General features: G+C 40.7%; 10 protein-coding genes and 2 long non-coding RNA genes across 34 annotated transcripts; 5 read left to right on the forward strand and 7 right to left on the reverse strand.

The window, feature by feature from the left end:
- Positions 1–4,966: 4,966 nt before the first annotated feature.
- On the reverse strand, positions 4,967–15,630 carry RABL3 (RAB, member of RAS oncogene family like 3). Its single transcript, XM_064410287.1, has 8 exons — positions 15,511–15,630; positions 15,235–15,326; positions 13,523–13,652; positions 10,585–10,699; positions 9,268–9,418; positions 8,549–8,620; positions 7,697–7,735; positions 4,967–5,150 (listed from the first exon to the last, which is right to left on the reverse strand). Exons 1-8 carry the CDS (start codon positions 15,554–15,556, stop codon positions 5,085–5,087), a joined length of 711 nt encoding a protein of 236 aa, XP_064266357.1. The 5' UTR covers positions 15,557–15,630; the 3' UTR covers positions 4,967–5,084.
- Positions 15,631–15,767: 137 nt separating this feature from the next.
- Positions 15,768–64,540, forward strand: GTF2E1 (general transcription factor IIE subunit 1). Of its 2 annotated transcripts, none has more exons than XM_064410283.1 (5): positions 15,768–15,878; positions 23,080–23,557; positions 54,718–54,919; positions 59,581–59,828; positions 62,799–64,540. In XM_064410283.1, exons 2-5 carry the CDS (start codon positions 23,110–23,112, stop codon positions 63,227–63,229), a joined length of 1,329 nt encoding a protein of 442 aa, XP_064266353.1. In that variant the 5' UTR covers positions 15,768–15,878; positions 23,080–23,109; the 3' UTR covers positions 63,230–64,540. The 2 variants fall into 2 exon arrangements, with proteins under 2 accessions (XP_064266353.1, XP_064266354.1); XM_064410284.1 differs by lacking the exon at positions 15,768–15,878 and adding an exon at positions 16,503–16,643.
- An 8,173-nt stretch (positions 64,541–72,713) lies between these two features.
- Positions 72,714–106,273, forward strand: LOC135294694 (uncharacterized). The gene is made up of 5 exons (XR_010356774.1): positions 72,714–72,949; positions 73,113–73,568; positions 94,067–94,159; positions 97,619–97,737; positions 99,519–106,273. It is a non-coding gene; the product is annotated as an uncharacterized LOC135294694 (long non-coding RNA).
- Positions 106,274–109,671: 3,398 nt separating this feature from the next.
- STXBP5L (syntaxin binding protein 5L) lies at positions 109,672–294,745 on the forward strand. 7 transcript variants are annotated; one of them, XM_064410300.1, is made up of 28 exons: positions 109,672–109,864; positions 126,366–126,463; positions 176,726–176,807; positions 178,813–178,913; positions 199,156–199,290; positions 209,972–210,035; positions 216,957–217,040; positions 221,767–221,890; positions 223,415–223,493; positions 223,665–223,819; positions 225,386–225,458; positions 226,697–226,844; positions 228,386–228,453; positions 229,615–229,655; positions 232,882–233,099; positions 236,291–236,463; positions 240,788–240,913; positions 244,565–244,716; positions 246,396–246,467; positions 253,053–253,118; positions 260,633–260,683; positions 271,979–272,149; positions 284,049–284,288; positions 285,185–285,545; positions 286,494–286,659; positions 288,430–288,541; positions 288,920–289,140; positions 290,154–294,745. In XM_064410300.1, the coding sequence occupies exons 1-28, from the start codon at positions 109,676–109,678 to the stop codon at positions 290,193–290,195; spliced, it is 3,612 nt and encodes a 1,203-aa protein (XP_064266370.1). In that variant the 5' UTR covers positions 109,672–109,675; the 3' UTR covers positions 290,196–294,745. The 7 variants fall into 7 exon arrangements, with proteins under 7 accessions (XP_064266370.1, XP_064266371.1, XP_064266372.1 ...); XM_064410301.1 differs by lacking the exon at positions 260,633–260,683; XM_064410302.1 differs by lacking the exon at positions 253,053–253,118.
- On the forward strand, positions 260,694–270,846 carry LOC135294705 (uncharacterized). The gene is made up of 2 exons (XR_010356783.1): positions 260,694–265,983; positions 270,269–270,846. It is a non-coding gene; the product is annotated as an uncharacterized LOC135294705 (long non-coding RNA).
- Positions 290,646–351,101, reverse strand: POLQ (DNA polymerase theta). 9 transcript variants are annotated; one of them, XM_064410290.1, is made up of 30 exons: positions 350,795–351,081; positions 347,109–347,291; positions 346,244–346,374; positions 344,725–344,881; positions 340,713–340,821; positions 337,863–338,082; positions 335,849–335,993; positions 335,605–335,751; positions 333,715–333,927; positions 329,748–329,890; positions 328,297–328,501; positions 327,616–327,758; positions 325,075–325,268; positions 324,638–324,762; positions 322,873–323,116; positions 319,012–322,070; positions 317,925–318,068; positions 317,121–317,317; positions 315,447–315,687; positions 314,195–314,388; positions 312,356–312,493; positions 310,858–311,032; positions 310,278–310,407; positions 307,723–307,841; positions 306,960–307,144; positions 306,502–306,613; positions 304,810–304,934; positions 303,191–303,344; positions 301,324–301,439; positions 290,646–295,811 (listed from the first exon to the last, which is right to left on the reverse strand). In XM_064410290.1, exons 1-30 carry the CDS (start codon positions 350,997–350,999, stop codon positions 295,563–295,565), a joined length of 7,902 nt encoding a protein of 2,633 aa, XP_064266360.1. In that variant the 5' UTR covers positions 351,000–351,081; the 3' UTR covers positions 290,646–295,562. The 9 variants fall into 9 exon arrangements, 8 of the variants coding, with proteins under 8 accessions (XP_064266360.1, XP_064266361.1, XP_064266362.1 ...); XM_064410291.1 differs by lacking the exon at positions 350,795–351,081 and adding an exon at positions 348,980–349,142; XM_064410292.1 differs by lacking the exon at positions 350,795–351,081 and adding an exon at positions 348,732–348,843.
- A 1,095-nt stretch (positions 351,102–352,196) lies between these two features.
- METTL16 (methyltransferase 16, RNA N6-adenosine) lies at positions 352,197–362,194 on the reverse strand. 3 transcript variants are annotated; one of them, XM_064410308.1, is made up of 9 exons: positions 361,963–362,194; positions 361,638–361,837; positions 359,240–359,380; positions 358,112–358,227; positions 357,196–357,338; positions 355,926–355,995; positions 354,988–355,077; positions 353,906–354,079; positions 352,197–353,815 (listed from the first exon to the last, which is right to left on the reverse strand). In XM_064410308.1, exons 1-9 carry the CDS (start codon positions 362,088–362,090, stop codon positions 353,198–353,200), a joined length of 1,680 nt encoding a protein of 559 aa, XP_064266378.1. In that variant the 5' UTR covers positions 362,091–362,194; the 3' UTR covers positions 352,197–353,197. The 3 variants fall into 3 exon arrangements, with proteins under 3 accessions (XP_064266378.1, XP_064266380.1, XP_064266379.1); XM_064410310.1 differs by having other exon boundaries at positions 362,018–362,123; XM_064410309.1 differs by having other exon boundaries at positions 361,968–362,084.
- Positions 362,195–364,189: 1,995 nt separating this feature from the next.
- Positions 364,190–382,730, reverse strand: TNFRSF1A (TNF receptor superfamily member 1A). The gene is made up of 10 exons (XM_064410311.1): positions 380,160–382,730; positions 371,124–371,325; positions 370,686–370,814; positions 370,236–370,382; positions 368,303–368,384; positions 367,919–367,986; positions 367,586–367,705; positions 367,215–367,252; positions 366,300–366,459; positions 364,190–365,777 (listed from the first exon to the last, which is right to left on the reverse strand). Exons 1-10 carry the CDS (start codon positions 380,196–380,198, stop codon positions 365,476–365,478), a joined length of 1,287 nt encoding a protein of 428 aa, XP_064266381.1. The 5' UTR covers positions 380,199–382,730; the 3' UTR covers positions 364,190–365,475.
- Positions 382,731–382,860: 130 nt separating this feature from the next.
- On the forward strand, positions 382,861–400,810 carry CTC1 (CST telomere replication complex component 1). 2 transcript variants are annotated; one of them, XM_064410298.1, is made up of 24 exons: positions 382,861–382,963; positions 383,044–383,177; positions 384,461–384,707; positions 385,592–385,788; positions 387,337–387,481; positions 387,855–388,157; positions 388,331–388,459; positions 388,794–389,020; positions 390,549–390,720; positions 390,806–391,006; positions 391,239–391,365; positions 391,566–391,680; positions 392,022–392,481; positions 392,826–392,915; positions 393,199–393,342; positions 393,627–393,697; positions 394,462–394,562; positions 394,887–395,052; positions 395,279–395,365; positions 395,449–395,605; positions 396,082–396,146; positions 396,386–396,548; positions 396,690–396,816; positions 397,708–400,810. In XM_064410298.1, exons 1-24 carry the CDS (start codon positions 382,943–382,945, stop codon positions 397,866–397,868), a joined length of 3,810 nt encoding a protein of 1,269 aa, XP_064266368.1. In that variant the 5' UTR covers positions 382,861–382,942; the 3' UTR covers positions 397,869–400,810. The 2 variants fall into 2 exon arrangements, with proteins under 2 accessions (XP_064266368.1, XP_064266369.1); XM_064410299.1 differs by lacking the exon at positions 382,861–382,963 and having other exon boundaries at positions 383,044–384,707; positions 392,823–392,915.
- VTCN1 (V-set domain containing T cell activation inhibitor 1) lies at positions 400,404–404,511 on the reverse strand. The gene is made up of 4 exons (XM_064410312.1): positions 404,445–404,511; positions 403,145–403,492; positions 401,223–401,501; positions 400,404–400,538 (listed from the first exon to the last, which is right to left on the reverse strand). Exons 1-4 carry the CDS (start codon positions 404,506–404,508, stop codon positions 400,417–400,419), a joined length of 813 nt encoding a protein of 270 aa, XP_064266382.1. The 5' UTR covers positions 404,509–404,511; the 3' UTR covers positions 400,404–400,416.
- A 9,178-nt stretch (positions 404,512–413,689) lies between these two features.
- Positions 413,690–425,828, reverse strand: TRIM45 (tripartite motif containing 45). 2 transcript variants are annotated; one of them, XM_064410326.1, is made up of 6 exons: positions 421,654–425,828; positions 418,208–418,938; positions 417,092–417,221; positions 415,159–415,273; positions 414,812–414,938; positions 413,690–414,016 (listed from the first exon to the last, which is right to left on the reverse strand). In XM_064410326.1, the coding sequence occupies exons 1-6, from the start codon at positions 421,665–421,667 to the stop codon at positions 413,865–413,867; spliced, it is 1,269 nt and encodes a 422-aa protein (XP_064266396.1). In that variant the 5' UTR covers positions 421,668–425,828; the 3' UTR covers positions 413,690–413,864. The 2 variants fall into 2 exon arrangements, with proteins under 2 accessions (XP_064266396.1, XP_064266395.1); XM_064410325.1 differs by lacking the exon at positions 421,654–425,828 and adding an exon at positions 421,034–421,636.
- A 211-nt stretch (positions 425,829–426,039) lies between these two features.
- Positions 426,040–450,527, reverse strand: SPICE1 (spindle and centriole associated protein 1). Of its 4 annotated transcripts, none has more exons than XM_064410318.1 (17): positions 450,362–450,527; positions 449,880–449,927; positions 448,604–448,750; positions 444,673–444,775; positions 443,798–443,919; positions 442,185–442,270; positions 441,758–441,900; positions 441,366–441,506; positions 440,352–440,617; positions 437,065–437,196; positions 436,279–436,426; positions 434,586–434,810; positions 432,214–432,599; positions 430,707–430,878; positions 429,253–429,355; positions 428,843–428,921; positions 426,040–426,254 (listed from the first exon to the last, which is right to left on the reverse strand). In XM_064410318.1, the coding sequence occupies exons 1-17, from the start codon at positions 450,443–450,445 to the stop codon at positions 426,192–426,194; spliced, it is 2,448 nt and encodes an 815-aa protein (XP_064266388.1). In that variant the 5' UTR covers positions 450,446–450,527; the 3' UTR covers positions 426,040–426,191. The 4 variants fall into 4 exon arrangements, with proteins under 4 accessions (XP_064266388.1, XP_064266390.1, XP_064266391.1 ...); XM_064410319.1 differs by lacking the exon at positions 426,040–426,254 and adding an exon at positions 426,539–428,035 and having other exon boundaries at positions 450,362–450,526; XM_064410320.1 differs by lacking the exons at positions 443,798–443,919; positions 444,673–444,775 and having other exon boundaries at positions 450,362–450,526.
- Positions 450,528–452,157: the final 1,630 nt, after the last annotated feature.

Consider the following 452,157-nt stretch of genomic DNA (forward strand, 5'->3'; position numbering starts at 1 on the left):
ATATGTATTGACAAATATCCTTATTCACTCCTGTCTCTGTGATCCCAGCTTCCCCAACTCGCATCTGTTCTTTGCTTGTTAACCCTTTACACACTGCTAAATTGGACAGGAGCTCCTTAGAGCACCTGTCTTTGTTTATCTGACAGTGTACCACTTAGTACCAGGAGAATTAATCTCTTTTTTGAACCTTTCATCACAATATACCGAAATAAAGCAATAATGCTTATACTTTTATTTTTTTTATCATTGCCAACAGCATCGTGTTAAAAAAGGCTCTTTTTAATAACATATACTTTCCTGTAGAGTGGCTCTTATGAAATATGTCCTTGTCATTTTTCTGGGACTGTTCAGCAGGAGATGCCAGACAGGTTAATTATTACCATTTATTTGTGCAGGAAAGATCATAAAAGTTGTCTGCAGCAGAAAGCACATACTCCTTGTTGCCAAAAAGCAGATGCTGCATGAATAGAAGCTGGAGAAGCCACCTGCTCATGTTGCTGTGATGTTCTGCCTGCAAGCTAGAACCACCACTCTTAGAAGTCAGCAGAAAATTTAGTCACATTGCTTTGTTCTGTCCTTCCCCACTCTGGTGCTGATTTTGGACAGCCACTGAATTTGCAATCTGACCTTTTATTCAGCAAGGGTAGGACAGTCCATCAAACCCATGTAAGCCACAGCAGAACAAGCCTCAGGAAAAGCAGATGGTATCAGACAGAAAGATAGAAGCTCTGACTACAGTCGTGGCCTTCACAGCTACTGGGCATCTTTGTCCTTTAAATAATCTTTAACCTAAAGCCAGCAGTGCATTCCCACTGTGTAAACATCAACTTTCAGGTCAAAGGGAACGTAGATGTGCATGGGTTAATTACCCACTATTTCCCTTCATGCTCCTCCTATTCAAAAATATGATGGAATTTTAAGTTGGTTTGCTCACACAGTCCAGACTTCATTTTGATCTAGTCAAGGAAGAGCACATGATTTCACTTATGAGCTTGTCTTGTGCTCAACATCTTTTTGAGAGAAGTCCATGGTGGGATGATGAGAATAAACCTCCCTGTGCAATTCCAGTAGGTATGGAACCAGCATTTCTGTGCACCAGTAAGGCCAAGGGGCACAACAAGCTGTACCTCAGCAATACAATGCCAAAGTAGGAAAAAGAAAACACATTTATGTATTTAATGGTGTTTGCAGCAGGCGCTGGCTGAACAGCTGAACTGACAAAGTTAGATTTCACAGTCTCTTTGCTGCCACAGAGAGCTCTGAACATCTAAACCACCTTCCTTACAAGCATGCTGGGGACTTGTCCTCAAAGCTGTGCTAAAGCATGTCTTTCACAAAGCAACTAATGCTACTCTAAAAAACTATAAACATGAACAAATCCCCCTTTTTTTTTTCCCAGTAACTGTTTTAGGCATCATCACTCACTGTTAGGGAGCTGCATCTCATATCAAGATCCATTCAGAGCCAGGTCCTGAGTATTGCTGTTCATTGCAGCTTTGCCTGCACAACTGGAAATCCCTTATGCTGCTCACATGGCCACTGTTAGTGACAGAGATGCTTCCTAATTTCTCCTTTGTGTCCAAAGAAATATATTTTCCACACTTACTGATCAGATGTCAGAATAAAAACAGTAGCACAAGAATAATACTTTTGGCTACATGTCACAGGCCCTCACTAGATGGGAGAGCTTTGCCATTGCTACTTGAAATTAAAAATTGGAACTACTTTTATTTTTGTTCCCCTCTTCCACCTGAAAACTATGTGATTTTTTTTTTCCTAAAATTTCTGTGTGTCTGAGGACCTAACACAGAATGCTGCAGCAAAGCACACCCTAAGGAAAGCTTTACCTCTGCACACTTCCTGGTAACTTGCCAGCCAGTGACAGGTTCATCAATAATGATAATGGCTTTTTGTCGAGGCAAACTAGTGCACTAAGCCACACACTTGCTCAACCCTACAAAGGAATCAAAGTAACCAGCATCCTCCTAAGGATAGTGAGACAGAAACATGACTTCTAACAAGAGGAACTGACTAACAAAAGAAATAGAAGGATTAAGCTTCCTTTGCTGAAAAGCAGAAGCAGGTATTCAATCAGCAAAAACTGTCACCTTGTTATCCACTGAGAAATGAGAACCCAAACCCTGACTTCACTGTAGCTGACTGACTGCAGGCTACGACACAGCAGTTCATCTCTCATTTGTGACAAATGCAGCATATTGCAGCTGCCTCTGCAAATACAATCAATAACAAACATTTGTATTAAGGTATTTTGCACCCAAAATCCCATTACTGGATAGGTTTCACATGCCAGTGGCATCCTTGCTAAATTTTCCATGTTAAGAACATACTCATATTCATTCTGACTATCCCCCCAGTCATCAAAGTGGTCATAGATCAACCAGAAAGCTCTGCCAAGCCCCTTGGGAACAGGGAAGGCTCATGGTTTATTTGCTCTACATTTCACCTGCGTGTGCATGGGAGATCCAACGCATCTCACATGTACCTGCACGAGCCACCTCCACTGCCACCTCTGGAACACAGCACCTGGGCACATATTTCTGCCTGGGAAATAACACAGAGACATTGAGCAGCTTGAATTTAAAGGGACTGGGTAACAATGTTCTGATGTGAAATGTGTGTGCATGTAATACAAACCAGAAACAGACAGGACCAGAGATGAAGGAAAACAGAGAAACAGAATTTCAGTGGTACAGCAAAAGAGACAATGCATGGCACAGAGAAACAGAAAGGAAAATGGGAAAAAAGGGGAAACCAGAGAGCTGAGCAGGAAGCACAAAGAGGAGTCTTTGTGACTTCTTGTGAAACAGAGGGGTCAGACAAATGGTGCAAATGGGGAGAGAAAGAGGGATAGTATTTGTGGGAACAGGGAATGAGGTATAGGCAGAGAGAGGCAAGACAGGCAGAAGGGTCACAGGGCATGGAAGAGGTGTGTGTGTGTGTGCAGAGAAAAGGAATGTAAAACACATAAAACAAGTGTGATATAGAACAGTTGTCTGGTGTCACATCCCTAAGCTTGCAAGTGAACCATTTTTGGATAGTTGAAACAGGTAAGGTGGAAAAGCAACGTAACTAACTCCAGCTGCTCACATACTCCTGGCTCTGACAAGCTGGAACTTTCTGCAAAAAAAAATGTAACATCATCCACATGCACAGCTCCATTACACATCACCTTGTCCTAAGAAGGAAAAAAATATACCTATTTGTGGTTACCTGCTGAGATCTAAACAAACAAGATACTTATTCTGGATTAGAGGCCTACTTTAAAACACACAGACAGGTGAGCTGGAGCCAGGGGTTTGACCCTGTAAAGATGCCACAGGGTGAAGGAGAAAACAGCACTACAGCTTGCTTGTTCTGCTCTGCAGTTCCTTAAGAACCTGAGGGAGCCCACATCTAGTTACCCTAAGGCTGCACCTGACCTTGAGAAAACAATTCCAGCTTTCATTATCAAAGGACCAGAGACACACACTGCTGCTGTCACAAGCTGCACAGCTCAGATATGTGTTCTTTATTATTAATATTTTGGTACCTTGTTTCTTCTGATTGTAAACTAACTGTAAACTAATAACCTATTTCACACAAGCACCTAAAAACTTACTGCACTCATGTTTACAACTGCTCCCAGACCTTTCTGGAAATGGCCTAAGGAAAAGCAAAGCATCAGTCTTTTTAATAAGTTTGACTGGTGCCCCCAGCTGTCACTTTTGTGCCTGATTAGTGGCAGTAGGCAGGTTTCCATTTATTTCCAAGCAGCTGCCAGGAGTGCTGCAGGCAGAGGTAATCCAGAGACTGCAGAACTCTGCTCCCTGTCAATTTCACACCGGCATTTGACTTTCTTCTATCCCCATTTATTATTAATCTCTATTTATATCTAACTCCAGCTCTTAGTTAGCCTTTGCCAGAGGCTTAACCATTATGGGTGACTGTGAGGAAGGTGTGGAAAGAAGGAACTGCCATAAATCAGGCTTTTACCACTCCATGTGGAATTTCTAGCAAGGTGAGAAATCGTGCAAAGCTCGGGCTACTTAGGGACACAAGACCTGTACAGAAGATCAAACCAGATCAAGTCTCCTTTATCGTTAGTGCTAACTATGTAAAGGAAACATCTCTATCACAGAACTCTCCCCCCAGTCATGCTCAGTTCCTACTTTTTACACAGCTTTATATCCCTTCTAAATTTCTATCCATTCTAATTCAGAGGGTGTTCTTACATTCCATGTTTTCTAAGTCCACTAAGTCCTCAGGTTCAGTAGGACCATGTCACATTTGTCCCAAATAAGCACTTCATAGAAACATACTTTTTCCATCAGTTTTCAATGAATTGCCTTTTAATTTAATATAAAAAACAAGACCACAATCAATTATGAAAAGATAAACAGGAGAACCTGATTTACTTTGCCCTCTCCAAAGTAAACAATTTTAATTTAAGCAGCAGAACTAACACCAATTGTTTTCTACTAATGATTTTCTTTTTAAGGCTTCAAATCTTTTTTTTCATATCTTGCCTATTGCTTTTATCCCTTTTGAATAGGGATGAACAGTGTGCTCTAGGTGAAACAACACTCCATTCATTTAATGAAGGCATTCCCTTATTTTCCAGACCAGTTTTCCTTACCCATCGTTATGTTTTGCTCACTTCTTTTGGTCACTTTACTGTACATGAAAGGCCCACTCAATGTCATCTTTCCTTTAGAGGTAAAATTAATGCAAATCATTGCAAAGAGTGTCCATAAGTTTTCCAAATGGATACAAGGATGTCACATATACTTGCTGTGTATGATGAAGTTTCCCACAGCAGTGAGAGGCATTCAACTTATTGCACACTTTCCCCAGATGTTCCCATAGATCCAGATGGTCTGCAATCCTAAGCAATACTCTAGGCTCCCGATTAGGTTTTTGGAAAACCTTTCCCAAGTCTTTTCCAACAACAGAAGTTTCAGCAGGCTAGCCAGCTGTAATATCATTTTACTCTGCTTGACAGAAGCATTACTGTCTTTGAGCATCCTGTGGGAATAGGAATGTCTTTAGGAGCTCAGAAAAGTTGTCTTCCACTTCTTCAGTGCTCAGTCATAATGAAGGCTCTTCAGTGTTCCTCCTCCAAACCTCTTCCTTTCAGAGAAGCCAGGAATCTAGAGGCAGGGAAGACAAGTTGTCATGTCAGAATCAGCAGGAGCTCCCTCTAGCCCACACTGTTACCAAGCCAACTGCAGCATCTTCCACGACATCTCCAGAGTCAGGGCCACAGTGCTTCAGCTGACTGCTAGAGGAGCACCTCTAATTAAACACTGCACAACTCCACTATGGCTCATCTGTTCTGTGGGGCTCCTTAAGGCTTTTTGGCAAGGGAAATTGAAAGCCTCAATCCTAACACAGTTAATGACAGATTTCAAAGCAGATTCAAGTGCATACAAGAATTTCTCCTCCATCCATTTTTAAAACTATAAAACAATATAAACCAAGTCCTATCAAAGAGCTGTTGAGGCTTTATGCCTTCAAACCTGGGCAGCAGCACTTCAGTGGCAGTTGAAAGTACAGTTTTATCAGTGACTGAAAGCTTAAAGAAAATCACTGGGATAGAAATGGTTGCAACAATACAAAGGATTAGCACTCCTGCTTTTGCAGCTCATCTGCAGACACTGCTTACACAGTGACAATAGATGTTTACAAAGAAATCGACTTGAAACCATCAGAAGCTTCTCTGGCCTTAACAGCATTTCAGACAGATTTTCAATCCAATGCACCTGTGAATCTCCAAAAGAAGGTGATGTGCTGCTTTCTAATACTGAGTATCTGCCCTATTGGCATCATAAAACTATTTGATTACAGGCCAGAGTAACTTTTACCTTACTCACTACAAGCAAGAAGAAACACACCCTCCCAAAAGAGTTCCACAAATTCATAGGAAATACAGTCTGTTAAAATGGAGGAAGTCAACCAAGCCCTACAAATCATGCCAGAAGAACATGGGCATGTATGGGACAAAAACATCATCTACAATTCACAGCAGATTGCTGAGGTTACACACTTCACTGATAAGCAGAGAGCTGAAGAGCTTTCCCAAAATAAAAGTCCTGTAAAAACTCCACAGATTAAATTTACTTGGGGTTTTCAGGCCCAAAACTCAAATATGCAAGGTATTCACTAAGGTACTAGTTTATTCATCTCTGAAAAGCAATCATCTCTAAGGATAAAATCAGGCAGATTCTGTACAAAGGTTCACCTCATGAAAACTGCTTCAGGAATTTAAACAGGAAAAATGCAATCATTTTAACTAAAAAGTACCTGAACACCATAGGTAAAAAGTTATCTGCATTAGCACTTTTTACATCAAAGTCACTAATTAAGAGTAATAATTATTTATTTATCACATATCTGATTGAAGTCATAGCTACGAACAATTTGAAACTTATCATTCTTTTCATCCTGAAGAAGTTTTTAACAGAAATACCTCAAAACACGAATGATCGTAGCGACCTATTGTAGAAAACCCACAAACACATTGGTAAGAATTACATTAAATAGACAACTTCAAATGATAACATTAAGAGGTTGTACTGAAGTCTCCATTTCCAATTTGGATTTTGCCTCTTTAAGCATGACTGTTTGCTGTTTAAGATTTGTTTTGAGCTTTTGTGCTCCTGTCAGGGAAGTAGGCAGTCATCAGCAGGCTGCAATCTTTGGCACACAGCCAAAAGGAATGTACAGTTAATCCCTGGCTAGCCACTAAATAGGATCAAATGATAAAAATAAAAATCTTACATTATGCATCAAAGACAACCAGCACACAAGCAGGTTTCTGCATTAAGATATTATTCTCATGAAAGAGAAACTTCCTTTCACTAGAATGTGTGGAGGAAAGGAGAATAAAAAAAGGCATCATGTAGAACTGAAAGAGGCAAAAGCAAATTTATTTTCAAAAGGCACTGCAAAAGCACTCAAAGAAAGGAAGCATTTTGTAATCTGTGACTATTTCCCCCCCACACCCCAGGGGCTTTCAGCACAATGTACAGGTGTGACTGTACCTCAGCAATGCTTTTCATGGTAACTTGCAGCACCTTGACATAAGGTAAATGCAACTTCACTACTCCCTGCATGGCAGACTGCACGTGGGAAGGTGGGGGCCACAAAAGATGAAGTGGCCTGCTCAAATCAGAAGTCATTTTGCTAGTACTTCCCCAACTGGCTGAAACAGTTAATTCAGTCCTTTAGGAATTAATAACAAGCTGATATCATACTGCCATTTTCCTTGTGGCTCCACTGAGTCCCTGGAAACTACCTGTATTAAACATAAAATCTCGTTCCAGCTGTACAAAAAAACCCCTTTAATTGACCTTCAGGATATCATCTATGGCCTTAATCTGCAATGGAGCAGCCTGAAGCTGACAGAGCTGAAAGAAATCATATTTGCCTATTTTACCTCATTCTTCCAACATCCACTATGTTAGCATACTTAAGTATTTCACTGCCAATCACTTTATAGACAAATACTTCAGCTGACAAAAGTCAGCCATTCTTCTGTCTCGCCTTAACAGCTGTGCTCCCATAGATACAAGAATTAAATTACCAGCACAGATTGTCATTAGGCTGCACAAAGCTTGTGTGTTAAAGAGGACTATGTCAGCAGTTCACATTACACGGGAAGAAATGAAACAAAAGAGGAAGAAAAGTAACAAACCTGATTGCCATCTCTTAAGAAGTATCTCTTCTCTATGACCTGGAACAACAGAGAATGATCTTAGCTTGCACAGCACACGCATAACCTCGGATTGCACCCAACACTCACACACGAGCACTGAAACTCATGGCTAACTGGGACAAGGTCTGACCCCACTTCTCTGCTCCAGGCCTACTGCTTTAGTGCAATGCTCTAGCACACACAGCAGTTGCCACCTACAGCCATTCTTAGACAAGCTGTCCAAGCTGTCTAGTCATCCTCAACTTCAACACAGCCCTCCTGGGTAATGGAGGTGATGGTTTGTGTGTCTCCTGCTTCAGATTCAGTTACTCCCATTCCCTCTGCAGGGATATTGGCTCCTACTACTGCACAGTAGCCCCACTATACTATCTTTGCCCAGAGGATGCTTAAAACAGAGCATTCCTTCTCTCATTTGCTCAGTGAACCTTTATGATCTCTTTTTAAGGAAGGGAGAATAATATTCTTAATTAATTTTCTTAATTCCTAAAGGCCGCTTTAACTAGGATCAACAGAGACAACCAGTCTTTTATCTCCCCACATCAGAATGCTGCAACCCCTCTGGCTTGCCAGACAACTTCAAAAGCGTAAGCAGAGTGTCTTTGCACATTTGTGAGTTCTTTGTCACTGCTCTATGCAGATCAGGAACTAAATCTTCATGCAGATCAGCTATCTCCTGTAGGATTCCAAAAGCAGATCAATCTTTGGCCTCCCCACACCTGACCTGAACTACCTCAGAGAGTGAAATGTGAAAGGAGCAGCTTAAACTATTGCTCATGCTCAAATCCCAGTATTTGATGCACAGGATAATAAAACATTGTTTCATTGACTTACCTTATCAAAAAACCTGCTTAGTTTGACAGCGTTGGATGAACCTGCAGCCAGGTAACGAGGATTGGTGCAGTCCTAGAACACCCAAAAGACAACAACAAACCAAGCACAAGGAAATCAGTGCAAGGAAGCCAAACACAAGGAAAAGGAGCATACCCTTTCCCCCTGACACACACACACCATCAGCAAGGGAAAACAATGGATCTGCTAATTTCTGCTCCACAGCCACTTCAGAGAAAAGACCAACTGCTCTGTGAATCAACTGCAGAATTCCAAGCAACCCCCAAATGCTTCACATCTTCCTTCCACCATCAGATATACAGTCAGGCAAGGATTTGTACAGGCTACACCTGAGACTGGGAGTGTGTATACAAGCATTCACACAGCACATGTATATTGTTGTACCCATAGATCTATATAAAGTCATCTTCATGTTTAATTTGCAGACAGTCTATGTCAGAGCTATGAACAAGAAAAAGAAAATTTAACTCACAGCCAACAATTAAAAGCTTAAGGGACCTTATGTAACACCCCTTACATCCACCTACAGTGAAACAAAGAAATCTGTTTCATCAAGCAAGGGGCAAAGCCAACAGAAATGTGAATGACTGGCATTACTGGAAAAATCTCCAAAAGCCAAATTTTTGTTACATGTTTACTTACTAAAAATTGGACTCACTCCTATACAAAAGAAAAACAACAAAGACGACAAGGATACTAACCAAATTTATCTCTTCAGCATTGAAATCCTCTGCCAAGAATGCTGTTCTGGTCAAAACTTCATTTCTCTTAGTTTCTGGGATCTGATCCAGTTTAGTTCCTATTACCAGCAGTGGGATCTGGTTATCACCAAACTGTTCATGGTCATAGTCACTGATGAGGGAAAGAAAGACAATCCTGAATGAGACAATGGCCATGTAAGTGGGCACAAGTACGACATCATCTCCCCTGTGCCTCTCAAAAACCAGTAATTTATTTATTAACAGTCCATTTATCTAAGTTAAAATGTGCAGAATCTTTAAATCAAGGAAGGGCTTCTGCACCTGAGTCACTACATAGGAATCCAAGTTTCAATCACTCTCCTTAGCTAGGATAATCACTTGTCTGTCATTTTTATCTAAATCAAGCTTTCTAGCAAGTAATTTTACAACCAACAGCAACAACTTGAGCAAGGAACTGCTAGTGGCTGAACATCTGTCCTTGACAGAAGTTAAATTTCTGAAAATTAAAACAATTGTGAAGAACCTATCTGTAGAGACACTGGAGAATTTTGCAGTTTATACAATGTAAATCCTCTTTCCAATCTCCTACATTTCTAGAGAACTGTGCTGTGTACCAGAACAGAGAGATAAACAATTGATATTTTTCCCTCAAGAAGCTACTCCTCATTATTGCCCTCCTGCTCACGTGTGAGGTTTAGCAATGATTTTAAAACCTCCTTGACTAGATGGATGACAGGAGCAAAGAGGTGCAGGAGGAAATCCTTGACAAGGTGTTGGAGAGCTAATTATGAACATGCTGTTTAAGCAGAGTTTTCTAAGCTCTTTTAGCCATGCTTCTAAAATAATTCCCCCATCACCCAAACCAAAAATATATGAAGTGAACTTCCTCACTGTTGGTGCATGGAGGGAATGCCTCTTTGCCCAGACACATTATCCCATGACATTTCTTGTACAGTGGCATCTCTCAGTACAGACAAAGAAATCTTGTAACTGGACTGAACCCACTCTCACAAAGACCTTAGACAAATAAAGGATCATAAATATATTTTCCCTTAGTGCAAGGTCTCTGCCACCCAGTTTGGGAATCAGCTGTCAGAACTGCCTGATATTGTCTGGCAGTATAAAAGAAAAAGAACAATCAACTTTCTTTGATGTTCTCAATTTCTTTCTTTCTTTCCTTCTTTCTTGCTTTCTTTCTTCTGAGTCTAACCACATCTACTTTCCTGTGGAGACCAAGTAGCCTCAGAAATGAACAAAAACTTCTACAACTGCTTGGAATTACCAAGTCTGAGCTCTGCATGTTTGTTTTTCACTCACCCATTTGTCACAAGAACTCCAGTTGGAGCAACATCTCTGTTGAGTGCTTCCAAAGACCAGCGATACAAATTCTGAGATGATTTCTTGTTGGTCAAGTCATGCACTAAAATTATCCCTAGAGTGAAAGACAAGACAGCAAGATGCCATTTAAAGATACATATTTTCTTCCTTATCTTACCAAAATGACACCCACAGGTTCCCAGATATCTGAGAATGAAGGGATGTATAACCAGTTCAGTTACAGTGAATAAGTAAGGCTGAAAATATCAGGATGCAACAGGTTTTTTAAAGCTGCTTATCAAGAACTGGCTAAGAGCTAAGAGAAAAATCCCATGAAAGCAGGAAACAAACAGCCATCTCAGGCTTTAATCTGCAAAAGGCTTGCAGGCATTCACTGATTCTGTCTACTTCTCATGATACTGAAATTCTGTATTACTGCAGCAGCAAATTTAGCCTTTCTCTGGTAAACATAATTATTTTTTATCACACCATCTATAAAGTCTGAAGGCTTTTTCTTTGTTTCAAAAGAGTTCAGAGACAACTACTGCCTTTACTGCATCTTCAAGAATTAATGCTATATATTTGTGGATGTATCCAAAGGGGAAACAGACACTGACAAAATTTCATAGTCCACTAAATGGCTGGTAAAAGCATGAATTAATACGATTTATTGTACTTAAGATTCAGTTTCTAGCATTTTTCATTTCCATGAGCCTTCAAAATGTAAATTCTGAGACAGAGTCAAGCTTCCTAGCTGTGCTATTAACAGACACCCACTTCTGATAACCACAGTTCCTAACTCAATTACCAACTCCTGCTAGCAAATTTCTTCTATTTATTCACACCTTCTGCAATATGTGGAATGTTCCCACTTCCTCCAGACTTCAACTATCATCAATTCAAGGACAAAATGGAATTATACCCCTTATCTGCATTAGGATTCATTCTCAAAACACTTCACAGCCTACAGGTGGAAAAAACTCACTAATTTAGTCTTTCACCATAACTTCCAGAGGTGCCACCCACTGCACACACCATGAACAAACTACATTTCCACAAACATTTCCCACTACCCCACATGACTGTGCACAGACTCTCCCACAAGAGTTCCCAGCATATCACAGCCATAGTCCTATTTCAGAGCATTTATCTCAGTAACAGCAGAAAAAGGCAACTCTGCTGCGTGTCCACCACCAGTGTAGAGAGAAAATGCCTGATACAACATAACCTGGCCTACAGCAAGATCCAGAGGCACTGCTGCACAACCTGTGAGAAACACTCTCCACCTCCACACATCCTCCCCTCTGTTATGTCTTTGGTCAGTTTCCTTATCTGCTTCACCTAAAACCTGCACAGTTTGCTGCAGCAGCAGAAAAAGACTGCCAACATCCAAAAAGAGCAGGCAGGACCTGCTCAAAGAAATGCTCCCCCCACAACAAGGTCTGCAAGCCAAAGCTTCACTGTCCTCAGCTATCCCAGTCCCCACACCAGGTGGAGAGCCAGCAAAGAAGAAGATCTGTGGATAATCCAAAACCAAACTGTACCAGCCTGGTCAACAACCCAGCAGCCTGCTCAGCTACTGCCACAACCAAACACTGACTGGCTTTCAGACCACTGCAAGCCCAGAAAGCACAAGCAGTCAGGCAGAAGGAATGCATTCATCTTCTCTTCTTAAATCAGGTCAAGCAGAGGCAATTTGTGAGACAAGCTCTAATGGAGAAATTAATCTAATGAAAGAAACAAGACCCAAGGTTAACTACCAAAGTCAACACTCTTCATATGCAAGCGGTCTAATTAGTATCTTTTGGGCAGTGGAGATAAATAACTCTATTTTAATATCATCAATTATAATTCAGATGCACAAGTCCAAGACTTCATTTCCTAATGGCCTGTTCTAGGCGTTTCCAAGTCTGACCCACACTTCCTGGCACATTGTAGATTTGGTATCAAAAAGAAATCAATTTTTTTTCGTATACCAAAGAGGCTTGCTTTGAGGGCACAACTCAACTCAATTCTCATACAGAAATCTGGTTAACAGTATAAGCAAGAGGTACCTAACACAGTTTTCTCCCTGAGAAAGGAGGAAGAAATAATTAGTTGGTCACAGGCCAAAAATGTTTATTGTGTGGCTTAACATGATATTGAAAAGTCTTCAGATGAGTGGGAATAAGCAAAGAGAATCAAACAGAACACTTGAGCCAGATTTTCAGATGCAGTTGTTAGTCTGATACACATCTATTTTTAGTGAACTATCCTGGGATGACAAAAAAAACCAATTGAAATACTGCACTGTTATGTTTATAATCTCATATTTGCTCTTGCCAGAGACAAAGATGAACTACTAGGCCTTTAAGACAATATCTCAACAGAAGGCACAAAATACTACTTCCTACATATGCAGCAAGTTGCAAGATTCAACTCTTAAAAATAAGCTGGTAAGCTAAATGAGCAGAGGCAAGATGGTTATCAGCATATGGCAATTTTATGGGACACAGTTCAAATTTGCCAGGGTAGGATGTAACTATCAAAGTTCATAAAAATTGAAATAATCATTTTTCTGCTGTAGGTTTTACAACCAAACAGACAAGAAAATATAAATAATAAAAAAGTCTTAAAAAAATATAAATCATATTTCTGCAGTATATGAGACCCAGAAAGGTGAAGGCAACCACTGCACCTTCAAAGCCTCCCTGCTGTGCCAGCTGCACAAGACTGAAGGGAAAGGCTGATAGAGCTCATCTGCACAGGTTTGCCTGAAATATCTGCTGTTCACAGCTGCAGCCATGAAATTCTGCCTACAAATGGTATCAGGTTTGTTCCTGTATAAATCAGAAAGGAGAACAATGTAGCCCTCAGGCAGGCTGCCTGAAACTCTGGCCCGAGGGACAGCTCCTAACAGAAACAACAGTAACACCATAATTACACCAAGCAAACTTACCATTCAGCAAATTATAGAACACAGCTCGTGTGCTTTTCACACTGGTGGCACTGCCCACAGAACCTCCAACATCCCACAGCTCAATGTAATAGGTCTTCTCTTCTGGGGTTCCTTCTTTGTAGTCATGGATCTGATGAAAAATTCACATCACACATAAGCACGGCTCCGTGTCACGGGAGTTAATCCACTTACACTTCCAGCTGGAAGGATTATTGCACTTGGACAGAAAATTGGAAATTCTCCTGCTGACACCATTTCAGACCTCTCAAGTGGAAGAGAGATGGAATGAGTCAAGCAGCAGCCACTGGACACCACAGAGATGGAGATCACCATCTCATGTGAGAGGGAGCCTGGTGAGTAAACAGGGAGCATCTCAGTGCTAACAAACCCAGCACCTCATGGTGTGCTCAGACACAGTGTTTTGCTAAAGCAAATAGAAAAATTAAGGTCTTGACTCCTTATAGTTGTTAAAACCTACATGGTAGCACTGCAAGAATATTAACACAGGTGACAGACCTGGATTCCACCTGAGCTCATCTTTTTCCTACCCAAACTCTGACATCTCAACTGAATTAATCAACAACTTCTGCCCCCAGATCCGCTGAGTAGTTTTGCTCCACAATCAAACAGGACTGCCATGTTCCTCTCCTCAGATTCTGGAGATGCATTCCTAACCTAGGTTATGCATTTCAAGGAGAATGCAGCAAAGAGGGATGAGGGGAAAAAGCATTTATCAATGTGCCATGAGGGCTGGAGGCTGGGCCAAAGAACTGCTGGATGAGCATCCTCATTCTTCCTACAGCAGGTCCTGCAGCAAGTAGTCAGGAGGAGAAGCAACCCCATGGTCACAACTGTCACCAAAAACCAGGAAATAAACTCTCCAACCCAGTTAGGTTAGAAAATCAACACTACTTTGTTCAGCAGTGATGTGCATGAGTAGCTCTTCACCAGACGTGTACATCAGTCACCAAAACTTGCAGTTGTTTATACATTTTGGCAAACGAAGGAATTAGTGCTCACTGGCTTACAAGTGATGCAGTTCTTTTCACTAATTAGTATTCAATCTTTTAAGGGTTATTGATTTATCACTTCTCATGCTAAGTAGCCCACTTTTCCAGCCTTTTATTTATTATCTTATTCCCAGGTAGGGAGAGTCTTGTTAATTCTCTTTGTTAGTTTCTTCTTCAGCTCTGCTCTCTGTAACATGTCTTTGTGATTTACAAATTCTGCATTCCTGGGTGTCCCAGTCTCAACAATAAATTTCTCCTGTCAATTTCCTCACCCAGGTCTAAGAGCACTGAAGCACGCCAGGCCCTAAATTTTAATTTGTTTTCCTAACACAGGAGCATCACCCAGAGCTCTCCTGTGTCTCCACAAGCTAAATGAGTGAACTGCTTTTTCCTGCTGTGTTTGGCTGACAGTTTGGCTGTTCCTTGCCTGTTTCTCAAGGAACCAGCCACCCTGTGACTTGTAACACACCGGAGCTATGAGTGACAAACGTCTTGTCTGACTGTGACAGCCTTGGAAGCTCAAAACTTGCTTACACAAGTGCTTGGCTCACATGCTGCTTGCATCAGAAGATGAAGCCCTCAGCAAAACACACGGTCAAAGTACACCTCTTTCTGGGGCGGTAAGTAATTAAAATAAAAAGTCAAGGCCCTTTCCTCACACGTCAGGCTCAGGGCCACCAAGGGGCCGTGCACGTCACCTACTCGCACATCCACGGAGCAGCCCACCGTCCAGGACGGGTTTCCCAGCACCTGGTTGTGGCACAAGAGGTGAACGAGCGACGATTTCCCGACACCTGCAAGGGCACAGAGAGAGAACAACTCCTGCGAGGCGGTGCCAGGCTTGCAGGTGGCGAGGCCGGGAGCGGCACTGAGGGAACGCGGGCGGTCCCGGCCCCTCAGCGGGTACCGGGGAGGGAGGCGAGGAGCAGAGGGCCGAGGAGCGGCCGCAGGACTCGCGGCCTGGGGACACGGACTCACCGGAGTCGCCCAGCACCAGCACCTTGACCCTGTCCAGAGCCGCCATCTTTACCCTGCTTAGCAACAACGCCCGCCCACCGGGGCGCCCGCCAATCGCGGCGCGCGTTCTTGCCGCTCCTCCCAACCTATTGGCCGCCTGCCCGAGGGGCCGCCGCGCTTCTCACTTCTGATTGGCTTTACCCCCGGTGAGGGCGGGAATTCGCCGTCCCTTGCGAGCAGACGATTGGCTGGCTTCCCTGTCGCTCGGCCCGCCGGGCGGCGCGGCGCACGCGCCGGCGGTGCGGGCGGAGGCGCGCGCGGCGGTGACGCGGGTGGCGGAGCCGCTGGAAGCGCCGCCCGGAGCCGGGAAGAGCTGGAAGCGGCGCCAGGTCAGTGCCGGCCCCGGGGAGCGGGGTGGTGCCTGCGGCCCGCGGAGGCCCCCGGCCCGGCGCTTGGGTGCCGCAGAGCGGCCCGCGGGGCCCGTGCTCCCCGCACGTTGTGCCCGTCTGGGCCCCTTCGCACCCTTTGCCGTTCCTCCTACGGTGTTTGCTGAGGCTTCTTTGTTTTGTGGTTTTTCTTATTTTTTTTTTAAGAGGTTTTCCTCACCTCCTCTTGCCCTACAGAATCCCACACAGTTCGATGTTGAAAGCTCAGCACACGAAATGGGAATGGGACGGGAAGCTGTGCAGCCGGGCAGGGATTCTGCTCTCTGCCTGGCCTTAAAGCTCCCGGTGCTGTTGTAGGGAGCTCTGTGTCCCTTGGGACCTGGAGGGACACGCAGGGCTAGGGCCAGCTGAGGAGGAGCTGCTGCCACAGCGAGCTCATTCCTGTTTGCCAGGTTTGGGCCAGCCAGCTGTGCAACCATTCAGTTGCCCAGGTCACCAGCGTTTGTTCGGGTTTTTCCTTCTTATTTTTGGTTGTTTTATGGGAGGGTTTTTTTTATTTTTTTAAATTTTTTTTTTTTTTGTGTATTACATTTCTCCTGGTTCCCCGAGAAGCAGGCTCACATCTCACAGTGGCACCGAGCTGCTGTTACATTGGTCCAGCTGTTAGGCTTGTGCCACTCCAGGCGGCTCACAATGAGCAAGGAAGATCAGCATTCTGGAAGGGGTGTTCAGCTGTGCACAGCTAAGATGCATCTTCTGGAAGTCTAGGTAGCTTTATATTATCCATTCACAAAAGGTGGCGTTTTTTCTTTCATCTTTTCCAGTGCAGTGGCCTCCTCTCTTACATGCTGGTTCTGTTGCTCGTCAGAGTTCACCACCAGCTCACTGAACTGTTGAAAAACATAGCAAAAGGGGAAAAAAAAGAAAATTTTTCTACCTTGAAGCAATCAGTTTGGTGCACGGGATGGTGTTGTGAGGGCAGAGCCATGTGCCTGGGGGAGCAGCACATGCTTTCAAGCAGGAGTGAGGCTTGATGGGAATTGCATTCCTGCCTTCCACTTCCTGTGACATACAGCTCACTTTCTCACGGGATGCTTTAGGGGATTCTTCTGAACAAGAAACTGTGTTAATTAAAGTTAACCTGGTGTCTTGTTACTTAGTTTCTTTGTTCCTTTATTGCTTGTATCCACGGTATATACTCACTTACTTGCACTCTAATGTGCTAGAACAGTACTGAGCCCAATACTTCCACAATTTTTCATCGTCTTTTCTGGAATTTCCAAAAGGCAATATTGCTCACATCATCTATCATGATGAAAAGTGTGGTGTTCCAGGTCTTATTGAATCCATGATGTGAAAAGCAATTGCTGCTTTTTCTCTGCTGCTATGTCAGAAACATAGAAAGGAATGCTGGGGTTAAACTTGCTGTGCTTTGGTGCAATCATGACTTCCTAGGCTTGATATGTGAGAGAAATTATCTACTTTCTTCCCTTTGAGAAGAAAGGGAAGGCTTTTTTTGGGGGCTTTCTTCTTTAAAGAAGCCCCCAAAACCTTACAACTGCATTATGTGAGGGCTGATGCTTACACGTCTCCAAAATAACACATATTCTCCTGGTAGGTTCAGATCAGGGTGTAAATGGTAAGAGGTTCTGGTTTCCATAACTAAAATTTTCTAATATCATCACATTACAGTCAGATTAACTTGCCACCATATGGGGAAAGCTCCCCACTCATCTACATCCTTAGCCATGCATTTTTTTCTCTGTTTTGTGTTGGCTCTGGTCTGGTAACTTAAATGATTCAGTTCTTGAACTTTTCCCCTTTGACCTCTCCGAAATGTCCCACTTTTTATTTTGGCATGTTAGTTTTTCACTTTTATCAATTGATTCTTGTTGCTACATGAATAGTGAACTGCCAGAATGAGGACAGAAGGGTGTGGCTCGTGGCTAAAGGCAAGGAAGGAAAAGAGAGACTTCCTTAGGGGAGGGAAGGTGTAACTTGACGTAAACTGCTACAGGAAATCTGTGTACATGCACACAGGTGGTCCTTTAATTTCCTGACACCTTGCTATTGTTTATGCTGGGTTAAGATTATAAAAGTGATTGAGAATTACATCCTGAGTCTGCATTGTTCAGTTTCTGCCTGGTGTGGTCAAACCTTGTGACCTTATTACAGCTTGCTCAGTGTGTTTTTACTTGTGAAATTAGGGGAAAACGTCCTCATTTCAGCCAGGTCCCTCAGCCCTTCTGTGTGCAGCTGCAGCACAACTTCTCATCCTGAGTGAAGAAAACCCTTTGATACCTGTGGCCTTCTGGTTTCAGTTTATGGAAAGCCAACAAGAAGATGGGATTTCAGTGAAAGCAGATTGTTCTTTTCTGCCCTCATACTTCAAGGCAGGTCTTGCAATGAAAACACACTTATTTCTAATCAAGATGTAGTGCAGGAGGAAGGCTGAGCAGCAGTGTTCATGAACTCTCCAGGGAATGAAACTCAGTAAGCTCTTGATAAAATGTCAGAAGATTTTATTTTGCAACTGATGTGGGATAAAGGCAGTTCTGGGCTCACTACAGAGAAATGCAAGTGTAAACAGGACTTGAAAGAGGAAGATTCTGTGCCTCTTTCTGGAAAGGATGAATAGTGTCTGAGGTTATGTTGTACAGACATGGAAAATCCTGACAGCAAGTTTTCCCACTGTAGTTCTGAAATTTATGCCTTCCCTTTCTGTTCTCAGGAAGATGAGGTTAAGCTAAGAGAAGCAATCCTGAATCATCTTCTGAAAAGGAGAATTTTAAATCTGCTTAGAGTGAGAGGCTACAAAACTACTGGGATCTGTTGTTTGCAAGTGACAGCTGGAGCAGGATATGGCATGCACTGGCTCCAGGAAGCCTGTTGTACCTGCTGCATTCACAGGAGAGGGGATTCTCCTGTTATAACCTGATTTTGATTTTACCTGAAGAAACTATGTCAGTGGTATAAGCAAATAATGTTTTTGTCCCCTTTTTAAAATATCTTGTGTGAGAAGCTTGCGGAAGCATTTTCTAAGCAAATCAGCAAAAGCTGGTTTCAAAGATGAAGTGGGAAAGAGCAGTAATTAAGTAAATGTGGGGGAAAATAGGAACCACCTGTGCAAGTGTTAATGGTGTGTCTGATAGGTTCACAGCCAAACCTGCAACTCCAGGTTTTCCCCCAAAAAAGATCTGTGGTGTTAAAAAAGCTTTGTATATCCATATGAATCTGAAGGGCAGTCTGCTTCCTTTTTTAACATCTTGCTTTTAAAGATCCTCTGTCAAATATATTAATAGTGAAACCATTGAATTTTCTAAGTAAAACTAATGTAAGTCTCAAAAGTTATGTCTTGAAACAGGATGGTCTACATTTGCAGTATTGGATAAAAATTCATACTGGTTCACTGGGTGATGTACATTTTCATATTTTCTAGTACTATTTTCATTACATTGTGGCTTCTAGGTTATCACCCTTCTAGCACTTTTTGCCTCACTTTTAGTCAGGAAAAGCATGAAGAAAAACAGATCTAAGTTCATTAGCACAATTTCTGTTAGAGTTCATTGGAATTGAAAACTCTTGAAATTGTTGTATGTGGAGAAGAAGAGTTCAGTTGTTTTGATGTTGCATCAGGAAGGACCTGAAAGTGGAGGTGTTTGCTCAGTTCAGTTTCTGGCTTCTGTGTAGTCTCTGCTCCCATCATACCAAAGGGGTTTTTTCAGTCACTTGTTCTCCCCCTGACATCCTTGCTGGTGTCTCTGGTTATGCTGGAGGCCTCATACATTTTTCTAAGCCTTAGGTACAATCTTGCAGAAGGTACCCTTATTTTCTCCACCCAGCATCTCTGATTGTGTTGTGTAACTGTAAGTCTCTTTTTCCAGTGCTGCCTTTTATAGACACATCAATATTAATTCTTTCAATTACAGCAAGTTAAAAAAACCAACAGTTGTGTATTTAGGTTTGCTGTCCTACTGTGTTAACAGACAGGGCTGCTTTCCTCCTATACCCATAATACTGAATTGTATTAATGTGATTACCCAGAACAATTCCTCACCAACTCTCTCTTTTAATAAAGTCCATGTTTAAATTTGGAAATTCTTCTTTTGGCTATTTCTGAACATGATGCTGTCCAGTGTGCCTTATTACTGATGCTGTAGGTGCTTACTGGCATAGCTGAGTATCTTGGCCGTTGTATTTTTTTTCCCTGAAAATGTTCCTTGATGTTCATAAATTATTAAGGTCAGTTCAGACATTATTATGAAACAGATGCACTTCCATTAAAACCTTGTTAAAGGTGTTACCATATTTCTTTGCATATGTAATTAATTCAGGTTTGACTTACTGCTTCAGGGGAAGGTGGAATCATTGCTGAAGGATGCATTGGTTAAGTCCCCTGGGTTTGAATTTTGTGAGCTGAATCAGTGTCTTTTTTGCCTGGTGAAAGAATTTGCAGTTTAGGGATTAAAAGCCTTGGGTTCTTCATGGACCAGACACCAGCTTGGCCTGATGAGATCTGGCAGTGCTTTTTTTTTTTTTTTTTTTTTTTGCCTTTCAAAGATGGCACTAGTCAGTTGTTTGTTTCACCCAAAGACTGTCTCCTGCAGGATTTACAACTATTTAGAACTTAGTGTTAATCCGCTTTTTGGAGTGGAGGACAGCAGAAAAGAATGGTTTCTGGTGTTTCCAGAATGCTTTCCGTACTGTATTTCCATGTATCTCCAGCTGGAAGAAAACAGTAACACAGTCAAGATGGCCTCTCTTACCTGAGGACACAGAACATTTGGACATCACTCAAAATCTCCAGCACAGTTAGAAGAAACTGTTAAAACTCCTACTCCCACTAGATGAAAAAGAATATTTTCTAGTGATTGACACTAAGAAATATTATTAAATCTCTGAATGTTGCTGAAAACTCCTAGAGTTGGTTTTATTTATTGGTCCCTTTTAGGTCTCTTTTTAAGCTGTTTGAGTGCATTATTCAGGAAATTGTACTTTAAACCTGTTTTGCAAGTATCTGTAGAAATCTGCAGCTGTCTTATCAATGCAGAGAAAGTGCTTTCCATCAGCTCTCAGATGAGGTGTCCAGTGAGATGTGCTTATTTAAAAGCACTTTTCTCCTTTTTTATTTCAACTGATATATGAAGGTCACTGTGCCTCTGCAAGTTGCATCACCAAGTTTTTCTGCAAAGAAGTTTTAGGGAAAGTGGATTGTTAAGGAAAGAAAGTTGTCTGCTCTTCAGATGAGCACTTAACAAGCTTTTGATTTTAAAGATTTGATTTTTTAACTCTCCAGGGATGCCAGGTTTTATTTAAAATTGATCTTTACTTTTATTCTTTACTGTGCTTTAACTCTGAATAAGATTTAATCAATTTGAATAAATCAAGGCTTCCCTTCAGCTTCTACATTGGCATTATTTTATAGTGTCAGGATGTTGCTGACAGATACAGTCAAGACCAAGATTTGTCTGTAAGTGGCTGAAAAACTGAAAAAATACCAACAGAATTTTGTTGATAATCTGTGACAATATCCTGTGACAGTATTTAGTTTTGGTCTGACTTAGAGATTCCAAAATACTGCATGGCTAACTCTTGGTGGGGCATCATTTATTGCTAACACTTTTACCTTCAATGCAAAGCTCTATAAAGCTCTCCTTTGTGTGAGATGAATCACTGTGTCTCTGGCATGCACAAGAAACCTGGCTGACTCTAGAAGTACTTGTTTCATGGTAAATTCGTGGTGTGATAGATGTGTTTTAATTGAATTTCCTTAAAGGGAAGCTGTAGCTGGACATCCAGGCATTGTTTGCTGGGAGCTATTCTCAGCCTGCACACCAGCAGTCAACAAATGTCATTCAGTTAATTTCAATTTCAGCACTGCAAATACCATTTGACTCTAAGTTAGAGGAAAAGAAAAGCTCAAGCAGGGAAGTGTTCTGAAAGAAAACCACAAAGGTGGTGTTTTTCTTATCCAACAGGCAGAAAAGACAGGATGATCTTAATTCAGTTACTGTGAAGCTTCACATTCCACAGCCCAATTGCTTTGCAGTAGTACTGGCCATAACCCTTGAGAGGAGCATCCCTCTTCAGTGGCAGCAGAGAGCAGGGGTGGAAGAGGAGTAAAGCTTCAGTGGGTAATGCTACACGTTTTTGAAAGGACACTGTTTATCATAAGAAAAAAAAATCCAAGAAGACTTCTGTGATAAATGATCACAGATCTTTGAAAAGTCTTAGCTGATGGAAGTGAGTCAGCAGCTGCTTGGTTACATGCAGAGTTGGTGGTCTTGGAGGGATGTCTTAGAGTGGGGAGTGGACAAAAGTTGTGTGATGGTGTGTGTGAGGAGGCCTATCGGTGGTTTTATGACAGTGATGAAAAAAATAGGATACTCATCCAGATCCTTTCTTCTGCTGTTGCTTTTTGCTTTATTTGATAGGCTTGAATACTGGGGAGATACATATACAGTGTGTGAAACGTCTAATGGAAGTGAAAATTAGGATTGGCAGAGTTTTACAATTTAGTATATTGGATCACAGATACAAATTGCATAGTAATGATGAAAAAAAACGGAGATTAGGGTGAGGAGGATTTTCTTTAGTGTTAGAAACCTTTTGCTGAAGAAATGGTTACTGATGTCCTAAACTAGCCTAGAAAACTCATACTGAAAAAGTTAGTTCAGAGTCTTATTTGATGTTAGCTGGAAGTGCAACCTTCTCAATGGCTATTTCAAAACCACCTCTAATACTTTCTTCTTCCCTTGAATCCCTTCCCAACTGGTGTTGTCTGTGAGCTAAATATGGCAGGGGTGACAGTGTGAGGAATTCCTTGCATGTGGTTTTATGTATGTTGCCATGTATGTCATAGTCATGACCATTTGTGCCATTTGATGTTATGGTGAAGAAAAGTGAAGTGAAAATAGAGTACTTAGAAATTACTGTCTTGTCACAGGCAGCCTGGTAAGTGGTGGTAAGTAATTCAAAGGATACTTCATGGAATACTTTCTTCTTTTTTAAACACATAATGACTTCATATTTGGTATGTCTTTTCCTACTTCTGTAGCATTATTGTCACCTAAGGAGACAGTACAAGGCTTAGAAAAGGGAAGTGGAAAACACCTCATCCTTTTCTTACCTCTAAGTAACATAAATAAGAACTTTGGAAGTTAGAAGACTAGCTAAGATTCCATTTGCCTTTTTTTCTTTGCAGTATACATGAAGCTCACAATCTGGACCTGCTATGACTGACCCAGACGTCCTCACTGAGGTCCCAGCAGCTCTCAAGCGCCTTGCGAAATATGTGGTGCGTGGCTTTTATGGCATCGAGCATGCTTTGGCTCTGGACATCCTCATCAGGAACCCCTGTGTGAAGGAGGAGGACATGCTGGAGCTCCTGAAGTTTGACAGGAAGCAGCTGAGGGCTGTCCTCAACACCCTCAAGGGTGACAAGTTCATCAAATGCAGGATGAGGGTCGAGACGGCTCCCGACGGCAAGACCACGCGCCATAATTATTACTTCATCAACTACCGCCTGCTCGTCAACGTGGTCAAGTACAAGCTGGACCACATGCGCCGCAGGATCGAGACCGACGAGAGGGACTCCACCAACCGCGCCTCTTTTAAATGCCCCATCTGCTTCAGCACTTTCACAGATCTGGAGGCCAACCAGCTGTTTGACCCCAGGACAGGTAAGGGTACAGCTGTCGGAGTGCTCTTGCAGTCTCCTGTGCCTGTAAGTGCTGGACTTCAAGGAGACAGAGCCTTAGGAAAATTCTCTTTGAGTCTGGCCAGAGCTAGAGGGCACTCTGTTTCTGCAGGTGGTAAATGTTTGAGCAAAATACTAAAGTAGTGTATTAGATTTATACGGGCAAAGAGGAATCTTGGTGAAATGCTGTTGAGTGACAAGCAGTAGAGAAATGGAAGTCTTATTGAAGTCACACTCAAGGGTGAATAAGGCAATCTGTCCTTGTTGGAAGTTGATGGCTTTTCAGTATAACCTCTTGCCAGTAAACTGTAAGACTTCCAGATAGTTTGCAGAGAAGGCATGTGTGGAGTTGATTTTAGTTGGTCATGCAAGAAATGAGTTACTGTTTAATATTCTCTAGCCTAGTGCATTATACTGCACAACCTTGCTTCCCAGTACAAGGCAGTCTCACGAAAGTTAAAAGAAATTAATTACGGTCTTGTCTGTGGCTGGGAGTAAACAAGATTCTTATTCATGTATAAGTCTCAGTGGAAGTGTGTATCTGTCTCATGCATATGAAATGAGAGTCTTTCTTGGGTGTCATTGTCTACTTTCTGCTTCTGTGCTTGGGAATAAAAGGAAGAACACCTGCACCCGATGAGACTCTTGTTTTGCTAGTCTAATCTGGGATTATTCTGGGGGGAAGGCAGGGAGGTTAGGTGTTAATTTACTTCTTAATTTTTTTATTTGGAATTCTGTGTCCTGATTTTACTTTTTCAGAAAAGTAAAAGGACAAAAGTTAGGAAAGCTCTCGGATACATTGAAGTATGATGTTTTGTGTTAGTTCACATAATGAGGAACAGAAAATTTGACTGTTTAGCAACACTGAAGTTTTTAGTCTAGGGTTACTGATGTTTAATCTGCCAAATGCAAACACCCAAGAAATGTTCAGCCTATTATTTTCCCTTTTTCCTGCCTCCAAAGTTAAAAAGCTGTGAAACTCCTTTTACTTGAGCAACCATGAAGATGTTAATTAGTACTAGAGAAGGAGAATCCACTAAGTCAAGTAACAGTTGCTGATAAAATCCAGTGCCACTCTGAGTAGAAATTGCTTTTTTATAGAGCACCAAACCAGCAGTGCCAGAACAGAATTTCTGTGCTCACCACTGAGTGTAGGAACTCTACATGCCCTCCACATGTAATGATCATCTGTGGTGTCTATGGTTGTTTGTGTTGAAGGAAAATGGTGCTTTTGCAGTTTGCATTGGTAAGGAGAGAGTAGAGAACCTGTGCAGAGAACACACGCAGTGGGGAGTGTAAGACACTGATCCCAAGGGGACCTGTAGCACTTGGCAAAGGCCTGTGGCCATTGCTTGTGGCCATTGCCTCCCAGCCTGTGTGGGCAGTGAGTTCTGAGAGCAGAGAACTGCCTGTCAAGGAGGTGCTGAAAATAATGCTGGGATTTGGCTTTGACACCAAGGCCTGTGCTCCAGGAACTGATAAGGTCAACCAAGGGTCTGCCTGCAGTACAGGCACTGTCCAGGCTGTACAGTACAGGCTGTGTCCACAATGTGAAATCATACATGGCATGTTTTATGTTCTGATGGAGGAAAAGGCTGTGTGCCATTTTCTCAGCAATTCCCAGGAGTTCTGTCAGTATTTGTGCAAGTAACAAGATTGTCATTTTACCTCTACTTACTTTCAGTAAGAACATATCTGCCTAGAATTTACGTATGTTCTGTTTCTCCTTATATTATTTTTGCATCAATGATAGCTTCACCTAGCTAGTGCACAATGATACTGTTTTATGTCTGCTTTACATTGCAGTGGAATGTGTTGTCTCCATGTTTCCTACTGCTCTGAATTCTGTATTAGAAAAGACCTGGGAGATCCCTAGGTCTTTCACAAAGGAAGCTCATGAAGTCAAGGCATGCAGAGAAACAAGGTTTATTAGACAGTGAAGAGCCATGCTTTTCCAAGAATGTCTTTAGCTCCTGTCAGTGCTAAAGATAAACCTCTCCCAGTCATGGAAAGTTGTGGCAGTACAACTGCTGAAGGGTAGCTAAAAGCCACATAGCTTCAGTCACAGCTGACCTGAGTTGCTCTTAGACTGCAGCTATGTTGATAAAACTTCGTGAATTAAAAGGCCTGCAGGGCCAAAATCTGTTAATCCATGGAGCAGGTAGGACATGGAAGGCAATCTCTGCCCCAGTCTGGACCAAGCTGAGGTTAAGCTGAGAGTTTTTTGTTAAAAAAAACCCTTTTTCACTGCCTGCCTTTTGTCCTTGTCATTCAGAGAGGGTGTGATTTAGATGGCCTGTGTTTTCTTCTGTTTTGTTTTTCTCTTGCCTATCTACACAACTCAAATGCAAACTCTGAGCAATTGTTGTAGAATTGGAAGAGTTGCTCTTACACTTCCTTATTAGCATGGGTGAAGAGATTTCCAGAGTCTCTCCATTACTGTGGTCATTATACTGGAATTTGTGAATCAAGAGTGCTTATGAAGAGCTTGTTCATAATTTGGATCTGTAGAGCTCTTTAATTTTTACCACAGCATCTGTGTCTACTGCTTGGATTTAGCAGACCTTTGTTTCTTACAGGTCAAGTAGCTCTCTTTTGGCTCTGTTCTTTATTCCATCTCTGAATAATGTTGAAATAAACTGAAGTGTTTATTTTTCATCAGAAAATGTGATTATTGATGGTTTTGGAGGGTAGACATGAGTCTGCTGAGAGAAAATAATTGATAATGAGAAGAGTGTATTTTCAGGACATGTAAGTACAGATGTGCTTTGACTGCTCTTCAGTTAACTTGGAAAAAATATTTTGAACAGATTAACATGTTTGCTACAACAGTAATTTTTAAATGTAGATTTTAAGTAGTAGAAATGTTATTTTGAGAGTGTGCTCCCTCTTTTTAAAAACACTGTAAGATTTTTCTCCATCCCTTTTTCTGCCCTTAAATGTCTCAACCCAGAAAACTCCAATGACTTTCTCTGCTGTCAAATGTTGAACAACTCTTTTCTGGTACTTGAAGGGAGTTCAAGGGTAGGATGTGAGACAGAGAAAGTCAGGATGATGCCGAAAACTGGAGTTTTTCTGTTGCTTCAACTTAGAAGATCTTCCAAAAAGTGAAAAGAAATGTATGTTGTGTTGAAGTTGCTTGGTTGGATGACCAGTGAGTGAGTGCCTGTTAACTGTGAGCATGGCATGCCCAGGTCAGGAGTTTTAGCCCCATCTCTTCTACATGAGGAGCTTGAACAGATCTTTAGCTGTCACACTTTCTCCTCAGTGGTACTTTTTACTGTTGCCTCCAAAGAAGCTATATCAGTAACCCCTGCTTTTAGAGGCAAACAGTGTGAACGCAGCATGATTTTATTGTGTAAAAGTTTGCAATGGAAACTTGTAGCAAAACTTAGAAGTGCTTTCTGATTGAGGAGTTTGCCTGTCTATGGAAATTGGTGCAGACTGGGTTGTTACAGGCTAAGCAGCCAATTCTCTGAGTGTTTTGTAATTTACAGGTAAGAAAACAATAATGCTGATGAATGAAAGTGTTACTTCTAGCTTTGTTTTTCAGATAGGGTGACTGAGAAACAAAAAAGGTGGTTGTTTTCCTGGAACTTCCTAGTATGAGCACTTGGCCCTTGCCTTTCCCTTGTGTCATCATCTGCTGTCTGACTACTCTGCTATTTCATCACTCCTCATTCTGCACATGAGCAATACTTTGCAGCTGCTGCTGTGATGAAATCTTATGAGGTGGAAAGTTTCAGCCATTTCCCTGAACAAGATAAGGGCTGTCTCTTGAGGCAGGGGGTGTACAGGGAAAGAGTTTAGTTGAGGAGCAGTAAGAAAAGCCATCTGTGAGATGTGTGATGTGAATAACACTGCTGAGCTCGGTCTACTGCCAGACCTGGGCTGACGGTGGACACTGGCATAAGGGAACGCTGGGTTTTCCTGTTTCACCTAGAGATAAGATGTTACATTAAACCTATAGGAAGAATGTTCTTCTCTGTGCTTTTAATGTAGAAACTGCAGAAATTTGGGTTCTGCAGGCCAATCCCTTGAATCGCAGATCAACCTAAACAACTCGATATTATTTTGTGGACTGGATGTTTGGAGAATTGGATCCGCCCACGTGCGTTCAGTGGAGTGCAGGAGGAGCTGCTTTTCTCACCCAGTAGAGGGCTCTGTCTTTGCTCTCTACAGATGGGCTTGGCTTGCTTAATCTATGCAGTGTCACAATACTGGAAATTATGTTCATGGATGTGTGTTTCTGTAGCGTGATTAATTGAATCTGGCTGGAGAAGGTCTCTAATGTATCCTATTCTCGTACCTTAATCATATTTGTAAATCTAGTGTAGTGTTGGAGTTGTGTCAAATTCAAGGTCAGTTTGAAAGAATGTATGTGACTAGAAACTGCAAAAGGGAGAGTGAGGTGGAACTGAAGGAGTGGCAGAAATGAGATTCTGCAGTGCATCACACTGGTATTCAGTCCTGGATTTTCTTAGGTATTCTAAATACCAAACTGTGTTAGGATACTCACCAGTGCAGCAAGTGAATTTGATGTTGAAAAGTGTAAGGCTAAATGAAGTAGTTTTTCTACTGCTCTCTTCCACCTTTACAATATAATTTTTACCCAGTCTTGTGTTTCTTTCACTTCTGTTACTGTGAAGAAAAATCTTGATGCTACCAGTATGTTGTAATGACAGCTGATCTCTCACATCCATCTATACATTGTGTCCTCACCATAGTATTCAGTTAGATATAGTGTGAATAGTAGTGGAAAGAAAAGGATGCAAGACAAGTGGGTAATATGAATCAGAAAGGTGATGCTGGTTAGGATGTTCTTAATCACAATTGTAATCACCGAAGTATTTTGTTGCTTTTTGAATTCACAGCAGTTAATTGCTTGTCTTCTCTTTATCCTCCCACAGTTTGCTCTTGGTTTGGTGAATGATTTTGTGAGAATGTCTAGCTGTTCCTATAAATGCACTGTAATGGTAACATACTGTGTATCTGTATGCCTTTCTTATTCTCTGTACTGATAAGAAATTTAATTTGGGAAGAACAAATTGAAGGTGACAATATCAGCTTTATAGAAGGAAAGACAACACCTTGAATAGCATTTTAACCCACTTGTTTTACTGACAGCCTCTCACAGGTCCTTTGTGTACTTCCTAACAGAATTGCACATAACACATTCAGAGACTGGTTTTGTGTACCTGTCACAAGGCACTTAATATCACATTCAGACAGCCTGTGTGCAGCTGAACACTTGTATGGTTTGGGCCCCATTTCTGAGATTAGAAGTTTGACTAGCCTTTCATTTTTTTTGCTTTGGTCTTGTGTGCTGACTTGTGGAGCTACTGCCTTTTCTCCTGAGTGCTCGGCTCTTCACTTCATCCCCAGTGAGCTGCTCAGAGCACATCTGTCTTCTCATCTTCTTTTGCATTCCCACTTCCTCAGGCAAGTTCTGCGTTAGCTTCAAAACTTCCTCATCTGATTCAAATTACTTTCGAGCCTGTCCTATCTATTTTGTTAATTTTTTATTATGCTTCCCCTTTTCCCTGCTTTTTTTGCCTTACCCTTTCTTGGGAAGCTCTTGTGTCCATTTGTAGTACATCTCTTTTTGTATTCTGTCCCTTCCAGCCACTAGAAAAAAACCCAAATCACATGGAACTATTTATTCTAAATATTCACACGATGTAGCCAGTCCTGTTTGAGCTTTATGCTGTTGTTTCTTGTCCTTTGAGTTCAATGATTTTCAGACTTTCTGGATAGCTTTGTCTGCCATGTAGTGAGTGCCATGTATGTGCTAGGTGATGCTACTACTACGGAATTTACAGCTTTTAACCAGCCAGAGTGAAGACTTGGCAAGTCTTAATGTAAACAGGCATACTAAAACTTCCCTTGAAAAAGAAAGGATTCAGAACAGTTCTGCTTTGAGCAGCTTCAAGTTCTGTGAAGTTGTGTGGTTTTGTTATCATTGTTAGCTTTCCAAGTGCATAAAAACCCATCAGTGTGATTTTCCTTGACTCTACAAGCACATTTTGTTTGTCTGTGCTGCCACTGAGAGCTTTTGGCAAACACCAGCAGAAGGAAAGTGTCCATGCTCTGTTTAGTTTTTCTATTTCTATTCCAATTCCTGGCAAAATCTCCCAGAGTATTCCTGTCAGCTTCACTCTGCTTCAGTTTGATAAGGCTTGGAGCCACAGGGAAAGGAAAACTGAGAAAAACATATCAGAATTAATGCATTCTTTCCTCAAACTAAGAATACTCTGTAGAATGAATGAAAGGTTGCATCTGTAACTTGAATCCATTCCCTATAGGTTGGGCACCCTGTCTGGAAAATAACCAGCTGGTCTAACCATGGATCTCTCAGCTTGATGGGGAAATAGGTGAGGGTAGGGTTGGAACCTGTGCTATGCAGAACAGCAGCCAAGAGGATGAGTTGCTGCCTCTAGAATGCTAGCTGATCACTTCCCTGTATTCCACACTGACCTCTGGCTGGAATGCTTGTGGCTCTTAGATTAAAAATCCTATCTGATAAATGAATGCCCTGACTTACAATATTGATGCCTTTTTTTTTTGTTTTATCTGTGAAGGGCATTTTATTATTTGAAGTACAAGAAGTAATTGCCCTTCAAGTAAAGGTTATCACTTTAACTTCTCTTAGCTTTGCAAATTGAAATAGATTGCAGCAAGATCTCTGTGAAATCTGTGAGTATTGCTAAGCCATTTATAGTGATGAAAGCTGAACTGCAGCATTCCTTCCTTTTATTCTAGTGACTTGTTCTTTTGAAACTGCATCCTTGGTAATATTATCTGCAAAGGGTGTTACTGTTTTAGGCATGGGCATCTGTAAGTGAGCTCAAGAGCTCATGGAGAATCCTGTAACTTGTATTGCAGTCTCTCTGCTATTGGATGCAGTGCAAGGGTATAGTATGTTGGCTCAGGTGGTTGTCTTGGTTTGAAAAGACAGGAGCCTGTGAAGGAAGGCAAAAGCCTCCTGTGAAATGGAGAAGGTAAACCCCCTCCCTCTGAATTATCACAACTTCAGAATTAAAAAGGGCTCTCAGGCAAAGATATGGGAACGGGAATAACAGTTCTTTACTAGGAAGAAAAAAACTAAATAACAATGTAATTTAGTACAAGCAAAACAACCACTGGCAAAGTGAGAAAAAACCTGACACCCTGAGAAGTCAGGGTGCTGATAGCAGTCCAGCCAAAAGGTGGCTGCTCCTCCTGGAGCGGCGATCTGCAGAAGGGTGTAGATCCCTTCCGAAAATGCGGCGAAGGAGCAGCTGGGCCTTGGTTCCTGATTCCTCTCGGAAATCCAGCGAAGAAGGCTGTCTGTGGTCTCAGAAATGCTTGTTTTATGGTGTCAGGGATGCTTGGCTCCTCCCTCTGGGTGGAGCATCTCTCAATGGGATGATGTAACTAATTTTACCAGCCACAGTGAGTAATTCAATAGCCCATCAGCAGGAGATTATCTTCCTGGCAGTGTCATTGTTCTTGAAAGAGATAAGAAAAACTGCCTAACCCCCAACAGATGGCAAAATAGAATACATGCCTACTTTACAAGCCAGGACAGTGGTATTTTGGTGTAGTCTTCTTGACTGAAAGAAGAAACACCTGTCTGTGGTTCTCACTGGGCTTCATTTGGATAATCACTCTGTCCAGTTGTGTTTTCTTGGCTTAGTGTCTGGCTTAATTTATCCACAGTTGGACCAAAGGAAGAACTCTGTCATCTCAGAGCTGTTGAGGTTGTGCATATGAGCTGCAGCAGAAGCAGCTTCCAGAGAGGAGGAAAGGATTCCTCTCTTCCAGTTTATAGTGAATATATATTAAATCATCTGACGCCTCTGAATTAACAGTAATTTGATGTGTCTCATGCAGACCAATTTTTGAATGTTTAATTTACCTTTTCAAGAGAAATATCTTTGCTTAAAAAATATGTTACAGTAATTTTAATTTAGTTGAGCTAAAAATGATCTGCATACTGAGATGAATGAGCAACATGGTGTTCCTCTAGGTAATGTAAAGTTGTTCTTAAGGTGCTGCTTTTTTTTCTATTACCATTAAAGGTTAAATTGTTCCCCTTTTCTAATTGCAAATCCAGCTCATCAGGAAGGCGAAACTGTAGTGTGAAGTATAGGTTAATGTTGTTGTGAAATGCTGAAGGAAATTTAGTTGATATCTTAAATTTTCTTGAGTTTACTGCCTAAATTATGGTCAAGAAATAAATACATATAGGGGCAGTTCCATTTACACATTGCAGTCTGTGATCAAGTTGCTATTTCACAGCTGAGTTACAGCACTGCTTTGCCCTTAGAGCACCTTCCATGCCTCATTCTGCACTGATAACCTGCTGTGGCCTCCTGGCAGAGCTTATTAACTTGTATCCTTTACAGTGCTCTAGAGAAATGTATTTTAAACTGCTGACTGGGCCCCTGGACTGTCTTTGTATAGCTGCACTTGGTTCTTAGCCAGGAAAAAAGCTGATGTCTTTTTGGCTTTCAGTTTAAGATCAGAGTGATACAGCTGGGTGTGTTTTCTCCCAAAGTGGTGTCAGGGTACAAGCTGGAGGCTCAAGTGTGCCCATCCTGTACATCAGGATGTGTCTTCCAGAGCACACTGCAGGTCAGGCATGGAGCTTGAAGAAAGAAAATCTGTCAACCCATGTTCAGGTAAGCGATTCTGCCACTTGAGGAATGAGCTTTTTTACAATTAGAGTTACCAAGGTTTTTTGGCTTGAACAGTGTGAGATTTGGGAATGCAGAAAGAGGAGAGTGGAAGTGCAGACAGAGATCATGGGATCTCAAGTGCAAGGCGAGATGCACTTTAGAAGATAAGTAAACAGTCCATTGTTCAGTGTTCCACCTCAACTGTGCTCTCCTGAGAGAGGCAACAATAACAAGAGGCATGAAATCCTTGGTGAGGATTTGCACTTCAAAGGGATTGGCAAGGCTTTTAATTCTCTCTACCAGGGATGGCCAGGAAGGGCATTTCATCAGAACACAGCATCCTGTCTTCATTGATTAAAAGAAATCTTGGTGTCAGAAGGGAACAGGCAGCTGCTTTGATGGAAAAGGAGAAAGCTCAATAATACAAATTTGTTCTGAAAATGCCAGTCTAAAATTGCATCATGGAACCATTTTCTCTCTTCACAGTCAAAAATTTTCTTCCTCTTGGGCTGTTTAATAGTTTTATTCTTACTTTCTTGTTTCTTCTTGGGGACTTAACATGAATTAACACAACTGGCTAATAATTAGGTTCTTTGGTTGTGCTTACAGGTGGAGGTAAGGCAGGCTGTCTTTTCTGGATTCCTTTTGCTGTTAGTCTGAAACAGTATGATCCAGTTTGCTGACTTCAGGCTGGGGAAAAGAGTTAAACTACTCTCCTTCTGAAAACAATCCTGTTGACAAGTAGATAAATGCCTTTAGTAGTTTTACTGCATGACTGGAATATATAAACTCCTAGTGTCCATTATTATGGGAATACTTGAATTACTGTAGTTTTAAGTTGCAAAGAGATTAGCAACTTCTCAATGTAATTCAGTGGAGCTGAAAGAAGAGATACCTTTTTAATTTCCATAATAATTGCACTGAGCTGCTGAAACGGATTAAAAAGGAGTTTGTTTATCTACCCTGAAGCCTAAAAAGCATTGAGGACAAGGATGTAACTTGACCATAAAAGACAAAAGATTAGGTGATTTGTGAATCTTCACTCAAGCTGAAATGGAGAGATGGCAGTCTCAGTGGTTCTTCCTGCTCTGTGAGCAAGATCACATGAATATATGATTGCTGTTGGGAAAAGAGCACATCAATTTTAAAAACAAACAAAACTCATCTGAACATTCTTTTAATATGAGAAGACAATAAGACCTGTAATTAAATTGGCTGATCTGTGTGTCTGTGTAAAAGTATTGGTGTAAAAATCTTAAAAATGTCAGAGAAGCTTATGAAGGAAGAGGCAATCATTCTCGCCTGCTGTATGTGATGCTTTATCAGCTAAAACTTTGCTCTGCTTCTGTGCTTGACTTGGTCCTTTTTTGTATTTTAAAGAATTTAACTCAAGGAAATCTGTGTGTTCTCAAGACACAGCTGAGCTGATTACTATCGTCCAAATATTTTTATGTGATAACTGAACATCGCGTGTGTAGACTGGAATGTTTTTGTTGAGGATTGAGTTCCTCAGTCCTGCCTGTGGTCCTCCCTCTCGGCCAAGGGTCTTGCCACTGGTAAATGCTTTAGTGATTCATCTTAATCTGCCTGGAGCTGGAAGTTAATGACCCACAAAAGCAGTAACTCAAAAGCTGACAGGACCTTGCTGCTTTCAGGCAACGAAGGCTGCTGTGCTTCTCAGCAGTTTAGTATTTGCTTCCAAAACATGATCCTGGTCACCATCTGAATCTGTAGTACTCCTTCAGGAATTGGAATGCCTTGTGTGTTCTCAAGACTGCAGTGGTTACAGTCTAGTGAAGAAAAAACAGCTACAGTTGTGAGAAGATGTGACTGAGCCTGAATTTGACCTGTGCCCATCAGCATGCAGCTTTTAGCTCCTCCTAAATGCTCCTTGGGTGACTGTGTTGTTTAGATATCACAGCTTAAACTGGGCATGAGCTCCAGAGATCCCCCTCTATCACATAGTTATGTGGCTTTATCACTTATTACTTAGGTTCCCTGTCTTCTAAATGGGAAATGTATAACACTTTTTCCTCACGCTTGCTTGATTTGCCTGGTTAAACTGACAGTTGTTGAAGCAGAACTTTTTCTACCAAATATTTTTTGCAGGACTCCAATTCTGTGCAACTCTGAACTTCTGTATCCCATGTGAGTAGGACCAATGCCTCATGAATACCAATGAGTCTCTGCTGGTCTTCAGCACTGCTATGAAATTTTATGTTTATATTTAACTAGATGACAAAATTATAAACAAATGTTTACAGATTTCTGAGGTTCTTCTGTCTTTCACTGCTCTCTTGGATTGAAAGAGACTTTGTTACCTTGTTAAATGAATCATTTATACCCTTCTCTCTCTTCAGAGTACAGGAAATAAGTCGTATCTCAGATTCAAGATCATTGGAGCACTGCTGCTCTTGCACCTCTAAAAGAAAGAAATAAGAGCTTGCTTTTCTTAACCCCTTTTTATTTGAATTTTAATTTATTAGCTCACTTCTGTCATTTCTGGTGCATTTCTATTAGCAAGATGACAGTTTGCCTTGGAGTTGAGCCAGTTCTGCTTGCTCTGATGGAGGCATTTGTGGCACCAAGGATGAGCGCGTGCTTAAGGAGAGGGAAAGCAAATGCAAGTAAACAGCACAGCAGGCCTGCTCTTGAAACTCCCCGTGAGGGCTCAAAGATTTGCAATTAATGTCCATATGTTTGTTTATAATCAGTTTTGAAAGAGCATTAAGACCCTGTAAGCTACTGAATGCTGAAAGACAGGAAATCGGGTTTGGAAATCTGAGAATTAATTTATGGAGTTGTTGTTTGTTTTCTTCTCAGATCACTGCCAACTGCCTGTATCAGAATTTGTGCAGTAAAACATTTTTAATATGTATTCATTGATTTTTTTATTAAGGCTATATAAAGTCACTTTAATGCAATGGCAGTGTTTGCTTACAGGTATGCTGTAGAATTTAATGGTGTCAAAACACTGATTCCTCAACTTCTGACTCTTAAGATCTGCTGTCAGCTATGATGCAAAATCCTTTAATATAGTTTTGATACACCTTTTAGGTTACAACAGTTAAAACTTGGAATTGATCTCTTAGTCAGAAGTTACTTTGTTTGAGAGCATCCTGTGTGATATAGTTGCAGGCATAGACACTCATTTGGATTGTTTGCATCAGTCTTGGTAGGTGCCCCAGTGTTGCAGAGTCTGAATGGTGATGGAAGATACTGTTTTGATACCTATTCTGCCAATCCAAAGCTGCCTTTTTAAGGCTCACAGCCATCATCTGTAAGCAGTATGAAAAGTAAAGTGCAGGTGTGGAAAAAATAGCGGAAAAATAAATGGATGCTTTGGACTTCACTAAACAGCATCTTGTTGACTAATGACAATTTGTGTAATTAATAAAGACAGTTTTTCATTCCAGTTGTGTATTCCACCGAGGATTTGCCGCGTTTTCCACTTCTGTCTTGTTAGTACGTAGCATATGTACCTAAGAGTCTACATTAAAAATCTTTAGGAGAAAATATGAAATTGAAGTGAACCAGGATAGACTCTTGAAATGCCCTCTAAGGCTAACAGTTAGCAATGATTTTTTTTCTAAAAGTGGTGTTCTCCACCAGGTGTGCAATCATTTTGTGATTAGTTAATCTGGACGATGTTTCTTTAGTTTGCTGATAAGCATCTAGAACAGCTGAAGATGGCTCTTCTCCCAACCAAAACAGATTGCTTCCTGTTTTTCTCATTATCCTTTATCTTTTCTCATTATTCTTCTCTAAAACTTAATTTTTCTCACTTTTTTTTTCTTCTTATAATTCATACTCCTGATCAGTTCCCTCCTTATGGGTAAATTCTGTTCCATGCTTTAGGCTCTGCCAATATCCAGTTTTCCCGAATGTGTTATGGAGCATAACCCCTAACAAAATGGGTTATGCTGCCTTCCCCAGTCCTGAATTCCAGTCACTGGATCTGACATCATTATTTTTCTCTGCATTAACTGAAGGTAAACTCTATTCCTCACTGAGCTGCAAGAGATCAGATAATGTCTTTGGAAGTAGGAAGGAGGAGAAAAGGCCATCTGCAGCAGTCTCCAAAGTGGGATGCATGCAAAACAATCCATCAAGGTGGGAGGAATACTAAGAAAATATTTTTTGTAACATCAATAAAAATCTTCAGAAACTGTTTATCATCTTTATCTTTTTCCTAATTCTATTTTTGTTTATGCTTTAAAATATAGAGCATATTATTACAGTACCACATGTATAATTTATAAGTAAATATTCTTATAGTTTGCTCAAAAGTTTGTTTTTCTGATGGACTGTGTAATCAAAAAAGTGATCTGGAGCTTCAGATTTCCACTTTTCCTGTCCCTTGCCCATGTCAGGATCTTATTATGTAAGTTTTTTTAATCCTTATTTTTTTAATCCAGAGCAGTAGGATTTTGTTATTTGAGGGTTAAAACAGACTCTTGGTTTGTTTATAAATGTGAAAGGCAGTGTTTTGTGCTCTTGAGAAGACTTGCATGGATTTTAATAAAGCACCTTGATCTCCTGCTGACTGCTTTTGTCAAAAATCTGGATGTTTCTTCTTCCTTTCACTGGAATGTTTGTCTGGCTTTCCTTGACCCTGAAATAAACTCCTTTTACACACTGAATACGCTGTTGTGAAATTGAGATTTCTCTGGCATCTTTAACCTGTCTCATGTGTTTCTGTGCATCCCTTTGGATGTCATCAGATAAAAAGAATTGCTGTGACTCTTACCTGATGAACTAGCTGAAAGGTAGTCCTTGGAGCACACAGAAGAGGATGCCACTAACTTTGTAGTGCTCTTCTACATCTTCTGCCCAAGGAGAATTGACACTATTCCAGTTTGGGATTGCAGTGATAACAAGTGTTTGCTTTTGTCCCTGCTTCCCATTGAAAGCTCTTCTCTTCTTAATGCTGCAGGTTACAGCTGAGCAAGGTTATGTGGTTTGAGGTTTTGGTTTTGTTTTTATCCTCTGTTACCTTCCTTTGTCATAGCTCTAAGGCAAAACATCCCTGTGTGTTCAAATAGAACAGAACAAATTGCTTCATTCCTCAGGTTGTTTTGAGTGAGTGAGGCAAAATTATTTTGGAAATATTTAGGAAAGTTAGAACTTTTTGTTAAAAGAAAAGCCAGCAAAAGTGATTGGATCTTGGATTGTGTAAGTAAGGAAAGATGCTTATCTGTGTGGGAAGATAATTTTTTGATGGAAACTAGCTCTGCAAAAATGTGTGTTTAACATAGGAATAGAGAAGTACTCAGAATGCTGTTTCTTAGATTTTTTCAAAAATGTATGCATGTAAAAATTTATTCAGGATGCAAGGCAGAGTAGAAAGTCTATTGTCATTGGACTCTGGAAGTTACTGCAGTGATGAGCATGAAATATCTAAAGAGTTTTCTGGTTTGGGTTTAAGAAGAGTGAAAAACTGATATTAAAAAATCAGAAAATTACCATTGTTAAGATAGATTTTCAACTTTATTCTGTACATAAGCATTTGACACAATCTGCATATGCTCTTCTCAGAAGAAATTCAAGATACTGTTTTTCTGAAAATGAGTTTTCTGCCTTGTATGCTGTATCAGATAGTGTGTGCTTGCACTAAGCTGCTTTTTCATGTATAATGTTAAAATATGCTGGCACTCTTAGCAGCTAAATTCATTAATTAGAAAGAACTCATAATTGTGTAAATAATGTTCTTCTCTGATGGCAATAATTGACAGTGTTACAGTGAGGTCTTGTGAAAGTATATATAAATGTAAATAAATTGCATGGGTAGGTATATGATGTGTTCCTAATTGGAAATAACTTGGTGACAAACCTAGAAAGAGATTCTGAGTTCAGACCTCTAAATTGTCATCCTCAGAGAAAACCTGAAAGGCTGAGATATTGTTATTTTCCTTCTGATGCCGCTGTCTGAAACTGTAGAACCTTTCATCTGCCTGTGCTTCAAAATATGATATTTAGAGTGGCACTATTCATTAGTTAATTCTGCTAAAGTAAAAGGAAAATATAGCTCAGAAAACTGATGCAGATAACTCTTGTATTCTTTTGAAGACTTTGGAGGGAAGGAAGCCAAAATTAGCGTCAAAAATGCTTTTGTTTAAAAAAAATAAATTACTTACAGAACATTAAAAAATGTTCCAGTAATACAATTCAGTAAATGGGAGAGAGGGAAAGAGAGAGTCTTCCCAAGCATGGGTACTGAAACTAGACAAGGTATTAGTCTTCCTGATTGTAGGCATTTACAGAGCAGACGTGGACACTTGAGGCAGAAGAAAACTGTAAACAGAGCATCTTTCTGTCTGCTGCCAGTGAAGGGAGCCCTGCAGACCAGTAGCCCCTATGTTCTTGTCTGGTTTTGTTTTTCTAAGTTCAGTGGAAGTTCTTTCTGCCTGTCATGTGCACCGCAGGAATGCCAGTTTCATTCTGTGACTCTGGAACACTTTATTAAACTGGCACAAGCTAAAGCTAAGCTCACATATGGTCTGGTGTGTAACTTCTGTGTAGAGCAATCCAATTCAGAAGAGATAGTGAGCTGTGCTACAAAAATAACACGTTTTTGTTTTTTTCAAGAAAGCTATTAATTAATAAAACCTCTTGTTTGTGACACCAACCTCTATCCCTTAGGAGAGTTTTTGTGCTAGTCATTGTTATTATTCAGCTGTGCTTTATATTTTGATTCCCTAAAACCACTAACAGCAAACAGATTACAAATATCACGGCTCAGATTCTGTACAGTGTTTCAAGTATGAAGCAAAATTCCTCAGGTGTACTTTGTTGTCTTGATCCCTGAAAATGTTTTAAAGTGTGAAGGATCAAGCTTGTCAGTGGTTTGGGTTTTTTAGTGGTCATTGCTTAAAGGAATTCAAGTTCATTTAAGGAATTCAAGAATCCCTTCCAGCTTTGAAATTGGCAGGTTCACTCTATCCAGTCTCCTAGAGGGAGAGTGTGTGCCTCACGGCATACCTTGTAAGGGAGTGTGCTAGGGGCAAGAGAAAAGAAATGTGAGGATCGAGAATTTGTCATAGGAATCAACCTGCAAGTTTTTACTCTTCTTTCAACCTGAATGTGCTGGAGACTGGGAAAACAGGACAAGAGCATCAAGAGATGTTCAGTGCCTAGTCAGACATAAAATAACCTGTTAAAGTAAAACACACAGCTGGGACTTCCACTTGAACAGGTTAGCAGATGGTCTGTCAGTCCATGTGTAAGGCGCTGGTGCAAGTGTTTGCTACAGTCCCAGCAAGAAAGGCATTCAGGCTCTGTGGGGTATTGATTAAAATATCAGTTATTGGAACTAACAAGAAGGCAAGGGAGAATGGGTAATCACACAGGCCTTCAGAGAGGTGTGCTTTCTGGTGCCTTTCAATTACTGTGACCCTGGCTCACTGGCTTCCAGCATCAACATCGTGGAAAAACATAGTCTAAAACTGGCAATCTCTTGATTAAAATGTAGCGGAGAAAGCCCGAAACAAGATAGACAGCATTTGTGAACCAGAATGCTGATGCAGAATCAAATTTTCCAAGGAAAGATGTTGTTAACAATTCTATTTATTAAACAGCCCTCAGTGGTGGGAGGGAAGTTCTGTTTCGATTTTTCATACTTGGTTGTTAATTTTATGGTTTTGGCTTAAAAAACATGTGTGTTTGTGCTTTGAAAAGTAGATACAAAATCAGGAATGAGTATACAGTAAAAGTATCTGCATTTCAGAATATGCTGAAGATTATTTTCAGATACAGTGCAGGGCTAGAAGAGATAGCCGTGTCATCATCCTTCTTTGAAGCAGGGTAAATTTAACCTTCATGGCTGGCATATTCCAGGCTTCTTATCCTCAGTTTTTCATAGTACCCTCACCTAAAGGGGTTTTTTACCCCAAATTAAAGCTGTGAGTAATCTTTTTATGTATGTGTGAAATGCAAGAACAGTTTGTCACTGTTTTCATTACTGTAATACCCAAAATTCTCTACCACCAGTTCTCTACCACCACCTTCTTAAAACTAAACAAGTCTGTCTTCCCAATTTTTCCCTAATGAAACATGTATTAAGCTGTGTCATTTTGTTCATTTGGAATTTTTACAGTTGGCCCCTAACTGCAAGTATGGAATCTGAAGCTGCACCTGGTTTATCAGGAGGAGATATTCATAGGGGAGAATAAAGCAGGGTAACATACTGTAGAGAGTAACAGTCATAGTCATGCACGACATGGTTATTAATACACACAGCAGCCAGATTTTCTCTTACTTTCCTTGCAGCACAAGTTTGGTTCCTGGCTTTGTCCTCTGTTACAAACCTGAGGTTCTTTGCAGTGTGCTGCCAAAACAATTACCCCCTTCTGGTCACACCCCTTCCTTTTTTTCTTTTTTCTCCTTTTTCTTTTTTTTTTTTTTTCCCTAACCCAAGTGCTGTATTTTCTACCGATCTCTACTGAATTGCTTTATACTTATTCCAAGCATTTCTACATTTGGAATGGCAGTCCTGTCTCCTAAAGCATTGATAAGCCCTATTCTTTAAATTCCAAGCTAAATTCACAAAATTTAGTTACGTGACACTCACTAGGAAATACTGTGATGAAGGTCTTGCTTCATTCCCACCTGACACCAAATTACTGATGCCTACTCACTGAGAATATTGGGAATATTTTTCAGTTGTGCATCCTCCATATTGTCATTTCACCTGTAACCTTTCTCCCTGGTGAGGATGTTTTTCAGGACAGCCCAGCATCAGTTTGCATCACACCTAATACCTGTTCTTCAGCATTTGTAATTATGACATCTCCAGGAAGACAAAGCCAGGATATTCAGAGTGATGCCAGGTTGGAGGACAAGAGGGTCTAAACTAATATATGACCTTTTCACTTTGAGCAAGACATCCCAGAGATGTTGTGCAGTCTCCACCCTTGGGAGTTTTCAAGACATCAGTAGATAAAGTCGTGAGCAGTCAGGTCTGATTGCCCTAATTTGTGCAAGAGGCTGGACTGGAGACATGCTAAGGTCCATCTGTGTTTCCGTTCTTCTCAGATCTGATCTTTTTACTCTTTATGTTTGTCCTTCTGATATTTTGATGGTTCTTCATACTCCAGAGCCTATTGTCAGCAGTTCCCTGTTTTCTCTGGGGGAATCATCGTCAGATCTTGCTGATGGTGTATCACAGATGTGTAACTTGTTTTACCAGCTGTACAAAGCTTTAGGTTCCAGCTGATTTCCTTCTTTTCTCTATTACATCATATCAGTTCCCACATATGATGTTGTCTACAGGCAGTTTGCTGGTGACAGCAACACTTGTGAGCAGTGACACAGCCACAGTGACCCTGTAATTGCCACCTTCTGGACTGTGCCTGAAGGCAAGGAGCAGGGCCATGCAGTTACAAAATGAACCTCCTCACTCCTCTTTCTCCCACCCCTCAGCTTCCTTCTCCATGAGATATAACGTCTTGGTGCTTCTTCTCAAAGGAAATTATTGGATCTAGTCTGTGCTGTACCAGCAATGTCATACACTAACTGGCACAGCAGCACAGCTCACTTAGGCCAGTGTCTGTCTGTGAATGCTGCATAGTTTTAACTTTCAGAGGTGAACTGAAGTGATCAAAAAAAGCTCTTATGTTGAAATTTTGGGTAGACATCAGAAAAAGTAGGCATGTGTATTCCCATCAGTAACTGGTCCGCATCCATCACTTTCCCCTAGTTCTCCTGCCACCTTGGCCTGTTCATTTAACCTTATCTAACTTCCCATGGAACTGAAAAACCAGTAGGTGTTCCCTGTCTGCTGGAGGAGAACAAGCATTTGCCAGCCCCTCTGGTGCAGAAGCCCTTTTTTCTTCCTGGGATGCTGCATTTATCCATCTGTTTCCCATCCACCGTGGCTCAGGGGTGTGTGAGTGGACTTGGCCCCTGACAGCACCTCCCAGCACAGCACTTCCAGGGGAAGGCTGCCCTTCCTGCCGTGCTCTCTGCACTGGAGGGAGCAGGGGCTGGTTAAAAATAAATTTGGGAGCAGATGGTGAGGCAGATTATTGTTCATCCTAGGGTGATGATGATGATGTGCCAGCTAACTGCTGGTTGTCTATCAGAATTAATCAGAAGCTGTTGTGACACATGATCAGTGAAGCCACTGCTTCCCTTGAAAAAGGGAAGAAAGAACAGAGAAACAGCTCTGTAAAATAAATAGTTGGAAAAGCACTTATTTTGAAGATACAGAAAGTTTCTGATGGAGAAAAGACTAATAGGCAAAACAGCAATGTTTTTAGGATTTGGTTTGGGTTTTTTTATGTACTAACACTTTTATATATCTGCAGTTATGCTTTGCTTCGAAAAGCAACTGAGAAAACTTGGTCACTTTCTTCTTGCATGTGTTTTACTAGAATTGTAGATCATCTGAAATGAAAAAGATTTAAGAGGTTTATAGGACCCTTACAAGTACTATATCTGTTGCTGATATGAACTGTTATCCATGAATGCACCTGTTTTGGATTTGTGATCAGTGTCAGAGGAAAGGACTTGACACTTGCTGTGCTCAAAACATTTCACAAATGTTAAAGCTCTACACTCACAAAATAGACAAGGCAAAAGCTGACTCAACCCACTGAGCTGAAAGGCAGTATCAGTTCTGATGCTTTAGCAATCTAAAGGGTAGTTTATCCCTGTTACCTTCCTTTTCACTAGAGAGGTTAATGAAATGGTTTAAGAATTAGCAGTGATGGATGACATTAAGAAATAAAACAGGAAGTACATTTTTGATTATTGTTTTGTAATAAAAAATAATGGTAATTTTTAATCACTTAATCCACTTAGATAACCTGTCAGTCTATTTTGTTAAGCTACTAACACGTGTTAAACCAAATTTCTTACTTTGTATATTTAGCTTCTGTTGTCCAGGCTATGTCATGGCATCTCCTTTCAGAGTCCACCCAATGTGATGTTCAAAGATATGTTTTGCTGGGATGTAATTTTTGGAAAACTTGTGCTTTGTTTTGGAAGGTGATATACTAAGTATTTTTTATCTAAGTCAAGTGTGTACAGTCTATCTTAAATAGCATATTCTCCACAAATAAACAGTAAAAAATAGAAAAATTTGGGTTCAATTTGCTATTTCATCACATTTTTAATCTGTTCTCATTTTATACTTTCTATTAAGAAGGTAGTGCTGTTTTAGGTTATACCATAATCTGAGGGCTCTGTCTGTGTGTAACAGGGAGTGTTAAGTCAAGGCAAGGCTGAATTCAACTGCTTCAGGTTTTATTTTTCAGGTGGTCTAATTTGATATGTTAAAAATAAGATAGAATGGCTAAAGAGAGGTGGTGCCTCTGTACTTAAAATTTGCAGGTGTCAGACTTTCTGGCATTACTGTAAGCTTCATCAGCCTCTGTCTTTAACAGTTCCACCAGTGAGATGGCAGGTCACTGGTGGGTTATCTGCAGCAGCAGCAGCAATCTGTAGATCAGGAACCCTGTTAAAATATTCCTGATACTAACAAGTAATTTTCTCTTGCTCGGTGTAGAAAGTGATGAGAATTAAAATAATTTTTTTTTACTGGAGTATTTCTTGTTGTGCATAAGTCAGACTGAACTGGAAAACTAGTCTCACTGGCTTTGTTTCTGATCAATTCTCCTGTGTGCTGCTGCAGAAAGGTCAGGCTCTTATTATTTGGCATCTGTAGCACCTGAAATGCCCTTTTGTTTTTTTTTACTAAGTGAAATAATCTCCGGAACCTATTTATTTAATTTCTCTTGCCCTTCGAAACTGCTGCTTTTGGTATGCATGTTGCTGGAGTGAGAGGATGGCTTAGAGGAAGTTGTGTGCATGTGGGGTGGCTTGCTCTTTAAATCTTTTTAAGAGCTTGGATGCTGGTAAGGTGAGGTTTTGTACAAGCCCTGCAGTGCGGAGGCGCCTGGCTCCATGGGTGAGCATTACTCAGTTTTACCATGAAACCCGTGATGAGAGACTGCAGTACAGAAGGCAAAAATTGCCCTTAGCTCTAGAGATATTTCTCCTCTAAGAAGAACAGTAATTGAAAAAAAGCACCTTCTTTCCAAGTGGGTAGTATAAGTGAGAGTGCTGGGAATTTGGTCTTTGAAGTGTTTTCAGCAGAAATTCTGTTTATTAACACAAGCCTGTGGCACTTGTGACTGTTTCACCAGGCCACGCTGTTGTTTTAGTCCCTCTCACCTGTGTGGGCCCATGTGGTTCCCACTGCATGAGTCAAAAGAAAAGGATAGAGAAGGTAAAAAATACACCTCCTCTATTCTTTCTTTCCCTGAGGCAGTGTGGGAGAGAGGTACCCAGACCTCAGTCCAGGCTTCACAAGAGATCCTTCCCAGCACTTGAGCAGCCTCAGCAATTTCTTCTGCATGTTTCACCTGATGCCCTGTTATTCCCTCCTATTTTCTTTTTTCAACATTTTTGTAGTCCTAGTCTATGTTTCCCTTTATGCTCCAGGTCCCCTTCTGGCATCTGTGCAGTTCTTTCACTTAGAAACTGCCAGCTTATTTCTGTCCATGGCAATTCTGGCACCGTCCTGCGATTTGGAGCTCAGCTCAGTCCCGAGGAGCCTCTCTTTGCATTTATTCTCCCTTACATTTAATGAGAAAATGGGGTCCTCCCTGGCAACCTCTGGGAAGCTCTGCCCAAGCTTTCAGGCTGCTCCCATTAATCTAATGGCTCTGCATGGACAGAGGGAGGAAGGGTGGTTAAGCACTAAGTGCTGTCTTTGGAGGAAGCTTTTCCATCACCCTCCTTTGGACTTCTCTTCACTCTGTTCTGCCAGCTCTGGCCTGAGGCCCAGGTTACGTGCAGGTGGGAGCTGGCTTGGCTGTAATCCTTCCCCAGCCAGGAGAGGTGGCCCTTCATGGAGCACTACTGGGTCAGGTTTCATGTGGCATGTAGTTTTCACAGGGAGCAGGGGAAAGATATTTCCTTTGGGAGTAAAGAACAACGAACTTCTGCACAAAGGAGTTTCTAAAAGGCATAACATTAAGGAGAAAAGAGAACAGTGGGTGGCTTGATTATCCAGAAGAAAGTCTGAAGGAACCAAAAAGAATTCATGGATATTTCTGTTTCCTTAATGGCAGGTAAGAAGTGAGGCTTCATGTGCTAAAATGTGAGAAATACAGAGTGGATGAATAGATTGACAAAAATACCATGTAAGGCAGCAGTTAAAAGGTGACACTTCAGGCAAAGGGTGTGTGCAGAAGTTTCTTAAGGAAACCTGTTACCTTATGTATGGCTGAGAATCCAAGTTAGTTGAGTAGAAAATGCTGCCTTGCATCATCCTTCACATTACCAGCAGAAGGTTGGTTGCAAAGCAGCATTCATTCTTATCACATACTGATGTATAGTTTTGCAGTGCTGGGGCACCTTCAAAAGCTGCAAGCTAGGAGCATGATCTCTTCCACCAGAAAATAGTTGGTCAATATTGCCCATAAATTTTTTCACACCCAGAAGAAGGAGGGTAGTGTAATGTCTGTTCTGGTAATAGTCTGTCTTTATTCTTAAGTAACCAACATCGGAAAAACCTGCTTTGTTTGTTGTGAAGGGTCTCCAAAACCTCTTGGAAAACAAAAAGTGAAAAGTGGACTTAAGAGCAGCTTGTTCTCTTGGTGTTGGCCCATTCCATTATGTGATGCTCTTGAAACTAAGGCTGGAAACAACATGCTGGCTTGGAGTCCTGCTTTAATTCCTCTCTCTTCCTATTTCCAGCTGCTGCCATCCCAAGCACTGGTATAGAAACGCACACTTCTGATATTGGCCCTCTTAGCCTTTCAAATACTGCCATGGGACCATGGTTTAAGGATTTTGTTCTTGTTCTTTGTTCTTAAACATATTTCTGGTGTATACATGAGCAGATTTGTATGAAATGCAAAGTCTCAGCATCCACTGTGTATTCCCTTGGGTGCCCTTCTTTTTAACTAGAGTTTATTATGATAAGGCAAAAAATGACATATTACATTTTTTCTGTTAATCTGTATTGTTCTTTGTTGGTGGCTCTGGGTGCTGATGTGGGAGATTTTTCTTGCTACACATGAACTCTGATTCTGAATTCTCTGAGGAGAATTTGAATGTAAAGGATTTAAGTTATTGCCATTTCTGAGCAATGGAATTTGAAGTCCTTTTGGACTATAAGTAGCATAGTAGGTATGCCAGAGTTCTGGATCTCTCTGCTCATGGAATGTGTTGTATGATAATAAAGGGATTTGGTAGTGGCAGTGAACATGGAAGAAAAGATCTCTCTCAGAAAATAGAAGTGCTGGTGTAGTTTAACAAGTGGATCTCAGGCATGGCGAAAGTATTTAACACTTGCCATTGCCTAAAACAGGGCAATCTAGAAGAAGCCTCTGAAACCTTCTGTTTCCCTGTCCCCAAATACTTGTGATTTTCAAGGAAGAAAAACACTGGCCTTATGTATTTGAAGGTGTTGCCAAGGGTGTCTTATCTTGGCAATTCCTCCTTCTATTGTTAAGAGCAGGGTTCATTTTGTGCTGAGAGGGTCCGGAATGAGTGCTGGACACTATTCTTAGCCATCTGTAATAACATTCTAGCACCACCATTCTTCCAAATTATGCCTAGGATCATGAAACTGCTGGAGTAAAATCCGCTCTGCTGCTTAACAGAGGGACCTTCTGTTTCCAGGACTGCCAGTCCCTCAATTTTTATACATTTACACACTGCTCTCTGGAAGAATAAATAATACATGAACATATGCATTGGCTAAGTGAAATTTCCTTCTGATTATAGTGAGACACTGTTTAATGGCAATTATAAAATATGTTTCTTTCATCTTTTGCTATTCCTGCTGTGTGTTGAAGGGTATGCCTTTATCCCTTTTGTTGTTGTTGTTTTAAGTTACCATCTTGGTTTTATTTTTTAAACAAATTGATCATTTTTCATATGTTAGTGAGTTGCAGTTTTTAAATCTTCTGAACACGTTTCTGGCAGAATTACCTCATCTAAATCAGAAATAGTGCTACTGCATGAGTGCCCTTAAATGAGGTGGCTGCTACATCTATATTACAAGAATAGAAGTTTTGAAAGGAAACTGATTGACATTTATCCCAAATGAAATGTTTACTCTCTGTTTAATACCTGGTGGGCAATTCAATACTCTGAATCTATATTAAACATGTTTAATATTAAAATGTTTAAGAAGCATTATTAAGGCTCAAAATAGGTACTCAAAAGTCAGAGCTGTATCTTGGTATGCATTTATTATGAAATGGTGTTGAATTGTATGGTGAAACACTGGGTTTTCCACTTATTAAATTCATAGAATAAGCCCTTTTCAATCACCCATTTTCAAAGGCTGATTTGGAGGGTAGGAGTTCCTGGCTCCTTCCCAAGCCTCTAGGCTGGGGAGTTGAATGCTGTTTCAGGAACCTGGATTTTACTCTCCTGTCCCCACTACACAGTCTCATTTCATATTGAGCAGCAGGTCAGTGAAGACAAGCTGTTGGAAGGTGAACAGTCATCGCTCATTCCCTAATTCACAGAAACCTATCTTAAAACCTTATGGTCTGATACTGAGAAGGATCAATCTCATAGCTGTTGACTCAGTAGGATTTATACTAGAATATGTACAGACTTGAGAAAAACTGGATCAAGATTTGGGGCACATAAAGTTAAAAGGAGGGGTTTTTGCTTCATTTTGGAGTCTTGATCCCATTTGTAAACAGTAGATTGCACAACTTTCTTAATAATTCGGATATTGTGGAAAAATTAATAAAAAAACCTTTATTCGGATAATAGTATTAGTTACATTATTTGTTCCTAGCCCATTTTTAGCTAAAGTACCACGCTTGACATTTTCTAATGTGCACTCCACATGCTTCCTCGCTCATCTGAAGCAGAACTGTGATAGAAAAGATGTTTTAGCAAATTTCTGTCTGGGATCTGACAATAGAATGTGTCCAACAGTGTGTAGCATTGGTTGTTGCTGTGCCTCCTGTCCATAATGGTAATTGTATGTACCTGGTATTAGGTCTTCAGGAAAAGAATAGGGGCATGGAGAAGATGCTGTAATTCGTGAGGCTGTTACTAGGAGAGCTGTCAGTTTTGGGGGCAGGATCTGTATTTAGCAATCTGCATCTGCTCAGGCCTCACACAGCAAGCGTGGTGATTTGGGTGCAGTGCTGTTTGAGGGGTGATGTGCTTGGCTCCAAGCTGCAGCCACTGCACTGAGCTTCTCTGGGCAGCACTGCCCATGGACCTTTCCGTTCTGTGCTTTCAGGTATCACCCACATGTTCTGGATTTGCCCTGTCACCATCTCTGACCAAGGCTACTCATCTCAATTGTGATATCCCACTTCTTCCTTATAGAAATTGCAAAGCAAATTGGGTGAAACCTGATGCATTTTGGATTTCAATAGCAAAACTGGATGTTTTATTACAGAAGTGAGTCAGCAAATCGTCCCAAAATCCTGACATTTTCTACACATGGCCCAGTGTTTGTTTTCATGCCATGAATTCTGACAACAGGGTCTGTTCTGGGCTATCCCAAACAGGACTAATATAAGAAGTTAAACTTTGTGTGTCACATTTCAAGAGAGAGTACTTCAATCAGCCCTGGGCTGTGGAGTGGCCCCAGGAGCTTAAGATTCAGTGGACCATGAAACCTGTCTCAGAAAGACGAGATGTGGCATTACATTTTATGTAACACACTGTGCTCGTAACTGGCTTTTTTATTGCATGTGTAGAAGCACTGAATTTCTTGCAAGTATTGCTGTGCTGTTCAGGAGACAGCTTTTATTGGTGGATGTCTCTTGTTTTTTTCCTAAATCCGCTGCATTTTTGGAACTCACATGTGAATAGAAATGTTCTGGGGAGTATTGGTTTCCAGTAAGTGAGAAAAGAGGGATGGGGCCAAAGAAGGCTGCCTGATGAAATTAACAGCAGACTCATCTTTCTGTGTGGCAGGAGTGCATTTCCCACTCAGACACACTGCATTGCTTTCTTGTTGAGAAGGTGAGAACAGTTTGATGAGGGCTGAGGAGTCTGTGTAAGTTTGGGAGTCACTAAAGGACAACAGCTGCCACAGTCTGATCTGCATTATGATTAAGCCAGTTAACAATCAACTGTTTTAACAATTAGCTCTGTTACCAGATTAAGGTAATTAAACCTCTTTGCTTTCATTTAACCCCTCAGATTGCCACTTCTTGTAGGTTGAGTATCCTTATAGCAAATTAAGAGTATGTTATGGTAACTGATGATCCAGGTCTGTTGTAGCCACTTGGCCTACTGTTTGTGTCTTTAACGATTCAGCAGAGATATACCTTTAGGTGCTGCTGTAAACAGTCCTCTAAACCTTAAAAATCAATGATAAATTAAAGGAACTTAATAATAATTTGTACTGACAGCGCTGCCTGTATTTTCATTACATGAGATTGGCTTATTGGTGGAGGGAAGGCATAGGAATTGTTCTGTGATTTCTGTTCTGTTCAAAACTTTGTCAAACACCGTATGCTGAGTTTTCCCCATTCTATGCATCTGACTATGTTTAAATTGCTTAGGAAAATTTAATTAAAAACAGTTTGGCTGTATTGAAGAATGGCCTGATGAGAAAATAGAAGGAGAAACCAGAAAAATCTATATTCTTTTGCCTGTGTATTATTGTTCTGAATGACTGGTGGTGCTGTGGAAAGATCTTCCATCTCTCTGGCTTGAAACAGGAAATTGGTTTGATGACCAGGGTTCAAATCAAGAGGCAGAATTAGTTGATGTAAGAGTGTGGGGCAGAGAGGCACAGGAATGAGGAGAGGCTGAAGTTGGTAAAAGAAGTCCAGGAAAAGAAGAGAAGTCTGAGAAGTGAGTGAAGCCCAGGCTGAAAAAGTAGAACAGCAAGGAGAACAGGACCATCAGTGAAGGAAAAGCCCAGAACTGGGATAGGAAGCAGATAGGAAGAGCTGGATAGGAAGCTTTAGGTGTGGGGCTAGCAGGTGGAATAGCAGATTCCCACAAAGCACCTCTCTTTCAAGAAGCTAGAGCAGCACCCAGGGTGTTTCCTTCTCATCCTCCCTTTGTTTCAGGGAGCAGGCTGGCACAGCATCCTGCTCCCCTGCAGCACTAGCACGTTGTCATCTTGCCTTTGGTGACTCCAGTGGCAGAGGCCTGTGTGGAACTGAGGGCTCCAGGTCTGCAGATGAACCATACGGCTGCTGGCACAGCATCCCATGGTGGGAGGCATTTGCCTTCCTGGTGGTAGGGACCTAGAAAACTCCTGTCCTTTGCTCAGGGTCTTTACACTCTCATTTTAACATCAGGTGAAGCACTCGGGGTTAGGGAGTGCTGAACTGAAGCTGCCTGTGCATCCTGTAACTTTTTTTTCTGTGACGTAATTCCCCCCTCTGCCAAGACATGCTGTGCTCAATGAGAGAGAGGAGTTATGCTTATAGAATGCACTTTTTGTCTGGCTTGCTGCAGAAGGAAAAATGCAATGTAAGAGTCAGGAAATTACTTGAAGAAAGTGGCTGTAGAAGCCACAGGAACATGATCTGGTCCTCCAGGCCATCTGAGTTTGTGTGATGTTGAACTAGTCATTTTAAGCTTTTCAGAGGCTGTCATTAGCCACTGTATCTTACTCATTGGAGATGCCCAATCCTAGAGCCTGAAAGAAGAATACTGCACGTTCTGTTCTGAAAAAGAAGTTTCATAAAAGCATCTCAAATCAAGTACTGCTCAAATCAGCAGATACTTCTGAAATTATGCCATCTGTGCCTCAGCTCACTCACCATGTAATGGTAATAATGCTACTTCTAAAAGAAGGTTGTGGGAGATTTTGAAAATAAATTAGCTTAATGTTTTGTGATGCCGTCAAGAAAAAAGAATTGGATGAGGGTGAAAGCTGGAGGAATATAAAGGAGCTGAAAGATTATACTATCAAGTAGTGTCATGCACCTGCCATCTAAGGCAAATGTCTGCTATAAACATGGAGTTCATCAACTGGAAACTACAAAGGAGAAGGAAAGATACAAAGGAAAAGGAAGATCTGGGAACATTGCTGGGTCTTGCAATAATTGAGGCATCACTTTCATGGTCTCTCACAATGTGATCTTAAAAGGTCTCAGTGGCTATCAGAGAAGCCCTAATGCCTTTGAGCTTTTGGGAGAGCTCATCTGGACACTTGTCTGTACTTCCGTCTTCACAGCAGAAAGATGAGAGCAAACTAGAGAAAGGGCTAGCAAGGCTGTTAGGAAGGTCAAAAGAATGGGTGGCTATTTTAAAAGGTAAAGAAGAATACATGGCCTTGCAAAATTGAAGACTGAGGGATGAATAAGAGAACAGTTTGTAAATACACCTGAAAGATTAACAGCAAGATGGAAACCCCATGAGATGAGGTACAGTTCTTGGCAAAACAATCATTAGGTTTGAGATGAATGGGAATAAATTGAGGTTGAAAATCAAATATTTTTCTAGGAGAGTAGTGAGAGTCTTGGGCAGCATCCCAAAGGATAGAGTGGAAGACCCCTTGTTGGGCTGGAGGTGAGGCTTGAACCCTTTGACAAGGGTGTGAGCAGGGCCTGGGCTCAGACTCAGGAGTCTATAGCCAGTTAAAAGTGTTAGCTGTAGCAGATGCTGCTTGGACATCCTGCCTTCAATACATGTGGGTGGTTGACCTTTTTCTTCTCTCAAGTGAAATCAAGTCATTAGGAATCATCTCTAAATATTCTGGCCCCATACTTCAGAGCTCCAGCTGCTTTAATCTTAGTAAGCCTTGGGGAGCCAGATTACCAGCATATCTGTCCCCCAGAGTCCATGAGCATATGAAGAGATCTCTTTCAGATGGCTGGTTTTTAACATGCAGCCAGAGAGGTCTGTTGAGTGCCTGAGCATGTGTTCAAAAAAGGGGATGTATGTGCTCTCTGTTAGCATTTCCAAGATGCAGAAAAGCCTCATGTCTGTTTGCTCCAGGATAGCTGTTAGTCCTGGTTTATGCAGCATTTTGGAATTGAAAAACTATGTTGTGTAAGGGCTGAAGGAAAAAATACATCGTTGGAGTGGAAACATTGCCGTTTTCAGCCTTTGGATGGCCTCCACTTCATGTTTGTCACATGCAATTCATATCTGAAAGGAACATGTGTCACTGCTGATGTGATGTGCCATGTCATAAAAGCTTTGGTGACATTTTCTGACCTCTTAAAAACTAACGAAAGAGGTTTGCAACTTGTAAATGCCATCTGCCATGGCAAAGCAGCTTCCCAGTTCTCTAATCACATATGCCTCTTGTGAAATGCTGCATCACCTTGAAAAAAACCCCAGCATATTAATGGAGGAAGCTTGTCATTTCACTCATTCCCAAATTCTTTACATAATTCATCTATTAAATTTTTTTCCTATTATGAACCCTGAGGGGTGGAAGTTGCAGTAAATCCTTGATAGCTTTAGGAGTTCTGTTTCATTAGAGCTGTATTTACTTTCTGATTTTTTGGTATTCTGAATTGGAACCATTCTCCCTATGAACTTAATCTTTTGCAGATACTCATGGGGTTCACATATGGAAGTGTGAAAAGTCTGAGCTGTCTCAGGAACATGTAACAGGACTTGGGGGGCATATAAAAAGAGGGGAGCGTTCTTCATTAACCTGTGTTTGTTCCCATGGTCCATTATGGGAACTGAGATGTGATAATTATTTTTAATTGATTCAACTTATGTCACACTGATAGCCTCAGATGTGGGATAAGGAGACCAAATGTTGGGTTCAGTTTTTGCTGGTCTGACAGCTTATATAATGAACAGTTTTGAATCAATGAGGACAGTTTTTACAGCCTGGAAAAAATAAGCTAAGTGTTTCATGCTTGGATAGGAGAGAAGAAGACTTTATCCACTTGTCTTTTACTTTGCATAGTGCTGTTGTTGGCTGCTCTGGCTTTTGCATGCCAATAAGACAAATTTTCTAAAGAGAAAAATTATCGCAGGAAATGTGTCCATATTACGGGCCACATACACAGCATGCATTAATTTCTGAGTAACAATGAGCAAAAGCTGCTTCAGATGGTGCCAGGGTACAAACCTGCATCTCTGCAAACTGGTGAGAGGCAACAGATCTCCCTTCTGTCATAAACAGTGCTTTTTGTGTTTGCTGAGACGAGTGTGAGCATTGTCTAGCCCTCACAACCAGCGCTGAAGAAGTTAGGTCTGTTTTTATCGCTGTATTACAGGCAGGGAAGGAGTTCTGCTGAAAAATGAAATGACAACACTAGCAAATCTGTGTAAGCAGCAAGCCAAGATACCAGAAGCCCTGGCTTGCCAGCCTGTGTCATTACATCATGCCCAAGTGCCCTGGGCAAACCCTGTTCTTTTGACTGTGTTTGTCCATAGCATTGGTGGCTTAGCAGACTTCAATACTGATTCTAATTCTGATTTTTATACATAAGATTATAATTTCCTTGGCAGGACCTATCCTCAGGCTTCTTGTTGGTAAAAAGATCTTGTCATTGCTTCATTGGGGTATTGAGAGGTGAGGCTAGATGTGCGTGGGTGTCACGGAATAGATAAATAAAAAATACCACCCATGGGGCAAGAGAAGTCAAGAAGCCTGTGAGCATCACTCTGGATGTCATGTTCTGAGGGGTATGTTCTCAGTCCAGCACTTGCAAGACGAAGCCATTGCAGTGCTCTGCTCCCTGCTAGCAGACCAGATGGAAAGGTCCCAGTGTGCATGTACCGCCCCAAGGGTCCTGCTCACAGATGGAGTGATGAAACCCAAAAGCTGCTGTGCAGGAGTTCAGTGGGTTTTTTGTAGCTGCTTTGCCATGTAGCCATTTCAGTCTGACCTGTTTTTATAGATCCTGACGAGGTCTGCAAAACAAACTTATTTTTAACTGCTGTTCACATGATTCTTATCTTACCATTCGTAATTTTAAGAAGCTAGTATGGGAGTTGGGTGGGATAGGTTTTTGCATTGACTGCTCTGCAGTAATGACTTTTTTGCCTGGTTTGGCCTTGAAACAGAAGGGGAAGCCATCTCTTTTTTTTTGCAGTAGCTGCAAAGTGACAACGGTTAGATTAGCAGTTACTGCAGGCTGGTTGGTGCAGTGTAAAACTGCACTGTTTTATTGTGAAATCAGCCTGTTGGTGTGGCCTGGGAGATAGCGTCATAGGCACCTGAAACAGAAGATATTTGAAGTCCTTAGAGGATACTGTGTAGCTTTTTATCACAGCCCAGTCATAGCTGACATTTAAAATGTGCAGCAAGGAGGGAGGGAGATTAGGAGATGTCTCAGTAGAGGTATTGCAGCCCATCTGGGCTTTTCAGAGCGAGAAACTGTACCCAGCTGGGTATCCCTGGATGGTATCAAAATACTTCTTTTGTTGTCTGCTTGAATAATAACCAGGTACACCATGTGTGGGAAGGGATTTTCGGGGCAGAAAATCTCCTTAGCATCCAGCTAAGGGAACAGCAAGGCGCTGCTGTTGGGAAGGCTGCATGAGGAGCCAGGCGTGCTGCTTTCCTTCCAACGCTGAGCAACTTCTCTCGTTTTAGGAACTTTCCGCTGTACGTTCTGCGAGACCGAGGTGGAGGAAGATGAGTCGGCGATGCCCAAGAAGGATGCAAGGACACTCGTTGCGAGGTTTAACGAGCAGATCGAGCCCATCTACGCGCTGCTTCGTGAGACAGAAGATGTTAACTTAGCCTATGAAATCCTGGAGCCAGAACCCACAGAGATTCCTGCCCTGAAGCAGAGGTGGGAGCACACCTGGTCTTTCCTCACTGTACTGCTTCCTTGTAGAGTGTTCCTCTGCTCTGTGGGGCTTTCCCAAACCTTGTGCAGCACTTACTTGTACAGCACCAACAATGCAAACAACTGACAGACAGAGGGCTGTAACCATTTTTTACTAAACAAGGCAAATAACTGTTCTTCTGGTCAGCCCACTTCATGTATTTTTCTGTGAGGTGGGATGCTTGAATTGCCTGCTGCTTGCCGTGCTGCAGCTGGTATGCACACCAAGCCCTTGGCCCAATAGTTGAAATTGCAGCTGCTTGACAAAGGTCTGAAGGTGCCACCTATGCTGTCTTCTATCTCTCAAATACTTACCTGTCATCTTCCTTTTGCTTCTACCCAGCTTTTGAAATGAAGCTATCTGCAATCCACACCTTGTATTTCAAATCCTCATATTACAGCATTCTAGTTTGAATACATTACTTGTAATAAGCAGTTTTTTCTTCTGATTTTGTCCAACTTGTTACACACCTCTTCTTTTCAGGAGAAGACCACGTTAGTATCAAAAACTCCTTAAAATGTTCTTACCCATGGGAAATGACACTTTCTTTCGGAACATTCCTAGCTTTACAAAAACAGATGATGCTTAAATAATGCAAAAAGATGTGGGGAGCTGTCAGTTTTGTCAGCTGTGGTGAAATGTGATGCACTTCTCTGTATTTAAAAAAAAATTAATTATACACACGGGGGAAAAGAGCTGTACCGTGAGGGGAAGCATTCCCACAGTGCCTTGGGGTGCTTGGCTTTAGTTAATAGGAGAGCAAGCAAGATACTCTTTTTTTTTCTCTCAGGCTAACCTTGAGAAAGAATGTTCCTCATATATTCATGCTAGACAGCTTTAATTAATATAATAAAAATTCTTTGTCGATTCATAGTCTTTTTCTAGCCAAGAAGGTAGCTATTTTTCCTCATCATTCTGATAGAAAAACAGAAGCAGTATAAAGAGCAGAAAAGATTTTTCCAAGGTCACTCAACATGTCTTTGGTGATATGGGGAATTCTTTGAAGCCTTTATACCCAATCTGAATCGCTAGACTTTGCTTTAAAATCCCTTTTCAGTAGTTTAAGTAGTAGAACTGGGATAACCCTACCAAAAAGAGAGTAATTTTTTAGTCTTCCCTTTTTGTGTACAGGAAATTATCACAGCAGAGGCCTGGTGCAGTCCCATGATTAAATAGCAGTGCCCACTTACTTGACTCTTAAATACTTAAAAAACATTGTAAATGATTAATTACTCTGTGCAAGGAATGACAAAATAAATAGGCAGCTTTCTAAATGCTTACTTGAACACAACTTGCTTCAGCACATACAGTGATTTAATTATTTATTAACGCTTATTAATTCAAAGCAGTTAATTCCATTAAAGCACTGCTGTGAGATTTTTTTTTTAAAGTGCCAAACCCTGGGTTATTTATCCTCTCTGTTTTTATGGAGTCTTGAGTGTCTGAAATCATTAAGAAAATTGACATTTGGTGATTCTGAAACAAGCTGAAAAGGTCACACAATGCCTGCATCTTCTCTGTGCAGTAACTTGGGCAACTCCACGTGTTTTCAGGAGAGTTACAGCTCTAAGTGGCCTCACTGGCACTGCATAGCTGTCATTCACCTGCCCTAGGAAACTGGGTAGATCTTCATTTATGCTTTCCTAAGAGGCTGTTAATATTCTTAATTGTGGGAGAGCATGAATTAGCCCCACAGGTTTCAAAATAAACCTGTTTTACTTAAGCCCTTCTCTGTAGTTTTTGAAAAAATTATGGATTTTAATAACCCTTCTATTTCCTTGTGTCAAAATAGCATGATTTTAATTAACAAAAAGTCTTCACAGAATTAATTTTCTGTGGTCGTGCTGTCAAGAACCATGGGTTGTCTTTTTTGAAGTTGAAACTCTTAAGAGCAGCACAATGAAAATGTGTTTTGTTTTATCTCAAATGTGGCAAAAAAAAGAGAGTTATCCCCATTATCCAAGACCTTTCTTAATAGTCTGGGCAGGATTGAGATGAAAATTTCAAGTTGTTTGCCCTCTGCACAGTGTGGTTTCTGTGGGCCATGCCTCAGCTGTGTCAAGGGCTATTTGTGTTGCCTTTAAAGGCAGCTAAACCACTCATTAAGGGATTTCCATCGAGGTGAATAAAACAGACTAAATGTAGCCACATCTGGGCCAGTGAGCTGACACAGTTCCTGCCTGCAGGGTGGCCATGTGAAGTCTAGAGCAAGGTGGGGAAAAAGCAGTTCGTGGATCTAAGAGAGAAAGAGAGATTTAAGAGATCCCTTCATCTGCTCTGTGCTGCCTGTAAGGCAGCTCCCACACCTGGCCCTCTGTTGGTGCCTGGTCCATGGTGTCTAATGCTGTACTTTGGAACAGGTTGCTCAACAGTAAGTTCTCTTCTTGCAGAGTGAAGTACTCCCCTGCTCAGGTAGTCTTGGGGTGGTGCTCACACCTACCAGCAGTGTCACTGAAGATAAAGAGACATCAGTTGAGGTGCAGTTGCAAAGCTCACTGGGGTCCAAAATTAGACAGAAAGTGTCTAGATGGCTCCAGCTCAGTGTAGGACATTGCAGTAGGTCACATGAAGTAATTAGTACTGTAGGTGTCTCTTAGAAGTGTTACTTTCATTTTTGAAACATTCCTGACGTCATGGAATAAGTGTTTTGCTGCTAAATGGTTCTGTGTAGGAAAAAAAGTCAATTTCAGGCACACTCCCAGAGGCTTCTATGCAAAAGTATTATTATGTAGTTCCTGGCACTACTGAGGGTTTAGTGTCACGCTGTAGTCATGGGGAGGGAGAGCTTGGGGGAGAGCTGCATTGTGCATCCTGTGAGGAAAGTGGATTACATAAAATCGTCAGGGAAACGCTAGTTAGAGATTTCTATTGTGTGGGAAGCAGAGTGGTGCTTTTCACAGAACACACGCCTGTCTTGGAGAGCTGAAAGGTACCAACACTTGAAATAACATGCTGGGGAGAAGGTCTCTGTGTGGTTCCTTAGGTTACATAAGCAATACATGCGCATGAGCCTTCTGCCCCAAAATTCAAGGCTGCTGTGAAACTCTCCTAATAGAGCTGGCTGCAGGATTGCTAAGGACACGAGACATGCTAACACAAGATGCTGTGAAGTATTTTGTTAACAGATCCCAGCTATTCCACTACTGAGAGCCTGTGAGTAGCTCTGATCAATACTGTGGCTGAACAGGCCAATATTTTTTATTTGGGGAAGAGCAATGTTCACCTACCTGTGTAATTTCTCCTCACTGTTTACCCCTAAAAATCCAGCAGAATTAGTTCATCAAACAGTGGTAATGTCCTTGCTGCACTACAAAAACCCTGATATTAGTCAGGTCTTCTCTAAGTGCAACTTTAAGTTTCTTGGTTGGAGAAAAGGTCACTGGGTAGACAGCAGCAACTGAACCATGCTCACTGTTGACAACTGTCAGCTCAGCTGGCATCCTGGAGTATCCTTGATGGATTTAATCTGGACAAGAGAAGGAGTCAAAGCAGGGCTGTTCCTCATGAAAAGCTGTAGTTACCCCTGGCAATTGGATGACTGAAATTATATGGGTGAGGGAGGGTACAAGCTGCAGTGGATTTGTTTCTCTGGAAAGATGAAATCTCATTCTGAAGTAGAGGAACAGTCAGATTTGGCTTTCCTCACTCTGCATACGTAGCAGCACAGGCCAGGGTGTATTTAGGCTCATTGCCATCATCAGTGTGCAGAAAATATTTCACCTGATACCCTGTTTTGATCAGATCCAAGCAGGAATGTTTTTCTCCATCAGTCTCCTGAGCTAGAAGCGGCCCTGCAGGGAAATGTGCAGAGAGCAAAGGAGGGCTGGTCTTTGACTGCCATACACTTCACGTGGGTCAGCCCCTTCATTTCTCCACTTTTTCCACAGTGAATTCAGTTCTTCTGTCTCCTCCTGCACTCCATCAGCATACAAAGCCTTTTGTCCGGCCCTAGTCCTCTGGTTTGAAGGTGCTCTCTCTTTTTTCTTCTCTGCCTGGGCTCCCCAGTCTTCCCAAGGCTGCATGTGTGGATAGTACAGATCTCCTGTGTAACACAGGAGAGGTGACTTCTCAAGTGCATTGTCACTCACAATTCAAGCAAAGGTTTGAACTGTGTTTTTTCTGGTGAGTTAACTCCTTCAGAAGTCCTGTGATTAATAACAGTTCACAGCTCTGAGCATGCTGAGTCCCTGGGCCTACTGTCTACCCTGGTTAAACTTCAGTGCTTTTTAAATGTAGTATTTGGCTGCTGTGTGAAGGCCAAAAAGAGGCTTTTCCAAACACCAGACTACTGTTTGACTGTGTTTTGCTGCTGTGGCTTTTGTTTCAGGAAGTTCTGAGATGTTGTGCTTGTTTTAACCTAAGTGCATTTGCATCTCTAGTGCTGCCTCTTCTTTTCAGTGTCTGTGGTGGATGTTGCCATGGCCCTGTGTAGGGTTTCCCGCTAGAGATCCACAAGTTTCTCAAACCAGCAAGCTGGCACAAAAATTCCTGGCAGCACATGTTAGAACTGAGAATGAAAGTTCTCAGTGCAGATCATGAGAAATAACTGATCATCATTTAAGTTTTTTTGTCTAAGGAGGGGCTTGTTCTGAGCTCTGTTTTTCTCTCTTTAACTTTCATGTAGCAAGGAGCGTGCAGCTGGTGCTGGTTCAGGGGCAGCAGCTGGCCTTGCAGCTGGACACCATCGGGAAGCATGGACCACAAAGGGACCATCATATGAGGACTTGTATACCCAGAATGTTGTCATCAGCATGGAGGACCAGGAGGATCTGAACCGGTCTGCAAGTGAAGGAAAGCCAGCCAGAGAGAGACCCATTTGGCTGCGAGAGAGCACGGTGCAGGGGGCTTATGACCCTGATGAAATCAAAGATGGTAAGAAATTCACAGAGCAGAAGTACTGCTGGGCTTACACAAGGCCTTTACAGTGCTGTCAAAACCATGTTCTGCTGTGTGTGTGTACAGCTGCTGCTCCCAACACTGGAGTGTCTGCTCCTCTCTGCTGTGCAAAGCACCTGTGTGTAGGCAGATGTAAAAATTCCTTAGACCCAGGATTGAAATCTAGGTCAGTAAAGCTGAGCTGTCCATGAAATTTTGTGGGGGCTTCTAAAATGTTAATGAACTGTTATGTCTTCCACCTTGAGAGCTTATTGATTCTAGATGAAGGTCTTCCAGTTTCATCTAGAAAGCTGTCTCCCTAATAGGTCACTGCTGAAAAATAACATTTATTAATGTTCAGTGACCCTGAAGCCTACTAAATCTACCAGCGCTGTTTATATGCTCCCAGCCTTCTTGATAATTGTTTCTCAAAACTTGTTATGTATGAAGAATACTCAGAAATACAGCTTCTGGGAGTACAGTAGGAAGGTCTGTCATCATGACAGGTGAGTCTTTATTCCCTTCTGTATGTTTCTCAGTATCTCTGTTTTTATTTTCATTCATCTTGGGGTCAGGTTACCCACAGACCAATGGTCAAAATCTTATAACCATTAGTAGAAACATTCTGCTTTGGTATGTGTGGTGTTTAAGATTCCATGCCAAAATTGGAAATGGAGACCTTTTATGATTTTTACAAGAGTGAGTCAATAGATAGAGTAATTTTAGGATTATGGACTGAAACGGTTGATGCCCTAGGAAGAAAATATGGCAAAAAGGAGTCATATGTGTGAGTATGTGACCCTGGAACTTGTGCCATGTTCAGGAGAGGAACGGACTTAGGTGTAGCAGAAGTGAAGGAAGTAGATATAATGGTCACAAGATACCTAAAGAACTTTTCACATGTAATGCCTTTCAATTGTATTATGGATCCCAAAACATTTTTCAAATAGATTAAGCAAAATGAGATGATTGAACAACCCGCTCCTGCAGTCTGTAGCAGATGTTGTTGTTACTCACCAGCCATGGTGAGTTCTCACCCCATTTTTCTGCTAGACATTCAGTTCACCTGTAGTTTTAAATCAACTCTTTGAGACAACTTTTGATATACACAGCATAAGTGTTTCTCAAGAAGTCACTGAGGGACATCACTGGCATCAGTGCTTAACCTCCTCAGCTATGGAGATCAAAGAGGAATCTTGTGGAAATAGCATGAAATTGCTTCTGCAACACATAAACAGGAAGGACAGAAACCTGGGACCATTGACAGAAAAGATTCACTGCTTGGATCTGGCAGAAACAGTTCTTGCAAGCAAGAGACAGCCCCTCTGAGCCGCAAAGTCAGCCTTTGTGGAGCTAGCTCTGGCTGTTGTCATTTCACAGCTCTCAGTGTGATGAGCTATGATATTATTTCACAGAGATGCTCTCCTACAGCCTCTTCTGCTCCACAGTCACAAGCAGTGAGCTGGGCACATGACTGCCAACACGATGCCTTTATTCTTCCTTTCTTTCAGAAATTTGGCAGTGCTCTAGTATTACTAGTTGTAGCCATCACCCATTACTACATCTTTATTTACAAGGAAAACAGAATTCTGGTGAAATTAGGTAGGGTTCTTTTGGCCTTTATTTTACCACAGGAAAGGAGTGACCACAAACTGCCCTGGCTTTTAGTACTAAGTGCCTTCACATAATTTTTTAATCTCAAGTTGAAAAATATGCAGTAACCAGCACTGGAGAGGGAAAGACTTGGGAGCTGCCTGCCTGGATGTGGTGCTGAAATCATGAGGGTCCATGTCTTGGAGGAGTGGGCAAGTGGCTGTCTGTATGAAGGCAGAATGCCAACACCTCAGCTCCAGCAATTGTTCATAGGCAGCATCTTTGGTGTAAGACAGAAAGTTTGCCACAGGGAGCCTGTCTTACTTTTTAGGCCTTATTTTTTTCTCCATATTTAATTTTTTGTTCTGTTTTTTTTTTTTTTTTTTCTGTTTTTTTTGGTGGTGGTTTTTGGGTTTGGTTTTTTTTCCCAATAGTGCCTGGAGTTCTTTTGGTGCTAGGTGTACTCACAGCCCTCTCACCAAAGGTAGGATTAGGAGAGGTTTTCTGTGGGATGCTACTTTTGAGCAGAATTTTACCTTTAGAATCCATGAACTGCAGACATCCTGCCTACCAGAGCCATATTGAACCCTCCCAGCTGTTGTTCACCCAAATTTTCTGAAAGAGGAGCACAGGCCAGGTGTGTCAGCTGGGACACTGCAGTTGCCTTCAAATAAGAGGCACATGTAGGGAGCCACAGGAATTGTCTGTGCTGTGTTTAAGCTTGGAGAGCAGGCACTGGTTAGGGCTGTGCTGCACAGCTGGGCTGCAGGTTGTCAGCTGCATCTGCTCCATGCCATCACCATCTTCCTGTAAGGAGCATTTCCCCTTTCTCCCTGGTATAGGTGCACATCTGAGCTCACCAGGCATGGCTGCTCTAAATGTTGTTTTATAACACATGATTTCCACATATTCTTTGTCTGCCTGGATCAATTTCTTCTCTGTGTTAATTCTTACAGGCAGGGAGCTCAGCAGGGTAGGGCCTGGGCTTGGGGTCTGTATTTTAAGGATTGCTTTGCTTTCTGCTCCACTGTAGTGCCAGAGTTGGACACCTCCCTGGGGAAGTCTTTTCCAGGTGCCTGCCCATCATGCATTTGTTGTCTTCACCTGCAATGTGCTCCTGGTGAAGGCTTCCAGCTGGGAGCCACAGTGACTCTAGGCCTCCCAGCTCCTAGGAGATGCCAGTACTTGCTCTGCCATTATGAGACATAACTGTCTCTGAATATCAAGAGAGAGGAGGAGTTGGCATAGAGAAAGGGTGTGACTTTGCCAACTGAGCTCAGTGGCAGTAATTAATGAAGGTTAAGAAAGCTTTCAGGGCCATCACACAGCTAGCTCTCTGCGAGGAAATGCTCATTCCCTCGTGTCCCTTTGCAGGGGGCCGGGATCTGGATGCATTCCAGGAGCGTGAGGAGAGCCGGGCAGCCCTGGATGACAATGAGGAGGTGATGCGTGCCCTGCTCATCCACGAGAAGAAGACACCTTCCGCTTCCACCGTCACCGTCAGCGGTGCCGCTCCTCTCTCCGGCGGCAACGCCAGTGACTCCGAGAGCGAGACCAGCGAGTCGGAGGAGGAGTCCCCTCCCCGCCCTGCTGCCACGGCCACCACAACATACGGGCTGGAGGAGGAGGAGGAGGACGAAGAGTTTGAGGTGGTGGCAGAAGACCCCACTGTCACAGTGGCTGGGCGCCCACATTCTTACAGCCAAGTGAGCCAGCGTCCCGAGCTGGTGGCCCAGATGACACCAGAGGAAAAAGAGGTTTACATAGCCATGGGGCAACGCATGTTCGAGGACATGTTTGATTAACTGGTCCCTGCCATGGCATTTTTTAAAAGGTGACTTTTTAAGGCAGAGACTCTTTAGCAGAACAGAAGACTGGAGCGCATCTTCCCTCCCCTGTGCATAGGCAGGGTCACTGCAGCTCAGCACTGCTAATCTCAGGCATCCTGCTCGCCAGAGCAGGAGAGCAGCAGAGCTGCATGTGCCAAAACACATAGGGGAGGACAAGTCTCAGAAGTGAGGATGCTTGCACGGTAAAAATCTGCTTCAGGGTGCCCTGCACAGGCACTGCTTTAACCTTCTCCAAGGCCCTAGCAGCTCTTCCCCCAATGGCTTTAATTTGATTTTTGTTGCAGATCCCAGTGAAGTCCTCATCCCTGTGCTCAGGGGACATAAGGGCTCCGTAGTCTGAGCAGAGCACTCTGCAGAGGAGGGCATATGTAACATGCCTGTGCTCAGCGAGGCGAGAGGAGATGGAATATTTGTCTGCTGATGGCAAGCTCAGACAGGGCTTGTAGCTGAGTCTCTGCCAGCAGCCACTGGCCACCAGAGTGGCTCTTTCTAAGCAGACCTGTAGGCAGCAACCTTTTCTTGCTCCCCTTTGCTCCCTGCTGGGACTCAGCACCTCAAGGTCAGGTGTAACTTGAAACAGGCAGAGTGAAAGCCTTGGCAAGCACATGCAGTCAGTCACTTCTTGTCAGTGTAACAAATGCCCTCCATGGATCTGGGCTGCCAGTGCTCTGACTTGCCAGGAGAAACCTTCATTTTCCAATATTGCTGCCCGTTGCTTCTGCATAGCCCTGTCCGTGAAGACCTGCAGGCAGTTCACAGTGGGCAGAGCTGCTGTCAGGCAGTGCCAGAGAAGTAGCATAACTAAGTTTTATTTGCAATCTCACCAGGGCTATATGATTTTAAGAGGAATTCTGCTTGGCACACTCTTTTACCACAGAAAGACATTTATCAGTGCCTATAGAGCAATATAATGTTTTTAATGTTTTTCTCTTTCAATTGAAAATGTTGCTTTTTTAAAAATTGTTGTGTTTTCCTACACAGTACTACAATAAAACAAAATTATAAAAGAGTTCTGTGTTCCAGAGAGCAGGGGCAGCATTATGTGCTGTTCTACTTATATGGGCAGTACAAATTTGCTGCTCACTGAGACTGTAAATCTGTTTTATACTAACTATGCTTTCTATGTTCTGCTAACCCTGTAATGCCTCCTTTGTGGTTTGATTTTCAGCTTCTCAGTACTCTGAATCCCCTCTTTTTTAAATAGTGTTTTGAATTTTCTTTTAAGTCATTTTAAAGAGGAATAAATAAACAGAAACTTCACCCCTTTGTCATGTTTCAGTTTATCTTGTGCCTAGTTGGGAATAGTGTTTGCTTATCATTTTGATGTATTGGATTCAAGGAAAAAAAAACAATTTGAGGTCTCCTTTGAGAGGACCATTTGAAATCCCACAGCACATTGTTTCTCCTTAACAGAGGTTCCTTGAATGCCTCCTGGAATCTCCTGCACTTCCAGGATGGATGTTTCATTACATCAGTGTTATGTAAAAAACAGAGGCTGCTTTTGATCAGCACTTCCATTTCTTTCTTCCTTCCTCAAGGGAAGCGAAGGCTGATGGTAGAGGACTTGCAGACATCGTACTGCTGGTTAAAATGGTGTTCTTGTGTAGACAGGCTTCCAAGATTTTGTATCAAGCTTCTAGATATCAAGTCATAGAGTTGATAAGTCAGATTCAGTGATCAGCTAGCAGAAAAAAACATGCTATACCCATTCTGTCTAGATTTAATCTGGCTGAATTCAATATTATCACTGGAGAAAAGCAGGTAGATTTACAAGGAGCCAAAAGCAGAAACTGAGAACTAATCCTGAATACAGAAAACTGCTCGTGCTCTGAACTCACCAGGGCCGTATAGTGAGTTTTCAGTTTGTAAAATCAAGCTGTAGGTTTTGTAAAGATGAGGTGAGGAAATACCCAGCACAAAAATCTATAAAGTAGTGGTTTTCACAATAAAACACATTTAATTGTGGTTTGTGCAGCAGTTGAAGTTTTTGTCATTCAGCAAGGCATGTCCTGCATGTGGGGAAATCAGAGTGGTGGTTGTGGGGTTTGCTTGCCTTCTATCTTTCATCCACCACATGCAGCCCTCGGGAGGACTGGAAAGGTCAAAGGTGCATGAGGAGATGCCCTCATTGTTTCCTGCCCTCTCCAGCAGTTCCTGGCATTAGAAAGGATGGCTGCTCTGCCCTGTTCCAGCCAGTTTGGGCTCTTGAAAGACAACCGTACACTGCTGCTTCCCTGTCATGACAAGCCTGCCTTGAATGAACAGAACACACAGTGGATAGTGCCCTCTTTCTCTTCCTGCAGCTGAACAGAGGTCTGCATGCATGGCAGGGGAAAAACAGCCTCTGCAAACAAAGCCAGGCACTGCCAGCAGGTTGGTGCTAATGCAAGGGATAAAGCCATCAATTCTGAGGAAGGCCCAGCCATTTCCCCTGCCTGCTGGACCATATGTGCTGCATTAACGCTAACCCAATAACGCTGACAAGCCTTAGTGGATGTTCTAACTCCATTCAAACCAGTTTCTGCACCTGCTTCCGGCCTAAAGTGCATTTTATCCGATAAGTGATACCCGAGAATTCAAGAAGCATTTGGACAACACTCTCAGGAATATGGTGTGATTCTTGGGGGTGTCCTGTGCAGGGCCGGGAGCTGGACTTGGATGATTCTCGTGGGTTCCTTCCAACTCAGAGTATTCTATGGTTCTGTAGAGGGCAGGGCACTGGAGCTCTCTCTGGAAAGAGAACTGTGTTTCTCAGGCTGCTCGTGCTCCTCTTCCCAGTGGTCAGAGGTGCCTCTCCCAGCTGGATGAGAGCTGCCTCTGTTCCTGCTACCACTGCAGGTCAAGAAAACTGCAGTGCAGTTTTCTGGCCCAGTGCAGAAAAGACCAGAGCAAATGAGCTAAGCTGTTGATGGAGAGAATGTGCACTGTCAACCCTGAAGAACAGAATCATTACAATATTTTCTACTAAGCTTCCAAAAATTGGCTTCCTCCATCCAACTCTTCCTGTGCTGCTGCCTCCTTCAGACTTGGATTAAACAGTCTTACTCCATGAGAGTCAAGGGATTTGAAGATCCCCTGGAGGAATCCTAGAGGGCAGAAAAATAGCATCGCCTCCTTCCTGAGACATCTGAGGAGCTGTCCCTCAGTGATGCCTGCAGCGCCAGCACATGCTGTGAAGTTCAAGAGGGCCTGGCAGGGGAAGCAGCCTGCTGTGCTTAGGTCTCTGTCTCCCACTGAGACTCCCTAGGAGGAGAGAGAAAATTGTCTCAGGAATCAAATGCACGACAAAGCCTTCATGGAAGTGGAAAGGTTATGATGAGGTGGAAGGACATGTCAGCAGCAGGGCAAGCCAGCGGGCTGTCCAGGGGCGGACTGTGGGGGCAGAGCAGCAGCAGCCCTGTTCCTCTGGTGTGTGTCAGCATAAATGAGGGAAGCTTTGGGCCCTGTCCTTTGGAGCAGGGACGTGTCACACAGTGCTCCAGGTTATTGCTCTGGGCTGTCCAGGACTGGTACTGCTCTATCCCACTAGAAGCCTTGGGCTAGGTAACCATGCCCCAGGCTTGTTCACAGGAGGCTTGGGAATATTGATCTAAGTGTGGACAGCCAAGGATCCCTAAGCATCACAATATACCCTAGTTTAAGGTGTATTGACTGTGAGACAAGTCTCCAGCAGCAGAGGAGCTGGGGCTGAAGAATACCTTCTTTCTGCTGAGCTGCTTCCAGAATAATGATCAATATTTACAAAGTCCAAGGAGATCATCACTCGTACAGCCTTGATAGGAGGTGTAGCCAGATGCTTGAATCTGTTTAAGATGTGAATCCACAGAGAGTCATGGAGAGGCCACTGCTAAAAGAAGTGGCAGCCCAAAGTGTGGGGAGCAATGTCTGAGTGCTGGTGCTCTTGGAAAGCTGCCTTCCTGCCTGCCTGCCTGCTAGCAAGCAGAGAGCAGAGCACTGGTAGCACCAGACTGTTCAGACCTATAGTCCTGTCCCTGTGGCAGAGCTGTTTTATCTCTCTTTCAAAGACATCCAGGGAAATCTAGGCTTTTGCCTTGTTGGGATACCTAAATGAGCTGCCAGAAAGCAGTTTCTTATTTACCAGCATTTAGATTGAGAGAGAGAATGAGACTAATTTATATTCAAACAAAAACCAGACTTTGGAAGCACCTGGTATCTCATTAAAAAACATTAAGGACAGTGAGTACTAGTGCAACCATCCTGAAGCAGCAGACAGTCTCTGAAGAAGATGCTTTCAATATAATAGGTATTTTTGCTTAAAATATGTTTGTGACCTAAATATAATTTAATTTCCATGCCTTTGAACGGTGTGATGCTAATGAAGCAGGCAGGGGTGGCAGAGAGGAGGCTGAGGCAGCCGCAAGGGAAGCGGCTGCACTGCAGTGCGTTAGAGCCCCTGCGTGCGCTCGCCCCGGCTGTCACAGCCACCACTGCGCCAGCCCTGCCCAGGGCTGGCCAGGCAGCAGGAGGAAACCTTGGGCTGCTCAGCCAGAGAAATGGGCAGGGATCCAGCCAGGAAATGAAGGCTGACCAAGTGCTGTTTCACGAGCATTAATGTCTGTGTACAAAAAAAAGGTACATCTGGCAAGGAGGAAAAATCACATCTCATATAGATGTGATTAAAGCCCTGACAGACTGCTTGTGCTTATTTTTCACCTGGAATCTGTATCGCCAGCCTCTGCCATCCCCTTACTTGCTGGAAGAAGGAGGGTGAGCAGTGGTAATTTTGCAGTGAGCTAAAATTGTGCATAGAGCTGAGAAGCCTGGCTCTGTTCCTCCTGGTAAAGAGATCCTCCTAGTCTTAAGCATTTATTTTCTGCACTTCTGACAATGGAAGTCTGCCTGAGCCGATGCCAAATTTGCTGTGCTCTGTAGCACAGTCCATGCTTTTGCTATTTTCTCATGACATGCATTGTGGGGGACAAGTATGTCAGACACCACTAATGTCTGTGACTGTCTGACCTGGGTGTGCTTTAGGTTGCAGTTTCTGAACCAGCCCTGGCCCACGTGAGGCAATGATTGCTTGGGTCATTTCGGTTGGATTATCAGTACCTGCTCTTTGCAAAGGTGCTGGTTGTTGTTCTCCCATCAGTCAGTCCTAAATTCAATCCATCTGCAATCACATGTAGGTGTCAATTTAAAGTGAGCTTCAAGCCCTTTACAATCACCACCACCAAGCAGCTCCAGCTTGTGCCATGTCCACTCCTGGGACATGTGGCTCTCTCATTCCAGGTGCACCATGCAGGTCTCGGCCATGACTGTACCACATCCTAGCAGAGAGGTTTAATGGATGGTAGGTTTGTGTTTTCTCCAGAAGTGAGCTCTGGCTGGGCTCAGGCCCCTGAAATTCCTGCAGTGTGTAGGAAACAGGCATCAGTCCCAGGCTGGTCATGCATTCTTTGCTGCTTGAACTAGATGTGATTTGGTAGGAGTATGTTTGATTTTTTTTAACCCTTTTTCTTTTTGTTCCTTGGGAATATTTTGAGTTTCTGATTTTCTCATGTTTCCCTGCTTCTTCTAACAAGAAAAAACTTTTTAAAAAAAAATGTAAATGAGGCTGTAAAATCTTGGTAGAGAGACATATCTGCTCTCCCTGCCCTGTCACCACAATTATTCTTCCATTGCCACACAGTGCTTCCTTCCCATAAGATGTATGCTTTCAGCATCTCTCAGCCCTTCTGGTGATGTCAGGAGATGAAAACTATTCCCAGTACAACACCGAAGAGTAGAGGGAAATGGAGTTAGAGGGAAATTGGTCCTTAAGAAAATGGTGCATCATGAGAGAAATTTCACTCTGGCATACTCTCCCAGGCCACATGGGTGCTGTATCCAAGCAAAGAAAAATACAATGTGATGAAGAAGGACTTGGCTTATGGAGCGTTTACCCTGGTGTATTCCCTTGCCTCTGAGCCCATTAGAAAGGGTAATATTCTCCAAGTGTGCCAGCCTCTTGTAAGTTATATAAAGGCATCAGGAAGGTCCCAAGTTAGCAACCAACTTCAGCAGGAGCTTGCAGGTCTATTTGAATGATCCGACTCCTGCTTTCCCCATGCTGAGAGGTTTGGTGCAAAAATACCTCACAGCAATTAGTTGTGAAACTGAGCTCAGTTGTGACATTAAAAAATATCTTTTTCCTCAAATATTTCACCAAAATTTGTGCTCTTATGTCTGTGTATGAGAAACAAACATAAAGGCCTGTAGGGGGCTGCCCAGACCTCCTCAGACATGTCCCCCTTTGGGAATGTTAAGAGATAAGGACTTCTGTATGGTTTAGGTAGAAGTTACTGCCAGGAGCAGCAAATGACAATTGGAGTTTTTGTTAACTAGACAGTCACATCATTGCAGCTGCCTGAAGTGTGGACTAAAAGTGCTGATGTCCACAGACAGCAGACATGGGTTCTTACAGCTGAACATGCGTCAAAATGCCAGATTTTCAGCTCTTCCAGTGTTGGGTTTATTTTTCTTTAATTCTTTGCATTTTTTGCTTCTCATGCAGCAAGCTCGAGTACCTTTTTGGTGCATGCAGGTGCTACCACAAACTAAAGACCTCCTTGAGGCATTGCTAATTCACATGCCAATGGTATCTGTCCCAGGAAAGGTGTGAGTCAAGCCATTAGAAACATGGAAGACAAGCCAGATGAATGTTGTGGGCAGCAGTGCATTTGTTCAGGTGGTCAGAGCCAGTGAACAGGAGATGAACAGCTCCCTGTTTGCAGAAAGTGTGTAGGGCACTCCAAGTCTGCAGTGAACATAAAAACTTCTTTATGCCTAGGTCAGTAATAAAAAACATCAAGACTGGAAGTCCATATTGGGGGGGAAATGAACTGTGCATTACTGAGGGATTATTTATGTTTGTTGAGTAGAAAGGGACAGTAAACCAGAACCTTTCTCTGTCCCATATGCAAGACACTTTGGCTCCTGGGGATGTAACAGTGAAGCAGAAATGGGAACCATTCTGACCTCACAGCTGCCAATGGATTGATCTGCACAGAAAATCCAGCACTTTTTAGCACTAGAAGAAGCCAAGTGTTCATTGAGACCAATGCAGCCTGTGCTGTAGCAGTGACAGCTGCAGAAGCAGAGAGAGCTCTTGTGATTCAATACTCATGCTTGTCCTCTCTAGTTTTTACAGGAGTCATGGCCATGCTGCAGGATTCATGGAGCATATTGCCAGAAAGAACTCAGCATAGAATGTGGTCTGCTGGAGATGGTTACTTTCCTTCCTTCCTGACCTGGCCACTTCCTGCTGCTTTCCGCTTGTATTTTGAAAAGGAAAAATATGAAAAATAATGAATTTTCCCTTTAAACTGAGATAACAAAACAAATGATACTCATTAAGCCTGCAGCTTAATGGCAAGGAATCAAGGAGAAAAAGTGGTTGCAGATGACTGTCAGTCAATTTTGCTGATAACTTTTCCTCACACCAAGGGCTGTAACTCCATAAAATCAGAATCTCAGAGGGCCTCAGAGGAAAGCAGGAGCTGTATTGCTGGAGTGTGGGTGGACTCTGCAACCCATCCCAAGGGGACAGAGCAGGGAGCTCCCATGCACATTTCCAAGGCACTGCATGACTGTAGGATGAAAACTGTGAAAGTGTAGAGGAAAGTGAAGTACCAGGAGAGCAATAAACAGGGCACTTATCTCCTCCTTAATCACAGCCCAGCCTTTGGGAGGTCTGCAGGGAGAACTAATGGATTAAATACAGGTATTAAATGAAATCTTGGAAACATTTCCCTCACCTGGCAGGACTGAGAAGCTGATGGTTATAAGGGAGTGCTCCCAGTGCATTTGAGCTGTGAGAGGCAACCAAAGGAGCTGGGGCCATGGCTGACACTGTACAGCCACAGGATTGAATAACCTGGGCTTTTGCTGTTGCCAGGGTCAATCTTGAAATTTCCTGAATACATCCTTCAGCAATTCCCAGGCGGACTAAATGAGGTGCTCCTTCTCAAATTGCTTTCCACCTGAGGAGGAGGTCAGTCTGTGTTTTATTGCACTTTATGGTGCTTGACCATCTCCAGATTATGGGGCACGCGAGTAGAGCCGCAGCTCTTCAGCAGCCAAAGACTACAGCAGCATCCCAAGAGATGCCTTGATCACTTACTGATACAACCTGCACAAAACCTTGCATGGGTGTCCTCAAAATGCTTGTTTGGGTCTCCAGGTGCCCTTCTGTCAGAAAGAGGCTCCAGAATGTGTGGCTGAAGATGAGGGGTGATTTCTGTCCCGGTGTCATGGAAGGCTGAGTGCAGACAGGAGCTCACCAGGAAGGTTTCAGTGAGTACAAGCACTGTTCACAACTGGGAAGTGGAGGTGGAACAATGTGTGGTTAATTTTATACCTTGGTGCAGTGGGGTTTAGTGCTGGCTGCATTCCCAGGCCATAAGATCTCACCTTGCTTTCAGCAAGGATTCAGTAATCTTTCCTCCTCCTTCCTCTCCTAGGAACTCCTTTGCCTTAATAATATTAGGAAAAGCAGTGCTTCTCATAACTCCAGGGTTTTATCTGGAATGTGTGAAATAGAGCAGTGTGAACTGTCCCTGAGGGTATGAGGGGTTATCTGCTGTCTCCTTACTAAGTGGATGGGATGATTGGAGTCCCTGCAAGACCAGGTGGTTTGTGAGCAAATGCTCACAGGGAAGACAGCTCTGCCCACAGCTGGAACCAGCACTGTGAACTCCACTCCAAAAATTTTAGTGCTGGGCAAAGCTAACACATCTCTTGGGAGAAAACAAATCAACTTTAATAAATGGTATCATAATTCAAAGTAATTTTTTAATATAAGGCTGAATTCAAGTAATACATTTCTTAGGGACAAATCAACACCAATCAGACTAATCAAACTGTCATATACAATAATCCAACACAAGTAGAAAATCCTGTTTAGCTCAGTGATGATGCTAGTCATTTTATTCAGTCACTTTCAGAGTATAAAGAGAATCATTCATCTTCGAAATCAGTGACGTTGGTTTCTCCAGCTCCTCCTCCCTTTCCTGGCACACTTCCCCTTGCATTTGTAGGGTCACTGGTTGGGATGCCACATGTCCCAATGTCTCCCACAGTCCTCATGCCACTACTGCCTGAGTAAAACCTCAGCAGAAGTGATGTTTCACCAACACACACCATTCAGGCACCAAATCGTCATTAGGGGTTGCTTGATCGTTACTGGCAGTAGAGATTGCCCTTTACATTTTAGACAAAACTGGCTGCTGGCACCGTATTGGCAGTGGGAAAAGGGCAGGTCGATGGGGTATAGCCAAGATCAGGGTCAAGGAGCTGGGCTGAGTGGCTGTTGGGGGACCATGGGTGACAATGACAACACAGCAGTGGCCCTGCCACTCAGAACTAATGTCATAATTCAAGCAACAGTAATTAAAACAAAGCAGCAGGGTATTATTTGCATAATAAGGTCCCCCTTTAAATGAGCATCTGACCTCAGACCCCTGGTCCCACTGACAAAGCTGTATCAGAACTGGGCCTCCCTGAGAGGCAGACCCAGGTGAAAACAGGATGGGAGGAGATGGGCATTAGGAATTAACAGCTTGTTAATTCATCAGGTACACACAGACTCTGCCATCTCCTCACCAGCATGTAACACACACACAGTCCCACCACTGAACTCACTATGCAATTTTAGATCCTTGGCTTCTTTTGAATGTAAGTAACTTTTAGCTCTCTACTTATTTCCCTCCTTTCACCATTTTATTTCTGAAATTAAGAACTGACATTTCCTCTATTTGTGCTCCTGAGAGGCAGTTACACCTTTGTACAGCTTTGATCTATCTGCTATGACTCCTGGAACCATTTTCTTTCTGCCCAGGAATCTCCAGACTCCAGAAGTGGTTTTGATCCATTTCTGCTTCTCCAACACCTCCATTCCCCTGACGTGAAGGAGAAGTCCATACACAGGAAGCTTCTTCAGAAACTCTCCAATGACCTGAGTTGCTTTTCTCCAGCTCTGGAGAAAAATGACAATGATGTCCCTCATCTGCTACTTGATCTGTCATCTGGAGAGACTGTCCCTTATGCAGAGGGGAGTTAACATGAGCTGAGGAATTCCAACACATCTCAAAAGTTTAATCATAAGTCAACCTTCAAAAAGGATTAGATGCAGAAAATATCACCGTGCCTTTCCAGTGCCAGAGGCACTGGAGATGTAAATTTAAGGATGCAGTCAATATAACTACCTGAGATATGGTTTCCCAGGGGCACCATGTCTCCTCTCCCTTTCCACAGTCTGGACACTGGAAGTTCATCCAAGGGCTCAGCTACTCAGGTAAGCAGAAAAATCTCAATAACCTGGAACATAGCAGAGCACAGCGAGCAAAGGTGCTGCAGGGGCTCTGCAGAGTGGGAGCATGGACCTGGAAACATTCTTCCTTGTTTCTCTTGTTCCCACCAGCTCCTGTACACCCCAGTTCCCAGTTAGCACAGGCCTGTCCTAGTGCCATCCCACAGCACTGCTCTCAGGTGTGAGGCAGCGTGGCACAGAGGTACATGGCTTGCTCTGGAGCAGCAGGAGTGCCACCAAACCAAACGCCTTTGGAGTTCTTCTGGCTTTACACAAGGAATTGTTTCAAAAGCAGCCTCATGTGCACCCTGCACAGAGCTCACTGGCCCTGTGGTTTAATTGCTGTGGCTCTCTGCTATCCCAAAGTTGCCAAAGTGCTTTGGAGCACAGCTGGCAACAGCAGCGATGGCTGATGGCAGCATAGTGCATCCAAGCCATAACCAGCCTGGATGTGAAGTGGCTCTTCAAGAGCCAGCTCCCTGTCTCCATCTGCAGAGCAGCACACTCACAGCCTGGCCAAACAACTTGTGAGAAGCTGAGATTTGATTATGTATTCAAGTGAGTGTGTCTCTGTGACACCTGCTGTCCCACTTGGGTGACAGGCTTGGTCACCGTCAGGGTGGCACTGTCAGGTAAGACAGGGTTGTTGCAGGCTGCTCCATGGGGATGTCGATCCTGTGAGCTCAGGGGAGGAGCAGTTCCTCAGGGAAATATGGGAAATCACCACTCAGACGTGTGACCTCTGGGGCCACACGATCAAGCCACACGACAAAACCCCTTCTTGTATGGCCGACTTTCTTCTTCATGCAGCTGCTAAGAAGTCTCAGCTGTGATTTTTTTCCAGCTGTGCTGGTGGCAGATGTCTATGGGTGGATTTTGAACTGGAGGGTTTAGCTGCACCAGTGCAAAATCCCTGCTGTAAACAAGGCTGACGTCTGTATCTGCCTTTCATTCCTGCAGCAGCCCTTTCCTCTCTCCCCCTTCTCCTCCCTAATAAAGACATCCTGGCAAGCTTCCTGTTTTTCAAGAAGGCTCAGAGACGCCAGTTGCCCTGGCTTTGGCTTCATGCAGGCCTCTTCCTCTGCCCCTATTAATTCCCCTGTAAATCGGATCATGATGAAAGGGAAACGGCAGTGTAATTTAATTGTCCTCCGAGCACAGCGCGCTGGAGAGGGATGCTGCCGAGGTTAAGTCCTACTCATGAGATGCCTTTTTTATCCCATATTTTACTTTGCAGGGGAAGGGGGACACTCAGCATTCGCTTCCTCTCTATGTGCCTTCTCGTAATGCCCAGGAATGAATTGTGGAAGTTTGCTGTGCTGCAGCTTCCCCTCATTGGGAGAATAAGAAAACTGAGATGTCTCCACTCCGTACTGGATGTAGGGGTGCGGGATGGGAATTAATTAGGCAGAGCTCTAAAATATAATGTGCTCCCTCATTGTGGCTGTCAGGTAGCCCCATAACGTGGCAGAGCACCCATCCTGTCTCCAGCAAGTCAGAGTTGGGGGTGGAAAAGGGATGGGGAGCAGAGAGATCGATGTCAGAAGTGTTTCTACAGAGAGACAGGTCCCTTAATACAGAGAGCAGGGGCAGCAGCAGGAGTCCCACAGCTGCTGTGGGTTGTGAAATGGCTCTGGAACTTAATTTAAAAGCAGCAAAGGCTCGGGCACCCGAACAAACCATGCTGGGTGGGAAAGCACAGCACATGAACCGAGCCCAAATGATCTGTGTCACTGAGCTCTTTCCTCCAGGCAACATGGTAGCACATGATTTGGTAACACAGATTATGGTACAGTTTTTCCATCAGGGTTTGCTGGGCTGCCTGCTTTCCTAGGCAGGGTGGTAGCAGGGAGATGGACAGCTCCTCTGCTCTGGCTGAGGCACGGTGACATGTTGGCCATCTCATCTTTTCTTGAGCTTTTCCTTGGGGACAGTGTTGGCTCTTTTCTTCCTCTTAACTTCTTCGCATTCTACTAAAATCTTCACCAGTTTCTAATCCTTTAGGGAACAGTATCTACCAATTAGGAGCTGCATCAAAGTGATGTTTTACTGGGGATCTGAGAGCTGATGTAGTGGGAAAGCTCAAGAAAGGTGTTGAGCTGGAGTCAAGGGGCACTGGGGCTTTGCTCTGAGATTAATTTATTTCCAGAGACCAGTACTCTGATATGTGAGCTCATGTATGATGGAAATATCAGTAGCAGGTGCCTGCTGCATGGAGGTGGAGGACCCTGCACATCTTTCCTTGCCCAAATGGCGGGAACATGATGGGGAAGGAGAGTGGGGCAACCTTGAACCTCTTTACAGGAGCTGAGACTCTTAATTGCTGCCATCAGCAGATGTGTCACCAAAAGGGGTCTGCTGTTAATAGGGCTGCTGTGTCACCTGCACAATGTGCAGCACCAGTGGAAGCTCTCAGCCCTTCAATTGCTGCTGGACACCAGAGACCATCAGCTGCATCAGGTGGTAGCTGCAATTACACGCACTTACATTTTCATGGTTTGGGTTCTTCTGCCTTTCTGCCCTGAAATTCCCAAGCTGGTCTTCAGTTCCTCTCCCCCATCAAGACCATAAGGACTTGCTGGTAAAATATTCCTTTTTCCACAGTTTAAAATGTCTGGTGTAGAAAATGTACATGCTTCTGACTTGCCCTCCAGGTGTCTTGAGATTTAATTAATCCCAAGTCACATTTGAATATCTTCTGAGACGGAGGCATAACACGAATCCACTTGCATAGGAAAAGGCATGCAGATAATTGCTTCTGTGTCTCTTAGTATGGGGAGGATGTCTGTCAGATGGAGACTCACTTCCTCACATATTTCTGATGAATTACTGTTTTCATTTAAATCCTATAAAAATTATGTAAGTTGGTGTGCTCTTGAGAATGTTGGCCACAGAGTTATTGCTGGATCACATACTTATTGCTGAACAGTGTTCAGCCTTCTGCAGGCTGCCTGTCTCTGCAGCTGAAAGAGGCCAGGTTTTGAGTAGATACTAGGAAGAGATTCTTCACTGTTATGGTGGTGAGGCACTGGCACAGGTTGCCCAGAGAAGCTGTGGATGCCCCATCTCTGGAAGTGTTCAAGACCAGGCTGGATGGGGCTTGGAGCAGCCTGGTCTAATGGAAGGTGTCCCTGCCCATGGCAGGGGGTTGGAAGAAGATGACCCAAACCATTTTATTAACATCAGGGTGAGATGGAGTGGTAAAGATCTCCCATGTGAAGACTAGTCCTCACCTGCCTGGATTTGGCTGTTCTTCTGACCAAAGGTGACAGGAAATGCTTTGTGGGACATAGCCATTCTGAAATCCAGAATCAGATAAGGAGCAAGGTTCATCAAGTGACTTCACCTACTCTGAGACTGAGCCTTGGTTCCCTGTGACTTCTCAGTAGCTGTGTGCTCATGGCCACCACTTCTCTGGCTCCTTGCCAGACCTTCTGAAGTAACTTTTTCTCATTTGGAGTTGAATGTCCACCTGCCAGGCAGCTCTAACTGGTTAAACCCAAACCTGTGTCTAAATCGGGTTCCAGGTTCAAACACAGTCATCACCAAGGAGACAGCTGCTGAACGGGCAGAGTAAGAAAGAGATGCAAACCAGAATGGTAGGCAAATGCACTCAGACATTGACACCTGAGATGTTTATAACCCAGACTATTTTCAGTGAAATGTCAAACATAATTTGAAGATTAACAAGTAGTCTTGCAACTAAACAAGCAGGAGAAAAAAACAGCAGCAAACCCAGGTGTGAGATGCCTCTGAGCCCGTTCACCTGAAGGATGGTTTAGAAAGGATGACACAAGTCTGACAAACCCCTTCAGTTTCCAAGTCATATGGAACTGCAACATCAGACAAACTAAAAATACAGTCTGGTTTCTGATGCCTGTAACATTAAATCCATTGGTCTGCCCTATTGGGCCTGCAGGATGTCCCGGTCTGCCATGGCTTCTGGTTTTTTTGTAAGTAAACCATGTAGAGAACTTGCCACACAGAATGCCCTGCTGGGAAATCCAAGATATTGACAGCAAGCACCACAACCTTGAAAGCTTAACAAGTAACTCTTTCTGTACATCCTACACAAAGAGGATATCTTTGAGTAGGCCAAATTGAAAATACCATATCTAATTTTGTTTGAGCTCACAGCATTATTCTGTAGTGCTGTGTGAATGACAAATCCCTGGAAAAACACTCTCAAGGTGAGGATGTAATACATGTGCCTGTGTTTGCATGAATACACGTTTATTTAGAGAGATTATTGAAGTACTTGTACCAGAAAGAAATATATGACTTGTCTCTAAGATGTTCTCCTCTGCATGAGAGGTGAGGTGTGGAATACAGTGCCCTTATCTCAAATTGTGTTGTCTTATCTCAAATATTTGTGTACAATTAAGTTAACCCAAGGCTTACCTGATTTTAGACCTTGCACAAAGCTGTTGGGCCCAGTGTTCCAGCTTTGTGCCTGTGACTTGATGGCGCTGGAATCTGTGTGACATCTGGAATCTAAGTGTTTTACTGGGATTTGGTGATAAAGTGTATGGGGTTTCTAGTACTTGCTGGCCAAATGGATTCACCTGTTCTGCATAGAAATACACACATTTTAGTTTCTTGTCCTCATTGCTTGATGAATAGGCATCCTCAGAAGGCCATCAGAGCATCTCTGTTTGTGCCACTCTTGGCCTGCAAGTCTGGAGTTGGAGTAGGGAGCAGAAGTGAGCCAGTGATGATGCTCTTGGCAGTATAGCACAGCCTCACTGCCCAGGTACCAGAGCAGCAGCAGGAAACAAGTGTGTCCAATTTCTGTACAGGATGTGATTTCCATGCTCATCAGATAGTGGAAACTGGAATAAACAGAATTAATGATCTCTCGGGACCATTGCAGACAGTGTGAGTGGAAGTTCTTCGTCAGAGAGCTGCACTTTCCCACACTAAGTGCCCTGAAATGCCCTCACCAGATATACAAAGAAGGAAAATTCAGCTGTTATCCCATACTTTCTCCAACCATCTTCCACATCAAATGCTCACAAATGAATGAAGGATGAGATTGGAAGCAAAGGTGGGAAGAAAAGTTCAGCACTCCCACTGGAGACAGAATGCTCCAGAGGAATCACTGCTGAGCCTGGCACTGTTCCTGAAGACTGATCAATATTCAGAGTAGTAAAGGGGTCCAGAAATCTGGCAATTACTTAGAGAGGAGCAAGGTGCACAGCAGGACCCTGTGGGCTTGATATGCCCAAATCTTGGAATATGTGCTGCTGTGCTCTAAGTTACAGCATCCTCAAAGGGATATATTAGCACTATAGGGTGACAGACTCCAGAAGAGTCCTGTCACTTCAGCATGCTGCTTCCCTGATGGTCCATTTTTAGTCTCCAAACTCAGGGCAGTCTAGGGGAGTAGTATGTGCTGAGGTCACCCCTCTTCCTTGCTGAGAAGCAGTGATGGAGTTGGGAGGACTGGGACCTGGGAGCCCAGCAGCACTGCCAGGTCCTGGAAATAGACAGGGGGCAGATAGGGAACAGTCTCTCTAGGAGGACAGACTAAATACATTAAGGCTCTGTCCTTTCCAGTCTTACCTTCCTGGGAGCTGGGCAGATCCTTCGAGAAGTAGCTTTGAGTGCTGGAGTGCTCCTGGGATTATGGATCATGACTTACAATAAGGTCTGGCTTTCTCTGCTGATTGCAGAGCCTTTGTAATTCTGACACCATCACGCCCCTCTCCTCAAGATCCCACATGTGTATCTCCTTGACAAATTCCAGCCCTGATTCTGAAAGGACCCACTGCTGAGGTGGCAGCTACTTATTAAAGGTCCAGTCTTCACAGTAGAAAAGGAACTGGAAAAGAAATGAAAATTTTAATTAATGCTACTGATGGTTTATAGAAGAAAAGCAGAAAGAAACACCTTTGGTGTGAGACTGATATTAAACTATTTTTTAAATTACTTTTCCTCCTTTGAAAGCAAAAAATAATTAACTGTGAAGTGCTGGCAATGTAATACCAGCTCTGAATGGTGGTGCATATATTTAGTACTTTAGTTGTCCAGTTCTGAGAGATCCCAGGGGACAGGGTTTATAACAAGCATATTATCTTCTCATCAAAGAGGTATTTTTTCATTTTAGAGGAAAAGCATAGCTCAATAAATGATGTTCACCAAATCCCAAACTAATTGAAGTCAGGAAGGTGCTCCAGAGGCCATCCAGCCGAAGGCCCCACTACAGCAGGCCCAATTAAAGCAGGTTATTTATGGCTTTGTCCAGCAGAGTCATGAATAGCTCCAAGAAGAGAGATTTCCTAATTTTTCTGGACTCTATTTCAATCTTTGATAACCCTTATAAGGATAAAGGAGCTCTTCCCATACCACAATTTTCCAAATTGCTCGCATCCCACCTCACACTTGTCTCTGCTACAGTGCATCTCCAAGAAAAATCTGGCTCCATCTTCTCTGCCTTCCCACTGCAGACAACATTAAGATCTCCCTGTACCTTCTCTTCCATCTGAACAAACCCAGTTCACCCAGCTTCTCCCCATATGTCACACTGCCCTTCCCTAACCATCTTGGAGACCTGCTGCTGAGCTCTGTGTTAACATGTTTCCTCACTGGGGAACCTCAAAATGGAGAAGATACTCCAGGTACATTGTTAGGTTGGGTGAAACAAACTGATTCTGCATTGGAAGTCCCAAATTTAATGTTAGCAATAAGCCCCTGGCCTCAGGATAAGAAGTTTCCATCTCTTCTGTTGCAATGCATGCCCATAACCAGACTGGGGATTTTGCAGTGTGGCAGAAATGCTTCAAGAAAAAAAAAAACAGAGTTTCAGCATATAATTAAAATTAAAAATAGGTGTAGGTGTCAGATCAGCCATGAGTCCAAACTGTCACAGATCCAAGCTCTAAATATCCTTTGAAATGCACACCCCAGCAAAGGAGGCAGCTGGACACGCAGTTTGGATCCATCCTGATGCGAGCAGTGCTGCCAGAGTGGGAGCACAGCCCACTCCCACTCTGCAGGGTGACCAAGGCAGCAGCAGCAGTGCATGGGACCCTGCACTGCACTCAGTGCAGGAGGGGGTGTCGAGGTAAAGCTGCTGCAGAAATCAATCACATAAGAGCTGCAGGACTGCAGGTGCACAACCCCTGGTGTTCCACACCTCTTGCAGGTAGAAGAGAAAGACATGGGGACAGATGAACCCAGGCCACTGGGAGCCATTGGGGATCCTTCTTCTCCAGGCTGGTTTTTTTCTCAGCAATGATGAGAGTTCAGCAGATCCCTTCTCTGGCACCGAGTGTGGGTGACAGGGAGGGAGTAATGGAGCCAACACAGGGGGTTTTAAGGAGCATTTGAGCACATTGACTTGGAGGCAGAAAGGAGTGCCAAAGGAAAATGAGGGACAGTGTAGTGCTCCCTCCCTGCCACCATGCTGCCACGCTGCTGTTGCTGACTGGCAGCGGGGTTAAGTCTTTGTGTGGCTTGAAACGGCTTGTAAAATATTGTTAAATGGCCTGAAATTCTCAATATGATTTGGATCAAAGTGCAGACTTCCAGACTTTTATTATTTATATTTGTGAAGTGATGGGGTTTTTTTCCCTCTCTTTTAATCAGGCTGTGACTTCCCATGTATTTCTGTGATAAATCACTCAGTTGTGTCATTTAGAAATAATCAAAGGATGGCAGCAAGAGAAGATTTTGCTACATCATGCATGTATATGTACATATTCCATTTTACTCTAATGGATTGTTCCAGGTATGTGAAAGGCCCAGGACACTGAGAGGCAGATACCCACATAGAGAATGTGTTTTTACAACAAAACCTGTTGTTAAAGCCAAGTTGCCATGTTCAGAATACTAAATTATCAGGAGCAATTTCCATCCCATTGCTCACGACATGTGCATGGAGGATACTTCCCTTCATAGCCATCTCTCATCCTCCAGTATTCACTCACTCAGAGTTATAGCTCTGCCATTTTACAACATCAGAAATCCTCCTGAGAAGCTATTTGCAATGCATATGAGTGGTTTTTAATTTAACATTTGTTTTCAGGAGCAAATAGGCAATTGCCTTGAGAGAGGAGAACTAACAAACCCCACAAAACTCGCATTGGCCTCACATAACTCATCAATGTGAGAAGACGCCCCGCATGGTGCTGACAATATTGTTAAAATGTCACCTGTTATTTATGCCACTGCAGCCAAACGTGACATTTATGGCTGTAAATGAGCAGCAGGTTTAAGGAACAAGTGGAGAGGCTGAGTCCCCCGTGCCTGTGGCTGCCCTTGGGCTGCACTGCCGGCTGCAGCCCAGCCCGGGGACCCCGGCACCTTCCGCGCTGCTGCCGCAGTCTCACGTCTCATAAAGTTGGTGGCTAATTGAAAAGTGCTTACTCCTCTTTCACTCCAGCACTTAGTGCTGCCTCTGTGGTTTTTTGGAGGGAGGAGCAGCCAATAACCCTGCTGCTAATGAAGTGTTGAAGCTTGAACATAAAGCGGCAATTCACCGTAGGTCATGTATGGAAAATGCCTCTGCCTGCCCGGAGCTGTTGTTTCTTCAGTGCACAGGGTTTCTTTTCTGGCACTCCTGAAGCTAAGCTGCCAGCAAGGTATAAACTGAAAGAGACTCAATTACAGCCTGTCTACTTTTCATCAGGGGTTGCTCAGGTTTTTTTGCCCTGCAAGCCACATATTAACCACCAAACAGTGCTGTGCTGCTCTGCACAGAACTGCTGACATCCCTGGGTGCTGTACCCTGGTGAGAAATGACCCGTCTGCGTGCCCTGTGTCACCTCCCAGCCCTCCACGGGCACTTCCAGACATGGAAGTGCCTGTTGGGTTCCCAGCTCCTCAGGACTGCCAGACCTGGCAGCCCACCCTGGTAGCTGGGGCTTGGCTGAACACCAAAGTCCCAGCAAGGGAGTTGGATCTTACAGATTTGGAGCCAGCACTATGGAAACAATCTTATACTTGCAGGGAATAATGGATATCTTTGCTTTCAGGATGAGTAAAAACAAGTCCCTCAGAGAGCTGGTTCCCTCTCTGGAAGCACCTGACAAACTCCTCTGGGTGCAGACAGACCACTTCTGAGCCTGCAGGAGTCTATTTGGTTCTTTCCATAGACAATTTCTAGAGGTCAGCTACACTCAAATAATTGTTGCAAGGAAAAAAATTTAGCATAGAAATAAGTGTTTGAAAAAAACTATTAGATTCCTCCCAAACCCACAACCTGTCATTCTGTGAGAGGCTTTCTGGTCTCAAATCCATCCTAGTAAAGACAAAAGTGAAAGTGACAAGCAACAGTGATTATTGCAAACCTTATTATATGAACAAATGAGAATAACAGAAAGTCTGGTGGCTGTGCAAACAAGTCACCAGTTAGGAAAGAGACAGCTGATGGAAGAAGATAAAACATTAATGAAAAAATCCTAGGTTTAAAGATTAAGGGCAAGAAGGCATTATTTAAGTATACTAAGATCTAACAAAATCCTTGCAATCATACAGGAGGATAAGATTCATAGGGACCTCTTGGACCATCAAATCCTCATGCTATCTGTATTGCCATATCAAACAATCTTCTGCATGGAAATAGTAGTATTAAAGTAGTTCTTTCTTTTTGTCCCTAGATCCTAAGGAATGGAAGGGAGTGTGGAAAGCATTTTAGAACCTGGTATTTTGATTGGTTATAACCTCCTTGTGATTTCATACTTTAACTTTTTTGTTGGCATTTCACACCCATTCTCCTTCTGACAGAAGTGCCACTCATCAGGTTCAGTAACATCTCTTCCCTTTGTCAGCCCCTGTAGCTACAATGTTAAAGGTGGCAGAATTGCCAATTTTGATAACACAAACAGAAGAAATATTCATTGAATATTTGTGTTGTGTATTTGGAAAGAAATGGAATGTGCTTATTTCACAGGAAGGAAGAAATACTTTCTGTCTCATCAGCAGCAATGGGTAGATTGTTGCAGACATCACAGCAGCACACAGAAGTACTACCAGAAAACTGTGACCAAGAATATTGAAAGAAGTGTCTGAGGAGCTTCCTGAAACACTGGAACATATTGTAGAACATATTGAAAGGCAGGGGAAGCTACAAAGGGCCAGAGAAATGACTGCTGGTTAAACAGCATGACCCAGGGTTGTCCCCAGAAATGGGTGGGACATACTGGGCACTGCTCCCCTGCATGTGCAGAAGATTTGGTTTCAAACCTGTCTGGTCCCCCCGCAGGCAGGCTGGACACCTGTGCAGTGGTAATGCATGCCTGGTGTCATGCTGATCATGTGCCAGCCAGCAGCATGCCAGCCCCTTCAAACTCTGAGTCCATACCTGGATTTCCCAAGTCCAATCAGTCTGTCACTAGTCCCAGGCAAAATTATTGCTAAGCACATATGGGAGGTGAATAAAGCATTAATGAATGGGAGCATACTCAATGCCAGCAAATGCTGAAACCTATTTTCTTAAAAGCAATCAATGAAACCTCTTATAAAAATGAAATTTTTTTAATTTATCTGATTAAAATTATCTTTATAGATCGCTGGAAGTAAGAGACATCTATTTGACAGTTGCATGTGTCCTTCTCATTAAAAAAAAAAAGACAAGTAAAAAATCAGTGTAGCCAGTATTGCATTGGTGAAATTAAAGACTGGCTCATAGATGTCCAAGTAATTGTCAAAAAAGAGAGCTCAGTCAGTATTTTCCATGACAACTTCAAGTTCGGTCCAGAGAAGATCAAGAGCTGACTTTGGCTGTGATCTATAAATACTCACAAGGGCAGCACTTTCTGGCAGTAAGTAGATAGATCTGTCATCATCTAGCTAAGCTAGATTTGAAAAACAGTGCAGCTAAGAACAATCGTACACAAGTTCCAGGTAGGAAGAAGAAAGGATTTGAACAGGGAATGGCTGATTATTAGCCCAGCTCATTAGGCAAGTAGTGGATTTATACCTGTTTGAAACTTTGTATTTGCCCAGACAAACTGTGCAGGCAGCCCTGGTGAGTGCTGGTGGCCAATTCTCATTCAGGGCAACTCCCTGTCCCTTGCCATGTCGGATGGCAGCGTTTGAGAGTGCCTGTCACTGCATCAAGCTTTGTCTCTCTCTCTTCTTGGGGGTGTGCAGGGCAGCCACCAAACCCAGAGCTGAGATAGCAACACCCATCAGTGACACCTCTTGCCAGAGCAGCCACCTGATTGCTGCCTGTGTGTGCTGTTTCCAAACAGCAGCCTGGGCTGTGTCAGGCAGCTGATTGCAAACACTGCAGACAGACACTTGAATTTCATTATCCCCTGTTGCACAGGAATCACTCAGCTAGATATCTGAGGTCATATCACATTATTTCTGGCACTGCAATGGCTGTGAAGTTACCTTGGGAAGGGAGGATGCTGCATAATCACCTCCCTAAGCATCAGGTCTCAGTAAAAAAACACTACTGGGGCTACCTGCAAAGCACAAAATGATGGGTCAGGGATTAATTAACCAAGACAGACTTGGCTGACCAGTAATGCCCATAGGACTCCCAAATGAGAACAAATGCTTTCCTGGTAGGAAGATCATCTTTGCCCTGGCAGAGACGTCAATGCCATGTGGGACCTTGCTGCGCTTCATGGTTGCTGCTCAGTGGATAAACAGATCTCTGCTGTTAAAACAGAAAGATGAACAAAGGGCTAACTTGGAGTAGTTTTGGTAATGGTATCTCAGGTGTGTTTTCATAAGCAAGAGGTGAAGGTGCATCAGAGCAGACCTGTGCAGTGAAAGCATTTGGGGTGGGGGGGCTGGTTCAGACCAGCTCTGGTTTGGACCTGTGGACTGAATCACTGTTAGCAGCTTTAAGGCTGCTCCACTCTGCAAGCCAAAGCAGGAGATGAGGCATAACCAGGAAAGTCACATCAAAAGCACTCAGGTAATCCAAACTAAAATGCTGAGTCTGAGATACCTCCAGGTGCTCACAGTGCAATATGCAGAGGAATAATGGAGATGGATATTGGCACATCTTTTACTTACGAAGAAGTTGTTTAACAGGAAAAGCTTTTTTTCCCTTTAAGCCATCACAGACGGTCATCCAGCTCTGTGAGGGTGCCAGACTCTCATGTCTGCTGTTCAAGTAATGACACTTCTGTTCCTAATCACACCAGGGCTGATAATGACATGGGAAGGACAATTTTGCTTATTCTCTTATTTCCCCTCCTTTAAACAGGCACCTTGAACAAAATGAATATATGTACTACACTGCATCTTCATGTCATTGGAAGAAAATGTAATGCCAGGAGTATCTTTCTTGTATAGCTGTCCCTCTCTGAAAATGATGAATCTCAGCATATATAAGTGATAGCTTAATGCAAAATCAGTGTTGAGCATATTTTGCAGAATCTGATCCAAAGCCTGAGGAAATCTATAGAACCTTTTTTTTTAAATCTATGACAGGGCTCTGAACAGACTCACAGAGCAGTTTTCCACAATGTCAAGCAGACTGGCTTAGATGTACCATGATTGTAGGTTCCTCTACAATGTCCACGAAACAAAGGCATTCAGAGAGAGAGACACATAGCATGTAGGAAAGATCTGCCTCTTGTCCTAAAGATCTCAGCAAAACAAATTGAAACATATGTCAAAACACACAAGATTGAGTCTACAGGGCTCTAAGCACTCTTTGAGGTGATACTCTTGCCTCTCAGCCTTTGGAGAACCCAGAAAGTGTCAAATCCCAAGGTTTAGTGAAGCAGGAAGTCCTTTTCTCTACTTTTTTCCTCTGGACATCACTGACTTTCTTGCACTTCCCCCTATTCTTGTTTTCTGAGCAGGCAGGGAGGGCAAATGACCAAAGAATGAATGCTCAGACATTTTCAGTTTGCTTATGACATGGCATGAATTTGCTGTAATGGCAGGAGTTTGTATTCATCATCAGAGTTTCATTTCAATTCTTGTTCTTTATCTGCCCATCTTTCCTAATACTCACAAGATACAAGGAAATGACATTGTCATAGCCAATTATATATTAGGTAGGGGATAGCTACTGATGATCAAAGGCTGACACACTTCTCTTCACCTGTATGGAAAAAACATTTTCGTTATTCAGAAGCAGCACTGAAAAATCTGCATCCCAATTAAGGTATAAACAGTTTTTGCAAGGTACTGAGAAATGGTTACAAGGTCCCTCCGTGGAGATTGCTTGAGAAATTGCATAAATTGCCCAAATGCAGAATGGGCATTGTAAGACCAAAAGGGGGAAGAAAACATCACAAACAGGAATGGAATGGGACTAAGTGATACTTCTCCACCCATCTGTGTGCATTTGTCTGTGGCTGTAGGGGTGACAGTGGTAAAACCCCCCCTAGTTTTCTGCTGCTTTGAGCAGGGATTGCTGCTAACCATCCAGTGTGTGTTAGTGGTGTAGGCACCCAGGAAGCATGACTATGGCCCTTGCTGCAGCCAGCTCCCCACATGCTGTGGGGCACAAAGGAATGCTCCCTTCTTATCCAATAGTTAGTCCCCAAGTGCCCATCTGCCCCTCCATCTTTTTCTAATATCAGCTGCAAACATCACTGGTGTTCTTTTCCTGCAGTCTCTCAGCATCCTTCGTTTGTACACTGCTATTTATTATTTAAAGCAGTCCCTGTATTATTTAACTCACTGAGCATTTCTGGGATATGGTTTCCATGAAAGAGGCTGTGCAGCACCCCTCTGTTGAACTGTGAAATAGCAACATCCTTTTCTGTTGGAACAAACACCACTCATAGTTATTCTCAGGTGCTTTTGAAGTCCATAAACATACACACACACACACAGCATGCATACATTTGTGTGTGCACATACTTTCATGTGTCTATGGTATGTGTCAGAAGAATGTCATAACCTGCTAGATATTCTGGAAAGCCTTTGCTCAGCTGCAGCTTTCTGCACTCTGTGCTGTTTATCCTGTATCTTTGGCTACTCCATCACCACACCAGACTGTTTTCCAAAGAGCTTTTGCTTGTGGTGCTGTGTCTCAGATCCCAGCCATGGATTTTCTCCCCTTCACATCCAAACTGGCCACTTTCTCCTAAGCTGCAGGTTTTTGATAGCAAACATGCCCAAAGGATGAAACAAATTGGCCAACCAATTCACAAACACTGTCTCTCTTCTTCAGCCCCAAAGACATTTGGTTTTCATTGCATTATTTTTATATCTAAAAATACCAATACCTCTAGTTTGGGCTAAGACTGAGTCTGTTTTTTGCCTACTATTCTTTCTGCCGATCCACCACAAGACACATTCCCGCTGAATCTTCAGTCTCAGGGATCATGGGCTGTTGTGTGGTTTATTTATTTTTTGGCTGTGATTTGTCAGTCTCTCTCTGACTTCTCCCCACGCCACTCCTCTTCCTCTCATTCAGCCATAGGCTTGCAGAGCCCTGGGCTATACATGCTGTGCAGATCTGTTTTAGTTCCCTGTCAATTATTCCTCCCTGTTTACGGTAACAGCTCATATCACATTTTATTACTGTGGCTCATGTGCCTTTCACATCATTGCTTTTGAAACACAGAATTTATTCTGAAATGCGTCTGGTTTTCAGTCTAGCTCCTCACTGTTTCCTAATCCCAGGAGGATTTTATTGTTGGTTTTGCATCTTTTTTGCCAGCTGCAGCTGTGTCCATGTTCCAGGATTATTGCTCAGGTTGCTGTGAGAAACATGGAAATGTTTTTCTTCTCTTCTCTGACCTTCCAAGCCCTTTAGCTACTTCTGCCCTATCTGCTCTCCCTTCTGAGCCTTAAGTGCTGTGCTCCCTTCCCGGCCATTGTGTCGGACACAAAGATGAAATGACCGGGGCGTGTGAAAGCGCTTGACAACGCTTCAATATTATCTTCTCCTGCAGGATATCACAGTTAACCCTGGGTCTCCACTTCTCTTTACAACTGCCTTATTTTCATTTTGAGGGAACTCGGCGCTCGCAGCAGCATGGAATTAATATCTCAGCTGCTGCCATGCTCAGGCAGAGAGCCAGCTTCCTCTCCCAGCGCGTCGCCCAAGTGTCTCGCACTTGAGCACCTGCATCCCTGCATGAGTAAGGGCAGCCCAGAGCTGTTTATCCCTCTTGCTGTTCCTCCACGTCAGTGTGACCTTCTGTCAGGGCCCGATTCCACCTGTGAAGCTGAATTTTCTAGAGGGCAAACACAATCATTTTAGAGAAGATCTTGCTACCCCCAAAGGAGGGGAGCTGATGTTTCTGATAGGCACTTTTAAAAACCCAGTATAGCTGATCTGGAGTGGGGAATGGGAGCAATGTACTCTGTTTATAATGTAAACAGGTTTTAAAACTTCCCCAGACACTTGTACTTTTGCCAGCTCCAAATGATAAAAAAGCACACGTCAGGTCTCAAAACACAAGATTGTCTTTAAAATTCATTACATTTAAGAATATAAATTTTGAATGTTTATTCACTTTTCCCACTCCAGGACTGGAATTGTATTTGATAGAACCTTCCTTCTTTGAAAAAGGAAGCTTTTACCTCAGATACTGGAGCATGGAAAATGGGAAATGTACAGAGAGGTTATAGCTCAGGAACAGCTCAATGCTTCAGTGACTTTGACAAAACTTAATTTTATTACTCCTGGGTTTAGGGTTTTGGGAAAAGAAGGGAGAAAAAAAGATAGGCTTGGATGGAAGAAGTAGGAGAAACTCCTGGAGAGACTGATACTGAGAAAAGAGGTTAGCTGCTTGTTCCTCCAAGACTTGTTGTCCCCCTCCAATTCCAAAAACTCAGGCTTCCTCTTTCATTAGCACAATGTAACTTGTCACAGCTTGGCCAAAGTAGGCTGAAAAAGTATGACTTCTATTCCTAAGAGCCTATTGTCCTGGTTGACAAAATTCTCCCTACCTCTAGAACCCCCTCCTCCTTATATCCTGGCAGAAATCTCTCTAGGAAAGGATTTTAGGCTGATCAGGATACAAGCTGTGTCCAGAAGGTGGGGGATCAGACCCATATGTTTTTTTCCTGTGGATGGCAAAAACAACCAGGAGAAATCTGGGGAGAATTTCACCCAAAGCGTGTATCTGGAAACTGGTTCTGAGCAGCTTTTGTACTACACATGCTCCAGTGTAGCTATTCAAGGCAGGCATTAGAGATTTCAATCACAGCTTGTGCCTTTCAATGAACTTGGAGCAATCCACACCCTTTCTGAACCCCAGTTTGCCTTTTCTAAGAGATAACAAGAGTGAAATCCTTCTACTACAGAGTTCATGTTAATAAAGCAGGTGGATACCCTTCAGTTTCTACAGGAAAGACACACAGAGCATTTTGGTTTATTGTGGTTGTATGAAGACTGAAATTCTTCCCTATTTTCTATCAAAAAGCATAATACCTTAATCAGCCTTTCCTAATAGCAGGAAGGAAGCAAAAAGCCAAATCACAAAACAAGTCTATGAAGTTCAATGTGAAGACACAGAAAACTTAAATACAGACTATTACTCAGTGTAGCACCACTAAATGTAAACTGAGTAACCAGCTGAATAATCACAACTGGTGCTGATTACTTGTGAGCACTCCTGAAAGCAAAGTGTGACCCTAAATGTTATCTGTGGGAAAGAATAGAAGCCAACTTTCCCTTCCAAGAAATGAGACAGCGTCCAATCTCTATAAGCAATGGATGACAGGGAACTAAAACACAAAGAACAATTGGTAAAAAATAGGCAAGGAATTAATAACATAGTTGTTGTGTGAGCAGCTACAGCAAAATGAGGTGATAAATAGCAGACAACTGGGGCTTATAGTGCATCTGAAAAGCCAATTTAATTATATTCTTTGACAGGATAACAAGCCTAGCGGACAAAAAATTCTCCACAGTAGCTATGTCTATCTTTCCCTGAGATGAGCTTGTATGTGGATTACTGAAATCTGAATGGTACTTCTCAAACCCCAGCTCTTCCAGCATGTACCAAATGCAGGGAAGTGTGTCCTGCCACACAGTGTTTTGCAGTCAACACACCCATTTAAACTCCACAGCTGTTCTAAGCATGTTTTCTCACCCTTCACATATATAAAAGCCACTGAATGAAAAGTAGATTACGTCACATCCTTTTTTATACAAAGCATCTGAATCCTCAACTCCAAACTACCAGAGGGGCTCAGGAGCACAGCTATGCAGATGTTAGAGCAAGCAGTAGAGGCAATGTACACAATTTTGGTTTATTTTGCCATCAGATGGTAGTCAGCAGTTTGCTGGAGGTGGAAAAATCGTTGGAGCTGTGAACAAACACCCTCATCCAAATAACATCATGAAAGCTGTTGCTCAAAGGTGCATTTTTCCCTCCTCCTTGTCACCCACTCGCCTGCCTGATCTCCCATGCTGGGAGGTGGCATTGTTCAAGCATCCTGACTTCTTTCAGCCAGCATGGGAGGAGCTCATTCCTTGGCTCTCTGTCAGTCAACTAGAAAGGGCTCCAGGAGAGGGAGAGAAGGGTGTAAATTTAAGACAGACGCTCTCTGAAGAGGAGCTCCATTTGGAACGCCAGCCATGGTCAGTATATTGGCATTTCTGCATTGAAAGGTTTTTTTCCCCTGTGTCCTGGGTTTGGACCTACAAAGACCATGGGCTCCAGTGGTTAAAAACAGCACAGTTCCCACAAGGACTCTGTTAGTATCATTTCTAGGAGCCTGAAACATGATCCAAGTGTAGAATGGGTGACATGGATCAAATCTGCTAAAACACAGGTATTAGAAAATTCACAAACCTCACTTTTGTCTTGCTACTGGAGGAGGACAGAAGTCCATCTTCTTGGGAGAGGTCACACAAGAACACAGTTTGGTCCATTTCTCCTGAGATCTGGAGCAAGTATTTGAGTTCCCTATCCCCTCCTGGTTTTTGCTGTCAGTTGCATTCTACGTGACTTTGTGCTCTGTCAGCCAGGTGGGTGGCATCTGAGCTCTGGTGGGGGAGCTGGAACTAGATGACCTTCAAGATCCCTTCCAACCAAAACCATTCTGTGGTTCTATGATTTTATGAGTCCTCTCTTATCTTTATGTTGAATGACAAGGGAACAAGAGAACCTATTTCTTTGCGAAATTGCAAACAAGTCTCTGCTGCAGAGTGCCAACTGATGATACCTCTGCCTTGTACAAAGCCTGATGAAAAACAGCCAAACACCCAGGATCAGTGTTAGTGGTGGAGAGTTAATCAAGGAGGTCTCCCATCATGCCCAAGCAACCCCTCTCAGCTTGAGAGCCTGCTCATACCTGCAGAATAGAAAGAGGGAAGCATGTACATAGCTCTGGGAGGTGAGAATAGACAAAGTGCAAGCTAGAAGAATGAGCTGAAATCAATTAATTGAAGTTCAACCCTAACAAATAAAGGAAAGGATGAATAAACATGAGTACAGAGAAATGAAGAGATCACAGAAAAGTGTCCTAGGGTTAATGAGAACATAGTCAAGGGGGAATTGCTAGATGAGGCTGGCACAAATGCACAAAATATATTATCAGATGGATATTGGGATTAATAGGTGTCATGACTTTAAACAAGTAATGTAGCTGAAGAGTATTGAAGCATGTTTTGATCAGCACAATTCAAAACATACAAAAGCCAAATGGATAAAAATGAGATGAAAGAATGAAAGAATCAGCAGTTCTGGGCCTATTTGGTTTGTTTAAAAAAACCCAAAACTCAGTGTAAAACTTTCTTAATGCTGATATGAGTAAGTCTCCTGACTATAGATCTTAAAAGAAGAGGACCTTGTTTCCCCACTTCATGAGGGAAAATAGCATTGGCCATTTCTAATTAGCCACATTTTCAGGAATTACAGTTTTGTTTACTTGTGCTGTGGTTCCACGTGCTGTTTTTTTCTGCTCTGTTCCCAAGCAGAACAACTCCTAACTAATAATATGTTACTGCTGTGGCTGTGCCCATTGGAGGGCACAGGGAACATACACAGAGGTTTTAGAGAGGGACAGGGATGTGAAAGCATTAAAACGGGGAAGAGAGCTCTGCTTACCAGCCTCTAAATCATTGTCAGGAAGCTCCCATTCTCCAGACTCAGACCAGGCCCAGGATGATCCTTGTACCTCCCAAGGCTGGCCTGGTGACTGTAAGGTGACTTCACAGCAAAGAGCAAGTCAGACCATTTGCAAAGGAGCACAGGTGATGTGGGATACCTGACTGAAGCAGCAGCAGTGATGCCAGATTTTAGACAGGTGTTGCCAAACACAGCCAAAAGTGGTGAGCCACACCAGAAGGCACAGATTTAATGGAATTGGAGAAAAAGAGAAAAGTCAGTGTCCCCCTATACCTGTGAGTAAGTGGCAACAACTGTCTGTTCTTCCACTTACATAGTGGCAGCTGTTATACAATGTCAAGATGTCCACTATAGTTTCAGTTTAGGATGGAGGTGAGCATGGACTACCACCCTGCAAATGAACAGAGTGGAATGGAAGAGGAAAGAAAAAATCCTAAGGGACAAATAACTTAAATACATTTAAAGATAAAACACAACCAGGATATCTTACAGGTCAGGATAGGCACTGTAAATATGACTGAAAATTTTTCATCCTTATTTTAAAATTAGCTTGTTACATTGGTCACTGCAGAAAAACTGAACACAAGCTGAACACAAACCACTGGCTTCTTGTTCTGAATCAAATGGAACAGCAACAACCCAAATCAAAGTTGACTGTGAAAACAAATTACTGCTGGGCTTTTGTATCTCAGCTCTTGGGAAGTTGTTAACTCTTTCATTGATGGTGCTTAGTGGAGAAATATCCAGTTACCACACCTGCACCTACACTGCTGAAGGCCATCCACCTTAAGAGACGTTTGCTCTCTTTTCCAAGCCAAGTCTTGTAATGGAGCAGTCCCGTGGCTGGTGCTAGGTCCCCCTAGAGAATGTCTACATGCTCACCCTGGACATCCTCTCAAGTCCCCATGGAGCTCCCAGGGCCTAGGGACAAAATCCTTTCATTTTTTCTCAGTTCCATGTGTGTTAAAACAAAGGCCCTGCGCTGCAGGCCCAGCTGTTTTTAAGTGGCCATATGCCATAAAGGTTGGTGGATGCATTAAATTCTTTAGTCCCAACTCTGTTTGCCTAGATAGTGACTCACCTCATGTTTCAGATCAGCTCTTTTTGAGGAGAGGAGGTGTGATACAGGTCCCACAGCCGTGAAGAAGATGAGACTCTGTTATGCTTGTAAGACAGGTCTTAATTACAAAATTGTTATTTCATGTTGAAGTGGTGGGAGAAGATATATGAAAGCAGAGGAAATATTCAGTAACTGCTGAAAAGGACACACAACACCCAGACACAAGGAGATGTCTCATTAATTAGTTGCTTTAGTCCCCTTTGGGCTCAGAACACAGAAGCAATACAATTACTTTTGTTAGCAGCTGTGGGCTCTGTTTTGACTAAGATATGTGTTTTCTATTTATATATTAATGGTTTTTGACATGTTTCCTTTTGGTGTGGGAATTAATTACCTACAATTTATCTAGAGACTGCACTTAATCCACATGTCAATCATTCATGTTTCGTGGTGTTTCACAGACAGCAGAAATAAGGACTACTGAGAATGGAGCAATCCTGCCAGCATATGTGGAGTCATTCAGGACTACAGCTGTTAGTTACCAGCCCAAGTAGGTATGTGATATTCAACAACTGAATTTCACACCAAAAAGAAAGCACAATGAAGCAGTAGCTGTCACTGACTGAATTCCAGAGAAAACCTCTCCTCCTAGAGACCCACTTTGTCATTCTATTTCACTTGCCCAGTATTTTCTATTGCAAGTCTTGAAGAAATCAGAGAAAAATAACAGTGAGAGACTAAGTTACTAAGATGTAAATGGGTGTCTTTCCTACAGATAAAGAATAGCTCACAGCATAAGTTCAGATTGGCAAGAGGGCCTGCGTTGTGATATCACCTCCTAACCCCAGTCAAAATGTATGACCAGAGCTGTCAAGTGCTGTGTTATGAACACAAAAGCACTGAAGTTTGAACTGAGGTCTGAGTTTCCTGGAATTTGAATGCTACTGTGGTCCAAGGGACTTGTTTCAGAACTGCTCCTTGTTAAATGGAGTTTGTTACTTCCTGAAAACAGCCTAGCCCTGAGAATCATCTACATCCATAGCCAGGGAGGGAGGGTCAGGAGGGAGCATCAGTAATTGCAGCTGCTCTGGAGCTAGAGCCTAGAATGCAGGTCTGCCTGTGTTATCCACTTGCTCCTTCCCACCTCATTCCCAAAAATAATGGAACACGAGACAGAGTAATTTGGTCACCTCTCCATCGTGCTTTGTCAGCGCTACCCATGATCTTGGCAGTTTATATTTATCCAGGGAGAGAGGAGGCGAAACAAAAAAAAACAAAGAAAAAATGGAGGAGTGGATGAGAAACTAACAATTCCTAAGACTGTAAAACCCGGCAGGCTTTGGTTTTATGGCATCATGGTGGATGGCTGCACAATGAAGAGCTGGCTTCTGTTGATAGCAACACTATCAGCAATTTCCCATCCAGCTGGGAAAGGTTTTTTTGTTAATACACATCATGATTTTAATAGCATGTGTGTAGGTGGTGAAGAATTGGATTTTTTTTTTAAACTTTATAATCAAGGTGAGAGGAGGCAAGCACAGTACATGAGAGAGAAACATGCAGTGTCAAAATACTCTTATGTATTATCCCCAAGGTCACACTGGGCAGATCTGTCCCACCTCCCACCTACTAAGTGGTCTTAAATTCGAGAAATGTACTCTGCTCAGAGCACTTGGATTTTTTTATTTATTTATTGTAAAAATTCAGCTCAAGGTGGTGACAAAATACCACTGAGTATATCTGTTCATCTCAGAGGTTAAAAATGATTGCTCACACATTGTATCCAAAAGAGTGTCTACAGAGTGTAAAGTCTGCCTATGGAAAGGAATCAGAACAGTGTTTGTTTAGTACAAGATGAAGAGGAATGTGAAAAAAAAAAAACCACCAAGACAAGGCAATTAGTGGTTTTACTGTTAATACATATAAATGCAATAGAAAGCTTGAGCTTTGCCTTCTGGTGAGTCAGGTTTAGAGCACAGCCCGCTTCATTTTCACAAGGACATTTTCTCTCTACCCTCATGACAGGGACACCAGCTGTGTGTGATGTTTTTTGTTGTGCCTTGCCCAGTGCCTGCAGAAAGGGGGTGCCTTCCTGGCCCCAGCCATGCGCTCCTGCAGCTCCACTGCATTAGTTTTAAGCTGTAGAGGTTCTGCAACAGCAGGGTGGGATGAGTGAACAAGCTGATCTGGCAGAAAACTGACATTGCCAGAAAGCAAATAGTTTCAGCACGTTGATCTGACTAACACATGTGATCTCACAAGTGTTGGTACAAGGGATGGAGCACAAGGCAAGGGAGAGATGGCTGGTGTAAAGGGCAGAGGAAGCCAGGCCAAGACTGACCTGTCATCACCAACACAGAGCCCAACTGAGTGGTCACCCAGGACAGCCCTGAGACACTCAGAGCAGTAGTCTGGTTGTTTGGGGCTCTTTTCCTCTTTATAAAGAAAAGGGAAGATTGATTGAAAGCCTGTGTAGCTGTCCTGGTGCCACTCCCATTAATAATGTCAAACCAGCCCTGTACTAAGCTTGCTGCCCCACAGAGATGGACACAGATGTTCTAAGGACTCCTCTGCACTCACCATTGAGAAGGACAGAGAGCCCCATCCAGCTGACAATCCACTGTACATCCACAAATACAGCTCAGCATGTGCTGTCTCGAAGGTTGCCACAGTATCCTGGTTTCTGTGCCACATTTGGTAGGATCAGCCACGTTTGGTTAGGATGCTGTAAACTTTCCAACCCTTCAAAGTGGCTTTCATGCCTGAAATGTTTGGTGGTGATTCCATATCCTTGGCCCTAAAACTCTTTTTCCCTCTGCACATTCCCTGAGGGTAATTTCATCCACACAGATTCAACAAGCATCACGATCCTGACAAACACAGTAGTGACTGGTGTCACTCTCCTGTCCAAACCAACATCTCAGCTTTCATCTGACATAATTTGAGGGCTAAATAGCTGTCAACTTCAATTCAGTATGACCAAAACAGAAAGCTGATTTTGATTTTTCCCATTCTCCCCCACCTTATGTTTTTTCCCCTCCTTCTCTGTTAGTCCCTCCTCTTCCCAAAAATGTTGAAAACTTATGCCTTTATCCTAACACCAGTATCTAGTCCGAATCAGCTTTTTCCCAAATCTCTCAGCCTGCCTTTTCTAAAGCCTTGCTGCCTCGCATTGCTTATTCTAAAATCCACCCTGTCCTCAACTACATCTGTCAAATGCAATCAGTTTGTCAGCTCCTGTCTCTACTATGCCAGTGAGAACAGAGATTTTACTGCATTATTACCTTTCTACTTACAAGCCAGAGGAGGTTGTATGGCAGAAGAAGAAAACATGGCCCAAACAAGATATTTCCAAAAACATTTGTGATGTAGCCAGGAAAAAAAAGCACAAGAGCTTCTTGTTTCATTAATTCTGTATCTGTGAGGTTACACCAGGCAAAAACTGAGATACAGTATGTTTTTATAATTGAAATTGTCAAAGCTTTCTTAAAATTAATGCAAATCTTCATCTCAGCATGATATCAAGGGGTTGAAAATATGGTGTTTTGTATTCAGAGGTGATTTTAATGTAGTACCAGAAAGATTGTTTTAGACGGCCTTCCCTACCTGCAGGTGTAATTGTGTAATTCCTAGAAGTTGGAAAAACTTCAAAGTCAAGTTGAGGTCAGCTCAGTTTGGCTACCTTTCTCAAGGTAAAAGAGCATCTAAATAAAATATAATGACCCCTTTCTTACAGAATGATTTTGTGAGGTAGGATTCTCCCAGAGCTCAATGAAGAGCCTTTGGGGATTTCCTTGCTGGATGAGTCTAGTGTGGAGGCTGTGTGAGCAAATGCCTTAGAGGAAGTGAGAACGGAATAGCTGCTTAAGAAGATTAATGAGTGGATTCCTTAAGCTACTTATGGGAAAGGTGATCTCTTATGTGTGAGCCAAAGACAATTAATTAAAATGGGTCAATTAGCCTGTCAAATACAACATGTATCCAGAGTTCAAACTTTTATGTATTCATAGCAGAACCAAAATCAAGGGAGAGGGAAGACCTTCTGAAACTCTACAGAGCAGAAGATGAATATGAGTTGGTGAAGAGAGAGAATACTTCCCGCAGCTTCCAGAAGCTCCAGACTTGTGAGCAGGTAAATGCTGATGTGCTAAATCCTGTCACTGGTGTAGAGGACAGTATTTGCCTGCATCTGCAGCCCAGAACAAACTGCAGAGACGGAAAAATGTGCAATTTAACACTTATGGTCTTTTGACCCTGGCTGGATGCCAGTGCCCATGAAAGTGGCTCCACTCCCAGATGGAGAGAGCAGGGGAGAGTAAATATAATGAAAACTCATGAGTTGAGATAAGGATGGGGAGAGATCACTCTCTGATTACTGTCATGGGCAAAACAGGCTCAATTTGGACAAATTAATTGAATGTATTACAAATCAAGCCAGAGCAGGATAATGAGAAGTAAAACAAATCTTAAAAACACTTTTCCCCCACCCCTTCCTCCTTCCCAGGCTTAACTTTATTCCTAAATCTCTATCTCCTTCCCCCATAGCAGTGCAGGGAGAAGGGAACGAGTTATTTGTGCTGCTGCTTTCTCCTCAGGGAGAGGAGTCCTTCCCCTTCTCCCGCGCTGAGCCACTCCCACAGGAGACAGTTCTCCATAAATTTCTCCAGCAGGACTCCTTCCCACGGGTTGCTGTTCTTCACAAACTGCTCCAGTGTGAGTCCGCTGCAGGGTCACAAGTCCTACCAGCAAACGAGTTCCAGTGTGGGCTCCTCTTCCCACAGGGCCACGGGTCCCACCAGGACTCTGCTCCAGTGTGGGCTTTCCGTGGGGTCACAGCCTCCATCAGGCATCCACCTGCTTCAGCGTGAGGTGCTCCATGGGCTGCAGGTGGATCTCTGCTCCCCCGTGGATCTCCATGGGCTGCAGGAGGGTATCCTGCCCCACCATGGTCTGCACCACGGGGCTGCAGGGGAATCTGTGCTCAGGCACCTGGAGCACCTCCTGCCCTTCCTTCTGCACCGACCTTGGTGTCTGCAGGGCTGATTCTCTCACATATTCTCATTCTCACTTGTCTCTTCTCTGGCCACAATTACTTCCACCCAATAATTTTTTTTCCTTTCTTAAATAAGTTATCATAGAGGCCTGGTGGGCTCAGCCTTGGTCAATGGCAGGCCCATCTTGAGGCCAGCTGGCTTTGGCCCTGTCCAGCATGGGAGAAGTTTCTTGCAGCTTCTCAAAGAAGCTGCTCCTGTAGTCCTACTCTGTTACCAAAATCTTGTCACACAAACCCCAATGCAACACTGAAACAAAACCATTTCTTACACGGAGGAGTCAAATCCCAGCTATGTGAGCAAAAAGGATGTAAGGAATTGTACCCCTTTCTAGTTCCTTTGTAAAAAACAAAAGCCTTTTATTTTCTTCTAAATAAACACAGTGGCATCAGTAATATCAGAATAGAAAAACTTTAAAACATTGAGGATGCAGAACAGATTAGATTTTAGCACAAATCTTTGGAAAGACAAATCCACCTTGACAGAATGAGTTTTGGTGAGCCTAAACTAAATGCAGTGATCAAAATACTAACTCAGTGATATATTTTAAAGAATAGTCTGATGAGAAGAAGAAACATTCTTTGTTCAGTCACTTGAAATATATTTTCTTCCAAATGTGTCTAGAATCTGTCCAAGCATCAGTGTATGTAAATTCAGAGATGAAAGCAATAATTCATAGTGGTAGGAAAGCATGAGGCATTTCTAGTATGAATGCCAATCATCCTCCATAGGCTATGTTGCTGAGTGAGGAATAGGATGTGAACGTGCACCTGATCAAAACTGAGCATTTCAGAAGGTGCACAATCCTTAAAATGTCTAGGGATCTTAATATTCAAAATGAAAGAGAACTTTGGTTTTACAGCTTGTCTGTGAGCACATGGTAGATGCAAAGCAAGGCCTGGGATGTTGTGTTCATGTAAACCAAGAATGGAAAGCTTAGACACGCCTCCTCCTGGTTTTTCAAAAAATGCTGCGCTCGTAAGGAAACAGAGTCTGTGCTGTCTGGAGGACAAGAGCCTTTGATGAATCACCCAAACTCCTACAGCCCAGGCACTACTAAGCAAACTTAAATACCAAATAAATTACTGTTTGTATCTGTTATACCTACTCACCTTCAAACCTGCCAACAGGTGAAACAAATGACTAAAATATGTGACAAATGAGTTAGAGGTACAATACTTCGTTTTGGCTGCGTGTTATTTAATAACTGCCAGATTCCTGGTGTTATCCTTTAGACCAGGATTTATAGTCTTATTTATTTTACAGAGATGAGAAAATAATTCTCAAAAATACAGAAAACTGAATTCTATTAGGAAGAAACTGTCAAAATGTTCCATATGATTTATCACTCTGAACACTTCCCTAACGCTGGAGTCAAAGATTAAAAGTGATTTTCCTTGTGGATAGAGATGAGCATGATGTGACGTACATGAGTGGGCTATGCAATTATTTGCTAATCACTTAGTAGAACAATAGAGAGAATGTGGGTTTTTTTAATTCTTTGCCTGATTTGGGTAATAAAGCATGGCTTGATGACACAGATGGGATAGGCAAGCCCATCAGTCTGGTGTATTCCACCAAGGAGATGGTGGGTCTGCCTGAGAGAGACTTGAATTTGCAATGGGGACCATGGTCTCTACCAAATATTTCAGGAAACTCCTCCTGCAGTTTCTTGGGAAACTGCTTTGGTCAATGGTCATCACACAGAACTTGAGATGTAGGACAGCTGTGCCTAATTCTCCACTTACAAATGCATCAAACATCTATAAAGGACAGAAGTGGAAGTCAGTGACAGCTATTTTGGACTAGGTTGAGTCAATAGGAAAACTGAACGAGTATGTCAGGTTTAGAAGATGATTCTAGTAGATATAAAATGCAAGCAACATTTGGTAAAAATAATTCTAATATTTTCAAAGCAGATATCTCCTTTTTTAATTTACATTTGGATATTTACTTCAATATATTTTAGATATATAAACATGATTTTGAACTTCTGAATTGGAAAACAAATATTCCTGCCATTTTAAATACTGATTATACACTGAAGAATTAAACTCAGATCTGTCCTGAGGTGGATTCTCATTTCCTCCAGGTTTGAAGAAATGGCCATTAATAGGATTGCACACACAGATTGCAGAGGGACAGACTGTGTTCAGTATTGTGTTGCAGATCAGCACTGCACTGACTTCTTAGCCGGAAAAGCACTCTGCAAATATCCACTACCTGAAGGATGCAGATGGGACAGCAAGGATGCCAAGCCCCGGAGACAACTCAATCCAATCCAATACAGGCACTACACACCAAATTCCTGTTTGATATATCACACTGGCACAAAGAAAATCCCTGACTGTGAGAGAGAACAAGGGCTGAGGAATAATACAGCTGTCATTTCTGGCATGAAGAAACATTTTTTAAACTTTTAGGACTGATTGGATTTTCACTGCTAACATTTCTGCCAGACTTCCTTTCAACAAAGTATCAAGACTGGGATGGAGTATTTCATAGAATACTTGCAGAGGAGACAGAATGGTCAGATCTGCCTTCACTTTGCTCTTAAATTAAGATTAAAGGGGAGGGAAAGGAAGCCATAAGGGCCATTTCAGTGATTAGATTCACCCATGGAATAGCTCAACATGACATTAATTCTTAGACAGCTGATTAGGTGGTTTGCAGTCCTGTGCTGAAGGTCCTGGCTGTGGTCAGGATGTGGTCCAGGTTTGGGGGATGGTTTGGGAGACAGGGGTGATTCTACAGAGTAGCAGCAAGGATTTTTGTCATAAACTTTAAAAGAAAGTTGGAAGTCAGACTGCATATAGCATTTGTTCCCTGGAGTCTTCTGGTTAGGCTGTTTATTATGAAGAATTGTTTAGTCAAAAAGAGAGACAAGGGTATTGGTCTGGCAGGTCAACAGCAATTTGCAGAATATATAAATTGTTAAAAATGCAAGGTGCAGACATAAAACGGAGTGTTCTTAATAACAAAAGGATTGAAATACTGGAATGTGGGCTCCATTCTACCTCTGTTTTTCTTTTCTCTCTCTACTTTGATCTTTCCAACTATTTTTTAATGCAAATATCTACACTGTTAAGGACCATCCATACGAAATACAGTCACTGGCTCTTGGAAGACGTTTTTTCTATGAAGGTTTATCACAAATAGACCAGAAATGTGATATCTGATGTTTTGTGAACTGACACATTATATTTTTGGTTCCTATGATTCATCGAACTAGTTTGAGTGAATGGACATTTTTACCCTATAATTTAAACTGAAGGATATTGAAAGGCAGCTAAAATTTTTCCCAACTAATAAGAAATCTCTTTTCTGTGAACATTGGAAGAAACCTGCCCAAAAATGCAAACTGTGCTGATGGCTTTTCTATAGAGCAAGTGCAGACTCATTAAACATATTTTTTTTCCTTTCAAACTCCTTATGCTTTTAAATGAATTCAAAGATTATGTTTCAAACGAAGACTGTGTGGGTTTGAAAGCAACCAAGACAAGTAGCCCAGTCCTAACTGAGACCTTTGTTAGGGCAGAATCTAGTAAAGTGAGCTAACAATTTGCAATACATTGCCTGTCACTTCAAATGTCAGTGATAATTTGCAAAACACTCAGAGCAATAATGGAAAAAGGCATAAAATGTCAAATTTGTAGCAAAGCTGACAACAAAAAGAATATTCACTGTGAATTACAGTCTTCCTGACTTGCTAAAGCTCTTACTGATTTTGCTTTAATAAAGGATATTCTCCTCTCAAGGGATTTAAATACAGTAGATTATCTAACATGCTTAACTGATGCTTGAAGTTCTCTATCTGAAAGATTATCCTTGATGACTGAGAAGTCTGTGATCTCTTGCAAAGACGTTTGGGAGGGTGACTGGTCAGTTTGGTGGATCTGTTACCTGGATAGGTACACATTTGGTCAAGGACCCCAACATTCCCTTGCACTGAAAAGCTAGTGGCTATTCCATTTTTGTAGATTCTTTTTTTGGAAAGCTGTTTGGTGAACTATTAACAACTGACTTTGAAAAGGCATCAGCTCCTGCTGTTCTGCAGCTCCTAGAGAAGATGAAAATGTTCAAAATGGAAAAATACCAAAAAACTGAGAAATGTATATATTGATCAAAAGTCAGACATATGCTTGATGGAAAGGAAAACTTCAGAGTACGAAAATAACAACTCTGCTTTCCGAAAACCTGTGCCAGTTACCAAAAATATTTTAATGAACCATTACACTTTCAGATACATCGGATGTGCACAGGCTGGATTGCAAGCCTGGGTCATTAGGAGTTCAAATAGCCTGGCTCACAGCAGGACCTGGGAAAGCCAGACCGTTTTATCTAATCCTTATTGAAGGGGTAAGAGGGGAAACAGGGAGCTAAACTACGTGACAGACAGGGATCTGTGAAATGAAGTGTTAGGCAAAAGGATTAAGGGGAAGCACTAGAAAACTGTGCATGGAATACAATGCAAGTTGGATGCGGAGAGAATACCAAAAAGTCAGTCTGAGAGCTACAATAAAGGTGGGTAAGAAATCTCTGGCAACGTGGTACATGGCATATATTAACTACCCTAGAATTTATGAAGCCTCTCAGACTGGCTGTGCCTCCCAGGCAAGGCCCACATTGTCTTGACTAGAACCCAAGTTATGTTCAATTTGCCATCCCAGATATTTGCAGACTTGCTATAGTAAAAAAGCAAGTTACTGCTGTGCAATCACCGAGGCTTCATCTCCTCTGTGGCTTCTGTAACACCTTGGGCCCCACAACCTGTTAGAAAAGGGCCCCTGCTTCAGAGCAACCAAATCTAGGTTGAGTCCCAGAGCCTTGGGAGAGCCCTCTGCAAAACCTCCATTGCTCTGTCACAGCAGGGCAGTGTCTTTGCCCCCAGCTGCTGTTCAGGTGGCTTGGGACAGCTCTTCACTGCAGCCCTTCCTGAGCAGGACATGCATTTGGAATGCAGCTCAATAGGCCACCATCACAATGAATTTTTAGTGTACACCAGAGCCAAACCACATTTAACAAAAGTGGGGCTACCCTCATCTTTCTGTCCAGGTCCGTGGCTCTGCTTTTCTTTGCACAAGCTCTAGGGCTTGTCTGACTCTGTGCAGAGCTAATCCAGCTCATTAACCCAAAATAAAACTATTGACTTTCCTAGCAAATTAATGCATTGCTGAAGGGACAAAACCCTCCCAAGAGTTCAAATGGATGCAGGACCTTCCTTTTCAACAGCAATGAGAACAGATCACTTCAAGCTGAGGTGATTTATCCATGGGGAACTCTACTCATGGGCTAATTTACACCTGTACTTTGCCTACTGCACAAAATGGAGTCCTTATTACAAAATACATTCTCAGTTTTGTACAGACACATTCCACAGCTTCTTCATTAAGAAATCTGGTTTCAGAGCATGCATAAAAGATCTCATTTTTATGGTAAATATTTCCATCCTGTTCTTGTGAAAAGAAAGAAAAATTATAATGTATTAATATTACATGAGGATGATGAATTATCTTTCTATCCATTGACACCTCTGTAGGATGAGAATGGCACTGCTGTTTTTCAATCAGCAGTCTCTATGGCACCTGAGTATCCAAAGATCCTTAAAGAGTAGGAGACTTCCAGCCTTCTTATGTTAATTTTTAACAGCTCTCTTTACAGCTAATATTCAAAGAGTGAAAGGAAAGCTCATGTCATTCCAGGAATCAAGCAGAATGACCAAGGTAATAACAGACCTGGCATCCTTGGTAATCCTAGACAAAACAGTGATGTTATGTGAATTAAAGCAGTCATGATATGTGTGATTCAATCAATAAGGAGTTAAAGGTAGGAATGTAATGAAAGCAAGTCCACATGGCTTTATGGAAACAAGACTTGACAAGCAGGCCTGACTTCAATTTTTGATGTGATTACAGGTTTGTTTGATCAAGGTAACCACATGGATGTGATAGACTTGGACCTTCCTAATGAATCTGATTTAGTACTGCTTGACATTTTGATTAAAACATTAGCATTATATAGCCTTAATAAAACACATTAAATAGATTAAGATCTGGCTAATTGATAGAGTTCAGCAAGCTGTTCTAACCAGATATTCAGCACCGACTGGGGATATTTTTAGTGGAGCTCTGCAGGCAGGAACACTATGCTTGCTGCCATTCGATGTTCTGGAATTACACAGAAACATGGGCAACACTGGCAAATGTCCCATAGTGTAATGAGGAATAGGTAGCTGTGCAAAGTCACAGTTTTGCCTGCATTGGCATAACTGTGTTTCTGGTATTTGATTACACCTTTTTCCTTCATTTCTCTAGAGGCACAGAAGTTCTTTGTCAGGGTGTAGTTGCAAGGCTGTGGTCTATGCTGCTGGTGGGCATACAGTGATTTTTCTCAAGGGTCATTGCTTTTAACTGCTAACACATGGATTATCAAAGGGACTCACATGAATCACTTAAAAAGTGTCAACTGTGAAACCATCACTTATTCCACACTTCTGCATGTATTTTTTTAAACTACCAAAAATACAACCTGAGATTAAAATAAGTTTTCAGCTTTGAAATCAGGAAACTCTAGTCCACAGGCTGAAGCAGGATTTGCTATAAACAAAAAATTAAACAAGAAAGCCAGAGAACTGACTAGAACATTAATTATCAATTATACACAAAACATATCCAATCTCTAATATTATCACTTTTTGGTCAGCTGATCTAAGCACATCTTTCCCAATTCTTCATTTTCTTCATCAGTTCTTGAATCAGATTGAGAGAACACTGAATTAATATTACTCTCCTTTGCCAGGTTTTATTCTGACCAATCTTTTTTATATTACTGCACATAATCACAAGCTTCCTTAAGCAAAAATCAGAATGAAAGTTCATATGAATTTTGATGGTGTGGACTGTTAAAGATCCTCTTTCTCAGCAAAATCTTTGTAGTAAACTGTTATCCTTTTAACATTTGGTTTCTGTTTGACCTTGGAGAACAAGATGACTACTAAATGTAAAAGATACTATTCAGAAAAAAGACACTGAAGAGAATACCCTCTTATTACTATCTGAAATACAGATTCAGATACATATTTCCCACAATGCACTGGCATGTATTATTTAACTTCATTTATGTATCAATTTAATATCTAAAAACATTACATATTTTTCTAATTTTATCAAGTTTTATTAAAACTCGTGGTGGCAATCTCACAAGTATCCTATGAAACACCAATACAATCTAAACCAGTACAAGTCAGCAGCAGAATGCCTCGTGTCTACTGCTTTTTTCTCCACTGGGAAAAAAAAAAAAAAAAAAAAGAAGCAATAGGTTTTTTACTGTGTCAAAACCAAACTGTTCCTTTTTGTTGTTGTTGGTATACAACAAAACTTCTCAGCAATGTGGTCATTCAACGGGGCTTCTTTCTGTGCCTGTCAAAACTGTTACTGAGTTTGCCTATGTCCTGCACTGTCCACTCTCCCTCTGCACCATCCCACAACTCTCATTTCCATCACTCCCTTTCTGCTTCTGGATTTGTGTCCAGCTTAGAGAAAAACTTCCAAAAGAGACATACATGCCTTACATGCACCAGTAGTGAGATCAAGTTTTTGGGTTTTTTTTGTTTTTTTTTGTTTTTTTTTTTTTTCTCAGTAGGTGTTTATAAACAGGAGTTTACAAACAGGACTGAATATATTTTATTGGTCAGTTTGCTTTGTTTCCTTTTTTGCCCTACAGGTCAGTTTTCCTAACAGCACACTGGCAGTGTGTGAGAATCCTTGCTTGCCCTTTTGGATACTCTGAGGTAGTATCTAATCATCAGTACCCAGCTCTCCATAGCGATTCTCTGGAAGAGAAATGTTGTTGGTATTCAAAAAATGTCTGCACCTTATTCCAACTCCAAAGTTATCATTCATTCTTCTAATTTCCATCCTTTTCTTGACTTAAAGCAAACTGTCTTATCTCTGTCCTCCCTAAAACTGTAAAACTATTGTGTTATCAGATTTTCTTCCTCTAGTACCCTCTTACTCCCAGACAGAGTTTTTGTAAGTCTCTGTGACATTTTCTTCATCCTAATTATTTCATTTTTAACCTTATCTTTCCCTTTCCTATTTACAATTCATGTCGTTATCTTTCTTTTGGGTTTTGTTAGCCTTTTTTTCTTTAAACTTGCATTGCCTCTGGTGAACATAGTATTAGTAGGACATGACATTCTTCAAATAGCTTCAACTGGGTTTTGACTTTTCCTCATTCTTCAAAACTCTGTACTTTTATCTTTACAGATTTGCTTACTCAGTTCCATTCCCTGTTTAATTTCTGTCTCCTTGCCATAGTCCTCATATATTTTGTTTCCCACACAAAGTCTTGTTCCCTTTTTTCCTGGCTACGGAAACCTATCAACCTTTCCAGTTTCATCAGCAATGTGCCCTTTATTTTTCATGAGGGCATTAAGTGAAGCTACACTTATTCTTTGAACTTTACTGCAATCTTTTTATCGTGCAGATGGGGAGTACCTGTGAACACAAAGGGATGAGCTAAAGTGAAAAAAAAAAAAGCATGGATCTCAGTGTAAGATGCTGAAATAAAAACTATAAAAACTATTATCTTGCTTCACAGAACTGTAAGATTCATAAAAACCAAATTAGGGGTTAGAGTGGGTACTAGAACTACACTAAGCACCCCTAAAACATGTGAAAAATGAGGTGACCAGTATGCACTCATTGGTCACCTCAAGTGTGAGGAAGGTGAACACTTTGGTGAGGTGTTACAGATTAATTCCTATACAGGAGAGGTGTTATGTGCTTATTCCTTACACCATTTTATTCAGTTCTCGGCTTCCAACCACGTTGACAGCGCTGTGCCATGAGTCACTTTTAATCGCTGCCTCATTTGTTCCTGACCTGAATAACCTTTTTATAGAGGCTTGTGTGCAGTGTAACACCTCCTGTGCCGGATCGCGCTTCAGAGGCCACCGAGCTCTCCCAAGCGATTTGCACGGCTTCGGAGCGAGCCTCGGGAAGGGCAGCCCTGGGTCCTTTGTATTCCTCCTGGGAAGGAAAAAGGGATTCGGCCCCGAGGAGGCAATGTCAGTGTGCGGGCTGAGCACCGACCCGCGCAGAGCCCGCGGTGCCACGGCGAGAGATGGGGGCTCCTCACCCAGGACCCCTCCCTGCCACGGCCGAGCCCGTCACCTCCCGTCACGGGACATTTGCACAGGATCACACAATATCCTGGCTTGGAAGCAACCCACCAGGATCACTGCGTCCATCTCCTGCCCTGCACAGGACCATCCCCAAGAGTCACACCATGTGCCTGAGGGCATCGTCCAAATGCTTCTTGAACTCTGTCAGGCCGGGTGCTGTGACCACTTCCCTGGGGAGCCTGTTCCAGTGCCCAAACACCCTCTGGGGGAAGAACCTTTTCACAATATCCAACCCAAGTCTTCCCTGACACAACTTTATGCCGAATTTTGCGTCTGTTCGACCTCCCGCACGCAGCTGAGGCTGCGACACCAACTTTCAGCCCCCCCCATCGCCACTAACGCTGCTCCCCGCCAGCCCCGCTGCCCCGGGGCTGCTCCCCCTCAGCAGCCGCAGTGGGGCGGGGGCTGCCCTGGCCCCGCCCATCCCGCCGGGCTGGGGGCGGGGCGCCCAGGAGCTCTGCTGCTATTGGTGGGAGCGGGTGCCCATCCTCGCAGCGCTCCAATCAGAGGCTGCAGATCGCGGGGCCGTCAGACATCGCTCGTTCCCTATCTGGAGCCGCCCCTTCTGCCGTGCCCGCCAGTCCCGTCGCCGCGGCGGCCGCAGTGAGGAATAGCAGCCCGCGCGTGCCTGCCAATCCCTGGCCTTCCCCGCCTTCCCCTGCCCGCAGCCCAGCCCGAGCCCGAGCCCGAGCCCGAGCCGGGGGCAGGCGGAGCCTGGCGGCCGGGGGCGGGAGGCAGGGAAAGAGAGGAGGAGGAGGAAGGGCGAGGAGGAGGAGCTGTGGCTGACGCCGGCGGAGCTTTCAGTACCTCGGAGAACGGCTGCGAGCGCGCCGGGCGGGCAGGAGCCGCCGCCGCCACCGCCACCCTCCGCTGCCCGCTCACCTGCCCCGCTCCGCTCCTCAGCCGCCCCTCCCCGCCCCGCTCCGCTCCCCCCGGCGCCGGAGGGAGCCGGTCCCGCCGGAGCGGTTCCGGGGGCAGAGCACGGCAGCGGCTCAGGCTCGGTGATCGGGCGGGGGTCCGTCCGCGCAGGGACGGGACGGGACGGGACGGGTGGCCAGCCCGGGACGGCAGCACTGGCTTAGGGGGTCGCTCGCTGCCGTCGCTCCTCACGGAGCGGCGGCCGGGGCGGCGAGGAGAGCGAGGGGCTCGCGCCCCGCATCCCGCACCGCGCCGCGGAGCCCGGGGGACAGAGAGGAGCTCCGAGTGCGGCAGCGGCTGCCGGCGTTGTCTGGGGTGGGCAGGGAACCAGAAACAGGAGTCGCACCAGCGGCTGGGAACGGGGAATCCGCTCCGCGGAAACCTCGGGAGCAGAGGTACCCCTGGCTCAGAGGGGTTTTGAGGGGAACGGGAAATTGAATGTAGACGCATTTTGGTAGTTTTGCTGAAATAATCAAGTGCCGGAGGCAGATCTTAGTCAGATAAGGTAAAGGGATGGATCCCACTGTTTTGGATGCCGGCTTGAATTTTTTATTTACTTTTCTGTTTTGACCACTGCTAAATGTGGATTTTGCGAGCGAACCCGATGGCGGTTGTTCCATTGTTCCTTGTCTGAACGTAAATCTTAGTCCTGCTGCTTGTGGATTTTTTGTTTCTTTATTTATTTATTTATTTTTGGAAAGGACCATTCCAGGTAGCTTTTGCGTCTGACAAAATGAAGCCTTTGTATTTTTCGATCAATTATACCTAATATTGACATTCTGTTTGGCACAAGAGACTTAAAGTGCTGCCTCACTCAGAGGACCATTAAAGACTTTCTCGGTCGCTACATGTAGCTGAATGTGTTACGACACATCCTTTCTCCCCCCACAAATCTTCCTAAAGATTTTTCCAAAATGAAGAAATTTAATTTTCGCAAAGTTTTGGATGGTTTAACTGCCGCATCCCCTGTTGGAAGCAGTGGCGGTGGCAGTGGAAGTGGGGCTGGTGGCTCCGTGCACCCAGGAGGGACTGCGGGAGCTGCAGGGACACCCAGAGAGGAGATCCAAGAGACGCTCACTTCAGATCATTTTCAGATCTGTAAGGTAAAGGCTGTATTTTTATTTTCTATGGGAATAATTAAAGCTACCCTGGGTTGGGGAGTGTATGTGGGGGGGTAGTAATATGATACCAATAAGCGTTTTACTTGAGAACTGCAGTGGTTGTATAAGGACTTTGGAATGAAAAGATAGAGATCCACTGGATGTTTTTTTTCTTCCTGCTGCAGAGATGGTCAGTAAATTCATAGAAATCTTGATTTCAGCACTCAGGGCTGAATTCCAAGTTCACACTTGGACCCCAAACGACTGACAGGATTGTGGAGGGGAAAGCAAATCAATTGGTGTTAGTACCGATAACATTTACAAGTCATTAGAAATTGAAGGTTGTATGCATCTACTTCCCCTCCTCACTCTTTTCATCCTCCCTAGTTTTCCTTCTCTATTTTAAGAAAAAGGCACAAGCTAGAAATTAAAATTAAAAACAGTGCAGTGACTACTGAACGCAGGACTTCAATTATTTGTGAGGAGCTGGATGTAGATTCAGGGTGGCTGTTTACCCTTAGTACTGAAGTTTCTGATTGCATGATAGCAAACTTGGTGGGGCAGCATAAATTCCAGAATTGCCAAATCTGCTCCGCACTTCCTCAAGTGGGAATTTTCTATGAGTAGAAAGCATAAGATATGCCTGTATGTATTTTGGTTTGTGTCTGTTTTCTGCAACAAAGCTTTTAGTGGTGGTCTTAAAACAGTACAAACTATTTACAGTGGTAATACAGTACAAACTATTTGGTATTTCTGACCAGCTCTGGAATATGAAAATCATACTTTTATAATGAAGACAAAATATGAAAGGCATTTATGGTCTTCTACTATTACCTGTCAGTTTTATGTGAATTCTGGTGACTTTCCTAGAAGTTCTGTTTGCTTATTTGTTTTGATTAGAATCTTCAAAACCAGAATTTTTAATTAGTGTAATTTACATTACTAGGAGTAAATGGACTCCACCTATTAAGTATACTCTGCTTTTATTAATCAGATACAAATTGATCTGAAATTTAGATGACAGTCAACTCTCACACATTGTTATTTCTTTTTGTGTTTTGGAAAGAAGAAAGAAATATAAACAACCAAGACAAACCTATGAGACATTTTGTGTGCAGATCTGGTCCTTGTGAGACACACAGCTTCCCTGATCTCGGATACCATGTTTCTAGTTCTGCTTGGCTTGCAGCTACAGCTGGTGTCAAAACTCTTGCAGAGTGCAAGGGGACAAGAATGAGCCCCTATGGCTTAAAGACTCTGAGACCTTTAGATAGGTTCTACAAAATTTTAATTATTTTTTTTCTTATAGTTCTTTGTTATCCTGAACCACAACAGGTTCCAGCCTTTTGATTCAAATGATTCTGTAGTTTAATAGAGTGTCAGTGGTGAGTGCATTAGAATCATACCTGCTTTCCAGGCTTGCATTTGACTACTTTTGCTTAGGTACACAGTAATTTAGGATTGTGTGAAACTCCAGGTATTCAGTACAGTGATTTCCTTTTTTTGTCATGTCAGTAAAAAGATAACACAAACAATCAAGGTACATTATTCAGAGATTTCTAGGTAAGCCTAAAACTCAACATGGTTTTATCATGTTTAAGTCGTGTGATAAGGACAAAGATTTGTATTTAGTGAGATGTATTCTTATTTTGTATGGCATATTTGTGAAAATAAGCAATATAAGATGATTTTTTTTTTCCTAATCTCTAGTATTTCCCTTGTTTGCTTTGATATTACTTGAAGACAGTTAGTGTTATATCCTGATAGATCTACTTGGAATATGTGTAAAGGAATATGTCATTTGAAGAAGATTTCAGTAGCTAATATTTGCTTGTCTTAGCTCTCAGGTTAAAATGTTCTCAACAAAGTAAATACTTGTGTAGGAAACCCTTTGGTTGCTTGCAGCAGCACTTGCTTATGAATGCATGTCACTGCAGAAGTCTGTGGTACACAAAATACCGGATTCCTTTTTCCAAGATACAAAGGTATGCCGAAAGCAAACTTGCACAACACTCGGTGATCATGTGCTCCTGCCACTCTGCAGTGTTTATTCCACAGGCTCCACTTGAGCAGCTCTGCCTCACTTCAGGAGCACCAGGAGCGGGTTTGGAGGAAGCCCCAGAAGCAGCGAGGGCCCCGCGCTGTGGCAGGGGAAGCGAGGCAGTGGGGCCTGACCCAGGCACAGCTTCCCCCTGCCTGCTCCAGGGGCCAGAGACTGCCAGAACTTGTACCTCGGTCAGTCTCCATCCCATTAAAAGTACACCACACACACATAACCCAAATTCCATCCTCCCCGAGCTTTTGTTGTCCGGCACTTCTGGTATTTCAGCTGGGTGTTTGCATGCTCAGTTACATAAGTTATACGGGCTGCTTATTTAAGGATCTGTGATCCTGCTGCACGCAGAACTGGGTAAAGCTAATGGCAGTTTTGGTGTGTGATCTGCAGGGATCTGTGATCCTGCTCTCGCAGAACTGGGTAAAGCTAATGGCAGTTTTGGTGTGTGATCTGCAGGGATCTGTGATCCTGCTGCTGGCAGAACTGGGTAAAGCTGATGGCAGTTTTGGTGTGTGATCTGCAGGGATCTGTGATCCTGCTGCACGCAGAACTGGGTAAAGCTAATGGCAGTTTTGGTGTGTGATCTGCAGGGATCTGTGATCCTGGTGCTGGCAGAACTGGGTAAAGCTGATGGCAGTTTTGGTGTGTGATCTGCAGGGATCTGTGATCCTGCTGCACGCAGAACTGGGTAAAGCTAATGGCAGTTTTGGTTTGTGATCTGCAGGGATCTGTGATCCTGCTGCTGGCAGAACTGGGTAAAGCTAATGGCAGTTTTGGTGTGTGATCTGCAGGGATCTGTGATCCTGCTCTCGCAGAACTGGGTAAAGCTGATGGCAGTTTTGGTGTGTGATCTGCAGGGATCTGTGATCCTGCTCTCGCAGAACTGGGTAAAGCTAATGGCAGTTTTGGTGTGTGATCTGCAGCGTCGAGGCATCTGGGCTAATGGCCTAAGTAGCACCTAAGCCTGGTTTTCCTTTCTTTGCTGATTATAAAAATCCTCATTTAGAAGTGAAACATAAAAGCTGACTCATACTTAAGAATTAAAGGGCCTTTCCCTGCAGTTTTTATGTAAATAAGTTGCCTTTCTGAAGTTTGTGGGAGGTCTGCTTGACTGAGAAGACAGATCCAATCCTCTAGCAGAACGCTGTTTTGAACGGTAACACTCCTGATGTCATTTGTAACACACCTGAAAGCCAGCTCTCCATTTTGTGGCATTTTTAGATTGGTTATGACCACAGTGTCTTTTTGAGATACAGATTGGAGTTTAACAGAAGTAAACTGAATATTTTACACTGAGATGCTCTCAATTAGTTACTTTTGGCATTTAGATTTAAATCATTAATGTGATCTTCCATATTGAAAGAATGAAATATTCTTGAAACTATTACGTATGAAATAGCTATGTCCTGTTTTAAGCATGATAAATTTAGATCTTGGTAGCTGTAATAATGAATCAGTGGCACCATTTTCAAAGTACTCAAGCAGTGTGAAATATTGTCTTACCCATTTTGTGACAGCAGGAAGCTGAGGTACAGTTTAGGCTGCATCTAGGGGCTGCTCTTGGGATTTGGTATCCAAGTGCAAATCATGAAAATATTGATTATAGTTCACATTGGTTGAATTGAATGTGTGAGATAGCAGCATCATCCTAAAACTAGGCATGATCCAGCAGAAAAAGCTACTAAAGTCTTTGTTAATTTTAATTGGGATAGACCTAGTTTCCTTGGGTTTGCTTCTTTGTATTTTCCTTGTGTATGTGTTGGGGTTTTTTCCTCTGGTAAGCATTTCTAGGCTCACCTGTGTTTGTTCAGACCATCCAGAAACTAAAATATGGCACTGGGGAAAGATCTGCTATTAATAAAGGAAGTGAGAAGCTCACAGTTAGGATGTTATAAATCATTTAAGTAGAACTTTGAGCATAAAGGAGAAAACAGTGATTTTATTACTTTTTCCAGGAGGTTGCTTGTTAGGGAATGACACAGTTGGGAAAAACTGAATAAGAATGAAGATGTACATTGCTTTGGTATGTGATGTACTTGTTCCTCATGAAAATAGGTCTCCCATGTAGAACTACTCAGGGTTTTCTTGGAGAACAATCATAGAGTTGAATTGACTTTGTAGAGCATGAGGTTAATAACTTTAAAATCAAGACCTCAGTTAAGAGCACAGTAACAGTTGTACTTTACCAGGTATAAAATTAATCTACTCTAACACATTTTCTTTTGCTGTGGGCAGCAACTGAATACTCTTGAAAAGGTCCAAGAAGTGGCAATTTAATCTTCTCAAAGAATTGCTTCCCAAATGGTTATGGACTGCCTTTAAACCCCAAAGCATGAGATTTCTGTTCTTTTCCAAACTCGTCTTCAGTATTATTACTGGGTAGTCTTGCAAGACAATAAACATCCTTTAACTCTTGCTGTATTGTGTGTATTGATAGTATAGTCATAGTTTTAGGATGTTCATTACCCAGTCTTTATGCAAAACCCATGGAGGCCAGAACAGTTTCAGGCTTTTGTTAAAACTGATATGGAATCCCATGGCCAATTGCAATTGTGCCTTCCTAATCCTGCTTATGTTTGGCAAAAACAGGCCTTCAAGATACAGTCAATGAGTTAAATACCTTGATTATCTGGATTTCCTATCAGGTGGTCTTAAATTTTAATTCCCAGACTTTATAGATCATAATGCTTTATTTTGTCAGCCTATGAAGATAAACATTTAATCCTTCTGACAACAGCCAAGTAGGTATTTTAGCTGCAAATGCAACATGACAGTATAGTTCAGTGATAACAGAGAGAAGATGAATTTTGGAATGGCAATTTAAGCCCAATGCTGCAGGAACACATTTTTGGTTATGAAGTATTAAAGACAAAAAAATCCTTGTTATAACCTAGCCACAGTGTTTTAGTCAGTTTGAGCTGTTTGGTTAATCTGCCTTGTTTCCTTGCTAAGGTCGTACAGAGAGCAAAAATTAAAATGTTTGCAAATTGCTACATTTTAAAATTAGTATGAGCTTTTACTTGTAAGTTCTCAGAGTTTGTTTAGTACTTAAATGGTAAATAAAATAATGTGGGGAAGGTTTTTTTTCTGTATACCAGAGTTTGGATCTAAAGTTAGGTGCAGAAACCTATTTTGTTTAAAACTACAGAGTCATAAATGGCACTTCTAAATTAGAATATAATAATTTCATGAAATTTGTGATGAACATAATCTATTCTTCTTTTTTAAGTGTTTGTATTAATTAGAAATAGGACTTACCCATGGGAAAGAGCATAGCACATAAAAAGCTTCTTTTGAACGAATTTTGAAGATTTTAAGGTACCTATAGTAGCATAACTGGATTCACTTGTTTGGGTTTTTTTTCTGCAAATATCTGTATTTTTGCATTATTAATCCTAAATTAAGTATTGCACACCCTTCATGGCTAACACATGCAATTACATCTTCAAAATTATTTCAAGACCTTTAAGGGTGCTGAATAAAGCACTCAAAAAGTTCTACATTTCTTAAATAACTTTGTTTGCACAGACGACTTTTAATTACATGATCCCATATTTCTTCTATAGGTTTAATTTAGCAGAACAAATAGTGTTTGCTCATAGGAAAGTACTTCAATATTTCTTTGCATACTTAAAACTCAGAGCATGCCTGAATATTAAGTTCCCCATGGACTTTTCCAACAGAAGTGCTCACCACTGTAGTTCTGAAAGCTTTATAAACATTAATGAATTGACCTTCATAATATTTCTGTGAGATGGAAATGATATTATCCCTGCAGTATAGATGCCACAGAAAATCCAAAATGTTCAGGGTCCACTGTTTTGAGTTTACAGCTTGACCTGCTTTGCATCTGTTTTTCTTTTTGTCATATTTAACTTATCCCATGTCTTCCCATTGGGCCTCCCATTGTTTTCACATTCTGTTGCACATATTCTGCACAGTTGCAGAGTGATCTTCAGGTTAGTTGTTCTGTTTATATGCCCACCTTACACAGCCAGAATGACTCTGAATTTCCTTTCTGTCCCAAATGACTACAGATGGATTTCTGGCTCCACTCTACTATGGCAGAAGAGGATAATTTAATTAATCCCTACAAGAGAAGAACAAATTCATACTGCATAGATTATTTAATGTATTTTTAAAATTGTTTTGTTTTTTATGGTTGACCTTGCATTTTTAACAACAAAAAAAAATTACCTGAGTTGCAAGGGATTCTTGAGGATCACTGAGTTCAACTCTTGATTTCACAAAGGGAAACCTAAAGGCTAAGATATTTGCTCTAATTTTGTGTCCTGTTTCAAGTGGGGTTTTTTTGGTTGTTGGTTTGGGAGTTTTTGGGTGTTTTTTTCTTAATCCATGGGATCATAGATGTTGGAAGATCATCTAGTCCCAGCCCCACTGCCATGGCACAGACACTTTCCACTAGACCAGGCTGCTCAAGGCACCATCCGGCCTGTCCTTGAGCACTTCTAAGAATGGGACATCGACAGCTTCTCTGGGCAGCCTGGGCCAGTGCCTCACCACCCTCATAGTAAAGAATTTTTTCCCAATATCTAATCTGAATCTACTCTGTTTTAGGACAAGAGGATGAGGGTAAACCAATTGAAGTTGTTTCCCCTTGTTCTATCACTACATACCCTAGTAAAAAGTCCCTCTCCAGCTTTATTTTAACCCCCTTTAGGTAGTGGAAGGTGCTCCAAGGTGTCCCTGGAGCCTACTCTTCTCCAGGCTGAACAACTCCAACTCTAGTGGGAACACTGGCTATATTATTCCTCAGCTGAGGGTCACCAGGTAGTTAATGAGAATTTTTCTCACTATTGCAGTGGGAAAAGCAATTTTTAATCTCTTGCGGGAGGGATGGAGGAAATTCAGACTGGTTGGCTCACAGTGATTGAGGAGCTGTCATGTCAAAAGGTAGTTGCATCAGCAACTTTGCCCCCTTCTTACTTCTGGAAGAAAAATACTTACACTTAATTTTTTAAAGAAATGACCAAAAAATTGCTTAGAGGTTTTTTTCCCAGATAGAAATGCATATTCTGTGTAAAGCATGCAGCTGCCCTCAGTGGAACTGGACTAAATCCAAGACAGACCCCAATCTCACTTCGTTTAGATTGAATATTCACTTGTATCTGCTTCCTGTTCTGAGACATCTGATACTCCCTGGTGAATGATTTATGCCCAAAACACTTTTTGAAGTCTCTGTGAAAATACTGTGAAAAATTAGTATATTCACTTTATAAACTGATAATAGGAAGCAGTAGAGAGTGAACTAATACACCTTCCTAAACTACATGAATATAGTGGTCTGTTGGCTATTCTAAGAAAAAGTGCTTATGAAAGTCGATTGTGGGGTATATTAATTTGTCACAATGTGTATTAGAGTCATTATAGGGGAAAATTAGAGGACTGTAGGATTAGAAATACAAGTAATGTGCATCTGTGGAGAGGAGAGAAAGCAATATTATTAGGTACAGATGGCTGTCAAGTGTGCTCAAATGTAATAAGATGTTATCTTTGTGCAGTGCTGTGTCCATTCCTAACAGATCACCAGCAAAGACTATGAATAATAAAAAGTACTAGACACAATCTGTCACCTGTAGCTAGGGTCAAAGTCTGAGGAGGTGCACTCTTTATGGTTCCTTTGTAGTTAAGTTGTATATAGTACTGAAAAAAACCAACCTCAATATTCAAAACTTTGGGTTAATGAATGCATGGACTCAGAAGGAGACGTACTGAATTCTGTGGTGTGTACAAGTAGATGCATGTGTATATGGTAGCATGTGTTTTTTTCAGAATTTGAATCCAACAAATTAAAAATAATTGCTTCTGTTTCATTTAGAAGTCTGTTATGTAAGAATGCTGTGAGGTCAGGCACTCAGAAGTCAGGTCCCTTATTCAGCTAGTATCCAGTTATGTCTATATGTGAGGCAATCTAGTCTTTACTGCATATTTTTATTTTCTTGAAGTGTCTGCTTACATTTTGTTTCTGTCCTCCCTCACATTTGTTTTGAACAGTATACAACATGTGAGGAGGATGAATGCTGTTCTGTTTGTGTTCCTTGCAACAGTTCCTGTGAGAAGATCTCCGTGTTATCCACTGGACATCACAAAAATAGTAAACAATAATAAATTAATGAAGGCTCATCTCTGCTTCGTTCATCCTGTTCCATCTATTGTATCCCTTCAGGGTGGAGATGTGCTCTCAGTTACAGCTGTCCATCATCACACGTGTTACAGATACATTCCACGTAGCTGTGGATGCAACTTAATTTTACTGAGTCCACAGATGCCTGCTTTATTCCTTGTTTGTCCCTACATATGTTTTGAAATGCTCCCTGAACGAGGCAAGGGCAGGGAAAGTGGCCTGTGGTTATGTAAACAGAGATCTGGTTCTTATGATCCTGGCTGGGCTGTTTTTGTTGGTGTCTGAGCTGTGTCCTTCATGGGCAATGCAGAGGGGGACAGTGATGTGCAGGATCTGCTGGATTTCACTGCTGTGAGCTGGTAAAAACCTGCCACAAAATATCTGCATTTCATTTGGAATATACCTTCACCATGTGTGAGGTGAGATGCTGGCTGTTATTTTCAGATTAAGTTCTCAATTCAACATCAGAAAAAAAATCTTTAAATTGCATACAGCATGTATACAGAAGGAAGGTGGGAGAAGATTAATTATGAATTATTATTAAATAGTAAACAACATTGTACATGCTACTAATGAAAACTGGTAATACCATTTCTATACAAGAATGCCAAATTACATTGCAAAACAGATTTTCACTGGAATAAACCAATAATACAGATTATCTTTGTATCAAAGTGGTTTTAACACTCTGTTTCTCTAGCTTCCTCCCCTGCCATTCCCCAGACCTTTCTTCCTTCCTCCAAACTTCCCATCCTTCAAGAACTTTATTACAGCAGTAACATTTTCTCAATACCCCAGTATGGCTGGGTTTTTTTAAAAACAAAATATTTTGAAAGCAGCAACCGAAGCATTTGTTTCAGAGCAGAAACCACAATCAGCCATAACAGAACATAATTAGTCTAAAGTAGTGAAGTTGCAGAAAATCCAAAAAATGGGAAGTCATGCAAAATTAATTAGTGTAATTGTTATGTTGGTCTGATGTAAACTTAATAAAAACAGTTTTCTTTTTGTTTAATTTCTCATTAAAGTTACAAAATTATCTTATTCTCTGTATCCACAGTCATAGTGAAGACAAAAATATTTTCCTTTCAGGTCTATCAGATAAGTTGAATGATTTTGCAGTTCTTGTACATGCCCCTGAAGCAGATCTCCACCAGGCAGATGATATTCTGAACCAGCCTGTCTCAGGTTCTAGAGTAATACAGTTAAATGATGCTACAACAAAATCAATGGAGCTGCTATTTGAATTGCTTTGATTATAAAGGTTTTCCATTTGGTGGGCTGAAGTCTTGCTTCAGTAGGTAGGCCAAAATGAACTTCGCAATCAGTAGTTTAGGGTTGGGAGTTTTTTATAATTCTACATTAAAGACAAGGGTAGATATAGTTTTATGACCAATCAGGAGATTTTTCCACATGCTGATGCCCTGTTTACATGGCAATAGTAGGAAGTACATGATGCCATATTTACTGTACAGTGGGTGCAATTCCTTCATTGTAGCCTCATTTTTTCTTCCCTTTTTGTATATTTGCCTGGGGTTTATTGTGTTGGTTTTTTTTGTTTGTTGGTTTGGTTCGGGGGGTTTTTTGTTTGTTTTGTTGTTGTTTTTTGGTTTGGTTTTTTGGTTTGTTTTGTTTTTATTGTTTTTGGACTTGGGAGAGTCTTTTAGGAAGAGTAGGAAGGGAAGAGGTGAAGGAATTTTGCATGCATCATTCTCCCTTGGACTTGGGATTTCTCCAAAGGGCATAATGCCTCTCTTGGGATGGTAATATTCATGTATTACTCTGTAACTTATTATGCTGTAACTCAGTGCTGTGGTGGATGTAGCTGGATGGTGTAGGTGCCAAGCAGTTGCTTGGCCATAGCTGCACTGATTTAAATAGATCCAGAATGTGATATTAAAATCCAACCCCTTTAGCTTTGGCAGGAGGGGTTGGACTCTGCAGTCTGCAGAGTTCCCTTCCAACCTCACCTGAGCTGCAGATGATGAAGCTTATGGATCAATGTCATTTTATTTATTTGTGGATTTTCCTGTGTAAATTATATTAATTTTTTTTTGATACGCTACAGTGTGTTTCAAAGGACAACCATGAGGAGAATGTTTTTTGAAATTCAGAAGGCCTTATTTTTCCCCTGTGGTTTGCTTAGCTTTGCTGTTTGTATCTATATGAATCACATCTAAATAGGACCGTCCTTATTTAATAGTCTGGCATCTAGCTTACAGAACTGAAAATGACAGTGGAAAAACACACCTTTGAAGTATCTGCAGAGATCTTGTTACACAAAAAAAAAAAAAATTTGTACGTTCATTATACAAAAAAATATATTTTCCTTTCAGGGCTATCAGCTATTTAAGTTAATTTCAAATACTCTAAAATCTCTCTTATTTTTCATATAATTATCGGTGTGTAATATTTGTGAAAGTAAACTTTTAAAATTCAGGCGGTATTTGAAGTCTGCTTTATGTCCAGGACAGCTACTTTCTTAAAATTCTACCATAGCTAATTAAGTGACATTTTATAAAAAAGCAAGTTGCATACTTTAAAAATTAAACAACAAACCAAATTTGCCTACTAAATATATTATTCTTCTATGCCAGAAGTTTTTGTAGGGAAAGATTATGAAATTCTGCTTCTTTCTTATATGTATATTTTCTTCCTGCCCCAATATTCCTATTTCAGTAACACTTCTCTTTTGTGCCTGCATTTTCCGTGTTTTTTCCCTTACTGTATTTTTCTCCACCAATACTGATCTCCTTTTTCTTCCTCTCTGTTTCACTGCTACTGGCGAGGATAATAAGCTCATAAGAAATGGCCTGCTGAGACAAACCCATGGTCCATATCTCCCAGCAGCCAGTCTCTGGCAGTGGCAGCGGAATTGTCACTTAGGGAGGGTAATAAATTACATCACTTTCTGCAGTCCATTCCCTTTCCAATCTCCCATCATTCACCATCACTGGATTTCATATGTCAGAGGGAGTATCTTTTGCTGGTCCTTTTAAAATCTATTTATCAATCATGTCAATGAATTTGTCCCATTTCCCCCCCTCTATTTTAAACTAATCTTTAATTTCTTTTGAATACTTCCATGGCTTTGCCATATATGTTTAGCTTACCCACTCACTTAGTGGGTAAAGTCTTAGTCATATCCCCTCACATACAGCTCTCAAGCAATGGGCTCACACAGGTTTTCTGTAGCAGCAGAATGATGCCCTCTGTGTTATTCCTTATGCTCTTCCTCATGATGTCCAATATTACTTGGCTTTTTGGGGTTGCTGTTGAACATTAAACCAAATATTTCAGAGGAATGACAACCATGCCCAAAAATTACTTTGCTGAGTTGTAAATGCTAGTTCCAATCTAGATCTAGTTAAGATTTTTTTTTTTCTTCTAGATATCTTACATCTATCCACTCTGAAGCTCATTTATCAACTTCTTGCCCACTTAAGTCACTCTAATGAAGTCTTTCAGGAGCTGGTCACTGGTAGTACTGAATTTCACTATCCAAAGAAGCTTACTATTAGCTATGATCTCAGAGACTTCAGGGTTCATTATCTTTTATAGGTCATTAAAGACAATGAATAAAACTGGCCCAAGCATGGAGAACTCTACTTGTGAATTTTCTTCATGGTAAAAAATCCATAAAACTCTGTCCTTTGTTTTCTGTGATCTAACGGGCTGTCAGTCCACCAAGAAATTTCTTCTGTCCGATGACACTTCTGTTTCTCTAATAACATTGTAGTGGAATATTATTGGAAGGCTTTTGGAAAACTTAGGTTTTCCCTTTACTTGCATGCTGACATCTTCATAGAATTAGAGAGAACTAGTCAGACATGATTTCCCATTGAAGAAGCTCTGCTGACTTCTGCAACAATCTTTATCTGTGTGCTCTGTTAGTCTTTATTTTATCACCTTGTCATGGACAGCAATCAGCTTTCCCAGTCTACAGGTCCAGAGTCCCTTTTGCAAATGGCTTTTTCCAGATGATTGTTTCTAGCTTTACACCAAGGAAAAAACTATCTGTGGGTATCTTTATGTAAGAAAAAAAAAAGTAGTTTTTTTAGAATATTCTTTGAATATGCTCAGAAGCCCTGGTTCCTGTTAGAGGCTGAGAGCTAGATGTAATCAATAACTTGGGTTTGAAAATTGTAGCTAAGCTGTGATTTTTACAAAAAGCATTACTTCAAAAAATGAAAATTTAACTAATAAAAAATTTATTTCTCCTGTGTTGTTTACCTTGGTTGGAAGCCTGCTGATACCTTGTCCTCTTTCCATTTTTCATGAGAAGAGATCAGTCTTACCAATCAGAGATTGCAGACACAGAGATCCATAAATGAGGGATGTCATGGTCTTGTAGTGATGTAATACATGGCAGCTCATTTGTATAAGCACTCATTTTTATCACTACAATCTTGGAGCACCACAATACTAAAAATAGTATTGAAATGGTGGAAATGCTGTAATCACTGACATTTTTTAATTTCCAACATAGCTGAGCAAGAGGCTGGAGAGGTTTCAGTCGACACTTCATCCTCTATTCTGTAATCCTGTCAATTATTCTTCAATGACATTTTTGCACGTGGTGTGTTGGTGACAATTTGGAAGTAGGCTGAGCCATAGCTTTAGACTACATAGTTAAATTTTAGCAAATGTACATATTCTCAAAAATTATTTACCTAAGTAAATCACTTTTGTTGTCAGATGTTAAATGAAACAGGGTATCTATAAAATATTAATAGAAAAGTTACAAATTTTAAGTTTATGCAAATTTTCAGAAACGCTTTTGCCTGTAAACTCTATTAGTTGATAGAGTTTAAAATTTTATCTAGTTCTGTTTTCTGGAGCGATTTAGAGAATGTTATAATTACTTTTATTAAAAAGGTGTCTTTGAAATCTGATATAAACTACTACAGAATAAACGTTAAGAAAACTTATACTGAAGAATTGCATTATGCACCCTGTGAACATTTATACTGGATATTGCATATTAGTACTAGTGCATTTTTTTTTCAGCTAATGAAATATATCATGGTATCTTAGACTGAAAAATACCATTATGTTCTGTACAGGATATTAAAGTGTTCATTGGTAGATTACTAGCAAGCCCAAACAATCAATTTCCTATATTAATTTAGGTAAATCGTTTGTGTAAAGATTACTTTAATGATATATACATGCAATTCACTGCTTAAAATGATTTAAAAGAGAAATTAAGAGAAAATAACTATGCTGAACACAGATTTATGATGAAATTGTATCTGCATTTGTAATTGTTCTGTTTCAAGTAAATTGTTTTGCATATTGCACGGAAACTCCCTGTCCTAGGGAGCACAGACTGCCTCTAGAGACAGCGTGCCCAAAAAGGAGACATAAAAAGAAGGTGGATAAAGTGGAGAAAAGCAGTCCTGGCTCCATCTGCTGTCTGGTTTTTCTCTCTCAGATAATATTTTCTTGGCAGTTTCTTTCTTGGGATATTTGGGGTAGTTAGGCCCCCCTATATTTCTTTGCACCCAGATTGATTTTTAACCATACTTCTGCTTTTGCCTGCTGTTGACCCCAACTACTTCATTTTGCATATCTGAGCACCATTGATGGTTTTGTTCTCTGTTGTTCCTACTGGACATAACTCAGATAAAACAAGAATGTACTTTTTTTTTTTTTTTTGGTCACCCTAGGATCAAGTTAATTTTGTGGCCTTCTCTTCTTTTTCATATATGTTAGTAAATGCTGTAAGGAAGCCCAGGCACAGTTGTAGAACTGTTACTCATCCTTACACTCAGGCTCACTGGGGCTGTATCAAAGCACAGCTGACAGGTCTACTCCAAGTGCTGGCTTTTCATGTCAATCTTTCTCACAGTCTTTCGAAAAAGAAAGGACCAAAAAGCTTTTGTTGGACCAAAGCTGAGGACAAGAACCTGAGAGTTTGGAGTGTTAAAGATTTTCCATATTCTTTTGTAGCAGGTTTAATCTTCAGAATAATTTCTGAGGCTGCACTAATTTGGGCCAAACCCTCAGTTATAGAGACATCTTTTTCTGCCCTAACTCTGTACTGTATAACTTGGCTTTCCTTCCAAAATGGTTTTGTTCTTTCGGGATCCCAATAAATATAAATATTTTACTTGAAAGGTGTAATTTACTTGGATATTCAGTGGATTTCAACAAAATTTTAAAAAATATTTTACAAATGGCAGAATTTTGCAGTCACAAAAACCTCCTAATTGGAATTAGTCTAAATACTCACATTTGGAAAATGGCTGCAAAATAGAGCACTTTTGAGTCAATCCTAGAGTTCAAAAATTGTACTGAGCTATGATCCTGAAAAGATGTACATCATTGTTCTTTTAAAACAGAGTTCTATCTCAAATACAGGACCCAATCAAAACTTTCAAATGGGAAGTCTGACTCTACATTGCAGAAATACTGCAAATACAATGCAGATCCTAAATATGTAGGCAAGGATGCAAATAACTCTTTAAAAATATTTATCGTTGCATTCTTTGATCTTAAAAATAGTACTGAAAACTCTAGTCATAGCTAAATATCAGAGAAGCTTACTGTGACTGGAACTGATAGGAATTAAAAATTTATTATAGAGAGTCTTTCTGAAATCAATAATTAAAAAAGGATAATTGGTAAAAATAACGTTTTTTCAGATAAGGAAGAACATTTGTTCACCAGAATACAGAAATTTCAAATATAATAGGAGATTAGTAATGCTGCATGTTCAACTATAAAATACTACAATCCATGATTACTTCTATTTTTGTGGCATGAGAGGTAAAACCACCTCCAGGGTGTATAAGTCTGTTCCCAGCTTAGATAGCAGAATAAAAAAAACTTTCTATTTGAGTAATCCTGATACTTAAGAAAGTTAAAGAACTCCAAAACACAAAGCAAACCAAACCAGATACAGAATTGGGGTCTTTGATAAATGCCTACATTAACATCAAAACTGAGTTACTTTTGTACAGCTTACTGAAGTAGCATATACTTCTGGGTTTTTTCAGCCTAGAAACTAATAATTAGACATTCTTTAAACAACTTCCCTTATCAGCAGTAATTAATATACGAGACAAGTAAGATCTCTTTTAAGGAAGTGGTTATTTGCTGAAAAACATACATTTGGTTGTTCCCAAACTGCTTGTGAATATCAGTTCAAGTGTTTCCAGCTGTAATGGAGGAGTTGGAGTGATACAGCTGTGGAATCATCAGCTGCCTTTTATTCAACAGGTCTGTAATTAAGGAGTCCCTTTGGTTGACGTTCTTCCATAGGGACTTCTGAATGCTTCAGCAGTCATAGTTCTTGAGCTAGATAATTTCAAGGAAGAGGAAAACAGCTTAAAAAGTTGAAATTCATTCAGTGCAAAGTGCTTCCTCTCCAATCCCAACCACTTACTAAAAAAAGAGTCAATCCTAGAGTTCAAGGTTTTATTTTGTTAAATAATATAAACCATTATTATTATTATACTAAAAAAAGCATTTTGTGTCCATTTTTAGGAAAGCAGCCCCACACAAAAAAAAATATTACAGTTCATTTTTATGTGTATTTTTATGTGTCTTGGGGGTTTTTATGTGTCTTGTTATTTTCACTTTTGTTCTTATGTTAGTGTTCTCCCTCATCTGATTCTTCCTCATAAGAATTGGCCAAGTCATGTTGGTCATAACCTCCAGGTTAAGGTAACTTAAAATACTGAGGCAGTCGTCAAGGATGTGTTGTATCATGCTCAGTTTATTTATTCCCCAAAGTATTTCTGCAAAAATTAGAATTAAAAGCATAGTATTGTAAATAAAGATTAAGAAAGAGTGAGTGGTTCAGCTGCTCATTTTGAGAACATCTTCTCTGGCGTCTTTGTTTTTTAAATTGATATTAAGGGTTTTTACCTCATAGACTCGATTCAGTTTATTGGTTTATTGGATCTTTTCCCCTGGACATATTCCATTTCTTTCTGCTGGAGCTGTTCTGTTGAGGCTGAGTGTTTTGAAAGCGTATTATGTGTCTTTTTTTTTTCAGTTTACAGTTCAGCTGCCCTGCATATTAAGGTTATCTTTCAGTATACCACTTCAGCAATACATATACTTTGCAGTCTACTTTCTTGCAATAAAACCATTTAAAATATTACTGAGTGAAAAGCATAACTACAAATTCATATGAACAAAATTCACCTCTGTATTCGAAATACTGTATCTTTTTAAATACTTCTCTTGAAATGTATTGAAAATGCTACAACATACAGAAAAACATAAGCAGGAAACATTGATGCTGTTCTCCTGCAGTTCAGTCACTTTGCTCCTTTGCTCTGTTTCAGACGGTTCGCCATGGCTTTCCTTACCTACCCACTGCCTTAGCTTTTGACCCAGTTCAGAAAATTCTGGCAATTGGAACAAGAACAGGAGCCATACGAATGTATCCTTTCTCATTCAGAATTTGCACCGTTTCTGTGTATTTGTAATGCAGGGATGGGAATTACCTTCCTCAAGCACTCAGGTAAGGCTGCAGTTGTTATGTTCTACTTATTTTGCTTTATGAGACAGACTGGAAAAAAATGTGCTGTTGAGGAATCAACCGGGTCCCTAAAGGGTTCAAAGAACATTTTCTGATTGCATTTTTAGCATATGGCTTTGGCATATATTGGTTAAGATAAAACAAAATTGATCTTTTTCAGCATGAAAAGTAAAAGTGGACAGCAAAGTGGTAATGAGCAAGTTGTGAATGTTGTGCTAGCAATAAATAAATTCATTGCTGCAATGCAGTTAGCCAATGTTAGATTGCAGTTAGATGGCTGTGTATGAAATAATTTAGACACTTCCAAGTGAATGGTGGGAAATAAGCGATTTCAGGACAGAATTCATCTTTTCCCAGAGGAGAAGGTGAAGCACTATAAAAGTGCCTATTTCTTTTTGTTAATTATAAAGGTACTTCAGTGCCAGTAATTTATATGTTGTTTTTAATACAGTAGGATTTTGAAGTTAGAAGTCTATACAGAATAAATTTAATTACAAGGTAATTAAGATTTGAAGACTTAAATTGAAGAAAAAATTAAGAATATTTAAATGTGCTGTATTTCAAAATGTTTCTCTACATAATTTTCTTAGTTTGGCGTAGTTCCAATGTTTTCCAGTTCAATGAAAATGCATATAAAGCAAGGAAAAAAAGAGAAAGACAAGAAGGTCTAAAAGTTACAGAATACGGAACTAATAAACCAATGTTTTTTACAAACATTTTGTAGCCAAATAAATTATGGGTGTAAAGTAGGGGACAATGAAACAGCAATATAATATTTTCTGGTTCTTTTGCTATCCCTGTTCCCAAGGTAACTGTAAATGTAATGAACCCAAGGCAGGTTACAAAGTAAAGAAAAATCTCCTTGTGGAAAGCAAGCCTGTGCCTCATGTAACGTTACTAAAACTTTGGTTCTTCCATTTTTGGGTACTCTTGATCTGAACAGTTGCATTTTCGTAAGCCTCAATTTCTATCTGATCCAGAATTTCTTGCAAGACTCAACTAAACTTCAAGTTATGTGACAAGCTCTGCTTTGGTAGTTCTACTCTTTATTTCTTTCCTATGTGAAGTAGATTGAATATATTATGTTCAAATGCAAAGAAGAAAGTGTCATGAGTTTGTGTACTTCTGGGAAGTGCAAGTCTAGTAGTCATGGTTTCTTCTTCTTTTTAGAGGTGTGCAAGGTTAAAAATCTGGGGCGTTGTCCCTGGAAGCTTCACTGATATCTTCAGAGTGAGGGTATTGGGAATTTCATGGTAGAAGTAGGAAGAGGACCTTGCAGAATATTGAATCCTGAGCCCACCTCTTCTTTCCATCTCAGCAATTTTCTAGGAGCAGTGCTGCCACTGGGTAGGCATCCTCTATCTCAACAAATCCCTCCTTTGAGGAAAATTCAGGTGCAGAGCCTGAATTAATGCAGGTTTATGTAGAATTAATTTAAACCTGCATGCCTCCTGCCACAGGAATGGAACATGAAGTGGAAAAATAGCTATATCCTTAAGCTTATATAAAATTCTCTATAGGTTTTCTGTAAAAATAGATTATAAAGAGTTAGCAGAAGGGAAAAGAATGTTTTTCAAAGTGTCCTTCCTTTTAACATTTCTTCTCCTCTTTGCTAGCGAACTCCTGCCTCACTCATGGAAAAAATTTCTACCAGTTCTAGTTTCTTAATCAAGCAAGAGCAGCAGGATTACCAGGGAATTTGATTTTTTTTTTTTTGGAAGATATGTCATAACATAAATGCTTCTCAGCTTAGTCACAGAGAGCCTGGTTTGCTTAATTGAGCCCTGAGTTAATGGAAACTGTGCTTTGAAGACAGAGGATGCCATAAAAAGAATTACTTTTTTATTAATTTTAACCGAGGTTTCTCCACTTGGCTGTAAGTTTTGCAGAACATATTACATAAAATACCTACTTGTGGACTAACAAATTTGCAGTGAAACAGGCCCTAAGACTACCCTCAGAACACCATTCATTTAAGCCAGTTTTGTTGCAGATGTTTGTAGTTGTTGAAATCAGGCAATAAAATTCAAGCTAAGATGTAACAGATTAAGTATTACATCTGAAAGTACAATTCATAATTTGTTATTTTAGCAAACTAAGGAAAATACAGGGTTTAGTTGCTCTAAGCTTTCCACAGTATCCTGTGAAAATACTTTTTAACAGAACTGCACAATTTCATTCTGCCATGAGTATGTCATGTAAGAAAAAGGGAGTTCTTTATATACATACATTGTGTTTGGCTGGTGTTTCTAAACAGTATTGTTGATGGAGTGAAAGGATTTGGCTGCCATCAGAGAAATTCACCCAATTATTTATTTGTTTGTTTACTGGTGGTGCCAAAAGTACCTGGTTTGTATCGGACTCTTCTTTAGGGAACGCAGAAGGATGGGAAGACTGAATTTATGTTTAGTATTCATGTAATGATGTTGAACAAGTTTTACTGTGATGAGTCCAAGTCATATGATGGTATTGTTGCTTCCTTGACTTTCTAAAAGGTTCACAAGGTATTGGTATTTCTACTAGTCACAAGTTAACAGGTCTCAAAAGACAAGCTGTTTCTAAAGAAAAGGAAGCATGTCCTTCTGTGTTGTGAATTAATGTCTAACATCAGGCCTTCAGGTGATCATTTCAAGTGATCCAGCAGCAGTACTGAAGTTGACTATGTTAAATTGTCCTGAAATAGAGCATATTATTCATAAGCTGCCATTAGAATGCAGAGATAAATGGAAGTTCATTTTGGTATGGCAGTCAATTTGTTTTCTCCTAGATTCCTTTTCAAGGTGCTTAGATGAAACTGCTCTCTCTAGCTTCTGTAGCACTGGGAATTGTTGTTGCTACACTCTACTGATCCTAGCAGTCTCTGTGGGTTTCCCAAGGAAGTTCAAACAACTGCAGGCATCACCTACAGTGATGGCTGCTGGGTACTGGATCCTCATAGATGCAGCTCACAGAACCAGACTGCACTGCAAACCATTGATGGAAGAGTATCCCTACTACCAACACAAGCTAACAAAGTCTGCAAATACAGGGCCAAAACCCCACTCCTGAAACAGTTGCTCTGGCATGTGGTCATTCTTTATCTTAGTCTTGAAGATAGCAAATTTCATTTCTCCTTTGAGGTGTTTTCTTCCTGTTGGAAGTCTGTTTCCAGCTCCCATACTTGTGATCATTGTTCAGATCATTGCTTGATGCCACTCTAAGTGGAATATCCTTGCTTCAGGAGAACACATTCAATTGAAGCTGGGCTATGAAATGGAATTCCTTTTCTGATTGTGTCCATATCCATCTTCTCTAGTCCCAGTGAAGAACCTTCTGACACAATAAAACCAACTGTGCAGTCAGAGAAGGTTCTGTATTGCCATACAACAAGGTGAGAAATTAAGATACTTGGTCTCTTAAGTCTCTTCTTGATTTCAGAGAAAAAGGAGAAGTCTGGGGGTTTTTCACATTCTCAGTCTGAATAAATAGATTAAAATCAGTATTGTTAACAGTGATTATTCCAGTAACAGATCTGAAGGAGTGGCATGCTGTGCTCGGATTTCACAATGCATATTTCTATATTGTCATTTATTCTGCTGAATTTATTGTTAAAATTCATTCTAAGTACTTGCTGGAGTCACTGAGTCCTTTTCACCATCAAAAAGGCTTAAATTAGTAATATGTTTTGTATGTGTTACAGTGTGGTCTGCTGCTGTTATTGATACATATTCTTTAGACTTACAGGCTCCATATTGCCATGGATGCAGGTTGTGGGCCATGGAGATCTTCACTTTCACTGTTAGTTGCTTAAGGAAAGCTGTAAGGCATCTGCCACCCATGCAAGGCTTTTCCGGTAGGAATAGCTCTTTGTTAGCCATGTTATCAGAAAATACAGTGGCCATTTTTTACTTAGGCAAAAACCCCATTATTCTGACTCACTAACACATGCCAGTGGAAGCGTTGCTCTATCCCCACCTTAGCTTAGCTGCACAGTTCTGATCCTTCCTTTGCTCCAGTTCTGCTGCTTGTCAGATCTATTACTGTGAGCCATCCAATGCACTAACCTGGCAAAATACCAGTTCTTCTGCTGTGCTACTGCCAGATTAGCAAACTGATTTATCTGGTGCTTACTTCCAGTGCTAGTCAGAATGGTGCATAAAGTGGAAGGAGTGCAGTTGGGACTGGATAGAGAAGGAAATGGGGGAGTAACAAAATTTTGGCACTAAGTAGCAAGTTATTAAATTGACTTGTCTTAGTGTATGAAATTGCATGTGATAAATTCAGGTATGGCAGATTGTGGCTGTCTATGAAATTTGCTGCAAAATATAGAAATAGTCTTTCAGTTTTGAATGGTGTGGAAGATATCATCTCTCTTACTTATGTTTAAAAACATCTTCTTGTAAAGCCATTTGGAAATCACAAAAATTCTACAGGTTCTGCTTAAGGGAGATTCTGCTTTAGGATCATATTTGAAACAACTTTTTCTGGCCTGTTTTATGTACTTCTTCCAATGCTTTAATAGGAAGAGTGATTTTTGAATATCAAATAAGGTACAGCAACACTTATTTTGACAAGTGTGTTTTGTGGAGAAACAAACATGGCTTCAAAAGGGCCAATGGCATCCTGGCCTGTGTCAGCAATAGTGTGGCCAGCAGGACCAGGACACTGAGTGTCCCTTGGTACTCAGCACTGGTGAGGCCAGACCTCAAATCCTGTGTCCAATCTTCGTAAAAGAAAGATATTGAGGTGCTGGAGTGTGTTCAGAGGAGGGAAACAGAGCTGGGGAAGGGTCTGGAGCACAAGGCCTATGAGGAACTGCTCAGGGAGCTGGGGGTGTTTAGCCTTGTGAAAAGGAGGTTGTGGGGGGGACCTTATCACTCTCTCAAGTACTTGAAAGGACAAAAGAAAATGGCCTTAGATTGTGCAGAGGAAGTTTAGATTGGATCTTAGGAAAAAATTGCTTCACTGAAAGGGTTGTCAAACCCTGGAACAGGCTGCTCTGGGAAGTGGTGGAGTCACCATCCCTGGAAGTGTTCAAAAGTCATGCAGAGGTGGTGCTGAGGGACACAGTTTAGTGGTGGACTATTTAGTGCTGGGTTAGTGGTTAGTCTCGGTGGTCTTGGAAGTCTTTTCCAAGCTAAATGATTTTATAAGATCATCTTGTTTCTTTCTGTGAAACAGCCAGTAAACATATCTTCAATTCCAGAGTTACTGTGCCAAGTAAAGGGGAAGGTGAAATCTAAACCCAAGATAGCTCTGTTGAACGTCATGGATCCTCAGCAGCTGATGCACGCAGAGAGACTGTATTCCTGGGAGGTAAAACCGAGGCTGTTTGTGCGCTCTAGAAAAAAAAAAATGTGGCAAAGAAAATAAATAGTGCTAATTAAATCATTGCTGGCAGAGTTCTGAGTAGGCAAGGAATTTTACAGTAGCTAAAGGAAATGTGGTAAAGAATGTTTGACATCAGGTTGGATGTACTTTAAAAGAAAAGAGGAGAATATAACTTGGGGTTTTGGTCTGTGAGAAGGGTGGCATAAAAGCTAAATATAAGTTGTGACAGATTTACTCTCCCTGGAACTGCTGTCTTTTAATCTAAACAAGGTTTCAGTAGTTCTTTATCCTCAAAATAAGCCGACTGTGTTCTCTGCTGTTTACTCTGTGTGATTTATTGGGCAGATGGATTGGGGGTAGCGCATACAAGATCATAAACTCAAAGTTCTGTTGTTTGACTTGGAGGAATCATTGATACATTTCATCTTTTATCTCATTGTACAATGCATTTGAGATTTTTCTAGAGAAGTTGAGCTATTCAAAATACAGACTTCACTGAGAGTCAGTACTCCTAACGTAAGTTCTTTTAAAAATTCCCTGGAAATCAATATACAAATGTCTATATTTGTGTGTACAGATAGCTAAATAGGTTATTACAGAAATAAATTTATTGCCAATCTACAGGAATAAAAATTATTGTAAAAAATACCAAAATAAACAAATTTACCTGTATTACTAAATCCACCAGAACCAGAGTCTGGAGATTTTTTTCTATGCTAAGGCTACTGTGCATCTGGTTATGTGTGCATTCACATATATATATATATAAGTGTGTGTGTGTATATATATATATATATATATATATATATATATATATATAAGATTTCTGCATACATTCATAAATTTGGGTCCATTTTTTTCCCAAGCCTCTTTCATGCTTTTTAAGTAAGCAGACTGAATATGTTACAGTTAAATGTACTGGACTTCCCTCACTTTCAGTTGATGTTTATCCAGAAGATAAAAATGGAATCTGACATCTGCAAACAAATCTACTGAGAAAATGTAGATTTTCATATATTTGGAGATGCATGCAAAACTGGCATACAGGTGGATGACTCTGGCAGCATTCTAAGTGGAGCTGATGACTGTATTTATGAACACTATCTGCAAAAAAAATGCTTTCTGGATGTCTGTTACAAGGGGTTTTTTGAGTATAATAAAAAAAAAAAAACCCTCAGCTTACTCTGATAGTGAAATTATGACTATTGGTGATAGTCAAGTATTTCAAATAAGTGATGTGTCTTAATTAGACCTTCTGTCAGCTTTCGAGCTTTCCCTACCTTCTTTGTTCCAAACTTTGTCATCAACAGAAGTGTTGATGTGCATAGGAAATAAAGCACATCAATTTGCCCTCCTTTCCAGTCTGCTAACTATCTTTTTTAGACAAACATCCATGACCTAAATTTGGCAGACACCCTTGCAACACAGAAATGTGTAGTCATACTACACACTCAGTTATTTTGACTCTTTTCTTCTTTTGCTTTTATCTGGCAGGTACTCTTGATGGTAGAGGGAATTGATACTTCTCCAAATAACTTAGGAAAGTTGTTAATATCTAGTAAAAGACCATGGACACATACAGTGGGAGCATTTTAGTATTGTGGAAGGAGACCTATTTTTGTCTAGCTACAGGCACTCATTAAATTTAAATCCTTGATAACTTCTTGATGTTAGGTGCCTTTCTTGCACGTATGTTGTTAATGGAGGGAAAGCAGGGATGAAGGGGAACTGTGGAGGGTTGAATGGCCATTAGGTGGTAGAAAGCCTGCAATGACTGAATAATTGTCTCTGCATTGGGAATACCTAAGGAGAAGTTTCTGAAACCAAAGAGTTCTCCCATGAGGATCTTGCACAGCAAGGAAGATGAATCATGTGATGAGTGGTTCAGTAGGAAGTGGGACAGACACAGTCACACACTATTTCAGCCTAAACCTCAAGGAAAGGTGTGGGATAAAAGCACAGTTTTTCCTGAGGTTCAAGAAATGGGGAGATGAACAAAACAGAGACTATGATCTCATTTAGGAGAGGGGGAGGGAAAGGTTTTCTTGAAGTTCTCTTTCCTCATCCATGGTCAGCCCTCTTTCCCTAACTGACCTCGTTTCACTCCAGTTCTTACAGTTCTTAGATTTCTATTCCTCATCCCTGACCTGTCTTAATGGCATTAAGCAAGCAATATTTTTTCAGTCTCCATCTTGCACCTGACCTGTGCAAAGCAGTCTCTGAATTACATCTTTTTCTAAGGAAACTGTTCAAGTCAAGAACCAAGATGTTTCCCAGGTGCTTCAGATGCCACATTCAAAGCCACACTTGGGTACAAAGGAAGAATTAAAAAAGAGCATCATGGGAGAGGCCAAGTTTGTCCAAAAGAGATTGTGGATCAAGAGCTATCAGAAAATGAATAGCTGAAGTAGCCAAGTCTTAGAGTGCATTAAAGAATGTAAACGTGGCATCAATCTCTTTGTCCAGATAGAGCACAGGGAGGGGAAGTGACCCAGAAATTTTTAATCTGCTCCTCTTTAGTGCTGTTATGGAAATATACTGGTGTTTTATCCACACTGTTTTAGTCTTGTACTCAAAACACATCACCCTGCAGGCCTCGATGAAGAAAATCGTCTTCATTTCAGCCAGACACAGCACACTTCTCAAAGATTCTGCAGTACTGTTTGAACAGTTGTGGTTTTCAGACAATGATGTGTGGAAATCCAGCGATCTTAATATGCTTTAATTGTAAAACTGATAATTTGAGCAGAAAAAAGATTATTACTGACAATAACTATGCTTTCTAGTAATCAGGTTTTGGGGCTTTTTCATTTTATTGAATAAATAGTAGCATATATTTATATGGTATAAAATAGACATACCATATATAGTATATTTATATGTTGATATTGAACATGAACCCTAAAAAATGTACACAGATAGCATAAGAAAGAAATATTGGAATATGGTTTTTTAGTACTGTAGTTGATTTCTGGTTGGGTTTTTTCTGTGATTGCTCCAACAAAGCCCCAGTCACTGAATACACTACATTTCAAGCAGCTACAAGAAGTGCATTTTAAATGCTGTGACTTTTAGAAGAGTTTGACTCTGTTTTGTTATTTAGCTGTATTTTCTGCAATGCAGAATTGATAGCTCTGTGACATATATTTACGTATTTCAGTTGTTTCAATAAATTAATAAGGATTGACTGAATGATGTGGTCTGATCTGACACACTGATTTCAAAAGCACCATTCTTTTATTATGAGATGAATCAATATGAGATGTGTGGCAGAAGAATACATTTGAGTACATTCATGCAGTAGGCAAGCACATGAATGACTTTAGTCAACATTCTTTTGGAAACCTAGGATCAGAACATATCAACTTAGGCTTTTAAAATATTTATCTTGGTATTTTTTCTGAAATACTTGCAATACATAAGTTCACATTTGCAAATGATTTCTCCATTTCAGGTGTGGATAGATGTGTGCCCCAGTTCCATTTAGATTATAACAACAAGGCTTTCTTTTTCCCAGCAATTTTATTAAACTTAATTTGTAGATTTTGAGAAATTCCACTTTAAGTTAAATGCTTAGAACTAAGGGGAGGCTAATATAATGCATCAATACTTTATCTGTTGAAGAACTGGATTTAAAATTTGTGATTTGGTTAGGGGAATTGTCTTATATTCCTTCTGCAAACATCCTACAGTCTATTTAGTAGATGACTTGCATAGTTTTAATACTAATATATTTTATCTAACTGGCAAAATTAATGAGAGGGGCATAATTTTGAAACCCAAGAATACAGTCTCTTATATATAAAAATGAAGTCAAAAGTTAATTTTGTCTCATGATAGAACACTGAAATGATTGATCATTCTTCTCCAGCAACCTCTGTTAGAGGATTAGGATCTGGCAGACCATCTCAGAGCAAGTGTAGCAGGTCAGACTGAATGTAAAATGCAGTAGTGGGTGCTACTTCTGAGGGTTTGTGCTCATCCACTGACTTGTACTGTGGATGTACAGAACTGAGATATGGGACTGTCAGTTCAGTTTCCATAGCAGAATGTTTAAACCTACACATCCTGTTACACACAACATTTTTCCTACCAGACCATGTATACCTGTGAGGTATTTTTTACCTTAAAGTGTTGCACTTTATAGGAAAAGCAAATGCAATCTGCTGTTTATAGGATAATGATTTAGTCACATAATTTAAAGGGGAAATCTTGCATTCCAGTCTGTGCTCAAGGACAGATTATAAATTTTACTTGGAACAGTGTCTAGATGCAATAGTTATAGCATGTGAAGTTCTCATTTTTGTAGATCGTGTTATCTTAGCAAGACAGATAGATGGGGAACATCTATTTCATAATAGCTTCATATGTTTGTATCACAGAAGTTGTTCATAAAATATTTGTTTATACTGGAAGATCAAATGGTTCCCAGTAGATTTGGTGATTTCAAAGTAGCACTTAAATTCAGAGCTGCCTGTCTGCACCCATTGCTCTTGTCTTTGGTAAATTCATTTATTTTATATAAACTGATCATTAGATAGCATACACAGGTTATAATACGGGCTGGAACCTAAGACCTTCCCATCCTAGGTGAAAACCTGCTAACCATGATTTCTTGTTCCATCTCTCTTAATTGAGTATTCCCTTCTGTCTCAAACTCTCACATCCTGCCCTCCTGAGCTGAAGAAGTCAAGAGTTGCTGTTGGGTGTGGTCAGGACACGGTGTTTATAGCACTTTTATTTTAAGCAGAATAACTGTTCGTTTTTTGTTCCTCATTATTTTGAGACCCAAAAAAATGTTGCACTGTTAATGGGGAAACTTTTTCATCTTTGTCAGTACACCTTTTCATTCATACAAAAAGGTGTCTGGTGGATAGAGAGACCTGCAAATTTAGAACTGATCACATGGATTTTTTGAGAGAAAAGTTCTAATCTTCAGCAAGAGCCAAGACTTGCCTTTTCAAGTCCTTTGGCCTTTAACAAAAAGAGCTTTTACTTGATTCCTGCTGTTTGTAGCTGTAAAATAGTGAAGTATCAACCAGTATCAAGAAGACATTACATTTAATAAATGTAATGCATGGTTTTAAAAGTATTTTAAGATTAAAAATACCACGTTTATATTTTCCAGAACAGACAGACAAAATCCAGAAATACATTGGCATCACTGATGAGCTCTGTTAAAAGCATCTGTGAATTACCAAGTGTGCTTTAATTATGCCTCCACAGTGTGTGGTTTGTATAATGTGAATGAATAACCATTCTTGAGCGTGTATTTCTCAATAAAAATATTTTTTTCTATAAAAATGGACCTTAAATTAAAGACAGTTTATGTAAATTAGCATCATCATCATCCAGACCATACGCTTTTCAAGCTGTCACCTTCCTCAAGTAGGATGTCCCAGCTAGTAAGAAAACAAAACTAGAAGCCCGAATCTTTTCTGAAACTAGAGGAGAAGCAAATTCTCCTGTGAAAATCATCCCTAAGAACATCTTCTCCTATGCTCCTGAATTTTGTAGCTTAGCATCTCTCTAGCATTGCAACTCTCAAATGAAAGGAAATGCTAATGAAAAACGGGTTCATTTTATAGGTTTCCTCAGTTTTAATTGATAGATCACTATTTTGGACTTGAAAGTACAAGAATCACTTCATTAGGCTGACAGTTTTACTACAGCAAAGAAGCTTTCCATTTTTTTAAGCGTAAATTAAATCACTGGGAGATCAATAAATGCAATAAGAAAACAGTGTTGTTTTCATGGCTTCTGAGCAACTTAAAGATAAGATATTTTCCAGTTGTTAAAAAAAAAAAAAAGTTTAACTCTTTTAAAAGGAATTTATTTAATGCTACCTGCTGCATATTCCTAGAAGTAGACTAAATCTTCTGCTGTAAGAAGGGACAGAAGAACACTAAGTCCTTACTTGTTTCTTTAGAGGAATGGTTCTTTTCTGACTTGAAATTCATTAATTAGTGGAATTCTGAGCAAGCAGGTAGAATGTTGTACCTTACTTGTCTATTTTAGCTAACCACTGCCAGGGCTTCCCTATTCTAGCTAGGCATAAGCTTTTTTCGGGCTTCACAGAAAAGATACAAAGAGAGATTATATTAAGAGTGAATTCTTTTACCTCTACATTCATATCCTAACCAAAGGAAGTCAAACAAAAAGCCCTTAGAAATATGGTACAATTAGGTCTGCATGTTCAGTTCATTTTTCATTAATCCTGTATCAGTTCTGTCCTCACCCTTCTCCAGCTTTGGTATTGTCAGGATTCTTCGCCAACCTTATGCTTTGGGGCCTGACAAGGAGGAGCTGTGTCAGGGTCCTTGTCTACTATGCCATACTGTGAGCTGTGGAGAAAGGAAGAAGCACAGACATTACACTTAGAGGAAATGAGGATGAAAGAATGAAATACTTCTTTTTTGAACTACTGCATTTCTCTGTTTCCTCTCTCATCTCCTGTGAGACTGATGTTATATCATGAGGAGAAAAATGAGAACATTTTGGTGGTTTTGTGAAACAGTCTAGTTGGTTGACTGCTCCCAAAGTACAGCAATCAAAGTGTCTGCTCTGGTTCCCCTGGCATGTTTCAAACTGGCTAGAGAGACTGAAAGTTCTTCTGTTCTCCCAAGAGGAGCGTCAGGTACAGCTAAATTTATTCATCTGGGCAAAGGCCACCAAAGCTGCTGCCACTGAATAGTTAAAAGATTTCTTCTACTTCCCTAATTAGAACAGGATCCTGAATGTAGGCAATTGAAAAATCCAGCGATTTCTAATGTGGTGCAAATTCTAACAGGACAGGTGAAACTTGTGAATGGTGTGGATGGTCAGAAAGAATGTTCACAATCTGTGTGCTGTTATCTTTGCTATCCAGAAACAAAACTTCCACTGGGGCCTAATGGTTGTCTGGCTACTGGTTTGTCTCTAAGCATCACTAGATGAGGCTCCTGCTATCAACCTGAATAAACAGATCTCTGAGTTTGCAAAGATAAGGAACCAGTACTTAAGTAGGGTTATGTTACCCCTCCTTGCTTCTGATATTTCCCATATTTAGAACGTCACCTGTGTCATCATCAGCTCCTAGTTTTACAAGGTCTGTGCATTGACAAAAAACAGGCAATGGCAGACTCTTACCTTTGGTTTTGGGGCTTCATCTCAGGATAAATATGTTGCACTTCTGGACTCTGATATGATGTTAGCATCAAGATTTTGATTAAGACAGAGTGGAATACAAATCAAGGTTTCACATGCAACTTTAACCCTTCCAGGTGATCATATTTCTGAATTCTTGACTTTAATTTACATTCTTTAGCATTCCTTTATCACTTCAGTGTGATCATATAGTAAATAATTATTCAAGATTTGGGCTGGTTTTGCACTCGTGTTGTAATCACAATTTATTTTCTTGTAAATGTATTGAAATGTATTTTAAAACATCAGTGCTAATACTGAGTTAATAATTACATAAATCAGTTGAATTTCAGAAAAAAAGTGTAAAGTATCTCAAAATCTGAATTAGAAATAGCCAAATATATTAAAACCATCGGTTTATTGGCCTTGTAATTAGCAGCTTTATGTTCGTAATTAAAACTATCATCTTGCTTGCTAGGCTTACCTTTAGAATCCAAGTTTCAATTCAGTATTTCTCTTTTTTGCTTTCTCTTCTTCTTCCTTAGTAGAGATTGGAAAGAACTAATACTGTCTATAGTTCCAGCAACGATTATAAGGGGAAGTCTGTCAGTATTCTGTGAGGCTGTGAGTGGCTTTTATGAATGAAGTTAAACCTGATATCAGACAGAAATCAAGTTAAATCTGCCTGTGTTGCTGCTTAAGAAATAGCTAAGCATCTTGAATGAGGGGAAAAGAAGCTCCCCCAAACTAGATAGTTTGAGAATTTCATAGGAAGTATTTTCAAACTGCCTGAAAAACCAGCAGAAGCTTTTGGGAGGAGCAGACTCGTGCAAGCATCTTTTATTAAAACAAAACAAAACAAAACAAAAAAAAAAAAAAGGAAAACCAATTTCTCATCAACTGTCTTAAAAGCATCAATGACAAAAAATTAGCAAGTGTTATTTAAGTGAGAATTTTATACTGGCCATGGAAACAGTGCTTTTTTTTTTTTTTTTTTTAGTTGTAGTCAGTTTATGGTTATATAATCATAGTATGTCTGCCCTGGAGCCTTGTTGTCACTGCTCATTGCAGTCATTCTTCAGACATGATTCTGGAAATTTAGGCAGGGTATTTTTATCAACAGAATCTTGTAAAGTTATCTTTTAAAGAGAAATTGAGCTGTGGATCTTCCATGTCAGCTTGAAGCTTGTAAGCATATAGGATCTCTCATGGGGCTTTTTTATTGCAACAATTCTATCCATCAGCACTGCATGTAGAGCTGGTTGTAGAGATTCACACATCTCTTTCTAGAATTCCTGCTGTTAGTTTAGATTTTCCTGATGTGCATAAGCAACTAAACTGATTTTTTCTTCTAGTGGAAATTATACTGAATTTGTCAATTTTGCACATAGCCATCATTTTGCTCTTTCTTGAAGTTATTCTGGTCTGTTTAAAGGTTCTTGCTAAACCCAATGGTTTTGTCACATATTCAACTCATTAGATTTTTAACAGATTAAAAAATATAGCAAAATTTATCAGATGTATGCTATGATACTGTGACTTTACCAAGTGCCATTGCTTTTGGTGACACTATCTTCAAAATATCAAAATCACTACTGAAAGTGGACTCTGCTTCCTTATCTCCTGTTCAATTTTAAATACTCTTCCATTACTGGACAATCCTACTGGAAATTTTTGAAGCCCATTAGAATTCAGGTTTTTCTTGGCAGTTAGTCATACCCTTCTTTTCTATCATAACTGTTAATCAATGGAGATATTTTATCTTGTTTTGTGTCTTCAGTTAGTTTGTTTTCTGTTCAAGGAGACTTTCTGCAGTCTTTTGACAACTGAGGAAGGTTTTTTTTCAATTTCATGACTTTTTCGTGGGCCAAGAAGTACCAAGAGATCAATAGCATATGCAGATTTTGGGAGGAATTATTGTTATTTTTTAGAAAATAATGTTTAGACTAAATTTCTTATTTTATATTCCTATTTTAATTTTAAGGTGTTTGCAAGATTCCAGTGTAAGACATACTTGTAATTTTCTGGATAATCTCAAGTCTCTTTTAGAAGTATCATCTATGCTGTTTGGGAGTGGGCATTGCTAGCATCCATTCTGCTTCATTCCTATGCTCCTATCAGAGCATGACATAAACAGTGTTTAAACCTACTAGTAGTTTACTTGGGACTTCAGCTGCTGGTTTCTGAACCTACATTTCTGATACCTGCATCTTTAATAATCTTACTTAACAGACACACAAATAAGGAGTGTGCAGCAGCATGAAGGAACCTTTGCCAATATACTCTGTTAAAAGCTGAATCAAAGAAATAATTAATTTTTTTTAATATTCTTGTTTCATTGCTTCCTGTAGCCCTGGGGAACCCAAGAGATTAATCAGGTTTTGTTGTAGTTATTACTGTTTTTTAAGCTTGTCATTTCCAATGTGATCCAAACATATCGCATTTGAGTTTTTTTTATCTTTATCTCTCTTAATACTCTGTACAATAGTGTAAATCTAGAGCAACCCTTCTGAGCTGAATGGGGTTATTCCAGATGGATGTTGTACTTTCCACCTCCACATAGCCTGGCAGCACTTTCCCTCAGGTTTTATTCTCCTTATTAAAATAAAGTAAAATAAAATATATGAGTAAGAACATATATTTGCTTATTATGATAATGGGCAAAGAGTTGTACTAAAAACTGGTTTTACATAAAGAAGTTTGAACTGTTAGCCCAGCTACTTTTCTTACAAAGTTTCCATTCTAAGTAAAAACTTTCTTCTACCTTTCTCAGGAAAAATCCATTTTGGTTCCATCATATTTAATGGATATTTGCTTTTACATAGTTACATAGTCTTTACTTGAAGTGCATTTTGGCTTTGGGGTTTAGTTTTTTAGTTTTACAAGAAAATCACTCTTATTAGCCGATGCCTATGGATGTAAAACCAAGCAAAGTGCAGGGAATGATGTAGTTCTGATGGGTCTCAATCAGTTTCTTTAAATTCATTTAGTTTTAATACTTCCATTTTACATTTGCATGTTTGAACTGATCTGCAAATACAACAGTTCTAGATCAGTATTTTAAAAGCTATACCCATATGAATTAAAACTACAAAAAGCAACACTACAGAATGGGGAAAAAACAGTATTTGTTAGGGAGACCTTTAATCACCAAGTATCAAAGTTATTAAAATGGATATTGACAGACCTATCCCAGTTTTACTGATGTGAGGAAACTGACACACTAAAATGATTTAACCTAGTCCTTGAGATGCTTGAAGAGCATAGGATTTTCAGGCTGGCACTTCAACCACAAGCTGTTCAATTGAATGGCATTTAGCCTGAAAGTTTGTGTGCATGTTTCTGATGGTGCTCTTACATGTTGTCTTCTAGGTCATAAGGAATTAGAATTTCTTTCCCATACCCTTTTGCATTGTGGTGCTGTAATAGCAACCTAATAATGTAATGTATTAAGGATAAGTTTACTACATCCTTATCTTATTTTCCTCATTTTACTTTGCTGTTGCTGTGGCTTGATCAATAGGTTTTAGATTGCCTTTTACAGTCATTGAATGGCATATATATCATACATGGAAATTGTTCTTGCAGTCAGGTTTTGAGCACTGTGATGCATACACAGGCATTTGTTTAATGTATTGCCACATACAGAAATGCCATGTAGAATCATGGTATAAATAGATTCAGTGTGCACGTTCCCCAAATGTAAGAAGAAGTAAAAATTTCGTCACCTAAATGTGTCTCTCTGAGTGTTATTTTACTTCCTGTCTGAAGTGAGGAAAAATGATACAAAAAAGAAGAGAAAAGAAGATGCTTTTGGCAACTGCATACTTCCAGATTGCATTTGTGTTTTATGGGGGGGAGCTGGGAAAATGCTGTGTAACACGGCCACCTGTCAGGAAAATTACCACCTGTCTCCAATCTTGATTTTAGTCCTTCATAAAATTAACATCACAGATAAATAGTGATACCCCTATAAGTGAAAACAGTTGATGGATTGATCTATTTATCAGGGTTACAAACTATTTATTACCCAGGTAATAAAAGCCTGAATAAATTCTTCGTACTGTGTATCAGAATATCAAAGTCTCAGGCAGACAGAACTGGCTCTTGAAATCTGTGTGTATGTTAGGTTTTAGGTTCTGTAAGGCTGCATGCTTTGGTATGCTTCTGTTTACATTTCTCTTCCATCTCACTAACACTGCTTTAATTTCAGTCACAGTGGCAAAATAATAATCACTCTTGCTTAGGAGTTCAAACAACCACCAGCTCTCTCATCCCTGTTGTAGAATTCTGTTGTTGTTTTCTCTCACCACCTTTCTCACAAAGAGGGGTTGGGAAGCTTCCAGATTTTCCTTTGTCCCTTCTTCCCTGTCTTTTCTCTCTGAAGAGTGAGGCAGGGTGAACCATTGAACTGAAACACTGAGTGCCTACATGAAGATTTCACATTGCCTCTATTGCCATTGCCAGTCCTCAAGCTACTTTGGTGTGAGTTACATCTTAAAGGAAAAACTTTAATAGGAAAGTACTATTCCTTTTCCTTGTCTCCAACTGTGTTTTGTTACTAATTTCAATCACTTGGACAACCTCCCCTGCCACTAAATTGTAAAGCTACGAGATACTTCACATCTTGCACCCAGAAATGCTTTTGTTCTGCTTCAGTCCTGTGTTCTGGAAAACTTTGGGGAACCTGGTCTTCACATTTGTTCGTCATAGATCCTGAACTGGAAGCCTAGTGTTGTCCATCTGACTGTTGCACTGAGATCTTAACAAGAGATGATGAACAGGAGAGAGGGAAACTGAAACATCATATCTCAGGGAGATAGTATTTTCATAGTCTTTTCAGGACATGCTATTTTTAAAGTCTGCTGTAGAATACTGTCCTGCTATTGGAGAAAATTCCAATATTCAGTTCCAGCATCTTCAGACTACTTAGTCTTCACATACTGTGGTATTTCTGCTGTTTCAGAAACCTGCAGCCACCTTTCTGCATCGTCTCAGTATCAGCAGACACCGCCATTAAAGCTGTCTTAGCAAACCCAGGAGTCCTTCACTCCATCCTGCCTAGCACTCCTCTCCATGTTACTGTGCCTCTGCACCTTCCTCAGGTTTGGCATTTTCCTTTCCCTCTACAGTGTCTCACAGCCTCTCAGCACACCCAGCAAGTTTTACCCCTTTTGTTCATCTGTAAGAGCCACCAGGGCTTGCAAAGCTCTGGTCTTCTGTTGCTATTGTTTGCTGCAGGATATATTGACCATATATACTAATATTTGTAGCTGAACAGAAAGAGCTTACAAGTTTCTTCTCCTGCTTGCAGTTGATGACTATTCTAGTGACAGCTGTAGCAATTGCTAAGAATGGAACACACAAAAAAATACCCCAAAACCAAAAAAAAAAAAAACAACCCTAAAAAAACCCCAACCAGACAAACAAAAAATAAACCAACCAAACTAAACCAGTACTGGTTTTAACTTTTTTTAGTGAAATTGGGTCAGTTGAAAGGAGAAGGAGAAAAAATATCATCTGACTTGGACAATTCCCTGAATTCATCAGCAAGTCTCCAGAGATTGTTCAAATACTCTTGCATTTTGAAGAATGTTTTTTTCCAGTCTTTATTAAAGCTTGAAGCTTCTAGGGGTGTCATACCACCACAGCATGCCTAAAGTGAGTGACTGGATTACAGTTGTGTAGGAAAGAACTCAGCTGGTGAGCTCACATTGTGCCTGGGAATGTGAATACGTGCTGGGAGGTCAGCCCACAATGACCTTTGTGCTGCTGCAGACAGCATTGTTACAATACCAAAGCTTTGTGAGCTCATTGGGAATTACCTTCCTGAACTGTAGTCACGTCTTTGCTGGCTATATGGTTGTCTTTTTGTAACTAGAGGCTGTACTCTTTTCATATTTTACAGTAACTCATAAATGTTTAAGACAGCTTTTGAGCAATTAGTGCTGTTTCTGCTCTAGAAGTTATGAATTTGTTATGTGCAATGATTTTCATAATGTGTCACCTTAATTTATTTCAGTCAGTTTGGCAAAGAAAAGCAGTAAAACTGAAAACATGTAAGACTGCAGTTTTCTAGTTGCATGAATAATGTGCAATATGAATTCCAATCTATTCATGGAAAAAAATAACGAATTACTTATTCTACTCTATTCTTAGCCTGGAAATATGCTGACACATCTAATGCAACATAAAAAGTACTTTACACGTGAGTTACCTTGGTTAGCGGCTCACTGGGTCCCCACACTAGTGCTTCCTATTTATGAAGAGACTTTACACTTGAATGCAGTTTGTTTCGTAATGCTTAAAGGAAAATTACTCTTTACAGCTATTAAAATGTGAAAAAATCTGGTGGACTAAAAATCTCGTTTTTTACAAGTAGTTTAGGGGCATTTTCCCCTCAGAGATAAGGCCATTGAGTGTTTCTTATTCATCCTTTGTGTGTGACCTATCAGACTGAAGTGGTGTGTGGAGAGGAAAAGCATTCCCAAGATCAAATACTAGGAGCAACACTAGAAGGATTTTGATGCAGTTTTATTTTTAGAAATCCACATCAGAAAGCCATTTAAAGCAATGATTTTTTGACTTGTGACCATGGACAAATGTCACATTTTTTCACATCAAGCTGGAAAATACATCTATGTGTTTATTTGTAATCATTCTTGTCTCAGAATGGGGTCATGTGTGCTTGATATACTTCCTAGAAATTTTGAGGGTTCATGCCTTTATGAATTCTTGGGTTGCAGCTGAGGCTGATTATTTGACCTTCCTTGAGGATGTCTCCTGGCCAGGCTAGGAACAACCTGGGTATCTGGAAATGGTGGAGCTGTGCTGTGCCCTTGAACTGGTTAAGGAAGAGCAGTGCTGTAACTCCTGGAACTTTTCACTGCCACTTTATCTCATTAGATTTCTCAATTTTCTTCTTCTTATTTTTTTTTTTACCGCTTTATTTTGAGGGGAAGGTTAGGAATGGTGTCTCTCTACTAGCTCTACAGGTAAAGCCATAAAAAAGTATAAAAATCATGAAATTGTTTCACTTTAGTAGATTTCTAAGTAGGCAGATCCACTTCTTTTGTCTTGTAATTGGATTCCCCTTACAATGCCTATTTTGTAATCCAGGATCAAAATAACTTGAGCAATTTTGAAATGTAATCCAGCACGTACTATGCTACAGAGTGTTATTAAAATTATAAAATGTTCTTCTAGATATCTACCTGATACACGTGATACAAATTTGGAATTCCAGTTCTTTGTGTTTACTTAAATTGAAACTTTTGGAAGAAACCAAAACCTTGGATCAAAAAATGTGTTCTCCTCTTTGCTGCTTTAATGTGTTGAGAGCCAACTCACACATTAAATAAAATTGGGTTTGAACTGAACACTTCAAGATACGTTTTACTTTTAAGGTTATTCAGCCATTAAAATTCATAGAAGTGGTTATATATTTTCCTAGAGCTTCAGATTTCTCCCCATCTTCCGTCAGTGCAGTGAAAGCTTTGCTTTAAGTTTTATTCTGTTGGTGGGGTGAATGACTGGAAGTCTCTTTGTTGAAACACCAAAACCCCTTTATTGCTGTGCTGATGCAAAGAGTGCAAGAAATAAGAAAAAATAAAAGTCTATTTTCCCTGTCTGCATACACTTCCTTTAGACAAGGTATTAATTTACAATATTTTCCTTTGTAAAATGCCACTAGAAATAGGAAATAAAATTAAGATAGAATCATTTGCTGGTTGCTTTTGCTTGCTGACATTTTGGTTTTAGTATACACTGGTATTTGCATGATAATTTCACTTCCCATTGTCAGATTAAAGTAATTTAATCTTGCTGTAGTTTCAAGATCTCCAGAAATAAAGTTAAATTAGAAACAAAACTGCCAAAGGGACGTTAAATATACAAAAGAAAGTAGTGGGAAAAAACACTGAAGTATTGTAGACTCTAGCAGTATTTTAAAGACTGGATACCTTGTGTTAGGTTTCTGATCTATTCAGGCAGATAAGAATGGGTTGGTGAGTTTTTCTGAATTAGCAAACTCAAGGTAATTAAACTTCTTTTTATTTTATTTTTTTATAATGAACACCCAGAGAAAATTAGCCATTTTCTCTTACTTTTTTTTCTTAAATGCGTTCCTCTATTTGAGGAGTTAAGCACTAAAAATTGTAAAAAGTTGGAATATTTCTTTAAGGTTGTCTCAACAGGTGCAGGTGCTCAGCTGATTTAAGCTAAGCTCTGTGTGTTCCTGTTCTGAGGACTGGTTCTATTCAGTGCCATCCACCACCAGCCAGCACTGCCATCCTCCCTCTTGCTGCCTGGTGAGCCAGACCTGGGAGCTGGGTAATTCAATCTTGGGGGAAGGAGTTGTTTTGTCTTTTGCTGTGCAGCTGCCTTTCAGCAGAAATGCCTCCCCGTTGTGCTTGTGTGGCAGTGGAATGAGCCACACTGTCAGCACAAGGAGGATCAGACTGCTCAGCCAAAGGCAGCAGTGAGAAAGGCCAGAGTGTCACTTTGGTCAGTGCTGTGGGCTTGAATTTGTTTAGACCAGTCAGGGAACCACACCACAGCATTTCCCCCTCTGCTGTTTAACAGCTGGTGTTATGGATGATCTGAAGGTATTAACTAGATTGATTTTCAATTTGTCAGTCATCTTTGCAAACATCAGAAAGACGAGGCAGAGCAGAAAGATCAGACAAACAAACTGGACTGAGTCAAGTCACAGAGCTCTGGGTACAATAAGATGTTTCAAAAGTTATTATATAGTGCAATTATATAACTAACAGTCTAGATTTTATCAACATGTCTGTTTGTCACTGAAAACTGCAGATTTCAATGAGGAGTATCTCTGTTTTCAGCAGCTTCTCCTTCAATGTGGAATGGCTATTTTTAATCAAAATTTCCACATATATAAGGCTTTGTATCAACATTTGTTTTTCTTGTTTCAGAAGGCTATCTATACAAGTAGCACAAAATTCCAAATGGTTTTTTGCTATCATCTTCAAAACAGTGATGTCTGCACAAGTTAATGAGTTTATTAGTTTTAAATGATACTATAGTTGTAAGATTTCACTTCCCTACTCACATGTTACAGGAAAATGTGACTGTGCTTTTCCTAACTTGGAAAGTTATTTATATAAATATTTGTAATCACATTTGTCTTTGTAATCCTGTCAGGTAATAGAGGTGGTCCAAAAGTTCCCAAATAACTTTTAATCCATAATTTTAATATTTGCCTGAGCTTCTGATTTTCATTCTTTACCTCTTTACCCCTTCATTTCCCAGTGCTTTGAGGAGTTGATGCTGAACCATCAACATTTTGCAGTCTGCTACCAGAAGTGAAGTACTGTTGACATAATTTCTGAATCCATTAAAAGCAGATTCCCAGAGGGCAAATATTGCATGTGTACAAATTGTTTACAGCTTCTGTGTGGTCAGTGATGATAATAATCATAGAAAAAAGGTCCTGGGAATTAAGCCATGCAGAGATTTGCTGTTTAATTTTGACAGTGTATTGGTTTTTGGCTGCTGCATGATCTTTATGCTTGCTAGAAATAAAAAGGACAGTTCTTTAAAAAAATGACCATGAGTGGCTGAGACAGATGCTCTTTAGAATGAAATATAATGATATATAGCATTCAAGCAGTCAAACTGTTTTTTGACATGTCAACCTTTTCCTTATTCTGTTTAGCTAATTTTGTCAGATCTTACTGTATTACTGATAGCTTGTTGCAGGAGTTCAGTGTTATGACTCTGACTTTGCTCTGTTTCCCTTTTCTTTGTACTCCATCTCTAAGTGAACTCTTTCCTTTTCTGAGCATGATGTTATTCATAACAGTTGCTGAGAGTGGCTGAGTTTAAAAATGTTTTAGAACATGTCCGTTGATTGTGTGTTCCTTTCTTTTCCATGTTGCAGTCATTATTGCTGATGGAAATACTTTATATATATGCCAATATTTCAATCAAAGTGCTTTTTTGAATTTATATAAAAACATATTTGATCAATCAGACCTAATTTTAGTTCAACAAAGATTAGAAATAAATTTTCATCTAACAGCTGTACAATACACAGCAAAACATTACATTACATTATATTAAGCAAAACAATATACATGGGAAAATACACATGGAATGAAGCAAGTACTATGAGACTTTTAACTTCAGAATTGGCCTAAATTCAAAAATGCTCTATGTTGAAGCAATATTCAAGTCTTGTTTCATAAGCACTAAAAGGTTCCTGAACTCAAATAGTCAAAAGGGATTAAATTACTTAAGTTATGCATATGTTTTATGCTTCAAGTGACTGTGCCAGGGAACTCACTGAGTACATGCCCTTGTATCCTCAGAACATGGCATGTGTGTAGCTGAGGGAGCCCTTTTGTGTTGCACAAGCAGGAAGGACCTTAGCCGATTTGTTTGCTGTATGTTGCCCTCTGGTCTGTAAAGATAAAAGAGATATATGGGGGTGAATCAGAACATGTTCAGGATAGACATCTGTCATACTTCAAAATTTTCCTCAAGCCAGTGCAAACATTGGCAGTGTATACTTGTCTTTAAAAGCTTGAGCAAGCTACATAGTTCTTCAACTAACCTTTTGCAGACAGAAGAGGATTCCACATCCTCAGGTTCTTAAAGAGTTCTTTTTAACATTCATAGAAGCAAATCCCTCAGAAATTTTTTCTAACCTCTAGAGGCAGAGCATTCTTATCTTGCCATTTTTTTTATTATAGCTCATCTTGCTTTTCATCATTCTACAGGCTTTAAGTAAAGCAAAGATTTTAGTTAGCTGAGCTAACTAAAAATCTAATTAAATTCTGGCTCAGGATTTTATGAACAAGATCATATTTTGCACCTGATTAGTTCTTGTCCTTTTTTTGCCCCGATCACTACTTATTACAGAGTTTCTTCACCTGTTTAAATTTTCCTTAACTAATTTTTTCACCTTTTTTTCTTTTAATTGTGAGTAGTAGTGACTCAGAGGATGTATGGGCAAATGAAAATGGTGTCCATCTGAGGAAATGCTTGTTGAATTCCCAGGGATGGCATATCTTACTTCAAAACTACTCGTGTCTGTTTTCTGAGATCTCACCCAGCACAGCATTGATTGGGGTCCACTAAGGGACTCTGATCTTGTTCTTTCCTTTTATCTTTTTGCTTCAAAACCTCTTAAATATGTAAGATCTGTGTCTCAGCCCTACAGCACACTATTTTTGTAACACATGACAAAGGGTGTCTTTCAAGCTCCAGTGTTTGGTAGGAATGTATGCAGTGGTATTTGAGGATGAAAAACCTTTGGGGATAGAGCTGGAAGACTGTATAGGGAAGAAGAACCCAAACCAGGCACAACATTTTCACATTGTATATGTAGAGTGCTGCATGGAATATTCCTCCTTCTGCACAGCTCCCTGCTTTGGTGTTGGAGTGAGCTAAATGCATCTCTTCAAAACAGCCTGGAAGCTGAGTAACAATTACATCACATGGGTAATCATGGAATCTGCTCCTCGCTTTGCTCCTGGGAATTATTTTACTTAGCAAAGTAGATGCAATAGTCTGCCTTCCAACTGCTCCTTGCAGTCTGGACTAGTTCCACATTCATCTATTGCATTTCTATTCCCTTGGATTTAAACACCAGACAGAAATGCATTTGATGACAGTTGTCAAATCAGGCAGCCTGGCTACTAAAAGGTACCTACTGAATTAACCAGGACCTGTGTCAGCTGTGGCAAAGCCACTGAGAACCAGGCACCTTAGTTAAAAACTGTGTTCATGTCTTGCCAGCCAGGTGCTGTTGTCCAGAATGAATGTTTTATTTTTCAAGCATTAAATCACAAAAGACACAAAGCTACAGTAACATGAAATATTATGCAAGATATCTGTTATGCATATATTTAATGAACTTTGCTACTCTTCCTGTCTTCCCACATTGTCAGTAAAGTATCATAATAATAAATGAATATGTGATATTTATTAATTTCTTATTACCTTGTAAGTAAGACATAAATCTTGATGTGAAGACATAAAGTGCACAATTCACTCTTTTTCACTAATTTCTTAATTCTATAAAAATTTTGCTTCTGTTTTTTTTTTTGAGTTCAGCTTTCAGGAATTGCCTGTTATTATGGCTTTCTCAGATTACAGAACTCTTTAGTAGGTTTTGTTAGTTTGTTTGCATTTGGTGTTTTTTTGTTTGGGTTCTTTTTTGTTTGGTTTTGGTTTCTTTTTAAGCAGATTTATAGATAATAAGCAAATCATGCCCTCCATGTCAGTGTTTTGTGTGACCATGGAATCTGTGGTTTGGGGACTGGAACGAGGCAGTAGGAAGCCTCATAGGAATGTTTTTCTCTGAACCAAGGAAGGGCATGGTTCCATCATCATCCAAGGCTTTTGTGTGAATCATCAGAAGTGTTCTGTGGCTCAGTGCACAAAGGGAGGATGTACAGCCTGCACTGTTGAACAGTGCTTAGTGTTGACATCTTTAAAGCAGCATTCATCCCTTTCTAACTTACTTATGCCTCTTGAAACAGAATCACAATAATGCAAGAACCACATAACAAAAACCTGTGACCTGCGTTATGTGAAAGATAAAATTATCCCCTTTTGCCTTAATAGCTTGATATGGATCAGTTTCGTCTTAATGTAATTGTTAACAAATCATCACACACAAAATTATGAAGGCTATTGCCTTTTCCAGTAATTTGTTCATATGGCTTTTGAAGATGCTCCAAAGGTCCTACTAACAAGTAATTTAATTAGGTGAAACTATTTCCTTTGCTGTTTCCGAGCAAGATATTATCAAATTTAATAGCACCAAAAATATGCTCCATAACTTCATATATAAAAATTACCATGCTTCAAACTGAAGCTGAATTATTTTTGCTCCTGGTTTCAGAATGGCTTTTTGAGATTCTGTTTAGACCTTTTGTTTTTCTGTATCTCAGAGTTTAAAACTAGTATCATTCGTTGAGGTTCTTAGTTTTAGAGTGAAAGCTATCACACAATTGCTGAGTGCAAACTTATAGGCAAGCTGCAATAAATCAGGGCATTACTTAGAATTATTTTGACTCAAGGGAACATTTAAAGGTTCTCTCAATGAGTTTATGTACAATAAATTGACCATTGTTCATATACCTGTTACCTAATGGCAATATTCTATCCAGTAAAGGATTTAGGTTAGAGACACTGGCAGGATAGTTTTTATTCTTATAGTAAGAACAGAACATAATTCAGGAAGCAATGTATTTAAAATAAAACATTGTTATGCTTGTCTCTGCCACTGTAATTTTAACTCTTTCATTTGGAAATACTCTAGAGGTGGTCTTTAATTACTTGAATGCACAGTATTTTTTCTGCAGGATCCTTAATGCCATTAAAGCATTAAGCTAATGGATTTGTTTGGAATAAGCTATATGTTCAGTGGTTCTACAAACATAATTTGTGTTCTTGCCCCTATCATAATTACTGTCCTGTGTTCAGTTGTGAAGAGTACACTCTTAGGGGTTTTTTTTGACATTTATTTTTAAACAATTTGTTGCTGTCAGAACAGGCTTGCTGCTACTATAGTGCTGCCAAATGGATTCCAAGGTATGGATCCAGCATGCATATTGTCCTGCAGCCCAAAATATCTTGGAAGAATTACTGCTATTTTCTGTTTGAATAGTCTTAACTAGCAATAGGTTCTGGATGAGCTTTGAACTTATTAAAAGAGGAGATAAGAGGGGCATTGCTGATATCTGTTGAAGAATAAAGAGTGCAGCAATCAGCCATGTTCAAACCAGCATGTTCTGGCCAGTAGCCTCCTACCCACCAAGGAGCAAGGGAAGCTTCTAACTTCACTTGCATACCATTCATGACCCAGTTTGATCTCCCAAGCAATTATACTCCACGGTGCCAGCAGAGAGAATGAGGAGAGGGTTTATGCAGGGAAGCACAGCAGCAGTAATTTAGACGGGTAGTCAAGCACAGCTATAAAAGAAACCCTGACCCAGACTTTTGAGAGCATTATTTTGGCAGAGTGGTCATCTTAATTACTCAGGTATCCCTGAGGTCTTGTGCTGTTCTATTTGTCTTTTTTAATTCAATAGATTTTGTTTGCTTAATTATCTTTGACTGCCGCTTCCCCACCCTGACACCTCCAGTGAGTGGTGAACATTGCTCCCATTCATAAGAAGTTTCTGGCCAGGACATTACACCAATGTTCTAATATTAAAAGATAGAAGGAAAAAAAAAAAAAAAAAGGTTGATCACTGTGTATTTGTTTGAGGCATATTCTTAGAAGCCCTGGTAGCATAGCTTCTGCATCACTGCCTTGTCCAGGAGCTAAGAAGGAGGCACTACCAAGATTTGCACATAAATTAATATTCTTGACTCAAGCATCCTCAAAGATCCGTGTTTGTAAGGATATGACATGTGACATCATGTGCTGTGTATCCTCCAATCTGTTCCATGCAGAAACACCATCAATTCAAACTTCTGCAATTTGAATTTCAAAGTGTACAGTTACATGTGCAAAAGGCAACCTGGTATAATATTGTGTAAGGGAGACATTAGCATTTAGATACTTATTTATTGAAAGTGATATCCTAAAAGAATGAGAAGGAAAAAAAACTTATTCAAGTGGAAAGAGTAGCAGAATAGAACTAGCAAAGCTATTTAGAAATATCTTCACCTCACCGGAATGTGAGGATAAGTCATCATTTTGGAAAGGTATGTGGATGAAATTTAAAATGGATATTTACAGTTTTACAAATTATAGCATTTCATGTTTCTTTTCAAAGTATGAAATTGTTATCCCCAGTGTTTCTCCTCAAAGAAGTGGAATAAGAAAGGACAATGAGAGTTCCAAAGATAGGCAGCATGATTAAAACCAACTGACTTATGCTTTATGTAAATGCAGAAATGGCAAATGGGCATTTTTTGACTGCAATAAACTGCCTGAATTATTAAATAGCTGAGGAATGAAAATAAGCAGAATTTTGGCAGGCATCTTCAAAATCTCATGCAGAGTTTGCCTTTTCCTTAATTGCTGCTCTTTCTATGGGAAAAATGCATAGATTGTAATAATTTGTTTCATCTTTTTGGGTTATCTCATTGTTATTATTAAAATGAGCTCTCAAAACACGACATTCCAAGAATCAAAAAATCTGTAGATTGGTCTGCCTTTTCTGCTTTCATAAATAAACTACAAATCAAGAAAGCACAAATTCTCATCTCTCTTCTTCCTTTGATTTTTTATTACCATTTTCTTACGCTTGACAGTCCTAGGCTTTGTTGACCATATTTAATTACCCTCTCTCAAAGGTAGAATTGTTGGGGCTTAAAATGTCTGCCTGCAGTTGTGTTGGAATGTTGAATCCTTTTGCACACCAGCAGCAGAGATGGGTTTACAAATGATGTTTTCCCTCACATTCACATCACCATGGTGAGTACACAGCAGGTACTCTCCCCAGCACAAGTGGGATGCTGCAGTGGCACGGAACATGTATTTGGTAGTGTTGGAGAAAAACATGGAAAAGGAGCCTTGAAAATTATGATTCCACTTTTGAAGTTTAGTTTCTTTATTTCTTTACTGCTTCAAAATGAGAGAAAATGAAATGTGGACAGATCTCTCCTACATGCATGGCATATGCAATTAGACATTACAGGTTTATGTCTAGCTCAGTATAGTCAGCTTTGTTCATGATGTCTTTGTTTTTCCAAGTTAAAAAAAGAAACCAACAACATTCTATTTTCTAACCTGTGGTCATTTTACCTGAATAAGAATTTTATGCACCTTTTTCTGTGTACATCAATAAAATTACCACTAAGAAATATATATTAGGATTAAATTCAGGGAACTTGGATTCCAAAAAGTATGCATACATACTTTTTGCAAACTGAGTTATATCAGTATGTCATTTAGAGCTGTTTGGTCTATAAACCATTATTGCTGCAAAAATTGAGTTCACACTGGTATTCTTAGATCAGTAGACAAAGAAAACTGAACTTGCTTAGCTCTAAAATATCGGATTGCTTTTTAAATTGTCTAGGAACATAACTTGAAGTGTACCATTTTAGGCTTATAATATGAGTTGGGGCAATTCTTGCTCTTTCTGGTCTAACAAAGGACAAAAAAGACATAAGTGCTTCCACAAGGATTAGTTTGTGTTGATGCTATTGATCTGGTTCCTCTTGTGACCAAAGGTCATGCTGACTGCTAAAAAGAGAAAGTGGTTGAGCAAAAGACCACTGACATAGAGGCAGGCTGTTAGTAGAAGTGGCTCAGTAAATATTGTCCTTTTAGCTGCAAACTGAGCTGCCATTTCTGCAGAAATTGTTTCTATTTTATTTCACTGAGTTCAAAAGGCCAATTCTGAGTGCTGAACCAAACAATGGGAATAATGTAAGGTTTAGGAGAAATCCAGATTTCCAGTATAGAAGAGATATTCTGTCAGTTGAAGGGGTACCATCCCAAAAGACCTGGACAAGCTTGAGAAGTGGGACCATGAGAACCCTGTGAGGTTCTAAAAGGTCCAAGTGCAGCGTGCTGCACCTCAGTGAGGGCAAGCCTGGACCTGAGCATAGACTGGGACATGAATTCATTGAGAGCAGCACTGCTGAGAAGGACCTGGGGCTTCTGGTGGATGTTAAAATGGGTCCAGAGGAGGCCACAAAGATGATCAGGTGACTGGAATATTTTTCATATCAGGAGAGGCTGAGACAGCTGGAGCTGTTCACCCTAGAGGAGAGAAGGCTCTGGGGAGCCTTCCTTATAGCAGCCTTCCAGTATGTAAAGGGAGCTTATAAAATAGAGGGAGAGTGAGTTTATACACCAACAGATTGTGGTAGAATAAGGAAGAATAATTTCAAACTAAACCAGAAGATATTTATATTAGATACTAGGAAGAAATCCTTTACTGTGAGGATGGTGGGGCAATAGAACAGTTTGCTCAGAGAAGTTGTGGATGCCCCATCCCTGGAAGTGTTCAAGGCCAGGTTGGACATGGCTTTGAGCAAGTTTTCCAGTGAAAGGTGTCCCTGCCCATGGCAGGGGGCTTGGAACTAGGTAACCTTTAAGGTCTCTTCCAACCCAAGCCGTTCTAGGATTGACTCTGTGGTTTATATTTAAGTCTAAGTGCAAGTGTGTAGATATAGGTATACATATCTACATACCCACACATATATATATATATATATATGTATGCAATCCAAAGGCTGGCTTTTAATTCTAAGTGTTTGGCACCATTTGAAAAGGAATTAAGAAGGTATAAAGTGAGATAAACTAACGCAACGTTTGAATGAAGTTTATGGGGTGGGATCTGAAAACCAGAACAAAGACAATTAAACTGACATTGTCAGTTTTCTTGAGGCCGTCTACACAGTTCAGTTTTTCATTATTTTCTATGTCCTCATGTTTCAAGAGAGAAAAAAAAAAGGACTAGACAATTCTTACTATCTTTTGATAAATAAACTACTATGTATTCTTGGATTTCTTAGAAGTCTTTTAACTTTCTTTGTCCTCCTTTAGGATTTTCTGACGTCTTGTCTTTGTAATTCCATTTTGTTTCTAAGGTCTCAAGCATGTAAATGGAAGGGTTTTCACTGTAAAATTCTTCTTTATGCTAGCAACATATATGTAAATATCAGTCTGACATAGTCAGTAGTTCAGAAACAGAATTTCATAGACCAGGTATTGCTCATTCCTTACTGGGTTTTTTTGAGTTTTTGATCAGCATTCTGGTCACTCTGCTTTTAGCTGTTTCAGGAAAATGTACACACTGACTATAAAGTGTGCTGCAGTTACTTTCATGTTACCCCCATCCTTTCAGATTTTTGGCTCACCTTTTTTTTAAAAAAAGTTTCTTTTATCCTTTCAGTATTTTCTGAGGTCCTGCTTTTACCAGAATTTGTATTATTGGTTTTCCCACACATTTATGAGATCTTTGTTCATTGCGGGTGGGAGGTGACCATATCAGCACTGTAGAGCCAGTTTCATAGTATCAGTTCTGCTAGAAAATGAGTCTCCAGAGCTGTGAAAGTGGTCTCTGAAAAACCCAATGACTGCTGCATCTGCAGAGAAGCAGCACTGAAAACTTACTGCAGGGTGAGTCAGAGGAAACACAATGAAAGAACATTTTAGTGATTTCTAGAGTTTTGCAATTATTGAGAGTGACATTGACATTTTTTGAAGTAAGCGTCGTGTCTCTGGAGATTGCCTATACAAGCATTATGCATTGTGCAGCCTCACTTAAGCTATCTGGAAGCTTTAAATGTTCCATGGTCTTCATCTGTCCTCTGTAAAAGAATAAATGTGACTGAGGCTGTGTCTTCACTCGCTGAGCAGACATTGACTATGTGCCAAATGCAGCAGTGAACAACTTTGCTTACCTGGAGACTTTTTTCCAAGCTGTGTGGTGTTTAATTTTATGTTGTAGAAATTCCTAAGAAACATCTTCCTAACAGCAATCCATAAGAAACTGAAATGGGGAGATGGAGGGTCTAGGTTTTGCTACCTGTTTTGGAGGAGCGAGTTGTGTGAGCTCTCAACAGCTCTGCTTACACTTGACTCCTAGAGAGGGTCACAGGGCATGACTGATAAAACAGGGTGAGCCTCTTACATGGGCAGGACGAGAAAGTGGGGAGTGTGCAGGAAGGGCTCTAATTCTGGCAGAAGTGCATGGACTTATGGCTGAAGGATGGAGCATGCATGTGCTGAGGCTCATAAATTGTCTAGGAGAAAGGAAGGGCGGTCAGGATGGGGGTACCTTTCATAGTTAAATAGAGAATTTTGATATGTGCCTCATAAAGAGTAGATGTATTGCATATTTATGTTATCAATGTAGCATTATAAAGATTGGACATATATGTACAAAGCCTAATGGACACGAATGGCCTTAAATATGGTAAAGTGAAAGACAGTTTTCATTAATAGCTCGGAGATATGTGTAGTTAGTTGATTTAAAATAGATTCAAAAATCAGTTTATATTTATATCTACAGTACTATTCTAACACTACTGAAAACAACCCTCCTCCCAAACAGTAGTACATGACTTTTAGATCTGGGTTAGGTAAGGATCATGATCAGCAATATTCCCTCAGATTTCAGCCTAGAGCTGCAGAAAAATGCTACAGCTTGACATTTGCGTAGTTAGTCAGGCTTGTGTTTTTAGGGAGGCCAGGCCTAAAGTGAAAATAGAATATTTTCTGTAGCTTCTCTGTATGTTACCTTGCTTTGCTCTGTGGAGTGCAAATGTCTGAATAGTCTTGTTTTCCTCTTCTCTTTCCTCCTGGATTATTCCCACTTCCTTTTTAGGAATCCATGGAAGTTTTCACATAGTGTCAGAATAGCTTCTGTTTAATTATCTCTCTTTCATTCTGAAGAAATGAGCACAGTGAGCTATTTTACCAAAACTGAAATAAAGGGGAGCTACCTGTTGATAGTAAAAGATAAATTGCAGCCCTTGCTATTTTATATAAGAAGTATTTATTCAGTTAGAGAACGACATTAATATTTTCTGATTATATAAATTGCAAGATATTCCACATTTTAAAGTACAAATAGCAATAGTGGCAACCATTTAAAATTTACAACTAATTAACTTATAAATTATTACAGTAGACCAAACTATAAAAGATCACAGCTCTTATGCAGCAATAAACAATCACTCTATTTTCCTTTTATAGTTACATATCTTTTATTGAAATAGTCTTGAATTTTCAAAATATTGCTGATTTTACTGCCTTATTTATGTAGCATATTGTGTATGCTATGTATATTGTGTATAATCTTCATATGGCAGACATTGTTCTTCTGATGTTGGTACCTCCCAGATACCTCAAAGGGAATATGCCTTTCACAGGAATCTGGCCACAAAACATTTGTCGCTGAAAACTGGAGTTTCTGTCATATATATTTGGTGCATACACATAAATGTGTAATCGTATTTATATTTGTGTGTGTAGATATTATATATATAAGCTGTAATGACCAAGAGTGTTCTGCATATTGAGTAAGACAGATGGCTTGATAAATTGAAAGCTATATGTATATAAGGACAATTCAAAATAAATAGTTATCTGTAGAATCTGATGAAATCTCTTGGTTTACCTCCAGATACATAATATGTGAAGAATGGAAGATAATTTTCTGTAAAAAATTCAGCCAGTTGAAAAAAAATTCAAAATATGGAGGTCAGAAAAAGAATTCCTAGTTTTGGTAATATAAAATAAGTATCTGAGGTGCTCTTTGAGGATAAGTATATTTAGTTAAACTGAGTCTTTCTGAGTTTATGAAATAAAGATATCAAAATAGTATAGTAATTATGTATAGCATGCTTTAAAGCATATTTATGCATGCCAGATACTGTTGCTTTATAATTATATCAAGCTGTCTGCAGAGCTTTACTTCATCACTTTTTGTTAAAGCCAAGGAAAACAATCAATTGCTATATAACTTTACATTTCTAAAAACAGCTTCTTAATCATGGGAATAAAAATATCATGTGACAACAAAAATAGCTGTTTGAAAGACTTATTGCATGACATAAGTGAAAATATAAAAAATATCCCATATGCTTCCCCAAGTTTTTTCCAGATGCTAAATCACAAAATTATGAATTATGTGGTTGAAAGAGAGATCTTCCATTTGCCTTATGGTGGCTGCATCTACACCCTCTGCTGGCTGGCTGGATCTCTAGGGCAAAGCTGATATCCCTGGTTTGCTGTCAAATCCTCTCAGCCATGGGAAGTTTCAAGCCGTGGAGGAGGGGAGAGTAAGGAATAGAAAACAACATTCCTGGGAGTGTGGTGTGCAGGCAGCTCTGGTGGAAGACAAAACGGAGACCTTTTATAGGTGCCAAAGAGGAGCCATGCAGGGGTGCTGTGCCCCTTTGCAGGTTGTGCAGTGTGGAGGTTTCTTCTTGTTCACTCATTTTTGGAGCAGCGTCACGCCCAACACACCTGAGTTTTTATCCTTCCCCATATTTTGGTTTGTGCCCTGATAAGAGCTCATGTCAGTGATCTGGAGCCCTTGGGGAACTCTGGAGGTTGCCCACTTGTGGAAAAAGAAGGAGGTAGCTCTTCTGAAATGTGTGATCGTGGCAGGGCCAAGGGGCAGTGTTTCTTCTGTGATCAGGATGGGAAATGTGCAGGAAGTTCGGAGGCAAGGCTGTGTTGTGTTCTCTCCCTCCACTCTGGGGAAATGTCTGAAGCAGTGCTTTGTGATTTCCACTAATGTAAGCCTCTCTTTTCTGCTGTTTTAGGGTAGCTTTGCATAATTCAATAGATCTTCTCTTCCTACTCAGTGGCCACCTCCTTTTGCTCCCTTATCTTCTTGCTTTAGGCAAATGTGGCCTAAAGGAAGAAATTGGAAGAAATCCTGCTCTTCCTTATCTTTTATGATTACAAAATTCTCTGCAGGCTTGTCCTGAGTTTCCTACAGTTTCAGGCTTTTAAACAAATTAGTCTTAGTCTCACAGTATTTGTCACCAAGCAGAGTCTTCACAGGTTGTGTCAAATTTTGCTTCAGTGACCTTTTTAACTATGCATGTGTGGAACAGATTCTGGATCAGATTCTGTATCAGACAGTAGAACTTGGGAGACCAATTTAAGTGTGAGTTGACAAGCTTTCCTACCTGTATCATTTCAAATGTACTTTTTCATAAGTTATTAAAAGGGCTAGTTATTGGGTTAAGAGAATTTTAGTCTGAAAAAGTGATTTTTCCTGATTACCTTGGTCTTCTCTGCTTAAACAAACAAACAAACACAACAGCCGATGTTGTGGAATGTATGCTCTGAAAAATGTTTTTCATTCTCTTGTGACTTCTGCATTTGAGCTGGTCAGCAACCAAATTACATCAACCTGCAAAATACAAATAAGCTTTCATGCTACATGAAAGGTGATGATAATTTGGATTACAAAAAATATCAGGCAATCTTGCATGCTGTTGCCTACCTGACATGGTTTGTGTGGGGTTTTGTCCATCTGAAATCTTACTCTTTTTAAATTTTTTTTAATGCAGTTTATATAGTTAGATTTATAGTTTAGATACAGTTTGTATTGTTAGATTTTTATGTAGTTAGAGAATCAAAAGCATTTTGTCTAAAGCACATGAAATTATTTCTCTATTATTTTACAAGTTATCTAAATTGTTAGTGAAGCCAGGGAATTAGCAGCACTATGTGAGAACTCGGTATCTAATGAAAAATTGATCACAGTTGTTGCTGGTAACTAATGCTTCACTTCTTGAAAAATTACACTGTTGTGCTTGGGTGATTTTTTTTTTTTTTTTTTAGAGTATAGTCAAAATGTTTATTTTTAAAATTTTTAGCTGCTTTCTTTGAAACAAAAAAAAAGCAATTTTTAATGATAAAATAATAGTTGTGTGTTTCATCGATTTATTTTTCAGTAATCAGGAAAAATAAGGGAATTACTAAACTACAATCACTTTCTTATTTCCATTCAGTTAAATCCTCAAAATAAGAGGTTCTATTAGAGTTGAGAAAAAACATTCCTCAGCTTCTTCTTAATGCTTGACTTTATTGTCAATTTAAACATGTTGTTTTAGAAGCCAGGGCTAGGGAGAGGTGGAAGAGACATCAAAATAATTAACATTGAAAAATCCATTGCTTGGACAGATTTTTGTCCCCAAAATCTCCTAAAAATTTATCTCTTACTCTCTCTCTCCCTGCTGCACCATAACAAAGACTCTGGCCATACCAGCTGGCTACAGATCATTGTTGTTCTGGCAGCCTTCCTAGTTCGGAAATGCACGAGTGTGGATGTAGGTGGCAGCCCAAATCATCCCAGAAGCTCCATTATTTCTGAGTAGCATCAGCTAGACTTCACATCTGCCATACAACTCCATGGCTCAGACTAATCTTTACCAGGAAAGAAGGTGCAAGGAATATTTACTTTTGTATTTACTTTTTCATATATAGGGCACATTCCATGCCCCAGGACTTAATGACATTAATATTTGGGAGATGGATAAACTGCTTTGTCTTCAGAGACAAAGTATCTTCCCATGAAGCAGGTAGCAATTTAGATAAAGAGAAAATTAATGAAATTATCTCCCATGAAGAATCAGAATGCATGTCTTATTTTCTGGAGAGGTAATTGCATGTTATGCTTCTCTATTTATGATTCTGTACCCTAATATGAGGGTTATTCAGAGGATTGGTTAATTGCCTTACAAACAGGAGTATGTGTTAATGGTACTGAAATTTTAACAATTGACTGCTACATTACTAGTTTAATTCTGCACTGGTGATTATTTTATAGCAGAGATATAAATTACCAATGTGTGAAATCTAGGTAAGGGCTGAATAACCAGAATGCAGTGCTTTTTAGGGAAACTTTCACTTTTTTCTTTTTTGCTTGCCTTGTCTTTTTGTTTTGTGACTGTAAAAGACAACTGTAGAAATCTTGATAGATTTACAGGAGAGAAACAAAAATTACTTGGCTGGAAGAAGTGTGTTATAATGAGAGACTTGAGGATCTCAGTCTGACTTAGTTTATGAAAAAGGAGAGGGAATGATGATTTAGCTGCTTTCTACGTGCCCCTCCACAGGAATAAAATGGCTACTGAAACAATTTTCTAAAGTAACAGAGAAATATATTAGTGGCTTGAAATTAAAGTCTGACAAATTGCTTTAATATTTTTAGCAATATTTGTTTTAGTCTTTGAAATTAATTACCAAGGAAAGTCATAGGGTCTTCATTTCTTGAAATTTTAAACTTTATTGTCTTTCTGGAAGACAGGCTTTTATTAAAGAGTGTTGTGTTCATTGAGGTAATACAAGAGGTTGGAATAGACATTTTCATGCTCCAACAACCAACAAAATTTGCTTTTTTTCCATTAACTATCAGAGAATTCTAGTTCAAAAAATTTAATTTCAGACAGAGGAATCTTCTTTTATAATATTTGGTCTACTGGGTTTCTTATTCTTATGATTTGTTTTAATGCTAATCCAGAAATTCTGGTATATTTGTAAAATTGGTGCTGGTAATAGAAGAGGGCTAATTCTGAAAGGATGTTCTAGTAAGAGTTTTGGTTAGACCATCAATAATTGATTTCTTGTACCTTGAGAATACCATGATATGTTACACAGTGATCTGAAATAGATTCAGCACCTGAAGAAATGAGAGAGTCTTGGAAAATTAAGAATGAATCTGGTTCAGGTTTCATAATCTGTCATGCAAAGATGTCAAAACATACTTAAATTAATGCAGGGCACTTTGATATGCAAAGTGCCTTAGTGCAGAGCTTGGAATTTGTGGTATTTGATTCAAATAAGGCTTACAACAAAGAAGGAGCTGCTCTGATTTATGATTTTCCACCTGCTTTTCTACCAGGCCTTTGCTAAGTAAACAATTGCAACCACTTTGATTTTCACTATTTCCTTCCTTTGAAGAATTTTTACTCTTCAGCAGACCATTAAAACCAGGGTCCAGAATTTGCATTGTTCTCAAAGAACAGTATTCCTGGGGATATAATTATAGAAGAAATATGGCCAGAACTGAGTATTCTGTATCCAAAGATAATGTTTGTCACAGGAATCAGGGTTTTAAAACATTGGAATAGAGTGCATTAAAGCTGTTGTCATTGGTCTGAATTCTGTTAGGTAAAGCAGGATGCATAATGCATGGGTCATCCACAAGTATGAATGTCTAGAAGTTCAAAGAAATTTAGAGTATTACTTGTATTACTTAAAAACAATCTCTTCCCAAACCCACAAAATATACCAACACCAAAAAACCCCCTTTTCCCCGAATCTCTAAGTATCAAAAAAACTATTTTGCTCTTTCAGACACCAGAGACTATGGTAATAATGGGGTAGAATAGCCAGAATAAAGGAAATATGACATTTAGAATTGTAAATTAATTTCTTATCACATTTTATTTCTGGAGTAACAAATACAGCAGGGAAATTATGTGTAATGTGTATATTCAGTGAACAGAAGAAGTTCTTGGACTTTCCAGATGAAATAAAATCAGAGCAGTAGTTGGAGCAGTGGATAGATTATCTGTATCCTTGTTGCAGAGATGTAATTCAGAGGAAATGAAGGAAAATTACAAGTATTTACTGTCATGAGGTAGTAAAGGAAAAGAATATTTTCACTTGTAACCCTTGATTTTAACATGGTGTGGGATCACCAGTGCAAAAGTTAATCTTCCTTGAACTAGGACACAACCTTTTTTATTGTCTTTAATGTATTGATTTACATATGTTGCTGATTTTTAAAACAAAAATGTATAAAATCTAAAGTATATAGTTGAGTTATTAGGTAGATTAAAAATTCAAATGCTTTAATTGCTTTTTTGATAAATATTATTGAAGCTATTCTTTTGTTAATGTCAGGGGGACCACTTAAATTTGACAGTATCACTATAATTTTATAATGATTAATTATTACATTAATAATAAATCTGACTGATGATTAGTGTGCAATGGATATAAATGCTAAATATTAGTCTAGGCTGTGGGAAATATAAATGCCTGCGTGACTTGGATTTAAAATTATTTAATTTAAAAAAAGCCAAGAAAAAATTTTAATTTTGTTGGGGGGTCATGGAAATCATATTGAGTAACTAATGCCATCTTAGTAATCAGGAAAATGCAGGTCTTAGTCCCTGAAAAAGCTTTGATGTGTTGGATTTGCAGTTCTCTTATTCCTGGCAAGATCAGTGTGGGAAATGTTTGTTGGTATGGTAGAGCTAGAGCTCCCTCTCAAAAGTGATTGCTTGAAACCAGACAAAACTGAAAGTAAGCCACAGGAAAAATGGGATACTGAATTGGATAGCAAAAGTCAGTTTAGGAATTAACCTCTTTTGACTTTGTAGAGCTTAACTCATTGGCAAAGCCAAGCCTGGCAAGAAAGCTTCACTGTGGGCTGCAACAGCAGAGGACTTCTAGTGAGATTTTCATGTTTTTGTGGAAAAGTATGTATAAATATTCAATATCACGTTCTACATAATGATGGCTTAAGTTGCACGGAAGCAGCTGTTGTAGGTACCTATCAGTTTCAAGTTCTGATGTCTGTCTTTGGCAGAGAGGAGCTGGGACACTCAGCGAGAATAAATATTTGCCTCTAAACATGGTTAATTTGACATCATCCCTTTCACAGGCATTTCTTCTCTTTCCATTTACTTACTAATCAGTTCAGTTTTCAAGTTACAAATGAGTGCTAAGGTGTAAAACATGTAAACTGTGTAACTTTACCCAAGCTGCGGCCTTACATTTTTATTACATATTAGGATGCAAGAATATCTCATATTTAAGAGAAATCCATCAGCAAATTTAGACAAGAAAGCCTCCAAGCATTGTCAGTAGCTGTGAGTATATCTTGTCAATGCTTGTTCTAATAAATCAGTATTCTCAAAAGACCTTGTACGGCTCCTGCTTTATCTGTACAGATACTGGCATTTCCTTGGGCAAACCTAAACTCTAAATCTGTTTACCTACTCTTTGAAAATTCTGAATCCTTCCAAAGTATTAAAATTACAACATCAGAAGTCTCTGTTGAAGAAAACTGGGAGGTTGTGTAAGGTTTTTTTTGTGTTCCCCCTCCCCCTCGCTTTGTCTGGAGAATGTCAGAAAGTAAACTTTGTTTCTCTGCCATTCCTTATGACTTTCTGGTAGGAACAATCTCATTTTTCTGCCTTTTGCAAGCACTAATCAATTACATCCTTCTTGCCTTGTTATCTTCACATTTCTCCCTTCTTTTAAACATTTCTCTCCATCCCAGTATTTTTGTGTGTGTGCATGCACTTGTCTTTTCCAATTTGACTTTTTTGGACTTATTTAGCAAATAAATTGTGGTCACACAAAGCATCCTTTAATAAATATATATCCATTTGGAAAGTTGAGACTTGAGCTTTCAAGCTTGGAAAACTCACGGTCGTTTTGGTAAATTAAGTCACAGGGAAATATGCAATAACTGAAAATAGCCAGTTCAGTTTCCAAATTCAGAATGACCCTACTGTTTTCCAAGGCAGACATCCTAAGAAATGTAATGTTTATGTGCAGTGAAGTAAAATGGAGATGAATAACACCCTTCCCATTTGCTCCATATCAACCTTTTTTTTTATTTTTTATCTATCTTAAAATTAGTTTGGGTGATAGTTTTAATGCGGAACTTGGAAGAACAGTGCTTGGAAAAAGAAAACTTTTTTCCCCCCATTTAGATTAGTAAATTTCCTTTAGTAAAAAGGCAAATCAGGAATATAGAAGTGCAGGAACAGTAACCATGCAAAGGTGATCTTTATATACTTTTGTCACATTTTTCATTTTTGGAATTAAAAGACTAGATAAAGTCTTTATGTTGCTGAATAGTCATTTTGTTAGGGTTTCACAAAATCAAAGCTAACTACATCTCCATGTTTAGCTTCCCAAATATTTCTGTTTTGACCTTCACATTAGTGAGAGTCAAAGGCTTTAACTAATTGGTGGTCTCCCTTCCTTGTCCTACCTACAGTTTAAATACTTAAACTTCAATATGGCCATGTGAGTGATATCTCCAACTGCTGAAAATGACTGTGTGGAGAAGCTCACATGATGTGTGTGTATACTGTGAAGCTCGATTGCTCCCTGTTTTGCTCCAGGTTCCTTCTCTCTTTTGCTCATCCTACATGTATGAGAGACTGCTCTGCAAGAGCTGTCTCTCCCTAGATGAAGCCTGTCTTAATAATTAAAATTTTAATAGGGACTTCTCCTGGAGGCAGAATGGATGCCCTATGCTGTATCTTACTTCCTCGGCCCAGTTTGTTTCCCTGCAGGCTTCCTGCCTCACATCACGCTGCAGAAACACAAATGAGATGGAGCTTAAGGCATTTTTCTCATTGTCTTGAGCAGAGAGCAGGGCCCTGGTGGTGTGTCCTGTCGTGCTGGGCTGGATCTGCAGCTGTTACTGCAGGCTGCTTCCTGACGTGAGATAACAAACCCCGCAGGTCTTGCCAAGGACCATGGCAGTGGGAGAACTGAACTGAGAACCATCCAGCCTCTACAGTCTCTGCCAGGTCTCGTCATGCTGTAGAAAGGGATTTGGGTTTTTTGGGAGCCAGCACCCCCAGCAGCACCATCATGCTGTCAGTTACCTGGGGGAGCCGGATCTACTTCAGCTGCAGCAGGGCTTCAGTTCTCTCCAAATCTGCAAAGAATAATCCCTCAAAGGGAGGCAGACCTCTCAGTCTTTTTAATTAGAATTGCCAAGGAAATGTGGAAGTAGTTTTGATCCTTCTTGATTCTTGTCCAACAAGAATTGGGTTATTCTGAAATAATGCCGTATTAGTATGGTAAGTTCTGAAACAGTGTCCTGCTTCACTGAAACATGCAGATTTTCAGTAATTGGCATGAAAAACTGGGATCCTGGGAGATTTGTGGTAGGTCCTGTTTTATTCCCAGCAGTAGTCAGTCTATTCTTAAAATGAAAATGCTCTTTGGAACTTATTCAGTATTCACTAACTACATTTTCAAACCTTTCCTCATGTTTTAGCCTATGTCAACTAATGTGATTATAAATTTTAATTCAAATAGAACATAAATGCTTCTTACAGATATGTTCATCAAACATGAACATAGTTTCTGTAACACAGTCTGCAAGTGTCTGTTTAAAGTGGCAAAATGGTAGTTCATACTCATTTGCACCAAAAAGACTTCCTGAAATACATTTTAGCCAGCTGCTGTTACCTGTTTCATTTATATTCAATAGAAGGGCTGATTAATGGTGGTCTATATTGTACTTAATTTCAAAATCAGATGGAATAATTATGTGGCTCAGGAGGGTTATAAAAGTGATGAATGTAGATATCATTTAACCTGTATCTTGCACTAGAAAAAAAAGCACCTCTTCCCTGTAGTTCGTTGCTGAAATATCTTCTTTAAAATGACATGAGTTTTACGATAGTAGAAAATAAAACTATTTAACATTGACTGATACTTGAAATGCCTTTCAACATAGGCATATTTATAGTGTCAATTATATGCAACTAAACCTAAGAATAAAACTTGCCAGATTATTCATTGAAATTTAGTCAAATGCTAAATTTACTTCAATAAAGTTCCTACATTTTTCTAATTTTAGTAATTCAAATTTGAATAGCTTCATTGTCAGTTTTGGCTTTTATTGATAGCACGTGTTCCTGTGTGCTTTACATGACCATTCTTGCTTAACAAATGAAATTCTAGATTAACATCTTTTTTTTATTAAGAGCCAAAATAAATATCTTGACTGGCAAAGAGCTGAATATTAATATAGCCTAAATAAAATTTATAGCAATGTCATTTGTCTGTTTTTCTGGGGCAGGAATAAAATTATTTCCTAATAACATATTGAACTTCCTTTTAATAAGTTTTTGAATGTGAAGTACTTTCTGTGTTGTACCAGAGACCTCCTGGAATCATCCAATACTAAACAGATGATAATAGAGCTGAAGCAGTGGATGAATTTAAGGAATTGCTCATCAGCTGACTAACAAACTGTGAGCAGTTTCCTGTGGAGTAATGGAATTATTTAATATTTTAGGCAGCAGTGCTCTGCCTAAAAAGAACATGGTATATGACCTCAGCATCTGTATTATCTTGTGGTTGGATAAACACTGAAATTAAATTATTTCTATAGGCATATTGATGTTAAAGGGCACATTCCTTGGAACAGTGGAAATGTTCAAACACTCAAGCAAACAAAATTCTACACCACTTACCACTTCCAAACTCTGAGTCAAGATCAGGCGCTGTCTTTCCCAATGTCTTTCCCAATTAGTACATGTGTGTTGGTGCAATTTTTTCTGACCAAAATTCCCCTGCATAATATATCTCTCTAATTATACTTAGAGCTCTCAGTTAACAAAAATGATCTGTGATGTTATGCATGGAAATTTTCTGACATATTACTGAATAAGACAAAAAAATGCATCCTCAAACCATGTACTTTTACTTTAGAGCCTTGGGGTGATATTTGCACAGTATTCCTTACTGCATATTCCAGTATGAACAGAAAATTTAACAGAATTGTTATTTAATTTTATTTGTAAGGTTGAGTTCAGACAAGAAATATGTCAATCAGTGTACAAGCTCTGCTCATCATCTACTATTGGACAATCACCTCGCTTTCATAACCTATTAACTGTCTTGATAGACAGTAGTCTGGGGATTTTCAGGGAATAAATTTCTTAAAAGTAATTCTGGGATTATCTTGTTGTTATTTAGCAGGTAATTGTGAATTTAACTTTGAAGAAAATAAGTTGCTTATAGAAAGCATTTATTTTGTATTGACTTTTTGAATGCCTTATAAAGATGCTCAAAATTTTTCAGTGAAGTGTAGAATTATCTCACCTTTTTGGTAGAAACTTTTCACTATTTCAGTGCAGTATTGATTGGTTGATAGAAGCAGTTTTGGCAGGGTCTTAGCACCTGATAAGAGTAAAATGTAGGACATTCTTATTGCAGGACAGAGCACAAAATTTCCTGTGAAAACCAGTCATATATGTGCTCCTAATTGCTCCTGCTTTGCCTTTGGAGTAACACAACAGGGTGCAAGGCAGTGTTAGTCTTAAAATTCCTTAATTGCTCATGAAACACAGAACTAGAGTTGTGTGGGACTCATTGCTGTGATGTACCTGGCACGGAGAATTAGCCAGGAGTAATTGCGACAACTCTTAATTATTCTATCACTTTTGAACAATGGAGTTCTTCTTTCCCCTGTGTGTACTAGCCAAAACAGTGGAATGATTTCATGTAAGAGGGAACATTATCTCCTCATTTGCTCCCATCTCCTGTAGACTACATAATTTGCCGTAGGACCTTCATCACCTTGTTCCTAGTCTGGTTGTTGGGGCTGGTAGTAGCATTTGGGAAAACAAGCAGTCTTGCTTTTAAGATTTCCAGCAATGGCTCAGTGCTGTCTCTGTTTAACAGAGAAATGATAATGTGTATCTCAAGCTCTGTCACTATATGGATGAAGACTTAATGTATTATTTTACTTGTCTAACTTTTCCATAGCAACTCTGAGAGGAATTAATATTTGGGAAAATGTATTTTTATTTTTAGTTACATTTACTTCAACAGGTCTTTTGACATTTTTATAAGAGACTGGTTATGAGATCTTCTCATTCTATCCTCTGTTGTCACCAGTTGCTCTTCATAACTGGCAACTATGAAGAAAATCTGTGCCTTGTAATCACTGTTACTAATCACTAAAAGTTCAACAAATGTTAGAAAAATTGTTGAAGAACAACATGAAAAATACTAAGTTTAGAGTTTATATAGTAATTCATTTTTGCTTTAAGAGCACATACAAAAATTCCTTACATTTTCTCTAAATCTGTTATCAGCAAATCCAGTGGCAGAGTATACAAAACCAGGGAAAACAAATACTAACACAACTTTGATGCTTAAGTTTTAAGTGCAGCTGGGTTTAGTATGAAACCATTGTAGATGGATGCATTTGTCATCAGTGACTGCACATGTGATAACCTGCATCTTTTATGTGTGTTCTGGGTGTGAGACCCACATGGAGCAAATACTGTGTTAAATATTAATGCCTGAAGGCTGAGAAGAAAAGCAAATCAAAATGGCTGAGTTAAGGTTACCTGCTTGGTTTCTTTGGTAAGACAAAGTGTGTTAGACTACCATCTGTGCCAACTGCAAACAGATGGGCAGCAAATGGTATGATTTGCATAGTCCTCTTAAAAGGCAGTAACTTGAATCAAATGCTGTTGTGTTATCAATTTTTTGGTCTATATCTCTGCAGGTTGTTGCTCAGGATCTTGGTTACGTTCAAGTAACTTTCTGGCTTTGGAACACACAGCCCCTCTGTTTAGTTTTCCATAACCTCCAGTGTGCATTAGGGCAAGAGTATTATTCTGTCCCAGCTTACTCTCTCTGCAGCTTTCTACCTGATGGATTTGTAAACAGATACATTCCTCCTATTCCTGTGTTTATTGTGCTTTTGACAGAACTGGTGTCTGCACTGGCTGTAAAACACTGGCACCTGTGAATATAATTAATTATACTCTTCACTCACTTCCATAGATTCCAGTTTTCATTAATTTTTGCCTTTCTTGGTTTTATCTGTATGTGTCAGTGAACTTGCTGAGGTTTATGACTACCTGGAAAAAAAGAGGAAGCCCGCTCTGAATGCAACCTTTTAATTTTTTTCCTACTACTGCATGAAGTTCAGCCTCAAAATACAGACCCTTCAGTGTTGATGCCTGGCAATATGGAGCTTTTACATACTAATAACTAAATTACTTCTCTTTGGAGGTGAATTTAGCACTAGGTAGTTTCTGTTAATCACTCTGTGCATGTGTGTTTGTGAATACGCAAAAGGACATTTAAAATTATTCATATTCCACAAATGGAATATGAAATTCTTCCCCCTACTAGATAATCTTGAAGGTCCCTTCCAACCCAAGCCATTCTATGATTTTGTGTTATTTATGAAATATTGTTAGAGTCAGTACTTCTGAGTGACTGCTTTTCACAATGTACTACTTCAGGTTTAAGGTTGTTTGAGTTCAGTCACATGTTGACTGTATTTCTATTCTGTTTCTGGAACAGATAATTCTCAGAATGACAAAAGACCTTGAAAGGCAGTCTTATGCAGAAGAGATGAAAATATGTAGCCTTATGAGTTTTGCTTATTCTCCTTGTGCTTACATATAATTTGGGAAATAAGATGGCTTCTGGTGTATAGAGTTGCCATTAAATACAAGCTATCTATACGCTTTAACCTGCAAGAAATCAAAGATTTGCCAAAAGCAAAATTTTCAGCCAGTAAAGATAATAATGAATATTTAACTGTTCCTGAGATTAACTCTTACATAATTTGTATGCATGAAGAGAGAAATCTATGTCAAGAAAAATAAACAAGATGAAGGTCATTGTAGACCAAAATCTCATGTTTATTGGTGCCAAAAATGTTCTCATTTATGAAAGATTCCACATATAGCATCCTAAGATAGCAGCCAAGTGCAGCAGTATTTCACCTTTTCATAGTGAAAAGGAAAAAAAAAGAGCTATTTATTTAACCAGCTGAATGAACTCCAGACATAATGAAGCTCATTGTAATACTGAATCTTTCTATATTCAAAACAAAACCCACCAAGATATTGTTTAATGAAGCAGTGCCCAGCAAATTCAGATTCAGATTCTGAATCTACAGCAAATAGAAGGCCATAAAGGTAGGAAGAGGTTGTGTGTCCTTTGTAAGGAATTCAGTGGGCTCAGCTACAAGCAGTTGACAGAATGGAGCTTCTTAGGGAGTGCTTATTTTTTGAAGAGTAATGGAGAAGTCTCAAAAAACAAAACCAATATGATTTCCCTATTATTGTAATAAATAGGTGGTACACACATGCATTAAAAAACTATATTGAACACAAGAAATTACAAAATGCTGTCTATGTTTTTACATTGTATTAAAGAAACCATTACCAAAATGATGTGTGTGGCTTTGGTTTTGAGACTTGAAAGAAGCTGAGTACACATTCTAGACTATGTATGAAAACAGACAGGAACTATTCAAAGCTAAGAAAATAGCTGGTGACATGAAAATAAAGGAGCTCGGAGTTTTTGCTTTTATTTATGGAGAAGATCGATAAAATACAGCTTTCAAAGCAGGAAATTTCTGCTAATATGAAGGTATTTAATTTAGCATAAAAAGATGTAATGAGATGCAAAAGCTTGAAACTGAAGCTAATGTATTGATTCCACATATAGCATGACATTCTTAATAGTGAGGATAACAAAACACTGGAGCAATACACTTCAGAAATCAAAATATAAAATGGTTCATGTAAAGAGAGAAAAAATCAGTTAGAACTCCAGTTTTGTACTCAGGACTTAGGCATTTATTTAGGACTTAGGACTGTGGCATTTATTTGTACCAGAATATGCACTGTCCTTAGTAGAAAATTAATGTGCTTGAGATATGGCGAAACTTCATGAGGGAACTGTAAAAATATATATTCCAGGAACTGAAAATAGCTATGTTCAGACCTGCAAATCTAGGTGCTAAAGGTGCTGTTTCCATAATTGTTGTCTTTTGACAAGATCTGCCCCGTGACACAGACACAACTGACAAACCTTCTGGCTGGTTTAGGTGGTCAGTGGTGTGGTTGAATTCTTTGATCATTCTAGTACTTGACTATTTAGATAAATCCATTGGTGCTTTTTAAACTGATAAATCACTCAATTCAGTGGAATATAAGTCTTCTGCAAGAAAAAGCTGTCCTATATTCAAGTTACACCCCAAGTCAATTCTGAAGTTGGTTTATGTAATGGAGTAACACCAGCCCACAAGCATCTGCTCCTAGGGTGCTGCATAGTCCTACTCAAACATGTACCAGTCAGTGCAGATCAGATGACAAGGACTCAGAGCAGCAATGCTACTTTTGCAGTACCCCACAATTCTCAAATGTTTTAAAGGAAAGGCTGTAAATGGAGATTTCCCATTTCTGTATGTATCATTTTAATAAAATAGTAGATGTCAGACCGTAGTTTCTGCTCTAATGTTCATTTCTGTACATAGATTGTTCTTAGTCATGGAAAAAGTTAGTTGAGTACCCAAAAAAATTATAGCTGCTTATTTACATAGCTTGGTGTCATTTTCTTCTATGGAAGAGTTTTGGTTTTGAAAAAGGTGCCATATGTGATTTAGGACTTTTTACTTGAGATATCCGCTATCTGCCTTGGAAGGAGATTCTTTATGACACTGTATCTTCACTTCCCTGCCCCTGCAAAGAGGAATGAATCACACTGCAGTCCTTGTTATTGCTAAAAGATTTAATCTCACACTACTAAAGAGTCACTGTCTTAATGAAGGAAAGCATGTCTTACCTCATCCCCTTCTGATCCTAAGAAGTTAAATACCTGCTGCAAGTGACACTGGCCTCAACTTCATGATTCAGTTCTGAAGTATCTGGTTTTGGTTCTCAGTGAACACCAAGGACTTGCAAGTCTTTGAATTCCATTAGTACTAACCTCTGAGAAGAGTGAGACACATCAGATCTGTGTGTATCACATAGTAAAAATGAGTCATGGAATAAAAAAGCTGTGGGGTGCTGTGGAAAGTGGTCATAGATCATGTTATGAAAAGATTTGGTCATTGTTACCTCTCATCATGAATGTAATCATTCACTGACAAGTTTAATTTCCAGGATGTGAGAGTGTAAATACTTGGTTACTAATGTATTATGCTGTCATGGAAGTCTGCATCTTGGAAGATGAATCCAAGTATTTAAAATTAGTCATCTTAGCAACTGATTTTTTCCCAAGTAATTATAAGCTTTGGAATATCAGGATGTTGAAATACTCATTGAAAAGATGTTGCATACAAGTGAATGAAGAGCAAAAAATCCCACTTCACTCTCACAGGTCTTAAAACCAGGATTAAGTGTCGTTTTCAGAAAGAACACTTTTCTTTTAGAATGTTATTAGTGTCATACTTTCACTGCTTGGTGCACATAATTCTAATTCTACTTGTTTCGCTCTAGATGCCAAAAGACATCCAGACTTAGTTTTCATCTTTTTCCCTTTTATGTATAAATTAGGATAATCTGGCATGGCTTTAAAGGCCCCTGGGAGATCCAACATACTGATAAGAGAGAAGATAGTGACTAGCTTTTATTCTTGAAACCCATGGTGTCTACTTTGCAGTATTTAGATGTATTGGTCCCCCCTTTTAATATCCTCAGAGATACTCCATTCCCCCTGATAGCAGTCATCATTTAATGAAAAACAAAAGTAAAAAGAATAAAGTCAGTCCAAAGCCTGAACTGTAGGTACTTCTGCTGTATGTCCTGTTGTAATACCCTGCTATGAAAACATTTGATGAGGTAAGGTTGTACTTCTCCATGCTTGGCAGCAAAACACAGAATTTGCAGAAGATGGCCTCAAGTGCCAAGAACATGTGCCAAGTCATCATATCTCTTCAGCTCCTTCTGCTGGAAGGACCTCACTGCAGCTCCCAGAATGTTTGAAAACCACCAGCAGTCAGTGCTAATGCTGCAATTTAAGCATCAGTTCTCACTTCAGGGCAACTGGCCAGAATGAAGCAGACAGCACAATTTCTCTCTTATTTTAGTAATTTGTGAGTACTTTAGTAATTTGTTTTTCAGGGTGAACACTGATGCATATAAATGTGAATTTTTTGGAGAGTGCTTTGTTTGTTTGGGATATGCTGAGTGAAATCATCTACTTTGTTAGGATGTTTCCTAGAAAACTGACTTAGTGTGATACTGAACTGATGCTGAAGCGTGACACACACTTAATCAGGGCAATGCAGCTGTAATTTTCATTAAGGACAATCATTAATTAATGCCATGTATTTGTACTGAGTATTAAACTCAGGTTAAAAGGAAAGCACTTATCTCTTAAAAGTTCCAGTTAACTTGAAATCCCAGGTGAGTTGGTGGCTTGCTTGGTTGGTTTTGGTACTTTGTCTCACACTACAAGTGGTTGTTAAATGTTAGAAAAGAGTGCCACAGAACAGTCATTCAGAATGGACCAGAGGATTACCATCAACACTTAGAAAATGCCATAGACTACAGTACATCTTTATTGTCCATTTTGAAAAGGTTGTTTAAAAGATGCAGGTTTTTATTATTTTATCAGATATGATTGTGTCCATGACTACAGCTTGGGAGCAAGCAGCAAATGGAGTTATTTCTTTTTCTCTGCTTTGGTGTTCTGTAATGTAGTTATGCTGTTTTATATACAATTTTTCACTTATAAACATCAGTTTTATAAAACTCTATCTCCATCTTACAAATAGAGAAATGAAGGCTCAGGTAAGAAAAAATACTTCTTTCCCAAAAGTTATCCACTAGACCAGTTGACAAAATCAAGAGTAGAGTTCAGGTCTCAAGGTAAGTGGTATCCATCAAGCTGCTTGTTTAACAGTTGGAGGATCAATTGCTTCATACTTGGAGCTTCTAAACCTCAAATTTGCTAATTAATGGATTATACTTTCTGGAGGCCAATATTAGAATGGTTTACTGTACATCTTTCTCCTGTGAAAAGGGAAGTAAAGATTTTGACGTTTACCTGCAGCTAAAATAAGTGGACAGTTGGCTTTTTTTGGTCAAGGTTTTACAATATATTAATAATATTGTATATTACAAGTGGCTCAAGCTCTATGTTGTAAAATATTGTTTCTAATCATAATCCTGATATTTTTAATATGTGGTGTTTCATATGTTTTACACAATATGGCTGCTAATGATATATTTAATATTTCTCCTTTTGCATTATTTTTGATCGTCAGTAATTTTCTGGAACAACAGTTTCTTGCTGAAGTCTCTGACTCAGATAAGAAAGACCATCATCCTCTAGGTTAGGGAGATGACAATTTAGCATGCACAGAAAAAGACCTGAAGAGAACAGATAAAAAACTACATTCATTATATGTCTAGTCTTGATAAGTACAAAAATTTGGTATGTTCATGTGTTATATAAACCAATAATGTATAAAAATAAATTTAAGATGCATCCTGCTAAATGTATATGTTAATTCATGTACTTTGTTTCTCAGGAAAAAAAATAGAGTAGAACAGATCACTCACAACTGCATGTGTTTCAGGCTGCTGATGTTGGTACTTTAATTAGAATAGTGGAATGTCAGCATGAATTCTTTTGTTTTACAGAAAGCAAGAAGAATTGAGGTTAATTAAAGGTTAATTAGAGTTTAATTGGTAGTTCTTTCTTTCCTTCTTTACTTCTGGTGATAACAGGGATGTTAGAATCCTTGACTTTGATGACAACAGATTGGGCAGACCTGGTGTTGATTGCTACTGCCAACATGAAAGTGGTGCTGCAGTTCTGCAGCTCCAGTTCTTAATCAATGAGGTAAGGACATATTTGCTCAGATTCTTCTGTATAAATTTAGTTGAATAAGTCAATTCATGTTATTGTAATTGAGTGATATAACTTCTCCCATTGACAAATTGTGCCAACAAATAAGTGGTGTACATCCAGAGGACTTTCAACATACAGCCTTTTAGAAGAATATTTATGGGACTGCACTCAGTGAAAAGTATTGCCTTCCTATACATCAGTTTAACGTACTGAACAAAAGGCAATCAATACATGAATGTGTGTAAAATGATGTAAAATCCATTAAGTTGCTAAATATGCTGCACAGTTCTGGTTCAAATAGAAATTAATAAATGAGCTAAATCTTTCTATCAAAATATATTGATGGTTATTGGCTGAAAACTCAATAGTTGGGGATATGCTGTTACGTAAAGCAATGAAAAGCAATTGCAGGATCATCAGTCAAAACATCATGCTCAGTCTTTTTAAATGGTTTGTCAAAATCAAATTTAGATAACATGAAGAAACAATGCCAGATTATAGCTTGCTCTTTGTAGAAGGTTCTGAAGATAGAAATAGGCAAGAAGACTTTCTGGTGAGTACAAATCAGAGAGGTTTTTTTGAGGACTTTAGAAGTTGGCCAAATCTTAGCTCAGTTTTGATTAATTTTCTCCCATGAACATAAGAAAACACTTTTGACAATTGCAGGTCCTCTTTGTAAATGGGGAGATTTTAGAACTTCTCAGGAGGAGTTTTAGTTTTATGAGTTCTTTAAACCTGAAAAAGATTTCATTTTTTCCTATACCTATTTGGAGAAAGTAACTGAACCACGGACACTGAGGAGGGAGTTCAGTAAAACAGTCCAGTGAAATTCTTAAGAGGAGTGCAGGGATGAGAACAGGAAGGACAAAGTTTGAATCAATATTCTTTCTTTTCATTGGGTGACCAGCAAACCCCCAAAAACATAGGATTAATTTGATTTCAGCGGTGGACAGTCTTTCTGACTCTGGGAGATCAGAATTAAAGCATGGATTACACTGTATTAGAGAAGTCTCCTATGGAGGCTGTATGGATTCACTGTATAGGGAAGTCTCACCTCCTTATAGTTTATTTGCATGGATCAATGTTGAAAAGAACATTTGCTAGGATTAGAGAAGTTTATCAGTCAGTCATAGGTTGTAGGAAGTAATCTTTCCAGTTGCATGCTTGCCCTTTCTCAGTATAAAGCATCACCTTGTTTTTGGGCAATCTGCGATGGTCATACACAAGGGCAGATCTGTGCCTGGCCTGATCTGAGGTGTAAGTGTGGCAAACCACTGCAGGAGCAGTAGGGAGCTTCCCCTGCAGGTAATTTTCACATTCATCAGTGTTCTGTGGTGAGGAGAAAGGCAGTTAAAAGTTCACTCCAAATTTGTCAGTCAGATAGAGGCATGAGTTTTGAAAGGTGACCATTTTTGGGACACCACATGCAGACCCAGTCTTCAGAGTATTTCTGATCTGTGATAAAGACTCTATCCTTCTGTCTACATCTCTTAATGCTTCCTAAATCCTGTCCTCTTGCTGCCTGTCCCTACTTTCTTATCTGCATCCTCTTCTCACAGTTCTAGTTTTGAATTTTCATTTTACCTTGATATGACTACTAAGCTACTGTCACATATGTGCCTGAGTATGCACTAATCCCTTTACCCTTCAGTTATATCTTTCACACTCATTTTTAAAGTAAATGTTGTCTCTTCTCCATTTTGTTAATCTTTCTGCTTATGTGGAAAGACTTGAGATTTGACTTGTGTAACCTTGGTACAAAACTTTAAGTTTAAGATTTAGTTTAACTTTGTCTGATCTTGTACTAATTTAAAATGTTTACATTTGCCAGATTGAATTGTATTATTTGTGGTAGATTATTTTTGTCGTATACGAAAGGAATGATTTTTCATAAACTGTCAGTTTTACAGACAGGTCTTAAACAGCGAGTATCACGTAAGAATAACACAGAGCCTGCAGAAAAATTACGTGTTGCTGTATTTTGTGTCTGCTCTAGGGTGCTTTGGTCAGTGCATGTGCAGATGATGCACTTCATTTGTGGAACCTCCGACAGAAACGACCAGCTATTCTACATTCTCTGAAATTTAACAGAGAAAGGTAAGATAGGACACAAAGTAGAGATCTCATTACAAAAATAACACTTCTGGATTTCTTATAATACATTTTGCCTTTCTACAGGTGGATATAGTTTTGCCTTGAATATTTTTCTTTCAGGTTTGTTTCTAAAAACTTCATTTTCTCTTTTTGCAACTTTCTCGGAACTAGAAAATCTTGGTCTTCTTTTTGCCAAAATGTTCTTCATTTTAATTCTATTTGCATGAATTGCTGTGAACAGTAATTAGTTTTTTCTTCAGGCTGGATACAAGCACTCACTTTTGGCTGAACTGTTGTTCAGTAATACACAGAGTACTTCAGCTGGCTGTATGAGGGTAATAATTATTTTCTTTACCTTGAAATAATTTTATTTTTGTAAAATACTGGAAGTTTAATAGAAATAGATTGTGAATTTGGGAAACTCTGGTAAGTGTAAACTGAATCAGAGCGTTTTTCTTAATTTTACTTTATCAGTACCTAATTGTAGGAATCCCTACTGAATATAGATTAAATGAGTGGTTGTCATTTTTAAACTCAAACAGGAGCTGAGCACTTCAATCTGAATGTAGTCACCCAAATAAAACCTGATATGATGTTAGAGAACTTCAGTGCTGCACATCTATTAATAGTGAGAAAAAAATCTAAATTTCTCTTAAGGAATTAGGGCAGTAGTCAGGAGATCAAGATTCAGTGCATAAATGCAACATTTGTTTTTAACTGGAAATTTAACTCATATTTTCATTCTTTTAGCATGTGCATTCAGTGTTTATTAAGGTGCAGCAACTTTTTTTTATATTTATATATTTGCTTGTGCAGTGGGAAAAGGTCCCACTACTTCACCAGAGCTGTGAAGTGAGCAGACTCATCAAATCTTTAGCTGCAGCAAGTCTGAAAATTATTATGGAAATACATTTTTCTTTCTTGTTTATTATCCAGATACAAATCATATTTGCACTAAAATGTCTCTGAGGTGCATGATTTGTAGTGGGAAGGAAATATACAGCCTGATTCCAATGAGTTTATAGCCTATAGCAAAAGTGTATCAAGTGTTTTGGGACTGTGTGAGGGAAGATGAAAATGAAAAATTAGGTGTGCATTTCTAGCTGCTTCTGGACATTAAATTATTTTTTTATATATGGTGAAATGTTTGAATCTTGTTATTCTCATCAGGTAGTGATGAGAACAATTTGTCATTGATAAATCTAAATATCATAGAATTTATTCCAGTACATCTTGGTCAAGCTCTCTCAGCCAGCAATCTGGCACACAACCTAACAAATCATTGCTTATAAGAATGCAGCCTCTGTTCATCTCTGCCTTCTCTTTAGAGATATTAATCTGTTATCTTGGTCAATACTTTATCAGCATTTCTTGCTAAGAGAAACTCACGCGTATTTGTGCTTTGCTAAGAGCAAAACATTTGTCATCACACTTGCCTAATTTTCTTTTTTGTCTGGCACCCTAAAACATTGAGCAAAATATTTGCAAGCAAGTTGCTTAGAATACTGGAAAATTTGCTTAAAACCAAATTTTCTCTAATGACATTTTTGAATGAGGTGCAAGTAGGATCTGAGAATGTAAGTTACTTGTAACAAATGCATAGCTAACTATACTGTCTTTTATCAAAATCTAGTAAGCTGTGAACAAAAAAAACACTGTTAGTTCTTTAATGTATATTTTGTGTAACTAACAATTGATGCCATTTAAATAATTTTACTAGGACATCAGAGTCTCTGAGGCAAATATCCTGCAATATAATATTGTCAAAGAAGTAAGTCCATTCTTAAAGAGTTTTACATAAATATGAAGAAATAGCATTGTAGGCACATCATTCCTTCTCAGGGTTGTCTAGCACTGCTCTAAGCTTCTGGTTGGTTTTTTAAAAAATTATTATTCAAGCACTTGGCTTCGAATGAAATTGCTTCATTTTTATTATATTTTCGTTTTACATCCATATAAATTTATTTTAAATCATCTAACTTTCAATTTTCTAAGCTCAATTACACATTTAGTATATAAAATTCAACATAAGCCTCTGGGAAAGTAGCAAAAAAGTAAGGCTAAAGCTCTAATTAACCCTCTTGGTTTGGACAGTTTATATGCCTAATAGAGCTAAGTCTAAAAGAGAACTCTCATTTCTTTCTGAATATATTTTTGGTGTTAGAGAACAGAAGCTCTAAATTATGGAATGGTGAGAGAAATAGTGAATGAAATAGTGGTTTCCTTAGTTATATGAAATCTGTGACTGAATGGATATAAGGGGAACTTGAGAAGCTGATAAAGTGATAAGATCAGAATTTATTTTCTTCAAGAAGTTCAGAGGTGTGGCTTCCAAAAGGTAATGTTTTCCTCACTCTAGGAACATTTAAAAATACTGTATTTTCATCCTCCCCTCTCCCCTTGCAGGGGGTGAGAGGTTAAGAGAAAGCAAGATTCATATTGAATAGAGATTTTTTTGTCTTAAGTTTGTGAACCAGTGAACAAGCTGGTTTTTAAATGTTTCTTAAATGGAGATAAATGCTTGTTGACAGAAAATAGGTTTAAAATGTTGATGCATGTCTTCAAAAAATAGTAAGGTATTGAAATATGCCATATAAGGAAAGTCAAAGGCTAGTTCTTATAAGATTATTTATAATGTAACTTAATTTTAGATTTAGGTAGCTTTCACGGGGCCAAATGCATATTTGTTCAGGTGCATTTCATCTATGAAAATGGAACATGTGAACCCTTCAAATTTTTCCATTTGCATGTCTCTCTTCAGGATTTTTAAAAATTTTAGTTTTATTCATCCAGTATGTTTGTCTCCTTGTTACTGTTTGGTTTAGTTGGGTTTTTTTAACAAATGGCAGATTTTCTTCAAGTGATGCAATATAATGCATTTCAATTCTAATATTTTATCTGCTTGTAATGACAAAGATGATTTTATAATTCCAAATGCTTGTTTTATTTGACTTTGATTAGTTAACTTTCATGTAGAATCAGTTTATTATGGGTTTTTATGGTATATGGTGCATGAACCATAGAGCTGGTAGTTTCTGTTAGACAGATGAATGTTACTTAAGTGTTTGGCTAATACTCACAATGCATCAGTCATCATGTAGTTGAACTGCTTAATTTGCAATTTGTTTCTGCTTCTTGACATTTAAGATTTCAGGATAATGGACTAAAATCTGCTCTTTAGCAGTGTTTCTGTATAGGTCTCTGCAATTACTTGAGTCAAGCTTCCCCAAGTGCATACATGCATATATCCCCTTTCTCCCTCCCACAAAAGTAAAAATGTTTAAATGTTTGTTCTTTTCTTTGGATATTGAAAAGAGCAAAGAATCCTTAAAGGCAGTAGTCTTTGATTTAATAGGTAAGATTCAGTATTAAGACACTGAATGGTTTATGAATAATAATTCACTAGCAAATTGCACCTTTATGGCCATTAAATCAGAGTTTGCAACTTCTCCAGATTTAGTTTTTTCTTATTCTGACTTACTGTTAAAGCAATGATGATGCAGAACTAGCAAGAATGATTTATAATTCACTGTCCTTTTACTAAGTGTCTCTTTGGAGCAAGTGTAGAAGGAACACTAAAAAGACTTAATGGCAAACAGATATTTTCTGTTTTACAGTGTAATGCTCTGGACTTTTTTGGACTTAAGCAAATTTTACATTTTTGCCAAAAAGTATATATTTATTTTATATTAAGTAATCATCTTAGATTTCTATTGCTATAATTGGAATGTAATACAATGCATTAAGAACTTTCAAGAAAATACAAATGTAAGCAATGTGTCTCAGTGCTTGGCTCCATACCAAGAGCTGTAATGATAAGACAGTTTCTCAAAGACATGTTTGACAGTAGCATATGGTTGATAATATATCATTTATGGTTTCTTTTGCAAATAGGGTAGACAGGTAAAACATTTTAAACTCTGTAAACATTCTATAGGAATTATCTCAGTGTTTCTGAAGGTCAAAATTGTGGACACCTTCCATATGTTAGTACCTCTTTTTCCTTCCTTGATGTCATAGGAGATGCCAGATTCATCTTCAGTAGGCATTTTAGGCAAAGTAAATAACTCAGCTGATTCCTCAGGTTTTGGCTTTTATATTGTTCAGGATCTATTCTGATTTAGTGTGCAAGCCTAGGCTTCATCTTAGAGGATAGTAAGCTCTCTCCACAGAATATGTAGACGAAACAATTCCTTCTCTAGTTGGGGACCAAGGACAGGTGATCCAGATCTCAGGCCCAAGAGCATAAACGACTGTGGACCAAAGACAGAAAACAAGAAGGATGGGACTTCATGGGATAAAGCTGTAATTGGACAATTAGTTCCAATATGCTAATGGACCAAAACTGATAAAAGTGTGAGACCCTGGGACCCATTGTCCATTTTGTGACCATTTTGGGTTGTGCTGCCCAAGCTGGGTCTATTTGAGGCCTCTTAATAAATACCTACTTTATTCTTTAGCTCCATCTAGTCTCTGTTTTAGGTCAGCCTTCACAAGGCATCAGTTTTTGGCATCAAGCTGCTGGAACTAGACACTCTCTATGTGCTGCAAAGAACATTAGGATTAAGCAAAACCACTGGAAACTATTATAGATCTTCATTATTTTTAATATAATCAGAGCAGACTTCAGCAAGAACAGCTTTAAATATACAACAGCTTACAGATTCCTATGTAATATAAGTGCATCTGGAGTAGGAACACCAGCAAGGATTGTGGTGTGAAATGCAGGTCCTATAAGCCAGCAGGCGCTTGTTTCACTTATGACCACAGTTCATCTCCTGTCATTCCAAAGCTGAGCTGGTTCAGGTGTGTTGGCTGACACGGGGGACAGCCCTCCTCTCTTTCTTCTTTCAGCCATTGCTGACTGGTGTGTGACAAATGAGCCAACAGTGCTGCAGCAGCTTAGCCAGTGACATACAGCAGCACACATGAGCACAGTGTGACACAGGGGGTTGGGTCTTCAAATCCATCTGCATGCACACTGCACCAATGCCATGACAATGCCACAAGTGCCTTTCTGAGGGGAGTCACCAGGCGACACAATCTGTGTAACTGGCTTTGAGACTCAACACTTTCTTCAGTGTTAAGGTATGCTGGCACAGAGCAAGAGGAGCCTTTTAAGTGACCGACTTTTAGAGCAGTTCTGTTAACTGCAACTGACTATTAATTAGAAATTTGACTCCTACAGTTGAGATCTTGCAGTATTTGAACAAGGTGATTGAGAGTATAACTCCAAATGCTTGGAAGCAAATTAAAACAAACCAAACCCAAAACAAAAAATGGGTGTTTTTAAATAAGGTAACTTCTGGAGTCTATATTCTTTCCTGACAGTAAGAATCTTATTTGCCTTACTGTATCTTTGCGGGGTTTCGTGCCCTGTGTTAAGAGCATTTTAAATACTTTCTCCTTTGCAGATAAACCTCATCAAAATGACAGCAAGAGGCTATTGAGTGAATACTGGTGACTGGCTGTGCAGTCACAGCAGTACCTGTGTGCGTTCATTTGTATTAGGGAACTTGTGGGTTAGTTAAAGCAGATTCTCTGTCTCACCGCCTGTTCAAGAAACTGGTTTCCAGTGATAGCTTGCCTGCTTATAAATGAACCTCCTGGTTAATAGTGTATAGCTGCAGACTCTGTTTATGTACTTTAAAATTAGTCAGAGGTTGTCATCAAGCAAGGCTCTGTACAGTTGCACGGTCATGCTATATAACAAAACAGATTCTGATTACATGGTGTGGTCTAGCACTCAACTATTGCAAAGAACCATAGAATCCAAATATAAAGCAATATTTCATCATAAAAACGTGCCAGTTTCTGGAAAGGATGTAAATTTTCTCAGATTGATGATGGAAAAAAATGAGGAAACCAAAAGAAGCCATGCGATTGCATTCACTTCCACATTTTGATGAAGATTTTACAAAACATTCTTCTGGGGGGTTTTGTTTGGTTTTTTTTGTTGTTGTTGTTGTTGTGGTTGGTTTTAGTAGTTTTTGGTTGGTTGGTTGGTTGGTTGGTTGGTTTTATATGAGTAGTATGGTCTTGCATCAGCATTTGTCAATTTTGAAGGAATGGTGCTCAAGGGTTTAAAACCCAATGTTTTTTTCATGCAATTCTTGAGCTTGAAAAGATTCCTGAAAGACAAAAGGCTGGAAAGATTATTCAGTGAGACTGACCCAAATCTTATTAATGTATTTATTTACCACATGCCTCTGCTTCTCTGTTTAAAAAAACCCCACAAAACAAACAGGCAAATAAAAGAAATCTAAAAACCAACCAACCAAACAAAACCACAAAAAAGTGAAAAAAAACCCCCAACAACAACAAAAACCAACAAATCAAACCAAAAAACCCCAATCTTTTTTCATATGTTATATCATGTTATGGAAAATTTTGTAGTGCACTTGATGTGTAAAATCAATGAGAGCCATGAGCTCATCCTGGAAAGTGTCATGCAACCCAGCTGAAATGAAGGCTGTCTTGGTTATAAAAAGAAATCAAGCAAAAGCTTTTTGGTTTTTTTTGTCTTCAACACAGGTTAGCTAAACAATCAGCAAAAAGCAAAAATACAAAAATTAGATTTGCTCATTGATAATCAAGAATCAACAGGTTTGATGTGATAGATTTTTGAGACTGTACAATCTACTGAAATAGAATGAAAATTCAATTGATCCTTAAAATTTTCTTTTTGATAAACATGTGAGCCTTCTAGTGGAATGAAGCTGAAGGGATCTGCTCGGACTGGGTCCCTCAGTTGCACACCAGAGAACTCATATACCTCCCTTTCTTAAATGAACAAGCTGATGATGTTTTTACATACATTAAGGTTTTGCCGGTCCCTTATGATCCCAGGAAGACAGGCCCTCAAGGCCCTAGAAGTTAGTATTCAAAATGCTATTTATTAGAACTAGCACTACAAAGAATGGCAGAAGAGCACAGGGGATCTTGCATCCCTGTAGATGCTGGGAACCTTGAGTTGGGCATCATCACACAGGCCTTCAGTCAACAGGTATCCCATCCATAGAAAGTGTCACTCCATTTTTGTCATCCAAGTTATTGCAGGATTTTCTTTTAAGTAGACAGCTGTGTGTATTATTCCTGCTATCAAACAGAAAGGACATTAACACTAAAACTTCCTTCTGCACTGTTGGTGCAGCCACCAAGAGGGAGCTGCCTGTAGGCTTCTTAGTGATAACAAGCTGGCTGGGTCTGTCCAGCCTCCGAGGGGTGCGTGCAGCTCCGCGCTGCCTGGAGACCGCGCTGCTCATGCGGCCCCTGGAGAGCCTGCTTGGGGTCACTCGTGTGTGGATCACCAACTCCTCCACATCCAGCAGTCCCCCAGCCAGGGCCTTACACTGGTATTTAACTACTCGAGCTGAAATCCACTGTTTGCTCTGCAGGAAAATTGTTCCATGTTGGTTTGGTTTTTTATTTCACTACAAAAAATCAAGATTCTGTGTTTTCCTTTATAAGTTTTTTGTCTTCATTACTTTTATTTTCTTTGGGCCTTTTTCCTCATATCAGTTCTCTCTGAGCTGATGATTCATCAAGGAAACACACTCTAGATAGGGTCCCATCTGTGCTGTGGCCATTGACAGTACCATTTTCATTTGTAATCTCTGCAGGAATATGTTTATTGATGCATGCAAAAATGGCATCTTCCTTTCATGTGGCTTCATCTTACCAGTGTTTGTGGTCTTGCTGTGATTGACTAATACACCCATTACACTTCTTCCCTGATGTATATCTAGCTGGCAGGGAATGTGCTGCTTTTCAGTGCAAGCCTTTAATAGTGGAAGCAAAGCAAGACAAGCAAAATTGAAATTCTCTTTTTTCATCTATTCTGTATCAAGAGCTCTAACCCTAAAGTGGAAGTTCTTTGAAGTTCGAGGCTGTGCCCTTCGCATTTTAAATTTAATTCAATTTCTTGTACTTTACTCATGCAGATTGTCCTTTCTCTGTGATATTGTGTCCCTCAGACGTTTCATTCGTATTAGTACCAAGATCGCTTGTGAAATTACAAAGCTGTAAAACTAATTCTTGAGAATCTCTCAAATATCCAGTAAAAAAATCCCTTTGGCACTGAAACCAGGTGTAAAATAGGCATTTATAGTGATGTTTTTTATAAGTGCCATATTGAGCATATTGACATATGCTGTATTTCCTATAATTGGAATATTCTGGAATAGCCTACCTTTGGTGAACCTACCTTCCATATTTCACTATAACTTTCAAATTTTTTCCTTTTGATAGACAAAACATCTTGAAGGACTCCAAACCTTGGTTAGTGTGTATTTTTAAGTACAGGTGAACAAGTAGTAATAACATTATAATCAGAACATCAGAGATAACAACCTAGTTTAATTTTATCAGGTTTAGTTTTTTATGTTTACCATTTTGGGTGGGATTTGTAATGCAATCTGAGAGTTGGTGCCACTGCAGAAAAAGTTCTGCAAGTGCTTAAGATGGCTTTTCTAAAACCAGTTTGGTTTCTTTATGCTTAAATTACATGAATGTAAATGTCACTCTAAACAAAGATCACAGAAGTCCTGGTCATATTTTTCATTCTAGAACATTAGAAGGATCTCTGTTTATATCCAGATCCAAACTTGAATTTAAGAATCTCTGTTCTTTCTAAATGGTGGCTTTTACAGTCTTTCCCCAAAGTAACTTTTAGTCCATCAGGATTCTGCCAGTACTATTATCATCAGTTTCATTTCAGTTTAAAAACTCCTTAAATGAATTATGCCCCAGTATCTGCTGTTATATGTGTTTGTGAAACAACTTCTCTGAGGGCAAAATGCCTAATATGCTACATGTGAATTACACTTTGAGTTAGCAGGTGTCTTTGATAGCAGAAGGGCAAAAAGCCCCTGAAAGATGACTTACAACCAATCACTTAACATGTGCAAACATGAAACCATCATGGCCCATAAAGTTGCTGGAGAAAAACGTGTAGCTGGCACAATTACCTGAGGACTTAACAGCAGCACAGGGCCCTCTTACCTGACAAACCCCACGTTTCCAATCTACATCTTTCTTTGGGACTCTCTGTAGCTCCTATTACTTCTCTGAGAAAGAAAACATCTGTTCAAAATTCCATTTTTAAAAAAAAGTCATTGTGAGGTTTTGTTTTTCCTTCAATAGAGAAGAAAAACATGTCCTGGTTTATTTAAATTTGGTTTATGTCACCTGGCCACATGTGATTGTTTGTCTGGGTTTGTTCCTCCTGGAAAAGATTCCTTAGCAAGACACATAAGGTTGCTATATGCTGATAAACCTTACATCATATAATGATAGCATGCTGGTTGTTTCTAATGCTTTGTAAAAAACAAAGCATTTTTGTCAGTAGATTTGTGCATTTTTGAGAAAACACAGGGTAACATGTTATGTTTTCACATAGCAGCTATGTTGCCAAATTGTTCTGAGGCCAGGTTTGGATAGCAAAATTTAAAATATATACTCACAACTATGCATTGAACAGCTGTTTTGTGGTTTCAGTCATAACAAATGAGAGGCCCAATACTATAATACAAAAATGCATCATATTACACAACAAGGAAAAAAAAAGTCTTTTAAAATGTGTGCAAGTTCAGGCAGCATAAACAGTCTACACTATCAATCGGAATTTTCTTGTTACAGTTATAACATAGATATGGGAATTACATGGTTTTCTATTTGGAAGTTTTCAAATTAGAGTTTTGAGACATCTTTCAGAGTTCTGTTCGGGTCTTTCCTTTGACCTTTGTTATATTAGATTTCCAGTCATATCTTAGAGCAGTGAAGAACATGCACCCATTCAGTTGCAGTAAGTAATTTGGTTCTTGGAAAACACACCACCTCTTTCCTGCCCAGACACATGTCAGCTTCGAGCAAGGACCCAATGCAATGATTTAGGATACTTTTCCTTCTGTCACAATAAACTCTGGGCATTATTCCAGCAAATCAGAAATAGAGCTAGTAATGTCAGTGTTGAGATTATATCATTAAACAGTACATGAGCAGGAAGAGAAGAGAGACTGCAGATTGCAGAAAAACAAGGACGATTAATCACAGAGTCCCTGTCTACTGAAGCGCAACAAATGAGAACAGCTGGTCTCCAATAAGTCTACATGATTTTAATTGATGGAAGCTGTTAAGGAAAAAAGCATGCATACAAAGAAAAAGCATACACATGTAAAATTATTTTTTCTTTGAAGTCAATTTCAGTATTTCAGTCTTATCCAGATTTTAGCGTGTCATTCAAAATAACTTGATTGATATTGATATAAAATTGGGTTTAAACTTATTTTAGTAAGAATGTATGATAAACACAGATTTGTGTATGCTGCAGCTAGCAGAGGGTGAAATACTAACATATCTTTAGTTTACTTTTCTAACAGCTCTGTGAAAGTCAAGCTGTTACACAAAAGACAAGTTTCAACCTTTCATCTTTGAGCTAGGTCCCAATTTAATTTTTTAGAACTATGAGATTGAAAACCAAAAACTGCATTTTTGTTTTATGTATTCAGTGTTGGGTGAAGGGATGAGAGAAACTCTACCCTTAGGTGTTAGGGATTTTTTAATGCAGATGCTACAAAATAAATGAAATAAATACATAAAAACCTTTTTCTTTTGGGAACATCATCCTCCTGTTCCAGCCTTTGTTATTTGGCTTTCTTTCATTGCTAAGAGACTTAGTGGTTCTTACTGTGCTCTGCATTGCCCATCACTGTCACTGTGTTTGGTATTACAGCCCCATTTTTACTTAACCTTCAAAGAAATTTATGAAGGACAAGTGAGGCATTACAAATATGAAATAGTGATTTCACAAGCCAGTAGACAAGAGAAAAATCATGTACATTGTCTTTCCCCTGAAGATGAGAGCAAGAGTCTGTTTTCCGCCCCTGTTTCATTAATTTGCTCACCTCACTGATTTTGTGGAACTTTTATTCTCATTTTTGTTGTGTAATGACCTTGAGTCAGCATCAGAAGCAAATTAGAAGTCAATGAAAAGTATGCTGGTTTCTTCCAGCATCTTTTTCTATTTAAGGAATAGAAACCTTATCTCTTTCTCTTGGGACCAAGTGTTCATGTTACACCTGTTCGATCCATGGCATTATTGTTGTGTAATACTAAAGATCTAGGCAGGGAGAAAGTGTCACAGTCAGTGATCCTGCTCCTACAGGTAGGACACTCCAACGAATTTGCAGTCAAAACCATACAAGGGAGTTGATAAAAGAGCGTGTCTCTTTGCTGTGCATTTGCCCAAGAGGAAGGAAGGTAATTTTCTGTCATTCTGAAAATGAAACAAATTATCCGTAGCACAGGCTACAAAAGCTGTCCATCCCCTTGCACACCGGGATTTCAAGAGTGACTTCTAAGTTGTTCTTGAGCTTCAGTAATGCCCATGACTTGCTGCAGTGCTAGTGCAGATAGCCTTGGAGTTATTGAGGATGGGAATATCGGTGCCTGTGTCTTACAGGAAGTCATATTGCAGTTGTCTGTGTGTGTTATGGCATGCTGGACAGGCCAGGGTGGCCTTCTGTGGAGTTGTAAATAAAAGAAAGAAATAAAAGAAATAAAACTGGGAAAAACCAAAGGTCCTATGGCATGCTGTAGACTTTGACTGTTCTTGTAAAGAGTTCATAATAAGCTCATGAGATTTTATCTAAATACATAAATTAACTCTTCATTCAAGGGAAGTCTCTGGGTTTACTAATTTAATCAAATGGAATGCATCTAATGTATTTCCTAACATGCTTTTTCTGATTTGTTCTAGGTTCTTTTGAGTTAAATGCTTGTGAATAATTTATGTTGACACCCATTACAAATGTTCATACACCCATTACAAATGTTGCTACACTGATGTCCTTTGTGGTTGACATGAGCATTGCTTAAAACAAGTGTTTTTTAAATGCTGTAAGCTATTAACTACAGTTGTGGTTGCAAAGTCATTTTAAATACTAAGCTCACAAGTCAAGAATGGGCCTAACTTCAGGCTTTTAGGGTTATTTCCCCTGTCCAGAAGGTTTAAAAAGAAAGTTCTGGCTTTTGAAGAAACACAGGAACAGCCCACCTTTATTCTCAATTTTTTTAACAGAAGAGAAGGGAAAAAAGAGACAGAATGTACTATTAATAGTGCTTTACCTTGAACTGTGTATTTTCATTTTTAACACTTCAAAGGAATAATGATCAGTCCCAATTTCTAAAAAACAGAATGCTTCAGAATGTGCCAATAGATCCAATGAAAAAAAGGAACAAACCCAAAATATCTTGAGAAAGAAATAGTTCCATGCTGCATTTCTTAAAACTTTACGGTTTGGGTTTGGGGATTTTTTGTGCTTCTTGTATCCCTGTTTCTTATTCTTGTAAGTTTCTTATGTATAATATTTCAGGTAAGGGACACCATGAAAAATGCTTGTCTCTTAAACACTTTGAAAGCAGCAGTGGACCACCAGCCAGATGACATATCTAAATAATTTGATGGAAAATAGCTGTATAAGCTTTTTTGCTTTGTCAAAATAAATAACTGTGTTATACATCTCAGTACTATTTAAGCCTCTTGGCCTTAAATGAAACTCTAAAGTGACAATGTTTTCTTAACATTTCTTCTACACAGAATTTGCAGAAATTGAAGTGGGGGTGGAGGAGAGGAAGATGTCTTAATTATATGTAGGATGTTCACAAATAGCTAGAAGTATACTTTTCTTAGGATAATTTGTATTGAAATTATAGTTTAGAGGTGGAATCCTGATTTGTTGTACCTCAGCATTTGTGGAGAATCTCCCATCACTGAAAATCTTTAAATCAAGAGGTATCTTATAGTAATTTGTTCTAGCTCAAGTGGTAGTTAATTTGAAGAAATCAGATTAAATCAGTATTAAAGAGAAGAGAGGAACCTCTGAGGTTCATTTCTTACATTCCAATCCTCAAATTAAAATTTTGCTGTTGTACAAGCAGCAGTGACTGTGATGAATACTTGTATCTAAACCAGTATAAAACAGAGACAAATAAAACTGCTCTCTGGACTGATTGGGTAAGATGAATAGTCTGAGATGCCAAAACTTGAAAGGAACATTGGGAAGTGGAAGTCTTCTTAAGTAACTGTTACCACTGCCTTGACTCCATTTTTAATTTATGTTTCTGTGTAAGGAACATGTATTAGATTGCCTCATGTAAAGCAGTTCATTTTACTGTCTTCTTTAAAACGTTGATCTCTACAGATATAAGGTGTGTATAAGCTCAAGTAATGTCTTCAGGTGATTCTACTGTCTGCAGGTATTGGGTGTTCAGTCAGGAAATGAACAGTGGTTTGTCAGCTAGATTATTCCTTTTTTCACAGTTTTTAATTGTAAATAGTTTGTGACTTTCATTATTAACTTAGAATTTATTGGTAGAGATGATTCACTGAGTAGTTATAAACAGAATTGTCACATTCAGCTCTGTATTTGGTGAAAAAATGCAATTAAGTTTTAGTTCTTACATTTCTCATTAGATAGATCCTCTTCATCTACCCAGTCCTGTCATCACCTTTATTTGCAGTGGATGCAGTATAGTCTTAAAACAACAAATATTTGAGCAGTCTGTATAAGACTCTGGAAAAAATCCAGAGACAGAATTGTTAATGCAGTGTTTTTGAGAATATAATTTGCCTTAATATTCCTCTTGTGTCCAGATATTCCTAAATAACAGAGTGGGGTTTATCCCATGTTATGCTCTCACCAGGATGCAATGCACTTTATGTTTAGTGTGTTTTTAGCTCTACTTCACTTTCTTCTATGCAAGTAATTAAAACATAAAATAAGACAAATCAACTGATTTTAATTCAAAATAAAGGTTGACTGTTGCTAGCAGAAAATATATGTGAAAGAGAAGATTTTTCTCATTTTAAATCAAAACTGAACACATTTTTAAAAAAAACATGGCTTTGAGAGTATCAATCTCAAAGCTATGTTTGGTTCATTCACCTTCTGCTAGGATCTGTGTGTGCAGGACTCCTAGAAAACTTTGAAATTGTCCTATATGGTATTTGGAGAATCTAGTGTGAATAGGAGAAATACTCATGTTGTGATTAGTATCACCAAGACCCTGAAAGGAAGGAACTCTCCAGAAGTATTGAACTGCTCTCTATTTCGTTTGACTCTTAGTCAGCCAGTTGGTAATTTAAAGTATTTCCTGTGCTCTTGCATCGGCCCTACAGATTTCACATACTCTGCAAGTTAAAACGAGAGTTGAAGTTAAACATTGGAACTCTCAATAATGGAATTCATCTTGGGTTTCTGCCTTCCTAGGGCTTCCTGGTATATGACATCACCCCCTGTAGCAGAGGAAATGTTGTTATTACTATGCACAGACCCAGTTCACATCTATCTGGGGAGCTGCACAGCCATCTGCTGAAAACACATCATGTGGATGGCAGACTGCATGAATTGCTGCTATTGTGCATGTTTATTGTTACATGTCTTACAGTGCTGATGAGCTCCAAATTTATATATAGAGCAGGAAGAAGATTAAATACCTCCAGAGGCCAAATAGCTCATAGTTTACATCCTTTGCTAGATCTGCTGGAAAAAACTAATTTCTTTCATTGTTAGTAGCTTTAACCTGTGCTTCTGTTTGGGCACTTCAGGTCAGCTACAAAGTACTTCACCTGAATATCTGTCCAAATCTTCCGGTGTCCATTTTGTGACTTAAAGCAATAGTCTCAGCTTGATTATCCTCTACTAAACTGATGGAAAAGTAACCTTACACTTTCTGAGAATACTGGCTAGCCAGAAGCTACTTCAGTCCACTTTCAATCGCTGATGAAGGAAGGAGCACTAGATGAGTCTGGTAGTACTTTTGTTAAAAATTACAAAATATTAAGGGACTATGAGGGAAGAAAATAAATTGTGTGGAAATAATCTGTGCTTGCTAATGGAGGGAGAAGAGGACTGATACAAAGTCATGAAGCCCCCTCAGCAGATGTAGTTTTTTTGTTGGAGTGAAGGAATCCTGCAGAAATCAGTAAGGAAGGGAAGGGCTTATGCAGTGGTTTTCCCCTTTAGTGAATATACACTGAAGGCTGCACAAGCCATAGATTCTTCTCTAGAGGAATCCTTTCAAAGAGCTGCTTTGAAAGAGGACCTGACATAACATCAGCCAGTCATTGGCAAGTACCAGGGATGCTGCCCAGTCTATCAGGTGGCAGAGCCCAGAGAACAGCTCTTGGGAATGACCAGCTGAAGGAAATAGCATAAATTAGTGGAAGGTACTGGAAGCACCAGAGGATGCTAGAGAAAGTCCTTGGAGTCAGGAAAAAAAGCCATAATGACAGCAGTGAAAAGGTAGACTTCTGATAGACTTAACTATCTTAAGAAGGTGATCAACTTTCCCAGCAGCTGGAATTCTGTCATAGAATTCATCCCTGCTGGGTCAACTCACTGGTAATTGGGTGGATGGCAGTGGCAGTCCCTTAGGAGTCACTGAGAGCAGAAGGCTGGGCCAGGACCATGACTGGTGTGTCTTACTGGGCTTGCTTCTTGTCAGCTACTCATGTTCCCAGTTAATGCTCCTTCATGTTTTACCTCCCTCTTTTCCTGTAAATTTGTGAGATTTCCATATTGCCTGCAAACCTGGACTTTGTAGATTATTTTGGTAGGATTCTGAAAGGGAGTTCAAGCTAATGAGATTTTTTTCTGTAGGAACTTATAGAAACAGAACTCTGGCAGTCAATGCAGGGCATAAGGAATACACAGTTTCTATACTTGTTCATATTTAAGATTATCTGTATAAAGGGAAAAGCCATCATGTAAATTTAACTGCAGTTTTGATGTCTATGAATGCACGACTAAATAATTAAATTGGAATAACTGTTTCTCATTTTGACAAAAATGCAATTTACTTTCCAACCTTCAGCAGGTCTCCCCACTCACCACCAGCAATAGTGTTCCAGGAAACTTTTCATGCTAAAAATAGAAAAACAAAAATAACAAAGCAGAGTTAGAAAGAAGCATTCTCAAAATTATCTTTTCTTTTTCATAGACAAATACAATTAACATAATAAAGATGATTTTAAGTAATCTGAGAGTTTTACTAATACTGTAGAGGTTATAGCATTCTAAATTATTTTAACATTGTAGTATTCTACTAATATGCAGAGTTTCTGGCCATGGTTGTTAGACTCTGGAGTGCTGAGATTTTCTGAAAAATATACCTTTTCAAGATTTGCTAGTCAGAATATATTCCTTTCCAAAATAAAGTTCAATGTCTTGACAGTGCCTCTTTCAACTATTCCATTATATCTGTTATATTACTTACATAATTTATGTAAATAATATGTTTAATTACTTACATGAGGTATGTTTTAGGATCTTAGCAAAGTAGCTTTCCTTACTAAATTCTGATCTAAGTGGCTCAGTTAGTACCTCTTGATTTTTAAAATATTACTGTATCCTACAGGATATTCTATATCCTGTCTTGTCATTTGGAAAAAAATGATACAATGTTTCAGACAGTTCAGGCAGAATATAAACACCTTTTTTGGAATCAATTAGTCAATTTCTTGCTATTTCTTGTAATGATCAATAAGATTCATGTTGTGGTTTTCTGCTAAGAACGTACAATATCCACATTTCTGGCTGACTTTCTGTTAAGTGATCAACAGTGAGAAAATCCTCAAGTTTCCATTTAATTTTGTTGCATGTTATCTCAATCAGATTGACAATCTGATTAAACTTTGTCAGAAGCACTTCATACTGACATAATTCAGTACAACCCCTAACTTCTTAAGAAGAAAAATAGCCTTTCTTTCTTTCTGGCTTATTGACTCATTTTTGTAATGGCATCAAAAGACATCTTAATTTGCTTGTGGGATATGTGACTAATAGAGTCATATAATAGAATACCTTTCATCCCCAGTGAAAACTACAGTATGAGACTTCATTGTTTTCTCTTGAAGAAATCGTTATATAATTTCAGTACTTACTGAGATGGAAGATGTTCATTAAAAATCTGAGTCTTGCTTCAAAGCTTGCAAGCCTCAAAGTCAAGTTAATATTTTCTGTAGAAGTGAAAAGCCAATAATATATAAAGCAGTTTGAAATTAATTTGCATAATGTAAAATAAAACTACTTCAGAAAAGTGCAGAGTTTTAAAAGAATATGAAAATCATATGGCTTTGTTTGGTGAAGCCTGGCAATATATTGTATTAAAATGCTAGTAATCCCCATGCTCTAATAGGTTTGTTACATAGCTGGATTGTCTTTAAGGAGTTCTATTTTCTTATAAGCACACACATTGTGAAAGGTTTCATAATGACATTTATACATTTCATAATTTGACATTTCATAATGTTTAATAACAGTTTGGGTAAACAATAAACTTTCATAGGGTAGTTTGTGAAAGAAAGAACATGCAGGATACTTTCTTACCTGACTGTCCCATAAATTTGGCAGAACAAAATGAAATTATTTAAGAGGAAGTAGCTGCGCTTAAGAAAACAGGCATGGCTGTGGTGCTTTTTTTCCCCCATCCTTCAGCAATACCTAATTCTCTTTTGGTCCTTCATATTGTGCATCCAGCCCTAGCAGTGACTGGTAGTAGTATCTGGGATTTCAGATAGACCAGCAAGATATTAAGTCTAAGATTTAAGTAGCTTTTGGCCTAACTACTTTTTAGTAGTTAATACATTGGTCTGATTTTTCTTTTGCTGTAGGACCTTGTGCTTAAAGCATTATGTTCTTGAAATTTTAAAACTAAGGCAGGCAGACGGAGGACATGCAACATATGAGAATGCAGACACCCACTTTGTCTGTTGGTTGTTGTGGCAGTGTGTCCTAGAGATTATGAGGAGGGAGTAAATCTTGAAAAGGTTGAAAAGCAGCCCAAAGCAGCCTCAAACAGTGTGTGAGGTGATGTTGAAACTTTATTCATAATCAAGAGGTTGAATTCATTCTTGCACATGGGAGATCAAGTTTTCTGCAGTACCCTGTAGTGGCTTATGCTTGGATTTAAGAGAGGACTGAAAAATAGCATTGTCCTTGGTGGACTTGAACCTGCTTAGTCTGGTGACACTACTGCAAGGATTTGGAGTAGCCGTGTTCAAGTCAAGTAGGGCTCACTTTGGAACTTAGGATTTTTTTGTCAGTGACTAGACAGCTACGTTTTCAACACTTTCAAATCAAAATTATCTTCTTTTCCTGTAATTTAACAGTTTACAGCAAACAAGTGTTGGGTTATCTGCAACATGAAGTGTTTAAGAGGGTTTATTAGCTAGGGAAGTTTTTTATGGGCTGGGACCTAACGAAGCACCATATGCTTTGCAGTGCAAGAAAGAAGAGTAGAGATAGTACAGAAATGAAAGAAATGAAACAACAACAACAAAAAATGGACTAAATATGAATTTAACGAGAAGTGAAGGAAATGATGCACCAGAAGAGAAAGCAAAAGAGAGGTTTTTAGTTTAAATGAAAAGGATGAGGAAAGATGTGAAAAAAAACCTTTCCATTTGAAGCTATAAAGCCAAAAGGGCAAATGGTCCCCTGCACCTGTTATGAGCAGAAGAATAAAGCTCATGGCTTGAACTCTATTAAAGATTATGTACTTGGCATATGCCTTCTGCAGTTGTTTCTGTTGGATCTTCTGTTGGTCTGACAGACCCACAATATCAGTATTATGTTGCTGCCTGAAGGCATTTTCAGTTATGCATTCTAACATATAGCTCCCATTCTCAAAGCAATTCTCTTGCAAAAGCTGGTGCTCTTTCCACTAAAGGCTCCAGAATTATTGCCAAAATTAGACAACTGATGGTAAAATTCAGCCCTGTATGAACAGAGCAAAGGCTATCTCATATTTAGGTCTCACTTTAATCAACAAAACAAGATTTCTGTGAAGGGTGAGCCTTATTCTGGGTTCCAAGATTCCACAATAATTTTCTCCATAAATTACAATGTGAAGACTCCATATTTCAGCTGTATTCAATCCAGTGTGATGCATAACTACAAAAAAAAGTAATTTTCCTCACTTGAATGAATCTAGCATTAAATGTACTGACAGTTTATTAGGTACTTGGAAAACTACAGAATATGCAAATACTGAGAATAATCTGTTTGGAACCTTTTTGTTTGTTGAGAGTACTTTACAGGGAACCATTACACACAGTATATTTCATTTGTATAATTATTGAACAATTCCTTAAAGAGTAGTAAGTGCTTTACTCAGAGGACTTTACTTGACTGAGAGAGCCAAATTACTGAAAGATTGGCAACACCCCTCTCACTCCTTTATAATAAATTCAGAAAAATTGCCATAAGAATGAAATGTTTTAATACGCATGGTTTTAAATACTGTATGTACTTTTGTGGTGGTTGAAGGTGCTAAGGAAAAGAAAAAATCAAGTTTGTATATAAAAGCCAGAAATAGCCTGTTTGTGGAACTGGGTGATAAGTATAATAACTTATGATATACCAAGAAAAATACCTGGGTTTTTTTGTCAAAATTTACAAGTCTGTACCATAAGGTTGGATTAAGTTTCAATCTCTGTAGGTAGCATGCATTCACTTACGTTTTAGTAGCAAATGTTTTCTCATCTCATATAGATTTATTTTTGTTTTAGTGTATGTAATATCTATATCATATAAAAGTAACCTGAACATACTCATTTGTCATCTGTGAAAACTTTTATGTATTATCATAAGAAATTGTCATGACATCTTTCCAAGCTAATGCAGAACTTTGTAATGAGTGTAGGGTTCAATGTGTGTGTGGTAGTTCAGTTGTGATAAATGCTCTTATCTAAGGCCTTGCTCTTCCAGATGGCAAATAAATGAATGTTTTCTTCTGTGAATTATGGTATTATATTTCTGTTGTGCAAAACACTCATCCCACTGATGTCCATAAAACTCTGTTTGACTGGATAATGTGCTTATTCTGAGAAAGGATATAAGAAAGCTTTACTTGAGAGTCTTGAAGGCTGTCAAAGTGCAATTTACATACTCATGGAGATAGATAGACTTAGTTCAGTGCTCAGGTGATACTTCTCTTTTGTCCTGCCCTTAATATCAACAGGCAGGATTGCCCTGTTTTGTTTCATGCTCTTTTTTATTATTTTCCTGGAGATGACCCGCAGAACCTGCACGTTCTTCAGAATGCCTTTTGGGCAGGCTTATCTCTAGTTATAAAATGGAAAGAATAATTCTTTCAGCTGCAAAAGTGTTTAAAAATATTGTTAATGTGGTATTCAGTCACTTTTATTTTGTTGTTTTTTGTTTTTTCTTTTCTTTTCCAGGATTACTTACTGCCATCTACCTTTCCAGAGTAAATGGCTTTATGTTGGAACAGAGAGAGGAAATACACACATTGTAAATATTGAGTCCTTCATTCTTTCTGGATATGTTATCATGTGGAACAAGGCAATAGAACTGTAAGTGCAGATTTTTTTTCATTTGTATGTGTGGTCATTTTCATAGCTGTCTTAAATTTAATTTTTAAGAATTATTTGGTCTCTCAAATATTACAGTGAATGCATTTAATTTCAGTGAATGCATTTGCAGTATTAACTGGTTTTTTACAGGACATTTGGAGGAGTCAGATTTATGTTAGAGACCGTGCAATTATATTCATATAAAAGGAAAAAAAAATGGTACTGTTTAACTATGAAATTCCATGAAATAGAGAAAGTCTTTCATCACTAAAATTCAGATTTTGCTATTTTTATGAGGAAAGCTTGATCACCATGTCCTCCATCCTGTGAAGAGAATAATGGAGGATATTTGCCCTAAGACTCTACAGAGAACTTTTCTTCACTGAACTGTGGAATCATTTAGATGAGAAGGGACACATCATTTAGATGAGGAGGTCTCTAGACCAAGCCTCCTGCTCAACCCAGTGAGAATCTGAAAGTTAATTCAAACATGATCAAAACATGATGAAGTGGTGGGAAAGATAATGAGGGCCTATTAAATGATGGGTTTTAACAAGCTAAGCAAGATGCCTGTATTGTGGGCATGAAATGGAAAGAGACATACAAAAATCTGGGATACATCTATGCTTGCATTATTATCCTGCAAGTAAAAGCCTCGACAGAAAGGAAAAACTCTTTCTCTGCTGTATCCTCTATGAAGTTCCAGCAAGAGGAACTTCTATGGGAGAGCTCAAAGTACTTCTTGCAGTTTCTGAGACATTTGCTTCATGATGGGAGGGACCTGTAACCTCTGGTAGTAAACTGAAATACACCAATCTCAGTGAACCAAGAGAACAGCAGCTACGAACAGGGTTACAGGCCTGCAGTGTAAGCTCAAGATTTCAATCCCTTCTTCTCCCTCTATTATTATTATTATACTAATCACTCTGTCCCCCAGGTTGAACTGATGCCTCATTTTCTTTCTCCCTCTCTGCCCTCACCAGACTTCATAGGCATAGTTGTAAAAATCGAAGTTTACCTTCAAAGGACATAAAACTAAGATTCAAATAGTAATCAGGATTCAGTCTGCTGGTAAATCTTTCATCCAGTTCTCAATTTTGGAATGTTTGGTTTTTCTGTCCCTGTGGGCTCTGTTTAGTAGTTTTGGCTGCAAAAAAGTATTGTTGGAAAACATGGTTTCCACCAGAGTATGATCATTTTGATGAGTTATTCAGGTGGGAAATATCCTAATTGTTTTCTGTTTCTCTCTTTGTTTTGATGACATTGGCATACTGGAGGGTTTTTTGAATCCTGTGTTTTCAAATGTCTATGTTTGCTACATTGAGTAGGTAACGTCTTTAAGTTTTTGGAAAAACAGCATATTTTAGTTTTGTGTGCACGTGTAATTTTCTTTCCTCCAGAAATTAGGATCTTTCTATTCTGTAGGGAAATAGATCCAAAAGTTTTTATGGACTGGAAGCCTTCCACCAAGTTTCACTTTCTAATTATTTCAAAATTCTTCTGGATAAATGTCTTAAAATTATTTTAGTAGCCACAACAAACATTTTTCATGAAAGTAGAGTACAATGATGCCCCTCTTTCTATGTGGAAAATAAGGGCTGCTTTCTAACAAACTTCACAACTGATTTGTTGACATAGGCTACATGCTGTGCAATATGCTCCCTCTCTAGAACCTTCAAGGAAGCAAGCAGCCCCTCCTAGCTATCCTCTTTGTATTTTCTATGCAGGAAAGTATCTAGATTTTCCAATTTTTGTCTTTCCATAAGTTGTAAAAGGTAATGACAGGGTAATAAAGATAGACTGTGTCACCTGTGCTTCCTGGTTACCAAAATGGGTTCTTTTTCTAAACAGCAGGTTTGCCATGTACTGTTTTATTGACAGGTGAGTACAGGTATTCATTCATTACTGCTTCTAGTTCTACCAGTCTTACAGGGATAAATTGATCCATGTAAGCAGTGTGCTTCTCTACACCTCCATCCTTTCCATCCAACCTTATCATGTACTCCTTGATATGGAGCAGAGGAAGTTGTCCTTGTAAATATTTTGCAGGTGAACAGAGGATCCTACGTGTCTCCAGATTAGTTTCTCTGTATTAGAGGAAGAGACTGGTGGGAATAATGGTGATGTTTGCCACAGCAACCACTTTTATAAATGCTGCAGTCCATCTGAAGTTGAAATTGGGTGACTCAGTAAAGTAATTTGAATGCTCTCTGGTAATAAACTCTGATGTCTGTTCCAGTACTGTTGCTTTCCTGCACTTAAAATGGAATGTAGATTAGCTTTTAAAGGAAATGTTATTACCTTTAAATGTATGTCATGAGGATGAGCTTATGATTGTAGACTTTCCTTTAGAATAGTACTGAGAAAAATTTTTGGAAGAACAGTTTTATTTTGGGCCATGGGTGTGTTCTGATTTTATTATATTTTTAATCTCCACATTATTTACACATAATTTTTGCATATTTTTAACATTTTAGTATTATAGAATCATAAAGTAATTCATTTTGTAAGGCTTCTGTAGAATTTTCAAGACCAACTTCCTGCTTACAGTAAAATCAGGTTGTTCTGAGGTGTATAAGTTCACAGGGTCTGTTGATGTTAGGTGTTTTCAAAGATGAAAGAAAATAGGAAAATATATGTATGTAAAATTCAGGAAAATCTTCAGCCTTATCAAGAACAATGTAAGGGGCAATGGTGCTCATAACATTACGTTAAATTCTGAGTTAATGATAACATTTCAGAGTGTGATGTTAGCTTGAAGATGTTACTATTCTCTATAAAGCTTGGAAGGAAAGGGATTACCTTTTGTGCAATCATATGTCTTTCAAACTTATTGGCACAGAAAGACCACCAAAAGCCATTGCTCTGATGCTCTATTCAAGTCCTCAGCTTAGATGGAGAGTTTATAAATAAAATTTTAAGTGTGTCAAGCTTGTGTATCATCTGCTCTAACAAGCCTGAAGGAGCTCATCCCTCCTCATTCAATTCTCATCCAGTTTCTAAAACTGAAAGTCTACCAACAAAACTTCTCTTTATTTTAATTGCCCCCTCTTATTTTTCACTGATTTGTATCTACTTCCAATGAAATCTCCATATAACCCTCATCTTCAGAAACAACAAAATATTTTGAGCCAATGAGGCCTGTCAAATGACTGCAAGATTTTTTTTGTAACAGTGATTCTGTTGCAGTGAAAGACTGAGGTGAAAAGGCTTGACAGTTTGAAGACTTGAAGGGGAAACAGGTTTAGATGCAACATTTTTAGATTTTGCATATGATGCAAGAAATCTGATCATCTTGTTCTGCACAGCTACTTTTACTTACAAAGTTGGCATTCAGTGCAGAAGGCTTTTTTTGTGATTTTCTTGTCTACTTTTGTATCTGAAAGATCTCTAGAGCACTATTTTTTTGAGTGATAGTGGTTTTATGCCATGCTCAGAAGCATCTAGTGGAGATACAGGTCGAAAAGAGGATTGCAATACATATTTTATCCTAAGTGACTATGGTCTTCTCTTAGGAGAGAAGATTCAGTGAGCTTAAACAGAATCTAGTGTTAGTTAGAAATTAAGGCCTGAACAGCTAATAAGCAAAGGAAACAAAATGTTTTGTTCAGTTGGTTGGTTTTTTGGGGTTTTTTTGTTTGTTTGTTTTTTGGTTTTTGTTTTAGATTATTTTCAGAAGTAAGTCGTAACCAATTCTGGAAGTTGCAGGAAAAATTTCCTTCTCTAAATCATGTGCACTGTGTCTCAGGGGACCTTTCCTTGAACAGAGCTGAGAAAAAGCACAAGCATATGGGTACCAATTCTTGCCTCAGACATTTCTATCATCTCATGCATCATCAATACTTCAGGCCACACTGAAGCAATCATCTCAGCTAAGAATGAATAAATCAAGACTTTTTCATTTGTCATTTCTCTGTCATGCAGCAGAGCTAGTCCTTTGCCAGAGGGGTTTGAGGCTCATGATACTGTTTGGTTTTCTATTCTCTAATAAGCAAACAGTTTATCTCTTTTCCTTCCAAATGTTTGGAAACAGCTTTGGAAGAGAAAAATAGTCAATGAGCTCAGCATGTCTCCATTTACTTCAACTACAATGAGATCAATTTTCACAGCATGATCATACATTTGGGAAGGTCATCTAGTGTTGGAAAGGAAAAGAAGATCTTTATATGTGTCCTCTGAACTACAAAAATGAAAAATCTGCATTATAAGCCCCCAGTAAGATTCCAGTGTTTTAACACCCCACTGCCTAATTAATGAATAATGGAAACTTGCCAAAATTTATGGGACTTGAAGGATCAAAGAATTTGACAGACTGGAACTCAATTATGACAAGCCATAACTTGGTATCTCCTTTCTTAGCCCTTTGTTTGCCCATCCCCATTTCTTAAAATGGAAACTCAGAGTCAGTAGATCCACAGCAGTGAGGGAAAGCAGTACAAAGGAGGAGAAGTAACAGTCTAGAAGAATCTGCTACCCTCTCTCTGTGCAAATGGAGAAAGTTATTAATACAAGAAAGCACAATTTTCAAGGCTTCCTTTTTCTGGACATTTCAGAAAGTATGCCTAAGAGTTACATCTTGAAACTGATTCTTGCTTACTCCAAATCCCAGCTTTGACCCACATTATATGAATAGTGTGTCTAACTTATTCATTCTCTTAAATTTCTCTGTGGCTCTACCAATGAAAAGAAGGTCTTAAATTTCCTGCAGCACTGCACCTTTATGGAAGGCAGAACGGTGGATGATGTCTGACTACTGACACTGGAGAAGTATTTGTCTATGCATGTGTTTCTTTCAGCACATTCAGTCAACTTCAACTTCATAACAATGACTAATAAGGATGTTTTCTTTCTTTTTCCCCTCTCCTAACTGCTTCTCTCACTTTTTAACACCAGATTTTTATCCTTTTCAGAAATCATTGCAGTACTTCTCCAATTGTGCAGGCTGCTTTTCTTTTAAAAGGAAAATGGTTTTGATTTGATTCTATTTTGTCATAGCATACTTCTACCTGCTTTAAAGATTGTCTTGGTATTTGATGTTCTTATGACAGTATTTAAGTCACTTGATTTCTTAGAGTACATAAAACATTCCAGGATGATTGAGGAATACATCATCTGTGTATTTTCCACATTTTGCTGGGTTCAGATTGTACCATTGCTGAAGATTTCATTTTGAGCTTTTGAATTTTAGGATAAAATAATCAAATAAAAGCTTCCATCCTTACAAGTCTTTTGAAAACTGTTTTATGGTGGCTGCTGTCTTAATTGCAGTGCAGTTCTTCTGAGTAAGAGTCATGTCTTACAGCATAACCACTCTCATTTCCCCAAATGCGTATATAACAAATAAATTAATACCTGGTGCTGTCAGGAAAAACTTCTGATGAAGTGCAAAACAACTCAAAGTATGAGCATCTTTGTAGCAAATGCCTTGTTTTAGTTCTGTACAGCTGTCATGGGAATCTTTGGTTCCATTTTTCAATTCTGCAGTCTGGTTTTTTGTGCTTAAAGGTCAACAAAGATTATAAAATGTTGCAAAGTTTTGTATCATTAGCTCATACTTTTTCTCACTCTGTTGAAGTTAGCTTTCATTTCAGAAATTTTTTACTGCAAATCATTGCTGATAGTTTTTAGACTTGACCTTCTTTTTTTCTTTTTTCTTTCTGCTGAGTATTGACTTGTATTTGTGTTTTATCCTTTTTGTGTCTTTTCAGAGCTTTTATTTTCTCATTCTCAGCTGTACCCTGACTGCTATTTGGAAATGAAAAATTCCCTGCTCATCTATTTCACTTATCCCTTATTTTCACCTGCTGATTCTTCTTTATTTTTCACTTTCTCAAGGAATAAGATCTAGTTAGTTTTTATGCAGCTCCCCAAGGCCAGCTTAAAGGAATGCCTGAACACAAGTATCTGTCATCAACAGTAGAGTGCTTTATTCACAATAGCTTCAAATCTGATTGGTTTTCCAGCACCTCTTCATCCTTTCCAGGAGCTGTTAGAGCTCTGCTTTTCCATCAATATAATTCAATGGCAGGGGTTTTTTCTTTGTTGACAGTTCCACAATGACAGTGTCCAATTCTCCAACCTTCTTGACAACTTTAATATAATAGCAATGAGGCGAAACAGAACATTTTATGTATATGGAAACCACTTGAGGGAAAATGGAGTTTGTGTGTAGTTTGTGTAGTGCGTTTCCCCATGCAGTATAATTTACTGTATGAAAGCAGTAATTACTGTATCTGTAGCTCTTACTGTGTTTCATGAGTTCTATAAAATAATGTTATTGATATAATATAGTTAACTAAACAATTGCTTTGTTTAATCCTGCATGTAGTGCAGTCATGATGTCTGCCCTCAAGAGAAATTGACTGTACAGCCTAATGTCTTGCTCTCCTTCTACAAGCCGCACTTCCCTAGGGCTCCAAAAGATATTGTTGTTATTTCTATTTATACATACCTTCCTTGAGGAGACAAGGAGATGCAAGAAGGGAAGCACTGATCTGCCTTTGGCAGACAGTTCCTGGTCTTAGTGTGGCACAAAGAACAAGATTTGGGTTCCTTGCCACAGTCCTGTACCCAGAGGGAGATAACATCACTTCAGGAGAAGCAAACCAAAGATTTATCGTGTCACTCCTTCTGTATCCAGCCATCGGGCAGGCTCAGAGCAAAAAGAAAAAGATCTTGCAGAACTGAGGAAGTTGCAATGCTTTCACACACAGCAATGCTTTCTTCCTTGCTCCACCTGAACTGGGATTATTTTGTGTCATTTTATCCTCCCAGAAACATCTCCCCCAAGATGGGACTGTGCATGTTCATCCAAAACCAAACACCAAATGTTATGCTTGCTGCATCTTGTGAATATTCCTCGTTATGTAGTCCAAAGAGGAATCAGTTTTGATGCAAATACTTTACTTGCTGTGTATAAGCCCTGGAAAGGCAGCACAGGAGGACTGCCAGGGAGTAGGCTCTACACTTCCAAAAAGCTTCAGGAACATCTGTTGTCACCTGTGTGTGATCTTATTTGTGATGGCACATTAGGTATATACAACTATTTGAAAAGGATCCTTTCTGCTTTCCTGACAGAAGCCATGTTATGACTGCCAAACTTACTAGACTCTCTACTTACTCTTACCTCTGTGTAAACAAAGCTGGCCTCTCTCAAGTGATCAAGGAAATTGTGGAGGTTGGATCCTGGCGGGTTGGGAAACTTCCACCCAGCTGCTCTCTCACTCCCCGTCCTCAATAGGACAGCGAAAGAAAATAAGATGGAAAAGTTCCTGAATAAAGGGAAAATCAGGAAGATCACTTACCAGCTACTGTCAATGGAGAAACCATAACTGACTTGGAAAAAATTAATTTAATTGATTGGCAGTTAAAATAGAGTAGAATGGTGAGAAACAAAGACAAAAACTAAAGCTACTTCCCCCTGAATCCTTATTTTTCCTAGACCAATGATGTATGTGTGAAAACTAAAGAATGGTTTGTTGAGTCTTTTGATGGAGTGGCATACCTGACAGTCTTAAATGTAATAGAAGTGAAAGAAAAAGGAGGAAGCCTGAGCAAGCCAGGTGTTATACAAAACAACTAATTTATTAAAATAACAAGAAGTAAGGTGATATGAATACTAAGAGCATACTTATATCAAATATAGAGGACAGACAAAAATCTCATACATTTAGTGCACAGACTGCTGTGTTTGGTATCAACTTTGCTGATAGTGTATATAAAGCTGTTATTCAACAAAACTAAAGAAGTAGCTAGGTGCATAGTAATTAAATTATAATATTCCTAAAAGAAACAAAAAGTGCCTAATAAAAGAATACTCAAACCCTACAATATTAATACAGTGCAGTAAACCCCAGGATCCCCCAACTACAATGAATTCAAGAGGAAAATTGAGGAGTTTGGAAAATTTATTGTATTAGTGAAGGTTTCCCCTTTCAGTTGAGTTTTTAGCATGGAAATTGGAGGCTACACCCTGCAGGAATATAAGATAAAAATAAGACTGGTAGTAAAAGACAGGGGGTTTAGTACCATTTACAGAGGAACAACAAGCTTATGTGACTATGAAAGTATACTTAGCCTAAAGAGTAGAGCACAGCTCATGTAAGAGTTTGCTTCTACCCAAAGAGAAATTTATGCATTCTTTGGTAAGCAATGTCATATGTATCCTTCAAAGAAACTGGTTGCACAGATTTATCTAAACTGTTCCTGGCTTTTACAATTAGGAGGTACAAAGAACTGACTAAATGGAATCAATCTTTACCGTAGAAAGACAGTATGCTTTTTTCCTTTCTCCCTCCATTTGTCGTGATTTTGCCAATATTCCTGGTCACGTACCAAGACTGGAATGGCCAAGGATCCAGCCATGCATCCTGGTTGGTCCAATGGCCTGGGATAGCTGCCCAACCCATTGTGCTTTGTCAGCCTCCATGTGCTTCTGTTACTGTTTTGTTTGTGCCTGGCTTTCTGGGGAAACATATCTGATGTTTGCTTGCCTCTGCTCTCTCTTATGTAATCTGCCTGTGATCTGGCTAAAAAGTGAAAATTCTTATTCTGTGTCTTCTCATCTTGTTTTCTCCTCTTGTTCTCACCTTTCCTCCTTTGCCCATCACTGCACAGGCAGCATATACTCCAAACAGACCTAGTTATTTCCATTAAAATAATCTGACCAGTTCAGACAGGTGAATCTACGTCAGGAACTACACTTGAAACAGCCTAGAATGTCCCAAGCTGTCACATGCACTCCCTCAGGACAGATGTACATGACGTGTGTAGGTCTAAGCACTGCTTGCCAACAAACTTACCCCAGTTCCCTGTCACTGCCTATCTACCCTGTCTGCTCCAAGGCCTGGTGTTGTCCGAATTATATTTTTATTGCAGTACAGGTTACTCAGAAACAGAAGCTCAGCCAGAGGGGTCCCCTCTGCTAAGATGGCTTGTATAGGAGTGACAGCCAGATGTCCTGATAGATATATCTCTGTAAAAATGATTTTGTTCCATGTCTCAGGAGAAATGGGTGCTTGCTGCTGACACCATGAAAGACAGTCTTGAATGTCATTGTATAAACTGTCTGTCCACGGCTTTCCTGATGATCTCATTTCTGTGATGGGATATGCTCCAAAATGCTCTTGCAGAATCCTTGCTGGTGGAGACCTCATGTAGGAGAAAAACACACTGCATGTTCAGGATGTCTGGAGTAATTTTTCATTGTCCTTAGCTCAGAAATAAATACTAGGCTAGATCTTTGGCTCTCTGCTTTGACCCAGCTTTGGTGCATGACAAAATAGCCAAAATATTTAAAACATAATGTAGACAAAGTATAGAGGCCAGAGAAGAATATGCATGCTTTTAAGAGTGTTGGAGCATACAGTTCTGGGAAAGAGAAACCTTTGAGGCTATGGATCAGTCTACAGTGTTTTAATGTTTGAGTTGTCTGAGAATTTTTGTGACCACTCTCAGTCTTCGTTTGGAGTCTGACCTGTAGAACAGAGGCCAGTTTTACTACAGTGTAGTATTCAGACAAAGAAGACATTATTTTAGAAAAATCCTTTGAGTAGTTTGGCTGGAGAAGCTTGGTTTGTTTCTGTAATTCTCTTGCAGATTGTTTTAAAACTTGGAGCCTAGGTAATTTTACATATGGTTTCCAGATAATTTTTTCACTTTATGGGCTCTGTCAATCTCTGCCATATTTTTTTCTTGATGACCTTTGGTGAATCAAGACGAGTTGTGCAAGTTCAGATCCTAAGCTGAACTCCAAGGGACATGCACTCTGACCCCAGAACCTAGATGGGAGGAAGGTCCTCCTCTGTGCAGGCAATCAGTGTGGACTGGTGCTTGTCTTCTTGCTCTTGATGACTGCTGAAGGGGGCTGAAGGTCAGGTCAGAAAAGATGATAGATGAGAAACCTCCATCTGTCCAATCAGTTTCCTATAATTTGCATGTGCTGTCAGGTGCTGGACATTAATAACTTAAGTACTAAGTTGCATATGACATGGTTGATACATGTTGTCAAAATGGAAGGGATTTCAATAGTAATTAATTTCTAAATAGGTTTACATAAACTCACAGGGTGGCTGAGGAGACCCACTGAACATGTATTGTGGGTGTAACTGTGTTGGTCTGAAGATGAGATAAGGCTTTACAGATGAGACAGAGGCAAGTTGCTCCATTTCTGAAACCCACTGCTGTAGTGCTAAAATGCTTCCTGACAGCGCAGTGTAGGTGAGGTTACTGAAACCCTTTCTTTAGTGACACTGGAACTTGGTGAGTCATGCTGTCAGTATATGAAATGAATCTAGTGAAGACTTTGTAAATCCTTGGCAAATTAGCCTTCAAATGGAACAAGTAAGGAGAGACGGTCAGAAAGAGATGGAATAGAGAATAGAAAAGGCAAAAAAGCTGTAAGAATGAGAGAGGGGGGAAATTACTGTAATAGGAAGAATAGTGAGATTTAAAAAAAATGAAAGAAGGATTCATTAAGAAAAGAGAATCTTTGTCTTTAATAGCAAAAAGGAAATAAAGGAGAACATTAAAAGATGACTGTAACTTTACCTTACCCTGTTAGGCTTTTTACAATTATTTTTAAATCATTGGAGGTACATGTTAGCACACCTAGAAGCTGAGGTATCTAGCTCTTCTTACAACAAAAAACATTCACAGATTTTAATTGATTTTTGTATTGCAGATCCACCAAGACTCACCCTGGCCCTGTTGTACATTTAAGCGACAGCCCAAGAGATGAGGGAAAAGTGAGTACAGCCAATGGTATAAAATTCTGCAGCATTTCATAGCCTTTGTTTGCCTTGCTACTCTTTCCTTTTGCTGACTCACTGATTTTATCATCTGCTTTCTTTCTGTGTTTGCAAATCACTTTAACTATTTTACTGTTCTTAATTAAAAAAAATCTTTGTACAAATTTAATGAGTAAACATTTGTGATGCAGACAGCATACTGTACTTTGAAATGTATGGCAAAGATAATGTACCTTGAAATGTATAGCCATCTAAATTGTTTCTGTTTACAAAAGTTTGACTTTGTATAAGTAAGGTTTGACTAAAAACTGTATCATGACTTTGGTACTTGGATAAACATGTGCTTACGAAGGCATTATAATAAGTTTTTATAAGATAGGAAATCTTTTCTTCTATAACAATTATCATGATAATAACCCAGGTTTGGGACTTGCTGCTGTTTGCAATTCTCAGTTCTGTTCACTGTCCACTAGTGGAAGCCAAACATATAGTCAGAGCACTAGGGTTGTGACTGATACCACCAGGAAGCACAGTCAGAGCTGGCTTTATTTTTATGGCAGCGTTTCAAAGATGAAATATGGTTGACAGAATTCTGGTTCTATTACTCCTTTTTTTTTATAATCTATTGCTACTGATATTTGAGCATTTTGCTTGTGTGGAAAGGGTGTTTAACTCTCTCATTGGTTTTGATCATTTTTAGTAATTGCATTTCAATGTGTATTTATAAAGTCCTACATCTTCCAAATGGTGTATCTGTTTGACAGTGTGCCTCACATAACAGCTAATAGTTGTTAGAAACTAGCAGCAGTTTGAATTTCTGATGCTGATATGGGGGATATTATGCTGAAATTATGGGTACCTAGAAAAGCAGTGATGACTGCATCTGATTTTCATTTGCATTACTTTTCCTTGGACATGTTGCGAGGGGAACTACGCACAAATGGTGCGCTTGTGAGCCAACCCTCCAACAACTTCCACAGCATCTCTGAGCCTTTCTGGAAGAATCACAACCAGTCAAGCAATTTAGAATACTATCAAATAAAGTAATTAAACATATTGAAGTGTAGTGTTGCAGCCTCAAACGAGAAGCCATCAAGAAATGCAGTTTAATTATCTCTGGCAAAATACCTGGTGAGAATTAAGGTTTATTGATGAGGTATCATTCTTGTTTGCTGGCCACAGCAGAAGCTGCTGATGACCTACCTAGGCACATAGTGTAGGAAAAAAGGGTACTAAAAAAAAAATATGGTCTTGTCAGTGAAGATTTTTTACAGGAATGCCATGCACTGTGTCCAAACAGAAACCTAAAAGTATTTTTCAGCAGAAAGGGAAAAGATGAAAAGGACCCAGGCAAGAGAGTTAAAAGAGAACTGGCTTGGGAATATTGGGAATACAAGTGCTTGTTGCTCAGAGGGCACACGGGAGACATCTGGACACTGATGAAATAGTAGCATTTGAAGAACAACAGCAAATTCAGACAAATGGCTATGAAAAACAAACATTGAAAATTTATGGGGAGAAGTAGTAGAAAATGTAAGGTATACTAAAACCATCTCAGTGCAGCTCTTTATATCATTGGTAAGATGAGAGTGGTGTAAAGAATGAATTGGTATGAACAAAATACTTGCAGTTTTGCAGAATGTAGAATTGATAGTGTTTATGGAAAGATATCAGTAAAAGGTGCACAGGTGTAAGAGAAGATCCAAGCATTAAATCAATAGACAATTCTAAATTTGAAAAAAAAAAGGGGAGAAATAAACTGCACTTTTCAGCTTAGTCCCATTAAACTTTAGTTAAAGAATGCAGAATAAATCAATCATTATTCAGAATGAGGAAAAAATGTGGGGAAAAGCAGCTCCTGGGACTTTCACTGTTCAACATGGTCATATGTAGCCTAGAAAATAGAGTAAGCAGTGATGTCACCTGGTTTGCTGGACTTCAGGAGGCTGAGAAACTCAGCAGTAAAATGGCAGGTCAAATACTGTCTTTTAAGTATATTCACTGTAAATGATGACAAGTGGTACATGTAGGGCAAAATATTTCTGCCTTAACATATAAAACAATGGGTGTGAGCTGATGATTCCTGTTTGGTATCAAGAGCTTCAAGTGATGATTGATGGTTCAATGGAAATGTCTGTCAGCTCAATGCTCAGTAGTGAACAATAAAGAAAATCAAAATTAGGCATTATGCAGAGAAGAATAGGGAACAAAACAAAGCTATTAAAGAAATGCATTGTTGACCTGCCTGCTGATTACTGAGTATAATGCTTGTCCTTCTGTGTCTAAAATGAACATAATGCTTAAAGAAATTCAGAGAAGGGACTGGGTTTTCTATATGAGAGACAACTTAGTGAGACAGGAAAACTCACTATGGAAAAGACCTGTGATTCCAAGTTTGAAAATCACAGTTTATCTTAAGACGATGGAAACAGCTCATAGTCTCTTTCAATACAAAAACTAAAAGGATACCAAATAAAGCTTACAGGTCAGATTCCAAACAAGCCAATTAAGTACTTCTTCAAATTTGCAATGGATAGAACCTGTGAAACTTTTTCCAAATGCTATTGGGTGTGCTGAAAATGTGCTTATCACAAGGAAGACTAGAAAAGTTAACACAAAAGAAATCCATGTGAGGGTAACTGATGAGATTTGCTGAATTCTCCTGAAAGATTCTTAAAAACGAGGTTAAACAGAACCATGTATAGTTGAGAAGATGGCTATACTTGAATGAGAAAATTATTTAGACTGAGAGAATATGTAAGAATATTGCAAACATTTGTCTTCTTCCCATATTATTTGGTATTTGCTCTTGGCCATTTCAGTACAAGATACCGTCATAGGTAGACTTTTATCTAATTTAGCAGAGTTATTCTTAGATAAAAGAGCTGTTTGATGACAGTTCCACATACTTTGCTAATCTCCACAGCTCCAAGCTAATCAAAGACCAGCAAAATGTATTGGAGGCAGAAGTCAGACTTCACACATCACATCATGATAGACAGCAGATAGAAGTGTTCTTTGCATATGTTTCAGGAATTAAATAGTAGGTACAAATCAGTCGTAATCCATTACTCAAAATGCAGATGTTCTTGTACTCTACAAGACTGCTACTCTATAGGTATTTTGCCAGAGTCCAGTGGTACATCCTTCTCTGGGGTATTACAAAGTTGTTTACAGACCTGGGACTGTTTTGCTGAAGTAAATAAGTATTTCTCCTATGAACACTGAGTGGTTTAGAGTCCTAAAATGTAGTCACACCTTTCAAAATCTAGGACAAACATAAGAGCTCTATTTGAAATCCAGGGAAGTTTCTTCTCTGGCAGTATCTTCACCTTTTCCATTAAGATCCTTTGAATTCCTAAAAGTTCCAGTTTCTTTCATTGACTGGTGATGGGGTTCCTTGTGTCAAAAGAGTGAATGCAATTCAAGATGACTTCTACCTTTCAAAACTTCTCCAGAGTGGCTTCCAGGCAAACTATCTAGGCAGGCTTTGGAAACAAGTCTCTTTTATGAATCTAACAAGCTGTGGCTGGAAGACAAACATCAAAGAGAATTTAGGCATTTAATGTGTCACTGAAGAACAATACGGGACCAAGTGATTAAGTTCATGAAATATAACTGTGTCTGCCAAATCAATTAATAAGTGTACATTAGGGACAGACTGGAGTGCACAGACATTTATAAGTGGCAGATCTGTAGCAAACATGATTTTTCTTGCTGACAAAGGAAAAGACATTAATTGCAACAATCTGCAGTTTCCCAGCAAATGGAGAAAGCTTAATAGCAAAAGGTTTAATGTTATTTACAATTAGCTGGTGGGCTAAACTTCCTATCTCTGAGTCTGAGTTCTGAGATCTAATAATACCTAAAAAACAAGCCTGTTTGGCAGGCTTGTTTGTTTGGGATTTTTTCTCCTTCTGCTTTGTGTTATCAGGACAAGGAGGGGCCTTGCTGTCATGTACCAGAATGTAATTAGCCAACTGTAAAAAAGAAATTTCCTCGCATCATCAAAAGCATTTGATGAAGAACAATATAAGTCAAAATGTGAAACAACTCTCCTAAACAAGATCTTGCCAGGACTTCTTTCTCCAAATTCTGTCCCATGTTCTGCTTTTTTTGTAACCTAATTAAGTACGAGTAATTAAATGAGGTGCCACAAAAGTCAAGATAAATCTTTGGAGTTTTTTCCATACTTGATTATTTTTACAGATTCTTCTTTTCTTAGACTAGGTTTTCCTCCCCAACTTCATTTATGGATGTTTTGCTTTTACTTCTCTTACAGAAATAGAACTTGTCTTATAGATCTCCCAAGTGATCCCTATGACTGAGAGGAGTGGGAATGTTTGAGTTTCCTATTGTTCAGACAGGTCAGAATCCAGAGCATCAGAAATATTATGGCATGAGACTAATCCCATTCACCCAAGCTAGAATTATGGCTTTAGTGCTGTACCACAGTGTTGGTACAAAAGCAGCATGACTACTGTCTGAACAAAAAGAGACATTCCTGGCTATGCAGCAAATCTTTTTGCCTTTTAATTTCTTCCCTGAAATCTTACTTTGTTACTTGCAATTCTGTATTGCAATTGAGCATCAAGCATTTTAGCAGTAGTTCAGGTGAAATGCGGCCTCTGATAAAAGGCATTTAACCTTTTAGTAATTACCAGGAGCATGATATATTTGCAAAAGAGAGGTATAAAAATCAAAAGGCAAGCCTGCTTCCCCAGGGAAGAAAGGCTTATTAAGAAACAGAACCACATACTAAATGCTTTTCAATTCCTTCACTTTTCTGAATATATTTGTACAAAAGCTGAGGTGAAAAAAATATTGGTAGATACAAACTGAATGGACTGGTTTGGTACCCAGCTGTAATGCACAGGTGCAAGTGCTTGCTGTCATGACAGTAAGGAGGGCACTCAGACTCCATAGCTTACTAAAATACTATTTATTGAAGTAAATACAAAAAGGAGGGTGGGAACCCCAAGCTGTGTAGCATTGGATGAACCTCCAAAAAGGGCATGGCACCGTCCTCTGTGAAGAGGCTCTTGCCAGGATTTTGGTCTTTGGAGATCCCAAAAGATCTTTTTTTTAAAAAAAAAAGCACGACATCCATTTCTACTGTCAAGCAAAAGGATGCTCACGTGAGACATCCTGGCTTACATTAAGATAAAGGCACAATGGTGCTGTCCTTACGTTTACCAAGTGGGAGAGGCCTACAAGGTCCTTTAGAATTAGCAGCTAAGTTTACCCTGTGGCCAAGGAATATGTGCAGGCCTGAAAGCCAAGTGCTGTGTGCAGCACAACACAGCACAGACCTGCACCTACTCAGGTGAACTGCTTTGAGCATCACTAACTCCTGGATATACAAATAGCTTCCATTTGGGATTGCTATACCAACAGTGCAAGCAGCTGCAGTGAGATCCTCCTTTGTTCACTGTCTCAATGGCAGCCTATTATCCCAGAATACCATATGGCATCCTGACACAAGAGCTATCCAGTTAGCTGCATGCTTTCTGACTCTGCCACAAAATCCCATATGGAGCCATCCAGAACAAAAATGCTAAATATTCTGTAATTTTTCCTGGACAGTTTGAATTTTTTTCAGGGGACTAATTCTTCAGGAGCATAAGTAGTTATTGTTCATATTCAGGTATTAAATATATTAACTATAAATTGTTTCCAGATTAACAGAGGATTCCACTTAAGGAATATTCTCCTGTCAATAAAAAGAATATCTAGTAGAACTGAGAGTATTCCCAGGCTCTTTTGTAGCAGTATTGATGTATCAGTTATAATTAACTTGGAGAGAAAGTGATGTTTTGTTTAGCAGCCCAGCCAAATTTCATTTTTAGTACTCATGCAAGCTAAAGTGAGTGATAGCAAAGATGCTGTTAAGGTTTCTCCAACTAAGAAATTATCTTGTCATTATTATTCACAAATTCTTTATACAGAAACTGTAAATCCTTGCCTGCATTCTGTGATATATCTGTATACAGAGGATGAATAACTGCCATTATCATTGCCAGTTGTATAAAATATTCTATCACAGAAATGTGAGTCTGCCAGTTTAGCCATTTCCAGTCTGTCTTCATGTCCAGAACAGATTCTTAAGTAGACAGATTCTGTGGGGAAACAGTTTCCAGGACACCTAAATAAGATAGATATGATGTTGTCCATAAGATCTGAACTTAATTGTGTTAAAATGAAGAGTAACTCTACAGTACCAGATCAATATTTTACTTCTTTTAAGTGGAGACAAGGAGATATGATTGTGTTCATTCTTATTTTTCTCCTGACTATTGTTTTGTTTTTCTCTTTCATCTTTTCGGAAATCTTTGCTGGTATTTCTCTGGTGTGCATGATGATATGAAATCCCAGTTGTAGAAGAAGTAGAAATTGACATATCAGTTAATTTATTTTTAATTATTCGGAAAGCGATTTGTTCTCTGCTGAAGGAGTTCTTCAGAATGTTTTAAAGCAATAGCAAACATAAATAAAAGGAATATAAGTAGCTAAATGAAAGTTTAATCTGGTGACTCTCTTAGTTTGAAGTTATTTTGGTGGTATCTTAGGTGTCAAACATTTTTTCTCCAGCAAGGGGCGGGGAAGGTAAGAGCTGGTAGGAACATGCTACAGTCTTTGGTTTTCAGCAGATATGCAATTGAGAAGACTGTGCAGGTACATAATCATCCAGGGGGAAAAAAGGTGTATAAAGCCCTTTTTTTTTTTTTTAATGTCAGATCTTAAATTGCCAGCAATGTGAAGTAATTTATACTGAAAGATAATTTGAAAGCAAGGTTATATGTGTAGAGCAAATTACAGTCTTGCACGTCACTTTGTGATTTCTTTTTATATAACTCAATATTTATATGTACCTTTTGAATCAGAAAATGTAACAGTGTTTTTTTTACCCTCCTCCAGCTGTTGATAGGCTATGAAAATGGGACCATCGTGTTCTGGGACTTACGGTCTAAAAGAGCCGATCTGAGAGCTTATTATGATGAGGTAAGCAGTTTCCATTAATTCAGCAAAGCCATTATTCAGCAGTTTGCCATATGTCTTACCAAGCAGATGGATGTTTATCTAAAGGCATTGCTGCTTTTGGAAGTACTGTTTGTGCTATGCTTTTGGGCAAAGTACTGACAATAGAAATCAAAGTCCGAAATCTCTAGTTCTGATGCTTTAGGCTCTCATGAGGGTGCTGTGACAATGTCCTCCCCTTGATTCTGACGAGTTCATCAACTTCTCCGTGGGTTCCTCAATTGAAAAGAGTCTAGCAATGAGCTGACCTGAGATATAGCTACAATAGGAATTACATAATAATCTCTACTGGGTATATCTAGAACATTCATTATATTGGAAGACAAATTGCCTTCTACAGCTATTGATATTGCCTAGTACTTAAGATCTGATTAAACACTTTTCAAAATTATATTGTCATAGTTATCACACAGTTGTCTCTTGTCATTTGTAAGCAGCCTGTGTTAACCACAGAGGCAGTTCTTGTATCAATAATCAAGCTGCTTGAGAAATAGATATACACCTAGTTATTATGATTTTAGCACTAGCCCTAGGAAAGAATATTCTTTGTTCTGTCAGTCCTCTGAAGTTCACCATGGATGAACGTGAATGCAACTACAGCTGAAGGTAGAAAAGGACATTTTCTTTAAAGTGATCCTGACAGTAATTGGTTTCCTGTGGTTCTCTTTCTTTCTTCATCTTGTCACCTTGCTATGTATAAGGAGTGTATACACATTTATTTCCCCTCTAAAAAGCAATCTGAATACATATGGATCCTGCACTCTTTCAGACCTGCTGTCAGAGACACATTAAAGCTACTCTGAGCTTCAAGGTTAAGTTTCTGAGCATCAACATAGCAAATGTTTCAAAGGACAAGTTTGAACAGGCCATCACTAAAGCCTCAAGATATGCCCACTGACTTGTCTCTCAGTGACAGTCTGCTTGTGCAAACACTTGTGAAATTGCACCCCTTCTATTACTTAAGGCTGAACAACATCTTCCTTTTACAGGTCTCCTCAGGAAGGGTGGGGGTGGGGATGTCTGTTCACTCTCTGTCCTCTCTTGTACTCAGAAGGAGACTGCATGAAGCAGGATCTTCTTAATGTTGGTTCCTTTTTTTTTTCATTTTGAGGCAGAGTGGGTGGATGTTGAAAATTCCTCATACAATTTAGAATTTAGTTGTTTCACATTTTTCAATACTGTTCTCAGGAACTCTTTTTTTCCTTTTAATCAGTCCCATGCTTTGTTCTCAGTGGTTATTTGCTATGTCATTACTCTGCTTTGTGCAACTTGTGCTAGCTTCTTATATACTGAAATAATTGCAAGATTCTTATTTTCTTTTTAAAAGGATTGTGTGACTAGCCATATTACTTTATCCCAGACTTTCAGGCTCCATGTTTATAATGTTCCAGACCTGCTAGAATTCTCTCAGGGAAGCCACGACCCTTAGGGAGCCACTAAAAAGGGGTCCTTTTTCAATCCTGGGTTACATAGGTTCTGTGAGTCAAAAATTACTCATTTGGCATATGCCACTTGGTATTTAGCAGCAACCCAAATTAGCAAGCTTAAGCCTCATCTTATGGGTTGGCCACCAAAGATCACAGTCCAGAAGTCATTGTTCCTTCTCCCCTTCACCATGCTGTCTGCACTGATGGAAGGCCTCTGTGCCCCACGATGTCTGACCATTCTCTCAGTATTTTTCTGGCACTGAGCCAGAACATTTCCAGTTGCAGGTTATCTCTGAAGTCTCAGATAAATTCCTGTAAGTGTTCTGTATCTTCATTATGTACCAAAGTGCCTTTTTGCATGAGTTCTGAATTAAATTAATTCACCCTCACTTTTCTTACTATCATTTTGATTTCCATCTTCTCAGTGGTGATATGCATGAGATATTGAGGCTCTTCCAATCAATGCTCCTACAGAATACCTCCTATAAAAGGCTTTCCTTCCAAGCTCTTTTATAATTTCCTGGAAAAGTTTATTTCCATCAAGTGGTATAAAAAGACAGCACATAAACAAGACAGGTCTTTCAAATGGTTCTCAAGTTGTTACTGATAGTTGGCAAGCCCAAAATCCAGCCATCTTCCTGTGCAGGCTTTAGAAGTTTGCATCAACCCCCATTCAAAGCTGTCTGAAGCAGTTGTCATCTTTCACTGGAACACATCCCCAGAACAAAGATGCAGAATTCTCAGAGGCATTTGCCAAATGACAACCCCCTACCTTTGTCTAGCACCATGTCACTATGGAGCTATCAAATTGGATGTGGCCCTTGCTGTAATGGTCCTGTAGTACTACAAACACAAAGGACTTTTAGCATTGCTCATTCCAAAATATGGTTTAAAGTGGTACTAAAGACCCCCAGTGGTGAAGGTTGGTGATTGGGAAGGAACTGAAATGGTGTTAGGCATGCTTAATTTTGGTACATGCTGAGTGTGAGAGAAGATGGAATGTGTATGCAACAGCTGTGGGTATTGCAGAAGGAGAAACCTACCTAATCTGGAGTGAGATGCTTTATGTGCATATACTGTGTGAACATTCACACGAGCCACCCATCATGAGGAGCTCTTATTCTAAGCAAATAACTGCTCCTTTAGTGTGTAAATGCTAAAGAAGTGGATCTGAATGCTAGACATAATCTAGCAGAGAGAAAATTCAGGACTTGTTCAGGACCACCTTTCAGAATTACTCGTGACTTGCAGCTGAGACCTACAAAAGCTTTTCTGTTTTTCTTGCCCATTTTGTGGCAAAGTCTAACAGGTCAGTTTGAGTTGCTGCTATGCCAGCTGTCTGTGCCAGGATCATCCCCCCTCAGCTCCCCTCCACAGGAGGTTTGTGCTGGCAGGTGGCACTTGGTCACAGAGAGGAGAGTTTAACAAGCAGCTCAGTACGTTTTTTAGGTAGTTACCACCTCGTGCTCAGACACAGTCAGTGACTGTAACCATGTGAAATGTTTCTAAGTGTGACAACACATCAAAACCAGATTCAAATTTGGCATGATAGCAAGCATGAATGAGCTCATGTCAGAATTAATTTGCATGAGGATAGACATGCCTTCAGTGTAAGTGAAGCAGTGCTCCCCACAGAACTAAGGTTATTGTACCTGAGGGCAACAACACTGGACTCTGCATGAACCATTTTTCTATGTTGTCTTTTGTTACTTCAGTTATAGTTCAGTTTCTTCTGTTTATTTAAGAGGAATTGTGTACCAGCTCCTCTCTGGAAGGTGGAAGTTTGGGTGATACCCATTGTGCCACCAAAACATAAATACCTATAGTTCAATTTTTTTCAGCTCCTTTTTTTTTTGCTTCCTTTTTGGCACTACTATTTTAGTAGTGTGTTAATCAAGCATTCATATACAGGGCATGTCAGATTCCTGTTAAAACATCTGGATCATCTTAATGCAAACTCATTTGTGGCTCTGCTGTCCAGCCCCAGGAGCTGAGTAAAGCTTTAGTAAAGGGTCGTGGCCCTTTGGTTGATTTCTTCTGATACTCTCTCCAGACCATGAGCTGTAACCAACCATAACAATCAATATAATGATTAAAAGAGGAAAACCAACAGGGAGTTTTAAATACTGGCCAGTAGCACTTAAGCAAAATTAATATGAAGAGCTGCAGTGCTGACTTATGAATACCCAGGCATGATGTTAAGTTGTTTAAATAAATCAGGTAAATGCCTATATGCAATTTTAAGTGCACGCAAGGCCTTAGCATTAGCTAGGTTGAAAAAAAACCCCTGGAAATTTATTAAGCTGCATTCAAAAATAGATCTCTTTTGTTTACATTTACATAAAATTATATTGTGGTTTTTGCTATTTAACGGTGAACATTTCTGGAAGGGATATGGATTCAAGGTAGAATTCTGTGAGTTTGTACTTCTGTGAGGAGTGTGTGAGGAACTGTAGTACAGAATGAATGTTTTGTCAGAATATGGCTTTTGTTAGTTTCCAGCACATATCAGGGAAATTGAAGGACTTACCCCATTGTCCTTTCCAATAGTTTGATGTAACTATGGATATTGTCAGCTCCACTAATTATGCACAAAATACTAAGAATGGTGTACATAGCGTTCATCATGTGGTTCTTATAGTATGCACAAAGGAGTGTGATATTCCTCTCCTCTGATGCAGTCTCTTCCAAAACAATCTTACATCATTGTTTTGGTCATTTTCTATAGCAGTGAAACAGTCCTGGATTTTTCAGTATTTTGGTTTTGACATTAAACATCCCAGATTTCTGTGGACTTGCTCTGCAACTTAAGTATGTGAGAGTATGTGTGAAAATCATCCAAGAACAGTGGTTTACATCCTCTGGGGAAGACTGTGTGTTGTATGTTACTTGTAAAGATTTTTGCACAGAAATACCTGTAAATGTACCAGATTAAATATTTCTAAGGAGAGCTATCAGACATATTACAACTGCATTGTATGGACCTTGTTCTTACACTTTTACCTTTATATCCTTTTCCTTCAATTTTGGCCTGATTCAGTACAGGCTTTCTTACCTTACTGTGTTACATTAGCCTTTATGATGAAATGTGGATTACAGCCATCTGTTGCTAAAAAGTGATGGCAATGGACTTCAGACAAACAGGAACCATCCAACTGTTGATATACCATTAGAACAATATAATCTGAAGTCATACATGAAAATATCATTAGTGTCAACACTGAATTCCATTCCAGTCTCAAGTTCTCCTTTCATTTCTCTAGGCTATTCATTCTGTTGCTTGGCATCACGAAGGGAAGCAGTTCATGTGTAGTCACTCTGATGGCAGCTTGACCCTATGGAATCTGAAAAGCCCTAACAGACCATTCCAGACCACAATTCCACATGGTAATTCTGATAGTTAAAATGTGTAACTAAGAAGCAATGCAGTGTTCTCAATGCTGTTTTCTAATATGTAGGTTTATATAATTTTTCCTTGTAGTCCAGATGTTGCTTCTTGCATAAATATTTTGATCTGCAAAGTAGCTGCAAAATATTGTGAAATCAGTAACTTATATCAAACTTTTTATTGTAATTGGTGTCATAAATACCTCTTTCTGATTTATATTACTCGAATGTCTTATCCAATTCCTTTTAAGAGTCTACTGCTGGTCTGTGAGGCCCTCAGGCTCTTTCTTTCTTTTATAGTTTATACTTTTATGTGCAATTTTCACAACAAATTAATGTGTTTTGTACAAAACAGTAGTGTTTGTCATGGGGATGGTACAATGCTTCCCAAAGAACTGCAATGAATAATTTAAAGGAGCCATAGTAAGAGATGACTTTATCTTTGTGTGTGGGACTTTATATAATAAAGTGCTTCCTACATATTAGGTTTAAAAGTACTGCCACCATTGTAAATGTATACATTTACATTTGCTTTACTGAGAAATCTGACTGAGTAGAGAGGGAGGAAGGAGAAGAAGATCTAAGTAGCCCCAAAAGGATTTAGCATTTTCTTAATTTACTTCTGTTCTATAATTTTTAGTCATAGAATTCTACAGTGTCAGAAGGGAGCCCTCAGCCAGTCAGATGACCAGAACAAAACAGGCCTGATTTGATGAGTAAACTCAGGACACTGGGCACTTGAACACTTCCAACAAAAAATTGCACAACCTCTTTGGGCAATATCTTTTGGTATTTAATTACCTGTGTGGCACAAATTATTTTGTTAATTTCTAACCTGAATTTTCCATGCCACAACCTAGGTCCTTTGTCTCCCATCATAGCACTGTGCACCTCTGAGAAAAGTCTTTATCCATCTACACTGTATCCTCCAGTGAGGCTGTTGTCAACAGCAAGTACAGGCTTTCCAAAGCAACAAACCCAAAATAGCTATTTTTATTAGTTTATAAGTGACTTTTCTCTGATTGGAAGAAAGTACTGAGCCATAATTAACCAAGAACTAATGAATTTCAGCTGCATGCTTCATTTAATTTTAACACTCAACTGGTTACACTGCAAAGCAGGTAATGTTTTGTCAACAACAGAAATTAAGTCAATCTAAGAATGTCTTAGGAAAAAATTTAGCTGTTTCTGGTCATTACGTGTTCAGAAAAAAAGACACATAATTCATCTGATTCATTCGTTATTAGTTAAGTTTCATACTCAGAAATCTGCATGGTTTGTAGATGTCTTTGAAGTGTGTTCTGTGGTTCTTTAGATGTATGTGGCAGTAAAAACACAAAGACATAATAAATGTAGTTAATTTAGACAAATGCATATTTTATGGAAATAGGAGCTAATACTCCTAATCTTTTGTAGCTTTAAAGTTCCTTTTTTTGTTGCTTATACAGTTGTTTCAATGTACATGTTTTAGTTTGATCATTCAATTTTATGTTTTAATCATTTCCATGTTCTTTCTTTCCTTAGGAAAAGTTCAAAGAGATGGAAAAAAACCTGAATCTTGTAAACCAATTCTTAAAGTAGAGTACAAGACCTGTAAAAACAGGTTTGTTTTTAATTCTGTAATTAACTCATTATTACGTTCCTGAGTTTAAGTCCTTTTAGAATCTCTTCCTGCTTTCTTTTTGCAAATCTATTTATTGTTATTTGCAGATACTGAACCTATAATGTAAACTTGTATGTACTATGTAGACTTACACTTGTTTTTTTAATACAGTGAACCATTTGTGATATTTTCTGGTGGATTGTCATATGATAAGCCTTGTCGAAGACCAAGTTTAACAATCATGCATGGGAAAGCAATTACAGTTCTTGAAATGGATCATCCTATAGTTGATTTTTTAACTCTTTGTGAAACCCCATATCCAAATGGTGAGTTCATTGGGAAAAATACAGTTATGGAAACTATAAACAAAGTGATCTTTCCTCATACATTAATCCCATCCCAGGGACTTCCATCCTTATATTTTTCTTCATCTTGGGAAAACTACATAACTGAAAGTACTTGTTTGCATTCTCAGTGTAGGAAGCAAGTACTAAATGGACAATAAAGTGTGCATAAATCTCCACTTACAGGATTAAAACCCATGGGCTATTGTGAGAAAACATGGCTATTAATCAAAAATAGGTGCTTATATTTCTGAAATTTTTCATCATTTACAGCTTGCTAAATTATGAAAATTTAACTATCACTTACCTGAAAAAGAGTTCTTACACTTCCACATGAAGTTAACTGTTAACAAGTGTTATGTTTGCTGCCTGCTGTGTGGCTGCCAAGTTCTGAAACATGTTGTCAGAAAGTTCCAGAACATAAATCAAGAAAAGCTGTAGGTCAAAAAGGAACTAACTTTACCATTTTAAGCCCTCAAGCAGAAAAGTAAAATAAATCTTATATAAATAGCTAAACTGAATACACATTAAAAACATTTAGTAAAGTGTATATATGCTTCAATATAATGCAAAAATTTAATTTTCCGTAATCAGAGTTGCTTTGGGCCTTCATTTAACTGTGTCAAATAGTTCCCAGTACTTAGGTTTTGTAGCATCTTCCCCTTCTCACAGACTAATATTTAAACATTTTGATTAAACTCGTGTTATTTATAGCCAAGTATAAAAACAGGCAAAAAATAATGTGCATTCATAGCAGGACTGAAAGGAAGATGAATCAGTTGCTCTCATTTACTTGTCCTTTTGGCATCACCCATCTGAACAGTTTATTCTGAGCTTGCATGTGCTGGAATGATTTGCTGCTGTTGAAAAGAAAGTAATGATTTCACATTTGTATTTTTTAATAAAAAAATGTAAATGATAAAAAGTATGTAAATTAATATACTCTATGCATCAAGGGATGCATTTATTTGTTATCTTAATTCTTTCGTTTTGAAAAGAACCAAACCGTATAATCCCCTAAAGAGTGTGTGGGAGGAGGGGGCACGCTATTACCTGAACTGAAAACAGCAGACTTACAGAATTCTGAGGGAATATTCTCCTTGAATCACCTCTGAAATGGGGGCATTGTGTATCATGAAGTGTCCTGCACAATCAGTTTCTGAAGAGCAGTTGTACACAGTAGAAGTATTACTTTTGGACAGCAAAAATATGTTTTCTGTATAACAATTGGATTCAATAATACAATGATACACACAACTTATTCATATTCTACTTCTTTACTTTCAACATATCGTCATGCCGGCAGGCTATAATACTCCAATTCTTCTGCTGCTTTGTATGTTTGCCAACAGTAGTATCCGAAAATAATTTCCTACTTCCTCTCTGGCCCTAGTTTCCAGCTATGGATGGTTTGTGCATATTTCAAGGGTTTATACCTCAAAGCTTCTAATATACTGTGAAAGTTTAAAGAACATAAATATTGCTTGCTTGCTTAAAATGGCTGATAGGAGAACTCCATGTCTCTTGTACTTGATTCCTTGCTTACAGAATTTCAAGAACCCTATGCTGTAGTTGTGCTTTTGGAAAAAGATCTCATTGTCGTTGACCTGACACAAAGCAAGTAAGTATAAAGTTTTATATGAAGTTATTTGTGTGTTCAATTGTCCAGTAAATTACCATAAAATTCCAAATAATTTGACTATCCAAAATCATTCACTCTTGGAAATAACTCCTGCTAAATATTTACTTCAGCTTTAAGAACTAAGTTCATCTCATGAATAGGAACTTATGATAATATTTGTTCTTAAACTTTGGACTAAATCTAAATCTGCAGTCCCTTCAGCACAGCCCTCAAATGTTCATTCAACACCAAAGTAAAATAATATTTGAACATGTATGTGATTTGGAAATAAGATTCAAAAACTACTTTTATGCATGTCTAGCCTCAGTATCTTAATATATAATGGCATTGTTTTATATGGATCTACAGAATTACTTCATGACCCAGTTGCTTGTTTAAATGACAAATAGTTCTTCCATATCAGAATCAATGTTGCTATCAAAGAGGGTCTCTATATCACGTAAAACATAATCCAATTATTTATTTTGTTCTGCCTGTAACACTACCAGTAATGGACATCCACATTCACACTGGTGTAACAAGGAACAGATTTTGCTGTCAATGTATTGAAAAATGTTAAGTGAATCATATTCAGATCTCACTTACTTTAAAGAATAATTCAGATCGTCTCAGAATTGTAAAATAGACATAACTGAAATCAGAACCCAATTTCCTGTTTTTTTCATTTTTGAATAGCATTGTATAATGTGTGAAAAGTGAGGTTTTCCTCCTTATCAGGCTGTTCAAACTGATGGAAGTGAGAAATAAACTGAGATCTACTCATCTGTTATTACAATTTTTCATTGTATAATCAGAAGTCTACCAACCCAATAAGCTAAGATGTTCAGTATAAAATCCACAATTGTAAAAGTTTGTAGTTCATAATATATATCATATCCATGAACCTGAAATTTCTGGAAAATGTGTCACTTCTGTATAATAAGATTTTGAATGTCAGAAAAAAATTTGTTCTTGTTCATTTCTAAAGGTAGCCCTATTAGCCTTAGGGACTATTTATGTAGGATTCTTGTCTTGTTGCATCTTTATATCTTTATTATAGTAACTACGCATTATTACTGATACTAAAAACAATATATAAGTTTGAATAAATAAGGGAAAATACATTTAATTAGTAGTGATTTTACTTAGATTCTGCTGTATACTTTAATATAAGAATATGTTTTATTCTATGGCTCAGTGTGTCACAGCGCTTCTAATAAATTGTCTTCCTTAACTAGTTTTCCAATCTTTGAAAATCCATATCCTATTGACATTCATGAGTCACCTGTTACCTGCACAGAATATTTTGCGGACTGTCCTCCAGATTTGATCCCTGTGCTCTATTCTGTAGGAGCAAAACATAAAAAGCAAGGATACAGCAATAAGGTAAACAAAACCAATATTCTTGTTTTAAGCAAAGGAAGTAGATGTGTAACCTGTGTTTTTGTAACCTCGTACCAAATTATTTTTCTTTTACTCCTTTAATGATCACTTTAAGGTTAGTCCAACCAGCAGCTTAGCAGCCTGATTACAGTCCACTATTTGTCCCTCAGAAACATGACCACTTAACAGAACCATTAATTATCATTAGATAGGACTTAATCATTAAGATGCTGGAGTTATTCCAGATCAGATTGTGTTAAAGGAGAGCCATCAGTGTACAATTCAAATATGTATGGATAGGTTCTCTCTAATAAAGAAAAAAGTGAGGGCATTATGGCTGAAAGACTTAGGCAGATGTTCAGTGAGAGTTGACAACGTCTGTGAATTTTGTTATTAAACAGGGATAATAATAATAATTATTTTACTGACCTACCAAAGTCTTACCATAATGCTGTAGAAATAGGACAAACTTCAGTAAGTAAAAGAAGAAATACAATTAATTTATAAATTTCAAGCTTTTAACTGGTTTGTATTTTGGCTAGAACTAATGCATTTTAATAAATAAAGTAGAAAAAAACACTGGGTAAACAAGTCAGACATCATCAATTTTCTATTCAAATCGATGGAAGTATTCTCCTTGGAGCTGGGTTGTTTTCCATTAACTCAAAGAGTGAGCCCTCTCTGCTTCTTTTGCATCTTGGTTCACCAAAGTACTTTAGAAAATATTTTTGTTTTTCTTGTTTGGATCTACCCTTACCTCATACACTTTGCACAGCTGCCTGTATTCCCTGCATCCTCTCTTGCCCCCTTGCTTTATTTGTGCATGTACAAATGCACTCCTCTGAAGGCAGGTGGTCACTCATGTGCCAGGCACCCATTTCTGTACCCAAAAGCATCCACTCCATGTATCCTCCCCAACAGTTTGTGCTCCAGCTTTTTCTCCACCCACTCATACTCTGCACACATCCTGACCCACTCTGCACATGTGTCACCCTCTGCATCCTGTATCCACACATGTCAGGGCTTTAGGCACAGGGCAGCATTCTAGACTATTAGTAAACAAAAGGCAAGGAAGAGATGATGATCCCATATGTTCTGTAAAAGTTGCATTCTCTTATCTCATGGCATCATGCTCTGTACTTGTTTCTGGGCCAGCTTCTTCAGTAGTCTTTGTATTCAAAGTAAATTCTTGGTCTATTCAGTGTTCTATAGAATCTCCAGAGAAAAGCCATCTCAAAAGACCAGCAGAATTGTTACTCCTCCTTCTCATTCCTGCTTTAGGTTGTTGAATGTTAGCTGTGTGGAAATCTTTTTAAAGCATAGAAAATTAGTTAATAATATAAAAGGGTTATTAAGTTTCCAAAGCCTGAACTGATGACACAAAAATGTTAATAAACTGTAAAAGCCTTGAATTATACATATTTTTGTTCTTTTACAAGTTTTATTGCTTCTGGGGGAAAGATGTTGTCTACTCCTGAATTTAAAAAGTAGCCAAGCAAGGTTCAGCAGGATAAGTTGTGATCTCTGCACTTTCGTTTGTTTAGGAATGGCCTATCAGTGGTGGAGCATGGAACCTTGGAGCTCAGACATATCCTGAAATCATTATTACAGGGTGAGAATGAAACTGGGGATTGGTACTTTTAAATATTTGTGTCTACCCCTTTTGATTGTGGGTTATTTGTAGATAAGAGTTGAGACTTCACCACATAATCATTTCCTGACTCTTCACTTGAGTAGTGTCACCACAGAAATTCTCTTTTGGTCTAGAAAGCAGGGTTGAGCTCCCACTAAGAATGACCATTTGAGGCCCCTGTGTTAGATAGCAATGCTTGTGAAGGTGGGGTCTTTGGGGGAAAAAAAAAAATCTATTGCAAGAGAATATTCTGGCCTTGAAGGTCACAGAGAACAGCTTTAAAAAGGAGAGCAGCTGTTGTCCCCCTGGTCTTCTGGGCTCTGTATCTGGGGACAGTTTGGGAATTCATTTTAATACTCAGCATTGGTGAGGATGTGGTGCACTGGGATGAATTTCACCTTATGGGCAGAGAAACAGAGCAAAAAGAAAGGGTCAGATTGCAGTAGGAGCCCCATGAGCAGTGCCTGGTGGATTCCCAAGGGACCATACTGTAAAACAGACATTGTTCATTCAGCTAAGATGCACAATGAGTTTTCCTCTGGTCTCAGTAATGTATTTGATGAATTGTTGCTATCAATGATACTAAAGACCTGATTTTAAAAATAAGGTTATGATGTATGCAGTAGTAAGAGAAGGTGATAAAAAGATCATTCTCATTGTAAAAAGAAATGTCTCCTTTTTCCAGCTTTGCTTCAGCAATTTTATGTTACTAAAAGGAACACGGTTGTGAAGTTATCAAGCAAAATGAAGTTACCTTCTGTCCTTTCAAAGTTCACTGCTCATGGCAATTTTAGTGTGCATAGGTTTGATGCTGGCCCACTGCAAAGCCAAAAGTGCTGTGACTTAAACTTGTTATTAGTATAGGAAGTAATTTCTTCTTGTTGCAATCTTAAAATTCATTGGGGTCTTAACTCTCTGCAGGAAATGCATAGAAATATTTTGTTAACCAAATGAAACCAAATAACAAAATATTTTCTTCTAGTTTGTATGTGTGTCTTTAATATGTTGTCAGTAAGTTATAGAAAGTTACATAAACAAAATTAATTTTTTTTCTGATTGTATTTATTAGTCACTGAAAGTAGATAATGTTTTAGTATTGCATCTTGTTTTAACACATTTAATTTTTATCTTTTTTTTAAGCCATGCAGATGGATCAGTAAAATTTTGGGATGCTTCTGCCAGTAAGTTTCTAAAGTTCACTTTTACATAATGCTGACAAATCACACAAACACACATTTATATATAAAACAGGATATTTAACAGGTTGAGTAGTAATAGCTAGGCTGATATAATTAGGACAAAGGGGTGAAATTCAGAAAAAGTTTAAGAGAAAAAATGCTGCTAATTAGATATATTAGGCAGAAAAGAGTGAGGAATAATAACTCAAGGTCCACCATACCAAAATCTATGAAGTATGAAATGTTGGTAAAAAATCCCTAGGGGACATTCTCCTTGTGTGCACAAAGGACAAGACTCAGTTAGATCTAACATTCAGTTCCAGTTGTCATGTCACTTCTATACTGTGTACTACAAAATCTTTACAGCAAAGTAAAAATAAAATATTAAAATACATTCATATATTTCAAAACATTTCATCTGGTGAAGGTGGAAAATACCAAAACCTTTTCTTGTCCAGTTTCAAATCTGAGGAAATAATTGGGAAGCATTTCCATTCATCCTAGCAGGGAAAAGCTTCAGAAAATACTTGTTCCATAAAATCTAGCTATAACTGCACATATCAGCAACCAGTATTTTACCCTACAGAAAATACATACGGTATTCATTAGCAAAATATATTTATTAAAATACACGTACATTTTGATGGAAATTTTAGTTTAAAATATTCTGCTTTAAATAATTGACAGTGCTTCACCAAAGTTTCTGTGGAGTTGCCTTATATTCTTGTCTCTTTGATGGTACAGGGATGTTGGGGTAATAGCTCCCTTTTATGAGGTATTAGTGTGTCAAAGAAAATTCAGGATGAAATGTTAGACATACAGAGATTTAATATGACCCTAATAACCAGCCTGTAATGGGTGCCAAGATCATGGAGTATGGGATACTTAAAATACCTGATAGTTCCACGTGGTGCCACAGAATTGAAATTATTAATATTGCTACCATCACCAGCCAAGCGTGGGGAATGTTGACAAGTTTTTAATGTCAGCTAAACCTGATGACTTGATCAGGTACTTGCCTTTTTGCTTAATACCAAATATTTTATCTCAGGATGGACAAGGAGAAAATTAGGATTTCCAAGGCTTCATTTCACAAAATGCATTTAATGTTTTAAATAGGCACAGGAACTGAACATGGCCATGGGTTGTTTTTTTATTAAGTAATTTGTCTATTTGGAAATGGTGGGAGAACAGAAACATGGTGCTCAGAATTTACATCTTCCACTGTCTTCAAGTTATGGTGAACACCAATCATCAAATGAGAGAAACATTTTATGTGCTAGAACAGAAGTTTTTGAGAGCTTTAATATGAACAAAAGTAGGATAATTAGTTTTATTTAGGGAAGTACGGTGAGACATTAGACTTTGTCTTGTCAATATTTCAGTTTTAAGAATGTACCAATAGAGGCTCTAAAGTTAGGGTGAAACAATACTGACTGTTGGAAGACCCCAAGGCATTTAGTGTTCATACTGCACAGGAAGCCATTGTGCTAGTTATTCCTTCTAGAACTCTGGCAGAAATGGGGAAAGAAAGAAAGAAAAAAACCTCTCATAGGGAATATAGGCATAACCTAATCAATATATACATGCTGCAGTAGGATTTTTTCTTGACATTAAAAGCTTAGATGATCATGAATATTCACAATCTCTTCAACAGTGCTGGTATTTTCAGTGCATCTCTGATGTCCTGGTCCTAGTCCTGATTTTCAGGGCATGCGCTATATTACTCCTACTGTGCTTGGTACTCTTTATTTACAAGGTTTTGATTATTGCAAAGTTTTGTTATTTATTTTATTTACAAGATGTTAACCTTTTTAGTGGAGTTCAAAGTTGATTTGCAATTTCCTAGCAAACATAATATCCGACCAGTATTTGAAGGCACCAAATAATTTGCTTTTAGACATATTTTAATTGTGTAGTTTTGTGTCTGAAAGCACAGATCTGTGAGAGACAGGGACTTGCTAGGCCACTGGAGCTGTTTCCAAAATGTATCTTTATTCAAAAGATGTTGCTGGTTTTTTATTTACTTATGCAGATGGTACCCAGTAATAGAGCATAGAAAGTCTAGTCTTGTACTCTGTACCCTATGATTCTATAATTCTTCCAGTCATAATGTGCATGGACCCATGATGCCTGATGTGGAGTGCCACTCTAGAATTGCTACTGGCAATAACTGGCAACCTGAATCCTTTTTATTTGCCACTGAGGGCAGGAAGAATTATGTATTTATTAGAGAAGCACTTACTGTAATTTGTGAAATTCAGAAGTGCTTTGTTGCTAAAACTTTTTAAAACATTAAAAACTGTATATGCTAAACCTCCTGGAATATATCTGCACTGCCAAACAGAAATGTAATTTTGCTGTGTTCATCATCTGGTTACATAACTAAAACACTGTCCTTTCATCTTCCTGTTGCTCTTGTTACACAAGCTGGCCAGGCTGAGCTACCAGAATTACACTGACGTAGGCAGCAGCTTTGCCTTTGTGGATAGGCACACCTTTATAGGTGCTGGGCCTGACTGACTTTTTCTGACACTATGCAGTTACTGATTAATGCCACTGAGAAACCAATGTAAAAGCAGTAAAAACAGGGAAGAATGTCAAACATAATGGGGTGAATAGTCATCCCTCCTTTACCTCTGGAATTTGATGCAGTGGAGCTCTAATCTCAACAAAAGCTTCTGGATACTAGGATTTTATATACAGGTATAAATATAGATCTACACATTAGTCAAGAAATTCAGTACTTTTTTGAACTGCCATTAATTCAGAACAACTTTGAGTTGACCAGGCTACTAGCTTGCTTTCCTAATGTTTTTTCTTGAATTGCCATACACTCTTTACATTTTATCAAGACCATAACCTCAGACAAAAGAAATCTTAGTTTCACATCTCTTTAGGAAAGTATCAATATGATCAGAGCCTCTCTATAGCACTGATTATAAGCCTAATTATGGGCACAATGATTTACACCTTTGACACCCTTCCCCAGAAAGTACTAAGAAGTATTTCATAGACAAATACCCTTCTGAAAAATATTAAATACATATCCTACCAGTAATGTGTACCAGAACAGTATGGTTTGGATGATTGTATAATACACAACTTTTCCTATTAGGCTTTTCTAAGATTCCTTGTTATGCCACCATTGAGAAGAAAGTGGGAAGTGAGGAATTTTATAACTGATTTGCTTAATATTAGTATTTTTATATGTTTTAATATATTGCAGTTACTCTACAGATGTTGTACAAACTAAAAACATCAAAGGTCTTTGAAAAACAGAAAGTGGGAGAAGGAAAAGCAACAGCTGAGATTGTGGAAGAAGATCCTTTTGCTGTTCAGATGATGTACTGGTGTCCTGAAAGCCGAATTTTCTGTGTGGCAGGAGTTTCTGCGTATGTGATTGTTTACAGGTTCAGCAAACATGAAGTAAATACTGAAATTGCAGTAAGTACTGATTTCAATCTCTTATAAGAGAACAATTTCTAAATCAAATTGCCTTGCATCGTCTGTACTCAGGTACTTAAATAAAAATAGCAATCAATATAAATACAGGTTTAGGGACGTTCCATTTTACACCTTTCCAGGGAAATCTTGATCCTACTTCAGTTACTGACAAAAATCTGAGGGTTTGGGAACCTACTCTCCACTTTCTTTTTGCTTTAGTAGCAACATACAGTGTCACTTTCAGACATGGTTTGCTTTTAAGAATTTATGATACAGTAATCTCTGTTGTATTTACCTGGTCTAAAATTACTGTCTGCTGTATGTTTTTATCAGTTAATTTACTTTGTGCACATACACAATGCTCTTTTTAACTCAAGTATTTAATCTCTTTAATTTCTGTTCATAAGAAGACTGAAAATTATCAGTGGGTTTCACAAAACAGAGTTGATCTTTTTCTGACTTATGCTGACGTGTTTCCCTTAAGATAGAAACTACATGAAATGCCAGATTATTTGTCCCCTTCCCTCATTATAGTTCTTTTCCTTTACACACTATTTTAATGCTCTTTAGAAAGTTCTACTGTGGCAAAAACCTATGTTATTTTTGGCCTGTAGCCAAAAAAATGGCATGTGCCATTCTGTATAGATATTCATTACCTGTAGTTCTTCTGTTGTTTTCCACTCGTTTCCCCCTCCTCCCCCATGGCAATTATTAAGCTGCCTGAATGTATCATTTCAGGAAAGGTTTAAAACTGATGAACAGTAATTTCACATTACTGACCAGCTCATGTATAATGCTGCTAAAATTACTGCATTTCAGTATTCTTACATTGTTCTACAGCAAGTGCACCTTATCTTTTATTATCTATAATTTAATGTCTTCTTTTCCTGTTCTTCACTTCCCTGGCTGAATTACATCATTACTGGTATTTTCCAAAGTGTTATAATAGGTGCAATTTAACAGTTTCTTAGATTTCATCTGTAATTAGTAAGCATTTTTCCCTGAATATTAAATTATGCAATCTTGGTGGCATAGTCACAGAATTCCCCTGGGTTTTGTGCATCTCTGAAATGGTCTTCTCTTTTCTTTCTGCGTTTTTGCTGCTTGCAGTCAAGTCTTCACTCTAAATGATGGGAGGGATTTTTAATCAAAAGCATGGAATTCTTTGTTGGAATCTGTACCTGATTTTGGGCTGTGTGTTTTTGTCTGTTTTGAGAGTGATATGGCCAATCTCAGGATTTCTTTGCTGCCTGAGGTACAAAGCACTTTGTGTCCTCCCTTCCTTATCAGCCAGACTGAATTTACCTTGAGTTCAATCTCCAAATCCCAGCCTTTTAAGGTCCCCACATTGGTTTGCCTGCCCTGATGTCAGTGTTATAATGTTTCTGCTGTGGCAAATGGGAAGTGGGGGGGCTACTCAAAGGTTGCTCCATGTAGTAGGGAAGTCTGCAGCTGAATGTGCCTCAGGGGCATAGGCTGTGCCTGGAATTTCCTCAACAGAAGTATTATTTGCATCATTTCATATCAGATTCTGGAGGCAAGGAGTATGCATGAGACAGATTCTGCTTCATAACCAACCTTGGAGTCATTGCCATCAGTTATATAAAAAGCATTTACTGCTGTTATTTTTGTTTTCTTATCTGAATCCACTCCATCCTGTCTCAAAAAGATCTACTAATTAAACACGATCACTTTCTCAGTGAGCAGTCTTTCCTCCTCTTCAAATCTCTTGAGAAGAAACACAGGAAAAAAAGTTTACACTCATTTGAATGTGGAAAGGGGAATCAATAAGCCTAGTAATGAGATCCCCCAAAAATATCTTTACTCCGTGTCAAAATAAATCGGTTCAACATTTCTATAACCCTCTTAGGGTCCAGCCAAAACAGGGACAAAAACATAAGAAAAATTCAAAATCATGTTTTTAGCCTGAATTTTTCCTTCTCTCTTCAAATGCACAACAGCTGGAACTTAACAAAATTAATTTTAGTAGAAAAAGGAATACATGCATACAACCATTCAAAGAAGAGTGATGCCCTTTTGACATGGTAAGCAGAAGAACATACTCTTCAACAGTTACTTCAGTTCTGCATAAAGATTAAACAGCATTATAAATTGTTTCAGTCAGCTGCAACTACTTCCAGATTAGATTTTCCTGAACTCAATATTTCACTCATTAGTCTTTGAAGACAACAAATGTTGTCTGTAGGTTTCTTTAACTGATTCAGGCACAAAATATCCATGGATTTTGAAATGAGGAAACAAAAGGGAAATTTTGAGAAAGGACTCTCTCTCCTGGTTGAACAGAATCTTTTCTTTCTGAAATCTTGTGTGTTTTAGCACAATGGTTGAGAAACAGGTGACCCTTCAGTACTACTCACCTTTATCTCCCAATTCTCATGAAATTCAGCTATTTTGTTAATCTTCATTCTGGTACAAATGATGTCTCAGTGAAAGATGACTAAGATTAAGCTTGCAGTGTCTACCTCTGCAATTATTTCTATTCCTTTGAAGGTAGCAACACTGAAATTACTGTTCAGCTAGTCACGCCCAGAGCTTGTATCACTGAGAATTGTACCTTGGTTTTTATTCTTTTAAAATGCACATTTCCTTGGACAACTCATGAGGTAGAAAGAATTGTTCAGTATTTACTTACCTAGATTTGAACTTCCCGTCCAGTTCCTCCCTGGAGTCCTCAATTAATATTTCTTGAATTAGAGGAGAGAATTGTAGGGTGGTTTGGCCTCTTTTTCCCTTTCTAGAGAGGCCAGAAGGAAAGCAAAAGATAACTGGTTTGAATCTTGCTTTCTGAAATCCACCAAACTCATATTGATTCTAAAGAGCACAGAGCTGTCTGTGCTGTAATCTCTGATTTCCCAGCCCTACCTATGGATAAATGAAGCTCATGTATCAGTACTATTCACACTGTCAGGCTTATCCATCCTGGCTAAAACTTGTCTCTTAGAGACTCTGTTGTACAAGTAATCAGGAGGCAGAGTTGGTGATCCTTCTAGTTCCTATCTGATGTTGCTGTATAAATAACAAATGGCAGTATTCTTTGCCTGCAAATTATAGTGGTAAATGGGGGTTATTAAACAAAAAATAAAAAAGGCATACTGATATTTATTTGAAAGTAACAGAACTTTCAGCAGCTTTCCTTATGAAATGATAACTTAGCTTTTTATTTATTTAAGTCATTAGAGGTACGACTTCAGTGCGAAGTAGAAGACATCATTACTCCTGAACCAGAAACAAATCCTCCATTTCCAGATGCCTCCTCCCAGCTTCCTTCTTTAAAGAGCCTTTCAGGCAGTACCAACACTGTAGCATGTGAAGGGACGATGAAAGACAGTATCCCATGTCTTAGGTAAGTTTATGCCATTGTTTAAATACTGATCTTTCTAAAAAGCATTTTTATCTGTTCGTCAATCCATCAGCTCCTAAAAAAAAGAGAGTAATTGTATATATGTGACCCCAAATGGGAAGCCATAATATGGAACAAACAAAATAATTAAGGCAAAATAATCCACAAGGGATTTTAAAAGGGTAAAAGTAATTGTGAAAAATATAAACTGTTGTAGTGGAGGTTTGACTCTCATTTTCCAGTGTGATCTAGGAGTACATCTCCAAGGAATTTCTGAGGTTAGTTCATGAAGAAACTTCTGAAAAAGCTGGCATGTGCAAAGCTTTCTCTCCTTGATTAATTAATATAATACTGATTTTTTTTAATTAAAGAACTGTATGCATTTTATGGTGTGTAAGACATGAAAACTGTTCATACTTATGAAAAAATCTTTAAAATGTACGATTATGAAACAATCACACTGTGTGGAAGTGTATATTTGTTTAATCTTTAGAAAAAAGGAAATTATTTTCTGCTAGAATACATTGTCACTGTTTTAGAGTAGATTAATATGTTCTTATTATTAAGGCAGATAATTATGGATTTGAATAGGTTAAAACAGTAATTCTGTACAAAACTCTATAAAAACTGTAATTTTCCAGCAATTAGAGTGCATTGCTGACAAGAATTGCTCTCATTTTGGTGAATTCATTATTATTTTGGTCTAATTATTATTAAATCTTTTAAATGCCTCAATTATTTCAAAAGCAGTTAAAATGAACATTTCCTGATTTTGCTGGTACTTTGGGCTGCTTGGTTCCTGAAAATGGCATTAGCATTTAAAAGTGATATTGTCCTTGTAAATTAACAGTATTTTTTGGCATTCTGTTCATTTGTCCATCTCATTCAGTCAGGCAGTTGAACTTCAGACCTCAGTTTAATCATTAATTTGAACTATGAAAATCAACAGAAGAGGCAGAGATTAGTTATTTAAAAATCCAAATGTGAAATCTATTTATGTCATTGATATCAGGAAGAATGCAATCATTTAATCATTTCACTGGCTAAGAGTTTTGCTTAAGAGATTCTTACTTGATTTTGTCTGTGAAAGAGAGGAGTTGTTGATGGTGGAGGAAGAAGAATTGTAATGAACCCACAGATGTTCAGCTTGTTACTTTTTAGAAGTTTTCTTATCTCAAATAATCTCAGATTAAGCTGGCCAATAGATTTTTGTCAAATTTTAGACAAGGTAACTGTAATTTTATTTTGACTGAGAAGTGATTTTTCAAAGTCAGAGTAATTATACCACTAGAACTGCTGGCACACTCCTACATTTAGATAAAAATATACTTATATATGCTATTATCCTTCTCAGGAAAGACATACAAATATCCACACTTTCCCCCCAAACCTTAGCTGGGTCCCCAGGCCTTGTCTGTCTAAGAACTTCTGATCTAAACAGAATTATGGTGGTAAAATGAAAGTAGTGCTGAAAATACTGGAAAAAGCCAGTAAAGACCAGACTTTATGTGCAAGTCATTCAGGTGGGCAGCAGGACAGAATCTAAAATAGAGCAATATTAATGTAAAGCTGCAACCAGCTGCACGTTGGACGGTGAGTGCACAGCTTGAACTGTATTGATAATGCACATAAAATTTTGCACGCATACATAACTGGCTCCATTATGTTTATTTTCATATCTGCTTCTCAACATTGTTACAGCAAATGAATGGCACTCCACACTACATAATTTTTTTCTAGCCAGAAGTCAGAATGACTGAATGTGTTTGTGTCTGTGAATAGCTACCAGGAAGAAAGTAATTGAAGGGACTGAAGCAATGCCAAAAACTTGGCACTTTTCTGAAATCAAAAGTAACTGTTACCGAGAGAGGCAGGCAGCAGTATGGAATAAATATTGTTCTTGCTTCTTTCAGAAGATTTTGCAGTGAGATAGGCAGCTGTAATAACCTAAGAAACCAATGGATTTGTGATTATGCAGATAAATACTTTTGATGTAAATGCTGTTATCATAAAGCTGAACCCAGAATGTCAGTCTTTGTTCCCAGACTTCTAGTATCATTCCAAAATTAGGTCAGTCAAGGGTTTTTACAGTAGCTTCAAGTAACTCCAAAGTGATAAGGAGCTGTGAATGTCTTATGAAAAAAAACTAAAAACCAAAACTTTGCAACAATGAAATTCAGTGTAGCATAACAAGAATGTGTCAAGGAAATCACTGAAATGTCTACATTCCTTCTGCTCATACTCCCGCTGTCTGTTTAGGCTTTCATTATAAACACTTCAGATAAAAAGCCATCCAAGGTGCAGAACTGAATATCTGCATTACTGTTTAAGCAGGATGGTTAGGGAAACAAGGGAAATAGCTCAAAGATTCTTAAGGAGGAAGATGTCACAGAAACATGGGAATGACAACCTTAATAATGAAATCTGAAATTACTCTGTTATTATAGTCTTTCACCACCTACAGTTTATTATATGCTTAGAGAAAATCCCTATGGAATAATATCAATTTTTTATCAAAGCAGATCCTTAAATTTGTAGTGAAAAATATTTAGAGGACAACGTGTTTAGTTTTTTCCCCTCAAGTGACAGCAATCCAAAAGAAAATGTAGAAGGCATTTGAAGCTCTCTAATTTTTCAGGATGCCATTAAAAACACATTGGAAAAGTAATACCACATTAAAAAACCATGTTTTAGAAGATCATAATTACTTCTACAGCCATTGTCAGTCTCAGGGTAGGTTTTTTAGAAGAAGGAAGCAGATACTTGCTTTGACAGATACTTGTTGGAGCAGTGTGCTTGCCTCTTGTGTTTTGCCACACCATCAGTTATCCATTAGAAAATATAGGTGGAAAGATCAGCTGAAAGGGAATTAGAGTAAGTCCTCGTTCTTGGATTTCATTTACCTGTTCTATATTTTTCTAACATTTTTAAGAGCAGGAGCTGAAAGCTGAAAATTGGGTACAAGATGGAAAGACCACCACTATTATGCCTCTTAAAGGCTTATCCACAGACATTAGAAGTTGAAGGGCTCCATCACAAAGATACTTGGAAGGACTGTAATATATTCAGCTTCTGCTTGCTGTGAAGTTTCTTTGAAAATAATACATCTTTACTGTATACAACTCTTGTCTGTAGTTTCAGTTTATCCTGGTCTCAAAGGACCCCTCTCCCTTGGCAGCTTGAGTTCACAGATGTTCACACCTTTGTTCTCAGCACGAATACTCTTCTGGGTAATCCAGGGCTTGCTTCTTTAAGGTTATGAGTAGCATCACTTCAGAAATGCTCATGGCTATGTATCATATGAACAAAGAAAAGGGCAAAGCTTTATTGCCAGAAGAACAGGTCAGAAATTGCAAAACTCTGAGCAGAGGTTGGCTGTTGATAGAAAACAACAATACAAAGCTATTGCCAGCTGTAGTGGGTTGAGCACTTGCTGAACTGCACTGTCACGTCTTTCCTACAACAATATCCAAGCCACCTGCCTGATTACTGCTCCAGACAAATACACATGTAAGGTCTGAAGAGTACTACAGGGAAAAGAAATAGAACAATGAGTGTGCCAAGCTGCTGTTAAGGAAATGCATTTAGAGGATAGATGAGTAATGACTTTCTCATAAATATAGTGCCCTATTTTATGCCTGTGTGCAAAGGGGTGCAATACAAGCACTCTCACCAGTAACAGGTACAGTGAAAATGCACTGACTAGTGGGTTGTACCTGCAAATTACTACTACAGTGTGAATGTACTAATGACTAATATGAATACCTCAAAGTATTGCTATTATTGCATAATGTTTTCTTCCAGCCTATCCCACATTGTTATACCACTCAAAAAAGCACATAAAGCAGTCATACAGAGGTGTTCAGCTCTTACACTTCCCCTTAAAATATACACCATCAGTACCTGCTTTGCAACTCACTGAACCTGCCAAAACACCTAGGAACAGGTGTTAATAGTTACATCAGATTTGGTGTAGGAACCATTCATTCACACACTAGGTGATTTTACCCCTGGAAGTAAAACAGGACTTGTTTGCACTGCATGGACAAATAGATTTGTCAAGTCCGTAAGTTTTTTATATGCTCTGGTGAGGACCACTACAGAAAGGTGTATCTTCTCCTCTTCTCTTGCCTCATTGCATTTTTCTGTCATGCTTTACTTTGTAAGACAAAAGTTCCAGATACACAGAAATGCCCTTTTTCAAAGTCTCAAAAGAAAGTATTTTAGGCTTTCCGTTCGGGTTGTCAATTCATAATGATATAAATCAGTTGTTTTTCATGGCCCAGTGTTTGTTTGTTTGTTCTTATTTTGTACCTCCTTTTCTTAGCGTTAAGGCTCGACCTGTGCGGATGCCTCCCGGCTACCAGGCAGATCTGGTTATCCAGTTGGTGTGGGTGGATGGTGAGCCTCCACAACAGATTACCAGTCTTGCTGTAAACTCTGCTTACGGACTGTAAGTAACTCAGAATTAAGGTTGTGTTGATTTATTGTGCTAAATCACGTTTTCCAACTATACTTTGAAATTTCCCACAGACAATTAAGGTCAAAGCAAAGTATTCGAAAGATACTGTAAATCACATTCTTGGGGGAAAGTTATTTGAAATGACACAGAGATTGTAATGTGAGATGTTAAACTGCCATTCTTGCCAATATTTTTACTAATCCTATTTAAAAGACAATCTTTTCACATAATTCTTTCCATCCTTTCAAATAAGATCTAATTGCATTTCAAATCCGTAATTTTCAAAGTTATTTTGAAAGGTTCACCAAGGTGAAATGCATTTAATGGAAAATGGTAAAGTGATTAACTGTTAAATACCATTTTTCATGACATCATATTTTAGACGGAAATTGTCTTCTGAGAGCAACATTTTTATGTCTGTGCTAATGTCTGTTTGCACAAGAATCAGTGACCTGAAATTGAGAATTGAATAAGGAACATTTAAATGCTGTATTCTGGATGACGATGCAAATGATTGTGTGTAATTGTTTCCTCAGGTTCAGTTTATTTGCAAATTTTTTATGTTTTCTCTTACTGAGAGTCACCCTGATACATTAAAATGGTTTTCCCTGTAGGTGTTACTCCAATGAAACTATTGGCTGTAATTGGTGTTAGGTGCTGACTCCTGCTGATTTTCAGTAAGTCACTGGACTCTTTTCAGAGACTTTGGCAGTTTAATGCAGAGTTTTTACATTTCTGCAAAATTACTGTCTTCTGGGGGCTGTTTTTTCAAGTCTTCAGCCTGAATTTCTAGATAGATTCCTATTAACGAATTCTAAGAGTTTCTTTTCTTTACCATACCTTGATGCATTTGTCACTTGTGCAAATTGTTAGGTTTTGCCTGATTGGCTCCCTTGCAGGTCTCAGACCTCAAGGCAGCTTCTGAGTAATCACACCTTTCTCTCACTTGTAAACTACTCTGATAGGTTGTGGTGCTCCTAATGGTCACAGTGGTTTCCTAAACCACTGATTGGATTCAATAAAGTGCTTTAAATTGTTTCATTTGCTAGGAGCAATAATAGTTTACAGGACAGCCTCCTTTAAAACACCATAAGCAAAGTACAAGAGTGTTTCAGAAATAAATGCATGTATGAATAAAGTAGGCTGATAACCTGAATTTAACTTTCCTACAAAATCTAGTCAAGAAAGGTCTTTTTCCTTACAGTTTTTCTGCAGAATCTCTTCTCTCTTCGTTTCTCTTTTTGCTCTTAACTTTTTTCTCAGGCCTATGACAAGGCATAATCCTTTCTTTCATCAGAATTTTTGTTTACTACTTTAATTGTCACCTGTTATCTATCTTCACCATGTGGAAAAACCTATTCCCCTTTAGCATGAAGCCTGAGAACATGTAGGTTTTGCCAGGCAAATTGTAGAGCTATTTGGGTCATCTTTTCCCTAATTTTTTTTCCTATACCAATCAGTTTAATTAGGTTGAAGACATAAAATGGTGTGTGTTTTGGAGAGTCTGTTTCCACTATTCTTTTAATTACTATGATTTCTGGAACGGTATACTGCAGCCATGAAACAGGAATAAAGTGAGATGCAAAAAATCCTTTATTCCCAGCAAAGACGAAAGACTTCAGACTCTGCAAAATTTTATTTAATGTAATTGGTTTACTTTTAACAGTACCAAGGCTACAAATTAAAAGTATTAACCCCTGTTTTATTTATGTTTAAATGAATCATCAAAAACTTCTTCATGTTATGAAAATAGAAAAGAAAATTTTACAAAATGCTTCAATTACAACTGAAGAATTAGGTGAACCTTGAGGAACAAGGTTAAATACAAATAATAAATTTATTTTGAAGTAGGTTCTGTTGGACTGAAAGCAGTGACTGAAAATTTATTACTGGCTTACGGGGTAACAGTTTTCAGCTAATCTGCATATTAATTGTCCAGAAATGTCTGATGAGGGTTTTATGACAGGTCTGTGAAAGATACCAACAGACTAGGACATCACCTAGCAACTAATTCTGTTCATTGCTCAAAACTGAGAATTTCATTTTGGTTTTGATTTCATAAGGACATGGTTGTTAGCAATTTATCTTAAGCCTTGCTAATAGTAATGGCTGTCTAGATTTTTTTATCCATCCTCAGAAGCATTATTAATGAGCAACTTTAGATTCTTTTTTAAACTAATTTGTTTTTTATAAGAAATATTAGGTCCATGCTTGTGTGTGAAATTAGAGGAATTTAGAAAAATACAGACCAGGAAATGATACATTTTGTTAATTTGCTGGCCAGGGGTGTGAATGATCATTAGCTCTTCTTGTGACTTGTGTTTTTGAAAATTAATAAATCTAGGTTAATAATTTTCAAAGTGCAAATGACCATTTTTCCCTAAACTATTAATAGGTGAGATTGACACTTGTAATTTTTTTTTTTTTTTTCCTCCACCCAGAATGCAGGAATTTATGAATACATACAATCAATCCTCTCTTAGTCTAAAACCATTACCCCCATTCCCATGAGCCATTTTCTCAAGCTCATCCAGGTCCTTCTGGATGGCATTTGTCCCCCAGGCGCATCTCAGCTTGGTGCTGTCTGCAGATTTACTGAGGGTGCCCTCCATTCCTTTGTCTCTGGCACTGGTAAAGACATTAAGCTGTACTGGTCCCAGTGTTTAATTTTTCTTTAGATATTACTTTTTAATTTGCGGTATGGAACCCTCTTTTTTATAATAGAAGCAGTATAAGAAAAGGTAGGACAGAAGAACATTTTCTAGCTACCCTGCTTTCCCTCCACCTCATTGCTTTCCTTTTGCATTGTTGTTTTTCCAAACACAAATTCCTTTCAGATATTTGGAGATATATTAAGAAGAGTCAGGTGGAGGTGAGTGCATTGCTCACTTTTAGTGTGAATTAAGTGCTTTTATGCTTCTGTGCAGAAAATGACAGAACCTGATAGCAAGTGATTCTGAATATGATTGAACATAGTTTGGGTTTTTGAGTTTCTTTGTGGCTGTACCTGCAATTCTTTCTGTCTGGAATTCAAAATTGCAGTCTGATACAGAAGGAGAGAGATCTTGCCCATAAATCAAACCACCATCAAAATGCATTTGCAGAAGTATTTCAGAGGGGTAGAGACTGTTTTAACAGGAATTTCTGCTGTAGAAAAGCTGACAGAGTTGGAAGAAAATTTTATAAATGGTTTTCAGATTTGGATATCTCCACAATACAGCCTAATATATTTCATTTGTCATTTACATTTAGCTTTAAAAGAATCATTTTACATGCATTTGTATTTTAATTTACATTTGTATTTTATATAAATGCATAACCACTTTTTAAGATCTACCTCCCAATTTTTAGACTTGATATCATTATCATTAGAATTATATTGTTCAATGAAGCAATGTTTAGACATTACTGCAATGTATTTGATACAGAAAGTTGGTAGAAATTGTAACTGCTTTCTGAAAAGTTAATTCAGGAAACAGTATTTAAAATTCAGGATTACAAACCTGTAAGAAATAAAAAACATGAGCTTGAGTAGTTCCTGAAGAAAATGTTTGTGCGCTATTCATCATAATGATAATAATTATTGTTTTCAGGATTTAATTACATATTGCTAACACTTTTGAGGGATGTTTCTCTTTGCAGAGTGGCTTTTGGGAACTGCAATGGTTTGGCAGTTGTGGATTTCATGCAGAAGACAGTCCTGCTGAGCATGGGCACCCTCGACCTCTATGGATCCAGCGATCCATACCAGCGGCAGCCCCGCTCACCTCGCAAGAGCAGACAGTTTGCTGCAGGTAGGAAATAAATCATTGTGGTTATGAGCCTGATATGTTTCTTTGGTTTTTTTGCCTGTGGCTTTTCAGTGCTTTTGGAATGCATGACTATTTGCCGGCCAATGGAGTTTCTATAACTTGGCAAAAGAAACTTGACATGCTCTCGATGTGGGCACTTTCTCAGAAATAAAATGTTTTATGAGGTTTTTTTCCTTTTGGGATGGAGGTCAGCAAGTAATTCCCTTAGCTGAGTCTGTAAAAAATCACAATGAACAGAGCAATAAATTGTTTCTCTGGCAGTCACTTGATGTGTAGTTTGTATGCTATTTTTTTTCTGGTTTCAATAAGTTCATACCAATAAGTAAGACTTCCATTTAAGCTTAATTGTACCTTCTGCCAGGAGCTATTCATTTGAATAGTCAGCAGTGTTTAGAGATGTGTAACACCTGGGAGGCATGTTATGTAGGTAACACAAGGACCTCAAATTAAGCACTTCATTAAGAACTGAAGTTCTTAATATAAACCTCCAGTATCCATTTTAAAATTTGATGCTAAGATGATCACAGTAAGTCCTAACTGTTATTATGCATTGTGTATTAGAAATATTAATACTTCAATAGAGCTAAATTTTACCATACTTTGTTGGTTATCTAAACATTTACTGGTATAAACATTTACTTGTATGAGAAAAAGTCAGATCATCTGTTTCAAGTCTTTCCACTTGACATATTCCATAGTAACATCCAAGAGTCAGACACAATTATGAAATGTGTTTTGCATAGCTGTGAAGTTTTAGAATTCAATTTTAAAATATCTCTGAAAGCGTGGAGTTTTAAATCTAACCCTAAAATTACAAAAGCAATGATTATAGTGGGTTTATGCCATCAGCATTTTCATCAGCAGACCCTGCACTGAATCATCAAGTCCTACTTCTCCACAGAGTTATGGGAATTTTTTTTTTTTTAATTGGGAATGTGTTTACACTCCAAACAGAAAGTAAAATCTAGAGGAAAATTTAGAGAATAAAATATAAGTCTTCAGGCCTACTTCTGCTCCTGAAAGACCATTTATCTCACTTTCTATGCATTTAATCATGGCAAGCTTAGTTCCCATCTGTGCCAAGTGTTAAATATGTAAATTTGGCACAGCTGAGGAGAGAAGAGATGGGCAGCTTCAACTTACCTTCAGCTTCTCTGTCTGGTTTCAGCCAGCCTCACAGCAGCTCCCTAAGAAATGTGAGCAGCTAGCCACAAACAACATGCTGCAGAACTCTGTACAAAAGGTGGAGGATTGCTCATGTAGAAAAAGCTGTTAAAAGCACTGTATCACAGAGGGTTTTTCTCTGTCAGTGGCAGTCTGGGCCAATCCTTTAAGGCATCATTCCAGCTATCCAGTGCTGCCAGAATGGAGCCCACTGCGGATAAATGACCGCTGAGAAGGATTGCAACTTCTAGATTGCTCATAGAAACTATGCATCTAAAAAAAACCTCAGCTGCTTTCTCACCATCCATCCCACATCCTTTACTTTTTTGATTATTTTTCTTGTTATATCTCCCAATTGGAAGGTAAGCATCTGCTGAAATTTCTTCACCTTGGCTGTTCTAGATGCTGGTTATGATATCACTTCCTTTCACTTTAGACTGTTTTTTCTCTCTTTCCTCTGCCTGCTGCTGATGCTGGTGTACTGGCATGTTCCAAAGACAACTTTTGCATGCGTGGCCTGTCTAACTTTTATCCAGATTTAACGAAACGGATCCGTACTTCCTATCAGAGTAAGTTCTATAAAGGTTAGGCAAAAAGCTTTATCATGATTGGACTATGCCTGACTTTTAAGTAAACCCATGTGTTTGTGCTTTGTAATGTGTTTTTTAAACACATTCAGCATGCATGCAAACTTACTACATTTTGTGATGTCAATCATGCTTATTTTTGACAAATACCTTTATTATACAGAAATTCTTTTCTTTAAAAAGAAAGTCAAAGAGAAAACCTCAGTGTTATATGGGACAGATTGGGCCTTAGAAGTTATTTTTCAACAATGTTATGTTCTTGGTGACAGTATCTTTCTTTAGTTTTATATTTGTTTCCATGTACATTTACTAATATGAAGCATTTCTTGTTTTGCAATGGCACTGTCTGTAGTTACCAACTAATTCTTCCCTTTTTTCAGAAGAACAATGTGGCTTAAAAGTGTACCCATTGGATTGGATGCTGTGAAATTTAAAATTTTAATCCTGGTTTGGTACTTAAATATTTGGCTTTGGGGAACCATCCCGTGCCTCTGTTCTTTGATGGGAAATGTAAAGTGGGCATAAAAATACATACATCAAAGAGGGCTATGAAAATTCATGTTTTTAATATCTTTAAATTTTGAGTTATACTGATATGAAATTTAAATATTAGTATTCATCACTGCAGAATACAGTGAACAAAGCTATAATTAATTTTGCAAAAATGACTGTTCAACAGATGAGCCATACGTATCCTAATTAACTGCAGTGCTTATATGTAATTAGGTCTCTAGGATGCCTTTTTTAAAGTACTTTTCACAGAACAACAGATAGGCAATTTTATATTAAATATTCAGTATAGGCCAGATAAAAGAGTGGCAGTTGTTTTATCATCTCTCATAAATATAAAGTTATGTAGCTATTGAAATACATTTGTACACTTGCACGACACATTCTGTTCCATCCCTCTAGGCTGATTTCTAGGACTTTATTTCATAATAGTTTGTAAAAGGTGGGCAGTTTAGTTAAAATACCAGTCCAGTTACAAATTCAGCAGTCCATAAAAAGGTTTGGTGTATGATATCTTAAAGTCTATTAGTCTGATCTTGCTAATATCAAGTCTGTAACAGAGAACCTGAGTGACAGACAGCAGTCAAATGTTTGGGATTTTTTTTTCCCCTCCTCTGAAAAATTAATAAATTCTAAGGGCAAAAATTACCAGTGTCTTCCTTCCAAATTAGAAACATAGACCAAACATTACAAACATAGTTTTTCGCAGCTGAAAATGTATTATCTTGTTTCTGTCTTCATCTCCGTAGTCAGAAAAGTCTGCAAAATCTTCCTGTGAAGTATTAGTCTGAATTTTAGGCAAGATCATTAACAGCTTAATTTCTTTCCTAAAATGGTTTGTTTCTTGCTTTTGTCATTTGATATTTATACAGGAGTATATATTGTATGATCTGAAAGATGCACCAAGCAGTAAGATCAAGAACAGGACTAGAATCTGTCACACAGTGAAATATCTTGCAAAGTCATTCTCAAGTTGTGCTTTGTTATATCTCTTATCTGAGAGATTAATTTTAAGAGGGATATTAAGAGGGAATTTTGAATTTTGCTTACAAGTTTATCTTCTCTCGTAAGGGATGATGATGGGAAAAGTAAATTATTTTTGGGAATTGTGCACTTGAAGCCAATATTGTTATGACAAAAGCAGGAGCAGTCCTGTGATAACAGAAGCATTAGGTCTAAACTTTTAAGGGATATATCAATGAAAATGGAAGTTAATGGGAAGATATATGAGTAATTGATTCAATTAAGTAATGAAGCAGGAAGATAATTTTATGTGGATCTGTATGAGAAAATGGGACTTGTAGGTATTGAAGCCAAAGAAGAGACTATCGATGGGCAAAATACTTAGATTTTTGTTGGCCATTTTAGAGGTGCTTTGCAGGAAGAGACAATGTAATTTAGTGTCCAGCCTAATTATGAGGTTAAAGTGTGACATTCAAAGATGTAACCAATATATAGATTAGAGTATAAGAGGAGATAGTCATACTGATAGCTCTGGTCATGGAGGAAAGAGGAAACTTCAGCACAAAAAAAAATGTTGAGTTCATCTTGGCCATGTTAAGTTCATATTTGGACACTCCTGAGTAGATTTTAGAAAGACAGGGTTACTACTCTAACTTGGATAGAAGAAATCCAAGTTAAAGATGAGCATTTATTAATCACTAGATATATATATAAATAAAATTATTGCCATATTTATACAAAAGAATCTCTTCAAATACTGGGTCAGAGAAAGAAAGTGTTGATATTTCAGACTGAGATGTCCTGCAACTGAATAGGGAAAGGGAAAGAAAAAAGAATGAGCATGTAAGAGGAAAGAAGTAATATGTTGGAGAAGAGGCTTGCCAGAGGAAAGACATAATTGACAATGTCAATGACATCCAATATGCAAAGCACTGTGGTGGAATAAATGTTCTGAATTTTAGCCAATAAACTTATAGATAGCTTGATACTGGCTACATATGTAAACTCAAATGCACCCAGAGTGGACTTGGAGCATTAAGGCAGCACATTCTCAAGTTTGGGAGGTGAAAGTGGGAAAGGGAAGCAAGGAGGGAAGAAATGTAACCAGTTCTAGGTATACACAATGGAAGAGATTGGAACGTAATTGTGCAATCAGGGAAGTAATTTGAGGAAAAGAAGAAGCTAAGATGAGCATAAGTGCAGAGCTGGGGATAACTTTCAGGTGTTGATGGCTGGTTCCATTTGCTGTAACATCTACAGCCACCTCCCTTTGTAGCAAAATTATATGACAAGCTAAATAAAATAAACTCTCTATGCTGTACTGCAGAATTTTGAGGTTGCTTGATTGTTGTTTGGGTGGTTTTCTTCTTCAATTGAAATCAAGTTGTACATATTATTACCTGATTTTGGGTAACATACACTCAAATATTAAAACAAGTAATTTATTGCATCTAGAGGGATAATGTCTGCAGCAGAATATAAAAATACCAAAATGATGCAAAAGGAATTTGCATCTCTTACTAGAAATTCATACCATCTGTTGGTAGAACAAGAAAATAGTCTTTATGAAGCATCCAAAGTGTTGTCAAATCCAAAGGATGTTGATACATTGCAAAATAATTTTCATAATGAAGACTTTTCAGTGAGAAGTTCTTGTTCCTCCCTCAGGCCAGTCTCTTGAGAGGGGGTGAGCAGAAGTATGGTTGGTCTGACAGGAGGACAGAGAAAACTGTGTGCTGTGAGTCATTGTGTGTCAGTAATTGGCACTTCAATTCACACCTAAGAAGCTAATATAGGTTGAGTTTAAGTCAATAGCTATATTCTGAGCTAACTAATTTCCAAAGAATGCATGCATAGATATATATAGGTATATAAACATAAAGAAAACATGTTATGATAATTCAGTGTGAAGATGAGGGATTAAGATAACACCGAGCTTACTTATTTTATTGGCTTTTGAATATTTATGACAATTTATTTATAATTCATTTATTTATAAGAAAAGATGTGATGGCTTTAGGTGCTTTAGAGTAAATGATCAGTCTGAATCATTCAAACATACAGAAAGAAATTTCAAATTTCAAACAAAATTTTAAATTATGGGTTCATTGAAGTGGTTACCTCATATTAGTTTTGATCCTTGAATAAAAAGGAAATTAAAATCACACTAAACTTAGAAAAGTATCCATAGGACAAGTCTTTAAAACTGTTTAATGCCTTATGTGAGGTATATACATCTTGCAATATTTACACATGCTTATGATTTGCTCAAACCAAAGTCAATTTCTTTATAGTGTCCATAGGTATATCTTCTCTCAGGTGGTTGTTCACATTGCCAGTCTTGGGGTTTTGCCTTTATTTTTACTGCTATATTCCTCTTGCTAGGTGGGCTTAAAATTTGCTGGGGGTGGTTTTGGGGGCTAAAAATAGCTAAAATATCTTGGGGCACAACCTGCCTATAGAATTCAAAATGGAAAGTGAAAATAGCTTTTAGTTGAATTTCAGTAGCTGTTGTAGTCTCAGGCATTTGAGGGGAGCTGAGGTTCATGGAAATATTTATACATGGTTAATTATTGAAAATATTTAGTTTCATTTCCTTAAAAAGTAAATGAGAGTAAAAAATGAGCAGTAGTACAAGGAAAAGCTTGAGAGCTGACTTTCTTATCTCAAAGGGAAACATTTAGTGGAATTAAAGGTAACACAAAAAAATTGACGAATATGTGTTTATCCTTTTCAGTGAATGATGATTGAGCAATTCATTGCCTTACAACGTCTTCAGAATTCAGAATTTAGCAAGATTAAAAGAGACTTTGGATAAATGAGAGTGTAATGAGCAGAACTCATTATAATATTTCAAAGCAATAAAGATTTATGGCAGGAGAAAATCTGCAAGTGGAAGTGCTTAAGCAAATCTAAGTGAGATTTAGCCAATGCTCTTGTGCATGGCACATGGTACCACTTACATTTCACATGGGGATATGTGAAATGTAAGTGGATATGCATTTCTTCTTTTAAAGGCATCTGTAGGTGGTCATGGCTAGGGGTGACAGTGGCTTGACAGCCAGTCAAGGTTCATAGAGAAGTTCACATGTTCAATATTCTTAAATAGCATAACATGAAATGTGTCTTCAATGTTTTATGTTGCAAATTGTGCCAAACATGCAGAAGTCATGGTCTTCTTATTGTGGTTGCTCATTTACAAGCAAATTCTGACCTGGGGTTTGATGTTGTATCCAACACCAGTGCTAAATATAGAGTGTTTAGAACATATTGGACAAGGTGTTAAAACTTATGTATCTCAAATAATGCATTTACAAAATAAACAGTATAAGTTTTATTTATCCAAAGCCTCTGATGCTATGTAAAATTGCTGCCGCCACTCCTTGCAGACTGTTCTGCAGCAAAAAAATAAATTCTGTCCCAAATCTCTAGGTACCTACAGAAATCTTGGGTTCAAGTGGAAGTAAGATCTGCTGTACTAGAGAGGCTTCCCAAATTATTACAGTTTCTGAATATTCTCATAACATCAAAAATGACTGAACTTGAAATTGATTGAAAAACAATTTTTTTTCTCACCGATTCTTAGTGAAATGAAAGAAAGATTCAGGTACATTTTTCAAAATAAAAAATCTTTGGTTTTTAACAATAGTGTCTAGTTTGGCAGATCTTCTCTTTTAATTCAGGAGCAAGTGTGTTGTTAATAAGACTAAATCAATACTGCTGGTTTTCCAAAGGGCTCTCACCATTATTCTTGCACTCCTGCGTCTTCATTTATGGTAGGAGCTTTTTTTGTTCTGTTGGCTGGGGCTCTGGATCTTCTCCAGTTCTTATAGCAGTTCAAAAATATAATTTAATAAAGTTGTCAGTACCTACGTTAGGATTCCACTGGTTTTAATGCTAAGAAAGCAGGACTGGTGACTGAGTGGCAGAATTTTCCAAAACAGGAGTGTATATGAATTTTAGTAGTGAGGGTCTCTGGCCTGAGGGTCCAGAAGCAATTAAAATTATAACATGTGTTCTTACAGAAGCCATGGTGCCTGTTTAAAGCATACTGGAAGGTTCTTGTAGGATGTTTGATTCTCAGGATGCAGCACAAGCAGCGTGTGTGTAAATCCAATATCAGTATGACAGTAATGTACCCCTGACCGTGGGCTCTGACCTGAGTGCTGCAGGTCCACCTCGCTGGTGTGTGAATGTCTGGGCAGGGCTGCCTGTCAGCCCCAGGCAGCCAGTAGTATGGAGTGCCAGAGCTCCTGTAACAAGGGTGAGCCACAGGGCATTACAGATACCTAGAAAGAGTGCATTTGAATAGGTGTGACCATGCCCAGTGAGCCCTTGGTGAGAGACAGAGTGAGCTCAGACTTTCCCTCCCCACCATGCAAAAGGTGTATTTGAACTTGGAGCATTCAACCAGTGCCAAAGATGGATCTTAGTTTGCTCACAGAAACAAACTCGAGTTTATGCAGTACAGACTAGGATTGCTTTCCTTGGTGCTGTCTTCCATGTAGGTGGAGTTCCTGACAAATATATATATATATACCATGTATAAAGTATTTTGTCAGAAAATTCAGTGTCACACTCAGCCAGCATTATCAATGCTTCTGTGTCCTTTAAAATGACCTATCTTGTGTGAATTCGTGAAAATTCTAATATTGCACAGTAGCAGTAATCTTACTTTTTTTTCTTCCCCTCTTTTAAGATTTCCTCCCTGCATTATGCAGCAGTTGAAAGCACAGAGTTGATTCCACATCAAATTGACAGGGATGAATGAGTTTGAGTCACATCACAGACTTTTAAATTTTAAACTATACTTACTTGTTTTCTTTTGTTAGGTACAGTCACTCTTTTCAATCCCGAGGCATTCGGAAAACAAATCTGAGTTAACAAGAGGTGTGATTTTTGTTTTTTTAAACCAAGCCTAAATTGCTGCAGTGACAGCCTGATAACTGCACTTATCTGAAGTAGATTATTTCCCTCTCATTTCACACCATTCCTTTCTCCAAATTGACTTTAAAGTGCAGAATATCATCAACCAAGAAAGTTGAAGCATGCCCTGTTAGATTGTAACTTAACTCTTTAACTCCATTTTTTCAGGCCTGACTGAACTCAGTGACAGTCCAGTTTCCCTGGAGCTTGAGCGTTGCAAGTCTCCCACTTCAGGTAAAGGTGATTGGCTTCTCTTCCTGCAGTCTGTATAAGCCATTCATGTCATGCATCACTGTGTTTCATTAATCCCTAAGAAGTGAAGTCTTTCCAAAGAGAAGAAATTACTGGAGAAGCACTTTTTACATAGAACAGTAAAATCCTAAGTCTGTTTCCTTAAGGAAAACTTAAATGTATGTGGTGCATCTGAGGTGAACAGTGTGAAAACATTTGAAGTAAGAGGATCATGCAGGTATATTCCTATAACGTCCTATAAGAAGCTTGTTTCTCTGTTTTCTTAAAAGACTTTCTAAGTTTTTTTTTACAGTAGGGATTCCTTGTAATTCTATATGTATATATTATGCCTACATATATATGGAGAAATTATTTGAAAACAGCAGTATGGAGATGGTAAATTTTAGCAATTAGAAACCTAGTGCCTGAATTACCTAATTTGCAATGAAAGCAGAACCTCAGATAAAAATATTTGCTTATGAGCCAGGGCAGGGAAATCTTGGCCACACAAAAATTCATAAATGTTTCCCATTTTACCCGTAGTCCTTCAGAAGGTGGAATTCATCCATTCCTAGAGATCTTTTCAGCTAGTGCCTAGTCTACATTGATCTCTTTCATGTGAGTTCACTGAGTTAAAGATGGTTGCTAAGAGCTGTTTTCCAGTAGCTGGCTTTTAAATGTTATGGAAAATAAGGAGGTGTAGCTGTGATACATTTGTTTTGCTTGTGGTATGCATATCACACTTCTTTTCCTTGTAGTTTGGTAAGTACTGATAGATATTTCCCCCCCTAAGTTATGGTAACAAATACTCACAAGTATGCTATTCAAATTCTCTGTTACTGTTTCACATATTTTATGTCATAATAACAGGATACATTAATCTTGAATGAAAGCTACTAATTAGTAATTATAAAAAGCTAAAACTAATAAAAATGTTTCCCTGACATAGTAAGAGCTAAAACAAAACAGCTATTTTGAAATAAGTATTTCCTTGTACTATTTGCAACCCAAAATCTGTAGATATGGAGCTATCCAAGGGAAATGGGCTATAATAATATTGGTATAAAACTAGGAGCTCAAACCCTTGAGCAGGGCCTTAGAAACTCATGATATAGGCTTTAAAATAAAACATTGGATAGCACAGTTATAATTAGATTATTCATTGTGTGGCTCACTGGGATTCAACTTTTCACTTTTCTCTTCAGAAATGAGCTAAAACCTTTCCTTTTCACTGAAACCTAAGAGATGACTGACTTGGTAACCATATGTGCATATTCTTAGTTTTATAATGATGAGTGTCTCCTATAACACTTTACTTTTTCTGCAGTTAACTTCAATTTTTCATTCTGCTAGTGCTCAAAAATAGCTTTCTTAGATAAATCTGATATAATTTGCTCTGAAATTTATTCTGCTTCTTTCTGTTTTGGAGATATTCAGCAGGGAAAACATGGCATATTTATGGGTGTTTCCTATTTTAGCACTTTCATGTTGTTTTCCAAGCTATATTTATATTTTTTTAATGTGAAATCAGGTGCAGTTTTGTAGGAAGTAACTATTATTAGAACTGCTTTTTAAAACAAGAAGTTTCTTTTACTGTGACTGATGTTAATTATTTTTATTTAATTTTTGCAAAATTTAATTAATTGCTTCTGCAAAAATCTTGCTTCTGCATACCTGCTGTGAAATGGGGCAGAATCCAACCTAGTCACTTGGAATAAGTGACCTCAAAACTGCGCCCTCCAAAACTTGGGAGAGAAACTAATCTCGTGCTTAACCAGCACAGCCTCACACCCACACCAGCCTTCTCACTGACTAATGTTTCTTGCTCATAGAGCACAGCTACATACTTATGGATCTGTCAGGCAGGATCCTTCCACTTCCAGCCTTGCCTTTATCTGTTTGAAGTCCATGGCACACGAGCTCTGCAATGGGAGTGTGCTGTGTTGCATAAGAGCCCCACGATCTTTGGGTTTGTAAAACCACTGAGGGTTTTCCTGTGCTGAAAACAGAGCCAGACTTGCTCCTTCAGAAATTTAGCAAAACCAGAAAGAGCACTTGAACTGCTCTGTGAAGTGGTTCAAGCTGCTGCCCAGTGGAGGAGGGCCTGCTGGGTATGAGGCTGCAAAGACAGCCAGAACTGAGTTTGATTTGTAGCAGTTCATTCTGGTTGCCAGGGCACATCAACATCAGTTCTTCACCCAGCAGGGAAGCTCATGCCGGGTGCTGGCCCTGAGTGTGCTCAATACATACACGAAGTGCAAACTGCTGGAGGGCACGAGTCTAGATGGCAAACACTGCACACGTGATGGATGGCACAGTGGGGAGCATCTTCATCCTTAGCTCCATCAGAAGGGCAATGATTGGAGGAAGAGCATTGCTGTGCTCACGTGTGTATTTTGAGACTCCCAAGACAGTGCCTAGGAAGAATCCCCAGGGCACACTAATTGCCAGTGTAGACATGAGTAGTTCTACATCTGAGAGAGCCATTAGTAGCTTAGTCAGATTTCCATTCCAGTCAGGCCATAAGAACAGCATTGGTAAAGGCTTCTTGGAGAACTTGAAAAATCTCCTGCCTCCTCATCTCGGTCTGATGTTGAACATTGCTTAGACTGCCTGAACTGTCTCTGTTTCCATGAAAAATTGATTATGCCTGTAACATTCTAGTGCTGGCAATGTTTTTACCTATGCCTGGATTTCTGCAGAGACAGCCTAGGTCAACTCAGTAATTTGGCTGCGTTGTTTTTCTTCTCCCTGCTCAGAAGCAGAATTAGGCATTTGTGTGTTCTATCATTGATACAAGTGATGGAGCACTGAGCAAGGGACTTGGGGCTGAAGAGTACTCCTTATTTCACATGCAGGGCTAGTACATGATTCAGTACAAATCCTACTTCTTCATTAAATAATATTTAACTTGGTTCACAAGACTGTCTTCTCAGATGTTCTTCCTGTGCTACTTACTAAAACATGACTTTGCAGATTATATAATTGAAAAATCAGATTCCCGTTCTGAACATCATTCAGAATAGAACATAAAATTAAACCATTTGATTAAAAGTTTTCTGAAATGCAAATGCACAGTGCCACACAGAGGTTAGCAGCAAATGAAGAAATAGCAACTTTGCTTTTTAAGAGTGGTAGGCAGAAGAGAGGAATAATCTTCCTTAACCACTGGTATCTTGTTTAATTAAATGAGTATTTAAATACTATCGTGATGCATTTACAATACTATAAACGAAAAGAAGAAGTTAGTAAAGCCATTTGTGAATGATTCTGCTTATTTTTTAATAGCTGAGAGGTGGGAATTTCCACTGTAAATGTATTCTGGATATAGTAATATGCATGGAATAACACTGGTAAAAATTGTGGAACAAAAGAACTTTAAAACCCCCCAAACTCTTACCTGTCTAAAGCATGTTTTATGAATGTAGAAATGCAGCAAGGCATGCCATATCATGGTATTTGGTGGCTTAAAATCAAAAGCCTCAGAACATCCTATTCTCACTCCTGAATGCCTTGTTGTTTCAAACTGCATTTTCCTTTTTTTTTGGGATTTGGGGGTCAAAAGGGCTCTGTACTACTTTCATTCTCCAGTGGCACACAAGAGCTCAGTGGCTCTAAAGCACTCATCATGTAAGTGGTGCTGTATCAAATGCTTGAGTTAATTACTGTGTAATGTATTACAGAACAGTACCCATTCCAGTAAATTTTGTCTTTATTTTTATCATCTCATTAGGTAAACTTATTTGGGGTCTCTTAGGAATATAATGTATAATATATAATTATGTATGTCCATTACTGTTTTAAACATTGATATGGAGCTTGATATTGAAGTGTATTAATGGGAATACACTGTGAGTACAGGAAAATGCAACTTTGGATAGGTCATTTCTTGTGTGAGATGTGATTGGATACTTTAGACTTCTTTCAAAGACCAGAAGGCAAGAATTTCTTCAGTCTGTGTATAGGAGAATGTTATCAAATGTTTTTTCTAAAATGAAAAAGGATTTGTGTTTTTTCTTAAGAAGCATCTTCGTACTGGGGGCTTGCATCCAAAATGCTTTTAAGATTTTGAAGCTTAGAGAAGGCTGTGCAAAGATTCCCACGACTAATTCCCATGAGCTTTGAGACAGGTCCCTAATGGCAAGACCATAAATTTTTATACATACTATGATTTACAAGTGCTGTTATCCTTATTCGTTTCACTGGCTAAATCTGCTGGGATCAGGCCGTTGCTGTGCCTAACTCCCACTTACCTATGTGAAGTGTTTTTTAAAATAGCTTTCTTTCAAGAAGAATATTATTAAGTTTCTTAACAATCTTTCTTAACTTGTGAGTGACTTCAGAGTAGCTGAAGAGATTTGACTCCATTTGAAAATTGTATTCTCCTGGAAAACAAGCTAGAAAGTAAATGCTTCACAACATTTTATGTGTCTGTAAAACATGGAATGTAGTTTATTTTGAAACTTAGTTACTGATAACACGCAAAACCATTTCTGCCTATCCATGTTAAATTAAAAAGAATGTTAACTAGTTAGCGGACAATAATTGGTGATTAGCTTCAGCAGTGTGGAATAAGGTGCATTTTATCACTACGTCCCATAAGCAAGGGAGTTTCTGAACAGGTGAATTCATGCTTAAGTTCTTGAGAAGGGACTTGTGTGTGGGGCTTAGCAAGGAACACGGAGCAGTGTGATCTGGGGACCTGGGTTTGGGCCCTTGTGCAGCCCCTGGTGTGGCTCAGGGTTCAAGGGGGCTTTAGCAGTAACTGGGACTGATGTTTCTGAGTCTTAGTCAGGCAGAAGCTCCTTAGTAGAAAAAACCCTGTATGAAATCACCTTCATTTTGAATAATATGAAAATCTGTGACCACAGTGCTGCTGTAAAAGCTGAGGGAAACTCAGCATCGAGTGCCAGAGCTGGGAGAGCACATTTGTTTGTTGGTTGTGCCTTGGTGTTTTCCTTGAAAGACTGAGAGGAACCATATGGCTACGGAGCAGGATGTTGTCAGGTCAGGAGACCTGCGTGCTCAGTTTAGCTGGCTGCTAGACTGTACCTAGGAACTCTTCCTCTTCCCACAGTTGAATAATTTGACTCTTAACACTTGAAGATCTTTTGGGTAGGGGCTGTCTTGCCTTTATGCGATAGCATCACAGTTTCTGCTGGCTGCCTCCAGCACGAATATAAGCAAATTATGATAGCAGACAACTCTGCTGGCCTCTCGAACTTTATACTCCATTCTCAAATAAAACTGGATTTCAAAAGTTCTCTGTCAACAAGATAGGCTTTTGTGCATGATCCTTCTTCATGACAAATGTAGAGACAGTAAAACATGCATGATTTAGGTAGTAAAAACAGGATACATAAACTGATCAGAATGTGGATGTTATTAATAGTTAAAAGTTAGTTTAAAAAAATTAATATAGACAGCTTTAATCACAGTAAAGCATGAAAACAGCCAGCTTTTTGCTGTTGTTTTTACCCTCAAATATGGGGTTTATCGTCAGTGATCCGTGCTGTGTCCTAGTGCATGAATATCCAGCTGTGTGATTGTCACTTGAAGGGTGTGCAATTGTCACATGGCAGCTCCCAAACCAAGCCTGTGTAGACTCCTTCAGAGGAATCAGAAAGTCCAAACTTTGCACAGAAACAGCTGGGAGCTATTGGTTTCAAGCATGTGTCACCATTTGGGGCACAGCTGTGGCGTGCAACACAAGACACATAATTCCTGCTGTACACAAACACCTGTAACCTAGAAATAGAAGAGGTTAGGCTACCAATTTTCAAAGCTCAAAGCTGCATGATGACAGCACTAATTTAGCTACTCTAAGTTCTAATCTGTTAGTGAAGTGTCCTAGAGTTTTTCTTATGAATTGCTTATCCTTTTTCAGAGGGCTGGTAAGGCCAGATGCTGCCCTTCCTCTAAAAGGAGATTATATCACAAGTGATGCTTCTTTATAGCAGAGCACTGATTTTCTGCAGCAGTAGCCACCCATTCACAGTCTGAAAGAGTATTTGACAGCTGCTCAGATAAATGGAATGGGTTTTTAAAGGCTGTTCTGAAAATCAAACTGCCCTTTGTGTGAGTGTCTAAAATGGACATTGGTGCCTAACACTTGGTATCCAAATTAGAGAATTTTTATATAGTAGTGTTAGGGGTGTGTATTTTTTGATGTCAAGCTGATCTGGAGAGACCTCTTCACCATGTCCTGATTTAAAGTTATGGCTGCAGATGGGTTACTGGGAGGGCTGGGCTGGTTCTACTGATAGCAAAATATTGCTCAAGAGACTCATAGGTTCCCCTACTCATCCCTGAAGAGAAAAAGCAAAATATCTAACATAGGTGCTGGCTGATATTTAATTCTGCCACATTGCAGGCTTTGCAAAAGGATACAACAGAAATTTTTTATTTTAGGGATTTTGTGACTTAAAAGAGTGAGTGTCTGTTCTGGGCATCCTTCTGACCTAAAAGCTTACTAAATACAAATTACAAAGAATTTTTTCCTTATATTCATATGTTCCTGTCACTGTGGTACTTATCACATGGGACTTTCTTTAGAAGTATAATAATAGTAATATAATAATTATTTGACAAATATTTGATTGTTCCCTTCTAGTAACAGACAGCATGGGTAAGGGGTAAAGCCAGAAAACCATGTGAAAAAAATAATGAATACAAAATGAAGTAACCAAATTGGAAATCAAGTCATCTGAATAATTAATAAAAGATTTCTTGAGGCATTCTTCTGATAAATTTAATGCCATTTTGACTGCTACAAGACATGCTTTATTTCAGTTCTTTGGTGTTCATTGTTTGAAAATGTGCTCGTGTGTGAGGAAATGAAAACATTTTTGAACAGAAGCAAATTACCGGTTTCTTGCATAATTGGAACACAACAAATAATTAAACCTTCACTAAATTGAGTGCAAATTTTGATGGCTAGATAACAGCACATTATGTCCTGAAGCTGCTGTATTTCGTTTCTGTGCAATCTGTCTTCCTTTCCATAATATTACAACAGTGTGTTCTGTGCCCATAACTTCTACAATATGCCCTCTCTTTTTCAAATGCTATCTTGAGGTATGATGTCATCAGAGCTCATAATTTCATTGCACCCTCTTATTAAATTGGTTTGCCGGTGTTTAAATATTTGTGATATGCTGCATAGCTAGCATTTGCAATATTTGCCTTAATCTCATTTGTGGTTTCTTTTTTTATCATTCCTGTCACCACAAGATAAGATATTACAGCACACAGCCAAAGCTGTGTAAAACATCATTCACTCCTTGACAACTGGAATAATTTTTTTTCCAGTGCTTCTTTGTTCAATTGCTTTTATTTTGCTGAATGGTGTAAATGAAAATATTTAAACCATTATTCTGCCTTTATATGCTGATTAAAAGAAAAGTGCTACAAATTTGCAACATGGTTTTAACCAGAAGATGGCATGTTGTTTTCCCTCGCTCCTTTTTCTTTCTTACTTATTAACAACTGCCTTTCTCCTTTTTCTGTTGTTTCAGTTAAAGGATCAAGAAAGTTAAGTCTGCCAACAGATCTTAAGACTGATCTTGGTACGGTAGGCGAAAGCCAACAGCTTTAAACTTCCTTACATTCATTGGCAAAACATTTTACCAACTGATTCATGAGATAACACAATAACCTCAGAGGCTTTGTCTGAAAAGGCTTTCTAAAAACCACCTATTAACCCATACAGTTCTGTTGGCAGCTCTCAGCATTTTGCTTGTTTAATATTCATTTATTTCATGTAGACCTATATTGCCAATCATTACACACTGTGTGTGTGTAATACTTTATTCTGAAAAAACTCCAGAAGTTTTTCCCAGCTGGTTGTTGGTGAACTCTGCCTGTAATACCCAATGCATGCGCTGGTCTATTTTCTTTATTTGGTGTACGAGTTGTGCCACAATAGTGGTAAGACTATTGAACATCTGTATTTGATGGTGTCTTTGAATGTCTGAGAAGTCAAATCGGAAATCAGTCATTTGTCTCAGTCCTCTCCTTGAGACTTACCTCAGCCAGCTGTTAAATACATAGTTTGCTGTAATCTTTTTTCTCAATTCTGCTTTAATATTTCGGTGGAGGAGCATAATGAGAGCACAAATTTCACCTCCAAAAAGCTAAAATGAAAATTTCTATATCTTGAATAACCTAAAACTGCTGGGAGCAGATCGTGCAACAAACACCATATCCACATAAAGGTTATTGCTCCTGGTATTTGGATTAGAATATGGGGTTCACACAAAAAATTCTTATAAATGTTCTTTAAATATTCTCAGTCTCAAGGAGTTCTTTCTAGTTTTGCTCTCTTGGGAAGTTTCCCTTGTAAGATGGCTGAAAAAGCCTCATTACTTAGTGTCCATTTAGAGACAAAAACTAAAGTTGGATCATGTCCTTGGATAAGACAGCTGAATTTCATTTCTGTCACTGGAAATCATGTGCACCTGTTAACCAAGGTAGCACTTGCTCCACAAGGCAAAAGTCAGGGGTATAAATATGTCTTTCACCTTATAAATGACTGAGAAACTTGGAAAACTGTCAATTTATCCTGGTAAAGATTAAGTAAGCAAATGTTGAAAAATTGCTGTAAAATTTAATCCAAATTGTGCAGGCTTCAGAGTACAAAGTGATTCAGTTGAAATAAGTTTGAGAAAGTAGGAATGGAGGAGTACACCCAAACAAAATTTGGAGTGGAAAATCGTAATGTTCCTAATACTCCAAAAAGGTGAAAGATATAGGCACCTATAAACCCGTAAAATTAATATTTATCACTAAAATAATGGGCAGCTATTAAGAGGGAAGGTGAATACTTAGAGTATCAAAATAGCCATAGGATAGGACTTAAGACTAAGCCATATTCTACAGATCAACTTATTTTTGTTAGTGTTATTAAAAATACATTGTCTTGAAGGACACATAGCATTAAATAGCTGTAAATCCTGAAGCATAAGACAAGCAAAATATAAATTTAATGGAAAAAAGACTGTATTTAGAGGATCTTGAAAAAGTAAGAAGTATACCAATGTGATTAGAATTGGTGAGAGCTTTATTGTGTAACATAAAATGTTATATATCAGAGAAAAAGCTACCTTATCATCAGCCTTCCTGTAATCATGTTGGGAGCAGGACATTGTAAGCTTTTCCTGGAATATATTGACAAATTGCAGGCAGATTTATATTTTAACTACCCAAAACAAACACCAGAAATTCCCCAGAAAACCCCAAGGACAGGGGAGCAGGGTAAAAAGCTCCAGAAATTAAACAAATTCAACCTGAAAGAGTTGGAAGAATGATGATCCATTTTAAATGTATGACATATGTAAGGAACTTAGAAGATTAGCGGAATGCATAATCCTGCCTGTAGTTTTGATTTCAGAGTAGTCATGTTTCTACCATTCCTTTATTTGCTTGTATTCATTATTTTTAAGAATATTGAACAAACTAAGTATGAACTAAAATAAGTCTGAGAAGGTCTAGTTCAACATCCTGCAGAAAATAGTGGAATGCCACTGGTTCCAAGAGGTTCATAAGGACTGAAAGGAGTGATCAAATTGTCACTAAAGCATCCTGTTTTTTGTTGTTAGTGCTGCAGCAATCAGGTATCCTGTGCTCAGATTACCCAGAAGCTAAGGACGAAGCATGTGCAAGAAGCATTCAATGTATAAGCTGGCAGATACTCATGGATAATCGACAGCAGAGAGAGGTTTAGAAAAGGAAAAGAAAATGGACTGAAAACCCCCCAAACTTTCGGCTCTTATCCATGACTGTCTTAGAAGGAAAAAATATTCCTGTTAATTATTCTAGCCATTAAAACTGTGCTGAATTATAGATTGCTTAGTTTACAACAGGCTGGGAAGAGCCTCTCTTTCTCAGTATAAGGAGCTACACTTAAATGAGAGTTCCTGGAAAAGGTGATGGCCGTGTTTCAGTTACTTCTACTCCAAAACACCCTGGCCACACTGCCAGAGCTCTTGGAGATTATTTATCCACTGTTTGGCTGTTGCCTGAGATTCTCCCCATAGTCTGAATATTCAGGGGCTAACAATAGTTTTTGGCCCACACTTCTTGTAAAGATATTCAGGTCACCGCTTTGAGATGGTAAAATATTGTCCATGCATCCCATTGGCTCTGGCTCGTAGCTTTTTAGAGAGTGCTGATACATCTCCCACTCTCAGCAGCGGCTGCAGCTAATTGGGACATACATTAGCATTTGGCAGCTTACAGTTCTGCTCCCTTCTTATGATCTGCCTCGTGGAATGTCCTTGCTTTCACTTTGCTTTGAATTGTAAATAGTAGAGGTTAAGTAGAAGTTAAATCTATTTCAGGTGGAGGTGTTGCCTGTACTGGAAATTGTCTGGGGAGTAGTTTGCTATCATTTAGGGGAATAATGTGTGATCTGATGACTCAGGGTGTTCTTGTTAAACTTCAGCAGGATTTTCATGACCTAAAGGTACTTTGGGACTCCACTTTGACCTTTATATGAGTGAGGAAGTTGATCTCAGCTTCTTTTTATTTTGATGTGGTGATTATTATCTCTCCTTGCTGAAGCACTTGTCACCTGTGGATGTTGTATCTCCACGTGGAAATGAGTGATGTGGCACATGAAGGGATACACTGAAACTCGTTGATAGTTTTAGCTACTGCAGGTCACAGCAACCCAATGTTTATTTGAGTTGACCAGAAGGAAGACGTGGCAATGCTGCTGCATAGGCTGTACAGCTTCTCTATTACCCTTCAGAGGCAGCTCTGAATGATAGTATCTTTATTTTTAAACCAAATAATGTTTCCCAAGGTCTTCTGAACAGATCATCTTCATTTCCTTGCAGTGTTTCACAGAGATGAATTATGGGGATAATCTTAATTTTATTGAATCAAGTGGAGAGTCTGAGATATATCCAGACACATAGAACTGCTTCGGTACAAGAGCTTTCTGATGTTGTTTCACCAGCCACTTCAAACATCACCTTGTATTTTTCTTTTAGAAAATATTTCTGCTTATTTCACTACAAGCTTTTAAAGGTTCCGGCTGATCACAGGCAGCCAGACAGAAGCCATAGCTAAAGATGGGGGAGAGTCAGTAACTGCTGATTTATCTAGAATTACTGTGAACAGATGGTTTGACTGTAAGGAATTATGCCATCACCTAGACTTTATTAGTGAAAGAATAAAAGGAAATGCAAATATAAGTAGACTTTTTTTTTCTTTTTGCTAAGCTGTGATCTTCAAAATTGTAATATATTTTCCTATGCTTTCTGCAAATACTTATAAGCAGTGAATGAGTTCTTTGCCAAGTCAAGTTAATGTCTTCCATTTTATACTGCAGTGAAAATCTAGAAGAATTACCAAATAAGCTCATTTTTTTTTCCAGGGGTTTGAGAAACATATTCCAATGCAGAAGCCCAAAAACTTTAATTCTGAAAGTTGGGTTCATAAAAGATAATTGCAAGGATCAGATTAAGGACCTGGGGTTATGGGTTTGTAATTCATTTTGTCCATTTTGGATGAGATTTGTGGAATCTGTCTGATTCATGTATATGGTAATAGAGTTATAATATGAAAACATCCACCATTTGATGCCTTTGTATTTCATTGACAGGGAAGCATCAGTTCTTGGATGCTCCCAAGCCTATAAAACAGTACCTGAATAAATGAAACCTCATTTCCATTTTAAGAATGAGCAGCAGGGTTATAGCAATTCTTGGTTTAATTTTTCAAAGTATTTACAGCAGACGTTAGACACTCACACCATTTTGAAGCTTTTAACCTGTTTTTGCTTACTAGTGCATTGGATGCTGGTAGATTTTAGATGGAGCATTCTGTATTGATTTATCTGGACCCATAGGTCTGTTTACAAGGCTAAAGAACATTTCAGAAATTTTGAAACTATATGAGTTGCTTTCCTCCTTGGTACGACTTTGTAGAAAAGGCAACCCAGACATCCAGCTGTATAAAGGATTTTCTTTAAATGCTTGGCAATATATATTGGAAATTAGTTATATTTTTGCATGATAAGGATTTTAGGGACTGTCCAGTGTATGTCTCCTTCCAGAAGGGTAGAGCAACTTTCTGTCTCCTTCTCAGTCTGAAAGTACCATCTGAATTGAGGAATCATCTCAACTCTGCTTCTAGGTAGAATCACAGCATAACCAAGTTTGGAGGGGACCTTTAGGCCCCCCAGGTCTAGGTTGTCTAGACCCTCATCCTGCTCAAAGCAGGTCAGGCTACACCAGGTAGGTCAGGACAGTGTCCAGTCAAGTCTCACAGCACTTGATCTGCAGTGTGGCAAATACCAGGTACAGGGGAAGGATTTCAGCCCTCAGACAGCTGGTTATGCTCTTGCTGAGTCTGTGGAGGATGAGCTTTGCATTTTCTGCTTCAACTTTGATCACTCTGAAGGTGCAAAACATCATGAAGTGGACTAAAGTCTTTCACTTTTGCAGAAATGGTTTTAAAACTTTATTCTTTCAGCTATTTCACATCTTGAGGCTTGGATTTTGATATTTGATATTGAGGACCCTACTAGACAAAAGTCTCTTAATCTTCTGAAGGTCAGGTGTATGACAGCACCAGTTTCTTCCTTCCTTAAGTAGGAGAATGTTTATAGTCAAACATTTTTAAAAGAGAACCTATATATCTCATGGCTATATTAGCACTTTACCAGTCCAAATGACCAGAATTTTAAAAAAGCAACAAGATAATTCAGTTACTATAGCAGAATACACATGTACTCTGTGATTATATTTCACAGCAGAAAGGGGCTGTGTTCTAACTTCTAATGTTTCCAGATGAGAAAAAAAAAATACAACAAGCTGATCTACTTGGGAATTTTACAAGCAAGTAGTTAAAAGGAAAGGTAAGTGCCTTAAACTATACAAAAATACCCTGACTAAAATGATTATAAGTAATACAGTTAAATTTCGTCACAAAGGAAAGGCAGTGAAGTTTGGTAGCTGGAAAAACAAAACAAGCAGTAAAGATCATCATACACTCAGGAGTTGGTAACAACAAAATTATATGCAACTGGTTAGGCTGCAGAGTAACAGGTACTCACTGTTCCCAAGTTCTTTGGTTTTACATAAAGAAGAATTCCCTACTGAGGACTTCAAAGGTAAGTCATTTTCCACTCCTTTCAAGCACTGCAAACACATGCAGGGTATTCTTCCATTCTGAGGTCTCTGTTCACCTCTCAGGTTGTAACATTTTTCGTTTTTAAAACCAGAGAATGAATGCCAGTTTTTTCCATGGTGAAAATGCAGGTGCAATGCCTCACTAAGGGGTGCTCAGGACAAGTTGTTGATCTCCAGGTGGTCTTGTCTGCTTGCATGCATGTCCCAGTGTTGTCTTCTGTGCAGCCCAGGATTTATCACGTTTCATGCTTATGTTTCAGAATTCAATCAAGTTTTTTGTCTTGTATTTTCCTGTTTATTGCACAAAGCATAGCAACCATTTATGTTGGATTATTCTGTGGGGGAACACTGAGTGCTGTGTACTTTTTGAGACAGTCCAGTGTGATCACCAGAAATACAGCAGATGAATCTGAGGAGCAGACTTAGATCCAAGTAGTCCAAAATTTTCCCACTATTCTGTGGGAGCAAAGGTAGATTTCTTTTTTTTTTTTTTTTTAGGTTTGCACTGCAAAGTTTTGATTTTTCAGATAAGATAATGTAGAGGTGATGTTATGACATACAATAATGTATTCTCAATATTTTTTCATTTGGAGATTGTTTATTTTTTTTATTTTCATTCCATTTTTTTATAATTTCAGGCAAAAAATAGTAGTTTTAAAAGAGAATCTCTCAGTGATCTGACAATGTACCTAATGTTTTCAGCCACTTCACAGTAATTCGGTTCTCTGACAAATATATCTGTTCATCCTGATTTCAAAAAGCATAGTGGATTTAGAACCAAGTATGTGATAGGATTTTGTTACCATAGGCAGAATGCCATTACATTATACAGACAGTAGGCAGAATGTTACAATGACAGCATATTATAGTGTTAGAGTGGACCTAGATATTCTACCAACATGTCATTAGGGCAACTCTTCCTTCCTCTTCAAACTGATGAAGACATGATTTTAAAAATGTACATTTTTGTTGGCAGTGTCTCTGCATTAACCTCTTCTGCCAGGGCTTTCACCTTCTCTTCTGCCTGGCTGACAGAACTGCACCAAGGGAAATTTGTGTTTCTGACTTTTTAAGGAAATTTCTTTTTAATAAATTCCTCAAAATTCTTATATGTTATGGTATCAGTCTGTGTTCTCACTAATGAATATTCACAAAATCATATTGATTATTTACAGACCAACCTGAGACAGCTCTTGGGGCCATTTGTACAGTTTTAAGATTGCATTTTTTTCTTAATTCAAATGTGTATCTCTTTGATATGTAAAAATAAAGGCCAGTCACCACAATAGTCATTACTCAAAATCTAATTTATTGGTAATACACAAAAAATCCTCCAGTGGAAACAGATGGAGTTTTCTTCACTTTAACAGTAAAGATTGTATTCTCCAACAGCTGTTGAGAAGATTCTCTGAGACTTATTTTTCAGTTTCTTTCTGCTCCATGTTAAAGCATTTCTCTGGTTCTCTTCTGGTTCTCATCTTCTCTTTTATTGATTACTTCCTTGCAACTTAAAATGATATTATAATGCTTGTAATTATGGATATTCTTTTTTTTTGTCTCAGCATCTCTCAAATCATTAGTAAAAAGGTTTTCAACTAGTTTTTCTGTTTGGATTTATCCCTTTGTTAGAACTGAAATAATTGGTTGCTCATATTCTTCCCTGATGTTTTGTGTCGAGTGTAAAAAATTGCTAAGCACTAACTGCAAATGAGTGCTTCTTTCTTACTGACATTTTTATTACATTTGGCTTTAACAAGTGTTCATCTTTTTACTGGTAAATTGTTGATCTCTTCTGCTTTTTTGCAGAGGTCACCAAGTTGTTCAAAAGTTCTGTTTGTAATCGGGCAGGTTGTGTAGGATATACATGTTACTGTGTATAAACTAAAATCTGCATGTGTAAATCGAATATTCTCCCTGTGCAACTTGCCTCAAAAAAATCTGGCTGAATTTGAGGCTGCCCTGCAGGTTTGCTGCTGTCATGTTGCACATCACATCTCTCAGCAGTTTCATCAGGTTCACAGAAACTGATGTTGCTTCTCCAGTTCCTCTTGATCTCATCATCCCACTGGTATTTTGTGTGGCACTCTTGCCTTACATCCAGCTCAGTTCTCTTTCTTTTTTAAAGCAGTTTGTGGGGTGCATAGGGCACTGAATGGTGCTAGTGTTTGGTAGCAGGGACAGATAAAGCATTTTTAATTCATATGGGTAAGCAATTTTAATTCCATGGGCCCAGCAAAGGCATGCAACCATGAACTTCACTGTAGAAGCAGCACATGGAGAATGTTACAGAATTTTATGTCATGAACTGTTACATATTTTGATACATCATATATGCATACCATGATTTACTGCTTTATTAAACCATTACAGTTAAATTAGTATAAATGGACTAAAGGGGTAATTCCCTATGATTACTTCCAAAGGCTTGCATGAGCCCTAAATTTTTAAATTAATGCTCAGAATAGCTATAAACTGAGGCCTGGCCATTTAGTTCACTATCCACAGGGAGTAGATAGGCTATTCTCCTGGCATAGTGGGATGGCTCTTACACAGTTTGGAGACTGCTTCCAGGATAAGCTCCACTAAACCCTGGTGCCCAAACATATTGCAGTAGTGTGAGACTGGCTGAAGGGATCCAGGAGCACTGGAGAGGATAATTCTAATTCCCTTCACCTCATGGGTAGCAGCACCCATGGATCTAGGAGGTGTAGTACCATCCAAGGGGTAGGAGGTGGTAGCAAATGCAGTGGTAGAAAAAGGATCTTTTGTGAAGTGTTTTCTTCAGCAACAACTCTTTGCCTCCTCCAGCAGAAGAGAGAGTGAGGAGCTGCTGCCCTATTGTGTCAGTAGCACAGAGCAATCTGTGCCTTGCTGCTTAGGTCCAACATTAATGTCCCTGGTGTCAGCTAATGCTCCTATCAATTAATATTTCTGAGCCAAGAAGAGCCCCAGTGACCATGTGACAAAAGCAGTAATCCAGCAAGGACAAAAGTGAAAATGTTGCTTTTCCTTACCAAACAAAGCTGGAAAAAAGCCGTGTTTTTACAAGCCTCCTGTACGTGTTCTTTGGGGTGGCTGGGAGACATCTGTCATGGCAAAGGAGAATCAGGTGACTCAGGCCTCAGAGGGGTAGTAAATCACTGCAGTCATTCTGAAAGGCTGAGAGCTTGAACATTCTCATTCTCCCTTAGAAAGTACACTGTAGAAAGTAGTACATTTTTTTTTTCCTTGTCACTTTTCTTGGACACTTCATCTTTCTTCAGACGATGGAGTAAGGAACCCTTTCTTAAGCAGTACATAAACTTCCTTTAGAATTGTTTTGTATCACAGGCCTTAGAGCATTAAAAAATGTGAGAAGTTAATTTTTAAATACACACATAGAATTTTCTCATAGATTTGAGTGGTCTTTATCTGCTGGATTCTTTTCAGTTCCTCCATGAAAAAAATTGCAGTCATGTTTCCTATAATTATCTTACTCATTGTACAATGCCTGTGTTTTTAACTAAGGCTTGAAGACCTGCATTTCTTCTTGTATACATTTTTTAAAGTTGTATCTAATCAGAGGAACAGAACGGTGTTAAAATACAGACAAGTTTGTAGCTGATCCTTAAAATCCCTCTTCTGCTTATTGTTACAGCATCCACTAATATTTCACCAACTCCAGTGCTTGAAGGGATATCCCTGCAGCTTCTAGGATGAGGCCTGATTTTTGTTTTTCTTCCCAGGAACTGGCTTTGCTTATTCAAAAAAGCATTGTCAAAACAGCTAAAGGGAATTAGGTGCCCAGATCCTCATGATGATTTCATGTGGGTCTTTGAAGGTAACTGAGACAAGCCAGCATACTTAGAGAAACATAGCAGCACTTCTCTTATGCTAAGGCATAGTGAACAGGGGTTTGGATGTGTTGTGGCCATTCTGTGCAATGCTCAGGGGAGAGGACTCACAAATGCTGTTGATGTTTCTATAGAATATGATTTTTTTCACTCTGTTATGTTCCTCACCACTTCCTAGGATTCCCCCTGGAGATAATTAGCTATCATGCTGAAACACCTTCCCACAAACTGAATTTTGAAGAAAGGAAGCTGCTGGATGAGGATGTGTCTGTTGCTGAGGTTGAACAGTCAGCCTGTGTCCTTGAACAAAGCCCCCGATCTCAAAGGACTTTCTGCTGAAATATACAAACAGTTCCAGCAAATTTTGGAAAATTTCCTAACTAAAAATTGAATGAGTCATCCACATCAGTTTTACATCTGCTGTTAGCTCAGTTAATAGCCATGTATTAAGGAAAAATGACAAGAATCATGGAAGCTGTGTCTCCTACAGAGATATTTTGTTACGCAGTACAGATACTAAATTGCTTTCTAATCTATAATTCTGAACATTTTTTTCCACTTTTGTTCATTGAGAGTGAACTTTTTTCACATGGAAAGGACGTGTCTTGCACATTCAAAGGCTACATGTACCACACTGTACACTGTATATTCAGTATAGGACTGGAATTTTGAGTGAATATAGAAATAGCTTTTCATAATGTACACTGGTGCTATCATGACATGGTAAGCAAGAAATAAATTTATCTTGGTATATGACCATTCATCTTTTCCTTGGACTCAATACAAATCAAAGAGAGTTGACTGAATATGATACTTAAATGCAGACTCTTGAAGACTAAGATAATTCTCAGATATAAATAACCCAACCTTTAAAATTAAGGCAGAAACCCCAAGATTGTCCCTACCTGTAGTGTTGAGCAGTTTTGGATAAAATCCTCAGTCTGCTTGCATGAACCTGAACTTTTGTTTTGCTTATTACCTGCTGTTTACTTAAAATAACCTGCTGACCAAAAGTAATCCACTTATACCTGGGTGTGTATCCTTTCATATGCTGAAGGGGAAATTGTGTTCATTAATTCTCCTTATGTTGTCTTGCCCGGCATGAGAGGAGGAAAAATACCACATTAATATTTTACTGCCCAGTCCAGTTCTGAACTCTGATCCAAGCCCTGATCAATGGATGTTGTGGTTTAAAGACCTGTTGACCAAGAACAGATGAATGCAGTAAGATTTTGAAGCAGGCTTGATTTGTTTCCCACCCCGTGAGACAGCAACATGCGCTGTGCTGATTGACCGTGGCCTCATTTCTATAGAGCTGTTGCAGACAAATCAATTGTTCAGCAGTTTCCTTAGAAGTAAAATAAATCTATGTGATATATAAAGAATGAAATACTTAGCAATATTATGGCTATTTTTGTAATTATCTCAAATAGTGGCCTGTTTCCTGTGGCTTTGAGTCAGGCAGGGGAGATGTCTAGCTCTGAATTCTACCCTTTAGTAAATTATAGTTGCAGTTCTTATGAGAGCAAAAAGGAAGGAAAACATTCAAGTTTACTTGGTATCTCCTCGGAGACACAACAGCAGGGTGCCAGTGTTACCTGCAGTACCTTGGTAAATGCCTGTGTGCATAGGTCAGCAAAATGCTGTGGGATCTGCAGCTCTAAGAACACGTGCCCAGTTCTGTGGCCCTTGGTTTTTTCAAACTATACCTCAAAGATGTGGTGAGTTATTTTCCACATCCATGTGATGGGTTGGTAAAACAAATCGGTAGTTGCTCACAGAAGATTTGATTTAACCCATTCTCAAGTGTCAGAACACACATCTCTCCTCCATTCTGAATCTCGGGCGCTTGACACTTTACCTAGCATTTGTTGCATTCACTTTCCAGATCACGTGAATGGTCACTGTACAAGCCCAACATCCCAGAGCTGCAGTTCAGGCAAACGCCTTTCCAGTGCAGATGTGTCGAGAGCAAACCGCCGAGGGCCCGGCAGGCCCCCCTTCAGGAAAGCCCAGTCTGCAGCCTGCATGGAGATTTCTCTCCCAGTCACCACAGAAGGTGGGTGGCAATGACTGTTCTGCCAGGTGTTTGTGAATTTCTCGCCAGGTGTGAAAGGGAATAAGTTCAGCAGGATTCTTGTCTGGGTTATTGCATTGAGCTAACTAACGCTTTAAACTGTGGTAGGCAATCAGCAGCACCATGATTCTAACCCTCTTATTGTGAGGAGCATTTGTATCCTAAGCCACCCACCTGCATCACAGTTTTGGCTGGAACCAGTGCTCCCTGTTTTCCACACCTGTAAATGAAGACAGAGCAAGGGGAATTATATAACTCAGATTGTCTACCTTTGTATTTTTAAATGCAAATTGTTTCAAATACCTTTGTTATTAGTGGCACAGGGCTAGAAGATTTGATTTTTTCTATTTTATGGTAACATAAAGTAGCAATTTTTTTTCCTCCACATTAATGATTGATTATGAACATAACATAATCCTTTCCTATAGCTCTCTTTATTTGCCACACAAACATGGTAAGTAACACTGTCATATAAGAGCTCCTGATGGAAAATATACCACTGCCACAGTAGTTTCTATTGCTGAGTGTTTTTCTTCATCCTATGTAGTACCAAACTCTTCTGGAATTCTTGTATGTTGATATTGCTGGAATATCAGCACTACTTGTACCTGCCAAGGCCACAGTATTATTTAATCCTTTTATGCTTCCTTTTTTCTTCCATCCTTCCAGAGTAAATAGGGTCACTGGCAGGCAGAACCCACAGCCCCCTAAGGTCCCACTGACTCTTGTACACAAAACATTGAGCAGAACAGTGATACTTTCAATGGCATCATGTTGCTTTCTGCATACCTGTGTCATGAAAGATTCACTTTATGTCCTTCATCACTATTTATAATACCTATCAAGCTTAATATAAAAGTGTATGCCTTTTAGAGATAATAATCTAACTTGCTTTCAGGCTTGAGAAGTAAATTGCATTAATTGACATTAAAAATTCCTATTTGAAGGAATCAGATAGTATTAAAACGTTCAGTAAAGTCTGTTAGTTAGTCCTTCAGTAAAGGACTGTTGCAAGAGCAAGCCAGACAATCTCCAGAGTCATTTATATCAGCATGTCATGTGATGGGGCATGGTTGCAGTTTGTCCTTGGGTGTGTGGATTTGTGTACAAATCACCTTTTTGCAGGTTTGTTGACTAAAATAGTTTTCTGGTTATTTGTGGTCTCCCAGTAAAGCAAAGCCTTCTGTCCAGCTTGTCTAAACTATTTTTCAGTGGTATTAATTTTTTGTGTTCTAGCTCTGCTGCCTGATCTGCCTGGAATGACTGACATTCCACTGTTCTTCTTGTATCTTGAATTTCTAGACACGCTCAAGTGGTTTGATGTGTTTCTAAAGAGTTTTCTACTAAAAAATATGGTGGAAGGGGGTATGATGATTGAAAGATTCTTAGTCTGGGTGAGGGAAAAGGAAGAAGAGAAAGTAAAATCTTTGAGAAAGAATATGCTGATAATAAGAATTCTCTCTCTAATGTGAAAGTGGTTTTGACCAAAACCTTCTGGTTAAGCTGTTCCAAAATAAAATGAAAAAATTCCCCTCTTTGCTAAGAATTTATTGGCTACTTAGGAGCATATGCTGCCACAAAAAATAGATGTATTCCCAAGAAATTATTTCCTTTATTTTTATATTCTCATGAGGTGAGTCAAGATACATGTTTTATATTCTTTCTAGAAAGGCAGCTTTTCAGGTTAGAATTTGGTAGGATTTTATTATTCTACCAGAGTAGAATTTTGATTAGTTTGCTATCTCAAAAGGACTTCTTAGACATTAAAAAAAAAAGCCTTTGTGTGTGGGTAAATGGTTCTTACCTTTTTTAAGCCTGTCTCCAAGGCACTGATAATACTTGGAGGTTTTTTTTAACAATGCTTCCAGTTCCTGTTCTTTACAACCTCTTCTATATGATTTGATTAAAAAGATAATACATTTTGGTAAGTAATCATAAGACATATATTAGAATAATAGATGAATCTTCTCCCCTTGCATTGGATTTCAAACTCTACTTACTTAAATCTGACCTCCTAGTACAATAGGAACTGCATTTCCAGCATTTTCATCAAGTCTATTTTCAAGAAACTTTCACACAATAAATTCTTCTGACTTTGTTCCAGTGAGCTGATTGTCAAGATTTTGCTGACTCTCACCTCTTTACTTCTGCAGAAGGATTCCTAATACAGACAAACAGTTTTGAAGAATGTCTTTCCAATGATGAATCATAGGAAGGAAATGGGGGGTGGGGGAGAGAAGGGTAGGATAGTTCTCTTGTCTGCTGGTTGAAATATTGCAAACTGCTCAGATTCATACAGTGCTGATATTTCTCCCACATTCATAGCAGAATAATTCAAATGCCAAGTAGCAGTGGCAGAGAAGTGGTGCATCATTACTGCTACTGCCTAAACCTATGTTTTCCCCAGTCTCTTCATCATCCTCTTTTATACTTTTTGAAATGCTGCATGTTGTCTCAGTATCTTCTGCTTTCAGAAATGCAGCACTCTTATGGCTGTAGTAAAAAAATCTGTAGTTCCTCAGTATTCTATATCTAATCTTAGCAAAAAGAAAGTTAGAACCTTGCAAATTCTCACTAGCATATTATTATTTATAAGGGAGAGACTTTTTTTTTTATGTGAAACACTGGAACAGGTTGCCCGCAGAGGTGATCCCTGGATCACAAGGTCAGATTGTTCAGGGCTCAGAGCAGCCTGACCTAGTGGAAGCTATCCCTGTTTGTTTCAGGTGGGTTGGAACCAGATGACCTCTAAAGGTTCCTTCCAGCCCAAGCTACTCCATGATCAGATTCTAAACAATTTGGTTTTCACATATACTTTTGATTAAGCACTCCATTTCTTGAGATTATGTAAAAATTTATGGGCATTGTAAACAAACCCACAAATACAGGAAATTCCATTGCTGAGCTTCAAGTCCCTTTTGAAAAGAAGTTTTTGAGATTTCAGGAGTTAGTGATTTTATTTCTTTGATAAGGATTTCTTGCACAGAGTATAAACCACATTTTTTTATTATCAAGTTAACATTGTGCTCTTAAACAGTGATAAAAAATACACATTAATGCAAATTATTCTTAGCCAATAAAATCCTCACATGGATTTTGACCCATGATAACATTCTGTAGAATGGGAATGTGTTTTGTCTCCAGGCTTACTGGATTTCTTTAGGGGCTGTAGCCATTTGTACTGCTCATGTTTCAGTCTGTTCCAGCTCTGGGTTCTGACTAGCACCCAGTTTTTTTCTGCAGGTCTTCACAGAAACACTGAAATAGGGATTAAATTTTTGTTTATCTTCCTAGGGAAAATGTGTGGCTCAACTGTTTCGCCTTCTGTACTCTGGCTCAGACCCAAAATAGTCCATCTCAGCCTAAAAGCTTACGTAGTTTTTAAACCTGCAGACATCCCAACCTGATCAAGAATCACAGTGTAGATTAATAGATCCCAAACATCTTCTTCTTTTCTGCACAGGAAAACAAAAAATGTATTTTGTTTGAATTTTTAATTACAATTCTAGATTAAAGAAACCCCTGAATTAAAGAAACAGTGGCCTTAAGGAATAAAAACAAAATTGCTGTGGGAGGGAACTCTGTGTGGTTGTACTTTTGTAGCTGGTGGGTGCATGGATATGTGCACAGATCCACGTCCTGGCACACATTTCTCTTTGGTGTGTTATGAGAAGCCTTTCAGATTTGATACTTCTTGGTTATTGGTTGTTTTGTTTTTTTCCAACACTGCTTTTTAAAGCTGTTTTTCATTCTCCATGTTTCTCTCTGGCTTGCGCTACCCGAGTCTGCCATTTTTTCCTCCTTGTCTGCATCCATACAGAAATCTGGGAATTCTGCATACACATGTCCTCCTGTGGTTCCATCATACATCATGGGAAGAAAGTAAAGGCAGAGTGTTTTTCCTTTGAAGTGTTGTGTTTGGAAATTCATTTACTTCCAGCAGCAGTGATAGAAAACTGTCTTCCTTTTTTTACTGTTATTTTATTCCCCACTATGTTGTTTTTAATTAGACCAGCCTAATCACCTTGTTCTATGAAGGCCATTTACATATTGGTGTTACAAAATTGCCTCTGAACATGGAATCCCAGTAAGGTTTTGCTGTGCATTGTAATTTTCTAGGAATGCTTTGGATTTCCTTTAAAATAATTCAGTTTCAGCACTTAGCTTTTGGGTTAACTCTGTTGATTATATCTAGTTAAAATTTGATACAGAGCACTTGAATTGAAATGTCACTGTGAGCTGGCAAAACGAACCATTCTAGTAGTTATTATTTTTAATAACCTTATCAAAATTATATGGCAAGTACAACACGATTTCCATTTTAACTGATCCAGTATACTTTTATACCTGAAGTTTTTCTTTTGTGTCTGAATATGCATAGGAAGAGTACAGTTATTCAGGGATGAGTTGTTCTCTCATCTGCATGATTTTGTCCAATTTGTTTTGGAAAATACACAGTATTTGGTATATGCTATATAATTTAAACTTTTTTTATTCATCAAAAATATTTGTGAAAATTATCATCTAAAAAAAGCCTTTTAGGTAGCCTGATGGAAAATTCCAGGTAAGTCCAGTGTGCTGTAGTTGGGATCTAGAAACATGATATTGAGTAATTATCCTGGAAAAAAGGCCACTGCCTGAGGAAGCAGACTCACCTGGTATTGTGCTGAGCATTGCAGTGTTTGCTGTGCAATTTATATAAAATTTATATCATTTTTCTCCTGTCAGTTATGGCTGTGCTGTTAAGCTGTCTCCAGCAGTGCTGGATCCATAACATATTGGATTTTTTTACACTGGATGAGTAAATGTGGCTATGAGGTTTCCTTCCCATGTGGCAAGGTTGGGAGTAGAAGAAGAGGTTTCTGTTTTTATCACTGGCTCTTCTTTTTCTTGAGTCTCTTGGGTCTGAAGCCCACATGTGGATGTGAGGTAGGTAATGATGGCCGAGAGGATGGTTGGTGTAGCTTTTAAGGCACTGCTTCCTAGGCCTCCAAGGAAACAGAAAAAGGGCCTTGGTGCTTGATCTAGAAAAATATTGGGGGGGAAAAAAGCACAAAATTATTCAAATGCATGGCTGGGTACTGCAGAGAAGAAGGGAATAGTCAGCTGTGTGTGTCTCTTGAGAAAAGGACAGGACATAAATTACTGAGGCAGAAGCCTGACTTAAGGAAGACAGTTGGGGATTCATTTTGATCACAAGGGTAGTTAACTGCAGAAATTAATTCTCTGAGGAGGTTATTGCTTCTCTGGCAGGTTTTCAGAGCAGCTCATGTTCTCCAGCACATTCCCTTTGCCAATGCTGTCTGTGTTGCAGAGTGGATCATTTCTGAACGATCCCCAAGCAGCCAAGCCAGACTGACTCTTACCTGATCCCCTGGATGTGGCACAGCAGTCCTGGGGCCATGCTTCACGAGGCCCCTGAGTGCCATGGCTTTTCACAGCTGGACTTCCATAGCATATGGAAAAGCCCTTTGCTTAATTAATTAATTAATTTCTCAGGGAGGGGCTGATGGTGTTGATTCTTCCTATAAATCATTTCAGTTTTGATAGCGTTTGAAGTTACTTTGCCATCAGTGTAATTGGTAAGACTTGTATAAAAGCAAAAAGCTTAGAGACACTGTGGTAAACCACATTCCCACTAACATTTCTGTTTGTCACCATATTTCTTGTCTGTGCACCTCTGCAGATGAAAATGTTGCAGAGAAGACCTATTCTAGATCTAGAAAGTATGCTTCTTACTTTCCTGGGAGTATGTTTTCTGTGAGGTTCTACTAGGATTGACTTGATTTCTTATGAGAATCTGCAAATTTTCCTTGTTTTTAAAACAACTAACTCAATGAAAACATTGTTGTTCTTACAGTCGCTGAATGTCTAGTCAGTTTAGTCAGTTTTAATTTAAATAATGATTTGATTCCAGGTGAAGCTAATTTTACACTGTACTCTAAGCATGTTGAATTTGAGGGTGAGTTATACCCTAAGTACTCAAATTTAGGTTTTTTCCTTACTAGCCATCACTTCAGATCAACACAGTGTTTTGCTATATCCATGGTCGCTTCCCTTGGCCTGCCTCTTCCACTTCTAATGCCCCTGGAGGTTCAGGGTTTTTTGGATCTCTGAATTTTCACCCCAGTGACAGCCTGGGGATGAGGCTGAGGTGCCCAGCACCATAGGTAGCCCAGGTGAGAAAGGTTTGGGGCAGGGATACTGCCATGCCATGGCTTCATCATCTTCCATGATGCCTTTTATCTCCACCTTACCCTTGGGTACTTCCATGTATAAAAGTTATTCTTTCCTGAGCCATCAGTGTTATGAAAGATACTTCAGCAGAATGGATAGTTCAGGTTGGGGTTTCATTTCTAGAGAATTGTGATGTCTTTGATTAAAGAACACATGTCCAAGCTCATCAACTAAGTCCAAATTGAGCTCTTAGTGATGTTAAAGACAGTTTGCTTGTGTAAGTCAAGGGAAGTGATTCATACAATTAAATATGGAAGTTAGATAGATTCTTACTGCAAAGATCTTTTACATTTTCATAGAAATTATTTCAACTTTTTCAACATGAAGAATAATTCTGCCCTGACAGTTCCCTTCTATTTTTAAACCTTGCTGAACTAAAACTTAAACCTCAAGTTTACTATAATCTGGAAATACCAAAGATCCAGGTCTACTGTCTTGAATCTGTTTTCTCTTTCAAGCCTTTATTTGCCATCCATTCCATCAGTGTTGTGTCAGTGGGAATTTGATGAAACCTTGCAGGTTACACTGCCTTAATTATAGCAACTTCAGGGCAATGCATTTCAGAACTTTCTCCAGGAAGGGTGAAGCATCCCACAGCTGTGAGCTCCATGAGAGCACAGCCACAGCCATTCCAGTGGTTGGAAAGCTCTGCAAGCTGCATATCCACAGCATAGTTTTAGGGTAACTTATATAACTTGTTCTGGTAGGAAATAATTTGCAGTAAAATTCCAGATTATTAGCACATTATTTGTGCTTAGGACAACTTCTGCTGCTTTCTAGTGAGTTGTGTTATGTGGAATGCAGCTGTAGAGTGGTGCTGTTAAAATCTTGGTTTTATAGCTAATCAAATGTGCAGTGTTCCTTAATGTGTGTTACATCCTGCCCCTTTCTCCTCGGTGTTGCTGAAGCATGGCCATCAGCACCATGCTTGGTCTCTGTGTCTCTGTGATGCTGCTGTGCACAAATTCATGCTGTAAGTATAATTCCTTTACCATATATTTCTCTTGACATTCAGAGCTTTGAATGCTTTCCTGACTACATAATTTTGAAAGTGACAGATTTGTCTTAAAATGTAAGATGATGGTCTTAAACTGGCAAATGTTTTAAATAGTTCCATTGGCCTCTGTTAGGTTTGGTGGTTTTGGATTAAAACTTTTAGAGTTCTCCAAGTGAGGAGAATATAAATGATTCCACTTTTTTTTTTCCCCCTGATTATATTGATTTCCATGTCAAAAAGGCCAGCTTTTGTATATATTTCATAAACAGATCAATTACTCATTACTTTATAACCAGGAAAGAACCTATAAATAGCATCCAAGACACTGACAATCAATTGAAAAACTCTTCAGTAATGAATGTAAATATTTGCTATGAAAATGTTGATTTTGTTACTGGGAGTTTGGGTTTTTTCATTCCTCTTAACAAGTGATACTTCTATTTTTCTGATTCCTAACTTCATAAAGAAAATCACTTAGTTAGTCCTAATTCCACTGTTTTATAAAAATCCAAGGAACAGTTTCCTGGAAGATAGGATATGTGAGGATGTGTTCCCCTTAACAAAGCTTTTGCTGCAGCTGAGAATAGCCAAGTCAGAACATTCCCCTGAGCAACAACATACATGTGGAGTTTTTTTAATTCCATAGGAAAGTGAGGAAATTCTGGTTTTATTTCTGCTAAGCAAAAGGAAGTTAAAGGATAAAAACCCAAACCTTTGCAGTCTTTGCTCTGTACAGGTGAATTGAAACACATGGAATCACTTACTCAATCTTTTAAATTCTCAGAAAACCCCTAAGCCCTAAATTAATGTTCCCCTAGACACCAGTGCACTGCAGCAGGACACTGTCAGGCAAGGAAGGGGCTGGGACAACTGCTCAGGGCTGCTTTTTATACATGTCATGATGATGTTTGGCTCAGTCATTCCTGTCCTTTTGCAATGCATGTGCCTTTGTGGCTGTGGGTGGCTTTCCCAGTGCTCCAGCACTTCCATGGAATCAGGACATCCTCACACAACGAGCAGCACTGCACTGCACAGAGGATGGACAGAGGACTCGAAAGCACCAGCTTCCTTTTTAACCTGCCTGGGCGTTGAAGTGTCCTGTGTGTTTTTCCATGAGGTGGGAAGCAACTTAGAGAGGTTTTGGTTGCTTTTAAGTCATAAAGCCTCTGTTTGTATGCTGCTGGCTCATCACCCAAATTTAACAACCAATCCAGTGTCACAAAGGAATTTGGTTCCTGAGTTTCCATCTGCACCTCATTAACCCAAACCCTGCATAGGATGGGGCTGAATGAAAACATTTTGAAGTAAGCAGGGCTACTCTTAGGACAGCAGTGGTGTTTATTCTGTGTGGCCTTGACCCATGGAGTGCAGCTTTTTGAAATGCACTGACTGCAGGTAGTAATGCTTTAGCTCAGAGCTGTTCATCATCCAAGAGCAGCATCTCCCAAATTGCAGTCACTGCTTAGCACTCAGGGGCCGCTGGGTCCCTCTGATGGTGCTCTCTGCTGCCAGCTGCAGGAACAGCCTGGAGACCTATACGGGAGAAAAGCCAAGAAATCTGGGTGTGCAAGAGGATGAGGAGAAAGGATGTGGTGATCTGAGGGGCTGTGTGGGACCTAATGGATCCTGGAGATGGATATGTGCCTCTCAGAGAAAAGGGAATACTGGGCTTCCTCAAAGCAGGAAGCAATCTAGAGATAGAAGCATATTTATGAGACAGGACCACGTAGCAGGATGTCCTCCAGAGGAGGAGAAGACGGAAACTTCTGAGGAGCTTTTCACAGGTGAGTGTCCTGTCCCCACACTGAAGCACAGAATCCAAATCAGCTTTGACAAGGGAGTGGTCCTACCTCAGACTCCTGCAGAAAGATGTAGCTGACATTCTGGATACACCCATCATGCAGAGCAAGAAAAGGGAAATAGAACAGAAAACCTGGAATATGGTGGTTGAGTTAAGGATTGCTACAGACTGGTAAGTCAACTTTGAGAAGATGGGATGTCATTTTAAGGCATAGAAAGCACACTAGTAAATAATTTAGCAAATTTTTAAAACTTCCCAAGGAAAGTGCTTTTGTATTTCTCCAGGATACAATTGCATGCTTTCTAGATGAAGAATTTGGAGCAGAATCTCTTCGAGAAAAGTGTCCCAGGGAACAAGACTTAACTAAATTTTATCCTGAAATCTGGAAAGGCTAGAGATTTCTACCTTGCTTTAGAGCCAGCCAATAAAGTCACATAGCAGTTGCAGACTTTGCTGTTCAGATATGTTTAATGACATCAAATTTTGGCATATGTCTTGCTGATCTTTAGAATTTCAGTTTGAGTAGTGTATTTAATAGAAAATGGCACAGTATGTTCCCAAAAGTGTCCTAAAGATTATATCTGTTAGTGTCAGTTTTGCAGAGATGTATTAGTTAACTGTACTGCACAGGAGTGAGGAACATTTCTTGTTAATTTAGGGAGGGAGAAAGCTTGATGACACATGCAAATGGCACATCATATATTTAAAGTAATGTGTATGTCGCCTACACCAACTGCATTTGTCCTTTCAACATCTTTCTTAGCTTGAGCACCACCGTTTTTTGAAATTTATGTGACTGTGATATTAATACACCTGTTAAAGAGAAGATTAATTACATAATAGCATTTTTATTAAAGATTAGGTACCCTTTGGGAGAAAACATATATATATATATATATATATATATATATATATATATATATATAGCCATGATGATTTCTGCCTTGAAATTACTGTCTTCCTTTCTTTACCTGGCAGCTGTCAGTGCTCAGGAGGGAGCTGGGCCAACTTGTTCCCTGCAGGAGGAGTACAAAGTTCTTGGGGTTATGGGAGACACTATTCTCAAGGTATTAGCAGCTGTGTCTGTAGATGAGCCAACAATCCCAGTTTATGCAGCTACATGGAGCAGTGCTGAGACACAACTAGAGAGCTACAACAGTGCCTAAACAAACGTGGAAATGGGGTGAGGGCAGTGCTTGGAAGTTCAAGTAGATATAAGCTTCTCTTCCATGAGAGTGGAAGTGAAGTGCCAGGAACAGCTGTCCTGTGAAACTCATCTTTGGCATGCTACAAATGGCCTCAAAGGACACAAGGTGGCCCAAGTGTGAAAGAGTGGCAGGAGAATCTGCCCCAAATCTCTGTGCCAGCACTTAAGGCAGAAGCACACGCAGAAATACTTGGTGTGTTTGCAGCAGTGCCTTGCCCTGGTTCTCTCCAGTCTTCCTCAGGGAGCTGCAGTGTAGGGATAACTTTACACTGAGGCATCTGGGCAGGGAAACACAATGCTGCAGTTTGTTGTCTGAGGAAGAGATTCACTGGCAAAGCTGCTGCTCTGGTGGAGCACAGGAATCATGTATACAGTGTGGGGATTAGCTCAGTTTTAAGCTGGAGTATGTGAGAAAGTAATTTTCTAGTTTTATTCTTCAACCATGGCAGAAACTATTCCTCTTTTTAGACACTTCTATTGGCTCTGAAGAGGTGACTGTTCTGATCTATAAAAAGGACAATTTTGTACCAGGTACAGATCCGCTTCATAATGACAGGTTCAGGAGCAAGACCTTTATCTCACATCCAGTACCTTCAACTATTTCTCCATCTCCAGTTCTTATTGTTGCAAAAGAGCATGTGGGGTTTGCAGTGATCTGATCCCATGTTTAACTACAGGTTGGTAAACAACAGCACTGGCATGAGTTGTTTTGCAAGGACTGTGCAGCAGCCAGCCCTACTCCCATATTCCTCTGGCTCCTTGACTCTTCAGGAACTTTTTAGCCCTCTGTGCTTTATAGCCTCTGATGTTCCTGCTAATGCCAGGGGCTCCCTCACACAGCTTCGTGCTTCCTGCCTAGCACTAGACAAAGCAAAGCTGAGCTCCTCAGCCTTTTCATCATTACCTTTCTCTGGAAAGCTCAGAGAGTCTCTGTACCTGGGCACTTGCAGTGGGGAGAGCACAGCTCTGTCTCCAGCTGGCTCTTGATGCTGCCTGCTAAAGCTCAGGCAGTGCCAGCTCACTCTGCAGCTGTTGCCAAGGGCACAGAGCAGGTTTCTCACTTCACTCCCTGGGAAGCCAGAGTGGATGTGTACCCTGAGACGTTTTGGAGACTGGGTTCAGTTCAGCAATGGATGTCTTTTCCCCAGGGAGGAGTTATTAATACCTTCACAATAAATGATGGCTGTGAATGCAGTGCTAGAATGTCCTAGTGATGACAACAAGAGCAGAGCAGGGGACACATGCTCTGAAGCTGGTAATGGCATCTCCCTTCATGTCCTGCAGCAATGAGATACATGGATTAATTCTAAATGCATTGGTAACATATGGGTATAAAATTATTTTGTGCTATTTAGAACAAGTCCTTTGAGCTAAGGCTGTTGTAAATTCTAATTAGTCCATGCTAATCTCCATAATAGGCAGCTATTTCTAATGCAGATCTAACTGATGATGTCTGACAGCATTTTCCACACTTATTTATACACTGGCAGCAAGCTGGTATCATGCTAAGGTCAGAATGTTTGCTCGGGTTAAGAAAACTTTATTTTCTGTACTCTGCAGGGAGTTTGTATTTGCTGCAGGCTTGTGCCTGCTCCTGGAGCACTAATTTATGCCTGTTTGCTTGTATTTATTTATGCAGAAAACAGGGAAAACTCCTTCAGCCGTTCCCGAAGCTCCAGCGTGTCCAGTATCGACAGGGACTCGAAGGAGGCAATCACAGCTCTGTACTTCATGGAGTCCTTTGCCCGCAAGAACGACTCTGCTGTTTCCTCCTGCCTCTGGGTCGGGACGGGCCTCGGGATGGTCATAATCCTGTCCCTCAATCTGCCTGCTAGTGACGACTCACGGCAGTCGGAGCCAGTCATGGTGTCACCAAGCGGTGAGTGCAGCTCCCTTCCTGCTTTTTGTCTGTCTTGGTACAGTGGGGCAATAACTGCATGGTTTTGTATGGCCTTTTGGGCAGAAGTGTCCCAAAAAATCAAGCAGTGGTCACTCACTGAGTGGAGGGCACACAGGTAAAGATGCTCATGAGGGACCAACAGCCTCATGGACTGAGACTTTTTGGTTGTGTTAGTTCCAACAATTGCCTTGTGTAACAGGCAAAATTACATATTTCTTGTGAGGACCAGGAAATTACCAGAGCTCCTTCATATTGTGAAATTACAGTCCTGTTTATAGTTCTGTCTGGGATTCTGCAAGCAGTTTGGCTCTCTCAGTATCAGAAAGCTGCAGAGAAGCAGAAGGGAGTTCAGGAAAGGAAACAAAAATGTTGGCAGGTTGCTGTACCAGGAGAGACCTTGGCTGAGTGAGTGACAGATGGTGTAGCAGAGAGAACAGAGGGCTGAGAGGTCAGGTCTGAGGAGAGGCAGCATGTGCTTTAAAAATGGACAAAAAATGGAGAATGCACAGAAGCAGAGGTTTCCCACCCCAGTTTGTTTAGAAAAACAATGCTGGAAGGTCACCAGACTTGGAGCAATTTTACTGCTGGGGAATAAATATTCTACTAGTATAATGTAGAGATAAACAACAGGCCATCTTTAACAGCATGTATCACATCCATCATTATAGATATCAGCTGCCTGAGACCTTTCCAGTACTGGCAGGCTGTTTGTTCACCTTCTCATGTGGTCAGAGAGAACTGAGCAAGCACGCCTTGTCACCTTGGCTGGATTAATGTGTGTGCTGTGTTTACAAAAGCTGGGTGTCAGCTGTGCTGTGCTGGCAAGCACTCTGGTTGTGGTGCCAGTGGCAGTGAGAGGAAATTCTGTTCTGCAGGCACCGTCCTGACACTGAAGGGAGCCGTGCTGACCTTCGCGTGCCTGGACTGCATGGGGACACTGACACACCAACCCTATGAAGTATGGAGGGATCCACACAGTGCTGATGACGGTGACAAAGCAAGGAAAAGGAAACTTGTCATGCATTCCCCTTCCTCCTCCCAGGATATGGGTGATCATCAATTTGCAGTCATTTGTTCAGAAAAACAAGCCAAAGTCTTCTCATTGCCTTCCCAAACATGTCTTTATGTCCACAACATCACCGAAACGTCCTTTTTATTGCGAGCAGATGTGGTCACCCTCTGTAACAGCGTCTGTCTGGCGTGCTTTTGTGCTAATGGGCACATCATGACACTGAGGTACTTATCTAACTCATTTTGTGGCAAAACTAAGCAAAGAGGTGGCACAGTGCTGTCATGTTCCACTTGTGTTAGCTCCAGAGTACCTGATGCTCTGCGTTAACTCCCCGGTGGGTGTGGTTAATTCCCTGCCTTGATGCAGCCACACCTGATCCTTGGGCTGTCTCCATGGGGGGAGTTAAGGCAGGCAGGTGCACGGTAAAGCAAGCTCCTGGTGTTTTCTAGTAATCCCCTGCCTGTGACAGTGGATGGCTGGCTATGATAAAAGAAAGCCCTGATAATGTGCTCAGTTATAGTGGGTCGGGTGTAGAGAAGTATAAAACCCAGCCATGTAAAGGGTTCTGTGTATCCTTTGTGAAGTCCCAAGTCCCACTCTTGGCACTTCTGAAGCTTTTCTGTTCAGATCACTTGGTTTCCCTTCCTTGTCCCCTCCCTCCAGAAGCTGACTGTGCAGTAGCCCTGTAGTTGTACCTTCACCTTGCTGCTCCCTGTTTCCCTGGCCAGGCCATGTAAATTTGGGAAAGTACTGTCCAGAACAGCAAACCCCAGGAAGCTGGAGGACAGCAAAAGTGATGCTGGAGCCTTTGTCCACAGGGTGGAAGCAGGGCCCTGCCAGGCCCTTTCCTACAATGTCCCTGCAGGCCTTGCCCTGCAAACAGCCAAACCGTGTGGCACAAGCCGTACCGTGCCACATGCACATCCCATATCCAGACAGAAGCAGAAGCCTTAGGGGCATGGAGGCAAGGCAGCTGAAACTCCTCCATGCAAGCAAACAAAATATGATGGGAATGCAGCGTTTTTGTGGCAGAATTTTTCAGCTTAGAGCTGTACTTTAACTGTTGCAGTTATGAAGAGCATAAAGGGAAGTGTTGGTTTAAAATGCAGGCACAGAGCAGGTGTACCATGTGTGGCAGCTGGTGACTAACCTGGGAATCTGCTTCTCCTCAGCTTGCCCAGCCTTCGCCCGCTGCTGGACATCAACTATTTGCCTGTCACAGACATGAGGATAGCACGGACCTTTTGTTTCACTAACGAAGGGCAGGCTTTGTACCTGAGCTCTCCCACAGAGATCCAGCGCCTCACCTACAGCCAGGAGATGTGTGACAACCTGCAGGTAGGGCTCACACCTCACCCTGGTGCCTGTGTCTGGGAGGGACAGTGGCCTCACTCATCAGGGAAAACTGGCCCTGATAAGGACAGTGCTGCTCCTCTCCACTTGCCCTGACTGAATGATGCCAAACAACTGAGAGAGGTCAGCAGCTCTGTTGTTCCTCGGGCTTTTTCATGCACTCTCACCTGTGCAAAAAGTCTTTGCAGTGTTAGAGATGGGCTGGTTTGGTTTGGTTATTTTACAATGAAAATGCAAATTAAAATGTCATTTACTGAAGAGAAGGAATTGTGAGAGGCTACAGGGAGATACATGACTAATAAAAGAAAAAAAAGAAAAAAAAAGAGGGGGAATAAGTTCTGGGTTATATAATTAGCAGTGAACCAGAATGGAAGTATAAAAGAAATGGTCCTGCCAGCACTCATTATGCCCTAGGGAATAACATGTGCTGAGCTGCTCAACTCACATCACAGCACTGTCTGTCTCAAGTCTGAAAAGGCACTTTGAGGAGCGAACATTGCACACCAGCTTTTGTGCACCAGAAAGATTATTTTGCAAGGAGCCAATTTTAAAATAATCTAAAGGTTTGACCAATGCATCTTAGATTATGGACCTACAGCAAGAGGCTGTTGCATGCTAGTTGATTTTTTTTGTACCAGCCTTAACAGCACTATGCAACTAACAAGCACAGGGAAACACAGCCCTTGCTTCTCTGTGCTGCTGGACTGTGGCTACTTTTAGACAAAAAAAAGGTTTGCATGGTCATTTTGTGTGTACAGAAAGCAGATGACCCAGGATCACCTGCTACTTGGAAAACAAAGGTGGGCTGCATGAGAGCTCCACTCAGGCTCCAAGGGCTGCAGTAATTTTTCTCCCCAGAGCAGGTGACTGTGCAGAGGAGCAGTGGCTGTGAGTCACAGCGCTGTCCTCGCACTCAGCCCCCAGGAGCGAGCACTGTGTGCAGCACAGCAGCTGGATCTGCCTGCTGAGGCTTGCCTGAGCAAACACAGAGCTGAGCAACAGGGCAGAAACTGTTCTCAGTACACACAGCCCCCTGGTTTCAAACACTAATGGGACTGCACACTTTTCCCATCAGTTTTTTTTCCAGAGAGCCTGCTTTTCCTAATACTTCTGCAAATAAATCTGAGCCTGACATTTGTTGGGAGTGACTGCTCCAAGATGTGGCACCAGAGCAGCGCCTTCAGCAGATGTGCTTATTTAGCAATGCTGATGGCACACTAATGGGGTGGGGGAAGGTTGTAGGAAGGTAATGAATTTTGTTTAAAAAGAAAAAAATCAACTAAAAGACAAACCACCAAACTCTGAATTGCTGGCAAGCGTTGAACTCAGGTGTGCTATAAAAAGAAAGCAGGGTGACTGCCAGCCTGGCTGGGCAATCACTAAAGCAAAATACATAATACACAACAAATTGTTTATTCAATTAGAGTGTCACCTCTGCTGTTTCTAAGCAAAATGTGACCTTATCACTGGTGTTTTCATTCTGTATTAGCTGCAGGTTTTTTTTTCTCTGGTAACAAACCTGGGACTGAGCAGTGACAAACCAAGTCCCTTTGAAAGCATGAGTGAGTCCAGTTAGCCCAAGCATTTGTCAGAATACACAAATATTACCTGCATCATACTGTTCTCACAGCAGACTCTTTTAAAACTAGTTGATTAGGTCCAGTGCATGTGTCTTGTTAATGAAAATCAAGAAGACACCTAGAACCACGTTCACCTCACTTACCTTTCACATGGACTTTTTTCTGGCTTTACTAGGACATGCTTGGGGATTTGTTTACTCCCGTGGAAACACCAGAAGCCCAAAACAGAGGCTTCCTCAAAGGACTTTTTGGAGGAAGTGGACAAGCTTTTGACAGGGAGGAGCTTTGTGAGTAATTTATTGCTTGGGGGTTTTTGGGCAGACATTCATTCTTGAGATCCCCTGTCCTTGTTATCTAAGCATGGAGCAGTACACAAGATTTAGGTGATTGATTAAAAGAGAGAGTTGACCTCGTGGAGAAAGGGGAGGATCCTTATCTGCCATTCCTTAACTCCCTCACCTTGGCAGCTTCTTTTGATCAGCTGAGTGGGGGGCACATGACTGCACTGCAGATGTGGTGGTGGCAGAGCAAAGCCTTCCAGATGTGCCACCTGCCCCTCGAATGATGTCACTGCTGCGAGGAGGCAGCTCAGGCCTGGGGAGCGCTGACAGAGCCAGGCCAGGAGCTCACCCCTGTCTCTCTGTCCGTCCATTTCCCCTTTGCAGTTGGCGAGGCCACGGCAGGAAAAGCCTCGCGCAGCCTCGCCCAGCACATCCCGGGGTCCGGCGGGATCGAGGGCGTGAGGGGAGCCGCGGGTGGGGTCATCGGGGACCTGACTCGCGCGCGCATCGCCCTGGACGAGAGGGGACAGAAGCTGGGTGAGCTGGATGAGAGGACTGCCAGCATGATGGCCAGCGCAGAGGCGTTCTCCAAACATGCACACGAGGTAGGAGCCCTGGCACCCACACCCTGCAACTGGAAACTGCCCACCCTGGCACCCAGCCTGTGCTTCCCTTTGGGAAAGCCAAGTGCCCTTCTCTCCCTTCAGCCAGTCCTGGTGTTGGAGGCGTGCTCATGTCAGCTGCCACGGCATTGTTCCTGCTCCCAAACTATCAGAATGCCAAAAACAAACACACCCCTTCCTTTCACGTTTCCAGAAATGAGCATCCATTGTTAGCCTCTGAATTTAGAACATGGCACTTCTCATCTTGCCTTTCTCACTAATTCGTTATGGTTTGGTTTTTTTAAGCCACTTAATGCAGCACTTCCATGCAGTAGGGCAGAAAAGAGGTAGGTGGATGAGTGTAGAGGAACCTTTACAGATCTTACTGGGAAGAGGAGAACATTACTAGTGCAGCCCTGTGGTACTGTTATGTAGAATAGGCCTTGCCAGGAATAGGAATAGCTTCTGTGCTTGGAGCTAGAAATGGAAAGCTTTCCCATCCCACGCTGTTAAGACTGGGAAAACTAAAATGGTTTTTCTTGAAGATAAAACAACATCAAAGCACGTTTTTCATTTAATGTGCATCACATCTCCGGACAAGACCTTTACATTTTTCTTGGCTTTTGTTAGTGTGAGGCAGAAAGAATGTGCCTTGAATTGCAAGAAGTTTATATAGTCAGGACATATCTACTATGCTCCATAGAGAAGTGTCTTTTTATTCCTATAGAAAGCAAGTTCCTTTAATTTTTGAAGAAGAAAAGTAGTTAAAGTTCCTCAGGGAAAGTCTTGTAAAACCAGCAATAGCAGGCAACACTTTTTAAATGTAATGACTATGAAATTAAATATGAGATCTCAGTGGACTCAAGACCTGCTGACATTGTTAGTGAAGTATTGCATTGTTCTGCATTTATTAATTCTGAAGTCTGGCAGTTAATGGGCCTAGGTCATGTGTGGTCTCTCATGTGCAGGGCTGTGCTTGATTGCCATTTGTTTGGTTTTTTTCCCCATCTCTGTAGGTGATGCTCAAATACAAGGACAAAAAGTGGTACCAGTTTTAGACTTTCAAGGAAGCTGCTTGTGGCTTTATTAAGAACACTGTTCAGGGAAGCAGCCTTTATTCCCAGATCTACCAGTCACTGGCCAGAGACAGTTTTTTCTCCTAGAAGATGTTTTTCTGTTACTGTTGTTGGATTCATCACAGTGGACGTCAAGGAGAAATTTTACAAACCATGGGATGGAAGCTGGAATCATGAGGGTCGTTCCAACAGCTGACTCTTGGGGTGGCCAATTTTTCCCAAAAGGAACTCAACCATCACTGTGGCATGTAGTTTTTCAGAAGCTGTAGGTATGAACTGTGGGGAGTGCGTCTGGTTAAAAATATTCTGTACAAACTCGAATGTTAATGCACTTATAAAACTTTGCATGACTAATTGCCAACTTAAAAAAAAAAAGAGAAAAAGGAAGCATGTTGTGACCGAAGAAAAATGGGATTTATTTCTATTCTGAGAAAAAAAAAAAAAAAAAAAAGAAAAAAAAAAGAAAAAGAAAAAACACCTTAAATTACAAAAATCTTTATTTTTTAAAAGTTACATTATAAAAAGCCAGGACATTTCAAGCATGTTTGCTACTGTTCTCCACATAAAAATGAGTTGAGCTGCATTTTCTTATCAGCTATTTATTTCCCTTGAAAAGCCTTGCTCAAGGCAATGCTCTTTAACTCCTACCAGAAAAATAAATAAATTTAAAATCCTATCCCCAAAATGTAACGATTTTGCAGGTAGCTGGACAGGCACTATCTAACAAGATCATTAAGATATGTCATAGATGGTTTATTTGCAATTCAGAGCACATGAAACATCATCCAAATCTATACATTTAAAATGTGCTCTAGATTCATCTGTTGTCCTTGAAGGGGGGCTGTGGCACTTTTCATCCCCATGGAGTCTGTATCACTTGGTTGCCTTATTTCCCAGTAGCAGGAATAGAAAAACAGCTTTGGAAAGCATTTCTTCAAGTTAGGAAAGGCCAGATGGGAAACCACATTCCCATCAAACACTGCTCACAGAGGCTGCTCAGCAGCTTGCAGAGCAGCTTAAGTGCTCAGCTGAAATTACGAGGGGGCCTGCACAGAAACCCCCCCAAAACCTGAGACAGAAAGGGAGATTGGAGCAGGAACACAACACAGTGGGCCAGGGAGGAGCATGGAAAACCATTGTCAACATATGTATGGAGCACAGATATAAAGTGACACCATGGGTGAGTGGCAATTTGTCCTCTGCTCACACTGCTAAAAGTAATTTGCTTCTGCTTCAGAGTGGCTTGTTTGGTTTTTGCAGTGAATGCTGCAGGAAACTCTGCAACCTGCAGCCACAGGAGAGAACAGTAAGCTGGATTCATTGCCTGTCCTGCTGGAGTGCTCCACCCTGTCCTACAAGACTCACTGCCACACAAGTCAACTGTTAGGTTAGAAATTTTTCCAAGATTGGGCTGAAAACAAGGCACTGAAGGCTTGTTTTCATGTGTCTGGACATAGTTTCAAATTAGAAAAAAAGGAAGTGAGGAAAAGCTGGAAAAACAGCCTTTAAAATTATTCTTTTGAACAAGTGTAACATCTTCTGTCTCTTCAATGGACATTGATGGAGACAGGCATCATCCCACTCCCACCTAGACCTTAATTTCACTGGTGTTTGTATCATCACAGTGTTCATATGGTCCCTCTCAAAAACACCTTTTCCTTCTTCTTCCTTTACCTACAATAAAATACAGCCCAGGAAGTTGTACCATCCACAAGTCTGGCCTCACAATTGGCCCACTGCACAAGCTGAAGGCTTGGAAGAGGTTTGAGGTGTTAAGTTTTAAATTCCCATTGTGGCAGAACAGAATTTCATGATTTACAGGATTTTTACATTTTGCTGTAGCCAGAATCAAAGTGATGGCCCTGACAGGTCTAGCTCAACTGGGAATGAGACTCCACAAGTTTCTCTAGCACAGGAGAAACTGCTCTATGTTGTCAGAACTGTAGAAACTTGCAGGGGAAAAGGTCAGTGCCTGAGTAATGCCTGGGCTTCTGCAGAGAGCTAAGGAATTGGAGTTGCCCGTGACCCAAGAGGATTCCTCTGTGTGTTTGTGTGTAAGGATAAACCAAATCTGATGCCAATAGGAACTGGGTTGGGGAATTCCTTCCAGGGGCTGGGTCACAGAAGCAACCACTGGTGCCTGTGAGGAAGCACTGCTCTAAGCAGGCATCAAGAATGAGGAATAAAGGAGAGCATTATGGCAAGTTGATCTTCAGTTCAAACCTGTACTCACTGGGCCTGTGCTCTGGCCTATAATCCAAACCCACTGGTCTCTGAGCAACAAAATCATTTGGGGCAGCATTCAAAATGTCCAGCAGCCAGCTTATTTTCCATTCTGCCCTGGTGTGTGGCAGTCAGAAGCAGCCCCAGAGGCTGATTGGAATTGTGGGATCTTTGAAGAAAACTTAAGAGCAGCTTCTGACTGCTGATCACTGCAGCTCACCCAGAGAGAAAAGTGTCCTCAACAAGTCTTTACACAAGGCCCAGCTGACTCTGGCTGCCAACAAACAGTCTCTACTTTAACACCAGGGTGAAAAAAAAAACCTGCCAGTAGATTTCCATTTGCATTTTTATGCAACAGAGAAATGAGAATTTAGCAGCCCTCAAACTTACAATTTTTAATGCTAAACTTTTAAGCAACTTTTCTTTAGTACTCCCCATCAGGTCACAGCTTTCCACTCTTACATATTTTACATATTTCCAGACAGTTACCAATTACCATTTCTGTTAAGTTCACCACTTGTGACTATAATTATCAATTTTCTTGTAGTCTGTAGAGATCTAAAAAGATGTATATGTTTGTATATAGAACATTCTATATATATAATATATATATATGTAATGTACATGTTGTATAAGTTTGTTAGTGCACACTGTTAAATGCTTTCTATCAAGATTTACCATGTATGTGGAAAAAACCCATCACTTAAAAAGTTCAATGAGGGAGGAAAAACTCTTGCCTGGGTGATTTATTGTGAAATGAGGGGGAGTGTGGGATTTTTGCAAGGCTTGCCCTGCACACTGCTCAAGGCTGTCAGTGACAGGCATGGAGCTGCAGCATTCCCAGAGAGGAGCACAGCATCTGACTCTGAGAAAGACTGCAGGACTGTGACTGGCTGGAGGAAAATCAAGGACATTGGCTGTCACTGGGTGTTGAAATCTTTCTGTGCTTTCACCTTTCCCACTCAGACAGCACCACCTCAAGCAAAATCCCAAGCTTAGATGTCTCTTCAGCCTCGCAATCCTCTGCTACACCAGGCCAGATTGGCTGGAAATATTAGTTCTGTTTAAAATGCTGTTTGTTCATTTAGATACTTTGTTCTCTCACGTTCTTCTCTCCAGGAGCTCTGTCACAATCAGATCCAAAACCAGTTACACAGAACTTCCAACAGCACACACACCTTTGGGTTTGATCAGATGTTTGTAATCTTATGTCTAGTGCTGTAGATAGACAGAAAAAAATGCATTAAATTAGATTATTTATAAGTCTGCAGAGTTGGCAAGTCTTCAATGAAGTACAAGCTACTTTATTTATTAATAAAAAAATTAAATCTCTTCCTAGATCTTTAACTTCAGTTGCAAGCATTGAATTAAAAGACATGACAATTGAAATTTTGAGAATCAGGTTTTGTTTTCTGTAATTACCTGGGGGGAGGGGGTTTAAGTTTTTTTCAGTTCTACAGTTCTGTCTACATTAATTAGTCATTTCCCACAACACCAGGATTGTTACAAAAATGTGTAACAAAAATACTCTATTTACTACATGTATTGTATAAAATTATCACATAAATCTCCTCTAAAACAGTTTATACTCCTTTTCCAGAATCCCTTTCACACCATAGTGTGTGCATAATGCAGGTGGGCATAGAAAGCTCTTTTTTTCAATAGAAACCACTTCAGAGCTGCATCCAGCCTCAGCCCTCCTTCATACACAAACTGTGTGTGTGGCAGCACAGGCAAAGCCCCAGTTTTTGGTTAATTATGCCCATCAAATAGCCCAGGCCCTGCCCCATCCATCCTTTCCCATAGCCCAAAGGTGAATTCAAGCACAGCATATTTCAGTCTTGAATGTTTCTTTGCCCTGGCAGGCTCTGGTCAGAGCACACTCTCTCTCATGAAGGAACTGCGTGTGGACATTGGCAGCCAACTCCTCCTCTTAGGTGTATAAGCAATAGTCACGTAAATGAGTGTTTCCATTCATGTGTTTTGTTTTGTGATTAAATCAACAAATCAAACGTTGTACTTTTTTAAATAGCAGCAAATATTCAGATTCAGTGTCAAGGAAATGTGGGCTGAGAATGTGTGGGGTTTGTTAATGAGTCATTACCTGTCTCTCAGAACGAAGGCTGATCTGGGGTGAACCACACACTCGTGTGCTAACCATGTCCTGTTTCCACAGGTATCCTAAATCAGTATCACAAAGCTAAGGCATCTTAAAGTGAGGCTGTCTCGTGCCCCCATTAGCAACCAAAAAATAAAAAATAAAATTAAAAAAACAGAGGGGAAGAAAATAAAGGAAAGAATTGATACTAGTTGGTGTAATCTCTTTTTTTCCCCAACTTCTACTCCTACATTCTTTATAGTATTTCAGAGGTGCATGGTTTGTCTAAAGCCTTTGGTTGGAGTTTTCATTTCTCATTCAGGAATAAAAAAATTGCAGTCGTGGTTGTTGCTGGGGTGGGGATGGTCACCTTCCTTCCTCCAGCAGCTCCTACCAGGACAGAACCCACGTCCAGTTGATGTTCCCATGCAGGGAGCTCACACGGGGCTCCTGACTGCCACACCAGCTGGAATGTCACCAGCCTTGGAGCAGGGCTACCAGCCAGCCAAGAGCCCTTCCTGTCCCTCCCACTTCAGCGTGAGCTCTGGAAGGGCAGGAGTGTAAGGGCTCTTCCCAGCAGCACCTCTGAATTGCTGTGCCAGGAGAAGCTCCAAATGCCAGCCAAAGGTGCTGAGCTCCCCTCTCCCTCTTGTCAGCTCTGTACAACTCTCTCCATGGAATGCAAGCAGCACGGGAGAAAGGCAATAGGACCAAAGCAGATCAGATTACCAGTGTCATTATTTGTCACCTGCCTGTCACAGCTTCCAGTAGCCAGGAGAAAAGGAAAGCAGCAGCAGTACAAGCTTGTGGTCTGCATGTGAGGAAAAGGACCAGGAGGCTGCAGCAAACATCAAAGGTGTGAGTTCCTGCTGCCAAGGCTGGGCAAGTCGTGCCCCGTATCAGCAGCCAGCTGAATGCACATTTGAGTCACTCTGAGCAGAAACAGATGGGAACCAACCAGAGCAGGCTGCTCAGCAGCTCCAAGGGACAGACTCTCCCTGTGAGGAGCTGGGTCCTGCAGGTTCCCATCATGAACACAAGGCACTCCCAGTGACCACAGCTCTTTGCCAGGACTGCATCCCAGCTGGGTTTCTTTTGGCAGGCACATCCCTGCTGGTGCAGCAGCCAGGCAAGGGCAGTGCAGGGCTGCTGTAGGAATTCTGTGTGCACTGAGGGACAAGGCTGTCAACAGTTGTAACAAACAGAACTCTTACCCCTTCTGCAGCATTCATCTGTCCTTGTGCCAGGCTGTGCCAGCTGACAGAGGCTGGCATTGGCTGTGAAGGGAGAAACACACAAACAAGCTGAGGAACAAACACCACCAGATGCATCCCATCCTGACTACACAGACTGAGACTAATCTGCACTCTGGTAATCAGGTCCTGAATTAATAAAATGCCCTCAGCCAATCAGAGGTGGGGGGAAAGGAGCCCACAGGCAAAACCAGGTAAGTAATGTGAGCAGCCAAGCTCCTTCTTACCACCTTCAGCAAACAACATAAACCCTTTTCTGCAGTTCTGGGCAGTGCCTCTGCTTACCTGACTTAGCCCTCTTCTGCTTCCACTGCTCAGTCTCGCTAAGAGTTAAAGTCTAATCAGAACTGAGGAATGTAAATAGCAGCAATCAGAAACCAGCTCAGAGCCAGTCCCTGTAACACAACTCAAATGCCGCAGTGGCTACCTCTTATCTTCTCATTTGTTCCAAATTACTGCTTAATTAAAATGAGCCCATCGAGTTTGTTAGTCAAAATAAGTTTGGCTACATGTTAATCCCCTTACTGATTAGCATCACCCCCTTCTAGAGAGCTTGCTGAGAAATACGTGTGAGATCCATCCTTGGGAAACTCTGAAGGCAGCGTGTGGGAGGGAAATATTGTAATGTGCCAAGGAACAAGCAGCCCAAATGACAGCAGCCCCAGTGAGGCCTGGAATACGGCACAGGTGTGTCACTGCAGGACACCCAGGACAGGAAATCATTAGGCCATGTGAATTGATAATGAGGCCAAGCCAGCATCTTCACAGGCAGAGCACACAAATGGTCAGGCACCAGGGTGCCAAGGCTCGGATCTGGTAATAACAAAAGCTTTAATAAAGTAAGAGAAAAGACAATGCTGTGGATAAAGAGCTCAGCCATCAGGTGACAGGTGTCGTAGAAAGCCATGGCGTAGAGCAGGAAGGAAGAAAGCAAAAAAATCTCAATGTAAGGTGGAGTACAAAACAGGAAAGAAGGCCAAGACGGTGCTGAGAAAGGCAGCAAGGCAGCCTCATCGGGGGCTCTGGCTCAGTGCCACGTGTCTGTTTTGCTGCACAAGAGGCAGGAGCTGGATCAGAGTCTAGGATGCAGCTTTTTGTGAGGGGCTCCATTAACATCTCTGAACGTTCCTGTGTTCCCCAGCCCTCGCTGTGGCTACTTCTGATGTCAGGAAAAGGGCCCTGCCGAAAGCGCCGCATTTGAAGTTAACGATCCCCAGCCCCCTCCCAGGCTGCTGAAAGCCAAGTGTGCATCCTCTCAGATCAGGCTGAAAAAGCAACTTCAAAAGTACACTGCTCAAAAAGGACCCAGCAGAAGTTCAGAAATGAAAGGATAATTAGGGGCTTGAAAACTTCTCACAGGAGGCAAGAATGGAAAGATGGAGATTGATTACATTAGGGAGGAACTGCAGAAAAAGACAGGATACAATAATTAGAGGCATAAGGAAGATGACGGGAGGCACTTGTCCTCCCTTTCTTGTGAGATGCAAGGGCTAGACGACGAAAATTACAGAATTCAAGGTCAGGCATTGTGTGAAGTTAACAAAAGCAGCTGAACTTGTGTAACCATCACAGCTGTCTGGAAGGGAAATGAAAACTTGTGATGTGGATTTAGCCAGACCAGAAGGTGTTAGTGGGGAGAGTGATGCCAAATAGTGGCAGATTAATTCCCTGCAAGCTCCATCCTTGCCCCCTCTTTTGAAGGATCTGATCCCAGCTCAGCTTGACAAGCCCGAACTCCCAGGAAAACTTTCTGCCTCATCATGGGGTCAGAGCCAAAGACACTGAGGCAAAAGAGTGGGGAAATCTGAGCAGGTTTCAGTGGGACTGCCAACAGGCAGGTGCGAGGCTTCCTTAGAATGGTCTCTGAAGGAAGAGCCACAGGTCACCCGTCACAGCGTAACCACTCCTCTCAAACACACCAGACCTCAAACACCAGCAAGGCTGCCATGTCAGCTGGCCAGACTGAGATAGTTTTCTTCTTGAAGAAGAATTTTTTAACCAATTCATTGAGCTTCATTCTTTAAAATGTTTCTGCTGGTGATTTTGTACTAACTCTAAGAGATCCCAAACAATATTCCTCTTGAGGCCAGTTTGCAAGGTAGCAGTAGGATGAATTACAACAGTCAGTCACAAAAATGCTTTCATAAAAGTCAGAGGCCAACCAAGCACAGGTTCCACTCACTGTGAATGCTGCACAGCTGCTCAGTCAGAAATCCAGCCAACTGCAAAGCCACTTCAGCACCTGAGTGTCATCAGCAGAATCCAGTACAAGATAATCCTGGCAAAGGCCTTCAAAATTCTGCATCAAGTGCAATCACAATGACTCGTTTTGCCCTAGACAATTATACACAGGCACTGCCAAATTATGTTTGCATCTTGTTTTAATAACGTATTCCAGCTCATTTCATGTGTAATAAATTCATTAGTCTTTGGGGGTTTATACAAGATCAAGCACCCTTGGCAGAATTCATTTAAATATCCTTCTTTTAACAATTAATAATTTCACAGTTGAAACATGTTTCAGTGCTCTGGCTGAGCTCTGGCTGGTTTGGCTTGGTGAGTTCATCCCAGCTTCCAGCACAGGTTTCAGAAGGCAGCTGGGTACCCTGCCAGCAGAACCACAGCCCAGGAGGATCACACCGCCCGCAGGTGATCCCAGGCCTTCACCCTTCAGTCCGTGGTGCTGCTGCCTCCCCACACATGGGGAAGTCACACAGCAGTGTCACAGCTCCAGGTCCTGCAGGTCTCCCCAGCTGGGGCCAATTTTTACTTTAACATTCAGTTTCACTGAGAGTCTGATGGCGTTTTCCATCTCATGTTTCACGATCTGAGCAACCTAGAAGAAAACATCAGGCATCAGACACACACACACAGCTTCAGTGCTCTGGGTTTCTGTCAATAGCTGGGGCAGACAAGCACCTGGAATCCTATCCTGCATTTATTTGCACTGACTTACCACCAATGGGAATGCAACCAAATCCTGATTAGTGCTTATGAATGGAGAAACTGTATAAAGCCAGTGAGATTTCACGCAGCACAGAAGTGTGACTGGTTCTGCAGTGTTAAAGTCTACTCAAAAAAAGAGGCCAAGATTAACTTTCTGTTAAACACCTGAGACTCCTGAAGAGTCTCATCTTTCACTCAGCTGCACAACTCTTAAGTGTTTCACAGAGTTTGTTCTGAAAACTTCAAGGTACTGAAAGCAAGACACAATTTGCCAGAAGCAAAGAACGGTGGCTCCTCCATGTTGTGCCAGCTTGAAAAGCACTCTGTGAAACACAAATCATAAACCTTTGGGAAAGCAGGGCACACTCCATGTGGGTGCTACAAATACTGCCCAGGTTACCCCTCACTATTTAGTTAAGGCAACTCCTGCCCTCTAGTAAACAGATGAGGTAACTGTTCTCTGCTCTCCAGAAGTATTCCTAAGAAAACACTCATTTCAACACATAGTTAGGAGACCAGAAATTATTTCTTTCTGCAGCAGATTGGATTACAAGAGACTGGATTTTTTTCTCCTAACTGTAAAAACTTGCTCTGGACAAAGGTACCACCCCCTTTCCTCCCCCAAGACCTATGCAGAATCCAGCCTGGCCTGGATTGCTTATTTGAATGAATCTCTCAATCCACACCCATCCCATGAACCTTTCCACAGCAGACTGAAAAGAGGCTTTGAAGTGATGGTGATTCCTCAGCTCAGCTAGAAGCCACCCTGGCAGCAGAGGAACTATTCAAGCTGTCTGACCCTTCCATGTGTTTTCATCATTTCCTGACAGGGAGCCACCATAGAAATTCCTCCACAGTTTTTGTTGGGGAATGGAGGAGGGGATTTGAGGAAATCAGAGCACAAGATGAAGTTTACAACAGCATGAAGAACTAGGGGAAGATCTGTCTGCCAAGCCCCTATGTCCCTACATACTGCATTTCAAAATGATCTTGATAACCTAGAAAAGTGCTTTGAAATAGGATGTAATTCAGCACAGACAAGTACAGAGCAGAAAGAAGCAGGGTAGAGAATTAGGACAGAAATAATCTACTGTTCAAAAATAGGATGAAAAATAACTACCTGGGCAGGAAAAAAAATGGGGTTATCAGAGATTAAAAACTGAACAGTGCCTAAGCAAGGCACGCTGCTGTGAGAAAACAAGGAAATGAAATTCTGGAACATAGAAAATGTTGCTTGCATAACACACAAATCAATTTTCCACTTTATTTAAACCACTCCAGCCTTGATCAAGTTTGGGGCCCAGCAGATCAAAAGAAACATGAACCATACAGAAGGAGATTCTTCGAGAATGGTCACAAGTCCAGCACATGGCACCAGCAAAGAATATCTGATTAGGGCTGCTGCACCCAGAACCAGGGACAGCAGGGCAGGCAGTTGCTGGTTTATTTTTCTGGCAACTTCCCAGAAAAATCTATGGAGAAATACATCTGAAGGGAGTGAGAAAAGCTGGTAATAATTGCTCTTGAAGTTGAGGTAGTTAATGAAATACATAGAATACAATAAAAAATAAGCAAATCCATTCACTTGTCTCCAGTTCTCCTGGGAACACCATGATAAACTGGAGTCAGTATCTAAAGATGTTAAAGCCTATACTCAGGGGATTTCAGTCTTCTACAGGAAGAATATTAGGAGCCTTTCAGTCTCAAAAACAGCCTGCCTAGATTGAAGCAGCAGATGTCTGAACAAAGCTGGCAAAATGAGAAAAATCTTGAGCTGAAATTCAAGACAAAAATACCAAACCTTTTATTTACATGAACACATCTATATTATTAATAAATATACTCACATTCTTCATATTTTTATTAGCAGATATTTATTAATATATACATGCATGCTCAGGCCAGTCAGCACTGCTGAAAGCTCTGTCAGACTATGAGTTACTGCTTGCCATCAGGAGATGACCTTTTGTCATCAGTGATGTGCCTGTGCAGAAGGGGAAGAAAGGTACCCTAGGATATGGAAGCACAGTCTGGGAGCCTCCCTGTGTTGGTGCTCAGGACTTGGGAAACACTGAGCTGCCAACATCCAGCTCTAACACCTGCCCCTGAGAGCTGGCACACAGCACCACAGTGCTCCAACCAGGAAGACAAGTAGTTAGGGAATGAGGAAAGGAGTACCAAAAGGATAGAATCCTCCTTTCTCTGCACAAAGTACAGTTCTGAGCTAGGCACCAGAGCATAAACAGGAAGGCAAAATACCTCCAGATGAAGAAACACTTCCCCCTACACCTGTCAACAATACTAAGCCACTTCACTCTTCAAGCCTCACAGAGAAGTTGCATGAACTGCTGATACAAGCAACAAAGCACACACTGAGAATTAACTTCAGCCATGGGGATGGCTTGAACCCAAAAATCAAGGGATCAAGCATGCAAACATGTTTTTTGCATCCAACTGAACTTTGTTTTCACAGCCCTTTCAGCACCCAGGGAGGGGAGGATCCAGGGAAGAGAATGTGAGCTCCCAGAAGGAAGGCTTGTTTGAAATACAGTGACGCAGCAGAGCTGGAAGAGGAACTGCAGGGCTGTACCTGGATGACATCGTCCTCTGCAACTTCATAGAGGAGCTCATCGTGCAGCTGGAGGATGAAGAAGCCTCCTCTGATGGGATGTAACATCCCTGTGTTTCTCCTCCTCAACAGCCTTCCTACACAGGTGAAGAGCAGAGTTTGTTAAGCACCATCATACAAAAGTGTGTTTCTTGTATCAAAAGCCTTTGCACATTCCCAATGCTGACAAAAAGAACATGAGGACCTTGAAAATTAAAAAGCCTGTGCCTACAGACAGAACCACAAATCATGGCTATTCTATCAATATTTGTACAGCTACTGAGGGAAAAAATGTTAATGAGAAGTATTTTAGATATACACATTTCAGCTTTACATTATAAAGACATGAATCAGAACAGAAGCAAGAGACAGTTGTGTCTCCTGAACCATCTGGTTTGAAAGTAAATTTTAAACAAAATAGTGCAAAGTTTAATCAGAAGCTGGTTTACAACATTCTCTCTGGCAATGAATTAGGATTCTGCTTTTCTTCCACAAACATTTTAATGGCTAGTTTAAGAAAGCAGTCAGCCCCCTGCAAAAAGCAGCTTCTGAATGTGTAGCTCCTGAACAGAACTGAGGAAGGAAGAAAAGAGCAGTTATTGAATAAACAAGTAAGCAGCTGACAAAACCAAGATCCTGGTGGACCTTCCCTGACAAAAAATAAAACAAATCCTTCCATGGTAAAAGCTGTTGGTGTTTTAAAATAAACAAACACCACCTCAGACGCAGAGACTCAAAAGTTATTTATTTCTCAGGTTAGCTAACAGGAGGACTTGAGTTCACAGAGAGGGTTTCAAGCCATCATCAGCTGCTCACACAAGCCTCACGCTGAAGCAGCAATGTTGAAGCAGCCACATGATGCAGGATGCTCCTCTGATGGCACAGGCACCTCCAACTTGCTGAAGAAGAATTCCTTCCAGTTCTGGAAACACTCAGTATCAGAGCAGGGGAAAACTGTCACAAAGGCATCTACTCACCTCCCTACAACTACACTGGCCAAAGGTCAGGAGCTTCTGCCTCTAGGAGGGGTGGGAAGCTCTGCCAAGCTCGTGCCTTCTACTCCTAGCTGACCTCTGAATCTCCAAAATAAACTCCCTGACACATTTTTAGAGGTTTGCCAATTAATATTTAGTTTCCAAATCAGACTCTTCATATTAAGACAGCTTCATGTTTCAATTAAAGCATAAGAGCTATCAAAGAAATACAGCTCTCCATCTTTTAAGCAGTCTTCCTAAAATACACCTGATGAGCAAAACACCATGTACATTAATCTAAAAAAAGTCTTTGTGGCATTCCTCTGGGAATGAACACCCCAGAACAGCTTTGCTATCAGCAGAAAAAAACTTATGTTGAAAAAACTTATGATAAGTGCTTCATATAATACTCTTGTGAAGTCTCTGTGCATCCAATTCCAACCAACAAATTCCAGAATTAATTCTAACCAAAAAATGTATTTTTGGAAAAAGAAGTCACCCCACTCAATTTTTTCACTGCCTCTGAAGCCAGAGAGTTGCTCAGTTTCTCCTTCCTACTTCTGAACAATTCTGTGGTGGCATCACAGACCATATCACACATGAACTCTCACTGCCAACCTTTGCAAGATCTGCTCTGAGGTAACTGGAATCTCTGTTCTGGTCACATTTGCTTTAGTTTGTTGAGCAGACATTCTTCCTCCTTCCTGATGACTTTTTTGCCCCTTAAACGCAGACTTACCACTGTTAGAAAATAAAACTTCTCCCACCTCTAGTCCCAAAAGTACTAACTTTTTTTCATGCTTTTTTTTTTTTTTTAATTAACATTAGTAACACTGAAAATCTTGCTCCAATGTGCAAAGAAGAGGCAACCATACCGCTTTTATCTCTCTGGAAGGAGCTCTCCAGATGTCCATGGGACTTGAACACAGAGGAGAAAGCTTCCAGGCGTCTCTGAATATTGACAGTGGCTGTTTTGACAATATCTGCAGCAGATCCCTGAACAGTCGTATTCACAGCCTGGCGCTCTGCCTGAACAGAGATAGTTGTTCTCAAAACTCACCCCCAAAAAATTAAATCCAACATGTCACACGTACTTAATTAAAAATAATAAATACATGGCCAAATATACACAGAGTAAAAATTCGAAATAAAAAGTTTGTTCTATCTGCTTGAGAGAAAAACACATTATAGACTAGCTTCAGACACAACATTTCTACAGGCACCTGACAAAATTCCACAAATTTAAAATTAATGAATATCAAGAGTGATAATCTGCAAGTCACAATCCACAGGAAGGAGAAGCATATACCCATGGTAACAGTTTCAAGGGGAGAGGAAAAATCTCAGTTAATCCAAGCACCACAAAACACTTCTGTCTATCTTCAAAGCCATAAGGGATGGACAACCGAAGGCAAGGAACTGGACTTCATGGACTAACAGTTTGGTCTGCCACACTAAATCCTGACTGCCAGAGCATTACAGCTGTGCAAAAACACAGCAGACCACCATTTTTTTTTCAACACAAGCAACTTCTCTACTAATCCCCTCCTCAGACAAGAAAACTGTACTGAAAGTTTCTTCTTTGTTTAGAGCTGAAACATCTGCAAAGAACTATGAGGATGCTGAAATCTAAGTGAAGATAATTAATTAACTGGTGTTTAATATGATTTTAAAGACTAAATCAAATTTGAACAGAAGATGCATCTTGAAAGCTTCCTGCTGAAGTATTTTTCAGATCAAATTGTCCATTATTTTCAAAAGTTTTTTTAAAGCCTTCTTGTTTCCCTGTCAACTGTTTGGAGTACAAACTCCCCCACTGCCTCCCTGTTTTACTCTAGTCTTTAATTCCATACAACCTGATCCAGCTTCCTATTGAGAAGTATAATGCTTCCTCCCCACAGAAACACCTCCCTAGGGAGTCAGTTTACTCTTACTGAAGTAGAGTCTATGGCAGAAGTGTCCAAAATGACCTGGAAAAAAAATTAGTGCGAAGGTGTATACTAAGTAAATACTTATCTAAGAAGTTAGAGCAATTTTCCTTTCAGGAAAAATAAGAAAATGAACAAACACCCAAAAATACAGGTCTTAAATGCCCTTTCTTGTTCAAGTGCTGACAGCACATAACAAAGACTGCAGAGTGGGAGCAACTCAGCCTGAAGAGTTTAAGTGTACCCCTGTGTGGAGGCTTTTTAAAATCATGTCCATCGATTTCAATAAATTACTCCAGCTCCAACGTGGGAGTTCTGAAGTGAGGTTAGCACAGTGATGACAGCTGCACACCCAGTCACAGAAGACTTTCGTCAAACAGGCCATGACAAAAGCTCTGTTATTCAGAGAGTGACTGAGGGAACAATGAACTGAGCAAGAAGTGGAAGGTCATGACTAAGATGGCTCACAAACCTTGTAAATCTGCAGACACGGTTTTGCAAAGAAATCTGGCATTTTAAAAATAAAACTAAAAAAGAGTTTTAAAAAGGCACAGCACTCGACATACATGAGCTTTACTGTAGGGGTTTGGATCTTTGATAGCTGGCAGGTAGCGCCGTCTCCCCAGGATGGTCTGCACAAACCCATCCCTCCTGCAGCTCCGCACTGTCTCCCTCAAGAATTTCTGAACCCCTGTGAAAGGAGAGAGAAAGTTTTCTGTAATACAGATGATGTTCTGTACTGACTTCTCAGTGGGGTCACTGGAAGCAGTCTGGGGCAGCCAAGCAGCATAGAGGAGATCCTTTAAATTTCCCAGACCCCATCAGTGGACAAAGGCACACGATCACTCATTCAGCTCTGCTGCAAAACCTATTAAGACTTTTGAGGTGGAAGAGAGTGCACAGTGTCAGGATATCTGGCTGTGCACAAGGAGGTGGGAAGTCCATCCTGCCCAGTGCCCAGGCACAGAGGGTCATATGTGTATTATTGATAATGGAGAGGTCAGAACCTGGACCAGCACTGGAAAGACAAGAAGTAGGGAGAGAGTAAATTGAAAGCAGAAGCCAAAGCCCTTGATGCCTCAGGCTGCCTGACTTCAGGCTGTGTCCCTTCAGATTCTAGGATGAAAGAAAATCACCCACTTGCATTTTGCAAGGGAAGGAGCAAATCCACCAAGAGTGTTAAAAAGAAACAGGTCAAAGAAAGGTGAGACAGGGAAGAGTGAACTTGCACTGCAAGTTCAGGTAACAACTGTACTAAAGTGGGAAAAGTTAACTTCAGACAGCTTCTTTCCATGTTTACAAAATATAAAACATAAAAGGAGGTATTCAAAATCAGGACTGACAGCCTAAGTCAATTCATGAGGTATATCATTTAGCAGTCAGCCTGGCAACACTGAGCAAGTGAAAACCCACGAGAAGTGAAGTTACAATATCAGGTACACTGCAGTTTGTATGCACACACACATCCCGAGAGAGAGGAAGCAGGAAGTCATTCCTAATGGTCATGAAGGAGAGACTATTCAGAAATTAATGGAGACAGAATCTTAACAGAAAACTGTTTTTCTGCATCTGTCTCCTAAAGAAACAAACCCTAAATCTTCAGGACATCATTTTCCAGCTCATTTTCAAGTCCTATGATTAGAGCTAGTTGCCTCTTGTCCCATTTGCCCTCCATTCTTTTTCTGATTGCAGCTCTATTCTCTCTACATCTTTCCTACAAATTAACATGCTGCTTAGAAACACAGCCACAACTTTTTACAAAACAGGGGAGAGCTACTCTGAGCAGCTGGATAAAATTAAAGGGTAATATGTAAAACAGTTTGAAACTCCATGAAAGCAGAAGACAAAAGCAGAAGAAAGAAGTGGTTGTATTTAAAAATTATAAGAAGCATGGTTCTAAAGTTATCACAGCATATCATTTGAAGCTGTGTGTTTTAATAAGGAAAAGCATGTTTCTCATTCATAAACTGAAGAGCTTTAAAATGACTCCCCAGGGCTTATTAATTAATTAAAATTACCAAAAAAATTGTAATAAGTAAAGAACAAAATCCTAAAGGTAAATAAAACAAAAGCAGAGTAAGACATTACAGAGTATCAAACTGCTGCATTCATGACCAGACATTTTCAAAATTAAAAGCATTTTCAAGAGATACAAGTAGTAAATTGAGACAAATTTAGGATTTGAAGAGACATGGATAGAAGGGATTAAAAACAACAACCACCACCACCATCCAGCTCCCAAACAGCCATATGCAAACCTGCGTATCTCGATTTGAAGGATTCAATGTAACTGGCAGCTTCATTTTCATCAATCCCCATCTGCTCGCCTAAAGATTTTGCTCCTATTCCATAGATGATTCCATAGCAGATCTGCCAGAGGAAAGGGTGAAGAATCGCAACTGTTTGGTCAGCCACACAGAGAAAGCAGAGCCAAAACAAAATGTGATCCACTGGAAGACAAGTGCATGGAAACCATGGCAAGTATTCAAGAAGAGAGACCTGCTCTGAGTCCAAGCCATTCATGCTGCTTTTCTCCACCCTCATCACCCCAAAAAAACCCTGACAGCTCCAGTTGCAACGTACTGGGAGTGGGACGATGGACAAAGGAACTACTGAAAAATCACGGCCAAACTCAAACAGAAAAACATGCTACAGTGTGTTGAACACTGAACCTTCCTGCCCAGAAAGCTGCTATTGAATTTTTTCCTAAAATTACCTGCTTAGCTTGTTGCCTGGTCCTGTCCCCAACAGCTTCGGGATCGATCATTTTCCATTCGGCTGCGATGCTCTTAAAGACATCGGTGCCACCATTCAAGGCTTGAATGAGGCGACAGTCACAAGACAAATGAGCAAGGATCCTCAGTTCCAGCTGAGAGTAATCAGCAGCCAAGATTAAGCCACCTGAAGTCAAGAAGTCATCAGAAAGCATTATTTCATAAATTATTCCACTATTCCATTCAACTTGCCAGCAAGAAGGACTGAACCCGCCTTTTATCTTCTGCTCTGAGAGTCTTTCACAGAAAATTCTATCAAGACAAATTCTTGCCTGTTTCTCCAGTGCTCAGGCCTGCATGCTTTACATATAATCACATTTGGAATCCATCAAAACCATATAGACAAGTATCTGTCCAGGTGTCTAAGACAGAGCAGGCAATGTGAGAACTGACATTTGAATAGAAAGAACACTAGGTACAGTGCCATTTCTGTATTAAGAGCTGCCTTAGCTACCTCTTCAAAAAACAGGTATTTTTAAAGAGGAAATGAAATTGTGAACATGTTAACGGTATCATTGGAGTACGTTGCCCAACTGAAACTCTCTTACAGTTGTGTGAATAATTTTGAAGGCATGCTAACTACTGCACTAGTTTTCCAAGTAGGCTGCTCAGACACATATATACTGTTATCAATCCTTAAACCTTCATTATATCTTTTCTGCTAACCATATACTTAACAGTTCCGGAGCAGGAGCAGGGCATTACCTGGGAAAGGAACAAAAGCATGCCTCATGCTAACAGAAAATGGCATTCCTCTTTCTTCGGATCTGTTTGCAGCTTGAACCTTTAGTCCATTAGGCAAAATACTGGAACGCTTTCTGCATCTGTGGAGAAAAAAAATGACTGCCCTTCACCAACTTCTAAAATACTAAGAGATGCATAATCATTTTTACCACAACAGATCAGTGAAAACAAGTAAGACACTGGCCTCTGTTCCATTTTTCTGAACAATCCATACCCAAATTTGACCATGGAGGAACTGGACAGAGACCACATAAACATCTGAAAGGGATTTACTGATTCCAAAAAGATTTAGGGATAAATCTTCCTAGTACATTCAGGATTCAGTTTAGAAATTGGATCATTCTGCTCTAAAACAGGTAAGATGAATGGCCCCAGATCTGTGATGAGCTTATTCCAGAAAGACAGTAGAGTCACAGGAATCCTAAAAACTCAACACTTCACCTTGAGTGCCAAGTCCCTCAACATCATTCTCCTCTGCAGAATGCACACACCAGCCCAGAGGCAGAAAAATCCCCCCACCAAGATCACCCTCATTACTGCACACGCACACACATTCACAAGTAAGCATGTAAAAACAGAGCAGAAGTTGCAGAAAAGGTGCTCGTTACACACTGCACATTTCCTCCCTGAAGACTGAGAGGAAAAGTGCCCCAAAGCTGCTCAATTTTCTTTTCTGAGTGGCCAAAAGTTTACAGTGTCACCCATGTGCTCTGTGTCCTCTCAGGGCTGCTTAGGTCTCCTATCTCACCAAGTCATTTGTAGCTGCAGATGGAATTGTACCCATGAGCACATCCACTGAACAGTGCACAGCTCTGACACCATTCACATCACAGTCTCCAATCAGCACCATCTACCAGACAGTCCAATGGGCTCTTCACTGGAAGGCAAAAAGCCTTTTTAAGTCTTTGATGTCTGGATCAGGGATCTGAGCAAATTTTTTAGCAAAATGAAAAGGTATCTCTGAGATCAAGACTAGTTTCAGCAGAGCACAGAAAAAAAACATCATGCTCTCCCTTGTGCACTTCCTTTTCTTTTTAAGTATTGGCTTTTCAGGCATGGTAGGGATCAATGAGATGAATGCACAAAAATCACAGAAATAAATTTTCAAAAGAAATAAAGGTGAGGAACAATTGCATGTCTGGCTACTGCAGAAAATCACACTGTTCAGCATAGGTTCTCAATTTAGTTAAATGTGTAAGGGCTTTATACTATGACCTAATTTGGCTACACTCCTTTGGTCAGAAGCTTCTTACAACAGGAGGAAAGAGTAGCAATAGTAGTTAGTCAGATAATAGACAGTTTGGACCAAAGCCTGGAAGGCTGATCAGACTTGGCTGGATGGCAATTTCTTTTGTGCCAGTAGTCATTTCTGTGCCTTTAGGATTGCCCATCTTCCTAACACAGTGGCTGCTTAACTAAGGAATGTAGGAAAATGTAGGAAAAGTCAGCCTGAGAGACCTCTCAGAGTCTGGCAGGCACTCCAGCTCTTTGATGGGCTCTTTTTTACAGGGAAGACTCTCAAGAAACCAGCACACTCCCCAGGCATCCTGAAAAACTGCTGCAAGCCTGAGCACTGCCACAGCAATGACATTCCTGCCTCCATGGCTATGCCTGGTTTTCTGAGAGGGAGATGAACAAGATCCTTCTACTCCTGGGTTCTCTTCTCATTACTTTCCCAAGGCACAAGGGTGTTAAACACATGGTGGTAGGAGGCACCGGATAGAAGAATCAAAAACCTTCTCAAATTTCTCACATCTTGCTGTGGGGAAAAAAAGCTTAGACAAGTCACTCAGGTGACACAATTGGGACAAGAACCTGAACGGAAAGAGAAAATGAACAGGCAGAAAAGTACCACCAAGCAGGAAGCCTCAAAGCTCACAAGGTAGATGCTAAAAGATTGGTGTTTCACTAGACTTCCACACAACTGTTTAGGCATTGGCATGTAATGCTGTCAAAGTAGAATTGTAGAATCATAGAAAACAGGTTATGTGGTAAAGAGAAACCAAATTTAGAAATCTTCCTCTGCTACCTGGTAGTTACTGCAGGTCACTATCACAAATGAAATTATTAACAAAGAATGAAAAATGTGTTAACACCTGTTCCCTTCAAAAGGGAGCTGCACAGCATAAAACAAATGAATTTTCTTCTGCTTCTTCCACAATATTCTATCCTCTTTCAGAGTAGTCCTTAGCAAGTCAAACCAGATCCTAACTTCAGTTTGGTTATTTTCACACTCAGGCTTTCCATTCAACAGCTGGGAACACAACGCTAATCTCACTGAGGGGTTTCATAAAGAACGTCAAAAAGAAAGCAAATAGCTACATGAAACCACATGCTGTTAGTATTATTATGTCTTTCATGTATCACTGATTTTTAGGTATTTATTCCCCAGTAAGAGAAAAACTGAATAACAAGTCACACTGACATGACAGCAGCCACAGGTGAAGGCAGAAAAGAGAAATTTGACAACCCAACCACATTAAGATTAGACAGAAGCTTTGTCAAGATCCTCCTACCTGCCCCCCAATGCAGCACGAGAATTTCCATGGGCTTGGGAGGGGGGGCTTTCTTCAACCACAGTTGGCATTTCAATCTCAAAATCTCTTGGCACATTCTGGATATTTGGTTCTGTGAAGGTTACTCGACCTGAAAGGAAGATAGGGCAGAACTAAGGAAGGGTCCAAAAGGAGTCTCTCTAACTTAATACAGCTGCACACACTGCTTCTCCAAAATACTGTGGGCAGGAGAGTGAGAGGACACAAACACTGAAAAAAATTTAAAAAGGAAAAGTAATTTGTGTTTAATGGGCTTGTGATGGTTCCCTGTTTCGGTATCACTAATAATCTGTTCTAGAGTCAGAGCTCTACATGGTAATATGTGTAAGAAATGAATAATAATGCTCAGTGAACACAAAAGCTATTTTAACCATTTGTTTTCTTAAGGCAGATATATGTCAAATAGATGTACCAGTATCTTTGTTTGGTTGAAGCAGAGCACAGGCTTGATTTCCTATCTTTTCCTCTTAGAAAAGCTGCACACACATACAAAAAGACAAAAAGCCAGTAAGAACTGAGGTACTTGCACACATTTGTTCACCTGTAGCTGTGTGAGTCTGTGAAATTGGATATATCCTTTCCATTCCCAGTGCAGAATTCAATCGCTTCTCCCTCTGCAGTGGAAACACCACTTTAGTAATGGCATTGTTGATCCTCCTCCATTCCAATATCAGCCCTGGCAATGGGTGAAGTGTCTTTAATTTCTCCAAAACATCCTTGTGGGAAGAAAAGGGCACAACTAATCAACGGCCTTTAAAACTTTATTTATAAAGTTTTTGCTGTTCTGCAGGAAAAAGTGACTCCTTCACCCACAGTGAGCTTCCAGTGTCACTGCCTTAAAATTAAATCGATATCCTCTCCACTTATACCACCTACACCTGGGTAATCAAAGCACCACCTGACACAGCTGCAGTTTTATTACCCATGAGAAGACAATCACTTCTCTTTGGACTTCTGCACCTTTCCATCACTCTTAACCTTCACCAACCAATAAACCACCTGAAATGATGAAATAAAGCATCACTTGCCATAGGTCCCCTACGTTGTCTCCTCTTGTCCAGCGTTAATGCTTCTCCTCCATCCTCTTGCATATTTTTCTCCCTGCTCTCTCCTATCTGTACACTAGGAACACCAAGTGAAGCCCTTGACCATGCTCCTTGAAAGACAAAGCTGATCACTAGCAATCAAATCCTTTCAGCTGAATCAGAAATATGAAGGGACTAACAAGAATTTCTAAAGACAGTGGCATGCAAACATTTCTCAAAATAACTGGGTTTTTTTTTTGTGCACCGCAGGCAGCTGCAGCCTCATCCCTCCACATCACAAAAGGAGGAAATCCTCTCTTTGCTTCTTGCTCCCTGCTCTGCCACCACCACTGCACCCAATGTCTTCACTGCCACTTGAGTTCCAGAAATCAATACTTGTCTTCCGAGTACAGACTACACTGAACAAGGGGAAACTAAGAAAACAACACAGATTAATGAGTCCTGAAGACAGGAACATATATATCTGCTAATTTCACTTGTCTAGCAAGAGCACCCGTTAGCCTGCAGCAGTTGGTATTAATGCAGGTCCACAATATTTATCAACTGACAAGAATGTCAATAGCCTTCACATTATACAAGCCTCTGATATACTAAATTTGATAAGCCATCAGATTAGCCATTCTGAAGACAAATTCTCTGAAGCAAAAAATACAGATTTGATAGTAGCAGGAAGAGAAAATATTGTATTTAGTTGACATGGTATTTAAGTAACTCTCAAGCTGATGTGGAAAAATTCTTCTGCTATTGGCTTTACAAAATTATTGTGCTATTTTGGTCTTACACGTGATTTGGGAAATCAGATTCTGCCTGATTTACTCTTATTGAAGCCTGCTATTTACAGGCATGTCCTCACTGCACTCAAGATGTGGGAGAGTAGGAATCACTAATTCTGCTAACAGAGAAGGTAGAACCCAGTTTGAATTTCCAGTGGTAACTGGAGGAGCAAAAGGCAATTAAAATTTACTTTCAGATTAGAAACAGCTTATACTGTACCTTGGTTGTGCTGAACTGCTTGCTTAGCCTGACCCTGTTTCCTTTAGCAGTTGCTCTTCTGGTGTAACCGAGGGTTTTCTTGTTCCCTTGGACTTTCACATCTCCATTTTGTGGCAACTTCAGCTCCAGGAACAACACCTGAAAGAGGCCAGAATTTCACATCAGTTTCTGCATGCTGCTCCCAGGAGAAAACAAAAGCAATTGAGCACTTAAACAGCTTGTTCCAGCCAAAGGATAGTACAAATGCTTCAGGTAATTAAAAAGCTGATTAAAGATCCCAGCTATCAAAGTCATTCCTCCTCATTTTAATTAACTACGAAATGCAATTTAAAATCTCATTTTCTGAACACTCTAAGTTTAAGTTCAGAGGTATGTTTTTAGAAAAGGTAATTAACTCCATCCAATAAGTGAGGTTATTACTGACAGTCAGCTGTAATAAAATGTAATGTTCAGATGACTGAAAGTGGGAAGAACATTGGTGAAAAAAAAGAAGTATTAGCAGGGAGCAGGCTTCAGAACAGTATGAATGGCACAGAAAAGAGGTGGTGACAAATACCTTTTAGAGAACAGCTAGAATATTAGTTTTTCTAACAAATTGCCAAAAACCAGAAAATTAAGTATATGCTCATTTGGTGACAGACAGAATACAGTTCTTAATTTTTCACTTTATGTTTCTGTGCAGCATGATACCCTACTTAGCAGCTATTGTCTTTGATTTCACAGCTGGCAGAAGGGAACAGAAAGCTTTTCTCCTGCCCATCTATGGCACAGAAGTTTTACTGACACAAAACTAGAAGGGTAAAGTTTCATTAACTTACACAAGGTACTTTGCATGACTGGTAATAAATTTCCACATGAGGTACAAGCTTCAGAAAACAGCATTTCAGACAAAACTTTACTTCCCCTTTTCCATGAAGCAGAGTGAAACTGAAGTCGAGCATTATTTCAGGAGTTCTAACTTAGACTACTGTTACTGAGCAAGATTCTACGCTTACAAAGAAGGAATATTTCTGTGGAATTTATTTTACTGATAGCTGCTTGCAGATTTTGACTACTTTTCTATAAAGTACAGCCCCTCAGTGAGAAAATAGAATATGGGGGGAAAAAAAAAGAGAAGGGGGTGAAAACCATGCACAGCAATTTTAATCTATTTCAATCATTCCAGGTAACATGCATTAAAAAAAAAAAAGTTTAATTCTTCAGGAATGAAAGCTTTACTACTTTACACAGAAATCTGTTTCTTAGACTTTAAAAAATTTCAGTTCTTAAAAGCAGATAGCACTTGATTCAAAACTTTTAAAGCAGTTTTTCCTCCTTGTTCATGCCTGTACAGGGACAAGGGTAACAGTGCAACTTTTTCAGAACAACTCTTTTTAGACTCAAGACTACATTACAACAAATCACATCTCGTGTGCAGGACACTGGCATTACAAAAAAACTTCTTCAGTCCTCTACCACTCATCCAAAATACTCCAAAAGCCATTTAACTGGCAGATATCTCATGCACCATGAGAGGCCATGGTCCTATACAAACCACATGCTTATTTTCACTTGGTTTTCATTTCCAACATACGTATTTCCACTTCTACCTTCTTTATCTCTGCTAAAGTTGGCAGAAATCAGAATAATCAGTAACAAGCTGGAGAGACTCAGCCTCTTGCAGGCAGCAAGCTCATAAGGAGTGTAAGGATAAATGAACTCTCAGCAGAGCTGGGTTTGCATTTTGGATTTTTGTCACGCTGTCTTCCCACGAAGAAATTTTTTTCTTATTTTAGCCAAAGCCTCTTGATGATAACTTCTGGGGAAGTTCCCCCCCTCCCAACCCCAGCCCTCATGTACCTCTGCAATGTCATCAGGGCTGGTCAAGGAGAAGCTGTGCCCTGCCAGCTGATATGCCTTGGTCTCAATCTGGCTCAGTTTAGCCTGCATGACTTGTTTCTGGGTTTCGTAGGCTGTTGTGCTGAAACCAATGCCATTCAGCTCCAGCAGAGCCAAGCAATAATGGGTGGGCATCTCCACTTTAGAAAGTACATCTGTAGTAAGTACAAACCAAAGAAAATCTTTTATAAAACTGATCAACTGCAGATAAACAAATTCATTTTTAAAAAAATTTAAAAAGGAGAATCTTCAGTTTTGAAAATACTGAAATGTTCTGACACACTGAAATATTTTACTGTAGATTTCATTTAAATACTTTTATTTCTGGAATAAGAAGTATTTCATAGTAAGAAGTGTTCCAGAACATCCTATCACAGAGGTATTTAAGAGAGCAGCTTCTGTCAATTTTTTTTCTAAAAAATACATCTCTCCATATATCAACATTTTATAAACTGCAGACATGCTTAATGTAAGGCTTTCTAAATTGATACACATTAATTCCACCACCCACATCTTTTTAAAATATTCTAAGGTTCAACTGTAACAATCATAAATTATATGGTAAACTTGCAAGAAAATGTTTCAGTGGGATTGGACCACAATCCTCATCTCTGGATACAATTTAGGGGAAGCTATCATAATGACCACCAATCATATATTTCTGGGGGTTTTTGATGGTTTGTTTTAAAACAGCACAAGCACTCAGCAATTATTAGTGCAAACATACAAGATTATTCACTATGGAACCACAAGAGTTTCATGGACACAATGCATACTTGACAAATCATGCTATATGGGCAGGCCAAAGAGCAAGAAATCTCCTTCAGAAAACATCAGAGAGAAAACAAAAAAAATTTGAAAATGCTCATGAGAAATCATAGACAGACCCACAAGTCCCTCAGAATGGCCGGGGCACTCACCTGGGAGGTACAAATCTGCTTGATTTAGAGACTTAGAATAGACTCTGCCACAGCCTTAACCACTGGAACTGGTGGAGATTTGGGATATAAGAATTATATTTTAATTTCTCTTTCAGAATATATATGATTCCAAGGGAATTTCCCTCTTTTCTTTTAGCAAATTAACATTTTGACAGAATATATTTAGGTAAGAACTTCCAAACTGTCTCTCCTCCGCACGGATCATTCAGCCTGTGGCAGCACAGCTGTATTTACCCTCCATCTTTGCCTCCAGGTGGAGGATGTATCTTTACCTGTCAGATTTTCCTTCTCTAGCTCCTTGTGGAGTTGGTCCATGACATTGAAGACAAGCACAGACTCTATGGCTGCTCTGTACCGCCCAGACTGGTCTCTGCTGGCACTCAGCCCCAGGCTCTGCACCCCTTGGCCCGTGCCCACTCCTTCCAGGAGGGGCAGCTCACTGGGGAGAAAGTTGGTCACCATGCTGTGAAGGGTATGTTCCTTGGAGCCAGAATCCAGCAGCCAACATGCAACCTTAAAAATTGAGACCTCCATGAGACTTTTTTTTTACCATTGAGTCATAATAAAACGCAAATATTTAGTCAGGGGTTAATTCAAGGTTATAGCAGATATTATTTTTCTTCATCTGTCAGGTAAACTGCAATAATTTGTTAGATCATTTCAGTAAAATCCTTCAGGAGGGCCTAAGTCACTGAAGAACTTAATTCTTGAGTGAGAATGAAAAGCTATTTCTTTCAAAAGAAAAGCTATTTCTGTATTTTTGAAAACTTTATCCTCTGTCAAATAAACACATCTTGAAATGTCTTTTTACTTATTAAAACTTAAAGGGAATAAATATGAAAATCAGGATCTAAACATGTTTAATCTGAAAAATTACTTAGTAGAGATCAGAACTTGCTATTGATCTAGAATACTAGCCAAGCTGAGCTCTCCTATCTTTTGCAGAACAGGACAAATGCCAAGAATTCTGCATGGGATATTTTTTTCCTGGTAGAGCTTAAACCCCTGTCTTCAAAGGAAATTAATTTATATGTATATTTCAATTTCTTGTGTCAAAACAGGATGAAGCACAGATTTCTACATTGCCTCTGCCATGCAAGCAGAAGTAAAAACTCATATGTATATATGGGGTTGGGGAGGGTGTATTCATTGTATCACTCAAATGAACCAACGTGAGTATGACTATTACATGCCACAGTGAAGGGAAAGATGCTTTTACTGGTCTTCAATTTCATCCTAAAGTTATATCTTGGTAGGAAAAAATCTGTTTGTCCTTGTGTTGAACACCTTAGCTATTTTCCTCCAGAGCTGAGTACTGCAATGAAGCTGTTCAGCCCATATGCAAAGCAAGCTTTAAAAATCAACAGCATTCTCTGTGCACCCAGAGCTTTTTGAAACATGAGCAACAAGGTGCTTTTACCTCAAGCTAGAGTTTTATGTGAGTTACAACTGGTACCCAAACCTTTTGAAATTCCATGTAAACTTTGTTTTGTTTTGTTTTGAGAAAATGGGGGTAGCAAAGTGGTCTGCATGCATTGTGGGTAAATCTTTTGCTTATAGAGTCTTCTGGTCTCAGAAGGAATAAACTGACCAGAAGCACTTGTGACATTTCAGTCCTAGGCTTCTTACTGCAACAAAACAGAAGTCCTGTCCACTGGGACTGGGGAGAGATTTATCTTCATTTCTCCTGCCAAGTAAGGTATGAAATAATAATGTGCTAACCTCTGAAACTCTTTGTTTGTTTCTCTTGCAGGCACCATGAATAACCATAGTAAAGCAGATGTCCTCAAAATACTATTCTAGATTGCCCACTGAAAGAAAATTTCACTAAACTTTCTGACAGATTCATACCTAAATAACAGAAGTACCAGAAGATATTCCTGTCTTTCCACTCTCATGTTTAAACTAGCACTTTCACTTAAGAGAAATTTCTTAATCCTGCAAACCTTTGGGTCCTCAAAACTTCCTTCCAAAGAGATGCCACAAGCCATCAGCAGAGTTTTGTAGTGCTGGATGAAGTCATACATGATAAGTGAGCGCTTCTTCTTGGTTTTCTTCTGCAGGTACAGCTGCAGATGGTTCATTCTCTCTGTCACAGGTAGGCTTTGGTCCAAAGGTGGGGGTGCCAAACTCAGACTGATATCTAAGGCATGAAATACAAGCAAAAATCATCTTTTAACCCATTACATGGTAAAAACAGCAAGAGAAAAATCTTGAATGCAACCACTTAAAGCACAAAAGCTACAGTTGAACTATGAACAAACAATACATCTGTAGCACTATTACATGCTTTTATCAAACCAGACAAGGCTCCCAAAATTAATATGTGTGTCTGTATTAACAAACAAAGGACAGCCAGGAATCAAACCCTAGTCACAAGGTCACTTAGCACAGACTGGGCTATGTTCAGCATTTGAGTGCTAGATTTGTTCTGGAGAGAAAAAAATGGAAGAGATTGAAAAGGAAAAGCAAGTTAGATAAAGAGAACCTGGGAGTGAGCAAATGTTTTAGCCATGTGCATGCTCACAGTCCAGTGTCTGAGCCAATTACCTGCCCCTGTTACACAGTACTATAGATGTATCTACAGCAACCTGTCCAAATGTGTTAACACCCAAGATTGCTCAGTTACTCCACCACACAACTGCGCTGGGGTCGGGACAATCACAGCACTCCCAAGAACCTTATCTGCTGAAGGAACTTTCTTGAGATGCAGTGTCAAATAAGCCAGCAGAGCCTGTCTGCTCACTTACCAGTCTGGTCTTGGATCTGCTGCAAAGAGATATAGTAGGCATCTTTTCCACCCCAACACACTGCCAGTCCAACTACCAAGATGTCTTCGTATCCTTGGACAGGAAATCCTTCATCTTTAACTTGTGTCCGCTGAGGAGAACTCACTAAAGAAATAATTTGAAGTTACTATTATAAATGGCATCCATAAATACAGAAGATTTGGGATCCTGAAAATGCAAATATGTACAAAATTGAATATTATCAGGTCTTAGTAAAGCAAAGGAGCTGTGTGTTAGTAGAGGATGGAGAGCTGGTGTCAAGCATCTCCTTGATAGGTCTCTGGTGATAGTAATGAAGTGTTATCAGCCTGTTGGTATGTGAGAGCTTCTAAATATTCTTCTGTGACTGCCTCTGAACCAAACTTACATATTTTCAAATATTTTCAAAATGTAAACGTAGTTCAATATAAACACATGCAAAATTCAGATCAGCCTCTGGGTTGTTGCAATATTGCTTCCTTTTTTTTCCCCACAGAAGTATTCATACACTGCAGTTTGCTGCTGTTTTTTAAACATATTCTTCCTTTAAAATGACAAGATTAACCAGTTAGATTCTTTGCTGTCACATCACCATAACAACAACAGCAACATTTCTTAAGTATCAAAATAGATTTCTGACAGGCAAATGTGAAATGCTTTTTAGCATGGAAGTAAGGAATACACTTCCATCTCAACTCTTGAAGACATTGCTAGAGAAGGCCAGAATTTGGAAGGGATGCTTCATGGGTGGTTTAATCTGAACAGGAGGAAACAGAGGGTGACAGAACACTGAAGCAGATTGCCCAGAGAGGTTGTGGAATCTCCTTCCCTAGAGATATTCAAAAGCTGCCTGCACATGATCCTGTGCACCCTGCTCTACGTGAACCAGCTTTAGCAGGGGAGTTGGACTGGATAATCTCCAGAGGACCCTCCAACCTCAAACACTCCATGATTCTCTTATATCAGTGTTTTTCCTCCATTTTCGATATCCTTGCCTTCGCTAGGCCTGATTTAAGCTGAAGATACTGCTGGCTGTTCACAAAATAATGCACTGGAACAGGAAACTGACCTTTTTTGAATTTGCCACCAATCGTTGATTTGGGAGACAAAAGGCACTTTGTTCTTTCACATGCCACTGAGATGGAGAATCTGCTTTTCTCTTTCCATTCTGCAATAAAAGTCTGGAAAAGTGTTTTGTCGCTTGCTACATCAATAATAGTGAAACTTTCAGCACTTAAGGGAACAAATGGAAAAACATCCTGAGATAGCTGCAGTGAAAAGCCTTGGTCTACAGTGGAATCATCTTTTATCTCTTCTGTCTCAGCTGGGTCTAGATACTCAAGATTGCCCTGGAATGTTTTTACCTGCTGCTCTGCGTTGCCCTCACTATTCCACTGCAGCTGAATCATCTGCCCTTCTTTTTTGCAGGTGACTTGTCCCTTTCTTGCAGATGGGAGAGAAACAGAACATTTTGGAAAAAGCTCTTTGGGAGGTGTTGGAGGAATAAACCCATTATTACTATCTGGTGCAGGACAGGATGTTCTGTTGCTTCCCTCGAGATGAAGCGTTATGCCATGTGTCTTCTGAAGATCCAAGTTTTCCTTTTCTTTTTCTTTAACCTTGAAAGAGCTTTTTAAATCCTGGCAAGTGGGCAAAGGCTTTTGCTCACAACAGTCAGATTCAAAAACTGGATCTGGCTCTTGACTAACAATAGGAGCAACTAACTCTCCTTTCAAACTGGAGCTTGCTGAAGCTGTTTCAATGCCTGAGAGGCTAGGCCATTTGTCCAACACATCCTGCAATCCTGGGCTTAGTTCAAATGAGCATTCCGTCCACACCACTGGATGGGGGTTCTTTTCAAAAGCTTGGTGGCTTCTCTGGAGCTTTTCACCTTGATCTGCTACTAAGTCCTTTGGTCTGGGGTCACTGCTACAAATGACTGAGTTTCTTAATCCTGACTGACCTTGAAATGTAGAAGGAATGTCTTTCAGAAAAGATGGGGAGTTTCCATGGTCTAAAACTTCTGCTATTACATCTGAGGATGCTAAAGACACATTGTTACACTGTGCAGGATCCTCATGTTCTTTCTGATTGTCACCGACATCAAATTTATTCTCAACAGGCCTTGGATTCTGCAAAACACCATCTGGAGGAAGCAAAGCCACAGGGTCCTTTCCATCAGCTTCCATGATGTGAACAGCTGAAAGGTCACTGACATTACTGAAGCTATCATCAAACAGCAAGCTATCGCTCATATTTAGGCTTGTTTCAGGGACAGGCTGGCATTCTACTTGTACAATGTGTTCCCTAGCAAAGTGGGAGGTTGCTTTATTCAAGTCTTTAGACACACTCTCCCCTTTCACTGAATTTTGGGTCTGGTAATCTTGTAGAAAACTGTGTAGCTGTGAGTCAGTCATTGAGAAATCACTTTCTTTAAGGCAAGGTGCAGGTTCTATTTTCTTCACTACAGGCTGCAAATTAAGGCCTCCAGACTCCAAAACTTTATTACTACAGTGCTGAGTTGTGTTTTTCATAATGTCATTTGTTGTGATACGACTTGGGAAGCTCACTTTCCTAACTGTTGCAGCCAGCCTTTTATCAGTATCATTCTCAGTCCAAAAACTGCTTTCTTTTTCTGGTATTCCCTGCTGTGGTATTGCTGCCAGCTCTGAACCTTGTATCCCCTGCTGTCCTGTGATTCCAGCTGCTCCCTCCTGTTTTATTATCATCTCAGTTTGAGTATCCAACTGGATGCTGTCTTCAAAGTCTCTAGAGTCAGAAAACAGATGAGAGGCTGGATCATTCTGAACACCATCAGCATGGCAAACACCTCTGGATTTTACTAAAAACTCTTTCAGAAAATCTTTAGGATGACTGTTGCCATTGCCATTCTGCATTGTTCCAGCTTGCAACGATATTCCATTGGGCTTTTCACTCCCATTTTTGCCAGCATTTTGAATCTGAATACTGCAGGTTTTCTCTTCACCAGGACACGAATGCTTATCAATCCCTGCCTCAGCAGAGCTTGCATCTGTTTGAGTTTTATTCCTTTTATTCTGCTTAACATCAGTTTTGTCAGTTCTCAGTGCCCTAGCACTGTCAGGTATTCCTCGACTTCCTACAATACTGTGTGTCTCCACACTGGTGTGTGGAGTACCCTTCAGCATAACAGGTGCCTGAAAACCTGCCCTCCCCTTAGGCATACCTTCATTAGTGCTGGTAGGCTCTGTAAATAATCCTTCCATTTTGTCTTTCTTCCCAATGTTAACACCCCCCATCTGTACAGAACTTGAGACTTTATTAGTTACAGGATCTGTTTCTAAAAATTCCTTATTATTTTGATTTGAAACAGAATTATCTGTAGAGATGGTGGTGCAAGAAACAGGCAGCTTTTGTCTATCTATACTAAGCTTATTTGAATCCTCAAGAAGTGACCCCTGCAGTTTTGAAGCAGTATTTTTGTTCCTAGTCTGATTTAAATGTGTATCTGTGCTTTTAATCAATCTAGAGGCTGAAGACTCTCTTCTCAATGTTGGTATTTTAACTTGTTCAGTAAGGTGCTCTTGGACTGCTGTTCTGGAATTCATCTTGGTTTTGACCAGAGAAATATCTTCTGTGTTTTCATTTCCTCTGCACACATTTGGCCGTTTTCTAGCACTGGACACAAAATCATCCTTGCCTTCCTCTGCTCGAGCCTGTTTCCTGCCCAGGACTTCATCAAATACAGAGCTTTCTGTGCTACTGCTCAGTCGCCTTTTACATCCCTTTTTAATATTTGATAAGTTTCCAATCTGAGAACCAAGGCCATTACAGTGTTGAACTCTGCACCCTTTTTTGTTATACACCCTTGAAGACTCAGCAGACTCCTCTCCATCTGATCTGTGCTGTCTGTCTTCCAGTTCTGACTCACTGCTGATCACAGAGGAGGTATCAGTCTCAAGAAAAGACTCTGGGTTCCACTGCAGCCCCAGCAGTGCTAAATCCTGCTGCAGAAGTCTCCTGGCTTCCTCCACAATGACAGAGGCTGCTTCTCTTTCAGTGAAGCCCTTCATTCCAGCCATCCAGATGCTGCGCACAGCCCGACGCTCCTCTGCTGACTCTTCATCCTCATCCACAGCCCTACGAACACTGTGGGGAGGGTAACAGACACACCTAAACACCCATGCAGAAAATAACAAACAACACACAGAGCTGGCACTATTCTCTTCTGCTCCCATGTCAACTGTCTTCACAGCTTCCTTTACAAAAGCACTCTACCTAAAATATAATACACTTGATACGAAATAACTTAATTGGAAATAACTATTTCTAAATATGAATAGATGTTAAAAAAGGTTTTACTGGCCGCATACCCCAAAAGCATTTCCAGATTTCTGTGTTCAAATGTACCCCAGACAAGTCCCAGTTCCCTGCTAGAGCAAGATGCAGGTCTCAATGAATCATCCTCCATGCACTGTTTTCCAAATTAAGCAAACTTCAAGAGCATGAACCAGACAAGTATTATGGCACAGTCCAACAGGTACTTGATCAAGGAAACTTGTTACTGTACTAACATAAATCACAAGAGAATCCCAAAAGATAATCAGTAATAAATCAAGTACGTTGAACGTATGGTGAAGCTGCCTTTTAGAGGCAGCAAGAACTCCCCAGAAAGCACTGACAATTTACCCAGGACTAAACAGTGCATTGAAAAGAGGAATGAGAAGAAAATTCAGGTGTCAAAAATTCATTCTGTAAATACAAGGTGCTTCCATTAATTTCAGAATAATCATAGAATGACTGTGATCAGTTGTTATCAAGTCATTATCATGTCTAACTAATATGTGACACAAAATTCCAAAGGGTTGCCACATTTCACTGCAGGTTTCATCCTGTAACCCTTCACCTTACAAACTCCCTCACTTGACTTCTGGACTTACTGATCTCTCACCTTTTAAATGGTACTGAGTTCTTCAGAGCAGCTGCCACATCCTCAGGCCTGGCCTTAGCGAGATCAGCCACGGTGACAAAGCCAGCGCTGTAAAGTGTCCTGGCACGCTGGGCATTCAGCAGAGACACTCGCACCAGGTCACAGAGCTCCCTCTGCACCCCAAAAGTCAGGCGGCTCTGGAACTGAGACAGCAACAACTCCATGTTGTGCCAGCCCAGTCGATTACAGAAAACTGTTATCATTCCTGGAACATGAAAGTTACATTAATGTCTGAACTCCAGCTCCAGTTCTACTAAGCTGGATTCATTCCCCACCCCCCAATCTGAATCAGCACTCACTTCATATTTCTCACTTTCCCAATGTTTACAGAAACTAACTCATGTTTATCACAACTATGAGTAGGAGCTTGTCTTGCAGAACTCAATCTGCAATTAACTAGTTAATCAGTGAGGCAGAAATTCTGAATGACACTTTTTTTTAAGATGCTAATATTGAAAGTTTGAAGCACATGCATATCGTGAAACAGGAGTCCTAGGAAAGAATCATACTGAAAAAAAAAAAGGCAAAGGAAAAAGTAGTGATGAGAGTCATTAAGGGAAGCCACAGATCTTTGAGGAACCCAGGGCTGATATCAATAAAAGTAGACCTTGGCCTGCAGGATTTTAGTTACTGAGAGCATCATAGGAGGAAGCAAATCCTATGATGCAGGTTACAGCTGCAGTCCCCAGTGCATGGGAAAGGGAAAAGAGCACAGAAAAGACAGTTTCTCATTCACAGACTACATCTACAGACAATGAAAACCACTGAAAGACATGGCATCCCTCACTAATTTTACAGTGATTATAGAAAACAACTTTTATCATATACCTTAACTTTACGTCAATTTACTTCCCAGATTACTCCTGTGAAAACTATTAACACTAGAAATACAGAATTATGAAACTGCTACAAAGTTATTTATACTAAAAAGTTTTTTTTTAAAAAAAGTTATTTATACTACCAGAATTAAATTAAACTACTCTGCATCAGTTGGCGTGACCTTTTCATTTTGGGGCTTTGACTCATGCTGCAGCCCACACAGAGGGTTTCGCAAGTCGAGCTAAAACTGTCTCAAAAACTGAAAACCCACTTATGGAGTAATGAAGGATTTAGGCAACAGAAAAAAAATATCTCGGTCACTGGTGGGCTGTTACTTCTACTCCCACACAGCCTTCTTGGGGAAGTTAAAGGTAGCAGCTGTCTGACCTCCTGTGATCTGCTGATCTGTGATCTCTCCTGTGATCTCCTGTCTTCTGATGACCCAGAAGCCACTCACTCTGTTTTGAAAACTGTAACCTTACACCTTCTGACCAATTAATTTTGCATTCAGAGGAAAGCCATGTCCCATCTTTGGGGCTCCAAACTTTACTCAATGCTGAAAGGTATTCTTTCCTCATAGAGCAAAGCTTTAGAAGGGACTTGCACTAATTTCCATACTTAGTATTGAACAAGCTACATTCCTGCACAGCACACAGCTGATTTCTACAAACCTCAGCATGCTGCACACTGCCTGATTCCCCTCAGCTGGCCCCTTCCCACTGTACACTTTGTGGTTCCACAGCAGGGGCAACCACAGGTTAAGCTACAAATCCATAAGTGGTTTCACAAGGCTGTTTGTTGTTAATACCACACTGAGGCTATTTTAGCCCCAAATCTGGAAGGACAAAAGAAAATAAACAAACAGACTAGCCTAAGACTCCTGGGGTATTTTGCTCAGACAACTTGCCTGCATAAGTGGCAGCAGATTGCTGCAAGGATTGAAGCTGACCACGACTACAGCCATATTTCTTGGTCATATCTTGTAAAGGAACCTCGCTGATTAAATCCAGAAGGGCAAGGCTGGTGAAAAACCTGTTGAAGTACGTAAAGAAACAAAATTGTCATCCGGGGCACATTACATGCCAAAATGTGCTCTGATACATAGGACAGAACAGTACTACACTATAGCACACAAAAGAAATAGAGAGGATGGCTTCCAAAAACATCAGCACAAACATCTTGTGCTACCAGTGTTCTTGGACCAGAGCAGACCAGGTCCAGGTTCTCTGACCTATCAGCTCACTCAGAAAAAGAGCCAGTTCCTGGAAACAGACACAGAGCCTGTGCATTACAAATGTTATAGCCTCTGATCTCTGCACTTTCACACCCACATTCTGTGGCTACCTTTTGTGGATGGCCATTTGTCTGTGCTGTTTCTCTGTTTTAGCTGTGATTTTGCCCTTTACAGAGCGAGCTAGAAAGCCTTCTTCAATCCCCACCAGCTCAGCCACACGTTTCATTGAGGCAGGCAGCTTCTCCCATAAGCAGAAAAACTGGTACCAGTCAATGGTGGTCCACTCCTCATATACCGGGGTGATCTAAAGAAAATAACACAATGCAAAAAACTGTTTCAGAGAAATAAACAGAACTAAACAGAGTTTTGGGCAAACAAAACTACAACCTAGAGAATGTGGTTAGAGCATCCCACGCACGATGTAAAGGCATTGAGTCACAGGCGTGTACCATGAAGAAAGTAAAAGCTCTTCTAATCCAGTTTCTTTAGTACTTGTACTGATGAGATCTGACTCATATGGGTACTTCAATGATTAAACCATTTGGAATCTTTGTCAGATTATTTTTTAAATCCAAGCTACTAAACTATTTTTAAGCTGTATCTTCAATGTCCTTTAAGAAAACAAAATTTTATTCTTTGATTAACATAATTTACAGACATCTATCAACTTTTTAAAACCACAAGTAACCACATTAACCACTGCCACAGCATCTGATAAAGCAGGAAGGACACAGATTTGCCAGAACTAGCTGAAGCTTTCACTTACCTGGAGTGCAAAACAATCTCAACTTTTATTAACGCTAACAAAAAGACCTCCAGAGCTTTTTTATGTTTTTTAGACATAAAACCAATTCTGTTAATGTTGAGTCAGCACAGAGTTAGTTTCTCTATGAGGAGACAAAATGTCTTCATATCTTTATCAATATAAAGCAAGATTCATTATTTTGAAAGAACTAAGAGTTGCTTGGCACAAATGTTAAATGGCACAGAATACTAGCTGTCTATGTTGTTGTAAATCATCCATGCTTCTTCATCTGCTGTGAAGAACAAAAGTTATTAAGATGGGGGTTTATCTTTTGTAATTTGGATTTTTTTATTTAAAGAAAACTATCTTCCTAGTCTAGCAAATTCTTATTTGTTTTAATCAACTTCCCTAAAATACAAGGGCTTAGAATTCAGCCTCATATTTGTACAAGTAAAAGATGCAAGCTTAAAAGTATTAAAAAGTATTTTAGCAGATAAACTCCCTGTAGCTCATAAGGAACACATGAAGAACAATACTAAAAAAAAAACAAAAAAAGCAACAAAATGAAATAAACCTTTGGCCTTGAAAATGAACAGACTTGCAAGACAGTGTTTTAGAGTAGCTTAACAGAAGAGAATCTCAAGAACATTTTGTTCAACAGTGTATGATTTAAAATAACCTTAGACAAGCTGCTGCAATTAAGAAGTACAGCATAAAAAACATTGTGCCATCACTGCCTCTACCCCAGAACAGGAAAAAATTTCACCCTTTTTTTTCTGTTTTGGACATGCAAAGAGGGAAAAAATTCACTGGTGCATAACACAAAGGAGCTCATTTTACTTGGCAGAAATAGAACAAAATATAATGTGGTCCTCTAAAACAGAGATATGAGTATGTATGGGACAGCAGTAGATCCAAGAAAATTCTATCTGTGTTAGCCCATAACTGGGTTATTGAATTCACCAAGCAGAGACAGGTACCCTCAGACTCTTGCCTGTCCCTGTCTCCCAGCTCAACAAGCTTTGTAATTGCAAGCATATTCCTCTTGAAGTGAACTTTCCTTTCAGAAAAGACTCCCAAATTCTGCCTTTGATTTATCATCCTGTTAAAGAGAATATACCTTACTCTTAAAGAAGACTAAAGCTGACTGACAGATGTCACCTGATGATTGCATGTTGGGCCTCTGGCAGCCATGAATCCCAAGTTGTGCAGTGCAACTCCATCTGGTTTCCTCAATAATCTTCACAAGTTCATGGCTTCCTCTCCCAGGGTCTTAAATAGCAGTGCTTAGCTGTTCAAGTGTATGTGCTCATAAATCTTGACACATTCTGGGACACTTTTCCCTTATAAGATTTATCACACTCCTTCCTTTAGCCCTGGCAGCATCACCAGGCAAGTAAATTAAATCAGGGATTAATTTCACTGTAACTGAATCAAAGAAAGGCCCACCCATAGAAAGAAAGTGGTGTGGCTCTCTGAAGCTTTCTGGAGGCAAAATAGATATTAGAAGCCCAACATTTTTCTGTGCCTCCAAAAGTAATATGAAATTAAGCCTGCTGATCCCAAACACACATATAAAAATGAATTTGTTTCATCAATTTCAAGTGCCTCAGAAAATCTACCATTATTTTATGCTCAAAACTTATTAAGTTCTGAAATCTTAGTAAGTCAAGAGTGACAACAATGGGGTTAAATGGCACACAGCACCTGTCTACACAATAGACACTATGGTAACACACTCATTCTGAAGAACTTTCAATTCAGAAACTTATCTTCATGAAGGATAAGCTAAGCAAAGCACAGAAAAACCCAAGCCTATGTTCTTGGAGCTGTCAAGAACTTTGCATTGTGCTGTCTCCCCTTAGTTTTGGTAGTAGAAAATACAAGACACAGAATAGGAACCTACCAAATAGACAATATGCAGATCATTCTCCAGAACAAAGCTTTTCATAGCTCGCTGCAGGTCAGCAAAGATTTCCATGGCTTCAGTTGGTGAAAGAGAAGAGGAAAGAGTAGCTGAGCCAAGATGTGTTGGGTGATAAACCTTTTCTGGAAAAAAAAAAAGTTACATAGAGAAACATTTAAGTTCAAGTTTATAATAATTTCCAGATTGTGTTGCATTTGAGAGATTTCTAACTTTTTACAGTGGCCTTTTCAATAAGAAATAGTTTATGTCTCCATTCTGAAGACAGAAAAACGGAAACAATAACAGGTTTAGCCTTGCCTATGTCTAAACTAGCCTTTTTCTCTTTAGAAAGACAAAAATCACAGTCTGCAGTTAATATGCACCAATCCTGTGGTTAAAGTTTGCTTTCTTTAAAGATATTTTGGGAATTTTAGACTAGGATGCATCAGTCTTAGAGGTGATGTGCAAGTGATGTGATGTGCCTTCCAAGAACATGTGCATGCAAAATATGTTAAAACAGGCATGAAGATACTTTCCAGAAAGCTAGAATATTCTTGATACACATTTCTTTAAAATAAAATAAAAATGTAGAGAATTAATTTACTTACTATTAATTTACATTGAACATCTACTCAGTTAGCAAATCAAAACTGCAATCACTGGGAGGAACACCAATTTTACCTTTCACATCATTGCCAGAGTCCACAACCTGAATGAATTCATTTTCCAGCAGCCATGCCACACAAGCCTCAATAGGTCCAGCCTGTGCTTTGTCTTGCTCTTTCCCATTTTCCCACTTGCTTTCTTTCAAGCTGGATGCAAGCAGAGTGCAAGAGGCATAGGTCTGCACATCCTCTGGAGTGTTGGCTACTCCCCCCACTATGATCTGTTGAAGAAAAATACCTGTTCATATTGCCAGAGATGCAGCAGGACAGAACATCAGATCAGAGAATCAAAGAGAGTGATCCATCATCTCAGTTTTAAAGAACCATTTTCCCAGAGAGGGGAATATGAGACAAAGCAACAGATAACTTTTAAAGACTTTCTTGGCAAGAAGTCAGTCATCTTGGGCAGAAGTAAGAGGACTAAGCTATGGAAAATAATGATTTACAAAATCTTATTTTGAAAGTGAACATACACATAGCAGCAATCTAGATTTGAGACTAGCCTCAGGCATTTTGCTTAGCCAACACTGTGAAATATTAAAGTATGTTAGAATACAAACTACAATTTTATGAATACAAAAAGCAAACCATGAAAGTGGAGTTCTTGCAAGGCTATTCAGCATACTGAAGGTTTCTCTTAATATGTATGAATGCTATACTCCTCCACTGTTTTCCTGATTAAGAGTGATTTTGTTCACCTTGAATTTTAGTTTTGCCTTAAAGGAACCTCCTTCTTTTGTATAGCTCTTATGCAGAAAAATACATTTAGAAATTCCAATGCTAAAATTCAAAATCTATGGAAGTACAACCAAGTTCTAAGCATCACAAAAGTTTTCAAAAGACAGTAGAAGTATAGCAAACAAATTATATTTAAAGACTCTTGTATCTAATCCAAGTTCAAGCTCAAAAGCAGCTTTGGAAAAGGACATAATCTCACCTAGGTGAAATTAAATCCTTTGGGTCCTTTTTACTCCTATAGGAACCCTACAGAGGAGGGAGCAAATTGGGTACCACCCCTGTTTGCTCACCCAAAATGTATTCACAAAATTTCAATCGTTCCTGCCCAGAAGAGGTAGGTAAGTTGAGGGGGTAAATAAGAGACCCTACAAGGTTCCAGAAATGTCATTATGGCCCAGTTCAGCCTACAAAGCCTCTAGGATCAGTAATTTACAAACATCCTCCAGGTTACACCTAAAGTTTAAGAATGACACTTAGCTCTGCCTGCTGCTTGAGTACATCTAAATACAATAGCAAAGCTTCTTTGAGTGTGCTCACATCCCAATCTGCAGCAAGCAGAGAAACATCCTAGAGAAAATGCTGAATACTGAAGCAAGCTGGCAGAGCCAAATAAATTACTGGCTTGACAAAGCAGGAAACACATGAAAAAGAAGTGCACAGAAAACATTTGGTGGTGTCACAGAAGAAACCATCCTACAAGCACAATTCTAATCCCTGAGTGTCCCATACCTCAAGTATTGCTCTTTTCATGCTAGAAGCAACACCTTCCCCTTCTCTTCTAAGCAAACAGCTGCTAACAGGCTTGAGAGATCCCTGAAGTAGAGCAGCACCTTTTGATCTCTCTGAGGGCTTGCAGACTAAAATGCTCTCACCTATTGGTGAAGAAAAACAAAACAAATACAAAACAAATTACTTTAGTGCTGCATATGAGCACTATAACAGCTGCACACAGCTCACCAAGGACATATTATTGGAATGGAAAACTGTAAGTATTTTCAAAAAAGCTGAGTAACAAAAGAAGAGAAAAAAATGTGCAACCTTAAACAGTGCATATGAATTGCTATGTAAGAACTGCACAGGTGCATAGTACATCAGAACTAAGGCAAAGCCAGCTTCAAAGTCACATTAGGCTAGTCTAGGTCTTGCCAAGTCACCTAAGGAGATTCCACAGCCTCTCTGTTCATCTGCTTTGCTGCCGAACCACTCTTGCTTCTTGTTCTGGAGTTGACTGGAACTATAATATACAGTGGCATCACTTTGACTTTTTCATTACATTAATAAACTGAAAAAAATTTTCAAAAGTAAGAATAATGCATAAAAGCTGCACAGTATTTTGACTGTTTGTATAAAGTCAATCAGCTTTCACTCCAGAAATAACTAATTCAGAAATTCAAAATGACTGATCTAAGTAACTATACATTCTCTGAACTTTCACATAGGCATTTATATACACATAGATGTAAGTATCCTGCATGCTTTCCACTGAAGTACATCTCAATATATCCTACCTTAAAATTCTCTGTCAGATATTGTTCAGTTAATCTCTAACTACTGAAACTCTGTGGGAGACAAAAAACATCCCACGAAAGAAAAATGAAAATAATGGGTAAATTCCTTCAATGAGATCAGAGTACTGAGGCAAGGGGGTTAGAAATTAAAAGGTGATTGATTAAGGATAGCTGTTTAATCATGTATATTGTTTAACATTTGCTGTGCTTGCAAAGACAGGATGCTTGTGAGGATGGGATGAGAGAATGCAAGGATATTTTGATAAGGAACTGCTTCCCAAAGCAGGAGGGAAAGAATGCCAGATTTGCAAGGCTGTTGAGATAAGAAAGACTTTTTTGGGGGTCCGAGAAGCCTAGACCTGCTTTGTGGTTTGAACTGCAACCAAGAGACCATGGAGCAGGCGCAAGGAGACAAGGTGAGAAGTCCTCCCCTGAGGAAGACATTGGAAAGCTCGTTTGCTTCCTCCCGTGCGACCACCAGATGACCACCAGAGCACTGCGCAAGCACAGAAGGACCAATAAGCTAATCATAACAGCAAGCAGGGCTGGGCAGGGCTGGGAAATGAATATGCATGGTGAATTGCAAAACTTGATGCACATGTAACCTTTCAGGGAATAAAGAGAGGGTTCAGTTCTTCAGAAAGCCTGCGTGTCTTTGGAGGAGTTATCCCCCACGCACCTCAGCGCTGAAGAAATACACACCTACTTTACAACTGTTACCAGCTGTGGAGTTTTTCCACGTATCAGTACGGCTTAACCATGGAAAACACAGTGGTCACATAAAGGATATTTTTTTCCACAAAGCTGTTAGGGAGAAACTGGATCACTGAAGACCTTAGCTAGTTGCAAGCTTTGCCACCTGGCACAGGATAAATGGATTATGGGTAGGACACATTTGCCTTTGACTAAGAGGAGAACACTAGTTTTGGATTAGCTGTACATTAAATAACATGACAGATTTATGATAAGTTGTTAAGATTTAAACGCAGGTAGTCTGGACACAAGGTAATTTTGGTAGTGGGTATCTTAGTATGATCCTAGGAATGTTAACTTAGGATAAAACTGTAGCTGTGGAAATGCTACAGTAATTAGCAAATCCAAACGTAATGAAAACACAACTGCACTTAAATTTAATGAACAGAATAAATAAATGCAGTGTAGGCGAGTAACGAAATACAGCTTAAACATAATTACATATATTAACTACAGAATGAAATGATGTTCAGAGGATGTGTCTTCTATTTTTTTAATCCTGCCAGGTGAAAATGTTGGTATCAGTTGATCATGTACTTTTGACAGAACTGGGGAGTAGGTAAGATAAACTGCCTGTAAAGCACTGTTTTGTGAAAGAAAAGCTTATTTTATTTTAGCAATAAAGAACGTCTATTCATTTTGTATTTGGGTTCTGATGTGACCTGAAATTTCCTCTGAAGACTTCCATTTGACTCTTTCAGAGTGATGTATCTAAAAGAAAATCTAACAGAAGTTGGACCCACTTAGTTCTATATTATCTGACAGTTTTACAAGACTTGGGGGATATTCTTTCCCAAGATGCCACTGATAATTCAAAGCTAATAATTGCAATCTAGTAAAAAATAAATTAAAAAAAAAGGAACTGAGCTGTTCCAATATCCATTATTGAACATTTCAGATACTAGGAGGTCCAGGTTAGCATCAGACTAGACAAACACCAGAAGATTCTGGATATCGAGGCAAAAAAAACCCTTTCAAACCAACAAAGGAACAAAGGCCCTACTAAATTCTAGGTTTTGTTGAGCTTTACCTATTTCTCCTTGGGAAAATGGTAAGTTTTGATGAATGCAAAAAGAAACACATTTCACTCTCCAAAATTGTATTTTTAAGTTTTCATCAAACAAGAAAAATAAATTTAAAAACCAAAATGTAAGACAATCCAAAAACTACAATGTTGGGAAAGGAGGAGGAATTCAACCCAACAGCATTTGTCTTTTGTCTGTCAGCTAAATTTCATATCCACATAAGGCACTTTTTCCAGCTGAAGTTGCTGTCCTCCAGTCTCCCTACTCTATGACAGAGTAGCAGCTGGCAACACAGCTTTATGTTCTCATCCAAAAGACTCTGTGAAGTGGAAAAAAAATGGTACATTCATGAAGCTCATCAGCATAAAGTCAACTGCTTACACATCAGAACTGTCACATCAGAACTGTCAAAAAGGGTACTAATTATTGTAACTTGAAGGAGAAAAAGAAGAAACTTCAAGGAATAATGTAATTTTACACCTGCCTGCTACAGTCAAATGAGAAAGTCTGGAAAATTTCAAAATCCAGCCTGCAGCTGCCCTTTCCTTGAACGCACAGGGAGAGCTCGCAGAGATATAGGTCGCAAAATGCTCTGTTGCTATGCTACTCAGGCAAAAATAGAAAGCTAAATGTAAGAACAGTCTGCTTACACAGGGCTCCAGCAAGCACCAATCAAACAATCAGGAGGGCAAATCCCACTTCCCGCATCTGTTGAACTTCTTCTTTTCTGCTGTGTTTATACTTGCATAATGTGGCTTTTTGCAATCATCCACAAAGATAAATTTCCATTGCAAATTAAAATAACAGGCAGCATTTTTTTGTTGAATATCAATCAGTGCCACTGTATGCAAGAAGGTGCCATATTATCTGTGAACTACTGTTCGTATTTCCCTGTCTCTGTCTCATTACTACTTTCAAGATCCATAAAATTGATGGTTAAGTTTAATAAATCTAAATCATAATTTCAGACAACAGAAGCTTGTCAATTAGGGTTGTAGACTTTATATGTGTTTCTTGTATTTTAGGCCCACCCAATGAGAGTTTACTGCAAATTTTCTCACTGCAACTCTAAACACTAGTCAACTGACCATGGATCACAGAATTAAGGCAAATGAACAACACAGCCTTAGAAGCTAACAAGAATTCAAAGGTAAAAATAGCCTGTTCCTCAAGTAACTGACATATAAATACCAAAGTCAGTCTCAGGCAGTGAAAACAACCCCCTGGGAATTACAACTTTTACTCCATTAATACCAAACAAATTAATACCAAACAAATTCATCTTGATTAACCTAATCATACAGCATACCAAAGGAATTCATCATGATTAGTCCCTAATTGTGAAGTCCTGCCCTGGATTTAATCAGGTTAACACCGCTCCGACAGAATGTCAATAACGACTCTGCTTACCCTCTGTGTCTACCCCTTTCCTGCCAGCCCTTCCAGCCATCTGCTTGTAGGTGAGGATGTCCAGCAGCCTGCCACCGAAGGTGGGGGTGCGGATGATGACGCGGCGCGCGGGCAGGTTCACTCCCGACGACAGCGTGGAGGTGGCGGCCAGGACTCGGATCAGGCCCTGCCGAAAGGCTCCCTCAATGATGTCCCGCTCGTCGAAAGTCAGACCTGGGGAGACGTGGCTTTTAGTGACCCTTGTGATGGTGAGACTGAATGTAAGAGCTGAAAATGTTGCTGTCCAGCAAGGGAAGAACAGACTTAATGAACATTCACCAGTCAGTGCTAGGAACCAGGCTTGCAACACTACCTTATTTAACTTCTGACCGGTAAGTGAAGCGAAATTTCACCCTTAAGTTTTTATTCTTCAACTGACAGTGGCATACTAGCTTTTCTAAGGTGCTTGTACACCTTGTGGCAAGATTAACTACTCACTGCATATTTACAAGCACTATAAGTAAATACATAAAGAAATAAAATAAAAAATGAGAAAACAATAGGGAACTAGGTTTTACTCATCTACCATCCTGACCCTGGACTCCTTCTTCATTATTTCCATTACAGGTCTACTATGTATCTTTCTACATTACCTTCAGGGCTTCAGGCCAATTTTATAAGAAATACAGATTCTATAAGCATTTGGAATTATTCCTCCTACATAATCAATGCCATAGCTACTGTTTTTTCTCCCAGTCACTCTTTTCTCTCAGTGAATCAACAGGTGACATGCTTTATTACCTACCTACGTAAGAAATAAAAAATCCAAGCAGAAGTGTTCACAACACATGCTCCTTTCATTTTTATTTTTATTGTTATACTGCCTCTATTTACTCATTTATTTCAATATTAAGCTGAGGAAAATTGCTCTGAAATACTCTGGCAGCTTTAGGAACAACTTGAAAATGCAGGAGCTGCAAATCAGTTAAGTTTTCAGTCATTTCACAAAGAAAGGACCAGGCAAGTTGTATTCCAGAAGTTGCTGTTATCCAACTGTCCTGGTTTAGAGCAAATTTGGGAGAAAACTTCCAAAGGGGGCCCCTCCAGAAAGCAAACCCACACAGCCCCTCTACCCAACCCATTTGGGAAGGATTCCTCAAAAGAAGTGGAAAGAACCTGTTTATTTAACAGGCAAGTACCCCCCAGCACACAAAAGGAACAATACCAGATGACAACACTCTGTCACCGATCCAATAAAGATGACAAATTCAGAAAATCTTTCCTGGGAGTGGTTGCTCTGTTATCGGTCCCTCCGGTGCTGGGGATGGCTGCTGCAGATTACAAAGTGCAAACTCTCGGTGTTTCCCAGGTCCCAGTCTGGAGCAGGTTCGAGTGGTTCCAAGCAAAGGGAAAGAAAGACAGTCCAGGGCAAAATTTGGACTGCCTAGTTAAACTAACTAACAAGCAAAAGCAAAAGCAAAAGCAAAAGCAAAAGCAAAAGCAAAAGCAAAAGCAAAAGCAGTGCTATGTACTGCCCCATCTCTGTGCCCCACCGACTGTGCAGGAGTGAGCAGGCTGATAACAAAACAAAACCTCACTTTTCAGAGTCAGTCTTGAAGGCACAGAACATAATATCCAGCATAAACAGACTGGGGATACAAGCATCATAACATCACCCTAGGACACCAACACAACACAGAAAAGATGTAGCAAAACAATTTGTGAATTAAAGTCTTCAGCCACAAAAAAATAATTTCAAATTTGCCTGTAACTGTGGGATTCTTAAAGCTTATTTAATCATAAGCTACAAAATTATTAAAAAAGCAACTGGTAAATTGCTGATACCTGCAGTAAAAAGCACCCATATGACTTAACCATTACTGAATTCAAGACCAAGATATTCAGGAATACCTGCATGATGAAATGCCACTCCCCATGGCAAAGTGCGCTGGAGCACAGAGTCCAGGCCGGAAATTGAACGCTTTAACTGATCCAGGACCTCATCAATCCCTTCTCTGTTCACAAAAACTGGGGTAAGGGATGAATTTTTTGCAGAACCTTGAGAAAGAAAATATTTTTATAGTTCCTACTAAAAATAATTTTCATTAAAGGCACTGTGTATACCGTAGTCTTCTATTAAGTACTTTTCTCTTACTCTCAGTTTGCTGCAAACCATAGAACTCCCTGGCAATGATGTCTGCCAGATTCTCACACCAGTTCTTGGATGGACAGAAGAGCAGGACTGAATGGCCACCACAAACAGTCTCATAACACAGGCTCACAATATGGTCTTCGTCTCCCTGAATTGAGATAAAATATTTTCAGTGCACTCTCAGATTGGATGAGGTCTGTAAATGCTGTCCTTCTGTATCCCAGTAGGAATCTTCTACTTCCAGTCAGAAAGAGAAGCAAACATAGAACATGGATGACTGTTCTTAGTTTCTGTCTTGCTTTATGAAGCCCAAGCACTAATATGACCACACTGTTGAGGGCAGTTCTAGACCTACCCATGAATACAATGTTTTTTCACCTTGCTTTCAGAAATCTTTTTCTGAATGAAGGTCACACAGTGCACAAATAAATCACTGCAACCTCCACATCCTGGGTAACAGCAGTGGGGAAGAGCCCTGAAGGAAAACCCCTCTACTTAAACTAGGGAACATTTGTTAACTTGGATGTCTGAACTAAAAGCCTGACATGTAGCAGCCTAAGCATCCTCAGTAAGAAGCACTCAGCAAGCACTGCTGACCAAAGACTGCAGGTGTTCTGAGCACAGTGAAAGCTTTTAGGGATACTTATACAGAAGTTCATGCAGAAACCTGCTGTTTACAGCTTGCTTTTTTGGTTTTAAGATCTTAAGAGAATCCCTGCAATTGATCTGTTATGCTTGGCTATGCCAGATTCTCTTGTAGCGAGCAGGCCAAAGGAGGAAGAGAAAAATGTAGGCGTACAGCAAGAAATAAAAAGAACTAAAATGCAGATGAAGACAGTGGAGCAATGGCAGGAACTTCTCGACAAGGAATCAGCCAAATTCAGCTGAAATTGTAAAGTCATCAAGTTTCCTTTTATTGGTCCAGTGTGATGTACAGAAGTCTGAAAGTACAGTAGTAGATTTTAAGCCCAAGATCCCCAAGTCTTATAAAATAAGCCAACTCCTTTAAACTGTTGAGTCATAAGCAGAGTTGAGTTCTTTCTCTCGCTTAATTTAGTAACTATCCAAAGCAACTGTCTCAAAAATATCCAAATGCAGCATCACCTTCTCAATATGACCACATAAAAACTAACTTCCAAATGCTCTAGTGGAAAAACATTCCCTTTAGTTTCCAGGATACTTTTTCTCTGCTGTGCTACCATGCTACTGACAAGAGAATGTCTGCTCACAGCAAGAATGGAGTGCAAAACTTTCTAAAATATTGCTGTCACTCCACCCATATAGCTCAACTACTACACTAGTATTATACAAAGCAGTTCAAATAACCAGAGAGAGAATTTACCCTTCAAAGACTCCACAGGAAAGGACCTACAAGTAGAGAGCTCAAATTCCCCACTTGAACCCATTTGGTTCTTTGAAATCATTATAGTATGTTATCCCTAACTTTCTATATCCTTTTCAAGCGTGCAAAAGGACTAACTACTAAAAACAGATTCAGAAGAATTGGAATGGACATCTGCCTTCCAATCAGTGTCAAAAGTAGATCATTTAGCAGTTTAACATAAGCAGGTTCAATACCAGATTTTAATACAAATACTTTCTCCCAATTATGAGTGTAAATTCCTTGGCCTAAGCAGGAAATACTTACCTGCATTTATGAAAGGGAAGTAGGTTTCCAGACACAAGGTAAGAGTGGTGGGTAAAGGGAGACTCAAACTCTTTATACCTGTCAAGTACTCAGAAACAACATAACTGCAAAGTCAACTTTGTCTTCAAGTCAGATTCAAAAATCTTCAATACCTTCATGAGTTTGTATTTTGGGGTTTTTTTTGTTTAAGTCAGGAGAAGACAAAAATACCAATTTTATTCTCAGTTTGAGCATGAATCTATGAAGCAAACAACAAAGTTGTGAATGTCATCTATTTAAAAATAAATTAAAAACATACCAGGAGCTGTCTTTTTAACTTTAGCACTACCAAAGGCATTATCCCAAAGCCATTGCTCAGAGTTTTTTTACCTTCAGTTGCAGCTTGGGCTGGAATTCTCGCACTAAATTCATGGAGGAGTCATATATGTTGCTGCCAATTTTCACCCACTCCTTGAGGGGCACAGGGCGGAAATCTGTACAGTAGAGCTCTGCATCTAACCATGAGGCCAGGAGCCCCAGGTTAGGGAGGGTAGCACTCATGCCTACTATCTGTATCCCACCAAAACCAGGACTGGTGTTCTTTCTGTGTCTGGAAGTGGTTAAAAGAAAATGAAAGTTAGTGACAACACAGGCTACTGTTCTCGAAAATGGAATTCAGAAAAAACTGTTCAATCTAATTCCTTCCAGCCTCTCAAGTGCAAAGCTAATTTTTCAACTTCTTGACAAAGAAAGAAGCTATACTCTACTCTTAAAAAAACAGGTCAGGTTATGCACTGATAACAAGATAATTCAGCTTTTAATTAATTTGAACCTAAACCTTTACCTTTTTTAGGTAGCCAACAGGTATATATTGACTGCATATTTGGAGAGACTGAAAACAAAGATCAACTACTTCCTTGCCACTAACAAAAACATGGAAATAAAGGAATGGCTCAATCTCCACTGCAATTTTTCTAAGCTTAAATACCTTAATTAAAACACTTCTATTTCTTTCCATTTCAGGACAAATAATATTAGACCAATATCTTCCTAGATCTGGGAACCAAAGCCCTAAGAACAGCAAAGAAGCAAGTAGCTTCTGTTCCTAAAATGCTGAACAGCAGCTTTCAATAAAGACAGTGAGAAGTAATGGACTCCTAACAAACCTGACAATACAAACTGTTATTTTAGATACCCAAATTTAGATTCTAATTCAGGCTTTTACATCCACACAATAGGTTTTTTATGCTTCTAAGCTTGTGTTTGAAAAGTACTCATTTGCATTGCACTGAGCCACAAATCAAGACTCTAAAAAATAAAAAGGTCTGACAAATCACTGTGAGCTCAGAAATAACCTGAATCTTCTCAGAAGACCCTGGTAATCCTGGTAAAGGCAAGACAGAGAAAACAAGATTACCCAGAAGCTGTAGTATTAAAAGGCCAGTCACTGATGAGACAGAAATAAGGACGTTGAGGAGAGGCAGACTCTCTGTTATCCAAGCTCTTTAATCATTTGCTGGTACAGCTTCACCATCAAGGTTACAGATTTTTGTCCCTACAGGAACTTTAGACCTTTTTCTCCCTAAGGCAACTATTGACCTCCAAGGATTAAAAAAGTTCTAGCTCTACAGCACATTATGTGACTAAGGAGGAAAAAAATCTGCTGCAGAATTTTGCCTGAGTCTGGAAAAGCCTCGTGGAGAAGCATGGACGCCCACACAGGCAATGGCCATCTGAGAACATTTTCCTGCTGTGAAGACACAGCTTGCACTTCAGTGGGACAGGCACTGATCATTCTGATAACTGGCCTGACTGGACAGTGTTTAAAGACTTTGTATAAGCTCATTAAATAACAGAGAGAAAAAAAAACAAAACACAGACTTAGAAGGACATTTGAGAGAAAATGTGGTCTTCAGCTCCAGGAATCCAGTGGATTCCAAAATAAAATTAGCAGCCACTTCCTTCACATCAGGAAGTGGTACAGAGTACCCCTGTCACCTTGATCCTGACAGAGAGATAGAGAATCTGGGCCTTAGCATGCTGCATGGTGAAGGCTGAAACACTGTGTCTTCCCAGGAACATTCCTTGATGCACCTGTACTTTTTCTCTCTGGCAAATTTTCTCCTTCCTGCTTCCTCAATGCAAGGGAGTAGAGCAGAGGGTGAGCCTGCACCTGGGCTGCAGCTACCTGATCAACCAAGGGAAAAGGAGTGGCAAAGTCACTCACACTGCTCCAAAGTGTACTGGCTTCCAGGATTTCTATGGAGAATATGAGAAGTCAGATGTGATTAGACCAAGAACACTGCTGGCTCCTCAAAATCACGATGGGCAATACTGGGTGAAATGTCCAGTGGAGAGACAGTGCAGAAATGGCAGCTCCCCCAGAACTAAACAGATGCTTTGTGCTTAGCCCAGCACTGGTACAACTCACAAGACAAGAAGCAGCAGAGAAAACTGACAAAATCTGACTTTCTGTGCTAAAGAAATAGTCGACTTTGACTCTTCTCTCAGCACCACCAATAAAGATTAAGAAGGTTATACCACCTCCTCCATTTCCTTTTTTCTGTGTTTGGGCACTATGGAGCAGCTGGACACTTTGGTGCTGAGGATCTAGATACTGAATTCTTAAAAGCTTCTAGAGGTCTTCTCAAACATCTTATCTATCCCCCAGAGTCAAATCAATTCTGCTAAAGGCAAGAAAGCATGCAACCACTAGGCTATCACATGCTATAAGCAAAAGCAGAGCTCACCCTGAGCAGTGCTAACTAAGCAGACTGCTGACATATCCTCTAAGCCTTCTGATCAATTCACCATGCACAAGCTAACAGCCTGCCCACTCTTCCATCACACCAGAGCATTCCAGCAGGATAATTACACCACTCCATGAAGCACTGAAAAATTAGGCAGGGCAAATCTGCTAGCAAAACTGTTTTTAAAAAATCCAAAGTTATAAAAAAAGAATAGGCTAAAGAAGTAAATTAAAGCTTCAGCCTTACTTCTTTTCCTGAGAGGATAAATCCCATGGTAGCACACAAATTGACAACCATGTGGAAAAGAGGGTTTAACTACAATGGCAGGCTCCTGAAAAGTGCTATGATGAGATCTTAATAAACAAAATAGTCTAGGTCATCGCTCTCATAAAAACCTTGGAGCTAACCCAAGTTTCCATTCACACAGAGAACAAATATTTGGAGTCATCAATTATTTAGCATTAAAAGACAAACATCTCAGTCTACTCACCTTTTTGCTACCTTCTCTGTAACATATCTCACTTTGGTCAGGAGGAGTTCCAGCAGATATCCTCGATGAGAGTCTCCCAGCATGTGCAACTCATCCACAACCACCACTCCTAATAAAGAAAAGCACTCAGGTCATACCTGACGAACCTCCAAACTAAGAGCAAATAGCCTCAATCTTTTCCCATTCCACATGAACTGAAATTTAAACTCACAAATCCATCTATGCTTACCAACACCACAATAGCTTCCTTCTGCCACTGAGAGACAAATCATGACAGATGTCATGACATTTCATACCTACCACAACCACACATACACACACACAATCAACTTTTAAAAAATAAAAATAAATAGGTCGAGTTGTTAGTCTAGATACCACATAAAACAGTATTGCAGCATCTATACTGTAACCTCCTTTCAAATAAAAACCCTCAGGCTTCAGAGTATCTGGAAAGGAAAATTCCAGCATCCAAATGAGCTAGTAAAAATTTTTGTTGACATCACTGTCTTAGTTAAAAACATCATTTTTTACTAATGCAGTTGTGTCAGAAAAAATCCAAGAGCAGATGTAATTACACTGGCAGAGTCTGCTCCCTATTAAATTGCTCTTCGTTATCCAAACCTGAACGAGCTCTAGTATTTAACTTTGGCTTTCTAATGAAAAAGAATCCTTATGTGACAACTTTGTTGCCCTCCTACCTCCTGCAAACGACATTTTAATCTATTAACCACCTCCATCAAATTTTTAAGGTGTGTAGAAATATCTAAAAGACTAAAAAGCCTTCTGAATATCAGCAGCTGGAGACAACAGACCAGACTAGAGTGTTCCCTGAGGAGAAAACACAGAGCCAGTACTGCTCAGGCACCCAGAGCACCTCCTGCACACATCCCAGCAGCAGTATGTACCCTTTCTGGCCAGCTAACAGGGTCCCAGGGATATGGAGTAGGATAAAGGAAGGTTAAACAAAAAAAGCAGGGCACAGAGGGCACCACACTTCATTAGCTCTGCTGCTGTGGAATTTTTTTTCCTCCCTGGTGCAGCTATGTAATATCTTTCTGGTACAGCTAAAATAGCAGGAGCTTAAGGGCAAATGTGACCTTACATTATCTGTCTCAATGCTATTTTTCCTTCTTTTTTTTTCTCTCCTTCCTACATATGTTCCTTCTCTCTCCGTCTGTTTTCTCCCTCCTCTCTTTCAAGCCACTTAAGTTAGAAAAGAGTGCTGCACTGCTTCATCAGCCTCTTTTACAAACTCCCACCCATCCAGCTCCTCTATCTTCCTGTACTTCCTCTATTCTGTGTTTGCTTGTAAATAATGGCAATTCATTGGTCACCAAATACATATTTGTTCAGCTACCAGAAAAAGCTTCTTCCTGCTTCCCCATGCAACAATCTGCCTGAATTCTTCCAGAGATCAAACAGGACAGTTTAATCAGATACCTACCAAAATAAAATCCATGCAAGTCACTTCAAACCTTCATCATACCACATAAGTATTGAAAATTAGGCTAGACTCAGTCTGCTATTTCTGTCTGCAAATTAGGTGTATCCCTAGAAGACAGCTGAAAAAAACCTATTAAAAACTACCTGAAAGCTACCAGACATGTTTACTGTAGAATATCTAGGTTGTTTTAATTCCCCATCCTGTTTAAAACTAAAAACTTCTGAATGAAAAGCAGGAAGGACTTGATTTTTAAATATAATTCAACTAGTAACATTTTAATTTCAAGTTTAAATTAAGAAACAAATATCACAACAGCACATTACTAATCCATCCCCAGCTGACACACTGAGAACAGCAGATTCTTCTCCAATCATTTTCCTAAAAATTTCTTTAGCATCAGTATCAAGAGGCTGAACAAGAGGAATACCATCTCCTGTGTACCTGGATGTTCTAAACTGACATGTTATATAATAATAAGTAACACAACATTGCTTTTAACTGCTTCATACAGCAAAGAGAGCTCTGGCAGGCAGAGGATTTGAGCTTCTCTCAACGATTTCCAAAGGCAACGTGAGCTATCAGCATGGGGTTGACATCAACGAAAGGAACAGCTCAAACTTGAGATGGAATCCAGCCAGGATTGCAGTCATCTCCCAATAACTCATCTCAAAAGATAAAACACCCTTGTTACAAACTGGTCTAAATTTAGAATTAATTAGAAGACAAGGTACAATCTTGCAGTTTCAGACAAGCTTCCTTTGGGGGACAGCTAAACTGGCATTTTCAGTTCATACCCATATTTTACAGCTTTTATGAAAATTTACCTCCAAACAGAAAACTTGTCCATTTCCTATATAACAATGACTTTTTAAAATCAAATTTCATTTTAAGATTAATGACAGAGAAGCATATAAAGAAAAAAATAAGCATTTTGTCCTTATTTCTGTTACATGGTCATATTGGGGCATAAGGGAAATGGAGGTTTGCAGCAGAGGTATTTTCAAATGGTGAAAGAAAAACATGGTGCTTTAAGGAAGAATTAGTATTGAGAACACATCTTCAAACTAAAATCTTGTAGTCACTTGGCTGCTTATATTTAAATGACTCTTCTCAAGTACATTAATCTTTGAAAGTGCAACAACATGTAGGGATGAAATGGAGGTTCCAACCAGAGGAATTTGGTGTATCTCTATATTCTGAAAGATGATATAATTAAACAATACATTTTTATATTCTGAGTATGCTTCCAAGGCACACAAGCCAAGAAAAAGTTGCTTATCCCGACCCCACTGTCTGCCTTGTGGTGACAGTACAACTTGTACAGTGTGGTGACATAGGATCACACTAACCCTAGTTTAAACAAGCAAAAAAACCTTAAACAAAGTAGCCATATATTGAAATAAACAACAGGTTTTCTTCCAAGTGAAGGGATGAAGATATACATTCAAGAATCCAGCTGGACTGCAGGAGCCTTCATTTGAATGAGTTTAAAATGCTGCACAACAGTCACCCACTCATCTTCCAGCCCACTGGCAGTCTCTAAAGCATTCATGGTGATTCAGCCCCTATAGATCCAGGTGTGAATGTGTTATCCCATGATCTCAAGCTCTGGAAAAAAACTACAAGGATTTATTTCCCATTTTCTCTCTAAAAAGCTCTTCTGGTACACAATGCAGCAGAATATTATGATACCAGCTGCACACAGAACAGCAGTTTCAAAGGTGGAGGTCTCAGAGCAGTTCGACTCTCATCTATTTTTATATTCTTAAAATAGCACCCAGCTATGTTACAGGACAGAGTGAAGATGGGAAGGATTACTGTATAAAACATAACTGGGTATAGCTTTCTGGAGCAGAGAAAAAGAGAGAATAACAAACTTTTGATTGGATTAGGAAAGCACATCTCTCTCAAGTGTACTTGGAAACATTGGGCTCCTTCAGCTTTTATCTTATTCCCAGTATTTAATGAATACTTTCATTATCTAGTGGCCATCAGGGCCACAGTGACCCAGAAGCCAATGTTACAAGGACAGAGGGTTTTTGAGCAAACAAGACAGAAATGAATGGCACAGCCCTCCCAGTCAAAATGCCTACCCAGAGGAGCACTATGTATTCATTCTGCTTATCTGGATCCAGATGAGCACAGAATGCAATTCCTTCCCTTCCTCAAGCTAAACAAAGATAGATCTTAGATTCTACAATCTCTGTCTAAAACAAACAAATATAACACATTCCTGAGCTCAAACATATCTCAGAACTTTAATTCAGTTTTATTAATTAGAGAACAGTTCCCAGCAATGGGAATTTTTGTTAGATGCAGCTTGTCATCCATTTGAGACAAACTAAAGCCTTCAGCTTGTACCTACTCATCCCAGCTGCTGAGCTACATGGAACAGTGCTGCCTGTCCTCCTAAATCCAAATAAGAGGTTCTCTGGAAGAAGAAAATTGCTGTATGTTCCTATATGGTATGTGTGTCACATACAGAACTCAGAAAATTTGAAGTGTCCCATGATTTCACATGTACTCAGAATATGCAAACCCCACAATGGTTAAGCTGTAGCATTTTACCCAATGAATCCATTTTGTTTTCTTCTATGAGCCTATTGATTAGTCCATTGGCTTTCTCAATAGTGCAGACAGCAACATCCAGAGCAGAGAAACGTCCAGCAGGAGCCATGCTTCCCATGTAGCCTTCAACTCTCACATCCACCTCCTGGAACAGGGCCTGTTTTCCAAGGATAAAGAACATCATGCCAAGGTTACAACTCTGAACTTCTGGCCAATGCCTGCTGGAATCACATAAAAGCCTGCACTCTACAGATGTAGATTTCTACTAGAAATCTACAATTTCTAGTACTTTTAATGCTAACTAATCAGATTAAAGCCATATATCAGCCAGTTAGTGACACTTCTTTTCCCCACTGTCATTTTTTATTTCCAAAGCAGAAGCCACAGAGTACACATTGCAAGACAGTGTACATAACTGAGTAAAAGATGAGGAACCCTGCTATGTATAAGAAGATCTAATATCAAAAATGTTAGGGAACACACAGTGCAACAGTTTATAATATCAGTAAAAAAGGCTTATGTAAAAAGACACCTTCCTCTTGAGAAATCCTGGGCAAAAGCCAAAATGGAACTCCAGACACAGTGATGACACATCTCACACTGAAAGCCAAGAAACAGTAACTTCTTCTCTTTGACATATCCCACATAGCATTAACAAATGATAAAAATATTTGCACCTCACAGGTAGGTCACCCTTTGATTTCAAGTATGAGCAGCTATGGCCAAACCTGTTGCCAGGAGTAGCAGAGCAGAGCACTGATAGTCCTCCAGTTTTACAAGATTAAAGCAAAAACGTGTCTCCATTATCAAGCACTTCAAAGCTTTTGCACTTAGTTTGTAGGATTTCCTAGCAATTTGTAAAGTTAAGATACCATCTCAGTTAATGAACAAGCAAACTGTCTTAACTGCTAGAAACTATAACAAAAATGCCTGCTGGGTTTGGATTTGGTTTTAGTCATTGTCACTACCTAATAGCAACAATGTTTGATATTGAAGTCTTTCAATAAAACATATTTATGTCTTGAAGAGTGTTCCCACTGTCATTTTTTTTAAATAGCTGGGGCAACAAAACCATATTCTGGCAGAAAAAAAAAAAATAGCAAATTCAAATGCACAAAATTGTGGTGGAATGCACCAAGGAAAGTTAAAATATACTTTTACCCTTAGGACAGCATTTACACCTTCCCTTTGTACTTTTCCTAACATGATCTTTCATTAGAAATTTCATTTAAATTGTATATATTATCAACTCAGTGAATAAATGCAAGTAACTATGTTTTAAAAGTCAAAGCTGAAATAAAATGTTTCAATTGAGCCCGTAAATTTTTTCTAAGTTTACCTTTTTGGCTAAAAGTTTCATTTTTTTTTATCTCCACCTTAGAGCAAATTTTAAATTATCTACAACTTCTTTTTGAAAAAACTCAGCATTTTTTTTCCCCAAAATCCATGCTTTTGCATTTCTCTTTAAAAAATATGACCCAATTTACCCATAAATTCACCCTCCTTGAATGCTACTTACCTGCAGGTAACATTTCTTCTCCTTGGCCACAGAGACAAAGGGAAGGATGAGAAGAGCTTTCTTACGAGTCTCCAGGACCCGCTTCAAAATAAGCAACTCTGCAACCAGAGTCTTTCCAGCACTGGTGGGAGCTTGAAAAATAAAAAGGGGGGCAGGTTAACTAATTTTTAAAGTTTAAAAAATAAATTCAAAGAACAAGCATTACAAATCCAGCATAGAAAGCAGTTACTGGAGAACTTGGGGTGGGACCCTTCAGTTGATGTCTCTCACCCACAACGACATTTGCAGTCACCCCTATAAAGAGTCAAGAAGACTAAAATCAGATGCCTCTCTTCCAAGTTCTTCATCCTCTCAGCGCTGCTCTAGAACCTTTTTCCCACGAAGGGTAGACAACCAACTGTCATTTCCTACAGATTTCTAGTCCACCAGTCCTCCTTCTCCTTTTGCGTTAGTTCCCCTTCTGCACACACACCCCACACACAATATGTGATGAAAAACAATAAATGGACTGAGAAAAACTAATAGCAAATAACATTCTCAGAAGTATGTATATCTTCAATTGTTGTTATCATTCAGCTCCTAGTTGACAGTCTGTAATAAAAAAGAGTCACCATCATCTGACTCCTAATTATCAACTTCTAAAGGAACTTCAACAGAGAAAATGGGGCAAAAAGTCTCTCTTCACATCTGGAAAGGAGATCATCAAGTCAAGTTTGAGGTACAGAAATGGGACAGATCTTAAGATGTCTCCAGAAGAAGGTCTTGACCTTTCTACCATCAGATCCAAATGTCTCAGCACCAGTAAGTCCTGGTAAATGGCAGTGGAAAAGTTAGGGGGGACTGGTTTTGTCAGACGTTTGCACACCTGAGTAAACGAGGTTCTTCCCTTCCAGAACTTGTCCAAGCATCAGGCATTCTGCTTGCCATTCAAACATCTGCACTACTCCCAGACTGTGGTATTTCTCCAGAACTGCTTTGGGAAGACCCCAGCTTGCAAGGAGCAACTTGTTTGCTTGGTCTTCAGGAACATTTAGCTGCTGATATTGCCCTTTGAAAAGAGAAAATAAAAATAAAATTTAAAAAGTCAAGTATCGTCTTTGTATCTGAGGTCACTTAGGTTATACACCCAAATATCAAACTTCTCTACAAACTCCTGTATTACAAGAACAGGCAATTAATTATCTGCCCTATAGTTTTCAATATTTTGTGTGGATGGTTCACCATTTTTCTTATCTTCTGACATCTTTTTTTCAATTTTTTCTCCTGTAAGATTTTCCACATTCAATGAATTCCTTCACCAAACTCTTGCCCTGGTATTTGCTTTTGAGACAGAGCAGACATTATTACCAAATACATAGTCAAAGAGAGCTTCAGCACTGATTAATGTAACAGCATTGCAATGTATTTGCCATCTTGTCCTCACCCACACCATTTCCCTTTTAAGAAGTTACTGCTACTGAAATTTCATTAATTCTCACTGATTACAGAATTGCCCAGTGTTTTTTGTTTTACAGATGAATGAAAACCACAAGCTAAAGCAAACAAGCAGCTCAAGCTTGTACTCTGTACAGTGTGTCATATTTCAGTTTATTAACACTGATAGTATCTTCATAACACTGCCAGTTCCTCTAGCTTAATTAAGTTCCTTGCTGATTATTTCTTGTCTTAGTAACCCTAAACAACTTTGTGCTGACTACAGGCACTGCCTCCTCCCTCTCCTTCTCCTCTGTTTTTCCAAGTGGTTAAGAAAAATCAAGCTTTTTGTCCCATTCAGGTTTCTGATCCACAGGAATGCCTTCCCAATCACCCATAAATATATAGTTCCTGTAAAAGCATTTTGTCAAAGACCTTGACAAATTGAGATGAAAACTAAGTAATTGTGTGTACTGCCTCTACTGCACCCGTTCTTCTACTGGTGCATTCAAAAAATTCTAAAAGAAATTTCCCCCATTGTTGACAGCACAAGGGCAGGCTAGATGAATAATACCAGCCTGCATAAGCAGCCAGCATTTCTTCTCTCATCACACTAAAAATTTCAACTGCTGCCCTGAGGTTAACCCCAATCTAGGCTGTCACTGCTGCATGATCAGTTTCTACACAGTTTTGCTTCACTTTGTGTAATCAAAGTACCATAAAATACTAAACAAAAATTTATGCACCATTGGGTGCATAAACAGAAATATGCTACAAAACAGGGCAGACTTCCCAAGGGGAATTCAGAAAAGACCAGAATTGTCTATCCTAAACTGTGACTGTGGTGAATTAACCCTGGCTGGACACCAGGTGCTACCCAAAGTCATTCCTCTCCTCAACAGAACAGGAGAGACAAAATACCGTGAAAGGTTCATGAGTGTAGAAAAGGACAGGAAAAGACCACCCACCAATTACCATCACAGGCAAAACACTTGACTTGGGGAGAATTAATTTATTACTAATCAAATCAGAGTAGGATAATGAGAAATAAAGCAAAATCTTAAAAACACCTTACCCCCTACTCCTCCCTTCTTTTCAGGCTCAACTGTACTCCCAATTTTCTCTACTTCCTTCTCCCCAACAGCACAAGGGGAGAGGGACTGGAAGTTCATCAACACATTGTCTCTGCCGATTCTTCCTCCTCAAAGAGGAGCTCCTCACACTCCTCCCCTGCTCCAGTGTGGGGTCCTTCTTACAGGAGACAGTCTCCATGAACTTCTCCAGTTCATGTCCCCCATGGGGTCACAAGTCCTGCCAGCAAACCTGCTCCAGCATGGGCTCCTCTCTCCACAGGTCCTGCCAGGAGTCTGCTCCAATGCGGGCTTCCCACAGGGCCACAGCCTCCTTCAGGCAACCACTCACTCCAGCATGGCGTTCTCCAGGAGCTGCAGGTGGATCTCTGCTCCACCATGGGCCTCCATGGGCTACAGCTGGATGACAGCATGCCTCACCATGGTCTTCACCACAGGCTGCAGGCAAATCTGCTCCAGCACCTGAAGGACCTCCTCCCACTCCTCCTCCCACTTCTTGGTGTCTGCAGGCTGCTTCCACCACATATTCTCACTCCTCCAGCTGCAGGTGCCACTGCACAGGCTTTTTCCTCCCTTCTTAAATACATTGTCCCAGAGGAGCTACTGCCATTGCTGGTGGCCTTGGCCAGTGGCAGGTCCCTCCTGCATCTGGCTGCACTGGCTCTGTCCAACATAGTGGAAACTTCTGGTGGCTTCTCACAGAAGCCACCAGAAGCTTATAGCCCCCCTGTTGCCATGCAAATCAACTACAGTGACTAATATGGCAAGAATTAAGATTCAGAAACATAAAAACCCCTATGTGATGGGACCTCAAGCTTTTTCACTAGTGTTCAAACCAACAATTTTATGTAAAAGATGGAATGACTAAAGGATCAAGTGATTCAGCTGTTTGAAGAATATCTTTAGAACTGAAGATGCGTTTGGAAACTTGTGGCTTAGAGATCTATATACAGAAGTAATCCTGTAAAACTAACTTTTTTTTTTTTTATTCACTAAAACAATGCTATGAAACAGTCAAAATTAGGAAGATACAAATTGTTGGCTAAAAGCATTAGGTATTAGATTTCTCAGAAGGAAAACCATTCCAGAGGGTGGGACCAGTTAAACACAGGAGTGCTGCTTACTGAATTGTCTTTGGGGAGCTGACTGTGGAAATGTGTACATTTCCCTGCTCCATTCCATTTGCAGAAATTGACAAAATTGTATCTTGCAGAGCGTAATCACATCAGATAAGATGTGACAGAATCACATCAGAGAAGATGTGACATGACTGGAGAAGAGATCAAGAGATGTAAATGCTTTAAAAAGCTACAGAAAAATCACAAAAGAGATGAAACTGCAAGATGCTTTGTAAATATCTTGATTTAAGATGTTGTATACAATCTCAATCCTGTATATGTCTTGATTTCTCTCTTGATTCAAGGGCACAATAAGCTGGTAAAATCTGTGTATGGCATCTAGAAGCATCACTTTAAGTGGCTGTCTGGCAGCAGGAGCTCTTGATATGACACCTTGCCACAAGATGTTTATACAAAATCTTGTATATTGCACACAGAAATATACTGTGTATACTTCTGTATTGTGTATGTATTCTTTGATCAATTTCTCAACGTAGGTAAACAAACCTTGGCTGGTATACCAAGGAGGACGGACGATACCGATCGTTGTATTATGGCAGCACCTAGAGGCCAAGCCAAGAATGAGGCCCAGCGTTACACGACACACAGACCGCCTCCATGCACAGAATACACATTTCCTTATTTCCTTCCTCGACTACACAGCGACGGGTGCAGGAAATCCCTCGATCACCACCCTGCTAACACGAGCACGTCCCTCGGCTGCAGCCGCTGCCCTCCAGGGGGAAAGCAAGGGGCGAAGCGCGGCCCGAGCAGCGCCAGGGCCCCGCGGAGGGTCCCCGGCCCCGTCCAGCAGCGCCCCGCTGTCCCCGGCCCAGCGCGTCCCGGCCCGCCGCGCCGCACGACCGAGGGGAGGCGGCAGGGGAAAGAAGGGGAACGGGAGGGAAGGGCTGCGCTCTCCACGCCGGTACCTGCCGAGCCGCTGCGGCGCAGGGAGAGGTCGAGGTCGAGGCCGGGCGGGGGGCTCAGCACAGCGCGGCGGGGAGCGGCGGGGCCGGGCGGCACGGCCCGCGCCGGCGTGAGGGAGCTGCCGCCGCCGCCGAGCCCCGCGGCCGAGGCTGCGGCGGCACCGCTCGGGCCGATAACGGTGCCGCCGCCATCTTCCCGCCGCGCCATTCAAAGGCGGCCCCGCCCCGGCCGGCGGGAGGGCGGCTCGGGCCGCGGCCCCGGCGGGAGCCGGGAACCGGGCGGGAGCCGGGAACCGGGCAGCCCGGCACGCCCGAGGCACGCGGCCGCCGCAGAGCAGGGGCTGTCTGTGTGAAAACAGCGGGCTTTGCTGAGGCAGCGCTCCGAGCGTGCGGTACGCGCGCCGTAGCGGTGAAAGGCTCAGACAATTCAACGAAGGGTCTGCTTCAAGACAACAATGCTTAGCTTGCGGGAGAGGGCCCAAAGGACAAACAGCCTCGTTTGCTGGTTCTCATGTCTCTGACACCAAAATAGCTTTTCAGATTCTAAAAGACTAGGACTGGTTTTACCTCTCGTCGGCAACTTGGACATGAGAAGCAGTTCTTCGAAAATTCTGCAGTACCCAAAGAATGCATGTCTTTGTCCATCAGCCACAGAAAGTGTGAAAAGTGCATATTATATGGCTCTACGCAGATATTTACTATACACATTAAGTTGAATTGAGTAGTGCTGTATTAACATTTTAATACTATGGTAAATGTAGTTTCATAGCAAAAAGGTAGCTTTTGTAGTTAAGATAGGAATTATGTTTGTGGAATGTTTTCTTTTAGAAAGGAATGAGGGGCCCTCACCGGATGGCGGCTCAGGACACCTAAATCTTTCAGAAAAAGGGAATTTATTGCTCCCTTATCAGCAGAAAACTAACTTCTTCCCACCTCGCTCAGACAGGAAGACGGCATGAGGATTAAGAGGAAGAAGTTGACAGTGACAGAATCCTGGGTTTGAATGGAATTTATGCATCATGTATGAGATACATGAATATGCAACAGGCGACTGTTTTAAGGGTTAATCCTCTGTTAACGGGCTTGTGTTGCCCTGAAAAAGGTACCCAGACGTTCGTATCTCTTTGTTTTTATTGTCTCATATTGTCCTAACCTCAAAGGTTCACATTTTATTATTTTAATTATATTACTATTTTTATAACCATTTTCTTACTATTAAACTTTTAAAATTAAAAAAAAAAAGTGATTGGCGTTTTTCACAGAAAGTATTAAGAAGCATTATATCAAAAAATAAGGTTTTTCTAAGTTGCTTTTCATTTCAACTGAAGAAAGCATACTGATCTTTCCAAAAATAAAGACAGCAAAGGGTAAACATTGAAAGCAGGAGTATGAACACACACAGTAATTTCCTTCTGGACACCATTGCTTTATTTTGGGTAACGCACACACACACCCACATCCCACTCAGAAAAGCTCTTCAGGTTCTGTATCTTCAGAGAAATGGATAACAGCTTAGAAGGCTGACTTCACATGAAGCAGAACTGGTGGTCATCATCTCAAACACATACACGCAGAAATTTCCAGCCCTTGAAGAAGAGCATCTCATTCCTGTCATTAAATCTTAAAATTAAATGGAAGCAAAATTCTTTAAGAATACTGCTGTCATTTCAGACAATTATATCTGACTAAGTGTAAAGGACGATCTAATGGAAGAATCAATGTATTTTAATCGTCTTTAAATCAAGCAGCTCAAAAAGCTTCTTTCGTTGTTCAAGTTTACAAAACCAGATGCTAACAATAGGCTCTTCTGTGTTTCAAAGCCCAAGCACCTGATAAATACAACACACATTTTCTCCCTAAAGCAATTAGTTTAATGAATTGCCACTAGGAGAATGTATCTATGCTGCTACTCTGTTGACCAAAAGTTAGATACATTAAAGGGAGGAGAGGCATACAGAAATCTTCTGCTAAAGGCTCTCACTGCAGGAAACAATTCCCACTGCAGACTAACCGCTTCTGTATTAGTACTGAAAAAATACTGAAGAAAATAATTCAGTAAAGATTTCTACTTAGTAACAATACATATTTCTATTGTGCCAGAAAAAGACCAGAATAAGCACTGCTGATATTTTAAATGTTCACAGCATAAACATGTTTCACTTCCACATATAGTTTTACAACTGCAGTATGAAATCTATTACTTCCTCATGACTTCATGTCCTCCTTACATTTTTGAAAAAGCTATTTAAAATATTAAAGGAGACATCTATCTTCATTCTACTCTTCTTTTTTTTTTTTTTTTTTTAAGGGGGAAAAGACAGGTTTTTCTATCTGAAATTTTTAATTCATTAAAAATAGTTTACAAAATTTGAGGGCAGACCTACTTTACCAAAGTAGGAAAAAGAGCTAACTAGCAACCAGTCGAAGAATTTGGTTCCGTAAGTATGTGCACAGCTGGTTCATCAAGTCTCTGTTCTGTCCCTCAACCCAGTGCATTTCTACTACTACATCATTTCCTTCTTTCTTCACGTTCATTAAACACTTGAAGAGAAAACCCCCACTAGTTTCTTTAGGGCCTGGCTCTTTTTCCACTGTCAGATTGCTAGCTTCCTCTGAAGGGAGAGGTTCCTCCTTCACATCACCAGAACCTTTCCCAAGTGATGTTTCTCCCTGCTTGGCTTCCATCTCCTCCTCCTTCACAGGATCACCGTGTTCTTCTTTGGCAGCAGGTTCCTCTGCTTGCTCATCACCTGCTGTCACCTGGACATCCTCATCAGGTGCCATAAAGCCCATTTCAGAATCTTCAGCCTTGGGGTTTTCACAGTCTGAGTTGTTGCTCACGCTCTTCTGGCTGTTCTTTTCCTCCTCCATTGCTTGCAGAATATCTTCAGAAGCTCGAGGAAGTTCTCGTAATTGCCTTACTCTCTCTCGTTTCTTTCTCCTCAAATGAATCCAGGAGTTTTCAATGGCAGTCACAAAGAGGCTAATTTCATCTTTTCCACATGGAACACGTTTATGCTGAACCTATTGCAGAAAAGAGAATTTCATACGATCTTCTCACAGTTATGCTTTCAATTAGGATGTTGTTTTAACATCTAATACTTCATACTGTACCTTCAGATCAGTGAGAATCTTCTCTACCCAGGCTCTAACCACAGCAATAGCTTCTACAGCATCCCAGCCCATGGCTGCAGCTTTGACAGATAACTCTTTGACTGTAGAAGCCAAGACCATGAATGTAATTGGTTTTCGTGGTTTTTCTAACTTTCTTCTTTTAGAGGGAGGTGACTAGAAGAAGAAAGAAAGAAAATAATTACAAGGCTATGCAGTATTAGTGGGGTGACTTTTGCACTCAGAAGACTGTGATTCCTTAAGACACGAGGATTAAGAGTGTAACATAAGGCACTGAGCAGTCATTCATATGGCCCGTGCTCCACTTCACCCCCAGGAGTTTCAGGCTCAAACCAGCTAACAGGATCATGCACTTTATGCTAGCCTGATGGACAGAGGGAGTTTATCTTCAGGTATTAGGCAAAAAGCTTCATTGGTTCCTTTAAACTATGAGCTCTCCATGAGGTGAGAAAGTGTGGCTGCTCTTGGGAATAGAGGCCAATTGCCAATATCCACGTTTTGATCCAACTGCACTGAAGGTTTACTTGCATCTTCCTTAAGATTGGTTATTGTCTATTCCTGTATTCAAATATACAAACATCCAGATCCAAAAAAGCAACTGGCTCACATTTAAGGTGTACAAGCTCCACTTACATTCATGTAGGCAAGTCTGAGTTAGACGTGGTCATACCTATTTGGTAACAGAATCCACATGTTAAATTAAAACTGAGTTCTCAGAAGGAAGTTTAAATTCAAATCCAGCCCCAAACTTAGCATATTTTTATTACTACTGAACTGCTATTTGAGGTATGTTACAAATGATCCTTATTTTCACTGAAACCCACAGGAAGTTCCTACAACAGCTTCCTTTTTCCACCCTCAACAAGGGTCATTCATGAATCACATGTCACAACTGCTAACAGACTGGCAGCCATCTAAGAAATTCCACTGTCCATACAGCCCAGCACATCCAATATTCCAGTCTGAAGAAGAACAGTTTGTATCACAGTAGTTATAGGTCATTAGCCCCCTCCTCATGTAAGAGGCACTGAGAATCACAAGCAAACCAGAATTAAGCTACTTACAGGTACTTGCACATCATCATAGAAACTCCAGGCCAGTGCCCATCTCATGGTGCGTCCCTGGCAGAATTCAGTGTGAGTGACTTTAGGGACCTATGCAAAGAAGCAATACATTATTTCAGATTAATAATCAACACTGTTTTACTGCACACATTTCCAAACAAAGCATATTTTCTCATTATACAAATGAAGATTATTTCTGATGTGGCTCAGAGGTGTCAGGGCCCTCTCTAATTTCTCTCCCTTTACTAAGACTGAGGGGCAGCAGTTCAAGGATAGAGAAGGAAAATCAGATATTTTGTTTTTAGCTCAGCATATGCTTTTGGTAATTAATCTTCCTGGGAATTTATTTTACCATACATTCTCTTTCCTTCCACTGTATACAAGGACAGATCTCACTATTACTTTCTTTGTACGGGAATTAGTGAAGAGTATGCTTCATCCAAAAAGCCATCCAAAAGTCGTTTGCACAGCCCTCTTTAATAAGAATAGTAGCACAAGGTTCCATTTTACTTGAATACAAACAAAACAATGCTGCCACTTAAATCATATTACTATTTCTTTTATCAACCAAATTGCTAGATTTCATGTTAGCTAAGAGGAAAGAAAGCTAGATATTTTTTGGTGTTTGTTTTTTGGTTTTTTTTTACTACAGCCTTGTTAAAGCTATTTATTTTAAAGTAGAAACTTTGAATCTTCTAGAATGAAGACATGCTCCAACACGTGCTAAAGACAAAAGTTTGGAGATAATATTTGCTACTTATCTGTCAGTTTTGAATCTGCAATAGTTAAACCCCAGTTGCTTCCCTAACAAGGAACTGTGGTTACTTTTTGTAATAAAAACTCCCTGAAATAATTTAATAATTACCCACATACATTGAAGCATACCACATTCTGTATAGAACACAGGCAGGATATATAGGGACTCTATGCATGCTCACCCCCTGGATTCGAAGTTCTTCTTTCAGTGGTGCTAAACTGCATTTCTTCCCCAACATGCAACTGTACCATCTGCAAAGCACACATTATGAGATTAAAAACCAAAACAACAACAACAAAAAAATCACACTTAAACAGAGTGACCAGGACATAGGACAACAAAATTCAGAACAGAAGGTCCAAAGACAGACTGGACAGGAAAATCTTTTTGAGCTTTTAAGAAATACATTAGGAGTGTTTTAGAAACAACACGTGAACTATGAGGAATCTTGTTTCAAAGAGTGACTTCAGTTACGGGGAAGATGTTACAAGAACTTGTTTCAACTTCTCCACTTTCTTTGGAGAATGAATCAGAACAAAAAGGAATAACCAACTATTGGCAAGTAATCATGCTCAAAAGCAGACATACTGACTATCACTTGTGCTCACTTATCCAGGTTTCCATCACATAACCCATATTTAATGAGGGAAAAAATCAGGAAAAAAAGGGGAAAAAAGTTATTTTCCCACTTCTAGTGGAGCTTATCCTTCCACCCAGCTCCGCATCTTCAGAATCTCCCAAATATGACTTTAGATAAAGCTCTATTCTTCATCTAAATTATTATTCAAGCTTTACAACCTCATCTTCCACATTTTTTGATGACTGGATCCAAAAAAGCTTATTCATGAATATAACATATTCAAGTACAAAACTTAAGATTTCCCAGTTATCAAAGGACAGTTTTGTCCAACACTGGGGGAGTGGAAGCCTGATGATACAGTCAGAAAACTGAAGACATGCCATCTGTTTCAAAATAATGTCAAAAGAAGGTTTCCCAATTTTTTTTATTGCAGCTTATGTTCACCCAAGACAGCATTCAGTACAACAGTGTCCTTTAGCAGGCAAAGCTGCAAGTTACCAAAATTCAGCCAGGAAAAGATAGAGATTTTTAGGTAATCAACAGATAACTAAGCAATATCATAAAGCCTCTTCCATCCCAAAAATCCTCAAGAATGAACCCTGATCTGTCTCTTATCAGGTACATGTGCTGATTTTGCTGAAAGCTACCAATGTCACTTGTACTGGCTTTTTTTGTCTTCTGCCTTTAAATACCTCCAGCAATAACTTCTAATTGCTGCTCAAGAACAATTGGATGTGTAAGTATCATCAAACAAAGTGAGCATATATCAGTGGACCTTAAGTACTAAAAATAACATTGTTGCATGACTTCTGCCAAAGACGAAAATAAAAGATGTTAGTTTGGGGTTTTTTGACTGGAACAAAACACTTACCGTAACCTCTTTTTAAGTTGGAGACTATCATGAATAATTCTTTTGACAAATTCTAGTTCTCCTCCCTCAGCCATGATTTCTGTGATCCCTCCTGTATTTACAGAGCTGGGAGGAGGACGCCGTGGATTTCGAGAATTAACTCCCTGGATTAAAAAACAAAAACATTAGACATGAACATTTAATAAAATGTTATGCTGCTTTGTAAACTGCTTCGCTTCCTATCTTAATCTTTAGGGGGCAGCAAACACCACCATCTCTACTCATCCTCCCACCATCAGAACTAAGGATAACAAAGACCCATTCAAAATAAACATCCCTGAGTGAATTCCCCACAATCTCAGACCTAGGTAAGCTACTTGTCACATCAGGATTCTGCTAACACGAAATATGTGGTCCCAATACATGTAAGACATGCTAAGTCTATCTACGCAATTACAATCTGTAGTGCTTAATTAAATCTTAAACCTTCTTCTCTACTGTCCTGCATTATTCATTTCTGACTATATTCAGTGGTTATTGCAAAACCTGTATGATACCATCTACATGCCTAAGGAAATTAAAAATACAGTTAAGCAAAATTCCAGGAACCTCTGTACTACAGAGGTGCCTGTTATGCAGCAGGCACCCGATTTCAGATTTACTGGCTGTCTACTTTCCAAACTCATCTTCTAAGCCGGTAAGAACTTGTGAAAGAATGTCACAGCTCATTCTCCACTTTAGGAGGGATAACAGTTAAGTTTTCAGAACTCCTTTAGGGGTTAGGTGATGAGGAGGGAGAAAACTTAAATACCATTCCTGATGACTTGGGATTTTCCACTCAACCTTGCCCAAGCCAAGAGGTCAAACTGGAGGTTAAACTGCTGCTACCTTTTCAGTGACTACTGAAGTACATACAACATGCAGTTTGTTACCTTACCTTAGCTTCCAACTGGTTGGCAAAAAAGGGGGGGTTGCACATGCAGAAATCATAAACAATCTCAGATTCTTCTTTCAGTGCATCCATTAGAAGAGTCTTCTGTGGTACCTTAACCACTATTAGAAAAAGTGAGTTTGGTCAGTAAGGAGCTTTATATTTTATTTAACACATTGTATACATTATACATTGCATAAAACCTGTACTTTCTAACCAATGCTTTCTGCAAAAGAGATGTAACAAGCATCACCATGCTAATAAAGACTTCGGGTAAAGGATCAGCATACAAACAGCCTGTATGTTTATACACAGAAGCAGAACCACATGAATCTGTTTAAAACAACAAGGATTGCCTGAGTTATCCCAAGTTCTCCAACACAGCCACAAATGTGCTTTAAGCCCTTACAACTACAGGCACTAAAGCTCCACATGAGGCCTGTTCCTTTGCCAGCTGCTTTTCCAGGGTATTGAAACACCACCACACCACTAAAAATCAGTAGCAGTAATGACAGAAAACTCTTGTTCTCCATATCAAGTTCTGGATCTTCAAGACTGACATGCACAACAGATTAAGACATGTTGTTCAAATGGATGCTTCCAAAAGTTTTTATTCAGAGCTCATAGATGGACCTGATTTTTACTACACTGAGTTCCTTCCAAAAATTTTCCAACCTCATTCCCAGACCAAGTCTGGCATACTGCCTCTGCTATCACAGGCAGTCTCAGGACTTCATTCAAGAAGTGAGGATGAGGAACTCTCTGTACAAGATACACCTCTGAGGCAATGTCATGCAATTATCCAAGGGGAGCATTCCAGGTCCCCTACCAGCAGAAACAGCCCAAACGCTAAGAAATACTTCAGTAACAGACAAGGAATACAGAGAGTAAAGCCCCCCAGGGTGAAGTTTAACTTTCAGATTTTCATAAGGAAGAGTATTTCTCTAGCCACACATCCCAGCCTAGACAAGGCAGCTTTTTGGCTTAAGCATATGCTGACTTCAGTAAATATTCTGCTCCAGTAAAAGTAATTGAGCATGTATTTGGAAGGAACACACATTCTGACGTGCCACTGAACATGGCAAAAATATGCCACAACCTTCATATGCTACTAAATACCTTATTACACTGTACCTTTTATAAGATCAGACAAGTTATTCTGTTCCACATTCTTCTTGGCATAATTGAAGCACATGTCATCCACTTCTGTGGCAAGGAAATACCAGCCATTCAAAGTTGCTCCAAGTAATGGGTATATACAGGATGCCCCTGTCCCTGCAGGAGGGAAAATCCATGAAAAAGGCAAAGTAAGTACTGGTGCTATACACTATGTACTTATTACACCAAAAAGAACTAACTTCAAGAAAATGCTGATTATTGATCATCTACAACTCACTTCTTTAGAGAACTTCGTTTTTGCAATTTGAAAAATAGCATTGTCAAATATGCACTTTTAATAAAAGAAAAAATTTAATAATCTGTTATAAATTTTCTAGTAAACTATCAGCTTTGGTTTAAGCTATTTTTCTTCTATATTACAATGGTTAATTTATATAAAGAAAGCCAAATACATTCTTGGCTTTACTAAAACAAAACCTACCACAAATAAATTTCTCTTCTGCACTTTTCTATCATCTATCACAAATAATTTACTTTGATGAATACAATAACCATAAAAAAAAAAATCTGTTTCACCAGACTGCCTTTTTCTAATGTCTAAAACAATCAAAGAAACCTAAGTGTCAATTAAGATATTCAAAAACAGAGACAGATAAAAACTTGGTAAAAAAAGAGAGAGATGCTAGCAAAAAATAATTATGGCATACCTAGATGATCAAATTATCAATGACAACTAAATTTAGGAAGAAAGGAAATGGATACAAGAAAAGGGAAAGATGTCCCACCACCACAAAACTAGAGTTTAGACATGTATTTAGAATCTGTTACACTGACTTATTGAACCATCAATAACTTCATCTGTCAGTGGGCAAAAAGCTTCACTTTGCCTAGCACTTCTGTCAAGTCCCTCTTGGATGACTTCCTGCTTTTCCAAAACTGAAACATCAAAGCTCATGCAAACTCAAACTGAAGATTTTGCAGTATGTGGAGGACTTAGGGATCTGTCTCTTCTACCCAGACACCTACTGTGATGAAGTTCATAGAAATCATTTTCAAAAATGAAAACTGGTATCAAATGCACAGAAGCTAAGAAATTTCAGAGTTACTAGAAGAAAGCTGCTGTGGACACACATGTGATGATGCAAACCCAGTATACAGCACAGCTCCAGCTAAAAATACAAGTCAGTAAATTTCTGGAGAACAAAAAATCCCATTACAAAAAGTTGTACTAGCAGATGCCAAGAAACACAAAATCTGGCACAGTAACAGAGATTACTGAACCTCAGCTCTGAGGAATTCAGTAACTTTAAAGTTTTAATGTCAAGCACTAAAACAGGTTACAAAGGAAATTCCAACTTCTCTAAATTTCATTCTAAGTTTTCTTCAGCACAAAACAGTGTTTGAAATCAAGCCTCTGAAACTGCAAAGGAAGATTCTATTGACAAAATGAAAGATGTGAACTAAATTCAAATGTACTATAACTAGTGCCTTTTAAATAATTCATACAGAATAGCCAAAGATTGGGAATCCAAATGCCAATATTATTATTTGTGTGGAAGCTCTTATGGAGCGTGCCTTTCTTTTATTTCCAATGAAAAACAAATTATGGCCATCAGTGCACACCTATTAAATTCACACCTCTGCTGTTTACACTTATCTGCTGCCTAATCTAGATATCATCCTGATATTACCCAGCAATCCAGACTGAAGTGGACAGTATTATCCATCTGTTGATGCTTGGTCCAACTTAAAAGACATTTTATTCTCAACAATAAACAAGAAATCTTTGACCATCTACAAGCAAAACACAGCTTAGCTAGCATTTCCCCTGGTTTCTAATTTGGCCTCTTTTACAATTCAGCTCACATATAAAACTGTGTTTAAATAAATTAAAATAAAAATTGAAATTTAAAAAGGACAGATCATTCACTTACATCAAATACACCTACAACAACAGGAAAAAATGTTATTAAGTGGAAGACCAAAAAAGAATGCTATGCAACTCACAAACTCTCTGGTGCAGACACCCAAAAGCAAAATTAATAAATTATGAAGAAAACACAATTCGCTAGTTAGAACACTGAGAAGAAACACTTTTTAGATCCTTTAGAATGACGTTTTTGCCTGCACAGAAGCACAGCTTTTGTACACCAAAGCTGCACTCAAGTGAGTTCAAGGCCCTGAAAAGCCACATAATTGCGTGCCGTGGCTGTTCTGTGTTCGTGCAGAGAAACGCTGCCCACCCAGAAGGGCCATGAAACACCTGTGGAGCTCCGGCTGCCTCCCACCACAGCGAGCACACAGCAGATCTCTTTGTTCCTCAAGAGAAGAGGAACAAAGTTTTTCCAGTGCAACGAATTCTACCTGCTACTGTCGCTGATGGTAAACAAGGACTTAAAACACTGAACTTTACCTATATCAATGCCTCGTCTCAGGGTTTGCTTGTCAGCATCGCGGTGGCCGATGAGATCCTCCACCCAGTGGATGTAGTTCAGCCTCAAAGGGACGGTGGGGATGAGCCTCTCCACGGGGATGTCGATGGTCAGCCCGAAATCCTCCTTCAGGAGGGTGCACGTCAGAGCCCTCACGGCCTCGGGATCCTTGAAGTTCAGGCTGAAAGGCACACGCGGAGCTCTCAGGGGTGCCCGGAGGCGGGCACACACCGGGGGCACACACCGGGGCACACACCGGGGGGACACACCGGGGCACCCACCCGCCCCATCCCGCCCCGGCCGTACCTCACCCTGCCCGCCAGGGTGGTCTGCACGTGCTGCTGGAACTCGGGGTACTTGCCAGCCAGGTAGGCGAAGTCGGGGGGCTTGTCCTTGTAGCGGTTGCGGGCGTGCATGGACTTGTTGAGGGCCATGTCGGGCCGGGAAGCGCCGGGAAGCGCCGGGATACGCCGGGAAGCGGCGGGAGCGCGGCGCGGGATGACGGCCGCACCCCCGCGCGCCGGCCGGGCCCGCTCCCGGCGCGCACCGCGGCCCCGCGGGCCGTACCAAGGCGCGGCGGATCGCGGGGGCGGCAGCCGGAGTGGAGTCCGCCGCTGCTGAGGCGGTTCCATGGAATCCTGGAATGTCATGGGTTAGAGGGGACTTTAACCATTATCTAGTCCCAACCCCGCTGCCAAGGGCAGGGATACCTCCCAGTGGGTTGCTCAAAGCCGCATCCAGCCTGGCCTTGGACGTGGCCATGGTTACCCCACAGCCGCCCTGGGCAGCCTGCGCCTCACCGCCCTCACGGCGAAGGATTCCTCCCTCATACCCAGCCTAAATTTCCCCTTTCAGTTTGCTTCTTGCCTTATCACAACAGTGACGAAGAGTCCCTCTCCAGCTTCCCAGTAGCCCCCTTGGGATACTGGAAGCTTGCTGGGAGGTCTCCACAGAAGCTTCTCCAGGATGAACAGGCCCGATTTCCTCAGCCTGTCTTCTTATGGGAGGTGTCCCAGTTCTCTCATCAACACCATGGCCTCCTCTGGACTTGCTCCAACTGTTCCACGTCCTCCTCATGCTGCGGGACCAGAGCTGGACCCCTTGCAGTTAAAATGTAAATGTTCTGTATACAGGCATCATCGCTTTAGCAGTAGATACTCAGTGAGTAATGAAGACAAAAAAATGAAATTACATAAACAGTTGTGTTTCTCTGGGGGCTGCTCTGTCCATGCAGCAGCATGAGGAGCCTCCAGTCCCATCTTCACATACATACATCTTCAGCATTCTCTGAAACACTTCATAGCCATGGATTTCTGCAAAATTCCTGCATGAAGCTAGGCCGAAAGAATGCTTGGTATTCGGGATAGTTTAGCAAGCTAGAATGTTCATAGTAACGAGGATCAGTATTTAGAGTTTCTAAGATAGCTATATAGATAAGATTCATACATACATGTTCGTACAAGCTCGGGCTAAGCTCTAATGAAGCAATATCAGTAAGGCTGTTATAGTGATTAGTACAGCTGAAATAGTATAAATCTGTGCACTTTGGACAAAACAACAGAACTAGATTTGGGTTGGTAAAACCCCTAGTTCCTGCAGACCTCAATAAAGCATCTGTCTGTGGTTACGTGTGCTCCCAAACACTACCAAAGCCACTGGCAACCAAGCAGTGGCCTGGGGCTTGCTGCTTGTGGCTCATCTTGCCACAAGCTTTGCAACACATAGATTTTAAATGATGCATTGAACAGTTTGAGATGGGGGGAAAAAAGTCCAAGGCTTAGACATCACACCTAGAAAAGATTTCCGGGAATTTCCCCCCTTCAAGCACTTTCAATATACAGCATGTACTTCTAATAATTGTCATACTGTTGTGCTTGTTGAACATAAATTATGAAATAAAAAGTGTATTACACTGAGCTTTGTACTGCCTCTGATTAAACAAAAACCCAAAGCAACAACATCATCCTCAATTAAAATAGGATGTAGGCATAGCAAAACAAAGCCTCAAACTGGGAATTAAAACTGATGTCAGTTCCTGGCTTTGTCACTGACGGTCAGGAACTGCCATGTTTCAAGTAGGAAACTTTCAAGTAGAATAGGAGTAGTCCTTCCTTATTTAACATGGTGATCTGGTTCATCAGACAAAAACATTAAACAGATGAACATTAAAGTATAACCTATTATTATTCTTTTATTTAAAGATACTTTCCTGTTTAAAAAAGCCAGATACAAATCCAAATGACTCATTGTACATTGCTTAAAAATTCACTCTAAATGTGCTGGCATTCATATTCTTGAGTATCTGAGAAGACCTGCAACTGGATTTCATTTACATCCTGCCTACTTCCTGCCCTCAGCTAGCTTCTTGTGATGTGAGGTCAGCTAAGTTTTGCATACCAAAATATATATAAAACGTGGGTTTAAAAAAATAATACACAAGACCACCAAGCCATCTGCTCTTGACACTTCTATAAGTTATTCCCCTTCCTCTGTCCCCAGCCACAGTCACAGAAAAGAAGCTGATATGAGCAAAACCAAAACAGAGGTAAAAATAGTCACTTTAATTCAGAACATTTAGTGCATTTACAATAGAAAGTTTGTCTCCGATCAAGGGATTAGAGACTGAAATAACACATGTTACAAACATGTGGACAACCTGCACCTGGTGCAGGCTAGTTGCATTTTTCTACATCTGGTTCTCCCAGGGTAATTCTGGTGAGAAAGTGATGGGGAGAGCCTGGAGATGGTACTGAAGGGCTCCCACAGCCAAGCAGCAATCACAGAACAAAGTCCGGGAAGTAGTGTGCAGTTATTCAACAGTTGCTAAAATATCTATACAGACACGTACACAGTCCCATTTGCAGTTAGATTCATGGAATCATCCATATGTAGATAAGCAGGTAGACACAAGCCTACCAGCCTGTGTGCCAGCACAGATTTGCAGAGGTGCTCGTGCTGCCTGTGCTCATGCATAGGTACCACCTCCCCCAGGCAGATGCACACACTCCTTGCCACCCTGCACTTGGACAGACACACAGGCAGGTGTTTTGTTAATGCTAATTTACATGATTTCTAGATACAGAAAAAAAAAAAACAACTTGAGGAAAAAAGCACCAACCCTCTCATCTGACTCACTGGCTTGGAATTCTTACTCCTCTGGAACCTGAGGGACGTGGTGTGGAAAGGATAATGTCCTCCCGTTCCTCGCAGAGAGAGAACCAGTTCTGAATCTCCATGAGTCTTTTGCTACATGATACCTACTAGTTGCTACCGAGAGGGGGCAATCCTCTCCTGCTCCCAGAAATAGGCACATCCTCCCACCACTTCCTCTGAGTCAGATTTAGCAATCGAAAGGCTGCAATATGAGCCACTTCAACTGGGTGATCTCGCAGAAAAATAGATCTGCAAGAAGTGAGTGAGTACTTTAACATCTGAACAGTCAGCTTAACCAAAGCACCCTACAAGTTTACCCACCACACGATGTGTGGAGTACCTGTTTCAGCAACAAGTTGTCCATAGAAGCTGATCTATGATCAAGTCACTCAGAGCTCCTATTTGCATCTTGGTCAGAGTTCACACACCACTTCCTTTATGAGGTGCTTCCCCTCCTTGGGAGAGGAGGTGTTGCAGAGGTCTACTGTGGCTTAAAGGTTGAACTACGTGGTGGTTAAGAAGCAAACCTCAGCCTTCCTCCAGCATAACCTGCTGCTGTCTCCAACAAAATCAGCTGACGGGTGTTACAAAGATGGGGAGATATGAGGAAAGAAAGAGAGCTATGATCCCCTCTTAACAGTCAAAGGCAGCTAAAGCAGAAATAGATTAAAGGTGGTTGTGGAGGCTGCAGGGCTGAGGAGAGTTCTGGTTTAGCAAAGCTTCTTGAACGGCGTCACTGCAGCCACTGAGCTCCATCTGGTTGAGAACACAACTGATGTGCTCCACAGTGGCAGCACGGCCCATCTGCAGTGTCCACAGCCGGAGCATTTCGTACTGGGCGTCTCGCAGGCGCCGGTGCTCCAGCTCGATCCGCTCCAGGTCGTAGTCACTCAGGCCCAGGCGCCGCACAAACTCCTTCCACCGCGACGGCGGCACCTGATCCACCACGGTGTACAGGATAGCAGGGGCTGTGAACACAGAGGGAAAACCCTGAGACGCAAGATTCTTCGACCTCAAGGAGGATGTGAATAATCCAGGGCTGGAGGTTGCCCTGGTATCTTGCATTGTCCCCTCTTGTTCAAGTTTTCTCCAGTTCTCCAGAGTAATCACACAGACTCCAGACTTGCTCTTGTCCCTCAAAATGTAATGGGAATGTTTCCATATGCTCTTGTATAAGGCTATGAGCAGAGTCAAGCACATTTGCTTAGGGCCTTGCTGCCATACATTCTTGAAAAAGAATGAATTATTGAAATTATTCTGGGTCACCCCAGAGGCATTAAGACTGACAGCATGTCAATGCATATGACAGTCCATTTTGCTGGTAGGGAAAAGGGACAACAGAAAGGCCTTGCACAAATACTTAGCATATACAGACTTGCAGGCTCTGGGCATGCTTCTGCATTTCTACTGTGCTGTGCGTGCATGGGTACACATCCAGGTCACATACATCCTTCTGGAGAAGGAGAGAAGGATGGAGGAGTTTCACTTACTGTCTGGAAGCTGTGTCTTCCTGGCAGGTCTGACGCAGTCTGGTAACTCATGTGAACTCTGTGGCAGAGGTGCAGGTGATAGGGTTGCCTTTACTGGCAATTCTGTTTCCTTCTGGGACTCAGGACGAAGGCTGGAAATTTCATTTATTTTTTCCTCAGCCTGAAAGACACATTACATAGAATTACCCACAGCAGCACAATACACCTGTCTCCTGCAAGTAACCACTAGCTTTATATGCTAAAATTTATCCAAGATAGATGGGGAGTGGGTGTTGAGATTTTACTCCTTCCTACATTACTTGTTTCAGCAGAGGACACCAAACATTTCTTTCCAACAGAACCCAGAGTTTAACTTTATTTTGGCATGATAAAACAAGGAAAAAGTATTTCTTTACAAAACCAAGTAAGGCTGGTACCCAAAATCACCACCATTCTAGAAGCTCCACATGCCACCTTTCCCATCAGCCTCCTCTGTAAGGCTGTGGAATCCCCACCTCAGCTGCTGTCTGGGCCCTCTTATTTGCAGAGATACCTTGGACCTGAGAGAATACTGTGAAGCAGCACTGAGAGGCTTGTGGAGTCAAGATCTGAGGTGGAGTAAAATTAATTAAATCCTCCAAGCTTTGGGTACACAGAGAGAAAAGGGGATTAAGGACCAACTATCTGAACAAAATGCATCCAGGAAAAAAAAAAAAAAAACAGGAGTTTGAAAAGCATCTTCTAGAAGAGGGGAAGTAAAGCGTTACTGGCTCCACCCTCTACAGGAAAAGACTTCTGAGTTAGACAGCCCTATTACTCAGCTCACTTGAAAATACAAGGCATAAAAACAGCCCATGGGGAAAAATATTACTCCAGATCCCAAGTTAACATATTTGAAAGTGGAAGATAAGCTCTTATACCCATCATCTTGCTCACCTGTGATACCGGCTCCTTGGTTGTCTGTGGCAAAGAAACTTCAAAGAAAGAAAGAAAAAAAAGAAAGCAGAAATTATTTTCACTTCCTCTCGTCCCAGAGAAAACAGGAAAGCAGCTACTCACAATCCTGCCCTCAAAAATGTTTTATAGCAAAATACACATCCCAGAAATAAGGTCACGTGCACATCCAGTCACAGCTACGGGCCTGGATGCAGAACTGCAGCAAGAGCCTTGGCTATTTAGTTCTTGTGCTACTCTGGCCTTGCAGCAGAGGGGATCCCACTTTTTCCCTCACACATGTGCACACACAAAACCACACAGAAATCAGTGTCTGTCCCAGTCAATATCACTGCACGTGCTGCTGTACTCACCACAGGAGTAGACAGACACTGTCTTATATTTCTGGACCAGCTTCCCTACTTTACGTGCAACACAGAGGACGAAGATAACTCCAAATATTGCAACAAGGGTGCCAAGTACAAGGTTTCCATCTGGACAAAAGGAAGAGAGCAAATGCATGAGTGGCTAAGAAAAGAGGAGGTAAGTGCTAGAGGAAGAACAGCAAGTGGAGATTTGCAAATGGTAGGGAGAAAAAGGATAATGGTTTGACAAAGCGGAAAATATAACCCTTTACAAAAGGCATTAAGAGAACAACACCCCACAATGAAAAGATTCCACTGCCCTTCAGTCCCCTGAGCACTCACTCAGCCCAGATGAAGTCGGTGAGGTAGCGACTGGGCTAGGACACCGCAAGCAGTCTTCTCCAGTGCAGCTGAAAGGGTGAATCAGAGAGGTGAGCACACGTGCAATGAAACTCTAGCCATTTCCAACCACCCTAATTAACAGACAAGTCAAGATGAGCCTGCAAAGCAGAGCAATGCACTGTGACTAGTGACTTTGGGCTCTTAGTGGGCTGATGCCTACATGGAGGAGACTGCGGGTGAAGACCTATTTGTCCCAGAAAGGCAATTAGACAATTGTAAAGTTATGCGTAGATAGAAGGAGTCATGAGAAGAATTTCCTCCCCCTCTGGAGCTCCTGCTGTCTCTCCTACTCAGTGGTGGGGCACACAGAGTAAAAAAGCTCACCTGTTGCAAGGCTTGCAAATATTACTACGTGACAGGAAGAATTCAGGTTTACATCTGCAAATGGCATCTCTGTTCTTTGAACCTGTAGAAGGAAAAAAAAACCCAGAAACTGTTGCCATAATCTGGACAAAGAAGAAACAAAAGAAAAAAAATCCACTCCAAGATGGATGAGAGATTATCCTTTTTTATGCCTGGAAAACTGCTACTGAAGAAGAGATAAAGGATTTAATCTACATATAAAAACAGAGTTGGGGGATGATAAAGTAATAAAAGTAAGAGTGCCACTGTCGTGAAGGTGGGCACCTCTGTAGAGGCTTGGAAAGGGACTATAATTACAGAGCAGCTGGAATTAGTGTAATACGCAAAAAGCAGTAAAAGTCACCCAAGTTCAAGCATGACAGGAAGGGGAAACCACATAAGTCAGGCCAAGATGAGGGAGAAGTTGTCCCTGAGCAGCTGGGACTGGTGAGGAAGTCAGGTCAGGGCAGGGAGAAATCACTTGAAGTCATGGGACACATAAGCACTCTTCTGATGTCGTGAGTGAAAGGGGTAAGAAATGAAATAACTATCACTTCTAAGCAAGTCACAGGAGGGAGCCTGAGTAAAACAGGTGTGGAGAGGAGCAGGCAAGAACAGTGATAGAAGGACATCAAATTGCATGAGAGGAGGAGAAAATCTACTAGAACAAGGAGCATGCATTCTGTGGTGAGTGAGGGAGGGGAATAAAACAGTTCTACATCAGCCAAGAAGGAAGAAAGCTGCTCAAGGACAGTGTGAAATCATGACGCTTGAAGAGATGCTTAAGTGTGGAAACTGTGACAAGATGATTGAGCACTAGAGGGAACAAATTCACCAGAGAAACTCACTCTGGGCAAGGTAAGAGATGAGAAAGGGATCAGGAGCAGCATAGTTTGCAAAGAAGAGAGGATAGCTTTAAGGCAAGGTAGGATGTGGGAGCAGCTGGACTGGAAGCATGGTCCTGCTGGATAATTAAACAACAATGACTACATTAATTATAATTGTAGCTCCGGTACAGATCATGACCAGCTGAATAAGAAGTTGAGAGGGGAGTGTGTGTCCTTGGCTGGAAGACAGCCACTGAGGAACGTGTGAAAGTGCAGATCTGGAAGACCAGTCGGGGTGTGAATGGGCACGGATGTGTGATGTCTTATTCGGCCGCACAGTCAGACCTGCCTGTGCAACCTTAAAAAAGAGCTGCTCAAGGAAATAAAGTCAATTTGTGTTGCATCCAATACTGACTCGTGCTTTCTCAGTCCTCACATCAAAAGAAGACATTTAAGGGACATGGAAAGAGCGTGCAGTGTTTGTTGAAGATCTCTGATTCCTGACTGGAGATGAGGCACCTTGGAACAGCTAACACGAGTACTTTTCCCAGACACCTTGGGCATCATCCCAAGGTAATGCCCAATGCCAATGGCTGTAGTTCAGCATTACTAGCAGCTCTTTACTTTAGAACACTGCACAGAACACTGTGGTTGCTCAGCAATTGACTGATAAGCAGTTCAGATGAGCACAGGGGCCAGAGGTATTTTCATCCATCGTACTCAAAGTGCTTCCAGCAGCTGGTAGGAGAAATGCAGTGAGCATCAGAAGGACAAACAAGGAAGGCAAGGGGAAACCTGCTCTAGAACATAAAGACCTTGCTTCAGGACAGGCACGGCAGAGGCACCAAAATTAAGTAGAAAGTAACTCCACAACAGCCAAAACCAAGAAACTGTTCAAGGACAAAAGAAAGCAGCTATGATAGGAAATGGATTCATGCCAGAGCAGGCAAAAATAGCAGTCTTTCTGGGGAAAGAGGGCAGACAAACCCCAGAGTTGTTCCAAAACTACCATCCTTTCAGTGCAAGGCATTGCAGCAGATCAGAAAGTCAGTACATCTGCACTGGAGCCATATCCATGCCATACTCACAGCTGGCAATAATCCCATCAGCACACGAGCTGCAGTTCCTACACTGGAAGTATTCAGATTCAGAATCAATCTGATACTGATTCTTCTGACAGCCACACACAGTATCTTGCTTTGGGGTGCAGGGGGTCTCTACTATCTGCTGGAGTGCTGAGAAAAGAAAGGAGAAATTATTCCAACCTCTTCCTTCACTTTCAACTGAGAGCACTGTTATGATCATAGGCATTGTCATCCCCTAATTTTCACAGAAAAAGGCCAGAAAGGCCTGCAAACTGTATCTCAGACTGTTCCAATTTGGTAACCCTTATTCCTGCTGTCTCAAATCCATCCCCATACACTGCCTTACCCATTCAACTGCTTACTTTTCCAAGCTCCCTCGCTCACCTTGCCATCCCCTCCAGCCCTCATCCACTCCCATTTTCCTCAGATCCTGCAGGTCTGACAGTGACTCACCTGCACGGCAGCGTTTGCACTGGAAGCATTTAGACATGGTGTTGTCAACAGCTGTGAATGTGCCATTGGCACATGGAAGACAGACAGTTGCCTGGTCAGGCCCATCACAATCTTTTGCCTTGTAGGTACCTGCAAGAAAATCACTTAAGAGAGCTCTGACAGGATGGCAAATGTATTGTCTTAGGAAGGACAGGAGTCACTGGTTCCTCAAAGAAACCCTGGAACTGATGCCATAAGGATCAGGTATGTTTCTTCTCACCAGTGTGAATGACACTGACAGCCCATAAGAGGAGAAAAGGAATAAGAATTTATCTAGGTAGGGATAAGTACCAAGCAAAGGGAGAGCTGATTAGCTGTAGGAAAGAGACAGTTTGAGAGTGCAGGACTGGAAAATGCCTCCCAGGTGAAAGTCATTACTACTGTATTTATTTTGCGTACCTGCATGACACCTCATGCAGCAGTGGGTCTTTCTGGGGTGTAGGTATTGTCCCAGTTGACAGGGCATCTGTTTCTTTTCTCTCCTCAAAGGGTTAGAGGGGTTTTTTCCATCCAAAGTTACCCGACGGACTTGCACTCTATATGGCACTGGAGTAATTTCTACAGATTCCTTTGTCAACACACAGACAAATATTAGAACAACCTGTAAATACAGAGGGAGGGAGGGAGGGAGAGGAGAGAAACAAGGTGAGAAACCATTATACACTCCTGCAGACTGCACCTCTGACTTCAGCACTTAGAATTAAATCATGTCATTGAACTCATAGTTCAATTTACTTGGCTAATTCTGGTAATGGGACCCTCCACTGGCAAATATGTGTGTGGGGAGATGATTTACAAAAATAAACCCCAACTAATCAATGCCTGCCATCTATGATATTAATATACTGTTCAATGGCCTCTATGGCAAACTGGTTGTTTATAAAACAAATATTTTTCATTATGTGCATTTTATACATGGAATGCCTTGAAAATGCTGCAGCTTGCATAAAAGTTACACAAGAGCAAAGAAATGTTTTTATTAAGGAAGGAAGTAAAGCTGCCCATGTAGAAACAGTTCCACAGAGAAAAATGCATCTAGTACTTGCAGTTCCACTGAATAAATACACAAGATGGGAAGTTTGGAGTAAGATGGCAAGAGGATCTCACTGCCTACTAAGTACAGGAAATCTTCCAAAATGCCTCCTGAGCAAGCCAGACCTAGAAGCATGGGAAAGTTAAGGTTTTCGATTTATCCCCATGTCAAATGTACATTCTTCCTCTTAAACTGCAGCTGTTAACAATCAGCCCATACAGTTTGACACAAAAATGAGCAGTTTCTTCTTTTTCAAAATCTGTTAATATTTTATTTCTGTTTTTCCATTTGAAAGTTACTGTTGTCATGCCAGTCTTAACAGAAATATTAGGACTGGCATGACTGCCACATGACTGTAAGAGAGAGTGACTTTGTACATGAACCAAGGGTTAAAAGCACAGCTGTACCAATAATGAAGGATGCTGTTCCCTGGACACTGTTTTCAGGACACTATTCCCAGCACTGAAATTGAGAAATACACTGTTTGTGTAATGGCCAAAAGGCCTCCACTCTGGTAAGAGGACAGCATAAATGACTCATCAGCAAAAGATCCTCTACCAGAAGGATGGTAACAAGTTTGCAGCATATCACAAACACAACCCCTTTGTTTCTTGGCCCAATAGAAAAACAGACCTCAAGCATGCATTTCAAACATTCAGATAAAGAAAAAACACACAACAACAAAAAGGTTAAAAAAAAACCCAACAAAACAAAACCTGGTCCAAACTTGGTCCAAGATTTATGAAACCTGAAGTCAGAAAGTTTCTACAGCAAAGACCCATCCCATACCAACCAGTGACTCCTGAACACTATGAAAGATTTGTCCAAAAACTACTTTATAGTACCATGAAGAAGTCCAGCAGCATGATGAAGACTTGACAACCTACATCCCTCGTCATCCTCTTTGCACACAAGTGATCCTGGCCACACCACCTGGACATCCATGTGTTAATGCCTCTGAGTGTGTTACAGATGTACCAATGAACTCTATGCATCAGGTCATGTGAATGATGAAAATCAACTAGTTTTTTTGCAAATGAACACCACCCTGCCAACCTAATCTCACACAAAGTTTTATTATACTACCTTCCCTCTAATTGCAGTGTTTTCCCAGATTGCTTTTTTGAAAGTGTTTTTTTGAAGATGCCCAGCAGTACAAGTACAGCTTCAGCTAAGAGAGTTATAGCAAAAGCAAAGTAAACCAATAAGGGTAAACCACAGTCATGATACAAATTTTGTGGTAGCAAGCTTACCAAAAGATACATTAGAATGACAGTCCTACACTGTCCTGTTTCTCTTTCAGAATTAAAGCCTTGGGGGAGAAAGGTACATACCTAAAAGTAACTTAAAACCTCAAGAAGGATGGAGTTTGCAACTGTGACAAAAACAAAACATTGTTTTTCAGAGAGCTCTGATATATTCAATAGACCAGATGCTAAAATGGTGAACAGGAAAAAAGAGAACCACATATTTAAATAGATAGCATTTCAGACTTCATTAGTTGACCACAGAATAATTGTAAGCACTCCAACAACTCCTCGGCGGAACTAAAAATCATTTCAGCAGCTGACATTACAAGATTTATTGCTTGCAGGAAAATGGATAGAAGATCCTTCACACAGATGGTCTGACACACTGATTCTCTAGCTAGTGATTAATCCCCTGATACAAGAATATAAACAGTCACCTCGTAAGTCACACAAGTCAGCAGTAGAAAGAAGATAAAAGCATCAAAGATTAAGCCAAAAATATAGAGAAAATTGGTCAGATATACCTTCAAAGCCAAAAGAAAACAGAAGTGTTTTTAATTTTTCAGATTAAGTGAAAGCATGTCTGTAAGTGTCATCAAAGCAGGGTTAACATGTTATGGAACACAATTTGAGGAACAGAAAGTCACAGGCCAGGAGTGACTCACACCCCAATGATTCAGCCATCCAGCAAAATCATTCACATGATGGAAAAAAAAAAACAAAACACCACCATCTTAAGCAGGTCCCCAAGCCATTCAGTAATACACTGATTAATACCAATGAACAGCTTCATCAAATTCAGGTAACACATGAAATTAGAACAGTCTGTTCTGTTTCAGTTGGAATATAACTGGAACAACCATATTACAACATGGACTGCAGAACTGATCAAAATCCTCAGCAAAACCACCCTAAGAGGATATGAAGGTGACCACACGGCAACCACTTGGTAATGAAAGTGACCCAATGAAGAGTGAGGAGACCCCCTGTAATAATGCTTTTGATCCAGACTGTTGCTTGAGGGATAGGGAGTTTAGATCATAAGGGTGATATTGCCCAGGAATTCCTTTGCTGGGGATCCCTCTTTTGAGTCACCTGGCTTAAGCAACCATGTAACACAGTTGATTTGTACCAACAAATCTGTCTGATGGAGATGAGAGCCCGATTTTAAAAAATTCTTTTGCAGTTCCCCTCCTCTGGACACATTCAAGGACCTTCAAATCCTTAAATTGTGAGGCTCCAAACTGCAGCCAGCACTCCGGGTGAGGCCGCACCAGCGCTGAGCACAGGGGATGATCCCCCTCTGCCCGGCTGTGCTCTGTGTTTGATGCTCCCAGGACACGGCTCCTGCCCTCTGGGCTCAGGGCACACCCTGCTGACTCTCACTGAGCTGCTGCTGCTGCCCCCAGCACCCCCAGGGCCCTCCCTGCAGGGCACTCCCCAGACTCCTCTCCCAGTGTGTACTTGTGCCCAGAAGTAACTCTGTCCCCATATTCAGGATCCAGCATTTGGGCTTGCTCAATTTCATTCCAATAATCATTGCTCAATGCTCCAGTTTATCTAGAATAAATACATTGAACAGAACTGGCCCTAGAATTGAGCCCTGAGAAACACTGCTGGTGATCAGTCACCGGCCAGATTTAGCTCCAAGCAGTGAAGCCTCAAGTCACTGACAAGAGTTTGCCAAGGCAAAGTTTAGAGGTCTTCTGCAAATGAAATAAGCTGAATATCCATTGTTAGATGTACAGCACACTCCACTTGCCAAGATAAAAAACCAGTACCCACCAAGCAACTTCACAGTGATAATGTGTATTACCTAAGCCAAGTGGTAACTCAAACCACATGTGATGCACACCACTGATTCACACCTACTCAGTCATTTCAGGGACTACCCAGGGAAAACAGAGCCAGCAGAAACTCTGGGGTTTACTTCTGAAACTGCCACAGGAATAACCAAAATATGGCAGAATGCTGCTTCCTTAAAACGTTCCAGCCCTCTGGGTGACAGCTGTGTTCCCTGCACATTCTCCTCACACATAAGGCAACCCTAGTTCCTTCCCATGCCTCATGCCAGCACTTACTGCCCAGCACTTCACCTACAATTAAAAAAGGCATAGCACAACCCCAAAGCTCTTCTATGCAATGTTTTGACAGCTGAGACAGGAGTTAGGAGCCTTTCCACAATTTTCATACTCAAATATTCTTGAATTACTGCCACCACTACGATTTACACCCTTGTTCCTGCTTTTGCCTCACCAGACCATGCACAGAGAACTGCAAGTGAGGTGATATCCCACCTGAGTAAGGCAAAGGAAGAAAGGAACGGCAAAGATGAAAGTGAGGAACAGAGCAAGATGCCAGAAAAACAGATGAGAGGGTAGAAATAAGGGACATTTGGGAGCAGTTTTCTCAGGACAAGGGGACATAATGCACAGTAGCTGAAACAGAGGGACTGCATAGGGAGTGCAGCATGTCAGAGCTGCCCCAAATTATCACCTCAGAAGGCTGGGAATACCAAGTCACTCAGCATGAACACAGGTCATTTTGCTATCTTTAATACTGTTGCTTCAATATTTCTTGAGAAAACAGTACACCATACTAGTAGTTATAACTATCTGTATTGTGTTGTAAATAATTATGAATTTCGTCTTTTAGTCTCAGCTTTATCATCATCAATGAAATCAATATTTCATTCATATAAATATATTTCATCATCCTTAATCCTCATGGACCAAGTTGCACAAAGACACCATTGTAATAACTTAATCAACCACTTCTCTCAAAAAAGGCTTCCATTTTGCAAATTCCATTTTTAAACTAATTAACTATCAACTATCTGCAAATAAGAGTCATTATGAGTCATTAGCGTGTCTCAAAATATTTCACAACAGCAAATTACCTTGGCTTAAGAATCCAGCATGACACATAAATCATGTACACATAAATCATACGTCAGCCTTTTTAATGAATCATAAAAAATTAGTCAGCTTGGAGGCTTGGGCAAAAACCAGTATCTTGCTCAGACTAATGAGCTACCAAAGAAAGCAGAGTACAGGATTTACTCTTATGTTTTTTGTCTGATTCAGCCATTTCCAAAAGCTCTTTGAGGTTCACATTTGTTTTAGTTTGCTGCACAAAGATGAAAGGGAAACCAGAACTTCTGCTTTAAACATTGAGAAATGTGCATTAAAACAACATTTACAGGAAGTTTTTGTCATTGCTTACTAAAAGCTGGAAAGGACAAAAGAAGGCTACAAGAACTACTATGATAAATAATCCTCATTTTATGAAGATCAGATGAAAGAATGCTGTATTTCAGGCCTTGTCTAAATTCAGGAGACTGGTAATAGCTTTGATACAATGAAGAAAGGCCTTAGAAATCTTAACTTAAAAACTGAAAAAAAAACCCTGTGATTATCTATAAAGATTGTGGACTTCATAAAATATCATAAAGTATATAAAGTTAGAAGGCTTTTTTTCATATCAGTAAAGATTAAGGAAATAATGGAGAAGTCAGTAGGTGATAACAACCATAAGAAAATTTCTTTGGAAGCTTTCCCTCCGAGGACACTGATGGACATTGTGTCAGAGTGCCACGTTCACTGACCCTCGACACCCCAGCACTTTGGCTGCCTGTGTTCAGGGCTGAGTTCCACTGTGCTGTGCACAGCCTCTCATCAGAGCACCGATGGAGCAGGAGCCATGGGAAGGCTCAGGGGGGTCCTTACTTTTCCATCCTGAAATGATTTTCAGCGGGGTATGAGCCCTCAAGCCCTGCCCACGCTGTGCCACGGACCTGCTCATGCCCCTTGTCAGTGACATTCACTAGGTGAATTTTTAACTCAGGTAATTGTCAAATGCTGAGTCTACTCACTGGAACAGATATATTCCTGTTTGGTTTAATAGGAAAATGTAGTGAAACTGCTTTGAGATGTGCTTTCCACTGTCAGGTTCCTAAGAGCATAACACAAGGATATGTGTTAGCAAAGGAAGCACTCAGCTATCCAGGGATTAGGGAAGAGAACACAAGGCATCTGCCCCAAATACAAACAAAGCCTCTTTGTGATGACTAAAGAAAATGGGCAAGAAAGAGCAAAATGACAACACTGGGTTCACCACAAATAATACTGCTAATGCAGAAAATTAATTACTTAATGAAAAGGGAAAGGCATCCAGACTGACAGTACTGGTTACTTGTGAGAACAAAAATTGCCATGTAAGTGTACTTAGCACAGACCCTAATGTAAACGTTTCATTTGGCTAGAAGTAGTTAGTCCTAAAAACAGAAGTTAAAATTAGATTAATAAGTAATTAATCTTATTGGAGAAAACAATCAGAAATGCAATCAAATGCTATGAATTATTAGGAATGGACTTGAGAGCAAAACCAAGAGTGTTGTTATGACAATATATAGAGGATTGCATCTTGACTGTAGTTCTGGTCCCCAATCTTAAGAATATAAATTAACCCAAATATAACACAAAGAAAAGTAAAAAGGACCATCATTGGTACAGACTGCCACAAAGGGAATGATAAAATATACCAGTCTATAAAAGAGAAACCTGTGCTAAGGATACTGTAGCAGGCTCAAAGCCATGAATGCCAAAGAGAAGATGAAGTGGGATGCGTGTTCTCTGTCTCCTCCAATACAAGAACTAAGAGGCATCACATAAGACAAGCAGCAGAAAGGTGCAAAACAAACACAGGGAGGTACTTTTACAGCCAACATGTAGCTGAGGTGTGGGACTCCATGAGAGAGTGCTGGCTCTGCCAGAAACCTGTCCTGGTTCCAAAACTGATCACCACACCCATAGGAGAAGGGGGAAAAAAGCCAGTCAGGGACGCAAAATATGAATACACCATGTCAACTTGGAAATTCCTACAGTCCCAGTCCCATTGCAGCCAGGAAAGTAGTCTTATTTTTCATTGCTGTACACTTGCCCTGCTCCAAAACCCTTGGCAGACACCTGTGACTGGTCACTACTGGAAACAGGCTGGTGGCCCAACAGCTCTTTCTCACAATGCACTTGGTGGCCTGGTTTCCAATTTTTATATAATGTAGCTTCTAACTCCAAAATGGCAGTTTCTCCCTTTGCTTTGAAAAGAAATGAGTGCCAGGGGTACCCTTATGGCTATTTTGTCTTTTTTCTTCGTAAAACAGAATTTTCTTTAACAAATGAAACTTCCATTATATATACTATTTTTTTTTTATTTTAATGAGACTGTGCAGACAGATGCCATTTTGTCCACTGTAAAAGTTAGTGCATGGGGAAAACACAGAGCACCTGAAAATGACTTTAAGGACAGGCAGAAAGTGTGAATGCATGGAAACAGGCTACAGGAAATTTTGAAGAATCACAGGAAACACACAAGAATCAGAAGAGCAGAAGGGAGGCATCGGGGGGCCAAGAAAGGCTATGAGGGTTATATGCAATTTAAATGACAGATGGATGGGCATGCAACAGAGTGAGAGTGAGACCTGTAACTCTGGGTGGGGGACAAATAAGAATATTATTTAATTGAAAAGATATATGTTATCTGTAGGGAGTAGAATGCTATTGACAACTTGAAATTACATGCAAATAGGAAGGGGAAAACATCTCCAAAAAGAAATACCACTGAAGGACACTTCCTCCAGTACCTTATTTAACTGAAGATAATATAATGAATTTGAGGAATCCAATAGGTTTTTCCTTTTTTGCCAACTGAATTAATAATATCACATATGGTACCTGATTTATACCAAAATGTGTGCACCTCTGTTCTTAAGCCAGAAATACACTTTTCAGGTTTACTATCTGCTTTGAAATCTGTCCATAAATCAACAGCTTATGTGTCCTACTTAGGTCCCAAGATGGTAAGTGATCCACAGCTGGAGTCAAGGTATTCCTTCTCTTCAGTTTTAGTTGTGTTGTCCTGCAACTACTAGCTTTAAGTCTACTACTGGGTTTCCAAACCTTTCAAGTGGTAAAAAGAAACCAAGACCAAATCCAAACTGGCCTGGAAGGTAACTGCACACATTGCAACTTTCTGACCACAAATTAACAACTAACCCAACATTACAAATCCAGTGCAGCCAAGTGCAAGTGTGCATTAGTGGATGCTCAGGTATTTCGGGATAAACAGTTTGACCTCGTAACCCCTACGGTAGAATTTATAGGCATGTTGTGATACTGACTGACACCACTCCGCTGTCCCAGCTTCAGCACACATCTGCTGATACTCGATAGCCATTCACGTCTGGAATCAGGTTACTCATAAAACTCTCCGGTATCTTTTACAACTTTTTCTCCTGCGAAATCACAAGGGGCAGCTTAAAAGTCCTGCGCTACAAAACCCGGGAAGACTAAAGAAGATCTACCGGCAGAGCCGAACTTGATTTTATACAAATCCCGTGGTTTGGGGCGTAGCTACAACCCTCTAATCTTTGCTCAAGCGCCCGCAGAGTGGCATTTGTGTGCGCCCGGCCGCACAGCCAAGCGGGGGCGGCTCATCATCCCCGGTGCCCGCAGAGCGGCGGAGGGAGCGGAGCGGCTCCGATCCCGGCCGGGCGGCTCCGATCCCGGCCGGGCGGCTCGGTGCCCGGCGTTAACGGCCGCGCCGCGGGCTTCAGGGAATCCACCGCCGTTCCTGTAAGCCCAGACGCCTTCTCCCTGAATCAGGGACAAATCCCGGGAGCGGCGCCAGAGAGCTGGGTGCCCGGCGGAGGGCGGGCAGCGGAGGGAGGGAGGCGGCGAGCACGGCGGTGCCGCTGCCCCGCGGGCGCCCGGCGGATGGCGCGGCTCGGCCGCCCGACCCGCTACCGCCGCTCCTGCCGCTCCGGCGCCGGCACCAGCCTCCCCGGCGACGACGACCGCCCGTCCCGCCCTCCCGCGGACTCCCCGAGCCCCGTCCCACCGCTGCCCTCCCCGGCATGGGGCTGCCGAGAGGGGAGCCCCAGCGCCCCGGAGAGGGCGAGCAGAAAGCGGGCTGTGCGCAGAGCGGCAGCGATGGGGAGCCCGCCGGCGGCCAGGAGGCTCGAAGAGAGCCCGGGCCCGAAAGCCCGACGGCGGACACCGCTCTGCGGGCCCGCGGGAGCGGAGGTGTCGCCGGGGTCCCGCCGCAGCACGGCCCCGCTCCGCCGGGAGCGGCCAAGCCCCCGCCGTGACTTACCGTCCCCAGCGAGGTGCGGGGCAGCGCCGGGCCGCGCATGGCTCCGCGGGCCGCTACATCCCCGTGGCAGGGTCCCCTACGTCCAGAGGAAGCCGCCCCAGCCCTGCCCAGCGCCGAGAGTGGCTACCCCGTCTCCAACTTCCTGGCAGCGGCAGCAGGAAAGAGAGCGGCGAGCGGGAGGCGGCCCGGAGCAGCGCCGAGCCCCGCCCGCCCACCGCCGGGCGAGGAGCGGCGTCGGCAGTATTCCTTAAAAACCCAGAGGGACGAGCTGAAGGAAAGCAAGGGATGGCGCACCGAGTGGCTAAAGCTGCTAGAAAATACACGGGAAAGGAGTCAGAGGAGGTCCGGTCCGCTGAAATCTTAAAAGTTCTTGACGCAGGAGTGTTTCACTCTTCAGCTGTACTTTCCGCGTGAAAATTAACCATGTACTTGTAAGAAAAGGACTCTTTGCATCTTAATTTTAAAGAAGGGCATTTTGCAGCCACGATCAGCTCTATATGACCATCCTGTAGTTTTTAATTTAAAACACACGTTTTCTTGCATGCTCCGATGAACCAGCTGTACAGATGGTGCAAATATAAGCAAAACCAACATGGCATTCTGTGTAAGCCCTGCTTCATTTAATATATCCTCTTAGCATGTTTGAAAAACAAAAATACAGCTAGGAATGAGTGGCTAAATGATAAAGAACTCCCCTTCATTTGTTGCCCATTAAGACTTCCTCTTGCTTTCTGGAATTGTCTTTGTACCCCAGTAAAAGACATTAGATCAAGCTAATAAGCATTGTTTTGGAAGAATTTGCCCATTTCAGTACAAAATGGGTGCAATTCACTCCATGGACTGCCTGAATTACTGCGGATAAATCCAAACACCTCCACAGACTGATCCTACAATGGAGTTGCTTATCTGCTGTGTGGAAGCCAACAACGGCACGTGCTCAGGAAAAAACAAGGAAGGCACTTTTCCACACTGAGGCTTGGAACAGCTCTGACTTCCCAGCTGCGAGTCTCAGGAGAGAAGGAAATAGCAGAATAACCTGTTTCCAGACTGCAGCCATCTCCAGGGACAGATGTGGAAAAGATTTTTTCCCGTTCTTTTCCTAGCCTCGAATGAGGACAATACAAAATTAGCCCCTAAAGGGAAAATTCTGGCGTGCATTCTGTGAAGGAGGAAATAATGTTTTTGTGGGCTGTTTCAGGTTTAGCACTTGGCATGCGAGTGGATGAGGCACATCCTTCAATCTTCCTGGAGCTTCAGCCTTCAAAAAATAAAAAAAGGGCAAAAACCAGCCCCACTTCTCTAGTACTACATAAATGTCAGAAAAATCCCTGTGAACCTTCACATTTGACTCCTCCCAGGTTTGGGGAGGGACATCTCACAGCCCACTGCACGCTTGACATTTACACCAATGTCAAACGCACAGCTACTTCCCAGCCTTCACCAGAACTCCAGGTCAGGCCTCCCTCCATCCCTGCGAGGTCTCCAGCACTTCCTGAGGTCCTGTGGCTATGGGCTAAGGCTCGGGGGGACTGAGCCCACCCTCCTGTCACACAGCCAGTGTCTGACAGCCCAAGCGCTTTACTCCCAGCCCGCAGAGCTGTACTGGGTGTGCACAACCAGGTTTTGGTAGCGTGGGGACCACAGTGGTGACTTCTGTGAGAAGCTGCCAGGAACTTCTCCTGTGTCTGGCAGAGCCACTGCCAGCTGGCTCCAAGATGGACAGGCTGCTGGTCAAGGCAGAGCCCGTGAGAAATGGTGGCAATGCCTCTGTGCTAACCTATTTAGGAAGGAAGGAAAAGTTATTGCGCAGGTGTAATTGCGGCCAGAGAAGAGCAGAGTGAGAACATGTGAGAGGAACAACTTTGCAGACTCCAAAGTCAGTGGAGATGGAGGGGGGAAGGTGCTCCAGGCACCAGAGCTGAGATTCCCCCGCAGTCATGGTGAAGACCACGGTGAAGCAGCCCATGGAGGTCCATAGGGATGCAGAGATCCTCTTGTAACCCATGGAGGAGCCCCACGCTGGAACAGGTGGATGCCTGAAAGAAGGCTTTGACTCCGTGGGAAGCCTGTGCTGGAGCAGCCTCCCGCCAGGATCTGCAGACCCCTGGAAAGAGAAGCCCGCTGGAGCAGGTTCCTGGTAGGACTTGTGATCCTCCTCACGCTGGAGCAGGCTGTTCCCGAAGGAGTGCACCCCGTGGAAGAGCGGATCATGTCGGAGGGCTCCGTTGCCCGCGGTAAAGGTTCACGCTGGCCAAGTCCGTGGCAGGGACCTGCTGGAGGAGCAGGGAAGGAGCCGTGACCGAAATCTCCATTCGCTCCCTCCCTGCGCCGCTGCGGGGCGGGGGAGTGGGCGGAACGGGAAAGGTGGTTTTAAGGTTTATTTTACTTCTCATTATCCCGCTCTGATTTTGTTCGTAGTAAATCCAATTATTATCCCCAAGCTGAGCCTGCTTTCCCGGTGACGGCAATCCATGTGTGATCTCCCCCGGTCCCTGGCTCAACCCGTGAACCTTTGGTTTCGTTCTCCCTCCCCTGCCCGCTTGCGGAAGGGAGCGATGGAGCGGGGGCCCGGCACGGCCCACCCCCATCCCACACGCTCCCGACCCCGCTCCCCGCACCCCGCGCGGAAGGGGCGGGAACAGCCGGGCAGCGGCGGCGCCGCCGATTGGACGGAGGTCGGGGAGGGGGCGGAGCCCGGCGCTCGCGCGCGACCCTCCCGGCGGCGCCCGCGCGCTTCCCGCCGCCGCGTCGCCGGGGCAACGGCGCGGCCCGCGCGGGCTGTCATGGCGGCGCCCGGCGCGGCGGTGAGTGAGGGGCCCGGGCGGCTCCGCGCCCTCCCCGCCGCCCGGCGCTGAGAGCCCGCTCCCCTCCTTTCCCCCCGCAGGAGCAGCGCTGGCTGCAGGCGGCTCGGGACTTCGTTCGGCGGGCGCTCCCGGACGGGCAGGAGCCGGCCGCGCTGGAGGCGGTGCTGCGGTGCCTGCGGAGCGCGGGCGGCGGGACGCTGCCGCTCGGCTACAGGTGACGGCGGCGCGGGGGGACGGGGCCCGGGCCCCGCGGTGCCGGCTGCGGGACGGGGTAACCGCGGCCTTCCTGTGGCCTCGGGCTGCCCGCGGTGTCACCGAGCACCGTCTGCCGGGGGACAGCGGGTCACCGAAGCTGCCTTTGCACGGCAGCTTCCCGGCTGGATCCTGCGGGGACCCTCCCGGGCTCCGAACCTGTTGGCCAGCTCAGCTCAGCGCTCGGGTGTGCGCTGTTAAAAAAGGGGAGCCTAGGATAACGTGGTCCGTATGTTAGTTGCCAAAAGGCTTTTGAGTGCTTACCGTCATGAAAAATATATCCATATTGGAATGTTTGGCTTGTCTGGATCTGTTTCTCGCTCCAGCTTGCAGGATAATTAAAATCTCTGGCACGACCTGTATTGGGAGAAAACATCAACTGGAATTGATTAGGGATTTGTGACTTTTAACAATAGTTAATAAATGTAGGTGGTTGATCTTCCACACCAGCTAAACTTATCTAATTTAAGCCATATATTTTCCTGTGTATTTATGACATTTAAACCAGACTTTGGTTCATTTTCAGGAGAATCTATAAAGAAGAGTTGAAGTACTTGGTATTTATCTCCTGTGAGGCCAGTAGTCTGTTTGTGTGCTGCATCCACAGCTAACCACCAAGCTCTAGAGCACAAGGAGAGAGTCTCTTTGCTGCTGTATGTGATAACCATGAGCCAGTGTCCTGCTGTAGTTCAGGTTTCTCCCAAAAAGCGCTCAACACATTTGATAAAAACATGGGCAGCACTGTGCTTTTGTGGATCATAGGTACCAGTGTTATTTCTGGTGGTGCTCTGTCTCCGAAGATGGAGCAGTTTCAGCTAATGGAATTTTCAGCTAATCCCCTGTTCATTTTCCTGCAAAATGCACAGCATAAGTACCTGCATAAATTTATGTCTTCTGATTAATTTTTCTGTATCCAATTACTGTTTATTGCTGATTAAGACCCATCACTCATCTGGACTCGTTTCTTGCTTTGAACTTTTGATCCCTGACTAATGAAATGAAACTCTTCAAATTCACACTCTTTGAATTTGATTATGTCCTACTACTGAGCAAGTGTGTGTTGTGAACAGAGCTCCGGTTTCACAACCTGAAATTGTCAGTGAAACTCACTGGAAACCAGTACCAAAATCACAGGCTGGAGAACAGTTTGTGTTGGCTCTTTCAGTGTGGATATTAGGGTACTTTGCAAACTGAGTTCTTGTACATCCTGCTGTATTCTTGCTTTTTACTTTCTTTTTTTTCCAGTTTCATCTCCATCTCTGACCTGCAGCATAAGCAGCGCATACCATGCTGCAGCCACCTGAGCTGGAGCACTAAGGAATTTAAGGAATGGTCTCATCAAGGACAAGGTGCGTTACCCATGCAGCGCACTTTGCCAAGGACTTACCTGATCCTGGTTGGCTATTTAGCAGATGGAAGGCAAGAAGACAAAGAAAAGCTGGTAGATGGTTGCCTATACGTGAAGGACAATACTGGGATAATTCCATGTGAGGTATGTCCTTGGTCTGAGGGGTTCTGTGTTTGTTCCCATTTCTGGGGCAGCGTCACAAGCCACCAGGGGCTTCAGGTGTTCTGCCAGAGTCTAGTGAAGGAAGTAACACATCTCTGTAACAGGCAGGAAAACAGCAAGCTGACGTCCTGGGGAGAGGATAGAACATGGGAAATGTGCCTTTGCTAGGAGAGGAAATGCTGAATGTACTGTCATGGAAAAAAGAGACAGGCAGTACAGGTCTGTTCTGTTCACCACAGTACAAGGTGGCCTGGGAGACCTTTGCTGAATTCCAACTAGTGGAGCAGAAATAACTTTCTGGAGAGTTGTACTACGTGTTCAGTGATGCACATGCAGACATACTTTCAGGAAATAATAGCTTGCATGACAGTTGACTTAAAAGCCTACTGAACATAATTGCAAGTGGAGTCAAGATAGCAACCCCTACAGTGGTGGTGACAGAGCACTGAAGTTGTACTTTCCAGTGAGACAAAGTCTAGGAAAAAGTTGTCTTGGTAAGAACTTCTAACTGAAAACAAGGGGCTAAAGAAAGCAGGCAAGAATTTTAGAAATATGGTGTGAAAATAACTAAGCCTTGCAGTGAATTAATTATCACCTTTCTGTGAGGTTGTGACTATAAACACGAAGTGCTAGCTGTAGAGTTCAGCAGGTCTGTTCCAGATTTGCATCTGGAAGGACAGGAGTTCTCTGTGCAAGGTAAGAGAGTGGGCAGAAAACACTGCTCTCATTTAGTGATGAAGCCTGGCAGTAGGAGAAGAGTTTGTGATGCACATGCAAGGGTGCACTGGTAATGAACACTCTAAGTAGTGCTGAGAAAACAAACTGAAACTCATCTCAAGCTTCAATCTCATTATCTTTTCGTTTAGCTCTTGCACTTTGAACTGGACTGGCTGGAGTCGCTGTTTGTCTTCCCAAGCTGGTCATATATACCACAGACAGACCCGAATGCAGCAGGGTACTTGGAAATCCTGGTGGATCCAGTGCCAGTAAATGCCCCCAGGGAAGTACTTCACAGCATTCCAGTCACCTCCCCCGTGTCAGCTGAGCCACTGCTTACCTCCAGGTAAACACCCACGGTGCCCAGCTCCTCAGAGCACTGTTGCTCTGCCTTGGCAGCTAACATGAAGAGCACTTGGCTTAGAAAGAGACAAATTCTATTTTTACCACATGTGGAAACATAGCACTGAGTGGTGGAAGTAAAACTTACACAACAAAGCCACTTTTCTTTAGTCATCTGTTTCCCAGGAGTTTATTGGAATTGTTTCTTCTGTAATTTGAAAAAAATAAGATCAATTTTAAGTATTTCTATATGTAATTTCAAATTATAGAAAGACTATTAGAACAGTGTTGATTCAACTGCCTTTGAGGCTAAAATTCACTCTTTTGATTAGCACAATTTTTTTTGATCCTCCAGTGAACCAAAAGTATACTTGAAAATAATCCTGTATTTTATTATGACGTTAATATGTTCCACTGGCCAAATTCTTATCAGAATACTGAGATAAAAGTGCCAGTGAAATGTCAACTGGTAGAAGTAACTGTGCTTTAGCTTACAGTATGTGAAAATGAGCCAATGGAATTGCAAATCGTAATAAGTTGATAATTTCAAGTCGTGCTAGATGATGTTTTATCTTGAGTAGAGAATTCCTGTTGTAATTTAATTACAATAAAATGTCACTAATCATGCTTCTTTCATTTCTTTTTAGTTATCTTTTGTTTTTATTTGGTTTATCTGCTTCTAAGAAAGTAATTCTAAGCTTAAGTGTTTGATTTAGCTCAAGGGACCTTTCTAAACAAGAAGACTATTTCCATATTTCAGGGTATGTTCTCAGACTTTTAATCTTCCATGTTACAACTAAAATGTTACAGTAAGGTGCTGGTATTGCTGTGTGTCTACTATTGATTGGGGTTTTTTTAAAGTCATAAAGTTAGATAATTGTTTAGATGTTTTGGAATCAAGAATGGTTTTGTTCAGAGTAAGTGGGATGGTTATAGTGAGGTCCAGTAGGAGCTGAAATTGAAATTTCAAACATAAATTTTTTGGAAATTACTTTTTAAAAATCTTTTGAAACAGCAAACAGAATTGATTCAAGAACTATAATCTCTCTTGCCTCTCATCTGCTTTCAATTTTGCTGCTCTTTCACTCTGTGTCAAGTTTGTTAGAAAGACTCCATTGTTGCTTTCAGGCCTCTTGTTCATAGGCTTGCAGCTTCCACAGTGTCACGTTCCACAGACATACAAATCCAGATTTTGTTTTCTGCAGAAGAATTGCTTGTGACTTTTTTTTCTCCTTTAGACCAGCAATTAGATTCTTGTTTGTGGTAAAGCCTTTCATAACCTAGCTGTTGTCATGGAGTGTGTGAATTTGTTATTCTGTTCTTTCTGTCATCAAATACTAAAATGTCAAAAGCATTTAGTATAGAAAAGTTAAAGTACAAATTTTGTAGCCAAATATTGTTTTGAAAACCCCTCTGAGAGATTGACCATATTGCTTTGTTGGATCCGTTATTCCCGGACAGTACATGCTGCATATTTGTTTATTTTGCTTTTGGGATATTTTTGAGCTTTCTTTCATCTCTAATTTCAGTTGCCTCTTCAATTGTCCTCTAGGATTCCATGTAAGAAAAGATCAAAGCTTACTGTAGCAGGGGAATTGACCAGACTTGGGCCTCTCCTTTGTGTTCACCACAAGACATTCTTCTTTCTGTTTCTGAAGTGCTTTGCATCTGCTGTTTGTGTCCCTGTGCTGGTGCAAGTAAGTCCTTGGAATTTTGCTCACAAATTCAGTCTGGATCTGTGTATGTGCTAGCTGTTGAATCTTTGAAGCTTGCCATTGATTTCCCCTAATGATTTATTCTTCCTTTTACTAGTGATATCTTTTTAATTGCACCCAGTGCACAATAGTCTTGGTATGCAAGAAGTCTAGTTCTGTGCCCTGCAGAAATACAGTCCTTCTCCCTCATGCTGTTGCAGTGTCCCTGAATGTCTTTCACATACAGTCCTTTTGCTAAGAGTGTGAGGCAATCCTCTGGGTGGATAAGGGTTCTTTTGGGCGGGATTATTTAGGTCGGGAAGAATTTTTTTCACTGGAGTTGATGCTGATGTTGCTTTTTGTTTCTCTGCTTTAGAAACCCAGCCAGCTGCTGTGGCATCGTGTCTTCCAGCTGGGTCACAGGTACACAATCACAGGCCTGAGTATGTCCAGCCTGAAGAAATCTGGACAAACGATTTTTGTCACCAGTGTTTCTTCCTGCCTTCTGCCCTACTGTGCAGAGCAGGTGAGGGAGCAGCCACTGAACAGTGCTTCACAAGGAGAATCCACTCAGTCTTCTTCCCTGGAGACTCCTGAGCAGCTCAGTTGCTCCTTGGAGCTGGGGGCTGAAGAGGAGAGACCAAGACCAACCAAAGAGTCCAAGATCATCTCCTATGTGGTATGGATTCACAGGCTCAGCCTTCACCCGCTCATGCCCTGGGGTTTCGGCTCCTGGCCTGCAAGGACCTTTATTTTTATCATGAGTTTATTTTCTTACTGCTCAAGCCTGCGACTCTCTTATATTTTGGGACTCTGTACAGTCCTCTCACCTTCTGTTTGCTTTCTGTTTAGGGATTTGTCACCAAAGTACTCAATGTCCAAGCTGGTCTCTTTTTACTGGATAACCAAGTCTGCTTGTGCCTTGCTTACCAGCCACTGCTGAACTCTGCACGGGGCCTCCGACCGGGAGCCTGTGTGGAGGTAAGTTGAGATTTGCAGGGTCATGAAGTATTCAGTGGAAAAGACTTAGGCCCTGGGAATGGCTTTTGAGTGTGTGGGTCAACAAAAGGCTGCAGGAACATGGGAATTATTTTAGCAAGTATCTGGAACAAAACTGGAGATCTTACTGCCTGGACTCAGTCATGAGAGTTGATATAATTGTTATCTGATTTCTCCCTAAACTGTGCTCGGTGCCTTGGGCCTGATTATAGACAATCCAGTAGAGTGAGAAAGGATTTAAGGTGGGGTTTCAGTTTTGGGGAGTGGTGGCAGACTGGCTATCTCTTCTCTTACACTCTGTGCCTCTGTATCCCAGCTCATCGACGTCCACCTCCTGCAGAAGCCTCTGGTGTCCTTCCCTTTCACGGTACTCGGTGCTTGCCTGAACAGCATGGTTGTGCTGAAGAGCTTCTCAAGGCTCAGCACCCCCTACCAGCCACTGGCCCCTTCAGGAAATCTCTGCCTCCAGCTGCTCTTCCGCTTCAGTCTGGGAATGCCGCTGTACCTCTGGCTGGTGAGCCTCCTGGAGATGTTTGAGGAGAGGTGAGGACAATTCTTCTGAAGTCAGGCTATGCCTGAATGTGCTTTGTAGGTTACCTGGGTGTCTTCTAGACCAAAGGATCACAAAATTACTGTGCTTGGATATTACAAGCAGCAATTGCTTCTGGGTTTTTGGCCTAAGTAATTAATTTACCCAGACTTCACATCATGTCCAGTTGCTTGTTACTTTGCAGTTGCTTCTATGAGAAAAGCCGGTGCATTTTTCAAGTGTAGGTGAGGTAAAGGTCTTGGGAAGCTGCAGTGCTTCTGAGCATTTTACTCACATAATCCTGCCTGGAATGCTTTGTCATGAAATACAGAAGGACCATAGGGGTGTCTGTTTGCCAATGTGGTTTGTTTGGCAGATCAAGGCAGATCAAACTTCTTTGGCAGATCAAACTGAGGCTAAAGCTGGAAACTGGTGCTACAACTAGATAATAATTGATAAAAAGGCTCTTGTGTCCTGACTGTGCACAGAAGCAGCAGCAGCTGCTCAGCATATCACTTTCAGATATTCTGAGTGTTGCCAGGAGTGTGATAATTTGTTTTAGAGTCTCTGTCTTGGCAGATTTTCCCACCCATGCTTAACTCCCAAGTCTTCCAGATGGCTTCCTCCTCTCCCTGACGCTGCACTCTGTTTGCAGGACAGCTGTGGGCCAGTTTCTGGGTTTATTTCTGGCTTCTGTTAGTGAAGATATTTTGTTTGCTCTGAAGCAGTTATGGTTGATCACTGTGACTGCTGCCTTGGTGAAGTATCTACATTTTACTCTCAGTCAAGTAGCAATTTATAGAATGCTCAGTGTTCCTGTGTTTTACTGGCACTGTGGAATTTTAACATGCTACCAATAAAACAGCTTCAGTTTTGCCTTGGGAATTATGCTAGCTATAAGTTTCTGGTTTTATTATCTTTTTCATTTTCTTTAAATGTGATTGCTCAGTCCTGGTACTGCTTAAAAATTATTCCAGTGAGTGCAATTTCTTTTCATTTGAGTTCACTTTCTGTCATATTTTGGCTGGCAGAGTGATCACTTCCAGCCATTCAAAAGAAGTAAGCTAGATTTATTAAATTAACTCTACATGAGAGAAATTTTGGTGTAAGAGTAGTCTGTGGTTGTTTCTGACTTGTGTTTTTTGCATTCTGTAAAAGAAAGCCAAGTGTACCTAACATGAGTAATTATATCGTGCCCAGCCAAAAGGCGTGGAGATACATTTGTGTGGCTTAGAGGCAGATTTTCTTCATGTCATTTGTCTCTCTGGCCATTTGAGTTTTGAGATTTTGCCAGTCTGTCCATTTCTGTGGATTTTCCTGTTCCTTGTCTGCCCAACATAATTTGCATTGGCCTTAAATGCTCTATTTTTTAATAATTTCATGGTTTTTGTGATCTCTTTAGTTCTTGTCCTATGCAGCATATTCACTCAAAAAAAGCAGAAGGAGTCCCTGACTTAGATCTCACTAAAGACTCACTAGAATGAGTAAGACTCACTAAAATGCAAGATCTGCTTCTGCCTTTAATAGTCATAACTTTTTTAGGTTTTCTTGTTTCTTTGGGTGCCGTCAATTGCTTAGCTCTGTGCACCAAAACCCTGGAGCTGCTGAGAAGTTCCTTGCCCCCCTTCTACAAGCTATGGAGCCAGACAGAGAAGAAGCAAGAGATATTTATAATGAAATTCTATCAAAAAAACACCAGTGTCCCCTGCAGAAAGTGAGTAAATGTTCTTTGAGCTGTTTCCTGTTTGTCGGATGGGAAGAAACTCAGCTGATTAGTTCTTTCTCTCTCTTGTTCACAGTATTTGACTCTGAGCCCTCCATGCCAGGCCCCTTCTCTGTCTGCAGTTTGCCGCATGGCAGAACAGAAGAGCTGGGAAGGCTTCAGTCCATCACAGTTGCTTTCCCCCTTGGAGGCACAGCATATGGGCACCCAGGAGCTGAATCGCAGACTGGCCTGGTCCTACTGCACACTCTCAGCAGAAAGTTTCCAGCCCCAACTGGTATGTGCCTCATTCTCTTACCTGTCTGTGCTTTGAGAGCTCCTGCTTCTCACCGTGCCTTCCAGCACCCTGTCCAGTGCATTCCTCTTGCTCCTGTTAGGAAACAACTGCTTTTCTCACTGTGGCATAATGAAAACAGACTGAATTTGAGCTGCTGCGGCACACACTTTGATTTATGGCTTTCAAAGATAGGAATTGTTTGATGCTCTTTGCAGCTTCCTTTCTGTTGTAGATACTGCAAGGTGTGCTGAGGGTCTCCTCCAGGAGCAGTTCCCTCCAGCTGCAGGACAAGAGAAGCGCACTTCGCTGTGTGATCTCCCATAAGGATGGCAGCCCCTTTGCCCAGACTGCTCTCATAGGTATGTCCCACTAAACTGTATTTGAGTGCTGAGCTTTTGCTCTTCTGCCTTCTGGCTCCAAAACAAGGAAGAAGAGACATTGTGTGGAGATGCTGAACTGTCACTGCCTGACCTCGTGACTTTAAAATGAGGATATTGACCTTACTGGTTTTATGTTCTCTTTTTATTTAGCTCAGCTCTTTTCTCTGATGTGTTTGCAGGATCACTCTTGCAGGTGGAAAACTACCAGCTTGTAGTGGAGAGATTCCTTAAGACTGATTTTCCCTCCTGGGAACACCTGGAAAATCTGGAGCATGTGAGAGAGAAAAAAACTAGGTGAGTCCCTTTATTCAGTGTGCAGGTAAAATCATCACTTTCCAGTTCCATGAGTATTTTGGACTATGGTACCGCTTCTTACCAACGTAGCATTTCAGTGCCAAAGCACCTGTTCTTTGCTATTTGCATAAAATGAGCTCTTTCTTGACAACAAAGCCACCATCTCCATTTTGTTCATAGTACTTGCAGCCTAGGAGTGGCCCTCCACTTCACTCTTCCCCACTGCTCCTGCTGTGTACCTGTGGGGCACTCACCAGATGTGTTTTTCCCAGATGAGTGTTTGTTTAGGACAGCCACGTGTCAGGAATAGGGAGTTTCACTGTTACCATTTGTCATTTCAGCGTCTATGTGCAGTTCTACTTGGAGGATGTTCAGGTTCTCCATGCTGCTGAAGGACAAATCCAGAAAGCCCTTAGAAGTGGAAACAGCTCCTCTTTGAGGAATAAGAAAGATGGCAGCACAACATCTGAGCTGGAAATCCCAGCGGCAAAAATGCTGAAATTGGAGGATCCCAAGGCAGATACTGGCAGAGATGAGAACTGTCAGGGGGGCCAGAGCAGCCCCAGAACAACGAACTGTGTATCTCACCTGTTCTTGGTTACCCAGAAAGAGGGTCTCATGTCACGCAATTACCAACTGCCCGCAGGAGGTAAAGAAACACACGAGCTGCAGCCCAGTTTCCAAGCCACAGTGCTGTGGCTGGGCAGACCACAGCTCTGGAGCCACCCCAGAGAAATTGGGAACTTGTTGGAACTGGAGGAGACTGGCTGTGATGAAAAAGAGGGTGTGACGCAGCAAGAGGTGAGGCAGCTTTGGGGTGTAGTTTGATAAGTCTGGGAGCTGGCTCCTCTCAAGTGAGCCTGTGTGGTAATATAGTATCAATGAGAAAGTGATTTTTGTGTTGGGTGCCTTTGTGTGTTTGTGCCAGCAAATTCCTTCTTGCACCCCAAGCAAGTTCCATCTCCTCTCTGTCACCTTCCTGTAAATGCATCTGCCTTCTCTTACTCTTGGTGGTAAGGTACTCTAACCTTACTTCTCAATCAAAACAACCTCTAGGCTGGGCTTGCTCTCTTTTTACTGTATTTTTCATTCCATACCTAACAGTTCTCTTCACCTTCTCTCTCTCTTGTCCCTTGTCCCAGCAGGCACTACTGCTCTTTATGGGGAAGTCTCTGCGCTGGTTTCCATTCCTGCATGTGGATGGCCTGTATCGCCTCACTGTGCCCTGCTGCTCGGTAAGAGACAAGTTGTCCTGCCCTTCTCTCTTGGAGACTTGTGCTGAACTGCATGTGGGAGTCAAGGAGTCAGAGGGTGACTAAGCTGTTTTCAAGGTCTGGAATTTCCTTCTGTCTTTCCAAGAAACTGCTTTTGTTCTGTTTTTGATTAAAATTCTCAGAGCTCTGAGTTCAGTGGATTTTTTTTTCTTTTGTAAACCATTGTTCTTCACTTTTTCCTTACTGACCTTTAATCTCCTTCCTTCTAATAGTCTTCTGTCTTGCCTTATCACTCTTATCTCAGGACTTGGAAGTGTTTTACAAGCTCTGTTCTCCACCTGTGCCAGCAACATTCCTGAGCAGACCATCCTGCCCCCTCTGCCTGCTTGTCCAAGATAGCTGGCACTTAGAGCATGAGACCTGGATCTCCTGTCTGCCTGAGCACCAGGTATGCAGTGCCTTATCACACAGGGCTTTCACAGGCTACTTGTAGATCTCTCCAGAGCTAGCTAGAAATTATCAATACAGAGTATCTTCTGGGGAGACTGTTCTGCTCTAAGTTCCGTCAGAGGCTGCTGCTGGACTTCATATTTTCCTGCTTCAGAATTCATCTGAAGAGGAAGCATGAGTTGCTTGATCTAGCTCTGAGCTCGCAGAGCTTGTCTTCTCTGCTCTGGCTGGGGATGCCTGTAAACTGCGACCTGTCTGAGGCTGTGTCTCCCTCCCTTCTAGCTGACAGCCCTGTCAGTGCTGACAGGCATGGAGCAGAGAACTGCCTCCATCCCAGAAGTGCTTAGCAGCAGGTATGTTGCTCTGCCCCAAATTACAAGTGACTGTGTCTTAGGGAATGGCTCTGTGGTAATTTTTATTGTTAAGTGCTATATTAAACTGAGATTAAATATCCACCCTAGGAATATGGTTTGGAACATCTGTGTGCAAGTAGTTCAGACTTCTCCCATCCTGGTTATTGAAGCTTGTAGGTGACAAAACTGCAAAATTATGTCTAGAAAATGGTTTGGCTACTGCTGGAGTGGACTAAGTCTACCAAATTCCTGTCAGAAGTGGAAACAAGCACAGCAGGGAAAATCAGACTGAATGTATATTTTCTGGGTGTTTTTTTTTTTGTTTTAGATTTTTTTGCATACCTTGCTCAAACAAATACTAAGTTTAGAAGCTTTTGTGTTCAAAGCATATTTAATCTGGGGTGGTATGTATGTACACTGGATTTTTCACCAGTGTTTTATGAAAAACTGTGTTTTCTTTGCTTGGCTCCTTCATCTAATTCAGAAAAACAATTTGGAGTTTAGCAGACAGGAAGGCTGTAGTGCCTTACCCTTCATCTTCATGCTGAGCCTGAAGCAGCAGAAAGCAAGGTAAAGGGGCCTCTTGTCCCTGGGAGGGGTAGGCTGCAGCAAGCTGCCCTCAGTCCAGTAGCTCAGGTGCTCAGGGCAGGTTCCTCAGAAACTGTGCTTAACCAAGAGTGCTCCACTTTGTGGCAATCTTGAAGTCAGGCCTTCTTCCACTCCCTTTGTCTTCAGACAGGACAAAAATCCTGGTCTGCTCTCAGTTTCACAGGTTCCCTTGTTTCTTTCTGTGGTGAGATTGTGGAGAGGACCTTGTGTGCCTCTCCCAAGAATGAGAAGCCACCTGGCCATCCAAAGCAGAGAGGTAAGACTGTGGCAGCCTGTTGAGAAGCAACAGATTGGTTCTTCTTTCTGTTTCAGAGAGCCAGTGCACTTGGCTAAGTGTGCTGCTGCGTCTGGGAATAGTGGAAGTATGCTAGGATGTTGCATCCTGTGCATGTCAAAGGGCTTGGAAACTGCACACTGTGTATGTGGAGATGGGAATGGGAATGCAGTATCCAGAAAACCTGAGAGGTGGAACAGTGACATTGTGATGGGAGGAAAAGCCCCTCTAGCAGGCCCAGGTCAGTGACAGGCCATGCTGCCTGTGAGAGTGACTCAGGGTCGGTGTGGTTCTGTGCCTCCTCAGGAACTCTGCTGTCCAGGGATCACAGTGTGAAGCTCAGTGTCTCAGCTGCTCCAGGCTCCCCTGTTGTGATGGACATTTACATTACTGCCACCTACCTGCATCATCTCTGGGGTTTGCTACCTGGAGCCAAGATCCTCTTCCAGAACTTGGAACGCAAGATCTCAAGGTGCTTTAGAGTCCTGACCTCTCTTATTGTCTTTGAAACCATCTCTTAATCTGACCTCCCATATGGACTTCCCTCATCCCTTGTGCAAACCTTCATGTCTCCCAATCCTTTACCATAAATTATTTTCCTACCATGTTACAAATGAAGATCAGCCCAGCCATCCCAAGAAAACTCGAGTGTTTGGTTTCTGTGAGCTCTTTCTGACATCTGCTCTTTCATATTGCAGATTCCATAATGTTTATTGCACATACAATGCCTCCAGCTGTGTGAGCATCCTATCTCTGCCAGCTTCCCACCTACCTTTTTCTTCTAGGTAAGTGTTGGGTCTGTTCTCATGATACAGTGTCCAAAAAAGGCTTCTATGTTTCAAGCTTCTCAGATTGCTCTTTCTTCTAGTCCTGCAGGAGAAGCCTCACCCCCCTCACTAGTGTTTCTATCCAGCTTGAGACAGCTGCAAAATGTGGCCCAGGCCCGGATTTTATGCCACTTGTCCTGTGTACTGACAGTGTGCCTGCAATGGATTTGCTCACTTTGCAGCTGCATCTTCAAAGAGGTATTCAAGCTTCCACAAACATAATTTGTGAGAGATCTTGCAGATTTTTTACTCACACATCCTTTGCTACCATATAGAAGAACTGAGAGTTCCTATCTCAATTACAAACCCTCTTTCCAGTGTCTGAGAAGGCCTTGCATATTAGAAAGGGACCAAAGTGATAACTGATTAGAAGTGTGTTTCAGATGCCAGGCAGGCTGGCAGCTAGGACTGGGGGTGAAGTGAGGACACCGAAGAGAACAATCCTACTCTACTAATGCTCTGCTCTTCCCATGTTCACTGCTATTGGGGATCAGCACCTTGCAGCAAGGTGATTTTTCTCCCCATATAAACTTTTCCCAGAACACTCATTGGAAACGCAGTGAAATTCTTTACACCTTTGCATACTTAATTAGGGAAGTGTTAAAATAAGCAGTGGCCCTTCCCTTTCTCACTTACACCACCCATACTTAGCTGTAGCTTTGTTCTTCCTTCAGGGGAGGTGCACCCGACACAATCCCCCATGTCCGTCACAAACAGGAGTGAGGCAAGCCAGTGCACGGTGAGTGCTGGAAGGATTGGGTGTGGGAAGAGCAGGGAGGGGGGACAAATTACACCACAAACTGGAGGGGGAAATCATATCAAGGATGGGATGTGGACAGAACAGAAAAGGTGGAGTTACCACATCTTCTGAGATGCGAGCAAACTCTCTACTGAGATGTGTTTTCTGGGGTGTGACCCTTGTGAGGGAGCAGGTATTGTCCTGCCCTCCTGATGCCAGCCTGCCTGCTCTCTGCACAGGGTGCTGGTGGAAGATGGAACAGGTGAAGCTGTGGTGCTGTGCAGGAATGAACATGTGGCAGCAATGCTGGGCCTGAGCCTTCTCGAGTGGGAGGCTGTGCAGAACTGTGTGCAGAGCAGAGGCAGCGTGTGCATTCAGCACAGGGAAGCTCCTGGAACAGGGGTGAGTGGGCTATTCCAGCAGCAATTGCAGCCTACTGGGCTCAAGTCTTGGCTGGACAGGATTTCCCTTTGCTCTGGGTGTTCCAGAGCCTCCCTGCCTCCCACTGAACACTGCCTGGCAACACTCTCTTTCCTTCCTCAGTGTCTAGAGGAACCTGAGGATCTTGTTGCCTGTTACCTAAGGAGTCTGTGCAGAAGTCCTCTCATATGTCGCCCTATCCTGTTGGACTTCAGTCTAGACAGGAAGCCCTCCAAGATCCTGCAGCCTGGTAAGCAAGTACTGCTGGCTTTTCTAATATTTAGTGTGGGAAGGAAGGGAGGAGGCATCTCATCAGGCTGGGGAAGGAGAGGTGCCTTCACTACCCATCATAGCAAAATCTTTGAAGGATTTTCCTGGAATTTTGTCTTCTGTAGTATAGAACTAAGTTGTGTATTAGTAGATCCATGGCTATAAAAATACAGAAATAATATTATGGAAATTCTTAAAACAACACAGGATAAATTTTTCTACTTCACACAGAAACATAAAACTGTTCTTGAGAAGGATTCCCGGTCCTTGTCTGGGACAGGAACCTGATCAGCCAGAGTTACTGTGCAGACCTCTCAAATCAAGTGGGCTTTGACTGTAGATAGGACAGCATGTAGGGTCAATAGCAGGCCTGGAAATCCTCACCTGGAAATCAGCACTGAAGTGTTTTGAATTCATGAGTGCTGAGGTCTGAGCTCATGCTGCCACAACTGTGCAGTTGCTGTGTTAAGGGGACATTACTCCCACACAGACCTAGAGCTTGAGTGCATGTGCTGCAGGGGTTGATTTGCTAAGCTCACCAGAGGATGCTCTGCAGTGGAGACTTTCTGGCTGTCATGTACGCTGTCTGTAAAGATAGGTTGCTGATACTGATGGAGGATGCAAAGCTCAGAGCATCAGCTCTGTGAGCACATAGTTCACAGCATTTCACTGTGTAGAATGTCTGTTTCCTCCAGGTTGGAGGGATGCTGGTAAAATTCATTCCTCTGCCTATGTCCTGGAGTCATTCGTCGTGGTTTAGGAGACAACAAGCAGCTGCTGCAAGGCCTTCCCTCCTGCTTGTGCAGCTGTGGGCCAGAGCAGAGCCAGAGCCCTGTGCTGAGTTGTTACCCATTGTATCCTTCCCCTGCAGCTCCCCTGCAGCTGCGGAATTTTCACTGTGGTGAAGTGGAGTTCGTGTCACGAGTGGGGCCTCGTCCAACCCTGCTGTGCCTGAAGGTGGAGGAAGTGGGACAAGATGCCTTACGCTACCTGAACAGCCAGAGGATGAGCAGGACATCCAGTTCCTGCTGAGTGGGAGCCACTGCTTAATATCTCTCCCAGTGGGAGAGGAATTATGGAAATACCTACTGTGATCAGGAGCTTTTTAAATCTCCTTTCAGGGGGAGCACAAGCCTGTGAGCACAGGGTGAAGCATGCAGTCAAGCAGCTGCTGTGACTCATGGGATTCCTGAATGGTCACTCTGGGCCATTGTCAACCACTGACACTGGGCTCCATTTTGGAAGAGAGCTGTTCAGTGCTTCCTATGTGACAGCTCTTGCCTTGGGCCTAGGGCACACGGTGTGTGCATTTTGTGTTGTAGTATCTACTAAATAAAGCTATGAAAATATTACTTAAAGAACACTGTTTTAGTATCTGTTTTAGTATTCAGGTTTACTTGCTATATGGTGACCATTAACAAAACTAGTATGGTCTTCTTAACCTAATTGAAATAATTAAAATTACACTTTTAAAGCATCTCCTTCAAGAAAAGAAATGAAGTGAGTAAGCTGCTGTTTGGAGACTAAATCACGGTGCTAAATTACAAGATTATTTGGGCATTGTTTTGCAGTTTAGCAGCAGCAGCCTGAACATTAGGTGGGGCTGGTAAGAAGAGGCAGGCACTGAGCTGTGATACAGGCAGTGGGTTTATTGAGCATGAGTGAAGTATCTTCCCTCTCAAGGCCTGCTGTCCACTTCTGAGACCAAAGTGTGAGTGGCACAAGACCTGATAGATGCCACCATTCAGTAACATTGTGAGACTCCTTCCTAAAAGGTTGCCAGAATAGCTTCAAGCAGAAGTCTTTGCAAATGTTGCTGTGACAGCCTTACTTTCTGTGGGTACTTTCTGCAGAACAGAAAAGATTTTACTAAAGCTTGTCTCCACCCTCCGGAAAGAAAGCAAAACAAAACCAAAAAAAACCCAAAATTAACTGTCTCAGCCTGAGGAAAATGTTGACTGTAAGTGATAAGACAAAGATAAAGTCTGGTTAAAAAGTGCAACTGAAAGTAGTCCTGTAATACGAATAACACAGTAGCAGACAGAAATAGATAGGAAGTACCTGATAACATTTATTTAAGAAACAAAAAAGGAAAATTCACCTCTATTGTTTTATCTGGGTTTGATAACTTTGCTTCTGAATTTGAAGCTTCCAGTAGTATCTTACTAGTCTCTTTTTTCCTCATGCTGTATGTTAGTTTTCTGTCTGCTGTCTGCTTATCTGTTCCTCTTTTATTTCACATTACAACTGCAATCATCACTCCTCATACAGAACTTTAGATATGGTTTGTCTTTGCCAGGATATTCCAAGCCTGCTGGCAGTTTTCCAACCCATCGCTGTTCTGCCATTCACATCTTTTTCAGCAGAGGAGTTTGATTTTAGCATTCTAACAAGATGAAGGAGATTAACTGCCTCTCTTATTTACAGTTTTATTAGTACAGTCAGAGAATCACAAGACAAGAGATGGGTGAATCAAATCTGTTTGGGGGGAGTTAAGATTTGCTTTCTTTTAGTACTCTGAAGGAGCTGTTCTCTGCTGTATTGCAGGAAACCCTTTTCCTGTTTGTGTCTGAAATTCTGCCCATGATCAGAGTTCTGGTCACTGTGTTAGATCAGACAAGGGAACATATCTTGTCCTACAATCAGAACTTTTCCTTTATGCAATTCTCCTTATCACATTCCTTGTTCCCTTTGTGAAGCCAAACAAAATATCCTGTTGTTGGTGTGGGTAAGAAATAATGACACAAGAAAAATCAGCTAATTTCATGTTTGTACTACAGTGTACTCTGGAACCAGCAGGAACTCCTAAAGCCTTCAGCCCCATAGGGAGGAAAGCCTGAAGTGAGTTCTGCCATCAATGTAGCTGTAATACCTGCTCTATGTGGAAAGACAGACATGTTCCTTTCAGCTGATTTTCTTTAGCTCACCCTTTCACCAGTTCCCCTCCAGGTCCTATCACCCAAAGCTAACAAATACTGAAGGCAGCTGTCCTGTGCTTTGGCTGTGTAAGCCTTCTTTATTCCAGGTCTGCAGGGAATTGCTCAGGCTGGCAGCTCCCTCTAGCCATGTTCAAGGTGTCTGTAGTATTTATTGGAGACACAACACTGTACTGTGGAGTTGTGTGAGTAAAGTGGGAGCAAGCAAGGCTTGTACTGTAGCAGGTCTTGTGAGCAGGGAGGGAGAGGAAAAAGCCCGTGCTGCCTTGCAGCTGTGAACTGCAGCCCAGGTCCAGGAAATGGTGCCCGGGAAAGAAAATGAGGGGACAAGTAAGAGCTGACAGTTGATGGTGCAAGAGAAGGATCTCTGTGGTTGCAGAAAGTGATGGGAGAAGCTTGTGGGAGAGACAAGCCATGTGTCCCACCTAAAGGTGGGGCTGGGAATGAGGAAAGGATGGGCAGAGGAGAAAGACATGCGCTCCTCTTCGGGGAAAGACACACACTCTCATTCTGGCAGGCTTGAGATAGGTCTGCTGCTGTAGCCAAACTCCCTAAGAGCGCCTCCGTATATTGTACGTATATGAATTTCTCTTCCCAAGCTTACCTGCAGGTCCAGCAGAGTTTCCATCTGCTTTACAGAGGCTTTATACTGACAGCAGGTACACGGGAAGCAGAAGCATCCAGTGACAGGCTGGAAAGGAGGATGACACTGACTCTGCATTCAGGTTCACCAGCTGGAAGTTGCTCACCTTTGTAAAGCTGAAATCTGTAGCAGAAGAATTGTGAGAGGCTACTAGAACAGGAGCACAGCAGGGAAGGCAAATAAAGTGTGTATTTATTCCTTCCCATTTTTCTGAATATGGATGAAGATAGACCCTGCCTGTGCCTGTACTGGACACCAATTGCAATGAAGTCATGGCTGTAGAAGCATTATGCCCCTTTTCATGTAGAACGGAGAAGATACTGAGGACCTTTAGAAAGCTTGATTTTCTGTGAGTAAAATGTCTTTTTGAATAAAGGGATTGGGCTGGAGTCAGAGCTATTGATGGTATTGTCATCAATAACGGCTAAAGGAGACTGTTGGTTTGGTACACAAATGGGATCTAAGATGAACTGCTAAAGAAAGTGTCAAAAGATGTAGGGCTTGGTTGGTTGGTTTGGTTTTGGTTAACGTTCCAAGCAATACACTCCTTTGAAGTGTGTCCCTCCTTCCAGTCCTCTGGCAGTTCTGTCCCCATGCCAAGGTGACAATACCACGAGAAGCATAAGAGGTAACAGGAGCAAACACAGACCCTTTCATTTATCCCAGGGACAGAGAAGTGGTTGGATTAGCCATGCTTTCAGTCCCTTCCTTGCCTGACACAGCTGCTGCAGGAAGCCCCTGGTGCACCAGGAGCACTGCTGAAACTCTCTGCCGTGCCTGTGGTCTCGGGGTGCTGTTGAACCCTACCTGTCACTCTCACGTTGACCACAGCCTTGGCAATGCTGTTTTCAATCACGCAGGTGTAGGTGGCATTAGCAGTGGTGTTGTGCAGGAGGGAAACCACCTTCACAGTGATGTTTTCAGGGTTCAGCTGGTAGCTGGTGTTGGCAGCGTGGGGCAGGTGCTCCCCAGTGTCACCGCAGGCCGTCCAGCGCACGGCAGGGCGAGGGAACCAGCGCGGGGCTTCGCACTGCAGCGTGTCCCCACGGCTGCTGTTCTGCACCTGCACCACGGGGATGCTGAAGGCTTTGGGAGGGAAAACAGGGAGAGAGTCAAAACAAGGCAAGTGATAGGAGCTGGGCATGAAATACCCAACTGCACCTACCAGTCCCAGGTATTTCTAGGCTGCTTGCTGCTTGGCAGCGCAGCACTGCCTGGAGCCAAGCCAAAACCAGGCTCAGACAGAGCTCTGTTCAGGTTGGGCCGTGGGAGGATGAGTACAAGGGGCCCAAGGGCTCATAGGACATAGCAGTCCAGCTTGACAGGATCTCCTGAGGTGGTGACACAGCTTTAGTGTCTTTTATTTATTCATAATAATGGGGAAAGGTGATTCACGCTCTCCACCCACTGAGAAGGGGGCCTGACCAACACCTACAGCTTCACAGAGTTGCAGAATCATTAAGGTTGGAAGAGACCTTTAAGATCAAGTCCAGCTGTTAACACAGCATTAATTCCACCACTATACCATAACCATAAATGCACGTATTTTAAATTTCTGGGGATAATAGGTGACCCCACTACTTCCCTGGGCAGCCCGTTCCAGGGCTTGATGATCCTTTCCATGAGCAAATTTTTCTTAATATGAAATCTAAACTTCCCTTAGTGTAACTTGAGGCCATTTTCTCTCTTGAGCAATCCCCTGCAGACCTGGAATAAGCAGACCTTACACAGCCAAAGCCCAGGACAGCTGTCTTTAGTATTCAGCAGCTTTGGCTTTGGGTGGTAGGACCTAGAGGTGAACTGGTATAAGGATAAGCTAAAGAAAATCAGCTAAAAGGATCTGCAGGTAAGCTTGTTCTTTCCACACAGAACAGGTATTAGAGCTGTGTTGGAAATAAAAGCCATTAAAACATTTCACATGTTCTTTCTAATGCCTTTTCTGTGTGGATTACTTTAAACATCCAATCAAGTGACACAAAAGTAGGCAGAGCCACAAGGTTACAAGGAGAGATAGGGGACAAAGTCCCCATGGAACATTTGCAACCCTCAAGCTTGAGCCAAAACCCTCTTTCACTTGGAGAGGTCTGAGGGGTTTTCCTCACCCAATTTAAGCTGCAGGGCAGCAATTCTGGCCACAGGAATGAGAGGGAGGGTGCAAAGACTGCAGTCTGGAGGAGACCCTCGAGGGGTTCATCCCTCAGTCTCAACATGAGGTGATCACTTTGGGAGGAGACTTGTTATTTCAGCTAAATTCATCTCACTGGAAGAGGCTGAAGACCTGGTGGTTTCCAGAGCTGTCCTGGAGGACTGACTCTTGTAAATATGCAGTGTTTCAGTTAACTATGATATCAGAGGTTTGTTGCTTTGGTAATAATTTTAAAAAACCAAATACTTCAGAAAAACTGAGAAAAATATATTAAGTACGCTACCACTTTTACTATGCACACTACTGGCTGGAGATATATCTAAATTCTAATTAGGTATAATACCTAATTCTAATTAGATATATCCTAATCCTAATTCTGGAGAGAAAAAGCTACCATGTCATCAAGATTATAACCTTTTCTGGAATAAGGATATCAAAAGAGGGGTTAAAGCCATAAATATCCCTGTAAAAGCCAGAAATATACCCTACCCAGGGGTGTAGCAGCGTCATCAGCACAGGCAGGTTCAACCAAGCCACACTAGCACGTGTTTTGCAGCAGGATTTTGCTCCTTGTAGCCCTCACCTCCTGTCCTGTACCGCAGCTCCGCTGCTCCGCTCCCTCTGGCTGTGGTGACAGAGCACTGGTAGGTGCCAGCATCGGAGAGCTGCACATCCCTCAGCTCTAGGGAAGCATTCCCGCCGATCACCTGCTCCGCAAACACGGCCGTGCGGCCCTGAAATGATGGATCCTGCTCCTGCAGGTGGTCCTTCCCACCCCTGAACTCATGAACCAGCCCAGCTACGCCCTCCTTGGCCCACTGGATTGCTATGCTGTCCATCCGGATGTCGGGCTCGAAAGTGCAGCCCAGGATGCTGCGCTGGCCGATGTTCCCTGGAGACGTCAGCGCCGTCACACTGATGGAGTGTTCTCCTGCAAGGAGAGAGCAAGGAGGCTGGAGAAAGGTGAGGCAGCAAGCCTGGAGAAAGGCCAGACTGCCCTGTGGGTGTCATGGACCAAGCCCGAGGCTCAACAGGCACTGGCACACAGCAAGGCCTCCAGTGGCAGCTACCAGTGCTGCCAGTAGAGGCCAGCTCCTGTGGGTTGCATGCCATGATAAAGCACAGGAGTATTTCTGTAGTAAAAGAGTGCTTCAAAAAGTAGCTCTTCTTACTTGTTTGAGAGGAGTTCACGTGGTATTTTCTTGTTTACTTATACTTACTCAGGGATTTTTCTCTTTGCAGCTGCCAGAAAAACATGATTTTTATGTCTTTTCTTAATCAGGACCTCCCTTTATGTAATAGAAATGTGATTGGAAGGCATATTGCTGGCAGAGAAATAGCAGCTCTTTCCCCCTTACTGAAATCCAAATATTTTTCTTTCATTTAAGAAAAGTCAGCATCTCAAATCCTAAGCTGCGAGCCTGAGAATTCCCAGAGCCATATCCTCTTTCCCATGCAGCCCTTCCCTTCCCATCCTCACTTAGCACATTCCAAGGAAGCTTCATTTTGACCAACTCCAAAGCAACACATTTTTGTTGTCTCTGAGGGTCCTGGGAAAGGTGCCCCATCCTGGCAGATGCTCTCTAATTTCACAATAAATACCATCCCATCATCTCATCCTATCCAAGAGAAGGAGCAGAGTATGTGCAGGACTTTATGTGCAGGTTTGGGGCTCCAAGCCCAAGGGAATTTCAGCTGACACACCATGACAGCTCCAGCAGCACAGGCTGCACTACACCTACCTGGCCTTTGGTAAAGGGTGGTGGGTGGCACTTCCACACCTGATCACACCTCAGCCTTTGCACGGGATGGACACACAGAGGTAGCAGCAGGGCAGAAGTTCATCCCACCAGTAACTGCGAGAAATCTGAGCAGTCACATACCTGAGACACCAAAACCAATGATCAGGGCGATCACTGCAGCCAGGATGACAATGACTGTAGTCATGCTATTGGGAAAAAGGAAAGGACAGCATTAGTGCAAAGTCCACCTCCTTCACAGCCCATGCCCGTACCGTCCATCTGCAGAGTTGTCTGCAGGAAGGAGGAGGAGGCAGGTGAGCCACAGACCCAGAATGAGGCATGGATGAAGCACACGACCACAGCAGTGATGAACATTCAGGTGAGCAGCCCTTGTCATCAACAGTGGGGGACCATGTGGCAGGAGCCCCAGGCTTTGCCTTTGAGAGCAGGCAGCTGGCCCCAGTGCAGGATGCTTCTCTCTGCATTACCTGCTGCATAACCAAGTCAGGCAGTCCCTGCTGGTGCTTGTGAGTGACCAGGGAGTGAGCAAAGCCCCTGAGCCCAGGAGACACCAGGTACAAGGCAGGGAATGTGCAGGTTTCCTCTGGAAACAGGAGCATTTTTTTGAGCGGGTTGGATTTGGGATGCTCCATGTGCAGGTGAGTAATGGGCTGTTGAAGAGGAGAGGACCACTTGCCAAGGTGAAGCAGCAGTGTGTTCTGCCCACACTTAACCAGCTGCTCTGCTTCAGCAGCATTTACTGGCTTGCAGCACACTTTGCCAACACAAAGCTGATGGGCAGCCTCCCACAGGACAGTCCATCATGTTCCTACAACCATGGCCTCCTCTCACCTCTGATGTGTGCCTACATCTGTGACCTGCTCAGTTTCCACACATGCCACGATCACAGGGCTGATATGGAACTCCAGAGGATTGTACTATGTGAACAAGCCTCTCCCACAGGGAACAGCAGGGAAGGGAGAAAGGGAAGAGGGAATAGAGAAAAAGGGAGATATTGTAGACTTGTTTGGCCTTCCACTGTCTCCCTTGCATCCTAACCCTTAAAGCCAGTGGGTAGTTGTCTGAGGAAGCCCTGTTTGAACATGCTCAGAAGAGATCAGAACTCTGTATTTCACCAAACTATGTGGTACCTCCAGATAAGGGCTCACACAAATCCATTTACGCATTCATATCTACACCAAGTTCTGCCTGGATGCCCTCAGAGCTGGGAGATGTCACGTTTGGCTTCTTCCCCGTTGTCACCAGCTTTCAGTCATGGCTGGGATGAACAGCAGTTCCCTACCTAATCCCTCAAGGCGGATCACAGCTGACCCTACCGGGAGAAAAGCCATGGATATCATCCAGCTATGGGCACCAGGCAGCTGGAGACCCAGGCACTGCCTCTCCCAGGGGCCTGCAGGATGGGGACTTTGATGGCTCCTGTGGATCCTGCAGCGTGACAGCTTTCAGCAAAGCCTTGCCATGTCCCACGGGGCTCAATCCTGAGTCACTCAAGGTCCCAGCCAGGCTCACCGTGGGACAGCCTGTGCTCTCCTGTTCTGGGGAAGATGCCAAGTGTTTCATGTACGCTGAATAACATCCATCTCCTTGAGGAGCTCTACCAATTTCCACTCTGGGAGTTGATCCCAGAGTGAGATAGCTGCTATAAACTCAGCCAAGGTTGTCATGACAAGCCTCAGCTCTCACACCTGGGAAGCACAAAGCAAGCAGCAGCCACACTGTGCTGGCACACAACAGATGTGACTCATCTTTATCCCCATATCTTACAATCCCTTTTCCCAAGGACAGGCAGGGAAGAAGTTGCTCAGAGTTGAGGGATGCTGCCAGAGGGTTACAGTAAATGCTAGGAGGTATGGCAGTGGAACAAGCAACCAGGATGTCCTCCTGTGCAGACCCTGAATGCTTCAAGTACCACCACAGTTGCCTCTGGCCCCTGAAAGGACCCTCTGGCATGAACATCACCTCTGCCCTCCCACTTGTCTGTCCAAACCCATCCTCAGCCTACTCACAGACAAACACAAACAAGCACAAACAGGCCACACCAATGCTTTTGTCCTGTGCTGGTGCCACCTGCCCCCACGGCTGCAAAGCATTGCTGGCTTTGCCCCTAGAGAGTGGCTACCCACCCTGCTCCAGAGCACAAGCAGGGCTGATTGAAAAAGCTGCTCATTTGTCACAGGGGGAATGGCAATTTTGGTATACAGATGCTACTGCCCACTTCAACATCCCTTGTGAGGGACAAGGAGAAATTAGTTCCTCTGGAGTTTCCTCTGCAGAAACTGCAAGGCCCAGGAATCACAAGATCCTTACAGACATTTGCCGTGTGCCCAGCATGTGTAACAAGTAGATCTGGTGTGCAGAGTGAACAAGAGGAACCTGGCATCTTAGTCACATGCTGGTGGTAGCTGTGTCCAGTTCAAGCACTTCAAGCACGAAGCAATTTTCTGTGCATCAGCACCCCTGGTACCTCCAGTGTTTTAAGTCACAGAAACTGATGTGGGTGGCTGAGGCTGCACCACTCGGAGCCCTGATACCACCCTCAGTTCCCAATGCCAATTTGGCAGCCTGTGGGATGCTGCTCTGTGCCTCCTACCCTATTTTCCATAGTTTTGTTCCTCATCAGCCAAACTTGAAAACAAACTGGAATCAAATTTGGCATTAAATCCATCAATTCATTCCCTGACTGAATGCTGCTGATCACAGCCTGGGGCCAGGGAAAGACTCACAGCCTGGCTGTGATAGGCAACAGTTCTAATTCTCCAGATCTCTAGCTCCACTTGGACTAAGCTTTCCCTCAGGAATGGGCCTAGAGGGTCAAAAGAATTGGAAGATTAGGATATTGAAGGTCCCTTGCCTTCCTCTTTATAGCAAAGTCTACTGTGGCAAAGAAATGGCAGTGTTTCTATTGCAATATGAAGCTGATGATTGCAGAACCCAACTTCATTCAGCACTTCAGGGGGTTTTGCTGTTGTTGTTTTTGTTGGGGATTTCTTGGTTTTGGTTTTGTTTCCTTGTTTTGTTTTGTTTTTTTTTTTTTCCTGAAATCAGCAGAAATCTCCCACTACTTCTCTGAAACTTCCTGGAAAACTCACCCCTCTCTCTGGTCTGTTTCTGCATTTCAGGATTAGCCTGAAGAGCAAATGTCCCTGAAGGAAGCCTGCTTTTCCCAGTAAACTGCTGCTGCTTGACAGGGCAGGCAGAGGCACTGGCAGAGCAGGAGGAAGGTTTTCACAGCAGCAAAGTGTAGATGAGCATTTTTTCACACCCATCAGTTATTTCATTTCCCTGACAAAGGCTGGCTGGGCTGCCTCTTGAGAATAACAGAGCTGGTTATTGCATGCATTCCAGACACATGAGGAATACAGTGCCCAGGGAATATTTACACTCTGACATTGTGTTTACAGGTAACCTCACTTCTGTCAGTGAAAAGGTGCAGATTATATTGCTATTTAGTTCTTCCCTGAAGCTCCATGTGGCAAGGCTCACGTGTGAGGTCTCTTCTGTTCACCCATGGCCTGTCCTTCTCCCCACTGCTGTTCCACTCTGGTGGGACAGATACTGGTAACAGCTGAAAGATTTTTCACAGAATAAATGTCAGCAGGACTGTCTCACACACCACTGGAACTTCTGTCTCCTTCCAGCCTGGGAAGTCCACACCTGGGATGGAAAGACACAGCTTGTTCAAGCAGTGAGGTTTACATGAAAGCTCAGTTCATGTTCACTAGAGGATGAAAAATTTGCCCTTTTATCCATCTGGTTGGGGTTATTTTCAACTAATCAGGAGATAAGGATACGAGATAGATATTTTCATTACTTATTTTTGTAACTTTAGTTCACCAACACTCAGTCAATAACTCCAAAGGAAATGGGGTAATTGAAATGAGGCACAAAACACTTTGAAAATGTCTTCCCAGCTCTTACTCCTGCAAGGAGACTTCTGGAGGACAGTTTCTTTCTCCCCACAGCAAGCTGATGTGATAGAAACTCAAGCAACTGTCTGAGGACCAGTACAAGAGGGATGCCTTCCTCAAGTCATTGAACCCCCAAAATACTACAGAAGGAATACACCCTTCCTCAAGCATTGCTACCCCAGTCTACCACAGCATTCAATCCTGGGATAGCAAATTCTAGCAAATGCAGAGTTCTAGGACATGCATCTCCCTCTTGACTACAGCTGATGACCTGCACATGGGTGTGTGATACATACATGGCCTTGCAAATTATATAAAACAAGCTGTACTGGTATTTAAGTAGTTTCAGTGAGTGCAGTACAGTCAAGCTGCAAAGAACTGCTCTCTTGAGAGCTCCTGGCAGCAGGGTGAGACATCCCAAGAGTCTGAAAAATGCAATTCCCTCCCTCTCCTCTGCCAAAGCAAGTACAGGTAGTACCATACCTCCAGAAAATGACCTGGCCTTGGGATGCCATGGTCACAGCATCTACGGAGACAAGTCAAACACCAGGTTCCTGAAGGCCTCACACTGTTCAGCACAGCTCCTGTCTGCTGCATGATACATCCTCCCAGGCTGTCCTGCTTAAATAACTGAATGCAGCTAAGGAGTGGTGAGCCCAAGGAACTCTAAGGAATGAGCATCTCATCTCCCCCCACCCCCAGGGCAGTCATAAGCAGGGAGGCCTGGTTAGACACCGAGGCAACAGGAGAGACCTTCTACACATCCATTTAAGAAACATGTCTTATTTAAGACAAAAATATTACAGCTCGTGGCTGGTAGCCAGCTAATCCTAGGATCTGAATGCACAAGTGTCCCAGGAGATCTGCAGCTTGCCCATCACTGAGGGGCTGTGTCATAACCAGGACTAGCTCAGGTCTCCCTGCAAAAATCTCCAACCACTTTCTTGGCACTGGGCAGAGAGGTTCCACCTGAGGGTGCCTCTCCTGGCCCCATTTGCACTGTCTCCCCTGCCTCTCTGTGCTGTGCTAAGAGGCTCCTACGAGCTCAGCAGTGCTCTCAGAGCCACTCAGGTTGGGCAGCAGCCCCTTTTCTGACTGCTGTTTAATCCCACTGAACTCCTTCAGGCCAAACACCTCTCACCCTCCCCCAAGGCAAGTTCCTGCTGCTCTTGGGTCTGCCAGGGTGGTGCACTTTGGAGTATGTAAAGGAAAGAAACTGGCACCTGCAAGGCCCTGCAGGTCCTTCCCTCTGAGCTTGGTTTCAGATGAGGCTTGGGGCAGGATGAGCAGCTCTTGGGCATAACAGGTTGAGAAGGGCAGAGAGGTTGTGAAAGAGAAGGGAAGGCAGCTTGCACCACCATGTTCAGTTTCCCAAAAGGGAACCTACATATCCTGACATCTACATCTGGACTGTGTTCCGGGAAGGATGGGAAAAAGGGGATTTTTGACAGTCTGTAGTTATCTCCAGCAAGTTTGGATGGTTAGTGGGAGTGAACAGCTTTCCCATGCAGAGCTGAGGATGCCCAGAGGAACTGGGAACAGTCCAGCACCTAAAAAAACCAAACTACTTTCTCTGCAATAACCAGAGGTTAAAACCAAGATCAATCAATACTGGTCAGTAGTGATAATTATTAAAAAAAAAATCATCATTATTCATCAACATTCTGCTGATCATTAAGCCTCTCATAATTTAGCAGTACAGTAAAACAAGCTAAGAATAGCTCTAGGCCACAGTGGCCTGGTGGGAAATGCACATTAAGAAATATCCTGTTGCCCTCAGTGACACTTGAGTAATGGCTGTGGTGACACCTGATTTACAGCTGCGTGTGCAGTGGGCGGACAAGGCGTCCCCTTTCCGCTCCAGTTAACTCCAGGTCAGCCACAGCACACCCATAGCACAGTCAACAATCAGGTTACTTCTACATGGGAGCAACAAGTCTGCTTCTCAGGCACAGGCAGCCCCAGCAGGACCAGGGCCAGTCCTGTTCCCCAGGGCAGCACCACATTCATTTCTGAGCAGCTCAGGCTGGAGCCTACTCCTGTCTGTATGCTCCTACTGCAAAAAACCCCAAGAGGTGGTCAGGATAGTTCCCAAAGAAACCAAGGGTCTGTGACTACATGATATGCCCAGCTCTTACCAATCTTGAATTTATTACCAAATCCAACCAAATGTGACAGCAGGATCTGGTCCCACACGGTCTGTGAGAGCTGGTGAACACCTGGGACACATCAGCTGCCTTCACTGAGGAGAAGGCAACAGCAGGCACAAGTGCTACCAGCTTTGCTGGGCCCAGCAGCTGCTGGTACCCTACAGAAGAGTTCCCCTGCTTATGGGAAGTTCACACCTTATTTCAGTGTCACTGGAATGCTGCAGGAGCTACTGGTGAAGGAGAAGATGGAGTTGTGGCAAGCTGACCAGCAGCCAAGTTTGACAGAGCATTCCACAGAGGTGTAGGCATCCACCAAGCTGAAAGAGATGAAAGCTTTTCTTGGGGTGTGACCCAAAATGAAGAACATCTTTCCAGCCTTATGACCCCACATCTGTAACAATGACATCACTGAGAGAGGGAACAAATGACACCACCAGTGATCTGTAAGGACAACTTGACATTGCCTTATTGGCAGTATCTGTCCTCAGCTTCACCCGCCTGTGAAGGGAAGCTGGGAGCAGCAGCACCCAGAACAAGCCCTCACTTCTCAAAAGAGGAAGGTGCTGAGCCACCCTGGGCTGCAAACACATGACGTCCTTCACACTGCACGTGGCTCTGTCCTGACATGGCATTCCCATCAGGTGGTGCACCCCTGTGAACCACCTTCTGCCCTGGGAAAAAGAAGTCCATCTGAGCCAGAATCTGCTCTGCTCCTGAGATCTTCTGGGACAAAATAGACCCTGGTGGCACAAGTGCAATTGTGTTACCAGAGTGCTTTGCCTCTCAAAGGAGAGATACCTTAGCCTTAGCCTGACCCTGACTCTGGAAGCACCCTACATGGAGGCCTTCAGGCTCCAGGCATCCTTCCAGGTTTACCACAGTCTCTTTTTCTTCATGGTTTCTCTTCCAGCTACACTGTTTTCCCTATTAAGGGAGTAAATTCTCTTCTCTTGACCCCAAAAGCCCCTCCTCATGTTCATTTTTTTCCCCCAAATTTTGGAGACAGGCAATTTTATCAAGAGCTTTTGTCCTGGGAAAAGAAAAATATCAGTATCTACCAATGCAGTCCTGTAAGCACTGCATTCATGTCTGTTTTGAAAATACCTTTATTATCTCAAGGACCAGCTGGACAGAAATAACATCATATAGCCCAGCAGACTAACTACACTTCCCCATGCACCCTCTGACCCAGGTGTTTACCAACACAGCACTGGAAGCCTATCTTGGGAATGAATGTTGGGGTCCAATATCAGACTCCAGCAGATCAGAAGGATGCATTCATTTGCAAAGTACTCTGAATTATAATGACTGAGGGCAAAGGCTGCTGCCAAATAATGGGAGGACACTCTGGCCTAGGACCCCCCCCCACCCCCCCAAAGTGACTAAGGTCATTAAATGTCTTTTATCAAGATGTCCCCATTCAAGATTGTCCCCCGATCCAAGATATCCTCATGTACAACCAACACCAAGCACACTGCAGTAGCTGGCCAATACTTCCTAATCCCTGGGACCAACTGGACCTTCAAGTCTAACAAGGAGAAAAAGTCAACACCAGGGCCTGACCCCAGCCGCCCAAAAACTGCTCTGCCCATGTCAGATGGAGAGCTGCAGTTCTTTGAAGGGTTTAAATTTCATTGGTGCAATTCTGACAGACAGCTTCTTGGAAAACATCAGCGACAGGGTGTGTAAGGGATACCTAACACAAAGAGAAAACACATTCCTCTGTCTGAGAGGACTAAATGTTTTTAGTCAGAAATTGCATGCCTAGAAGGTAGTGCTGTCCTTATGTGTACCCTCTGCAAGACAGCATGGAGGCTCTGAGAAAAAACAACACACCTAAGGGGTGGGTGGAAAGAATTAGAGACACAAAAAATTAGGCATTTTGGTTTACATCACATTTACATTGAACATTGGCTATGTACATAGCGAGGATGAGAATGAGTTACTATTTGTTCCATTAATGGCTAACTCAAACTAAACTTTAGCTTTGAAATTTCAGACTCGGCAACCTTAAATTGCCTAATTTGGAGATTTAAACTGCCTAGCCTTCCCTGATTTTTTGGCAGGGAAACTTTCTGGACGATTAATGGAAAGCTACAAACAGCATTTGAAAAAGGATATCTATCTCCTTTGCTGGGAAGAAGTTCCAAAACTGGCTTTGTAAGAGGAACAAACAACAAATGAGAGACTTCTAAGGCAGAGCAAGCAAACAGACAGTGCAGGTTTCTACTATTTACAAGCCGGTGGTCATAATGCAGAAGGCAAGACTCAGCCCTTGCTGTTGACAGTGGAGCAGCATTCCTCTCCCTGAGTGACCAACAGTGGGACCTTTGTGTCCAGTTCCTCAGGCAGAATTAGGAGCCCCTAGCCACACACACCTACTGGCAAGGTTACCCTCAGGGCAGTGGTGCTCCCAGCTTCAGTGACAGAAATGTGTTTTGTAAAGGAAGGTATTCAGTGTCTGCTTCACCCAGGCAAGCAGATGGCAGCAGGGTGGCAATTGCCCTTCCAGGGAAGTGCCTCTTCTTCCTCATCAGAGATGTCGTTTCCTCAGCTATGGGTTGGTAAATGCCTTGCCAAGGTTGCACAAGCCAAATCCAGGAGTTTTGCTGTGTTCCATCTCCTGTGCTCCAATTCTGGACAGACAACTGCAAACTTGTGTCTGTGACTCCCACTGATGCTCAAACTGCCCCCAGATCTTCGCTTGGTGAGCTGGGCACTGCCCTGGCTCCCCCATCACCTCCAGCAGCGCCGTGTCCCACATATCTCCATGGAGAACAAACAGACCAGGTGAATGATACGCCCATTCCTGTTCCTATCAGTGCCAGGAGGTTTTCTGGGCCCTCCTGCAGATACATGACTAACTCACCTTGCCTCTGCTTTACACTCAGGCTGTAATGAGACTACAGTTTACTTGGAGGAAGTGTAGGAGTTGCAAACAAAGAGCAGCTCCCAGAAGCACGACTGCGCTACGTGCACACATCCAAGGCTGGAATCCAGATGCATATCCAACAGGGAGGCAGAAGCCATATTCAGGTTGCCAAGCCTTTCCAAGGCATGACCACAAACCCTTTGGAATGGGCCCCAATGAGCAGCTTTAACCTCATCAAGAAGGACAGCAGAGGCTGCTGACCCTGCAGAACAGGACACATCTTGACCCTACAGTGAGGTCACTGCTCAGAATGAGTTTCCCCTTAGAGCATGTCCTCACAGGCCACAAGTCCTCAGAAGTGCAGGCAGCAGTACAATTCCCAGAATTTGCTCCTGTTTGAGCACAAAATAACTATGCATACACACCCCTTGGTGGAACATAAGGCACGGTTTTTATTTTCCCTCATCCCCCCTCTCTCAACTCAAACCCAGCTGTTTGCTGGCAGCAAGGCTGTGCAGGGATCGATCGTATGGATCCTCATGGATCATTTGTGCTCCTGGAGCAGCCAGCAGCAGTGCCTTGGACTCCCAGGAGCTCACCTGGCCACTCAGAGTGCCACTGTCCTGAGCAAACTCCTCTGTGAGGTGTCGCTGGGTGGCCCACACAAACACTCTGAGCTCTCCTTCACTTGTCCACAGCATGACCAGTGGTGGCAGCCAGGGTGACCTTTGTGTCCATGGCCACAGCCTTGGTATCCACCTGCAAGAGAAGAGGCACTAGCAGCTCAACCCAAAGTGGGCCAGATAATCCCAGTGTTATAGGCTTTGGCCCCAGGACTTCTGTAAAGTGTGCTGATGAGAACACAATATATTCAAAGCCAAAATTGCCAGGACTCCATAAAGAAAGAACAACTCAACAGCTGGGGAAAGCTGATAATGGCTTTCTGTCCCCTTGCCTGTTGAATAAAGCAATACATGGGCACCCAGAACCCCATGCCAGCTGCTTGTGTCTATGGCCAAAGATACAGATCAAGCACAGAAAAAGGAAGAGGTCAGTTCTATCCTGAAAACACATAAAACACATGATGACACATGCAAGTGAAGCACTGGGAAGATGGTTGGGATTAAACAAGGGAGTTGAACTCTTGTCCCAAACATGGAGTGAGGCCTCTCCAGAGCTGGTCACTGTGTGACACAGCTCACAAGCTCCCAACATGCCAGCACTGGAACAGGAACACTGTAGATGCAATGCTGCTCAGCTTCACTCAGAAGGGCTGAAAGGCTGAGGTGCCCTGCCCCACCTCTTGCACAGCTGGCTCAGGTCTCTGTCTATGGGATGTGCCATAAAGCCCCGAAGAAAACCCATCGTGTGTCCTGCTGCATTTCTCCCTGCTGCAGTCACCCCGTCAGAACAGGTGTACACAGAGCTCACCACATTCCTGGTGCATGTCCAAGGGGGAGTTGGGTGAGAGAATCTCCTCAACCTCTATCCACTAGGGAGGACCTGGTGCAACAAATCCTGATCCCAGCAGCGTGGGGAGAGCTGAGCACCCACCTGGCATGGTCCCACCACAGGCACAGCGAGCGGCTTTCTGGCCTCCGCTGGAGCAGAAGGTGCAGCAGTGAAACACCCCCTGGTGCTCACGGAACTTGTGCTTCACCATCAGAGTGAAGGGAGAGCCCTGCAGAGGACAAGCAAACAGAGAGGCTGCTGCAATGGGTGCTGTCAGATGCGTTTGCATTCTCAGACACCATCTGGGTGACTCTGTCAGTCACAGATCACTAAGCACAGCCTTAAACTGCTACGTGGTAGAAGTAATCCTTAGACAGATTTGAAACCAATACCTAAGAAAAGAAAAGTAGGTAAAGAAGAAGCAGTGCAAGAGAAACAAGAAATGCTACCTGCACATGTTGCCCTTTCACACAGACGCAGACAGCATACAAGCCTGGCTCCTCAGGGCTGTAGGAAATACAGTAGGTCCCATCACCATTATCACACACTGTTGGCTTGACTTCACTGTGAACAGTGGAGAGAAACCCAAGAGGTCAGTGACTGGCAGAAAATTGCTTTAAATGTAAACCAGAGTTTGGCCTAGAGTGGCTTTCACACACCCCTGCTGCTGGAAGCTGCAATCACCATACAAAGGAAGTCACACAAAGCCAGTTGCACTGCAAGGATTTGTAGCAACCTGCACACCAAAAAGGCAGAAGATGACACACAGCACACTTGCAACTCAGATTATCCCATCAGATAAGAGCCCATAGAAAGGGGGTAAATTCACAGCTTCAGCAAGCAGTTGCCCACAAAAAACCTATTAAGAAGACAGGATATAATAGGGTAGGTTTGAATCACTTTAACCACTCTCCTAACTGCACTGACCCCAACTCTTTCCTTCAATGCTGAGGAGTTCTAGGTCCCTGTTGGTAAACTCTCCCTTTTCCTAGTGAAGCTCCTTGTGTTTCACAGGGAATTCTGGTGAACAGAGTGCTAGGGAAAAAACCTCAGATGGTTACTCGAGGATAAATTGCCTGCTCCACAGGAAGTTGAAAAGCTTTTCACAGACAATTATCAGGCAGCTCTGCATAGAGGAAGGTGTTCTTGCTAATCCCTACTAACCCTACTAATTAGTCTCCCGGCCCCATGACACGACAGTTTATAATCCGTATTCCCCACCCCCAACACTTCACATCAATACAGCTGCCTACATAATTTCCTGCCATGAACTGTGTGGTGATGCTTCATGCTCTTCTGCAGCTGTTGTGCCTCAAAGCAAAGCCAGACAGCTTTCAGCAACCCATGCAGCAACTGCATACAGCCAAGAGCATGAAATGGAGTTAATGTGGCTACAGCAACCTCTTCCCCACCAAGAGAAATCCAGAAACCCCTCAGGCATGCACCTTCCTACATTATAGGTGCACTTATGGAAAGAAGGTACATTGGAACAATACTCTTGGACAATGATGCTCTATTGATAAGCATTTGTGCAGCCAGCACTGCTTCTGTGTGCTTTGTCAACATAGCAAAGGGTTTTAGCATCCTGTCTCTTTTTTTCATCAGGTCATCCCATCATGAGTGTTCCTGGAATAAATTAATGCCGGCATCTGGTTCCAGCTACTGTAAAACAATATAGTAGCTGTAAAACTAACTCAAAACTAACTAAAACTAACTAAAATCAGCTAAAAACTAACCCCCAACTGGGTTTGCTTTTGTGCCTGGCTACTCTTTAGTGACAAGTGTGGTTTGGAAACAGTTATAATTTTTTTCTGGTTGGTAATTTTCCTTGTGGAAACATTGAAGAACTCAAGTGCAGCCTTTCCTGGTTTTGCTAGATAACCTTCAAACCTGTTACAGTACCCAGTGCTTGCAACTACAGGAAAAAGGATGAAAGCACAACACAGATTCTTCCTCCAGAACATGAAGAAGGCACTTCCATCAGCTGTCAGAGGCTCATGGTGGTGGTGAACTGTCTGACTTGTGACTGTCATACAGGGGTTGCAATGACTTACGGATTAGGTGTTAACAAAAGCAGGAGCCCCAGGTGTCTGCTGGGAGGAGTGAGAAGGAACAACAGCTCCCTCTGCCTAGCAACACACATAGGGAGTTGAATCCTTTAAGAAGCTCAAATCACCCAAAGATTTAATACAAATCTCAGCAATCACTGTCCAGCCAAACACAACCACTAGGAAGCAGTGTGGGAGAAAGAGTAGTGCCTTTTCCTCTACAGATTCTGACCCACATGCTGAAACATATTCTCCCACCCACCTAAGCAAATGGGGAGCCAGGATAAGGGAGGCAGAAAGGCTAAGACAGGGATTTCCTGGGTGAGGTACCCACCAGTCCCTCTTGTCCTTGTGGGTGATGGTGACGCGCACAGCCTCTCCTCCCCGCCCCATGCGCTCCCCTGCAGTGTCCCTGCACAGCAGGGTAAAGCCACTCAGCTGGTTCTGACGGGCACTGTGGAGATCTGGGGAAAAAAACAAACACCAAACCAGAAAGAAACAGAACTACAAAGGATTCAAGTCAAGCCATGACTGCCACCTCCCACTTATTTAGCAGAGTTGCAGCCCCATCAGAGCACAGCCAGGACTTTGCTTCCAGGGTTTACAGCTCCTTCCACTCACAGGGAACAGTCAATATAGGACTGGGTACCAGGAGAGAGTGGAAGCCATAGGTTCTGAGAGATGTCTGCAGGTTTAGCCCAGAGATCTGTACAGACCACGGGGGTCTTTTTGCCTGCCACTCTAAGCCCAGCTGACACATTCCCAGAAGGCCCTAAGATGCACCATGCATCCCAGAGGAAGAAGGAACAGCACCCCACTGTGCCCCAGAGAACTCAACCCCTACAGTTTGGCACAAAAGGGATCAAACAAGCTCTGGGTCTGTCTCATTTGCCCTGTACAGACCATTACTGACCAGAGCCAGCTGTGCTCTGTGGGATGGTCTGAACATTATCTGTTTGCTGGCCCAGCTCCAAGTCCTTAGTGAGCAAATATCCATAAAACCATCAAGGTATTGCCAGGTATTCCTATAGCAATCTCAGCAGAAGCAGTAATGGGAAAAATGTAATCAGCCTCAAAGGGGATCTGCCTGGGCTCATGCTGCAGAGCAGCTTGGACCACCAGCTAATCATCGGGTTCTGCTATTGCAAGTGCCATTGCCATTCCCTGAGTGAGTCCTCCTTGACCCTCAGCCTCATGCTGAGGCTGGTGATGCTGTGGAGAACAGTGCCATATGCTCTGCACATCTGGATGAGAAAAGCTGCCTGGTTCCCAGAGCTCCCATAGGCAGGCAATGCAACCTCTGCTGGGGCTTTACCTCTGCCCTGGTCAATGCCTGGACAGCAGGGAGCCAACAATGCCAGAACCTGCACACCATGTGGGTACAGAGAGCGGAGGGGTGACTTCAGGGATTGGTGCATTCCCATTCAGCTGCTGTACAGCACCCCATTACCTTCCCCATGCAGGGTACATCGGGCTGGATCAACTTGATTGAGAATGGCCCCAAAAACTTCATAGCCACAACACTGCCCCGCCCTCTCATGGGGGGAGAACTGGATCCTGTCATCCACACTGGGGTGGGTGCTGTAAGCAGTGCTGTTGAGCTTTGTGAGACGGCTGGACACCACCCCTTTGGAGATGAGGATCTCCACGTCTGAGCCGCTCATCAGCAAGTGCTCCGTGAACTCCACGCCTGTCCTCATGTCCAGCAGCAGCTGCTGCAGCTGGGCCTTCTGCAAGTGCAGCAGGTTTTCCTTCTGCACCTTCAAGTCCTCCAGCTGCTTCAGCAGCCGGTCCCGGTGCTCTTCAATCGCTTTCACGTAGCCCCGGGCAAACAGGCAGATCTCTGTGGCCACGGCCTCTGCGCGACTGCGGACAGCACTGCCCATCTCATCCACCTGGCTCAGCACATCCTCCAGGGTGTCCATGTGCTGCTGGCTGCTCCTCAGCAGCTCCCGCAGGGCGTCCCCGTGCCTGTGGATGACATTGCTGGTGAGGTCACAGGGGTGCTGACGGTGTCTGCCCAGAAGGCAGTCCCGGCACACGGGCTGGTCACACTGCTCGCAGAACAGCTGCAGCTCCTCTGTGGGATGGGAGGGGCACAGGAGAGGCTTCCCGGCCTGGCTGCAATCCTTGCTGTTCTCCAGCTCGGTCACAGCATGGGAGGCCGTTTTCTTCTGTCTCCTAGGCAGGAGCAAACACCAATCACTTTATGCATGTTGGATACAAAACACAAAAATTGAGACCCTTTGCAAATGCCTATTTGCAACAGGCTGCAAGTCGTAGTGTGCACTGCTCCCTCCTGTCTCCACTGAAATTCCCCAAAAGACTTATTCCCTCCCAAGAACTAGGCTCCACACAAAGCAGAAGCTCATTAGGGGCTGCTCCCAGGCTCCCAGAGCCTCCCTGACTGCATGGTCAGCACAGATTTCACACACAGGGCAAGTGAGCTCTAATATCCCTTAGAGGAAAATCTAGTTCGGGCCACTGCCAGAAGACAATCAAACAGTAAAACACTTAATATTCCAAAAGTCAAACTTGGCTTCCTTCTGGTTGCCAGGTTAGGTCCCGCTCAGAAGAGACCAAGGATGGGAGACAAAGAACCTGTTATAACCTAGACATCTACCATGTCACAGGGCAGCACTAGAACATTTCCATTCTCTGCTGTTTTGGACACTGGGAATTAGTTTTTGAGAAGGATGCAAAACCCCCCTCTCCTTACTTGTCTCCTGCACTAATGACTTGTGGCAGTCGCAATGGGAGCTCCAAGCCATAACCAAAGACATACTCCAAGGACCAAGCTCTGCAGAGTTGCTCTGGTAACAGAAAGCAACCTCACCACAGGCTCTTATGCTTCTCCTTTTGCTTCCCAGTAAACTCCCTTAGATCCACCACATTTTCAAAACCTTCCAGTGCTGTGTGACTTCAGCCTAAGATCTCTCTCACTTGTTCCAAGGAGCACAACCATGGCACTCGGAACCATAGAAACCTTCCCTATACACCAGGAAATCCTTTCAAAATGGTTCTCCTTAGACCTTGTTCTGTTTCAAAATGTTTCCTTAGACCTCTGACATCAACTGAAACAAGTGAGAGTCTGTAGATGTCAGTGGGGTGAAAAAATGATAGCAGTAAATACTACAGGAAGAGGGTCACAGGGACACATTTTCTGCTGCTTTCTCCCTTCTGCAGTTATCCCTGGCAGAGCAGCAGGCTGCTATTCAAGGTCTCTTATCACTCCTCAGCAGCTCCATGGGGCACGAGGCATTAGCTAATCGGAATGGTATGCTGAAAATTACACCCGGAGTGGAAAGGTAACTAAGAGCCTAAACCATTTTCCCCACAGGCACCAGTATGTGCAGGGGGGCAGGGCAGGGAGGAATATGTCTCAGTTCCTTCTGGGGAAAGAATTTGCTAATCAAGCAGAAAGGAGCAGCAAACATGGAGGGAATAGGCCGAGTTGCTTAACCCAGGCTGAGGCTTCCCTGGCTTGTGCTGTTGGGTGTTTTTTGACCCTGCCTGTCACCTCCTTGCTTTAGAAGGCCATTTAGGCTTTACATCACTTTTGTTCTGTAGTGCTGTCTGTCCTCTGCCTGGCTTACAGGCCACTGCACCCCTCTCCTCTTTGACTCTTAACTCTGCTGCAGTTACCTCTTGTTTCTGCAATAATTCTACAACACGTATCAGGCAAGCACATGGCTTGATTATCAGCAGGTAGCAACCATACTAGGCAGGACTTCCACAGGACTTTCAGTTTGCCTAAGGGTGCTTTTACACAAACACACAGTAAATAGTACTGCAGGTGGAGAGAGGCAGGGCAGCAACTTAAGTTCCCCTTTTCCTTTGGGAGATGTGTTTTTTCCAAAGTGGGACAGTACAACATGTGAGGCTCTTGTCCTTCTAGTACCTGCCCATACCCATGCCTGCTGCCCAGTGACACCAAACTGAGATGCTAACCAGCATGTGGACACCACTACAGGCAAAGGGTGGCTGATGGACCTATTCCCAGGAAGTTCAAGAAGTGTTTGGACAACACTCACAGGCTCATGAGATTCCTGGGGCTGTCTTGGGGTCCACGATCCTTATGGGTCCCTTCCAACTCCAGATATTCTACGATTCTATGCTAGCAACTTGCTTGTCCCCACCCGAGTACAGGACATCCTCTGGGCAGGGCTGGTGAGCCCTGGGAGGGTAAAAACCGGGAGGCAGGCCAGCTCCTGCCCTGGCTCGCCCTGCGTGCCCTTCCCGCTGCGCCCTCCCGCCGCCCCCCGCCGCCCCTCACCTGTGCGCCCGGCAGCAGAAGCGGCAGAGGCGGAGGCCGCACGTCAGGCACCGCCCGGCCGCCGCCCCGTCGGCGCAGAGGTCGCACCCGGCCGCGGCCCGGCCCCGGCTCCCGGCCAGGCAGGCGGGGGGGAGCTGCGCCACGCCGCCGGCCGGCAGCGACAGCTCGGCGTCGCACACCGGGCACAGGACGGGGCGGGCGGCGCCCGGCGGCCCCTCCGGCGGCCCGAGGCGGCGCAGGCAGGGCTCGCACAGCGAGTGCAGGCAGGGCAGCAGCCGCGGCGACGCGCAGGGCTGGGCGCACTGCGGGCAGCGCGGTGCCGACATGCCGGCGGCCCCTCACGGGCGCTCGGCCGAGCGTTCCCGCGGGGAACGCCTCGCGCCGCCCCGCACCACGGGATCCTTCCCCGCCCCGCGAGGAGAGCGGGGCCGCGCTGTGAGGGGCGGGGGCTGCCCGGGACCCTGCTGCTGCCCACCCCGCCGCTCCTCCTCCGGCAAAGGCGGCCGGAGGGGATGGCGCAGCCCCCTTTGTCCTGTCCCCCTCACCGAGGCGTTCCCCTCCTCCGGCACCTGCGGGGGTGTCTCCGCCGGTTGTGTGGGAAACGGCCCCTTCCCACCCACCTCCGGCAGATCATGTTTCCCCTTCTTCCAGTTCCAAACCTCCAGGTTTACCGCCTGACTGGCCTCTGCAGCCTCTTTGTCGGTCAGCTGGATGCCTTCAGGCCTTGGTAGTTTTTCCTTCGGATCACTGGAGAACTCGCCGCGCAGCTGAGCGAGAGCGGTGGAACTTTAACCGAGACGGTGCGAGGCGGCCGGGCTTCCCTGCGGCTGTCCTCATCCACTGCACCTGGGAGTTAGGAATACTGCAAAAGGCAGCCTTGGAAAGCCCAGCGTCAGCGAAGCCCTGCATGATGCCCCTTGGACTTTGATGGCATCAACACGATTGTCTTTATCAGTGTGATGTGTAAGCTCTTCAAAGACTGAAACCAGCTTTCCTTGTTTTGAAAAAGCTCTCTTCTATAAAGTGTCTTCTACAGTACCACATTCAGCCTTTAATAATTGAACTTTTTACCAGCCTCCATTAGCGTGCCTAGGACATTCAGTATCCTACTTGTCCCATCCTGCTGGCAGTTTTGAATACAATGTAACACGAAGAGCATTGGAGACTTCTGGAGTTTCAGTTCCCTAAGTCAGAAATCAACAGCCAGGAAGATCTCCAGTCAGGTTTTTGTTTTTAGAACCAGAGAGTCCATTTACAGAGCAGTAGATAAATACTTAATATCTGTATATAACACAAGTAAATATTTCCTCTGTAACAAATGTTAATGCCTCTCTGATGCCCAATGGCTTAACACAGAAATCATCTTCTTCTTCTGATACACTCAAAACATTTGTCTCTTTTATGTTGTAATACAAGATCAAAGTTTTAGGTCATGATGAAATGTTTTCAACCTCAAAGCCAATCAAAAGAAGAAAGATGTTCCAACAGCCTTCTTCAGATGAACTATTAGCAAGTGCAGTGGTTGCGGAGGTTACAGAGGATAAAAGCTGCAGTAATTGTGAGACAAGATGACTTGATAACAATATTCAATATTGTCACAAAGAAAGACTGGTTCTTTTAACCAGGCTGGAGGAAAGAATAGTAAATGGCCCTATAAACGTGGGTGTGGGAAGAAAGCAGGGGAAGAGTCATAATGTCACCTTTGTGCAGAAAAGGTCAGCTACCTAGAGAACAGCATCTTCCTTCACTGCAGAGAGATGGTGGAATAAGCCATGTCTGGCAGTGGCAGAGGAAATCTGAGGATCCAGCCCAGCTCATCTGATCACCTGCCCTGCCACTGATCAGGTTGGAGCACAGATTGCTGCTGAGTAATGCACTTATGAGTTACCAGTACAAAGCAGGAGCACTCTCGGGATGGTTAGAGGAAGTTGTAGTGAAATGGGCTGGAGAGAATCATCAAGAGAGTCCTGTGAGACTTGGGGAAAGAAAGGAAATGTATTAAAAAACCTCAAAAAACTAACCCGGTGACCCACAAAACAGGAGCTGCATTAGTACAAACTCATGATTCACTTTGGTTACTTTCCCCATAATATTGCTTTCTTGGGTACTGTCAGCCAGGGGAGGAAGTCCCTACATCCTACATGCCACTACATCTTAAACTGTGGCAGGCAACTCAATGGACTTGTAAACTGGAGTTCTGTTAATATCTCCAATTAAGCACATTGGTCTGCAAAGGACTGCAAAGAACTTGATTGACAGAGCATGTCACATCTTGGATTATTCAGAGTTTGCTTTGTAACTGATCAAAATTTGCGCATGAAAAATCCAATGTGTTAATTTATATACACTGGAGGGCAATAAAGGAGCATAGTTACATAAATGAAGCAATGAAAATGTCATTAAAATTAAGCCAACATTTTCTTTTTTCCACAAGAGTTGATGGATAGCTAATTATTCTCATTTGACCCAAGATTTACTTGAAATGAAGTCCTCTTTAAACTTGTTTTCCTGCCCCTATTGTTAATGATGTCAATCAGAGCCTCCCAGAGTAGTTGCTCTGAGTGATCTGGTCTTTCCCCACCTTACTTTCACTGCCAGCTCCTTCCTCTTTTTCCTGTTTATCTGATTCTCATTTCCTATGATTAAGCACTAGATCATTACACTGAGATATGGAATATTTGTTTCCTTCTCCCTTCTAATCAAGGACTTCTGCCTAATATTTCCATTGTATCTCCTAATTAGCCTCTTCTGGGGAAAGCTTTATGCTGCTTTCCTATTTATATTTTTCTGAAGGAATATTGGTAAAACTTTTTATAGCATGTTCAAAGAAATGTCTAAAGTGTAATTTCCATCCTAGACTCTGTGAGAGGTGTGGGTATAGTCCATTTATCAAATTTTGAATGGGATGCCTCATGCTTTCCTGAACCTATTTACTCTGATAATTTTAGGGAGTTGTTTCTGGGTATCCTGCCATAAGAAACAAACTGAAAAAGTGGCGAAACAGAAGTCATTAGTGAACAGGACTGAAAAAAAGTCCAAGACGACTTGTTGACAGAAACCCAAGAACTTGTCAAAGTGGCTGAGCTTATCTTAATGGCAGCCCAGAGGAGTGTGGAAAATTACCTATTTGGGGAATTTACAAAGAAAAAACACGTAGAACATACTGTTGGCTTCTTTCCTCTTGACCAACAAGTCCAGTTTTGCTGTGAATTTTTCAGAGACTGTGTTTCAGAGACTTCTCTGACTGTGGCAGAGTTGCCAGGCTTGGTCTGGGACTACTTGATGCATCATTACCCAGCTGACAGCTCTTCCCCTATATATCAACCTCATCCAGAAAATCCAACAAAGGATTTACAAACATCTCCCAGTGAGCTAAAGATGCATTTGAAATTATGTGGCAATTGAATGGTGAGAGGAGCATTTCTGTGAGGCACAGATGCTGGTGTCATCCCCAGCCCTCACCTTCTGCATCCAGCCTCATGCCCATGGACTCACCACACTGGGTAAAGAATTTCTTCCTAACATCTAACCTAAATCTCTCCCTTTTCAGTTTAAAACCATGGATGTTTTAAAAGGAGGGTGGCATTTGACCTTTACTTGTGCAAAGACACACAAGTAAATTGCCCCAAGCCTCACACGACAAAATTTCTGCAAACTGATGGCACATGGGGGAATGTGACAGCTGAAGGACAACACTGATCTCCTGCTTGGGAACACCACCTGGGACAGAGAGAGAGGACTTCTGTCCTGGGATGTCTCACAGATTTTCTACAAAGCAGTCCTAGGGGAACTCACTCTTCAGAGAAACATCTTCACTACCAAACGTCTCCCTTCACACTTTTAAATTTGCCAGCAGCTTTTAGTCTTCAGGCTTGTGTTGGGCTTTGGAGACAAAACTAAACTGAATCTCAAGTTACTTCATTTAATATAAGCCCGTGCATCTTCATTCTCATGCAGGACTCCAAAGTACATTTCTGTGAGCTGCTGCTGTCACACATCAAACCTGTGCTCCAGCAGGACTTCAGCCACTGCAATGTGACCTGGGAGAGGTGAAGGAGGAAGGCAGTCACACAGCACACCTGGCAGCCTAAACCTCTGCCACTCACTGACTGATGTAAGGCTCACCATCATCACACATGGACTCGGCTTAACTCTGAAACAGCAAACAGGAAGTGGACAGGGCATGGAGATGTGTTAACACTGGAAACACAGAAAGAAAGCAGCAAAAGATGCATGGATTTCTCTTGTCCTCCGGATTTGCAACAGGAAACAGAGTCTGAAGTGGTCAAGCATTATCCCTTTCAGTTGGCAGCAGCTCTTTGAAGACCAAAGCAGCTGCAGCCAAACCACCCAGTGACACAGGATTTGTGCAGACTTGTCCCTGCCTTGGCTTCTGACCAGACATTCCTGCTTTCCCCTCCTCCCTGCAGCTTTCCAGCCACCTGCTGCCACTTTCAGCTTTCTGCTGCTATATATATATATTTTAATCTCTCCTGAATCCTGCCTACATTTTCTGAAGGGAAGATGAAACTGGATTTTTTCCAAGGAGGCTTTTCTAAGGAAGCAAGTTCTTTGTGATGTCAGGCCATTAAGCTGTTTTAGCTTCCCTTCAGCCATATTTGAGAGAGGGAAGTAATCTGAAAGGCTGTAAGTTTCTACATGCAAAAGATCATAGAATCATTGAATACTCAGAGTTGGAATGGACCCACAAGGATCACTGAATTCCAACTCCTGGGCCTGCACAGGACAGCCCTAAGACCAAACCATGTACCCAAGAATATTGTCCAATCACTTCTTGAGCTCTGCCAGGCTTGGTGCTGTGCCCACTTAATACCGATGCTGAGAAGACAAACGGAGTTGGTTTATTTTTATTTCCCTTCACTACTGGGACAATGAGACAGAAGGATATTACAGTAGGGTATTTCACTTAGGTACAGCCAGGAACAAAAACCTGGCCTTGCTGCAGGGCACTGAGAGCAGGGACTTCACTTACATGAGACTTCAGGTCAGTATGAGGCATACTTTTATGCATACATGTACACACAAAGAAATATAAAATCTGATTGCCTGCAACAGGTGTGCAGTTCCCTGCAGGAGCAGATGTCAATCTCACGAGAGTCAGCCTTTTGTTTCAGACAGGTACAGGCCAGCCTGCTTATCAAGCAGCAAAGCTTGAATTGGTGAGTTGAATTCTAGCAACAGCTGAAGTTTGTTTCTTGGTCTAGAACAGACAAAAAAACAATCCCCCCATAAAACTCCCTGCACTAGCAGTTTCTCAGACAGTGCCTCAAGCTTTACTAGCCTTCAGCATTCCAGCAAACACACTTCCATGACATCCCAGGGGCAGCTCGTTTCTAATCACAGAACACTGTGTGACCCCAGCCTGAACCACAGGAAGGCACAGGTTGTGGAGGAGATGGTGGGAGGTGACTGGAGACATCTGGAGTGGAAGTGTCCCTCCCACCTAGAGACTTCCAAGTTAAAGAAAAGAGATGACTCAAAGAATTAATTCCAATCCTGTATTCTAAGAGGAATTCTCATTAATTCCAGAGCATTTGTAGCTAACATTAGCAGAGGTGACAGCATTAACCTGTGGCACTATGGTTATGTAGTCACATCCCAACTGTGGCATTGCTGTCTCTTCAGGAGTTAAGGGATTACTTCCAAGATTACTTCCAAGCAATTTTAACTGTTATTTCACAAAATACAAAAATATAAACCTTCTTCATTTCCCATTGGAAAAATAAACGATGGAAGCATCAATGAATATTTTAATAGATCCTCTTTTGAATCCCACTTTTTAATTTTCTAGATCTGTTTAGAAGAACCCTTCCTTTACAAAAAAAAACAAAACAAACAAACAAACAAAAGCAGCATATTTTCTTCATTCTCCTATAACTGAACTGACTGAAAGGACAGAGGCTGGCTCCACCCTATCACTACCTTTAGGAGGAAATTTCACAGCTAAAAAAAAAAAAGTCTGGTTTTGATACTTGCAGCTATTTTCTTTCCCAGACTTGCATATTATTTTCATTTTATTGATTTCCATCATAAATGGTTTTGGCAAGGTTTACTACAAGGTAAGGAACAGATAACAAAGCATTTCCTCATAGTCTTAAGTTTTATAGGTAATCATTGCTAATAAAATAATGACTACTTTAAAAAGTCAAATAAAACCAATATAAGAACCAAGGCCATTAGAATATTACCTAAACACACAGCAAACCAGCTTAATGCAATTATAAGTATCAGTTTTCTGTTATATCAAAGACCATATACTTTAGTACATAGCAAATAAAGATTCTGATTTTAACTTCAAATAGTCACTTTATATTTACTATAAAATATTAAGTGACATTTTTGAAAAGCAATCCTCCAATCCAGATGCAATCTCTAACATGTTAACTGCACAGAAAGCACAATTTTTGGGAGCAACTGTAAACCACAGAAGGAATTAATTCTTTCTGATGCAAATACTTATCCACTAGAAACAGACTGTCTTCCTAATCTCCAGGTTCGTTTTCAATGCAGGTACCTTCCCTCATCTCAGCTCTTCCTGACATTTTATTCCCATATCTTGTGCAAATATATGCTACAGAAAGTTTCACAGGCGATTTCTAAAATCTCCTGCCTTCAGCGTACCTAACAGAGGTATCAAGGTGCTCACTTGTAAAGCTGCAGCAGCCTGAGTTTACAATCTCATGAAAAATTTTTTTGGTGAAAAGGTGTAAGGTCACAGCAGTGTGTCCAGCTCAGAAACTCACTCCCGGGGCTTCCTAGAGTGCTCTGTAGGGCACAAATACAACAAGCCCATGGACCTTTCCATACTAATGGCACTGACATGAAAACACTTCAGAGTTAAACTGTACATCTGTAGAGAGAGATTGTGATTTATTTGTAGTTAATAAAAAAATATTTTAAAAACACAGAACTTGAGCTCAGCTTCCTTTACATAACATGCATTGATAATGCAAACCATCCTTCTTCTTTTTGCCTTTCTACCTGTAAAAGAAGAAACCAGGTGAGATTAATATACAGTAAATTTCCCATAGACATGTGTGTTAGGACTGTTGTCTGCCCTTAGCACCATGGAGGGGGTCACACCACCTACCACACCTACCTTAATAAGTTCAAATTTCACTTCTATAGGTTGCTGTATAGGTTGCTGTCAGGATAGCAAGTCCTCGACCCTAACTCTGTTCTCCTTATCAGTCCTAATTTAGGTTATTTTGGACACCAGGAAATAGGTTATTAGTATGTCCTCATGGTTGCTTTCAAGCCTATAAACAGCTTTTATGACTGGTTTCTCAGTCTGTACCACTGCAGATCTCCCTGTGAAAGCATCTCACCACAGGCTATCCTTATCTTTGCACATCAGGAGTCAGAAATGTACATTGGGCCCTCTTTACATTTGGATTTATTCATCCTTCAGCAACTGACTTGTGCAACAGCTGGGTAAGAGCTTGCTTGCCTCTTGGCTCCACCAGTACATCATAATCATGGCTTGAGATTCTCTGGAGCCACCAGGGAAAGACTTCCAAAGGTTTCCAGTTCTAACTCACAAAGATGCCACAGCACAAAAGGGTTACTTATGAACAACTCTGTGGCAGAAAATAGTGAATGTCACTAGTTCTCAGGTCTCTTCTCACCAATTGTCTGTAATCCAACCTGCCACTAATTTATGGATAATAGCCTTTAGGGATATTTAAAACAGGACAGAGCTCGCCTCCCTTCATGCATCTTACGATTATCTTTTCCCTTTTATGACAACATATTAAAATTTTCTGGCTGAAGATTTTTTAGTCTCACCTTTGGTCTTTGGCTGACAGAAGTTAATTTGACACCTTCTGACATGGCACTTAAAGGTCTGCTAGAGTCTCCTACAGTCCTGGAAATATTCAAAATAAGATTTTAAAAGTGAAAAATGGAAGTAACTACTAGAATATTATCTCTGATCCTGAGTTAGGACCCCTCATCAGCAGTCTTCAACAATACATGTCATCTGTCTTGTGTCAGATTGCACATATTTTAAATACAAACATAGCAAGTTGTGAAAAAGCCATTAGACCTTTGTCCCACTTGCAGAATTTAATGTGAGAAAGTAAGGGAAAATCCACAAAGCCAAAAAACCACATGGCAACCTCTCTGTTGTGTTCAATTTCTACTGCATGGCTAATTAAGATAGTACAAATACAACATAGTAAAGGGTGAACTTTTACCTTCTCATACTGGTCATACTGGCATGGGGAACACTGTCATCCTTGGAGCTGTCTGCAGCCACTGCCATGGGAACAGACACTTCAGCTGTCCTCCTTGCATTTTCTAGGTGACAAATAATTGCTTGATTCTCATGAGAACACAGCAACATTGCACAACATTCATTCTGTTTTACAGTTTTTTCCAGAGGTATCACAACCTCTTCCCAATTGCACAGATATACAGACCAGAAATAAAACATCAGATTAAACATCAATTTCATACTCACTTTCTGAAAATGACTGACAATGAAAGCAGAGACTCCGAGCAACTACAGACAATGCTCACATATATAGGATGATCCTTCCACAGTTAAAATTCTTTGGTTTTTGGCAATAAAGGCTTAGAGACTTCTGATCTCTCATCTTTACTGCTTTAGGATTTTACTTACCATGCTGAATTTACATTACAACAGCCAGACAAGCATTCAAAGTGTTATGAACCGACCCAGGAGTCACTGCATAGGCACCTGCATGCAAATGCCCACACACGGCTCCCTCCTCCCCCTTCTTCCTCTCTCTAAGTCCTTCCCCCTTTATACATCCTCTGTGGTTTCACAGGGGAAAGGACAGGTGTCTCACACAGAGCACAGGGTCACATGCAGTTCTGCTTGTAATGATAATAACTCCATGAAAAGATAAAGCAGCCCTGACCTCCTGCAAAGTAATTTTTTTGTAGTTACAGATGGTAGCTAATCTATGAATCTTGAACCAGCAAGTATAGTCCCTAAACTAATCTACCTCTTTACATGACTCCAGTCATTCTTTCTATTAGCACAGGCAGTACTCAGCAAGACAGTCTGATGGAAAGACAAAAACTAAAATAGGGTTAAGAATAGGATGACCACTCTGCCGTAAGGTTTAGAAGCCTGATGTAAATACTTCAGTCTTTTTCACCCAAGAGTCTGCACGAGGACTGATTAAAAAACCCAGTGCTGACCACCAGAGATTATCACAGAATCATTAAGTTGAAAAAGACAGATCATCGACTCCAACCTTTGAACAACACCTTGTCAAACAGACCAAGGCACTGTGTCACATCCAGTCTTTCCTTCAGCACTTCCAGGGATGGTGACTTCACCACCTCCCTGTGCAGTCCATTCCAATACCTGACAATCTGTGAAGAAGTTCCTACTAACGTCCAAATGTAGCACCTGTTCTTCAGACAAGAATGAAGCAAAGAACAGGTTTAACATGAAGCACAGTGCTTGCAGCAGACTAATTACTAAGAAGAAAACTTTAGCAGAGGTCTAGCTGCTATATTTTTAGCTCTCTGAAGTAAGAGGTGTTTGTACCACACAGGCATTAACAGCAAGTGTAGTTCTGACCACAACCACTGATCCAGTAAGATAGGGACTTGCCAAAGGAGAAAAACATGGTCTGACTAGTTTTTGTTTCTCCTGAAGCTGGGTACTTACCAGTGTAATTCAGGGATGGGGTTGGAACAGGAGACAGCATTGGAGGGACCATGTCAGCAGCAGCTGATTTCTGCTGGTCTATCAACTGCAGCAGTTTATCCCGTGCTTCTGTACTCTGGCGATTCAGCTCCGCTATTCTTTCCTCCAAGCTCCTTGATACCACGAGATGGCTCTACTTGGATAATGGGATAATTACTTCCAATGAAATATTTACAACTTGCACCCTGAAGGAGTGCATACTATATATTTCAAGTACTTCTATGCATTTAATTCTCAAACTGAAAGGGAATATAATTATGTAGCACTTCTGTGAAAAATCTGGTTTTGACCCTTTTACTGTCCTGTATCTAGATCCTAAACTGATTAAACATCACAGTATTTTATACTGGTCTTCCCTCAAGTAGGAAAAATACAGCTGTTGCCCATGTAATTGAGAAAGAAAAAAAAATCTCAAGCCCCCACCCAAACCCACCCCCCCCAACCCCCAAAAAACCAACAACTGCCCCCCACTCCCCCCCAGGAAAAAAACCCCACCAAACCCAAACAAACCACCAAACCCAAACCAATAAACACCCAGTAATTAAGAATATACTTAACCAGAGAGACACATTCAGGAGGGTCTGGGGAAGCAAAAGCAGGTTTCTGGCAGAAGTGTCCTGGAACTCATCTTAAAGCCAGGTTTTGATTTCTTTGACCTCTTCCCCTCCCTGTCACTAACTGCTTCCACAAAAACAACACTTACTAGGGGTTTGCATCACCTTGTACAACCAACTGACCAAATACCACACAGCATAACCCAAAGTGGAAAGTGACAACACTCTCAGCCTACATTTAAATGAAGAAATTAAAAATATTTAGGATCCCTAATTTAACAGTCAACCAGCCACTGTGGTAGAACAAAAGACAACAGCAAGGACAGGGATGTTTTTGTGGTGTTAACTTCACTCACTGGGATCCTACTGAGTAACTGCTTAGTTGCAGGTTAATTTTTTTCCACTTAAACTGAAGCCTTCAAGGTCTCTCTTTCCCCAGATCTTTGGGATTTTCACAGAGCAGGACTGACAAGAAGACCCAACAAGCACACACACTATGACCAAACATTTGCAAAAGATGTACTTGCACTAACTTGAATCTCATCTGCTTTTGGGTCAGAGTAGCAGAGATGTGTGACATGGCTCTAAATAAGCATTTTACAAGCCTGACAAGAAGCTGTGGGTTGGTGCAGTGCTTTCACTGCAAATAGTATCCAAACTGCAAGAGCTTGGATCACATTGCAACACCACCTCTTTTGCAGCATACCTTATAACCTTCTTCAGAACCCATGTAAAACATAGGCCCAATATGAGAAACTACTGCTGATTTGCTTATGGAATAATAATAAAAATAACAAGTCTCAAAGCAAACAAATAGTAAGTGACAACATGAAAGACAAAAAAGCACCAGTAAACTATGGGAAAGCAGATCAGCAGAAAGGAGATCCAGCCTTCCTTTCCTGTTAAATTCTGACCTGTCCTTGTGAAGAGTCTGGACTAGGATTTGCATTTTGTGTCAGGTCTGGCTGATGCAGACAATCACTTTTGTCTCCAGGGACACCTCTGAATTTGCTCAGTTGAGCTTTAATTAGAGCATTCTGCCGTGTGAGCTCAGCTATCTGTCCCAGCAGATCACCATTTCGAAGCAACTCTTCAGCTGTGCTGTTTTTTCCAGCATCACCTGGGCAGGACAGATTGGTTTTCTCACGGGAACTCTCCAAGTCTTTGTCTGCAGGAGGAAATGGTTGCCTTTGAGATATGGGGCAGTTCTCCTCAGTTATGCTCTGTGTCCTCAGGGAGGAAGGTAAGCTCCTTTCCTTGCATGGCTCTCTTTCAGTAGACTGGGAAATGGCTGCAAACACTACAAACACAAAATAAAGGAACAGTAAGGACAGTGACATGAGATCCTCACCGAGGAGACTAACAGTGACTTTATTGCATCAGGTTAATAATAAGCAAGCAGGAATTTGAATTGTAACATCTGGCCTGAATGGTGTTATGGTACTGATCCAAACCACTCTATGCAATATCAAGCTGTAAGAACTCACTAGGTGAGTATTTCCTATTGCAAACAGTCTTACATTTAAATGATTTAGTTCAAGATTGACAGTCACTAAGAAGATGAATTGTTTTAAATTTCTTACCTGACAGATCAAATACTATTTCTTAGTTGTCCTCCATTTTCCAAAATTTAGTTACCTTGCCTAATAAACTGTTTTTGTTTCAGTTCTGATATTTACATTGGGTTATTAACAAAACTTTTAGGATACTGAAACAAAAAAATACAAGACTTTTGGCATGATAATAAACTAACTACTCAGCCCCTGAAGAGGAAGCACTGTGGCCAACAAAAGCAATCAGGTATTTTTTTGTGGTCATCATCAGCAAAGAGATGACACACCACAGAGACACGACTACAGTTACAGCACTGTCTGCTGCTACATGCTAAGTCCAACTTGACTCTTGTGACCAAAACCAGATTTTCTATGCTTCATATACCAAATGGGCCATTCCTTCACAAATTTTAGTTTTTGCCTCTTGAGCAGAGATGAACACTTAAAAGCTTACAATCAAGTGTGTTTTATGAAGATATGACAATAAAAAACCATTCATTGAGTTTAACATTTGTTGGGCCATTTAGCATCAGTCTTAAGATAGGAACAAAATATTTTACAGAAATCTTGGAATACGATTCTGCATTGCTGTTTCAAATGACAGAAGACATCTGACAGTTCTCAAGGGGACTGAAACTAGACATTGCTCTTTGTAGATCAAGACCTTTAGTTCATTTCCTCCAGATTGTTTATGTATCTCCTCACAGCACAGCAGACCACCAAGTGGCTGAACTAGATAAAAATTTCCAATTGCCCAGCCAACTCCTTAAAAATCAAAAGGACTTTTGGTTATTTTTCTGACTTGGAAAAGGCTTACAAAACAGCTGAAAGGGAGGAAAAAGGAGGAAAACACCAAAACCCATTCCTGTACCCTCCTTCTTGTCAGCCACCATCAATCTGGCTGTGGATGCAATTATCTGCCTCTCAACAAGGGTGTTATCCAGGGCCCTGGTATGTCCAGTGGGATACAAGTGTGTACAGTGACAACTGCAGCAGGAAACAGCTCAGTTTTAGAGCCGCAGTGTGCTTCCTTCTGCTCACTCCAGTAAGGATAAATGAGAAACACCTTCCCTAATTACCCTGATGAACTTTCTTCCTCCCATGAATCAGAACTGAGCTATGGATACTGAGACAAGACTGAGCTACCTCGTTATCAAGCAACACAATTTCACCCAAAATTTCATCAACCATTTCCTGTGTATTGAATGGGAACCTCACTCCCACAGCTTCCAAAAACCCCTTTGTTGGGAAAATTAGCTCAAAGCAGGAGCACACAGCCTACAGACATCTTGGTGTGTCTGCAACATTGCAGAAGCAGAAGTTCCAGGCTTCAGTGGTCCCACCACTAAAGGTGATGGAGGCTGGATTACACCATTAGCAGATGGAAATCTGAAATGATGTGCTGTAGGTCATCAACAAAGAGCTTCAGCAATCACACAGATCTAACAATCAAAATGAGTACAGAATAAAAATGTCACTCTGGATTGCCACTGGCAGGACTGCTGCCAGCAGATGGAAAACAGGAAGTGTAAAGGCTGTCTAGCAACAGGCAGAGTAACAAAGGAAATGCATATCTGGGTGCAGCAGTAGGATATTCCAGCTCTAGGGCCCATATGTCTAGGCACACAGATTAATAATTTTCCATGGAAAATGCATCTTGAGAGGTAGTGTAAGATTGAAACAGTAACACACAGCACAGATTCCTAAGCCTACTGCAGTCAGAGAGGTCTCACCATTCTGGAGGGAAGACAATTCCTGACTGCTTTTCTGCTGTGGTGGGGACAACAGCACAGCTGGCTGGAAGATGTGAGCTGGGAAGCTTCTACCAGGTCTCATATCACTTGAGGCACCTGGCCCTGGGTGAAATGTGAAAGGAAGTTCTTCCTGTGGAAATTTCAGCATATTTTCCCTATTGCCTGCTTCAGGCCTGGGCTCAGAGTAGGTCAAATCAGGTTTTTCTAAAGAAAAAGACAAAGCAGGCATAAAAGTTAAACAAACAAACAAAACAAACCAAACAAACAAACAAAAAAAAAAGAACAAAACCTACTTATAGTGAAATAGCAGTATAGGGAAAAATATCAGTAACAACTCCTGTGTTCAGACACCTGAAAAGACAGACAAGAGTAGAATATGTTCTACACCTTTCTTCTGCTGTCCAGGTACAGAAGTCTTTCACTCAAGCAAATTATAAATCTTTACTGGCCATAAGAGCAAGAACAACTCTTACACACAGCCTCACAATTTCAGGACAGTAGCATGAGATCTGTTAGTAGCTCATGCACAAGACTTACAGATACATGACTTGAACAGGTATCTGAACTGCTTTTAGCAACATAGTCTTGAGAAAATCAGACTTATTTACTTGTCCTAATCCCCCATATTATAAATTTGATGGCAACAATGCTGTTAGAAAACAATTCAAGGCTTTCTTGAGCTCTGCTCATCTCACTATCATTTAATTCAAATGAGATGTCTCTTCAGTGGGAAAAAAAATATTCTTCCTTTAACTAGGAAAGTAAGGAAAATATTTGAAAATTCTAGTGCTGCAGAATTGATGAATGTGAAGGTTTGGGTGTTAGGTTGGGTTTTTTTTTGAGGTGTGCTCTTCTGACTGTTTGGATTTTATATTTCGGGGGTAGTTTCCTTTTGTTTGCTTTTACAAGGCCTGGATATGGTAAAAAGGATCTGGTATGTGGCTCCTTCCAAAGAAGAAAATCTTTCCAGGAAGAAAGCTTTTAGCTACACAAAAATTCACAAAACCAACATTTAACTACATAATACAAGTAACTCTGAGAAATTTTGGGACTCACAAGAAGTTACTGACCTTGGGAGCAAAAGCAATGCATTTAAACAACTGACCAGGAAAGACAGCTGGGAGGAAACTCAGTGGTGAAAGGTGATTAACAGTCCAAGGTGAATCCTTTTTGGTTAGTTTGGGCACCCATCTACTGGCTCAGCTTAGCCTGTCTCCATGTCACACATCACTCAGCTGGTCACTCCGCTCTCACACAGAGCCACAAACACCAAGTGACACCCCCTGGCTGGTTGGTTCCGTGTCTCAGCTGCTGCTGTTCTGGCCAGCAGCGACCTCCAGTGTCTTATGCAAGAACCGATCTCAGACTGTCAGGCTGCTCAGCAACAGGAAGCTGAGATCCTGATTCTGTTGGGTTTGACTTCTTTGGGTTTCTGGGGTTCTTTTAGGAGCCTCAGAATGAAACTGACTTTGGATGTCACCTTAATGGGGGAAAGCTACTCTCCTCCTTTGCTTGTGCTCACAGCAGAACCTGTGGCCTGTGAATTTACAGAAGTGACATTCACACTCTTGCAAGGGGAACTTGTGCAAGCAGACATCTATTAAATACCAGATTTTCCACAGGGATAAACTAACAACTTCTCTTTCATCCTTCACACATTCATTGTACGCACCTTGGCTGTTTGCTGGGCCTCTGCTTGCAATTCCAAAATGTTTTGGACTTTGTTCTCTTTCAGGTTCTTCCAAAGGGAGGCCTTTAAATGCTTGTGTGAGACACATCAGCTTTTGATCTGTTACTGTCATGTATTGCTGAAGTTTCTTCTAAAGGAGATAAAAAAACCCCATATACAGAATTACAGGAATTTGGAAAAATATAAATTAGGAAATTATTTACTACAAGAAGTCCTGATAAGAACTTTGGCCTCTTAATATTACTGCATGATTCTGTAGGATTCCAGTGAGGATTAAATATTATTGTCTCCATGTTTCTCATTTAGAAATAATTTGTTTTGCCTTTTCTTACTCATGACATTACTTCCTAAGATTTCTTAATTGCATCATTCCCAAAAGTAGCCACTGATCAAATCTACCTCCACTGGCAACTGAAAAAAGGAAAATGTAGTATTACATCTACTCATTGCTCCAGTAGTGTTAACAGTATAGAAGTGTGAAAGAAAATACCTAAACTTTTAGATGGATAAAGTAAAGGTCAGTTTCACAGAACCAGCACTTTCTCAGGCTTTGAAGTTAAATAAAGATAAACAAACAACTTTCCACATCTCATACCCATACCTCCTATTGTAATTCTTCGTCTCCACACTCAATTTTATCAGTTTCTTTCTGTTTATGGTTAAAATCTCCAGAACATGAGACAATGCATCTCAGCCCATATTTGCAACAGAACTCAGAATTCTAACATGCAATCTGCTGATTGGTAAGAAGCAAGGGGGGCTCAGTACCTGCATAGTAATGTTTTCTTCCCTTACTTGAAGAACTTCAGCAGTCAGTGCATCAATCAGTTCTCTATGTTCATTCAACATCTCCTCCTGCTGCTGCCTCATCATCTCTTTCTCATGCAGCTGCATTTCAGCCTAAAAACAGAGAAAAAATGAAAACTTACTATAAAGTAATACAGACTCATATTTGAAAACAGGAACGAGTCATTATGTCATCATAATGTAACAGCTCTTCCCACTATTGCTAAGCTTAATTTCTTTTATAACAAAATCAAATTGTCTGGCCTTGAGAACTGTCAGAGAGCTTAACTGTTTGTCTTTGATACTCCAGGACACTGTAGGGAATCCTAGACATCCTTGTTCTTCTGCCTTTACAGCTTTTACAGGATGTGACTAAAAGCATTTTCTCTCTGCACAGATACAGTTTCTTAAGTCACTGAATGTTCAGGTGTGCTGATGCTTGCCAGTTTCCTGTGATACTTGTACCTAATCTTTAGTTTCCCTAATACATTAATGAAGACAAATTTGACTAAGTAAAGGAGAACATACTTGCTTTCTAATGTTTTCCATCAGAGAGAAAAAGTTCTACAGGGTTTCAAAGTATGATAACCAAACAGCTCTGCATCCACATGAAATGAATGAAAAAAATGAATGTTTTTGAGACTAACTCACAGATACTGCCACCAGACACAAAGGCAGGCAGATACACCTCCTTTAAATATATGAGAGGCAAACCATCCATTTTCTGTTTCCTTTGCAGCTGGAGAGAACAGGTTTTCTTGTATTGATCCAAGTGAAGCATGCTGGCTCAGAAAATGGATTAAAAAACCTGTACCTGGTCCTGTACAGCACAAAAGAAGCACTTCTACCCTGGCAGCACCAATGAAGCTTCTGATGCCTGAGATCACCTGGTGAGCTACCTTATCTACTAATCCTACACAGCACTAACCTAGTCTTGGAGGAAAAGCTTCCAAGTAGCTTTGTCTTACATTTATGCATAGGGAAACCATCAGGGTAACATCTATTCCTATCCCCAGCTAGGATTTAGGTCTGATATATCCTGAAAGAAGTATTTTCATCCCAGCCCACTGCCAGGTGTGGCTCTAATCACATGAGCTTGAACACTGCACCAGAACAGGCAGCAGACAGGGAGAATAGAGCAGCACAGATTCAGGGAATATGATCATACTCTTTGTCATGTGGGTCTGGCAAAGAAACAGCTTTCTTAGCAGAATGAGGGTGAGGAGGGAATGATTAATTAAGGATCTAGCACCTTCTAAGTGGCTAGAATGATCACCTTCTAGCACTTGGAAGGTGATCTAAAATTAGTTTGGAAACCAAATCACGTTTATCCATTTCCATTTACAAATTTCATATGCTTTTACAAACATTTCACAAGTTTCTTTTTTTCTAGCCCCTTCTATAGTCACTACTTCCTCCTTATAGGTTGGTTGGTTTGTTAATCACTTAATAAAAACACTTTCATGGAAGATTCCTGAATTCAAGTTTCTCTTCCTACTTTTTAGATACATTTTTGAGAATAAATTAGGCAATGTCCTTTATTGCAATCCTTCTGATTTTCTGCAGCAAAACTGAAAGGGGAGGAAGTGAATCTCTCCAAAAGCTTTGAAACTTCATGAAGACTAGCTAACTGACTGTTTAACTAAAATCAGGGGCTTTCTAAAGATCCCCTGCAAAGTCATGTTCTTAAAAAGCACTGCCAGTTATAATTCAGGCATTGGAAGTCTGCTAACTCTGTTGGCTAGGCAAGACAGATGGTGCACACAAGTGCTTGATCTGTGTCTGCCATCACAGGGACCAGGTTTTATAAAACACCCAAGACAAGCTGGGCTTCTTCCCAGCAAATTCTCAAATTATAACTATAATTAAGCCTCCCTGAAAAGGGAGAAAAGTCACTTTAGAATATGAATGCAGTATCTATCTCAAGCAAGCTTGAATACAATTAACCACATTATGCAGCTTGAGTGACTTTGTAATATTGCTTACTTAAGAATTTAGATAGTAAATTTGTGTGTGGCAGACAATTATGCAAACAATCACTTCTGGAAGGATGGAATGGTAACAAGAAAAATAATGAGAATAGCTTTGGAAGATGTCTGAGGCTCAGGAATAACTCATTTCTGTAGAAAAATTAAAGACAATCTAAATAAATAGGATTATAACTGCAATTACATTTATAAAACAAACTGGATGCTATTGAATTGATGTATTCCTAATAAACAGAAAACATTCTACTGAAATGCTAGGATCATTCCTTATAACTGAAAAAGAACCAAATTTAATTCTGTTACAATTTGAACAAAAGCCAAGCATTATTAACTTGTTTTAAAACACAAGACTTTCTCAGCTGACGTCCATCTTCTGATGTCAGTTGCTTTTCACTCTTGGATTAATTACTTACTATTTGCTTCCAGGATTTAATCAAAGTAAATTCTTCCATACAGATTAAATACAGTGTAATGCAAGGATTAAGTTATTATACATCTGGAAAGGAAAAACAATTTTAAAATACGATGGGTTTTCCCCTTTCAGTTATTATACCTTTTGAAAAGGAACCAAAATTAGACAGTTCCACATTCATTAGAGATCTATTACCTTTGCTATGAAATAGAGCATTAGCATTTCGATAATATATTCTGTGCACCTATTAAGAGTGCAGGAACTGTCATAATCTGGTTTAAAATGTTACATAGACCAAATTATCTGTGAGGCACTGTTGCCCCTTGACAGCTCTGGGACACAGATGAACTGGAACACTTTTTGTTTTCCCTTCTATTTTTTAAAAAAAGAGCTTCTACATGGCACACAGGTGATCTTTATGGAATTCCATTAATTCCCAGCTGTGCATTGTTACAGTGAGCACTTCAGGTCATTCCTGCTTAAGGTAAAGTTGCTGTTCTGGATACTAAAAGAGGACTAAGGAATCCCTGAAGGAAAATAGGGGATTTGGGTCCACTGCTCTGGTGACAACAGCATCACCTTTGGGAAGCAAAGGAAGAAAATGAATTTGCAAAAAATGCTGTAGTTATTACCCTGCTACAACTCTGAGTATATGTAAATAATAATTTTAAATTATTTCAATTGGTAGTCTCTGTGTCTAAGGGCAGAAAATTTCACTGACAAACTAAAAGTTTTAACTCCTAATTGCATGTGATAATCAAAGTTCAATGTATAATGCTTGGAAGCCAGAAAAAACCAAAGTTCACATCTGTAAAATAACTTTACACTCTTTCTTATTCAGTCTTCAGGGGTAGTTCTAAGTCTCTCACCTCCTTGAGGTAGCGCATCAAGCGGCAGAGAGCGTTCACCAGGGACAGAGTAAACCCAGACAGGCCTTCACTCCTCTCTTTTTTTGGGACCTCACGACCTGTACATCGCTCATATTCCTCCAGTTCATGCTCTACTTCCTGGATCATGTGGCTGAGAACATCTAGGCTGGGCTTGTTGTCCCTCTGAAGGTCAATCTGGATTAAATTAGCTGGAGAATCACCTCTCTTCTGTCTTGCAGAGCTCTGTGCAGCTTGCTTTCTTTTCACTGAAGGAGAAGAAAAAGGGGTCATTGGAATTTTAACTTGTATAGAGATCTTTGCAGTACTAATGAAACTGCATTGTTTATTGAAGTAAATCAAAGGATATGCCCTCTCTTGCCATAAGATGAAACAGACCATCAAAGCATGTCTCTCAGTTATTCCAGCTATTTTCAGATCCTAAAAACCACATTTTTTGCTGCCACAGTAGTATCTCTCAAGCACAACTGTTTGGTGCTTTCATCTTGGATACACCTGTTTGTACTTTTCTCTTTCCCAGTTAAATGCATGGAAATAGTCTGCTAATGAAAAACATCAGCTGCTTACTCATACTCAGTAAGCAACTCTCCTTTAATGTTACAGCTTGCAACTGATGCCAGTCCCCTCATACAAACACATAGAATATGGGGACTGAAATGCATCCTTGATCTGTGCAGCACAGAACACAAATCTGGATCAGAACTACAGAAGTCCTGTACAGGAGAGGACTCCATGGGCAGCACCAAAGGGCCATTTTTATGATTCCCAAATTCCCATGGACTCGGCTTTGCCAATGAACATGCAGAACACAGGGGAAATACACTAGACAAGGAGCTGTGGAACATCCAGCCCGAGATATGCTCAAGGCTCAAGGACCCCCTCATCAAACTTTGATATTAGCCCTGCAATGACTCCCAAAAATCCCTTCCAACCCACATTCTCTTACAAAATTAAGGACCTTGGACAAAGGGTATTTTATTTTTAAAAGTACTTAACTCTTTGCTGCAATTTGCTTTTGTTTCCTTGAGTTTGGGTTCAGCACTTGTCTCACAGTGTCAATGGAGTCTACAGACTCTTCTTCATCTTCATTCTGAAGTCTGGAATGGGTTCTCTTGATTACACTGGTAGCATTGAGAGCTGATTTAAACACAAAACAAAGAAAAGAAAGTACATGTGAAATATTTTGGGCACGTCCTTAATAGTAGTATGTTCCAGACTAATTTTATGGTAAGAGCTGGCTTTTTAGTCTGAAAATAAATTAGCACAAATTATTTTAGTCTGAGCCAAATTAGCATACACTTCTGTCTCAGACCCCCACCCAGGAAAGGAATTCCAGATAGGATCCTATGAACAGCCCAACAACCTTGCTGTGATTTGGCAAACCCAACCTGACTGGTCCAATAAAGGGGAAACAGTTGTTGGAGTCCGAGGCACATTTGATTCTTGTGATAAGGTGGTTTTTCTCACATTCTTTTCAACCCACAACGGAGAATTCACCAAGGAATTTTCTTTTCTCAACAACCGAAGTAGCCTACATTCAAAACAAGAATAACAGTGAACTGTAACAGGACAATTGGCATGAGTCCAGATTATCTGTCTTGACAGAGCTCCTAAAATTAACTGCAATTGCTCAGGTGAGCTCCCTACTCACTTTCATTCCCAGTCTCAATGTCACAACAAGGCCTTTCCCTGGAATTCTGATATCAAGAAAGGAGGGCAAGAGGAAACAGAAGAACTTAACTATACCCATTCAACATGCTTTTAACTCCACCTGTTTCCAGTGTCAAGCAGGTGGAAACCTGTGTTTGTACTGACCTGTCAGAATTGATGCTGGATTTGAAACCCAAAATGTTATGTTGTCCATCTTCTGATAATGCTTCCTCCTCCTCTTCATTAAGAGCCTTCTCAAGAGACAATAAATAAAATAGAGACCAATTTAATGGAATTGTTTAAACAAAAAAAATAAAAGCATTTGTTTTAGTCTCCCCGCCAAAACATACTTAAAATAAAAATACCACACAAAAAAAAAAAAAAAAAACCCAAATCCACACCCCTTTGTAGGAAGTTCTGGGGGACTTCAGTACCTAAGAAACACTGATACTGACAGTATCAGTATCTCTGAAAATAACACTGCAAGCGACTAATTAAATAACCAATATTTTCCTCATATGATTTATATTAAATATGAAAACCCATGCAAACTAGAGGATAAAATAAAAGCTGTTAAGGATGTACCAAAACAGAAATATAGCAGGCAAAATACGGAAAAGCAACCCAAATTCATACCATTTGTAACATTTCAGTCATTTGACATTAAAAGCTAAACAACTTCATAATGAGACCTGCAAAATTACATTTATAGTCTGTGTGTAAAATGCAACCAGAACAAAATACAGTCCTATGTACTACTACAATTATAGCTAAATACAAACAATCAAATTTGGAATTCGGGTTCCTCAAACTGCCAGGTTTCTGAGCTGCTGAGTAGGTTTCACCAGATAGCCTTTAACTGTGATTTTTGTAGGCACATAAGAACTCACAGAATCTTGGCACACCATCAATACGTGTTTCTTTTAAAAATTTCAGCTTATCCTGAAGCCTGCATCCAGTGGCACAGCTTACAAAGGTACTGCAGTTTGCTCCTCATATTAAAAAAATGGAAAAACAAATGCCACACCAAAACACCTAACACAGAAGTACCACAACTCAGATTAGAGATATTTCTGCAAGATAGCAGGAAATGGAAGTAGAGGGCCATGGGAATATGACATCATCACTTTTACTCCCAACAGCCTGTTTGGTCTTCATCAGAGGGAAGTTTTCTGGCAGCACCACATGCCTGCTCTCAAACCCCAGTGAGCATTCCTGGTACAATATGTTATTAAAAGAAAACAGAGCACAAAGACAAACTAAATTAAATTTTAAACAATTTAAAAAATGTTTACAACAAATCTGAGTAAATATAAAATAATGCAAAATATTAAAAGTTAAACTTGTAGGAGTCATCAAGACCATGGAGTGAATTGGGATACAAATAACTGTGTCCCCATATAGGCAGACATAACTGGTAAATCACAGACATACTCTGAAATGTGCCAATTAGTTAAGTGACACAGAAGTTCTTCTCCTAGACTGTAATCACATTGTACTCTTTCTGAGAATTCCAGAATTTAAAAGGGAGGGCACACTAATGTGAGAGAGTTTCTACGAGACATAATGTTTGTTTCTCATATCTGAGAGTTAAATCAAAAAAATCACGATTCCCAGAGTCTCACAAAAGAAACTCACCTCTTTAATCTTGTCTTCTATGAATGTTATCAACAAAAACCAATTTAGTTCTGCTTGGAAATTCTTATCTTTGAATAGTCTTATTTTGTGCAAACAAAAAAGCCACAGGATGGGTACGCATGGAACAAAATATACATTACCTGGGAATCCATGACAGATTCACTAAGGATGGAAAGCTGACTGGGAGGATGACTTTTTTGTACAATGGGTCCTTGAGATGATTCTAGGTCACAGTTAGGAGCCATTGTTACATTAGGAAAACCTAGGGGAATTAAACAACACAGGGAAGAACACAGAGGGCTTGGTACATACTTATGTTGCAGGACTTTATACTGAAAATCAAGCTCCTGTACTTCACAAAAAAATGGTCACAGGGATGTCACTTTAAACAACAACCATAGGGACAATTTAATACACTGGGCCACACACCCAGCATTTATCCTTCCCACCTGCATAAATTCACTTGTACAGAAGCAGCTTGCAGGATCAAAGTCACCAGGAACAAAAGAGAATGGCAGCCTACAGAGAAAAACCCCTAGGTTTAAGATTTCATATACAAATAGCCAATCCTGCCTTCCAGCAGCACAAGGATCCACAAGCCAAATTAAGAAAAGGAAAAGCTGATATTGCTGATAAATCTTCAGCCATATCCAAGAGGAAAGAGTCAGCTCATGCAGGAATGAGAATCAGAACTACTGCAACAGCTCAAACTGCTGCTCTGCACAAGCCAGTAAAAAATGGCTGTGAAATGGTGAGCACAAAGGTGTCACAGAGCACATGTTATGAAATTCCACAGTGGACCAATACAGTGGAATAACCAGCCATCAGTCACTCTCCCCTGCCATGGGAGGTGATAGCCTCACCTGTGTTCCACCCAACATGAACAGGATCAATCACACCACGTTAGACAATGAGATGAAAGCAGTTAAAAAGAATGCTTTGCAAAGCAAGACTATTCATGGAAAGCAAGGAGATCACCTTAAATGGGCTACCACACATAGATGAGATGTTCTACCTGTTCGGGTGCGAGGAGCATCCTCAAGCAAGTCTTTTGCCACAGCCATAACCTGACCAGATCGTTCCAATACATCTTGCAAATGGTACTGATCAGACAGAATCTGAAAGCATAAGGAAACTTTACACTGAGCAGACTGATAACTTCCTTTTTTTCCCCCTGGTATTGTTCCTCTAAACAGTTACCAAGAGAAGAGCCAACAAGAGAACGTTTGCAAAGCTGGCATTGTGCAATTAGATCCTAAATAAGACAGATCAGAACACCATACTTCATTTAGAGTAACTAGAATTCATACTGTTTTTCTGAAAAATTAACAGTTATTACTTCTGAGGCCCCCATCAGCACTGACTCTCTTCAGAACAAATCCTTTGACTCCCTCTTCTCCTTTCAGCCTGACACAAGAAGCTGGGTATTTAAGACATGCTCATCAAAAAAAAGTCATATATAGCAATTAAAAAAAAAAGCTCAAATCATTTGATCTCAATGTTAAGTCATAGAACACTGACCTACATCTGACACCCAAAACACGTACTATTTGATATTCAAATCAATTCAAGCAGACACGTTTCACTCAGTCTTGCCTCCTGAAAATCCTACCTAAAACTTAAGCCACATACCACCAAAAGTTCCAACAGAGGTAAACACAGCTGACTACATCTGGCATCAGAAGATATTTTGGGAATCTCCAGAAAATACAGCTTCTGTACCCAAATTCTCTCTCCCAAAGTCTCTCCCGAGTATATGAAGTCCATCACAACAGGTTCCTCCTAAGGAAGGATGTCTTGGAGTGCAAAGCAAGAGGCATCCAGTTACCATGAGCCAAATGGAGCTGACTGGGGATGGGGCTTTGTGAGCAGAGCACAGTTTAAAGCTCCTCACTGATGCCTGGCTTCATTCAAAAGTTGGAAATCAAAAACTAGTAAAATTATATCCCACAACCTGGAGAGAAGGTAGATATTCTTAAAAACCTGAGAGGAGGTATGCAAGTGACCTCCATCACGGTTCATCAAATTGATACAGAGACTGTGAGTACTTCAGGAGAACTCACAGAAAAGGCCCATGCACACCCTCCTAGTCAAAATTTGAAAACTGACTGACAATTTTTGCTCCTTCAGGAATCATAAGAAACTGCTTTGAAATGGTTTCACAGTACTCTATGCTGTTATCTCCACAGAGCTATTTCCAAGGTCCATTGGTAACTTTGCTGGCTTACATTTAGCCTCATACAAAAAATTCTAGGCAATGGCATTTCACTTGTTTGTCCTCAACACCCTATTTTACTACATGCTTTGTTATGTCAAAGTATTCCTACATATCTGAGTTTCACGCTTTTCTAGTCTTTTGAGCTTGCACTGCAGTAAATTAGACTTCTCATAATAATTCTCATAGCAAGTCAGTGAATGTTCATCTTTCAAGCACTTCACAGATATAATTTTTCAGACCACTGTTCAATTTTCACATCTGATACAAGCTAAATCTAGTCTTTCCATCTGGCATCAAAACAATGCAGGTTTTTAGATAAAGTTATTATACCAGATGGGCAGAAGAAAAAAAATTATAGAAAGAAAAAAGAAAAAAGTTTATATGATTGATTTCCTGAAGATAATTAAAATTAGAGTGATGTGTGTAATCAGACAAAAATTATCCCGATTAGTTTGTTTTTAGCCTCCTCACTAAATCTTTTTTGGCATCAGAAGGTTCCTAAGCTCTACCCTCCTGCTGAATGTGTTATGAACATTTTTAGAGCATTGCTCCCAAGGTAGATTAGCCCACATTTGCTTGTGATGAGAGGAAAAAGTGGTATCATCTTGTAACCCCTTTAGGCCCATTTACATGCCCTGGACAAATACACTGGGCAGTGTGCTTTGTCCCAGTTTAGTATCTCCTACAAATTTCATTAAAAATCACCTTCCCTCATGTTTCAGACTCTTATCAAAGCAAATAAACTGGACTTATCCTAAAATCTCTCCACTACAATAATCCATTTACCTCTACTCTTTGGTGCAATGCACTAACATTATTTCAAAAATAAGTTGCTACAGGACCAATCTGTGTGGTACCTATAAATTCACAGTCCTAAGTTTCAGAGTAAACTCTCTGAAACTTATCTTTTCATTCAGATTTTCAGGTAGATCAATCCCCAAAATATTAAAATTCTGCTTATCTATTCTGTAGCTCTTTGTAATGTCTGTCTGTTCAACACACAACTACATGAGAAATAACACTAATAGCACCTTGTCAGCTTTTGTCTCCAAGTCTTTTGCAGTTGAGCAGGATTCAACAGGCTTAGAAAGTTACACTCACAGCACTAAAAGATCACCAAAGTACCAGACAAGGAAACAATTCTCAGTGGTTGTGCTCTACAGGGAGAGACAGTCTCCACGGTTACTCTGAACAACAGGACCTGGCAATTAACAAGATTTCAGTTAGGGAGAGGTGAAAACGGTAACTCTTCTCTTTTTATTTTGTTATTCTGTTTTGATTTTGTCTCTGTGTTTCTATCTTGGCATAATTTCCTTTTGTCTTCCTTTTCACTGATTCAGAAGTAAACACAAAGTAAACTGAATAAAATAATCTCAACTATCAAGGGGAAAACCACTCAGGAGGATGTGAGATTTGTACATTTTCATTAGAAACAGCAACAAATATAGAAGGCTATTTCCTAAACATGAGTTTCACATCTGCAAAAGAATGAAGTCACATAATAGGTAGCCCAGCCAAATGTCAGAAAATATGGTCTAATCTACCTTTTGTGACACATAACTTATTTCTGCATGGAAGTATTATTGAAGCTAGGCTGCATTAGGGAAAGTAATGTAGAGGTTCACAGTGTTTTTTGAATACTGTGCTGAAATATACTTGGCAGAAAAGTACCAAAGTAACAAAAGTCCAAGTCTGAGGCTTAATTAGCAAAATATCCATAATACAAAAATTCTACTGTGATTGCAGAGAAACAGGGGTCAAATAGAAAACTAGGTGGTGATCTTCAATTCTAAGTACTCCCATTTGTTTGTCTATGCTTGAATGTTCTCAGAGATCAGGAAGTAACTTCTGAAAAATCACAAAAGACAAAACAATGAAGATTGTGATGGTTAGTCCACTGCACATTTACAGAACTAGCAGATCACGTTTATTTTGACTGCTAAGTGAACACTGCTCATCATCATTATCAGCATGAACAACTGTCAGTGAATACAGAGGTCTGAAAGCCAAGTTTCAGATTAGTTTTTGTAACACCTGGCAAGGACTGACCTGCCATGTGAAAAAGGAGATCTACCACCACTTTTCAGTGACAGCTACTTTCTCTGTTAACTAGGCTTAGGTTTACTGCTACAGTTCAATATTCAAATAAATTCAATAATATATTTACAATCAGATGCTTTAGAATGCTGAGAACAAGCTTTTCAATCCTCAGATGACAAGCTTGTCAGCCACAGCTCATCAGTCCTTGTTGCCTCAATTTTCTCCCTTAACAACTTCTTGACTCACCCTTTGAGCCCCCTTGACACTGGCCTTTCTCTGTTTAAATAAACAATGTTCCCCTCTGACAGAGAAATGTTCATGTTTGCATCAAAGAAAAATGCCAGACATGAGGAAGAAAAGGCAAGCTGGCAATAAGAACCCAAAGAACACACATACTTTTTACAACAGTTGAACTCTGCAAACAGTTCCTGCTCAGATGAAAAGAGGCCTGCAGAATTACAGAGGGCACAGCCAGGCAGCCTGGGTCAAATGTGCAATTCTGTGTAACAGCTGGTTTGTCAGACAGTCCACTCCAATCACTGCGTGCATGCAGCACACACAGCATGGGCATGTATGGGATCAAGTTATCAACAAGGGGAGCAATTGTGGCTTCCATGAGCACGAGCAGTTTTCCAGGAGTACTGCAGCATCACCTGCAGCAGGCTGCAAGTGCAAATTTAGCTCTCACCTCACGCATCAGAGCCAATTTCCTTTTCTCCAAGGAATCTGCATCCAGCTGCCTTTGCTTCTTCCATTTTCTGTTCAGTGCTTTCTCTTGGAGCTCCAGATGTGCCAGTGCTTTGTTTTTTGATTTGTGTATTTCACGGCGACGGAGCTACAGAAACATAAAAGAAATCATTTCAAAAATCAATCTTAAGCAAAATATGCAGAGCAAAGCTAACAAGCTCTTCTTGATTCCACCTTTCATGCACTGAACATTATTTATGTTAACATCACAGTAGTGCCAATGACAACCTCATAAACATCAAAATGCCATCAGTATTGCCATCCCAATTCCATCCAAATTTAAAGCAGTTCCAAAGACGAATGGGGAAAATCTGAATTTCTGTCTGCCCTACACCACTGACTCGGCAAGAGTTTTCTCAGCTGTAAAGGGAGGCAAAACCCAAACACTAACACCTGTAAGGTGCATTAAAAGACATAATGCATTTTCCTGATTTAACATTGCCAGTCATCAGACATAGTGTCTCCCTTCTTCTAACTATTAGATTATATGAAAAAATATAGTTTAAATACAAATTAAAGAAATTAATGCTTGCTAAATCCTCTAGAAGCTATCAAGGCAAACACTTGTAGAATCAAGTCTTTCTCTGCTACTGTGACTATCCCTCCTGACAAACCTGTCAAAACTTATAATAGCTCATACTGCTTCTTCCATCTGGTAATTAGTGCTATCAAGAAAATGTAGATACACATCTAAATACATGTAAATACAATGTAACTAAATGCATGTAAATATACACGATCTGTTTATTGCAATGAATTCACATACTTTGCAATCAACAGGTCACTCGGTATAAAGAAATTGCGTTAAATTGTTTAAATGAAAATTGAGTATTTTCAGAATTAGACAGGTTCCTCAGACAAAGCACATCTTTCAGTCCTTCCCAGCAGAAGTAAGACCTTCAACTAATCCACTGACCTTTCATGTATTTATGTTTTTCATGCTTTTATGATGGCATGCAATTTATTGAAATAAAAACCGCAGCTACTGCTTCCCAGTGGGAAGAGGAAACTGAAGAACACCAACTGCTGGACCTGGGGATGCTCAGTATCATAAACAAAAAAACTAGCACTAAGGAGACAACATGTTCAGAAGCTTGAAAAAGAGATTAAACATTGGCAGAAAACATCCCCATAAGCACGGTAAGCACTTTTTATGTCAGACAACCAGCTAAATGTCCTTGCCACAGGGACAGAGCAGTGCCTGCTGTTAAACTTACAATATCCTCAGGAGTTGCACGATGCACTGTCAAATCGTGGACGGTACTCTGCGAACAGCAACCAGGGAACACGTCAAGAATTGTAACTGAGAGCAAACTTTTTTTAAAAAAAAGTTTTATTTAAAACCAAAACACAAACAACTTTTAAACTGCAGTATAATTAGCCTAACACTATACTGCCATGCACTTTCATGGAGCTGCAAGAGCGTTCCACCCTCGCCGAGGCAGTGCCAGGAGCGAGACCTCCACCAAAGCTGATCGCGCTCTTTCCCCCGGAGGCGCAGGAGGCCTGGCCTCTGCCGGGGCCCGGGGAACCAGAGGGGCCGTGTCCCCCTCGCACACGCCGTGTCTGCCCGCCCGAACCCTCACGCAACCCGGGCGTTTCCACGGCGCAGCCCCTGCGGAGGGCGGCGGCTCCCCCAGCACGGAGCCTCCCGGGCCTTTTTCCCAGCGGAAGCCGCCCGGCAGCGGGGAGCACTTACATCCCAGTCCCGCTTGGCCGCCGCCGCCTTTCTGGGGCCCTTCCTGCCGGCGGTGCGGGGCCGCGGCCCGCGGAGCAGCGACATCGCGGCCGCGGGAAGGGGCGGGAGCGAGGCCGCCGCCGGCCCCGGCTTTGCTCGGGCCGCCCTGAGCGGAGGGGCGGAGCGCGGCCTCCTCCGCCCGCCTCCTTCTCCTCCTCTTCCTGCTCCTCCCGGCCGCAGTCCCGCTGCCGGGATGGCAAGGCGGCTCTTGTGCCCCTCGGGCTTTCTGTGAGGGAGCAGCCTCTGCCCCCGCCCTCCCTCAGGGCTGCAGGGGACAGCCCCGCCGCCTCCCTTAAGTAGAGCAGTGCCCTGGCCGCTCCAGCCCGCTCCACGGGAGCTCCTCCTGTCGTCTTCCATCTCGCCTCGCCCTAATTTTTCTGCTCGTTCACTTCACTATTATCCCTCCTTGGTGGAAATACCTTCCAGAGATATCGCTCAGTGTCCCTCTGAGGAAGCTTTGGGAATTTCCCCGCGTGAAAATGTATTTCAGATGCTGTTACAGGTGGTTCAGAGCAGAATGTCCCACAAACCATGAAATTAAGGTGATACGAAATTAAAGAGTGGCCCTTGTTTAAATTTAACAAACAGATCTCGTTAGCTGTGCTACGGAGGAAGGGTGTACCTCGGTAGCCACAAGGAATTTCTGGTTTCCATAAAGCAACTGGTGGTTCTGAAATGAGGCATTGAGCTTACAGATGGGTGCACTAAATTCCCTACAGATTTACCCCATTATATGCCACAGATCCTCCACTTCCTTCCACACAGGTGAAGACATGATGTATTTACTCCAAAAGGCTACAATAAACATTTTGTATTACAGTGTGAACATAATGTTTTGTCTGTGGGAGCTGGAAAGTGAAGGCGTAAGGTTTGTCAGCTTTTCATTCAAAACTTCTGCCATTTCACCAAGATTTCCTGGTGCTTAGGATGCCCATCAATGCAATTCTGGCTTTACCAGCATCACTGTAAGAAGATGCATGTGGAGGTGCAGATGGTAGTGGTTAATGTATTGAGGGAAGGAATTGTATTGCATGTTGATACAAGGAGAAGATGGAAATCACAAGGGGAGTAAAAAGCATTTAAGAAATACTTTCAGCAATTGCCTCTAATGAAGTGCTGCAAATGTGGAGGTTGCACCTCGAAACCTTCAGTTTCCATCTAGACACTCAACATAGGTACCATGTGCACCTGAAAGTGATCATCAGAGTTCAGCCTGTGGGAAGAGAAATCCATGCAAGGCAATTCATTAATCTGTGTTGGTCTGAAAATATGGAAGCCAAAATAATAAATCAAGGGCACTTCTGGACTTCTCTCTTAACATGGCTTTAAATTGTCTTGAAGAACAAGGCCTACTGAAAAAAAAAGCAATAAAGGTGTAATTGTGTCATTACGTTACCTATTTTGAAACCTCTTTAACCTCTCTGCTATTATTAATTCCAATCAAATACAAATGTTAAATACCTAATACAAGCAAATATGATAGAAGCCAGAGACAATTCTCATTCAAACTGTGTATTCTCAGACACTTTGCCCACGTATAAGAAAGGTCAGAGCAGGTTCTGTCAGACATCTTTAAATCTTGTCTACATTTCACTTCTCATTATTCTTCACACTGCATTTTCAGCAGAATCTGAAAATGTGGCATTATCTTTGCAGAACCCAGCTGAGCATCTATAGCATCTATTAACTCACAGATGAACTTTCAATAAGACAGAGACTACATATGCAAACAGTAATTTTAAATCATCAGGTTTCCA

This window comes from Passer domesticus, chromosome 2 (assembly GCF_036417665.1).
Source record: "Passer domesticus isolate bPasDom1 chromosome 2, bPasDom1.hap1, whole genome shotgun sequence".
NCBI lineage: Eukaryota > Metazoa > Chordata > Aves > Passeriformes > Passeridae > Passer > Passer domesticus.

What these genes read in the sequence shown, in the direction of transcription:
- GTF2E1 (XM_064410283.1), top strand. Translation starts at nt 23,110, where the DNA reads ATGACTGACCCAGACGTCCTCACTGAGGTCCCAGCAGCTCTCAAGCGC. An exon ending in GCTGTTTGACCCCAGGACAG is followed by an intron (nt 23,558 to 54,717) that starts GTAAGGGTACAG and finishes CTCTCGTTTTAG; the next exon opens with GAACTTTCCGCTGTACGTTC. An exon ending in CCCTGATGAAATCAAAGATG is followed by an intron (nt 59,829 to 62,798) that starts GTAAGAAATTCA and finishes GTCCCTTTGCAG; the next exon opens with GGGGCCGGGATCTGGATGCA.
- CTC1 (XM_064410298.1), top strand. Translation starts at nt 382,943, where the DNA reads ATGGCGGCGCCCGGCGCGGCG. An exon ending in ACGCTGCCGCTCGGCTACAG is followed by an intron (nt 383,178 to 384,460) that starts GTGACGGCGGCG and finishes TTTTTTTTCCAG; the next exon opens with TTTCATCTCCATCTCTGACC. An exon ending in TCACTGTGCCCTGCTGCTCG is followed by an intron (nt 392,916 to 393,198) that starts GTAAGAGACAAG and finishes CTCTTATCTCAG; the next exon opens with GACTTGGAAGTGTTTTACAA.
- RABL3 (XM_064410287.1), bottom strand. Translation starts at nt 15,556, where the DNA reads ATGGCGGCTCTGGACAGGGTCAAGGTGCTGGTGCTGGGCGACTCCG. An exon ending in GCTGCTCCGTGGATGTGCGA is followed by an intron (nt 13,653 to 15,234) that starts GTAGGTGACGTG and finishes ATTTTTCATCAG; the next exon opens with ATCCATGACTACAAAGAAGG. An exon ending in TAAGCAGGTTTTTTGATAAG is followed by an intron (nt 7,736 to 8,548) that starts GTAAGTCAATGA and finishes CTGTTGTTCCAG; the next exon opens with GTCATAGAGAAGAGATACTT.
- TRIM45 (XM_064410325.1), bottom strand. Translation starts at nt 421,359, where the DNA reads ATGTCGGCACCGCGCTGCCCGCAGTGCGCCCAGCCCTGCGCGTCGCCG. An exon ending in TTCTGCTGCCGGGCGCACAG is followed by an intron (nt 418,939 to 421,033) that starts GTGAGGGGCGGC and finishes GCTCCTGCCTAG; the next exon opens with GAGACAGAAGAAAACGGCCT. An exon ending in ATGTACCCTGCATGGGGAAG is followed by an intron (nt 417,222 to 418,207) that starts GTAATGGGGTGC and finishes TTTTTTCCCCAG; the next exon opens with ATCTCCACAGTGCCCGTCAG.
- STXBP5L (XM_064410300.1), top strand. Translation starts at nt 109,676, where the DNA reads ATGAAGAAATTTAATTTTCGCAAAGTTTTGGATGGTTTAACTGCCGCA. An exon ending in GATCCGTACTTCCTATCAGA is followed by an intron (nt 246,468 to 253,052) that starts GTAAGTTCTATA and finishes CCATTTTTTCAG; the next exon opens with GCCTGACTGAACTCAGTGAC. An exon ending in TCTCCCAGTCACCACAGAAG is followed by an intron (nt 272,150 to 284,048) that starts GTGGGTGGCAAT and finishes TTATTTATGCAG; the next exon opens with AAAACAGGGAAAACTCCTTC.
- SPICE1 (XM_064410318.1), bottom strand. Translation starts at nt 450,445, where the DNA reads ATGTCGCTGCTCCGCGGGCCGCGGCCCCGCACCGCCGGCAGGAAGGGC. An exon ending in AAAGCAAATTGCAGCAAAGA is followed by an intron (nt 440,618 to 441,365) that starts GTTAAGTACTTT and finishes CTTCTCCTTCAG; the next exon opens with TGAAAAGAAAGCAAGCTGCA. An exon ending in TGATGCGCTACCTCAAGGAG is followed by an intron (nt 437,197 to 440,351) that starts GTGAGAGACTTA and finishes CTCTGTTTTTAG; the next exon opens with GCTGAAATGCAGCTGCATGA.
- VTCN1 (XM_064410312.1), bottom strand. Translation starts at nt 404,508, where the DNA reads ATGACTACAGTCATTGTCATCCTGGCTGCAGTGATCGCCCTGATCATT. An exon ending in CATTGGTTTTGGTGTCTCAG is followed by an intron (nt 403,493 to 404,444) that starts GTATGTGACTGC and finishes CTCTCCTTGCAG; the next exon opens with GAGAACACTCCATCAGTGTG. An exon ending in GGTCAACGTGAGAGTGACAG is followed by an intron (nt 400,539 to 401,222) that starts GTAGGGTTCAAC and finishes CTTCTGCTACAG; the next exon opens with ATTTCAGCTTTACAAAGGTG.
- POLQ (XM_064410290.1), bottom strand. Translation starts at nt 350,999, where the DNA reads ATGGCGCGGCGGGAAGATGGCGGCGGCACCGTTATCGGCCCGAGCGGT. An exon ending in GCCCTGATGACATTGCAGAG is followed by an intron (nt 312,494 to 314,194) that starts GTACATGAGGGC and finishes GGCCTCTTTCAG; the next exon opens with GTGTTGTTCCTGGAGCTGAA. An exon ending in ACCCCTACAGTAAAGCTCAT is followed by an intron (nt 303,345 to 304,809) that starts GTATGTCGAGTG and finishes ATCTCTGTTCAG; the next exon opens with GCAGAGCGCCAGGCTGTGAA.
- METTL16 (XM_064410308.1), bottom strand. Translation starts at nt 362,090, where the DNA reads ATGGCCCTCAACAAGTCCATGCACGCCCGCAACCGCTACAAGGACAAG. An exon ending in AAGAACTTCGAATCCAGGGG is followed by an intron (nt 355,078 to 355,925) that starts GTGAGCATGCAT and finishes TTCTTTGCATAG; the next exon opens with GTCCCTAAAGTCACTCACAC. An exon ending in AGATTCTCACTGATCTGAAG is followed by an intron (nt 353,816 to 353,905) that starts GTACAGTATGAA and finishes TTTCTGCAATAG; the next exon opens with GTTCAGCATAAACGTGTTCC.
- TNFRSF1A (XM_064410311.1), bottom strand. Translation starts at nt 380,198, where the DNA reads ATGCGCGGCCCGGCGCTGCCCCGCACCTCGCTGGGGACG. An exon ending in TGATGGGATTATTGCCAGCT is followed by an intron (nt 368,385 to 370,235) that starts GTGAGTATGGCA and finishes TTCCTTCTACAG; the next exon opens with GTTCAAAGAACAGAGATGCC. An exon ending in AGTGTCTGTCTACTCCTGTG is followed by an intron (nt 367,253 to 367,585) that starts GTGAGTACAGCA and finishes CTTTCTTTGAAG; the next exon opens with TTTCTTTGCCACAGACAACC.